Below are 576,716 nucleotides of genomic sequence, written 5' to 3' on the forward strand. Positions count from 1 at the left end.
AGCATTCAGGACATTTCCTTTCAGTACTTTTCTTTACTAAATGAGATGCCAGGTCTCTTGGTTTATCCAATTCTTGCTCTATGTTGATATCCAACTCCAACTGCGGCAGCCTGAATCACGTGGTCTTTGAGCACTGCCCATTTTCCTTATGTCCAGTCTGTGTTCTGCCTTCTTCTACCTCCGGCAGTGGCTCAAATCTCCAACCTGAACTAAGGAACAATTTCTCACGGTAACTTTTTTCTTTTCAGTTTCCTACTGTTGATTTTACATCTCATTTACTCCAGTGGAGGATAGGGTCTTTGATGTAGCACTCAGTGTCTACTGGTGTAAGAGTTTTAACTAGGTTACCCCTGTACATGACGACTAGGGTCTAGTTTTAAAGATAGGTGCACAGCAAGAGCCAGAGCATCAGCTGATGTAAATTGATATGGTGTAAATTGGTGTAACTTCATTTACTTAAATGGAGCCACACCAATTTCCACCACCAGAGGGTCTGGCAGTTAATTTGCTCTGTCAGTACCACCCTTGTGCATGCAAATCAACTACCTGTGCATTCAAAGTTAGGAGTGTAATTATTTGGGAAGGCAGCTCCAGGATTGGCATGCACAGATTTCTGACCATCTATTGAAAGTCAGGTGGCAGGTGCAGAACGTTGCACAAATCCCTTTACAAATCCCCATTCCTACGGGCTTAGGCAGCCACTGAGCAGGAGTTGAGGCTAAGGTTATGTCTCCGCTAGGAGCCAAAGGTGTGACCCCCAGCTCATGCAGACACTCATGCTAACTCTCATCGAGCCAGCACACTGAAAACCAATACTATAGCCACAGTAACAGGCAGCAGTGAGCGGCAGCCTGGGCCAGCCATGCTCTGTGCCCATGGGACCCAGGCGGGATTGCTGAGCTAGGAATCACAGCTAGCTCCAGGTGTAGGCAGTTTACATTTTTACTTTAGGCGCTTAAAGTGGCAGCGAGGCCCCAAAATCCCTTCATGGCTCTATCCCCTTTTGCGATCCTTTCATCACTCTCTGAACTGGAGCCTTCACTATAGTTCTATCACGGGAATGTCTTTGAAGCGCTGAGCGATTCCAGCCATGGGGGAATTTGCCGACACAACTAAGGTGATACCCAGACTTTCACAAAGCCAGGTTTCTTACTCACCTCCAGAAGACTTCCTCTGAAAAGGGTGCAGTAAATTGCCAGGAAAGGGATTTGCTAGCACTAGGATTTAATTCGAGGAAGTCAGATGCTGCTTTGGGTTTTCCTTGGAACAAGTTAGCAAGGAGGTATTTTCAGAATTCCAGCTTAACTCATTGCCAGCTTCCCTTTCTATACAGACAATGGATTTGTTCTCAGTGGACTCAATACCCTGGTATTTATTCAAAGTGTGCTTTCATGTTGAAGATAGTCTAAAAATTTTACTTATTGTCTGTCCCCTGTACGTGTTCAGAGTCATGTCTGCTGACTTAGTAACAAGATTTTATTTTATAGCTTTTCATTCCTGTTAGCCCTGCAGAGAGATGCAAATCCTATTCTATTTTGTGCAGCCTTAATAGAATTAGCTAAGGGAAGCCCCTTAAAGACTGGGGGACAGGGTAGCAGAGACATAACTGGAAGACAGTAGGATTGCACAAGTGTAGGTTAAGGCCTAATCTGGTCTGCCGAAGTTTTACTGCTGGTAATGGAAGGAAATCTGTGACTCAAGGTGAAATCCTGGCCCCCTTGAAGTCAATGACAAAACTCCCATCAACTTAATTCAAGCCAGGAATTCATCTCTAGAGCCGAAGATGAATTAGCAGGAGCAGAGTTGACAGTTAGAAACAGGCCCAGTTCTGCTTGTGAATCCTGCTGTAAACCCCCTTTCCTTCCCAGGTTAATTGGGAGCAGGCAACACTCACTGGCATTGCCTGGGAGCATCCAGGGATAAACCTGGACTAATCTATGTAGTGAGTCTAACCTACAAGTACTAATTATAAATGCTGTACAAACAATATACTCTTAGACTAGAGCTAACACACCTTTCCCTAACCATGTAGAAAAACATAAGATTGAGCATAATTACAATGTCACAACCACTTTTCCTCAGTAGGGGGCAGTTCAATCAATAAATGCAGCGTGCAGCAGTAAACAGAAGTGAACCAGCTTACTACATTTACACTGCCACCAGCGACCCCATCCCTGTGTTTTCAGACCCCTGCTCACAAGGGTGTGCTTGTAGATCTGGAAGCCGGGGCTGGCACGCCATTGAACTGGCAACCAGTGCAGCCACGGCAACAAGGGGCAGACCCATTCTAACTTGGGATCATTAGGAGCTACACTACCCTGCCGGAGATGGGAATTGTTATAACTGGAGCTCAGTAACCTGGATCCTGGTTAGCCCATTAGACCCCTTCCCTTCTCAGACTCAAGGAAACCCCCTTCAAGTCTCTTCACTAGCCCCTTTCCCTAACACACATGCTGGTGCTTACTCCCAGTGCCTTCACTGCAGGCTGGCCTCAGTCGCTTCTGGGATAGCAATGGTCTCCGCCCTGGCCCTGATGATGCCCAACAACAGGGCCAGCTTTAGGCCTATTCCACCAATTCTCCGGAATTGGGCCCCACGCCTAAGAGGGCCCCGCACCCAGCGAGAATCCCTTCCCTGGCTAGAGGCGCCTTTTTAATTTTTACTCATCCGGCAGCACTCCGGGTCTTCTGCGGCACTTCGGCGGTGGGCCCTTCAGTGCCACCGAACACCCGGAGTGACTGAAGGATCCACCGCCGAAGTGGCACCGAAGACTCGGAGCACCGCCCGGTGAGTACAAGTCCCACGTGTTTTTTTACATCATCCTTGCTCGGGCCCTGTCAAAACTGTTCGAATTGGGCCTCGCACTTCCTAAAGCAGGCCCTGCCCAGCAAAAGCCTCCTCGGCTCCCTGCTTGGCCAAACAGTGGTGTCTCAGCAGCAGCTCCTGGCTTGGACAGAGCTCCACCAAGGAACGTCCTGTTCCCTGACTAGGGGACTGGTGACAGTCGCAGCTCCCCACAAAATGAAGCCTACGCCATGCTGTGTCTGCACCCAAGACAAGGCTCCCCTCGCCCCCAGAAGAGAAGGTCTCGGTCTTCCCTGAGGCATCATGGGAGCTGGAGTCTCCACGGCTGGGTTGGAGCACGATGTATCTTCCTGCCTGAAACAGTCCCAGTTAGGTTCAAAGGCCCCTCAACTAGAGGCTGCCTACACTCCATTAACTTCAAGGAAGTTATTCAAGCTAGTGTCATGAGAGCAGGATCAAGTCCACCATTTAGGACTTGTAAACTGAGCACGAGTCATGGGGTCACGTAAACACAGGACCCACAGGGCCATTTCTCAGGGCAGAACAACACTTCAGGCAATGATGGAGGCCCACAGCATTTCTAAGGGATTAGTGACTGGTAAGGAGTCAATGATCCAAGGTCCCGAGCCAAGGGCTATTAACCCCAACTAGCAAAGGCCCTAAGAAATACTCTTGGTCTCAGTTATAGGGGCCCTGGAAACTAGAGCTATTAATTTTTCAAATGAATCTCCATGTCAGCTAACAACTCAGATCCTGCACCAGTGTAAATCAGCATAGCTCCAAATCTCTAGCAACTTCAAGGCAGCTCTGTGGATTTACACCAGTTGTGGATCTGGCCCAACATACACAGAACTTTTCTAGAGAATTAGTATCCTGAATATGAGCTGGAAGGATTAAATCTCAGCTTTCCACTGAGTTTTCTGAAGACGCTTTTTCCTCATGACTCTGAATTTCCCTAGAGCACTTGGCTCATAATGCAATCCCTTTCCCCTTGCTTCTGTTTAACCCAACTCCTTCCTTTTAGGTTTTCAGACTGATCCTCTTCCTCACTGAAAGGCTGGTTAGACCTCTGAGCCTGGATAGACTGACACAGGTCAGAAGGAAAGACAGAGCAGGAAACGAGAGCAGATAAGGGAGGATCGCACAGAGGAAAGAATGCTGCTCGTATAAGAACACAGTTAGCCAGCACCGGGTAGAATAAGCATTGCAGAATTACTAAGGAAGGGTGTATTACTGCAGCTGTTGAAGGACTATTTCCTTGCTGTTTGTTGAGTCAGAGCCAATTTGAGATATTGCCCTACCTACAAGAAACAAACCAGATGGGATACAGCGAGTCAGTAAGAAATGGGTGAAAATTCTAGCGCTGGTTATATACACACATTATGGAAGCAGCGGTAAAGACTTCACAGCTAAGGCTAAGTTGAATTATAGATCACAAAAACTATACACAAGATTATTACAGTTGCAAGTGAAGCGCTCAAAAGCTAGAAACGCCAGAACTAAGGTTACCTGTGCAAGTATAACCCAGGTACAAGACAGGATACAACAGATGGATACAGACGAGAGAATTGTGGCTAGGCAGACAGGGTGGGGGAAGGAATAGAACACACAAACAAAATGAACAATGTGATGGCCGCAACCATCAAGTAAGTGCCACGTTTAAATTTTATTTAGGGTGGATTTGCTGAGGGGATAATCTAGGAAAGGGAAGAAGGATCAGGGGACAGGGCAGATCAAGTGAAGCTGAGATGAAGAGCCTGATTAGGAATGAGAAGACAGAAACCCAGCACTGGAAACTGTTCATATTGTTAAAGTCTGGCAGTTATAAGCAATTGAAAACAGGGTCTTATATGGGAAGCGTCAGGCAACCTTAGCAGTGCTGCCAGACTGGGGTGAGAGTCCATGTGCCCTGACTGCTTTGAAATCAATTTAATTTAATGGGACTGTTTGCAGCATCAGGCTAGTGGTAGTGAAAAAGGCGGCAGTCGATGTATCTAGATTGTTCTAAAGCGTTTACTCCGTTGTTTTCACGTGGCTGTTCTTGCAACTGTAATTTACACCAGGTTGGATATGAGCACATGACTGAAAATTGGCTAAATGACCCTATAGAAACAATAAGGGTAAACAGCAGCGTATTGAGCTGCGGAAAGAGGTCCAGTTATGTGCCAAAGCAATTAGTGTTGGTATCTGATCAGAGAGAACATTCATGAGAACCCTGCTTGTAGATAAAGTATACTTATTAGTAACCTGAAAAAACATTAAAAGCATCCTAAAGAAATTTACATATTTATGGAAGTGTAAGGTAGTGGCTCCATAGTTAAAGTTGAGTTGAGTTTTGGATTTAAAAGCAGCGATTAAACCTCTTTTATATATGAAAAATACACAGTGCATCCTCCACAGATTTATAGTACTTAGTCTTGTAGTACAGATTTACTTTGAATTTTCATCTGTTAATTTCAAATCATAAATTCAGTAAAACTGGAGTCCTTTAAGAAAGTTTGCCATTGGGTCTCTTTTTTGCCCTTATTTAGATAATGAACTGCTTGCCATAAACCCTGAAGGCTTAAAACAGTTATGGAAAATGAGTGCATAGGAGACGGATAAGAAATTAGTGCAATTAAACATAGTTAATGATTGTTATATCTAAAATTTCAGTTGTAGTTAGGAATAGCTGAATCCATCCTTAAGCAGAGTCACTGGCTTCAGAGGCAATTCAATTAATCACCAGCACTCCTCTCCACTTAATTTGCATGCCGCAATGCTATTGGCTGACATGAAGGGGGCAGTATGTGTGTCAAGAATGCCCATTGGTGGAGTACTTAATCATCTGAACACAATCAGAAGGAGCACTGGATGGGCTCTATGCCCACTGGTCTGAGGCACCTTTTGTCTAGCCACAACCTTGCTCAAGGGTGCCTCTCAGAAGCAGTGGCGCTTCAATGGAAGTACATTGGTGTCAAACTGATGTAAGGCACTGGAGGCTCAGACCCAATGTTTTATTCCTCAGTGCAGAATTGATGGTGTTAAAATGGAGTGGTGGAAAAACAATACAACAATACCCAGTAACAATCTCTGCTCCAAGATGACTGCCATTTTGGCTAATACTCCGAGGACTGAAGTAGGCACCTCCAGAGCTGAAGACAAGGCTCACCCCAGCCTGAGCTAAAGAGACCACCTCTCAAAGTGAGAGCTGTAATGCACTCACATCCTCTGTGCACTGGGACCAGATGTCAACACAAAGCATATACTGAACAAGGGAGTTACTACCTCAACAAATAGGCGTTTGGGGCCTAATCCAAAGGCCATCGAAAGCAATGGGAGTTTTTCCATTGATGCCAGTAGGCTTTGGATCAGGCTTGTAAGTTAAGCAGAATCTGGTTTTAGGGCACACATAATTGAAGTGCGTCTCAAGAGAAATAATGAATCAACCCATGCTGCTCTAGAAGAGGACTTAAGGGCAAAGAATAACAGCACACCACACACATCAAGGGAAGGGGAAACAATGACGTATTCTTTGATGAGTTACAAAAACACGCTGTCATTATAACAGAGATGTATCAAACAGCTTGGAACGCAAACTGGATCTTTGGAGAGCAGAACTTCCTGCTGTTTCAGATAGTTCTTTGGCGCCTCTTTATCCATGGAGAAAAGCCATCCTTGTTTCTTGTTTTCACCATGGCTGGTGATATGGTGTGTGTGGGGAATGGAGGGATCATTCAGTCGTGTCAAGTAATCAGTCTTCACAACATGATGTGACACGAGGACCACTTTCAAAATAAAGCTCTCTTTCATTGCAGGCCTCCTTAGAGCTTTGTAATTTATCAACATTATGGAAAAGATGCATTACAAAGGATTCTGCTGACTGCTCTCCTAAGAGAATATATTACTCAAAATAAAACAAAAACAAACTCCAGCAGGCTAAAAACAGTGTGAAATCATATTAGAAGAGCATAGGGAGAGGAGAGAATTGACTAATGGGAGGCATTCAGAGGCAAACTATTAACAATGCATGGGCCATGTTCTCCGTCATAATTTCATGGAAAGAAGGCTGATAAAAATTTGACAAAAATTGTCTTTTAAAATGGGAAATGGCTTATAGATCAAACATGAACATTTTCACTTCAATTGTTTTGATTTGGCTGAAATATTTCAACAGTTGAAAATTGTTGGCTGTTTAGTTTTGGGGTTTTAATCCTAAGGGAGGGAGGGGGAGGAGAAGAGGAGTAGAAAAGGAATCCAAAACTGCATACCAAGCTTTTTTCTCCACCCAGTTATTGAAAGTGGAAAGTCCAGTTTGGTTAATAAAAAATTAATTCTGTTCAGAAGGGGTTTGTTTGGGAAAAAACTTGCTATTTTTCCAGCCAGTTCTAACTGGAAATAACCTATGAAGGTCTGGATTGCAGAGCTGAATTGGAAGATCATGTAGGTATACGACACACTTCGCCAGTGTTTTGTTACACATGCTGAAGTCCACAGCAGTTCAAAATTTGGGTCATAAGTAAGGAGAGGACCAAGATCTCCAACCCAAAGCACAGGTTTCTATTCCATGGGCTAAAAGACTAACTTTGTAAACTGAAAGCAGAAGGAAGTGGCTATTGCCTGTGTATCAAGCACTGGGTGGGGAGGGGCGCAGGTAATACTCCTCTATGTAACCATACTGGCAAAATGTAAGGCATTTATATGAAATTTTTTTTTATTCATTTAAATGAGGCAGCAAATGAGATAGGTACTGTGGAATGGAAGATACCTGCCTGTCCTGACACAAAAGAAATTTGCCTCATCTTTTACACACCTAAGGTGTGATTCTGTGAGGTGCCAAGCATCTGAGCTACAAAAGCCCCTCAGTGCCAACAGTAGGAAATGAGGATGTCCCCTTGTTGCTGAGAATCAGGATCTCTGATCACCTGCCACTGCCTTCTGGAAGAAGGGGCTTCCCTGGGGAAAGGAGAGGCCAGGATGTCTCTATGCCCCAGCAATCCCTAGATGCCAGAACAGCCCTTTGGGGTGGAGGGTGAAAGAAAGAAAAAAGAAAATCACAGCAACAGTTACATAGTCATTTTGTTTCCAGCTTCTCCAGCCCCAATACAATCTAGTTAAAGTCCATAAACCTGATTTGCCTGGGTGCGATCGTTCAGAATGCACTGCTTGCTCCATTCTGGTTACCAATAGAACAAAGATCTAATAAGGACAAAGCAAAAGAATACATATATATATGCAAGTCCTATAGTGTGGAATTTTCAAAGTTGCAGAAGGGGGCTGGATGCCCATGGGAATGAAGCATCTCCACTTAGGAGTTCAGCGAAGGAACAGTATATTTTAGTATGGCCTAGTGGACAGCATGCTGCAGTGGGATGCAGGAGAGCTGGTTTCTGCCCCTGGCCTGCTCAGTGACCTGTGCAAGTCACTTCACTGCTCTGTGCCTCAGTTTTCCCCATCTGTAAAATGGGGATAATGACACTGATCCCTTTGTAAAGTGCTTCGAGATGTGCTGATGCAAAGAGCTAGTACTAACAAGCACCATGTCATCTCTCCACAGCACCACAAGGTTGCAGTATTTTCTAACTTTAGGAGGTTAAATGACTTGGGCATAGGGTACTGCTGAATTGCAGCAGGGAAATCCAGAGAATGCTCTGCTTTAAAACTGATGGCATGATAAGGCCCAGTGTGTTCTGGCCACCTGCTTAAAATAGGTGTGGTGACTTCACAGGACTCACTAGCAGTTGGTAAGGGCTGCAGTGCAAACTAGTTCTGAGCAAGCCTCTCTCCAGAGCCACACTGTAGAATACCCTCATAATCTAAAGGCCCCTCTAAAATCTTCCTATGGTCGTCATGGGGTGCTCTACTCGCTGCAGGTGGTGCCTCCTTCTGGCTGTTCTGGGGATTGGCTCTCTTCCAGGTCCAACACCTCCCCATCTCTCCCCTCATTGTCCTCTAGGACTCCACAGCCCCCCCCTGAACCCCTCCAGCTTACTCTTTGTGACTCAGCCCTCTGGCCAGATCATTATGGACTAGCCCCTTCTGGGTTACAGAATCTCAATGGGCCAGCTGTTCCAGTGGCCCATAGGGGAACCCAGGCCTTCCCGTCCATTACTGCAGGTTCCAGGCCAGGGACTCTATACCACACTGCCAAAAAGTCTGCTCAGTTTTCAGCCTTGCTGCTGTCCCTCCCCAGGCTGCTTCCAATTCTTCTCCACCCATCACTCTCCCGGGTACACCCTTTGTCAGAGCCAGGCTCTTACTCTTTCCCAGGGGTCCCCGCCTTCCTCTCCCTCACACACAGAGCAACTGCAGACTTCCTCACTGCAGTCATCTGTGGCCAGCTTCCTGGCTTTATATTTACCAGCTGAGCCAGTGGTGGGGTTGGGCCTCTGTCTTCACTCAGGGGTTGCTTCTCCAGCCTAAACCCCTCTTGTGTGGCCTGTCTCACTAACTGGCCTTTCCTTAGTCCTTTCAGGGCTGGGGTGGGGTGAGCCCCTCATCACAGGCTCCCATTACTGGAATATCTGAGCACCTCAAGCTTTTCTGCATTAATCCCTACAGACCCTGTGAGGTAGGACAGTGTTATCATCCCCACTTTACTCATAGGGCAATTAGGCCCAGGGAGCCTTAGGGCCATATTTTTAAAGGTATTAAGGTGCCCAACTCCACTGGTTTTGATGGGAGAGAGACCTAAGTACAATGAGAAATGTGGCCTAAATGATTTGCCTGAGTTCAGAGGAACTCACTGGTAGAGCAAGGAAACCAACTTGCCCTGGCTAGCTCTCTAGCCCCTGGACCACCCTTCCTCCCAGTCTGCATCTGCAATAGATAGCCAGGAGAAGGGTAATGGGGACTGTGGTTTCTTCAGGTTCAGCTAAGAGAACTAGCTGGGTTCCATTCCTTCTTGTGTGTTGAACAGAATTGGTTCTAGTCACTTATGCCTGCCTGCAGTCACTGGGGCCAGCACTGACCCTGCAGGACTGCAATGGCTTTATAGGCTATCCCCCATGGCTTTCATAAGCTTCCCCTAGAGATTTCCCCACCCAGATTCTCTTTGCCTCTCACATCTATCCCCTAAAGACTCATTCATTACAATATGCATGAACCAAGATTGCTAGTTAAAGGGGTATTGATTCACCTTGGGAAAATGAGTCCCAGAGGCTGGAATTTACTCTCAGACCTCTCTCCTGCGAGACACAGGTCCCCTTTTTGCACACGAAAGTGGGTTCATTGGCAAGAGCCCTGGATTGTGTTGCTGCTGTCCAGGCTCCGCAATTCCCATGTCTCAATAAAAGGCTCCATTGTCCTTGGCTATCTGGGACCTTTCACGATCATGAAATTGGCTTAAAAACGTGAAGACTGCGAAGAAGCTGTGCCCATTTACAGCAGCTCAGGTTTTGGTGCCTCAAGTCTGGCTTGTCAAAGACTTGCACATCACTGTGTTCCTTTCCATGGGCCCAGTCCTGCTTTCCTTTCCTAGGAGAGCAGTCCTTGCATGGATAGCCCCAGGGACCTGTGTACCTTCTGCCATTCTTTCATGACAAACTGAGAACCTGGCCCTTCGTTTATGAGTGTCCCTTTGATGGGACTGATTTCATGACTCCCTTTAAGAAGTGTGCCAATTACTTTTAAGCTAGAAGAATCAATTTATTCTTGGCATCAATTACATTAGCTCAAGTCCTTCTCTCTTTTTAAATTTAATCTTCTGGTATAGACATTTTAAATGAGTTTTGTATTGGAAGGACTGCAAGATGAATTCAAAATGTCTGTCTGAATTAGCTTTATGGAATTAGATCATAAAAATAGTTAGCGTTTATTTTTTTAATCCTGAGCAAACCTGTCACTGATGGAAAGAAATAAGATCTATAGTTGGGTGCATTTTTTTATTTTTTGGCAAATAGTTGCTTCACTGAGAAAAGCATTTTTTTGGTTGAACAGAACGAGTCACAAATGCAAGTTGTACTTAGTGAATAGTTTCAGTCAAATTTATAAAAAAAAAAAGTGTCAAAACAGTTTGTCTTGACATTTTGGAAATGTTTCATCTTTCCATTTTAAACAATGGATCTTAAGGAATTTGGCAACATTTGTGAAAAGATATGTTACATTTTGTTTACCCTGTAAAGTAAGTGAAGAACTGAAAAAAATTGTTTTGGGTCAAAATATTTCTGTTCATCCCAAACAAAATTTCCCCTAGATTTTTCAGTTCAGCCACCAAACTGAAAAATAAGTTAGTTACTTACTGCTAATAAGATCTACTTCTAAGCAAAACATCCCCTGGAGCAAATGTTATATTCCCTCTCACTAGCCTAGGTGCTTTTACTGAGCATTAACACTGGAATCCTCTACTGTTCGTAAAGATGCAGGGCCCAGTTCTGGACATCACTCTGCTGCCTTTTGCACTGAAATCTGATGATGCTTCTCTAATTGGAGATTCTCCGATCCTGGTTTGGACAGAGGGAGAAGGCCAGAGAAAATTACATTGATCTAGGTAATTAATTATGAACCTTTACAAATAGGTTTGATTCCCTAGGTTGGTCCTATTTTTAAGGGAAGATGCTGTTAAATGGATGGTAACAAATCTAAGCAGCAAATCTACATTACGTCTGGATTTCATAAATGCTTGGGGACTGATCCCAATGTTCAGTACCTGCGACACCAAGTACATTTCCCAGCCCTGAAGAGACCTCTGTGTAAACTCAAAAGCTTTTCTCTCACTAACAGAAGTTGGGCCAATAAAAATATTCCCTCACCCACCTTGTGTCTTTTATATCCTGGGACTGGCATGGCTACAACACTGCATTTATTTAGACTAAGATCTGGAGCAGGGAATGTCTGTCTCTTACTATGCTTGTATAGTGCCTAACTCAATGGGGCTCAAACATTCAATGAAGCCTCTAAATACTTCTGTAATAAATCATAATAATGTGAATAAAAGATTTAGATAACTGTGTAAGAACTAACAGGTCTATGTTAAGAAGTGATGCTAAATTGTGTGGGAGGGAGTATTTAAAACACAATATGGTAAGATACAATATGGAAGAGTTGAGACTAATTCTGACATAATAGATGGGAAATTAAATGCAAATACAAAAGTAAATTTTCTTAAATTATGCTAAGAAGAGAGATAGTCTTAAGTGGAAAGGAGAGGAGCATGCATTTGGGAGTTGCATTTTTCTAGATCAAGTTCCCCAAATCTCAGCATGCAATGGCAGTGAACAAAGATGCAAGATTTATATGATGAGGTCAGCCCAAATGACTCCCATTGCCCGTAATGGGATTTAGATCAGGCCTTTGCAGAACATCACCCTCAGTTCACTGACAGGTTCAAAAGGCAACTTCCCATGAATTACGAACATGCTGCTCAAATGCTAGTTTACAACAGGATTCCTACTCATTCATATGGCTGCACTTTGCATTACACACCAGTCCATCCAGATGATCCGATTTATTTTTCACTGTACTAAAATCAAGCACATGTAATGGTTTGCCTCCAGCCACAGTGCTTTCTAAAAAAATGAAACCATGAAGTCTGCATGCTTCATGACTCTTTATCCTTCAGTCAAGATCCTCAGTTGGAGTAATAACGCCACTATGATTAACGGAGTGCTGCCTACACCAGCTGAGGATCTGGCCCAAGGCCTCAAAAAATGTCCCTGCAGGGCTTAATTCTGACTTTCAGGTGCATAACAGTGCAGCACATTGCAGCTGGAATGACACTGGGAATTCTAGTGCAACTAAAATACACCACAGCCTGTTTGTCTGGTTTGGTTTTCACCAGAGAAGTGCCAATAGGGAGAGACTCCCCAGAATGCTCCAAGTCCTTCGTCCTCCACTCCTGAAACAGTAAGAAACCAGGCTCAAGTGGTAAGTAAGGCTTGGCTTGGCATTGCTTTGCATCGCCAGAGCATACTAGTGACCTCCTCTGGGTAGAGCCAAACGTGCAGGCCATGCCCTATTCTCCTCCGTTCATTCCTTTGCCTGGCTCATAAGAGGGGCTCTCATTCCAGAACTGTTGAGATCTTGCATCGAGCAGCTGGGGCTTTTAAACACCAACTATCATGAGGCAAGTCTTGCTGCTTGGCAATACTTTCTGCCAGGGGAACTTGGAGAGTAACAAAAGCACTGTCTGCTAATCCCATCCTCTGTGCAAAGAGTTCAAGTCTTGGAAAGATGATCCCTTCTGCAGGAAAGTGAAACCACTCTATCTTTCAATAGTGCTATGTGGTTTGAAAGGCCTACCCAAAATGGATACTCACTCAGAGCAAATTGTGGAGATCTTCAAGATATGAAACTTCTCTCCTTTCTTATGTGTGATCAGCAGCAGTGACCTAGTTAACACTGTGGAAATGTAAAGTATCATTGGCATTGAGTTAACGGGACAGCTCACATCCAAGCTACTGTTTCAGGTTCTCTGCAAACTCAGGCAGATGTTGTGGCATTAGTTACACCTGAATCACATTTTTGGAGGACCAAAATTGCTAAGGATTAAGTTTTAAATGAAAGCCAAGACCCCGGAGAACAAGGAATGTTTGTGCATGGATACACATGGCTAGTTCTTTGTGCCCCCTAGAGGCATGGTGCTCCACACATCGAGAATGCTCTTCTATAAACATCCATAAATGAGACTCAGGGCTCAACTAGGCTTGGAAACAAGACAACTATTCTGAAATAATTATTCCAGAATAGTGCCCCATATGGACCCTTATTCCAGAATAAGTGTCTACTTGGGGGGTTATACTGAAATGACTATTCTGGAATAATTATTTTGGTAAATTTGCACGTGTGGATGAGCCTTTATATAACCTAGAGGTTGGTATAAATAAATTACTTCCCAATCAGTTAGAGAATAAAAGTTCTACTGTCTCAGTCATAAATTAACCTGACCTCTCCACCCCCACTCTCCACAATGGACAGCCATACAGATGGGAACATATTTAATGGGTCAGTGTTTTTGTTAAATAGGCCAGTGATTTTTCCTACAGCAAGGAAAGATAGTGAACATTCCCCCCCCCATCAATATGATCCTTAACATTTAGTGTCCCACCTATAAATAAATCCATAATATTGCTGCTATTAGCTGATTGCTACACAGTGCTCATGTTATTGGAGCTGCTAACAGGGAGTTTTGCAAGGGAGTTCTCCAGGTGAAGGAGGAGCACAGACAGCATCTGTGGGGTAAGTGACTGTCTGCAGTGTTTGGGGGTTACTTGCTGTGTGCTGAGCTTGTGTTTGTCAGTCTGTTTGGTTTGTTTGTTTGAAGGACCGTGTGCTGTAGCTGGCAGTTGGAGGTGGAGCTACTAGGAAGGTTTGAAAGCTAGAAGCCTCTGGTAATTGGCTGAGCCTTAACCAGTGGGCGGGGCATTCACTCAGGCCAGGGCTTTATAAAGCTGCGCACAAGCGACCAGGGAGCTTAGTGAACAGGAGCTGCTAACAGGGAGTTTTGCAAGGGAGTTTGGAAGGGGAGTAGGAAGGGAGGGGGTCCCTTGTCGGTCTCATCTGTGACCCATTGGTCCCTTGAACCCATAACCTGAGCCACATCGAAAACCTTTCTGCTCACAGCAAAGAGGAGCGGACAGAGAGCTGTAGACAGGAATTTGAGACTTTGACAGAGGGAGGCTTAAAATGGTGAGGAGGACCCGTAACACCTGTGCCAGCACGGCTTCTGTCTCCTCCACCTGTGCCTGTAGCCAGACAGAACACCAAAGCATGGATGCTTTTACCCAGATTCTGGTGTGGGCTTGCAAAGACTGTAATTTGCAATTTCCACTTACTGATATCCAGGCTGGGGGTGGCATCCAATGTGAAAGGTGCCTACTGGTGGAATCTCTCAGGCAGCAGGTGGGAGAGCTACAGGAGGAGGTGGCCTGGCTGAGGAACATCTATGTCCATGAGCAATTCCTGGACAGTATCCATGTGGAGACAGCTGATGGTGCTGTCCCAGTTGATGGGACTACTGACACTGCAGTGGAAGAGGAGATGCCTCAGGGTGTACCTGACACACCAGTGGAGGAGGAGGCTCAGGGTGGACACAGCCAGCTGGTTACTTCTAGCAGCGGGCAGTGCTCCACCACTGCTGCGAACCCTCCTGTTGTGGTAAAAGATACAGGAGAGAAGAAATCACCCCCAACAGTGAAGGGGGTGAAGCCTCGTACCCCTAAGGCTGGGAGGTCTGCTGCCACCACTGATAAGAAACGTAGGGTAGTGGTGGTTGGAGACTCTCTGCTGAGGGGGACGGAGACACCCATCTGTCGCCCTGACCGTTCATCCCGGGAGGTATGCTGCCTGCCAGGGGCCCGTATCCGAGACGTTACAGAGGCTTTGTCGAGGATTATCCGGCCTTCTGACTACTATCCCATGCTACTCATCCATGTGGGCACAAATGATACTGCGAGGTGTGATGCTGAGCAGATCAAGAGTGACTACAGGGCTCTGGGAGTACGGGTTAAGGAGTTTGGAGCGCAGGTGGTATTCTCTTCGATTCTTCCTGTTGAAGGTAGGGGTCCGGGCAGAGACAGATGCATTGTGGAGGTGAATGCCTGGCTGCGAAGATGGTGTCACCAGGAGGGCTTTGGCTTCCTCGACCACGGGATGCTACTTGAGGAAGGACTGCTAGGAACAGATGGCGTTCACCTTTCGAAGAGAGGAAAGGCCTTATTCGCGCACAGACTGGCTAACCTGGTAAGGAGGGCTTTAAACTAGGTTCGACGGGGACAGGTGAGCAAAGCCCACAGGAAAGTGGGGAACAAGACCTGGGAGATGGGTTGGAAGCAGGAGGGAGCACGGGCTATAATGGCAGAGAGGAAGGAGGGTCAGGGCAAAGCTGGGAGGCAAAATCAAACCAGTATCTTAGATGCCTTTATACAAATGCAAGAAGTATGGGTAATAAGCAGGAAGAACTGGAAGTGCTAATAAACAAATACAACTATGACATTATTGGCATTACTGAAACTTGGTGGGATAATACACACGACTGGAATGTTGGTGTGGATGGGTATAGTTTGCTCAGGAAGGATAGACAGGGGAAAAAGGGAGGAGGTGTTGCCTTATATATTAAAAATGTACACACTTGGACTGAGGTGGAGATGGACATAGGAGACGGAAGGGTGGAGAGTCTCTGGGTTAGGCTAAAAGGAGTAAAAAACACAGGTGATGTCGTGCTGGGAGTCTACTACAGGCCACCTAATCAGGGGGAAGAGGTGGATGAGGCTTTTTTCAAACAACTAACAAAATCATCCAAAGCCCAAGATTTGGTGGTGATGGGGGACTTCAACTATCCAGATATATGTTGGGACAATAACACCGCGGGGCACAGACTATCCAATAAGTTCCTGGACTGCATTGCAGACAACTTTTTATTTCAGAAAGTTGAAAAAGCTACTAGGGGGGAAGCTGTTCTAGACTTGATTTTAACAAATAGGGAGGAACTTGTTGAGAATTTGAAAGTAGAAGGAAGCTTGGGTGAAAGTGATCATGAAATCATAGAATTTGCAATTCTAAGTAAGGGTAGAAGGGAGTACAGCAGAATAGAGACAATGGATTTCAGGAAGGCGGATTTTGGTAAGCTCAGAGAGCTGATAGGCAAGGTCCCATGGGAATTAAGACTGAGGGGAAAAACAACTGAGGAAAGTTGGCAGTTTTTCAAAGGGACGCTATTAAGGGCCCAAAAGCAAGTTATTCCAATGGTTAGGAAAGATAGAAAATGTGGCAAAAGACCACCTTGGCTTACCCTTGAGATCTTGCGTGACCTACAAAATAAAAAGGCGTCATATAAAAAATGGAAACTAGGGCAGATCACGAAGGATGAATATAGGCAAATAACACAGGAATGCAGAGGCAAGATTAGAAAAGCAAAGGCACAAAATGAACTCAAACTAGCTATGGGAATAAAGGGAAACAAGAAGACTTTTTATCAATACATTCGAAGCAAGAGGAAGACTAAGGACAGGGTAGGCCCACTGCTCAATGAGGAGGGGGTAACAGTAACGGGAGACTTGGAAATGGCAGAGATGCTTAATGACTTCTTTGTTTCGGTCTTCACTGAGAAGTCTGAAGGAATGTCTAGTATAGTGAATGCTTACGGGAAGAGGGTAGATTTAGAAGAGAAAATAAGCAAAGAGCAAGTAAAAAATCACTTAGAAAAGTTAGATGCCTGCAAGTCACCAGGGCCTGATGAAATGCATCCTAGAATACTGAAGGAGTTAATAGAAGAGGTATCTGAGCCTCTAGCTATTATCTTTGGGAAATCATGGGAGACGGGGGAGATTCCAGAAGACTGGAAGGGGGCAAATATAGTGCCCATCTATGAAAAGGGAAATAAAAACAACCCAGGAAACTACAGACCAGTTAGTTTAACTTCTGTGCCAGGGAAGATAATGGAGCAGGTAATCAAAGAAATCATCTGCAAACACTTGGAAGGTGGTAAGGTGATAGGGAATAGCCAGCATGGATTTGTAAAGAACAAATCCTGTCAAACTAATCTGATAACATTCTTTGATAGGATAACGAGCCTTGTGGATAAGGGAGAAGCGGTGGATGTGATATATCTAGACTTCAGTAAGGCATTTGATACAGTCTCGCATGATATTCTTATAGATAAGCTAGGAAAGTACAATTTAGATGGGACTACTATAAGGTGGGTGCATAACTGGCTGGATAACCGTACTCAGAGAGTAGTTGTTAATGGCTCCCAATCCTGCTGGAAAGGTATAACAAGTGGGGTTCCGCAGGGTTCTGTTTTGGGACCGGTTCTGTTCAATATCTTCATCAACGATTTAGATGTTGGCATAGAAAGTACGCTTATTAAGTTTGCAGATGATACCAAACTGGGAGGGATTGCAACTGCTTTGGAGGACAGGGTCAAAATTCAAAATGATCTGGACAAGTTGGAGAAATGGTCTGAGGTAAACAGGATGAAGTTCAATAAAGATAAATGCAAAGTGCTCCACTTAGGAAGGAACAATCAGTTTCACACATACAGAATGGGAGGAGACTGTCTAGGAAGGAGTATGGCAGAAAGAGATCTAGGGGTCATAGTGGACCACAAGCTTAATATGAGTCAACAGTGTGATACTGTTGCAAAAAAAGCAAACGTGATTCTGGGATGCATTAACAGGTGTGTTGTAAACAAGACGCGAGAAGTCATTCTTCCGCTTTACTCTGCGCTGGTTAGGCCCCAACTGGAGTATTGTGTCCAGTTCTGGGCACCGCATTTCAAGAAAGATGTGGAGAAATTGGAGAGGGTCCAGAGAAGAGCAACAAGAATGATTAAAGGTCTTGAGAACATGACCTATGAAGGAAGGCTGAAGGAATTGGGTTTGTTTAGTTTGGAAAAGAGAAGACTGAGAGGGGACATGATAGCAGTTTTCAGGTATCTAAAAGGGTGTCATCAGGAGGAGGGAGAAAACTTGTTCACCTTAGCCTCCAATGATAGAACAAGAAGCAATGGGCTTAAACTGCAGCAAGGGAGATTTAGGTTGGACATTAGGAAAAAGTTCCTAACTGTCAGGGTAGTTAAACACTGGAATAGATTGCCTAGGGAAGTTGTGGAATCTCCATCTCTGGAGATATTTAAGAGTAGGTTAGATAAATGTCTATCAGGGATGGTCTAGATAGTATTTGGTCCTGCCATGAGGGCAGGGGACTGGACTCGATGACCTCTCGAGGTCCCTTCCAGTCCTAGAGTCTATGAGTCTATGAGTTATGTTAGGAGAAGATTATGAATCAGCAGAAGTTTGATTCATTTCAGAGGCATCATTTATAAATGGAAAAACATTAATAAAATAGAACATCCACCCACAGTGACCTTGCTGACTGACAGCATAAGATGAAAGTCAGTGGTGAGAGAGTTTTTGGTTTTATAGAACTATCAAGTTTGTAGGGCTAACTTGTGGAACTTCATATTTACCCTGGCAAGCATTGACTCCCATGGGAGTTAGGCACCTAAATACCTTTGAGGATCTAGGCCTCACTCATCTGTTGGCTTCAGCAAGACTGTTTGTACAAATGCTTACTCAAGGTAAGGGCTGTGCCAACTGGCCCTCAGTGAGAATGGGACCTTTCAAAATTGTAAAGAAAAAAATAAATCTAATGTTAGACCAGCAGCAAAGGAGAGAATGATACAGGTTTAGTCTTTCCAAATCAGTTCTAATGTTAGGGTCACGGGAATAAGAAGAATGAGGGGGAGATTTGATAACTGCATTCAACTACCTGAAAGGGGGTCCCAAAGAGGATGGATCTAGACTGTTCTCAGTGGTAGCCGATGACAGAACAAGGAGTAATGGTCTTAAGTTGCAGTGGGGGAGGTTAAGGTTGGATATTAGGAAAAAATTTCAGTAGGAGGTTGATGAAGCACTGGAATGGGTTACCTGAGGAGGTGGTGGAATCTCCTTCCTTAAAGGTTTAGGTCAGGCTTGACAAAGCCCCGGCTGGGATGATTTAGTTGGGGATTGGTCCTGCTTTGAGCAGGGGGTTGGACTAGATACCTCCTGAGGTCCCTTCCAACCCTGATATTCTATGGTATTTGAAGATTTCTGATGGAGATACACACATTGGAAAGAGGAAGAAAGCCAAATGGAAGCTCAGGTCACTCTTAGGCCTCGTCCAGACTAGGGGAGGAAAATCGATCTTAGATACGCAACTTCAGCTACGTGAATAACGTAGCTGAAGTCGAATATCTAAGATCGAATTACTCACCCGTCCAGACGGCGTGGGATCGATGTCCGCGGCTCTCCGTGTCGATTCCGGAACTCCGTTCAGGTTGATGGAGTTCCGGAATCGATGTAAGCGCGCTCGGGGATCGATATATCGCGTCTAGACTAGACGCGATATATCGATCCCCGAGCAATCGATTTTAACCCGCCGATACGGCGGGTTAGTCTGGACGTGGGCTTAGTGTGCTGCTGGTAGAAGAGAGCTAATTCAGAATCCTGGTCTTTGTATTGGTCCCAGCAGATTGGAAAGTTAGAATGGGATCTCTGCTGAAAGGGGATGACATTTTGGGCTTGGTAGAAAGCACTGATTGAACAATTCATCTACCTCTGGAAACAAAATAATGGACAAGCACAGACAGGGGAAGTGGCTTACTTTCTCCACCTGCCCTTTGTCAGTCTTGTCCACTTTGGCTATAAACTCTTCGGGGCAGGTAGTAATCTCTTACCATGTGGCTGTACAGTGCCTAGCACTTGATCTCCATTGTGGCCTCTACATGCTGAGATACTACTTCTAATAATCATCCTGCAGTCATTATTCTTATTAAATTATAGCCATTTATAGCAGCTCTGTGAGATCTAGTGACAAAGGGGCCAGGTTATCAACTGGTGACTGCACTGAAATAATTAAACAATTACACGTTGACATTTACGAAGTTATCATTGTATTGAATGATATTTGACAGCAGGAGACCCAGTTCAGTGATGCAAAATGCACTACATATATCAACTTCTCAGTTTGAAAATGCTGGACAAAGTTCTTTAAAGTTGCAAGTTCAATCCTAAGCCTTTTTTTTTTTTTTTTTAAATGCAATTTTAAGAGGTGGCTTCTTCTGTTCCCAGTTACTGGACATTTTCATGGGTAGACTGTCAAAATCTGGCTCAAGTCTAGAAGAAACTGGATTAGCAGAAATAAGTGACAGCAGGAAGTATCCAGTAACACTCAACCTTGTCTCAAAGATTACTAAGCTACAGTTCCATAAGACGCGAAGACATGACACAGGCTGTAAAGAAAGTGCAGATAAGAATGGGAGTAGCATCAAATGCGAGACTCACTAAGCAAAGACTGAGAGGGATTAGTATAGCACTTTTATTTAAAGAAAGGTCCCAGGGTTGTATCAGGAAGTTCTGAATCAGCCCTCTCGTCTGACTGTGCCTGTAAGGAAAGTATTGAACTATTTCAGGAGATGCCATGAGGGATATTAAGGGAAGCACAGCTTGATTGAGGAAATCCTAAACGGTTTCAGCAAAGGCAGGTCATTATCTTACTCAGCTGCTGAAGTTTTAAAAGCCTCATTTCTGAAAACAAAGGGACACATATCAAGACATACTGACATTTTCACAGAGTGCCATGACTGGACACCATTGTATAGGCTGCAAAGTCAGACAGGAGAGGAAATCTGGCACTTTAAAGTCAAAAGTGACCATCGAGGAAGGAAACAAGGAGTCATAGATGCACCTTTCCCAAGACTGATTCGCCCCCGCCGCAGCCCATGTGGATCATAGCTAGTCCCTAGAATTTTGGTTGTGCATGTAAAACATTGGACTAGGACTCAGGTTAAATCCCAACTCCTTGTGTTATCTTGGGCAAGTTGCTTAGTTTCTCTGTGCCTCTGTTTCTCTCCCCCTCCCCCATCTGTAAAATGGGAATCATAATAGTACTTTTCTCCCATCCATTGGCTGGGAAATTTTGATTGACTTCTGTTGAGGAGATCACTTTTGAGGTTACAGAGTTTTATAGCTTATTACAACCTATAACACAAACAACTGCTGCTTCTTCCAGCTGTCTTCCCCCCCTACGACTGGAGGGATGTTAATGGGCCACTTCACCTTGAAATGTGTGTTAACTACTTATGCTAAACTATCTGTCCCCCCTTGTATTTACCTGCAACATTGTATTTTTCCCAGCCCTGAAGACCTCTGTGTAAACTCTAAAGTTTGTCTCTCTCACTAAGAGAAGTTGGGCCAATAAAAGATATTCCCTCGCCCACCTTGTGTCTTTTATATCCTGGGACTGGCATGGCTACAACACCGCACGTATTTAGACTAAGATCTGGAGCAGGGAATGTCTGTCTCTTATTATGTTTGTATAGTGCCTAACTCAATGGGGCCTCAAACATCCAATAAAGCCTCTAAGTACTTCTGTAATAAGTCATAATAATGTGAGTAAAAGATTTAGATAACTGTGTAAGAACTAACAGGTCTGTGTTAAGAAGTGATGCTAAATTGTGTGGGTGGGAGTATTTAAAGCACAATATGGTAAGACACAATATGGAAGAGTTGAGACTAATTCTGACATAATAGATCAGAAATTAAATGCAGATAATACAAAAGTAAATTTGCTTAAGGCTGTCTCTTTTCAGTATAATTTAAGTGGAAAGGAGAGGAGAATGCATTTGGGAGCTGATCTAGAAAAATGGAAGTTCCCCAAATCTCAGTGTGCAGTGGCAGTGAGCAAAGATGCAAGATTTACATGAAGTCAGCCCAAATGATCTGGTGGTTCTTTCTGGCCTTGCTCTAACATGTCAGGAACATACATATAGTAGATCTCAAATCAACAAAGTCAGAAGGGAAAGGAAATCAGCAACATTTGCTGACTAAAACAACATTTTCAGAAGTAACTTACAAACCCAAGTCCCATTTTCCAAAGTGACTTAGGCAGATTTTTAAAAGACATTTAGGCACCTAATGGTGCTGATAGGCATTCCTGAAAATCCCACTAGGCACCTAACGCCTGATGAAGTCAATAAGAATTAGGCATACAGTTGCTTTTGAAAAGCCCACTAGGTACCTATCTGCATTTTTAGGTACTTAAGTGTATTCCAATATATGGTACTAAGTTGACTTTGTGAGATTTAAGAGCCTAAGCATCTAAGGGCAGGTCTACACTACGGCTGCCAGTTGATCTAAGCGACACAATTTGAGATGCATTAGTAGCATAACTCTAGTTGGCATAGCTTAGATATACTTACTGTGGGGTCCACACTATGCTATGTCGATGGGAAACGCTCTCCTGCCAACATTACTTCCACCTCTTGTTGAGGTGGGAGGAAAAAAATGAAAAAACCATCAATGGGAGAGTGCTCTCCCATTGATTGAGCATAGTTTCACTAGACCCATTAAATCAATGCTTCTGCATCAATTGCAGTAGTGCCAGTTTAGCTCCCTAGTGAAGACAAGCCCTAAGTCACTTTTGAAAATGTGATTTAGACTCAAGTCACTTAGAAACTTTTGAAAATTACTGCAGAGCTGGTCAAATTTCCAGAGTGTTTTTCCATAAGAAAAATATTTAATCAAAATCTAAACTTTCCAGGGAAACATGTCAATTTGGACAAAATTTCATTTTTTGAAAAAAACAAAACCAAAACACACATTGAAATGTTCTTATACTATATTAAGTTGTACAGAAAATAAGTTGTCACTTAAATTTAATCAAAACAAAATGAAATTTTAAAGAATATTTGGGAAATTTCATTCCAAATTGGAACAAAACCAAAGTATGAAACACATTTCGCAGGATATTCCATGATTTTTAAATGGAAATTTCAACCAGGGTAAAACTGTGGGGAGCTGCAAAGTCCAATTTGCTGTCCATGAACAATTTTAATGCAATGTTAGAAAAATCAGAAAATTGACTTTTCACCAGAAACATAGGAGATAAAATGGAATGTTTAGTTTCAAATGCATTTTTCATTTGGGCTTGTTTTTCAGAACTAGAACAAAAATAATTATTGGGGAAACAGACAAAAATACTATTGTGATCAGGTTGTTTTCATGTAACACTTTACTGTCTGCAAAACTGCATTTCTCAGTAAAAAAAATCTCAGCTCTGTTGCTGACCCACAGCAGTGCTTTCTGCTCCCTGTAATTTTCTGCAATATTGGACTTCAACACCACAAATACACGTTAGAAAACTAGGGTCTGGCTGGTCCTCAAAGGCTATTAGCCAGGATGGGCAGGAATGGTGTCCCTAGCCTCTGTTTGCCAGAAGCTGGGAATTGGGGATCGATCACTTGACGATTCTCTGTTCTGTTCATTCCCTCTGAAGTAGGTGGCATTGGCCACTGTCAGAAGACAGGATACCAGATTAGATGGACCTTTATCTGACCCAGTACGGCCATTCTTATGAAGGAAAGAGCTGTTTGATAGCAACAGCTTCTATTCACTGCCAAACTCAGATGGAATTGAACCAGTCACCTACAGATGAATGGCAATATATGGTACATCTCATTGCTAACTCCCTAAGCCATCCCAATCTAAATCATTAATTTTATGAAATTCTTATTAACTATTAAATTGGATACTGTTGGACATCAGTTTTACTGTATATAAATGCAGCAACGTACCCAAACAATCCAAGTTTATGTCTTTGCCAAAACTGTATTTAAAAGCAATTTAGGATAAATGGTGAGAGATGGTGGGTCTGTCAGTACAGAGTAATGGCAGAGACAGCCCTGATTTGGTTCTAAGAATCTAATGGTAAACCAATTGTTCTAGAGAACATTCACACCAGACACTGAATGAATTTTGGATATGGTGATTTAGAAAAATAAGTTTGACACAACTTGGGATTTCAATATTGTTCACATTATGAAACATTCAGTTTTTTTTTATAGAATCAGTTCCAGGATGAATCTTTGGGGAAATGCATTTATGCTGGATGCATTTATGCTAGTCTGCTAAGTGTTTCTCGTGTTGAGAAACCTAGAGAGCTAGGACCTGAAGATCATGTCATTCTGATCACCACCTTGCTTTACTCCCTCCCCCAAATCAGATTGGACATGTTTTTGTCTGTTGATACCTCATGAGCTGCTAGTTTAGGGATTAATGTTCAGAAGAATTGTAAAACCTCATATTGAAGTGATGGAAAGTTGGGCAGGATTTTCCATAAATTTTGCACTTGAATTTTTCATCAGGTGTTCATAGAATATTAGGGCTGGAAGGGACCTCAGGAGGTCATCTAGTCCAACCCCCTGCTCAAAGCAGGATCAATCCCCAACATTGGTTGGTCTTTGTTAGTTTTCATTTTTTTAAGTGTTCAGACTTCATCTCCCTCACAATCTCAAGGGCCAAATCCAGGTACAGATCAAAATGCTGGAGCTTTCTGTTCATTGGAATTTTTCATGGGGGCATCAGACTTTGGCAATGCTGCCATGTAAAGAGGAAGGGGACAGAATAGAACAATTACATATTTATAATGTATTGCAGATGTAATACTATTTAGAGTCAGAAGGTGGCACTGTTATAATTAGTCATAAAAGTTTGGCTTAACAAAACTACTAACCAACCAAGATGAGGGCCCTATTATGTCTGTACAGCACCTACCATATGATGTAGGTTGTCAGATCGTGGAAGAACTTACTCAAGTTCCATCATTTCTTGTCTGACATAATTAACTGGGCTGTGAGTAAATTAATTTGTGCCTCACATGACTCTTCCCTATGGACATTCAACAGAAAAGTGAGCATCTAAGGTGTCAAGAGCTGGCATGTCCTTTTCTGAACTGTGTCTAACCACACTGTTTTTCTGAAGGTACAACATCAGGCTTTGCAGACTGGATACAGTCTGCAGCATGGATTTTTCTTCCATACTGCCTATAAAAATTATAGAGATGCCACTGCAGATTCTTACGCATGCTTAGTGTTAATACCACACTGACTGCAGTCAATAGAGCTGGTTGGAAAATGTGTTTCCCATCCCATGAAAAATGCTGAGATTGAAACCTTGTCCTAAACCAAGACAAGCAGCTAACATTTTGAAATTTTTCATGAAATAAAATTCCAAAAAAATATTGATTTGGACCAATGGAATGTTTCATTGTGACACTTGAAAAGTTTGATTTTGACTATTTAAATAAGGTACATTTCAAAACAAATCAACTTTTCAGTCTAAAATGTTAAAGTGGCACAGGATGATATTTTCTAGACTTCCAGCTCCCCTCGGCAAAATGAAGTGTTGTTGAAATTACAATTTCACAAAAGCAGTCTGTCAGGATGGCATTTTACGATAGAAAACTGTTGGGACAAATGTTTTCTGACCAGCTCTTGCAAATAACCTTTTTATTGACTTCAGTGGGAGCTAGAGCCAGGCCCTATGGATGGAATTGGTCATAGCTAAACAAGTGTTCTATGAGTGTTACATGTCCCCCCCGTCCAATCTAGAGAAGATCAGCTCTACTACTGCTGTCAGCTACTGGTTTATTTTGATTTTGTGTTTTAAGCCAGTCACCAGCTTCAGCATTGCCCCATTCCAGGATGCAATCCAGACCAGGGAGGGGTTGTTTCACTGTCTGCCCCTCAACCTGGGGTGCCCCACAAAGCTTTGCTACTGTTGCTCCCAACTGAGGTCTCTCAAACAGAATGCAGGTCACCTCAAGTGTCTGTGTATGGCCCCACCACCTGTGACCCCCAACAGCAACACTCTGGCTTCCACCAGCCTTGGTTGCTACTCGCAGGGTGACTCCACGCTCCCAAATTTTCCCCCAAAATGTGTGTTCTGCACTGTCCAGCCTGGTAGTAAAAGGTCCTTTGCCCTGGTAAAGGGTCAATATTTAACAGTTTGCTACTTTAACTGGAGTTACCAAACAGGTCAGTTTGAACACAGCACTGGATTCGTTTAGATAAAAAGTAAAAATCCTATCTCTTTGTTAAATTCTAAATGACATCAGGTATTAGTCAGAAGTGGTTAGAACAGAAAGAAAATGCTTTCTAGTAGCTAAAACTTAGCAAGCTAGACTTGGTTCAAAGTAAAATTCTTATGTTACCAGCAACATGGTGACCAAATGTTTAGGTCAAGATCTCCCCCAAAGTCAAAGGACTGGTTCCTTTGTCGTCTTATGTAGAATATTATCCATCTCCTGCAGAGTTTGTCCCTCCCTTTAATTGTCCAGTCACCCTTTGAAATGCATTTTCCTGAGGGTTACCCCTAGATAAAGTTCATTACAGCTGTGAGGAAGGAAACATGGAGTCTTGTGGTGAGAGAGGTTCCATGTTGTTTGCTAAGATGCAGATCGATCTGTTACAGCCTCCACTTCCTTGCCAAGGAGTGACCACTTGACAAGTGACTGCCAATCAACCTTGACACCTGGCTAGAAGTGTCTGGTCCTTTGTCTTTGAGAAATAGGTTTATCCCCCTGCCCAGACTTGTCTGGTAAACATATTTTAGTCATAATTTCATAACTCACATTTTATATACACCTTATAGATTAACGATCAGTGAGTTAGTTTTTAAAATACCTCACAAGACATTTTACACAAAGATTACTACAGTAATGTGTAGGATATGTCTACAAGGTCCTTTTGTTCACATCTACCCATCAAAACTGAGTCTAAACTCACTGTTTGCCTTGGCAGGTTCTGGACAGTAGCATAGGGTGGTTTGTACTGACTGTCAGTGTTGAATGGGGTAGAATTTATGTATTTTGTCTGGTATTAACCTGCTTCCTATTTCTATTGTTCCCTATTCTGAGTTCCCCATACCTACTAAAGCCCTGGTTATTATTTTATTATTCAGGGAACTGAGATAGAGAACAAAAAATAGCTGACTGAAAACTCCTCTGAAATAGGTTGTGTTCAATATCTTCCCAAGGGACAAGCCCTCTTGAACTTAGTTCTCTGCACTAGGAGGGGTTTCTGTGGATGGAGGCACCAGTTGCCCTTATTGAGCCAAGGACCTGTAACCCTAAGGAGAAAAGGGCGAAGGTTGTAGCCACATCTCAGAGCTGCATTTTGTATGTAACCCTTTCCACATGATTTCAAACAATGACATGTTATTTTCCAAACGATCACACATCTGTGAGATGGGATACTCTGTTAACAGCACAAAGCTCACATATAGTATAGAACCACACAGGGTTCTTCCCTAAGACCTGAGCATCTCAGTCATCAGTTGATGAGCTTCACAATACCCTTGTGCAGCAAAGGAGGAGGACCTTCAAGTTAGAGATCAGAATTGAGGCACTGATTGAGTAATTTTCCCCTTGACCATGCACAGAAGAAAAATAATCTGATCTGAGAAATGAGCACAGGCTTCTTGAATCCCACTGTAGAGTCCTATACTTGACAACATCTTTCCTATTCTATGCCTAGCTCATTCTAAACACAGAGTCAGAGCTGGTGGAACCAGAGGCAGCTTCATGGATCTGGCTCAAAAGGGCTGATTCTCCACTGCCTTTCACCTTGCTTAGTCATTTACACCTAAGGAGAGTTGTACTGGAGATGAACTCAAATGCTAGTGCAATTCCCAAACCGTCTTCATAACTCCATTTTGAGGTTGATTCATTCCCATGACCCCAGGCAGCATGGTGGACTCCATTATGTAGATAAAAATGGCATCCTCTACACATGACCTCACATGCACCATACATGCAAGGTCATGCCACATGGAGGACACCATTTTTCTCTATGAAATATTATCCTCCACACAGCATGACTATGTACAGTGCACATGAAGTTATGTGGCAAGGAGGACACTATTATCTATAACATTAAATGGTGTCCCCAACACAGCATCAAATAACATGGCCCCACAAGCAGGGTTACAACCTACAGTTTTGGAACCATTCCACTACTCAGATCTTATGAAGAGAAGATTTGATTTGCAGGGAGCATTTTAACAGGTTCGGTGAGTGATGCATATTTACGGGCACTGGAAGGAAAGTTGAGGGCAGAAGAATGTGAAGCAGAAAAAGATCTTGAATGGATGATGTATCTTGGGTAGATCTAAAGGACTATTCATTCACAAAGATTAAGTGGAGGTCATACAGACTGGGCTACTATGGTTGCAAACTGCCAGCAGTGGAGATACCGCATAAGAGATGGGCAAACAGATTTTTTGGCCTGTTGCTAATTCTGAAAAAAATATATTGTTTTATGTTGAACTGAAAATTACTTTTTTGGCAAATCAAAAATGTGAACCATTTTTCTCCTTTTGGGTTGAACAAAAAGTTGACAAAATCCAAGTGTTTAATACACTTGTTAAAAAACCAACACATTCATGAAAATGTTAAATGAGCCTACAACTGAATTTTTTTTTGAACACGCCAAAGTGAAACATTTTAATTAAAAAACAAAGTTAAGGGTTTTTTCCTGAACAAAGAACACTTCAGCAAGAACTCACAGATTTGCAAAATGTTTGGGTGTTGTCAAATATGCATTTTTTCAACTGCAAAAATTTGTTTGCAAGCTTTTGCCCAGCTCTGCTCCAGAATAAAGTGAATCCCAGGGGGTAATAAGATAGCAGACTGATAGCATTTTACACCCATTTCACAGATGTAGTTGACTGTACAAGGTACAAAGCAGCTAGGAAATAGAGCAATACAGTTTGTTTCAATGAGGTTACAGGGGTAGAAGCAAGGGAAGAGTTTGCCCTGGATCACACATGATGTCTCCTCCTCCAATAGAGGACCTTCTTTCATGCAGGAAGCTACAGTGGTGGTTAGAACAAATTTTTCTCAGTGCAGAAAACAAACATGCTACTGTAACGGGGACAAGCATAGATGCAGATCAGGGAAACTATGCTAGATGAATCCAAACTTTCAGGATTCTCATGCCTGATTTTTACTCTTTTCTTGAGTGGAGTTTTCATAATCACTTTGCAACACAATCTGCCCTTTGCAGATCCGAAGTTAACTAAAAAAGCCCAAAGAAATAACAATATGTTGGCTTTTGTGCTAAATTCTGTAGCCAGCTGAAATTAATTCCAGACCAGCTACAATGGTAGTTTTATAGTCATTGAGTTTGTTTAAAGGGCTCACTTCCAGCTGCTAATTTGTAAAGGAACTGGCTCTCAGCTAAAACCCCAAATGAGCCGTTAGACAGTGAACCATGTTTTTCTAAGCTAGGAATTTAACATTTTCTCCCAACTGAAGAGGGGTGTTGACACAGTCATGACTTGTAAAGTAAACCATGTCTACATGAGCGAAAAGGTGTCTTAACATGTGTTAACACATTAAGTGTAGACAGCTGGTTGACATCAACCTTGGAGAAAACATAGGAGTGACTTCAACCAGCTAATAAGTGTTAAAACTAGTGATAAATTTTTTCCTTTCCCCCACTCCCAGGGAGAAATGCAGATTTTGCAACAAAAACTTGTGAATGTGTCAATTTTACTGATTTGTTTTGGTTAAAAAAACCCCAAACTTTAAAATAGCTACATTGTGCTTTTTGAAACAGTGTCTTTAGTTCATTTTCAAAATATCCTTTAACTTTACTTTAAAAACAAATTTTCAAATGGTCAAAATCAAAGCAAAACAATTAGTTCTGAAAAAGAGCTTGAAATGATCAAGTAGTCTGTGGTACACCTGTCACTGCCTATGACTAAAGCTAGCATTGTCATAAGTAACAAGTGTGACTGTTCCAGAATATGAAGTGATAACATTGTGTTTCTAGCATTTGCTCAAACCTGTCAAAATACCAGGCAAATTACCTAGTGCTTTTATGGAACTTTTTGCATTTAAAACGGGGTGAGAAAGTGTACTGTTACAATACAGTTTTAATCTCCGATCCAGCAAAGAGGGTAAACAGGGCTGTATATGGACACAGGTCAGCATAAGCAGAGTTGGTTGCTGGATCAGGACCTTGCTCTGTTCAGTGTCTTTCCTGCAGTCTGTATCCCAAAGAGCTTTGCAGGGCACTAATAAGCTGTGCCTTAGGGAGTGGGGAAAAAAGCAAACACACAAACAACCAAACTCAAGGTGCAACTGAATCTGATTGGCCCAAAACAGCTGGGCACAACTGGGACTTTCCTGCATCATCATGCAAGGAAGTGTTAGATGCCACTCTTATCCCCGTGAGCCTTCTCTGCATTGCCAGTGTGGATGCATGGAGAAAAGGCAGCATGGGGCAGCACAGATGCATGAAGAAGTGGGTGGAGAAGTGGGGGTGCAGGCAGAGCCAAGGCTCCATCCTGTGCTGGCTGTTGTAGAGCAGGAAGTATTCTGCTACAGGTACTGCTCAATAGCAGATTACTATACCCTCCCTCCACCCCGAAGCAAGAGGAGAACCAGGTGACCCTCAGATTCACAAATCCTCCCCAGGGGAGGTTCAGCTACATGCCATGCCTTGCCCAGGGTGAGATGCACATCTCAATCTTACCCTTAGTGTTTCAGTTTCAAACAGGTTTCATTTAGACTGCAATAAACTTCCTGGAGCAGTCCTGGAGCTCTGCATGTCTAATGTCCATATGCAAATGATCAAAGCTTTAAAGAAAGGTGAACACTCTCCCCCTCCCACCATGAGGACTTTAATCCCTGCTTGCCCTGAACTGTAAATATATCCACTGGATATTTCAAAAGCAAGAAGCCTCATGCAGTAAGAAAACTCTGAATTCAAAAGAGATGTTTAAACTCATCTAAATTATTAGAGCTGTGATAATTAGAGAGTTCAAATGAGTTGTGAAATGCTATACTCAAGTGTTTATCCAGTGGAATCCCATTCCAGCACTCTGATCTTTCCCCAGGAAAGGAAAACTTTACAATAAAATGGGAATTTAATCTCATTTGGGTCTCTGTGGCTCAGTGTGCCATAACCTTTCCTTTGCAGCAGCAAAGTGTCTGTTGTATGCGACCATTTCCGCAAGCACTGCCTTGTCAGAAGGGACTACAAAAAATGGTTTGTGTGATGGGGATAGTGGTCAGTTAACTATTACCAGGAGGTCCTGCTGTGAGATGTAAGCAAACAATCAGATCTGCTCTTGAAGGAAAGCTTAAATTATAAGGAGATGCTGCCTTTGCCAAGATCAAATTTCTCCCCTTTGTAACTGGATTTTAGTAGAGTTACAGAACATATACAGATACTACAGGGCACCCTAGGAAATCTAAAGACCAAGCTCTGTTATTTTAGGAAATAGATAAATACACCTGGAAAGTAGAGATGACAAGAGCTCAAAGACTAGGATTGTATGCAATTCATTTTTATTCCTGTGGTAGAAAAAACCCCAATCACACAATCAATCCTATAAAACTTTATAAAAAGTGAAAGATGATCAGGCTGCTGTGATCATGGAGACAACTTATGATGTAGTCGAACATCTTGCTCTGTTCAGTGAGACAGCAATGGTAAAATGGGTTGCCTCATATGTCACTAGGCACAGGAAGGGGATTCTAAGTATACCTCCTGGGAAGTGACATACAAAAGGAAAAATGGTCTGGTAGCTAGACTGATAGCCTGGGTTCAACTTCTGAAGACTTCTGTTATGAGCTTGGGCAAGTCAGTCTCTCTGGACCAGATCCTCAAAAGGTATTTAGCTGCTTAACTCCCACTGGATTTACATGGGTGTTGGAGGATAAATGCAAGAATCTGAGGTGCTCAGATGCTACACTGATATGGGCCCTATGTTGATCTGAGCCAGATAGAATGTGTCCCAGATCTATATGTTGGCCATAGTAACGAACTAGAGCAATATGGTAGCCCAAATTGCAATTAACCTTACTGTACTTGGAAAGTACAATAGTATAGACAAGATTGGGATTATTTGCTTCAACTTTCCTCTGGCATCTATAGACTCATCCATTATTTTAGATCCTGATTTAGGAAAGGATCCTTATTCCAGAAGGGTGCTTAAGCACATGCTACACTTTCAGCACATGCTTAAATCCCATTGAAGTCAGTCAAATTTAAACATGCTTAAAATGAAACAAATTCAGATGCTGTCCTGGATCTGGGCCAGGTAAGAGATTTAAATCTAGCTTTCTATTTGCCGCATTTTTACTCATCCTATTGCATTCAAATAGACACCGATTAAAAAGCCAGCCTATCCTGACACTTTCACTTAAAGTAGTACTAAGACTGCTTCACGATGTTTGCTTTGTGCCTTGTTGAGCTCTCCGAACAAAGCACAATCTGTTTCTCTGGACAAAGTAAAACATGGCGTGAAGATTTCAAAGGAAGGAGCGGCTGTTTGCAAAGAGATAAGAAAGCCACATGAATAGGAACAATGTTGTTTATGGGAGGAACAATGAAAATGAAATTCACAGTTCTGGCTACAGGAGGTTCATCATAGCCACTATCTGTAAAGGACAGGAGTAAAGAACATAAAAGTCAACTCATTATTGGCAAAGTCTATGATTTCCTGTATTATCCCTTTTGTAATCATCTGCCTGGATATCTAGTTCTTATTACACTAGCTTTGTTATGTCATGATCCTACAGACACTTACACATGAGTAAAGGTGCTGGTTAGCCTCGTGAGGCCTCAATTCTGCAACAATTTTTGCATAGGCTTAACTTTATTCCTGTGAGTAATTCCATTGAAGCAAATGACACTGCTCACCGGAGTAGGTTAAGCACATGCATAAATTTTTGTAGGGTCGGGCCCTGACATTACAGGATTGGGCCCTTAGTTGCCTCTTAAAAATACTGAAACAAACAAAAATGCTTACAAAGGGGGTATCATTGCTGTGCCTAATATCTTGGTGCAGGCCCTGATCTTACAACCGACAAAGGACCACTGTGTTCATGCAGTGTCAGACATCACTCAGGGCCCACTGCTGGAACCAACACTAGTGTGAATGGTAGTTACAACAGTCTCTAGACCTATGCAAAATTGTGTGAGCAGTTATACACTTTTGACATTGTTTCACATGATGCCATACCCTGAAGTTCTGAGTTTTTGCAAAAAAATTTCCAAAGACTGAATTATTTGCTGTGCAGCCTGCAGACATCTTGGGGTTGAGCTAGAGCATATCTCCTGGAACGGGGGTAGGCAACCTATGGCACGGGTGCTGAAGGCGGCATGTGGGCTGATTTTCAGTGGCACTCACACTGCCCGGGTCCTGGCCACCAGTCCAGGGGGCTCTGCATTTTAATTTAATTTTAAATGAAGCTTCTTAAACATTTTAAAAACCTTATTCACTTACATGCAACAATCGTTTAGTTATATATTATAGACTTATAGAGACCTTCTAAAAACTTTAAAATGTATTACTGGCACGCGAAACCTTAAATTAGTGTGAATAAATGAAGGCTCAGAACAGCACTTCTGAAAGGTTGCTGACACCTGTTCTAGAAAGTTTTAATTGCCATGTGTGCTACTGACTGATTGTAAAATTATTTTGCATCATATAATTTCTTACAAAGGTTGGGCCCAATCCTGCAAGCACTTAAGTGCTTTGCTGAATCAGGTTTAAGCTCAAAGCTAAGCATGTTCTCAAGTGTTTTCCTGAACTGGGGGCATCACCTAGTCTGATCAAGTGTATAGTGCTCACTACCAGGAGCAGTCCTGGAGAAGTCACTGGATCTGATTCTCCACCGCATAACAACCTTTACAGCTATACACCACCACTGACTTAAGTCCAACTACTTCAGCCCAACTAGAGAACAAAGCCCCCTCAACTTACTAGTAACACTGCGTTTGTGCTGATCACAGCTCACCTAGTGTAGCTGGATGTACAAGCTAGATCTTAATTGTCTGTCAAACTTGTTTTTAAATGGAAAATTGTATTTTCAGTTAGAGGAAAGCAGATGCTTTTTGTTTAAATCAGGTTTTTTCCCCCCTCAGAAAACCAAGAACAAAATTCAGCCTCCAAAAATATATTTTCCCAACAATTTTCAGTAGCTGAAAAAAACAATTGAAGTTTTGGGTAGGGTTGTGGTTTTTAAATGAACAGTCAATTTTCCCATGGGTGGGGGAGAGAACAGTTTCCAACCAGCTCTAGTATGGAACTTTTGGGGGTTTGAGAGAACCCTCTAAGGCGAGATGCTGCTCCCCCTCCGCCCATAGCTTTTTATGGACTACAGATACACAGAGTGGGAAAGCAGTTCATTAGCAGGGCTTCATCGGGTATTGCTGCCTGTCTCCTCTGCTTTAATTATGGAAGCAGGGAAGACTTAGATTGGAGAGAGGTTATTCCTCTGATAAAGGAGCTCTCCTCACACAAGGAGATCAGCTGGGGAGAGAGGACCTAGAGAAGGATTTCCTCAGACAGACCCCGTCAAGCAAATGTTCTGTATGGATGAACAAAAACTGTGACTTTTTTCACAATTTCTCTCTTTTTTCATTGAGATTGATGGATGCTGTCACAGGGTTCACTTACAGCTCATGGTGCCTCCTGCTGGCCATTTTGGGGATTAGCTCTACCAGCTCACACACCCTCCATTAGCATCTACTTCCATCTTCTCTCACTCCACTGCCGTGCTCCTCCTGGATCTGCTGCCTCCTCTTTGTGGTTTAGCCCTCTTGTTAGGCCACTAAGGTCCTCTTCAAGGGAACTCAGTCCTTCCCAGCCTGCTGGCTGGCATGTCCAATGTCTCAGTGGCTGGTAGGGGAACCCAGGCCCGCCCTGTACACTGGATTCCAGCCCCAGGAGCCTGTCACAAGCAGCCCTGGTCCCTGTATAGTCCTGTCCCTAGCTGCTGTTTCCTTTGGCTTCTTCCCTACATATCTGGCTTCCCCTCTCTAGGTTTGCCAGCTCTCTCTGTTCAGGGAGAGACTGCAGACCCTTTCCCAACAGCAGCCACTGCCACCTCTGTTGCCAGCTACCTGGCTTTATACAGGCCCCACCTATCCCTATACAGGTCTGCCTGTTTCTAATTAGCAGCCTCCAGCCTGAAGCTCCCCTGCTTGCAGCCTATTTAGCTGTTGGGGCTCACCTGGCCTAATTCAACTCTTCCTGTGCTGGGGTATGTTCCCCACACCAGCCCAGATACTGTCATCCACATTGTGAGTTTCAAAACATTTTTGACCAACTGTGTAAGTGAAAAATTGGGAGGGGGGGGAATCATGATTTTTGGGGGTAAAGTTCTCTCCCTCTTTTATCTATAAGATATTGAATTGTTGATGGTCCTTAATAGCTCTCCCTTTCTGGGCAGATACCTGAACACCAGCCCCCCCATGCTTTTCTGCAAGTGGACTAAAGCAATCTAACACAAGATAGCTGCCCAAAAACTGTCTCAGGTGTCATTCTCAAAGTTCGGTCCAGCCCAAACCTTGGACCTCCTGAAGGAGCATCACAGCTAGAAAAGTGCTGTCCTGCTAAGCTACCAGGCATGTCTAATACTAATGAATGACAGTAAGGGCAGAGTAGACACATCAGCAAAAAAAATATGTCATATGAAATGCACACAAATTAAGGGAAAATTTTCAGAAGCACTAAGTGACTTAGAACTCTATAGCCCATTTTATAAAGAGACTTAGGAGCAGTGACAAAGGATCACAGGAAACTCAATTCTAATTCACGTTTTGGAGCATGAGCTTTTGTGAGTGAATACCCACTTCGTCAGATGCATGAGACGATCATGAGATCCACATGCATCTGATGAAGTGGGTATTCACCCACGAAAGCTCATGCTCCAAAACGTCCGTTAGTCTATAAGGTGCCACAGGACTCTTTGCTGCTTTTACAGATCCAGACTAACACGGCTACCCCTCTGATACTCAATTCTAATTGATTTCAAAATCCCATGAGTATACATTTGAGCAGAAAGTGACAGCAAAAAGCATGCAGTAGAGCTCAATTCTGCTCACAAGCGTGGATGTGAATTCCCCTGAACTTTAACTACTCCTGTGTAGGCCAGAACTTGCTCCTTGGTGGGCACAGCTAAACTCTTCAAAAAGCTTTCACTGCTGCATGGATTGGAGTGAGACTGAAGAGGCTCAGAGTAACCAGACGGAGATCAGAAACACCTGGACAAGCTGAGGAGAGAGAGATAGAGGAGCCTAGAGAATGAATGTGGCAGGGAATGGATTGAGGGGTAGATAGGTCAGTCTGTGCTTGTTTGCCTGAATAGTTATGACAGCACCTAGATTTGCAAGAAGCCACGGAACAAGGCCAAACATTTGCTAACATACCCCCATGGACACCAAAAACCATGAAGTGTATCCCTAGAGAACCTACTTACTGTAAGACACATGGCCCTGCAGAGGCAAACCTCCTATTTTAGCTTTTCTGAGTTTGTTATTCTGCCTAGAGCAGGAAATGGGACACAACTTGCCTCCAGCTGAGCCCATCAGCCAAGTCTAGCACCCTTTGGGACATGGAGGCCTTCCTTTGCCTGGCACCACACCCAGAGAAGATCTTCCAAGTCTTCAGGAGGTACCAGATGGGTGCTGCTCTACTAGTCAGCTACAAGTTTGCCATCTCCTATCTCAGGCCCTGATCTTGCAAATCAGTCAGCATGTGGTTTAACTCTCCAAGTTCCATTGATTGCAATGGGAATGCACAGACTAAGCACATGTCTGTGTATGAAGAATTGGAGCCTTAGGCCCTGATCTTGTAAACTGTTCCATTTGGGCACACCCCTATGCTTGCCCAGGGCCTGAGTGACCTCAATGGAGCCCCATGTGGGAGAAGAGGTCTGCCGTCATGGGAACGCTTGCGAGATCAGCGCCTTACTGTAGACTTGGACTTTAAAGGCCAGAAGGGACCATCATGATCAAGTCTGACCTGCACATTGTAGGCCACAGAACCTCACCCAACCACTCCTGTAACAGGCTGTGTTATTGGAGTCCGAATCATGATTTAAAGACTTCAAGTTAGAGAATCCACCACTTATATTAACTTAAACCTGCAGTGACTTGTGCCCCATGCTGCAGAGGAAGGCAAACCCCCCAGGGTCTCTGCCTATCTGACCCCGGGGGAAATTTCTGCCCGACACCAAATCTGGTGATCAGTTAGACTGTGAGCATGTTGACAAGACTCGCCCACCAGACACCTGGGAACATATTTGCTGTAGTAACTCAGCGCCGTCCCCATCTAGTGTTGTATCATTGGCTATTGAGATATTGGCTGCTAGCAGTCATAGATCGGTTATATGCCTTTGTAAGCAGTCTCTTCATCCCATCCCCTCCATAAACTTATCAAGCTGAGTTTTGAAGCCAGTGCGGTATTTTTGCCCCCACTACTCCCTTTGGAAGGCTGTTCCAGAACATCACTCCTCTGATGGTTAGAGAACTGTAATAACCATAGAGCGCTAATAAATTCTCTTACATTTGGACAGAGAAAGCAAAATCTATCCATTTGTTATTACAAGATCAGCTTTCAGACAGAGGAGGAAAATACCATTTAATCTTAGAAAAAACCCACAGGGGTTGCCTTGTCTGAGCCCCTGCACCCTGACCAGGATGAGCTCATTTTATTGTTTCATGGAAGGTTCCCACTGCTGGAATTTCCTTTGAAGGGGGCAGAACAATATCAGGAAAATCAATTTTTCTGTTTCCCAAAATGATGGTGGCCCTCTAAGATTTAGAATAACATCCTCTGGGAGATGGACTGCATGTCACTCTGTTTGTTCGCATTAGAATGTCAAATGCCTCATTAAAAAAAAGTGACACTGGCTTCCTCTGAATGGTCAGAGCCAAGAATGCAACCAGCTTTGCTGCAGTGTGCCTGCAGCGAGTGTCACTGCAAAACTGACCCCCCCCAATGAAAAGTGATTTTACTCCATTTGAGTAGTACTTTAACTCTGAGTCATCCCATGTAAATCAATGGGACTACTTGTGGAGCAAGGCGGCACACAGCATGAAGGAGGGGATCAATCTGGCCCTTGGTATCTTTTTTCTCTTGCCTGAAATTTAAAAATAATTGTTTTACATTCACACATGATAAAAATGAAAGGGCTCCATCCTCAAATGGTGCACATTGACACCAGAGAAACACCTAATGCAAAGAAATAAGGCAGTTACCCACAGTGCAGAGAGGTGATTGTCTTTTGCAATTTGAAGTGGTTAAACTCTGAAAAGCATAAAAGAATCCTAGATGGGGCTGCTATATTGCCAACACCTGGAAAATGAGAGGAGCATAGTCACTGAGAGAGAAGCTCTGGGGATCACCCACGAGTACTGTGAGGACCAGTTTGAAAATCTCTATTTTAAGAAAAATAAATCAGCCACTCTGCATTTGGATCAGATAAGATTCTTAAGAAGGCGTAGCTCAGAATGTCATGAAGCTTCTGTGGTAGAGTCACATGATTGTAATAGATTCTTTGCATGGACCTATTACAGGGGCAGATGCATTTTGCATGGGGGTGTTTTCAAATGGACCCAAGGTATGTAGACCAGCTTACAAAAGCCTAAACTCAAGGGGAAAAATTGCCCCTGTTCACTAGCAATGGATTCACTGTTTCCATCTTGTGCCTCACCAGCCCAGATGGCTATGAGTCTAGCTCACACTCCTAATGCAGTGTGTGTTTCTTTATAGCTGGGGGTTTGCAGCACGGTATGCCCTTTCTAGAGGGGTTCATTGTAATGCAGCACTACAGAATAGGCCTCAGTATATATGTAACTGAGTTATTGCATTATTCATTTATACCACAGGAAGCTGAACTTAAATGTAATCAGCCCCAAACTACTGTATCTTCAATGTATGCAATTATCCAAGCTGAAATAGTAAAGAACTCTGAGAAAGCTTAACAAACAAACTTGACAAAGCAAATCTTTGATGTGAACTCTCAGCAAATAGTAGGCCACATATAGGGGGAAATTATGGGGCCCCATTGTTCTAGGTGCTATAATAAAAAAGGGGGTCTCTGCCCCAAAGAGATCACAGTATAAACATATGACAAGAGACAGCATGTGAACAGAGGGACTGAGGGGTGAAAACAAGATCCCAGTGAAATCATAGCTGGTACAGAAAACAGCAATCCTGGCTGGCCCCATCCCAAATCATTATGACATGGTTTTGTAGGTATCAGAGCAGGGGTGTGTTTTAGGGCAGATTTTATGAGTGATTATATGGAGGAGGAGGAGGAGGAGGAAATATACAGTAGCAGATTTAATCTGCTGTCAGGGGAAAAAAAGCTGGTTTTCACTGAGTGATATTTTTTTAGTCAGTTACCATATGCCCCCAAATCCTCTCCTATAGCTTATCACGAGTTATTATTGTTCTTTAAAACAATGTCTTGATGAGTTCATCCTTCCTAAAACGTTTGAGTGTTTTAGGACAGAGGGAATGGATCTGATCTGCACATCTATGGTACAAAAATGGAATCTTGAGGACAGCTCTGGAAGATCAGGAACATTTCAACCCCTCCCACTCCAGAGATTTTTTTAATACCAGCACTATGCAATGAGGGTCCTGCTATGAGCTTGGACTAGGTGGACTCCAGCCCCTGCTCACAGGATCAGGCTTTACACGGGATATTAAATATTTGATTCTTAAAAAATCCAACAATATAGAGGTGTTTAAAGGCACTAGTGATAGGTGCCCAGTCACTTCACATGAGTGCCTTCTATCAGGTGTGCACGTGCCTGCTCTCAACTTTTACAGTGCTCTGTTCAGATGGCAAGTATCAGCGGGTAACTGTGTTAATCTGTATCCATGGAAACAAAGTCCAGTGGCACCTTAAAGACTAGCAAATTTATTTGGGCATAAGCTTTCATGGGTAAAAAACCTCACTTCTTCAGATGCGTGGAGTGAAAGTTTACAGATGCAGGCATTATATGAGGTACTCCCTTCTCTTTGTGTCATTATATAATGCCTGCATCTGTAACTTTCATTCTATGCATCTGAAGTAGTGATTTTTTTTACCCCCAAAAGCTTATGCTCAAATAAATCTGTTAGTCTTTAAATGCCACCAGACTCCCTGTTTGGGGGGTGGGGGGGGTTCAATGACTCAGCTCTCCAGCTGAGTTACATACAGTTCATGTGTAAAACAAACCTCTTCCAAGAGGAAAGTCCAATAGGGCCTTTCCCAGTACCCTGGTTGGTGTCCACAGCCCGACCAGGGCTAGTTCTCAAATAGTCCCTGCTCAGGAATGGCGCAGTGCCCCCAGGACTTCCTCCCTGGAGACTCTTTGCTTGACCAACCCCAGCTGACTCTCTTTCAGTTCAATGCATCCCCCTTCCAGGGTATTAAAGTTCAACACATACTGCCCACCTTTGGAGTCTTCAGCTCATTCCCATGGCCCATATAAGATCTCTCCTCAGGTCACTCAGCCACATCACCTGCAGCTGGGGGAGGACACACACACACCCACACCCATCCACTACTCCAGGTCCCAACACAGGAACCCTACAAATAGCAGCCACCTGCTGTGTCCCTTTAGCTAATGTGTTGCTGCTACTGTTCGCTACACCACTTCCCCACAGCCCCAGCATGTTCAGCTTCAGCCTCATCTCAGGCTAAAGTCTTGCTTGAGTTCCAGCAGCCAGCCAGGAGAACCCTCCCTCCTCCCCTAGTTCCAGCCAGCAACTGAACCTGCTTAGGCCCTGCAGCTCCTTTTATATGAATCTGCTGGGATCTGATTGGCTGCTTCCCTGCAGCCTCTCTAAGCAGCTTGGAGGACTCACCTCTTCTGCTCTTTTTCTGAGGCAGGTGTGATAGGACCACAAGGCCTCCAGCAGGGGGCCTCAAAGCCTGATACATCCCATCATGGTACCTTTCATGCCCCTGATGTCCTCTGTCAGACTCAAATTTCATCATATATTCTTAGAGTCTTTGTTCTAACACATTTTTTAAAAAAAGAGTTTTTGTGCTTCTCAAATGACACTGCTCTATAGCCAAAATGCTTCTGAAACAAATGTAGTCAAACTTTACTAATTCTGGGTCACTGAGAACGAAAATGATGCTTAAAATTGTTGATTGGCTCTAGTTTTCAAGATATGCTGTTGGGTCAGTATATATACGACCCTTGACTTGGGAATGGTGGAGGAAAAGTGAGTTATAAAGGGAAGGGATCTCAATTTAAACCAGAAATGACTAAAATATATTTTTGACTGGATCTATGAATAAATCTATGACTGGGTTTGGACAGTACTTGCTTTTTAGGCAAAACAATGAATGATGCAATCTGAAGCTGGTATTGCGTCATACATGATATGAATTGCATCATGTTATTCCTAGAAGTCATGGATGATGCAATCATAACGAAGCTTACATCACTCTGCTGAACAAATTGCCCTATATCAGCTCTAGAAATCATACAGTGTCGTGCTCTCTTATTTGTCAGTGTTTGATTTTGCAAAGGGACACATTTCTGTTTAGCCAAAGTGAGCAGAGATGCCTCGTACTTGTGTGAAGGAGAAGCACAGCCAAGACTCCTCCCATCCCCCACTCACTCCTTGCCCATCTGGGTGCCTGGGCCAAAGGTTTGATTAGCCTATGGGTACAAGGGGTATTTTCTTTCCCTTTTTTGGAAGGGCTGCTATCTTGGCCAACACATTAGGGACTGAACCAGGGACTTCCAGAGTTAAAAGAATGAGCTGTTTCAGGCTGTCTCCGGAGGTGGGACTGTCACAGACTGATCTCTTTTGCAGATTGGGCACAGAGGGAGACCTAAATCAGACAAGTTGAGGGAGAAGGCAGGACACAAGAAAAATGTGCGTTTCAGAAAAGAGAGGTGGGAAGAAACAGCATGCATCTTCTTTCACTACCAGACACCATGTTGTCTTCCTTACTTTTGAGTAGCCTTTGCTTTGAAGGGTAACCTTAAGGAAAATGCCTGTCAAAGAGGGACTGCATTATACAAGTGAGGAGCCTGTATTAAGCTTTTGAGTTTACACAGAGGTCTCTTCAGGGCTGGGAAATGCCTGTATTAAGCTCTATAGATATATATTATATATTATATTTAACAGTTATATTACAGTGTTTTGACATCCAGCTTTGCAGTAGACAGCTTTCCACAGTGTTTTGACCTTATAGAAATAAAATGGTTTGACAATAGAGAAATGCAACATTTCAATAAGATTTTTTGGGTTTTTTTATGTTTTATGTTTCATGTTTCTGTTAGGTAATAAAGCAAGTCCTCACTCACCTCTCCAGCACCCGAGTTCGTGCGGAGTTGGTATGGGGCACACAATTCTGTCAGAGACCAGACACCAATGCGTTGATCAACGGGCTCACACTATCCTTAGCTCTAAAAAGCTTTAGATTAAGTGTGGCCCCTTTATTAGGGGTGAGCATCAATATTTATACACAGAAGTAAACAAAGTGATTAACAAAAGATAATGGTCATGCATAATTAATCAAGATTTTACAGGAAAAGCAAGTTAACAAGTAAATGCATAGAGATAAAGGCTAATGGCTACTAGGGAAAGGGGGTGTCATGAGTAGTTTGCAGGTCAGTGCTTTGTTCAAAAGGGTTCAGGAAGGATTATGCAGAGACAGTCAGTCTGGGTGTGTTTTGGCTCCCCAAAGTTCACCAAAAGTTTAGACCCAACATTCCTCCATTTGTAGCTTTGAGATAACTATTAATCAAAAAGCTACACCCTATTTTAAGATCTCAAGGGCCGCTTGGCAATTTTAGCCTGGGCCAATTTGAAGAGAGTAAGGCTTTTAGCTGAAGTGGGAAAAGAATAAACTGACTTACATGAGTTTATGAGGGAGGGGACACACTGAATACAGCAACACAGTATTATAAGGACTACTATGGCCCCAACAACACCCACCAAGAGTTTTTTTTTTTTAACCCACCCAAATCCGGGCAGCCAATTTCATAAGGCTCCCCCAATTATAAGGTGGCTGGCCAGAGGAGTAGTTTTTAGCCATTTCCCTTAGGTGTTTGGTACGTTGAAAAGTGTTAGAGTAGGTGTCATTTACAAAAACACAGCATTCTTCATAAGCAGAAAATAAACTAAAAAAGCATAAAAAAACATACAGTTGTCAGAATAAAGGGTCCTCTCATTTTTTTCGAGTCAATTTAAGTCTAATGTCTGAGAGAGGTAAGCTGGTCCACTGGTCGAAGGCAGTGTCCTCAGTGGTGACAAGAGCTGCTGGTCCGTCACTGTGGTCCACTACGGCTGGCTTGACGTGGGAGTGGTGGATCCAAGATTTGCATCCTTTCAGGAACACTGCAGTCTGGGTTGTTAAAAGAACCTGGTGGGGTCCAGTAAACCTTGGCTGGAGGGTGTCGTCACGAACGAACTTTTTGGCCCAGACGAAGTCCCCTGGTTGGAACGGGTGGATCTGTTCCTCCAGCGGCACGGTCTGGGAAAACTGCGAGGCTTTCCAAAGGGTACGGAGGCGAACCTGTAGGGAGAGAAACTGACACGCGGTTAAATGATCCCCTCCCAATAGTGAAACATCAGCACGTGGTAGCGCCCCGCCTTTGAAAGGGGGGGTGTTCATAGAGCAGTTCAAAGGGGGATAATCCCAATGCGCGGGTTGGGCGAGTACGAAGGTGAAACAGGACCAAGGGAAGTACCTGAGGCCACTTTAATCCTGTTTCCTGACAGTATTTAGCCAATGTAAACTTAAGTTTCCTATTCATACGCTCAACTTTCCCGCTAGACTGGGGGTGGTAGGGTGTATGAAAGGAGTGTGAAATGCCCAGTCCTTGTTCTAAACGGCCAAGGACATGACCAGTAAAGTGAGGTCCGCGATCTGAGTCGAGCACAAGAGGGATGCCAAAACGGGGTACAATGTCTCTAAGGAGAATCTTTGCCACTGTGGCAGCAGTACAATTAGCAGTATGAAAAGCTTCAACCCAGGAAGTCAGAGGGCAAACCAAAACAAGGAGGTGCTTTTCCCCAAAAGCCTTTGGCATATCTGCAAAGTCAATTTGAAGATGTTGAAATGGAGCAGCAGGCGGAGGTCTTCCACCCTTAATTTTGTTAAGAGGTGGAGCAGGTTCATTACGCTGACATGTGCTGCATGCTTTCACTATTGATAGGCAATAGGGTTGAATGCCTGGAGCATACCAAAAGCGAGCGATGGTGTCCACGAGGGCGTGCGTGCCGTAGTGACCCCCTTTATCATGGTGCCAGCGAACTGCCACGGGGTATGTGGAGCGAGGGAGGCAGGCTCGGCCATCTGGCATAAGCCAGGTCCCTTTGACCAGAGTGGCCCCGAGGCTCTCCCACGATTGTAGTTCAGCAGCGGGTACTGGTACGGGGTGCGGTGGAGTAAAGGAGGAGGCTGCAATAGCCAATGTGGGCATGGCTAAAGGTAAGGTGGCAGCCTTCTTAGCGGAGGCGTCAGCCAGGGCATTTCCACGGGTAACGGGGCTACTATCTTTAGTATGGGCCCGGCAGTGAACTACAGCCAGGACAGAGGGTTTTTGGAGGGCGTCCAAAAGCTTGTGGATGAGGGGGAGGTGCTGAATGGGTTTACCGGCAGCTGTCTGGAAACCTCGAAACTTCCAGAGGTGGATATGACAATGCACAACTCCAAAAGCATATTTGCTATCAGTAAAAATGGTAACGGTCTTACCAGCGGCCAACTGGCAAGCTCGGGCCAGGGCATAGAGTTCAGCGGCTTGGGCTCCCCAGTTGCCTGGCAGTGAGGCGGCCTCTTGAATGTCCCATTTAGAGGTGACAGCATAACCAGTGAAACGCTTGCCATCAACATAGAAGGAGCTTCCGTCCGAGAAGAGGATGCAATCGGGGTTGTCCAGTGGCACGTCAAACAGGTTGTCTCTTATCTGTAAGATGCTGTAAACTACTTCCACACAGTCGTGCTGATCCTGGAGGACTGGCAGGTCAGGAAGCAAGGTAGCTGGATTAAGGGGCCCACACCTTTCAAAAATTAGGTTAGTGTCTTCTAAGAGTTCGGCCTCTAGCTGTTGCTGACGATGGGCCGAAAAGACTTGGGTTGTGCCCCTACGCAGAAGGGCTGACAAGGCATGAGAGGTCCAAACCGTGGTAAAATGACCCAGGGTTAGGCTCTTTGCCTTTGTGATCAGCAGGGCAGCTGCTGCCAGAGTCCGGGTGCAGGATGGGGTTCCCTGAGCGACAGGGTCGATTTGCTGAGAGTAAAAAGCAAGCGGGAAATGGTGGGGCCCGCTCAGCTGGGTAAGGACACCACTAGCAATTCCGCCCCTCTCGTGGACAAAAAGGTGAAAGGGTTTGCTGTAATTGGGGGGGCGGAGAGACATGGAGAAGGCCACACTGTCCTTGAGTAACTGAAAGGCTTGAATAGTGTCCGGGGACCACTGCAAAGGGTCAGGAGCAAGGTTAGCAGTGAGTCGGTGGAGCGGTTTGCTTAACTCCCCGCAGGACGGCAACCAGGGGCGACAGAAGCCAATTAATCCTAAGAAACCTCGAAGTTGTTTCTTGGTGTTCGGTAGAGGGCAGTTTTGAATAGTCTTTATGCGGGCTGGGTCCATCTGTCTTCCCTCTGGGGTTAACAGGAAGCCCAGATATCGGACCTTTTGTGAGACCCACTGAATCTTTTTAGGGTCTACCTTGTGGCCTCTGGTGTGTAGGTATAATAAAAGTGCCTTACCATCGATGCGGAGGGCAGCTTCTTCGCGATTACCTAATAGGATGTCATCTACGTATAGGACCAATGTGGATCCCTGCGGACTGGTGAAACCTTCCAAGTCGTGGCGGAGGCACTGGCTGAAAATCGTGGGGCTCTCTCTGTAGCCTTGAGGAAGTCGTTGCCAGACATAACTTTGTCCCTCCCAGGTGAAACCAAAGAGATACTGAGAGTCTGGGTGCACAGGAATGCTGAAAAAAGCTGATTTTAAGTCAATAACAGTGAACCACTCAGCATCCCAGGGGATTTGGCTGATGATAGTAGCTGGGTCAGGAACTACTGCATGAAGAGGGACCACATACTGATTAACAACTCGTAGATCCTGTACAAAGCGCCAACGAACAGGGTCTCCGTCCTTTTTAGGAGGCTTTTTGACAGGCAGTATAGGGGTGTTACAGGGAGTGCGCTGAGGGTGGACTAGCTTTTGTGCAATGAATCCCTCGATAATGGGGCGGATGCCCTCCCGGGCTTCCAGCGACAGGGGGTATTGAGGGACTGACGGGGGGGTTAAGGAAGGCTTCACCTGAATCCTTACGGGCTCTGCCGAAAGGAGCAGGCCAACATCAGTGTCAGAAATTCCCCAGAGGGTTGAAGGCAAGTCAGTGAGGTCAGGGGAGAGAGAGGGGGGTGTTTCCCAATTACCCTGAGTAGGGGCCGAATCTCCTAACACTGTCATCAATAATCCTACCCCTTCAGGAGTGCAGGTTAAAGTAGCCTCAAGCTTACAGAGTAAATCCCGGCCCATCAAAGGGATCGGACAAGCTGGGGAAAAAAGAAAACGGTGAGGAAAACATTTATCAGCATAAATAACATTCAAAGGCAAAGTGAGTCCCAGAGACTGTGGGTTGCCCTCCACCCCAGTCGCAGTTTTAACCTCAGAGGATAGCCAGGGAGAGGGGGCATGATTTAAAAGAGAGAAAGTAGCCCCAGTATCAATGAGGAAAGAGACAGGCAGTCCCTGGACTGAAAGGGTTAAACGAGGCTCTTTGCTGGGAGGGGAGAAAGTGAGAAAGGAGCCGGCTAAAGACATTAAGGAAATAAGACCATCACATTGTTTGTCTTCGCCCCCGGGGTACCGTCATTGAGGAGGCTGAGTTTGCTGCAGCTGCTGCTGTTTCCCGTAGTTGATCCAGGCCTGGGGAATGGGCTGAGCTGGTGGTGCAGCTGTAAAGGCATCTCTCTAACTATACTTTTATTACTTGCAAGAGATTTGACAGGGACATCCTCTGGGCTATCCTCGGGGGGGGGGCATGCACCCTGCTGTATCTGTTTGGACATTAGCCTAGTAACTACTCCTCCCGAGGTTTGCCCCTCCATTTCCTCCTCATCCTTCTGCAGAAATTCCAATTTGGGATTCTGCAGATTCCCCTCTGCTACATGGAGAGAGTCCCCCTGCGGAGGAATAGGGGCAGGTGCAGAGGGGACCAGCTGACGAGTCAAAACACGCCGTGGTTTACACCCTTTATCGAAATAACCTGGAGGGGGTTCACTCTTGGGAGAGTACCTGACTGCCATAATTTTTAAAGATTTCCACAGCTCTGCTGCTGTGTTCCAACAAAGCCAGTAACATAACTGTCCCGGATGGTCTTTTTCGATCTGGCTCTTTACTCCTCTTAAGGCAGCCTGTTCGAAAGAGCCATACGAAGGCCACCTCATCTCCGGGTCGGCCAATACCGCGGTATACCCAGTCCAATTCCTTACACATAGTGTGTACAACTTCTTCCTAGACATTCCTGTCTGTACTGGGAGTTTCCCTTCGTTCCATAACTTATTTACAATCCCCAACGGACTCTCAAGAGGCACGCTAGTCCCTTGACCCATGGTGTCTGACAGGAGCCCTCCAACTGGCGTTTACCCTGCTGTCCAATACACGACCCCTCAATATTGAATTGGCTGGGAGAAATCTCCTGTGGCGCCTTGCCAATTCATATATGAGTGGTCTGACCACTGGACAGAGGTACCGCACCAGAAGGAATCCCGGACGAGCCCCCAAATTGTTAGGTAATAAAGCAAGTCCTCACTCACCTCTCCAGCACCCGAGTTCGTGCGGAGTTGGTATGGGGCACACAATTCTGTCAGAGACCAGACACCAATGCGTTGATCAACGGGCTCACACTATCCTTAGCTCTAAAAAGCTTTAGATTAAGTGTGGCCCCTTTATTAGGGGTGAGCATCAATATTTATACACAGAAGTAAACAAAGTGATTAACAAAAGATAATGGTCATGCATAATTAATCAAGATTTTACAGGAAAAGCAAGTTAACAAGTAAATGCATAGAGATAAAGGCTAATGGCTACTAGGGAAAGGGGGTGTCATGAGTAGTTTGCAGGTCAGTGCTTTGTTCAAAAGGGTTCAGGAAGGATTATGCAGAGACAGTCAGTCTGGGTGTGTTTTGGCTCCCCAAAGTTCACCAAAAGTTTAGACCCAACATTTCCAAATCTAAGTTTTTGGAATTTCCATTGCACGATTTTTTTTTGACTTTTCATCCCAATTCAGGATGAAAACAAAATTTCAGAATTGTTAGAATTTCTGTTTTCTGACCACAAGTTCTGCAAAATCCTTCATCAATGGTACCTCATTCTATTTAAGCTAAGGACATTATATATATATATATATATATATATATATATATATATATATATATAAAGTGGAAGTCATAAATACTGGAGAAGATGTGGAGGAATAAGGATCTTTGGGGTTACAGTGGGAATGTTCTGAAATAATTTGCATTTTTGAAGAAAACAACAAATAAAATGTTCAGAATAACAATTATTGTACCCAACTCGCTGGTTAATTTAGTCTCTGTAAAGCTACCCTTTGTGTTTGGTTACAAAGCAGGCATTTAAGATCCTTACCTACAATAAATCGCAATCCAGTAGGTAGCCTCACGTTGTGTAAAATATATTTAAAACACATATAATTAGCTACGCATCTTATCTTAGGAATTTAGGGTTTCTAGGCTCAGACTGGAATTTCTGTGTGATGTATTTGTGAAGCTGCTTTTACAAAGCAAGACCACCACCAACCACTATCTAGTTAAAACATCTAATAAGTATAATAGAGAGACAAGGTGGGGGAGGTAATATCTGTTATTGAACCAACTTCTGTTGATGAAAGACACAAGATTTTGAAAAAACAACGAGGAGTTTGGTGGCACCTTAAAGACTAGCAGATTTATTTGGGCATTAGTCTTTAAGGTGCCACCAGACTCCTCATTGTTTTTGTGGATACAGACTAACACAGCTACCCGATATAAGCTTTTGAGCTACACAGAGCTCATCTTCAGGTCTGGGAAGGTGATGAGTTGCCCCATTCATGAGAAGCAAATTTCTACACAAGCCCTTAGCGTGGCTTGCACTCACTTCCCTGTGTGTGGCCAGTGGGATTCTGTCTCAAGTTGAACGTAGGCAGGGGATGGTTCAGTGGACAGACTGGGACTAAGTTGACTTTTTTCTGTTTCTGTCTTTCCCACAGACTTCATTGACAATGGAACTACAACAGTTTACACCAGCTGAGGAGATGGCCCAGGATTCAGTCAAAGCTAAGGGAGGGGTTTTCAAGAGCATTTAGCATTGGCTTAGCCCTGAACTCACTGGGAAAACTCCCATTGACATCAATGGCAGCAAAACGGAGCACTGCTAAAAATCCCATCTTAAAATTCCAGTTTCAGGGATACTTAACAAGGTCCTGTGGTTTTAAACCCCAGATAGCTGGATAATAAAAATATTGTTAGGAGCTGGATGAAACTTTGTTACAGGTTGAGCTAAGAGTTCATTGAGATTGATAGGTGTGAATGCATCCTTCAATTTATATAACTATTAGGATAGCCCCCCACCTAGGACAAAAGGAGCTTTTGCCAGATACTGTTTTGGGTAGGGGTGTGTGTGTGAGAGAGGGAGAGGGAGAGAAGGCACAACACAGAGGACCAGAGAGAAACACAGCAGCCCAAAGAAGCAGCTGAAAGCATAATGTCTGACCCTGGAAGAAACCTGGGCAGAGGTTTTTTGGGTCAGAGGTGCAGGCTGAAAAGAGTGTTCCTGGTGCTGTGAGCAAAATAAGCTGTTTCCTGCTATTTGATTCCTTCTGGACTTTGGACATTCCTTGTAAATACACAAGATTGCATCAAAGAAATACCTAGCACAATTTTCCCTCCTAACTGGAACATTCCCAGGGCTCCAAACTTTGACTGGCTGCTTGGGTAACAATATGACATTTAAGGGCAAACTTTCCACTGGCCTCCAAAGTTGTGCATGCTCCCCAGATACGTACCCACTGATTGTGTCGACAGAAGCACATTTGCTCTGTCTGCAGAAATCGGGACAAATGCAACAGCTGCCATTTTGGCTGACACACCAGGGACTGAACCAGGAACATCAACGGCTAAACACATGAGTTACTACGGTTTGAGCTAAAACACCCATAATGAGGCTCTAACAGACTCGTGTCGCCTGTGGATTCAGGTACAGTGAGTTACAAAACCACAAAATGTGCCTTCATAAATCAAGGCTCCAGTCCTGCTATGAGCTCTGCATGGACAGGCCCCTGGGCTCACAAGGAATGTCACTGACATCAGTGGGGCTGTGTGTGGACTCAAGGCTCTGCCTTTATAAAGCTCATTGCAAGATCTGGGCCTTAGAAGCCACTTCAAGCAACTACAGCCTCCAAGTGTCTTTACACCAGTTGCTGTGTCAAATTCAAACTGGCTTAAGAAGGTTGAAAATAGTCTCAATGCACTTCCACATACCCCTCGCAGAACACACACTGATTTCATTAATTCACTTTACATATGGTTTTCCATCCAGGTATTATCAATGATGAATATGACAACATGCGCTCAATACAGCCAACTAAAACAGATGCAAGAAAAGTTAAGAAGGGAAAAGGTCATTAGGGACCCATGCTTTCTTGGTTTACTTTGACTGGCCTTCATCTTTCTGCTTTCCTCCTGAATAATTTTCATTTTGACTATTCATGATTACATTGCAGCTCTCCAATCATGCTTTTGCAACATAAGTCCCACACTTCAGGAACGCATACCTCAGTTCCAGTATAAAGGAAAATAAAGATAAATTCCCTCTGGATATATTGGACTTTTTAATGTACATTTGCAGTTCAGCCAACAAAATTTCAAAGCAATTACATTTCCAGCACTTCCAATATTAAAATTGTAATTTATAAATGAAAAACAGTTGGAGCAATATATATATAAATATATATATAAACCTGATATTCAAACTAAATTCAAGATCTGCTTCAAAATGCGGCCAAGTAAAAGTGCACAGAAATCATGGGTTGGGGAGCGAGGGATAAGAGACAGAAGTGCTTCAGTGTTTTAAATGGGATTGGTGGTACAAGGATAAAGCAAATAGGAGTAGCATTGCATGCTGGGAGATCTTTCCCTATAGCAGCATGCTTAGCACCACAGCTCTTAGCTATATTGATACTGAAAACAAGGGTAAATGTATTATTAAAGAACAGAGATGTAAGTGATAGTGAGTAAGAGTACTGGAAACAAATGGCTCCAGATAAAACTAAATCAGAACACGCTTTCTAGAGACTAAACTTAACAGGTGAACTTCCTGTCTGAAGAAGCCCATCTCACCCAAAGTCCCCACCAGCATTTTCAACCAAACCTGCCTGGGACCCATCTTTCATGAAGCAAATGCGCTGTCTGTTTACTTCCTATTGCAGTGAAGGATGCTATGGTGTCTTCTTTGTCCCCCAGATATACTCGAGCAAACTCTGAAATGCACTTCAAGACAGGATTTCCCCTCATTCCCGCTGCTTGCTTTTGCTGGTTACTTTTCTCTTTTAAGTTTTCACAACCTTTCATTAGTATTCACTTCAGATTGGTCAGAGGAGACCCACTGAACTATACAATCCTTATTTTACATGTAAGCGGCCGGCTTGATAAACATTTCTTGTCTAACAGAAAACTTGTTTTTCACTTTTGCTGGGGACCAGTCCCTAGACAGACCTTTAAGAACATATTTTTCGGTGTATATTCATAACTCCATATACAACAGCCGTACGTGCGTTTTGCAGTGGTGTTGATGATCAGGGTGACACCAGCTTTCATTTGAGACCTCCCATGACATTCTTTGGCAAATTAGAATGTACTGGCCAGACTCAGGAGACCCTTGTAACCCCTGTGCACAGCCCTCTGTGTCTCGTGTCTGTTAGTACTTAGTTTCTTAAGTCACAATGACCCAGGGACTGAAAGCCCAGATCTCCACAGCTACAGCTGAAGAGCCAGTCTCCGTAGCTGTGTCGGTAACCAACTCACATCCTCTGTCTTGTGGGCAATGGGGTGAAACATCACACAACACTTGCAGGGAGGTTGTAAGTTTCATAGGGAAGAGGAGCCTTACACGGTTCTCCATCCCACCATTCACAGACCACTCACAACCAGGTCCTTAGAGGCAAGGCTGAGGCTACTTAAAAGTTTCACCTGTGCTGTGTTGGTGGACATGGGTTCCGACTGCTAGCGCTGGGCGTGGCATTGGAGCTCATCTTTACTCTGTGTTTGTTCCAATGGGCTGTGCATACCAACAAGAGCTTCACAGCACCCTGTCCACTCTGTCTGGGAAGCTCAGCCCTTAAAGGCACAATCCCCAATACCACACTGGCCCTGTGTCACAAAGAAAAAAACCCAAGTGCTTCATGAATGGTCAATTGACTTTTTAAAATGCGTTTGCCTCTCTTTTTTGTGTGCCCCCTCTAGGTTTGCAGTGTGCTGGTAATCCAGGAAACCAGCTTGTTGATAGGGGTGTTCATGAACGCAGCGAATAGTCAGCAAATGTTGGAAGAAAGTGAAAATTTCCTCAAAATAATCCATGAACCTCTAACCAGTTTCTAGCTTTCTGGTGAGTTCTGGCCCCACAGAGAGTGAAAGCGGTCATTACCAGTGAAGAGCAAACCTGCAAAAACTCAGAGCTCAGCTTCAGTTCATATAACCAGCCAAATGTCTGCATGCTTTGAGTTCACCCCCAGAATCCTGCTCTAGCAACCTTCCTCCCAAGCCCACATAAATACTCGCCCCACAGCAAGCCTGGGTCTCCACTACCTTATGGGGTCTTCTTGTGGGGAGGACTCAGAGTTACCTCCCTAGGATCTCCTGGAGGACAAGAATCCTTCATTTCTCCTTCCATTGGGACAAGGGGCATAGGTGTTCTCTCAAATCTCACTTCTGCTCAAACAGCCTTTGGCATTGTCTACAGATCAGGGTTTTTTTGGTTCAAAGGCAGTGGAGATCAGTGGGTAATTTCCATATTCTGTTGTCGCTCTGTGGATGAAAGGTCAGGGTGACTGGCCCAGAGATGACTTTTTCCATCCATGTAGAGGGCGAGGTAGCTAGAACCCAGATGTCTCCTAGAAACTCTAGAAAGGGAGCAATTGTCTTCTCCAGAAAGTGCCAAGGATGGGATTGGTGATACAAGGAGAAAGCTGCTGGACACCTCCACCAGGAGGAGCGGAGTCCCAGGGAAGAGTGGGAAGAAGGAGCAGAGGAATGGGAGTTATACAAGTCATTAGATGGTGGGGGTGGGGAGTGCTTAGCAACACATTTTCAGGGACAGATCGTTGGTTGACGTTTTGTGAACAAAAAGATTTCCATCGAAAACTCACCTTTTTCTTCAAAAATAATGTTTTAAAAAAATGTGCCAATATTTTTCACTAAAACATCATTTTTCCGATTTTTTTCACACTTGTTTCAATCAAGAATGTTTATTGACATTTGTTGACTGGAAACCTGAGTTTTGGCAAAGAAAATATTCTGATGGTGTTTTCAAACATTTTGTGGAGGCAGGGGGAGGAAATCATCTCCACAAAAAATGAAAAATGGGTCTGTTTAGATTCCTTCAAAATCAACACAATTTCCAACATTTTTTTGGAAAACGAGTTTGTCATTTTTCCACTAACTCCCACCCAAAATCAGTATCATTCCATTGGCTTCTATTCAGGAATCTGTTCCTCAAAGCTTAGAGACAGTTCCATTCATTCCTAGTCTGGATGAATCCAAGTCTAAAGCAGGGGATGGTTTATTCTTTCTAAACACATTTGTTCATACTTAATCAATGGCATACTGGCCAAGGAAGAAATGAAAGAGAAGCCAAGCTCCAATCTCAGGATCTGCTAATGGCAAAGAATCCGTCAAATGAGTTTCCCACAGCTCCTGAATCTATGTCTATGTAAACCTCTGTATAAAATGAGATCACCAGTAAAATCCCTTCAAAGAGGCCATTATATCATTACACAAACAGTTCCAGTATTTATACAAATCCCCCAGTAAAATACTCACGGGGAGATTAGCCATTTACTATCGGGCAGTGATTTCACTGTATCAGAATACCAGTGCTATTATGAAGCACAGTGAGGGCTGATGAGGACAGCAGCTCAGCTTAAAGGGTAGTTTTGTAGCTGAAGTGAGGCAAGGCTGGAGGAAGCCTGGATTCCAGCCCCAGCTTTTTAACCTCTCTGTACCTTAGATCTCCATGTGCAAAATTTCCATTGTTCTCATCGGAACAGCAGCTGTCTTTTGCTAGGTGTTTGTGCAGTGCCCAGCACAATGGGGCTGGCCCTGATCTTGGATCATCTTAAGTTCTTGGGAACTGTGATATCGATCATAAAGAAGTCTCACTGCCTTCATTTAGGACTCTGGTAGTCAGAGCTAGGGTGACCAGATAGCAAGTGTGAAAAATTGGGACAGGGGGTGGGGAGTAATAGGATCCCATATAAAAAAAGCCCCAAATATCTGCACTGTCCCTATAAAATCAGGACATCTGGTCACCCTAGTCAGAGCTGTCCCTAGGGGATGGTGAACTGGGGCAGCTGCTCCGGGCCCTACACTTTGGGGGGCCCCATGGGCTGGTGCAATTGGCCAGTGCCCCATGGGTGGTGTGTGAACTACTGGCTGGGGGAGGCTACCCTCAGCCCAACCCCTCCACCCGAGGGAGAGCACACCAGGAGGAAGATTGCACGGTGGTGCTGTTGCAGCCTCATCAGCCCCAGGAAGGCAGGCGATGTGGCCTCAGCCCCCTGGAGCCCGATGGCACTGTCGAAGCGGGGCCCTTTTGGAGGGCAGAATGTGGGCGAGGCCACGCCTGGCTGTTTGGAGAGGCACTGCCTCTCCCAGCCTCCCATATCCACCCCCAGCGTGGACAGTCCCCCAGCCTGGACAGTCCGACTCCCGGAAGCAACGTCACTTCTGCTCCGGGCCCCGCACCCCTCTAGGGACGGCCCTGCTGGTGAAGCTCAACAGCATGTTAAAGGCAACACTGTATGAGAAGAACCATATAGAACGGCCACCATCTTGGTGGATACACTGAGGAATTGAAGCAGGGACCTCCTGAGCAAAAGTGCCCTAGCTGAGGATATAGCAGACTCATATCCTCCGCAGATGGGGCACAGTAATAGGCACTGACCGGTGGGTCACACATATTGGGGACCCTAAATTCTCTGAACCAGTGTTTTTCTCCAGGTTAGATGCCTACCTGTGCGGGATGTTGGGTCCCTCTTCTGTCCAGTTCAACGGTGAAGTTATGCTCCCGTTCCTTGCTGATCAATTCATGACACCTTTCTTCCAAATGGGCTAATCCCAAGCTCTGTCATAGTTCCCAGCACCACTCCAGCAGGATCCCTGCTGACACAGACAGCCCACGCTGGCTTCCACACCACTCCCTGTGCAGCTCCCAGTCTAGGGGACCTGCTGGGGACATTCCCAGTGTTTAGAGGTAGACACAGGAGTGCAGCTGCGCTCCAGCAATCCTCATCCGGAGGATGGTCCCTTGAGGCCACAGCAAGCTGTGTGTGGTTTAACACCGCTAAACTAGTTGTCGGGCAGCTGCAGGACTGGGGATCTGCACACGCTGCATCCAGCACACACCAGGCAAAGCCAATGACTGAGGCCAGTGTATCTGCTCTACAAGATACTTGAAGATGGACAGAAATGTTTGGGCTTGTGCACCTCCTTCAGCAGAAACAGCGGCAAAGCAGTAGGAATTTCCAGTGGCTTGACCACTGCAATTAGAGCCCGTGCAGTGGGAAGGGCGAGCTCACTGCATGCCCCTCAGGGTATGTCTGCACCGCAGCTGGAAGGGTTCCGTAATATCTAGCCAAGTACTGATAACCATAACATGAGACTGCTCCAATCTGTGGCAGGGTCCAGAGGGGCTGCAGAGAAGTGGCACACAACCCTGTTTGCCCCCGAACACACAGGGCAAGATTTTTAAAGGAATGTAGCCACCTAAAAGTGCAGATGGTTGCCTAGTGAGATATTCAAAAGTCACTAACCAGGTTGGTTTCAATGGGGTTTAGGTTTCTAACCAGCATAGGTGCTTTTGAAACTCCCATGAGGCACATATTGGCATCTTTAGGCACCTTTGAGAATCTGGCGCAAATTCCTGAGGTGCACTGAGCTTGTATTGGCATGGGTTGTCTTTGCAACCATGAAAGGTGGGCTTTTTACCAAACATCTGTTTTTATTTATTTGAGAGGTTGCGACTAAGACTGAGCCAGCCAACAGTTAAGCTGATGTGTAACTTTACTCATAGGAGCAGTACTTCTGAGTTAAATGAGACTACTCATGTGAGCAAAATTACACACATGCTTAAGAGTTGGAGCAGGGCCTAAGATTTCACTGATAAACAGGGCCGGCTTTAGTGGAGATTCATCCGATTCCCCCGAATCGGGCCCCACGCCCCTAAGAGGGCCCCGCAATGTCCCTAAGGGCCCTCCACTGACGTGTTGCCCAAGGCACCGGCAGCCAACAGAGCTACTGCTGAAAGTTCTGCCACTGTCTTCGGCAGCAGCTCTTTCAAATCGGGCCAAGCAGTGCCTAAAGCCAGCCCTGCTGATAAACACAGGGACTCAGACTTAGGAACACCAGAAAAATTGTTCTGCAGTTATAAAGCCAGAAGGGATGACTGTGATCATCTAGTCTGACCTCCTGTCTAACACAGGCCATAGGACTCCCCTGAATTGATTCCTGTTTGAACTAGACCGTGTCCTTTAGAAAAACATCCAATCTTGATTTAAAAATTGCCAGTGATAGAGAATCCACCCCAATCCTTGGTAAATTGTGCCAGTGATTAATTACCCTCACTGTTAAAAAAAAGTGTGCCTTACCTCTAGTCTGAATGTGCCTAGTTCTCTTGCTTTCAGCTCAGTTCCCCTCAGATGTTTAGCTTTGCTTTGTTTCAGGAATCAGAATAAAGAGTAACAGTGCATGTTTAATACCTCAAGGTGCACTGAAGACATGGGTTATTGTCTAAGTTGTAAGTGCACTTGAAATCACACACCACTGCATTTGAAACGCTGATTTGCATTTTTTCCCTCCAGTGCTCATTGTTTCTATTTTGAGCTGTGACTGACATTTTGGCATCAATTTTTCAGCCCCCTTTCCCTTCTTCCCCAGACGCTGCGGTTTAATAAATGGGAGAAATTTGAATCATAGCCACATGTTTGTCATTAGTAATGAGATCACAGCAAAAAACTGAGGACTACGGTCTGCACTTGTTTACACTTAAGAGAATTTGGGGCTTTATGAACTCCAGTATAGAGAGGAGCAAATATTTTTGGACAAATAGTTCACTCACCAATGTCATTTGGGGTCAACTGAAACTAGTCAGAAATTTGGGTCAAATTTGACAAAAAGATTTTTTCCCCCTTTATTAGCCAAACTTAAGTTAAATTTTAGTTCAGCTTTTTTAAACAAAATGTTTGGAAATGATCTTTAGTTCTGAGATTTAGCTAGATTTATTTTAACAAATGACCCCCCCCCAAAACTTACACGAAATGAAAAAAAAAGTTGGGGTCCTCATCTTGGTTGGGTTCTCCGGATGCTACTCTAACAAATAGAGATGTTTAAAACTATGTGCATTACACTTTGATCTGTGTGATCTCAAACTCAGCAGTCTGAAGGGGGCATCACCTGTGACGCCAGCTTCCAACAGATGTGAGCAAATCAAATATGTTTATACCTTTTCCAAAAGGTCACGTGTCAGCCCATGTGACTAGCGTACAATAATCATCAGGGTTTTACTCATGAATACAATGCAAAGAACTAACAGACTTCACACAATAAACATAAGTTGTTTGTGTGTGTGTGTGTGTGTGTGTGTGTGTGTGTGTGTGTGTGTGTGTGTGTGTGTGTGTGTGTGTATCCAGAGAGGTCTGCTGATCCTGTCAAAGGCAAAATCCTGACTCAGCCTGAAACTATAGCCCCACAAACAGTGCCTCCTTAATAAATTATTAGTTTGTATATCAATGTAATGCAACCATTGCAATCCACTTTCAAGAGAGGACCAGCTTCATCAACTTTATTTTCCAAACCAAAATTATTTGGATGATCACACACTTCTCTCCTCTGTAACACCTCCCCACCTTCAATAACAAGCTCATAACTTGGCATCTCCTATATATGCAACGCTCTGTGTTAGTCACTCAGCAGTATACCATTTCTACAGTATAACATGAACATAGCTACACTCCGGTCAGGTCAATAACATCATCCTAACAGGTAAAATGAAATAATGTTGCTCCTCTGCACATGTCCAGGGGCTCACAGGTCAGCTTCCCACTGGAGGACATGGATTCCCAAATCAGTGACGTGGAGTCTGGGTATATTCTTAGCATAACATGATTTACACTATATACAGTATTCCTGGTCAGAAACAACTCTTCCAGAAATCCTCTCTTCCAGAAATCTCAGCCTTATCCCAGTGCCTAGTATCTAGGAAGCTTCTGTCTCCAGGATTGACTCTAGTGATAGGGATCAAGGCAGAAAGCAAGTTCTCCTGCTGCTGGACACATTTGATCATAAACATCTGCAACAACAAAACTAACAATTCAGCATTTCTTCAGAGGCTAAAAGCTTGCTCACACACTAAGGAAAAGAACTTGTAAGACTATGTGTAACAGCACAACCCGGTGCCTTCCACTCTAACAACTACTAAATGTTAGCAATACAGTTGGGAACACATTTCTGTGAAAGCTCATGCCATTTTTTTGACTAGCTCCAGTCAGCATTTTCCCTGACCTTCTTATGAGAAAATTATACTCCTTCCCCCCTTCTTGTGGCACCTACTTGAACTGTCCCTTCCCTGTAGTTGAGACACTATATTGGTACTGCCCTGGTCTGCAGTCCCCAAAGATATAGGCCACATTGCTCAACAAGCCCTAGACAACTATTTATCAACTATCCCCTACAGCTGGCCTAACAGACTCTTCCCAATACCCCTCACAACAGGGGTATTGTCATTAGTACACTTGACAATTTCCTCCTTTAAAGATTCTGTTTCCAAAACATAGTTGCTATCTACCTGCTATGCTAGCTGCAATTCCCTTCCCTTCCCTTCAATATAAATCTCCTGCACTACTATGGAAACTGTAACCTGTGTTACTGTGTAACCCGGTCACATTTTGCTCCTTCTATAATAGTGTCAAAGGCTTGCCGTTAAGGGTATGTCTACACAGCAGGTGGAAGATACAACCCCATCTGAAATCCTAGGTACAGACTCTGGGCAACCAGGCAAAGTTGCTGCTGCCACCACACTGCTATTCTTAGGTGCTAGTTTGAGCAGAGCTAGTGCGTGTCCATCAACCCAAGCTGTGTAGACGTACCTAAGAGGTTTGAGAGACAGCTTGGTCTTGGATACACAAGTGAGCCTTACTGTACCTACTCAGCTGAGCCATTCACCGTTCAGAGAATCCCCCTGCCACAATACTGCAAGGTTAGTGTCTGTAACCCGGAGGGCAGAGTAGGGGAGCGAAATACCTAGGCCTCTTACTTGTATCTTCAGTCAGGTTTCATCACCATTGCTATTGCTCTGCAACATCTGCCCTTGTGACAATAGTTATTGGATACGCCTAACAACCAACTCACTTTGCACAGTGATGCCGGCTCGCGATTAACAGGTTGCACTTTGCATGTCTGGTTGTAAGGTTTGGTACTGCCCTAGCCCTCTCCCTGTATGGACACATCTAGCTGCTTTAACAAGGATTCCCTTGGCTGGGCACCACTCTACAAACACTCAGCTAGATGGCGCAGGTTAGTTGCAGGAGTCGATTTACAAACAAGAACTCTACACTTGCCTGCGGGGTACACCTCTCTTCTCCATGCTGAGCCTATTTTCCTCCGTATATAGTCTCCACCTCGCTTCATCCCTTACTTTGAGCCATCGTACAGGTCATGGCTGTTCTTCTTAACAGGAAGAAAGGTTATTTCCATGACCGTGCAAAGAGTTCTGCCTAAATCTGTTGCTGATGCACAGCCTATTGTTTTCTTATGCTACAATGAGCTCCTATATGCTCTAGCAAGGGCTTGTGAGCGGGTGCTGGTTTAACTCACCAGTGCTTTAGGATACACGCTAGAACAACTTGATCTGGAGCTATGTCACTTCAGCTAACTAGGACAGATCCTATTCCAGTGTAAACTGGCATTAATGTCAATTGGAGCTGTTCAAAATGTTTTCAATAATTTTTTTTAATGGCATTTCAAGGAAGTGGAAATTTCCATTACAAAAATTCTGTTTCCTTCGAAATTGTTCTGGGTTTTGTCAAAAACCCAGAGGGAAAGTTTTTTTCCGTTTGGGTGATTTTTGACTTGCCAAAAAACAAAACACAAACAAATGTTTTTGGTGAACTTTAAAGATTTTCAACAAAAGTTTTAAAAAGTGTTTGGTTTTACCTAAATTGCTCATGGGGCTAGGGGACACCATCTCACTTCCCAACCAGATCTAACGTCAATGGAGCAGTGCAGATTTGCCCACGCTGAACCTCTGGGTCATTTTTGCTTTCTACCCCTCTCCAATCTGAAAGTTCATTAAACTAAATTAAATGCAGACATTTGCTTTTATTAACAGAGGATACATGTGCTCTCCCAGGATATCCTAAACCGTGGAGAAGAAGGTTACAGCTCCATGAACCCCTAGGTGGAGACGGTTCTCAGCTAATGGGAGCTGTGTTGGTAGGGCTTAGGTTGGGGGCAGCACGCAGAGCTGCCTGCTGTGCCTCTGCCCAGGAGCAACTGAGATAGGTTGCTGCTCACAGGGAGGTGAGTGGCCCCAGGTGAGTGGCCCCAGGATCCGGCACCTCGCACCTTCTCCCACGTCCCAAGACCCTTCCCGCACCCAGACTTCCTCCCAGAGCCTGTGCTCCATACCCCATCCCACATCTTCTTAGTTAACCGACATGTTTAACTTATCAGCACCCCCCCACCGCCATTCTCCCAACATGCTGGATAAAACAGCTTTTACTGTATAACTCAGATCTTACCCAATAATTATGTTGCTGCCAATCCTTTAGTACCTAATATCTAAAGATGTATTTATAAGAGAAAAGAAAGAGGAGAGAGGTAAAATGGTGAAAGAAGTCAAATACATACAATCATTGCAAAGTTCTTGGAGCAGGTTTGTAGCAGTGCTGTCACAGACTGCTGGCTCGTAAAGTCTCTGGTAATTTTCAAAAGATTGGAAGGTCCTCAAACCACTGATTGAAATGCTTCCTTTAGCGTAAGTCCAGAAATCAAAGTGGGAAAGAGGCAAAATGGAGAAGCTTCCAGGGTCCTTTATACCTATATGGAGGGACTGCTCCCAGACTTAGTTTGTGGAAAATTACAGGCATAAGATGTAGTCCAGGGTCACATGAGCTAGTCACATGCCCTTGCATGCTTTGATGACTCACAGGAGCAGCCATTACCTGTATTCTGGCTAAAGCGTCCACAGGAAGGCACAAGCTCCTTCTGTTATTTTTTGTGAAGCTCCATTTTTCATTTCTCATTGCCATGTTGCACAACATACATAAAAGTAATTGATTTATACTTTATTCTAACAAAGCATTTTAGTCTTCTTAAAGACTTTTTTTTTAAACTATGTACAGAAAACTGAATAGGGCCTATGAAAGGTACATATTCAGAAAACCATAGCCCCCAATTTGTAAGAAGCATATACATGAAAAGGAACTGTAATTTTGTATCTTACTTTCATGTTACCTGTACCTATTGGGTTTCTGGGAACTGGGCGGGCAGAAGCCCGCCCACTGCTAAAGGATCCCCCCCCCAGCCTAAGGGGAGGATCTACAGGACCTCAGAACCCAACTGATTTCGGGGGACAACTAATAAAAGAACAGGGACAGGAGTGCAGTCAAAGGGTCATAAGAAGGGAGCCTGATGGGGACACCGAGCAGAGAACCCCGGACAGCACCCGCTGCTCCTCTACGGTGTCAAGGGAGCCAGTAGATGCCGCCCAGAGGAACTCCGCCCAGATACGTGAACGGACTGAGGACCGGAAACAAGCCCCACAGTCACAGGAGTCTCCATTGGCCAACTTCCTCTCCCTGGTTGTGTAGATAGCCATTTTAGCCAGGGCGAGGAGGAGGTTGACCAGGAGGTCCAGTGACTTTGTGGGGCCACGGATAGGGAGTGCATAGAGAAGGAGGTGAGGGGAAAAGTGCAGCCAGAAACTCTTTAATGGGGCACCAACTTGAATGGGCCATTCACAATGTGCTGGTTAGCCTGGATGTAAACTACCTTGTGGGTGTTATCCCAGGAGCAAACCCATTTGAGATACAGCTCTATATAGCCTATATTCATAACTTCAGATACAAAAATGATATATTCATATAAACAGGATAATCTTACTCAGCAAATCATAACTTTTCCATTGACACCTTACATGATATACTTTGTACATGATTTGTTGCAGTTGTTTAAGAGTGGCAATATTCATGACATTAATGGTCATGTTTCAATCATACAGCATCATAATCACTAATATGTTTGTGGTGCTATAGTTTATTTAAAAAAATGGATCTTGCTATTAGTCCACAGTATTCTCTCTTCTTTATTAAAGTACCTTGATGGGAAAATATGCCTTACAACGAGAGATTTAAGGAGTTCAATCTATTCATTTTATCGAAGAGAAGGTTATAGATTGATCAAACCACCTCTTAAGTACATACACAGGAGAAGATATCTGATTTTAGGGATCTTGCTAAGCTAGCAGACAAAGGCATAACAAGATATATTGGCTGGAGTTTGAAGTAGGGAAAATTCAAATTGGAAATAAGATGCAACTTTTTAATAGTGAAAGTAATTAACAGCTTAACAAAGGCAGTGATAAATTCAGCACCATTTGAAGATTTTAAATGGAGATTGATGTCTTTTTACAAAATGCCATCTACTTCAACCACACAAGTTGTTGGACTCAAACATGGTCACCAAGGTGAAAAGGCAATATCACTTCCTCCTCTGCAGAAATTATTGGCTGCAGTTCTCTGGCCTATGTTATGCAGGAGGTCAGGCTAGAGCAGTGTTTCTCAATGACCAGTCCCTGAAATCTCCCTGGTTCAGTTTAGGAAGGCAGCAAGCCCGTCCCTGGTATCAAAAAGGCTGAGAAACACTATGGTCGGTGATCACAGTGCCCTCTTCTGGCTTTAAAAAACACCTAACCTTTGATTTGGAGGATGAAGAGGGAAGTGCTGGTCTGCACTAATATTAGAGGCAAACAAGGAATGTGATGACACTTTGTGCATTTTCGTACAAAAATCTGAACTGCTGCCTAATGTGAGGCTTTGGGGACACTGAGCAATTTCCCAGTATTTTTTAGTAAGTATCAGCAGTGACAGTTATACAAACAAATAGCTCTCAGTGTTGATATGTATTGTCCATGGTATGACCCTACCGAGCTGTGCCCCTCCCCAACATCCCCCAGCAATCCACTGAATGGATTCCTTCCCCACAGAGAGCCCTATCGGTAAGGAGCAAACGTTCAAGCATCTGTGCAACTTTACTCAGCAGAGTAGCCTCATGGACTTGCCTGAGTAAATTTACTCACTGAGGAGTGGGGCTGCCAGGACATGGGAGTTTTCAGAGGAAAGGGGAAGCGGGGCTGTGGGGCTAAGGCAGAGAACAGGTTTGTGCATGGGGATCCAGGGGAAATCCAGGGGATCACAGGGCTGCAGGTGGGAGCATGACCTGTGAGTGTAAACTTTTGAAAGAACACCCAGAACTATTTGTTCCGAGTTCCAAACATTTCAGAATTCACAACCAAACTCCATTCCCAGGGTGTTCATCACACCAAGGTTCTACTCTACCTGCTTCTCCCACAGACTTCCTGGGAGACCTGAGTTTCTTGGTGTCCAAGCCTTAGTTCCCCATAATCCTTGTTGCCTCCCTACCTTTCTCTGTCTAGAATGTAAGCTCTCTGGGAGAGGGGCTATCTTTGTCCACGTGTATGAACTACCTAGCACTGGTCTGGAAGGCACTGATTTCAGATGCAACCTCTAGGTGCCACCATCATACAAATAATAAATGTAATTAAACCAATAGAAAGGAACATTTTTTAATGTTACAGTGAAAACGAGCCCTGTGGACTCAGTGAGTGTTTCACAATAATACATTCAAAATGATGAGTATTCAGTCAAATTCCCTTTGACTTCCATGGGGCCAGGATTTCACCCTACACGCATTAGATGACAGGGGCTTTGAATGCATTACTTTAACGCATACCAGTTGTGGTAAGGAAGTTGAAGCAATGAATCTTCAGCACTAGCATTGTATCTCACATGAAATTACTTCACACAGTTCATGAAGTCAAGAAGGGGTGGGTTCCAAAAAGATGCATCAAAGAGAAAAGCTTCCTGCCTGAAGATGGAACTCCAGACTGATCATACTGTAGGGAGGACAGGACGTATTTTCATTAGCCAGCTGTCAAAAGACGCAAAACCTCACCCATTGATTGCTTAGCAGATAAACACAGTTTCCCTAAATCCAAATTGAACAAACACAGTCTCTCACCCACGGATCAGACACATGCACAGCAGGAGTCATTACAAGATAAGCGTATTTTCTGCTCTCTATAAAAGGTAAATCCTGATTCCTGTTACAGGCGCTGAAAGGCCCTGGCAGCGGAACCAGTGTGATACAGCAATGTAAGGTTGGTAGGACTGGGGGGGCTAGGCAGGAGACTTACACATCCTTCATGGGGTGGGTCTCTGTGCAGCAGGGGATAGGGGAGTTTGGTTATGGAGCAGGGTAAACAAGAGAAGAGACTAATACCCTTTACCACACATACTCTTGCTTTCCTTCCCTCTGTAACTGGAGGCACTAGGAAGGAATAGCCTCTGTGGAATAGCTCTGCTGTTGTTCCATGTTTTCCGGGAAAGATTCCTCCTTCTCATGACCTCCTGTGGATCTCCTCAGGATTCAGCTGGGTTTTGGGAGGTGGATTTGCTCCTAAGAGAAGCTCTTCCAATAAAGCAGGAGGGATAATTTTCTTGATTTCATGGCTACATCTGGTGTTTTTGGCAGTGCTTCACCAAAGTCTAGCACATTACAGACTTCGGCACGCAATAGGCACCCACAAAGATAACTTTAGAAGAGGAGACACAGTGTTCTCATTTATTCATAGGCATTGCCATTGGGGCAGATCCTGATTCCCTTTGCTCAGGCTGAGTAGCACTGAAAGCATTTGTGGAGTCCGGTGGTATTAATGGGATTGGAATATGCCCCATATAGCACTTAGCATCGTCCCACCCATTAAGGGTATGAGAGAATTCTGTAGGTGAGCCTGGGATAAATTGCATCACTCCGTCCTGGGCAACACATCTTCTGGAGATCCCACCTTAAAATTCTCCTTTGCCGTGATGCCTACAGAACACTTGACAATGGTTAGACAACTGATATGCTAAGACTGCTATCAAGTTGACTAGTATTGTCTCACTGTTTCCTTGTGTCCCCTTTGTCTGTCTGTATTCACCTGTTGTCTTTCATCCTCTACTTAGATTGTAAGCTTTTGGGGGAAGAGACTGTCTTTTTGTTATGTGTTTGTTCAGTGGCTAGTACCATGGAGTCCTTGTCTGTGATTGGGGCTCTTAAGCACTAAGGCAAGACATATTATTAATTAATTAATTCCAAAGCTGTGGAGCCAATCTAAGACACAGGCACTAAAATTCACAACAAATGAGCAAGAGAGAGAATATACATGAGGATACAGGAAGTGTCATATAAAGGTTTCATAAGCATGGGTTGGGAATGGCCATATCACTCATGAGTCCAGCCGGTGGGCATTTTTCAAATTTTGAGTTTTCACCGGACATTTTCATTGGAAATTCAGTTTCCGACCCAAAACAAAGACATTTTTCAATCATATTTTTCCCAGTAATTTTCAACTCTAGAGCTGGGGGAGATGTTGTCATTTTTCAAAATTAAAACAAATTCCCATATATATTTTCTTACCACCTGAGAGTTAAAAACCACAAGTGAGTTACGCTAATCATCTCAATGAAGGCATGTAAAACCTTTACACCACACCATTGTATATTTTCTGTATGGCACCTATTTTACACACAAAGCCAGGATCTATGCAGTATCGTAGCAATGTTGGTCTCAAGACAGTTGGTCTCAAGACAGTGGTGTGCACCAAAACTTCTTAGCAATTACTGAGGTTTTAGCAGTTACCAGCAGCCCATTCCTACCATGACGTTTGGCTTGAAAAACTAAGAATTAATCCTGTGTGCTACAGTGCAACATTTAGCTGTTAGTATACTGAGTCACTAGAAACATCATCACCTACAAGTAGAGAGCATGAGTTTTGACCTGAAGAAGAGCTCTGTGTGGCTCGAAAGCAGGACCGGTGCCAGGGTTTCTAGCACCCTAGGCGCACGGCCATTTCGCCGCCCCCCGCGCTGATCCCGTGGCTCCGGTGGAGCTGCAGCAGGCATGCCTGCAGGAGGTCCACCGGAGTCACGGGAGCAGCCGACTGTCCGCAGGCATGACTGCGGCAGCTCCACCAGAGCCGTGGACCAACGGACCCTCCGCAGGCATGCCTGCGGCAGGTCAACCGGAGCTGCCTGCAGCCCCCCGGGCAAAATGCTGCCCCCTCAATAATCCTGGAGCCCTAGGCGATTGCCTAGGCTGCCTAAATGGTAGCGCCGGCCCTGCTCAAAAGCTTGTCATTCTCAGCAACAAAAATTGGTCCAATTAAAAAATATTATCTCACCCAGCTTGTCTCACAAATTCAGCAGTTTTTTTAAACTGCTTTCAAATTTTTGTTGGGACTACAATTTTCTACCCTTCCAATTCCCTTAGTTACACTAGAGTTGGTTGGGGATTTTCCATTGATATAGTTAGGTTTGATTTCTTAACTGGTTGCAGAAAATGCAGTTTCTGATTTTGCCAAAATATTTTGTTTTTTTCTGAAAACTTTCCCTTTGCATGTGAGAGATAATCTGACCAGGGAAACTGGCCCAGGGAGGAAAATGAAGGCATGAACAACTCAAACTACGTCTCCCATGAGGTACCACAGCAGATAAGGAGGATGGAAATCTCAGTTTTCATCCTTACCATGAGTCTGACTGAGCAAGGCTCAGATGGAGAAAAAAGTGAAAAACAATCAATTTTAAAGTCCTCTACAATGACCTCAAATTGCTTTTCTGGACATGCAAATGCCATGACCTTGAAGTTCTAGATCTCAGGACTTGTCGGGGTTAGAAACAAGCACTCAGTGGAAAGCTGTGAATAGCTCCTATCCCCTGGTACAAAGTTTCAATTCCAAGTCCAAATGGGCTATGAGACATTAGTCCTTAAACCCGTCAACAGTCCAGCACTACTAATGCTTGTCCTAGGCCTCAGACCAAGGAAATTTAGGTCTGGGGGAATTTCATACAGAGGGAGTGAAAAGAGAGATTTTTGTGGCAAGTTGATTTTTTTTTTTAAATAGTGCGTGAGTTGATAGTTGCATAACTTTTGTTATTTATTTGTGTTACAGTAACACCTAGAAGCCCTGACTAAGATCAGGCCTCACTGCACTAGGCACTGCATAAACACCGGTAAGGGACAGTCCCTGGCCTGAAGAGCTTTCAGTCTTAATGGACATGACAGAAAAATGGTGGGAGAAAAAAAGGATTTACCATTCCCATTTTACAGATGGAAAACTGAGGCTCAGGAAATCTGTTACAGAGCAAAGAATGGAATCTAGATCTCCTGAGTTCCAGTCTAGTGTTTTAACTAAGACATCAGCATTGCCTCATCTGTAAGTCACTAGTTTGTTTCAACTATGTCACGTCCGGCTGACAATATTCAGAGCAATGTGAGCGTAGGCATGGTATGTCTTTGCAAAATGTCATGCATTCAGACATGTATGAAAGCCCGTGACATATTATTAACACAGTACATGGAACTCTTGAGCTCACTTGCCAGCTGATGATGTTTCTAATGACTCAATATACTAATTAAACACTAGATTTCCAGGCACAGGGTTAATTTTTATTGTTTCAAGCCAAATTCCATGGTAATAATAAGTAAGTGCTAAAACCTCGGTAATTGCTAAGAAGTTGTGGAGCACACCACTTTCCTCCTTTACAGTAAAGGAGTATTTAATCATTTCCTCTTCAATTCTAGCCCTTGGAGCAATTCAATGTAATCTGCATTCCATTACACTGTTTGATTGCACACCTTCCGGTTTAGTGCTGTAACAGGAACCCTGTTTAACGTGGCAACCCCACCTCCAGAACAGAATGTATTACTTGGCCATAGCTTCTTTTAGGAATGTTCGTATCAGCTTGCCAGACTGAGGCTTCACTTTCACCACACTAAAATGTTCAGGATCCTCCAGCAAGACACAGAAAGCAACAGGGAAGTTTCTATGATGAAATGCATTGGGCGGTATTCAAGGCACCTGTACCTCCTCAGAGCGTCTGCGCGTATCAATCAGCATGAAGCTGAAACTGTGCCTCGTTACACCAGCTGAGGATCTGGCCCCAGGTATTTTGGTGCTTTCCATACAGCAGTCAGTTGTGAAGGGAGAGACAAAGTGCGGAAGAAAATCTCTGTTATTGGAGCATCTTCTGTAGGTGAAAGAGACACGCTTTGGAGCCACATGGCGCCCTTCTCTGAGTCACTAGAAAGCTTCTCTTTCCCCTGGAAGTCAGTCCAATAAAAGAGATCACCTCCCACAACTTGTCTCTCTAATATCCCGGGACCAACATGGCTACAGCAACACTGCAAACAAGTTGTGGAGGGAGGCATCTTCTAGGAGAGACGATGGGTGGTGGCTGGACGTGTGGTAGCAGACTGCTGAGGGAGAGGAGGTCATCGAAACATGTGCCACAGCCAACTGTAGTGAAACAGTATCGCTACCTTCAAAGGGTCAAAAATTATGAGTCAGACTCCAGAAAATCATGAGGCGGCATCGCTTGGGGATTTGGGGCTGTCCTTTGATTGTTGACCTCTCTCTGCTCACCTCAGTGTGTGCATGTGTGAGACAGTTACAGAGTCGCCATCTCTCCCAGTTTTATACCGTGACGTGAATTGGCCCCTGCTCTAGGTGCTCTCGCTGGTTGCCGGGTGGGGCAAAGCTTCCAGCTTCTCCCCAACCCCCCAAATTCTAATTCATTCTGCGCCCCCAGGCCCATATCTGCCTGTTCCCCAGCCCAGCAATTAATACTGCCCAGCCCCCAGCCCCACAACTGCCCTGTGCCCCCCAGTGCACCTCTGCAGCTCCAGGGGTTCTTCCACCCCCACCCCGCTCGGCGTTGCAGGGATGGAGAGGGGTGGGGGGGGGAGGAGCAGAGAACACACTGGTCCATTGCTCATGTGGGAGGGGGGAGAGGAGAGGAGGGCGCAGGGTCACCTCAAGCTGCTGGGGTTTTTTCTGCTCCCTTCTCTGCTTTCCCTTACCCAAAATCTCCTTTTGGGTCCCGAAGGGCTGGGGAGGAGAGAGCTCTCCCTGCCACCAAAGCAGCCCTGATTGGCTGTTCTTCCCCAGGAGGCAGGGAAGTGGAAGAGGCAACCAATCAGAGGGGCTTTCCCCCTGAGCAGAGATAGAAATTGGACGAGGGCTGGAGTTTTTCATGACATTGTGAAGCTGGCTCCAGCTGTGGTCTAAGTCCGAGCGTTGGCACCGCTGGAAATCGGAGGAGACTGCGGGCTGCATCAGAATTAACTGGCCACAGCCTCTGAAGGGAGATCTCACCGCCACTTGCAAACTGGATAGCTTCTAGTTCCCTCTCTGCTCTGCTTCCTGTTCCTGTTTAAACAGGACAGCCTTAAGGTGGAGCAGGGAGCCTTCTTGATTACCCCAGGTAGTTTTGGTTGCAAGCACCTGGCTGTCCCTTAAAGGGGTAGTACACTCCTTCGCAAGGTACCACCATTTCCTTCCTCAGGAACAAGAAACAGGCCTGGGATGAAATGCTTAGAATCTGATGTCCCATACCACTGGAGACACACCCTTTGTGTTATAACATTTATATAATGCGCTGGGAACATTTTAATTAACAAGGTGATGGGACAGCCAATCTGCTCCAGAACCTCTGCCAGCCTATTAGATTTCTTCCTTCCATTATGTCTTTATTTATAAAAAGAAGTGTGTCGTTTTCTTGGTGATGTTGCATGTCCCAAATAGACAGATCAATCAATCCCATTTCAGGTCACTTACTCCAGAAGCAGTGTGTCTGCTAGGATACCTTTCAGCACAAAGCTTTCAGGAGCTATGTAGAAGTGGTCACCACCTGGCCACTCACTTGTGGCCACAGGTGTCTCTGCAGTGCTCTCCCTCTCACACTCCATAGAATCTTTGTTGTGGCTTATCACCCCTTTCTGGGGCTGGTTTAATACTAAATACAATAGGAGCCTTGATCACAAAATAATTCAACATAAAGTCCAAAATCATACGCTCTACCTGAAATCACCAGTTCCCAGCCCTCTCTGGCCAGAGCTCCAGCCATGCATCCGTCTGACCCCCACCCTCCCAACCAGCCACACCCCTGAAGCTTCCTGCTGCCTTTTATGTTAAATCACCCGATTCCCCTCAGGTAAGTCTCTGTCTTCTAATCCAGGTTGCCTTAGCCCCAGGCTCTCCAGCCCACGAGCAAGCCACCATATTACAAGATATACATACATATTTCCCAAATAAAATATGCTGTGGAGACACCCATGTAGATGATGCTGTGAGTGGTGCTCACTTCAGAGCAGAAACCCGGAGCAATTATTTCCCTGATGTAAACTATCCAGTTCCTTTCTATTTCCTGGGGAGAGTTGGGACTCCCATCACCACAGTCCTCCAGCCCTGGAATGAAAACTCAAAACACACAGACATGATCAAAATATCTTCAAAAGACCCCTGATAGATACCACACAGCTGCTACAGAGTAGGGCTGGCTGGAAAACAAGCATTCTGTTTTGCAAAAACCCCTCAGCATTTCAACATTCTTTTCCATTCTACATCAGAACAATCCCAGGACCTTTCCAATTTTTGGGGAAAAAAATGAGAGCGAGAGACCCACCCTAGAATAGCCAATAGCCCAATGATTAGGAGACTCACCTGAGAGGTGGAAGATCCAAGTTCAAGTTTCTGGTCTGAATCAGGCAGTGCAAGGACTTGAACCTGGGTTTCCCCTTGCCCATCCCCCACATCTCTCCTCCCTCCAAAAATTCCACTTGAGAGCTGAGAAATCTTCCCAATGAAACTTTGGCTGAACTGATACCTTTATGCAAAAAGTTGCAGTTTCCATGAATCTACATTTTATGATGGAAATGTGAGCCATGGACAAATCCCCTGTCAACTCCACTACCAAGATAAGACTGGCTTGTTCTGATAGCGGCCCCCAGGTAGCAATGCCAAAGAAAGACATTCACAATGAATGAACAGAAAAAGCTAAATGAAAACAAATAGAAAAGGGGACCCGACAAAGAGCTCAGTGTGGCTCGAAAGCTGGTCTCTCTCACCAACAGAACTTGGTCCAACAAAAGATATTTGCTCACCCACCTTATCTCTCTAGAAAAGAACAGACCCATGGGTGGTCAAACCCCTTGTTACCACCACAGCTGACTACTCCATTTCTATGGGCTGATGGCTGCACCTTGATTTTCCATCACATCATGCCTGTTTGAGCCACTGGTTTGGTCGGTTGCTCTGGGTCAGGCTGGGATCATTGCTTTAGCTGCACCTCACTAGGCATAAACAGGGTCCACATCTGCTCCCCAGGTCCTTTTCTCTGTTGTGTGCATCTTTCTAGAGATCCAGCCCACTTTGCCCTTTCCCCATTGGGCTTGTTCAGATAATCCCTCCCTTGCTCCCAGAGGGACGGATTCCGATACCCTTACATACACCTCATGGGACTTTACACCACGAATAATCGAAGCCAATGGGACTGCTCATGGAGTGAGGGGATCAGCATGACTTCTGCTCTCGGTTTTTGCTTGGTCTGTTTCAGTGGGTTTCAACTTTTTTTTCCCATTGGCGGACCCCTTTGGAAATGATGAATGGAGGCGTGGGCCCCTTTGGAAATCTATATATAGTTGAATTCTGTTCAGTCAGTTTTCAGTCTAAGCCTTGCACGGACCCCTCAGACATAGTCTGCAGAACCCCAGATTGAGAACCACTGTTTTATTTGATTCGCTTCCTTCCTTTCCCCCGCTCTGCTTCTGTATCCAGCCTGGCAAGAGAAATTCCATGTTTGTGGGGGGAGGCAAACCCCAACCCTTTGCTCTTCTCTGCAGTGGGAAGTGATTTCAAACCAAACACCTGAGCGCCAGCCAATCAGGGACGGCCATCTCTAGTTGCCAAGGCAACCTTCCTTCCTTTAAAGCCTAGCCCATGTGGCGACACCTTGGATTGTGCTGTGTGCTGCTTGCCTGCATGACCGTCTCCCACAGGTACCTCCTTGATTCCTGTATGTATACAATTTGCGCTGTCCTTGGGGATGATAAATATAAATGTTGTTACTGATAGGGGACAATTTTGCCGTGAGACGCTTTCCCCCTCTCCAAGATGCCCATATTGCCCCTGCAATGCAACCAGCAGCTATTACGCAGAGTTACCGGCAACTGTTTGATCTGTGTATATGAACATCCCCCCCACACCATTCTAACAGGCTGCTCGGACGGACAGGGGAGATACTCAAAAAGGAAGCATTTCCCTTAGCCATTTTCAGAGCACTGGCAAGGGGAATATCAAACAGAAGGGGGAAGGGTGGGCATTGATTTTACATGTGAAACTCCTGATCAGAAAGCTGTACCTCCCTGTGGAAACAGTTTATTACAGGCCAGAAATGATTCAAGCAAATGAGAGTAACTCGGATGAAAAGGGAAGGAGAGTGGCCTTTACAGGGGCCAGAGCCCGCTAATTTTATTCACCTTGATTAGGACCTTATTGCTGACCTTATTCGGAGCCTATTGATGCCATTGCGGCTGTCTGTAGAGTCGGATTACTGCTCAGCAGCAGGAAAGCTTTTTCATTTATTTACCTTCCTTGCAGGGGCTAATGAAATAATCAAGGTCTGTGGAGCGCCCGAATAAAGCTGAAAAGTTCAAGTATTGTTCCTTTCTATTTAACGGCCAGCTGCCACTGCTGCAGAGGCGTCGCAGCAAAAGCACACCCCTGGCTCTGCGTCCATTGTCTGAATCGGTCAATGCCGAACCTTCCCAGAGCTGCATTTTGCAGTATGCTGTTGTCTAGCCGTGAAGCAAGTCAAAGGCACCCTTGCCTGGGAGAGGGCGGCCTGTGATTGGAGCTACTGGAGGTGTATGACAACGATTTGATCATTCAGGCAGCAGCAGCGGAGAGCACAATTCTGCAGCTGCTGCTGCTACAGGCACTGAAAACTCACATTTCCTCCTCTCTCTCTCTCTTTGAACCATCTGTATGCTGAGAAGCGTACTTGCCAGGCAGCATCCTCCAACCCCGGCGATATTCTTCATCTCCCGGCAGCACCATCCGCTGGCAGGCAGCAGCCACTCGTCCTCCACCAGAATCCAGCTCCTGGCAGCAGCCTCCATCCTTCAGCAGCCTCCATTCCTTAGCAGGCAAAACCAGCCATCCCCTGCCTCAGCAGTCACCCCCTCCCCAGCATCACCCATGCTCTAGCATCATCCATCCCCAACAGCATCCAGGCCCTGCAGCCCCTTGCTCTCCCCTCCCCGCCAATGGGACAGCTGCTAACATGAGCACCGATGCCAGCCACCTGCCTGCGGGATCCCAAGAGGCAAGCAGGGCTATGTGGACTCCATCCAGCTGGATGGCTTCCGACGTCCCTCCCAACACCAGCACTTCCATGGCACAGCTGGATCAGCGGCAAAGGGTGGAGGAATGGGGTAGCACTATCGGAGAGATTGCAGGCACGGTAGTGATCCAGTGTATCTATGCCCTGGTGTGCCTGCTAGGCCTGCTCGGCAACTCACTGGTGATCTTCGTCATCCTGCGCTACGCCAAGATGAAGACAGCCACCAACATTTACCTGCTCAACCTGGCCATTGCCGACGAGCTCCTCATGCTCAGCATCCCCTTCGTGGCGACCTCAGCAGCGCTGCACCACTGGCCCTTCGGCCGGGCCCTGTGCCGCACCGTGCTGGGCGTGGACGGGCTTAACATGTTCACCAGCGTCTTCTGCCTGACCGTGCTCAGCCTGGATCGCTACATTGCTGTGGTGCACCCACTGCGGGCAGCCACCTATCGCCGGCCCAGGGTGGCCAAGATGGTCAACGGAGGGGTCTGGCTGCTCTCGCTTCTGGTGGCCTCACCCATCCCCATCTTTGCCGGCACAGCCGCCACACACGACGGCCGAGCGATGGCCTGCAACCTGCTGTGGCCTAGTCCGGCCTGGTCAACTGCCTTTGTGGTCTACACAACCTTGCTGGGTTTCCTGCTGCCGGTGCTGGCCATGGGCCTCTGCTACCTGCTGATTGTGGGCAAGATGCGGGTGGTGGCTCAGCGGGTGGGCTGGCAGCAGCGGCGGCGCTCGGAGGGGAAGCTGACCCGGCTGGTGTTGATCGTGGTGGCCATGTTCGTCGTGTGCTGGATGCCCTTTTATGTGGTTCAGCTGGTGAACCTGCTGCTGCCTGGCCACCTGGATGCCACGGTGAACAATGCCTCTGTCATTCTCAGCTACTCCAACAGCTGTGCCAACCCCATCCTCTATGGCTTCCTCTCGGAGAACTTCAGGCATTCCTTCCATGCGGTGCTGCGGCGGTGCTGCGATGCCAGCTTCTGCTGCTGCTGCCACCCGGGCCTGGGTGCCGCTGAGGAGGAAGAGGAGGAGGAGCCGCTAGATTTCTGTGCCATCCCCAAGGGGGAGGAGACGAGCAAAGGCGGCATGTGCCCATCTTTGCATTGCCAGCGGGAGCCTGTGCACCCTGAGCCCTGCTGTACGCCTGGCACCCTCCTTGCAAAGACCACCACCTTCTAGACGGCATGTGTCCTCCTCCTCAGGGCCGCTGCCTTCTGAAAGGGTGCCTCCTCCTGGCCCAGCCCCTGCCTTGGCAGGACCAGCATCTTGTAATGAGCACCATCGCCCCGCCGCTGCATCTCACCCTTCAGAAACAGACCAACGGGGTAAAGAAGCCTGCGTAAGTCCTCAGCGTGAGGGCCAGTTGCTTCTGGGTTGGCTCCTGCCTTTGGCTGCAGCTGGGATGGGGCTTGTACAGGTGCTGGGTAAGCTGGCTGAGAGACCTGCACCTGCTTTTTTCTCTTTGGGTGGCTGGGCTTGTGTCTTGATTGATTCCTTCTGTAGCCTGAGCAGTCCCTTGCCACTGAGACCATGGGGGCCATGCTTGGAGTAAGGTGCCACTCAAGGTGGCAAAGGGCCTAGAATGAGGATTCTCTTAGCCACTCCCATCCCGGGCATTTGCTCACAGGGCAGGGTTCTCTATTGGGCTTCTCTGACATGGGTTGTTTCCTATGCGGGGGAGAGAGAGCTCAGTGGTTTGAGCTTTGGCCTGCTAAACCCAGCATTGTGAGGGGGCCATTTAGGGATCTAGAGCAAAAATCTGTCAGGGACAATATTTGGCCCTGCTGTGACCCTTCCAGGTCTATAAGATCAGTATATCTCCATATTTTAAGAAAATCTCTTTATATATAAAACTGATTGCCAACATTACTTTAAAAATATTTTTGATTTAGTTGGGGATTGGTTCTGCGTTGAGTGGAGGTTGGACTAGATGACCTTCTGAGGTCCCTTCCAACCCTGATATTCTATGATTCTGTGAGCCTGCTCAGCACAAAAGGCTAAGGATATGATACAGACTAATGGTCAGCATTGGGACCACATCCTGAGCCTGATGACTTCAGGAGGAGTTTTTCTGTTGATCTCACTGGGAATAGGCTCAGCCCTTCTAAGGCCAGGCTGGTAATTAAAATTCAAGAGAGAGAGAGAGAACCTATCTTCTTTAATCTTTTGTGACCAGTGTTCAGAAGGGGATGCGCCATCCTTAGCAATTAATGACTAGATTTTCAAAAGGGCACAACTCCTATTAAGAAGAAAGGAGGCTGCGGGGTCCTTTTGAAAATCCACCCATTAACCTAATAAAGTGTCTCTAAAGGGAAAATAGTACTCCCTAGTTTGCAGAAAGTTCAATGAGTGACAGTAACCTAACCCCAAAATACTGATTTAAGGCACAGCCTACCGCCGATGTTGTGAATGAGAATTTTGCCATTGACATGAACATAAATAGAATCCAGACTTTTTAAATGCTTGAGGTTCTTTTAGTTCCTTAGAAAGAGCAGTGGTGGGTAGGACTGAGCTGTAGTTGTGCCATGAATGATCCGATCTGTAATTGTGCCATGGAAAAATAAAAAGCCAAAATGTTGGCATGTAATGCTGTTATTATTATCCCTAAGTATTACATTATGGGGATGGTTTTGTTTTTTAAACAAACAGCCTTCACAGCATACAAGATCTTTAGGCATAAAAAGTGGAAAGCTACAGTCTAAAATGTATCCCAGTGAATCAGCAATAAATCCTAACCAGAAACCGACTCCAAAGGTTTGGGTAGTCAGGAGTTTTGTTCCACCCTCCGGGGAATTCCTGCATTTTAGGTGCTCAAATGCACTTGTTCTCGTGTGACTTTCCCTAAAATTCTTGCAGTACCTAAAACACTGCCTCCTGGAAGTCACTGATCATGTTGCCCATTCATACCGTTAGAGATTGCTCCAAGTGTTCCAGCGATCCCTGGAATCACGGTCATCCGTGTTTTCCATAATCGTTCCACTTTGTGGCATAGCTCTGCATAGTACTTCACTATCGTCTCGTCTTGTTTTCTCTTTATGTTTCTGTCTGCTGGCGCGGCCACATCCATCAACATGGTCCCATTGGTCTTCTTTTCTACAACGCACTCCTGTTAATTATTATTATTACCATAGCATCTAGTCAGAGACCAGGACTCTGTTACACTAGAAACCCAGAACAAAAAGACGGTCTCAGAGCTCACAATCTAAGTAGTCACATGGACACTGGAGACCACCTTAATCCTCATCACTGTCAGTTGACAAAGGAGTGCAAGAATCTGAGGTGGACAGATTTATCTAAGATGCTTCAAATCTGGGCCCACACCAGGCCTGTGCTTACCATTCTGCTCTGTGCGTAGTCCCATTCTCAGTCGATGAGACAGCTTGCAGCATGGATAAACATGCGCTTCTAGCTTTTCGAGATCAGGGTGTTGGGAGTCATAGTGCTCCTGGGAAGATTTATGTCAGGGTTTCCATCTGCTGGATACGCCCTGTAAAATGGCATTAAGTGACTCCTGGCCTCTGGCTAACCACTGCACTATCTTGGCAGCTCGTCATGGGGCTGGGGCTCCTGGTTCTTCACTTTCTGCAGTCCTTTCCACCAGTGTAATGTGCCCCTAGCGTTCTGATCCGGTAACATTTTGCACCCATTTTGCCTTCATGTAAAGGACAGCACAAGATGCAGGGCAGCGGAGACTCAGGCCCCACAAACGCTTGCACAACAACCGCTGGTGCTGGGCCCTGCACGATTTCCCAGAGCGGCTGATCACTCTTCAACTGCATCACTGCCAGTTGAGGTACAGGCAAAGGTTATGTTCCCAAAGGACAACCCTGTGCTGCCCTTTCGACTTTGACAACTGTTACACTGTTCTTAACTTTCAATTGCACACAGGGGAGGCAAAGGGATCTTGGCCTGGAAGAGGTTCTTTAATAACATTTCAATTATGCTCAAGCAATAAAAATACAAAGCTAATTTCTGGGTGTGTCCTGTGCTGGGATATTGCCATGCCTTGGGTGTGTACAACAGCACTCAGCCCCATGACTACAAATGTTCCCAACATCGAAACGCCCTTCTCTCTCTTGCTGCTCACAGGAGCCTTGGCACGGCATGTAACTCAGGATATTGTCAAATCTTGAGAGTGCTTTAGTTAAGTGTCTTTGATTCAGAGATTTAAGTCCAGAATGGTCACCTAATCTGACCCTCTGTAGCCACAGAACGTCACCCCGTGAGTCCTACATCAAACCCAGCGCTGCAGGATGAACTAGATTAGAGTATATCTTGTAGAAAGACGCCTCATATTGATTTAAAGACTCCAAGTGGGGGCGAATTTGCCACATCCCTTCGCAACCTGTCCCAATGGTTAATTATCCTCACTGATAAAAACATGAATCTTATTTCCAGTCTGACTGAGTTAGGATGACAACATTAAGAAAAATCCCACTGGATGGCTTCTTATAGGGGTGGCTACAGAGTAGCTTTTTGTTTATATTGTGACTTTTTTCACTTTTTGTTTTTGTTTATGTAATGACTTTTTCACCGGTGGCTATTTAATTGATTTTTTCCATTTTTTTTCTGCTGTAAAAATTATTCACAGTAGAAGAGTCAGAGGAAATAATAGAAAAGGCGTGTTTGGGGCACTTCTACTATTATTAATTTAAGGGGGGTCATTTTCTTAATTTTTCAGCTAGTTCAGATATATTGGACAGGATTTTCAGAAGCACTCAGTGTTGGCCTATGGCTTGGTCTGTACTAGAAAGTTGTGCCTCTTAACTATGCTGGTACGGGGCTAGTGTTATACTGGTGTGGTTAAAGTGGAACAACCACACACACACACTGGTAGGAGGTGGGGCTGGGGAATAAACTGTATTGGTGTAAAGCCTGTTTATTCCAGCATAACTGTATCCTCCTTAAAGCTTGTACCAGTATAAGTGTGTCAGGAAAAAATATCACACCCCTAACCATCACATTGATACCAGTCCAACTTTCAGATATACACCAGGCTTAACTGTGTTCCCATTTGGTAAAACTCCTCTTTATTCAATGGGAGCAGTGTGAGGCTACACTGCAGTTGCTATAATGGCACAGGTCTGGCACTGCCGCGATGCACTGCTGTAGTGCCATAGTGTAGGTGATTCCTACAGCACCAAAAGGGGTTTTTCCATCACTGTACGTAATCTATCTCTCTGAGCATTGGTAGCTAGGTTGAAGGAAGAATTCTTCCACTGGCCTATCCACATCTACACCGGAGTGAGGTCAGCCTGGCCATGTACTCAACGGTGGGAATTTTTCACACCTCTGAGCACCATAGCTATGTCAAAGTAACAGTGTAGATCAGGCCTTTGACCAGGGGTGGACAGACATTTTGGCCGCAGGGCCACATCTGGGTATGGAAGTTGTATGGCGGGCCATGAATGCACACAAAATTGGGGGTTGGGATGCAGGAGGGGGTGAGGGCTCTGTCTGGGGGTACGGGCTCTGGTGTGGGGCTGGGGATGAGAGGTTTGGGGTGTAGGAGGGTGTGTTCTGGGCCAGGACCAAGGGGTTTGGAGGGTGGGAAGGGGATCAGGGCTGGGGCATGGGCTTGGGGCATGGGCTCAGGGGTGCAGGCTCCAGGTGGTGCTTACCTCAAGCACCTTCCAGAAGCAGCGGCATACGCCCCTCCAGCGCCTGTGTGGAGGTGCGGCCAGGTGGCTCTGCGTGCTGCCCCATCCGTAGGCGCCACCCCTGCAGCTGCCATTGGCCATGGTTCCTGGCCAATGGGCGCTGCGGGGGTGGCGCTTGGGACTGGGGTAGTGTGTGGAGCCCTCTGGCTGCCCCTACCTGTAGGAGCTGGAGCAGGGACATACCACTGCTTCTGGGAGCTGTGCGGAGCCATGGCACACATGGAGCAGGGCAAGCCCCCGCTACCTGGCTGGAGCGCCAGAGCAGGACAAGCAACGGACCCTACTCCCTGGTGGGAGCTCAACGGCTGGATTAAAACGTCTGAAGCCAGATGTGGCCCCCTGGCCATAGTTTGCCCACCCCTGCCTTAGACCAACACTGACTGCATTTGAACATCCCACCCAGGACTCTGGACCAGCATATATCCTGGGGAAGAACATGACTGTTGGTGTTCAGAAGTTTCTCTGGCCTTCCCTTTCTGTTCAGGACGTTACCTAGTTACGAAGCCTGGATTCACTGGAGAAGGAGACAATGTTCAATGTACATCTAACATGGGGACAGAGGAGCCGTGCACATGGTACCTTCCATTTGCTTTTATTAAACAATTAAAAGTGGCCTGACCTAAATGAAGGACTTGGAAGTCTGGACCAGACTGGTAGCTTCACTTTGTAAAAGTCTGGATCAGTTTCCCCATGAATCACCAGGTTTCAATGAAGCTTCATTTCTCTAGCTTGGTTATTTTTGTCACTTAAAAATTCAAAATTCAAAAAAGTGTTGGGTATTTAATGCCTCCTGATTTTCCCTGTTATTCAACCTCCCGGATCATTTACCCCAAGACAAAGCGAATGCTAAAGGCTACCAAATCAGAGAGGTAGCATTATGCAACTGCTTTGCACCTACTTTGCACGCACCTTGCACTGGTGTAAACGATTGCACAAGCAGCAAAGTAACAAGGTGCAAGATCAAGACCTTACAGCTGGCAGTGTGAACAGGACACGAATTCCGCTCTAGAGGAATCTATTTCCTAGAGGGGGGGAGTTGGTTTTCAGTGTTGTTTATTTTAGAAGTATGTGGTTGGGGGGGGGTCATGGCAGCATGTTCTCCTCTCCATGACTGGTTAGCATATCTCCTCTCTATAACTGGTGAGCTCTGCTAACAGGTGTGTGGATGGCAAGGGGAAGGGGCACTCTCTCCACAGGCTTCCCTCCCCTCGTGAGGTAGGCCACACCCTAGCAAGCCCCAACAGGAAGCAGTCGCTGTGTTTAACTGACCCCTGTACCAAGACTCCTTACGCTATCCCCCCAGTTTGTACTACCAGGAATTTGTGTGGGAGCTCCCTAATGCACAGAAAGAATATGCCTGTTGCTACATGCTTCCAATGGAGGCGCCATACTGCCCGCTGAGTGCCTGGGAGCAGAGCTGACCGGTGCCTGGAGGGCAGGGGAACAAGGATGATGGGTCCACCTCCTCTCCATCCCCTTTCGGGCGTCAGAGGGTGCATAGAGGCAGCAGCCTCTGCCCCATTGTCACAGGCGTGTGGGGAAGGCACTTAAACGAGATGGAAAGTTCCTTGTGTGCTTCTCCTCCACGGCCCGCAGAAAGAGCCTGCAATTACATTTTGCTTCACCCTGAACAGTTAAAACAATATTTGGTGGCTCTCCCGCTGTCTGCGGCCAGGCGAGCTGGCTGACCCAGCAGCCCAGGGCAAAGCTCAAAAGGCAGAGGGAGAAAAGGACCAAAATCAGGGGGAATCGTTCACCCACAGCTGGATCTTCCGAGAGTTCATTCAAATGAAGGCTCAGCTGGGAGTTTAAACCCTGACCTGACTTTGCCGTCCAAGATCTCCCATACGTAAATCAGGGTGGGGTGCATCATCTGGAACCCATATTCAAGAGATGACATCAGTGGCAGGTAGGGTATTGGTAGGGCTGGAATTCATCATATCACACAAAGTTCCACTTCCTTTACTCATAAGAATTGTCCCATGGGTCTCCCGGACTCCAGCGAGCCTCCTGGTGTAGGATTGAGTCTCTCATATGCCACCCAAAGGGAAACATTTGGATGCACTGTCCGATGTAAACTTTTGGGGTTGTTTTAAAACAAACCCATATTATTTCTGGGCATACATTGAAGCAGCTCTAGGGGAAACATCTGTATTTCATTTACTTGTCGCTGCTTTGAATAACAATTGAAGTGGATATACATAATGTAAACCTCTTAGAATAATGAAAACTTGATTCCCAGTTGCTCCTTTCCTGCACAGGGGGGAGGGCGAGGCAGAGATGAAGAGAGGGGATTAAGATGTTTTAAGTATATTCTGGGGCTGTGCAGGGCTCTGCCTGCCCTTTGGTATATGTTAGAATAGCCTCAGGGTGGCTCTAACTTACACGCTGCTTCTTATGGCTCTCAATTAGCTCTGAGATGCCATGAACAGCCATAGTGCCGTCCAGTCCAGCCACGCCCCTGACCTATCTCCTGTGCTGGGACCTGGAAGCCAGGCCGGGGTAGAGCACTTCACCAGCTTCTCACTGGCCAGGTATTCTCAGAGGGCCATTTTCATCCCTTCCTTTGAGATTCCTTTATGTTAAAGTGATTTTAATGGCACTGAGAATGAGGCCCTGAGACTCTAAAAGCCTGTGAGTAATAAGGGGACATGGCCAGAAAGTCTCTGTGAAAGGGCCGTTATTAAAATGGCTAATGACAGGTACCGTAGTTGCTGCAGCAAGTGTTGGTAATAGACTCTTAGAAAACCAAAGGGGCAAATCCTGCTCTCAGTTACATCGTTACCCTCCAAGGAGTTGGACCCGTGCAGCTGGAGGCGGACAGGAGCATTTGGGCTCAAATCCTGGGAAAGTGAGCAGAGCCGAGAAAAAATAACTAAAATGTAACTCCTGCAGCCAACCAAAAGCCCCTCAACACATGGGGTGGGGGAACAGAAACAAGGGCACTTTCTGATGGGGTTCTGATTCATCAGCCTTGATTGACAGTAAGGTAGGATTCCCTTTAATTTCCTGCTTCTGGGACGTTTGCTGCTGTGTTGGTTTGGGTTAGCGACAGAAAGGGGGCGGGGGAACCACAATAAAAATTGCCGATAGTTTGCAAGTTCCTTGAGTTGCACCTGTGTGGACTGGCTCCACAACCTAGCTGCTGCTCTTGAACAAGGTGACCAGTTCCTAACCCTCTTTGAATGAGATCACTGGAATCCAGCCACGCTGGATGGAAGCTTTGCAAAACCAGCCACCCTTGACCAAAACCTCCTCACCACCCATGGATAGTAGGCCACCCCTTCATCTTTTATTGTCAGTCTTCTCTCTTGGGGGTGAAATCCTGGCGCAACGGACATGAATGGCCCTGGACTTCAATGGGGCCAGGGTTTCACCCATCACCTTTTACTTGCATTTTCTCACCCAAGAAAATGCTTCTAGTAACCTTTCCTCCCCTCCCCTTGATCCCTCCCCATTTCTTCAAAACATATATGCCCGTAAGACCCTCAGTTCCCTGTAGAAGTCAGTAAAACTGGGATACTTGGCAGGACATTTCTTCTGTGATTATTTGTATTCATGCAGCACTTTTCATTCTCAAAGCACTGTACAAGGATTAATCAATCCTCACAACTCTCTCAAGAGGAAGGTAATCTTTAGCCCCTTTATACACCTAGGGAAAGTGGAGCACAGAGAGTTTAAAGAGACATGGTGAAGTCACACAGCGAGTCCCGGTGGAACCAGCCGGGCCTCCCCATTCTCAGTCTTGTGTTTAATGCGCCAGTTCCAGAACAGACAGAGGAGATTCTCTTCTCCCCTGTGCAGCACTCAAAAGTAGCTGAGAACTTTTTGCTGAAATTTTCTATAAACGAACTCACCCCTGGGCTGGGAATGGGAGTAAATCCAGCCCAAAAGGAATTTATTTGTCAACTTTATGAGCAACTGGAAAAGGAGGATTATAGCAGGAGCTGCATTTCAACTTTCACAGGTGCCACTACAGCTGATTTTATCTGCAGTAACATACAAACTTCAGGCCCAATCCTTGTTCCTATTGAACTCCCATTCAAGTCAACAGGATTCGGATAAAGACACATGGCCAAACTGTCTCAGCCACAGGCAACTCCCACAGGGCCAAATCCTGTTCACACTCACAAAAATCCACTGACTTCAAAAGGAGTTTTGTACATGTGGATATAGATATTTCAGTGGAGTGACATGAAGGATAAATTTGGCCCTATGTAGCTATCACTTTATTTCTATTTCATTAACGTTGATCTTTAAACGTTAATCTTGTTCTCCATTATTTACCGTTCACTATCACTGATAAACGCACTTGTGAAAGAGTCACAAAAGAACGTTTGGCCTGATATTCAAAGGTGCTGGAAGTTGCAGCACTCATGGACTGCAATGGGATCTGTGGGAGTTGGGCACTTCTGATAACCAAGAATGATTTTGTTACTGGCCAGATTAAGGAAAGATCAGCATCTGCTGTTATTCAGGGAAGTCAGGTGGGAGAGGACAGAAAGAACATTTCATTACCACATTTTCTATAAACCAGGTTTGTCAAGCTTTATTTATATGCCTGTGAAATCACAAAGTGATTATGCATTGCATAGAGTACAGTTCCAATAAATAAATAACTATTTACAAATGTGCCGCATTTACAAAACTGTGGATTGAACCATTTACAGTAAGAAAGCTAGATTTCATGTAACACATTTCTTCTCTTTTTTTCAAAAGTTGAAATGTACTTTGATCATGCTGACATATCAGGAAAAAAAACAATACCATGTGACAGCAGTCTCACTTTGTATGTACCTACAGTTATTTTCACCCCAAAAGAGGAAGATTAGAAAAATCAAGTTTCTCAATCTCTTAATAGTAAACTTTCTTAAGTACAACCAGCTGGTAGCCTGCATGCTTCTTATCAATCAGTTCGTTTGCAAGCTGTCACCTCTATGTCTGGGTTTGCTATCCCAGAATTGTAAAATGTACAGCTAGAAAACTAAGCACTGCTGCACATCAATATTTCATAGGCACGGGACCCTATCCAGTAGAGCTCAAAGCTTCCATTGGCTTAATAGAAGCAGAAAAAGGCCCTTAGAATCCTCAGCATTTGGGTGTATTTTCTCCCACAATCTCATGAAGGTTGTACTTCCCATCTCCTCTGAACACTGATCTGACCCTAGGCTTTTATAGCCTCCTAACCCTTCATCTCAACACTTGATAAAAAGATGTGGAAAAGGAAAATGGGAAATATTTTTTTCAGATTTTGCCCACTATAATACTGGATGGCAGACAGAGGACCTGAGCCTGCTTCCACTGAATGGAAGTTTTACCACTGTGTGGGTAGGACTGGGCCCATAGCAACCATCTGGACAGGAGCCAGAGGGTTTAGCAGCACTGGGCAAAAATCATCATGCCATCATGTTAATAGGCAGCAGATTTAAAACAACAAAAGTAAGTATTTTTTCCACACAATGCATAGTCAACTTGTGGAACTCCTTGCCAGAGGATGTTGTGAAAGCCAAGACTATAATAGGATTTTAAAAAAGAAAAAGATAAATTCATGGAGGATGGACAGGGATGATGTCCCTAGCCAGGATGGACAGGGATGGTGTCCCTAGCTTCCGTTTGCCAGAAGCTGGGAATGGGTGATGGGATGGATCACTTGATGATTCCTTGCTCTGTTCATTCCCTCTGGGGCACCTGGTATTGGCCACTGTCAGTAGACAGGATACTGGGCTAGATGGACCTTTGGTCTGACCCAATATGGTGGTTCATACGTTCTTATCAATAAGAGAATATGAAGTGGTTTTGTTAATGGTGTTTTAACCTGACAGTGAGAGAAGGGGAACAAAACCTCTAGAGAAAATGTGACTGGAAGACACAACCATCACATGGGAAGGCTTTTCCACCATAGCAACAATGACATACCATTGACAGCTCCATGTACCCAAAACAAAAAAACCTGTAACAAACAAACAAACAGCAACCAAATAAGCAGAGTTCTGACCCTGAAAGGGGGAAGGGACAGAGATTCCATAAAGTCCATTAGGGGCTTTGCTTTTGCTATTGATTTTACATGAAAAGTGCTCAGATACTGTGGTAACGGGTGTCAGTACAAACCTCTAAGATAGATAAACGTGGGGAGCTGCAATTTCTTACAGATAACAAAGAGGACAGGACGATGGAAGGCAGGAGAACTGACGGAAAGATCTTTGGTATTTGTTACTAATTAGCAGTTTTTAAAAAATAAGCCAAACCTATGTCTGTCGCAGGAGCATTCCAACTCTCCCCAATTGCTCAGTAGCTCCAGTCTGATGTGGGAACGAACTCATGACACTGTCTCTGGATGAAAGTCACTTTCACCACACCACTTCAAAATCTATTATTGTTGACTAGTCCATTGCATATACTCTTCTTTTATAGTCAGATTTCAATAGTCCGTTCCAAACAAGGGCAGTTTTCTCAATGCACAAAAAATAAAGTTCTCTCTTGAAACCCTGTAAAGATTGCCAAGTCTGGAAAAGGGGGGAAAATCAAAAAGGCATCTACAAATGAAGACACACAAATGGGATTAGCTCACCATTATACACTTTGCCATTCAGTCTTCTCATCTCCTGCAAAGCATATTTTTCTGCAGCTAGTTTAATAAATTTCCTTGAAAATTTTTCAGGGAAATTTGAAAAATTCCACCCAATTCCATCTTTCTCCTTTCAATCCAATGAGATTCTTTACAGTTTCTGGGAAGCAGAGGGGCATCCCGGGGGGACTTGTTGCAGCACCACTTCCTTTTCTGTCCTGTTGCTACATTTATAATCCATGGCTCCATGACCTGGGAAGTGCTTCTTCATCAGGTGGTAGAGAATGGCCATCAGGACCAAAATTGTGGACAAGATGCCAATGCTGATTCCGATCAGCACTCCAGGGTGGAGGCTGTCTGACTTCGGTGGGACATGGGTGGGGGCTGCTGTTGTTGGGTAGGACTCCGTCTCACCTGAAAACTCATCTTCAGAAATACACTTGTGCTCTTTGTGGAGGCTGTACCCCTCCTGGCAATGACACGTGTAGCTGCCTGGCTTATTCGTGCACAGCTGATCACAATAGCTTTGCTCACACTCGTCAATATCAACACACATCTTTGTACTACCATTGTAGTGATCCAGAACAAAGCCATCGGGGCAGTAGCAGGTATCCTGTGTATGCGGATCACAGTCTGCTGGGCATTCAGTCTGGTTGCAAAATTGGACACATTTGTTGGGGTCCTGGAGGGATGGGGCATATCCGCTGAAGCAGCTGCACTTGTAACCCCCGGGCACATCAACACACCAGTGGTGACATTTCTCTTCGTAGCAATCGATCACGTCCTCACATTTGCCCTCCACCAGCTCATAGCCCGAGTGGCACTGGCAGCGGAAGCCCCCGTCGGTGTTGATGCACACTTGGTCACAAAGGTCCGGTTTGGTTTTACAGTCATCGATGTCTCTGCAGCTGATGCCATCCTCAGCCAGCTCATAGCCCTCGTGGCACATGCAAGTGAAGTTCACGGTGAGTGGGATGCAGTGGTGCTCGCAGGGGGCGTTGGCACACAGGGAAGAGCAGCTGCGTTGGTCCTGGTCCAGCTGCTTCCCCTGGGGGCAGGTGCAGCGCGGGGTCCCGCCATCCCACTGGCACGAAGCCTCGCACCCGCCATTCTCCAGCTGGCAGTGCCAGGCCCCGGGGCTGGCGGAGCTCCACCGCATGCCCCCGCTGCTGTGCTCCTGGCACACCAGCTCCACGCCCAGGGCCGGGACCGAGGCAGTGGTTTGGGGAGGGAGGACCAGGAGGTCACTGTCCTGCGCCCCGAAGGGGGTGGTGTAGGTCACCGCCACGCCTGCCCCGGGGGAGAGCTTGGGGCACGTGCCGGGGTAACTGTACTCACACAGGAAGCCGTCTGCTTCGGAGTCACACCGCTTCTCCTCCCAAGTGAGCTCCGGGGCCGCCACGGAGACACATTGGGACCCGCAGACGCGGCCGCCCGGCCTCCATCGGGTGTAGTCCGTGCGCTCGTCGCCCGTGACCCAGCGGAACCCCCGCAGCGGGCGGGCGGGGTCCGAGCACGCCTGGCCCGCGGGCAGCTGCAGCCCGATCCACAGGCTGGCGTCGCTCCGGTTCCGCACCAGCAGGGCGATGGCGGCCTCCGCCACCGTGGAGCGCACCGTCATGAGCTGCCCCCCGCCGGCCTGGCAGAGCCGGCCGGCGCCGGGGAACCGCTGGCGCCCCCAGAACACGCCGAAGCAGACGTGCTCGATGCACTGAGCGCCCGCGGGCTGCGGCGGGGCGGGAGCCGAGCGCCCGAGCTGGGCCGTGGCCACCAGCGCCAGGCAGAGCCGCAGCATGGTGCGGGGCGGCGGAGCTGAGCACGGGGCTGGCGGTGGGGGGCTGCCCGCGAGCAATCGGCGGCTCCCCTGCACGCCCGGCGCTGGGAAACCTCGGTCATGCCTCCGCTCGCTCTGTGCCCACGTTTTTATAGAGGCGCTGCAGCGCAGGAAGCGCCGGCCGGGGCTGGGATCGCCCCCCAGCCGCCGGAGCAAATCACGGTCACCCGAGGGGCGGAGGGAGGGTGGGGGACTCATTGTCTGCAGGGAGGGGGGGAAGCGGGTGGGAGGAGGGCCCTGGTGGAAAACAATCAGCCCCCCTCCGCCCTCTGAACTCGCCTGGCCCTGGAATAACAGCCTGGCCCTTCGTCGCACTAGGGAGTCGGCCGGATTAGGTGGGGGGGACACCCAGCGCGCCGCACCCCGAGCTGGGCTTTCGGAGGTCTGAGCCCAGCCCTGAAAAGTGCTTTCGCGCAGCAATGGGGGGGGGGGAGCTCATTCCGGAGCCTCAAGAGACCCGTTTGGATCCAGGGCGAACGGAGGAGGTTAGTCGTGGGAACGTTACGTGGATCGTTATGTACCAACTCTGCCTTTGGTCCAGGTACGAACTACTGCTAGTGGACGCTTCCCCTGCTACTTGCAAAGAGACAGGACAGTGTGAGCAGATTTCCCAGTACGGATCTTCCAGGCACTGGCACCTGTCCTTGCCACACGCCCGCCTGAACGCTTTAAAACCCGATCCCAGCTCCCCTTTCCCCACATGTGTGAGAAGTAAACTGTCCTCCTCCCAGGGGACGCGGGGCGTGACAGGAGGTTGGTGCTGAATATGGATTGCCTGTTTGGTAGGGAGGCCATGTGGCTTACCCTAATAGCCCCTTCTTAGTTCATCAGATTTGATACTATTGCGCGTTTTATTCGGGTAAAGATCCCGAGCATTAAATGGGAGCCTCCCAGCGCAGAGTGGAGGATTTATTAAGGGGGTGCAACGATTACTAAGGAAAACCAGAGGGGAAAAGTGGAAACGGGATTTGTAGACTGTATCGTGGGGGCTGTAGGCTCACATTGCTTCTAGCGCCAGCTGGGGGCGCTGCTGAGTTCCCCAGAGTCACTGCCGGGGGGCGCAGGACTCGATCCCGGGACAAGGTTTAGGACGCGAAGCGCACGCCGCAGAGCTGAGCTGTAAACTGGAGCCGCCTTGCTGCGCTATCAGACCCGCAGGCAGGTCCGTGCGTTAAGCCTCAGCCTCTGCAGAGCGGATCGCCTGGTCCACAGTCCCCGCCGGAAAGTGAGGGAAGGACCTGGGTTCTTTCTCGGGGGAGCTGAAGTCTTCTCCCTGGCTTTTGCAAACGGATTCCGCCCGCGTGTTCAGAGCTCTGCCCTGCCCCGGTGGCAAAGCGAACCACATCCCTGAGACTGACAAACAGCAGCAGCTGCAAGTGTGGCTAACAGGAACACAGGGAGGGATGGGGAACAGCTGATCTGGAGGGTGCTGAAGCACTGGAAGGGGAGTGGAAGCTCCATCCTTAGAGGGTTTTAAGGATCCGCTTGGCAAAGCCCTGGCTGGGATGATTTAGTGGGTGTTGGTCCTGCTTTGAGCAGGGGTTGGAGTAGACATCTCCGGAGGTCCCTTCCAAACGTGATAGTCTCTGATTGTCAGTTTCTCCTGAGGTGATTTTGTGTTGTCTAAAATTACCCCACGCCCCTCAGTGTCCTGTCCTAACTTAAATAGAAATAATTAATATGTTCTCCCAGCCCCCAGATCTGGACATTTCTTCCTCATAAAGGGCTCACCAGTGAGGTTTCTCCCAGCCCTAAAGACTTTGTGTGCAGTGTCCATGCAAAGTCTGTGACCTGCAATTATTAAGCCTTATACCAGTGATTCAAGAAGTGAAGGCCTGGAAGCTGGCAAGCTGCTGTTCCAGCTGCCTGAGCCTGCCCCATACACGGCAGGAGGAATTGGGAGCCCTGTGGTTCTGGTTCCCGTTCACCCTGTTCCCGCTGCGAGTGTGTGTGTGTGTGTGGGGGGGGGGGGGGGCACTTCTGCTTTCCCAGAGCTGATACATGATTCTGGACTGGGAGTGCTGATTAAACAGCATGACCAGGGATCGCCTTGGGCCTGTCAAGAGGAAGAGGTCCCGTCCTCGCTGCCTGGCTGGAGCCACATGCGTCAGCCTGCGCAGCCCCACCAAGCAGGAGTTCCGGGGCGGGGGTGCTCAGGAATCCCCCTCCTTGTGGGCAAGGCAGTCCGGAGTGGCTCAGATGTGCGCCAGAGGCACAGACTGGAAAGGGAAAGGTTCCCTTCCCTTCCCAAAGCACAAGAGCACCAGCCAGCAGCACGCAAGAGAGCTGGTCCCCTGCCAGGCCAGCGCAGTGCAGTCTGGAGCAGCAGGAAATTTCACTCTGGAGAAAGACTCAAAGCTCAGGAGCCAGCTGTATCTGTCAGAGTATATCTCCATCTGTGTGTCTCTGTGTGTCATTCATAGTACATGGGTTCCTCACATAAATTATAAAGTTCTGCCTTTATTATTATATGATAGTGTCTAGAGGTCCCAACCAAGATCAGGGCATTCAGGAGATCTGCATGCTATTCCCAGCTCTGCCACTGCTTTCCTGGGTGACCTTGGGCAAATCACTTTGCCTCTCAATGCCTCAGTTTCCCTCTATTAAAATAGGAACAATGATATCTACCTCTGTTGGAAGGTGCTTTGAGATCTATAGATGAAAAGTGCTACAAGAGAGCTAGATAGCCTCATTATTGTGCTAGGCACAGTACGTGCATAGAGCAAGAGACAGCCCCAAAGAGCTTACAGGCTAAACAGACAAGACAGACAAAGGATAGGAGAAAGGAAGTGCTATTACCCTCATTTTACAGAGAGGGAACCGAGGCACAGAGAGATTAAGTGACTTGCACAAAGACACACAGGGAGCCTGTGTCAAAGACAGGGATTTAGCTCAGATCACCAGAGTCCCAGTCCAGTGCCTTAAGCACAAGCTCCACACCATATTTCAGGGTGGTGTATGCACTTTCGCTATCCAAAAGCTTGAGAAACTGATTTAAACTCACTGAACAGAGCCAGCAATGAGGACTGTTTAATACAAATGATAACTTCAGTTAATGGGCAGTTGGGGTCTGAGGAACTAAACTCAGACTATGTGATCTAATGGTGCCTTCTAGCCTTAAAAATCTATTCACCTATTACATAGTTTGGGACTTAGGCCAGCTGAGTGTCTCAGTCTCAGGCTGCCTCTTTTTATTTGCTCCTCTGGTAGGAGATTTCAGTCCCTCCACAGCTGGGACACATGCAAAAACAGTCTGGATTCATTTAATCAAATATCTTCCCAGCTGTCATTTTGCTGCTTCCCAGCCCACTAATACAGGGCATACGCCATGTGTCTTGCCGCTGTCCTTACTGGTAGCGGTGGGCACGCAGCGAGCTCAGTTCCCAGAGTACTTACTAACTCCACAGCTTTTCCCGTAATTGACTGGCTGTGCAACAGTTCAGATATTAGCACTGTACTCCAGTGATCATACTAGTCATACGTCTGTGTAGCACTTCAGAGCTGCACATCTCAAAGTGCTCTGCAAAAGTGGGTGAGTTCTGCTACCCCCATTATTCTAGAGAGGGTAACTGAGGCACAGAGAAATGAAGTCTTGTCCAAGCTTATGCAGTCAGTTCTTGAAATGGGAATAGACCCCAGTCTGCAGACTTTTACCACACGGGATTGCGGCTGCCTCTGTTGCAGAAATACTGTCTTCTGTTAGCCAGCAATTCCTTTCAGCAGGGATAAAAGGTCACTCTGGTACGCCGTGGTTGAGGGGGATTTTACTGAACATGTAAGTAACAGAAGAACTCCAAGAAATTCCTTTTAGTTTTGGAGCAGTGCCATATATGCAGCAGTGGCTGGTGACCAATGTAAGTGGGGGGTGGGGGTCCATAGCCTTCTCCCCCATCTGATTCCCACCCTTCCTAGAGCTTGACCAGATTTTCACACGGAACACCAGGACACTGGAGGGAGGGTTATGGTGGAGGATGATAAACGGAGATACTTCACAGTGAAGGACATGGTGGAAGAATATTGGGTTCCCCTCTGTAGTTCCTTCAGTGCCTTCTTGTCTCACTGTCCCCCCACTCCAACCTTTTCCTGTTTGTTGCCCTCATGCCCACCCACGTCCCTACACCCATACTCATCATCCTCCCCCATTTCACCCCCTCACGCTGCCTTCCCCGTGCTCTTCTTCCCTGCTTGCTCAGAACTCCCCACCCAGTCCCCCTGAGCGCTCAGCCTCCTCTTGTTCAGAAAGTCCCTAGTCCCAGCTCAGGCTCAAGCCCTGCTGCCCCATCCCACCTGACCTCACCAGGCTCAGCCCCTCTCCCATGGGGAGGTAATATCCACAACCCCTCAGGCTAGGACGCCCCCTTCCCCAACACAGACACTCCCCACTGCTCAGAATCTCCCCTGGTTCAACTCTTCCCCCATCCCTCCCAGGGTCTAAACCCAACCTCCTCTTAGCATCCTCTGAATGCTCCAGGTACCCTCTCACCCATGCCTGTCTGCTCCAGCCTTGTGAACAGGCAGGGAATTCAATTCTAAGGCGCTGCCTCTTCACAGGAGCAGTGTCAGCATGCAGTGGATGACATGACAGTTAAGTGCATGCCAGCCTTCACAATATGCTGTGCTCCCTAGGTTTGCTCTTGAGGGGTCCCCAGTGGAAAAGCCAGAGAAAAAATTCTGGCTCCTTTAAAATCAATGGGAGTTTTGCTTTTGATTTCAGTGGGGCCAGGATCTCACGCCTGGATTTTAACAGCATTGCAGCCATTGGTAGGAAGCCTTGAATGTTTTATCAGTGGCAAGGCGACATTCCTGAAGGAGAAGCTTTGTGTAGCTTGAAAGCTCGTCTCGCTCACCAACAGAAGTTGGTCCAATGAAAGATATTACCTCACCCTGCCTTCTCTTTAACTCCGGTCTCCGCCAGTAGGTGGCATTTGATTGCCCATTCCAAGGATGCTGAGCTGAGGTTAAGTAAGTGCAGTGGTGGTTAAACACATTACAATAGAGTAGTGTCTTTATTCTGCTAACTCACCCAACGGAAGACCAGCTGCTTTCACTTTCTAATAGGGGCTGTTCCGTTTTTGTAGGCTAGAGCCATACGACAACAGCAGATCTCGACCTCGATCTATTAAACGTGTAACGAAGAGGCAAGGCGTGTGTCGGTGTGTCAGTCTCCTTAATAAAGAGTTAGGCCGGGGAAGGTTCTGTGCTCTTTGGAAGAGAAGAAAGAAGCCTAAATGATTCTGTGGGAATTTACTGAAATTTCCCATTGCAGCTAGGGACTTGGAAAACACTCCCTCTTGCTCGAAGCGTGAGATATTAATAATGATGAATGATCATCACAGGCTCCTTGCATTCTACAGTGGTTAACTGCAAAATAAAGCAGAGGCAGGGGAGTGGAGGTAAGATGGGTCAGCTGAGGAGACAGCCTGTGGGGATTTCCTCTGCGCTTTTTCCTGTTAGCTTCTGGTTACCCAACCCTGATAAACAGCGCTGACCCAGACTCAGCCTCTAGATTACTCAGAGAATTTCATAAACTGTCCACTTGCACGCTGTGCCAGCTGCATGTACATGTCCCCTGGGATGGTAAACAGAGCCCAGCATGCAGGTGCAATTGCTGAATGATTTGGGCTCCAAAAAGGATATTTTTCAGGACTATACACAGCTCCTCTCCCCCCGCCCTGCCACCCTCGGGTGACCACCTTTCAAAATGCAAAAACAGGCGGCATGGCATTTAAAAAAATTGTGTGAGGGGAGGGAGTTACTGTACCCATTTTATATTCTATATTTAATAATGGTAATTAAAAAATAAATATCAATTTACCAATGTGTTTTGTTCGTCACTGGATTGCGTTGCCAAAGCAGATTATTTTCAGCTGTTTGGAAACACATGAGACGTGTAACAAGTCACATGCTACTGGGATGATAATTGATGTCTTACATTGGCTACACCACGTGTCAATCATTCTGGGGCTGTGTAAGCATTGTGGATGATGCGGTAGTTGCTATGGTTTGACCCTTGCTAAGTGGTAAATTTGAACTTTGTTGAGAGGAATCTGGGACGAATGCTGTCCTGGTGTCATTCAGCCCAGGACCAGGATCTGAAATCTACATTTTGAGACTGTCCTGCCAGTTAGGGACGGGAGGTCACCCTACCCCCCACTGCACTCCCATACTGTGCACTCACATGGCAGTACAAATGACTGCCTAATTCTTTCTTTTGTAAAGATGCTCCATAAAGGCCTAATCCAAAGCCCATTGGAGGCCATGGAAAGGCTCTCGTGAACATCACTGGACTTTGGGTCAGGCCCGAAATTCCCCATTTTATGCTGCAGTAATGTGCAGCGGAGGCCAAGCCCGCGGCTGTGAAGGCAGAAGTAAATGAACGCTTTTAGAAGACATGCTTGCCCAGCGGAGCCTCACCAGAGCAGAGCATCTGCTGCCCCACAGGTGAGACGCTCTACACAAAACAGCGCTGCCTGCATCTGTGGCTTTCCTGTGTTGGTCATGGGGTGGAGGGGCCTCATGTGCAAAGGATTTGGCAGTGACTATTTAGTAAAAGATAAAAATGAAAGAGACAGGGAAAGTGACATCAAAGAGAACTCTGGCCTGATCCCAGTGTAGAAATCAGACGTGTTCTCATGGGGATCACTGCTGATCCATCTCAGAACTACAGAAATGCAACTCCAGCTCCAGGACCAAAATTTCCAAGTCTTGAAGCACAAAAATGTGCCCCAATAAATACAGGGGAGATTCTGTTCTCATCTGCAGATCTAAGTATCTGAGCCAAGATTTGGCTCTAGGCTTTTAACAAGGCAGATTTATACCTATTTTCTGCACCTCTTAATTTCTTCTAATTCTTAAACACCTTAGAAAACATAAATAAAACCGATAATACATGTAACTGGTTTGACCAACAGAGCACCTTAGGTCATGTATTCAGTGAAGAGAAGGCTCCATCGTATTCCCTTTATGGTGCAATTTGACTTGCTGGGGAAAGTATAACCTTTTACCAACTTTAATCCTTCCAGTGTTTTTTTTTTTTGTATCTAGGCTCAACTGTACTGTCGGAGTGCATCCAGCACAAAGGGAAAGTTAAAAACAAGCGTCTAAATCGTAGTCATTCAGAGGAGAGTGTATTTGATCCTTTTCTTCAATTTCGAAAGCAGTATTTTACTACAAAACAGAATCACAGCAGTTGGCTTCTGGAATTCCCTGCAGGGGAAAAAAAAATCAATATCCCTCTTTACTTGGTTCATTCCAATGATGTTAATCTCTTTCACTCACACGCTACGTCTGATCCCTTTCCAGTCCAGTCCAAGCCACACAGGTTACAGGAGATTGGCTCCTGCTGTGCAACAAGAGATAGGGGAAAATAATAATAAACCTCTCAAATTCTGCCCTCTGGGGAGTTGCACAGTTGGCCAAGCTGAATCAGAGGGGGAGAGCTCATGCAAGCAACTTTCTTGCCTCGCATGTTCCCCCAGTCTCTACCCTTGCCTCATTTACCACACTTACCGACTACCTTATGGCCACACAGAAGAGTTCTCCTACTAGGAACTGCCAGGGGCTATTTGACCCCCAGAGCAGGGATGGACCAGTGCCTCCCAAGTTTACCTATGGGCAGGAGCGGCGCCAGGGTTTTTGGCGCCCTAGGCAGGGGTCCTTCCGCACTCCTGGTCAGTGGCAATTCTGCGGTGAGGGGGGGCCTTCCGCGCTCCCGGTCTTCGGGGCACTTCAGCGGCGGCGGGTCCTGGAGCGAGTGAAGGACCCGCCGCAGAATTGCCGGCGAAGACCCGGAGCATGGCAGGACCCCCCGCCGCTGAATTGCCGCTGAGGGCCGCAAAATGCCACCCTCCCAAATTCTGGTGCCCTAGGCGACCGCCTCGGTCGCCTAAATGGAAGCGTCGCCCCTGCCTATGGGCTGTTCAAACAAGTTATCTAGGTGTTTACTATACAGCCTTACCTCTGCTGGAGAGGTTTGGGAGTCTTCCTCTTCCATCACCTCCCCCAACTCAATTGCCTTTTGGGGATAAGGGTTAATTCCAAACCCACTGAGTGCATTGCCATTTTGTAACGAATATCATTATAGTTGCAACATTTGGGCTAATTTCTGGCTAAACATGACAGTGAAGAGACAGCTGCCTCGTTTTCTTATTGTTACCTGCAGGGCCGGCTTTAGGCCAATTCCCCCAATTCCCCCAAATCGGGCCCTGCGCCTAAGAGGGCCCCGCACTCAGTGAGAATCCCTTCCCTGGCTAGAGGCGCCTTTTTGATTTTTACTCACCTGGCGGCACTTCGGGTCTCCAGCGGCACTTCGCCGCTGGGTCCTTCGCTTGCTCTGGGTCTTCGGTGGTACTTCGGCGGCGCGTCCTTCAGTGCCGCCAAAGACCTGGAGCGAGTGAAGGACCCACCGCCGAAGTGCCGCCGAAGACTCAGAGCACCGCCCGGTGAATACAAGCCCCACATGCTTTTTACAGGCGTTTTTTGTTGTTTTTGATTTGGGTTTTTTTTAGACATCCCTGTCGGGGCCCCGTCGAAACTGTTCGAATTGGACCCTGCACTTCCTAAAGCCAGCCCTGGTTACCTGTCTGAGGAGCAGTAGCAGAATTCTGGGGCCTTTCATAAGGACAGCCAGACTGTCTTATTATCTATCCCATTCCTAATGGTTCCTAACATTCTGTTTGCTTTTTTGACTGCTGCTGAACATCGAACAGATGTTTTCAGAGAACTATCCACAATGACTCCAGGATCTCTTTCTTGAGTGGTAACAGCTAATTTAGACCCCATCATTTTGTATGTATGTGGGATTATGTTTTCCAATGTACATTATGTTGCATTTATAAACACTGAATTTCATCTGCTATTGTGTTGCCCAGTCACCCAGTCTGGTGAGATCCTTTTTTAACTCTTCATAGCCTGCTTTAGACTTAACTATCTTGAGTAATTTTGTATTGTCTACAAATTTTGCCACCTCACTGTTTACTATTTTTCCAGTTCATTTATAATATGTTGAACAGTACTTGTCCCAGTAAAGATCCCTGGGAGACACCTATATTTACCTCTTTCCAAATTGAACATTTATTCCTACCTTTTGTTTCCTGTCTTTTACCAGTCCCTGATCAGCTTCCCCTTTGGAGGAGAAATCCATGACATGGAATCAATGTTTTCTTAATGTAACTTGTTTATTTACATGATACATTCCAGTCCTTAAACAGAGGTGGTCACAAACAGCATGCAGGCAATCCCCTCTTCCAGAAATCGCAGCCTGAACATAAGAACAGCCATACTGGGTCAGACCAAAGGTCCATCAGTCCCAACATCCTGTCCTCTGACAGTGGCCAATGGCAGGTGCCCCAAAGGGAATGAACAGACAGGTTATCATCAAGTGATCCATGCCCTGTCACTCAGTCCCAGCTTCTGGCAAACAGAGGTTAGGGACACCATTCCTGCCCATCCTGGCTAATAGCCATTGATGGACCTATCTTCCATGAATCTATGTAGCTCCCTTTTGAACCCCATTATAGTATTGGCCTTCACAACACCCTCTGGCAAGGAGTTCCAGAGGTTGACAAAGCGTTGCATCAAAAAATACTTTCTTGTGTTTGTTTAAACCTGCTACCTACCTTAGACTCACAGACTCATGGACTTAAGGTCATAAGGGACCATTATGATCATCTAGTCTGACCTCCTGCACAATGCAGGCCACAGAATCTCACCTACCCACTCCTGTAACAAACCCCTAAACTATTTCTGAGTTATTGAAGTCCTCAAATCATGGTTTAAAGACCTCAAGGTGCAGAGAATCCTCCAGCAAGTGATCCATGTCCCACGCTGCAGAGGAAGGCAAAAAACCTTCAGGGCCTCTGCCAGTCTTTCCTGGAGGAAAATTCCTTCCCAACCCCAAATATGGTGATGAGTTAAACCCTGAGCATATGGGCAAGACTCACCAGCCAGCACCCAGGAAAGAATTCTCTGTAGTAACTCAGATCCCACCCCATCTAACATCCCATCATAGATCATTGGGCATATTTACCTGTTAATAATTAAAGATCAATTAATTGCCAGAATTAGGCTATCCCATCATACCATCCCCTCCATAAACTTATCAAGCTTAGTCTTGAACTCAGATATGTCTTTTGCCCCCACTACTCCCCTTGGAAGGCTGTTCCAGAACGTCACTCCTTTAATGGTTAGAAACCTTCATCTAATTTCAAGTCTAAACTTCCTAGTGTCCAGTTTATACCCATTTGTTCTTGTGTCCACGTGGGTACTAATTTGGTGGCTCCTTGTTCTTGTTTTATGAGGAGTACATAACACTTCCTTATTTACTTTTGCTATACCACTCATGATTTTATAGACATCTATCATATCCTCCCTTAGTCGCCTCTTTTCCAAGCTGAAAAATCCCAGTCTTATTAATCTCTCCTCATACACCAACACCTTGTTCCCAGGAAGCCACTCCACCCCCAAAATTGACTTTAGTGAGATTAAGGCAAAGAGCAAATTCTCTTGTTGTTTGCTACTGCTCACCCAAAAGAATATCCATCATAACGCTAACAACAATACAGCATTTCTTCAAAACTGAACACTGCTCATACCCTAAAAGTGTTTTTTTGCAAGGTTATGTGTAGCAGTGCCACCTGGTGACTCCTGCAATAACATTAGGTAGTTATATATAAATAAGGGCAGATCCAGCAAAATATGCCTGGCCTTCTGGGCTCCGGAAGGCTGCAGCTTCCTGCTCTGTGGTACATTGACCTATTCAGAGAATAGATCAGCCTACTCCAGAAGGGCTCCAGCTCAGCCATGCAAATTGCAAAGCTGCAAAAGAGTTGAAAAATCTACAAATTATCTCTCCTCCCTCCCACGTCACAGTGGTGGAGCATACTTGGCAGTCTCTCTAGGAAATGAGACGTCTCAGACCACAATCCAGAAAAGCATTTAAGTATGTGTTTAAATTTAAGCATGCACGTAGATCAGATGACTACAGTGAGACTATTTACATGTTTAAAGTTATGCACGTGCTTAAATGCTTTGCTGGATCAGGACCTCAGATTGCACCACACAGTGTCCAGGGTTTCCCTGTGGCCTTACAGTGCCTGCAGTGTTGTTTTTGCTTTGGAACTTGAAATCCAAAGTTGCGTTTTAATTTAGAACAGAATGGTAATTAGAGCTGCAAAATATCTTCTCCACTTCCTGTTTTGCAGAAGCCACCCCATTGCCCTTTCACCCGCCATGGTCTTCCCAATGGGGAAAGGAGCATATCAGTCAGCTAAGTCAGCTTCCATTGACTGTCTCTGGCTGCCTGTAGAGGGATGGTTACCCGCTCCTGCCCTTTGGGGCGGAAAACAGCCCAGGAGAGGGCTGGGGCTGGGGCAAGAAGCCTAGGCTGATTAGGGAATGTAGGCTCAGCTGTGGCCAAGCCTCAATTAGGCCAAGCTGGCCCCTATAAGAGGCAGTGAGCCAGGAGCCCAGTCAGTCCCACTCTGCCTGTAGAGGGAGAAGGGCCTAACTGCAAGGTGCTAAGTAAGGAACCAAGGCTGGGGAAGGGCCAGAGGAGCTGGGGAGCTCCGGTCTAGGAAAGACCCAGGCCGCAGACCTGGTAAGGCCTATTAGGTACTGGGTTGCAGGGGGCAGCCCATGGATAGGCAGAGGCAGCAGGTCCAAAACCCCCTTTGCCTACAATGAGTGGCGTACACTGCAGTCCTTCCTAGTGAGAGGGGCTAGACGGGGACTGGCAGTAGCTGAGGTGAAGTGGGGATAGTGGGTGGGGGTTCCCCTGGGAGGGTTAGACCCAGAACTGTGGGAGTACTGCCAGGGGGCAGCACTCAGTTAAAGGGGCACTGGGAGGGACACGGGGGCCAGAGTGAGGTAAGGCCAATCATTGGCTTGCAGGGGGTGCTCCTGGCTGGAAAGAGCTAATTCCCGAGGATGACCAGCAGGAGGCGCTGCAGGGGTGAGTCCACACCCTTACACTGCCATTCTGCAAAACATGAGCACAATCATCATCTCCCAGCGTTTCCGCAGCAGCAGACAGTGAAGAAAGACTAATAACACTGTTGCTTCTCTACGGCATAGGGTGCGACGCACTGGGCAGTGTTGTGTTCCAGGAGTTGCAATTTAGCCGACAGTGATGAAATGTAGAGAACGATAGGCTCTGATTCACCACTGCATTACGACTCTGGGTGACCCCACTGCTTTCAATGTCTATGGACTCTCATACAACCGGAGTAATGCAGTGGGGAGGCAGATCCACAATGTTTTCTCAAGAACATGAATATGCAGGTAGTGTGCAGTACAGACCTATAAGCTAACCAGTGATTTCACTAACTATCTAGGGCACTCCGGGGACCTTTGCAAAGTCATCAATTCACCAAGAACTACACTGTGCCAAGCCTGATGCTTCAGGATGTAAATAGATTCCCTGAGAGGGCTAGGAAGGAACACTTTCCTACCAGAAATTCCCTGCGACTATTAGAATCCATTGACCCTCACTATTGGTTTCTACTGGAGGCTAGATGGAGTGGTAACCAGTAATGGATATCAAGGGCAGGATTAGCCAGAGCATATACAGGAGTTAGACACCCAACTCCTATTGACTAGGGCTGGTCCAAAAATTTCCAGTGAAACTTTTCCTCTGGAAAGTTAATTTTCATTTAACTGAGAACTCTGCCATGGGAAGTGACTGCTTTCCTTGAAAATTATGTTTCACTGAAAAAGAAAAAAATTGGCCCCAAAGTGAGAAGGTTTGGTTTTCAGTTTTTCATTTCATCTAAATTTTCTTCAGGGGAAACAATCTATTTCCCTACCAGCTCCGTTAGGGACTTTCACTGGGACTTGTGCACGTTAGTTTCTTAGGCACTTTTGAAAATTCCAGCCCTCATGCATACAAGAAAAATGTTTGCACAACTTCATTCAGGATTTGCCTGCGTTAGGAAAGAGGTTGAGACTAGGTCAGGGATAGCTATGTAACCCCATTGTAACAAGTATATTTTCCCTAGTGTAGATGCAGGTTAACACCATTTACCTCAGTTTAACTGGTTGAGGTCAATCCTGGGGAAAAGGTGGTGGTTAGGTCATGGTTAGCTAACCAAACCTAACCCTGACTTTTTTTCTTAATGTATACAAATCCCGTAAGGCATGATTCTCTGTTGCCCTGTATCTTATGTACAAAGCTACCATACTTTACATTTACTTTGCATAGGTGCAAATGATTACCCATGGTGTCAGAGTGGAGGAAAAAGCCGAGGCAAAAAAGACTTACAAGCCAGCTGCCAATCACTCCCTGGGTATAATTGGAGTTGAGTGAATAATTGATTTTTTGCTGTGGGGGCTCAACCAAAAAAGACTCCCAAACTTGTGGTTAATTTCAAAGAGAAACTGAGTTTGAGTGGGTGTCTCATGAAAACAGCCTTCCAAGGGGAGTAATGGGGGCAAAAGATATATCTGGCTTCAAGATTAAGCTTGATAAGTTTATGGAGGGGATGGTATGATGGGATAGCCTAATTTCGGCAATTAATTGATCTTTGATTATTAGCAGGTAAATATGCCCAATGGTCTGTGATGGGATGTTAGATGGGGTGGGATCTGAGTTACTACAGAGAATTCTTTCCTGGGTGCTGGCGGGTGAGTCTTGCCCACATGCTCAGGGTTTAATTGATCGCCATATTTGGGGCCGGGAAGGAATTTTCCTCCAGGGAAGATTGGCAGAGGCCCTGGAGGTTTTTCACCTTCCTCTGCAGCATGGGGCACGGGTCACTTGCTGGAGGATTCTCTGCACCTTGAGGTCTTTAAACCACGATTTGAGGACTTCAGTAATTCAGACATAGGTTACAGGTTTGTTACAGGAGTGGGTGGGTGAGATTCTGTGGCCTGCATTGTGCAGGAGGTCAGACTAGATGATCATAATGGTCCCTTCTGACCTTAAATCTATAAAAAAAAAGAGAGAAAACAAAAATAAACATTAATTTTGGATAAAAACCACAGAAAATAAAAAGAAACTAAACAAATTCAGGTTTTTGTTTTGGTTTCAGCCAGGGCCGGCGCTTCCATTAGGTGACCCTAGGCGGTCGCCTACGGTGCCAGGATTAGGGGGGTGGCATTTTGTGCGCTCCCCACGGGGTGCACGGGAGCTTCCGGTTCCGTTCCCATCACACCACCGAAGAAGAACCTTCTGCCGACGTGCCGCGGAAAACAGTGGCAGGAAACTGAGCAGCTCAATGACTGCCACTGTCGCCTGCGGCATTTCGGCGGAGGGTCCTTCTTCGGCGGCACGATGGGAGCGGAACCGGAAGCCTCCCTGTGCCCCATGGGAAGCACACAAAATGTCGCCCGCTGAATTCTGCCTTAGGCGCCAGAAACGCTGGTGCCGCTCCTAGTTTCAGCCAGTATTTTGATCTAAGATCAAGATTTCGTTGGAGGTTGTTGCAGTTGGGGGGAGGGTGGTTTTCCACTCCTTAAAAATATAGCTAAACTTCACAACAAAATGTTATTTACAAGCAAAAAAGTTGAAATATTTAATTTTGAAATGGTCTTGACATTAAAAAAAATCCTTTTCTTCCCACCAAAACTATTCACTGAATTTGACCCACACTGGTTCACACGCTGCAAGGGTGCAGGGGACTTACCAGGATTGTCTGGATGTCTCTCACTTAATCATTTCTCTGTCATTTTGGGGCCTCGGGCACTGGTGCACCTCCCTTCCTCCTATTCTCTGCCTATGGCAAGATAGCCTAGACTCTTGTGGGCTATAATACTTTGGTTTAATTTTGGTTATTGGATTTAGTGTGTGGGTGCTGGGTGGTATTGGAGGCCTGTGGTCATGGGCAGCACGTGAACCGCTGGCTGGGGGAGGCTAGCCCCAGCCCTGCCCCTTCTGCTCGCCCTGGAACCCAGAGTCCCACCACCATGGCCATCAGCACTGCCCCAGGCTGGCTAGAGCCTGTAGTCCCCCCCACCCCCACAGCCCCAGAAAGGTGGGCGGCATGGCCCTAACCCCAGAAGCCCAGTGGCACCGCAGAAGCAGAGCCGTGGGGGCGGAGTGTGGGTGTGACAGGTTGGATTACAGAAACCCCTTTGGGACTGTCACCTGATCTGCCTAGACTACCTCTGAGCCTGTTTTCCCTGCCAGCTTGGGACTTCAGTGCCTTATCTTGTTTGAGCCAGACACACTTGCCTACTTCAGACACAGATCCAAGTCTGAACCGTGTCTCCTACGAGTTGCAGACTTAACTGAAAACAGCTTAAGAAGTGCTCCTATCTCCAGCACTTAGATACCCAGCTCCCAATAGGGTCCAAACTCCAAATAAATCCATTTTACCCTATATAAAGCTTATATAGGGTAAACTCATAAATTGTTCGCCCTCTATAACATAGATAGAGATGCACAGCTGTTTGCCCCCCCCCCCCAAATTATAAATATATACTCTGGGTTAATTAACAAGTAAAAAGTGATTTTATTAAATACAGAAAGTAGGATTTAAGTGGTTCCAACAGACAGAACAAAGTGAATTACCAAGCAAACTAAAATAAAACTCTATGCCTAATACAGTAGGAAACTAAATACAGGTCAATCTCACCCTCAGAGATGTTCAAATAAGTTTTATTGACAGACTAGCCTCCTCCTAGTCTGGGTCCAGCAATCGCTCACACTCCTATAGTTACTGTCCTTTGTTCCAGTTTCTTTCAGGCATCTCCTTGGGGTGGAGCAGCTATCTTTTGTGCCAGCTGAAGACAAAATGAAGGAGTTTTCCCAGGGGCATATATAGTTTCTCTCTTGTGGGTGGAAACTCTTCTCTCCTCCTGTGTATAATCCACTTACAAAATGGAGTTTTGGAGTCACATGGGCAAGTCACATGTCCATGCATGACTCAGTTTTCTACAGGACCTCTCCAGGAAAGCTCAGATGTGGACTGGCGTCTATCAAGGTTCATTGTTGGAAAAGTACTTCCATTTACTTGAATACTCCTTCACACTACGTTGACCAAATCTGACTTAGGTGCATTCTACAGCAAACACTTTAAATACAAGCATATATCCAATGCTCATAACTTCAGATATAAACATGATACATGCATACGAATAGGATGAATACATGCAGAAGAACAAAATCTTTGCAGAGATATGTTACATGGCATATCTAGCATAAAACATATTCCAGTTACGTCATATTTACATTCATAAGCATATTTCTATAAAGCATTATGGGGTGCAAGGTCACAGTGGGTAGGGTAATTCCTGTTTGTGGAGGCTCAGCCTCCCCTACCAGCCACCTGTGATACACAGGAGGTCAGACTAGATCATCTGGTGAATCCTTCTGACCTTCAACTCTATGACATACACAAAAACATTTCCTCCAGATGTACGTACTTCTTTTACCTTTTTGAGGCTTGATTAAAAGCAGTCTCTCAATCATACTGCAGTGCAGTTTACAAAGTTATAGTAAGACACTGCCGGGTGTGTGTCAACTGTGATAACAAAAGAGGGACTTTTAATTTTTTTCATCTGAGTCATCTCAAATTGAGTCATCTCAAACTGACATAAATTTTGTTTCAAAGGAATGCTGATAGGGAATTTTTCAAATAATTTCCCCTGACCTCTGGTTGCTTGATGAGACTATGTCAAGGTGTTTTTGTTTGATTTTAAAATAAGATTCTTAACTTTTGAATGCAGATGGGTTATACACAGATAAGCATGACAGATTTTTTTGTCTTTTTTGAAAAGAAATCCCCAGTTACTTAAGCTTTACCTAGACAGCTGAAAAGGAAATCCCAACCCTTTTTTATACTGAAATGTGGGGTCAGTTTAGGAACCCTAACAATGCCCATCCAAGTCAAACTTTCACCTGTCTTGAAACGTTTTAGAACTACAATGAAAAAATATTAAGTCATTTCAGCATGACTGTCCACAAGAAGGAAATTGTACAAGAATTCATTGTGGTTTCTTGATATAGGTCTTAGGGCCAGATCCGTAGCTGGTGTAAATCAGCATGCCTCCTTTGACTTGGGTAGAGCTTTCCCAATTTACACTAGCTGGGATCTGGCACTTAGATGGATATCTAGGCTTGCGTATATCGCTGTTACCAGCTGGAATTACATCATGAATCTTGTGACATTAGATTTTCTTAAAGCCACAGCTCCTGGAATCATAATATTATCTGAAAAACTCATCTTTATTTAAACTAATAATAATAAAAAAAAATCTGGCCTTTGTGGTTGGATAGAAAAGCTGGAAAATGTGGACCTTATAGGTTCAAAAGCCAGAAGACAAACAACAATAACCTAAAGTTAGTTTGTTTTTAAATCTTATGATTTTTAAGCCAATCATGATTTTTGAATGCTTAGGTTTGGTAATACTACATACACATATTCATGCAGCTAAACAATGTTATACTACATACCAGAGACCCCACTATTTCCGGTGATCCATGTTTATAGGCCCCTGAGATTTTCTGAACAGTCATGTCATACATCTGTAATTCTTACAAATATTTCTGGAATGAAATGTTCAGGAAGGAGAAATGTGCTAGTCACAAAGGACCAGACTGCCCACTCTATGCACATTTTTTGTTTTATTTTATTTAAATACAATCTGTTTATAAAGAGAAGCTTTTCCACGGGCCTCAAGTTCAGAACACCACCACTTTGGTTAACCCCAGCTTTTGCAAACCATGAGTCTGATCACTAGACACCCTGCGGGAGGCTGAAGAAAATACTCTGCATAAAAATGAGTCCTTTGTGCCTCCTATCACAAATCTTTGTGGTGACATTAGGGCATCCTAGATACAGTTTCTTATAATGATTCTTTATCAAGTGCCAACAGGGTACTCATGGTGGCATAAAAGAAGAGACAGGTTCTGGCTTAGGGAGCTTACAAACCACTGCAGGTTCCTATCTCAGAAAAGGCTAGCACAGGCTCCTACCAGCCCCAGCAGGGAAGATGCTCTGTTGATGAGGCTGCTGCCCACAGATAAGGATTTTCTGGATTCAAGTCTCAGCTGGATTGTGCAAATGGCAAAATGGTGTTTGCACAGCTACCTCTGCACAGCCATCGGCAGAGGGATCACAGGGCCAATGGGCCAGATTCGGCCTGCAAGATGCTGCTGTCTGCTCCTGAATGTGTCAGGACGTTCTCCACAAATGCCGCAGCAGAAGGCTGCCATTTTGATCTAGGTCATGCAAGGTCATGTTGTGTGGAGGCTGCCATTTTGCAAAATTGGAGGAAAAAGTAAGTCTCAAAATGAGGTCATGCTGGCAAAAAGATTGGGAACTCCTGCTCTAGCGGGAGAATCTGAACTTATGAGCCTGTCATGTGGACAAGGGGACTCTGGGATTTGGGGAGAAAAATTCCATTTAGTACATTTATTTTAAGTAGAAAAGTAGCAATTGCACATCCAGAATGACTCAGTTTTAAAATAAAAGCATCACAGGAATTATTTTTAAACTAGTGCATTCAGGGTGAGATTTCCAAATGTGCCCAAGTGACTTAGAAGCACAAGTTTCACTGAAAGCCAGAAGAATGTAAGCTCCTAAATCACTTAGACAATTGAAAACTCCACCTTACTTGCATTTTGTATGCACCTGCTACAGATATATTAAGGTTGGGATTTTGAAAGGAGACCAAGGGAGCTGAGATGTGCCTGCCATAGATTTGGGTGCATAACTCACTTAGGTCCCTTTGAAAGTGCCCGTGTTGTGGCGCTGTTATGCTGCATCAAGCCATTCATCTGCAAATTGGGAAGAGTTTATACAATGACGTATAAATTCTATTTTGGAGTCTTCGCAATTCATTGGGTCAAATAGGCCACGATCTCAGTGCTTCCTATGTAGATGGGGTAAGATTGCTTCTCTGCTCTATTCTGATGAAATCTCTCTTCATTTTTGGCTTTCTTCCTGAGGAGCTTGTAGATGGACCAACACAAGGTTCAGCAGCTTGGCCATACTGAGGATGATGAAATCAGCCGCATGCAGAAGCACGTTTGAGAATCAAGGGTGCTGCCTTCTGAACCAAATGCTGAAATGAGGAGTTTAGGATTTTCAGGTCTGATCCAAAGCCCACTGAAGTCAGTGGAGCGGGGGGGGGGGGGGGCAACAACTCCCGTAGACAGGTGTTGTGTGTAGTTTGGTAGAAATTCATACATGAAAGCCCGAGCCCTGTGCCTGACCTGCAAGGTTTCTATTCCAGAAGAGAACATGCAACACTGGAGAATCCTGGCCCATGTTTCTGAGGACATTCTAAGTGTTTAAAATCAGTTTACCCAATGCCTCATATTCTAAATATTGGGCTCGATCCTGCACAGCTAACTTAATGGTAGAACTCCCATTGGGCCTGAGTCTCCAATGCCACACCCCTTGTGTAATTATTTACACCTATGCCACGTGGGTGCAACATGCTGCCAAATCATCATTCTCTGTTCACGTATGCCAGTTCCGGTGTTTTACCCCTGTTTTGAAAAGGATTATATAAGGGGCAACGGAATGGAGAAGCAGGCCCATTCCCTTTAGCGGTGCAGAATCAAGTGCTAAGCATCTTCTGGGAGATATACAGCGTATGCAGCTCCCACTCTCTCTTCCTAGGAGGAGGTCAGCATCTTGGAGGATAAGGCTCATTCACAAGAGGCCCTAGAAGTCTCAAGACTACTTCTAGTCCCAATGCCTATTGCTACAATGGGGTCTGTCTTCAGTTCTCTAGCAGTCCCTCTGTAACGTGGGACTTGAGTGCTGCCCGGATTCCTGTTGGGAATAGCTGCTATTGGAATACAGCCATCGTTACAAGAAAAAGAAGTTATTAAAAGCCATGATGTTCAGGACAAAGAATGACATTCTCCCCTGAACTCAGATGTCTTCTGACTTTGTTTTGCAAGACAGAGGAGGAGACACTGGGGCAGGGTGAGATCTCAGACAACTGAGGAAACAAAGCCAACATGGCAAAAACTGAGACAGATTCTTATTTGCATAGATACCAATGTAATTTATGCCTGTTTTATAGCTCTTTTATGCTGCTAGAGCATAAAGTGCTAGAGCAGCACAAAGTTGGCTTAGTACAAGGGACAATCTGGCCCAGAACATCTAGTGAAGATTCCATGCTGTGCCATGTGATCACAGGAAAGAGTGATGTGACGGGGTGCTCGACTCACTGCTGGCTGCCGCTGCCTCCTGGCAGTTCTGGGGATTAGTTCTGCCATGCCAATGCCCCTTCTGGCAGTCGCACTCCATCACTGTCTCCTCCTCTCTCAGCCTCCTCATCGTAAGTCAGCCCTCTGGCCAGGTCACTGCATGGTTTCCCCTTCTGAGAATCCTGAAGTCCTTCTACACAAACAGTCTCACTCTGGCAGTAGCGCTGCCCTGAGGGTGTCACTTTCGCAGTGGCTGCTAGGGGAACCCAGGCCCATCCTCTGCTCTGGGTTCCATCTCAGGGACCCTCTAGTCAGCAGCCAAGGTCTATTCCCTCCTGAATCTTGCTGCCTTTCCCTGAACCACTTCTGTACCTTCTGGCTGTCTCCACTCCTCTGAATTTGCCAGCCCAAACTTCCTCCTGCCAGGGATTGACTGTAGGCTACCTGCCAGTCCCACCCACATTCTCTTGGAGAAGGGAGCATAGGCAGCAAGTTATATGGGTCCGTGATGATCATGCTCCACCAATATTCAGGAACGTGGGCTCAGCTTCACCAATGTTTGGGCTTCAATTTTCAGAACATCCTGTCCATAGGATGGACTGGGTCAACTGCCCTGGGTCCCACACTTTGGGGGGGCCCACACTTCATGGGGACGCAGTATCCAGGGCAGCCTGGGAGGCTAGCGGGGGGCCTGGCACCAGCAGCAGTGAGCAACCAAGCCCCTACCCTGTCCCACCCCTTCCCCCAAGCCCCTGCCCCGCCTCTTTCTGTCTTCTACCTCCTCCTCTGAGCAATGCTGGGAGCTGGCCGTGTGGGGCAGGGTGGAGTGGACTGGGGCCAGGTTGCTTGCTGCTGCTGGCACCAGCCCCCCTGCTAACTCCCCAGGCTGCCCTGTACCCTATGTCCCCCTGAAGCATGAGGCCCAGGGTGATTGCCCTGGTCTCTCCTATGGATGGGACAGCTCTGCTTGGACCCATTTGGGGCACCACCAAATATTATAGAAACCTGGCACCTACGGGAGGGAGCTGACTGCAGACTACTTCCCTCTGTTGCCAGCTTCCTAGCTTTATAAACCCAGGCCAGCCCCTCCCACAGCTGGACTCCCTCAGCCAATTAGGCCTTGGTGCCTCCTGGCTTTCCTCCGCCTACAACAGCAGTTCTCAACCAGGGATCTGCAGCCCGCTGGGGGTGGCACGAGCACTTTTAACGGGGTCTGCCAAAATAAACTGGGCTTCAACCCCAGGTGGCGGGGCTCGGGCTTCAGCCCCGGGTGGCAGGGCTGAGGGAGGGAGAACCATCTCCACCCCCTGACTCACCTCAGCGGGCCACCTGGCCTGTGGGTCAGCACCAGCAACAAGTTCCACACGGAGTAAGTAAAACAAAAATTATATTCTGTTTATTTTTGTACGCGTGTTATCCTTTTCTTTTTTATATTATAAATGTGTGCGTTAGTGTTTAACTGTATCACTATCCTCAAATACAGCTTTTAATCATCTGGATATGTAGAAAAACAGTTGTGGTGGTGGAGGTGGGCCAGGGAGTTTTTTTTTTTTTGGGGGGGGGGGGGGGCGGTAAAGAAAAAGTTTGAGAAGCACCAGTTTATAGATTAACTGGCCTAATTTACTCCAAAAGGCCTTGTGTGGGGTGGACTCCCTATCACAAGTGGTCTCCATCACTGCAGTAGGCCCAGCTGCAAGAGTTATATAATCCATGTGCTGTTAACACGTTTTAACAATAAAGATTCATCATTCCAAGAATTTCCTATTGGGAAATTAAACTTGGATTCTCGGTTAGCCTGTTTTGGAAGTTAAAACACGCTAGACCTCTTTCAGCTAGGTCTTTGAAGTCAGTGTCCAACTGGCTGACTATAATTTAGTTATTATGGATCTGAGTCTCATTTACATAGGCGCCTTTTTACGTCTCTGGCAGTGTAAAGAGGCTTTAAAGGCGGGTGTAAATGTAATGGACTTGTTGGTTAGATTTGCGGTGAGCAAGGGCACCCTATTAAAATAACCTACAACTATGGCAGTTTTGCCTACACAAGGGGCTCCCAACATTTCTGACATGGGTGATGGAAATATTCTAAAAAATCCCTCTCGTGCATGACAAAAATATGGAGGTGAAGTAATGTTGAGAGTAAATTTTACTTCTCAGGACACAGGACATCAACAGTATTTGTGTGCATTCATTTTTACTAAAATGAGTAAGAGAAAATGCTGCCCATTTTCCCTACAAAGGGATGCGCGCCATGTGAGGATCACACTCATTAGCATGGATTGCTCATCCCTGAAAATAAGACGCTAAAGTATATTGTCATTCTCTGTGAAAACTCAGACTATAGAGGAGGCATTGCCATTATATCTTGGGCCAACTTTCAAGTGAGACCTGCAGTCGTGCCCACATTTAGTACAGGTCTTTCCTCTGAGCTGGATCTGTGCCTTGTCACCAGTTAGAGCAGAGGCCACAGACAAAATGGAAGTGCACCAAGCCACAAGTGGTTTACTGGAACGAGTTCTCAACTATGTAGCCAGGAAGAACAGACAAGTTTTCCCACGATACTCAGCCAAATAATTCACAGAGCAGCTCAGCCGACTACAGTGCGATGGGCCCCCAGAAATCTTAGAGCCCCAGAGTAGTAGAGCTGGGTAAATAGCTGATTTGAATTGACTGGCAATTCCGGGGGGAGGGGAAGTTCTAAATGCGCCCACGTCCTGGCTGGCGGTCGAGCATCCGCCGAAATGCCACCGAAATTTGGCAGCATTTCGGCAGCGACACCTCTCGATGACTCCGCTTGCCGCTGACAAGCGGCGTCATTGAGAGATGTCTCCGCCGAAATGCTACCAAAATTCGGCAGCATTTTGGCGGATGCTCGACTGCCACCACGGTCCTTCATCTGGTGCCCGCCAGATGAAAAGGTTGGGGACCGCTGCACTAGCGGGCACAGCATCAGTGTGGACACAGCAGCTTGAGTGTCATTTTACCATGCAGCTGCTTCCCCTCGAACTAACAGGAGAGAAATAACTCCAGTGATCTGCACTCCTGTTAATTCTGCAGTGAAAGACATACTCTGGGAGGTAGATTTTCACGGTCACCCAGTTTCCTCCCACTCTACTCAGCCCAGAGGTCTCATGTCACACTTGAAGTTTAGCATCACAGAAAAACAGTGAAGTTAATCAAGGGGCCCATGGCAAGGCAAATGAGCTGTCCCAGCTAGAAGCAAAGGTTAAATGCATAAGAACTGGGTGGAAACTGCAAATGAAAACATTTTTAATCCTCTTGATATGAAAGCAGATGTCTGTGAGCGAGGGTGGATCCCTATCCATGATGACAGAAGCTCTGACTCATACACTCCCAGGCAGATTACTTTTGTATTTTTATTTATAATTATGTTACATTTATATTAGTTCTTCTATTGAGGAGATCAGCTGACAGCTCTGCCATTTCATTGTGGTTTTGGGCACAGAAATGAAGGTCTGACATCTTGCTCAGCTAATAGGCAGTTCTGGAATTTCATTTGGGGGGAAAAGACCAAACAGACAAATCATTAGGTGTTCAATCCAGAACCTACTTACATCAATGGGAACACTCCCATTGGCTTCAATGGGGTTTGAATCAGGCCTTAGAGAAGTAACATCTGAAATCCAGTTCACCCATGTGCTTCCCAAAAGGCATTGCCAGATGTTCTGCACTTGAGTTAATTATCCAGTGACTGCATACAACTATAAACACTAATCACCAGTGCCATAGCACCAAGAAACACAGCAAAAGAAGAGAGAAAGTACAGCAGAAGAAAAACATCTTCTGCACTAGGAGAGGCCATGTAAGTGAACACAGCACCATTGAAAACAAGAGAGCTATACCAGTGAGGATCTGTGACCTGTACTGTGCATCTTTTGTTTCTCATACTGCCATCCTAATCCATTTTAGAAAAATAAATTAGCATTGTGGACAGGTGCTATCCCAGGGGACCTCCACATGACCTAGGGGTGGCTCTGCAGGCACCCTGCCTCAGTTTCCCTTTGAGTTCCCAGAAATAACTCACAGCAAGAGTCTTTAGAACAGTATTCCCCCTCTCCTGGGATCTAATTGATTCAGCATAGTTTAGCTCTTAAGCAAGCTCCCTTTCTATCAGGGTTTCTATAGCCTGCCTTCTGGGATTGAATGGTTCAAGGTCTAGTCTCCCAGCCCACAAACTCACCCCTTTAGATGAGATTCTCACAACTCTCTTCCTAGGCTCTTAGCAGCTCTTGCTGGCCTGGGCCTGAAGCCTAATTTTGAGAGCCCCATGGAGTCATCCCACCACTCCCTTAATCTTCCCAGCTGGGTGTAATAATCCCAACCATCCATCTGGACTGGCAGGAAGAGAGAGACTTGCCCCACCCAGGCTCCTGGGCCCTTAAAATAACAGAAATCTGAGATTCCCCATACCTTCCCCCTACCAGACATTAACTGTTCCTGGGAACTAACTTCCTCTATTCTAGTGATTGCTGCATTTACTTCCCAGGTCATGCAGCGGGGTGACTGGCCTCTTGTCTGCATCCCACTATTTTGGGGGATCTGGAGAAGGAAAGCTTCAAGTCCTGCACATTCAGGGAAGTCAGACTGTTATTCCTTCTCACAATCTCTCTGCTGACTCTAGCATCCTCTGAGACACACAGGAGAACAGCAGATTCCTAACCTGGGAAATTTTCTGGGTTCATCTTTTTAAAAAGTTCCTTCTTGTCTTCCTAGCAATCTGGATCCTTCCTTCAGTCACATTGTCACCAGTAGCACTGTAGCATAGTGGGGTTAGCTTGCCTTTATTATATTTACTGCTTTGCATTATATTCAGCTGTAATGCAAGAAACCTACAGGCCTGTATTCTGTAAGACATTAGGTTCTGCAAGTTAGCATAAGGCTTGAGACCTATAAACTTTAAACAGATAAACTTTGCATAGATAACCAGCCCAAGTATTTAGGGTGCTGAAAATAAGAGTTTAAGGAGAAGTTCTGACCACAAAAAAATAATTCAGCTACAGAAGTGTCCTGGCAATGGACTGATGTACATAACAGGTACATGAGATACATTTAAGGATAGGCTGCTTGCTTGCCTATATCTCTTTTCTTATAAGTTCTTTTATTTTCTTATGGGTTTGATTATTTTATTATAATAGGTTTGTAGGTATATATTAGAGTATGTTTTGTCTGTAACACAAGGGACCTGCAGGTCACATTCTGTATGGTGAAGTTAGCATACATATGTTTGGAATCTTTCACCCAGATAGATGGTGATGAGCTAAAGCATAAGGTCCATATATGGCTGCAACCTTTAACGAAGAAGATGTGTTAAGCAGGCTAGCATAGGGGCTTTCCTAAATTCATGCCCTTTTAAACTTATCAGATATACCACAACTTGGAACTTGGAAAGAACCGAAAAAACTGGGTAGGACAGAAATAACAAATGTGATCCTAATCACAAAAGGGCCATGGTACTGAAGGAACATATATGATAATAAGTTGAGATCATTGATATCCAACTTATAGGAAAAAGACACTCCAACATTAGCAAGGTGAGGAAATACAGATAAGGAAGGGGAAAAAATCCCCTGCTGAATATGCATTGAACACAATGGTTTCAGCGTAACATATTACAAAAGTGGCATCCCAGCCAGGGGCGGTAGGAGAGAGAGATGTAGTCCTTGGGAGGTTCCAGGATGATGGCCGCTGGTGATGATGGGGAAGGTGATGGTGATGAGGAAGATGATGGCTAACATTTCAGGTTGTTCTACAGGAGATGGTGAGAGTATATGGATCTGCAGATGGACATTCTGTAGTATCTCTATCTACCTTTACCGAGGTGGGGTGTTTGTGACTGTGTTAAATGTATGAATAAACTATATTTGTAAATATGAGAGTTCCTATAGTGTGAGTGTTGCAACTGTGCACATCAGGGTTCCCACCAATATAATAATTGGAATAATACTGGGCCTGATTTTGGGGCAAGTGCCTGGCAACCCTCAAAGTGATAACTGGGGTTATTCTTAAGTAATCATTATAATTAATACACAATCTAAAGTTCAGGCAACAGCACTGCAATGTACTTGGCTAGACATGAAGGTCACCTACTGACTTTGAAGGGACCTGAGAGAGTCAAATGCCAAGAAATGATCAAAAGATAAAAATAATGAAAATGGGCACAGTCTAGAGGGGGAGAGTATGTGACAGGGTATATACTCTACACTGGTCTAGAAATAGCTAATTGGAGCCAGAGAGCAGTTAGCTGATCCAATTGCACCAGAAAGCTAGGCCACGCCTAATTAAGGATCAATCCCAGCAGAAGTAGGGTAACTAATAGAGGAAAGATTCCAGGGCAGTAGAAGTCTTAGGGATTCTCTTCTGGGATAGGAGCCTCAGGTAAGGCCCAGAGTGAAGAAAGGTCTTGTGAGAGGCCTTGGTAAGAGACACCCCTGAGCCAGCCCAGGGCTGGGGCTTCAGAGACAGAGAATTGAACCAGTAGGGAGGAATCATCTACGAGGTGTCACTCTTTACAGAAGTGGGAAAGACCTCTGTGGAGACTGGGGAGGGAAGAAGAGCCTGTGGATGAGTGACCCCAGAAAAGGGCTTGGAAACAGGGCCTAGAAACAGGCTGAGGTAAGAAGTGGTCTAGGGAAGCAGAAAGGGAGCTGAGGCTGCAGACCTTTGTTGCTTGTTACAGGGCCTGTAGACTGTAACCCAGAGTACAGGGAGGGCCTAAGTTTGTGAACTTCCCCCTGATATACGAGGTGTAAGGACCATTGAGCCCAGAGATGGGCTGAAGACCCGGCGTTAAGGCCATTGGACCATAGTTTGTGGGACTCTGTTAACCCCGAAAGGGTGGGACTGACTGTGTCTTGGCTGGAGGGTCTAGTATTAAGAAGAGGCAGATCCTGGCAGGGCCACAGTGGCTGTTGGCAAGGGCTGGCAGCGGAGGACGGCCTACTAAGCTATACCCAGCCATGAGGGGGTGCATTGGCCGGTGAGTCACTCTTCTACAAGGGAAATGAAAAAGGGCATTTTGAAAGCATTGTTTTTGCAGTGAGACTCTTTAGGGAACATGGTAGATGTAAGGGAGCAGTGTTAATCCTTGCAGAATACATCATATTTTAATGTTATTTGATACCTTTTCCTCCAAATCTTTCCATACTTCCTGCCCCACAGAACAAAGAGGGTCTGCAGATCCTGGGGGAAACTTCAGAGGCCCAGAACTATCCTTGTGGAGATTTTGTATCTCAGCACTGATCCAAGGGCCTGACAGTGCCCTGGCAGTATGATGTCCTGGCTTACCCTGACAATGTCCCAGTTCATTTGCACCTGTGACAAGTAAGGGCCAAAATAACTAATATGGGCCTGATCCAAAGGCCACTGAAAACAGTGGAAGTCTTTCCATTGACTTCAGGCTCTTGGTTGAGAAATCCCACGGCACTAAATGGTAGGTCTGAATGTAGACTGACCGAAAGAATGGACAAACTATGATTTTTGTATCTCTTTCCCCTATCCATCCCGTTCAGATTATAAACTCTTAAGGGCAGAGAGTGCTAGTACACTGGGCTTGTATAATGCCTAGCACAATCTTGGTTGGGCCTAAAGCACTCCCATATAAATATGAATAGTAATAATAGTGGTAGCAAACTAGGCTTTTCTGACCATGTTATAGCAATGACTGTGCTACAAAATCAGCCGTTTATGTCCACCATATTGCACTTCTGTCTGACATAATCACACTTCTGTTTTCTTCCCCAGATCACCAGCCTAAATTAGGTAGTGGTAGTGCATTACCTATCTATTGCACTTCCATGTAGAGATATTGAGATTACGCGCATCACAATGGTACCTAATCTTAGTCAGCTCTTCCTATGGCAGATCCGGATACTAGCCAAAATTAATCTAGAAAAGTTTTCCCTGTTCTGGAAATGCCCATTTATCTAACGTCCAGCTGCTGTTAGAGAACATCCTTTTTTTAATATACCACTTAACGAAAACTTCTGTGATTGGTAGGAGGACACAGGAGCTGTAGAAATGAGAATCTTTAGAGGGGTCTGGTCAGTGAAGCTAGTTCAAATTTTTGCTTGTTCCAATTTTTCCTAGATGAATGTTTCATCGGCTGAGCAGCTCTACCTTGATAACCCTAAACGATGAATATTTTTGCTGCTTTAAAGAACTTACTGTTCTGCGCCTTGATTCTGCAGTGAGAGCCACATGAATAGACCCCTCCCCACACCGTACATCGCCTAGAACAAAAGGGCCCTGATTTTGCCTGAGGCCTCTAAACATTTAATTAATATACATATTAAATCATTATTAGATGAAAGGTACCTGACTGACAGCACCAGAAACCAAAGTCCTCTGTACGGAGCAGGTACAACATAGCAGTGACAATGCAGATAGTTTTCCAGCACTGCCCTGCTTAATCTTGACCAGCAAGGACAATTTATCAGTGAGCTAGTCAAAATTCCCTCAAAACCTAGGTTTCTGTCAATTTTTTGTAACTAAATGACATTTTTCACAGAGGGTATCTGCTTTCCTAAAAAAACAAAAAATTGTCAGTTTTAGTACAAAAAAGTTCTTGGTTTGGAGGCAGTTTTAAGCGAATTGTGAAACCTCACAAATAAAACAATTGATCATGTATTGCATCAATAAGTATTAACATCATGTTTATTTCAAAGCATCAATGACACATTTCATCTGGATTTTATTTGTACATGCTTCCATCAGAATAGCAACGTATCCACTGAGGTAATGCTATTTACAGTGTTAAAGTTAAAAAAGGAAAACACTTCTTAGGAACACTTGTAATATCATCACACACAAATGTAACACTGATGCACCTGTGATGCTGCTACCTGTGACGGACAGACATTTTTTTTGGCATGTATTATTTCGACATGTGGGCAGCCACATGGAATTACCAGTGATTAAAAGGATCTGAAAAAGTGGGGAGGTCTTATCTCCCCATATTTGCCTGCCCCCAGTAGTTCTGCACACCCAGCCTCACCTCTGTTCCTCCTGCATCTCCTGGAATTCTTCACCCTGGTCTGGAGGAAAGGGGAGGGAGATGCTGCGCTGAGAGCCTTGTGTATCCCTTCCCAGGCCTGGTGGTGTTGGGATGGGGAGGAGCTGTCCTATTGCTCACAAGAGGGGCGGGGGAAGGAAGGATCTGAGCTGCTCTGAGCTGCTGGAGTCTTTCCGCTCCCCTTGTGCATCCTGTGAGATTGGTACTGGGTTGCTAAGGGAAAGAGAAGACGACTCGTGTCTGCTTCCTCCAAATGCTCAGATTAGTTGCTCTTCACCAAAGGTGGGCAAGTGGGGAAAGACACCAATGAGGACATTCCTCAGGTGGTACTAAAAATTTGAGCATCTCAGCAAGCTGGCTGGCTTCTTAGCAATTGTATTTCCTGGGCCTGTAATGTGTTTAAACCTGCTGCACTTTAAGCACTGGTAATTCCCATTAGCACTGAGGAGGTCTGTGCATACAACCCCAGCACAACAGGAATATAATAACACGTGCAAAGCACTTGCTGTGTTTAAAGCATTTCACATGTGTTAGCAAATCAGTCCTCGCAATGCCCACATGAGGTTACCAGGTAAACACTATTATTCCCCATTTCCAGATGAGGAAACTGAAGTTACTTGCCCAACGCCACAGAGCAAATACACACAGAGCCCACATCAACATTTAGGATCTCCTGACTCTTCATTTAGATGTCATAATCTGTTTCTTTGCCATTCCTACTCACCTCAAGGGCTTGATGCATAGCCCAATGAAATCTATGGGAGTCTTCCCACTGACTTCAATTGGCTTTGCACTGAGCCCTGAATCAAGAAAACTGATTCATGGCAAAAAGCAGGTGAGGGCTGAATTCATCATTGATATAATTCCACTGAGATGAAACTGGCCTCAAGAGGCTTAACCTGGTGAGGTGAAGGGCAGTTAAAGCTAAACCTACACACATAGCAAATCAATGTTTTTTGGTGGCCTTAACTGATTAGAATTTTTTACTCATAATCCTGTGAGTCACACCAGAATACACACAATTTATATAGTACTAAAAACTCAGGATTATGGATTGAACTATTAACCTTTCTGAATATGTGAGATTTTACACTGGCTTTATGATTCCACACCTATACTTTCTAGTTTCCCATTTATTTTGGGTGAACAGAGTGAACATGGAAATACCTGGATACCTTCCCCCATAAAATGAATGGGGAAAGACTGAGGATTAGAAAAATTTTGAAAATGACACAAAGCAAAGCTAATAATCTCAGAATCTTAAAGTTTGTTGGTGTGACTGTTCATACAGGCCCTGACACAGCACAGCATTTAAGCACATGCATAACTTTAATTTTAGTCCTATTGATGGGATTACAAAGATGCTTAAAGTTACTCAGGTGCTTACATGCTTGACAAACTTGGTGTCAGAACAAAGAAATAGTATGAATTTTCTGCAGGTCTTCCCAACAAACCAGGGATGAGTACACTGCTTCTTTCAACTATTGTCCAGAGAAATGGAAGCATATACAAACTATTCAAAACATTTACAGCTGCTAGAAGCTACATTTTCCTGTTTTCTTGATTACTACAATGGCTAACTGGAGAAGAAAAACAGCAGGAAAGGGTTTTCCTCCACACACTAAAAAGAACAGGATGTAGCTGTGAGGCTCACAGCTAACTCTTTTGTGTTAAGTTCACATTTCTGTCCAATGTGGCCTCAAGTATACAATAAAAGCTGCAAGAATATAAAGGTGGTGGGTATTTCAGGAAAAATATGTACCCTTGTAACCAGATCCATACTCCTCTTTAGCACCTTTTGTACTCTGTATAGGCATGGTGCTGCTCCATTGAAGTAAATGGCAAAACTGGAAAACAGGCATGGTTTGGGTTTTGATATTAGTGTATTTTGAAAGAGGGGATTATTTTCTATCCTAAGTGACCACAGATGGGCAATTCCTCCTCAAATACCTTTTCCTAACTTCTTGATCTTGCATCCTCTTATGCTTTCTCAACTGGACACCATCAAATTAGGCCTGAATAAAGACTAGGAGTGGATGGGTCACTACAAAAACTAATTTCCCCCTGCTGATACTCGCACCTTCTTGTCAGCTGTTTGAAATGGGCCATCTTGATTATATTGGCCTCATTAGCACTACAAAAGTGATGTTTTTCCTCCCTTGGTATTCTTGTCAACTGTTGAGAATAGCTCACTTCCACCTTAATTGAATTGGCTCGTTAGCAGACCCCCCCCCCAACTTGGTAAGGCAATTCCCATCTTTTCACATGCTGTGTATTTATACCTGCCTACTGTATTTTCCACTCCATGCATCTGATGAAGTGGGCTTTAGCCTACAAAAGCTTATGCCCAAATAAATTTGTTAGCCTCTAAGGTGCCACAAGGACTCCTCATTTTGGCTGACACAGACTAACGCTGCTACCACTGAAACTTGTCACGTACACAAGTGTTTGTAAGATCAGGGCCATGACTATTCTGATTGTAAAGATGTTTATCTTTTTGAAAGTTCCAATAAACTTTTTGATGTGATTGCTTTTATTTTTCAGAAGCAACATATCACTCTGGACCTAGTCCTTGTCCTATTAAAATCAGTGGGAGTTTTGATACTGATTTCAGTGGGAACAGCATTGGGATCTTGATCTAAGTTGCAGACTGACTGTTCCTCTGACACTTAGACAATGCCAAACCCCAGGTTCTAAAGTGAAAAGTTAAGTCACATAATGAAAGCATCCTTTTATATAATATGGGAAACATTCTCTGCTGCACACATTAACCCTTAGTTTAGTGTTCCCTCTCTCCAGAGACCCCTGATGCTACCCTAGTCCCTGCAAGCAGGCTACCCTTTCTGCAGACTCCTGCCTTTACCTGTAGTCATTGGCTACTGCTTTTTTCTCTGCCTGCTCAAGCACCCAGCAGTAGTTGTCTGTGGTACTCCTGGCTTTCTTCTTTTCCGTCTTGGCTTTCCTCTTCCTATAGATGAGCAAGCCCAGGGCAAAAGCCAACAGTAGCAGGATAACCACCACGCTGCCCAGGATATAGTACAGGAGCAGTTTGGGGCCATCGGTGGCCTGGTCAGCGTCGGGCTTCATCATAGGTTCCCCAGCCCCTGCCGCGCGGCTGACAGCAGCCGGCTGGAGGGTGCTCGGCTCTGCTCCGCCTGGCTGGGCTCGGGTGGTTGGGTCAGAGCGCGGGGCTGGGCTCTCGCTAGCGGGGTGGGTGCCCGGCGGGTGCCCACCCCCAGCCGCCGGCTCCTCTTCGCCTGGGGGGCGCAGGGACGGGGCCGCGCTGCCGGGGGTGGTGGGGCTGGAGGCCGAGAGGCAGGAGACGCCGTTGGGTGCCAGCGCCCAGCCCGGCGGGCAGAGGCACTGGTAGCTGCCGGGCTGGTTGACGCAGCGCTCCTGGCAGGGCTCCCCCAGGCACTCGTCCACGTCCCGGCAGGAGGCCCCGTCGCGGCCCCGCTGGTAGCCCGGCCGGCAGGCGCAGAGGAAGGAGCCCGGCGTGTTGCTGCAGAGCTGGGCGCAGGGCGCGCCCTGGCCGCACTCATCCACGTCCCGGCAGCGGCGGCCGCCGGGCCCCGCGGGCTCGTAGCCCGGCGGGCAGGTGCAGGCGAAGCCCCCCGGCGTGTTGACGCAGCCCTCCTGGCAGGGCTCCCCCAGGCACTCGTCCACGTCCGCGCAGCTCACGCCGTCCCCGGCCAGCGCGTAGCCCGCGGGGCAGCGGCACTCGAAGCCCCCCGGCCGGCCCAGGCACTCGCCCTGGCAGGGCTGGGCGCTGCAGTAGTCCACGGGCGAGCAGGACAGCAGGTCCCCGCCCAGCTGGTAGCCCGGCCGGCAGGCGCAGCGGAACGAGCCGCCCGCCAGCTCCAGGCACTGGTGTTGGCAGCCCCCGTTGCTGTAGGCGCAGCCGTGGCGGGGCGAGGCGCACAGGGGGCCCGGGCTGCTCCACTCGAACCCGCCGCCCGCCTGCGCCTTGCACACCGGGAAGGGCCCCGGCGCCTGGCCCTGGCACGACACGGCGGCCTGGGAGCCGAAGGGCACTGCCGCCAGGGAGGCGCTGTCCAGGCCGAAGGGGGTGGTGTAGGTGACGCTGCCGGGCCCGGCCAGCGCCAGCTGGCGGCACATGCCCTGGAAGCTGAACTTGCAGAGGTAGCCCTGGGCCCTGGCGGAGGAGCCGCTGCAGGGCCCGTCGGCCCAGCCCAGCGCCGAGGAGCTGGGGGCGGTGGTGTTCCAGTGCAGGCTCACGCAGCGCCGGCTGGTGCACGTCTCTCGGGGCTCCCGGAGCCAGCTGGCGTAGTCGGTCTCTTCCCCTCCCGAGGCCCAGCTGAAACCCTTGAGGAGCTGGTGCTGCTGGTAGCACTTGCCCTTCTCCCGATGGAGCCCAATCCAAAGCCTCGCCTGCCCCTCTGGCCCGGCCTCCCTCCTGGGCAGCTTGGATAGCAGATCCTGGACGTACAAGGCCTCTTCCTGGCTCTTCATGGTCACCAGGTTGCCTCCATTGCTCTTGCACTTCTCCTGGGCATCCGCCCAGTTGTGCTTGCCCCAGTGGATGGTGTAGCAGGCAGTCTGGGCGCACAGGGCCTCTGCCTCCTCACTCGCCCAGGAGGGCACCCCCCAAAGTAAGACCGGGCCTAGGAAGAAAAGAGCAGTTCCCATGCTTGCTTCGGTCTGGTCTGTCAGAGAGCGGCAGGATCGGTGCTGTTGCTGTCCCGGGCACCAGATGCACAGATGGGACCTGCAGGGGACACACATCAGATGTTAGAACAAAAGAGCAGAAGCTGTTTGCCTTCCAGATCCCTTTGGCCCAAGGAGCTGCCCTGCATGCATCCTGTGCTGTTGTGACTCTTATTTATCACCGGAGACTAGAGTTTCCTGTATTTTAGTTACTGGTGGCTTCATCCTCCTGGTTTGTGGATAACAATCAAGATATTCAGCTGCTTTTCTTCGCCTTCCTTCAAGTGAAGTAGTTTAACACCAGTTTAAAAAAAGGTTTACCATTAAAGGGCTTTCTTTATTTTGGCCCGGTGCTCCCCTCCCCTTGTATGAGAAACTTGCTGGAATGCTGCTTTCTTGTTTTATTTTTAAAGGACTTAAATACTTACTCATCAGTGACTTTTTGTAACCCCCAATAGGGAGATCTAGTTTTCCAGTATCTATTGGAGAGAAGAAAAAAAGGCATGGAATCCCTGATTATGATCCTAAGCATAGTTAAGATTTCATCTTCTAGAGGAAATGGAATACTTGGTGCATATATGTCATCCACACAATTAATTTCAAGCACTTTTTTTCTCTTCATTCTTGCACTTTAAATAGATAGAAAAGTCCTTAAATAGGATTGGGTCGTGAGAATGTCTGAGCTCCATGCTCTAAGCCAAGTTGTTTAGGGACACCAAACCAACTCCAACTCAGTCTACAGTGGGGAGTTTTCTAAACTTAGTCAGTAATCTGTTGTCCAGAACCAGTCACCTCAAACAGAAGAAAAGCACTGAACTGCAGCTGCTTACACCTAAGACTTTTGAGCATCAGCGCAATGATATTCCTAGTTAATGGTTTTGGAGAATTTACAGAAGGTCAGTGATCAGTTGTGTCGTCAGTTCAGTTGCAGCTTGATCCAAATCCAGTGAAATCCATAGGAACCTTAAAGAAAGGGCAAAGTAGTTAGTGTGATAAGTTTTACTGGATGAACAAATGCATTAAAAATTCACAAGCCTTTAGGCCCCAAAAGTCCCCTTTTCTGGGGCTAGCAACTTTTACACAAAGCACAATTGATACTGAGTTGATTGACCTCTTTGTAATAAAGTAGAAATACTTCATTTGAGAATCAGAAAGTGTTTTACTGACGTTAGTTAAAACTCACATTTACTGAGGTGTAATTATTTACAGCTATTATTTTGCAGATGGGGATTTGGATAAAATGCAGAGAGCTTAAAGGTCAGATTTTTTTATACAGTAAGGTCCTAGATCCATGCACATTTTCTGCCTGTCCATTCATGTGCTTGCTTTTGAGTGCAACTTACTGCAATTGTGTGCATAAACTGAATAGATGAAGTGAAGGCATCTAAATATATATATGTGTGTCCAGCTGCCTGATGCGGATGTCCGGTTAGGCCTGAGCATGCAAACTTAGGTGCACTAATGAATATGCAAGTATGGCCATGGATCTGGGAATTCACTTTGGGATATATGTCCTGTTCTTTAGATGCGAGTTGCACTTCAGTGCAAACCCACTGTGCACAGGTTTGTGGAGCCCATACAGAGTACAGGACAATGCCAAGATTGTGGACCATGAAGGCAAATGGAATGGACTCAAGGAAGGGAGAGAGATAAAAGACAGGATGCTTCTTTTCTTCCCACTTCTTGCCTTTGAGACATTTAGCTGAAAACAGTTAACTTGGTCAAGGTAGGCAGAGTCATTTCAGTTGTCACAAGACAATGTGCTATACAGATGATTCATTTGTACAGTCAGCAGAGTAACTGTGGCAATGTTAAAGGATGAAAAACGGTAACCAAGGGAGAGAATAGAGAACAGATGCTAGAGAATGAGCCCAGGTGGGACATCTGGGCACAAGGGTCAACCCTTGCCAGAGATGCAGAAAGAACAGTTTGATAGGCAGGGCTGTCACTAGGGGAGTGTGGGGCCCAGGACAAATCAGCCTTCCTGCTAGTCTCCTCACCATCCGTTCAGTGCGCGTCCCCATCTGCCTGACCGCTGCTCTTCTCCTTGCCATCCATCCACCTGCTTGCCTCCTCACCTCCCTCCTGCCTGCCTACCTGATGCTCACCTCCCTGTTTGCCTCTTCAGCCCACTTGCCCACTCACCTCCCACCTCACCTCCTCATCTGAATATCGGGACAAATGGCATCCTGGTTGTATATCGGTTGGGATGCGGGACAAAGGGCCAAACATTGGGACAGTGCTGATTTTATCGAGGTGTGGGGCCCCCCAAAGCGTGGGGTCCGGGGTGGTCACCTCAATTCGCCCTACCCAAGGGACAGCTCTATTGAGAGGCAAAAATGGAATGAATGTCATCATGCCAGAGATGTCTTCACATCTACGGAGTTGGTCCAAGAGGACAGAACTGTGACTGCAGTGTAGAAGCCTGTGTGGTCAAGGAGACTGAGAAAGCAGAGGGAGCCATCATCAGTAGGGAAAAGTTTATTAACTCTCTGCAGAAGAATGATTTCTTTGCTATGGCCAGGCCAATACTCAAAGAGAAATTAGCCCAGCATATTATTGTGGGAAAGGTGGTTGGAGTGATGAAGGAGACAGGACTTTGGAGCTGTGCTCCGGCTCCAGAGCAAGCTCCGGGCAAAAACCTACAGCTCCATTGCTCTGGAGCTGCTCTGCGCTCCAACTCCGGGTCCGCTCCAAAGCCCTGGAAGGAGGGAGTTACTTTTGCAAAAACTCTGCAAAAGGGGAAATAGGGATGGGCCAATAGTTAGCTTCAGGGTCATGGGAGAGCTTTTTTAAAGAGAGGGAGCTAAATTCTGAGCTGGGGTGTAAAGAAGCAGGCCCAACTCTATTGATTTAAATCAGAAATCAATGGAATTGTACCTGCTCACACTGTGTTTGAATTTGGCTCAGGAACAGCGGTAGGTTGTGGAGCGGTGGGGGAAGAACCAGAGAAAAAGGAGTGTTGTATTGATCAGAAGGTGTTTGGGGTCTGTCATGGTACAATTCCCCACTTTGAACCTTAGCGTCCAAAAGATGGGGTACCAGCATGAATTCCTCTAAGCTCAATTACCAGCTTAGAACCTGTAGCGCTGCCACCAACCAGGAATTCCAGTGCCTGGTACACTCTGGTCCCCCCAAAACCTTGCCCAGGGACCCCCAAGACCCAGACCCTCTGGATCTTAACACAAGGAAAGTAAACCCTTTCCCTCACCGTTGCCTCTCCCAGGCGTCCCCTCCCTGGGTTACCCTGGAAGATCACTGTGTGATTCAAACTCCTTGAATCACAAAACAGAGAGGACAATTCACCTTCCTCCCTCCTTCTCTTTCCCCCTCCCAGACTCTTCCTGAGAGAAAGTAATCCTGGCACAGAGAGAAATCAGCCTCTCTCTTCCTCTTCCCTCCTTTTTCCCCACCAATTCCCTGGTGAATCCAGACGCAGTCCCCTGGGGTCTCACCAGAATAAAAAAACAATTAGGTTCTTAAACAAGAAAAGCTTTTAATTAAAGAGAGAAAAACAGTAAAAATGATCTTGTAAATTTATGATGGAATAGGTACAGGGTCTTTCAGCTATAGACACTGGGAATACTCTCCCAGCCTAAGTATACAAGTACAAATTAAAATCTTTTCAGCAAAAATACAAATTTGAACTCCTTCCAGCCCAATACACAATTAAACTCCTTTCAGCCAAATGCACATTTGCAAATAAAGAAAACAAACATAAGCCTAACTCGCTTTATCTACCTAGTACTCACTAGTCTGAACTTATAAGAGCCTGTATTGGAGAGATTGGAGAGAAACCTGGTTGCACGTCCTGTCCCTCTGAGCCCCCAGAGTGAACAACAACCAAAACTAACAGCACAGCACAAAAACTTCCCTCCCTCAAGATTTGAAAGTATCCTGTCCCCTGATTGGTCCTCGGGTCAGGCGACAGCCAGGCTCACTGTTCTTGTTAACCCTTTCCAGGCAAAAGAGATATGAAGCAGTTTTGTTCTGTTAACTCTTACTTATCTGTTTATGACAGGGTCCAACAAGAGAGAAGACGTTGCTGAAACCCAGGGACAGTGTTACAACATTAAACAGTGCAGTATGACCTGAGGTTTTCTTTCATATTATCGCTGGTGACTCCCATTGGGAAAACTACCATCAAATCTTTTAAACTTTTAATTAAAGACACAAGAAAAAGCAGTTACCACCTTTGAAATGTAAAGGAGTAAGTCAGGCTTTTATTTTCACAATATCCCATATGTCCTTTCCGTTGAGAAACCTCTCCATGATTGTCTTTAGATGGTGTTAAAGATGATATGAACTGTCTTTTGGGGGAGGAGAAGAGAGAAAATGTTAGTTCAGTCGGTCTGGATCTCTTGTTATTGGAGACCAGTCCTGTTTTCTTTAAGACAAAACAAGACAAACACGTACAAAAGGGGAGAAAAAAGAGATAAGTAAACATAGAAAATGCAACTTCTGTCTCTGGTGCTGATGCTCATGTGTGATCTTGCTGCTGAGGAAACACAAGCCCAGCACGGGGTCTGATCCACTCCAAGTCCTGGCAAACTTTTATCTGCATCATGCTTAAGGCATTGCTTTCACCCGTGTTTCTTGATTACAGGCTCAGAGCAGTGTTGCAAGAGGTGTAGATGTCTTGTTGGCTAAGCCAGAAACCGACCGAGGCAAACAGAGAGGGAGGGAGGAAAGAGGAGAAATACAATAGAAAGGAAAATGACAGATGTGTAGTGAGTGACTGCGGGAACTCAGCTCTCACGTTCCTGGTGTTCAGGAGTTAGCTGAAGGTGGAGATGTTATGCCTGGTCTGGTCAGGAGGTCTTTTAGGGTCAGGACGATGAAGGCCCAAGAGGGTCAGGTTGGTTGCTAGGGTCCCATGATGGTAAAGCTCGCTTCTTCCAGTCTACCCATCCTGCTGCTCCCATCTAGTATCCCCCAAATAAACTATGTTCAAGAAGGGTTGGCAACCTCATTCCATTAATATTAACTAATTAAAACACATTGCCACCCATTTTTAGAATCTTTCAGCTTGTCATGCCAACCAATGTCTACCAGGAGCACTGAAGATTTTTCCTCTTCGGTTAACCTAAACAATCCAGTTTGTCCCAGCTTTTGCTGACTTTTACAAATAATATTTACGTAACAGACTGAGTTGGATTTTTGTTTCCTTGGATACCTTAGAGTACAGGCCTCTGCACATCAGAGGTTATTGACAGTGGTGATGAGGGAGGGAGCAAGGGTTGGATGACAGGGCAAACTGACAGGTGAGAGAAATGGATCAGGAGCGGAGGAAGTTTAATATAAGCCCCTCATAGCCCTCTGAAGAACTACAAACTCTCCAGACCGCCTCTGTCACTATGTGGAAGTGAAGGATATGGGCTGAAAGCTCACCAAGTTCTGCTGGTGCCTCTTGGTGTAGACATGACAATGATAGATTTGGCTAACTCCCGTGGGCCAAGTTTTGGGGGGGAGGGATGGGGATTGGGAGGTTGCCCTGTCAAACTGCAAGCCTCCATCAGGCGTGGAATTTCTCTCCCCATGCACGTCCCTATTGGCCTGATTGGAGCTTCCCCCCAAATATAGAAGTCAAACTACTCTCCCCACTAACTTTACCTGTAATGTTGAGCCTGTAAACAACTGTGGCTCCTAACAAAGTAAAAGTATTTTGATCAGTCCCACAATGCATTATTAATTTATCTTTACTTCTGGGTCATTGTATATGGCAATGGTCAAACACATAACATATTCTTAAATTTGCAACTCAGAAAGATTTTTAAAAGGCACATTAAGACAGTCACACTTGGTGTTGAGCTCATGTTGGTATTTTTCCTTTTGATATATTAAGTACATTAATCCAGTAGTGTTTATTCCTGTTGGATAGAATTCTGTTTAATGATTGCTGTATCTGGCCCTGTTGATTCACTGCATACTTTAAAAGTTTAGCAAGTACCGTCGCTGGCATTTTCTAACTTTCAACATTTTTTAAAAATAAATATTGAAAATTGAACACTACCACTAGAGCTGTTTATGAACATCTGAAAGTAGATAAGTAACAGTAGACTGTATTTTTTTAAAAACTCCATCTATCAAGTTTATTTATCTTTACCCAAATTGTTCAGAGAATAATTTATAGCAACCTCTAAAGAGACAAGCATACTTCTATTGCCTATATCAAATAACCCATTTAATTTAATTTCTTCCTCTATAGACATGATCTCACTTGAAAATAAAAAGATCCAAATAATTATCCTGTCAATAAATAGCGATAAAAGTGCCCACAATAAATTACATGTTTTTGTTATTTTTAATAAGCGATTTAACACTTGTATATATGAACTGATGCTTCAGATCACAATCAACTGCAAATTGCCCTAGGAAAACTGGATCTCCTGCCAAGTGGGGCACAATATATATAAAAACATATCAGATTATCAGAAGGATTAATTATAAAACTGTTACCAAAGTCAGAAGAAGGAAATGTAGATGATCTGTTTAAAGTCAACAACAATTCCCAAAGAAAGAATCAGGGTTGGAACAATGGACAATAGCATGCAAAAGGCATAAAGTAGCACCTGCATAAATAATAGCAGAAAGATCATGCTGTAGAAGAACAGAAGGAACTCATGCCTTCTCTGGGGACGTTTGAAATTACACAATCTCCATATACAGTAAAGTGGCCAGACAGTGAGTGTAAATGGACATTGCTCTGTTCAATGGAGCTAAACTGATTTATGCCAGTTGAGTATCTGGCCTGCAGTGTTGAGATGCTCACTGCAAACTTCAGTTACCACGTTGTAAAAATGTAAGGTCTGCACAATGCTATTATTTGCAGTAGTTTATGTGTTGTGTATATAAGTCAAGGGAGATGAGAGACTAGGCAATTTTTGTCAATTGATGATGTCAGTGAAGAGGCAGTTGTCTCTACCATACAGTCCTCTGTATGTGATAGCGTCCATATGCAGTATGTGCATACTATTATATGTACTCCAATTATTTCTTTGCCCCGATTGCTTGCTTATCTGGTGCTGGCAGTGTCTGAGGCATGATACTGAACTAGATGGACTTCAGGTCTGATCCAGAATGGCAATTCCTATGGTCCTATCTCTTATTTCTGTGTTTATACTTCATATGACTTTTAAGAAGTTTCCTCCTATGTTTTGTATTTTGCATGCATTACTAGCCAATGCACTGATGGCCCAGTTCCAGGCTGTGCATGAATCTGTGCTGCTTTACAATAGTGCCATCAAACCAGTTCTTGCTGCTTCTCTCATGTCATTCTATTTCTTTATCATTATTACTGTTTAATAATTTTATTGCAGTAGCAGCAAGTGGCCCCAATAAAGATCAAGGCACCATTGCACTAGACATTGTATTTACACATATAATTAAAACAATACCTCTGCACCAAAGAGCTTACAATTTCTGTGAACTTATACCAGGCCCATCAGTGTGGTGTATGATTATCTGCAACTGAAGTCAATGGGAGTTTTGCTATTGACTTCAGCGAGATCAGAATCTGACCCAAAGCCAAATTGCATTTGTAGGGTTTTTAAAATTGTACATCCATGTGCTTGTTTGTAAATCAGACTACAATGAAGCCTTGCTAATTTGCACTAATGACTGGTACTAATCCGTGGCAGATTACTGAGTTTTGTGAAGTGTAAGTTAACAAACCTGAATTTAAAAAAAAAATAATCCAGGGTTCTGCCTCACCAGCTGAAATTTTTCATTTATTTTGACAAGTATAGTTTAGTTTTAATGATTTACAATCCACCTCATTGCATACTAATTTGTGGACTGTAATATACCTTTTTAAAAGTAGTAAAGTCTTAGTAAGATGCGATCTCACTACAATACGCTTCAACTGCACCTTCTGAGGGGTGGAGTTTAACCATCAGTTTCTGAAGACTATTACTGGATTTACAGATCAGCTAAATGAGAATCAGCAAGTTTCTATGACAAAATCAAACGAAAGTGTTCAGCAAAAGTGTTTTACCCCCAGATACGGCATTTCTTTATTTTGTTTGTATATGGAACAGTATGCCATTGTTACAGTGATAACAGATTAAACTTTGTTTGGATAATTGGCACATGGGTGAAAAATATCTTCAAAGTTCTCATACAACAGATGGGCTCCAAAGGCAGTACTCTCTAATAATTATCTGTCTATCCATTTAACCCTTTGTCTGTCTAGCTATACATTTATATCGCACTCATCCCTGTGGAATCTTAAGCATCTTGAAAGAAAAGAAACAAAGTGGTTCTTTTTGACAGAGTTAGGACTTGCACTTTGTCCTGTAGATGGTCACCTGTCTGTGGGCCACATGTTGAAAAATCCCTCTCCAACTCTCAAAAGCTGAATTCTTGTGAAGGTACATGTGCATTCAGGGAATGTTGTGTTACATTGCTCCCGAAGAGCTGAACAGTTGTAGAAGGTCCATCAGGAATCTCAATAGCTTGACATCAGCAGTAGCAGGTCTCAGCACTTCTCCAGCGTGTTCAGCAGCTTGCAGGATAGAGCTCTGTAAGAACAGAGGGAAGCTTGATGACATGAAGGAGCTATGGATTTAGCACAAACAAAAGGACATCTTTCTTTACACAGTACCTAGTCAAACTGTATTATTCATTACCCTAGGAAATCACTGAGATGTAGCATGGCTTCATTTTTTGTTAAATGAAGATCTAGATTACTTTAGGATAATCCATAACTCTTGTCACTCTGCAAGGTCAGGGAAAGAATGAGCATTCAAACCTCATGATTTAGGGGGTCAGAAAGGAACTACTTCCCACTTCTTGATGGGAAAAGGATGACCACCATAGCCATTGGCATTAAATGACACCACTGCTGATCATCTCACCAGACAGATCAGTAGCTGAATGGAACAAGCATAGGAGCTGAATTAGGCTACGTCCAGACTACCCGCCGTATCGGCGGGTTAAAATCGATTGCTCGGGGATCGATATATCGCGTCTTATCTAGACGCGATATATCGATCCCCGAGCACGCTTATATCGATTCCGGAACTCCATCAACCCCAACGGAGTTCCGGAATCGACAGGGAGAGCCGCGAACATCGATCCCGCGCGGTGAGGACTGGTGAGTAATCCGATCTTAGATATTCGACTTCAGCTACGTTATTCACGTAGCTGAAGTTGCGTATCTAAGATCGATTTCCCCTCGTAGTGTGGACCAGCCCGTAGCCTCACTCCAAAAAGCAGTCCCTGTAAACCACAACTGATGCACGGTGGGCATGTGTTGTATGGATGCCTGCGATAACCATGGCTTGTGTTATCCCCCTGCTTTGGATAAACTAAGGACTTCAGTCTCTGGGATGGTCCATCCAGCACCTTTAAACAGTACGGAACTCATTCAGGGCATGATCCTGCAAGGTGCTGAGCATCTCTGGAGGAACCAGGTATCCCTAACTCCAGTTAAATCAGTGGGACCCTGTCATAAACAGATAGTCAAGGGTTAATGTCTCTTTTACCTGTAAAGGGTTAAGAAGCTCAGTAAACTTGGCTGACACCTGACCAGAGGACCAATAGGGGGACAAGATACTTTCAAATCTTGGTGGAGGGAAGTCTTTGTTTGTGCTCTTTTGTTTTGGTTGTTGTTCGCTCCTGGGACTAAGAGGGACCAGACGTACATCCAGGCTCTCCAAATCTTTCTGAATCAGTCTTTCATGTTTCAAAATTGTAAGTAATAGCCAAGCAAGGCGGATTAGTCTTATGTTTGTTTTCTCAACTTGTGAATGTTTCTTTTTGCTGGAAGGATTTTTACCTCTGTTTGCTGTAACTTTGAATCTGAGGCTGTGAGGGGGTCCCTTTGGTCTATATGAATCTGAGTACCCTGTAAAGCATATTCCATCCTGATTTTACAGAGATAATTTTTACCTTTTCTTTCTTTAATTAAAAGCTTTCTTTTTAAGAATCTGATTGATTTTCCTTGTTTTAAGATCCAAGGGGATTGGGTCTGAACTCACCAGGGATTGGTGGGGAGAAAGGAGGAGGGATGGTTAATTCCTCCTTGTTTTAAGATGCAAGGAGTTTAAATCTGTGTTCACCAGGGAATTGGTGAAGCCTTTCACGGCAGCCCAGGGAGGGGAAAGTTGGAGGGGGGACAGGGAGTGTGCCAGACACTGAATTTCTGGCTGGTGGCAGCGTACCAGATCTAAGCTAGTAATTAAGCTTAGAAGTGTTCATGCAGGTCTCCACATTTGCACTCTGAAGTTCAAAATGGGGAAAGAAACCTTGACAGACCTGAACAGGAGTTTCTCAGGATCAGACCCTGCAAATAAGCTCTTCTTTCCATTTGTACTACTAATAAATACATTAGCATTTATGCGCTCCACTCCTTCAACAAAGCTAATATTTCTGGCACAAACATCTGGGTGAGGAGTCAGGAGTTGCAATTCTACTCCCTTGCTTAGCCCCACAAGCTGTGTGTCAGCTTTACTTTTTTAACAGCACAAACTGATGCTTGTCTGTAAAACCTCCCGTGAGACAAATATTAGAAGTCACAAACAACATCTTTAGCCAAGCGGCTGGAGGCCCTGGGAATGATTCAAAATGCCTGGAAGGAAGTAAAAAAGCAAACAGCACTGAAGACAAAAAAAGTACTACACTAGGATAACACAGATTTCTGACTGCATCAGGAAACTCAGTGCAGACTCATACACACCTGCCAGTGCTTGCTAATGGAAAGCAGATCCACACGCCTGGGGTAATAATGAATGAGGGATCCATTTGTAAGATTTTTCATTTTTTTTCTCCCTGCCCCCACATTCATCATCTCCTACAGGCTGATGAAATGAGAGGGTGATCTGCCACATTAGGTATCACACCCCAAGAATGGATTTTGGGTCAGCAAAATGCTGTTTTATAGAGCTTGTGCAATTCACATTAAGTAGAACAAAGCATAATTCTGTAAGTGTTGACTGGTGCCACATTTTATTTGCAAACACGTCTTCTGCTTTGTAGCAATTGTCATCCTACTGAGTTATTACGTTGCTTTTAAATTTTACATATTATTTACTTAGGGGTAGGTCCTACGCTCTTATTCATATTGAGAAGAACCATGCTCCACAAGCAGTCCCCCTGACTTCAAAAAAAATTAAAGTTCCTTATTCAATTTTTAAAGTAAACATAAGAACCAAGACATGGCTTGGGTTATCTGGCATTGTAGTAGTGGGAAAGGTATATTTTTATCTTGTTTTCTTTGGTAGGAAAATGAGGCATGTTCATGACATGGTAACCCAGATTATGTTCTCCACTGGGATGTTAGGTGTACTACTGCAAGCAAACACACAAGGCTCTATCAAAAAGGACAGGGGGGCTGAGGAAAGGCAGTGAACCAAGAAAGCCACAAGAAGGCCAACTTCCTACAAACCAAATTGGACCCTACTGCGAGTGACCTTGGAGAGAGTATAGATTAGCAGAAGTAGGCCAAAAGGCAATGGACAGGATTCAGAGAGCCAGATTTTTCCAAAGCATGACTCCTGCCAGCAAAGCAGCAGAGGGCCAAGTGAGGTTGAACTCTCTATCAGCAAGTGCCTTTTCCTAGCAACACCAGTAAATCATACAGCTACTGTGAGAGCTGATTGCCATGTCATGTAGAAAGCAATCCACCCACCTGTGCTGGTGGACCAGAGGTAGTCTAAGGTCCCTGGTCAACTGGGCCTAAACATCAGAGGATCCAATAGCTGAGGAATGATGTTCCTTCACCTGGCTCTGTAAACCAGTAGAGAGCCTGGTGATTATGATGCTCTTGCAAGGCAGAAATTAAAAAAATCTCTTCTGTATCAGTAGCTCCATGGAAAAAAAACCAGATGTGAAAAATCCTTCCCTTGACTGCTGATCTTTCCATAGCTTAGTGCAGCCACACAATGGAGAAGTAACAAATCATAGATGTTATCACCAAAGGATTGAATTGACATTGTTCTTTCGGTTCCAGGGGTTGGTTCCTCCCTTTCCTTTGTGCTTCATATAATCTCAAATTGAGGCTGAGCATTTTGACCTGAGAGAGCTATTCTAGATAAAGAGAAGTGGGAGAGTAGGTAGAATCTTACACCTGTTTAACCATGAGAAGAGTCAAAGAGAATTGAACTGGATGATTCCTTAACATGGGGGCCATTCCAAGGCTCAGTGATGTCAATGGGCATTTTTGCACTGACTACAATGATTCTGAATGAGGATGATGAGGTTTAAACAAAGGTACCAGCAGTGGAGACAAGGGTGTCTGACCACTGCCATGCTGCCCTATACATTTAGCCAGCATCTTTCCCTTCCTGCCCTCGATTACTAGATTCTGTGTTGCTTTCCACTGAAGTCAATGGTGCTTTGTTGATTTACACCCACTGAGAATGTGGCTGAAGAGTTAGGATAATAGAACTACTGCACCCCAGCACTGCAAATTCCCACCCTCTCAGATCTGAAAGAAATTAAAGGCACATCTGAGATGTCTACGGGTATGTCTGCACTACGAAATTAAATCGATTTTATAGAAGTCGATTTTTAGAAATCAATTTTATACAGTTGATTGTGTATGTCCCCACTAAGTGCATTAAGTCGGTGGAGTGCGTCCTCAGTATCGTGGATAGCATCGACTTACGGAGCGGTGCACAGTGGGTAGCTATCCCACAGTTCCCGCAATCTCCGCCATCCATTCGAATTTCTGAGTTAAGCTCCCAATGCCTGATGGGGCAAAAACATTGTCGCGGGTGGTTTGGGGTACGTCGTCAATTGCCCCTTCCTCCGTGAAAGCAACAGCTGTCAATCGTTTTGCACCTTTTTTCCTGGGTTACCCATGCGGACACTATATCACAGCAAGCATGGAGCCCACTCAGCTCACTGTCATGCACTTTAAAAGCTCGCTGGCATTTTTTGCTGACTGGGTCAAACCTCAGTGCAACCAACATTCCCATTGTTATTGCTGCTTGCTGTGTGCTCCATAATATCTGTGAGAGTAAGGGGGAGACATTTATGGTGAGGTGGGAGGTTGAGACAAATTGCCTGGTGTCCAATTTTGAACAGCCAGACACCAGGGCAATTAGAAGAGCACAGCAAGGTGCGCTGTGTATCAGAGAGGCTTTGAAAATCAGTTTCATGACTGGCCAGGCTACAGTGTGACAGTTGTGTGTGTTTCTCCTTGATGCAAACCTGCCCCCTTTGTTGATTTTAATTCCCTGTAAGCCAACCACTCTCCCCCCTTCAAAATAAAGTAACTATTGTTTTGAAACCAATCATTCTTTCTTTATTCATTTAAAAAAAATGAGATAATGGACAAGGTAGCCCAGGTGAAGTGGGGAAGGAGGGAAGGACACGGCCACATTGCTTATTGTAGCCACACTAAAAATCAAACTGTTTGAATGCTTGGGCCATCCTCTGGAGTGGAGTGGCTGGGTGCCCGGAGCTTCCCCACCACCGCGTTCTTGGGCATCTGGGTGAGGAGGCTATGGAATGTAGGGAGGAGGGTAGGTGGTTATACAGTGGATGCAGCGGGAGTCTGTGCTCTTGCTGGCTTTCCTCAGCATCACGTCTTGCCTCTGCTCTTCGTGCTCACTTGATTCTTTCCTGGCCTCTGCCACTGAATGCTTCCATGCATTAAACTGTGCCCTATCAGTGCGGTAGGACTGCATGAGCTCGGAAAACATGTCATCACGAGTGTGTTTTTTCACCTTCTAATCTGTGATAATCTCAGGGGCAGAGATGATAGGGGGAGCGTAGAAACATTCTACACTCTATGATTCTGGGGGGACTGCATGATCACCTGTGCTGCTGAGTGCTGCTGAGTTCGCCACGCTGACCAAACAGGAAATTAAATTCAAAAGTTCCCAGAGCTTTCTGTGTATCGGAGTTCACGGCTAGTGCATCAGAGCTCAAAGTGCTGTCCAGAGCGTTCACATTGGAGCACTTTGGGATAGCTCCAGGAGGCCAGTACCGTCTATTTGTGTCCGCACTAGCCCAAATTTGACCAAGCAAGGTCGATTTTAGCACTAATCCCCTTGTCGGGGGAGGAGTACAGAAGTCGATTTTAAGAGCCCTTTACGTCGATGGAATGGGGTTGGTTGTGTGAATGCATTCATTTTAAAATCAACCTAATGTGGCTAAATTCGACCTAACCCTGTAGTGTAGACCAGGTCTAAGAAATGGGACAGTTTGGGGGCAAAGTGAAGGAAGAGAAGGTTACTCACCTTGCAGTAACTGAGGTTCTTCGAGATGTGTGTCCCTGTGGGTGCTCCACTCCAGGTGAATATGAAGCAGTACCCACTATGGCTGGTGGGACTTCGGAGTTGCGGCAGTGACGACAGTAGACAGTACTGTGTGGCCTACTACGGTGTCTGCCGTGGTATCTTGCGTGATAGCATAACATCTGGCAAATGTGTGGTCAGATGTCCACATGGCCGCCTTGCAGATATCTGTAATAGGTACGTTATGGAGGAAGGCAATGGATGTTGACATCACTTGAGTAGCAATAATATTGATCTATTTGTGTTGCAGTAGCACCTTGGAGCTCCAGTCATGGCAGAGGATTCCATTGTGCTAGGTGCTGTACAAATGCAGAACAAAATGACGGTCCCTGTCCCAAAGAGCCTACAGCCATTTACTTGTATGCAACAGTCTGTCCACAGAGATTTTCTTGCAGGATTGGGGCACATGAAAGTCACAGCCTTTTTATATTTATAGTAGCTTTTTGGATTGAGTGGAGTATATCTACTGCCGTGAAGAAGAATCATTTGAATGATGACTGTTCCAAGCTTCCTTCTGGGTTGGGTTCAGTGGTTGTTTTATTTGTTTTAAGGATCATTCTCATTTTCCAGAACTCTTTTAAAGGATACACTTTATACATTTAAGTTCTGCCTTCTGGAAAACTGTACAACAATATCAATCTGGCATCCAGGTGATTTATGTACCATGTTAACTTTCAGAGAGACACTTTTATTTATTTTATTGTGGGAGTTGCTATGAAGGTCTTTAGAAGTTCAGCTTAAGAAAAATAAAAATTTCTCCTTATTAACTTGTTAGATGAGGAAGAGGATCTCTGGACTCTGAATATTTATCTGCCTGAAATCCCAGCTAGAAATACTGTGAAGCTATGGGTTAGATCCTCAGTTTGTGTAAACTAATGTTAGCTCAATTGAAGTCAATGTGTATGTACTAAGGATGTATCCCACCATTCTTATTTTGTGCAGTTGAAATGGGCATTGTAGAAGGAGGATTCTTCAGTTATTAAATATTATGATTCCATTATTCTGTAGTTGTGAAGTGCCGATGCTGTGCTTGGCAATGTATCAGACACAAATAAAGACAGAGCTTTGCCTTGAGGAGCTTAGTCTAAAACAAGAGTCAGCAACCTTTCCAAAATGGTGTGCTGAGTCTTCATTTATTCACTCTAATTTAAGGTTTCGCGTTCCCGTAATATATTTTAACATTTTTGGAAGGTTTCTTTCTATAAGTCTATAATATATAATTAAACTATTGTTGTATGTAAAGTAAATAAGGTTTTTAAAATGTTTAAGAAGATTAATTTAAAATTAAATTAAAATGCAAAGCCCGCCGGACTGGTGGCCAGGACCCAGGCAGTGTGAGTGCCACTGAAAATCAGCTCGTGTGCCACCTTTGGCATGCGTGCCATAGGTTGCCTATCCCTGGTCTAAAAGATGCCTTTATTTCCTTTTCCAATGCAGAGCTAGATTTTTCCCTTATGTCTTTTTTTGCCATTATTACCAGGATCCAAGTAGTACGATTGTGTGTTTCTGTGTGGTGTCCTTTCCTGTCTCCCTTGGTTAAATAGGTTGTAGTTTTCATGAGCAAACACAACAGTTGTTTGTTTAGAGAAGGCTCCCCGTATATGATCAATATTATTGATCTTTTTTTCCTTTTCTTTCTAATGAGCCGGGATTATTTTACTAGTATAATAAAACACTGCACTCTGCTATATCGAGGAACGGGGCTTGCATCAGCAAGTCTCTGTTGTACTGCAGAATCCGGTAGCACTCACTGCAAGGAATCATTGGCCTACTGCATGGAGGTACCTCACACTGAAATGGCCTCTGAGGAATTGCCTGACAAACACTGGCCCATTAATATCATAGCAGGCTTTAGATTAGGCCCTGAAATCAACAGAAAGGCTCCTATTGACTTCAGTGGGCATTGCATCTGGTCCGCTGTTTGACCCAATCACTCAGCAAGAAACCCATGTCACCACTTGTGACTCTTGATCCATACCCTTTCTGGCTGCTGTATTTGATCCTGGAACTCCTGCTAATGGAGATCACTGTTTCTTTCTTTGAAGAAGGAAATCTGCAGCTCCCTCTATAGCCGGCAATTGTCCAACCAGTGCTTAAGAAACCGCTGCTTGTTGAAAATGACATGGCATATGATTGCCCACTTTGTCAATGGAGACCATACTGTGTCTGAAAAGCCTGGAGCTCAGAACTGGCTAACTGAGACCCATGGCCAGTGATTGTTTCTGCCAGAGTGCCAAATGGAGAAAAGACGCTCTGCACTTTTGAAAACCAGGCCACTTAGTTAGATGCATAAAGCAGGATTTAGCAGCCTGTCTAGAGGTTCCTACTTCTGAAAATCTTGGCCTAGAGGGTCACTTTTCAGTAGAATTTTGGTACCCATCCTGCTACTGATCTCAGCAGGCTATTGCAATGTGTTGTCTCCCATCATTCCCAATATCGCCAACTCCATACGTGGGATTCCTTGCTTCTGACATTACAGAATGCTATTGACTAGGCACTGATTTGCTGACACTATGATGTTCCTCTTCATGTTGGGTCCATCTTCATGGCCCTTTTGTGCTCCTCTGCACATTATGCGGCTTCAGCAGCTACCCAGACATTCTTCCAGGGCAGAGCGAATCCCCAGGGGGTGGAGGTCACAAGCTGTCATTCTGTCATCATTCATTTGTGACCTACACTATGTGTCCCTTAGTTCTCTTAGGTGCTGTATTCTGTGCTGACTTGAACCCCATACAATGCTGTGATAGGCAATGGGATTGCAAAGGGTGCATCAGTTTGGAATTTGCCCCTGAAAGCTGCTAAGTTTAATGTGTATATCTTGATTTCAGTAAGGCTTTGCCGCAGTCCCACATGGCAGCGTCATAAACAAACTAGGGAAATGTGGTCTAGATGAAACTATGATAAGGTGGGTGCATAACTGGTTGAAAGACTGTACTCAAAGAGTAGTTATCAGTGGTTCATTGTCAAACTGGGATGTGCGGGGAGGGGGAAGGCGTATTGAGTGGGGTCCTGCAGAGGTCTGTTCTGGTTCCGATCCTAGTCATATTTTCATTAATGACTTGGATAATGGAGTAGAACGTATGCTTATAAAATTTGCAGATGACAGTGAGCTGGGAGAGGTTGCAAGCACTCTGGAGAACAGGATTGAATTCAAAACAATCTTAACAAACTGGAGAATTCGTCTGAAAACAAGAAGATGAAATTCAATAAAAGAAAAGTGCAGAGTACTACACTTAGGAAGGAAAAATCAAACACACAAACTGGAAATAGCTGGCTAGGGGATAGTACTGCTGAAAAGGATCTGGGGATTATAGTGGGTCACCGATGGAATATGAGCCAACACTGTGATACAGTTGCAAAAAAGGCAAATATTATTCTGAGGTGTATTAACAGGAGCGTCATATGTAAGGAACTGTCCCGCTCTACTCTGCACTGGTGAGGCCTCAGCTGGAGTACTGTGTCTGGTTCTGGGTGCCACACTTTAAGGAAGATGTGCACAAATCGAAGATAGCCCAGAGGAGAGCAACAAAAATGATAGAAGGGTTAGAAAACCTGGCCTATGAGGAAAGGTTAAAAAAAAACTGGACATGTTTACTGTTGAGAGAAAAGAAGACTGAAGGGGACCTGGTAACAGTCTCCAAATATGTTAAGAGCCGTTATAAAGAGGACTGTGATCAATTGTTCTCTGTTCCACTGATGGTAGGATAAGAAATAATCAGCTTAATCTGCAGCAAGGGAGATTTAGGTTCGATATCCAGAAAAGCTTTCTACCTATAAGAATCATTAAGTACTGGAATAAGTTTCGTACACCCCACCCTTGGAGGGTTTGTAAGAACAGGGTAGGCAAACACTCGTCAGGGATGATCCAGGTGTACTTGGTCCTGCCCCAGTGCAGGAGATGGACTTGATTACCTCTCAACGTCCCTTCCCACCCCTCCATTTCTATGATTCTATTTATCCTCCTTCCATTGGCAGTGTCAGTGAAAAGATCTGATTGTTTTGTCTCCCTGAGAATAAAAAACCATACACTACGAGGGAGGAGGGGGAATTAAGACACATATAGATAGGGCAAGAGATCAAGAAAAAAGCAGTGAGATCCAGTCCCTATAACCCTCCCCCTTTTGACCTTTCTTTTTATTGCAACCATTCATGTAATGGCTTTAATAACTTGGTTTTCAATGTAAAATGGGTGTATGACTTTCCTGGCTATTGGGTAAGTACACTGAGAAGTTCTTTTCCAGATGTCTGTTCTCCAGATAAATCTCTCTTCGTTTCAAACCCGACGCTTACTGCACTGTGTCTGCGATTTGAGACCCGGCCCTGCTGCCAACGGTAAAGCTGCCATGGAGTTCAGTTGAAGAAAGATGGGGCTGTTGTTTCCCATTGACGTCAGTGGGGTTTGGATCAGACCCTGGATGCACATTAGTCCTCTTGTCTGTTGGAAGGGTGACTGGAAATCCATAGATAAAGCCAGATCCCCAGCACACAGAGAACAGCTCAGCCATGGTGCACGAAGGAGGTTCTCCCCTGCACTGTATGACAGCAGCTTTAGAACTGATTAAATTTAAAATAATTCCAGGTTCTATTCAGCCCTTTGATCTAAATGAGGAAAATGTCACTTTGTGTCTAAATTTGTTTTTTCTTTAGTCTGCTCCAAATCCTGTTACTTTCCAACTCTGCTGCGCATAGTAGTTGGCATGGGGATGGTTTCATTTCAATTACTTTTCCTTGCATGTTTCCAGGGAGCGATTACTGTCTAATGGTCCTGTTTCTGTAGCTGAAACCACGGGCGTGTCGGCTGAGGGCAGGGCAGGCAGTTTGCAAAAAAGGCTAAATCCCCAAAGGAAGTATCCTGCGCTGTGGAGATGTGCCATGAAAACATCTGGTCCTCATCCTTGCTGGAGTCAAGTGCCAGTTAGTTGGTTGCAACTTAACATTGTTCCCATAATTATTAGCATCCCACTATCCACTGTCACGGAAGACAATTATATTTCGCTTGGCTACTCATGGTATGTTAGTCATAAGATTTTGAAATGATTGGATACTTGTGACTGTATTCAGTTACCCACTTATAGCAGCTATTTTAGTTATTTATTTATTTATTAATAGTACAGTTGCACCAAAAGGCCCCAACCTGGGTTTAGGCTCCATTGTTCTAGGTGCTGTACATACACCAGACCCGGTCTGGAAGGGTTTCCAGTCTAAATAGACAAGGAAGGATTATTGTCCCATTGATAGGTGGGGATTGAGGCCCAGAGAGATTAAGTTCATTCCCTCTGGAGCACCTGGCATTGATCACTGTCGGAAGACAGGATACTGGGCTAGATGGACCATTGGTCGGACCTCATATAGTCATTCTTATGTTAAGGGGTGTGTGATAGAGCTGGGAGTTAAATGCAGATCTCCTGAGTCCCCATCCAGTGCCTTAGCTGCAACACCATCCTTCAAAACTGAGGTGGAAAATACCTTCCCTCAATTGAGCTGCACAAGAAGAATTTGACCACCAAACTATGTACAATGCCTTTGCAATGGCTTTACTGCTAGAAAGCAGCAAACTAATCAGAGGCAAAGGAAAATAATCAAATGCATTAATGTGTTAGTTACGTACCACAAAACTAAAACCACACTGCCCCTCTGGCTACTCTGCAGCTATGACTAGCACTTTTGTCAGCCGGGGTGTGAAATAACACCCCCTGACCTACATAAGTTTCACTGACAAAAGTGCTGGTATGGACAGAGCTATGTGGGCAGGAAACAGTCTCCCGCCAACATAGCTACTGCTGCTCATTGGGGTTGGTGTAATTATGCCAGTGAGATTGCTCTCTCCCATCAGTATAGAGCTGCTGCGCGGGAGATGTTACAGCTGTGGCTGTATCGGTACAGCTGTGCGATCTGTAGTGTAGACATAGCCTGAGTCACCATGTGATTTTACTGCTGTCGCCTCAGTTCTTAATCCCCTCGCTGTTGTGCAGTTACGCCCTTTGCAGCAGGCGTGGGACTCTGACGCCTGCCTGGAGCTCTTTGCAGGACCAGGGCTTGACAGTGCAAGATCATTTGGGCAGGGCCCCTGTCTTCTTTTCTGCATGGAGCCAACAGGCTAATAATCTCTGTGCTGTGCAGCTGCTCTAGTGCTGGAAGAGGGATTAGCAAACTTCATGTTCTCTTCCTTCCCCTCAAAATTCAGGTGTGTGCTGTAGAAAACACTAAGGAGGGGAAACTGTTCCCACACCAGCCCAAAAAGCACAATCCCAAGCGGGTCTGGTCCGACGAGGCAGCGTGGCCTGACCCTCAAGCTAACTAGTGCAGACTGCGCTACCTGGGGGGGATCCACTGCTCATTTCAAAAGAACACAAGCGGGAACCCTGCTGAATGGTAGGACTGCCCACCCTGAACCGTCTTGCCTGCTGCTCTTTGGTACAATGGTTCTTGTGACTAACACCTGGCCAGCCCCATTCTGCTCCCATCCTTTGCCCGTTTGGTCTCTTTCAGTAAGGGCCTGCCTTCTTTTCCCTATATTTTCCTTAAGGCTCTGATGCAAAGCTCATGGATGCCAATGGAAAGACTCCGATAGTCTTTCCCTAAGGCCCCAATCTTGCAAACAGTTACATCTAGGTGTAACTTTATGCGTGTCCCCAGTCCGATGAGACAGTTAAAGCAAAGTGTCTGCAAGATAAGGGCCTAAGGGTGCATATCTGAAAGACTCCTCAGCAAAGCAACTGTGCCTCCTCTTTTAGGCCAGCTGGAATCTAAGCTTTCTCTTCTGTTTGGGAACCAGCGGAAATGTCCATTGTATTGGATATGAGTCAAGCTCAGATTTTGTCAGGGATATTTTTAGTAAAAATCACGAACATGTCATGGGCAATAAATAAAAATTCACAGAAGGCTGTCACCTGCCCATGATTTTTACTAAAAATATCCCTGACAAAATGGGGAGTGAGGAGGGTCCAGCACCCCCAGCGGCTGGGGACTCTGGGGTCCCCTCACCACCTGCCACAGCTGAGCCGCAGCGAAGTCCCCTCACCGCCCACTGTAGCTAGCCAGCTGCAGGGGGTCCCCCACCTGTGGAAGCTGGGAACTCCGGGGTCCCCCTGCTGCCCAGCAGCTAGGAGCAGAAAATGTCACCAGGGTCTCTAGAAGTCACGGCTTCCGTGACCTCCATGACATAGCTGTAGCCTTAGATATGAGGAAGCAGGGCCAGCTCCAGGCATCAGCCAAGCAAGCCTGTGCTTGGGGTGGCAGATTCTAAGGGGCGGCTTCCGTCCAATCCTAGGGCAGCACGGCCACCCTTTCTTTTTTTTTTTGTTCGTCCCTCTGGCCGCTCTGTAGGGGGTGATGGCGCAGAGGAGGGGAGCACCCTGCTGGGAGCTGGCTGCTTGCTTCATCTGTCCCAGCCCGTGCCAGGTCTGCAGCAAGCACGGCAGCCTGCGTCCTTCCCTCCCCGCCAACCGGAGCGGCACGGAGCTGTCCCGGCAGGTGGCGCGGCAGGAGGGGGCGAGTGGTGAGCGCCTTGGCTGAAGGAAGCCCTGGCCACCCCCCTTCTCTCTCTCCCCTGAACTCCCTCCCCCTGCTAGCCAGGGCACGCACTCCACTGCCCGGGGCATGTCTGCAGCCAGGGAGTCCTGCTAGCCGAAAGTTTGCAACCTGGTTCCGGCCGCCCTGCAGGTTTTTTGTTTTTTGTTTTGTTTTTTTTTTTGCTTGGGGCGGCAAAAAAGCCAGAGCCAGCCCTGTGAGGAAGGGATATCTCTGAGCTTATAGTAGTAATGATGAAGATAGATTTATGCATGTGAATGTGCACCGGGGCTGTATACTGCCACAGCAGTCTTCTTACATGGAATGTTTTATGCATTCCGACAGTCATAGTTCCACAATCATCAAGAACTGTTTAGAAAACATAGGATGTAATTCAGTATCCCCAGTCAGAAAAGGGAGGTTGGCCCATCAGACAAAAAAAATTGCGGCACCTAACTTAGGAGACTTTTGCTACTAAAGCTCCATTTCCTGTGCATAAGCAGATTGATATTCTTGATAACTGCTATTTGAATTCCCAGCACTGGAATGTGTACTATTACCTAGCAGGGTTTGGGGCTTTTTTTAGTATGCAGTGAAACTGCTGAACTCAACCTTTTCCATTTTGATGGTGAGGAAGGGGCTTTTACTTGTTTCCTAATGCATACAGTCCTTCATTTCAACGACAGCGGCTGTTTGGACACTCACTGGGCATCAGGGTGTTTATTGCTCAATAGTTAAGGAAAGAAACCAAGCAGCACTGCGGTGTTTTGATAGTACTCATAAAGCTGGATCTGTCATAAAGGGTTAGCACCCTGTGCCTCTTCTTATTGCTTACATAATGGCTATATACTCTGGCTCCGTGTGTTTGGAATTAAAAAAGAAAAAAACAAAACATTTTACTACCCAAACTGAGTGCCACAAAGAAAGGAAATTTGGCATGATGACAAGAGCATTATTGTAAGAGCAGAGTAACTGCAAACAGTCCCATCACAACATAAAACATAAGCAGCTTGGAATGCCATGAGCAAGGCATTGTGGCCGGCTACTGCTGGGTTGGAATCCTTTGCCAAAAACAGGGAGTAATATTAAGGGAAATTAACAAAACAGATAAATGAGCGGAGGCATGTTAACGACAAATCCCTGGAATCTAGTAAAATCATCCACCGTAATGTAATAGGTTGGGGATAATTTACTTTTATCGCTTTGTTTTCATATGGAAACAATCACAACATATCATATCCCCTTAGGGATCAAATCCCCCAACTATACAATGTTTAGGCATGTAATGTAGGCTGTATATACCACTGCCCTCTGCTGGAGGGAATCAGAACTGCTCAATAATGAGTCATTGGCCCTGTACTGGTCACAGGGTCTCATGTAGTGCTAACCTGTGCTGTTTTTACACCGGGGAAATCTGGGTGCTAGCCCTACTGCTTCCAAAACACACCAAAGAGCCAGGGTGTAAGAAGCATAAGCGGCACGTGTAAAATTCTAAGTGGCCACAGTTTTGTTCCATGTGTGGGCCAGCTCCTCAGTGAGTATAAATTACACTGATTTACACCACTGGATGATCTGGACCTGTAAATATGACTTAGACACAGGGTCAGGAAACTGCATTCTCACTAGGTCAGAATCACTGGTAGACATGGGGATGTCCTTACCACAAAGGGGCCATTTGCTCAAACAAGAGCACCACAGGCTCAGCTCAACCATCCTTAGGGTATGTCTCTGCTAGAGCTGGAAGGGGTAAATTGCTGCTTGGGGAGACATACCCAGGCTACATCTGACTGATGGAAGTATAGCCACTGTGTGCGCAACCCGGAGTGTGTACCAATGGTTTTGGACCGGATTGCACTTGGGGTGGCTAGCCACTTGTGCCAGCGCAGCTATACTGCTATTTTGAGCCCACCAGCTCAGTGAGAGCTAGTGGGGGGTATGTCTGCTCGCACTGGAATTTACACCATCCACCTCTAGTGTAGACGTATCCTAATTCACACTGAGTTGTAGCTTGCTCCAAAAAAGCCCTATTGGTTTCAATATGAACAAGATATAAAAATGAGATAACTTTGGAAGAAAACGTTCTACACTATGGGACAGATCCTCAGCTGTGAAAGTTAACTGGGCTCCATTATTTCAGCAGCCTGGCTCCACAACTGATTACAGCAGCTATGGATCAAGCCAGGGGTAGGCAACCTATGGCACGGGTGCCAAAGGCTACATCCGAGCTGATTTTCAGTGGCACTCACACTGCCCAGGTCCTGGCCACCAGTCCAGGGGGCTCTGCATTTTAATTTAATTTTAAATGAAGTTTCTTAAACATTTAAAAAAAATCTCATTTACTTTACATACAACAATAGTTTAGTTATATATTATAGACTTATAGAAAGAGACCTTTTAAAAATATTAAAATGTATTACTGGCAGGCAAAACCTTAAATTAGAGTGAATAAATGAAGACTCAGCAAACCACTTCTGAAAGGTTGCCGACCCCTGCATCAGGCCAACACGAGTAAAGAGGAAAGATGAAGCCTTTCCTTAGTTTCATAAGAATTTCATCTTTAGACATTCTTTTAAAACTGAAGACAACCTCGTTTCTCCAGCCAGGAAAAGGCAGAAGGGCAGGAGAGCAATCGCTTGGCCTGCTGTATGCCCAGCAGGAGGTTAATCTAGATGATCATGATGGTCCCTTCTGGCCTTAAAGTCTATGAGTCAATGATGCTTTTAACAGACCAGTCCTTCTTAATAAGGGCTACCAGCACGGCCAGTGAAGAGTCAATAGCAAGCAGGGAGATCCTGCCCTCAAAGGATTGTTTAAACACAGAGCAACATTTGTAAGCAAAAATAGGATATTTACAAATAAAGACGGAGCCACTGCTCTGCAGTAATATAACTCTTCCTATCCCATCCTGTCTCTAGCAAGCAGGGTCGGCTCTAGCCATTTCGCTGCCCCAAGCATGGCGGCACGCCGCAGGGGGTGCTCTGCCGCTCGCTGGTCCCGCGGCTCCGGTGGACTTCCCGCAGGCGTGCCTGCGGATGCTCCACCGGAGCTGCGGGACCAGCGGACCCTCTGCAGGGACGCCTGCGGGAGGTCCACCGGAGCCGTGGGACCAGCAGACCCTCTGCAGGCACGCCTGCGGGAGGTCCACCGGAGCCGCCTGCCACCCTCCCGGCAAACGGCAGAGCGCCCCTCGCGGCATGCCTCCCCAAGCACGCACTTGGCGTGCTGGAGCCTGGAGCCGGCCCTGCTAGCAAGGATCCGGACAGTGTTTACTGTATATACAATATAGGACAGGCAAGAGGAAAGAAAAAGTCTTTCTAAATACAGCATAACACAGCCATTGCAGGGAGACTGTCAAGCTGTCTGACAGTGACTTGAGCGTGAGGACCAACCTCAGGGCAGACTGTTAGGAACCAGGGCACAAACTCCAAATTGGTGCTGAGTTCTATACTTAGATTTCACCAGCCAATTATCAAGTGTAAACTCCTCAGGCACTATAACAGCCTTAACATGGAATTACAGACAGATCCCTTGCGTAATCTGTCTTGCCACCCATGTTAGACTCAAGGTTCTTTTGTCCTTCCATTACCAACCTCTGCTTCCACATGGCATCAGATGTCAAGTCTACTAAGAGACTACAAGACATATCCAAAATATACAGAGATGGGAGTTATGGGATTGCCTTCACCTGAGCTCACAGTAAAAGCATTTACATAAAAGGTTTCAGTGTTGGAGTAAATTTGGTTACACCCAGACAACTGCTTAGAGTCAAACAAAATACCAACATGATTACAAACTGGATAGATTCTATCCCCATCTTTGTTGTTGAGAGGAACTGTTTTTTCAGGATGATACAGTTCTTGTTCCTTTATTCCCGAGTTGGAAGGTAAGTCTGTCCACTTTTGCCTTAGCTTCTAATTCCTGCAATCCAATATATCCATTTTTTGTCCATGTTCAAAGCACAGGGGTTCTCTTTTAGCAGCTTCTCCTTCCATATCAGCTATTTTTTGCTTTTGTTCAAGTTCTAGATGCTGGTTTCTCACTGCGAGCATTTTCGCTGGGTCTGCTTCCTTATCACTGGCAATTGACACATTTTTCAGTTCCTGCTCTGGGTCCTTTTGCTTAAAATACAACCCACTCTGTAACCACAATTTTTCCAGGCTTTTTCTGTCAGGATCTTGATCATGAGTCACTCACGGTAACTGATTTTTAACCCTTAAACTCTCCAATGTCAAAACTAAATTTTGACAAGCGTGTGGTTCTGAGCCAAAACCCCAATTAACCTGCGGTAATGTGTATCCAAGCATGACTACACCACTGTGACTGAGGTCCTAGTGGGGAGCCTGCTGGGGTCACTCAATTAGGGTGAACTGCAAAGAATGGGGCAGACAATCCCCATAAAGCTGGTGGATATTCCAATACTTAGATTCACTAACCAGCATAAAACAGCTGCTTTATTACCTTACCGGTTACTCAGAAGTCCACACTACACAGTTCCCTTGAAGTGATCCAGCTTCAGGCCTCCATCCAGGTACCCACGTCAAATATGATGAAAATTTCTGTAAATCTTATTTCATCATTTAAAAGAAAAGGTTCTACCAATCCCAAAGGATCAGACACATCACCTCCCAGGTTAATGAATGTTTCAGATCTTACCCAAATACACGCTACAGCCAATTCTTATTAACTAAACTAAAATGTATTAAAAAACAAAAGAGAATATGCTTAAAAGATCAATATACATACAGATATGGTTCAATACATTGAGATGCAGATTCACAGCAGAGATGATGAGCTTCTTAGCTGCAAAGAGTTCTTTTAGAATTCAGTTCATAGGTCATAGTCCAATGTCCTAATCTCATATTCAGGGCATACCAGCGTAACTGAGACCTCAGTCTTGCGACTCAAACTTCCCCCAATGACAAAATCAGGGCCCAAGGATCTTTTATACAATGTCATGTCCTCTTTGACAAGTTGGGATTTCCTCTAGGAACAAAAGGTAATGAGGATGATTTTGAAGGTGGTCCATCACTGGTACTTAGCTATACAAATTAACATAAAGCCATTTGCTTGTTCCTCCACCATTCACAGTAAATTTCAAAGAGAGATGAATACCGATATATCCCGTGTTTATAATTCATTTTAATGATATCAGAATACAGCATAGACAGGGACTGTTGATTACATTGTCAACCCTACTCATACATGTGTAAATACACAAAAACACAATTATGTCCCCAAGGGTTATTTATTTTGCAGGATGTTTAACCCTTTGTAGCCATGTGCCAGAGCTTCATAAACCATTTATAAATGGAACCTTCCTATAAAGTCTGACTGAGTAATTATTGTTATTTATTATTTGCATTAAGTAGCACTTGAAGGCTGCAAAGAGAGATTGGAGTCCCATTTTGATCTGTGCTTCACAAACATGTAGTGGAAACCTACTCCTTTGTTAATTATTAATTATTAGTATTTATGCAGTAGAACCTAGGAGCCCCTGCCATTGATCAGGCCCTTTTTGTGCTAGGCACTGTACAAATACAGGAGAAAAAGGGCTTACAATCTAAGTAAATATCTACGTTCAGTGTCTTCCTTCTACCTTGCTGAGAGACGCACGTTTGTCATATTTGGGAAAGGGGGGGATAGATCGGATGAATTAGTCCCGTCAGGCTGAAATTCTATACTTCAGATCCTCCCTCAAATTATTTGTTTTTCAATCACATTAGCAAATGAAAAAAGTAAAAATAATGCCATAAAAATCCAGATCCTTAGCGGGTGTGGTGCGACTTACCTCAGTGGAGCAATGCTGATTTACACCAGGATCTGTGTTCTAAATACAAATTGCAGTGTTCAGTTTCAGTTTAGTGAACTGAGCTACTGACTCTCATAATCTCTCTCCCTGTCATCTTCTACTACCCTTCTAAACATCTCTGTTTGCTTTTCACTGCATAATCCATCTGAAGGACTTCCCAAGGAGTGAAACATTTGACAGCTATTATAAATTAACATTTCCCTTTCTTTCTTCCTTTCTTATGCTCTCAAAAGATACACCTAATAAAACACTGTCACACTTTGTCCAGGTCACCTGAGTTTATCACTGTTGTCCATATCAGGTGGCACAAATAGGAGCTCAGAATGACCTTGAGGTTAACAGCCTAATGAAAACAGTGATGTAACTGAGGGCTACTGAACCACTGTGTAGCTGAAACGGACAGCCAGTGGTCCCAGAGAACACCCAATTAGTTACAAATACCTGACCCACATATGAGTCCACTTTAAGCAGACACACATACACACTCTGCCATTTGTAACAATGCCACCAGTTATTTCAAGTGTTTTTCTTTAGAGCATGACTATGATTAAATACATAAGGTTTCCTGCAAATCACATTTTGTGCGTGTGTTGTGGTTCTACTATTCCAATATGTTTAGTTTGGTTTAACACCCTGGAATTCAAGGAAGCCAGGTTGACTTACACCAACCGATGATTTGGCCCCATCAGAGTTAATTACTATTCATTTGTAATTATTATAATATTTAAACATATGACTGAGCAGTTACTTTTTGGTTTGTTTATAATAGAGCGATAGGAGAGCATCAAAGAGGTTCTTTTCAATCTTGATTCAGATTAACATCCAAAGTTTGGCTGCTAATCTTAAATGTATTTGTACTATCCAAATGTTCAGGGGTTAAATTAAGGGGGGGCAGGAAAGGGAGGGGGAGGAGAGGAACCCAGCTCCCCCACTCAGCTAAGAAAGAGAGGAGCTCCCGCCTCTCTCCATGCCTGGGGCACGAAGTTTCCCCCACAGCCCTCCTCCTCCTGGACTAATTTGGTGAGACCTCCTGCTTGCGGTGGGTTCTTGTTATGGCATGGGGAGCTGGTCCTGGACAACGATGTTGTTTTCATTCAAACATTACTTGGCACAGATCTGCCCCTGCTGCATGAGAGCACTGCCCTCCACAATGGAGGCTGATTTTTGGTCTGTGCAGTTGTCCTTCATGCCTTACACAGTAATGGCAGCTGCTCCACACGACTTTCTGTTTCAACCGACTTTCCTCATGGCATGCTTTCATGGACTCAAGCATGAAAGCTTTGGATTGAGCTTCAGCCAGCTCAGGGAGGCTGCCAGAGAGTCAGCGCCAGCCCTGCAGCAGGATCCAAGGAAGGAAAGGGTTGGGGCAGCACGGTTGTGGGGCCTGATTGGTTTGTAGGGAGGGAGTCACTCTGTGTTGGTATCTCTCCAGTTGCTCCTCTCCCCAACCTTCATGAAGAGATCATAGTTCACTACAAATCTCTAGCGAGTGAGCTATGCTGGGGATAGATACACTTATCTCTGTGCCATACAACACAGTGCCCCAAACAACCCATCGTATTGCCAAAATTAAGGAGCAAATGGCAAATGACCTATTGGTCAGAGGCCTGCAATTTCTTTTATTGCCTTTCATTTGTTATGTCTCCGCAGAACATACGAGGCCAAGCCTTGACCTGGGGTAAACCAGCATAGCTCCACTGAAGTCAGTGGGGTTCTGCTGATTTACACCAGAGGAGGATCAGGCTCCTACACTGCAATGAGCCTGTCAAGGTGGCTGTCAGACTTGTCTTCTGTGTGCATGAGGGGCAGAACTGAAGGAGGTGCGTGCGTGCAGGAGGTGCGTGTGCTCTGGACTTACTCCAAATCAGACAGATCAGACCAGTGAGCTGCGGCTGTAAAACTGCTGACTGGCTGCCTTAGACGCGATCACGAGCCAAACGAGCCAGCAACTGTTGTGAGAGCCAGACACCAGCAAACTGTATGGGAAATATGTTGGGAGGCAAATGGGTTTCATACTGATTTAGTGAAAATCGGGGCATTTGGGACTAAGTCTCCAGTGGCACCAGAACGGCACTGGCACATCTTGGGTGAGCAGGTGGGTGAGTCACAGGCAGCTTTATCCCAGCTTTTCACTCCCCTGATCCTGGGGACTGCTGAGGGCCAACCTGTCCCTCAACATAGCCTAGAGTAGCCCCAGGGCTGCTCTTACTTGCATTGGGAGATAGTACATTTCAAGCAGTCACTTTGCAGGCCAGGATCATCAGACTGCACCATGCTCCAGCCCTGCCCATTCTTGCTTCCAGCCCATCCCACATCCTCCTACACCTAAGAGGTAGAAAATGCTGGTATAGAGTTAGTTAAAAGGTTTGCTGTTGCCTCAAGGTCATTTTAAGACACCATTGTGCCACTGGAATGGCACAAAGAGGACTTAGAAGCTATGTCTACACAGCAAAGAGACTCCCACTTCCGGCCCGTGCCAACCAACTCTGGCTCACAGGGCTCGGGCTGGGGGGCTGTTTCACTGCTATGTAGACATCCGGGCTCAGGCTGGAGCCTTGGCTCTAGGACTCTGCAAGGTGGGAGGGTCCCAGAGCTCAAGCTGCAGCTGAAGCCCCTGAATCTACACAGCAATGAAACAGCCCAGCAGCCTGAGCCCCATGAGTCCAAGTCAGCTGGCATGAACCAGCACAGGTTTTTCTTTGCAGTATAGACATACCCAATGGGGCCAAGATCTGGCCATGGAGTCTACCTTTTTATGCCCTGCATGTACGGGAAGATTTTGTGCTAGACAAAGATACAGATGACTGTATACATTTAGCATTGCTGATAGCAAAGTCATCTACTTCATGTGTCCTGGTCAAACTCCAACCTGAGTGATCATTTTGCCTATCTAGAAAAGTAGGACTGGAAGGGACCTCAGAAGATCATCTAGTCCAGGCCCCTGCACTGAGGCAGGATGAAGTGTTATTTAGATCATTCCTGACAGGTGTTTGTCTAACCTGTTCTTAAAAATCTCCTTTGATGGAGATTCCACAACCTGCCTGGGCAATTTGTTTCAGTGTTTAACTACCCTGACAGTAAGGAAGTTTTTCTTGATGCCTAAATCTCAGTATCACATTGTTGACTCATATTTAGTTTGTGACCTGCCCTATCCCCCAGATCTTTTCTGCAGTTCTCCTTCCTAGGATGTCATTTTCCATTTTGTATTTGCGCAATTGATTGTTTCATCATTGCTGCCTTCTGCCTGACTGCCTCCTGGCCGCATTTCAGAGATGGTTGAAGTATTTATCTATACAGCACATGAAGCTGTTTATAACACTTCCAGATGAATAATAATACTTCTTAGTGCCAATGCTGTGCTTTTCATCTTCAAAGTGTCGTATAAATATTAATTCAGACTTACAGTGTTCCTGTGGGGAGTAAGTCAGGCCTTATATAAATATAATATGACCTTAAGCCATGAATTATGACCGTAAAATGTAGCTATCATACAGGCCTCTTCTGAGAGCCTTTGCTCTTTCCAAAGCTTGTGCACATCTTTGACACCCAGTGAATCCTCACAGCTCATTTCTGGTTACTGACAATTCCAGGAATTGAAAAGTGAGTGGGGTTTCCAAGTAGTAGCTGAGGTCACTGGCTTCATGCAGCAAGCTCACATTGCAGATGTAAAACTACTTCATCCTACGTTTTCAGTTCTTTAACCTTGTCTTAATACAAATATTACCCAGATTCAGATATGGACTGATATAATCCCCAAAAGAATTTTTGATTTCTGGCAGCAGTGTTTGCAAAACGCTGGAGTCAGCAATGCACATATAATATCACATTTCCAATTACAACAAATTTAAAAAAAAGACAGCCACATAAACTACATACTATCAGAGGGGTAGCTGTGTTAGTCTGTATCTGTAAAAGCAACAAAGAATCCTGTGGCACCTTATAGACTAACAGAGGTTTTGGAGCATGAGCTTTTGTAGGTGAATATCTACTTCGTCAGATGCATATACTGCATCTGACAAAGTAGGTATTCACCTACGAAAGCTCATGCTCCAAAACTTCTGTTAGTCTATAAGGTGCCACAGGATTCTTTGCTGCTGAAACTACATACTGTACATGTATTCTAACTATAGTACTTACATGGCCCTCATTACTGTAGTATCTGAGCGTCTCATGATCTTTTTAACGTATTTATCCTCATGATGCCCTTAGGAGAGGGAGTGTGTGTTAAAGGTCCTGCTCTGTGCTGATCTATAGAGGATATGAGTTGTTACAGCCCCTAGTTATAGAGCAGTGGTTCTCAAGCTGTAACAGCTCAAGATTTTAGGATTGGACATCCCTGGTTGAGTCGCAGGGGTGCATCCAAAATGGAAGCCATTGCACTGGCCCTGTTTTTACCATCCCCCTGTTCTGTAGATAAAGGATGGCTTGCACTCTCCACGGCTCCTAGTCTGGCATTTGTCAGCAGCAGCAGGAGCTGGAGCGGGCAAGCCTTGTTCATGGTGGTGAGCACTTCCTCACACAAGCAGTCCCTTTGAAATGAACAGCACCAAGTGCTCACCAAGCAGAGTCAGGCTGGCATGATCTAGCTCTCAATTCACTTTTCAAAGAACATTTTCATCACTTTCTGCCTTGCATAACTGTGATGATGCAACTCCCTCTTTATTCTGGGCTTCCACCAGAAGAATTGCTCATTGCTGGCTAAGTACATTTCATTGTTACTTGCAATTCTCCTCCTGAAGAACAGGCTGATCTTGGGAACAAAGGAATACCAGCCCCCCAAATGCAGTGCTTTTGGTATCCTAATGGCTTAGTGGAGAAATATCTTTCTCTCCCGGTGAAAGGATATGCAAGCAAGAATCAATGTCTCTTTTGCATCACAATGCAACCTCAAAGGAATTTGTTCGTGTTGTTTTGGTGGCATGCAAGATGTGGTCCAAAGTAGAGCTGGGTGAAATTTTTTAGCCGAAACTTTCCCCCCACCCCCCCACTGAAAAAAAATGCAGATTTGGGTCAATTGAAACATTTTACATACTTGTGTCCAATTTGTTGAAATGTTTTGGTTGAAATTTAAAAAAGATCTAAAAAAAAAATCAAAATGTTGCAACATTTTCAAAATGAAACATTTAAAATTTGAAAGAACTTTTTGTTTTGCAATTTTTACTTCACTTATTTTAGAACATTTTTAACAAGGAAAACAAATGCCTTAGAAACAAAAAGGTTTGTTTTAGGTCAAATTGATAAAAATCCTTTTATTCTATGATTCACTGAAAAACTTTCACTTTGGATCGACCCAAAACTAAACAAATTTTTAAAAAAATCGGTATGGCCAGAGAACAGACAATTAATACTCTAGCCCCAAATATTTGTAAAATATAATCCAAATCATTTATGCACATTGCCTTTTATTTAACTGCAAAAGGACACATGGCTTTTCTTTGCTGAAAAAAACAACTTAATAAATAATGAGATTGCCCAAGAACTTGACTGTGGTAGTAGAAACTCACAACTTGGTCCCTGGATGCTTCAAGAAACTCTTGTCACTTCTTGCTGGATAAACCATTCACAATAAATTCTGATTACACTCTGGAAAAACATAAAAGACACATTGGAATAATTTCTCATCTGAAATGATTCTTGTTAGAAAGACCAGGTGGTAGCAAAAATTGAAATAAATATTCAGGATTTTGCATGCACCAAGTCAGGCATTTACAGTAGCTAGGCAATATTATATTGTTAGTTGATCAGATATGCGTTTCCTTCTGAATACACTGGCTTCAATTGATTACTGTGAAATAGGCACAAGGAAAAGTACTTGTTCTAGAATCAGAAAATGTGGGCATGTTACTGAAACATTGTACAAAACTTGTGTTAAATTAACCAAGCTTCATTGGCACCTCTGCCAGATGGTAAAGGGTCAAAGAATGATGAGCTGCAGATGAGCTGCAGATGAGCTGCGGCCAAGAATGGGGCCACTTGCCAGCATCTGGGGGTGGGGCTGGAGCTACTGCAGGGGCCGGAGAGCAGATTCGGAGCTGGAGCCACATCTGTGGCCAGGTGCTAGGAGCAGGGCCAGAGTGAATCTGGAGCAGAGCAGGGCTGGGTGGCACTCCCTCCCTGCCCCCTGTGGGGGCTGGCCCAGGACCCACCATGCCCCCCTAGTGGGGTGCACCCCACACTTTGGAGACCACTGCCTTAAATGGATTCTACCACTCCCAAATGAGGCCTGAACAGAGGCCTACAGTGCATCCGTTGGGACTGCCAATCTGTCCGCCTAGCTGGAATAGCAGCCTCATCCCCGTGTGTGTTGCTGAAGTCAATGTATCCCCATCAATATTGGCTTTCCATTCCTGGCATGGATTTAGTCCTCAGATAAAATCGTTCTCAGTGTCACTCTATTCATTCATTTCATGGGAGGAATTTAGGCCACAGTTTGCAAACACATTGCCTTGTACCATGAGTAGTCATTTACGCTAATGCAAAATGGGTATAAAACACTACTCTTCTGACTGGTAACGTTTAACCTCTTCATTGCACAGGTGTAAATGACTAACGCACAATGCAAGACAATAGAGGTTTTCAAGATCAGTCCCTTAAAAACTCAGGGCCTAATTCTGCATTCATTGCTCAGGTAAAACTCTGCAAACTCTTACTCCCATGAATCCGCCTCTTGTCTCCAGTGGGTCACTAGGTTGGTGAGTGAGGGCTTATGGGACTGGACCCTAAGTAAGCAGCACTTTTTGCAATCCAAATTTCATCTGGACAATTAAACTAACATTCTCATGCAGCCAAACATGCGAGAATATGCCTGCAGTTGTTTGTCTGATTTGCACACGCAGCTGCCATGGTCGCATGTACACACTGGGTAATTGTGTAAGCGAATGGCTACATAAACATAAGGGACCAGATCTTCAGCTGGTGGGAATCTGCGTAGAAACTCCTCACTAACACCGAACAAGGCAGAGGAAGTTTTGCCTGAATGATGACTGCAGGATCAGGCCCAGAATTTGATCTATATATTCAGAAAGAGAAGTGTCATAGAGTAACCAGAACTAGGATTATGAGAACTTGAGTGTCACAGACCAGAAATAGCCTGACATTAACTTCTGGGAAGAGATTTATGTTGGGAATTTCCAAAAGAGTCTAAGTTAGAGCCCAGCACTCTTCCTAGCCTGGGAGTCTAGGTTGCAAAAGAGCTGAGTTCATCAGGAATAAATCAGCAAGAATGTGTGTGTACATTCCTCAGCTTTATTCGGTCCTTGCAAGCTAGAAAGTAATATAAGCTGATTGGGTCAAATTTAGATCTGATATAAAATAACAATGTCATCAGTAGATCTTCAAGTGCTTTACAAAGAAATGCATGTCACTATCTCCAGATGGGGAAACTGAGGTACAGAAGTGAGTGTCCAAGGTTACCCAGCAGGTCACCTGAGAGCCAGGAGCAGAACCCAGCTTTCTGGAGTCTTGGCCATTGACCTTAGCCACTAGCCAACACTGCCTCCCAAGTAAGTGCACTGCTGTTGACTTCAATGAAGACGTACCTGCTGATTCTGCTAGCTCTGCATTAGGCCCATTATGTGAAAAGTTCTGAGAATTGTTTGTATTTGCATCTGTCCTAAGTGACCATCAACTTAAAAATCACATTTACGTCAGAAATTTTTGTACCTCCTATTATTACAAGTAACACCTTAGGGGACTATTACTGAAAGAGGTTTGAGGGGGAAAACACTCTATTATTTTTTAGTTTGTGCACTTTCTTTTATACATATGACAGCGCTCTGTTACCCCTGTAGCATTGTTCAGTTTCCCGGTGGCTTGTGTGTGTCTGTCCCATAGTTTTGGGAGAGAGAGAAATACTTTTTAAAATAGGAGAATGTGATTTGTAAAACTGCACACAGCAGCAGGACACTTTAGGGCCAGGTGTAGAACCAGATGTTATTTCAACTCTTTTTTTTTTAATTACCTAGATTTCAACCTGCAGTGCCCCTTTAAATGTAATTAAAATAATAGCACATACACCTGGCAGTTCCACCCTATCCCCACTGAAGTAAATACGTGCTAGATTTAGACATGCTATACCAGTGTAATTGGATGGTGATGGCATTTCATTTGCTAGTGTAAGTCAAAATCTGCCTGGCTGAAAAGTAATAGATGATAGATGAGTAACTGAAGGAGAAATCATTTCCCACCTGGGTATTCTGTGCATTTAAGATCAACACAAAGTAGCACTGTCACTTTAATATTCTGACACTCAAAAGACAGAAGGTTGGGGGATTGGATGCTTCTAAGGATAACAAGAATATCTGAAGTCAATATTGTTAATTATAACAATTGTGGAAGGGATTTTAAACCTCATGCTTCAGGATTTAAGCCAATCTTTTATTAGTGATCAGGGTGAGCCCTAAAGTGGCGGCAGATTACCCAATATCTGCTTACACGTTTCTCTGAAGCATCTGGCCCTGGCCTCTGTTAGAGACAGTGGACTACCGGGACTTTGAGTCTGATCCAGTCAGACAGTTCCAACGTTCGTATGACATACGTGGGCTTTAGTTTTGCAAAAGGACTGAATAATTTTCGGTTTAGGGACTGACTCTGATAGCCTTCCTCTTGCTGAGTAGCACCTTCCTCTGCAAGTAGCCTCATTGATTTCAATGGGGCTGTTTGCCAATTACACTCCTACTCAATGTCAGCATAAGTAGCAGAATATTGATTGGAACTCCTTTTGCTCTTCACAAACAAACAGCCATTCCCATAATCAAAATAAAATCCAGCCACTCTATGAAATTCTGGTCTGAGCCAAAGGATTCCCTCACACGCCCATGCATCACCCTTACGTGTAGACAGAATGCACCAGCAGCACTGCATTATCAAAACAAGTCATTTAGATCTGCTGGGAGTAGGACAAAATGACTCCTGTCCTTTTTGGTTGGTGGTGGTCTTACACTTTCAGTTAAGGCTGAAGGACGAGATTAACGGAGTACATCAGCTGACCCCAGGGGAGGCTCTGACTCCAAATGTTTTGTGATCAGATTTCATTATGCCATGATTTATCTTATTCATAGAGGTTGTGAATCTGATTGTGCAGCGATGTAAACCTCTAGTAGTCCTACTGAAGCCAGTGGAGGTACGCTGGGTTCAAGATGGAGTAATGAGATTAGAATCAGGCCCTCCCCCACAATGATAAATGTTTTTCTCTTGAGTTATTACTTTTATTATTAGTATTACCTTAGCCTGAGTCATGGACCAGGAGCCCACTGTGCAAGGTGCTGTACAAACACACCTACACAGCCCCCATGACTATAGTATCTGAGCCCCTCGCACTTTTGCAATGTATTTATCCTCACAACACCCCCTCGTGCTATTCTCGCTATTATACAGATGGGGCACTGAGGCACAATGAGGTCAGTGACTTGCCCAGGGTCACACTGGAAGTGTGTGAGGCAGCAGGGAATTGAACCTGAGCCTCTCAAGCCCCAGGCTAGTGTGCTAACCACGGGGGATTCCTTCCTCTCTCCGTTGGCCTCCTTGGGCATGCTCTGATGCACCCTTGTCATAGTATCTTTCCCCAATCTGAACCTTAGAGTCCAAAAGTTGGGGTACTAGCATGAATTCCTCTAAGCTTAATTACCTGCTTAGATCTGATAAGCTGCCACCAGTCAGGAATTCCAGTGCCTGATACACTCTGGTCCCCCCAAAACCTTCCCTGGGGACCCCAAGACCCAAATTCCTTGAGTCTTACAATACAGGGGAATAAACCATTTCCCTCCCCTTCTCCTTCCCTCCAGGTGTTCCCTCCCTGGGCTCCTGGAGAGATATACAGATTCAAGCTCCGTGAATCTAAACAAAGGGATTCCCCCTTCTCCTTTCTTCCTCCCAGATCTTTCCCGCCCTGGGTACACTTGGAGATCACTGTGATTCAAACTCCTTGAATCACAACACAGAGAAATCAGGTGGGTTCCCCCCCTCTCTCTCCCCCTCCCTTCTCCTTCCCTGTTAAGTACAGACTCAATTCCCTTGAACCTCAACAAGGGGAAAAATCAGACAGGTCTTAAAAGCAAAACTTTTAATAAAAGAAAAAAGAATAAAGAAAATTCTTGTAAATTCAAGATGGAATATTACAGGGTCTGTCAGCTTCTAGAAACTGGAGAAAAAGCCTCCTCCAGCAGAAATACAATTTAAAATACTTCCAGCCAAATACACATTAGCAAATAAAGAAAACCAATTAAAAAGACTAAATCGCCTTTCTACTTGCACTCACTATTTGAATAGAAAATTAGAGCCTGTAGTACGTCCGGTTACTCTCAGATCCCAGAGAGAACAAAGCCAAACCCAAAAAACACAAACAAAGGCTTCCCTCCACCGAGATTTGAAAGTATTTTGTCTCCTGATTGGTCCCCGGGTCAGGTGTTTGGTTCCCTGTTTGTTAACGCTTTACAGGTAAAAGAGACATTAACCCTTAACTATCTGTTTATGACAACCCTCTCAGGGCAGGGTTGCCAGCTTTTGCCTGGAGGTTTCCTCACATGCTGTGCTTTTTAATTAGGGTGACCAGATGTCTCGATTTTATAGGGACATCCACGATTTTTGGGTCTTTTTCTTATATATAGGCTCCTATTACCCCCCACTCCCTGTCCTGATTTTTCACACTTGCTGTCTGGTCACCCTATTTTAAATTCAAGATGAATCTTTCATTCCTGGGGACCCCAGGACAATTCTGGAGGGATGACAACCCTGTGACTCAGGGGCGCTGTTTGCTTTCTCAGCGCCGTAGCAAGATAGCGGCTTGGATGAGAGCAAGGTGATTGAAACTCAAACAGACAAAATGGAAGCCATGCTGGTGAGTCAGCAGAACTGTCTCCTGGAGATGGTGACCTGCTCCCATCGGTGCTAGCTTCTCACCTTACTCCAGGAGCAGCCTTATTGATATCAGTGAGACTACTCAAGGGAGTAGGCTACTACTCAGTGTGAGTAAGGGTTGCCAAATCAGGCCCCACCGAAGTCAACGAGCCAGACCATGGAGCCCTTACACACACTGGGTCCGCAGTTAGTCACACCACATAAGTAGTATTTGTGGCCACCACGCTGAGTAAGAGCCCGCTATCTGGCCCAGCAGGACTATTTATTGAGTAAGGGGCCATCTCCTGGGCTTCCCCTACCTGCTTTGCTCCGTTAAAGGGCATTCCACAGAACTGAGCAGAAAGTAGCACAGGTTCATACAGCCTCATGCCCATCTGGTCCCTGGCCTGCCTCCCCTTCCAGCTGCACAGAGCTGTAAATCCAGAGCACCCTGGGCAAGGGAAAGCCGGGGGACTTCACACTGCAGAGATAGAACACTCCTCTTCTGTGGGAACAGGTCCCTCTCCACACACAGACATGGAGCTAGTGGCCTAACAAAGGGATCGGGGGAAGATGGTGGCTTGGGAAACAGAGTTAGAACAAGATCACTCAGCGGAGCTTCTGTTTGCAGGACCATTTCCAACAAGCTAGAGTCATCTGCCTGTGCGGGCACTGAGACACCCTGCCCGTTATGCCAGCTAGGATATTGTCATTACCCAGATGCATCACACACCCCTTAACCCCTGTGTTAGATATGGGAGGGGAGTTTGAATCATATGCCATCACCATGTCCCAGCCTGCTGGACTTCTGGGAAGCTGTCAATTGACTTTCTGAGTACAATTTTGAAGAAATCAGTGACAAGCACAGCCGGCTTCTGCGTGTGTCTGGATATTAGTGAGCTTCCAGCCAGTACACTCAGGAAGAAGCTGATGCATAGTGCTTTAGGAGCAGCTATCGTAATGGACAACACATGTTTTTGTTGGACAGACAAGGACACCAGTTTCCAAAATTAGGTCAGAGTAGTCAGTAATCAGTCTCCTTCGAAGTAAAGCATACTGCTCAGCAGAGGGCTAATAACAAGACTTCTGGCAGGGAGTGACTGCTTCTGGACCATTGCTAACAACAATGAATCATAGGGGCAAATCCCGTTACCTGTACTTACAGCAAGCGGCACCTTAATCCGATGAGGAATCCCATTGGCTTCAATGGGACTACTTGAAGAATAAGATGCTACCCAATGTGGACAAGAGGGTCAGCCTCCAGCCAACAGAAATTAGAGTTGGCAAAGATCTTGAAGCTAGAGCGGACTGTCTTGTGTTCTTCTCTGAGCTGCCCCACAGGCCACACTTGACAGGGTACATGGCAGCAGAAACGTCTGCTAAGTGGAGCAAACCAACTGCATCGCATAAGAGCAATACTTTCCAAGCTATAGTTCCTCCTGCATAATGCTTACTTGCAGCACATTATTCAATCACTAGACGTGCTATATGGTGGTCCAACACAGCATGGCAAACAAGAAAGACCAAGCAGGAACTCACGCTGTATGGAAATTTGATTGTTTTTCTAGGGTCAATAGCTGCTTTTTGTTAATAAACGCCTCCTCTTTGCTGTGATTCCATATGTCATGGCAGCTTCCGGTTTGATCTTGGCTAAAACTCAAGGTTTCATTTCCAGAGAAACACGTGCCTGGGCATAGTGAATCTTTTGTGTATGCATTTTTCTACATGCACTCAGCACCATGGCAAATTCCAAACAGACGTGGCCTTCTTGCAAATCAAGCGCCACTCGGCTCCATCTCTGGCAAAGTGCTTAAGGTGGTCTGACTGTATATCCAACTCACTTCCATCGCTGAAAATCTTGCTGCTTTTAGCACCCATATGATCGCCAGCTGCATAGAAGCATTCTGCAGTACAAATGCTTCCGTATTTGTTACTCTTCCATTGTAATAATATGTGTATACCAAGAAAGCCACTGAACCCAAACCAGTGCTGAGAGGTGGTTGCTGGGTTCAGCGTCAACTAGCCTTGTTTCTGATCTTATCATGCCTCTTGATATGAAGAAGCTGACAGAACCAAAAAAGCATCAGAAACCTCAGTCAGGCATTCTTCAGCCTTGTCAGCAGCCACGTTTCATTTCCATATAACAGAGCTGGTATGACTATGAGCCGCAGCTTTGTAGCAAGTTTGATGTTCCAGTGTCCCCACAGAGGCCGCTAAAGGCTGTGAACCATGACAGCTGCTACTGCTGTACTAATGTCCACATCTCTCGAGTACCCTCCAGCACCGTGTATGATGCTGCCCACATATGTGACAGCTGCCACCTGCTCCATGTCCCTTTTGGACGGGTTAATACTGAGCTGATTGTAGTCTGGAGCTGGAGACTGTTTGCTGGTAATGTCCAGGAACTTAGTTTTATCCAGATTAATAACAGAGCAATGCCCACTCCTTCTGCATGCACCAGATGGTGTTTATTTGTGTGGGCACTCAAACTGGCTGGAAATGAGCTCACACCAGGGTGTGGCTAGGAGCCGGCATGCAGGTTTTAGATGCATGCACAGCACAAGGATTTTGGAAAGGGGCTTCAATGGGCATTCAGCTATTTTACCCTCTCCTTCCCACGAGACAGCCCCATTTCACGACCCCTTATCTGTTTCCTTGCATCTATACTCATTCTGCCAGCCATTTGTTATGTTTGAAAATCATGAAATATATTCCAGACGCAGATTCTCAGTTGGTGAAACTGAGCAGTGCTCTGTTGAAGTCGACGGCACTACAGCAACTTATACCAGCTACAGATCTGGCCCTATCGCTATCTCTAGCCTGGGGCCCATTCTTTGCTTTCCTGAGAAGACTTTTTATTTAATCATTATGATTTTTGTAAAGAGCATGTACCCATCTCTAGCTGAATTTGCCATAAATCACCCCCATGTAACAGCAGCAACAATAGCTGACAAAAATCAACTTGGAATAGGAGTCTCCAGCCTCCACAAGAAACTTATGCCACTCACTCAGGAAAGGCCTGAGTAAACAGACAACTCTTGTTGTTCACGCCAATGGTCCAAAAATCCAGACTTTGTAGGAATAACAGGGGAAGCTGGAGGCATCCCATTAGGAGTATCCTGAATTCTGGATGGTGCAAGGCAGGCATGCAGCAGTGTTAAAATCAATGGGAATTCTGGGTGCAGGGCCGTCCCTAGCTATTTTGGGGTATAAGACTTCATTACCCACTTGCCAGCACACACATATACAGGAAGACTGACAAGTAAAACAGAGCCATCTACAGTCAAGTGTCCTGGTTGATGGGAGCCATTAAGATTCCAGATCACCATTAATGGCCTTCAGGGTTATATTTCATATTTCTAGTTTCAGAAACAAGACTGATACATTTATACAGATAGGATGACCACACTCAGTATATTATAAGCTTTGTAATGATTCCTTACAAGAGATCTTTTGCATGAAGCATATTTCAGTTACATTATATTCACACTCATCAGCATACTTCCATCAAATCATATAAAGTTATTTATATTCCATTTGGTGGTGGAAGGAGGGTTGTTTGTTTTGTTTGTTGAGCCAATAGGAACCGCCTGGATCACATTTGCAAGCTTTCCTCCACACCATGAAACTTCCTTGAAAGCTGATATAGTTTCACAAAATAACCTGACTACAGGAGCTGGGGCTTTAAGAAAAACACCAAATATTATAGGACTCATGAGAAAATTGCCAGAGTTAGCAACATTGCATGGGGGCACCTTTTTGTTTGCAAAGATGCTAGTGGAAAGGGAAAGCGTTGTGAAACCTTGTCAGAATAGGGTGTTGGCAGAAACGGTCATTGTAGAGGTGTTCACACAGTCATCTGGAAAGCCCTGTGGGGGTATGCGAGTCATCCAGCTAGAGCAGAAACAGCACCATGTGCCACTTAGGTGAACAAACACAGCCCACATGTTGCTAATTATGTAGAAAAATCCTGGAGGCAATTGGTGCAGCAAACAGTTGGAACAATACATAGGGTGAAATGTGTGAATACTTTTGAGTTAGGAATAAAAGCCTAAAATATTAAGGGTGAAATCCTGGCCTGTTGGCATTGGTAGGAGTTTTGCCATTAACTTCAACAGGGCCAGGAATTCACCTTAAATCTGTTCACAGATAAATTGCAAATGGAATGAGCTAAACGACTGAACTGCAAAATGCTCCATGGGGCTTTGAAGCTTCCTCTGTCAGAGAGGATGGATGGGCTTTTGGTTAAGGCACTGGTCCGGGAGTCAGGAGATCTGGCTTCTCAGTTCCGCTGCAGGCACTCTGTCTGATCTTGAGCAAGGCACTTCAACTCTTTGTGCCTCAGGTCCCCCATCAGTGAAATTAGGCTAATAATATTTCATTTCTCCAATCCTTTGTCTGTCTTGTCTGTTTAGATTTGTTTATTTGGGTGCCAGGACTGTCTCTTGCTATGTGTGTGTACAATGCCTAGCACAATGCAGCTCCAGTCTCGGCTGGAGCATCTGTGCACTACCATAATACAAATAATAATGGTTTGGATAAATGCTGCAGAGCAGCCAACCAGTAAAGGGGGTGGATACAGAATTTCAGCTGAGTTCTTACTATCTACTGTAGATTTCAGACTCCGTGCTTTGCTGCAGTAGTTGGATTCCTTTACCATATTGGCATACACTGAGACCCATAGTGATTAACAACGCATCATAAACTAATTAGGGGGGATTTCCAGAAGAACCTAAGTTATTTAGAAGGAGTGCCACTGATTTTCAATGGCATGTGCGCCCCCAAATTACACAGGCATTTTTGAATATCCCACCTATCATGTGCATATTTTGCTGAATCTTTGTTAAAATATATTTACAACCATCTGATCAAGAATTAAAAGCCAACACCATCTTTGAAACGAACAGCTGACCTGAACGATGAAAGAATCAGAAGCATGTGGAGAAAAGTAAATGCCATTTCGTATAAATGTTTAATCCAGCTCATATGAACTTTTGTTACACAGCCATTTGTCCCAAACGTTTATTACAATAGTGATTGCTTTCCCCGATCTGTTTCTTATATATGAAAGCTCAGTGATATGGTTTAAAACTGACCATGCTATATTGAATGGGCTGAGTAGTGTATTAATAGTTTGATGACAGGATCTCAACACAGATTTCTTACCGACCAAGCAAATTTTAGCTGAGAGCATTTTAGAAAGGAAAGCAAGGGAATGAGATTAACTATGGTCCCATGGCATCTGTGTATTTGGGAACCCCCTACCCACTGATATGCTGATGCAACTAGCAATGCAACACAGTAAAGTTTAGGAGGAGAAACAAAAATAAAAACAATAATTCTCTACTTAATTTTGAAGAGAGAGAATTAGGAAAGCGGAATTCAGTCACTCACAATGGAATTTAGCCAGGACACCTGGTGAATACACCTTAGTGTGGGTGTATTACCTTATGAATGTATATAGCCCCATTACTAAGTAGTCTGAGCACCTCACAATCTGTACTGTATTTAGCCTCACAACACTCCTGTGAAGTAGGGCAGTGCCATTATCCCCATTTTACAGATGGGGAACTGAGACACAAAGAAGCTAAGGGTGTGTCTACACTACACTGTAAGCCCAGGGTTAGTAGAACTCAAGGGTGCATCTACACTGCAATAAAAAACCCATGGTACTGAGTATCAGAGCCCAGGTCTATTGACTCAGGCTTGCAGGACTTGGACTGCAGGGCTATAAGACATTTGGCCTGGGCTCAGAGACCTCACGAGGGGGAAGGGTCTCCGAGCTTGGGCTACAGCTCCAGTCCAAACATCTACACTGCAGTTTTATAGCTCTGCAGCCTGAGACCCATGAAGCCAGCTGACCTGGGCCAACCACAGTTCTTTTATTGCAGTGTAGACATACCCACAGCAACATGCCCAAGATCACACTAAGGAAATAAACCCTTACCCAGGGCATCCCAAGTCCCAGGCAAGCACCCTGCCCACTGGATCATCCTTTTGCTTTTGTGCTCGCCTGCTTTCAGTGCGGGTGAAATTCACCGCTGTGCCCAGGACCTGCACAAAGCTTTAAATCCTGAATGACAATGTTTATGCAGCTGACAGAAACTGTTCACTCAGGTGACTGTTGCTTGCAAAGATGCACCAGCACAAATGCAAATAAGGTTTGAAGTCTTGGCTTGATACATTTTTGCAGGCTTAGCAGCATCTAAGTGAGCCAAGCTAATGAACTCCAGTCAAGACATGCCTCTCCTTCATCTGTGGTGACTGCAAGGTAACTGTGCTAATTAGGCATGAAATCACAGTGAGTGATTAGATTATTTGGCAATGCTATTGCTGACTTTTCTCTAGCTAGTATGTGAAAAGATCCACCTGAAGTACTAGTTGGAAAAATAGATTAGGGGGAATTACAACAGTCCTGGCCTACCCATGACTGTTAGAATAAAAGGGAATGGGGTACTTTTATTTGCCTAAGTAAGAGATCTTTGAATGAAAACATGTGGAAAGATAACTATGCATTACCAAGGCCTTGAGCAATGGTTAGTTCTTTGGGCTGAACCTGGTTGCAATGGCAAAACAGGACAAGAAGAAGGCAGCTCCTTCTGGAATGTCTGAATGTAATGGGAATATCTGGTTGATTTTGCAATGCCCAGGGCACTTCCCAGCCGTTGATTAAGCGTATCTGAAGGGATTTGCTTTAATTTGTTCTGCTACCCAATAATGGTAGTTTTATTTTTCACTGCAAATGAACAGCGTATAATGCAGGGTTCTCAAGTGTGTTCCTGGCATGGACCACATATTAATAGATAAATTATCTCACTGAAGATCTCCCCTCTCATCCATGGTCCCAAGCACCACCTCCACACCTTGCTGAAGGAGCAAACATCGCCCTGTATTCAGCAAAGCACTTAAGCACATGCTTAACTTTAAGCACATTGGAGTCAATGGGACTACTCGTATATTTAAAATTAAGCATGGTCTTGCGTTCTTTGCTGAATTGGGATAATTCTTGGGGGGGGGTGTTTAGAGATAAATGGGGGATTTGCTTTGTGTGTGTGCTGTTTGGATACCTATTTTTATTTTATGGTGCTGTTGCTTTGACTCGTTGTGTTTTTAAGCATTTTTCAGAATTGCTTAGAGTGTTCAGCAGGGGAGGCTCCAGGCCCCAGCATGCCAAGCGTGTGCTTGGGGTGGCATGCCGCGGGGGGCGTTCTGCCGGTCACCAGGAGGGCGGCAGGCGGCTCTGGTGGACCTCTTATATAGGAGTTCAGGACCAGCGAACCAGGTTCGGGACCAGCGAACCCTCCTCAGGCACACCTGCGGAACGTCCATCGAAGCCGCCTGCTGCCCTCCTGGTACCAGCAGAGCACTCCCTGCGGCATGCCACCCTGCTTGGGGGCGGCGAAATGTCTAGTGCCGCCCCTGGTGTTCAGACAGGAGCCTCTTCCTATTTTATAAACCTAAAGAAGAACTATAAATAAATCAAATATCTCTGTTAGACCCCAAATTTCACCCTAGTGTGGGTGAGATCAGAATCTGGGCCCTGGTATTTCATAGGAACACAATAAGCTGTGATCTTAGAGACTATCAGATGGTTTGCCAAACAACACCTCACTGTTGATTTTCCTGCTGCAGGGTTGGATCCTGTATTTCTCTCCAAGGCCAACAAGAACAACACACCTTGAACTAATCAAAATCAGATACAAGGAGAAAGGCAGATCATCACAAATCATCTCTATTATAATTAATGAATATGTGTATCACCTGCCTGAGAAGCTCCCAAGCCCAAATTTCCCACATGCATTCCTGCCAAGTCATTGGATTGGGTCCAGCTAGTCTTTGTATTTACCACCTTAAATATTATATCTTCTCTGATTTATTCCAGGTAGTTATTCTGTTCCCATCTGTGATTCAGAAGGCCACCACTTTGTACTTCCTTCACTTTACACAGCAGAATTCTTTGAGTCCCTCTGGCATAATCTTTTTAACCCCATCCCAGAATCCTTTGCACCAAATCAGCCCACATGATCCCATTTTGTTGCATGCATAATCATAATCAGGTGCTAATTCTGCTTTATTCGTTGTGCAACTTACAACACAGCGAGATGTTTATATTCGATGGAGCGACAGTTGATCATTTTACATCTGAAAACTATAAGAGTCTAATGAACACTTCTGTTAGACAATGTCAAGAGTCTGCACAATCCCCTCTGGGATTTTTAAAGCTAGATGGAAAATGCAAGGGAGGGAAGATTTTGCTAAAATTTGGTTGAATTGTTAGAGGCAAATTCCTAAAGTTGTGTTTGTAAGGCAATTAGTATTATGATTTATCATGTTTGTATGGAACCCATTTTGTTATCTAAAATGGAGGACGTGGTCATGTGCTCAGGAGGGCAGTTGGAGTGTTTTCTCGCCCTTTCCAACGGTCAGCAGTGTAAACAAGTTCCAGTTTTAACTGGATTTTCCCAGGGGTTCTATGAGGTTCCCTAAGGGGTTTCGCGCTATAGAGTCTATATAAGAGCAGCAGTTACCTCAGTTGGGGGCTGCCCATCCGAGTGGCAGGCTCACGCAGGTTTGCTTGCACAGGTGATCGAAACTCCGGACAAGTGCCATCTCCAGCTATTACTTACCGTCTGCGGCAGTTAACATCCATCGTTGTCATTTGCCTGTGAATACCCATCATCTTGTGAGCCTGCCGCCGTGTCAGCCGGAGCCAGTGAGAAGGACGAGTCATTGAGGGATCTCCTCAGAATTCCTCTCCTGAGGCTCTGTACGAGCCGAAGGATCGAGGTCCTGAGTGACCATTAGAAGGGTGACAATGTGTGTTTACTTCCCTTTTGTACTCCATAGGGGTCTAGTTTGGGTCTTGGCTGTAGGCCACAGATGTTCCCAGTTACTGTACCTATAGAGAATAAGTTTCTGTTATCGTTTTATGCATTTTCCCCATTCCCATTTATGTAACTCAGTTTCTCCAGAATAAAAACAATTTGTTTGGTTTATATACATCTGATTCCACATTCCTCATTCCAGCCGAAGGAGGGGAAGGGAGGTTACATAAGGAGGACTAGCTTGGCTACCAACCAGGTGATAGATACTGGAGCTCGCAGTAAAGGATTGTGGACCTACATTTTTGTTGGGGGGTTCCCTGCAGCCTTTCCATACTTTATTCTTTGACCCAAGAAATTCCCCGCCTCCCCCATTTTTTGATTGAAATTTAAAATTTCTCATTGCAATCTTTACATTCGAAAATCCCAACTAACTCATTCCACTTCTAAAGCATTTATACCTCTGAATAATTAGTAAATATTCCTTGGTCTCAAATACAGGAGTAGAAGAGAAGGAGGCCGTGGTTGGGGTGCTAACCTAGTGCTTGGGAGGCTGAAGTTAATTCCAGTCCAGAATGAGGGGCTGCACCTTAGCCTGCTCACCCCCAGAGCCTTCAGGGAGCCAACAAGCAAAACTGGGCCACAGCAGAACCACCTGATTGGCTAAGGCAGTCAGGTAGCTTGGTCTTAAACCCAGCAGCTGCAGAGGATCAGTGGCTACTACTCAATGCATGTGCATTCTCTGCCTCCCTGTGCTTGACTCGCTGGAAGTCCTGCTCCTCCTTGCTTTGCACTGCTCTTGCCTAGACACTGCTCTGCTCCGCTCTGTTCCCAGCTTTGTTACAGTCCTGCCTCAGCCTTGCTTCTGCCTTCCTGACTCCAGGGCTGACTGTCAGCTATAATTCCTGGCTCCAACTCTGGCTTGGCCCTTGGTTCTGGCATTTGGACTCTGGCGATGGTTCTAACCCTTGGCCCTGGTTCCTGCTGCTGACTCTGTCTTGAACCTTGGCTCTGATATTTGGAGTCTGACTTCAGTTCTGACCTCCTGCTCCAACCACTAGTTATGACTCCTGCTCTGAGCACTAGGTCTGACCACCTACTTCCCAGTCTCCTTACAATTGCCTGCTCTGCCACAGACTTTGTGTGTGCCCTTTGGCAAGTCACTTAGTCTCTCTGACCCAAACCCACAAAGGGATATAGGCATTGCAACTCCAAGTGTCGCAACTCCTAACTCATAACTGCCTAGCCATCCAGTGGAATCCACAAACCCCGAATGAGCCACCTAGGTCCCCTATACAAGGAATGGGGAGAGAATGGCATTTCAGAATTGGATCCTCAAAAAGTCAACACAGCTAAGCAGGAAGATGCCTAAGCTAGCTCATAGCAACTGTGGGGGAGAGGGCAGTATTCTAAGCACTCAAGGTGTTCGGTGCCTAAGTCTGGGCTGGAGCAAGGAGCCTCTGCACATTTGGAATCTGCAGCTGGGAACCCTCTTCTGGTGTTAGGTGCCTCAGTCATTTCTGGAATGAACAACAATGTGCACCTAGCCCCATACAATCCTGTCCCACTGCCTGGGTTAGTTCTCTAACCACTGGACTGAAGGTTATCAGGGAGTCTTGATTCTGTGTAACTGAGTGTTGAAGTCTGAACTTTGCAAGCTTGTGCATTGTGCAATAGACTGGAGGCAATAATGGGCACTCACTGTAACACATCTATATATCGTACCACAGGTGTGCAAGGTGAGAACAGAGTCTGGCCCTGATTCTTGCCTACATCTGAGCTGTGGCTCTCTTATCCCTGGCTGCTGGGCCCAGAGGGGATTGGGGCATCAGCTTTTCCAACATTACAGAGCTTATGGGTTAGGCCTGGTACTGTCTGGATCTAGCATACTCTTTCCAACCCTAACAGTCCCAGGCAAGAGCTAGCATAGAAGACCATCTCCACCAGCTCTGTGCCAGAGGGAATTCTCCTGTGGGACGCCCTAGCCAGTTTAAAGTCTTGGCAGACCAGAGAATCCAGCTCATGGAATCTGCCCTGGGAAGTTTACAATCTGCTAGCCCAACCCTGGTCCTTTTGACAGCATTGGGAGCAAACTGGGCCACAATTAGATTCAACAGTGACATGACATTGGGCAAGAGGGACTTTTACTAGGTTTCCATGGTTGTGTGGATAAAGTGCCCAGTATGGTAGTTCCTCCTTAGAATCATAGGATTGAAAGGGACCTCCAGAGGTCATCTAGTCCAGTCCCCTGCACAGGACTAAGTATTATCTAGACCATTCCTGACAGGTGTTTGTCTAATCTGTTCTTAAAAATCCCCGATGATGGAGATTCCACCATCTCCCTAGGCAATTTATTCCAGTGCTTAACCACCATGACAGTTAAAGAAGTTTTTTTTCCTAATGTCCAACCTAAACCTCCCTTGCTGAAATTTAAGCCCGTTGCTTCTTGTCCTATCCTTGGAGGTTAAGAAGAACAATTCTTTTCCTTCCTTCTTGTAACCACCTTTAATGTACTTGAAAACTGTTGTGTCCTCTCTCAGTCATCTCTTTTCCAGACTAAACAAATCCATTTTTTTCATTCTTCCCTCATAGGTCATGTTTTCTAGATCTTTAATCAGTTTTGTTGCTCTTCTCTGGACTTTCTCCAATTTGTCCACATCCTTCCTGAAATGTGGCACCCAGAACTGGACACAATACTTCTGCTGAAGCCTAATCAGTGTGGAGTAGAGCGGAAAAATTACTTCTCGTGTCTGGTGTACAACACTCCTGCTAATACATCCCAGAATGATGTTGGCTTATTTTTGCAGCAGTGTTACACTGTTGACTCATATTTAGCTTGTGATCCACTATGACCCCCACTATGACTCCCTTTCTGCAGTGCTCCTTCCTAGGCAGTCATTTCCCATTTCGTACGTGTGCAACTGATTGTTCCTTCCTAAGTGGAGTACTTTGCATTTGTCCTTATTGAATTTCATCCTATTTACTTCAGACCATTTCTCCAGTTTGTCCAAATCATTTTGAATTTTAATCCTATCCTCCAAAGCACTTGCAACCTCTCCCAGTTTGATATCGTCCGCAAACTTTATAACTATATTTTGTATGCCATTATCTAAATCATTGATGATTCATTCCTTATTTGTTTAGTTCTGTTTAACTTGTGTTGGGTTGGCATGGGGTCATTGCTGAGGAAGTTGTCAGGGAAAAGGTGGGGCTCATGGTATCCTTTGAAGGAAAGGGGCAGGGTGTGTGTTGCATAGGACTGAGGTGGATTTTCCAGATGTCAGGGGAGGATGGGAGAAGGCATTGGTGTGTGAGGAGAAGGAATCAGGATAGGTGAGAAGGGAGGCAGGATTAACAAAGAGCCAGGCCTCAGAGGGTGAGACCAGAGAGATGTAGGTTGTACTAAGTCTTGAGATGAAACTGGGGGCTCCGAAAAGAGCTGTGGAGCCAGCACAGAGAGTCCAAGAGGTCGGAGCAGCACGAGAGGAGGGGGAGTTAGGCAGTGATATTTCTGATGAGCTAGAGAGGTGGAAGGCCGGGGGCGAGGGAGCTGGAGAGAAAGATTTGAACAGATTTGAGTCCAGAAAAGACACAGCCCCCTTTTCAGCTCTGAATAAGTAAAAGAGCCACACCCTGCCCTGGTTCAGGGAGGTGTGCTTAAATTTACACATCCAAGTAGCAACAATGAAGTCACGTGAGTGCGTAACTCCCTGGAGAGCCTTTGAAAATCCCAGACTCATGTAAGGCCCCAGGAACTAGAACCCAGGCCTTATTTTCTTATACCTGTCATGACCATTCATTGCTCTGACCTTGGCTTGGTTTGGATTTTGCCTTCTGACTTGGATCCTGAAACCTGACTTGGACTCTGACCCTTGGTACCAACCCTGGCCTGGAACATGACTAGGCACTGCTCTGTTATTCCCCTCAGGTTTGCAGACCCTTTGTCATGACTGCCTGTGTGGGGGATCCTGGCACCTCAGCTCAGTGGGGCAGGGAATGTGTCTTTTCATATGTCAGTGTGGTGTCTAGCACAATAGGGCATCATTCCTAATTAGGGCCCCTGGGTGTTACTACAAGAGATGGGGATGTCTGTTTTTATACAGGAGTTGGCCTTTGTTTAAAATCAAATGATGGAAAACTGAGCCTTTGGCCTGAGGTTTTTTCCAGCCAGTAGGTGGCACTGGGAGGCAAAAATCTGATTCCTGGTTAAAAGCTATTTTAAACATCTTTAACCCAATTGGGAATACACTGTCATACTCCCAGCTAAACTCTATTTGAAAGGGCTTCACCAAGTAATGTAGGCCAAAATATATACTTTAGCTTTTAAAAAGAGTTTTTTAACAAAACTTAATATACATTAAAATGCTTTTAGGCTATTTTTTAAAATTCTGTGCAACCAGCTGGTTGTCAATTTAAATATCCCCCCTGTTGCATGGGAACCCCCCATTCAACAGCTGATTGAAATGCACCTAGTAAACAAATAGCTTGAGTGGTGACATTTAATATTTGTTCACTTCTATTCATTTAAGAATCTATATAGTTAGGTAGCTAAGGGGGGAAATAATAGTTCTATCCCTTTAATAAGGGAGGGGGACAATTTTAAAAGGCACAAATGGAAATTGGGTACTATGGGAGGCCTTGCCTACATGAGAAAGGGTTTGCTAGTACAGGTATGCGTGTTGCTCCCACTAGTGGAAATGCAGCTTATATCAGCAAAAGTTTCCTCAGCAGGAATAAGCTACAGTAGAACCTCAGAGTTACGAACACCAGAGTTACAAACTGACCAGTCAACTGCACACCTCATTTGGAACCAGAAGTATGCAATCAGGCAGCAGCAGACACACACACAAAAACCAAATACAGTACAGTACCCTGTTAAATGTAAACTACTAAACAAAAAAAAAAAAAAGGGCAAGCTTAAAAAAAAGATTTGAGAAGGTAAAGAAACTGTTTCTGTGCTTGTTTTGTTTAAATTAAGGTGGTTAAAAGCTGCATTTTTCTTCTGCATAGAAAAGTTTCAAAGTTAATGTTAAGTTGGAAACTTTTGAAAGAACAACCATCATGTTTTGTTCAGAATTACGAACAACCTCCTTTCCCGAAGTGTTCATAACTCTGAGGTTCTACTGTATATTGGCAAAAGGACACTCTTTCTGGCATAGCTATTAGGTTAGGAATGTGACTTTTCTTCCCCTATGTCTAACTGACACAGCTATGACAGTAAAACTTTCTACTGCAGGTCAGAGCTAACTGTCATCTGTGCCTTTGCATATATCTCCCTAAAACCACAAATTCTGATCAGCTATTCAATGCAACAGCCATCAAGCCCCCTTCTTCTCCATGCAGTGTGTCATTGATAGGGAGACTTGATCCTGCCTTGTTGAAGTCAATGAGGGTTTTGCCATGGACATCAACAGGAGTGGGATCAGACCCAGAATGCAACACAAATGGGTCTTCAAGGTGCCCACAATTTGTCACTCTCCAGTCAAGTGAGTATCTATCATTCAGAAAAACTAATCAAAAGCATAGTGCATTGAAGGTTTTATTAAAGATAGAACCCAGGCTCTTTCATAACAGCATAGCTAGATAGCTTTTTTAATTCTTTCAGAAAAAAGTGTGCCTTTTCCAGTACTGCCTGATAAACTCAGAGCTTGTATGAAAAGTGATGTTGTATCCAAAATTGTGAAAAAGTTAGAAGACCCTTTTCTGTGCATTACTGCATTATATTGCAATAATTGATGTGGGTAATGACCTCCCCTCATATTGAATGCCTAGCCACATACTTACTATGGAATGCTCAGCAGTGGAGGGAAGGAAAGCAGGGACTTACGTGGATTGCTGTAGACCTGCATGGCACATGATGCTTGACACAACTGAGATCTCAAAGCAGTAGAGGAAGGGAAACCAGGGAAAGGAAAAATGTTCTTAAACTAGAGTTAAGATGGAAGGTATGTGCCACTAAAATAAGGCTTTAAATGCCTTTCAAGAACACTAGCTTTCAAACTCAAATAGTAGAAACCCATAAAATTTGTAGTAATAAGAATTATTTTTAGTATTATTGTTCCTAGTCACATAATGGTCTAAAAACGAAAAAGTAGTTCAGCAAAAAGTTTCAAGATATCAGCACAGGGGCTCCAAATGAACTCATTAAATGTTTTCAATTTGGGTTTTTTTCCATCCAATCCTTGTAAAAAGAAACCCTTTCAAATGGAAAAAATCAAAATAGCTATCAACATTTTTAACTATCTAATGTATTTGCTCACTTTTAAAACAAGCCTTTTGAATGAAAATAATAATAAAAAAATCATAGCAAAACTGAGAGTGGGGAGCCCTCATGATTGTGGAGAAAAGCTTGAAAATGTGACCTCAACAGATCAAAAACTAGGAGGCAAATAAAAAGAAACCAAAACTTATTTTTTTTAAAAAAGTCATGCTTTTTGGAATATGGCCCTTTATTTTTGAACATTGGATTTGGCACTACAGAGACAATCAGAAATAATACTCAGGGGGCGAAGATTTGCATATCTTGAAGCCATAACCCCAAAGAGTCATCAGGAAGCAAGAGGAAGATTGTTGTAACACCCTGTAACTCCCCTTCCTTGCGGATGTGTTACTTCTGAGGTCACTTAAAGTGACTTATGCAGTGGTAATAAAAGGAAGCATTGTGCAAGGTGATTTAACATCTGTGGCATTTCCAAACTCAATAGAATTTGGAAAGGCAAAATGGCAATAAACACTTTTGGAAAATCAACATTGGTGTCTGCAAATAGTAATTATAATTATAGTACTTATCCTTTATATAGCACTTTTCATTGGGACATCTCCAAGTGCTTCACAATCTTTAAAGTATTTATCCTCGTAACACCCCTGTGAGGTAAGACCGTGCTGCTGTTTCCATTGTACAGATAGCCTGTGTGTGTCGGTTCTCTAACTGACTTGCCCAGGGACATCCAGTAAGCTTGTGGCAAAGCAGGGAATGAAATCCTAGTGCCTGAGGTGCTTGACAGAATGGAATACAGTACCATGCCACTCCTCTTCTCATATAATTTTCTACAAGGATGATGGTGACAGCTTGCAAGCTACCAACTTCCTTAAGCCTTGAAAGAAAGAAAAGGTAGGAGGCCAGATATGAGTGGATGTCTGTGTTGGTGTTAGTCTATATATTGAATCAACAAAGAAATGCTGCATCATTCCTCTTAAAGATGACCTGCAAATGGCTTGTTTGGCTTTTTTCTGATGCATAAAGAAGGCTGAAAAGTTTTCCACACACAGAAAACGAGTCTATCCCTGCTTCCTTGTCATTGTTGCTTTTTAATCATAGAAGTATCAAGAATTAAAGCCTTGAAGCTAGGCTGGAATTGTTCTGGCACAGAGTGGGGGGGCAGCATGTGGGCACTTCTTTCAAGCTGCTGTCTTGTTCCCCAGAAGTTCAGCTTTTCCTCTTTTGCTTAGTTCTACCTGAGTCTGCAGAGAGCCTGGAACAATAGCTCTGAGAGGTGTAAACTGCCCCAGTCATCGCAGGGTATGACTACACTTGCAGCTGAACAGCGCTGGGAGTTAAAGCTGTCTTCATACAGCTGTGTAGGGAAAGCGCTGCAGTGTGGCCACACTGACAGCTACCAGCGCTGCAGTGTGGCCACATTTGCAGCATTTGCAGCGCTATTGGGAGTGGCTGAACAGGCATTCTGGGATACCTCCAAATACATCTGGAGGCCAATTACAGCGCTTTTGGTGGCCACGCTGGCGGAGCAGCGCTGCATCCCCAGCGCTGCAATTGTTATACCCCAGGCAGAGCAGGAGTACAGCCAGCGCTGCAGCCAGGGAGATGCAGCGCTGTATGTGCCTTGCAAGTGTGGACGGTGAGTAAGTTGCACCGCTGTAAACCCACCACCAGCGCTGCAACACTCCAGTGTAGCCAAACCCTCAGTGAGATGGTGGTTCAGATGCCTAGTGATAATGTGCTTGTCTATACTTGAAATACTACAGTGGTGCCACTGCATAGCTTCTGTTTAGACATTTGCAACAGCGATGGGAGGGGTTCTCCTGTCACCGTAGTTAATCCACCTCCCCAAGAGGTGGTAGGTAGGTGCTGTGGACGCTGGAGGTTAGGTACAGGGAGTCCCCAACATATGTCTCCCTCTTATCTATTGTTTTGCGTATTTGTCGCTCATCAATAGGGGAACGTGTTCTGACTCACCTCAGTCCTGATCCGCATATCCATCAATTGCAGTACTGTACTGTAAGTTGCAAATGACGGATATGCAGACCGACGTGAATCAGAACACGTTCCTCTGTTGATGAGCGATGGATATGTGACAGATATGCGTAGTGACAGGTGGGCTGTGGCCCATCCACTTAACATCCAGGCCCAGCCCACCACCCCCAGTGCTGGCTCTGCTCCCACCCCAGTGCTTACCCCAAACTGCCTGCCTGGAGCTCCAGCTGGGGAGTGGGGTCAGAGTGTGGGGGCTTCCAAGCCCCTGACCCATGCTTTTTGGTTGGAGCACCAGAGCAGGGCAAGCCCAACCCAGCTCCCTGGCAGGAGTGCCAGGTGGGTGGAGCAGGGCAAGCCCGTGTGCCCCGATCCCACTCCCCTTTCGAGTGGAGCAGGACAAGCCTCCACTCCCCGCTCCCTAGCAGGAGCCACAGGCAGGCAGAAGGAGCAAGCCCCGAATGCCGGGTGTAGAGCAGGTGAGGGTGCAGGGTGCATTTTTACAAGGGCCCCCATTTTTAAAGGAGCCCCTAGTCAAAGTATCTATCGCCCCCCGTCCCCTACAAGAATGCCTGGAGTGGGGCAGAGGCCACCAGATTGCTTCTACCCCTTCACCCCCATCATTGCCCACCCACCCCGGGGCCCACCCAGTGTCCCCTCCTCTCTATGCCGCTGCTGTACCAGCAGGTCCCTGGTATATATCGTTTAGGTATCCGTGGCCCTTTTCAAGAACACAACCTCAATGTATACTGGGGACCCGCTGTATTCTTAACTATATCACTCAGGGGAGTGGGTTTTTCCCATGCCGGAGTGATGTAGCTAGCTTGGGTGAGTGTAGACATGGCCAGTGTAAACAGCTTGGAACTATTTCATTCCTCCCGTACAAATGCAGAAGGAGTGCTACAAACTGACTGTGAATGAGGCTACACCTTGGTGCCACATCTTGAGTGGCATTGGGAGATGCCACCATTTCTCCGCCTTCCCCCAACCAAGTCGCTGAGACTAGGGGCATATAGTCAAGTCCTACCGAGGAGGAGTCAAGCTTGAAAAGTCCATTGTAGCTCAGCGAACACCCTCTGTCATGTTCTGAACAATCTATTCGGAGCCATGTCTCATTTATAGTGACACCTGGTTGGCATGTATTTTGTGCTCAAAACTTGGAAGAGCACTTCCCTTCCTCCCGCTCCCTGCCCCATTTGACCCTTGCCCGGTAGAGTGGTGCTGCTCCATTTTGGCATCCAGAGATGGGGTAAAAAAAATGACTCAGGAGTAGGGCAGGCAGAAAACAACAGGAATGTCACAAGAATGAAATACTTCTAGTTGTTGTGGTCACTGACCAGGTGAACCTGCATTAAGGAGCAATATTGAAAGGCAGACCAAACCCAAACACTTGCACGCACACACATGGATAAAGGTTGCCTCTGAGTGCTTGCTTTTTCTGAGGTAGAGTTAAGGCTGTTTGGGTGACCTTAAACGTAAATCTTTTTTGGAATGTTATCCTTAACTTATAGTTTCCTGTCCCATGTTCGGGGTTCTTGTTACAAAATTTGTGTTCCTGTTTCCTGTTACCTCAACACTAAATTTGCCTAGCATCTAAGGTTTACTCTCTGAGAACTCCAAGACCTATATTATAATGCATACAGCATAGGGGGATGAAGTAAGATTGCACAGGCAACCTAGCCACCTGGTGCTTGTCTTTGCAACATTCATAGCTGTATTTGTGTTGGGAGAGGCTAAGATTTTTCAGTGTAAATAACATACAGGCCAGCAATAAATTACCACAGTGTGAGAACAGGGAGGGGTGGGATTGTGACTCAGAGGAGTGTGTGCCTATCTGGGTGTCCCCCGGGGAGCAGGGGAGGTTGTGGACCAGTGGACCCGCCTTTGTTCAGCACTGTCCCTAAAGCCCCAGTTCAGTGCAATGATTGAATTCTCACCATTGTTATCTTCGGGGTTCCAGGAACTGACTAAGGGTGGGAATGATGAGTTGAAGATCGCCAACCTGGCTTTGGGGAATAAACTGAGGGAGGGGAAGGCAAGTAAACAAGAGCTGGAGACGTGAGCCATGGCAGGGAGATGGGAGTCACCCTCTCAGCCTGGCTCAGCGTGTGGCAGTAAATGGAAGGAAATGAAAGGTGGAAATCCTACAAGGAGAAGAACAGCTTGGTGTGACCTTTCCCACTGCACAAGAATATCAGCTTGCAGCTAGTGTGCTGCTGATCAGTGTTTTAATCAGGTACCTCTGGGAGCGTTTGCTTCTCTGTTTCCTCAGCAGCCCAGATGCTATAATAGTACAAAAGAATTAATGCATGGGGACCAGGAAAGAAATACTGATTTCTGCAAACACTTCCGAACGATACAGGGCGGAGCCTGATCCAAAGTCCACTGAAGTTAGTGTTGAGAGGGGCAACCGACACCATTCTTCAAGAGGGAGGGTGCGTGGGGAGCAGAAAAAGCCCAGCAGCTCCGGACTTCAACAGGCTTTGGATCAGCCCCTTGGATTGGGAGTTCTTCACAGCCAGGACCGAACTGTCCTGCATGTCTGGGCACAAGCTAGCATATTACAGGTGCTACTCAGACCAATGGATGTCATTTGACAACATCACCAGGCTTAACTTCAGATTCAGCCAGCAGTAGAATAAAAAGGAAACAAAATAAAATATTTTGAGGTAAATTAATATTCCATCCTCCACACTCTGCTGCCCCCAAAGGAACATGTAAGATTCATAGGATACGAACAGATTCTGATCCTTTTACTCTTTCTGATGAGCACCTTCCTCTAGGAGCTCAAGGAGTAAGAAACTATTCAAGGTGAGTGATGGGGTCAGATTGTGGCTTGTAGGAAAGGCCCTAACCTGAGAGGTGCTGAGCATTCTTAACTGCTACTGATTTCAGTTCAACTGAGGGCACAAAGCACCTTCCAGGCAGAATCCTGGGGAATTATTTCATAGCTAAAGAGTTAGAACTAAGATGACTTGCTTAGAAACACAGTATGAATTAATGGAAGAACAAAATTCAAACCACTTGCTGAGAAATCCAAAATTCCCTCTGTAGAGTTTCTTAACAAGCTTTATTTAATTTGGACGTGAACTGAGGTCTTTTTGCATTACCCTTAGGTACCTTTTGCAGAGTGAGTCATCAGCGTTACTTTAAAGAAGGGGTTCTCAGACTTTTGTACTGGTGACCCCTTTCACACAGCAAGCCTCTGAGTGCAACCCCCCCTTATACATTAAAAACACTTTTTCATATATTTAACACATTATAAATGCTGGAGGCAAAGTGAGGTTTGGGGTGGAGGCTGACAGCTCATGACCCCCCCATGTAATAACCTCATGGCCCCTTGAGGGGTCCCAACCCCCAATTTGAGAACCCCTGCTTTAAAGTAATGTGAGGATCATCCACAAAGCTACTTCTCTGAAAGTCTCTGTCGATGGTTCACTTCTGCCATGGTGACTACAGTACTGCCAAGCCCCAACATTCAAAAAATCCAGGGTTCAGACCCCCCCAAAATCATCAGCCTAGTTTAAAAATCATGACTTTTTTTTTAAAGTAATGAATTTGGGGTATCTTTATTTGCTGCCTGGTTTTTGAAGTTCTAGTGTCCATTCGGGTCACATTTTTAAGCTTTTCTCTACATGAGGAGAGGCTAGAACCTTACACCTGCCTGTAAACAAAAGCTGAGCGTCTCATATATTCACTTGACTCCAGGAGCTGGAGATTTAAGAAACTATCACAAGGCTGCAGTAGCAAAAGTAATATTGATTGCATTCTGACTTTCGAACCACAATGACTGCAGCCCAGGGAGTGGCTGTAAAAAGACTATTAAGCCTGGGAAGCATAAGTCCTGAACTAACAGGGGTGAAGAACAGTATTGTTCCGTTTATCCCCCAGAAAGGGGAAGACTCTTTAAGAGGTTTGTCTGGAGATCTAAACCCCAAGCCGTCTGTCCAGCAGTGATGGAAACAGAGGCAGCCACACTGTTTTGACATGCCAGGGTGCGCTATGATGCTATTACAGTCATAATGAGAGAAGCTGGTATCGCAGTGATTCTTTAGCAGTCACCATACAGGTTGCAGTTCATCAGGAGTTGATGAAATCTGGCCTCCAGAACAAAAACACCAAGTCACAATTATAACTATAAGCCAAGAAGTCAAGGAAATAATTAATTCAAAAGGCTGGACTGTTGCAAGAGCCTGCAGGGGCTCATCATGCACAGCGGTGCTCTGCTTTCACTTCCACATCGGGTGACTCGAGAATCACTGCAATGGGACTCCCTGGCTGAAAAATCCCTTTGGAATCCTAGCATAAACCACCTCAAGCTGTGAATATGTGAACATAAGAATGGCCCTACTGGGTCAGACCAAAGGTCCATCTAGCCCAGTATCCTGTCTTCCGACAGTGGCCAATGCCAAGTACCCCAGAGGGAATGAACAGAACAGGGAATCATCAAGTGATCCATCCCGTCACCCATTCCCAGCTTCTGGCAAACAGAGGCTAGGGACTCCATCCTTGCCCATCTTGGCTAATAGCCATTGATGGACCGATCCTCCATGAACTTATCTAGTTCTTTTTTGAATCCTGTTATAGTCTTGGCCTTCACATCCTCTGGCAAAGGGTTCCACAACTTGACTGTGCATTGTGTGAAGAAATACTTCCCTTTGTTTTAAACCTGCTGCCTATTAATTTCATTTGATGACCCCTAGTTCTTGTGCTCAGTTTACTCTGACATTTCAGTGCGCACGCACCTATGGAAGTGGGAGTAGTCCATCCAGAGAGCCCAAAAGGCATGCAAAAAGTAGTACAGTCTATCAGCAACACCTAAGTAGTGTCAGCCTTAACTCTGAATCTCAGGCTACCCTGACTGTCACACTCTTAATACTATTACTAACACTAAAAAAGCAATCTGGTTTGGAGAATGCTTATGTGAGTAAAGATTTCCGTCTGACCCTGCATCAAATCAAGACCATGCAAACTTATGTAGCTCTCTGTTCCACCTCTCCTGCTACTTACTGTCCTTGTGCCCCTGGTACACATGCACACAGGACCTCATGCAAAGTCCATCGAAGTTGATGGAAGGATTCTCAGTGCCTTCAATGAGCTTTGGACTGAGGCCATAGATGTAAAAGGATACACAAACACCTCAAACCTAGCTCAGTTAAAACAAGTCATGGCTAGGGTTGACAATTTTGGTTGGACATATTCCTGGAGGGTTCATCGCATGACAATTTTTAAAGATTAATCTTTAATTCCTGGAGAGTCCAGGACAATTCTGGAGGGTTGGTCAGCCCTAGTCACAGCTTCATGAATCAGCAACATTAGGAGTTTTTTGCTTGAAATCTTGATTAACTAGGAAAAAAATTTATTTGGATGGCTCTAACATTCAAAGAAGTAAACTTTGGCATATACTGTGTGTTCTCAGTGCATTGTAATGTAAGCACAAAATTGTTTTCTATTTAATTTCCAGTGGCCGTGTCTAAACATATCTGAAGAGTCACACAAATATTTACACATCGGCCCTACAATATACCAAGTTCTCAGTCGAAAAGGCTTCAATAGGAGAAAATGGATAGTTGAAAGAACAATCAGGTCTTCATGTTTCAGAAGATGATACTGTGCTAAATGTCACAGTTTTAGCGTAATGGCACTTGTATTCCCCCACTATGATCCCTTGATGGCACTTATTTAAAGGTTTCTGGCTGTCAGCCATCACTTCTCCTGGGTGGATACCCATGACTCACTCCCTTCGGACTGGGGTTTCAGAGGCTGCACAGTTCCCTGCCTTGTACTGTGATATGCCCAGCAAGCCAGATTGCCTAAAAAGGCTAGTGCCTGTTTTTTGCTTTTTCTCCTAAGGCTATGACTTGTGTTTTGCCCGCAGTTATGAGTTACCCCACAGCTCCTTCCAAGCAAGCACTTTTACTCTTAAAGTCAAAGCATTAGAGAGAGCATATTAAAAACAAAAGAACCTACATGCATGCTCAAAAGGTCACCTCCCAACTCCAGCCTAGTGCTTTGGTAGGTTTTAGTCCTATAAACAGGGCCGGCGCTTCCATTTAGGCAGCCTAGGGCGCCAGGATTATTGGGGGGCGGCATTTTGCTGGGCGGGGTGGCAGGCGGCTCCAATTGACATGCCGCAGTCGTGCCTGTGGACGATCCTCTGCTCCCGCGGCTCAGGTGGACCTCCCGCAGGCACGACTGCAGCAGGTCCACCGGAGCCACAGGACCAGCGCGCAGGGCGGCGAAATGGCCATGCGCCTAGGGCGCTAAAAACGCTAGCGCCGGTCCTGCCTATAAAATCCACAGTTGGGTTTTCCCCTGGGTTACAAGTTCCTCTCCATCTTAGCTATGGAACCAGACCCTAAACTGGACAGGTCAGCCAGTTCTTTATGCAGCTTGGGTCATTGATCTTGGCCTTCTGTTCCTTCTGCACTCAGCAGACACTGACCATCTCCTCAGGGTGTAGCTTCAAAAGGCTGGGCTTTTGTTTACCTGGAGGTGGGGAATTTGCATTAACTTCTCCCTAGCGACTCCCTGGAAATCCACTTAACACTTAATGTTCCCAAAGTCCATACTTGTCCAGCACATTTTCAGTGTAGTCTTTTGAGTGCCAAGGTCTCGCATCTTGCCCCTAGACAGGTGACATACCAGCCCGGTCTTCCAAGGATGTTGGAAGCACATTACATATACAAATTACAATGGGCAAATTAGTTTTCAACATTATTTCTGAATCCAGACCTTGAGGATATACTGCAGTTAATAGAAGTGCTATTTGTGTGAGTAAAGAGAAGTTCCCCAGTAGTTTCTTTTGAGCATTATCTAAGGTACCACTTGATAGAATGATAAGAAGATGAAGCTAGACAAATACAGACTAGAAATAAGGTGCTTTTTTTTTTTTACAGTGAGGGTAATTAACCACTGGAAACATTTACCACGGGTCATGGTAGATTCTCCATCTAGGCTGACTAGACATCAAGTATGAAACATTGGGACAGGGAGTGGCGGATAATAGGAGCCTATAGAAGAAAAAGCCCCAAATATCAGGACTGTCCCTATAAAATCAGGACATCTGGTCACCCTATCTCCACCACTGGCAATTTTTAAATCAAGATTGGTTGTTTTTCTAAACATATGCTCTAGTTTAAACATAAATCAATTCAGGGAACTTCTACAGCCTGTGTTAGACCGGAGATCAGACTAGATTATTACAAAGGTCACTTCTGCCCTTCTAATCTGCATACAATACATTGAATGTAAAGAAAATAAAAATGTTAACAAAAGAAGTTTGAAGCTGGACTAATTCCACACAGAGATAATGTTCATGAACAGTTAATTGGCAGAGGTGGTTGAAACGTGGAACATTTTAGTTACAAAAAGTCAAGGTTGTGAAAGCTTTTCAAATTTTGTGGAGGGAAAAGGTAATTCAAATGTTCGGAAAGCTTTTGATTAGCTCAATAAGATGTTTGGGTGGTGTGAATTTTGGGAAAGAATTTTCAAAAATTTTCATGAAAAACCTTTTTCAACATTTTGAATTGTCAAAATATTTTGACCAGCATTATTAACAAGCTTCTTTATTAATACATCACTAGTTTTAACATTCCTACATGCTATATATTTTATCCCAGGAGATATCAACTCTATGAGCAGTTTTTTATCACAGTAGCACCCTCTGCTGTATGTATCTAAAATAATAGGGTACTATTACAGCTTCCTATCCATTTGAGAGGATACACGATCCAGCAGTTAGGGCAGTAACCCAGGAGTAGGGAAACCTGGCTTCACGTCTCTGCACCTCCACAGACCTCCTGAGTAACTTAGGCAAGTCACTTAGAGCTTGCCTACACGGTGCTACAAGAGTGAACTAGGGCTGTGTGATTTCTGAAGTAGGTAACTGTCCTGTGTAGACCTGCTGGCCTGCTCTAAAAGGTGCTTAGTGCACATTAATGTAGTCCTGTTTGAAATGGGACGACATCAACATGAACTCAACTCGTCTGAGTGCTTAAGAAATCACACCCCTCAAGTTTTCATTGTGTAGACAAGCCCGAAGACTTTCTGTGCCCCAGTTTCAAATGGAAACAATAGCACTTCCCTATTTCACAGGGGTGTAGTGACTATAAGGGCATTAAAGATTGTGAGGGGCTCAAAGACTCTGATAATGGGGACCATATAAGTACCTTACATAGATTTATCAAAATGATTGCAGCTGCCACTTCAAACTAGCAAACAAAATAAAAATGGAACAAACTTCAACTGCTTTTGAGCTATTTTAATAGCTATTAATGGAATGATACCAGTTTACGCTTGCTAAGGATCTGGCTTCAGAATTTTTTTTTTAATGAATAACATTTTACAAGGAAAATTTCAATGTCACGTAACGCTCTCATTCTCGTGAAAAACGCAGTAGTGAAGATAGTAAAGGGGCTAGATCAGGCTTCCATGGCAATGCAAGCAAAACAGACTATTCTTAAAGGCATAAGATGAAATTCTGTCCTGGTTGATAGCCCATGCAGGCCCATTGAAGTCGGTGGGGTTCCGTGGAAATAAATGAGGGCAGGCTTCTGTCCCATGTGTTCATGTATATTAATCATGCTGTAAGAGCTCCTAACACAATGGGGGCCCTGACCTGGCTGGCCTCAAGGCACTACAGCAGTATAAATGTTTATTATTAATAATAAATTACTGGGCCAAACACCAACAAAAGTCTTTCACCAAGAGAATTTTCTCCCATGGCCTTTTAGTCCCACATTTTATTTAGGGTTTCTGCGGTATACAAGGAAAAGTAATTATTTTTTACACTGTTGTAACTCTTTCTCTTGACTCAATAAATGTAACATGAAGGAACCCAAATAACCATATTTACTAACTTTATACAACCCACAAGGGTAAGCTACACATACAGTGTTGCGTTGGCTGGGTTATGGCGACTTCCGAGGCATAAAGAAGACAAAGCCACTAGAGAGTTCAGGAACTATTTAAATCTGTGATTTTCAACCTTTTTTCATTTGCAGGCCCTTAAAAAATTTCAAATGGAGGTGCAGGCTCCTTCGGAACTCTTAGGCAGAGTCTGTGGACCTCCAGGTGTCTGCATACCAGCCACTGATTTAAAAGGATACTACTTGATTCCTACGCGCTACATACCTGTCCATTCTATTGAGCATCTGTGTCCCGTTGAGGTAGGTGCTGTACAAACACCGTATTGTCAATCCTAAGAGCTCAAAAATCATGAATCAGACCCTCAAAATATCATGAGATTGCCCCGCAAAGCATGAGAGCTCTGTAAAAGATGATATTGTGGTCTTTTGAACACGCTCTGCCCAACTTTGTGTGTGTATGAAACACACAGTTAGTGTTGCCAGTTCTGCAAGTTTTATACAATGAGGTGATGAATGGAGAGGAACTTACAGCTTCTCCCCTAATTCTGTGCCTTCCCCCCACCCCCCGGCCCACATCTGTCTATCCCTCTGCCCTGTAACTAATTATGCCTCCAACCTCCACATCAGCTTTGTCCCCTAGTCTCAGCTCTGCTCTTCATCACCCATCTCCCCGGCTTGGCTACAGCCTAGTTCTCCTCTCCCTCTTCCCAGGCCTGGTAATGGAGAGAGGAGAGCAAATTGACCCACCATTCACAGAACGGGGCCTTCTCTCCTCCCCACACACCCTCTCTCTTTGAGAATGGTGTCGGTTGTCCCTCTCAGCTCCCCAGGGCAGGGGGATGCTTTGCTGGTTTCCTTTGGGCTGAAATTCAGAGGGCTGGAGCACCTCACCTGATGGACATACTGGGCCTGGCCCCAGCCAGAATTACCCTGAAGAAAATCTCAAGACTTGGCAGCGTTGAAGCATATATGAAGACGCAGTCACTGTGCCAAAGATCTTACAATCTAACAAATAGACAAGAGCCAGTGGGGGCTACAAAACAGGCATCAATTGTGGGCCTCATTATTGTGAGCTGGGTGGAACCTTGTTATGGGCTGAGTTAAAACTTCTTTAAACTGATATGTGAATGAGTTCTGCACTGGAGTCTGTAAGAGAGACCGAAGGGGCCACACCTAAAACAGAACACAGAATGCCCAGAAACGAGTGCAAGGTGGGCAGAGGGTTTGATTGAGAATTGTGACCAGCTGGATTGAGGAGGAGGAGAGAACACAGAGGTTACATCTACAAAGTAACTAGACACCTGCAGCCGGCCTGTGCCAGCCGCCTCGAGCTCACGGGGCTGTTTCACTGCTGTGTAGATATATGAGCTTGGGCTGAGGCCCAGGCTGTAGGACCCTGATAGGTGGGAGGATCCCAGAGCTTGGGCTCCAGCCCAAAGTCAAAAATCTACACAGCAATGAAGCAGCCTCGCAGCCCGAGCCCAAGTCAGCTGGCATGGGCCTGTTGTGGGTTTTTCTGTGCTGTGTAGATCTACCCTCAGGAACTGAGAACAGACCAAGGGAGAGAGAAAGATGCTGATGGAGCAGCTGAAACTGTGTATTGACCCTGGAAGAAATGTGCAAAGAGGGTTTTTCGGTTGGGGTGCAGGCTGAAAAGACTTCCTTCCAGCACTGAACAAGGAATTTGATTAGAACGAGGAAAAGAGGATCATCCCTATTTCAACTCTGATTGTCTCTGCTTCACTAAAGCTTCAGCAAGAATCTTCTCCAACTTCCCTCCTGCCTGCCTTCCTGCTGTGGATTTAAAGAATAGGTGCACACAGCCTTCTAGCACAAGCACCCCAGAAGGGATGGGGAGGAGGCAGAGTTATGGCCGGGTCCCTGACTCTGCACCTAGCTGTCCAGGGAGACGAGGAGCGCATGTCACACCTGGCTGTGGATAACACAGAAGGTAACTCCCCCAAGAGCTGAAAGGCTCTGGTGGGCATTGTGGTGCCTCCCAGACGTCCTGCTGCAATGTGTGGCTCCAGCTGTGTCCCCTACGATATAAGGCAGAATGGGTACGTCTATGCGGCACACACGGCAGTGAACATCCCAGCCTCGGTCTCAGACTCAGGGATGCAGGGCTAACCCTGGCATTCTAAAAAGAGCTGTGCAGGCAGCACTTTGAAGCTGCGGCTCGGGCTGGAGGAAAGGCTCAGAAGCCCACCCCCCACTCTAGGCTTCAGAGCCTGAGGCACAACGTCAGAGCACTGTCTACAACACGGCTCTTTTAAGAGCGCTAGAGCGAGCACAAGACTGGGTGGTTCGTTGCCCCAGGTTGTGTAGACATGGCCAGTGTGACCTAAAATGGGTGACTTTGCTTCAGACTGTTGCAGGCTGGTCTGTATAAAAAGGCTGTGGGAATTGAGCGGGGACTACAAAGGACCGCATGAATCCCTGGCTTAACTTTGTGACAGGGTCCTCCACTGCTTCCCACATCAACCTGTCAAATTATCGGCTGGAGCCAGACCCCTTGTTAACCCATTTTAGTTCTAGACACTTCTGAAAACGGCCGTTGTGGTCATGGGAGGTGTAAGGACATGCAGCCAATTCCTCCCACCACCTTTCTTCTAGGAAAGGCTGATGTTTTACCCATTTCTACCATTGTTTGCTTCTGTCTGTCAGCCCGTCTGTGGTGCTTATATGGGCTGGTCTACACTACCAAGTTCGGCTGGCTTAACTACATTGCTCAGGGCTGTGAAAAACATCATACCCCATCTGACGTAATTAATCCAACCTAAGCCCTGGACTAGACACCACTAGGTCCAGATTTCTTCTGTCAACCTGGCTACTGTCTCTTGGAGAGGTGAATTTAATATAGCAATCCACTTACATCCCATTGGTAAGAATCTACATTGCAGTGGTGCTGCTGTAGTGTTTCTAGTGTAGTTTTGGGGGTACACTATAGCTCTACTCACTGCAATACTTGAGCACCTCACAATCTTTAATATCTTTATCCTCACAACACCCATATGAGGTCAAGAAATGCTATTATCACCATTTTATGGGTGAAGAACTGAGGCCCAGGTCTTCAAAGGTATTTAAATGCTTAACTCCCATTGATTTCTATGGGAATTAGAAATCTAAATACGTTTGAGGATATGGGGCTAAGTGATTTGACCAAGGCCACACAGGAAGTCTTTGGCAGAGCAGGAAATTGAGCCCAGGTGTCCCAAGTGACAGATTAGCACTCTCACTATGAGACTGTACTTCAGGAGTTGGCCTAAGAGGCTGGTTGTTCCCTACATATACCACAGCTCACAAATCTGTGTGTTGCTCTCCTTTTGGGGGGAACAGCTGTTTATCTCCATCCTCGCTGTGCCCTCAAACAACCACTTGCTCTCCCATTGCACCACATGCATAATAATCAGCGGCAAACACTCTTCATTGTTTTTAACGAGCTCTATCACTGGTCAAAAAACACTGAGATTTGAAAGTTTGTCAGAAATGTTCTTTGAAATGTGTAATCTTGAGTTAACAAAAAACAGGACAACAATAGTGTTCCTCCTGTTTCTTTATTAGGTCTATTGGAATGTGACCATTAGCTCACAGGGGTGTGTTGTAAGCCATAATACAGTCTGATCAGGTGTGATAAGACCCGTCAGAGCAGTCTCCACTATACCAAGCTCAGAGGCAGTGTGGCACAGGGTCAGGACATCTTAATTTGCATCCAATGTTTTATAGTTTCCTTTAGTTTAAAGCTGTAAACTGTGATCAGCCAGAATTGCTATTCACCAAAGAGACTGCAATTCACTATCAAAATTTATTGGCAAAACACCCCCAAAACTATTAATGTGATATAGGTTTATCTGAAAATGTATACATATGGACCCTGATGCCGAGCAATTCCTGTGACATATTAATCACCCTTTACTCCCATTGACTTGATGGGTCAGATCCCAGGGATTATATATTTGGGGGAAGAGCATACAGTCCTATAAGGAAGAGAGATGAGTTTAAAGCTTGATCTGTTGACAGAGAAATTCCATCTCTAAACACTCCAATACAGTCAGATTTATTTCAGCTGTTTCCCTGGTGTGCTGAGTGGTGAAAGTGGTAAGGCTGTCAGTGGTATCTGTGAACCTGTCATTCAGTGCAAGTGAAGAGAAAATTTTACTGCTAACATATGTCAGAAAACAGTCTGTTATAAGCCAGAAAATGCTGTGGTCATTGCTCAGCAGATCCCAGAACAATTATATTAGGGAAAGATCAATATCAGAGCCATCCTGAACTAAAGCTTCTAAATCTGTGGGATGTGAAACCAACCTTTATAAAGACTAATATTTGTTTAGACAGAGGACTGTACCCCAGCAAATGTCTGAACTCAAGCAATCCTGTTGAGCTCAATGCTAAATGTGGAGCCAGAGGTAAAATTTGGCAGTTGATTTCAGCGTGCCTTGTCCCTTTGTGATGCAATAAGCAGCTCCGGCTGGATTTTCAAAAGCACTCAGTGTTGGCCTGTCTCTGCTTCCATTGAAGTTAATGGCAAAACTTCCACTGCACAATCCTGGTATCTGCAAGTCTGGGCCCTGATTTAAACATCTATTTCTTAAGGGCTTGATCCTGCATAGATGTGAAAGTGATTAGCAAGGATCACAAGTTAAAGAGCTGTCATGTATGCTGAGTCTGGTGCTTACTTGCTCCCTAGCTAATCAATTTGGCCAGCAAGACCATGGCTCTGCAATTCATGGCAATGACGTTAGAGTAATAGGAACCCAAATGCAGGGATTCTCTCACCAATGTGTAAGTCTGGGCTTCAGGCACTCTGTGGGAGGTGGGGAGTGTTGTCCAGTGACTCAGAAGGGCGTCTGCCTGTCAGAGATACTCCTGAGTAGGTAGATATTATCCACCACTCCTTGTTCAGCCCTTGTCTAGACTACAGCGGAAAGCCGATCTAAGCTACGCAATTTGAGTTATGTTAATAGCATAACTCAGGTTGACGTAGCTTAGATCTACTTATCGCGGGGTCCGTCTTCTTGATCCAGTGGAGTACAGGAGTCGACGGAAGAGCAACTGGTAGTCAATTTAGCAAGTCTTCCAAGGGGGAAGGGATAGCTCTGTGGCTCGAGCACTGGCCTGCTAAACCCAGGGTTGTGAATTCAATCGTTCAGGGGGCCATTGTAGGGATCTGGGGCAAAAATCTGTCTGGAGAGTGGTTCTGCTTTAAGCACAGGGGTTGGACTAGATGACCTCCAGAGATCTCTTCCAACCCTGATATTCTATGATTCAACCACTGATGCATCAGTCACTGCCTGTTGATCCCCCAGTAAGTGTAGGTAAGCCCTTAGCTGTCTGCCTAAAGACACAGGTCCTCTTTGGTCACTTCCACTGGGAATCACAGGTTTCGTATTTTATCCAAAAAAATGTGGAGGCAAAAACAGAAACATTTTTTCCTTCTTTGCAAACCCAAAACAAGGATGTCTCTGTCAGGTTTTCCCCAGGTCAGAATGTTTTCCAAGAGCTTTCAACCAGAGGCCATGCTAGATGTGGAGTGGCAGCCTTCCTCCTGAGCTCCCTGGCTTTTATTTGAACTCTTAGGACACCGTTCTGTGTTTCCTAGGCTGGACATAGTCTGAGGTATATCGGGATTGCCCCTGAAGAAATGAGAGACCTGTCACAGTCCAGCTGGTAAGCATTGCTTAAGCTTTATTTCCTGTGTCATCAAAGCGCACTGAATCCAACATAAACAAGGGAGTTATCTTGAGCAAACATTATTCAATGTAGACTTTGTAAAACAATCATATATAAACAGAAAGTCAAGACGAAGCCAAAGGTAAGTGCGGCCCATGTTAGATGGCCCCTTCTTATGACAGCTTTGTTTTATAAGGTGCAGAGTTCAATTGAAAGTCATATTTAAGTGTCCTGTGGTGTTTTCATCCCCTAAGTGTGGATGCCAGGACAGCTGCAGAATTCAGCTGGAGGTGGAGAGAATAGTACCCCCAAAATATCAGCTCTCATTTACAAAGAGAAAATAAGGGCCTTATCCATGCAAAGACTCCCATTGGCTGCATGAGGCTTTGTTTGCACTCAGTCCTCGGTTTCTAGCTCTTTCTCATTATAAATCAGGCCCCCTCAAGGCTGTGAAAGCTACTGCTGATGATTCTTTTTTCCCCCTAGAGGCACTTGTGCTGTTATGGTTTCCCCTCAGGAGGGGCTGGTGGGGCTCTTGGGATCCACTGGGGACTTGGGCCCCAATCCCACCAAGTATTTAAGTACATGCATACCATTAAGAATGTGAATTGTCCTATTGACTTCATTGGGATGACTCGTGCTTCACACTACGCATGTGTTTAAGTGCTTTGCTGGACCAGGGACCGTGGTGCTGGGGGTCTGGCTGGTGAACAACCAGCCGTCCGGAATCTACTAAGCAGAAAATTAACTACTATTCCCTTCATCAACCCCTTCCCCTTGACCTCAGGCCCTCCAGTGTGAGGGAGCAGAGACGTGCCTCTCTCCAAGCCAATAGGGGAGGAGACAAACACACCTGAAAAGGGCCTGATCTCAGACGTGACCTTTCTTGCTTGGGGAAGGCATGGGTGGAGAGGAGGGCTGCAGAGCCACATGGCAATCAGGAGCTGGCTGGAGGGACCGCATGGCAGGCTGGGAACAGAGCAGGGAATCAGGCTGCCGGGAAGCTGAGCAGCCACATTGGGAGCAGGCTGTGAGTGGTGGCAGGCACTGCAGCAGGACACAGAGGTGTGCAGAACTTGTGGGAAGCAGCAGAGAATGAGCAGGGGCCCTGCTACCAGAGGGCTGAGCAGATAGGGACCTGAGGGAAACTCTTCAGACAGACAGCCAGTAGCTAACTTAGGCTCTTATGTGTTCTAGGGATGGGAGCTGGTGAAAGGCTGGGTACCAAGGGTCAGTCGGGGAAGTGGTCAGTGAGCTCTGGCCGGCTGTTGGACCCAAGAGAAGAGTCACTGTCCTTGTAATTGGACAATTAGAGACTGCAAGGGGCCTTTGAGCCTAATAGCCACTGCAGCTGGGGCAGCCTGTGAGCAGATGCCAGGTTGGAAATGCTGCCACAGCAGCCAAGGGACAATGCACCCAGCGGGACACACCAAGGACTGCTCCTCTCCAGGAGGCCTGCAGGTTACTGTGACATACCAGGGTACAGTCCAGACCAGTAGGTGCGGGGAGGGCTGTGTCACCCCACCCTGCAACCTTCGGCACCTTACAATGCCTTGCTGAAGTAGCTCCCATCTGGGCTCCTCACAAACACCCTTCCAGCATGCAAGCTGCACCCTGAGTATCTGTGTGTAACTGCAGCCTGCCAGATATACGTGGGTTACGCTATGGCTCTCACCAGCCTGGGTTATTCTATAGGGTGACCGCAAAACACTCCTAGTCCCAGATATTCCCCCAGAAAAGTATGTACTGTATTGCCCAGCCCCCTCCTGGACAGGACAAATATTTTAAATCACTTATTCCTTTAAGGGAATAATATACCAGCTTCTTATCTCAAATAGTTACTCAGACACTTCAGTTTAAACAAATTGGATTGTATAAAACAGTAAAACAAGTGTATTAACTACAAAGAGATTTTAAGTGAGGCATAAAAGTCAGAAATGGTTACAAGAAAAATAAAGATAAGATGTTCACTAATGCCAAACTTAACAAACTGGGTCAGACTCAAGCAAAGTTTCTCACCACAGCAGATTACTGACAAAATTCTCAGGTCAGGGCCCCTCCTCCTGAGTTCAATCCCTGTTTGCTTTGTTTCTTCAAGTGCAGTGAATGCGATGGGCAGGGACAGAGAGAGGGGTCCCTTGTGGTGTTTGTCCCTCCTTTTTATATTTTCACTCCCACTCTTGAAAAACATTTCCAGCTGAGAACTAAGAGCCAGAGTCTGTGTGGAAGGATGTTCCCTGCAGTTTTGCTTCACCTGTTTGAACATCCTTTGTCTTCCCTTCCTGCTTGATGATTCTGTTTCCTGCTTAAACGCAAATGAAGCAGAGCACACCTTCCTTTGTTTAGAACAGTCTTGTCTGACAACTTCTGGGGTTTGGAACATGTGTTAATAACGCCGTGCAGGGAAATCTTATAACTTCGCATACAAGATCGCCACACAGAGTTTACCAGGACAATGCTGACCAGAAAATTAGGAGTTTTCAAATGGCATACTTACAAGGCATACTTTGTACAAAGATTATTACAAATAGTGCTTAGGGTATGAATACAGGGGTGTATTCTGTCATAGTTACCCAATGGTCTCCAACAGAGGAGTGGACTGAAGAGGGCACCATAGGCATTAAGTGTGAGGGGCCCTAACTCCTATCTTGAACTGCCCATATTTTACCTGCATATGCTACTATACCTATTTGCAACCTTTCTCTTTCATGCCAGCCCTAGTATAACATCACTTTAGCCATATGAATGTTGACTGGGACCCGTGGGGGCAGAAGCCTATAGGATATGGCAACTGACAACATTTACCTCTGAGCCATGATATACCTGGTGCACTATTGAGCACCTTACAAAGTTTGGAGTATCATGGCCCTGAGCAGCCATGTTAATTACACAACCAACTCAGCAGGGAATTAGAAAATCAGAGTCACAAAATGTTCCTAGTCCTTTCATTAGCGAACCACATTTTTCATTTGAAATTTCTTTGGAAAATTGTAACACATTTCTTCAAGTTGCTTCTACTTAAAGGACATTTCAGAAACTCAAAATCAGGCAGTTTTTCAACACAACCAACCAAACAACCCATTTTGAATATTGTATCTCCCAGGCCCCATTGTGGCATTAAAGAGCAGCATGTGGGTGTTAGAAGGTTCTGTCTTTCACATTAGATGGAAAACTCAGACACTTCTGATCATGTAAGCCTCTTTGGAACTTTTTGCAAGATTAGGGATTTCAACTCTGGGATCTTGACAAACTTCCCAGTTGTTTGTCATGTTCTCTCCACCTAAATTTCTCCTGCAGTTTCAGCCAGTTATGATAGTCTTCGCTCTGGTCCTGAATTGCTTGCCTGCCGTGTTTCATCCCAGCTGCGTCTACCTATGCATAGTTGGCAAATCTGGTTTGTTAAGGGCTTCATTAAATAAATGTAAGTTCATCATCATTAGTGCTGTATCTTTCCTTTTTTCATTTCACTCTGCGTGAGGATATAGGCACCATTTCTTTAAATCTGTAGCAGGAAATTGGACAGGAGGGAGTTTGGGAAAGATTCTAGACCAAAGTTCTGAAGTGAAGCAGAGAGAGAGAATAAGTGTAGGAATCACATTGTTCCAACGAAGTTACTTGTTCAGTGTTAGAAGAGAGTAACTCTTTTTTTGACCCCTTGACACTGACATTCAGTTTGGACAGTTTAAATAGATTAGTCAGGGTCACAATGAGATTATTTAGTCTTTTAGCATGGCTAAGGAATGGTCAAGTAAGAAATTACATCCCTGTTTCCATTGACTCCTGTTTCACGAAAGAACTAAGAGCTGGATCTTCAGCTGCTGTAGATTGGCACCGAATTATTGTGGCTAGGGAAGGAATGCCAGCTGAAATAGGGAAATGTCAGGTTAAAGAATATTCAGGTAATTTAGATGTATTCAGGTCAGCAGGGCCTGATGAAATTCATCTTAGGATACTTAAGGAACTAGCTGAAGCAACCTCAGAACCGTTAGCAATTAGGGTGAGGTTCCAAATGACTGCAGAAGGGCAAACATAGCTCCTGTCTTTAAAAAGGGGAACAAAGAGGACCCAGAGAATTATAGACCAGTCAGCCTAACTTCAATACTTGGAAAGATACTGAAACAGATTATTAAACAATTAATTTATAAGCACCTGAAGGATGAAAGGATTATAAGGAACAGCCGGCATGTATTTGTCAAGAACAAATCATGCCAAACTGACCTTGTATCTTTCTTTGACAGGGTGTCGGTAAGGCTTTTGACATAGTCCTGCATGACATTCTCATAGGCAAACTAAGGAAATGTGGTCTAGATGAAATTACTATAAGGTAGGTGCACAACTGGTTAAAAGACCCTACTCAAAGAGTATGTACCAATGGTTTGCTGTGAAACGGGGTGAGGGTATCTAATGGGGTCCTGGAAGGGTCAGTCCTGGGTCTGCTACTATTCAGTATTTTGATAAATGGATTTGGATAATGGAGTGGAGCATACGCTTATAAACCTTGCACATGAGACCATGCTGGGAGGGGTTGCAAGCACTCTGGAGGACAGGATTAGAATTCAAACCGAACTTGATGAATTGATCCGAAACCAAGAAGATGAAATTCAATAAAGAAAAATGCAAAGTACTTCACTTAGAAAGGAAAAATCAAATTCACAAACATAAAATGGAAATAAGGGGATAGTACTGCTGAAAGGGGGTACAGTGAGTCACAAACTGAATGTGAGCCCACAATGTGATGCAGTTGCAAAAAAAGGAAAATATCATTCTGGGTTGTATTAACAGGAGTGTCGTATATAAGGCATGGGAGTTAATTGTCCTGCTCTACTCAGCACTGGTGTGGCCTCAGCTAGGGCACTGTGTCCAATTTTGTGTGCCGCACTTTAGGAGAAGATGTGGACAAACTGGCAAGTGTCCAGAGGACAGCAACAAAAATGCTAAAAGGCTTAGAAAATCTGACCTATGAGGAATGGTTAAAAAAAAAAATTGGGCATGTTTAGTCTTGAGAAAAGAAGACTGGGGGGAGCGGAAAAGTCTTCAAATATGTAAAGGGCTGTTATAAAGAGGACAGTGATCAGTTACTCCCCATGTCCACTGACGATAGGACAAGAAGCGATGGGCTTAATCTGCAGCAAGGGAGAGTTAGGTTAGATATTAGGAGAAACTTTCTAATTCTAAGAGGGTGGTTAAGTTCCAGACTAGGCTTCCAAGGAAGGTTGTGGAATCCCCACCACTGGAGGTTTTTAAAAACAGGTTCATCAAGGATGGTCTAGGTTACTTGGTCCTGCCACAGCACAGGGGCGGGACTTGATGGCTGCCTGAGGCCTCTTCCAGTCCTGCATTTCTATGACTCTATGATTCTATTGACTTCAGTGGAGCTGCACTGACTAATGCCACCTGAGGCTCTGGCATCTAAATTACTGGGTTTGCACAAATGTAAGACAAATATTTTTGTTCTGTACTAAGAAAATCTCCTGCCACAGACATAGTGGTGTGACCTTGAGAGGACAAAGCCTCAAAGATGATGGGGTGGAGGGCTGCTTGGATAGAGGGGTGAAGGAGAGTGGAGCTACGCCCTGGAGAGGTCTAACTGGGTAGATTTCTTATCTCTGTGCTTATTGTTTTGAGTTTCCTTCAATAGTTAAATAACTTTTTCCATAGTCACATGCTGACTGTATGCTTTTACGCTCATTATAACAGCACAAATCCCTACTCATGATTCACTAGGCAATGCTGTTCGCTCATGGATTTAAGTCAGTGTGAGCTTGATGCTCATTTCAACACCAGCACAAATATGCAGCAGGTTCTGCAATATGTAGTCTGGACCAGCATGTCCATGAGGGAACATTAGCTTCTGGGGAGGCACTTGTTCTGTTAAGTAATTAGATTGTAGGGAGAAGTGTTGCCAACTTTCTTATTTTTATTGCAAATCAATATTTGGTGGTGGGTTTTGTTTAATGGCCCAGTTCTTGGAGTCATGGGATTATGTGAGAATCTCAGTTTTCATTTAAAAAAAAATTCTAGTCTTCATGATTGTGGAGAAAGGCTTCCAAATGTGACCCTTAACCTCTTGAGATCTCTTGTGTTTCCTCTTCTTGATCTGCAGGGACATATATTGTGACTGTATCATTCTTAGCTTAGTAATAGAGGTGGATCAAAAAGCATTCCAGAGAGTAGCAAGCAAAAAGCAGATGGTGTCGGGGCACCATTATTTCCCAAGCAGCTGCTTTTTTCAAAGCAACATTTTGATTTTGACTTTTATTGCTGACAGAAGCAAAATCCATAGTGATTCTGACACAGGGTTGTTCCTGGGAATGCACACAAGGGTTCCTTTGAATACACCGAATAATACATTCAAGAATTCAGGCCAAAGTGCTGCCCCTTGTGCATTCTTGATTTAGACATAAATCCCACCATACTCAGTGTGCATTTAGGCATGTGTACACAAATCCAATTTGCTGTAGTCATTTGGGAGATTAGGTGACCAAGCTATCCCCGCACCCCAGAAGCATACATGGGTAACAATGCCCTGCATCAGATTATCTACAGGGAGTGAACCCAAGACCTCTGTATCTAGAGGCATATGCCATGCTGTTGTGTGAACCTATGGATCAGGGCTTTTAGGTGGACAAAGCTGGCAGACTCCTAAAATCTCTTTGCAAACTCTAGCCACTATAGAGGAACAAAGTCTCCCATTGGAGTTGCACAAGCTTACAAATTTGGGCTGGAGTTTCTGTCTACCTTAGGTACTTTTTGGCCCTCATTACCATAGCATTTGAGCACCAGCCAATCTTTATGTGATTGTATTCCCAAAGCCCCCAGGAGGCAGGAGAGTGCTATTATATCTCCATTTTACAGATGGAGAACTGAAGCACAGAGGTCACAGAGGAAGTTTTTGACAGATAAGGGAATTAAATTCAGGTCTCCGGACTCCTAAGCTAAAATTCTAATGACTGCACCATCTTTTTTCTTTAAAAAAGCTCCTCACGGTACCTTCATGTCCAGAGCATGACTGTCTGAGCTTCCCAGTAGCTGACACAGAAGATTCACTTTGAGAGCTTTTCCTATTTGGGAGCACAGGAGCAAATGGATGCCAGTTACAGTGAGGAGCCCTCTCTTCAACTATCTTCCATGGGGTTCTTTACACTGTTATGTGAGATCTGGGGGAAGTTCTGGCCACCCCTCAGTTTTCCAGCTGGTGGGAGTGATGTGGGAAGCCAAGGGAAGGCTCCAAAAACAGCAGACTCCTCAGAAAGGAGAGAGATTGCACAGTATGAGTGAAGAGATAAGGATCATCCAAACTTTTCTGTCAAAGGAATTTTTTAGTGTCTCCTATGCCATTTGGTGGGGGCTTAGTTCATGGCAACAGCAAATGTGCTGTGACCTCTCCTTTTCCATATAAACAATGCAGACTCAAGAAAGAGGTTTAATTGAAGGGGTGGGAGGGAGAGAAGACTACAGTGCAGTCAGATAGACTGTAAGAAAACCTTTTGCATGGGCAGATAGCCATTTATCTTTAAATAATGACTGTGTTTCATAGTGCCATTTTAATTTCAAAATTATTACAGAGGTACATGCCATACTGGAGAATGACATTGCTATGGGGCTGGATTGAAAGAATAGCGTATCAATGAGATGTAGATGAAATACAGAGGAAATCCTTTGAAACTGGTATGGTCTATTGTGTATCAATAGGGGGTCTTTAATTACATTCGCATTACAGAACAGATCATAGCTGGGACAGTCATAACAATAGATACTGACTGCCTTGGTTCAGAAATGAATTCATTGCAGACTCCTGTGTCTGGGCAGTGTCCCATTGACTTCAGTGGAACTCCACATGGGACACAGAATTCTGCCCATGCAGAGCTCATTGCAGGATCAGGGTGGAGATGTTACTATTATCTTCCATGTGCCCACATGTAATTGCCATAAAAGTTTATGAAGCAGCAATATAGGTCTTTTGTTCTTTGTTTGTACAGGGCCTAGCGCAATGGAGTCTGGGGCCCATGACTGGGACTTCTCAGTGCTACAATAATATGAATAAATAATAAGCTAACCCTGAATACTGGAGCTCAGAAAAATGAAAACCTAATTTGGAGATAAATGTAAAATAACAAAAGTTGTTTTCATTTCCCAGTGTCCAAAATGGGCCCACTTTTTTATTTATTTTGTTTTTTTTAAAAAAAACCTTTTGCAATTAAAAAAAAATATTTTTCAAAAGTTTGATTGAAAGCATCAGAATGGTATCAACACTTTTTCTTTTGAGAACCATTTCAATGACGTCTTGCTATTTAAAAAAAATAGAAGAAATGAAAGTGTCTGCAATTGCCAACAATTTTTCAGGGGCTGGGGGTGGAGTGTGGATAGAGCCGCGGATGGAAGAGGTGGGACAGGGAGCTAGCCTCTCCCAAGGGAAGCTTAAACCACCGCCCATTCATCTAGTAACTCCTGTATTGAGCCCAGTAATTGTTTGACTAAAGCAGATCTTCCAGAAAGAAACCTAGTCTTGTTTTTGAAGAGTTCAGGAGCTGGAGAAGCAAACTGCACCCTTTGGAAGGGGTTCTCTCTCTGGCATGCAGTCCTGGGAAGCTAAAACTTCTCTTGAGAGAATTCTTCCAGGTAGAGCCCAGGCCCTGCTCACTGCCTGCAGCGTGCCAGAGGACACAAGACTATCTCATCCCCCAAACACTTGCAGTATGGGGGTCAGCAGGGATAGCCTATCACCAAAAAAGAAAAGGAGGAAATGAATATGTCTGCAAAAAAGGAGAAAGTTTATTTCAGCACCTCAGAACCAGCCCATATTGGAAATATTTCTTGCTATTGTTCAGAAGCCATCATTATTATCAATTACTACAGTATTTAGAAGTTCCAGCCAAGATTGGGGCCCCATTCTGCTGCGTGCTGTACATTCACACAGTAAGAGACAGTCCCTGTTCCAAAGAGTTTACAATCCAAATAGACAAAACAGACAAAAGGAGGAAGAACAGGAGGATTACTATCCCCATTTTACAGATAGAGATCTGATTTCAATTCCTGCTCTGCCACAGACTTCCTGAGCGAGGCACATAAATCGCTCGGTGCCTCATTTTACAGATAGAGAAACTAAGGCACCGAGCGATTTATGTGCCTCGCTCAGGAAGTCTGTGGCAGAGCCAGGAATTGAAATCAGATCTTCTGAATCAGCCTTAGCCATAGATCTGTGATCTTATGCTTTCTGGAAAATGTTTCATTTCAAATAAATCCAGAAAAGAAAACCATACATTACTGCATATCACCTTGAGAAATGAAAGTTATTGGCTTTTCTTCTTTTTTTTTTAGAAGAGCTCTTGACTCTTGAGTGTGTGCTGTACTCCATATGGGACAGAAAAAAATATTTTGGTTTAGACAGTGTTTTCTTTGCCTAAGATGCATAGTTCTATTCTTCAAGCTGCTCTGCCGGAATTCACAGAAGTCAGATGAACTTCATTTTGTAAAGTCTATCTTCTGTTTACTCAAGGAAGCAGGGCTTCTCAACATTTCAATCACAGGAAGGCAGGAGCTATAAGTCACCAAAGGATCCTTCGGCAATGTTGTTTGTGGAAAGGTTAGACCCTCATGTCTGTTTTATTATTATGCTATTTGAAGTGCTTGCTATGGGACCCCAAGATGCTCTTTATATTTAAATAATATGAAGGACTAAATCTGTCCTGACTCTCCTTCGCCTGCCACCAGCTGCAAATTCAAGCTTAACATGCCAGACCTAGCAAAGATAAGAAAAATATGCAACTGCAACTTCTAGGAACAAACTCAAGGCCACGTTTCTACACTGAAAGGAACACGTAGTGAGAAATTGCTAAAAAACAATAAGAAAATATCAGGCAAGGCTTTGTTTGCTATTTTGAATTCAGCCCAGGTCAGAAATGATGCTAAACCTTTACTATGTGATAGCTGTTTGGTGACCTATGTGCAATGCGTTGGTGGCCTCTCTCCAATTCTCCGTGGCCTAGTGTCCATGTAAGAAAACCACCTCCTTAGTAAGCACCCTGGGTGGTAGTCTCAGCAGAGAAGACAAAGTTTGAATGAGCATGGAAAGTGAGCCATCCTCTCAGCTAGCAGAGGTGTGTTGGCAGAGGAAAGGAGCAGGAAGTTTGCACTACTGCTGCCCATACTGTGCCACAGAAGAGGTACCACTAAGAAAGGACTAAAGCCCAGCACCTTTAACAAGCACTGGAAAGTAAGCACCAAAGAGAATCAGTCAAGGTTTTGTTGCACTTGTTACATATTGCAGGCCAAATTCTGCCCTCAGTCTGCAGTTGAACCCCCAAGGGTGCGAAGGACAGTCGTCTTCTATCCTCACGCACAACTTTTTCACTCAATCTACGGAGCTATGAGTCTATGAGCTGTAGAAACCAGCCCCATGTCATTAATGCCTAGGGACATGACAATATCTGTGGTGAGTCCCCTGGCCCGTCTTCTCCATGTTTTCTCCAATCATTAGTCATTGATCTCGTCTCCAGTTCAGACAAAGCAAGAGCCAGTGTGAACCATCATCCAAAAGTCCAAGCGAATCTTTCATGTCCTGGAATGTTAATAGTTTTGCGTTTTCATGTTCCTCTGGATTCCATGGCTCTGAATGGGGCTCAACACCAAAAGATAGACTTTTCTTATAGCACGTCTTATAGACCCACCTTTATAGACCCAACATTTCAGAGAGGAGAGATGATGTTAGGGTTAGAGCTGATCAAAAAGGAAGAAAACTAAAAAAAAACAACCCAAAAACATGAAAATGTTTTCCCATTTTTTAAAAATTTGAAACTTTGAAATTTCAGATTTTGAAGCTGATAGGAAAATGGAATGGGATGGAAAAGGAATATTTTTTGAGTCAGGAGCAACTGAGAATAGCATTTTTGAAATAATGAAAAATCTCAATTTTTTTTTGTTTTGAATTTTGAAATTTCATGGCAAAATGGCAAAACTGCAAAAATGTCAATCACCCAGATGTTTGAATAAGCATCCAAACTTCTGTGAACTTAATGAAGGCCTGAATCTTTCAAGGGCCTCCACAATCTTTAATACAGTCTAAATTACCCAAACAGAAAATTATTTTAAAAGGTTTTGTGTAGGCCTGGCCTTATTTTGATTAATCACTTAGGGCCAGATTCAGATACCTTTATTCATGCTGAATAGCACCTTGCTTTGTGATTAGTCCCATTGAAGCCAGTGGCATAAGGGGTCTGCTGAATAGTAGACTCTGGCCCTTACTGGGCACTCATGCTATGCTCAGTGCTTTACAGATGAATAAAATGCTGTCCCTGGTCCAAGAGGCTCTAACGGAGTTCAGAGATAGGCAGAGGAAACAAATCTGACACAAATAGCAGACAGATGGTGTTTCGACAGGAGTTGGAGCTGGTGTCCGAATTTAGGACATGGTCCTGCTTAAAAGGCTTCACATAAGCATTGTCTTTTTAGGAAGACTTTGGAGGAGAAGAATGAAGCTGCTTGGCACATAGACAGAGGGATACTTCCAAGTACAAGGGGCAGCACATGTCAGCAAAGGGCCATGGGCTATTCCATTAATTGCCAGTAAGGTTGCTAGGATCCAATCCAAAGGCCACTGAAGTTAATGCACAGATTCCCACTGGTTTTGCATTGGGCCCACAATGAATTTAATATACTGTCATGAATAGATAACCTACTATGCAATCTGTTCCTGTCCATATCAAGTTCTTAATTAAATTAGTATTGTTAAAGCCTGTGTTATGTATTCTGGCAGGTACTGCACTGATAAGTCTACTCAGAGAATGCTAGAATCCACTGCCAAGGAGAAAAATGTGAGATGATCCATCTGTGTGCAAAGCATCCACTGCATGTGCAGATGGGTGGCCAGAGTCCAAAGACATCTCTTTCTCTCCCCCAGCCCCACCCCCAGTTTCTAACAAATTCAGCCCTGCTAGAGTCCGTCAACAATGGTTGCACAAGAAAATGTGCAGCTGTGTTAGGATGATATGAAGGACATGGCTTTTCCTGAACTATGGAGAGAGGGCCTGTTTGTACTGAACATGCTAAAGGCCAGGTTCAGTCCTGCAGGCGAGGATTGTCATGTAGATTCCTTAACATGATTAGTTGGACAGTCCCCTCTACAATCTTGTTGTAAAGCAATTTACTAGCTGAGTTCCTTTGATACAGTTATTGGAAGGCCCTGTGGGTCTAGAACCCAGGCTTGTAGAATGATTAGGTAACTGTCATTTCCCAGCTGCAATGAGTTTGGACTCCACTTCCCATGATCCCCTGTGGACAGACATCAGAAGTTCCGCCTCAAGTGCCTGACAGACAGCAGCTTCATGGCTTCTGATTGGCTCCCTGCCCTATATAAGCCCAAGGGGCACTAGGAGGTGTCCAGGTAACAGTGTGGACCTTCTTTAGATGCCATGAGTGGGTCTGCTCTGGAATTTCTGGCTTCGATCTCGACTTGATCTGGAGTGTGCCTCATGTCTTGGACCCTGAAACCTGACTTGGACTCTGAATCGACTCTGGCCTGGAACCTTGCTACAAACTCCTCGGCTACTCCTAGCCTCAGGTTTGCCCTGGCTCTGACCCTTGGCCCTGACTGCCCTTGTTGGGATCCTGGAAGTTGTGGAACCAGATTTTCAAAGGTGCTCAGGACCCAAATAGGTACCTAAATGAAGTGACCAGACTTTCAGAATTGCCCAGCATCCACTGGTTTCTTCACCTGGGTGCCTGAATAAGAGCTAAACTCAATGAAAATAACTGCCCCAATTGTGAGTGCTGAGTATCTTTGAAAATCTGATCCCACAGTTTAGACAAGCCCACAGGAAATCTCTGCTCCAGAAATGCCTTTAAATGGAATGGGTGTTGAAAGCTAAGCAGGCTATTGCTTCAGGTGGGTTTGTGGGGGAACACACTAGGCCATATTCTAGACCTGTGGTTCTCAAATGTATCTGATCACGCCCCCTTCTTTGTGTCTGTAGTAGTTTATGCTGCCACACAAATACATACACCGATATATGCGCTGGCGGTGCTTCACTTGAATCAGTTTCGCCTCTGTTTTTCATTTGAGTTGTGGTTCTTTTTTTTTCTTCTTTCTGTTGCATGAATGAGCCAACAACAATCCACTGTAAAAGAGCAAAAGCAAAATTGTGATTGTGGCCCATGCTTACAATTAAATGTGCACACCCTGTCATAGCAAACAAACTAATGTACGGCGGGCAATGAGTTTGTACAATGCCATGCAAGCTTAAACAGAAGTCTGTCAAAATGAACAGCGCCATCTGAGAACCTGATATGTCTGGAGGAATCCGCTTTGCTAGTTATTCATGTGCCCTAAAGTCTTTTATTTTTTCTAAAGCTTCTCATGCCCTCCCCAGTTTGCGAACCTCTGTTCTAAACTGTGGCTCAGACCTTCCACTGGTGTAAAATCAGCACAACTCCAATTGACCTCAGTTGACATATATCACTTTACATCAGCTGCGTGGGCAGCATGTGACTCCCGCATTTGGGGAGGCTGTGTGGGAGTGCCAGACGCCCCCTAGAAGTGGGGGCCATGCCCCCTGCTCTGCCCAGAGGCCTGCCTGCACCTGGTCTCCTCCCCCTCAGGCTCCACCCACACTCCATCCCAGCTTTGCCCTGAAGGCTCACTCCCACTCCACTCTCTCTCTCCAAGGCCCCCCGCCACTTGCCCCTCTTTGCTAGAGCCCTGCGTGGATACAGAATTCATATCTGCAAATATAAATTGGTATCTGCGGAGGTGCAGGGTTCCACTGCGAACTGCAAGCAGTGAAAACAGCAGCATGTCAGGCCACTGCTCCCAGGAGCCAGCGCCATGTGCCAGGAGCTCCTCTGGTGTAGCTATACCCGCCCCCAGCTCCGCCCGCAGGAGCAGGCACCAGACTCATCGGCAGCTGTTCCTGGTCTTGCTAGTGTGGGGCTTTCTAGATATAGTGTACTTGGACTTTCAGAAAGCCTTTGACAAGGTCTCTCTCCAAAGGTCATAAGCAGTCATAGGATAAGAGGGAAGGTTTTCTCATGGATTGGTAACTGGTTAAAAGACAGGAAATAAAGGGAATGTATATATGGTCAGTTTTCAGTGAAGTTTGTCTTTCAGTGAAGAGAGGTAAATAGCAGGGGCCCCCAAGGATCTGTAGTGGGACTAGGGCTGTTCAACATATTCACAAATGATCTGGAAACGGGGAAACAGTGAGGTGGCAAAATTTTCAGATGATACAAAATGACGCAAGATAGTGAAATCCAAAGCTGAGTTACAAAGGGATCTCGCAAAACTGGGTGAGTAGGCAACAAAATGGCAGCTAAAATTCAATGTTAAATGCAAAGTACCACACGTTGGAAAACATAATCTCAGCTATACAGACACAATGATGGAATGTAAATTAGCTGATCTTAATGTGGTCATTATGGATAGTTTCTGAAAACATCTGCTCAATGTGCAGGAGTTGTCAAAAAAACTGACTATATTAGGAACCATTAGGAACGGGACAGAAAATAATACAGAAAATATCTTAATGCTCCTATATAAATCCATGGTTTGCCCACACCTTTAATGCTGCATGCAGGTCTGGCTACCCCATCTCAAGAAAGATATATTAAAAGTGGGAAAAGTACAGAGAAAATCCCTTTTGTTATCTAAGGGTATGGAACAGCTTCCATCTCAGGAGAGATTAAAAAGACTGGGACTGAACAGCACTCTGTCACTTCTTAGGTGAGATGTACTCTAAACATTGGGCTATGCGGTGGTCTGATTGGGCTTTCTCAGTCTCTCCTGTTGAAGCTGATTTCACTCTGGATAAATAATTAAGAAGTCATTGGAGCAGGAGCACTGGAGCCTGGGTCTCCTACATCCTGGTGCATCGTGCATGCTGTTATCACGAGGATACAGTCATTCTCGAGCTTGTGTGCGTTCTTTCTCTGACCCAAATGACTCTTTAAAATAGGGAGCTAACATGAGTGACTCTATCTAGAAGGTTCACAGCTGAAACTCCCAAGCAGAGAGAGGACATTTCCTTGCAGCCTGGACTTAGGGGCAGAGCTTAGCGCATACCCCTGTCCTTTGCGTCTCCCATTGGCTAGCTTAGGCAGTTCCCGGCCTAGCATGCTGGCTTTTGTGAATTGCAGTCTAAGGCGCCTATCTCTTCCCATGCATTGGATAGGAACTTAGGCACCAAACTCCTGCTTTGTGAGTTGCTCTGATTTCTCGATACACACAACTGCTTTTGTGCATTGAGGCCCCAGGCCTTCATCCCTAACCTTAAAGAAAAGTTTTAAAAAATTAATCCAACTGCCAGGTCCATTGAAACATCTGCTGAGAGTTTCCACAGGAGCACTATTTTGGAAAAGGGTGGTGGTCATGCTGGCTCCCATTGTCAACCCACTGGCACCGCTCCCCACAGATGAAGTAAAATGTATTGTGACTGAGTCACCAGCTATTGTGTCGTTGCGTGGAGGGCTGAGGCAAGCGCTGCCTTGTGCAGTGGGATTTTGCAGGAAGCCAAGGAACTCTGTTACAATACATTATTTCCTGCAGGGAGGGACCCCGCAATGCAGGAAAACATCAGCATTTTTCAATGTTCATCACTTGTATTTTGGATGGCCCCACCAGTGCTGGCTGCTATATTTCATACCCTTCTCTGCTGTGCAATGGAAGGCCTGAATGGTAATGACTCAACACTTTGCCTCCAACTTTACCTGGACTTCTGTGGTCTACAGGCTGCTCTGTAAGAGCTCAACTGCAACAGTTAGCTGGCACTACTCGCGCTTCTACTGTATCTGTGATGTTTGGAGGGGGCAGGCACAAAATGGGCAGCAGGAACCTCTTTCCTGGATTCCTGCTGCTAACTCTATAGTGAGTAGTAGGCTGCTATCTAGAGAATGTCAGGACATCCGTGTGACGGTCTCTGACCTTCGTCGCATGGGCTCTATATAAAGAGGTGCTGAGACAATTGAAGTCCTGTGATCAGATGGAGCCTGGAGAAAACCTGATGACCAGGAGGAGGCCAACCTCAGACATCCATGCCCAGTACTTCTGGGAGGGGCAATGAAGACTTATGTGGCATGGGAAGGAAAGGACCCTGCCTACTTAGGGCTTGATGAGCTATTTCAGACAGAGTGTGTGTCTACACTGCAATTAAAAATCTGCATCTGGCTCGGGGTGCGGAGCCATTTAATTGTGATGTAGATGCTGGGACTGGAGCCCAAGCTCTGGGATCCTGTGGCAGTTAAACAGCCCTGCAGTCTGAGCCCTGTGAGCTCGAATCAGCCGCAGGTTTTCATTTGCAGTGTAGACGTGCCTAGGATGGTCTGGTGGGTAAGACATTGAATTGGGCTGTCAGGAGGTCTGTTTTCAGTTCCTTCCTCTGCCAATGACCATTGGCAAATGACTCCATCTTTATTTCTCACTTTCCCCTCTGCAAAATGGGGTGATACTCCTTCCTTTATGTAGATTGCAAACTCTTTGGGACAGACTGTCTCTTATTGTACATGTACAACTCCTAGCACAATGGGGCTCCTGATTTGGGTCAAGGCCTCTGGCCACAAACTCCCAAATTCAGAGGTCACTACAAGCTGTAACACATATTACGAGTATCAATTGAGAAAGGATGGACTTCTTGCTTGATTTAGGCTATTGTAGTAATAATAGACTTACAATTCCTGGTTGAGATGAGGGCCTCATTTGGGCCAGGTGCTGTACATGTCTGCCACTTGCATTCTAAATAGACAAAGGGGTAGAGGGATAATGAGGCTTCTTTTCCCCAGGTTATAGATTGAGGAGTAAGATATAGATTCATAGATTCATAGACTCTAGGACTGGTAGGGACCTCGAGAGGTCATCGAGTCCAGTCCCCTGCCCTCATGGCAGGAACAAATACTGTCTAGACCATCCCTGATAGACATTTATCTAACCTACTCTTAAATATCTCCAGAGATGGAGATTCCACAACTTCCCTAGGCAATTTATTCCAGTGTTTAACTACCCTGACAGTTAGGAACTTTTTCCTAATGTCCAACCTAAATCTCCCTTGCTGCAGTGTAAGCCCATTGCTTCTTGTTCTATCATTAGAGGCTAAGGTAAACAAGTTTTCTCCCTCCTCCTGATGACACCCTTTTAGATACCTGAAAACTGCTATCATGTCCCCTCTCAGTCTTCTCTTTTCCAAACTAAATAAACCCAATTCTTTCAGCCTTCCTTCATAGGTCATGTTCTCAAGACCTTTAATCATTCTTGTTGCTCTTCTCTGGACCCTCTCCAATTTCTCCACATCTTTCTTGAAATGCAGTGCCCAGAACTGGACACAATACTCCAGTTGAGGCCTAACCAGCACAGAGTAGAGCAGAGGAATGACTTCTCGTGTCTTGTTTACAACACACCTGTTAATGCATCCCAGAATCACATTTGCTTTTTTTGCAACAGTATCACACTGTTGACTCATATTTAGCTTGTGGTCCACTATGACCCCTACATCTCTTTCTGCCATACTCCTTCCTAGACAGTCTCTTCCCATTCTGTATGTGTGAAACTGATTGTTCCTTCCTAAGTGGAGCACTTTGCATTTGTCTTTATTGAACTTCATCCGGTTTACCTCAGACCATTTCTCCAATTTGTCCAGATCATTTTGAATTTTGAGCCTGTCCTCCAAAGCAGTTGCAATCCTTCCCAGTTTGGTATCGTCCGCAAACTTAATAAGCGTACTTTCTATGCCAACATCTAAGTTGTTGATGAAGATATTGAACAGAGCCGGTCCCAAAACAGACCCCTGCGGAACCCCACTTGTTATACCTTTCCAGCAGGATTGGGAGCCATTAATAACTACTCTCTGAGTACAGTTATCCAGCCAGTTATGCACCCACCTTATAGTAGCCCCATCTAAATTGTATTTGCCTAGTTTATCGATAAGGATATCATGCGAGACCGTATCAAATGCCTTACTAAAATCTAGGTATACCACATCCACCGCTTCTCCCTTATCCACAAGACTCGTCATCTTATCAAAGAAAGCTATCAGATTGGTTTGACACAATTTGTTCTTTACAAATCCATGCTGGCTATTCACTATCACCTTACCACCTTCCAAGTGTTTGCAGATGATTTCTTTAATTACTTGCTCCATTATCTTCCCTGGCACAGAAGTTAAACTAACTAGTCTGTAGTTTCCTGGGTTGTTTTTATTTCCCTTTTTATAGATGAGAGACTTTTTATGTAGAGAGACTGTGACTTGCCCATGGCCCTGCAATAAGTCTGGAGTCAAATCCAGATCTCCAGACTCACAGGCCAGTGGTTTAATCCATCCCCTTCCCCCTCCACACTGGAACCTACACTTTAGAACAGTTGTCGAGGGCATACTTTCTTCTTTTCCCATGTGAAGCAGTTAATACTTGTTATAAGTGAGTGAGCACAAGCAGTGTGCATAACCTCAAGGCTAAGCACTTTATAAATAAAAGGTCTGGATGTGGTGATTGTTCATAATATGGTCCCTAAAGATAAGAGTTTGAAAGGATACACAAAACACACTTGGCTCATTCTCAGGGCTAATAAATCACGCACATTCTTTGTCCTACATTTACATTTTTTGCCCCTTATCACCAAGAAGCAGTCACTCCATTTCTTGTCCTGGTTTCTCCACAAGCTCATGTGTTGGCTGATTACAGTGAGCCTTTGAACTCTCAAATACAGCAGACAAGATTTTTTTTTAAGTGACTAATTTTTGGTTGCTTACATTTTTAGTGGCCTAATTTGAGACACTTTAAAGGGGCTTGAGTATGAGAAAGAGCTGATCACCCACCCTCGGAAAATCAAGCCCCTTTATGATGTCTCAAATGGGACACTCGGAAATGGAGGTATCTAAGTCACTGGTTGCTTTGAGAAAATCTCCTGTTTGATTTTTGAAGAGGGGATCAACACTGCTGTGTTTAAGATCACAGAAAGAAAGGCACTTTCATGCAAAAGCCCTCTTCTGGTTTGCTCCTGATTCAAAAATATTTCTGTTGGGCTATAAAAGTCAACCAGAATCTTGGGTGAGTTTTGAACTTTTTAGGAATGCTTGAGCAAAACCCATTTAGGTTGTTTTGAGCTACGTGAGCAAGATTCTATTATGGCAATGCTAATGGTTCAGAGAACATGCACCTTTTAACACGAGTTACCCCAGGGACTGAAGTCTCATGCTTGTTCCCAGTATGATTTAAAAACACATCTGACTTTTTTTACTTTTTCTAGCGTGATTTGTTTGGTTGTTTGTTTGGGGTTTTTTGGAGGGGGGAGGTTGCCACTTAATTATTTTAATACTTTTTTTGCTTGGATCACTCAAACATGGATAGAGATGGCTTGTGCCATGTTTGAAGGAAATTTCCTATAGAAATAGGAGAGAGATGAATATTGCATGCTGTCCATGCTCAGTATGGGCCTGATCCAAAGCACTTTAAAGTCAATGGATTTAAGGATTCCCACTGACTCCCAGGGCCTCTAGATCAGGCCTTAAATTATTTTCTAGGCTGAGTGAAATATTTATAACAAAGATGTATTGGTTGAAACCTGCCCCTTTCCAAGCTCATCCTATATTTACCCCCCCGCCTCACAATGACTGTGACACCCAAATACCTGCTGACTTGGGGAACAAACGTCAGTAGTTGGGGGTGGGGGAATTTGATTTATTTGGGGTCAACATAGACTCGTGGGTGATGGATTTCATGGGTCCCAAAGGGCTGCCGTAAGCAGCATGTGCCATAGGAGTCAGAACCTTTGGAGATATGGACCCCTCTGCTCCTCTCTCCTTGGTGCGCTGGCTGGGGATAAAGTCCTCATTTTGCCCCCAGCCTATCCGCTGTTTACCTTGAGGATTCTAAGCCTTGTGGCCCCTCCCATCACACTGAGCATGCTCACAATGGGAAGATATAGCCCCTCTTCTGCCCCCAGATCCTGCTGAGTGGACAATTCCTCCCTGTGCTGCTCCTGGGGAAACATGTCACCTTATCTGGCAAAGCCACAAACAGCCCTCAGATACTGAAGGTGGAAAAGACTCATTTAGGCCACCTGGTTTATCTCCCTGCTAAAGCAGGATTTTTCCGATCGGTGTGGGGGTGGGGGGGCGGAGGCTTGTTCAAATCTAATTCCAGATGGTTCAGCCAGTGTAGGCATGCAGCAATTCTCCAAAAAGGACCATATTTTTGGAGTTTAATGTATCCACTTCACATCAGTTGAAAGCTTATTTTATGTGTGTTTAGATGAGGTATGACGTGGAGCTGGCAAGTGGTGCCATATGCCTGGGGGAGAAGTGAAATAATGGCACCCAAAATAAAAGTGTCACTTTTGTTTTGTTTTGTTTTGTTTTGTTTTGTTTTTTACACAGTTCCAGAAACCCTGTAACATGACTATAGTTTATATTGTTTGAGTTATAATCAACTTCAACATTTTAATGTGGTGGTTACTGGTCAAAGCTACCAAATGACTATGTATTAAATCATTTTTATTGGTTTCACGTGGACAAGTTTTTTTTTCAGAAATGATGAAGCTGTTTAGCATGTGGCAAAAATGGGAAATATCAACATTTTGCAATAAAGTGATATGAAATGTTTTCACATCACATTCTCAATTGCCAAAAGTATCGCACAAGTGATTATAATATTTTCAGTTGAAATTTGCTGACCAGATCAGTTTCACACAGAAAGGTGTGCACCTGTAGCAGTAGATCAGGTGCCCACAGTTAGTACTGCATAGTGGGTAGATATAAATGTACATGAATTCCTAATGTAATGCTTCTCCTTTAGTCTGGCGGAAGTTTTCAATTTGTAATTGCCTATGCATGTAGTACTAGCCTTTGAAATTTTCTAGAAACTAGCTTTTTAATTCAGCCAAGAGTTCTGTGACACCTTATAGACTAACAGACGTATTGGAGCATGAGCTTTTGTGGGTGAATACCCACTTCGTCGAATGCAGTGACACTTATGCAGAGGCCAGTGGTAGTGTTAGATATAACAATACATATAGCTTTTGCATATGCATAATGAGAGAAAGAAGTGGCCTCACAAGAAGTAGTGAAGACAAAGTCCACAAACAAGTCCTTGCTGCTGCACTGAAGAGGGATGAAAAGCAAGTTACAGCTCTTACCAACCATGCCATCAACAATATGGCAAACCCACTTGACCCTGAAACCCATCCAGAGGTGCTTCTCAACATATCTACTGGATTGTATGTATCATCAGCTGTACAAGAGTCTCTACTGAAAATACCAGATTTGGTGAAGAACAAATGGAGAGTCAGATTTGGCATCAAAACATAGGCTGACATAGCCAACCGGGCCAAATGTAAGTCCGGCAAGGGAGGGACTATCACAGAAGCTATCAGTCCAGAAACTGTTTTCTGCAGAACCCTATCCTTAGCAAGATTCAGAGATGTTTCAATGGCAATTGTTCTTGGTCACCAGTAGGACCTGGGCCTATGTCCTTCTTCCATGCTGATGGAACAATGAGAAGACCAGACAAACCTGAATTAGGGCATCTGCGAAGCTCAAGCTGAAAAAAATCCATGAGCTAAGAGCAGGCAACAAAGAAAACTCAGTGCACATCAGAGATGCCATGGCTGGAAACAAGTTCCACACATTCAATGAATTGGTGGCTGAGTACTTGATGCAGGCCCTGAAAGGATTTGACAACGCTAATTCTGTAATCAGAATGGATAAGACAACAGTAACTCTGTGACAATTGCAGAAAGACAGCACCAGACAGGATCTAAGGCTGGATACAAGAAATACCCTCACTTCCCATCCAGACTTGGGTGTGCCAGCCAGCCAACTGGGAGACAGATTCAGGGCTTTGCATCCTCCCCGCCTCCTCCATCTGCTGGGTAAGACTAATGGGTAGGCAGTGCCTGGTTATTCCTGCATGCAAGTAGTCCATGCAAGGGCATATGGAAGGGTGGGGATCTTATTTCTCATGCTCCTCCATGGTGCAGTCCAGGATACAATCTAGCCTTTCCTATTCACTGGTAGAAGTTTACAGCCCCTGGGGCGAAAGGCATAAATTGCCGTTTGGCTGGCTGGCTGATCTCTACTGACCAGTGAAAAGGGCTCAGGAAGGATCTGACCCAAAAGCCCACTGAAGTCAAGGAAAAGATTTCCACTGACTATTTAATGGGTTCCAGATCAGGCCTGAATTGCTTTTGGTTGGCCTCTGTGCTGACCTTCCACAAGAGAGAAAAAGAAAGTGAGGACTCGGGGATTTAGAACAAAGGGATCATATGTTTGAGTGCACTACTTGTTTGTTTCCCCCAGGACAGACTCCTCCTCTGTGCTGTGATAGACGGGTCTTGTAGGCATCCATTGTTTGATCCACTTACCACAGGACTAGCTGACTAAGGGATTCTTGAGCTGAGGTCAGTGGTATTTTCGCTCTGTTGAGACTATGTCTTCAGAACACTGGCACCAAGTGACTAATATAAACACTGTCTGAAGAGGAGCAAGTATGCTGTACTTGAGTAATGTTGTGGCTAGATTGTTTTAATTGTTTGTACTAAGTCACCTGTTTGTTGAACTTCTTCTTTTAAAGGATTCAGATGTTTATAAGGGCCAGAAATACTTGACTACCATTTTCTCAATGGATCTGTTTATAGTAATTCTCTATTTTTTAAATACACAGGGCAAATGCTCAGCAGGTTGACGTTATGGACCTATGAATATTTATACCAGCTGAGGTTCTGGCCCCATATGTCTGAGTATGATATCATTGTCCATCCATGTGTTTACTGCAGAGCCATTGAGCTGTGTTTAGCCAGAAACATTGCTTCTCAATTCCACTGGAAGCATCCACACAAAGTTCTGATCTTATCCAGCTCCCCGAAACTGCCCTCTTCCTGGAGGAAAAGTTACAGATTGAGGGTCACCTTCCAAGGAAGGATAACCCAGTGCTTGGGTATGTAGCCTCAGATTTGGGAGAGCCAGATTCAATTCCTTGCTCTGCCACAGATTTCTCACGTGACATTGGGAAAATCACTTTGGGCTTGTCTACATCCAGGAAAATTAATATGAATTAATTGAAGGGGTAAATTTGAAGTGGATTATTTAAACCACAGTGAATGGTGTTCACACAGTAATTTACACCAACTGGCCTTGAGAATTGGAATTGCACAGGGGACAAACTGACCACAGTGACTGGGGTGGAGCAAGAGGATTGTGGGAGCTCCCCTTTCCCCCCAATCAGAGAAGCCTCTCACAACAGGGATGGGCATGCTGTTGTCAGTGACTGGAAGCAAAGCCCCATCCTTGTGCACCACCCGTCTAACTACTTAGCTGTCTTTAGAGACATGCTGATTCCCTTCACCTCTTCCCTCCAGCAGTGTGGGTTTCTCTACCCCACAGCTATACTAGCGCTCATGAGAGAACCAGGGCGGGAATGTCTGAGTCACATGACCTCCTGAAGCTACTCCTGGATTGGTGTCGTTAACACATTACCCCCTGCTCAGGGCTGTTCCTAAAAGATGCGCTCTAGTCCTAAATTTGTTGATTAACTGGTGTGCATTACTCCCTCAGCCTGGCATTCTACTGCTGGATCTGAGTCTCCGATTGCTCTGAATCAGTGATGTCCTGCTCACATCCACGGGCAAAGGCACTGATAGCTTGTGCCTTGTTCCCAGCCCTGCTCCTCACTTACCTCATTCCAGGTAACCCAGTTCCGACCCGTGGCGCTGACTTCTGGCTACCAGCTCCTGCTCTAACTACTAGGCCTGACCATCTACATCCCAGTCAGAGTACACTGCTCTTCCCAGAAGTACAGGACATGGACGTCTCCGGAGCTTGGCCTCCTTGTGGTCCTCAAGCTTTTTCCATGTAACCACAGCCACCTAGGGTGACCAGATGTCCCGATTTTATAGGGACAGTCCCAATATTTGGGGCTTTTTCTTATATAGGCTCCTATGACCCCCGCCCACCCCCGTCCTGATTTTTCACACTTGCTGTCTGGTTGCCCTACAGCCACCTGACCTCCCTGTCCACAGGCCACTTCCCCTATTTGTCTCTCACTGGTGGAACAGGTCCTGGGGAGCAGAGCTTTGAGTATGTAGTTTATCTGGTTATCTGTTGTCTTTGGCTTCTGGAAGTCTCTCTCCTCCTGGTCTCTGATAGACTGAATTGGGGGAGTAGGGGGATGGAGGTGGTTTGCAAACCTGGTACATGTTTTGAGGGAGATTGATTGTTGAGTTATTTGATCTTGGGGTCAATATCACATCGGTTTCTTTAACGTAGTTTTAAAACACTGTCTTCAGTTTGGAGGGAGCTCTCTTACTGGAGGGCAGTAAATAAATAAGCTAGTTACAGTAAAGCTCTAGGGCCAGTTTCTTGTTTACACTACGGCTCCTTTACACTTGGGGCCTTGCATTCTCATCGTTATATCTCCATTATACTGCCACAGCCATGTAAAGTATCTTGGGCCTGGCCTAGATGTAGTCTGGGTATTAATTTAACTATTTAATCACAGGTGTGGCCATCTACCAAAAGTTAGATCAGTACAACCTGTAATGTGAATGCAGTTATAGTGGTATAAAGGGGTCATATTCTGACAGGGCATATTTCCCTTCACTTACAGGTTTAAGCTTGCCAGGTACAAGCACCTACATACAAGTGTAACTAAGTCCAAGCTAAGGGGATTGGGCTGATTTAGCTATCTTATATATAGGTAAAGTGGTACAAGTGTTGTGTGTAAACAAGTCATTAGTGTAAATGAGATTTTGGCCCCTAAAGTTTATAATGGAGTCTTAAGCCCTTTGAAAACTGAGATTTAAAGCAGAGATTCATAGATTCATAGATTCTAGGACTGGAAGGGACCTCGAGAGGTCATCGAGTCCAGTCCCCTGCCCTCATGGCAGGAACAAATACTATCTAGACCATCCTGGATAGACATTTATCTAACCTACTCTTAAATATCTCTGGAGATGGAGATTCCACAACTTCCCTAGGCAATTTATTTGTGTTTAGCCACCCTGACAGGAAGTTTTTCATAATGTCCAACCTAAACCTCCCTTGCTGCAGTTTAAGCCCATTGCTTCTTGTTCTATCCTTAAAGGCTAAGGTGAACAAGTTTTCTCCCTCCTCCTTATGACGCCCTTTTAGATACCTGAAAACTGCTATCATGTCTCCTCTCAGTCTTCTCTTTTCCAAACTAAACAAACCCAGTTCTTTCAGCCTTCCTTCATGCTGACAGATCCTCGAGACCTGAGTGGTGCTGGATGCTGATGCCTTACAAAGGACCTGGATATAAATCATATTTCGGGATGTTTCCAGTAACTCATGGTTTTTTAAAAACAAAAACAAAAAACCCACCCTCAATAAGTGCACGAGCTGCTTCTGAGAATCCAGACGGATTTGAATGACAATGGGCACAGCAGGGACAAGGCAGCGGCTCCACAAGATGATTTCAAAGACATCAGGGCAGCTGCCAACCCTGGTCGCTGGAAGAACTCCGCAGATAAACATCTGGATCCTGCAATTGTTATCCAAAGAGGAGAAACAGGAGGAGTAACATGGGGAAGAATAAAAGCCACTCCCATGACCGACTCTCCCAGAATAATGACACTAGAAAGGCTTTAAATTCATTTTAACAAACTGTCTGATGGAGAGAGGGGAAAAAATACTTACTAGTGCTAATATATTTGTTGCTAAAAGCTCGGTAACAATCTCCTGATCACTTAACAGTGCTGCCAACTCTTGTGATTTCATCATGTTGTAGTTGGTGGCTTTATTTTTTTCTTAAAGCTGTAGAAGCTGAAAGCCAAGAGACTGCAAGAGTATCTCCACTTGTTTTTTGTTTTTGTGTTTGTTTGTTTTTTAAAAGTAAGGTTCTCTGCTTGTCCTTCCAGAGATGCTTGAAAACATGAAGTGAGTACCCTAAAGGCACAAAACCCTGAAGGCAAATAAGAACCCCAGGTTTATTACTTAAAAAAAAAACCTTGTGATTTTTGGAGCCTGACTCAATATTTTTCGAACGTGTTGGGTTGGCCATGCTGTCACTAACAGCCTTCCATCATTTTAATGATTAAAGATCAGTCAAAAATGATGAGTGGGGGAGTGTAATGAGATCCTCTCTGAAGTTGGGAATGGGTGATGGGATGGATCACTTGATGATTCCCTGTTCTGTTCATTCCCTCTGGGGCACCTGGCATTGGCCACTGTCAGAAGACAGGATACTGAGCTAGATGGACCTTTGGTCTGATCCAGTAGGGCCCTTCTTATGTTCTTAAGTGCACAGGGTTGCAGAGGTCACTGGCATGCCAGCTGGGCCTATGACTTCCCACCTAAGCTACTCCGCTAGAGTGGCTTGCTTGGGTCCTTTATATTGAGGGTGGAATTCACCGCTGTTGAGAGAGCCAGAGCACTGCCTAAGAATTGTTGAAGTCTTGCTTATGATCTCAGAAATAAGGCTTAAGTGTGACGTCAGCCCTGTATAGGCCTTGTTCTGGCTTTCTGCCCAGGAATGAATTTCATTTATAGGTCCAGATTCTCATATGCTTACTCATGTCCAGGAGCACCTTGCTCCAAGAATGGTCCCATTGACTTCACAGGGACGGCTTGGGTAGCAGGGACGTGTTCAGTGAAGTCAGGTATCAGAATTTTGCCCTTTGTTAATTAAAGTTTAGCTCTCTGAGGGTATGACTATGCTGCACTAAAAAACCTGTGGCATGGTGCAGAGATGACGTGGGCCTCCAATAGTGGGGGGGCGGGCAGCAGAGTGAGGGAAGCCAGCTTCAGAAGTGTTACTGAGCATGCTCAGTACAAGCCAAGCAGCGTGACCACACCTGCCCCACTCATCACCTCAGGCGTGATGGCTCATGGCCCAGCTCAATTGATTTGGGCTTGCAGAGGTCAGGCTGTGAGGCTAAATATAGCAGTGTAGATACGTAGGACATCTGTGGCAGAGACAGTGAACACTGGTTTCCAAAGTCCACACGCTAACCCTGCTGGATCACACCTTCTTCTCTAGCTAATTTAACCAGAGATGTAACAGAAAGTGGATTTGGAAAGTACAGAATTGACTTTTTTTTTTTCCAATGTGCCACTAAAGACTCCTTCTTTTCTTAGGCATGGTTCTGTCATTTTGTGTGCAAAACAGTGCTCTAGGGTGAAATGAAACTGCTACGAATAGTACCTGCTAATGCGTTTTGCCTTTTTGGAGGGAGTAGCCGTGGCAACGTGTATGTTTTTTGGATTGCAGAATGACCATATCCTGCACCTTCATGACTGTGCAACTTGTGATAGCAAGTCTGCCCCTGGATACATCTTTAAAAGCCCAGGTGATTCACAGCCTTCTTGAAGACAAATCTTAGCGATAGCCCAACGCCGCTAGCTCCTCCCCACTGCCCACTTTCTTCGTCCTGGCCCCCTGCACTAGCCAAAGCCCTCTGAAGGCAATTGGAGCCTCTTGGGACTTCAGTTGCTGAGTGTTATTTCCCCCCATTTTATAGATTGAGGAATGGAGAGATTAAGTAATTTGCCAAAAATTTTCACAAAGCAGGTGTTAGAACCAGAAATAGACACCAAGAATTATTAAGTACCATAAATTCAATCAGAATCTAGGGGCAAATGGGTAGCACTCATTTTAGTGGACTTAAGTTTTGCATGGGTCTGTATAACCAACTGTTGTTCGTTGTATTACAGCACTCCATCTTGATAGGCAGAGAGAGGGACTTATGACACATTCTCACCAGCAGGTTACATACTAAGACCACCCCAGCCCCAACAAGCTTACGGATTAAATAGACAACTCAAACAAAGCATTATCCTGATTATATAGATGGAGACCTGAGCCACTGAGCAGTTAAGTGACTTACCCAAGGTCATATTGCAAATCTGTGGCAGAGCTGGGAATGAAATTGGGTCCCTGGAGTCCCAATCCAGTGCCTTCATTACAAGACAGAGAGCCCTTTTCTTTTCCATTTACAAAGAAGAAGGCTGCTGTGTTTGCCAGCTAGAGGACAGACACTAGACCAATCTTAAATAGTTAGCAGAGTCCCCTTCAGCAGGTAGCTGGGGATTTGGGGATGAACTAAACAGGCCTGTGAATGGACACACCTACAATGATTTTGGTGGTGTTACTCCTCATTACAGGCCTGATTCACAGCCCATTTAAGTCTTTGGGTCTCTCCACTGATTTCAGCAGTGGTTATTTTGCCCTGTGTTTGTCTTGCTCATTATTGCACCCCAGATCTGAGCCTTGGGGTCCTTGTGCTTATTAGGTAGCCAGATGAGCTGCACAAAACTTACTTTAGCTCAAAGATATTGTTGGAGTAATTTAGAGCGTCCAATGGGAGAGGTGCTGATAGCACTAAGAAGAAATGCTACTTGATGACAGAAATGCTGACCCCAGTATAATTGCCGAATACTAATCCATGAGCCAAATAGCAAGAAAACTCTTTTTTTATGATAATAAATTTAGTCAGATGAAACTATAACTCCTTTACGGTGTGAGCCATGTGTTTAAAAATAAGAAGATTGATTGTATATCAGTATTTATTTATTTATTCTCTGCAAATTCCTGTCTAGGCTCAGAGAAGCGGATTCCCATCCTATTAAAAATGCATGGCCCAGCTGTTTTACATACAAAAGGCCATAAATCATGTGGTTTAGCAATGTTATACTCTCCAAATATTTATCTCCCCATGGGGCAGTGAGCTATACCATTGGATAGCTGTCATTCCTAAATTGCATCCTGCCCTATGTGTAGTGTATAGAGAGAGAGATGAACCCTAACGTCTGGTGTTCGCGCATCTTCCTGTTCTGCGTGTCCGTTCTTATTCACGCTTCTGTTGCTTAACTCAGTGGCGGTCCTTGGCACAAGGGAAGACAAGCAAATTGGATGAAATCGCTCCGTTTCAATGCCACTTTGATGATGCAGCTGGACCCGAGCTGCCTTTTAACACGCTTTTGGGACGTTCAGCAAAGCAACTGCTCTTTTGCACATGTTCATATGGGCCCAGAGCCAGGAAACGCTTAAGCATGTGTGAAAGTTTAAGCACTCGAGCAGCCTCGTTGGCTGTGTCCCAGACGCAGATTGTGAAAGCAAAAGAGGGTTGGTTTACTTCTTCCCCATACTGTGCAGCCACCATCTAGACCTACAACATAAATTGCTCAGATATCCTCTATCCTCTGTACAGCCATGATGAAACAGACTCCTTTTAGATCAGTGCTGCCAGTGACGAGAACCATTAGCATTCAGAGCTCAGGGCCAGACTCTCAAGTGATCAGCACCCACAAGCAGGGCCAGATTTTTCAAGTAAGCTCATCAGCCAGCTTTGGTGGGGGCACCCTTTGGGAATCTGGCCATGAACATCCCAGTGGGGGCTGCTAGAGGTTGAGCACTTTTAAAAATCTAGCCCTTGTTTAGATGCTTGAATGGGAGCTGAGTTCTTCTGTAAACCTGATGAAAGATGCTCCTTTTTTGGTGTACCTATAACAATAGATCTGTGTTACATGGGGATGCATGTGTGGGCAAGTTCTAGCAAACTGGTATGTTGATGGTGAGGAAGCTCCCTGGACCTGGATCAGTTAAGATCCCAATCTAGGATACCACCAAACTGCCAAATTTCATTCCAGAATTAAGCATTTTTATTCTTTACTGGTATTGTGGTAGCTCCTACAGGTCCTGCTCAAGGATCAGTACTCCATGGTGGTAGGTGTTAAATACACGTAATGAAAAGACACTTCCTATCCCAAAGAATTTACAATCTAAACACCAAGCAGCTGCTAAAATCTGAAATCCTTATTCTTAGAAACAGTCCAGACTAGGTGCTATCTGCCCAAAGGTAACCTTCGGCCCTATCAGACAAGGTAGAAAGGTAGGTCACCACTTGTGTGTTTCATAGAAAGCAACTGTAGCACTTTGAGCTATTGTCTACTATCCAATCAGCAACAGCCCTAGGCAACAAAACATGACTGGGTTTACCTTCACTGGCTTTACAGTGCAGTGGTGCTCCTGGGAGATGCTAGATTGACAGCCACGGAGCCAGAAGCCCTCTGTTAATCCACAGAACAGGTTCAGCACAGGTGGCAGGACACCAGACTTCCCCAAACGGCTTTGCCCCAGTGTGCCTGAACCCTTTCCTAGTGGGAGCTCCTCCAGGGCTGGGGGCACAGGTCAGGTTCTACATTTCTCCTTACATTACCAGTGAGCACCAGCGGCGTGGGTAGCTTTTGTGAGCTGAACATCTCTTCACAAGTGATTGATGGGGACCATTGGCTCCTTTGCACAGGACACTGAAGAGCCATCCAACAGTAACTGCTTTTGATCACTGCTGATCTGGGCTAATGCCAAACCAAAGTACATCAACAACCCTCTGAGCCATTGAGGTTAGGGTGACCAGATGTCCTGATTTTATAAGGACAGTCCCAATATTTGGGCCTTTTTTTTAATATGGGCTCCTATTACCTCCCACCCTCTGTGCCGATTTTTCACATTTGCTGTCTGGTCACCCTAATTCAGGTCCACATGGGGTTAACTTGTTGCAGACTTCAGTACAAGAGGGTTTCCCTTGGCCTCACCAGTAATGTCCGTTCTGTAGTTACAATGAACTGCTAGTTAAGTAGGTGGCCAACAAAAGTTCTGCAAAAATTGCCATTTCAGAGCTATTCAAGTGCAATGGGAACTGAGAGTTTTGAATAAGAACACCTAACTCTCATATAGCAGCTTTCATCCATTGATCACAGAGCTCTTTGCAAAGGAGGCACAAGTGGTGGCATCCTCATTTCACAGATGGGAAAACTGCAGTAAGGCAAGGTGAATGACCTGCCCAAGGTGTCCCAGTGGGCTACCATAGGTCCAGTGTCCTAACCACTAAGCCACACTGTCTCCCTCATCACCTGCACTCCTGTAGCCCAGTATTTGTGCCCATGACCAAAGAAGGCTCCCACACTCTTCCTATGAGAGTTCTTTTACTAATTAGGGTGAGTTTCATTGTGAAAGGAGGGTGGCTTTGAGGTTTCTTGATAAATGGTTTGTTCCTCTAGCTGCAGTGCTGAAGCTGGTTTTGTTCTGAAGAGTTCAGTCAAAAGCAGCATTGGGGACCATATAATATATTCCTGGAAAAAGAAATTGCTGGCAATTTCCCCTCTTTGTTGATGTTCAGGTTTTATACTCTTCTCATGAGCAGAACAGATGCATTCACTGTGCAGGTTGTTTCGTTTTAATCACATTAAAACCTGGGTCAGTAAACTCCCTACTGTGGTGTATTATTTCTACTGTGGGAGTGCCTATGAATCCTCACCGAGGATCAGGGCCCGATGGTGCTGGATGCCATGTAGACAGGTAACAAAGCAGATGGACCTTGTCCCAGAAAGCTGATATAGAGGGTAACTTTTTGAAGCACTGTAAGATTTTAGTGATGCAACTCCTATATGTCAATGAGGACAAGTAGGTAAAACTCATGCACCAATTTGTACAGGGGCTGGCTCAATGGAACACTTTAAATGCATACACGGAGCCGGGTTGTGATAGCGTTGGTGATCACACATCAGGGCTAGACAATATTTTATTAACCTTTCCAACTGCTGAATCAGTCCAGAATCAGAACTATCCTGGAATCCTGACTCCCAGCCCCCTATCGCAATTATGTTTCACACCACATTTCCTCGAAAATATGCAGTCCCTACTGGAAGACGTCAAGGATGGCACTGAGTTTCATTTTACTCTGAGTAGTCCACTTGAAGTAAATAGAGTAAGGTACTTTCCAATGTGATTAAAGTTTAGCAAAATCTAGTACTGAAAGAAGAGGGCCTGTATGCATTGGTCTTGTTGCCAAGGTTTTGTAGCCTGTAGCTCTAAGTCATATACAACTATTCTTTGAGAAATCAATGTAGGCAGACTGGATTATATGGGAATATAAACCGTGACAATTACATGCCACTGTAGAAATTATTTTTTTGTTAATTTTGTTTTCCTTAGTATTGGAGTGAATGAATTACTCAGGCTTCCACATCACTGTTCATTCTTTCAAAGACACTGTTAAGACAATGAAACTCTTTTTTAATAGCCTGTGCACATGCACCTTTTATAACCAGGAATACGAATGCAAATTGAACAAGTGTGTACATAAAATGGTTTGTGATGCAATTAAGAGGCCATTTGTACCCACAGTTACATGATCTGTGCACATAATTGTGGTAGTTCTGGATGTGCAACTGTATTTGCAGAGTGGAAAATCAGGTTCAGCATGGCCAATACATATTCATCCTTTATGAAATCTCGTACAAAAACTTGACTATATCTGACAGAGTTGCCTGTGTTTTAGAGATTCATAGATTTCAAGGCCAGAAGGAACCATTATGATCTAGTCTGACTTCCTGAGTAACACAGGCCAGGGATTTCACTCATTGATTCCTGCAGCCAGCCCAGTAAAATGTTTGAACTAGAGCATACCTTCTAGAAAGACATTCAACCTTGATTTGAAGGTTTTAAGCAGTCCTTGGTCAGCTGCTCCAACGACTAAACAACAATGGTTCCAATAAACAGGAGAAGAAGAATGCTTATTTTGTTCATGCATGGTGGATCCAGCGCTAAGCAGACAGCCTTTCTCAGCCTCTGTTCCCAGGTCTTCCAGTTGCAGTGCTTTATTCAGAACACCGGCTCACACATCACGTGGGGATTTTCAGTGCTATGCAACAATCTGAAGCCGACCCCCGTCTCTCAGTACTGGCACAACACATGCTCTCATTTCACAGTGTGTGTCCAGCAGAAAGGGAGGAAGCGAAGTGGAAATAATTTTGTTATTCTGCACACATTACGTTTCTGGCCAAACAGAAAGGAACATGGACAATCCCTTGTGTTATTCCTGGAGAATTTAGATCAAAACATTGCAGTGAGTTTGAGACAATCAGTTTCCAGGAGAAAGACTAGAAGAAAGTATCCTCTAGATACATGGTCATGAGGAAACTGAGGCATCCTGGGGTCCAGTTCTCTGCTCCTGGTATTACATTACTGCAGACTGGTTTGGATGTAAAAAGCTCTGGTGATGTCTAGTTTAGATCTACATGGCCACAGATGCCAGGATTAGGCATGCACTGTCAGTGCTAAATAACATCTCCTAATTTCCAGCCTCATGTGCTGATTCCTGGGAGTGTGCTGTGTCCCACAGCGCCCTGGAGGTGAGAGCTGTCATTCAGAGAGCTCCAGTGACCCCTGAGCCTTTCCATTAATGAGAACTCAACTCTTGGGAGTTTTTCTTTTTTTTTTTTTTCTTTTTCTGCTTTGTATTGTTCAGCAAAAGCACGTTCTCCCCCACTGTCACTCGCTCACCTCCGTCAAACAGAAACACGGCATCTGTCGGAGACTTCCACCTGGATTCATCAGCATTCTAGGCTTTCCCCCTGTGGCCTCCCAAGAGGAATTACCAGACCAAGACACTTTTGGAGAAAGCAGATTCCCTCTTCAAAGGTCCCACAAATGTTCTGTCTCCACTACAGAGTTAGCGCAAGTTATCTACACTTAGGCTAACCTAAGGGGACTTTACTCAACGTGGGGGGGAGTGGCCACATGGTGAAATAACACTGGAGCCGCCCAGAGTGATGGGATGAGTAGCACAGAGTGGCTGCATCCCCACTGCATTACTGGCTCAAGGGGCGACAGCACTCGGGCTTCAACCCACACCCCATTTAAAGCACCCCTGAACTCAAGCTAGATATTGTTGTGTATGGACAAGAATCAAGTTATAGCTCAGGGGTAGGCAACCTATGGCACACGTGCCAAAGGCAGCACGCGAGCTGTTTTTCAGTGGCATTCACACTGCCCGGGTCCTGGCCACTGGTCCGGGGGGCTCTGCATTGTAATTTAATTTTAAATGCAGCTTCTCAAATATTTTTAAGACCTTATTTACTTTACATACAACAACAGTTGAGTTATATGCTATGGACTTATAGAAAGAGACCTTCTAAAAATGTTAAAATGTGTGACTGGCACGCAAAACCTTAAATTAGAGTGAATAAATGAAGACTCAGCACAGCACTTCTGAAAGGTTGCCGACCCCGGTTATAACTTGAGCTAACACTGCAGTGAAGACAAGCCCTAAACTCTGGATGGGGAGGGAAAAGGTAGTCTTCAAACTGCCCTATTCAGTTCCAAGGGATAGGTGCTTTCCCTGGCAGGATCAGTCATATGAAAACACTACGGGCAGATCCGTTTGGGTCAGTCTATATATAGCTGCACCTCCCCCAGCCTGGCCCTGAGAATGAACTGTGACTAGAAGTCCCCATTCCTCTCCTGCTCTCCCTTGATCTGGGGGAGGAATAAGGTCTTTCACCCCTTTGTATGAGTAGATTCCACCCCACCATGTACCTGAATAGCCAGAGCTTCTCCCGCTCCTCAACTCCTCCCTGCCCCGACTTCTCTTCCCTGGCAGGAGTCACAATCTGAGCAGGGGAGTGGGGACGGGGGTACTTCCCTGCAGTGTCTTGGGCTGCTAAAGCACTGCAACAATCTAGCCCTTAGTAATCAAGGTCCAGGCTCTTTATATAATTGTAATGGCCATGTGTTTTCTTTCTGGAGAGGAATATTAGAAACCTAGAGCTAGAGAATGAAAAGAAACCCCAGAGGGAGACAGGAGAAAGCTGGCTCTGTAATGATTTGGGACACTATTTATGGTTAAAAGCTCTAGTTGTTCACACAGGTTAAGTACATCACAGCCATTGTTGGGGTACAGTGCAAGGATCAGCTGTACCATTTGGGTCGCATAACTGCCTTAACTGTTCTTTGGAGTCCAAAGTCTTCGCTTAATACCTTAAATGCAAGTGAGGCCCAGGTCCTCCCCCAAGAATCTCTCCTTCCCTTTTTACTATAACTTTGGCATGGCTGGCATGTCTCCACTTATACAACACAAGGGAGGTGGAGGAAATGTATCTTCTCCCTGACAGAACTTAACTTTTGGAAATTTGTTTTTCATTGCTAAAAATTCTGCCAAACCAAACTGAAATAGTTCACAAAACTAATCCTGTGAATAGGGTTCTAGGAAAACTATGGTAGCACTTTATAAATTCATGTCAGGATAAATAGTAGCATTTTAAAAAATAAATTTAAGTTCGTAAAAGAATTTCATAGCAATCTGTAACACATGCAGTAATTTAAATCTGTCTGTCTTTTTATCTATAGTCCCCAGGATGATCGATTGCATTTGCCAAATGCTGAAAGGGTGTATGTTCTCTTTCCCCATATAAATCATTCTGGATGTTTATAAAATCAAATAGAATTAATATTTAAAGTTTCATTGCTTTATATTTCAAGTTGCAAATCATTTGTCTGACTCACAAAGGGCATATGTAGCATTAAGTAATCAGCATATGAACTTTTTAATGTTCAACAGATAAGCAATATACCATTAGGTAATAATTGGCGATATACCAATCTCCTAGAAGTGGAAGGGACCTTGAAAGGTCATTGAATCTAGCCCCCTGCCTTTACTAGCAGGACCAATGTTTGCCCCAGACCCCTAAGTGGCCCCCTCAAGGATTGAACTCACAACCCTGGGTTTAGCAGGCTAGGGCTCAAACCACTGAGCTATCCCTTCCTCCCTCCCATTGTTAGGAGTGATGTGAGAAAGTTACATTTTCTGTGTGCTTCCACTGCCCACCCCATAGTGGGTCCTAGATCCATGAACAATTTCCGTGGGATCTAGAGAGAGCAATCACTTACTAAGGATTTGTCCACATAGCGAAATTAACCAGCATAGCTATTCTGGAATAAGTATTCCGTTGTTGCTATTCCAGAATAACTTTCTCTAGATAAAATGTCCAGAGTAACTATCCCAGAATAAAATCACTTTAAGCCACCTCTTTCTTTTTGATGTGTTACTCAGTGCCGTTCATTGCCCTTGTTAGGAATCGTCATTCAGTTTAAGGGTGCTAGAATTGGGTGGGGAAGACAATGTGCCCCCTTCCCTGGTGTGGCTGGCTGCTCTGGCAGTCAGCCAGCTGCCCCCTCTTTTGGAGCTACAGCAGCCCCCGGTGGTAGAAAGGTGTAATTGCAATGCATCCCCAGCAGAATCTATTATTCCGTGTGGGGAGGAGGGTATGTGAAATCTGTGGGGGACATGAATTCTGTGCTTATGTTTATTTTGCTAAAAAGCAGGGGGAGGCATGGCCCCTGGCCCTCCAGTTCTGGCATCGGGGCCATGAGTGCATCAGCATGGTGATCCTGGGCAAGCTTTAGAAACAGGGCCAGATCCTTGGGTCTTAACTCAAAATGAGAAGGGAGCCCTGGGGAGAAGAAGTTAGAGGAGAGGAGTCAGAATGTCATAGGAGTGGGGGAGGAGTAAGAAAAGGGGACATTGCAAAGGGGCAGCGACACCCGCAAGATACTAGAGGGGGAGCAGGCCTGCCATGCCAATCCACTCCCCCAACGATGCTTGAGGGGAGAGCACAGCTGTCCCCTCATTCCCTGCTGAAAGATAACTAGCCACCACCAAAGCAACGATAGGGGGGATTCAATGTCTGTTGGAGGGAGGGTTGTGGGCATGGTGGAAGCCTCTCTACGACAGGAGAAGATTCAGAGACAAAGCCATGCCTCTGGATGCCAGGCCATCCCAGTGCTGAACTCCAGACCTTTTCAATTGCCACCTTTGCTGGTTCAGGGACATATCTTTGCTGTGTCGAGGCTGGTTTTACATAGGGTTAACATATGTCTGGGTTTCCCCACACATTGCCTATTTTTTGAGGGTCCATCCTCTGTCCAGGAGGATTTTTCAAATAACAGGCAATGTCCAGGATTTTTGCAGGGCAGATATTGCAGCTCAGAAAGAGCCCCAATTGGTCTGCTTCCCAGTTGATCCCTCCCCTGTATCCATAGCTGATTGGTCCATTCCCCTGAAGCCACAGCTGCCAGATCCCGCCCACCCGGCTCCCAGCCCTGGGCACCGTGGGTCCCGCAGGGAGGTGCTGACTGACCACAGTCGCTGCCTCCTGGCTTTGCACCAGCCACTGTGCCACAGTGATAGGGAGTGACACTGCTCCCCACCTCTATTGAGTACCCCCACTGCAGGTACCCACTCCTCCCACTGTTCCCCCAGATTCCCCCCCCCAGCAGTGTCCTCTTTGGGGGAACCTGAAATAAGGTAAACCCTAGTTTTATGGAGGGTCTTTCGAGGGCTTCCGTAACATTCCATCATTGTGACGTAACATCCTCCCACTCCAGTGCACTGGCACTGTACCCCACACACGCTGCTGGCTTCTTCTTGTTTTAATATTAAATAATTCTCTCCTTGCCCCCCACCCCCATCTAACTGAGAGGAGGAGGAGGAGGGGAAGAAGAAGTGAAGAGTTAAACGTTCTCCAAAACCATGCTCAGCCTCAATCTTCAGCCCCTGACTGGAACTTGGCAGATCTGCTTTGGAGCCATGAAAAAAGCAGCCATCTGCTCAAAAACACCATGGGGGTGGGATGGGACTCTCGACCCAAAGCTATTTTATGTTGTGGATTTCTCAACTTTTCGGCTAGGAAAAGTAAACCTAGAATCAGCGGGTGGTTTCCTCCCTCAAATCTACACACATCATTAGCAGCTGTCAATCCACACCCTGTACGTCCATCCAGCCTTACTCGAGATGTCATCTGTTCAAACGGTTTAATTTTAAAGGGCCAGATTCACAACTGGTATGAATCAATTTTGCTGCATTGGAGTCAAGCTATTTTAATGCAGTCTTAGCTTTCACTATTAAGACAAAAGTACAGTCGAATCATTTTGACTTAGGATCTGATCCAGCTCCCACTAAACTCAGAGGGCGAGCCAAGGGAGGAGGACAGGAAGAAAATTATACAATACTAGATGTTTGCTGCTTTCTGATATTCCACAATTGCAACACAGACAAGAGGCTTCTTGCAATGTTCAGTTGATAGCCCTTATCCAGCTTAAGCATGTGCATAATTTTAACCACGTGATTAGTCTCACTAATGTCTGTGGAACCACTTGCATGCTTAAATATATGCATGTGCTTAAGTGCCTTGCTGGATATAGCAATAAACTATACAAATAATACAATACAGCTTTACCTTTAAACAGGGCCTGATCCAAACCACTCAACTCAATGAGAGTCTTCCATTGACTTCAGTGGGCTTTAAAGCATGCCCATCTAAGGATCTTTACAAACCTAGGAGACAAGGTTGCACCTTTCCGGGGGAGGAGCATAGCAAACCCATCTCGAAAGGAACATGCAAGCTACATCATTGCTTTGGATGATGCAGACTTACCCTCCTGGCTGGGGCACGGGCCTGGTTTCTGCATTTATTATTCTGTCCCTCCCAGCGTCTTTGGAGGTGGCTTGCCCCTCCTTTGACCAGAAGGGATCAGTCCATGTTTATCACTGTGTGCAGGAATTGCAGCACAGAACTGGATTTGGAAGGGCTCTTTGGCCTTCCTCCACTACAAACCCATGTAGAGCCAGAGAAAGTCAAAAGTTAGGACATGGAGGATTTAAAGATTCCCATGCAACCTTAATTCTGCCCCCCTTGTGATGATGCATGATACAGTCTTTAATCTCATGGTAACATACCCGGTCTGTCCCTCTGTGAGCAAAGATGGAAATGATATATAATGACTTAGGAAGAGGCTCGGCCTGGGAGAAGAGAAACGTGCTATTTTCCAGAGCGATCGCACCACTCATCTAGCAAGAATGGCTTTTGTCAGTTCATCTGGCTTCGCACTCTTTTCTTTAAACATGATATTCTTGACTAGTTTAGGTAGGTGAGTGGCATTTTTACTCCTGGGGGAATTCTGTGCCAAAAAATTGAAAATTCTGCACAAAATATTTTAAAATTCTGCAAAATTCTGCATTTTTGGGGTCAAAATAATGCAATATAATCAAGCTGGTTTCAATTATTTTAGTAATTTATTCAAACTACAATACAATGGATGGAGAATGGGAGTGGGGAGCATTGGAGGAAATCGCCCAAGCCCCTCTTTCTAGCTAGTATCGACCTTTTACTTCTAGTTATTAGTCAACAAATATATGCAGCCATATGCTCAGTGTTACATCATAGGAAACTGAAGAGCAAATGAGGGCTGGGCACTCAAAGTCACAATTTATACTGGCTACTGACCATCTGCAGAAAGATCAGTAGCAAACAGTTCATGGAGCACATTTTGATAGGAAATTTTTTCAGTCCAAAAATGTATACCAGTTCTAATCACTAAAGCACCATAAGCATTTATAAGACCATACTGTCCTTTACAATAAGGCTCCTTTACACCACTTTGGCAATGTAAAGGAGCCTTAAAATTTTTACACCTGTTTTATGCTCCTGGGGGAATTCACTAAGAACAATGGGAACAATTCACTAAGCAGGCAAGCTGCTACATTCTGCTCTGTCTGAGGGAACAGAGCTTGCCCCACACCTAACTCTTGAGAAACATCCCAAAGCCCTGCCCCTTCACACCTAGCATGCTGCAATAGCAAGCGAGAGGGACCGAGTGTGTGTCTCTCTCTCACACTCATGACCACCCAGTCACACAAACACACCCCGGGTGATTTACATCTCTACCGGCTGCTCTGGGTGCCCCAACCAAACTGCCTGCACTGCCAGGGAGGGGTACATAACCACTCTTGTGGCTTCCCTTTGCTTCCCCTTCAGAAGTCATTTTTGTTCAGGAAAGCAAAGAAATCAGCGGGGGCCATGAATTCTGCACAAGCACAATGATGCAGAATTCCCCCAACAGTAAATCACTTTATGGTGAAATTCTTCCAGGCAGTAAATTTTCACTGGAAAAGCATGAAAGAATAGTTTTTTAATGGTCACATTTTGGAGAAGCCAGAAGGACGTAATTAACAACAACAAAAATCAATGTCAATGATCTAGGTAATTTTTGTGACATAGCTTTGCTTTTGGTGCATGTTCTGAACAAAAGCCAAAAGCTCCACATTTGGGTAGCTTTTTTTGCAGTGAAAAAGAAATGGATATCTACATGCTCATTGTATGCAGCAATGGCAATTAAACGTTATGGCTTACTCTTGCACAAATACATGTCTGCTGCATGGTCTGTGGGAAGGAGATAATGCAGTCGTCCCCAACACAGTGCTCGCGGGCACCATGGCGCCTGCTGGGGCATCTATCTGCGCCCGCGTACTGGCCGGCGGACAAGCATCCGCTGAAATGCTGGTGATAAGCAGTATCATCAAGAAGGGTTGCCACCGAAATGCCGCTGAAAAGCAGCATCACCAAGAGGCGTCGTCGCTGAAATGCCACTGATTTTTGGCGGTGACACCTCTTGATGTTGCCGTTTCTCGGCGGCATTTCAGCGGATGCTTGTCCGTTGGCCACGATCCTTGGTGGCTCGTTGTCCAGCACCTGCCACCCGGAAAAGGTTGGGGACCAATAAGCTAATGTGTATTGCATGGCTAGAGCTTCATGTGTCCATCGTTGCTGGAAATGTAAGTTTTACAAGAGCATTCCATGTTGGGTGACAGAACCCAGGCAGACACAGCAAATGATCTAATGCTTCATCTGCTGGAAGCACAATCACAAGATGTACGAGCAGGTTCCAGTTCAATCTCAGAATTCGTGACAGGGTGAAATTTTGGAAAAGCTGTTGTCAAGGTTACTGCTGAACTGTTTGGTACATAGGGGCAGGGACTTTTCCTGACATTTCAAAGGCAATGTCGTCATCAAATAACTAAGAATGGGGATATGACTAAGAGGGTGATCACGGACAAGATCTTGAGGGTTTAAACATCCAGGACAAAGAGATGGAACTAGGAATAGTCAGAGGAAACTGAGCAACCAAAAACCTAGACTGAATGTCTGGAAAAACGTGTGGTTTAAATCAGTCTATTAGTAGTAGCACGGTAATATTTCAATAGCTCAGTTGAGCTCTGGACCCTATTGTGCTAGGTGGTGTACAGACACCATAAAAGCCAGTGCCTGCCCTGAAGGGATTACAATCTAAATAGACAAAACAGGTGAAAGGGGAAATGAAGGCACCAAGAGAGAAGTGACTTATCCAAGACCATGCAGCAGAGCTGCAACTAGAACCCAGCTCTTCTGAGTCCTAGTCTAGTGCCTTATTTGTTGAACACTGTTGTCTCTACTGGCCCACACTGATTTACACCAGCCGGTGATCTGGCCCTACAAATGATTTTGAACACTGCCTGAGCCTCAGGGCTGCCCAGAGGGGGGGCAAGTGAGGCAATTTGCCCCAGGCCCTGGGCCCTGCAGATGTCCCCACGAGAATATAGTATTCTATAGTATTGCAACTTTTTTTTTATGGAAGGGGCCTGCGAAATTGCTTTTCCCCGGGCTCCCTGAATCCTCTGGGTGGCCCTGCTGAGTCTCCAGAGTGTTATCTGGGGATGGTAATCTTGTTTCATTCCCTTTCCCCGATTTCTGTATTGACTGCTTTTACACTGCTTCTCTCCTATCTCTTTTTTGTGATTGTGTCTTCCATTCTCTTGGTCTGTTCTTGTACCTCACATTCTCCCATCTGCTGGACTCTCTCTGTGCCTTTCCCTGCCTCCCCATGCCTGTGTTTTCCCTCCCCATTTCTCTCCTCACGTCCAGCCCTAGTCCCCCCTTGCCTTCATGAGCCTAGCCTGTGAATGGGACTACAGGCCATGCCGGGGAGAAAGAGGGCATAAGAACTAGCACCCTCCCACCCAAGCACGACCTACCCCTGGACAGAGCAGGGGGGAACAGGAAATGGCCAGTGCTGGCCTTCTCATTGGTGGAGGCCTGCAGCAAAGTACTGCACCCACGGAGCAGGGGAAACTGAAGGGCACTGTGCTTCAGAGGGAGGTCTCTGGGGCATAATGCCTTCTGAGGCTACTTTTGCAACACTGCTGCCCTTATTCAGGGCTGTGCACAGAGACACAATCTAGTGCTTAGAGCAGAAGCGTGGTCCAGTGGTTAAAGCAGAGGATGAGAAATCATCATTTTTTCCCCATGATCCTGAGCATGTTGCTTACACCCGTCTCTATGCCATATTTGCCCCAGTTGTAAAATACTAAACACCACACAGGGAGGTTGTGAGGCTTACTTGATAAGCGTTTTGAGATCCCTGGGCAAAATGTGCTATAAAAATATGAAGTATTGTTATTTGTCGTTTTCTTTTTTTATTCCCACTAGCCTGCACTCTGCATTTCACTGTGAATGACATAGCGGCTGCCATCCTAGTGGTATTTGCATTGAGAGGCAGATTTCGACACCAAACTGGCGTTCTTATCTGAGCCATTTTAAGAGGATTTCTGGTTTAAAAGCCTGGCTCTTGAAGTGAGCTGTTTTCTGCCCCTCCTTAGACAGGTGCCAAGACTTCAAAGATCACTCCATAGAAATAATGTTATTTTGCAGATTTAGGGGAAATGTATAAACTGGGAAACCAGCTAGAAAAATAATGACATGAGGGCATGCTCCAATATTGCTTCAGAGGGTCATAATCACAGCACTCGTCTAGGGAAGACACTTCAGTATCTTTACCACTGGTAAGAAAAATCAAAATCACCTTCACCATCTTTTGCCATGGATTTAAATTTCCAGGTCACCAGTTTGCAGCATGACTATTGATTAGTACAATTTCAAATACAATAATAACTCTTGGATTCTTGTTAACTAAAGGCAGAATGCTGGTCCAGTGGTTAGGGTACTAGCCAGAGACCTGGGTTCAAATCCTTGCTCTGCCACAGACTTTCCTGTGTGATCTTGGCCAAGTCTCTGAGGTCCAGATTTAGGCTCCGAAATCAGTTAGACATTGCTAAGCTGAAATGTGTCCTAGTGGCAGTGCTATGGATCTGTTCACAGACCAGGCATCAGTCTGTATGTCATAGGCGCCCATTCCTGAGTGTTAGCCAAAATGGAAGGGTTTAAAAATGCAGCCAACATCCTTCAGGGAAAGCACATGAACTTAAAAACTCCTGCAAACACTTCAAATTTGGGACAGCTTGAAAGCATTATAGAAAATCAGCATGACGTTGAATATGAGTCCCACTTGGAACAGCAGGATTTCCTTGCTCTGTCAGAATCCATATGGTATCTTGGTCCTCCCCACTGGATTGATTTGCAAGTTACTAATGTATTTAACATGGCATACACTCACATTCCGCGTGAGTCCACATTTGTCATTGAGATGAGCCATCCTGCATGAATCTATCATAAAGCTGTTTCTAAGTTGTTTAGTTGAGCTCCATAGCACATCAGCTTCTTCTTTCAAGACCTGAAGAAGAGCTCTGGGTGTAGCTTGAAAGCTTGTCTCTCTCACCAACAGTAGCTGGTCCAATAAAAGGTATCACTTCTCCTACCTTCTCTGTCTCTAATACCCTGGGGCCAACACAGCTACAGCAACACGGCAAACATCTGTCAAGAGTGGCACTGCAGAATGGCAAAAAAGATCTGGGATCAAGTCGGAAATGGGCCCAGTCCAGATTGTTCTGTTGCATAGCCCAAGGTTCAATGGTATTTGGCTCAAATGTTTAGCTTCTGGCCCCTCTCTCTCATTCGATGAAGAACATATCGACATATTTGACAATGGTGGCCTCAAGGGAATGAGGCCGACCATTTGCAAGATGACTTCCCAGAATCAGTGCTTGGCATGGTCTGAATTGCTGTATAGAATTAACCGTTAGTAGAGCTGTAGAGCTGATCTCTGGGGCATAACAATTCTGGTCTCCTATAAGGTCCCTGAAGTCACTGCACAAGTCAGCCCCCAAAATGGGCATCAGCTGTGTGTGCCTATGGCATCTCTTCACTGTCTAAAGTGTAGAGAGGCTAAATTAGCAGAGGACAAGATGGCCATTGGAGCAGCCTTGAAACAGCTATCAGCCCTGCATGCAGTGTCTCAGGATCTTCCTGTAGGTCTAAACATTCCAAATTCAGATGTTTAACCCGGACACTCCGCTGCGTCTTAATAAATCTTAGTATAATTTGGCTGCACTCGTAGGATGGAGCTGTGTTGCAATCAGACGACTCCTGAGACTCCTTATGAGCCTTATATTCCTGTACAGAGATGAGGTACCAAGAAGCTAAACAGGGAGAATGACAGCACCAGAAAGCTGACAAAAGAGTCTATTGAACAGATTGTCTCCCCTGCATTGGCGTGCAAAGAGGCAGCCACAAGTAGATGCCCAGGAGGTGCTGGCTGCAGGAGGAAACATGTACTTTCTGCTGATAAATTAGGTGCAAGTTATTATGGTTGTGATGACTGTTCATTAGAGTGGAAGCAGCAAGGTCCTGATTTGGCAATGCACTTACCTTGATCCCTGTGGTAGTTCCATTGAGAAGCTTCAGTTACATATCTTGCTGAACTGCAGCCCAAGAGAGGGGTTCCCTGCTGTGGACCTCTTAAGACGCACGAAGCAGGGAGTTCCAGAGGTGTGCACATTGAGCTTTTCCTGAAAATCTCCCACCCTTGTCGCACCTGTGGAGCTGAAACAGGGCTAGGAACCATTGGGAATGTTTGCACAGACCACGTGCCAGTATTTTTACCACTGAGCTGCCTAGCCCTGATCTGAGCAGGGTGGTATTAACTCCTCTGTGAGCCTTTGTTAGCACTGATGGAGATGCAGTGGTGCCACAGGAAGGGTGGGAGGTGTCCAGAAGCTCTGTGTAGAATCAGCCTTACTTGCACATTATGGAAGTTTCCTTTTTTATCTTTAGTCTTTCAATAAAAAACTAAGCTGCAGAAAAAATGTGTGATACTTGACAGTAATTGGGGAAGAGTAGGTAATGGTAATGCTACTCTTGCTTACATTCACGGGTAGCTTCTCAAGTGTCTGTAAAACCCCATAGGTCTACAAACTAGGCCTGTAAAGCTACTATGCAGCTTAAACCAATTTGTGCTCCACTTCCCATGACCCAACCACTGTGGACACAGGCCATGGGAAGCTCTGCCTCAAGGGCTTGACAGACAGCAGCCCCCTGGCTCCTGGTTGGCTCCTGGCCCTATATAAACCCAAGTGTTGCTCCAGGAAGTGTCCTGGCAACAGTGTGGATGTTCTGTAGCTGCCAGGACCATTCCTGCTTCTTGCTCTTGAATTCCTGGCTTGACTTCAGCTGATTTGGACTTTGCCTCCTGATGTGGACCCTGAAACTTGACTTGGACTCTGACCCTTGGTATCAACTCTGATCTGGACCTGACCATGAATTCCATGCCACTCCCAGCCTCAGGTTTGCCTCTGCTCTGACCCTTGCCCCTGACTGTCCTTGTTTGGATCCTGAGAGTAACCTTATTTAAACTAATTGGACTGCTTTCAGAGTAAGGAGCTTCTCAGCCAGAATCTGACCTCTTATGGTAATGCATATTCACAAGAAGACAGAGTTGAAATTCAGGGCTAGATCCTCAATTGGTGTGAATTGGTGTAGCGCCACTGAAGTCAACTTTGCCATGTCCTGACTTGCAAGTGATTAGCAGTGTTCTCCTAGGGTAGCTTTTGTTTGGGTGGTGGGTTAATATTTTGTCTGGAATAGAGAGTTATTCTATGTACACAGTTTAGTTCCATGTGCATATTGTACAGTTGAGAAATAGAATGACTGTGACATTTGCCTGGTACTGGTCTGATGAGTTGATAAATCATTCAGATTTATTTTAAACCACATCTTGAGTCCTCAGAGAATATTTCTTAAATGCAAATAATCTGCAGTGTTTTAACATATTATGAAATTTTACTAATATTCATTTTAATTTAGACCTGGCCTACTCTTAAAAATTACATTGCCCAAGGCTGTGAAAAATTTCAGTGTAGACGTGGCTAGGTCAGTGGAAGAGTTCTACCAGCTCTTGGACAAGTGGATTAACTACCTTGACGTAAAAACTCCTTCCATTGATGTAGGAAGTGTCTACACACTGTGGTGCCACAGCTGCAGTGGCTATAATTAGAAATTAAGGATATGTCTAAATCTACTTACACCGAGCTAAATCCTCTCTGTTACAATGCTTGATGTTACCTACCACTAGACACATTTTTGAACTGAGAAGCATTGTCTGGAGTAGAGCTGTGTGAATAACTGAGTTTTTGGGTTGGTTAAGTTGAAAAAAAAATCACTTTGGATCACCCCAAAGTGAAAATGTTTTGAAATTTTAGGAGAAATGTTTTGTTTCATGTCAGCTAAAATGTTTTGGGCTGACTGAAAACAAATGTTTCATTTAGATTTATGGGGCTTTAAAAGGGGCTTTAAATGGATATTTTTAAGTAAAATTGAGGGACATTCCAAAATTAAACACCTTTTTGAAATGAAAAGTCAAAATGTTTCATTTTGGAAATGCTGAAACTAACCATGTCAACACTTTTGAAATTATTTTCCAACCAAAATAATTTGCCGAAATTGACACAAACTCACAAATTGTTTTGATCAACTTGAATTTGCATTTTTTAGCAAAAGCAGGTTTTGTGTGAAAAATTTCACCCAGCTCTAGTTTGGAGGTTTCAGTTTTTAAAAAATGTACAACACATACCATATTGTAGCTTCTCACAGTTCCAACACTGTAGATACATGTAGGTGGTATGATTCTTCTAGGAAAATGACTATATTGGCCTGGCAGTATATTAGTCTACATTACATACTGTACAGTCTTGGGTTAATTACTGACCATATTTATCAGCGGTACGGATCTGGAAACACCACCCATAGCTAGCTTTGCACACAGTCCTGCCAAAATAAACAAGCAGGATTGTACATAGCTACCTTTAGATGATCAGGAAAAGGGAATTCCCATGATCGCATTTGGAAATGTAATTGTTATGTTTCTGCCAGAACTTCATCCCCCATGCTAGCTCACAGCCTGTTTGACATCTGAAAGGCTGAACATTAAGAATTTACCTCCTCTGAGGGGCTGCTGTAAAGCTCTGCTGTACACACTGAGGCCCTATACCCTGTGAAACCATTGCAAAGGGGAAACTTACACACAGCCATCCAGGGTCAGATCATGGGCCTGGCCAAAGTCAAGGGGAGTTTTGCTGTTGACTTCAATGGGACCAGGATTTCATCCCAGCATAACTTCCCTATTGTTATTGTGCCTTCCTGGACTCATGATGGGGCAGAAGAAGGAATTGGTCATGGATTAAAGTGCAATTCATCTGCTGCTTACCATGGTTAACCTGTGGAACTCATTGCCAGGGATGTTGTGATGGCCAAAAGTATAACTGCATTCAAAGAAGAACTAGATAAGTTCATCAATGGCTGTTAGTCAAGATGGTCAGGGATGCAACCCCATGCTCAAGATGACCCTAAATTTCTGCCAAAAACCAGGAAGGGAAGACAGGTTTCTCTCTCCAAAATTGTTCTGTTCAGTACGCTCCCCCTGAAGCTGTAGCAGAGGTCTCTGTCGGAGACAGGTTACTTGACTAGATGGACCATTGCTCTGACCCAGTATGGCCATTCTTATGTTCTATTCACACAAGTAAGTGTATCAGAATCTGACCCTAAGTTAGTTTAAACTAGTCAGAATTTTATAAAATGCAAATAAGCAGCCTATATTGATCAGTTTAGGCGCCATGTAAACATCACAGGGTCCAAACAAACCAGACTACAGAAGTTCTAGTCCCACATCCTGCTACATGGAAGCATTTATTGGTGAGATATGAGATGAAGAGAAAGTACGTGGTCTGAACAATCTATAGTATGGCCATTAGGAGTGGGTTTAAATAAATTATTTTATTTTCAATATAGTAAGAAAACCTGGACATTCACCAAAAACTCAAATTGGACTTTCTCCATTGTTTAAAATATGGTGGACAAACTTATTTTCATTTTCCTACATCTCTGCATTTGTTGACTCTGGCCAGGATTGGAAGAGAAACTGACGAAAGGCTGTTGCAGTGTGTGAGGGGGCTTGACTCACTGCTGTGGTACCTCCTGCAGGCTGTCCTGGGAATTAGCTCTGTTTGCCAGTGTGCTCCCATCTAGTGACATCTCACCACCATCACATCTGCTCCAGGAAGCGCGTTGTCACAACAAACACAGTATCCTCTTCAGGACACAGTCATCCGGCAGTGTCACCCTATTTTCTCCTCCTTTTGGGGGCAAACATAGTCTATGGTCCATCCACTTCCTTGGGGAGAACTAGGCCCATCCATTACTCCAGGTCCCGGACCAGGGATCCTGTAGATGGCAGCTACGTTCTGCATCCCCTCCAATCCCAGTCTACTTCCCTGGGCCTTTTCCCCGTAGCCCCAGCACCTTCTCCGCCCTTCACTCAGGGCCCCAACATGTCAGCAGTTGACCAGGAGCTCGCCCTCACTCCCCTGATCCTGCCCAGCATGGCTCTATCCAAGGTGCTAGCTGCCCTCTGCCTGCAAGGCACCCAGTCCTCCTCCTCCCTCCCCAAGCTTCAGGGAGTGACTGACCTGCTTTGCCCTGTGGCTCTTCTTATATGGGCCTGCCCAGCCCTGACTGGCTGCTCCTCATAGCCCTCTCCAATTGGCTGTCTCCTGCACAGCCTCCCTAGGTCCTCTTTAATTGGCTGCTTGTTGCACAGCCTCCCTAGGGTTCTATTAACCCTTTATGGGCTGGTAACGGTGATCTGAAATGTCCAGAAACAAAAGTACCAGAAATTATTATTAATATTATAGGAATTCCTACAGACCTAGCCAAGATGGGAGCTCCACTGTGCTAGGCGCTGTATAAAGATTTAATGACACATCCTCCTTGCCCCAAGGAGCTTATAGGTTAAATAGACCAGACAGACAAAGGGTGCAAGAAAGGAAGGATTATTATCCCCATGTCACAGACGGGGGAATGTGGCTTAGAAAGATTAAGTGAGTTAGCCATTTTAATGTTGTTATTTATAGTGCGTAGGAGTAGGGGTCCCATTGTGGTAGGCACTGCACAAATGTACAACAAAAGATGGTCCCTGCCCAAAATAGGCTATGACCTAGGTCAAGAGACAACAGGTGGTAACACCAGATGTGGGAGCACAAGGTAATTATGCAAAGTGGGGGCCATTAATGGTGGTTTAGAATCTTAATGGCTCCCATTGACTAGGATAATTGGTTGTAAATGGTTTATTTACCTTCAAGCCTTCCTTTATATGTGCCAGCCAGACGTGGAAGAATGAAGAATGAGGTCTTACAGTAACATGTGATCATGTCACCTGAACTGGAATCCATTTTAAACCTGGTGCTTCTCCATTTAGAAGGAGGGGTGGGGACCCAGAGAAACAAAAGATTCCTATCTTGTGCCAAAGATATAAAAGGGACTGGAGCAGAACAAAAGGAGGCTTCCAGTTATGAGAAAACCCCTAGTTTCCACCTAAGATGTCTGTTGGAACTTATAAGGACTGTACCGGGGGATAGGATTGGGCCCAGACTAGGAAGGAGTCTAGTCTGTGAAAGAAGCTTATTGTAACATATCTGAGGGTGATATTTACCCATAATCAGTTTCTTAATGTATTAGGCTTAGACTTGTGTGTTTTGTTTTGCTTGGCTTGGTAACTTGCTTTGTACTGTCTGTTATTACTTGGAACCACTTAAATCCTACTTTTTATACTTAATAAAATCACTTTTGTTTTTTATAAATCCAGAGAAAGTGATTAATATCTGGGGGAGCAAACAGCTGTGCATCTCTCTCTATCAATGTTATAGAGGGCAAACAATTTATGAATTTACCCTGTGTAAGCTTTATACAGAGTAAAATGGATTTATTTGGGGTTTGGATCCCACTGAGAGCTGGGTGTCTGGGTGCTGTAGCTAGGTGACCTGCTGAGCAGTTTTTGGTTAAAGTCTGCAGATTTGGGGGCGTGGACCAGACCTGGGTCTGTGTTTGCAGCAGGCTAGTGTGCCTGGCTCAACAAGGCAGGGTTCTGGGAAAATGAGCTCAGAGGTAATCTCAGCACATCAGGTGACAGTCTCTGTGTCCAAACCTGTCACAACGTTTTCCAGAGGAGAGAATTTCTCACCCTTAATTATCATGATTGATGGAAATTAGCAGCATGGCTGCCATGCGGCTTTATACATCTGTGCATCTTGTCCTAGTCCTTAATGTGCTCATGAGAATGAAAGAGAGCCAGAAAATGTTAGTCCTCTCTAAATAAGGGCATTTCCTAGCAGAGGCTTCTTAGCCTATTAATGGACATTGGTTATTCCCCAGCTCCAGATGGGTGTCTTGAACTCAAATCCTTTTAGTCTAAAAAAAAAGGTGAAGCTAGTCAGTTGAGCCATAGTCACGTGGATTCAGATAGCTATAAACTTTTCCATTGCCTCTCTCTACCAATGCAGCTTCTTCTTCAATGGCTGTTTAAACAGCATGGTTCACATTTGCAGCATCTCCTAACAATACAGAGAGAAGAAATGCTACATTATGTCTAGACACTGTGCTTCCTTCTGGAGCTGTGAGTGGCACTGCCTCCTTTTTAAGTGCTCCACCTCCCCCCCGCGCCCCCCCCGACTTCCAGCTGCAAAGGGCTTTATGTGGTTAGAGTGAATTTCACCAACAGGGACTAGAGCAGGGCTGATTCACCCCATGGTCCTTTCTGTACTTAACACATGAATGTTCCAGAGCAAAGGGGAATGTCACACTTGTGAGTCAGCTGTCTGAGGTTTTGTGCCTTCCCCAAATCATAGACACTATATTAACTCGACTAGGCATCTGCTGCTCTCAATTTTTTCTGACCCTTCAAAGTTCCCCCCCAACCTGCCTTTGCATGGCTATGAGTCTCAATATTGCAAGCCCCAGCTGTTCAAAAGTCAGGAGTCAGCCCCCCAAAAATCATGAGACTGGCTTAAAAATCATGAAATTTAAAAAAAAAAATAGGGTTCTCTGTGTTTTGCCGTCTGGTTTCTCAGCCTTTAAGAGAAGCTCAGGTCACATTTTCAAGGTTTTCTCCACCACTGCAAGGGCTAGAAACTTACAATTTTTTTTAAGTGAAAGCTGAGATTTCCACTCCAAGAGCTGGGACTTCCAGAAAAAAAACCAACCACCAAATATCAGAAGATCACATAATTGTGAGAGTTGACAACACTGCCATCTTAAGGACAGAATACCAGGCAAGCTACACAAAACTTTGACCACCAAGGAGCTGTTATAAGCAAATGAAGCACCCGATCTTAGGTACCTCAAGTAAGCAAACCTCCTATCTCAATGCAGCCTTCTCTGAAATCACACAGGAAGGCAGTAGCTAATTGATCCAGGATTGAAGCCAGATCTTCTGAGTCCCCATCCCCTGCTATAACCAGGACACCAGCTTCTCTCTTATATTGTTGAGGTTTCTTTATTATTTAATATATTTACATTAAAACAGGGTCTCGCTGATGTGCTCATCTGATCCTGCAACTTTTTCTTCACCCAGAGCTGCAATGAGATGTGAGGTTGAGCAGCAGCATTCGGAGTTCAGGAACAGGAGCTGAGCTTTTCCAATGGCTTGAGGGGCAGAATCAGGAAGCAAATGAATTTCTAAGGAACAGACTGTTTTTTTTAAACAATCAAACGTGAAGGAGGGGAAAAAATATGCACCAAATGATATATGAGCAGAACAATTCTGTATTTATGGTTACATTTTCAGACAAGGGAGGTGCACAGTTATGTGTGCAACTGCACTCCTAGGACATTCAGTGACTGCAGTTATGCATGCAAAATGGGCAAATGAATGCACAAATAGCCAGAATTGCATGTGCAGTTAGCCAGTTTGCACTTGCAAATACAGTACTTGAGCTCAGGAGCTGTACCATGTTATGACAGCAGAGAATGTGTGCATGTTACACACCTAATTGGTTTGAAAATCAGGATCCTGTTTTCCTAAATGTTCAGTGAAGCAACAGCAGTTCTTTAGAGCATGTTGTGACCTTACTCATGATCTAAGCTATAGGGTGGAAGCGAACTTCCATTTGAGGGTCACGTATCCAAATGAAAAAGAGGAAATTCGAGTAGAGCTAAATGAAATTCTATCTAGCAGATGTACTTATCTGGTCCCCATTACCATAGTATCTGAGCACTCGATCTTTAATGCACTTACACGTGCACAGCCCTGTGAGCAAAGTGATATTATTCCCATTTTGCAGATAGGAAACTGAGATACAGAGACACTAACTGATTTGCGCAAGGTCAGGGACTTGAAGGGGAAGCATGTATCAGTGTCCACATCGCACTCCCCATCAGTACCCAGCCTGGCCCAGGGAAGCTAATGATCCAACCAGCGGGCCAAATTTGGTGATGAATCCTGGTCACGTGCCACCTAAGGTACGTTGCACATGTGCTAAGAAAGAGGAACTTGAAGTGTGATATCAGACTGGCACTTTAACCACTTCCTCTCTCAGGTTTTGTCCGATGTAATGCCATCGTTTTTCCTCTGCATTGTCCTGGCCACCCTGAAATAACACTAGTGTCCCTGACTAAGCAAGGCCATCTGATGTCTAAACAAAAATCACTGTGGTCAGTGAAACAATGGAGGAAGTTCAAGAGTAGAGTCATCCAGCAACATTCCTATTTCCTTCATTATACACCCCACCTCGCCTGTCTGGGCAGGAGAATCATCTCTGCTCCCATTTCAATAAAGAAGTCCCCACAACTTATGATTCGCAGAGAACCTCTGCTGAATCAGCAGGAAGAGAGTGATAGGGGAAAGATTCTGGTTCACAGCAATGTGTATGTCTATGGTCATATCACCCTGAATAGCCCTAATTTTGGAAGCTAAGCAGGGTCAGGCGTGATTAGTACCTGGATGGAAAACTACCTGCTGGGAATACCACGTGTGACCACCTGCCCAGGCTCTCCATCTTCTCCAATGTGTTTTTTTGCTTAAACCATCTATAAGAATTTGAAAAGGGCAGAGCTTACACTTACATTGCACAGAGTTACATTGGTCCTCAAGATGCTCCATCATAGACCATTTACTTCCAGTTAGTTTTGACCTGCTATTATTTTCTCATGTGTAACACAGTAATACTTTCCACTTATGTAGCATCTTTCTTATGAGAACCCAATAATAATAATAAATAATAACAACAACAACAGTACCTACCTCTTCTGTAGTGTTTTTTATCTGGAGAGCTCAAAAGCACTTTACAAAGGAGGGAAATATCATTATCTCCATTGCACAAATGAGGGAACTGTGGCACAGGAAGTGAAGTGGCTTCCCCAAGGTTATCCAGCAGCAGAGCTAGGCAGACAAGCCATGTGTCAGTTCTGTGCTTAATCCACTAGACCATAAGCACTTTGCAAATATTAATTAAATCTCTCGTTGCTGTATGAATGCAGTACTATCCCACCCATTTCATGGATGGGTAGATGGAGGCCCAGTGAGATATAATTTGCCCAAGAACACAGCATGTGAGAGCCAGAACTGAGAACAGAAACAGGTTTTGACTCCACCTCCCTTGTTTAATTACAAAACCACGTGGCCTCCTGGCTATTCATTAACTGGAAAAAGTCAGCAGCCCCTCATCGTAGTAAATAAGAGTGGTCCATTTAGAGACACCAGGGTTTGAGAGGAAGCCCTGTGATGTATTTAAATTGAAGATTGCCAGTTAAAAGTCGTACCTTATCCTCAACAAGCAAAATGTGATTGGGGTTTTCATTAGTAGTTGTCTCATTTAAACAGATGGAGAAAGAGAGAAACTATGGCAGTGAAAGTGTAATCGGCTTGCTCATCTCTCAGCAGCTTACAAATCATACCACATCTGTCTTTGAGATAGTATAACTCACTGCTAAAGGACATTATGTGTTATTTCAACTGGTAACAGCCCATAATTGCTTTCGATATGTGGAAAATTTGTGACACAACAGCATTTTTGCAGTTCAGTCACACAGGAAGGTGACTAAACTTCCTTTCTGTTCCGGGCAGTCAGGATTTTGAAAGGAATATCCCAGTTTGCCAAGGAGTGGGTTCCCCCCACCCCTTCCAAAAAAGAAGCACTACATCAGGCTGAAAAGTTATGGTTCAAAGCAGATACAGGTATATTTCTGTCTGTAAAGGAGCAATATTTCCTCTCTATTGCCTGAAAGAGTAATTGTTGCAACATTGTATTTATAAAGAAGTTAGTCATGGATGTGAACATTGCTAAAATGTGCTGTTTTACTATATAGACTTACATGGCTGCTGTCATGGTCCTGGCTGAGTGAGCTCCCATTTGTGTATCTCACCAGGTAGCTGTGTTTGGACCCTCAAGCTGGATCCATGTGCTTCTAAGCTTGCTAGGTCTGTGCAGCTCCAGACACAGTCTCTGGTCTCACAGGTACACTTCCCAAACACGGAGTGTTTGTCTGGTACCAGTTCTAGGAAATAGGAGCCAGCGGCCCTGGGCCTCCAGGACATGTGCTGACTCCCCAGTTGCTCAAGCCCACCCTCCCCAGAGCTCCACCCTTGTGGGTACTCTGGTTTATAGTTTAACTCTTCAGGGACGTGTGATAGTTGAAACAAATACCCCACAGACTTTGTAGAGGACTTTCTAAACAAATCACACTTTACTCATAGACAAAGCACAAGAAAGGCACAAATCTAGGCAAAATAATGAACACTTGTATGCCATTCCCTCCCTTAGAGTACTCACCACTCTTGAGCGTTCTTTGGGTTTGGGACACTGGTCTCAGGGGTCTCGGGTCCTCCCTTCTGCACCCCATTCCTTCACTTCAGTCTTCTCTTCCTGGTTATGGACTCTCCTCTCCTGCAACAATCTTCCCTTCATTTGTTCAAGTCCAGCAGTACAAAGTTTCCCCCTCTTAGCTCAGCGAGCATGTCCCTTTTTAACAGCAGCTTCTAGCTTTTGTCTTTGTCCTTCTTTTCTGATGGCGATTTTCCATTGCTCCCACCCACTGCAGACAACCCGGGGACATCTTTTTTCCCCTAGGCTGCAGCCTTCGTATTGTTCAGGTTAGTGATTCTTCATTGTTCCTGTCGCACCTGCCTAGCCCACATCTGCAAGGGACATGGCACAAGCCCTGATAGCAAAGGGCTGACTCACAACGCACTGAGGCGTTCAAAGATACAGTTGTTGCATAAAATTAACCAGAATTCATAGGCTTTACATAAGCATGTTCCCCACACCATCACAGCTGCCATTATAATAGTATCAGAGCACCACACAGTCCGTAATATATTTGTCCAGCCAGCACCCCATGAAGTATTATCATCATCCCCATTTTTCAGGTGGAGAACTGAAACACAGACCATAAGTAGCTCACCTGAGGTCTCACAAGAGGGCTGTGGCAGAGCAGGGAATTAATCCTGGGCCTCCTAAATCCTAGGCTAGCACCCAACCATTGGAACACCCTTCCTCAAAAACTACCTCTAGCCCAGGGGTGGGCAAACTTTTTGGCCTGAGGGCCATATCAGGTTTCAGAAATTGTATGGAGGGCTGGTTAGGGAAGGTTGTGCCACCCCAGACAGGCAGGCATGGCCCAGCCCCCACCCCCTATCTGACCCCCCCTGCTTCTTGCCCCTGATGGCCCCCCAGGACTCCTGCCCCATCCAACCTCCCCATTCCTTGATGGCCCCCCTGGACCCTGCCCCATCCACCCCTCCTGCTCTCTGTCCCCTGACCGCCTCCAGATTCCCCACCCCTAAATGCCCCCTGTCACCCCATCCAACCACCCCTCTCCTTCCTGACTGCCCTCCAGGACCACTGCCCCATCCAACCATCCCTTTTCCCTGACCGCCCCTGGACCCCTGCCCCTAGCTTCCCCCCACCCCAACTGCCCCCCACCGCCCTATCCAACACCCTCTCTCCTTCCTGACTGCCCACCCGGGACCCCTGCAGCATCCAACCACTCCTTCTCCCTGTCCCCTGACCGCCCCAGAATCCCCATTCCTGACTGCCCCCAGCCACCCTATCCAACCCCTCCTCTCGTTCCTGACGGCCCCCTGCAGGACCCCTGCCCTATCCACCACCCCCTCCCGCTTCCTGACCACCCGCAGAACCCCTGCCCCTGACTGCCTCTCGCTGCCCCATCCAACCCCTCCTCTCGTTCCTGAGGGCCCTCCCCAGGGCTGAGTCAATAGTTCAATAACAGCCCAGGCCCTGGGTCAGGGCGGGGCAGCAATCAAACAGTCAGGGATTCAGGCCTTTCAGCAGGGGCTGAGTCAATAGTCAAATTGTCCCAGCCTCTCCAGGCCAGGAAAAGGAAAAGGGGGAGCCTGTCACCCAAGGAGTGGGTGGCAGGGGGGGACGCAGGCCCTCCCTCTCCACTGCGTCCCAGCCCAGGGCCCTAGCAGCGGCAAAGACTCACTGTTTAGTCAGTGGGGATCCTGGCCGCAACACACCGACATAGGTTCAGGCAGTGCTGCAGCCAGACTGGGGTCGGCTGCCCTAGGGCTACTTCCACACTCCCCCTCATAGGGTACCTGGGTCATGCTAGCGTCCTCGGTGGTCTCAAACACCATAGGTTCCTTGGGCTACGCAGCGAAGGGCAGGCTCGGCTGTTCCTCGGGGTACGCAGCGAAGGGCAGGCTCGGCTGTTCCTCGGGGTACGCAGCGAAGGGCAGGCTCGGCTGTTCCTCGGGGTACGCAGCGAAGGGCAGGCTCGGCTGTTCCTCGGGGTACGCAGCGAAGGGCAGGCTCGGCTGTTCCTCGGGGTACGCAGCGAAGGGCAGGCTCGGCTGTTCCTCGGGGTACGCAGCGAAGGGCAGGCTCGGCTGTTCCTTGGGGTATGCAGGGAAGGGCAGGCTCGGCTGTTCCTTGGGGTATGCAGGGAAGGGCAGGCTCGGCTGTTCCTTGGGGTATGCAGCGAAGGGCAGGCTCGGCTGTTCCTTGGGGTATGCAGGGAAGGGCAGGCTCGGCTGTTCCTTGGGGTTTGCAGCGAAGGGCAGACTGGGCTGTTCCTTGGGGTATGCAGGGAAGGGCAGACTGGGCTGTTCCTTGGGGTATGCAGGGAAGGGCAGGCTCGGCTGTTCCTCGGGGTACGCAGCGAAGGGCAGGCTCGGCTGTTCCTCGGGGTATGCAGGGAAGGGCAGGCTCGGCTGTTCCTCGGGGTACGCAGCGAAGGGCAGGCTCGGCTGTTCCTCGGGGTACGCAGCGAAGGGCAGGCTCGGCTGTTCCTCGGGGTACGCAGCGAAGGGCAGGCTCGGCTGTTCCTCGGGGTACGCAGCGAAGGGCAGGCTCGGCTGTTCCTCGGGGTACGCAGCGAAGGGCAGGCTCGGCTGTTCCTCGGGGTACGCAGCGAAGGGCAGGCTCGGCTGTTCCTCGGGGTACGCAGCGAAGGGCAGGCTCGGCTGTTCCTCGGGGTACGCAGCGAAGGGCAGGCTCGGCTGTTCCTTGGGGTATGCAGGGAAGGGCAGGCTCGGCTGTTCCTTGGGGTATGCAGGGAAGGGCAGGCTCGGCTGTTCCTTGGGGTATGCAGCGAAGGGCAGGCTCGGCTGTTCCTTGGGGTATGCAGGGAAGGGCAGGCTCGGCTGTTCCTTGGGGTTTGCAGCGAAGGGCAGACTGGGCTGTTCCTTGGGGTATGCAGGGAAGGGCAGACTGGGCTGTTCCTTGGGGTATGCAGGGAAGGGCAGACTGGGCTGTTCCTTGGGGTATGCAGGGAAGGGCAGACTGGGCTGTTCCTTGGGGTATGCAGGGAAGGGCAGGCTCGGCTGTTCCTTGGGGTATGCAGGGAAGGGCAGGCTCGGCTGTTCCTTGGGGTATGCAGGGAAGGGCAGGCTCGGCTGTTCCTTGGGGTATGCAGGGAAGGGGCAGGCTCGGCTGTTCCTTGGGGTATGCAGCGAAGGGCAGGCTCGGCTGTTCCTTGGGGTATGCAGCGAAGGGCAGGCTCGGCTGTTCCTCGGGGTAGCTGGGAAGGGGCAGGCTCGGCTGTTCCTTGGGGTAGCTGGGAAGGGGCAGGCTCAGCTCCTCCTCGGGGTAATTGGGAAGAGGCAGGCTGGGCTCCTCCTCGGGGTACCGAGCGAGGGATAGGCTCGGCTGGCCCGGTGCGACGTCCGGCCGGTCGGGGCCTGCTGCTGTGTCCCAAGAGGGAGCTCAGTTGCAGATGTCTGGTCTCTCCGGCGGCTGGTTCTCCACTGAGCTCTGCTGGTGAGCTTTTATACTTCCGGGTCGGCACCGTGACCTCTGAGGGGTGGGCGCAGGATCCAGTGGCTCCGCCCACCTTGGTATTAGGACCGGTTCGTCCCTCAGCAGGGCTGTGGGGTATCCCACCACCTCGCTACAGACCTGCTGCAAAATTGCTTCTGACGCTTCATTCATTCTTTGGCAGCAATTTGGCTGCAGGTCCTTCTCTCCAAGAGGGACTCAGGGACCTGCCTCTGAGTTGCTGCCGAAGAATGAATGAAGCGGCAGCAGCAATTCGGCAGCAGGTCCTTCCCTTCAACAGGGACTCAAGGACCCACCGCGGAAGAGCCTGGAGGTGGCCCTTGCCTCAGGTGCAAAAATTCCTTGTTACGTCTCTGCTCAGTGTGGTTGGGCAGAATTTTCCTACTCTTGCGTCCTCAACTTAAAAGTCTTTTGCTCTGAATAAATACAGGCTATCCTAAAATAACAACCTCTCAGCCATGAATGGAGGCTGATCTTTTGTCATATAGAGATGATGGTGGTATTGTTTTCTACCCCTCCGTTATCCTCATCACAGCAGCCTAAAGTTTCAGGCATACAGGGCCAGATCCTCTGCTGGTGTAAATCAGCATAGCTCCATTAATGTCAGTGGAGTTATACTACACCTCTACCCCGATATAATGCTGTCCTCGGGAGCCAAAAAATCTTACTGCGTTATAGGTGAAACCATGTTATATTGAATTTGCTTTGATCCGCCAGAGCGTGCACCCCTCACTCACCCCCCGGAGCATTGCTTTACCATGTTATATCCGAATTCGTGTTATACTGGGTCACGTTATATCAGGGTAGAGGTGTATTTTCTACCAGCTGAGGATATGGTCAACAATTTCTGGACAGGAAAAAAATCTACATTTCAACCAGCCATTATCTCACTTTTTATCACTGTTGTCCAAGGATTACTTTCCAGATGAAGAACTAACTTTTTTCCCCCATATACAAGTGTCTTCTATCAGGCATGTGTTCTGCAGAAAGCCATTGTAAAGCATCTTTCTTTTCTATCCACAGCCATTTTACTATATCATCCAACTTCTTTAGTGGTCCAAATTCTTGCATTTCTTACAGCTATGAAACAGTGAGATACTTGCCCGCCCTGAAGCTGTGTGACAATGAAAGAAGCAGCCTTTTAAAAGATGACTGGATTGTTTACAAAGCCAACCATCTTAACGGTTGATTGCTTAGATGACTATAACATTAAGGCCACGGTTAGTTGTTTTAAAAACAAACACCATCATCAGAATCATCTGTACTTTCCCCAGCACTAAATAAACTAACAGCAGGAAGCCAAAAGTCGCCCTGTGACAATGCACAGCTGGTTCTGTTCAAGAATGACATAACTGGTTAGTGGTAGAACCAGTGCTTAATTTGAAATGAAAGAGGTGCTGGCACTTTTTTTGCATTCATAACTGATGCAGCCAACCCAGAGGTCCCAGGGCTATGAACTGCCAAGCTCAGCCCTGGCAAGCCCTGACACAAATTAAGCACTGTGTATAACATAAAACGTGATTGCTGTATGGATTGGGTTAGATATACATGTTATAAATCCAAATATACTTTATGGGCTTGGCTTGCTCCTCATCATGCTGAAGTCAATTGTTTTGCCATCGTCTTCAGTGGGACTGGCTCCTTTATGTGCACAGGATCGATCTGCTTTAAAAACTGGCTTCTCTACAACTTGACGCCTAATCATACAGGGACCCTGAACATTTCGGGCCGGGTTCTCTGCTGCACTACGGGGTGAAATGCAAATTGAGAGGTGGGGTGGCACGAAGGAGCTGGTTGCAGCTCTTGAATTGGGGGCCCAAATATCAGCATATTTTAGAGTAGCATTGGGTAGGTAGGCTATGGTAGGTAGTAGAGGACCATTTGCCAGCTGAGAATTGCAAATTCTCAGTACAATTTTGCTACACTCTCTCTCCTTCCTGCCACTTCCCTTGAGCCATGGCTGCTTGAGGGGTGACGTAGAAGCCAGCTGCGATGGTTCCAGAGTCCAGACCAGTTGGAGACTACTCCACTGAGGGGGAATAGTCAGCTGGGGAATCCATCCAGTTGACAGCCCATTTGCACCAGCAGAGCAACAGAAAGGGGCCATGGTGCAGGGAGAGAAACTGATTCATTCATTTTCTTGTAGCATTTCACGTAGCTCTATGTATGCACACACTCAGAAGTGTAATTTCACTGCCATCCAGAACCCCTTTGGCCACCACTTTGGGTCCATGCAGAAGACGCAAGTTCAGCATCCCTAAGTCTGCTGCTGGCCAGCTCAATGCAATCTTGAAAGCAAGGTCTGCTGACTTGCATAATCACCTCCACCCTCCTCTGGTTTATATGCAATGATTTTTTAAGAAAAGAAACTGAATTAAATGTATTTATACTTTTTCTAATGGAAGTGAAACCACCCGACACATAAAATAAATAAAATAGATGGGAAAGCAATTGTAACATCCAAGGTTTTTTCTCTTGTATATTAAGAAAATAAGCAGTGCCATGTGATCATGAACTGAGTGCAGAACCCAGGGGAAATAAAAGAAATACCTTGTTGAAGCATATTTTAATTATTGGTTGATTGCAGATTGGATACAGCTTTTTGTTTTCATTTACTGAGCCAGATCCTCAGCTGCTGTGAACTCGTGTTGCTCCATTGGAGCTCAGAATTAGCCTAGATGAGCCCAATTCCTTGCTCATTTATACCTGTGTAAATCCAGAGTAATCCCCTTATAGTCAATCAATTTCCAGTGCTGTCAAATCATTATGAGATCAGAATCAGGGGCCAGATTTTCGAGCTGGCGTCCATCAGTGAGGCTCCATAGGTTTCAGTTGATCTATGCCAGTTTATACAAGGTGAGGATCTGGCCTCAGGTCTTTGAATTTTCAAGCACTTTCTTAAGATTCCCTATGAGCATATGTAGCATGTTAGTTAAAGAAGGCAGATACCAAAATGAGTAGACAAATTACCCATGGTTTTAGATAATAAATGAGGGTGTTAGTTAGATTCATTATATAGCTTAGTTTCTGGCAAGGTTTTTTCTTTTTAATTTTTAAAAGCAACATAGAGAAATGGAATAACACACAGCCACGAATGTGCATAAAACTACTTTGCCTTTCAAAAAAGGGAGTTCTTCCCACCAGGCCTGATATTATATAAGCAATCTCCCCCTGTGAAATCCATCATCTTTGTGGGAATAGTTCCATCCTGATGTTTTCTGTGTATCTAGCATGAATCACACACTCTCGCTCTGCCTTTACACTAATGTTTTGAAACAAGTTGTCCTAATGCGTCAACACACCCAGAAAGTCTGATCTGTATTTTGAGTTGAAGTTACAGCATGTTTCCCCAGCATCATTTTCCAGCATTTAGAATAGGCTGCAATGCTAACTAGCATCACTGGCTCATGTACAGCTGTCATATTCTGGTACCCAACAGGTAACATCAGGCTTCTGTGCATTTATTCTGAATGTGACCTCTTCATGTCATTCCAAGGAGAAGCTTCCCCTGGAGGAGACACATCCCTGGCTGTCATCATTCACAGGGTTACAGGAACACAGGCCTCTCATTCTTGCCCTGTTTACAGAACATTTCCTCAAAGGTCAGCAGCTCAGTGCAAGCGAAACAAAATAGTCTTCCAAGGAATTGTTTGATATTTATTAGAAAAACTCATTTGCCAGCCACAAACCACAACATGGAAACAACCCACCCCAAAACACTTGCATACATTTACACTTTCCTTCTAGAATATAGATTATCATTCAGATGAGTTCACTGACGAATGAAGGCCGTGGCCACAAATTATTTCATTTTGCATTAGTCATCTTGGGTTCTGTTCCATTTTCCGGGTTTATGCACAATAAATAGGCTTCTGGGTGGCTTTTTTTAAAATATAAATGAAAGAGCTCTGGTACCTTACAGTTATCAGAGCCAACTCCTCAACTGGTGTGCGTCAGCTTAGCTCCACTGAGTTGACTAACACCAACTGAAGAGGTGTCCCACCAGTGTTTTGCTTTTATCTCTCGAAAAGCCGTTGGATCCCAGTTCAGTGATCGCGATAGGCACAGAGCATTTTTCGGCTTGAATAGGTAGCTGGGCCTGGGAGGTGTTCGTCCTCTCTGTTGTGTGACCTCTTATGCGCTGTAAGTGGGTGTGTGCATCATACAGAAAAGTGGTAGCAGAGATGGAGCCAGATTGTGATCTAATGGGCAAAGCCTGCCCAAATTCAAGGATTCTGTGATCCGGGGCTTTTGGCTCTGCCCCTTATAGAAATAAAGGCAAACAGTAAAACTGAAGTGCAGATCGAGGTTCAGATTCCAGCTCTCCCATCACGAAAGCTGTGAGGTTTCGGTTCAGGCCCATCTTTGGCCAACAGAGTTCACTAGTTGGATGAGTCCAGGCAGGTAATACAATGTGCACAGCCAAAGGAATAGCAAGATGAAGAATGTATTATAAGGTACTCATTATTAGTAGCATAATTACCACATACATATTGTCCTGGAACTATCTGTTGAGCAATCGGAAAGGATTTCTGTATTAAGAAGGTAAATGTTTCTTAAAGGAATAACTGATTTCCACTTATCACCGTGATTGCTGCCATTCTTTGTTCATTCAGTGGCACATGTACACACACACACACGTGTGTGTGCACATGCACACACAGAAAAAAAGTTACTAGCTTAATTCATTTAATAAAAATTCAGCTGGCACTAGGGTGACCAGATGTCCTAATATTGGGGGCTTTGTCCTATATATACAACTATTCCTCTCCCCCTCCAACCCCCTACAAAAAAAAAAAGTGTGATTTTTCACACTTGCTATCTGGTCACTCTAGTTGTAAGGTTTTTAAGAGCCAACAACTGTTTTTGTTCTTCAGCTTTTTTGTTTTTAAAGTGGTGGCAAAAGTAATTTTGTAGGCATTTATGTACTTGGGGATCTTGTAGAGGGACCCTGAATGGGCCCAAACAATATAGAATGTGGGCAGGGCTGTCTGGTGAAGGGGGCAGCCAGGGCACCAAGGAGAGGTGCCAATTTGGGGCCAGAGTCCAACATCCTTACTCACCTTAAATAGTATCTTACTCAATCAGGGGTACAAAGTCAATGGCACCATTTGTAGATGGGGTATCAGACTTTGGCCAAGAGCCCATCTCCTGGGCTTTGGCAGCAGTGCACATGCCCAGTCACAATTCAAGGGCCAGATTGTGACTTTACACAATGCCTTGAACAAACGGTAGTGCACAAGCTGGCCTGTCCCAGGAGTAGCTCTGGGACATAATGTACTTCCAGGCCGCCCTGATGAGTCACAATTCCTCCCTGCTTCCTCCTTGCTTCAAGGGAATAGTCATTTGCTGCTACCCTATACCAGCTGCAAACGACAACACTTCCCGTGCCAGCTCAGCTATTCTGCCCAGCATGGAGGGAGATGGACCCAAAGTTCTACCCATTCCCCACCCACTTCCCTATCACCTGCTCGAGGATCCCAAGCTGTCAGTCCCCTCTTACTCCTGCACACCCAGGCCCAATGTCCCACACTGAGACACCTTAAAGTGGCCTGATTTTCAGAGTGCTGAGCATCTGCCCTTTGAAAATCAGGTACCTTTAAGATGTCTCATACTGCTGAGAGACCCAAAATCACAAGTCACTTTTAAAGATCTTGGCTGTAGCCCTCAGAACTCAGAGCATCCAGTGCATCAAACCAAACTCATACATAGAAGGCCAAATCCTCAGCATGAAGCAATATGGATTTACACCAGCTAAAATCCGACCTCTACCTTTATCACTGGGAAGTCTACGCATCTGTTGAATGTTTTGTATTTTCCTTTTTCAATCCATGATTTTGACATTTCTGAAGTTGTTGTTATGACATAAGCATATCCTTGTTGATGGATGATGGGCAGCTACACAAGGGCAAAGTTAATATAAAGCAAATTCTTGGCAAAACTAGTGCCATTTGCTGACTTGTAAGATAAGCTATTTTCCAGCCAAGCATACGAGCTGTAACAACAATGGGAAAAGTGGCAAAATAAAAGCAGGACTTTGTACAGCCAAACAATTAAAGTTCCTTTGGTAACATACTCTTTTAACCCTAGAGTTCACATAATTTTTTTCTGGGTTACAAAGGGGTGCACCATTTGCAAGTTACAGATGGAAAATCCTGGTCAAAATTGTTATTCTTTCATTGTTAGCAAGTGTTTCAGTAGTATAACTGTATCAGAGTTCAGGCTCTGGCAACAAATAGCTGCTATCAAATTTGTAAAAAGGTCCAAATTTGGCCCAAAACGCAGCTTGGTTTGGAATTTTTAAAGTATATAATATCTCTTGGTTGCAATTTTCAGACTCCCATTAATTTCAGTGGTTCAGTGCTCAAATCTCCTAGCTGGCTTGGAATAGCTCAACTGATATAAACAGAAACGTTCTCTTAATTATTGGTATTATTATTATTATTATTTTATATGAAAGTAGTTCTTTATTGGATCTAAACATTTATCCACTCCAATGAAGTGCTGAGCATTGTCAGTTCCTTCATTGAGAATGGTCAGCACCTTGCAGGAACTGTAACATTATTAGGAATAGTCATGTAGGGTTGTTATAAAATGTTTTGTTCTGTTTATCTAAATGTACAAGATCTTGGGGAAATGCATATTGTCAGCTGTGATATAATTCTTTTCCGTTGCTGATCATATCCTTAGTAAAGTCCATTCTGCCTGAACATATGTTTGATTCATTTACTGGTTACACATAACCTTGCTGCGCATATATTATATCCACACAAGCAAACCAAAATGCTGCAGTGTGCCAAACCATTACCGAATTGAGCCCGGACGCTGCAACAGTCTACTTTGCAGACAAAATGAAAAATTAAACTGACTAGAAAGAAACCATTCTATCATCACTATGCTGATGGCCTCCCTGTCTGAACTACATTTCCCATTAGGCACTGTGGCAGTGGTGGGCAGCCAATAGCTAGATCTGTCTCACCCCATGTTTGAGTCCTCTAATGTTCTTGTTTCTTTTCTTTTTCTCTTCAACTTGACTAATCAAGTTGATTCACTTAGTAAGAATTCATTATTTGCTATCCAAATGTGGAGTCTTTAAAATACGTTTTCTAAAAGAAAACAATAGAAACATCATTCCAAGAATACCCAGTTTGCTGATTTTTAGCTGAAAACTCATTTCCTTAATTTCTGGATTTAACGAATGGGCACACTAGAAACAAATCTTGACCGTTAAAAAATTATTAATCCTGTCTTTGATGATCTTGCACATTCCAAGTGCACAAGATCAAATGCATGCTTTGGACTAAACAGAGATTAGAATGATCTTGCACATTTCCCATAGCTATTACAAATATACATTCCTCTGTAGTGATTTGTGATCGTTGAACAGCACAGCTGGATTGGAGCGATTGCCAACAGAAATTGAATTTCCGCTCACTCCTGAGGAAAGTTAGCAGAGCTCAATCAAATTCACAGAGTAGAAGCAACTGGCCAAGAACCTAAATGTCACTGTATTTATGGTGGTGAAAGGAAAAATTAGTTTGAAACAGGAAAAATAAATAAAGCAAAGACCCATTTTTAAAAATTGCTGGAGAAAATAATCGCAGAGAGGAAGAATTGTCTTGCAGTTAAGGTACCTCAGAAGACCTTGATTTAGTTTTTGGCTCTCTCATGGACTCCCTGTTTGACTTGCGGTAAGATCCCTTAAAAGGGAATTGTACCACTGACTTCAGTGGGAGCAGAGTTAAGACAACACTAAGCACTTTTCAAAGTCCCACTGGGTTGGGGTGAGTTGCCCTTTAAGATTTTGGGAGGTCTGAGGTGTATAAGGACGTAGGGCCAGATCCACAAAGGGATATCAGTGCCTAAACCTCATATTTAGGTGCCAAAGTCCCAGTTTTAGGCACCACTGCGATCCACAAAACCCCTGCTTGTCTGCCACCAAACCCTGCAGGCACCTAAACCCACTCAGTGCCTATGTTTCTGCTTCTAACCATGTGCATTGCTGCCTCAGGCAGGTGCCCACATGCTTAGCTCAGCCCTAAGCCCCAGCACAATCCACACACTGGGGGAAGATAGATGTTCCTCCACCCAAGGGGCCCTATCTGGTAGGCATGATCTCGCACCCAGGCTGTGAGAGACCTGGTTCAATTCCCCCTTCTGCCTGACAAGGAGAAGGAGGGCTCCCTACCCCTCAGGTGAGTCCCAAAGCTACTGGCCAATGGGATATTCGGATGTGGGCCTCTCTTGTTGCAGTTACTTTAGTTACTCCATAGTCCAGTGGTGAGACCAGTCACCTAAGAGGTAGGGGAGCCCTGTTCACAACCCTTCTCATCAGGTAGAGGGGGGAACTGAACCAGGGAGGGTCTCCCACATCCCCAGTGAGTGCTGTAATCACAAGGCTAAAGATTATAAGGGAGGCTGTTACCACCTCTCGCTCTTTTCTGTGGGGTTAGGCAAGTTCCAGAGTCCTCTGACTCCAGGAGAGGAGTCCTCGGTTGGGATCACTGGTAGAGCTAGGTGTCTCACTCCTGAGGGGTGGGGCTTAGGACACACACCTCTCAGTGGCATCTCCCATGGGCTAGCTTAGGCAGCTCCTGGCTAGCATGCTGGCTTGTGGCGATCCCATTCAGAGGTGCCTTGTGCATTGCACAGGGAGCCTAGACAACTAACTCAGGCTTTATGGATCCCGTTGTTGTTCCAGCGATTTCTTTGGTGCCTAAAAGTTAAGCATGGGCACAGCAACACCTGGTACATCCCTTTGTGGGTCTGAGCCTGAGGAAATACCAGAAGAGAGGAAGCAATCTTGGGAATAAGTAGTCTTCTTTGGGAAGAAAACTCATTACAGTCTCTTTTAAGGGCCCTGGACCAGGAGCCTTGGAAAGTCTACCATTTCTCCCAGCCAATTGGGATGAGCTTTGGGAAGGGGACCAGCCTATCTGCCGCCTCCTCTGTCTTAGCAGGGAGACACCATCAGGAGAAGATCTGCCTGCTGAAACTCTAAGCTGGAGGCTCAATTGGGGAAGAGGGCCTAGCTGAAGGAGAAGCCGGCTAACGTACAACCCTAGCTCCAGGAGCAGGGCTGGGGGGACTCCTGTCCTAGAGATAGAGAGTGTTGACTGACTGTCTGAAGTATGACCCAACGGCACTCAGAGATGCTGGGAGGGCCTTGAGGAAGCTCCTCAGTAGCCAGATGGGAGGGAGGGAATAGCAGAGGACACCGAGGAGCAGATAAATGTCGGAGCAGCCCAGGGAAGTGATGAGGGATTGGAAGGAATGGTTCCTAGCTGCCTAACACAGGGTCTGTGGGCTGGAACCAGAGGAGAGCGTGGGCCTGGGTTCCCCTCCTCTTTCCAAGCAAGAGGGGAAGTACGAAACTCTGGACATAAAAAGGCAGAGACAGATAAGTCTCACAGGTGGCTGAAGGCCTAGCATAAAGGCTGTTAGATTCTGGGTTTTCTGATTGTACCCTTTCTGTTACCTCAGAAGGGGTCGGTCTCCTTTTGAATTCATGAAAAGCTGACAAAATTGGAGCAGTTATATGACAATTCAACATTGTCCTGTGAATCTCTTTAGAGATTTGCAAATGCACTGCCTTTCAGACACATTGTGAGACTCACTAACAAATGGAAAGTAATCAGAACACTTACATCTGAGTGTGATCAGATACAGAATTGTGAGCCTCAGCCAATGTCAATTAAACATAACTGAGGCATTATTGAAGACTCATGGAGCAATGGCTGGGAACATACCTCATAATCTGAGGCTTTGACTGCCTCTCTAAACTCCAGATGTGACCTGAGACCTTCTAACTCAGGGGTTCTCAAACTTGGGGTTGGGACCCCTCAGGGGGTCACGAGGTTATTACTGGGGGTCGCAAGCTGTCAGCCTCCACACCAAACCCCGCTTTGCCTCCAGCATTTATAATGGTGTTAAATATATTTAAAAGTGTTTTTAATTTATAAAGGGGGTTGCATGCAGAGGATTGCTATGTGAAAGGGGTCACTAGTACAAAAGTTTAAGAACCACTGTTCTAAATGAATTCATTACTCAGATCTACTTTAGTATAGAGAGGACTGCATTTCTGGTGCAAAGGCCAGCTCGGATGCCTGAACTTTACAGAGGATCCAGAAGCTGAGGGGGAGAAATATGCACTTACCATCAGGAAGTTTCTGCCTGGAGTAAATCTTCTGAAGTAGATTTTCATTTCAACGAGGCACTGGAGCTATACCAAATATTCCCACACTCCCATTTTGTATCTTTCTATCATCTAATAATTCTACTTCACGCATAAAGCTATTGTTATGTAAATAGCCTAAATGAGTTTCAGTGGCTACTCTTGTCTTTTCTGTTTGGTAGCTGTTAGATAATTATGCCCCAAGAAGCAGTGTGTATTCCTGGTGTTGTCAGAGTGGAATGCAAATCACCAAAGCCATCAAGTCACTGGACAAATTTTTAGCTTTAGATTCAATGTATAGTTGAAAACGTTAAAAAACAAATGTCTGGAAACCTGTTAACTGAAAATGTTTTGTTTGTGTGACTCATACGTACTTAAATGACATGCTTACTCTCAAAGCGTGTGCTGATGAAAATTACATGTTTCGTGAACAGCCACCATAACAATTGCTGTAGGCAATCCCTATTTTCTTCTCTGCAGGCTGACAGCTACTTTCTCTGAAGTGAGAGTCAGTGCCACGGTTTACAATGGGGGGATCGATCTAAGTTACGCAACCTCAGCTATGTGAATAATGTAGCTGAAGTCGATGCACTTAGATCGACTTACCGTGGTGTCTTCACCACGGTGAATCGACTGCCGCCGCTCCCCCGTCAACTCTGCTTGCGCATCTCAAGGCACTAGACTACAGGAGTCGATGGGAGAGGGCTCGGGGGTCGATATATCGCATCTAGACTAGACATGATAAATCGACCCCCGCTGGATCGATCTCTGCCCGCCGATCCAGCGAGCAGTGTAGACATATCCAGTGTTAGGACTGAATTCACTGGAAGCTCACAGTGAGAGCTAGCTTCTAACTGACAGCATGCATTTCTGATCTCCAAAGTCAGGTGTGAGACCACAGGTTTACCTCACTCTATAAACATCTGTCTCTAAAAATCAGAGCAGGCCTGATTTCCAGATTCTGGATTCCACTGGTAGCTGTGCAACTATGACCCACTGATCAGTGTGATTTAGAATTCCCTTGCTTTAAGCCTGGCACGTCAGCTCAAGCTATCAAGCAAGGCTCATCTTTTTAACTCCGGTGGTCTCCAGTCCCCAGTACCAGTCAAAATTGTGGCTGCGGCACAACTTCATGCACATTGGTGTTGGGTCTAAACTTTTGGTGAACTTTGGGGAGCCAAAACACACCCAGACTGACTGTCTCTGCATAATCCTTCCTGAACCCTTTTGAACAAAGCACTGACCTGCAAACTACTCATGACACCCCCTTTCCCTAGTAGCCATTAGCCTTTATCTCTATGCATTTACTTGTTAACTTGCTTTTCCTGTAAAATCTTGATTAATTATGCATGACCATTATCTTTTGTTAATCACTTTGTTTACTTCTGTGTATAAATATTGATGCTCACCCCTAATAAAGGGGCCACACTTAATCTAAAGCTTTTTAGAGCTAAGGATAGTGTGAGCCCGTTGATCAACGCATTGGTGTCTGGTCTCTGACAGAATTGTGTGCCCCATACCAACTCCGCACGAACTCGGGTGCTGGAGAGGTGAGTGAGGACTTGCTTTATTACCTAACATTGGCATATATGTCCTTTTGAAGCACCAGCACCCAATTGTTTTTAGGGTCCGTGTGCAAATTCTATTGAATTAAATTGGATTACTGGCCGCTCTCATCTGTGTGCAGGTATTAGTGTCCCAACAATATGTGTGAATGTGGTGGCCTGTATGAGGGCCTATTGAAAATCAGACCTGATGCTTACTGCTTGCAACACATGGCATAGCTGCATCAAAGAACTTGATTAGGATTCTCAGGGTGACTCCAGGTACAAGTAGCCTATGGTTAGGGCCTTGAGAAATTCTTTTTATTTTTGTTTTATTTTTCAGGGACTTGCACATGATGTTTCTTCTGATCCACCTCTTGAATACAATTGAAACAATTGTAGACAAATCTACAATTACTTTCTATCATTCGCGCTACTTCCTTTTTGCATTCACCAAGCTTGGAACAGATCATTTAACATTAGGAAAAACAAAGAGGAGTCCTTGTGGCACTTTAGAGACTAACACATTTATTTGGGCACAAGCTTTTGTGGGCTAGAACCCACTTCATCAGATGCATGAAGTGAAAAATACAGCAACAGGTATAAATACATAAAAGGATGGGGATTGCTTTTCCAGGTGCATCTGATGAAGTGGGTTCTAGCTCATGAAAGCTTATGCCCAAATAAATTTGTTTGTCTCTAAGGTGCCACAAGGACTCCTCATTGTTTTTGCTGATACAGACTAACATGGCTACCACTCTGAAAGCTGTTAACATTAGAAAACACCCAAAAGCCCTTTCTTATCTTAATCACCTGTTAATCACTCTGATTATAAACAAAATTCTGACTCCCAGCCTCACCGGAGAAAATACCAGGTATTAAAAGGCTCTTTAATCTTGTAGAGGAAGGCAGAACAACCCCCAAGGGCTGGAAGTTAAAGCCAGACACATTCAAATTAGAAATAAGGCACAGTGTTGTTGTTTTTTAACAGTGATGGTGATTACCCATTGGTAAGGTTCTCCATCCCTTGGACCTTCAGATCAAGATTGGACTCGACACATGAGTAACTGGATGAAACTTTATGGCCACTGTAGTACGGGAGGTCCATTCTGGCCCCCAAATCTATAACTATGTGGGCAGTGTAAGATTTGTAACATCCTTAGCTATTGATTCCTTGCATCTAAGGGTTTGGGTTTTGTACATTATGGGCTTGGTAGCTGCAGTGTTGCCACTTAGCAAACTGAACTGGGTCTGGAACAAAGCTTTTTGGAGTATAGAATAGATTGTACAGCCAGCCAGGGTCACTGTGGGCATCGCAGGGAGGAAGATTTGGGTGCATGAAAGGCGCTACCACAGCTTTCTGACAGTGATCCTGCTAAGGAAGGGCTGGTTGTGAGGAAGTGGTGAGGAAAGCTCAATACCTGCCCCTTGTTCTATTGAAATAATAATTTTGATATTTATATGTGGATTTTGAATTAGGGTCTGATCCAAAGCCCATTGAAGTCAATGGAAGGGCTCCCGCTGACTCTAAGGAGCTTTGGATCAGGCCTTTTGGACAAGCGCTTTTAGAATGAACTTGGATCAATTACAGACATTACCTGATAGGCTTCGGGCGGTAGAGGGCATGGAGCATTGTCTCTAACCCGTGTGAGTTACTGACACAGCTCAGCATTTTCCCATACCATTTTCCTTTTGAGATCATTCCTTTCTGACACTAAATATCCCCAAAGCTGTAGAGATAGCATTGCGCTTCACTTAATTCACTACAATCTTGACACCAGTTTGATAAGTGGGGTGGAACGTGGATGGAAAATGAAATGTAACAAATGCATTAGGGGTGATTTCCTTTTCAGCTTCTGCAAGCCGTTGTTTATTGTACATATTACACTGTTGTCGTGTTGTAAACTTCTGTTTCCCTCTGTATTTTAGAGTATCAAAATCTTTTAACCCTTACCAGGCCACGCATGAAAATCGTTAGCCAGCTTTGAAAATGGAGGCCTGAATGCTTTCTATCATATGCTGTGAAGTGCTTGAGGTTACAATATTATTTCTGATATGTGAAGTACATTTTCCCTTTCTGCGCAAATGTCTCTTTTTCCACTAGGGAAACACTAGCTGCCGAGAACAATGTCAGAAAGAGAACTGAAAGTTTTAACAAAAAAAGTAAACAGTTTTAGATATGCCAAGAACATAATGTTTGTTGAGACACCTGGGTCCTAAAGCAACGTTTGAATATATTTGAACAGGCATCATTTTCTGAATGGTTGCCAAAAAGGACAGCAAATTTTTTTTTTCAAAGAGCTTCACCTACTGCAATAATAAATGATATCGCAGAAGGCAGGCTGGATTGTTCATTTTGGACGTTGCTTTATTTTAAATTGAGTGATGCTACGGGGGAAAAAAAAGTCAGGCTGAGTCAGATCACAGCCGGATGTATCTTTGGCTAATCACTTTTAATTTTAATGGATTATTAGGAAGTCATGAATTCAGCTGATTCCAAAACGTCTAGAGCTGCATGGGCAGCTATCTGTATTAATACCTAGATCTTACACAATAGATTGCACAGCATTTTACAAAGGAGAACAGTACCATTATTCCCATTTTACAGTAGGGGAAATAGAGACACAGGGGGGTGAAGTGACTTGCCGAAGGTCACTCCACAGGGTGCTGGCAGAGCAAGGAATAGAAGCCAGGTCTTCTAATGCCCAGTCCAGTGCTCTATCCACTAGGAAACCCTGCCTCCAATAGCAGAAAGAAAACACTGTGTTCTATAACTCAGGAAAATTGCCAAACTGTGATAATTATTGAAATTCAGGTCATAGGGCACGTTGGCACATAGTGATACCCTCTTGGTGTGCATGTTAGATTGACACTAATGGAAGTTTTGTATAGATAGCAATCCCAGAATTCATTCCTTGCAAACTGCAAGGAGAAGCCATTCCAAGTCTGATTTCTACCATTCAGGCAGCTTGGGCCCCATTCTTACTGCAGCACCGAGGCCATAATTAAAGATGAGGGGAGGGGGCAGGGTGGCAAAAATCCAGTCACTTATTCAGGGATCTAAATAAGATTCTGGGAGTCTTACTTTAGGCTCCCCTTTGTGAAAGCCTCACCTGGCATTTTCAAAGGAACTTATGACAGTTTGGCACCGAAATCCCATTGAGTTTCATTAGGCATGTGGGTGCCTAACTCTCCTGGGTTCCTTTGAAAATCTCAGCCTCAGCTTTAAAGTCTACATTCCCTCAAGGGTTGGTGTCCCCACTTTATGTAGTAGAATGGAGCAAGCTAGTTGTCATTTATATGTTCAGTTAGGCCTGGATCCAGCAAAGCACTTGAGCATGGTCTTAACTTTAAGCATATGAGCAAACCCACAGAATGCCCTGGGGCACCTGGTGATTACATTTAAGCACATGCTTACGTGCTCTGCTGGATCAGGGCATTGCTGAGGGATGGAGAGGTCTTTATTTCTATTTTAAACCTTTTGCGGGGAGGGAAGGGTTATTTAAGGTTTGACAGCCGGATAGCACTGAAACAAGGTCTCCATTTATCATCATGGTTGGCACGTGTTCCTTGTAGGAAATGATGCCTTTCCTGCTTGTTTATACTTGCTAAAATAAATGTAATGCAATCAGGAGTGAAAAAGGTTTTTTTCCCCCCTTTCTTGTATATATAAAGCCAAATCAGCTGCAAAGAACAAATTAACGTTAGCATATCATCTCAGCCAAAAGAAATAAGACAAAAATCATAGCTATTCTTAACAAAAGTGGAAATCCAATTGCCTGCCAATTGTACAACTCTGGCCTATATTACTAGTAAGAATCACAGCTACGTACGGCAGGAAGGGATCTTGAGAGGTCTTCTAATCCCATCCCCCCCGTGCTAAGGCAAAACCAAGTCTACCTAGTCCATCCCTGACAAGTAGATGTCTAATCTGTTCTTAACCGCCAGTGATGGGGATTCTTTAGTTTTGGGTAAGAAATTGATTAAAACAACCAATCATTTGGAGACAGTGGTGCCAGATCTGCTCTACCTGAGCCCAGCTGTTGTCTAAAGGAAACAGATTTAAAAAGACAGGCTAAATCATTAAGGCACTTTGTGATTTAGGCTCAGACCCTGGAAACCATTACTCACTTGGGTACCCCTTTAATGGGGTAATGAGCACCACTGGCTTCACTGGGACTGCCCACATGAGGAAGGATTGCTCACACAAGTCTCTGGCTATGTCTACACTGCGACTAAAAACCACCCGTGGCTGACCCATGCCAACTGTCTCGGGCTTGCAGGTCTTGGGCTAATGGACTGCTTAACTGCAGTGTAGATGTGAAGACTCAGGCTGGTGCCCTGGCTCTAGGATCCTGCAAGGTAAGAGGGTGCCAGAGCCCAGGCTGCAGCTCAAGCCCGAATGTCTATACTGCAGTTCAACAGCCCCTTAGCCTGAGCCCTGTGAGCCTGAGTCAGCTGGCACGGGCCAGCTGTGGGTTTCCAGTTGCAGTGTAGACGTGCCCTCTAGCTCTAAATGCATTAGACTGAAGACTGTGCTTACAGGGACGGCTGAACTTTCTGTGGATACCCAGAAGGTGGCATTGTACTACATAATCCAAAACCCATTGAAATTCACAGAAAGTCTCCTGTTGAGTTTGTTGGGGTTTGGATGGATCCTGAATGAGAAGTCAGCACTTACAATGGGCCTGTACCGTCCCCTCATGCAGATCCTTCTGCCACGGTTCCATTGCAGGGTCTACGCTGGCTCTCCTGTGGAGACAGTTGCATATCTCCAAGGATATGTGTGGATCTTTGGGAGAGGACAAGACCAAACATATGGAGACCCTGGGCCTCCACACAAGATCTGGCTGCCAAAATCCCTTGTGCTGTGGCAGAGTGCTTTCATACGAACCCTGCTACCATTGGTTTCCCATGTCTGCAGCAGCTTCCAGAACCTCCAGTGGGAGTCACTGTGGAAAAGATAATACAGCCTGGGACTATACAATCGACTGGGGAATCTTCACAGGGCCAGATTTGTGGGGGACAGTGTGTTTTCCCCAGGCCCACTACACCTTCACTATTCCTTCCATTCATGGACCCTGGGCCCGGGGAGCACCTTCCACAGACAAGGAGGAGTAATAAACACACACAGGGACCACTCCATGCATAGATCTAAGAACCATGATCCAGGCCAAGGTTCAGCTTTAAATCCGATCTGAGTATACGACTCATTACGACAATTCCAGTAACTTGGCAAAGGTTAGGAGCTTTTTTCTTGAACAAAAGTAGGATGTCTATTTCCAGGGTGAGTAGATACTGCTGCTTTCTTTGCTGTTCGGTGGTAAAATATAATACACATTACCGGACAGCTGCATCTCCAATTGGATCAGTCCAACAAACTGAAAGGTCCCAGGTGAGGCAGCACAGGGTGAAATATATACTTTAATTACGATTTTAATTACCATTGATATTTCTGATCCTCCTATGGGGGTGCAAAGATACTCTGGACCCAGGGCCGTCCTTAGGCATAGGCAACATAGGCAGCTGCGTAGGGCACCTGAAAATTTGGGGCAGCACTGGGTCTTAGTGTTCACCCTCTTGTTTTCCTATCCCTGTTCTGACCCTTCCTGAAGGCTCCCACAGATTTCTGCTCTAGCCTGGTGGGTCTTCCTTGGGAGGGAATCTAGTAGTTAAAAGTGAAAAAACCTCCAGCCTGCCAGACCTATTAGCACAACATTGAAACTGTTAAAGAGACATTCAAGGGGTAATAAAGCCATTTAACAGGCATTTGCCAACCCCAAGATATATACTGACAGGTTTCAGAGTGGTAGTCCTGTTAGTCTGTATCAGCAAAAACAAGGACGAGTCCTTGTGTCACCTCAAAGACTAACAAATTATTTGGGCATAAGCTTTTGTGGACTAGAACCCATTTCATCCGATGTCCATGAAAGCTTATGCCCAAATAAATTTTTATACTGTCAGTTTCTGACTTTACTGACAAAAACACTTGTGCATTAATGTAATATTTACACAGAATATGTCAGTCTACAGGACCTTAGTTTAAAATTTGCTTTAAAAAATTTCATTAGTGAGCTGGTGAAGATTATAAAATCACATTTCTAAAAAATGCTTGCATAGAGTTTTAGATGCACAATCATCTTTAGCCTTAAATGCGTGGATCTTCAGACATACAGTTTTTTAAATAAATCCTTCAAAAGACCTCCCTTATCTAAAATACACATTTTAATTACTATAGTTAAAAAAAAAAGTGCTTCCAAGTCTTCCTGTCCTTTCTGTCAATCCCTTCACCACCTCTCCCTCCACTCCCCACTGAAGAGAGCCCTTAAAGGGACAACAGTCCTTCCCTTCCAGATAGCTGGACAAAGAGTTTCCCTTTCTTTACTTCTGACTATCCGACGAACTAGTTTTAAAAGAACCCTCCAGCAAAATCAGTACCTTAGTAAGACAAAATCCTTGTTACACCTAAAATCTTTGGAAACATATTTTTTTAAAGTTGGTGAAATTTCATAACCATGTCTCTTGTTATGGAGATCACACAAAGTAAATTACTGTTCTCTTTTTCTAAAAGCAATGAACATTGTTATGAACACACTAAACCTCTCTGATTAATTTAAAAGAATGTCTTTGTTTCAGTGAGTTAAATATGTAATAATCTGGAATGCTGGTTTAAGATTTGAGTACATTTAAAATATAAATTCAACTTAGAAATACTGAATAAGAAAATGTAAAACAGAGAAGAGCTGCATCATGTATTCCATTATATGTAATGTTGTATTCAGCAGGACAGCTGACTCACCCTTACTATGAAGTTTTTGCAAATAAATCTCTGACAAACTTCAGGGCATATCAAAAAACCTGTGACTGACATTTTTTATTCCCAAATTTTAGTGCTTTTAATTAGGTACTTTCTTCATGTCCATTCTGCATGAGGGAGAGGGCATGGAAGTCTCTGCGGGGAACTGTGACTCTCCGCCACCATGAGGCAGGCCGGGCATCTCATTATCCTTTGCTGTCAAGTCCCTCCTCCCCCTCCCCCACCAGGCTGTGAGCTTGGGCTGCCATCCGGCATAGGGGCACCAGTTTAATAATACTGCGTAGGGCCCCATAAATCCTAAGGACGGCCCTGTCTGGACCTGAATTCTTTAGCTGGAAACCGTAAGCCCTGATTCTTCCCCACTAGAGGCGTAGTGAGCGCCCTCCGTACCCTCCGACTGGAGGGGGCCCCGCAAGGAAGGGGGCCCCTAAAAGTGGCAAAAAAAATGTAAGGTATAACTAGGTAAGTGACATTTATTGATGCTATTGCACAATCCATGTCGGTTTTACTGACAAAACCGTGAAGTCATTATGATACATCATAATGCTATTGGCTGTATCAGTTGTCTGTCAGTCAGTTTCGAATTTTAGTTGGACCCATTCAAAGAATGTGTATTTGCGTTCATAATGGCGGTCGGCGGATAAATGTTATTAATTTAGTTTAGTTTTTTATGGTTTCCAACGCAGAAGCGTGCTTTGTGATGTCTAAGAGAATGTATAAGAACAGAGCTAGTAAACAAAAGGCAGCAAAAGATGCCGAGAAGGAATTTGAGAAAATTCCAAAGTTGTCAATGTATTTTGCGCTGCAATCCAACGTACAGGTACAGGCACATGAAACGGACAGTGCTAGCAGCGACGAATCATATTCAGAAGTATCCAGAAGTGCTTCAAGTGAGGTTGAAGGTGAAGCCAGTTGTTCTACCAAACAAACTGTGACAGATATTCCAGCTGCTGCCGGGAAAGAAGTATCTGAATCTGAACCACTGACTGATTATCCAGGAGATTGGCCGTCTATAATATCGGACAGGCAAGTGTGTGACATTGTTGCACATGGTCCACCGCAGCAGAATGAAAGTTACGAATTTCCATTTAACGAGGAAAGACGGAGGTTCACAAGTACTCATTTCTATTGAACCATGGCAAATGGCGAGAAAATAAGACGTTCATGGTTAACGTACTCAGTTCAGAAAGATGCCATTTTTTGTTTTTGTTGTAAATTATTTGGCACTGGCGACATACCGCTACGTCGTGGAACATCTGCTTGGAAAGCACTGTCAAAAAGACTTCAGCAGCATGAAACAGGCAAAGGTCATCAAGACTGTATGGTGAAATGGTTTGACCTTCGGTCAGGCATAGTAAACCGTACATCTATTGACCAACTCGAATTGCAGGCTTTTCTGAAAGAAAGAGATTTCTGGAGAAATGTTGTCAAATGCATGGTTGATGTCATTATTTTCTTGTCCAAAAGAAACTTGGCATTTCGAGGAAGTAATGAAAAGCTTGGCGATCCTTCGAATGGCAACTTTTGGGGACTGTTTGAATTGCTTGCAAAGTATGATACTGTCCTCAGTGAACTTTTACAGAGGATTAAGAAGGCAGAGACACATGTTCAGTACCTCAGTCCACAGATCCAAAACGAGCTGATTCAACTTGTTGCCAGTAACATTCAAGAGGCCAACATAGCGCAGCTTAAAAAAGCAAAATATTATTCAGTTATTTTGGACTGTACTCCCGACATGTCACATGAAGAACAGATGTCTGTGGTGTTACGCTTTGTTGAATGCAACGGTGAAGATGGTGTCAATATTAGTGAAGCGTTTGTTGGTTTTCTTAATGTTCATGATACAACTGGCGAGGGCTTATTGGAAGCGTTTCTTGAAAAGGCAAACAACATAGGAATAGACATTGCTGACATGAGAGGCCAAGCTTATGATAACGGTGCAAATATGAGAGGAAAGAATAAAGGAGTTCAAGCCCGCATGCTAGAAATAAATGACCGTGCCTTGTATGTACCAAGTGGAGCTCACACTTGGAATCTTGTGATCTCAGACGCAGCAAAGTCATCGAAATATGCCGTTGACTTTTTCGGTCTGATTCACAGAATATACGTTATCTTTTCTTCTTCACCTTCACGTTGGGATATACTTCAAGAACATATTCCAGTATCTGTTAAAGGGGTATCGGACACTCGTTGGGAGTCGAGAATTGATGCTGTGAAGCCATTGCGTTATCACCTTGAAGAATTGTGCAATGCTTTGTCATCTTTGCGAGAATATGCGCTTGAAAAGAAAGATGGTAATACAGCAACAGAAGCCGGCGTGCGTTTAGACCATGTTACTACGTGGCCTTTTGTTCTGACTGCATACACGTGGTACGATATACTATTTCACGTCAATAAAACCAGCAAATTAATTCAGTCACCAGATGTGTCAACTGACGTACTGCAGGCAGAAGTCGGTGCTACAATGAAGTTTTTGGAAGACTATCGAAATACAGGATATAACTCTGTGGTCACAAATGCACGTGAAATAGCAGAGCACATGGGTATTGAGCAGGTGTTTCCAGAAACCAGGGTGCGACGTAAGAAGAGAATGTTTGATTACGAATGTGCTGATGATTCGAGTCGTCTTTCTGCCGAAGAAAAATTCAAATCACAGTTCTTTCTTGTTCTCACTGATCAGGCCATATCTTCTGTTTCATCGCGATTTGACCAGCTCGTGGAGTGGTATAAGTTGTTTGGACTTCTGTACAACGCTAACAGCCTGAAGCAGTGTCACAGAGAAAATGAACTGGAGAATCACAGCAAAAATTTTGAAAGAAAAATGGGAGACATTGATGCCAACGAACTCATAATGGAATTGAATCGTTTTATTTATGTCGAGAAAGAGAGAGGACTTGTCACGGCAAACAATTTTTTAATGTACATATACAAGAACAGCCTTCAGGAGATATATCCGAATCTTTGCATTTGCATCAGAATTCTTCTGACCACACCAGTTACTGTCGCTGGTGCTGAAAGGAGCTTCAGCAGAATGAAACTGATCAAGAATATCCTGCGCTCAGCCATGACAGATGACAGGCTTTCTGCGCTTGCAGTTATCTCAATCGAAAACAAGATTGCCAGATCTCTGGACTATGACGCATTGATTAACCAATTTGCGGAGAACAACGCTCGAAAGAAGCGTTTTGCGTAAATACGGAATACATGTACACTGTAGACCTAAGTATACATAATATGAACCCTGTATATTGTATAAAATAAATACAGCATTCAAGTTTCTGCATTGTAAGGGGCCCTGGACATATGTTCGGAGGGGGCCATGTTCTTTGTTGCTTCGGCCCTGTTCCCCACAGCTCATTAAACCTAATTCCAGTGACAGATACCACTTCCTTAAATACATTATAATGCTGAGGACTGGGCTTGTGAGACTTTGGTCATTGCAGCGGCTCTGAATGAGTGCCTGTGCAATGTGGTAGAAGATCTCTTCTTTTAGTTATCTAGGTTGAAAGGAGCCATTTTGTTTCTCCCAACTGCTGTCTCTCTAGCACTTTGTATTGGTAAACGTGTTAACTGGAGCTGAAAACATGTTTTTTTTTCCTTCTAGTTTTTGGCACAAAAGCCAAAATATTTTGACTGAAATATTTCAATTCAGAAATGCCACCACAGTGTCTCATGGAAATTGCAGTTCATTTCTATTTCATGGGCAGTAACGTGAGATTACTCCAGGTTTCTAAACCTAAACTGATGCTGCAACTGCAGTTAGCATTCCAGCCCTGTGTAAACAGACTGACTTCACAGTGCTCCTCCAAACTCTCCCTTCCTGCAACCAGTGCTCCTCCCTCTAAGGGTTTGTCTCCACTTACAATGCTACAGTGGTTGTAGTGCTTCAGTGTAGACATTACCTATGCTGACAGAAGGGATTCTCCCATTGGTGTAGGGAATCCACCTCCTCAAAAGGTGGGTAGCTAGTCAATGGAAGAATTCTTCTGTTGACTTAGAGCTGTCTCCATGGGGACTGAGGTCAGCTTTACTATGCTGCACAGGACTGTGGATTTTTCATATCACTGAACGACGTCGTTAACTGGACCTAATTTTCAAGTGTAGTGTAGACCGGGCCTAAATTCCAGGCAGGCTGCTACAATCTCCCATGATGCACTGCCTCCCCTCACTGTTGATGAGGGGAGGTAGTGCTTCCTGGGAGCTGAAGTCCAACAGGCAAGCCTAGCCCATTGAAGAGAATGGGAGAATGAGGTGCCCAAACTACAATTTTCATGAGGCACCACAGTGGCCTTTCAGAATTGAAATATTTCAGTTTTGGGCTGGAAAATTTTCCAAACCACTAGGTCTGAATAACTGGAGGTTGGGGGAATATGGATCAGAATCCAAATCTGGATCCAGAATCTGCAGCTGGTCTCTCTATATATAAAGGGTGAACTCTAAATCCTGGATTCAAATATCCTTGAGCTGTAGGTAAATTGGGATCTGGATCCAAACTTTGTGTCTTCAGCTCATCTTTACCTTCAGCAGCACTTGCCCAGATTTAATGTATTCCGAGAAAATGCCCTCACATCACCAAAAGTCTTGTATGTGACATAAATAAATATACAAAAGCAGCTGCCTTTAGACGTAAGCACCTGGCAAAATATTTTCGAAACTTGGTCATTAATCAATGTCTGTGTGTTTTATGAGGGTCACATCCCAGCTGTTTAATTATTATTATGGAGAGTATTTCTGGAGCTACATCTTTATTCAACAATTCTTATTTAGAAACGTGCCTTTATTTTTCCCATGTATGGAGTCTGGCTTAATCAAATCCCTTGGTTGAATCATGTGGCCAAAGCCTCAGAGGACAACTCAGGATAGGCTGCACTCTGGTTAGATCTGATTGAATAACTACATCAGTTTGAACACACATGTGTGAAAATGTTTTCTATGGCTTGCAGCACACTCAGCTGTTGAACGCTTTAAGGCTTGATCCTGTAAGGCTCTGAGCACTCTGGCTTGATCCAGCAAAGCACTCAAGCATGTGCTTAATATTAAATAGGTAAGTAGTCCCTTTGGCTTCAATTTCCCTACTCCTGTGCTTAAAGTTAAGCATATGCTTCAACACTTTGCTGAATCAAGCCAGGGTGTCCAGCACCTGGCAGGACTGAGCCCTCAAGGCTGACAAATATTTGAATCATGATATGAAGAGATCAGGGAACTGTTATAGGCCAGGACCTGCTCCCACTGAAATCGATGGCAAAACCCCCATTTACTACAGTTATGCAGAATTCTGGCTCCACCACCCAGTGTGTATCTCTGAAGTCAATGGAATTTTACCAGCACAAGTGAGATAAATATCAAAGCTCGGACCCTGTTGATTGGTTGTGCTGTGTGATCCTCAGCCCACATCTTATGCAGCTCTTGAAATGATCTTTAAATTACCTTTCTAAAGGTATCATTGTTTTTAGAGTCTCTGGGCCAGATCTTCAGCTGGTGCAAATAAGCACAGCTCCACTGACTTCTGCCCATTTACACTAGCTGAGGATCTGGTAAGTGGAGGGTGGCTGATAGATATGACGACCTGTATTTGTTATTACACCCTAACTCTAAGACAAAACTACATCACAAAGCCCCAAATAAGGACCCATGAAAGGCTTTAAATGAATGTCAGATTCATTTCTTGAGCATAGAGAACATCTGCATTTCTAATGTGAATCACTCACAGTACTAAATAACATGAGATGCCGGGTTTATACGGCACAGGGGACAGAGGATGGGTAACTGTGAGTCCAACACAAGGCAAGGCAAAGGCCAGTTATGCTGAGTGTCAGACAGCTGAGATAATTCCTCACCTAATAAACATTCACATGAGCAAGCAGGTAAAGTCCCTGTATCAGAAAAGATCCCAACTGACTTGAGAGTTGTAGTAAATGCCCCAACAAAGATTGGTGCCCCATTGTAGTAGGTGCTGTACAAACACAAGGTGAAAGAAGTTCCCTGTTCCAAAGAGCGTTCAGTCTAAATAGACAAGAAAGACAAAAGGTGGGAGAAATTGACGGTTATTATCCCCATTTCACAGATAGGAAACCGAGGCACAAAGTGACTTGTCTCGGTCACACAGGAAGCCTGTGGCAGAGGGAACTCAGCTGGGACTTGAAGGCCAATACCTTGAGTTTGAATCCAGTGCTTTAAGCACAAGACCATTCTTCTTCTTTGGCCCTGAGGGCATGGTCCTGGAAATATACCAGCTATACGTGCAATCAAAATGCACAGGCATTTTAGGAACAGAGACGCTGAGGTGTGTATAGACTAGGGTAGGGAATTTCAAAGGGGTCTAGGAGAGTTAGGCACTGAAATACCTTGCCATTCCAATGGGATTTGGGTGTCTAACTCCCTTAGGGTCCTTTGACTCATATTAGGATCCTATTGTCGCCAACTCTCACCTCGATAGGACAGTTCTCTGTGCTGGGTTAAAGTCAGCACAAACAGCTGCATGTGGTACACTGGGATTTTGTTCAAGAGACCTGACATGTATGCTTCGAAATAAACAATCTGGCATGCAAACAGATAGCCAGGAACATTAAAGAAGGTTAAACATGAGAAAGGGAAGAAAAGTCAGAGGGAAAGATATAAGGGGAGAAAGAGATGATAGAAGAGGGACAAAGTGCTATTTCATAGTGCAATATGAAAAAAGGAAAGGCATCTCATTTCAATGTGAGAAAAGGGTTGGCATTGTAATACCCCACTTCTCAATTAGTTCCACTGTAATCAAGGAAAAATCAAAGAGTCTGCTCAACGTCCTTTATACCATTCATTGTTACCATTCATCGATACCTCCACCATGTCCCTCTTTATCTCCTCTCTAAACATAATGGGCTGGACTGAGAGACACTGCACAGTACCTCACTCCTGAGCACTTGCTATTTCATTTGAGCTAAGGCTCTTCCAGGACGTTCTTCCCTAAGAGGTATATGACCAGTAAAATACCTGACACGTTTGGTGTTTGTTAAACCTGCAGCAGTTCCTGACCTTAAACTAGATCCTAAAGCTATAGCAGTACTTTGCAAACAGTCAGTGCCTAGGAGTGGACAGCAAATTATTGTATGCATGCCTTACCTACCAAACACCTATACCTATAGGTAGGGTGACCAGATGTCCCAATTTTATTGGGACAGTCCCAATTTTGAGGTCTTTTTCTTATATAGGCTCCAATTACCCACCACCCCCTGTCCCGATTTTTCACATTTGCTGTCTGGTCACCCTACCTATAGGCCATAGGTGGAGATCATAGGTGGAGTTTGCAGAGGGCAAGAGGGGCATTGCCCCCCCAAACTGTAAGCCACAGGCAGGCATCCTGAGTGTGCAATGCAATGAGTTCTGCAGAGGAGATAGGAGATGTGCTGTTCCCAGCTTTATACCACTTAAAAAAACATTAACAGATTGAGCCAGATCTTCAGCTGGTATAAATCAGCAAAGGTCCAGAGAATTCAAGGGGGCATTGCCAATTTACACCAGCTGGTGATGTGGCTTATTATCAACTCAACATAATATTGTAACCCTAACTTTGACACTTAGACTGATGAAGTGTGTTAGCGTACGTTTGTTATCTTGACATTGGTATCTTCGTATCTTCTTTTAAGGAATGCTGTTAACATTTCTCTTTTATTAGTTAATATATTTACCAAATGGCAGCTGACTTGTTTTATTTTGTTTATTTTTTAGCCAAAATATATATAACTGCTTTTTTTCTGAGAATAATGTGTATGTTGCATGATGGGAAAAGGGTAGAGCATTGTTGATGTATGGTAAAATTATACATACTTGTATGTGTTATGTAGACTTACATTTCAGGCAGATCAATATATAGTTAAATAATATTATTGTGTTCATTTCACTGGGGTTTTGTGTTGAATATATATTTTAAGACTGCTGCTGAAAGAGTATTATTTTGGGGTCAGAGTTAAGGTTGCTCTATTGTCATTCCAGCCCTGGTTCTGGGAAGCACCCCTGTTCAGGAGAGCATTTAAGCACATGCTGAACTTTAAGCACATGCTTAAATCCCATCAATTCCAATTCCTTGAAAAATGCATGTTAAAGCCCTTTACTACTCAAAGGCACTACAAATGCATAGGGTCACATTCCTCCATGGTGTAATGTCAGTAGCTTCAGCGGAGTTAAACCAGGGATAAATTTAGTCCATAAGGGTACTATTACAACTAACTCTCTATTTCCTTTCTGGGATATTTCAACCCTTGGCTGCTTAACCATTTAATTAATCTACTGCCTTAGAATCCTCCCTTACTTGACTAGCCTCACACACTGCATCCCGCCTGAGAATTGGACAGTGGAGGATAAATTCTTACTGATCTCCTCCATTCTCCTCGCTACACTGTGAATTTGGCACTCTCTCTTTCCTGCCTGTCTAAGAATCTAGCAAGCCACGAGAGCACCTGTGTGTCAGCGAGCTGCCAACAAAGATAAAACTCCCAACTCACTGGGAAATATATGGTGTCTGAAAATTCTCTGTGAAACCAAAGAGAGAAATTCCCTGCCATACAGCACAGTCTAGAGCAAGTATCCTTTCATCTCTTATATATTTCTGTCTCACATGTGAGGAGTCTAGGATTATACTGTGCAGTAGAGAAACCTGCTTATAACCCCAAAATGATTATATATAAGACAGCACAACTACATTACACTGCTCTACTAGAGTAATGATCATTGGCTGTTTCCAAAGTCTACAGCTCCCACTTGTGGAGGATCAAGGAAGTGCTTACTGATTAAAGAGACCGGCACAAATATTTACAGTGATGATAAGTGCAAGGTTTGGAAAGATTTAGAAAAGAGAGTGTGTTTGTCCAAAACTTATCCAGACGTCACTGAGCTGGAATCTGAGCTGAAAGACTTTTGCGGGCAAACCTTATATATGAGATTTTTCAGAATATACTGATTATTGTCCAGCAGGGAGTACATCAGAATAGCATTTCAGTGCCCTATCGTCCTCTCAGAGATGAAGGCCTGGACTCTGGAAAGATTGAAGAATGTTCTTAACTTGACAGGATTACTCACAGAGCATAGGCTTCAGAGACTGAGCATGGTCTGATGGTTACGGTGCTAGTCTGAGATTTGGGATACCGGGATTCATTTCCCTGCTCTGCCACAGACTTCCTGTGTGACCTTGGGCAACTCACTTGGTCTCTGTGTACCTCCATTCCCCATTTGTAAAATGGAGAGAATACCTCTGCCCTACCCCACAGGGGTGTTAGCAGGCTCTCACATGCAAAAGTGATGTACCCTTAGAGAGATAAAACAGGACTGCTCACAGTGTGTAAAGTGAAGTGTGTGCTTAAGTCTTTGCCTGAATCAGAAACTGAAAGTAACAAACAAAACTCTTCCAACTTCAGAAATGGCCAGATTCAGTTTGAGATTCAGACCACCAGTTCTAATAGTATCCAAATCAGTTTTCAAACCCCTGCTAATTTCCTCCCTTATATAAACATTAGGGGTTTTTTCTGCCATCTTTTAAATGTTTACAGACTTAGTATTAAAACAGATAACAGAAATATATTTTGAGTATTGACTGTAAATAACATTTTACGTGAACTGGTTTATAAAAGTGATCAACATTATTTATACTACATTATTACTTTTTATAGGCGCTGCTTGGTCTCTGCATTGAAACAGTATTGAGTGTGTGGTAATTCTAAATGAAATTTGATAAGTACCTGCAGCTTCAGATAGCAGTTCTATAAACCTAAATACATACATTTAGGCCAGTGTCGCTCCACTGATGTCAGACTTCAGTGGAACCGTGTTGATTTACAGCAGCTGAGGATCCGTCCCATTTTTGGCTAACTGCTATTTAATTAATGAAGGGCCAGATTTGCATTTGGTGTAAATCTGTATTGTTCAACAGGAATCAGAACTAACAACTAACCTATTAATTGATATCAAGGGCGCTTTAGCTGAGAACCTGGCCTGCTGTCTTGAACCTGTACATTTCAAATCAGTTGAGTTTGGTTGAGGGGTGTTGGGGAGGTTGCATGACAATTGTCTTTGGGATATATAGCATTGCTCAGACTTTTCTGGGACTAGCCTGGAGGCCTCATAATTTGCATTCCTATTCGGGACACATGGGTTTAGTTTATAGCTCTTGCTTTAAGCTGGAGCTGACAGCACGCTGAGTCCCTAAAGGGAAATGAAGAACTTCATATTGCTCAACACAGATCATTCCAGCCAAGTGAGGAGCAGAGCCACTGAGCTACAAGCTCTTGTCTCGGCCTCCATCCTTGAGCAAGGCAGAGGTGATTGTTACTTAGGGTGACCAGAGGGCAAGTGTGAAAAATCAGGAGAGGGGGTGGGGGTAATAGGAGCCTATATAAGAAAAAGCCCTCAAAATCGGGACTGTACCTATAAAATCAGAACATCTGGTAACCCTAATGTTACCAGCCAGGCAGGGGATGGACGATGGGGATGGGGAGAGAATGAAGGTAAGTAACCATTTCTGTCCCAGTGAGCAAAGCTGTCATTTAAACATTCACATTGTAAGCTGTCATTTATTATGTAAAGTGAGTTTAAAAAGTGTATTGAGGCTATAACGTATTACATGGCTGTCAAATATACACATACACAAGTTTATCCAGACTTAAAGAAACAATCACCGGTAAATCCCTACTTTCCGTGCATAGTGAAAATCTCATTTTGCAGTCAACCTTTGTATAATGCAAGGGGCTAGTGATACTCATTCATCATTATTTATACCAGCAGGGTACATCACTTTTGCATGTGCGCCACTCTGCCATGTACATTGGCCAAACTGGACAGTCTCTACATAAAAGAATAAATGGAACAAATCAGACATCAGGAATGGTAACATACAAAAGCCAGTAGGAGAACACTTCAGTCTCCCTGGACATTCTATAACAGATTTAAAAGTAACCATCCTTCAACAAAAAAAACCCTTCAAAAATAGACTTCAAAGAGAAACTTCAGATCTACAATTCATTTTCAAATTTAACACCATTAATTTGGGCTTGAACAGGGACTGGGAGTGGCTGGCTCACTACAAAAGCAATTTTCCCTCTCTTGGTATTGACACCTCCTCCTCAATTGTTGGGAGTGGACCATATCCACCCTGACTGAATTGGCCTTGTTAACACTGGTTCTCCACTTGTAAGGTAACTCCCTTCTGTTCATGTGCCAGTATAGTTACGCCTGTATCTGTAATTTTCACTCCATGCATCTGAAGAAGTGAGGGTCTTTACCCATGAAAGCTTATGCCCAAATAAATCTGTTAGTCTTTAAGGTGCCAGCGGACTCCTCGTTGTTTTTTTAATGTACAGGCACTGTCAAAACCCCTGCAGATGCATCACCTGTGCACATCAGAGTTTCTCCTGCTGTGGAGCTCTTAGACACTTTTAGCCTCTGCACTGCTGGAGTGAAGGCTCTGCTGTGAGGGGTTGATGAAAAGCAAGATCTTCCTCCTGCTGCTTGCAGTTTTACTCCAGTTGGGTTACCTAGGGAGGTGGCGGAATCTTCACCCTTAGAGGTTTTTATGGCCCGGCTTGACAAAGCCCCGGCTGGGATGATTTAGTTGGGGTTGGTCCTGCTTTGAGCAGGGGGTTGGATGACCTCCTGAGGTCTCTTCCAACCCTAATTTTCTATTGTTCTAATTCAACAGCATTTTAAATACATGCTAGAAGTCAATATCTGCTATTGCTACATGCCTCTAGCCCAGAAAAACAAAACAGCCTCCGTTAGGAGCTGAAAGCATGTGGGTTTCAATCAGGTGAGTTAGCAGAATAAAAGATGCTTCTTTTTTGTAAGCAAGTGCTTTCTGTACTCACTTGCACTGTATGTGACTTCATCTAAGCTTTCCTAGCATTCACCGTCAGCTATAGGTTGCCAATTTTGGTTGGACATATTCCTGGAGGTTTCATCACATGACATAATCTTTAATTAAAGATTAATCTTTAATTCCTGGAGACTCCAGGGCAATCCTGGAGGGTTGTCAACCCTAGTCAGATACTCCTAATGGCACAGAGAGACAACGTGGGTGAAGTATTGCACAGACAGGGGTTACACATTTTCATTTTGTAAAGGCGCAGAGTCAGTGATGATAGGCACGAAAGAATAATCCTTCCTAAGGACACAAGTAAGTTATCCTTCAGCTGGCAGAAAGTGATGATGCTATGAGGCCATTGGGTTGGACCCTGAGATTCTTTGTAAAAATGTAAGGTCATGTATTCCTGCCGATCCCACTAACATCAATAAAGGGCCTATGCGAGCACTGGTCACCATGCTGCATTGCAGCAAGAGCCTGCATGGGAGAAGGTGCAGAAGGCGGTTGGCTGGGCACCTCCTTGCCCAGGAGTCGGGGGAGATGAGGGGCCCCGGCCCAGGGGCCGTGAGGGGGAGCAGGTTTCTGGGTGCTGATGCTGAATGGGGCTGTCTGTAAGTCACCTAACGCACTGGGGGGAGGAAGGTGGGGGTGGGGCTTAATTCTGTTTTGTTTCGGTGTCACCGAGGGCAGGCGGGCCGCGAACACCACCAAACTGTGGGGGCTAGTTTACCTCCAGCCCCAGGGCTGCAGCCCCACAGACGGGACTCCCGGCCCTGAGCCTTGTGTGGATGCTGTGGGGCAGCTGGGGAAAGGGGGGGTTAAGCCATCCTCATGCTGGGGGGGCTCCTGACCCAATGCAGGGAGGGCAGTGCTGGGGGGGGGGTCCCCATGGCAGGGAGGGCTGGAGGGGCCCAGGCTCGGGACTGGAGGGGCTCCTGGCAATTGCAGCCCTTTGCGGCCCACCCCTAGCCCAGATAGGGACCGCAGATCTGTGCCCTCATCCAAGATGGCCGACTCGTTAGGTCCTTCTGAGGGAAAGCGGTCTAGCTGCCCATACTCAAGATGGCCGACAAGTAGGAACCGGCAGCTCCCTGTGGGGATGGCTTTGCTGCCCAAACCCAAGATGGCCGTGGAGGGCGGGGTGACGCTTACAATGTGCACTTGGCGGCCATCTTGCATTTGGGCAGCAGGCCCGCGGCAGCGTCGGTTGAGCGGCCCCCGCGGCGCAGCTATGGTGGCCGTGGCTGGAGGCGGAGCCCTCGGCGCTCAGTCCTCCGGGCTGTACCATCGCGCGGGCAGAGGGGGAGAGACCTGCGCTGCTGAGTCCGGGGGTGCGGAGAGCAGCGCAGCGCAGGCAGGAGCCGAGCCCCATGAGACTGCGCGAGAGCAGCGCGCTCCGCCTGGCAGGGTAAGGCTGGGCTGCCCTATGGCTACCCCTGTAGCCTATAGCTACACCCTCCCCGCCCCTATAGCACTACGGCCCCTATAGCTACACCCTGTCCTCCCCTATAGCACTATGGCCCCTATAGTACTACAGCCCCTATAACTACACCCTCCCCACCCCTATAGCACTACGGCTCCTATAGCTACACCCTGCCAACCCCTATAGCACTACGGTCCCTATAGCTACACCCTGCTTGTCCCATAGCACTACAGCCCATATAACTACACCCTGCCCATCCCTACAGCCCCTATAGCTACACCCTCCCTGCCCCGATAGCACTACGGCCCCTGTAGCTACACCCTGTCCTCCCCTATAGCACTACAGCCCCTATAGCTACACCCTGTCCTCCCCATAGCACTACACCCTCCCCACCCCATAGCACTACAGCCCCTATAACTACTCCTGGCCCGCCTCTATAGCCCCTATAGCTACACCCTCCCCACCCCTATAGCACTACGGCTCCTATAGCTACACCCTGTCCTCCCCGTAGCACTATGGCCCCTATAGTACTACAGCCCCTATAACTACACCCTGCCACCCCTATAGCACTGTGGCCTCTATAGCACTGTGGCCCCTATAGCTACACACTGCCCTCCCTGATAACACTACGGCCCCTATAGCTACACCGTCCCTGCCCCATAGCACTACGGCCCCTATAGCTACATCCTGTCTGCCCCATAGCTACTCCCAGCCAACTCCTATAGCACTACAGCCCCTATAACTACACCCTCCCCACCCCTATAGCACTACAGTCCCTATAGCTACACTCTGCCTGCCCCATAGCACTACAGCCCCCATAGCACTATAGCCCCTGTAGCTGCACTCTGCTTGCCCCATAGCCCCTATAGCTACACTCTGCCTGCTCCATAGCAGTACAGCCCCCATAGCGCTACAGACCCTATAACTACACCTTGCCTGCCTCTATAGCACTACAGCCCCTGTAGCTATACCCTGTCCACCCTATAGCAGTACAACCGCTATAGCTACATCCTCTCCACTCCCGTAGCACTACAGCCCCTATAGCTACACCCTGCCCATCCCATAGCACTACAGCCCCTATAACTACACCCTCCCCACCCCTATAGCACTACAGCCTCTGTAGTTATGCTCTTCCCACCCCATAGCAGCACAGCCCCCTATAGCTATGCTCTGCCTGCCCCATAGCTCTGCAGCCCCTATAGTTATCCCCTGCTTGCCCCTATAGCTCTATAGCCTATCTAGTTAAATCCTGCCTATCCCATAGCTTTGCGGACCTTTATAGGTATACACTGCCCAACTCCTGAAGGCAGAAACTGCTGATTAGTAAAGACTGGGGGATGCCCCTATAACTGTACCCTGCCCAACCCCGTAGCTATATCCTGACCAGCCATGATAGACAGCCACTGTGCCATTGGATAATATGGCTGGAGTTGCTCCTATAGCTATATATTCTGCCTGGCCCCTATAGACAGACACTGGGCTGATGGATAATTTGGCTGGGGCTACCCTTGTAGCTATACCTGGCCTGCCCCTTACCTGTGCTAATGGGTAAGGTTGGGGGTTGCTCCTATAGCTGTATATCCTGCCTGCTCCTCCTGTAGACAGACCCTGGGCTGATGGGTAAGGCTAGGGGCTTGCTCAGGGACCCTATCCCCTACAGCTAATCCCTGTGCGGAAGGGTAAGACTTGGGTAACACTGGCTGCTACCGTCCTGCCTTCCACAACTGAATCCTGTGCTGAAGGGTTTGCACGGTAGTTGCCCCACTCCCATTAGCTCCCTGGTTCGTTCTAACTAAGCTCTGCTCTGATGACTGCCCCTGCCATTGCCGCTCAAATTGCTGCTGTACTGGATACATGTCATCGCTGGCACCTGCCCTCAGCTACACATCTTTGCTCAGTTAAAACTAATACAGCTGGCAACCTGAGGTTGAGCACTCTGTGGTGTTGAATAGTGTTAGGGTTGCTGTCCCAGTCCCTGCCATGCTTGTGACTCCTCACACTGCACTGGCTTGTGCCCCGATCCTGCAAGCACGTGATTCATGTGATGCGTGTGAATAGTCCCATTGACTTCAGTGGCAATGGTCACGTACTGAAAATTAAGCACATGCTTAATAATTTGCAGGATCGGGAACTAATTTTTAAAATTCCTGTCTGTGTTACACCAGCACCTTTAAACAATGGAGAGTAAGAGTATTTCAGTACAGTACCTTCTGTTTTAAAGCCTGACATTGACTGACTGCAGGGAAAACAGGGAAACAGACTGACTAAACTGCTGTAGTGTGCAAATTAAGCAGACTGAGAAAAGGGAGGCAAATAACGTTTTTCTCTAATCTCTTTTGATTAGTCATTTTAGGATGTGACTTGTAACTAGAATGGGCACAAAACTTTCAGATACAACTGTGATTTATTTGTTTTGCCAGAGGACAGTGTCCCTTTATAATGCTGCTGTCATCAGTTAGATGTGCAGGCCTGCCACGTTTCATACTTTTGGAGGGAGTCACCCCCATATGGGATACATTTTAAAGCATTTTATTTTAACTGCTTCTACTTTTGCTCTTAAAGTTGTCTTTTAACAAGACCCAGACAAATCAACCATTTTTCAGTAAAATACAGTGACCCTAAATGGTCCAAGTTTTACAGTCCAAAACTGTGATGGTCCAAAAATTATGGAAGAGAGGTGCATTTGTTGTGGTTTTTTTCTTTTTAAAGTTTGTGTGAAAGATTATGCATTTGTTTTTATTCTACTAATCAGAGCCCCAATTCTGCATGCACTTACACATGTGCCCAATTTTACACAGGTAAACTCAGTCAAACCGTTCAGGCAAATATACTTAATCAATTGCTTAAGTGTCTGTAGGATCAAGGCCTTCTAGCTGTACTTTAATGGTCCTTTTCAGCAGGGCCGGCTCCAGGTTTTCTGCCGCCCCAAGCAGCAAAAAACCCCAAAACCCCAAAACTGCAGCAGAACGATCGCGCAGCTCCACTCTTTGGTGGCGATTCAGCGGTGGGTCCTTCACTCTGAGAGGGACTGAGGGACCCACTGCCGAATTGCCGCAGAAGACCCAGACCTGCCGCCCCAATAGCACCCGGAAGGCCGCCCCTTGGTATTGGCTTTTCAGCATAGTACTAATGCAAATTCTCTTTATCCAAAAGTCCTAGTCATCCAAGTCCAGAATGTGTCCCCCCCATGTTAGTTAATCATCTGTTTATAACTTCTCCATTAGCCTCTTAGTGCTAAGATAATTTATGGCAATACATCTGTTGCACTGCTGAAGGGTGAGTTAATGTATACACTCACAATGTGGTTCTGTGGCTGCAACTGTGTTCAGTTCAGAGTGCAGCATGTGTAATTATTGTGGTTGTATCTACAGCAGCATCTCTGCTCAGCGCTCCCCTCCTATCTCGGAGCCCCGCAGCTGAAACATGGCCCCTCCCAGTGATCAGTGGCGCAGTCATCACTGAGAGACTGTGGTCAGGCAGCCTGAGCACTGGGACAGACACAAGGTAGGCAAGGTGTGCAAGGGAGAGGTTCGTGTATACAGCACCATTATTCATTGGCTCATAGTCTGGAATGGCAAGAGCAGCAGCCAATTGAGTAAAGCAGCATCCCTGAGTGACTCTTCAGCCTGCCACATCCAGCTGTTCTCTGACCTATGGGGTTGGTCTGCGTGGCAGCTGGGAGCAAACTTCCCAGGCCAGGTAGCTGCTAGCAGGGCTTGAGCTAGTGTGGATGTTTTGGCTCAGGCTGGAGGTCGGGCTCTCCAGCCTAGGGTTTGAGAGCCTGAGCAACAGTGTCCACACGGCTATTTTTAGTGTGTTAGCTTGCGCCTTTTGCTGTGTTGTTTACTGTACATTTCTAGAAATCTGTGTATGAACAATCCTGTGCTGGTAGAACTAAGATTAAGCTAACAAATGGGTCAATGTCTGCCTTCGGTGACATATTCCAATATACACACACATCTTTTTACTCTTCTGAAAAGTACTTTCCTTTAACAAAGGTATTTTGCTTCCCTCTTTTCAAAATAAACCTTCTTTAAAATTCACTGGTAGGGAGGAGCATATTTTTTCTGTTTCAAATCAGGTTGATGAATAAGGAGCTAGTCCTACAGACATGCACAGTTTATAGCTTTCCCAGCAGCTGTAATTCCATTGATTTTGGTGGGACTGTTCACATGAGTAAAGTTACTTGTACATAAGTGCTGGCAGGGTTGAGCCCTCAATTAAATCAAAATTAATGGCATGGAGTGTTCAGAAGTATTCCAGGTTGCTTATTATCATTGTCTTTTTCTAACAGAAATCCCAAATAAAATCCTAGCCCATCCTTAAAAATGTGTTCACTGGAAAAATATAGTTGGGCACAAGTTGCTAAGAAATCCTGGAATACATAGCAGCCAGGAAATAGGTACAGTGCCTTAACATTATTTTAGAAGTCACAAATCATGAATTATTTATGCCTTGCAGATTAAAATGTGTTTTAATTACTGCTGTTTTTATTGGATTAGCTTTGAGAATATTGCTACTGCAGCAAGTGAGCTTTTAAGCTTGTTATTCAAACCCATTCGTTGCGGTGTATATTGATGTTTATGCATCACGGGACAGTATGTTGAAGGCAAGTTTGCCCTCTTATTTGCACATTTTATATACAGTAGTAATGTACTTCATGTCATGTCAAACATGTAATTCACATAAGGAACAAAAGTAAAACTTGATGTAATTTAATGCCAATTGTTACTACTGGGCTGAGAAGGAAACACTCCAACATCAAGGTTAAAGTAACTGCACCACTTAGCTTTTGCATCCTGTAAAACGGAGCTAACAAACAAGAGAGAGACACTCAAGCTATTTGCTTTGGCCTAGTGCTCTTCTCTAGGTTCTGAAATGTATTTGTAAAGAAGTTATACGATTTAGGTAAACACACATTAAATAATAAGACTTTTAAATCTTCTACTAGACCAGGAGTGTCAAACTCATTTTTGTAGTGGGCCAAATACCTTTTTAGTTATGGTTGGGGCATTCATTTAGGATTCCATACTGTCCTCAATCTAGAGTGGATCTCCCAGTGCTGTCAGTGGAAGATCCCCACAAAGATCAAGGGTGGAATCAGGTCTTGATTTAGTAACTAAATTTTTAGTTTATTGTTCTTATTAAAGCCACGTTCATCAATCACTCAGTTTGAAAACGAACTTACTCTTAGGACACCCACTGTATCTGCCTTGCTTCTTTTCCTTCTCTATCTTTCTTTCTGTTTCTCAACTTTTCCCTCTTGTTTTTCCCTCCTGTCTTTTCTCTGCATATCCTTCCCATTGGCTTTCACTTCCACCCTTTTCCCCATATCATATAATAAAATTATCAGTGATTATGTACCATTAGTTATTTAATGTGTCACTGTTATGCTCTCAAGTTAACATCACTGTGAGATGAATTGGAGAAAAGGAGTTCACACCTCCAAGTCATTGTTTCAGGCTGTCTGCAGACTCAGGAAGACAGCAGTGCATCACTGATTTCTAATTGTTTTGCATTTGGAAGGCTAATTTTGTATCCAGGAGTGCTAGAAACTTACTCTAAAGCCACATAAGTACATCCGATAGGTTAGATCCAGCCCTCTGGCTGGGTGTTTAACATCACCATACTACATTATACTACTAAGACCCCCTGTAGTAACTAAAAGGTACCCAGGTAAAGAATTTGGAGTCTACCTACTCTGTATGGATAGGACTTGTAGCAAGGGAAGACCTGTACCTGTCACGAGACAGCAACCTAAAGCTATTGTTTTCCTAGCTCTGTAAGGGAACATATGCCAAACAAACTGGAGCAGTTTAGTTTACTCCATGAATTATATTGAGTCTCAGCATACCATAGTAGGCTAAAGGTTATGAGGAATAGTAATTACCCACTGTATAGACATTTTGGTTCATACACAAAGGTTTGCCAGTTCAGGAGTAGATTCTGAAACCTTGGAGATACTAAATGGATAATATAGTCATCAAAATCAGTTCCTAGCTACGAATCCCTTACTAATGTCCTAGGTGATGTAGTGACTGTTTTAGCATTTTCATCACTTAGTTTTGAAATGACTTGGCATGAGCCGTTTGGACCTATATCTAAATCTGCTTCAAAGATTGGAGAACCCCGTCATATCTCAGCTCTCAGACTGGGCACCAGTAGGTGGGCATCTGTAACTTCCTATGAATAAAACTTTTCAGGGTGAGGAGTACTAATCAGGTCTCATGGGGCTAGTGGAATTGACATAACCTATTAGATCAATAATTTATTCCAGAGTAATAATGATACCCAGTACTATAATTGATGCATTTGTGTGATATTAGTAAACATTTATGGTGTCTTCCAAAGGCCCAAGTCAGTATCATGACACTATTGTGCTGGGACCTGTACAAACACACACACAAAGACTGTCTTTGCCCCTCAGGGTTCATAGTTTAAGATGCAGTGTTAGTGTCTTGTGCATCTAGAGGCAGAAAAGCCACAGAGCCATCAAGCTTCTGTCTTATTGTAATATTTAGACGTGCCTAGAGATAGTTGGCAAAATGCAGAATTTTTTTGTGAAAAACGTTTGAAATTTTTCATCACAAAATTTCAGTCGCTGTAGGCTGAATGAAAACCAGCAAGAAGTTCTCAATATTTTTTTTGGTCAAAATACTGTCAACATTTCCAAAATTTTAAACCAGATCTGTGTGTCTGTTTCCTTCCATGTTCTATATATTTCTGTAAGTAATATCCATACAATTTAAGTTTTGCAAACAGTAGAACCTCACAAACTTGTACCATTAATCTGCAAGCCTGGGTATGCTCATTAAAAACCTGCTAGACTCTCTGCTCAACAAAGATTTAACCATCTGTTGCTATCATGCAGGTAGTGTGGCCTACTGGGTAGAACACTGGATTGGGACTCAGTTCCCAACCTGCCACTGGCCTGCTGGGTGACTTTTGGCAAATTACTTCTTGCTGTGCCTCAGTTTGTCCATCTGTAAAATGCGGGTAATGCAAATGAATCTCTCAGTCACTAGTGTGAGTAAGTGTGATGGCCTACTTTGCAGTTAAGATGAATGTGAAGATGATTGGTGCAGGTGGATGAGATGTGCTCTAATGGACTCTCTTGGTGTTTTTTCTAGCAGGATGGAGAAGAAGAAAATTCTAATGAAATCCAAAGTTGCTGCTTCAAACCTTCTGAGTGCGCTGCATTCGCTCTATCAGTTTGGTCACTTCTGTGATGTGACAGTTCATACTGAGCACCTAGGGATCCAGGAGGAGTTTCTGGTTCATAAGGCTGTCTTGGCTGCTTCCAGCAATTACTTCAGAGGGCTTTTTCTTCATGGTGAGATGTTGGATGCTAAGAATTGCACCGTGACGCTACAGGACATTTACTCAGAAGAATTCACCTCCTTTCTGGAATTTGTCTACACTGCAGAAGTAGAGATTGACGCAGAAAAGTTGCATCGGATGAAGGAGGTAGCTGAGAGACTCGAGTGCAAGGATTTGCTTGACATTTGTGAAGAAATGAAGGCAGAGGGTAGAAACGCTTTAGATTTGAGTGTCCATTTGAAAGGTCAGATATGTGAAAATGGTGGGTCCCAGTGGGCTCGTGTCCAGCAAGCAGAAGACAATGAAATGAATGATTCTTCCCAAATTGGGGTGACATCCATGAATAGAAAATTTTGGGACAGCCAGGAATGCAGAAAATTGCTACCAGACTACGAGATTGTTGATGGACAACCTGCAAATCCCAATAAAGGTGGGACAGATCTTCCGGAGTCGAAAGCTGGGATGGTAAAGTCAGACAAACGGAACAAAATAGAGACAGGGGAGATGATTAGCATGGATACAGTCAACCCAGAGGAAAATAAGACAAGCCATTGTGCCCTAAACCGGTCAGACTCGAAGGAAACCTGCATAGTGATTAAAAGTGTGCTACCTGGCCAGGAGGAGGATGAAAATAGTTTAATTTCTGAGCTCCCCAGTAAAACCGAACGTAGGAAATCACCTCGCAATGTATCAGAAGTCTTGCCACAAATGTACACGTGTGAGAAGTGTAACCAGTCATTCCATTTCATCAAACACTATCAGTCACACATGGAGCTGGAGCACGACATCAACATAGTCCTCAAACACAGCTGCAATATGTGCGACCAGCTCTTCTCGAATCGCCAGAACCTCAGGCAGCACCGCCTCACGGTTCACAATGACGAGCGACGCTTCCCCTGCGTGTTTTGTGAGAAGAGATTCAAGCGCCGGAAGGATATAAATGACCATATCCGGAGGGTGCATGAAAAGAAGAGGAATCCTCAGGCGTGTCCGTACTGCAACAAGGTTATCAGCTCCAAATGCGGCCTGACAGTTCACATTCGAACCCACACTGGAGAGAAACCTTATAAGTGTGAACGCTGCCCAGCCAGCTTTGCTCAGAGGTCTGCTTACAATACCCATGTAAGGTACAGCATTTTGTGTGAGTGTGTGTGTCTGAGCATTGAGAGAGGGGTATTTTCAAGATCCTGATCGCTTCAGAGCTAGGTTCTTTGGGCCCTTGGAAGGCTGCAGCAGTGCTGGGCTGGCGTTTTCAAAGCCATGCAGGATATTTAAATGTGTTGAAATTATTAGGGTGTGTGCAGCTAAATCTCCATTAGTGGCTTTGAATGTCTCAGCCTTTGGGTTTTAAACATGAGCCTGGGATAACTGTGATGTGTTAAAAATGAACAAGACCCAGCTAACAAGGTGATCACAAATCTATTTTTATTTGATCTTGTGCCCTGCCGGCTGTGTCTGGGTAGTGTGGGCATTCGCACAGGCCTTTTCCACACTGACTGACTAGAAACGAATCAGTAAAATTTCACAGGAGTCTCCAGATCTGCAAACAGGGACAGAATTTGATTTTTATGACTGCATAAATATAGAATTCCCATTGGCCCAGGACAAAATTCCTGATTTTCAGCTGTTACAGCCCTCCTGAGTCCTGAACTGATTCCAGGACCCTCTTCTGACTTTTTCAGCGATTCAGTCCTCCTATTATGACCCTCATACGTTTGTCCTCTTTTCTGGCTCCCTCTGGAGTCCTCTGCTTCCCCAGCCGTGGAAAAAGCCAAGTCAAATAAGTGATGTACATGTTTTGGAAAGCCCTGAGATATTGGCACTATTAAATAGGGAGAAGAAATGTTAGGTCATATGAGAGATATTTAAATATATAAGTTTTTACTTTTCTCTCCTTCTGAGTCCTGTACAGTTGCAATCATGGGCCCAGATCTGCTGTGTTGGAGTCAACTCAAAGCAGCCCTAAAACTGTAGTAGTTGCCAATAAGAGGATGGCTCCAGTATGGAGGAATCCTTTGTTGAGACCATGCCATTGTAATGGCTCCTCTTTCACTGTGCCCCCTGTGGATGTATAGGAGGTATATCCCTATACTCCCATTATCTGACTGCCATAACCCATATTGGAGCCACAGGCAGCTGGCATAGAGTAGCCTCCAGGTAGGAAACTGGTCTGATGATTAGCCTGTTGAATTGGAAATAGTTCACCTCCCCATGACTTCATAAATATCTGCTTCAATTACCTTTGGTAAATGAAATAACCAAACATTCATTTTCTGATATAGCTGTAAAACTTATCTGAAATTTTTTCAAAATAAATCACTTTAAAAATGCGTAGTGTGTACCTTGTAAAAATGAAACCTACATCTGTCTCTGAGTTGTGAAGAATACGTATTAAGGTTATAAAAACCAACAAGAATGCACTTTTATGTAGACAACCATGATTAAATCGAGTCTTCCTGACTAGTGATTTAAATCAAATCCACCCTTCTGTATTATTTTCCCTACAGGGAACTAGGGCACAGAGAAATTGCCCATGATGACACAGGAAGCCTGTAGCAGATCTAGGAATTGAACCCAGATCTTCTGAGTCCAATCCAGCACCTTCACCACAAGACCATGCTTCCACTCAAGCATGAGGATTATTGGCCCCTTTAACTTTCTCCTAGCTAATGCAACTACAGAGAATGGTTTTATCCCTATATATATATATATATATATATATATATATATAATTCTTTCTTTAATTTTATTAATGCATTTAATAAATCGATAACATTGATGCTTTAAAGAATCCCTCAGGAGATTACATATATAAAAAGATACTATCCATCTGTTTCTAAAGAAAATCTGCATTCAAAGACTTTTGTGTGACACTGATGTGTATAGTGAGAAAGAAAGAAGGTACTCAGGGAGAGAAGTGTGATTGACAAAAATGATTAAGTTCTGTATAGTATAGACAGTGAGCTCAAAGAGGAGGGTTGAGTGAGGCTAAATTTTAGGAAAATGCAGACTGAACAGATAGGAGTAGAAAAATAAATGAAGTAGTACAGTAGGAGGGAAATCCACAATAGCAGGATGAGCAGATAATTCCAGACTCTTAAAGCATTTGCAGTTACCCAGTATCAGTCTTTCGTGTGCCCAGCACACAAACTGTAATCTTTCAAAACAATGCAGTGTGGCTCTCTGTTTCATTTCCTTTGTTATCTTATTGTCACATGCAGAGGGAAAGCAGATCGATCCCATGCAGAAATCTCCCAGACAATTTGTTTTAAATTTGTGGTTATTAACAGTTCAAACATAGACTGTGCAGGATTACCTATTTCTTTGAGACGGATGTTGATACGCTTATCTCAGTGTTCATAAGGGTATCTTTATCTGGCCCTAAATTAATAAGAAAACTGTTGGTGCTGCAGTTTATACAAATAGAGGTGATGCAACCTGCTAGTATTTTTTATAAGAAAATGTTAGTGTTATGGTCTTGTTTGTTTGTATTATGGTAGTGCCTAAGGGTTCTAGTTAAATATTGGGATTATCTTGTGCTAAGTACTGTAGTAACTCTAGTAAAAAGACAGATTACCATAATCGACTATCTGCATAAACAGTCAGCAGATTTGCTTTGTCTAATTGCATGCACAAAGCAGGCATGTCGTTGCATAAATTTTGCCCATTCAATGACATTTCTAACTTGTTTAAAAACCAAACACTGCATATCTTTCCATAGTCACTATATTGTAACAGGGAACTCAAGATTACAGTGAAGGGTTGAATCCAGTTCTGCCTTCTTATCCACCTACCCATGCGCATGTCCCGTGTGAAAACACTGGGAATTTCTTCCATGCATCTTAGAGCTGAATAGTGCCTTTGCGTTATGGGGAAATCATATATGGCCTGCAATGAAATTCTTAACCTGTCAATTAAAGCAAAACATCAGTTTTGTTGTTTAAGAATCACACAGTGTTACAGGGTCAAATATGGCAAATATAATGTGCTTCTTTAAGGAAGTGCTAAGGGTAAGATGCAGTAGATATTTAAAAGTATGCCATTTTGTATTTATTGTTCTTAATTTAATTAAAAGTAAAGCAAGAGGATCTCAAGTTGTATTTGTAAGAGCCCATTTGTTAGACTGCATTTACAGTCTCTCATGATATTAATTAGGTAACACACAAGTTCACTGTAGAGGGGGTCCTTTCCTGAGGACCTACTGGTTTTAAACTTCTGCCAGGCCCTCAGTGTAATAGCCATTGCTAGCTGTGAAAGCAAGGATATCCAACAGTTTAAGTAATGCTTCTACAGAATAACTTGCATAAGACACTTCAGTTATCGTTGTTTATCTGGTCTCACCTTTCTGCAATATTTCATTGCTCTCTTGTTCTATATGTTCTACTAGTTTGTGAAAGGCAACATTAAAATGAATATGAGAAACCTGATTCCTTCAGTGTGAATGCATATAAAACCAGGTGTTTAACTCTACTATGGTTGTGTTCTGTTTTTAACAGAAAAATACATGACTCTGGGCAAGACAGGAAGCTTATGCCAGTCTACTGGATGGTCGTTCCACCTGCAGATAGACCAGATGCAACATACTGTGAAACAGATATTAGCAAAGACAGATGGGATGGGGCATCAGATCCTGGGTTGCGAAAAGCTGCCAGGAGCAAAGACGCCATGGACTACGAGGAAGAACCAGGGAGCTCATCTAATGCACAAGTGGATTGCAGCAAAGCAGGGGAAGAAAGGAAGGGGCAATATGATGAATCTGAAGCTAACAGAGAAGATGAAAATGAAGACAGGGATGAGGATGAAGAAGAAACAAATGTGAAGGGGGAAGAGGAGGGAGATTATGATGCAGTTTATTCTGAAGCAGATGGTGGTAAAGATAATGAGGATGTTAGTACAGATGACGACGATGATTCCTCTAATGATAAAGATGCTGAAGAAAATGAATCGGGTGAAGACTTTAAAATAAAGAAGGTAAATAAGGCCCGGGTAACTAAGAAGTCTGCCTATGTTATAACATGCGATAAATGTGATGAGCAGTTTGTATCTCGGAAAAAATATGTGGATCACTGCAAAGATGTCCATCAGTCCTTGCCTGGTAAAGTCTATCAGTGTGATATCTGTAGCAAGTCATTTGCTAGCTACAACAGCTGGAAAGAGCACAGAGCGTGTGTCCATACTGAAGAAAGGCAATTTGCCTGCACCCTCTGCAATGCTACGTTTAAAAGAAAGAGAGACGTGAGGACGCATTATATGCGGAAGCATGAAGGGAGAGTGAAGCGCCCACTGTGTTCGGTCTGTGGGAAGATTCTGAGCTCTCGAACTGCACTGGTGTTTCACATGCGGACACATACAGGGGAAAAACCCTACGAATGTAGCATTTGTCATTCAAAATTTGCACAGCCATCACAGCTTAAGATCCACACCAGGTCAGCCTACAGTTTTGCTTCTCCCGTTACTGAACCCTGCATGCACCATGCCTCAGCACTCCTTCCCTTGAACGACCTACTGTCTCCCAGTCATTTTTCTGCAGTATCCATGTAATAGAGGAATGCTGGGATTTATGTTGGCCTGTAATATCAATGATTAACGAAGTTTAGTTTCTTTTATTTATGTAAAGTTGTTTGTCTACTCCAGGGTCATTACCTTACCTTTGGGAAAGACTTAAAACATAGCAGTACCATTCATACATAGGCACGCAAATGGTGATTACTTCCAAATAAGATTGATTCAGATCCTCAGCTAATGTAAAAAATGGCAGGAGAGGAAGGATTACCCAGTGGTTAGGCTGGTCTCAGATTTAGGAGACCCAGGTTCAATCCCCTACTCTGTCGCAGACTTTGTGTGTGACCTTGGGCATGTCATTTAATCTCTCTGTGCCTCAGTTCCCTACCTGTAAAATGGGGACAATAGCACTGCCCTACCTCACAGCTGGTGCAAATCAGTTTGTGTGATTTACACAGGTTGAGAATGGTAGCCCAGGACACACTGTAGAAGCCTGGAGAGAGCTGCTGCTAGCCTAAGGAAAGAAAACACATCCACATTGTCATCATCACCACCAAAGCAGCAGCCGCCAGTCTTTTGTGAGTTCTGGCTCTTCTCTGCTGTTTGGAAATAGCAGACCCATCAATGAGGCCCAAGATAACTAAAACTACAGCAGAATTTTTGAAAAGCCAGTATTTAAATTGAGATCGATGGGACTAAGTCTTCCTTCAGTGGAGTGGTGCCAGTTTACACCAGTGGAGTATCTGTCCCAGTATGTTTGTCACACTTGTAAATAGTGAGGTCATCGATACCTGCTACACTTGAGGTTTTTTTCCCTTCCAAAGACAAATACAATCTTGATGATAAAGTAAAGTAATATATTTGTGTAAATGTCTAGGAACCACATGTTGTATGTAGTATAATTGTAGACATGTTGGCCTCAGGATATTAGAAAGTCAGGTGGATGAGGCAATATTTTACTGGACCAACTTCTGTGGGGGTGAGAGACAAGCTTTCAAGCCACACAGAGCTCTTTGTCAGGTCACCTGCTCTTGTCTGTCTGCACTCACTGTTGTTCTGTCTCCTTTGCCTCATTCACCTGCTAAGATAGGCAAGCAGCCCTTTTATTTGACATAACCCCAGGCTTTATCAGTTCCTGGCTGGATCACAGCAAGAGCATACATATATTCACACAAGGAGTTTATCAGTATCAGGAGCTTCTCAGAGGAGTAGGATGAACATATACCTATCTCATAGAACTGGAAGGGACCCTGAAGGGTCATCAAGTCCAGCCCCCTGCCTTCACTAGCAGGACCAAGTACTGATTTTTTGCCCTAAATCCTTAAATGGTCCCCTCAGGGATTGAGCTCACAACCCTGGGTTTAGCAGGCCAATGCTCAAACCACTGAGCTACCCCTTCCCCCCTAAATGGGAGGTAATGGGACTGGAAGTAACCTGAGTATTATTGTGATTTTTGGTGTAAGGGACTGTACTGTAATGGCAAGCTTATCTGGGTAGCAAGACAGAACGGAGTTCTCATGCGGACTGAGGTGGTTGTAATGCCTGAGGAGTTCACATTTGGTTGGTGAATCTAAGTATAGAACTTAAAGCCAACTTAGGGTTTGTGCCCTACTTCTTAATAGTCTGCCGTGAGGTTGGTATTCATGCTTGTGAGCCACTCCAGACAGCTTGACACATCTCATGCATGAATGTGTGAGGGGCGCTCATAGCTGGGGTGAGCCACAGAGTCCCCCCTGTAAGTGGGTGAGGGCACTCACAGCTGCGGAGGCAGTCACAGGGTCTTTCTCATCCATGTGTGAAGGATGCTCACAGCTGGGGTTGGGAAGGGGGAGTCACAGGGGTCATTGTTTGTTTTTCCCTGCTTCTTTTCTCCCTTTGAATTCTGGTCCCATCTCCTGTTTTTCTTGGGAAACTCTACGGGTGACTGGAGAGCTACTGTGTTTAACGTTGTGCCCACAAAGTGCTGTAGTATAAGTAGAACTGGGGAAGGAAGTATAGGTAGTCTTGCTGGCCTGTTCCATGCTACCAAATTTCACAGGGCCTGAGTGTGGCTGGGATCAGTTATGCTTTACAGAATATTGGGTTCATCACTCTGGTGTATCGTCTAGCAGCCAATATAGGACGATATAGTTGGACTGTCCTTTTGGCCACAGAGTTTTAGGCTGATGCTGCTGTTGAGGCACAAAGGAAGAAAAAGAAAGGAACAGCCAGAGGAAAATCTTGCATGTTCCTCTTTAAGGCATTGTAAGGGAATGATCCTGAGCCGGTGTGAGTCAGACGAGCTCCGTCAGATTAATAAAGCTACACTGACTTACTGATCTGAGGAGTATGAATGTCTTTGCCAAGGGTTCTTTAGGCTCTCCTCTCCCTCCTCCCCCATCTATTCATGCAAAATCCAAAGCATCAGATAGGGTCATTCATTGCAACAGTACACCTTGGGGTCTGCATGCACCTTTGCACCTTTGATGTAATATGCATGCAAATCTTTAATTTCCTTGCTGAGCTGAACACATTTATGCCAACTCCCACGTAGAAAATCTAGGCAAAGTCTCCAGGACCGTAACATCTACAGTACAGGAAATTAATTTCAAGAGGAAATGCTATTTTAACCCCCCCTGACTATAGTGCTTAATTTGTGCTGGGGCTTGCCAGGACTGAGCCCTGCTACATCTAAGCTTGGTGGTTCATAGCCCTGGCACCTCTGGGCTTGCTGCCTCTGTTATGAAAGGGGAAAAAATGACTTGTGCCCTGACACCTCTTTCATTACAAATTAGGCACTGCCTGTCTAGCTGTGTTTTCTCAATATCTCTGTGTTTCACTTCCTGTAGGTCTCATACAGGAGAAAAGCCATATGTTTGTGAGGACTGTGGAGCTTGCTTTGCTGACAAAGGCAAACTAAATGGTCACAAGAGGACACATACAGGTAGGAATTAAACACCGTGGGCCTTGCCCTGTACCGTTCTCACCCCTTTATTTGGTCAGATTGAATACAAGTTGTCTGCAGGACATCTCTGTAGAAAAGAAATCATCCAAATTCCTAAGCTTCTCGGTAGCAGGGAATAGGTGGGGGCAGAGAAGTGCACATTATATTTGTAATTCGCAGGAGGTACTCAGATGATGAGGGCCATTTGGGTACCTGGATAGGTAGACATCAGAAAGCCTGTCTGAGATGCAAGACCAAAGAAAGAGCTTGGGAGAGAGAGATGGATTTTGGGAGTCATCTGCATAGAAATGGCAGCAGAGGCCAAGTGAGTAAATAGTTAAGTCCAAAGCACACCGTGAAGAGTTGCAAAGGGATCTCACAAAACTGTGTGACTGGGCAACAAAATTGCATTTATCAACATTGAATTTCATCTGCCAAGTAATGCACACTAGAAAACATAATGCCAACTATACAGTAGAGCCTCAGAGTTACGAACACCAGAGTTACAAACTGACCAGTCAACCATACACCTCATTTGGAACCAGAAGTACACAGATAAACAAATACAATACAGTACTGTGATAAATGTAAACTAAAAAAAGGGAAAGTTAAAAAGAAGAGGATTTGGCAAGGTAAGGAAACTTGTTTCTGTGCTTGTTTCGTTTAAATTAAGATGGTTAAAAGCATTTTTCTTCTGCATAATAAAGTTTCAAAGCTTCATTAAGTCAATGTTCAGTTGTAAACTTTTGAAAGAACCATAACGTTTTGTTCAGAGTTATGAACAAATTCCATTCCCACGGTGTTCATAACTGTGGGGTTCTGCTGTACATACAAAATGATGGGATCTAAATTAGCTGTTACCTCTCAAGAAAGAGATCTTGGAGTTGTGGATAGTTCTCTGAAAATATTCGCTTAATGTGCAATGGCAGTCAAAAAAGCAAACAGAATGTTAGGAACTATTAGAAAAGCGATAGAGGATAAGACAGAAAATATCTATATAAATCCATGGTACGCCCACACCTTGAATACTGCATGCAGATCTGGTCGCCCAATCTCCAAAAAGATATATTAGAATTGGAAAAGGTACGGAGAAGGGCAGCAAACATGATTAGGGGTATGGAACAACTTCCATATGAGAAGAGACTGAAAAGAGCGGGATTTTTCAGTTTGGAAAAGAGACAACTAAGGGGGTTGTGGCAGAGGCCTATGAAATCTTGACTGGTGTGGAAAAAGTGAATAAGGAAATGTTACTTTCTCTTTTGCATAACACAAGACCTAGGGGACACCCAATGAAATTAATAGGCAGCAGGTTTAAAACAAACAAAGAGAAGAATTCCTTCACACAACACTCAGTCAACCTGTGGAACTCTTTGTCAGGGGATGTTATGAAAGCCAAAATCATAACAGGGTCAAAAAAGATTTAGATAAATTCATGGAGGATAGGTCCATCAAGGGCTTATGAGACAGAATGGGTAGGAATGGTGTCCCTCGCCTCTGTTTGCCAGAAGCTGGGAATGGGTGACAGGGGATGGATCACTTGATGATTCCCTGTTCTGTTCATTCCCTCTGAAGCACCTGGCATTGGCCACTGTCAGAAGACAGGATAATGGATTAGATGGACCATTGGTCTGACCCAGTAGGGCCATTCTTATTTTCTTAATGAGGTCATATAGGGGTACGGTGAAGAGGGAAAAAAGGAGTCAGAGCCCTGAGACATGCCAGCAAAGCATGGTGGACGGGAAGCCAGTTGAAAACCAAGAGAGCACAGACTCATGGAAATCAAAAGGTTAATGATAGTCCAGGAGAAGGGACTGATCAAAATGTGTCAAAGGGAGCAGGAGTTTAAGCATGGGCAAAAAACAACAAAACATTGGACTTGGCCGGGAAGAGGTTATGGAAGTAACTGGTAAGAGAATTCAGAATCTCTTTTGTTTTTTTACAGGAGAGCGTCTCTTTAAATGTGATGTGTGTGGAAAACATTTTGCCACCAATGAATACTTAAAATGCCATAAGCGATGCCACATGGGAGCTAAGCCCTATAAATGTGATGTTTGTGGGAAAACATTTGGATTGAGAGCCTCCCTAGCCCAACACAGTAATGTTCATGCAGGTAACAAAGCAAACAGATGCTGTTTTGCCAGTAGGTGAGTAGATACTGGTGGAAGTTTGGATCTGAAATTGTATGCAAAAGGGACGTTAGCCTTTAACTCAACAATCTTTTTGATGGGCTACATATGTATAGTGAGGGGGGAGTGATTTGGAACCAGAGTTCATACTTACTCATATTTTTTGTAACGGAAAAAAAATTCATACAGTATTTGAAAAATTAAAAATATACCCTGCATTGCCTCCTTGATACAATGTACGGTAGTTAGTTACATTGGGCCAAATGCAGTTTGACTCATTGTTTGGAAATTTATTTCTCGAAGACCTTTATCCTGCAAACACTTACGCACATTCTTAACTTTGATTATTTGCAGAGACTGATAAAGCAATCCAGAGCCCTGGACACCCCTTCTTCCCCCCCCCCCCCCCAATGCCCATCCTCCATGGCCATCACCCTAGCAGAGGGTGGACTGGTGGCAGGAGCCAGTAGCAGGGTAGCATTCCCCAGAAGAAGGGCCTGATCTGCTTTAGTAGGGAGGATTGGGCCCGGTAGCTACCTTCCTGGTTCTATTGGATGTTGCACCTCCCTTTAGAGACTCAGGCAGACCCTGCTGGATCAGTTTCACTTGAGTCACGTTTTCAAGCTTTTCTTCACAACCAGCGGGGCTAGAAATATTCATCACATGATTGTGGGAGCCAAGGCTGTTGTGCAAGTGCTTTAATCCAGCATTGCTCACATAAATAGTCTTGTTACTCACATAAGTAAAGTCAAGCATGTACTGATGCGCCTGCAAGATCAGGCCCGAAAGGACTGATCTTCAGCGATTGTGGGTTTTGTTCATTTGCAGAGACACGTCCATATTTTTGCGAACAGTGCGGAAAAACATTTACTCAGCAAGGAGCTCTCAGGCGTCACCAGCGTATTCACACCGGTGAAAAACCATACAAGTGCAGGGCTTGTGAGAGAACCTTCACAGACATGTCCACCTTACGGAGACACGTATCGGTACGTTGCCGCTCTTTTGCCTTTGTAGCAATTAAACTGTAGTACAGAGGTTTAATTAGGGGTGAAGGGACGGGAAGCTACATTTTTGCAGCTGATTTTTTTTTTTTAATTTATTAGGGATTAGAGTTGATGCTTCAGTTTTGATTCCTTAAGAAAAATAAAGTCTGTTAGGATGAGGGGGAGGATTAGGGTGCTGATTTACAATTACATCAGGCTTTTAATATTATTAGGGTTGCAAACAATTACAAAAAGTAATCGCAATTAATTGCAAGATTTGAAAAAAAGTTGAGATTTATTGCAGTTTTAATTGCATTGTTAAATAATAATTCAATACCAATTTAATGTGTTATAAATATTTTTGGATGTTCTACATTTTCAAATATATTGATTTCAATTACAACACACAATACAAAGTGTACAGTGCTCACTTTATATTCTTTTTATTACAAATATTTGCACTGTAAAAAAGATAAAAGAAATAGTATTTCTTGTAACTTACAAATAGAGATTTTTTTTTATTACATAGCTACACTCAAAAACAAAACAATGTAAAGCTTTAGCGCCTACAAGTCCATTCAGTCCTACTTCTTGTTCAGCCAGTTGCTAAGACGAACAAGTTTGTTTACATTTACGGGAGATAATGCTGCCTGTTTCTTATTTACAATGGCACCTGAAAGTGAGAACAGATGTTTGCATGGCACTCCTGCAGCTGGCATTGCAAGATATTTGCATGCCAGATATGCTAAACGTTCGTATGCCCCTTCATGCTTCGACCACCATTCCAGAGGAAATTATTTGCGTTAATTGCTTGAGTTAACTGCGATTAATTGACAGATCTATTATTTATAGAGTTGTAGCATGTAGTGCCACAGTCATGCACCAGAACTTGTTATGATAGGTACTGTACAAAGTCCCTGCCCCAAAGAGTGTGCAATATAAAGATGTATTTCTGGAGCTGTTAGATTGAGGAAGAGAAACGCTAATTCCCAGATAATGTACCAATTCCCAGGCCTGACAGCCAAACTGGTCTTAAAATTCAGTTATATCCAGTTATTTTTAAACAGCAAAATCTGATCATACAGGAAATGAAACATGAGGAAAGACAAGAACGTAGCTAATGTAAAGAGGATGCTGCTATAGCTGGGTTGTTTTTGTTTTTTTAAAATCATAATTAGAGGTCTGCTCGGGCCTAATTTTTAGGCCAAACCTGGACCTGAACCAGACCCAAGCCCACCCAACCCAAGCCTGAGACCCAAACTGACCCCAATCCTTCCTGCGAACCTGAGTCAGTGTCTCCGTCGCCTCCTGCCTGTGGGGCTGGCACAGTGGCAGCTGCGTATGCTGCATGGCTGCTTCCCTCCACCGTGCTGTGTGCGCTATGGAATGAGAGTCACTGCCACTCTGGTACGCTCATGCTGTGACTCTAGCACACGCAGCGCAGCGAAGTGGCACTGGCTGGCAGGAACAGGGGGCACAGCTGCCACAGGCCGGAGGAGGAGAGCCCACCCCAGCCATAGACCGTCTGATTGCTTTCCCACCTGATTCAGACCCAGCCCTTGTAATCAGGTTCCATTGGGATTAGGTCAGGTTGCAGGGCTCTGATCACAAATGCTGTGGAAAGTGGCTTAGCCCGCATACTGTAGTTACAAGATACAGTGTCTTACCATTTCTTGAAACTTCAGACGCATTCTCAGAGTTTTGATAGGACACACAGCTCCAGGTGAAAAATTGGACTGCGAGCAAGATTGCTAGAATGCCATTTGGGTCCTTGAAGTGACCTCTTTGGGGAGGAAATCAGGACTTTCCCAGTTTCCCTTGGTCAAGTCTAGTTCCAGGTCCACTGTGTCATGGCAGTGGACCTGGAACAGAGTTAGTAATGTAGAATCATTCTCACGTTTCAGAGCCCAGCTAATCCCTTCGCCCATCCTAGTGCAGCACTGGAATGTTAAAATCAACCCTATTCCATTTTGAACATAGTTAATGAAAGTAAAATCTTCAGTTGTTTTAAATTATTATTCAGAAACTTTTCTTTCCTCTATAATCTTTGGTTTTCCGCCCCCCCACAGATCCATGACCGGAATGCTCACTGGAGAAGTTTCTTAATAGATCTTACTACCAAAAAAGACCATAATTGGTCCAAAATAGAAACCTTATCAGATGTCTGTATGGGTGAGGACTCAGCACCTGAAATTTGGTCAGTTGACCAAGGTAAACTTTATAAACCAGAAAGTATTAGCATAAAAAAAGCAGAACAGAGGCCATCTAGTGTTAACATGCGAGACGCTGATCACTCCCTTTTATACTTGTAACTTTTATTGCTCTAACCAGAAAATTATAAAATCTCTTGATACACTACGAACGAAAACATTTCAGATCTTTTTTCAGTATAGCTGCTTCATTTTTAAGCTATGTGAGATACTCTTATCTTTATGCAATCAATATAAGATGTTACATTGAAGTCTTTTATCTTGTTATGGTAAACTATTTATGCCAATTAGGTGTTCGACCTGTGCACAGAGTTTTATTTTTTAAAAATATCTTGAATATATCACACAGTAAAATACCCATGTAATAAAAATATATGTTTGGTTTTGTGTGTATATCTATATATACATGCATAATAGTGTTCTTGTAAATTGTCTTTATAATAAAGATATTATGTTTAGAACAATCCACATAAAATGATAATCTATGCTGTATCTAATTTATTTGTACATATTTTATTGTAAAATATTTTTAACTTTCTTGATCAATACAAAAATGTTCAAATATTTGCTGTGTAATGTTATAAACCAACTAGAACGTAGCTGGTTAATGATAGAAGTCAGTGATATATGCTGTTTCCCAGCTTTCGATGGTTCGTTTTGTCTTAATACTGTGATATTTGCTTTTAACCCATATATATAATTTCTTTGTATACTGTAAAAATAAACTTCAAAATTATTTCTTAAAGAGTGATGGGACACCTCTTAGGCCCATATGTAAAATAAATAATGAGCTGTGAATTATGGGTTCAATTTTGTAATTCAAAGGTTTGACTGCACAACCCTAGATTAAAATAAATCGGCTTTTGCATGGGATGTAGTTTTATTGACCTCCTGAGAGTTTGAGCATTCAAATCCCCAATGGCTTTCATAAGAGTTATAGATTCTAAACACCTCTGAAGATTACAGTCCTTTTATTATTCAAAAAACTGCATATAATATTATTATTGAGATCTTAGATGTGCCGAAGTCAGGACATTCAGAACTTTGTTTCCGAGACCAATTGTAACACCGAGCACCGTTGCATATTTAGTATTTTGCATTACTGAGAATGGTGTTAAATGCATCTCTTATTACACGGTGTGTTCAGTGTGGGGGATTGAAGGTTGTGATGGAAACAATACTTCTGAATTGCCTGATTATGGGCCAGATTCATTGTTGATGTAATTCCAAAACCAATGGAATTGCACCACGGATTAAATTGGTCATATGTTCTAAAATCTCATATTGCATTAATACGATTTTTTAGAAAATGTGTGTGTAGGTGTGGGAGAGGGGCATGATTGAATTTTCTTGATTTTGGGATAGGAGCAAGTTGATTGGTCAAACTGCTCCTGTGCTGCAGAACAACCCTCTCCCTGCTTCTCTGCCTTCTGTCCCCCCTACTCACACATACGGTGTCTCCTGAGGAGAGATGTGCCCCCCTTTCTCTTGGTCTAAGATGAGCTGCAGAAATTGTAATGCTACAGCTCTCTCTGTGCCCTAGGATAGCTCCTGGATCTATCATGATCTTCCCCAAGAGCCCACTGAATTAATAGGATGGACTGATCTGACCCTCTCAATTCTTGCTGTTCAGTGGAGCCATCTACCTGGTAAGTGATGGGACTTGCTGCGGGAGGCATCAGCCTGCTCCTGTGATCTTTTTGTTTTGTGTCTGCAGCTCTGAGAGTTCTTGTCTTTCGCCCTCTCCCCATCCCTTTCACACACTGTTCTTAACATGAGCCAAGTACCCATTGTGTGAATGCAGGGAGCACCCACCTCTTTGGCAGATGGGAGTCTCTGCCCCATGCTCTTGCAGAGGGAGCTGCATTGTCTGAATGGCAGGATAGCAATAAATTCTGATCTCATTGTTCTCTGATGATTAAATGTTTTCTGCTCGCTTGGGAGTGAATAACTTAATTTGTGGGTGAGTTGGCAGCTGCGTTCTTAAAGTTGAGAGAAATGCTATGCAGAGTCCTGGTCATGACTGATGGTTTCCTGGACAAAATAGCTAATGTTTTGTGAAGTAGGGCTCCTAAATAAAAGTAGCCTGATAATCAGGTGTACTGAGTACCCATAATCTCCACTGGAAGCACTTTAAGCACTTATTAGCTCTGGAAAAAATGAGGCCAATTTTTATTTAGATCCCTAAATTATAGGTGATACAGGTAGCAATCCCTACAGTTAAGATGCTGTTTTTCAGTTATGTATAATGATTTGGGCTGAAATTTTCCTTGATGAGTGTTTGCCTCACACATGACTTTTTGGTGAACTTCAGCAAAAACAGTTCAGCCATTTCTCAGAACGAGACTAGGGAAAAATGTTACTTTCGCCCATGTTAAAAAAGATCTTATAACCATTGCCTTAAGAAGCTCAAGCATCTTTATGCTTTGGAGCAGGGACTTGACATTTGGCGGGAGGAATCGTGATGTCAGGGTTTAACTTTTGCCATGCAATTAAAAATCCGCCCAAATTTGGCCAAGTTGTGAGTTGCTGGGAATCTCAGTTTGCACACGTTCAACAGAGATTCATTAGAGTTCAGTAGCTACATTCTCCAAAATTTCAGTCTGCACTGAGCCTGCTCTAGCTTAGGGATGCAAGGGCTAAGCAGGACTTTTCCTCCCATTGTTCCTTGCAGCAGCCAGGGGCAGCTCTGGCATGGCATGCAGGAACTGAGAGCAGGGTGACTGTCTCTCCAGTGCTTTAAATGCTCCCTCTGCTTACACCCACTCTGTGAGGAGGAGGAGGAAGAAGCCTGGCTCAGATCAACAGAGGTGAGGAGCTGGGGCTGGGATATGGAGCCAGAAAGAGGGTGGACACTGGAACTGGGCTGAGGAGTTGAGTGGGAGCTGGGAGTTGTACAGTAACTCCTTGCTTAACATTGTAGTTCTGTTCCTGAAAAATGCTACTTTAAGCAAAATGATGTTAAGCGAATCCAATGTCCCCATAAGAATTAATGTAAATGGGGGGAGGGGTTAAGTTCCAAGGCCATTTTTTTTGCCAGACAAAAGACTATATATATATACACGCACGTACACAGTATCAGTTTTAAACAATTTAATTCTGTACACAGCAATGATGATTGTGAAGCTTGGTTGAGGTGGTGAAGTCAGAGGGTGAAAGAGGGTGAGATATTTCCCAGAGAATGCTTTATTGCTAAATGATGAACTAGCATTCGGCTGAGCCCTCAAGGGTTAACATGTTGTTAATGTAGCCTCACACGAATAGAGGGAGGGAGACAGCATGGGAGACAGAGACACACACCATGTGAGAGAGAGACGTGCATTGTCCCTTTAAGTATGCTGACCCCACTCTAAGTACATTGCCTTTTTCAGTAGATCAGCAAGTTGAGGCAGCAGCTGCTGCCAACCAGCTCCCTCAGTCCTGAACCATATTCTGCCCACCCCTGCTCTATGGAGATGGCCCAATGGGGTAAAAGAGGAGGGGTAGTCAATAGGGTTCCAAATGCTGGAACGTCTGGGTTTTTTTCAGTTTGCTTTTTTAAAAATATAGGAAATTATATATACACAGATCTGCGAAGTCAACCACTCAAAAGTCAGGAAATGCCAGAACCAAGGTTGCCTGTTCAACTGTAATGTGGCCCTTTTGTTTTCATTCATTATAATAGTCTTTACATGATCACACCCACAGGACCCCTGCCTCAGTGCACAGTGTGGTCAGTGTTCAGGGAACGAATCAAGGTTGTGTGGAGAATGAAGATGTCTGTTAGGACCCCTGCCTTATTTGTTGCAGTTGTTGGAAGATGCGTGGTGGACGAGGGAGGGGACTTCAGGAAGAGAAAGGATGGTCTTGTGATTTAGGCAGTTGTGTCACTCCTGAGTCTATCCCTGCATCTGCTAGAGTTCCTATGTGATGCTAAGCAAGGCATTTAAACCAAACTTCCCTGGGATGGTTCCTCATTTTCCTGGGATGGCTCAGCATGAGACTTGGGGGTCCGATTTTCAGAAGTGCTCAGGCCTCACAGTTGCAACAGAAGTCCACAGGAGTTGTGCTTGGAACAAAGTGCTAAACTCTGAAGAATCAGGCCATGGACATTTTGATCAAATTAGCGTATACTTTTGACACTAATCTCTCCGTGTCTCAGTTCCCCGTTTGGGAGGGAGGAGGATAATCCCACCTTTATCTCACTGAAGTTGGGGAATCTTATCTCGCTGTGGTTAATTTAGGTCTATGAAGCGCTCCTGTGAAGTTTGATGATGTCCTTCAAGCCACCACTCCCAAGTTCATAGGATGCCTGAGAATCTTGGCTTTCATTTAAGAACAGACAGAAAAGGCTCTAGCCCATGGGCCTGAGATGTGGCCTGAATGCACCAAATGGGTTCACGGCCCAGAGCCAACATGCTTGTTTTTCTAACAGTTCCAGAGTTTTAAGCCAATCTTGGGATTTTGGGGGCCTGGTTCCTGGTGTCTGAGCATGTGGGGCAGGCCCATGGGGGAGGGTGGGGTATGGGTAGGATTACCAGCTTTGAAATGCAAAAAGTCTGGCACCCTCTCTTCCCCCATAATGCAAGCCTGCCACAACCCCAACCCTAAGGCAACTCTGCAACCCCCTTCCCCTTCAACAGCCACTTATAGTATGTAGAGAGAGAACACATAGAGATAAGATTGATAACATCACGTCTCCTCATTCTCACATGAATCAAATCCTCTCTCACATACACGTGTGGTGAGCTTGGTATTGGTCGGCAGACAGCTGCTGTATTTTGAATAGTTTTGATCTGTTATTGCTTAAACTCTGGAAGTAGGAGCACTGCATCTTTAGCGGGACAGAGGAACTTTTAACATTAGATATTCCAGTTTATTGTGGTAGTAATGCAAACCTCTAGGCCCACATTTACAAAAAAGGCAGATTAAATTATTTTTCTAACAACTAGCACACTAAAAAAAATGGCCCCCCAGGCCAGTTAAACGCTGGCCAGATGGTAACCTAGGTATGGGTCACATAGGCTGAGAACCATGAGGATGCAGGCCTCATGGGGAGAGGGGTATGGGATGCACATCAGGGGGTGGGTGGTGTGTATAAGAATGGCTATACGGGCTCAGACCAATTGTCCATCTAGCCCAGTATCCTGTTTTCCAGTAGCGGCCAGTGACAGATGCTTCAGAGGAAATGAATGGAACAGGGCAATTAGCAAGTGATCCATCCTGTCATCCAGGCCCAGCTTCTTGCAATCAGAGACTTAGGGATACCCAGAGCATAGGGTTGCATCATTGACCACCTTGGCTAACAGCCAACATGGTCCATGAACATATCTAATTCTTGTTTGAACCCCGTTAAACTTTTAGCCTTCACAACATCCCCTGACAATGGCTTCTGCAAGTTGACTGTGTATTGTATGAAGAAATACTTTCTTTTTGTTTGTTTTAAACCTGCTGCCCATTGATTTCTGTGGGTGACCCATGTTTTTTGTGTTATGTGAAAGGGTAAGTAACACTTTCTCCACACTGTTCACGATTTTATAGACCTCTATCATATCCCCCCAGTTGACTCTTTTCCAAGCTGAACAATCCCAGTGTTTTTAATCTTTTCCTCATATTTAAGCTGTTCCATCCCCCTATTCATTTTTGTTGCCCTTCTCTGGACTTATATCAGAATTGGAAAATCTTTGTTGAGCTATGTGACCAGAACTGCACACAGTATTCAGTGTGTGGGTATACTGTGGATTTATATAGTGGCATTATGGTAATTACTGTCTTTATTACCTATCCATATCCTATGGGTTCCTAAGATTGTTTGCTTTTTTTGACTGTCACTGCACATTGAGTAGATGTTTTCAGAGAACTATCCACGATGACTCCAAGATCGCTTTCTTGAGTGGTAACAGCTAATTTAGACCCCATCATTTTGTATGTACAGTTGGGTTTATGTTTTCCAACGTGCATTACCTTGCATTTACCAACACTGAATTTTTACCAATATTGAATTTTGTTCCAATCTGGGAAAGTTCCTCAGATTTGTCACCAAAAAAGAATGGCTCAGGTATGGGAATCTTGGTCACATCCCCTGCAGTGAAGACTGATGCAAAGAATTTATTTAGTTTCTCTGCAACGGCCGTGTCTTCCTTCAGTGCTTCATTAGCACCTCGATTGCTCAGTGACCCTACTGATTTTTTTGGCAGGCTGTTTATTTCTGATGTACTATTTTTTTTAATTGCTGTTGTTTTTTGTGTCTATCACTAGTTGCTCTTCACATTTGTTTTTGTTCTGCCTAATTATACTTTTACATATAGGGTGACCATATGTCCCGATTTTATAGGGACAGTCCCAGTATTTGGGGATTTTTCCTATATAGGTGCATATTAACCCCCACGCTATCCTGATTTTTCACACTTTCTATCTGATCACCCTATTTTCGTATGAGTTGCCAGAGTTTATGCTCCTTTCTATTTTCCTAGGTAGTATTAGACTTCCAGGTTTTTAAAAAAGGTTTTTGGCTCTAGCCCCTTCTTTTACTCTGTTGTTTAGCCACAGTGGCTTTTTAAATCTCTGTTCTGTTGTTTGGGGGTGGGGGGGGGCTAGTACATATAGTTTGAGGCTCGATGGGGGTGGTTTTGAACAGTTTCCCTGCAGCTTGCAGGCATTTCACTCTTGTGACTGTGTCTTTTAATTTCCCTTGAATTAGCTTCCTCCTATTTGTGTAGTTCCCCTTGGTCCTGGGGTGTTTCTGCCCCCCCCCCCATGTTAAACTGAATTACGTGACAGGGCAAGGGGGCGAAGACCGTTTGGAGGCCTGGTGGGGGGTGCAGGGTGAGCACACACGGGGGGGGGGGGTCACAGGCCTCCTAGGGATGGGATGCGGCCCCACCCCTGAAGGGGGGAACGTTGCCAGGCAACCCCGCGACGCGTGGAGGAGCCGCCTGGGGGTGACGTCACGTCCGTCCCACCCGCTGTCCGTTTGCGTCATGTCTCTGCGCCGCCGTCGTCCTGTGGCTCGAGCCGGGAGGGCGGCGCCGCCTGGTCTCGTGACGCCGATGGCGGCGGCTGCGCTGCGGCTCCGCCCGTGGCAGTTGCCGGAACTGGCTGGGCGGGGGGAGCGCCCGTGAGCGGCCAGCGCTTCCGGCCGCCGCGCGGAGCCCGGGGCTGCCCGGTGAGTGAGTGAGCGGGGCCCGGCTGGGTGAGCCCTACAGACCCCCCCGGCGCGAGGAGCCCCGGGCGTGGGGATGAGGGGCCGCCCCACAGACCCCTCCCCCCGCTGCCCCTGGGCGCCCGCCGACCCCTCCCCCACCGCCCCCCGCCGCCCCCTGGGCTTCCATCGACCCCCTCCCCCCACCGACCCCTGGGCGCCCGCCGACCCCTCCCCCACCGACCCCTGGGCGCCCGCCGACCCCCTCCCCCCACAGACCCCTGGGCGCCCGCCGACCCCTCCCCCACCGACCCCCACAGACTCCTGGGCGCCCGCCGACCCCTCCCCCACCGACCCCCGCTGCCCCCTGGGCGCCCGCCAACCCCCCTCCCCCCACAGACCCCCGCCGCCCCCTGGGCGCCCATCGACCCCCTCCCCCACAGACCCCTGGGCGCCCACCGACCCCCGCTGCCACCTGGGCACCTGCCGATCCCCTCCCCCCACTTGGGCGCCCACCGACCCTCTTCCTCCCACAGACCACGCCGACCCCTGGGTGTCCACAGACCTCTGGGCGCCTGCTGATCCCCTCCCCCACCTGGGCGCCCTCTGATCCCCTCCCCCCCAGACCCCCACCACCTCCATCGTGCCCACAGACCCCCTCCCCCAACAGACTGCTGTCACTCTCTGGGAGTCCCCCGACCCCCTCACAGACCCCTGCTGCTCCCTGGGTGCCCCCCGGCCTCCTCCCCGCATCGACCCCCACCGCCCCATGGGTGCCCCCTGACCCCAGGGCACCCACAGATCCCTCCCCCCATATACCTCTCACACACACCCAGGTTCAAGGGGAGCACCACAGAGCCCCGCCTCCCCTTGCACTCCCACAGACCCCTGCTTCCCCCTAGGCGCCCACCACCCCGTCCCCCACAGACCCCTGCCACTCCCTGGGCGCCCACAGATTCCTTTCCTCACAGAGCCCTGCCACCCCCGGGTGCCCACCAGTCCCCTCCCCCAGAGACTACTCGCTATCCCCTGGGTGCCCACTGACTCCCTCTTGCCACAGATCCCCTCCCCCTCGGGTTCAGGGGGAGCACCACAGAGTCCCACCGCCCCCTTCCCCCCCACCCCTGCTGCCCCCTGGGCGCCCACTGACCTCTCCCCCCCCCAGACCCCTGCCACCCCCTGCGCACCCACCAATCCCTTCTGCCACAGATCCCTGGGCACCCACCGACCCTGTCCTCTCCTCTCCTCTCCAGACCTCTGCTGCTCCCAGGCACCCACCGATCCCTTCCCCCGCCACCCCCTGGGTGCCCACTGACCCCTGCTGCCCCCTGATTCCCCCCCCCACAAACCCCTCTGCCATCCCCCTGTGCCCCCACAGACCTCTTTCCCCCCACAGACCTCTGCCACCCCCTGGGTGCCCACAAACCCACTTCCCCATGAGTGTAGAGGAAGCCCCACAGACTGTGGTTGCCCCCCCGTGCACAGGGGGAGCGCCACAGACTGCCACTCCTCACAGACCCCTGCAGCCCCCTGAGCACAGGGGAAGCTTCCCAAGTGTTTTCCTCCCCAGGAATCTGGGGATGAGGTGCTTCCCTATGGACAACTCCCCCTGAGATTGTGAGGCCCTAGACATTTCCTCCCCAAGGAATGGGGCTGAGGATTAACCCTACAAACACTCCGAACACAATGTGAGGGTGGTGGCACTGGATCCCAGAGACAGGGGTCCCTTTACAGAAGTGCGAAGTACTCCACTTAGAAAGGAACAATCAGTTGCACACATACAGAATGGGAAATAACTGCCTAGGAAGGAGTACTGTGGAAAGGGATGGGGGGGCGAGGGTGATAGTGGATCACAAGCTAAATATGAGTCGTCAATGTAACACTGTTGCAAAACAGGCAAACATCATTCTGGGATGTATTCGCAGGAGTATTGTAGACAAGACATAAGAAGTAATTCTTCCTCTCTACTCTGCGCTGATTAGGCCTCAACTGGAGTATTGTGTCCAGTTCTGGGTGCTACATTTCAGGAAAGATGTGAACAAATCGGAGAAAGTCCAGAGAAGAGCAACAAAAATGATTAAAGGTCTAGAAAACATGACCTATGAGGGAAGAGTGAAAAAATTGGGTTTGTTTAGTCTAGAGAAGAGAAGACTGAGAGGGGACATAACAGTTTTTAAGTACATAAAAGGTGGTTACAAGAAGGAGAGAAAATAATTATTGTTCTTAACCTCTGAGGCTAGGACAAGAAGGAATGAGCTTAAATTGCAGCAAGGGCAATTTAGGTTGGACATTAGGAAAAACTTCCTGTCAGAGTGGTTAAACGCTGGAATAAATTGCCTAGGGAAGTTGGACAAACACCTGTCAGGGTTGGTCTAGATCAGTGGTGGGCAAACTTTTTAGCCTGAGGGCCACATGGGTCATGCAGGAGTCTGGACTGTTGGTCAAGCTTCCATGAGTGTCAGCCTGATAACTTCAGTGTTTTCCTGACCCCATTCTTCCAGCACTGTTAGCTGGGCTTCACATGCTCGCTTTATCTGTCGTCTAAACTTGGTGCCACTCTTCTGTTCCAGTGACCGTTCTACTGTGCCTCTCAGATTATAATAGTCACTTTAGCCATACTGGATTATGCCTGACAGAACTGGCTTTCTGTCTTTTTTTTTTTTGTCAGGCAGTTCTGCCTCTAGACCAGGGGTTCTCAAACTGGGGAACATGGAATGTATTATGGGTGGAGGGCATGAGAAGCTTTTTGCGGAGGGGGTTGGGAAGGGAGACTTGTTGCGCACATTTTACCCACAGCAATGCGTAACTAGCAAAACGGATTCCTCCAGATATTGCAGGTCCTCAGATGGTGCTGTGCTTTTTGACGGATTTCTGTTTAAGCTTGCATAGCATTATACAAAGTCGTTGCCATCTGTGCGTTCATCTGTTTGCTATGACGCAGTGTGCACATTTAATTGTACACGTGGACCACAATCACACTTTTGCTTTTTCTCTTATTACAATGGGTCGTTGGCTCAAAAATTAACCAACGCAGGTGAAAAACAGAAGCCAAAACTGATTGAAGTGAAGCACCGCCACTGCATAGGTTGGTATATGTACTTGTGTGACAGGGTCAGGGCGTAAATTACTACAGACACAAAGAAGGGGGGGCGTGATCAAATACGTTTGAAAACCACTGCTCTAGACGGTGGCACTTTAATATGGCATGTGACTTGGATAACAGATAGCTGGCTGTACATGAGTACATGGTCTACAGTCCTACAAGCTGTTCCATGTGGGCAGACTCCCTGTTCCCACACAGCAGTTTGCAGGCTTCAGTGACATAACATCTTTTTTAGGAGAAATATATATGGATGTTTCTATTGGCGGAGATATGTGCTTGAAGCAGAAAATGCTGCTAGCACTTTGAACAAGAGTTTGTCACCCACTGGAAGTGAAAGCCTTTCATTGTACTATGTACCTTATTGAATATGTTAAATTACTGTTTCCTTTTTGAACAAATTCCAGTAGAATGGAAGACCAGTGTTACAAGAATGAGTGCATTCTGCATCTTGATGGTAGTTCTTAGTTCTATTATTACAGCTTTATGGAGAGTGCGGCTTATATGTTTTATAATGTTAGTATAATACACTGGTTTAATGATTTGGATAGTCTCTCTCGGGGTTGACTCCTGGAAACTAATAGCTTGGGTATGCAGTTTAAGGCATTCTCTAGCTCAAATAGAAGAGGGTGGTGACTTTGATGCTGATGATTCTGGGTTTACTCTCTGCTGATGACCATTGGTGTCCATACACAGACAGTTTGTAATAATCGCTTTTTCAACTTTTGGTAGTTTGTTCAATGAGTAAAAAAGTGGCTAATTATAAAGTAATACAGGAAGTATTGTAACATGTAAAGTGTTTAAAGGGTTGTACCTCTACTGAAAAACATTAACTTCCAACCTATGCTAATATCGAATGCTTTATCAATTAATGGATCTTTGCTTAATTAACCCCAAAACGTATAGTCTGAGAGGGAAGAGAAAATGTGTCTGGGATAAAGAGAAATGGAAGTTGTATTTAGCCATCCAAGCTCCATCATTCATGCTTGGTAAAAAATGTCAATCTGCAGTAGGCCTTGCAAGAGGCAGGCCCATCATAAGAACATAAGAGCTGGCATAGTGGGTCAGACCATGGTCCATAACCCATGAACAGTTTTTCCAACTTGTGGAGATAAATAATTAGTCCCGCTGTTTTATAATCTCGTTGACTTTTGTGTTTTGAGAACTCATATTTTCACTTCATCCAACTTTTTTTTTAAAATACCTTTTTGTTTACCCCAAAAGCCTATTCTCAGGAATTATTCTGTTTGGGATTGTAAGTGTGCTTTTGTTATGCATTTCTTTTGACCCTTCTTTTGTTCACTTAGTCTTTATTACATTTTAGAATCCTATTAGACTGAACTCTAAACTTTTCTAGCATCTTAGTTCTGATTTCTCAAGGAGTGAATCTGCCAAAATGATGATTGAGACTTGAAATAGAAGTTAACTTTTGAAAAATCTAATTACTTTCTATGAATGGCTGCTAGCTTATTTCTAGATAGAAATGAGAGACAGCTAATCTAGGCCAGATTTTCTGAAAATCTGGCCACTTTATTAAGGTGCCAGAATGGGAGTTGGGCTTTTAAGTTTTTTGGTTTGTCCATGATAGGCAACTAACGTGTGATGTTGTTAACAGCTGTTTGCAGAAAGAAGAAAGATGGAAAGTAATGCAGTTTTGCTAGAATCAAAGTCCTCACCGATAAATCTTCTGAACGAAATGCATCAGTTGCGTCTTCTGGGCCACCTTTGTGATGTGACGGTTAGTGTGGAGTATCAAGGTGTTAGGGGAGAATTTGTTGCTCACAAAGCTGTATTGGCAGCAACAAGCAAGTTCTTCAAGGAGGTGTTTCTTAATGAGAAGAGCATGGATAGCTCAAGGACAAACGTGTTCTTGAACGAGGTCCAGGTAGCTGATTTTGCTTCATTTCTTGAGTTTGTCTATACTGCCAAGGTAGAAGTAGAGGAAGACCGAGTGCAACGTATGCTGGAAATAGCTGAAAAGCTTAAGTGCTTGGACCTGTCTGAAACCTGTTTTCAGCTGAAGAAGCAGATGCTTGAATCCGTATTGTTGGAGTTGCAAAATTTCTCTGAATCGCAAGATGCTGAGGAGGACAGTGGTACCCAATCAAATGCTTTACTTGAGTTGAAGACAACTGTTGTGGCAGAAGGTGACCATACAGACTGTCTTCCTGATTCTCCCAGTTCCCCCATGGAAAGACCCAGCAATGGAGTGTCCCCTGAGAGGCCAACTGCCAAATCAAAAGAGAAGGTTGACAAGAAGAAAGAAACCATGAAGCCTCCCTATGCCAAAATCAGAAGGGCCAGTGGGAGGCTGGCTGGGAGGAAAGTATTTGTAGAAATCCCCAAAAAGAAGTACACAAGGCGATTGAGAGAGCAACAGAAGAATGCCGAGGATGCTACTGAAGAGAACAAGTTCCCAAAAGACCAAATCATGTATGATGTGGAGAAGGAAGAGGGGCAAGTGGAGAACAGTGTGAAGCCTGAGAATGAAGAGTGCAATGGCAACTTTGAATTAGAAGACAACTTTAAAAAGTCAGAGGAGGATAAGAAGAAACGAGGCGGCAACTTCAAATGCAGCACCTGCAAGAAGGAATTCTTGTATGAGAGGAGCTTCCTCAAGCACATAAAGCACAGTCATGGCATTGCGGCTGAAATCATTTACCGGTGCGAAACCTGCAGTCAGACCTTTGCCAACCGGTGCAATTTAAAAAGCCACCAACGCCACGTCCACACCAGTGAGCGCCACTTCCCTTGTGAACTCTGTGGTAAGAAGTTCAAGAGGAAGAAGGACGTCAAGAGGCACATTCTTCAGGTTCATGAGGGTGGTGGGGAGCGTCATCAGTGCCAACAGTGTGGAAAGGGTTTGAGCTCCAAAACTGCTTTGAGGCTTCATGAAAGGACGCATACAGGCGACAAGCCTTATGGGTGCACAGAGTGTGAGGCTAAATTTTCTCAGCCTTCTGCACTTAAAACACACATGAGGTATGAACAGACTTAAGTGGCCTTGTTAGATTCTGGTGGGAAAGATAAAATCCACTGAAAGACATCCTGAACCCTCAAGTAGAGCAAGGATTTAAAAGGAGACTGACTGGAGGGTTCAGTATATCGCCTTTCAAAGTGTTTTCTTTCTAATTAGGGAAGCACTGTCATTTAATCTAAGCCCAAAGTATAGGGTTAGGCCCCGATCCAGCAATCACTTAAGCACAGAAGTTTACTCATGTGGGTGGTTCCATTGAAATCTGTTGGACTGCTCTCAAAAGTAAAACTACACACATGCTAGGTTGTTTGCAGGTTTGGGGCCTTATATTTTTTTGAACTGAATTAAGGCCCCGATCCAGCAATCACTTAAGCACAGAAGTTTACTCATGTGGGTGGTTCCATTGAAATCTGTTGGACTGCTCTCAAAAGTAAAACTACACACATGCTAGGTTGTTTGCAGGTTTGGGGCCTTATATTTTTTTGAACTGAATTAAGAAACACTAAAATTAATAGTAAAATGTTATGCAGTGGGAATGAAAATCTTGTAAAAAATGTAAATATCCCCAGTGGTGTGTGTAACCCAAATAAAACAAGCACCAAGATGCTGCAGAAATACCCAGGGAAGTGAAATTGACTAGAAACAGACCAATCTGGTGTCACTGTCAGCGAATTAAGTGCACAAAAGTAGACAGACAGCAAGGAATGATGGGTAATAAAGCTTAATATTTATATGGCACTTAGAAAATGAGAACATTGTGCCTTTTCACATGGGACCCATGAAGTCCATGTGAGTTGCGTGATTGTGAAGGTAATTTGGTTCACTTGGGGCTTGAGACTGCAAGGTAGTGAGTGACTGGCCGATGCTGCAAAGCACTTAAGCATGTGTTTAAAGTTAAGTACATGTGTAAGTGTTTTGTAGGATCGGGGCTAATGCCTTGCAGAATCAACCCCTCGCTAACCCTCAGAGCACACTCTGAGGTAGGGTAAGTGTGGGGAAACTGAGGTAGATAGTGCATTCCCCAAAATGTCACTTCCAGAGCTGGAATAGAACTCTGGAATGTTCTGACATCACTAGGCCACTCTCTCCTCTGAGGTATGAAGTTCATTAGATCTTAGTCTCTTAATCTAAAAGTACTCCTCTACCCCGATATAACGCTGTCCTCGAGAGCAAAAACTCTTACTGTGTTATAGGTAAAACCGCGTTATATCGAACTTGCTTCAATCTGCTGGAGCACACATCCCCCCCCGAGCGCTGGTTTACTGTGTTATATCCAAATCCGTGTTATATCGGGGTAGAGGTGTACTACATACAGACAGGATGCTTTCTGTCATTATAGTCTCATTGAAATCAACGAGATTTCACATGATAGTAAACACTATGCCCCACAGTAAGCATTTGCAGGAGTGGGTCCTAAAATGTTGTTACCAACACAGAGAGAGATTTTTTAGCATCACTCTCTAAAGTGTTTGACCGCTTGACACTGAAAAGCATTCACTAGTCAGGAAAATGAATGAGATTCCCCCTCTACCTGGTACCAGTATGAAGGGACAATAAGGATGCTATCTATGATGATTTTATTGTTTGTTAAGCATTGAGAAGGTGCTCAGCATTGTACATGTCATGCATATCAAGACAGTCTCTGTCCCGAGAGCTTATGCTCTAGAGGATAGACCTAGAAAGACAAGATGTTTGGGAGGCCCAGAGGAAGGTGCCGCTTCAGATAATTACCTAATTTTTTCATTTTAATCTTTACGTATAATCTCCCCTGCTAATATTTAACTGTGAGAACTGATCATCTGGTATTTTTGTTCCTGCAGAACTATTCAAAGGAGTCAAGTAAATCAAGTGTGAAGTTCATGTGTAGGTAGGAAGTTAAAGGTAGATGCAACTGAAGTGCAATTATAGACCCTGATCCTGCAAGCTGCTCTGCATGGACACTGGACTTCACCCATGCAGATCTCGTTGCAGGACTGAAGCTATAATAAGGAAAATGACTGTATAAAAATGCAGTGTAGTTGTAGCCATGTCGGTCCCAGGATATAGAGAGACAAGGTGGGTGAGGTAATGTTTTTTATTGGACCGACTTCTGTTGGTGAGAGAGACAAGCTTATATAAAAATGTCATTTTCCTGTTCTGCTCCCTGTGTCTCTTCAGTTTGAGCCATAGCCACTTTACTTTGTAGGCCTGACAACCCTGCAGAGCCAGCACAGGGAACGGCAAGCCAAACTGTGGTCTGGCTCGGTAATCATTTAAAAAGAATTGTTAGCCAAGTTCTCATTGCAGAAAATGATGATGATGATAGCAGAGCCATAAAGATTACTGCTTGATTTTCAGATTCCAGCTGGAATTTAAAAGAACAGTTTATATTTTTATTACAGTTAGGTAACCCTCTATATCTTCCCCTCTCCATTTTTGTATTTGAAGTGTAAAAATTCAGTAGAGATTTTTAGGCTTACCAAAAACTTCTTTGGCTCAAATATTTCTGGATCCTGATCCCAAATCCTGGAATGTGATAGTCAGGGACAGCACTCTGCTTGTGTGGATCAGCTCAGAATCTCGGATCGATTAGGAAATCTTAGAAAGATAATTAGCACTGAATTCCACAATGCCAGTTTTTTTAGTCACATATCAGAGGATAACCATACAGTAAAAGTGACTAGTAATGTACTGTAGAGAAGAGAGAACCTTTTAGCTTAATGGTATTTTTTTCATTTCAGAATCCACACTGGTGAAAAACCATTTGTCTGTGATGAATGTGGTGCAAGATTCACACAGAATCACATGCTTATATATCATAAAAGGTGTCACACAGGCAAGTTTCTTCTTTTGTCACCCTCCCCATGTAAAGGAACGTCAGGTGCAAAACGTATGTTATTTAGAACCTAACTGCTGTTGCAGTTTGTGACATTATGTGACATATGTTTGTGACATTTAAAGGAGGGGAGGGGCAGGGAGAGAGATCATGGTTTTGTGAATAGTTGTCTTTACTCGGGTTGCTAGGTTTAAGGAAATGTACAAAAAAAGGGTTAATTTTAATTAGCATTTCCTAAAGAAAAAGCCAACACAAGACTTCAATAAAACACCAGCTGTATAAATAATTGCAGCCATCTGGATACTGAGTAGATCAGGAGCTCCAGTATGGAGCACAAGTATATTTTTGTTGCATATTGTGCTTTTCTGTATTGGTGTCAGAGCATTTTTGAGAGAGACGGGAAAATATTGTCAAAGCTTCACCCATAACATTTTCAGAATTTACTGCTGTAAAAACAAGTTTTTAAATGTGCCCTTATCAGAAATATTGCAGAATTCCACACTTTTCCTTCATCACAGCTTTACTGCCATTTACTTTAATGAACTAATACTGGTCTCAAAATGGTTTAAAAAGGAACTCTGAAGCCCATGATAAACCCAGGTATTTGCTGTGAATGTCAGTAGAAGGGGCTTTTTTGTTTTTGTTTGCAAAGGAGTCATTCATAGACACCTTTGCACAGTCTGCATTTTGCTCCCTTACTTCCCTGCATGGTCTTTGCTTGTGGGCAGGCAGTGGATAGAAGTGGGCAAAAACCTAGTCAAGGGAATGGAAGTTTCCCATTGGCTTCAATGGACTTTGGATCATGAGTAGCTGGAGACTGCTTTGGAAATTCAGTCCCATTGATAGTAAGGCTTTATCCTAATTATTAAAGCTAAATATGAACTTGCATTCTGGGCAAACATGCAGCAATTAACCTAAGAAACATAATTTTAAAAGTGGCTTATTTTAACCTCTAATTACCTGCTTCATGCACTTGCAATTAAAATCACATATGCTGGATTGACATTGTACTGCTAGACTTGTGTCATGTGTGGGGAATTCCTTCTTTTCCTTTCGCATTTCTTACCCAGACATGTTAGAAATCTCTCTTTCCCCCCTGCTCATGGACGCTTCTCCCTTGAACAAATGTAAGCTGGCAGAAAATGTAAAACTAGTGACATGTTAACCCAGGAAAACTTGCCTTAAGCAACAACTGAACGTCGGGTACTAAACAGAGTAGCCTTCTTATAAGAGTGAGCAGGACTCTGTTCAGTATGAGCCTGAGCCAAGGACCACTAAGTTAGTGGAATGACTCCAGCTAACTGAAGAGTTCAGTGGCCCTACATTTGGGGATATTTTGGTATGCTCTGAGACGGGAGGTTGCCTTCTGAGAGTGGTGCCTCGCACAGCTTTCTCAAACAGGCATATTCCATACCTGATAATGCAGCTCTTACTCCTCTGAGCTAGGCTCAGTGAATCCTTTTTGACATTGACCCGTGTTTAGTTTGTATATAATAGCTCTGTGTTTGCATGTAATGCCTAATGACATTCTAAAACACTCCTTTGTTTTTCCTTCTCCAATTCACCCTTGCTGTAGGGGAAAGGCCTTTTATGTGTGAAACATGTGGGAAGAGCTTTGCCTCTAAGGAGTACTTGAAACACCATAATAGAATACATACCGGATCCAAGCCATTTAAATGTGAAGTTTGCTTCAGAACATTTGCACAGAGGAATTCGCTTTACCAGCATATTAAAGTTCACACGGGTAGGAAACATTTGTTTGGAAAGTAAAGTGTGTAGGATAGTAACGTGTATCTATAGGTCTAAGTCTTAGGACTGTTTAATGTTGAGGGACTCCTTTAACCAAGAACTTTTATTACTTTTAAACGTACTAACCCTTTGTAGAACTCTTAAAACTGTTTTCAACCAATGATGGGGTTTCCTCCATTCCTTTCCTCTTACCCCATCCTCCAAAAATGTGTTCTCTCTGCTGACTGAATAGCAGCAATTAACTGGCAAGCACTTCACAGAGCTGTGCTGATACCTCCTTACTGATGCTGATGCCACATGACACACAGAGAAGTTTATTAGTAAATAAAGAGCATCCATTTTAGCTCTATTCAAAACACTGCAAAGAGCAATGTTGTCTTTGCAGACTTGTCCTCCCACCCACCTTTACTGCTGGCTTCCTCTTCCTAGTTTGTGTTCATCTCTACCTGTACCTTGTTCTGTGTCAGTAGAAGCAAAATGGCCATTGGCACAATTGCATCTCTGCTCCCACGCAGCCTTGCTCTCCTACTGGTTCCACCTGAACCATACAACTCTGTCAGGTTGCTGCTGCCAGCGGCTCCAAGCAAACACTCTCTACTGCCTTTGCTGATTGTGTCCTTGACATTGTCTTTGACTCTACACTCTCCTTCACCCATCTCTTTTATAGCAATCGGGCTATCTCTATGGCTTCCTCCATAACTTCACCTGCATCTATATCAGCCTCAGTCCTACCCCTGCTGAAATCTTCATCCATGTCTTTTATCTCCTCTTTTGGCTGGTGGAGTGCGCCTTAGGTTTCAACACCGTGGCATGGGGCGAATGTTTCTGTCTAGCTTTGCTGATGTACAAAGTGCAGCCTACACTATAACCATCTAGTTGCTCTCCACTGCAAAGCCAGCTTAATATTGTCCATAGTTATAAAATTCTCCCTAGACTATCTTCAGCCAGCTCGAAGACACTCAGTGTACTTTCCTCTCCTCAGCTTGTCTAGCACTGGGCTCTTCTCTGTCCCTGCACACAATCCTACCACGATGCTGGAGCCTTCTCCCCTATATTGCCTGCCATCTGCAATACCAACCTGATATCTCTCTGCCTCATCACATTTGCATCTATTTTCAAATCATCTGAAACCCCTACTTACTTTCTCTGTGCTGTTATTTAACCCTGTGGCTGTATCACAAAATGCTTTACTGGGGTAAATAATAAATCGTGGGTGAAAGATGCTTTAGACTAAAGTGCAGTTTATATACTGAATGGTATTGTGATATGCTTTGGTAGATTTAAAGAGAGAAACCAGAGGGTGTGATAAATCCCAGTATTTCTGCCCTAGTAAAATATTGATATAGGTAAATATGAAAACTCATGTATTTCAGGCCAGAAGCTTACCGATGTAAGTTCTCAGTTGGCTTCGATAGAGCTAAACCAATTTACACTAGCAGAGGATCTGCCCTGAAACTATAGAAATGATCTGTTTACCTTGGATGCATCAGTATAATTTTATGCAAATCTGAAATTCCCACAAATATGTTTGCATGCTTTGCGAACATGCCGGTACTTGCCTAGTCAAATAACTGTGAAACGAGGGCATGTTATGAGATTACCAAAGGAGCAGCACTCCGGGTATAGCTCAGAGGTCACTCTAACCCTGTGTTCTGATTTCAGGTGAACGGCCCTATTGTTGTGATCAGTGTGGTAAGCAGTTCACACAGCTCAACGCATTGCAGCGCCATCATCGGATACACACGGGGGAGAAACCGTTCATGTGCAATGCGTGCGGGCGAACGTTCACGGATAAATCCACCTTGCGGCGGCACACTTCAGTAAGGACCGAGTCTTGCTACAGACTCCACTGCTCGTTCCAGTGGGTCTTATGTCGCATCTCAGACATGCCCATGTAAAATGGGCCTGTTGGCTTTAGAATACTTGAGTAAATGCATTGTCCCATTGAGGCCAACAGCTTTTCTGGGTTACAGTCAAATTAATCTCACTACTGGCAGCATAGCGTGCACACACAGCAGGAAGGACAGTTATTTTTCTCACTCTTTTGCTGACTCACTATATGACCCTGGGGCTGCCATTTCCCTGTGAAATGTGAGTGATAATACAGGGAGGCTGTGTGCGACTTCACTCATTGGGAGAGATACTTTGCTTTGCCAAGTTCACACTTGATGAAATGGAGCAAGGGAGCCCTTCAGAGACCTGATTGGAGCTCCCTGATTTTCTACCTGGCCCTGGGACAGGCTAGCGCAGCATTGTGGCTGCTCTTTTCTGCGTCAGCTTACAATAGCTCAGGCCTCTTCTCCCTGTCTCCAGACGGCTGCCACTTGGCCGACTGTGTGCCTGCTTCAGAATCCCCAGGTAGAAGGATATAGCAAGTCACCCTCCTTTTGACACTGCCTGAGCCGTATAAAAGCTGAGGAGCAGGGCACGGAATCTGCCCCATTATTTGTAAACAGATTTTTGGATCCTTGGCTGGAAGATTCTGTAGAAAGGCAAACAGCAAGTGCTGAAACTGTATTGTGTTTGTTTTTAGATACATGATAAGAATACACCCTGGAAGTCTTTCCTGGTTATTGTTGAAGGAGTGTCTAAGAACGATGAAGGTCACAAGACAGAGCTTCCTGATGAAGAGTATCATGTGTCACCTAAAATAACAGAGAAGTTGCTGTCTTTTTCTGAAAATGGCCACTATCAAAACTTGACTGCTGTCCCAGGGAGTGTGACTGCACTGCATGAAAACAGTTCTTCTATCGGGACAGACTGCAAATCGGATGGGACTGTGGGACCCCAAGAAGCCCTCCTAGCTACCACCTTAAGTGAACTTACGGTACTACATACACAGACAGATGCTATTCAGCCACAGCTCCATGCTCTGGTGAATATGGAATAATTTGGTATTGTTCACCAACCCAGCCTAGGCCATACCTCTAATAACTTCTGACTTTGCCAGTAACCTAGTGATGTAATTAGGAGAAAGCATAGCCCCTAAAGGAAGAGGGACTAGTCGTGGATGACATTCATGGCATTTATCTCCTCCTCACCCTTAAAACACCACCAATCTGTAATCTTCAATTTGCATAGTCTAGCGGTAGCTCCTTTTCCCGGCTGATAGTTGTTGTTCTACTTTATTCATTTCTTGATTTTTCTGTACCCTCTGTTATGAATGTGTGAAATACTACAGTCACTTCAGAGAGCAGTTAACCTCAAGCAGAGCATATGAAGACCTGCCATTGTTTTAATCTCTGGAAATCTGACTATGCAGTCTCCTCTTCGCTACCCTTCCTGCAAAGGTGTGGTAAGCCCTTCTTCCTTTTGTTCGGATGGCTTGAGTGCAGCTCCCTTAGAAAGGAAGGGATGTGGGTTTTTTGTGTTGTTTCTTTTCCAATTCGATTCCACATGAGTGAACAAAACAGAAATATTGTGTTGCTTGTGGGCCTAACAGTTAATGGAATTAAATACTTTCCTAGTAAAAGTTTGTAAGTAGAAAATAAAATTCTGTTAAATTTCATTTCAGGAAGTGTTTTAATCTTGGCTTTACCAAAGATTCAAGCAGAATCATTTTAGTATTTGGAAAAACCAATGGGAACAAGAGTGGGAAATGCATGGAGTTACATTCCAATAGTGCTTATTTTTCCATAGCAAAAATGTGGAACTTGTAACCTGTGGGTTGGAACCAGATTGTGCTGTTATGGAACTCACTCCAATAAGAAGTGTCAATTGTGAATTAGCAGGATCACTAATCTATTGTTTAGTGAGTTATTTTAATAACTAAAGGTAAATTACTGCTTCATTGTCACCAACTTTTACACTAAATTTGCACTCTTAAGCTCTGATCTTGCAACTGGCTCTGCTGGTGCAGATCTGTATTGACTAATGTGGTTCCATTTAAGCACAGGGGTCTCTCCTGATGGATTCATTTGTGGGATACATTAAGGCCATTCAAGTAGTTTCAGACTCCAAACTTTACTGTTGAAAAGTTTTTATAGAACTTGTAAAGAAAAACATCTTTGTGGTTATTTCAAGAAGCCTTTTCTAAGTCAGTGTTGGAAATGCAACCACTGCAGCTTTGGGCTAGTGCCAAAAATAAATGACATCAGTGCAGTTGTTTATATTTTTTAAGCTTTTGTTTTCCTGATTAGAATGGTATTTATTGCTTCTCAGCTCCTTGGAGCTAAGATCAAAGTATAGTGTCTGAGGTGAAAAATTTAACAGGAAGATATTGACAATGTGCCTTTTTTAAATGTCAAGGAAGGTAGTGCTTGCTCCAAAATCTATTAAGGCATTAGGAGTCTTCCCATTGACTTCAGTGGGCATTTGGAGCAGCCTTTATGGGTTGAATTCTGCAAGCTATGCTCCCATGACTGATCTGATGGTTAGTGGCACTTCTCATGGGTGTTGAGTGTTAACCTAGTAAGAGACTGCAGGATCAAATATTTCTTTGGAACCCCCCTTCCCCATACCTTCTAAAAAAATCTGGTCAAGTTCAGGGTGTTAGTTTTTGTCCTACTGCTTATTTTACAATGAGACTATCTTACAAGCAGTAAAGGGAACACAAGTGGGATGTCTCAGTACAACCAGTTTCTTTCCATTGCGAGGGGTTTCACTTTCCAAGTTAGTTTATTCTTAGTGAGGGAAAATGTATATCTTAATGTTCAGTTAACCTATCATTTACAGTGTTTTCTTTGTTTTGTGAGCAAATTACATGTGTTGGTGTGTTTAACTGAGCAGAGGCTGACTGGGTCAGTGAAGAAGGCCTGAGCCTGTTCCTACTGATTTTAAGTGGAGCAGAATTAGCCCTATAGTTAAGAGTATTTTAAGATGAAGCTTTCAACAATTAAACATCTTAATCCCACTTGCCTTTTTTCAAAAGATCACTACAATTTTCTGCTTTTGAAAGAATTGGTCAAGTAGTTTGCTACTAACAGAGTGATTAACTGTTCCATATCGGGCCAAATCTTCTGCTGTGTCAGTTTATAGCAACTGAGGATCTGCCCTTCTGATTTTTGCAGATAATAAATCTTTTGGTGACGGTTTCTTAATGTGGGTGTTGTTTAAGTAGCAGTTTGAGAAAAGCTTGCTGAAAGTTAAGCACATGCATCACTATCGCCCACTCCTAAAAGACTTACTGGTAGGCAAAGCAATAAAAATAACCAAACGATGGACCAGAGTTTTGGGGGTTTTTTGAACCTTAAAAGGAGCTTCTAATGTTACCTTTGACCCCTAGCTTAATTCAGGAAAAGGGTTTAAAAAAACAGCTTTCCAGGAGGTTATATTTGACATATTTATTCAAAAATTGTGTTCTGAGTGTTGAAGTTCAAATGATTCCTAATGACCAATGTACAGTATTTAAATCCTGAGTATTAGTACCTGTAGACAGGGGAAGTTTTTGTATTCCATGAGTGTATGGAAGTGAGTAACCTGTACGAACTATTAAATCCTATTAAAATATTGAACTAGTACTGCCCTTTTTGTAAGTGACTTGCTTGGAGTACCAGACAGGCCTCTTCCCTGAGAACTATGCATTGTATAGTGCAGAGATCTGATGATTTTAGGTGATTACAGTAGCAGGCCCCTGGGTACTTTTGCAGTAATTCTACAGAAGTTGCTACTGACCACCTGGTGCCTTAGGCCTAATCATTCCATTGTTTGTTACTCTGTTTTGCTTCCATAGTGCTGATAAACAGTTCTGCAATAATGTTAAACATGCATCAGAAAACTCTACAGGACTCATCACTTTTCACAAGTGAACAAAATCACACTGTAAACCTACTAGAACTTCAATTGTACAGGTGTTAGGTGCAAGGTGAAATTCAGTGCACAGCATTCTGAAGAGTTACACACTAAATATGCAGAATCTGGAACCACTTGCTGCAGAGCACTCTTTGAAGGAAAGGGGCTTTACTGTTAAAAATACAACTCCTATCAAACCAGGGAGTTTAAGTGCGTAGCAGTAGCCATTCACCAGAAAAGAATGCATCACAATTACTTAATTTTTATTTTATTACTGTACTGCTTCACACAAAACAATCTGTTCCTGCTAAGGCCATTTCATTATTAGTTTTCATAGTAGATTCTTGACCCGGGGGAAGGAAAAAGAACACCCTGACAGATTTGCTTTATGATTTACATAATCTGAAAACTGGTATATCACAGTTTACAACAAATAATTACAGATGACATGCTGCTATACAAAATCACCAAGGTTTGCATTTAGACAAAACTACTACATTATAGAGCGCATTAATAACAGATCACAGATTAGTACATAGAGTTCTGGTACATCATCAGCAATTTATGCATACTATCATAATTGTGCAAAAATACTGGTTTTTTAGGTTCTGGAAAAATAAATTAACCACACAAAGTAAAATGTAACCAGTGCCAAGTTATGCTTAAAAAAATTCCAAAATTTCTGTATTAACAAAATGTGCCTATCATGTGGTGATACCTGTGTAGGATTTTCACTAAACTTGGCTGAACTGTGTTTTATCTGATCTCAAATTATATGTACTATGGCAAGACTATATGTAATCAAGAACTATGTTCCTTTCTGAATAAGGAAAGTTATGCAACTTGAAAAAAGTAATGCTCCTCTACTAAACAAAGCTTGACACCTCATTTCTTCTTATACAAGTGCTTTTTCAAATATTTAGGACTACTGTAGCCTAAACATAAGCATGCATATATTTTCCTCTCTGGGTTGTCTGTGTAGAGAATCAGCTGAAGCTGAGTCAATACAGATATAGCACTCAGGTGTGACAAATTCACCCCTGAGCAACAGCTCTGGTGACCTAACCCTCCTGTAGATGCAGTTAGATCAACAAGAGAATGCTTTTATGTGCTAGTGCTCAGGGCCATGATTTTCTTACAGTGACAGAAAAACCCCTTCCATAGCTGTAGCCACACGATAGGATTATGTTAGCATATATCCGTTTAAAGAAGAGTCAGATTTGTTCAGGCATGGTTCCCTAGAGGGAGATCCAAGTCAGCCATTTCTAATGGGACCAGCCCCTGTAAGCAAGTGTTAATTGCACAAGTTGCAGCTTTTTAACATTTCCTAACACATTTGAGTCTCTTGCTCATCAGAGCCAGCCCCTCCCAGTCCCCTTTTGGCCACACATCTCCATCCGACAAACCTAAATGCTCGAGGAGGGAGAAAACTCTTTTGTACAATTTCAGTGATAACTCACTAGTGCTATTCATTCCAACTACAAGAAGAGTCACACTCCCTACATAGCACAAAGCCCTTCCTGGTTTAGTTTATAAATACACATCTTGAAAACAATCAAGTAGAAGAAAGTTTAAATTGATTGTTGATGAGAGTTGATAAAAAACATCTTTCCTGGAATGTGTTATATCATTTGGTCTCCTATCAGTGTGCTGGCTTGCTAGGGTTACTATATTTCAGTCAATAGTCATTCAATCCCAAAGCCAGCAGCACAAACAAAAAACAGATACTCGTAAAGACGACAAAAATGAAAGCCAGCTAGTACCCTGTCTGGAATGTGGGCAGGTCCATGCATATTTGTGGTAGGTCTTTCCTCCAAAAGAAATCAAAGACCAACCTAGGCCATAGATTAGTATCCCATAGTTAGTACCTGTACTGCTACTGAGTTTTCCTACGTTAAAGTATCCAATATTTAAAAGGTCAAATGACTAGTAGCATTTATGCAAAATAAAACTAGTACTCTTTCATTATGTAAGCAGCACTGGTGACATAAGAATGAAATAATTTCTACAGCTTATTGGAACTGCACTGAAATATTAAGCCATAACACTGAAACTGCATATGGTCATGAGTCTATCTTACTGTCATACATATATTGAATTATAGGTAGCTTGTCTACTTATCTCCATTGAAACTAGGATCTACACACACACAAACTGGGATTCACACACATTCTTCAAGATAATTAATTTCTACATAGTTTTAAAACAAGCCTGGCAAGCTGTTGTCCAGCAGTGCTGAAGGAGGGTATCTTAGCTAAGATAAAGCCTAATTCAATAACTACTGACACAGCTTTGCCAACAGCACAAAGGGAAAGAAGTAGTGTTCTGGAATATACAAAAAAACGGCAGCAAAGACAATAGCAGGAACTTAAGTAAATGAAAAGTTAGAAAAATATATTATTACCTGTTAAAGCCCTCTTGGAGAGATGGTATGCACCAAAAAACAACGTAAGTGGAAAAATATATCCAAGAAAAAAATAGAAGAAACTTACATTTCATATATAGCTCTTAAATAGAAAATACATGATAAGCTAGGTCCTATTTAATGAATGGTTTGGGAGAAGGTAATTGATAATATATTATATACAGACCCCTCACCTATGAAGATTAGTGTTTTTAAACCCAAGCCATTATGTATTTATTCTTGCACATCTGTATGTGTATAGTATATACACATCCACACTGTATCTAAAAATCACAGGCATTTCACTAGCATTAAAATAGCTCTGTCGATTTTAAAAACAAAAATCTACATGTCTCACTAAGGTCCGTTAAAAACACAGAACTTTTAGCAATACATTAGCATTAGATCAGAAAATATTGTGTGTACTGTATGTTATGGACAGATATTTACAAGCATGGATCCAAAATGTTGAAGACGATGAGCTAGTAGAGAAATGGCAGCCAAAAAAAAATTTTAAATGGAAGACTTTTGGCTCATCAGCTACTAAAAATAAAGATTTTTGCCCCAAGCATTTCTTTCACTGATCTCAAAAGTCTTGTGAATCCCTCTATTGCTCTCACATACGGAAGACCTGTCAGCAACACCTAGGAGTATCATTTCTTATCCATCCATGTCATCAAAAAGACACCAGGATACTAACAATACAGGTCATTTGGTTCATAAGCAACAAAATTAAGCCAGGTGTAGTGTCAAGTATCCCATAATGGTCCCTGGCCATTACACAAAAACAGATTACTTAGGAGTTAGGCAACATGCCACATATACCACAAATAATTCACTTTAGGTCTCCATCACCATCTGCTTGAAGTGATTTTTTGATGCGAAGCAACATAGTCGTAAGCCACTGATCCAAGCGAGATATGGAATCAAATTCCTTAACCTAATTGGAAGGAAGTTTAACACAGTTTAACAAAGGGCAAACGGGAATATGGCTATCACTACTCCTAGGAGTAAACTGTGTGCTACGTTTCATTTGCGATTCATTTGTTAAATTTCTGTTAGTTAAATAGTCCTTAAACCACTGATACATGTAGTAAGGGCTGAGCCAAAGCTCATTAAAGTCTGTGGGAATTTCAAATATCAAGCACAAAGAAGCCAGGATTATTGGAAAAAGACCAGAAGAGGAAGGAACTAGAGTGGAGAGTAAAGAGTCCTCAAAATGCAGTGATCACCAGTAGGGGAGCCCTGGTAATTTAGAAGACCCTCACCCAAGGTTGTTTTTTATATATATATATATTATACTTCAATGGGACTTAAGCGTGTGCTTCAGTGCTTTGCTGATGGGGGATGGTTTGCTGAATAGGGTCCTTTAGACATTTTCAGCTGCTGTGTATTGCTGCAGTAGCCCAAGGCAGCCCACGCCCACTCGTGAATATGGCCCAGAGATGTTGAAAAACTCTTGGGACCTGATCTGCTACTGCACTGATTTCAGCAGCGTTACACTATAAAACTGGAGTAACACAATAGTGAATCAGGCCCTTCGATTGTAAACTCTTTCCATCAGTTCTTCAGGACAGAGACTTTAGCCTGAATTTTCATTCACACGAAGGCCTCTTTGCATTGCTCTGTTTACCCCTCCAGAGCGGCGTGAAGTGGCTTCATTGTAGGTGGCAATCAGCCTGTGTGTTTCGTACAGCACAGAGGATGCTGCCAGTGCTCAAAGAACAACAGTGCCCAGGAACGCTTGTGCAAGTAACTGAGCATGCAAAATTCGCATGCAAAAATGAAGACATAGAGGGGGGCTCCTTTGAACTCTGGTCCTAGAATTGTCTGCCACAAATGGATCAGTGTACAGCTTGACTACTTACTGCCTCAGTGTACGCCTCACAGTTTTGGTCCTCATGGGCTTCCAGCAGTTTCTAACAGAATTACAGTCAAGGGTTATACATTAATATTGAAAATTTATCACTTCGATTTACAGCAGACTCGGCACCCGTTGTCTGGGTATTCTGTAACCCTGTGGTCTACAAATTACATGTAACGCTTTTCTCCATTAAGAAACCAAAAGAGATAATAAATATCCAGTGCTTGCACTTCACGGAGAACAACGACCTCCTGAACCTGTTTAATCCAGCAATATACAGACAGTGTCTGATACTATCCAACAGGCCCTTTGGATCTACTGTTATAATATTAGCTTACCCATAAATATCTACTTTCATTAAGATTATAATTTGTCTCATTTAATTGCCTCCCCAGTTACACAAGTTCTGTACAATTCATGTGGTGTTCTCTAATATATACAAATAATATGAAACAGATCAACATAGGATATGGTGAGGGAAAGATAGTACCAGTGCAATTTTTTTATTTCCAACCAATAACTCAACTTTCAGGGCATTTGTATTTAACATCAGTTCTACTTACTTTCACTAGCTTGCACTCTCTCGAATCTGTGAATGCTGGGAACATTTCTTCATACTTCTCCAGAGCAAGCTGAAACAGAGAAGCTAGCCTTTCCATTAAAACTACTAGAAAAAGCAACCACTGGGTTTCACCTAAAGACAAGGGTTATTCTCATAGTTATTGTCTTTGTTGCAGTGTATTAGGGTTAGGTTACATAAACAGTCTAACATAACAGAGTCCAGTAAAATCCCAAGAACACAAGGAAATTCAGATTTAAGGTCCAAACTGGTCTTTGCCTAACTGGGAATGTGTCTAAAGTATTGTAAGGGTGGAAGCAACATAATTAAGTGTCAAACCCTGTCATTGCGACAAGTGATGCTCCTGCCCCAGCTAGTCTCACAGCCTCTAAATGGGCTGTCCCCTTTCCACCTGAACTAACTTACATTTATTGGGGGGGGTGGGGGAGACGTAGCTGTTTGAGGGAGGATGCAGGAGAGGAAAGTTTGGATCTACCTTGAGAGAACTCCAAAAAAAGAAGTCGTTTCCCTTTCTTCCCTGCAGATTTTAGGCAAAACGAGACACAACAGAGACTGCGGAGTTAAAGGATGCCTTCTGCCATCCATGGGAGAAAGTACATGCTTTCTCTTAAGCAGAAACCAGACATGCTGTGGTCTGTTATTTTTTCAGCTTGAGCTGTGACTTTAAAAGGCTCTGTTGATTTCAATGTGTGTTGGATCAGGCCATGCAGGTGCAAGTCAGGTCATACATCCCTGGCCTGATCCAACACGCACTGGAATCAACAGAACTATCCTGACTGACTTCAGCAGGTGCTGCACCAGAATGTTAACTACCTGACTGGGCCAGCAAGTCGGGGCAGTATTTAGGTGCCTACAAAACAAAAAGAGCAACTCAATTACAGGCAGGATGGAAGTCAGCCCCTGATCAAAATGGGGACCAGAAACAGGCTCCCTTTTGGAGATGCTTAAATCGTGCCCTTTTTATGGGACTGCGCCCGCATGACGACTGTTTTATTTTGAACAGTACGGCATGAGACAGAGTTCATGGGCCTGATTTTAATACCCACTTCCTTTTCTTTTGCAAATAATTGCTGGCGCTATTTTGTGGTTATGAATGTAGACATCTGTGCCTCTGCTTGAACTGTGGTAGTCACATCTCTACATGCTTTTGTCTGCACCCAAAACTACGGGCGCCTCCTATTGTTGGCAAGCATAAGCATCTGGCTTTGAAAAACAGGGCCTGCCTCAGCAATGATTCCCATACAAAAATAAAAATTGTATATTTCACCCCCAGACTGTGGAAATAGGAGATAGTTCAATCACATTAATTAATGTTGCAAAATTTCATTTACGTGATGCTGCACATCCTAGGAGAATGTCACTAACCTTAGCATTCAACTCATCCACAATGAAGTGGCAGAGAGCAGCTTTAAAGAAATACTCTTTTGCACTGTACTTGAGCAAAGGATTATCCATGGTATTTGTTCCAACCTAGATATAAAAAGTTATAGTGACAGTCAGGTTATATGGTATCTTTTCTTTGTAAGACAAGAACAAAACCCCAAGGTGATCAAAATTACATGCAAGAGCTCACACACGTTTAACAGACTGGATTAAAAACATGCAACAAATACCAGATCCTAAGAAAAAGCAACAGCTCAACAGGTTTCATCTAATACAACAAAATTCCAAAGTGAAACAAATCAGTCACAAATATTTGTATATATATAATAATAAAGTGATTTAGGCATTAAAGTTCCCACTTATTGTGATTGTAAATACATGTGTGTGCGCACACCCCCATCTACCCTCTCTAAGGGTTCACACAGCACATATCCATGCAGCACTTCAATGCTGTACAATGCTGTAATACCACCCAGAACAGAAAGGTGGTTCTCTCGGGTTCCTCCAGGGCTCAATCCTGCATGTTGCTGAGCGCTCTCTCCCTGATCCAGCAAAGCACTTAAGCACATGCTTAGCTTTAAGCACAAACAGTCCCCACAGAAGAGGCGTGAGACTGCACGTGTGTGCGCACGTGCAGGATTTTAAAAGAGCGCTGATTCTGGGGAAAACCACACACTCGCCCTCTAACTAAGTGGTGTTTTGTACGCTGTGCTCCAGTCATCAGGGATGCACTCTGTCTAAGCTTTTCTGGCAGCCAATTGGAACCTAGCACCTCTTATAAAGCAGAATGCTGCTGGCAAAGGGAATCCACTCTAGCACCTCCACCAGGTTTGTCTGGCATTACAGACAGGTTCTGGAGCATGTTACATAGCACTATACAGACACATAGAGGCCAAACAACAGCTGCCCTGCACAGGGTCAGTAGAAGAGGAAGGAGAGTGAAAGGAATTGGTTTCCCACCACTGCACGCCCATGCAGGAGGCAGACATCATTTGGATGGCTGCAGTCCTAGAATGCAGGAGGTTCTTGTCAGCAATATTCCAGACCCCAAAAGGGCCATATATGGACTGGGAAGAGCATAGCTGTGGCTTCATGTCCCCTGCGCACTAGCTCTTGGCTGCTGAGTACTGGGGAGAGCAAAACTGCAGAGCAGATGCAGTAACTGTCACCCGTCAGCATCCCTGGAGGCATGATGTCGGCAAGCATAAGACTCCAGCTACCCCTACACTACAGTAGTTTGCTTCCCCACATCTTAATGTTTTTGGCCTGATTCAGCAAGGTGCAGGGAACCCTCAGCTCCTGTGGAAGTCAGGAGTGGAGGATGCTCAGTAATTCTAGCTCAGATGCCCACAGAGCTCTATTTATTGTGCACTGCTTCACAAGTACAGCCTCTCTCTCAGTGCCTCTATTTGCCATTTGATGCAGACTAGGGAACAGTGACTTGATTCTATGATATCCTGTACAAGTACTGGGTCCCTAAAGGGTTCGAAAGCAAAGAGCTGATTTAAAATACTCCCAGCCAAAAATCTTCATTACAACACAATAGCTAAGTTTGCAAATAGGTATCAATGAAAACAAAACAGGACATTCTTACAAAAGGTGAAAAATACATAAAAATAAAAATTTTGAAAGCCAGGAAGTTCACAGATTAGGTCCCACAAACAACCTTAGCTGATCTCATGCCATTGGTCATCCTCTAGCTACCTACCAACCCTCATGTCTGGAAATTCTGAACACAAAGAGTAATATGGTGGCAGCAAAAACTCTATTAAAATGATCCACTCAAGTGCATCGGCTGCCAGCCGGTCCGCTAGGGATTAGCTCTAGCCATGCAGTATAATTCCTAATTATTTCACAAATTCTCTTGATTATTAGTGCTATGCACTAGATATCATTAGGACACAAGCACTAACATTTGAGATTCCAGCCATAAGACTATTCTGTGGTGGGGGAGAGGTGGGAGGAAGAGAGGAGAGACTTGGAAACACAAGGCATAATTAGCTTTTGGAACAAAGTTTTCTAACTCTGCAATCACGTCTGATCACCCTCAAAAATCTTTCCCCAAAATTATACCAGACAGGGAACCCCCAACCCAAGAAGTTATAGGCGTTCAAAACTAAGCTTAGAAAGTATGTTAGAATTTAACCCTGGAACAACTCATAGAAGCAGTATCTGCCTTTTTAAGAAAAACAGCTATGCACTAGATCTCAAAGGAGTCTGGAACCAACTAAGTTTGAAGTGTTTAGGCCAAGCCAATTCCTAGATACAGCTTGACACACACACACAAATCACTCACTTTTTCAAAAAGTAAAATATATTTTTGATAAATTACATCTCTCAAAAATTTTAGAGACAAGGTAAAGTACAGTAATGTCTTTTATTAGACCAACTTCTGTTTGGTGAGAGAGACAAGTTTTCGAGCTAACACAAAGCTCTTCTTCACGTAAGAACATATGCAGTAACTATCACCAGGTAAGAAATGCTCTGTGTAAGCTCAAAAGCTTGCCTCTCTCACCTACAGAAGTTGGTCCAATAAAAGATATTGCCTCAACCACCTTGTCTTTCTAATATCCTGGTACCAACACGGCTACAGCAACACAGCATATATCTACCAGTAATGGCTCATCTGATTCACAGCACAGTTTGACAAAAAGAACTCTACACCTGACAAAGTCCACATGTGAAATTTCACATCCAGTTCAGTTGAATGGAATGGGCAAACTCTCTCTTACAACGGGAAACTAGTTGCAGCCTCAACTACTGAGAGAATGCTGATTCTTTCCACAATTAGCGCAGGAAATGATCTCTTTAATCCACATTCCTGAGACCAATGCAAGATTTAGGGCTTGTCTACATTATCCTGCAGTTTGGACTATGGGGTTAGAAATAACAGTGCATTAACGCATTAATGAAGTCCTGTTTGAAGAGGACTATGTTAAAATGAACTAGGAACACTTTAGTTCATGCCTGCAGTGTCCATGAGGGAGATTCACAGTGCAGCACTTTAGTGCTCATTGCTATTCACAACCCCCTAGTCCAAACTGCGGGGCAGTGTAGACAAGCCCATAGGGTTCCAGTTTTAGTGACCACAGGTCCTGACTCAGACATCAGGAGCAGCATACAATATGACAGTTCTGTGACTTCAACTACGTTGTCCATTTTATAAAAAAAGAGTATATATACTAACCTGCTCGTAGATTTCAATTGCCTTCTGATACTGCTCTAACTGAGCAGCATATGCAGCCACCTTCAGCAGACACCTGTTAGCTGAACTACAATCAAGGACTTCAGTTAAAATAAGTAATGGTACATGTGTCAATTTCCCTACTTCTCTAATAGATACATCCCCTAATTAATGTATGTGAAAACATACCCCAGCAGTTACCTGTTAGAAAAAGGAGTATATTAAAAATACCAAAATTATTAGCACACTAAGGCCATATGTTGACTCTGAAAGCTTTCTGCAAATCTACAGAAAGTTCTCTTCCCAGTGACCTGTGGTATGATATTCAGCCCCAAGGAGACTAGAAAGCATGTGCATTGAACGGTATATGGAAGTCAAGCATTAAAATCTAAACAAAGGCAGAAATCAGTTTTCACATGCAAGCACCTTAATAGGTCTCCAAAGCTCTCAGTTTGAATACTCATACTGACAGACAGGTAAGTGAATGCCAATTTCATGTACCTAAGTGACAATCTCAGCATCTTAATGCAGGATTTGGACATCTTATTAAAGAATTCACAAATTAGGAGAGGCATATAATACTTGCACATCTTATTATAGGAAAGAAAAAAAGGATAAATCCAGACTGTAAACTTTCCTTGTTTAAAATAACTATTCTATGAAGAAGACTTGCCTGTTGGATTCTTCTCCTTTGTAGTAATCTGCAGCTTGTTCATAATGTGCAATTGCCTAAAAGACAGACATAAACATTTTTCTCTCAACATGTTACTTTGGAGATGAGATTTTTGGGGAAGACCGTATTTACAAAGATTAGAATTTTTCAGAATTCCTCAGGTGGTTTTAGAGGAATACCATGACATCCTATTTTTATTGTCCCCCAGGATTATACCAATATTGAAACACTGCAACCACCCCGAATGAACTCTGATTAAGATCTCGATCTTGCAAAACTGGACTACTGACTATAGCTCTTACTACTGTATGTAATCCCACTGAAATCAAAGCTTTGCAGACACCCTAGAGAAGAAAAGAACGAAGAGGAGAAAGGCCAGCAGGAAAAGGAAAGGGAGATGCCCCAGGACTAATGGGGCTTCTCCGCAGCAAACACAGATGCTGCAGACTCTTGTGGACCTACAGGTTCAACAATCCTAGGCTCACCTCCCTTTGCAGTCCATGCAGAACTCCACTGCAGCATCCACCCTCAACATTCCACATGGCATCAAGGGCCACCGCCCTACCCCTCTACCACTCCATCCCAGGAGACATTACGGAAAACCACAGCTTCACATACACTGACCTGAGACCACCACAGTAGCTGTATGTGTAGCTAAAATGGTCATAAATGTTCTTTCCTCTTGAAAAGTGCTATTCTATTAATTCATGACGTTTTTAATGTCTTTGCTTTTAAATTGCACAGATTTTTCTTTTCACTGGTTTTGTTACTGAATAAAATTTTATTATTTGGAAAATAATTCATATTTATTAGTTCACAGCATATGTGGCAGAGCGCCTCTCAGTTCTGAAATCACCTACTTAATTGTTACTGCACAGTGTGACAACTCACAGGATCAGTGACCTACACGGTCTAATAATGATAAATGTACAGCAAGTGCTGCAAAATTAACAGGTGTACTGACAATATTATAGTTCGACATGTACCCCCAGCACCACACAATTCCTAATAGGCCACAAAACAGCAGGGCCACATATAGAGCACAGTACACCACAATGCGTTCCTGCAGCTCATTGTAAAAGTGCTACTTCAAAGCCTCTCTGAGTCATACAGCTACGATAAGCTCTTCTACCAATCCTTGTATCTGGCTGTTTGAACTCCGCAGATAGCCTCTCCACCTCTGCCCTCCATCCCAGTGGCAACCTTCCCCCCTTTGCTTCACAGATATTATGTAGGACACAGCAGGCAGCTATAACCATTCTGATATTTTTCTTACTGAGATCCAGTCTTGTGAGTAAACAATGCCGGTGTCCCTTCAGTCTGCCAAATGCACATTCAACTTCATTCTGCACTTCTGCACCTGCTGACTGGGTAGTTGAATCTTTCCTTGCTCCTGTCGAGGTGGCTGGGGTATGGCTTCATGAGTAAGGCTGAGATTTTGGTCAGGGATATTTTTAGTAAAAATCACAGACGGGTCATGGGCAATAAAGCCTGTGACCTATCCGTGATTTTTGCTAAAAATATCCCTGACACAATGGGGATAGAGGAGGGTCCAGCACCCGCAGCGACTGGGGGCTCTGGGGTTCCTGCTCGGCCCGCCATGGCTGGGCAGAGGCAGGGAGGCTCTAGCAGCCTGCAGGAGCTCCGGGGAACCCCACCATCCACGGGGGCTGGGAGCTCAGGGGCCCCTTGCTGCCCAGGGCTAGGAGCTGCTGAGGGCCCGCTGCCAGCAGCGGCTGAGAGCTGCGAGGTTACCTGCTGTCCCTGGGGCACAAAACGTCATGACGGTCTGTGGAAGTCATGGATTCTGTGACTTCCATGACCTCTGTGACATAATCGTAGCGTTATTCGTGAGCCACCTGAGCAAGGGGTAGGCTAGGTCCCCCAGGATCACTATTGGCATTTCAACGTTGCCAACGGTTAGCTGCCGGTCAGGAAAAAAAGTCCCTCCTTATAGCTTTCTATAAAGTCCTGTGTTCTTAAAGATGTGAGTGTCATGCACCTTCCCTGACCAGCTCACACTGATGTCAGTCAAGCATCCCCAGTGATCCACCAATGTTTGCATAACCACACAAAAGTAGCCTTTCTGTTGATGCGCTCTGTGGCAAGGTGGTCTGGTGCCAAAAGAGGGATATGAGGGCTGTTTATTGCTCCACCACAGTTCAGGAACCCCATTGTTGCAAATCCATGCACTATGCCCTGCACATCGCCAAGAGTCACAGTCCTGCGCAGCAGGAGGAGATTAATGGCCCTGAACTGAGGCTTGCATTACAGTCACTTGCATGACAGTGGCCCCTGCAGTGGGTTTTCCCAGTCCAAACTGATTTCCCACTGTTTCCATGGTGCGATCACTCATTTGCCCACTGTCAGTGCCGCTCTCGTTTTGGGGTCCCTGCACTGGAGGTCTGGAGCAAGCTTGGCTCACAGATCTGGGAATGTGGCCTTGCACATCCAAAAGTTCTGCAGCCACTGTTCGTCATTCCAAGCCTGCATTACAATGCGATCTCCGCCAGTAAGTTCTCGTGTCCAGAAGCAGCACGCCACCATCTCCAGCTGCTCCATGAATGCCAACAACCTTGCATTGGTGCTTGCTATATCTCATAGCAGTCTATCGTCCAAGGAATCGTCACATTCCTCATTGATTTGGTTATTCTTGCAGCTCTGGATTGTGTGTCCTGTGCTTACAATGCTTACAGCAACAGTGCAGAGCTGTGCAGGCTTCCATGTTTCAGTCAGACATGGTGGATAGCAAGGAGAGCCATGTAGGTTCGTGGGATTTTGAAAAAAGGAGCAAAAATTATGGGATATAAATGACATTACGGGATGGAGACAGTTGCACACTGGGAAGCTGACCTCTTGATCCCAGTCACCCCTGAACGACTCATTTAGGCCCCATCATGCATTGCCAAAACTTCCCAAAAGACAGTGGTGGGTTACACACTGGGACTTCTACCCATGGTGCACAACATTGTGCATCGACAAAAGCACTCCTGGTGAGTACATGCGTCACCGACACAAGTAGCCAAGTATGCACACGCACAAGCAATATTCTAACAAGAGCAGCTTAATGCCAACATAACTTGGGTCAACCAAAGTTGGCAGTGCACACATGGCCTTAGAGGAAAGACACATATCGAGCGGACTCACTAAAAATATCACTTCTCATAACAAACCGCACTTTCCTTGTAGGGTAAAGGGAAAGAGTCTCTCATCCAAGTCTGTTAGCTCTGACATGCTTAGCATGCAAGGCTGCAGGCACCACAGACATCCTATCACACTTCTGCAATGATTTGTCAAATCATATTAAATGTGTGTAGCTTGATTGTCTCCCCTCCCTCCCCGAAAAGAGCTGTACCATAAAAACAACTTCTGTGCAATTCACACTTTCCTGTCAGTCTTTCACAAACACTTTTAAACTGACCGACAGTGCATTATCCTCATCAGGTCTGAAATATTTCAAGAGCACTTGCGTAAATCTAGAATCATAGAATATCAGGGTTGGAACGGACCTCAAGAGGTCATCTAGTCCATGCCCCTGCTCAAAGCAGGACCAAGTCCCAACTAAATCCCCGAATCCCTAAATGATCCTCTCAAGGATTGAACTCACAACCCTGGGTTTAGCAGGCCAATGCTCAAACCACTGAGCTATCCCTTCCCTAAAAGTGACTTGCTCAGTACATCTGCTTCAGGCCTCCATATGAGAATCAAGCTTCCACTGATGATCATAAGAAAAGGAAGAGGTAACTTAAAAACATGGAAGAGAGAGGGAGAAAGAGGCACATCAAAGGCAAAGACCAAACAACTCATCACTGAGGCTTGATCCTGGTATCACTCACACCAAGTTTAACTATGCTAACTTCACACACGTTACTCCTGACATATACCCACATCAGCAAGATCAGAAACAAGCCTAGGGACTTAGAGTTCCTGGAAGAGCCAGATTCATGAAGTTCCCTAGGCCAGCAGAGTGAAGTTTCATAATCATATGCAATCCTGATAGCACATTCAAATGTACAGTTTCAATGAAAAGTTCTAATGGTTTAATCAGCTTACCTTTTCAATGTCTACCAGCTCAGTCTCATAAATCTCTGCAATGGTGATGTGATGCTTGGCAGCAATAGTAAATCGGCCCTAGGATGGACAATTTAAAAAAAAGGTATACGGGTTTTTTTCCCCTCTCTCCTTCAAGTACCTGTGGCATTTATTACTTTTAATAGAACAACGATTTAATACAACTTTTTTAAATAAAGAGGCATCAATCTAAGTTGCCACACATTGGGATACCAACCCCAACTCCTCAAGGCAATACAATTTCTTACCAGGTCTGTGTAAATATCGATGGCTGCATTTAAGCAGTTCATAGCCTCTGCAGTGGAAGCATTCAGGAAAAACAATGAAAAATAAAATCAGCTGAGACATCCAGACATTGTTCAACAGATCAGCTTTCACCAAGGCAAAGCAGTATTTCTGCTGTGTGTCTGTTCTGACCAGAAACCTAAATAGCCAGCTCCTCAAACAACCAGCTATCCAGGCTCTGAAACTGCAGACATACATTTTAATGCCCCAAGTGCTGCATATACAAAAACCTTTGAGATGTGTGAACTAAAAGTGCATTTGTATTGGCAAATCTAGTAAACATACAATACCAAATTCCATGGAGAAATGCATATCCTATGTACAAACTGATTTTTCCCAGAGCAAAATTTTGGCTTTGAAAAAGTTACAAATTCAAAAACTAGCATGTGCAAAAAACTGGATGCCCACTCTCTTAGTTTGCTTTTGAAAATGTTGTCCAGAAGAAGCAAGCTTTTAGTATTCTCAAATACCTAGTGAATACATGGGAACTCTGTCAATACTCATAAGAACATAAGCATGGCCATATTGGATCAGACCAACAGTCAAACTAGACCAGTATCCAGTATTCCGACAGTGGCTAGATGCTTCTGAGGGAATGAAAAGAACAGGGCAATTAGCAAGTAATCCATCCCGTTGTCCACTCCCAGTTTCCACAGTCAGAGCCACTGATGGACCTATCCTCCATGAATTTTTCTAATTGTTTTATGAACCCCATTATAGTTTTGGCCTTCACAACATCCCCTAGCAATGAGTTCCACAGGTTGACTGCACATTGTGTGAAGAAGTCCTTCCTTATGTTTGTTTTAAACCTGCTGCCCATTAATTATATTGGGTGACGACAGTATTTGTGTTATGTGAGGGAGTAAATAACACTTTCAGATTCACAATTGCCACACCCGTCATGATTTTATAGACCTCTGTCATATCCCCCCTTACTTGACTCCTTTTTTTAGGTGAACAGTCTCAGTCTTGATAATCTCGTCAGATGAAAGCTGTTCCATCCCCCTACTCATTTTTGTTGCCCTTCTCTAGACCTTTTCCAATTCTAATATATCATTTTAGAGATGGGGTGACCAGAACTGCACGCAGTATTCAAGGTGCGGGTGTTAACGAATACTTATTTGAAATCCAATTGTGTCCATGTGGTTTCCCCATATTCTTAAGGCTGTGAGAGACAAAGGACACAACATGAACACATCTTTGCCCATGAGCAGGTGTCTTTTCTATCTCTAAGAGAGTTTTGTGATCTTTCCCCTTTCATTCGCCCTCCCTTCACTGGAAAGTGCAGACGAAAAGCTGAACAAGTCTCCTTACTTGAATCTGTCAATGATGTTTCCATAGGAAGTCAGAGGGGTCACTGTTACTTAATATGAAGCATCTTTCATGCTGTCTACCACAATTCTAAATCCTACTGGCTGAGAAACAGACAAAGGTCCAAATTCTGCTCTCAGTTACACCAGGGTAAATCCAGAGTAATTCTGTTGAAGCTACTGGATTCACTCCAGATGTATACAGGTATAAACAGAACACAATCTGGTTCACAACTGACATCGACAGAGACAAAGAACTACTTCTTTAGACCGGTAAATCCCCAAACACACAAATGGGTAAAACCAGACCTATTAAGACCAATCTTATTTCAATAGGCTCATGAAAAAATTGAATCAGATTGCTTCAACCCAGTACAGACATGATAAATGTAGCATTAGTTGCAGAACATGAATGAGGAAACAGGCCTTAAGCAAACTATTTCTTGCCTCTCTAAGTATGGTCTTGGAGTGTGAGCATTTCATACAGTACTTTATAGAAAACTACACTGAAGATCTTAAACCAAATACCTGGCTTACAAAAGGAAGCCAGCCAGCCTGCCAGTTGCTACACAACTAACAGGATTTGTGTATTCCTGTACAGTATTTCATTTGCCTTACCTTGTGGATCTGCCTTTTTGTAAGCATTCCCAGCATCCACAAAACCGATGGCTGCATCATGTTTACTCTGTAGTTGCATATGGAGCTTGGCTGCCTGACAAAATGCATTTCCTGCAGCTAGGAAAGAAAGAAATCGAAAAAGATTAATATTTCCAGTACCATTTAATAAGCACGAATTTATGGACGTGCCGACAGTAAAAAGATGAGCATGTATTTGCTTCCCACTACCTGAAGAACTTTAATTGATATGGCAACTATGCAAGTGGAAGAAAAGGCATATGAATTCCAGTGACCAAATCATGCTCTCAGATACACATGCTTGTGATTTGTGGAGAGCTGCTATCCTTAAGTGTGCAAAATCATGGTGTTAAGAACACATATGGCCAAATTTCAATGGACCTACAAAATTATAATTTTTGACTATGCACCCTGATGTGCAAACAAAAAAAACTGTATTTGTAAGCAAAAATCAGGTCATCATCCATAAAACTACCCCAAATGTTTTCTTCCATGCACAGAAAGAGGAACATTCAGCGTTGGAGGTCCACTGAAAATTTAAGGTCACATTTTCAAAGAGACAGCTTTCCTTCTGCAGCTTCAATTTGCATATGCAAAATCTGTACCCTCACTTTTATGTCTGAAATTGGATGGTGTACTCAACTCTGAATACTCCTCCTCTAACGGATCTGTAAGTGCAATTAGGTAGTCAGAGGTGGGATCATATAGATGTACTTTGACTTGCTACTGCAATTAATTCTGTGGGTGTCAAACTGCAAATGGAAATGGCACCTGAGAAAAGGGAGGCTGAGACCTATCCCTTTTTGAAATTTTTAGTTCCTGCAACTTGATGGCAAATGAAGTAATAAAATCACTGCTTCTTACTCCTGATGGCATTCTGCATCAAAAAATTAAAAATTCTGTATAAAAAATATACAAATTCTTCACATGCTATTTTAAAAATTCTGCAAAATTCTGCAAATTTTATTTGTCAAATAAATGTGGAGGCTCCAGCATGGCATTGGGGAGTACAGGCCACTGGCTGCACAGATGTGGGAGATCACTGTGCAGTTCCCCCCTTGGGGCACAGACTCAGTGGTGAGGCTGCAACCAATTCTGACACAGCACAAGGACTGGGCCTGCCCAGAAACACCCCAGGGCCCTGTCCCTCCATGCTAGGTGCACGAAATGCAGGCAGACAAGCTCAGCAAGGCAGGATCCAAGTGTGGATGGATCCAGGTGTGGGTTGAGAGGGTTCTGTGTGGGGCAATCTGGGTGTTGGGGGCTCAGTGGGGGATCCGGGGGGGTTGGGGCCTGGATGCACAGGGGTAATGGTAATGGGACTTTGCAGGGGGGCCCAGGTGAAGGTGGTTGGGGCTTAGCAGGGCAGGTCTGGGTGTGTGTGTGGGGGGCGGGAAACAGAGCTCAGCAGGGGGTCTAGGTGTTGGGGGCTCAGTAGAGGGTCCAGATGTTGGGGGAGTGGGGCTCAGTGGGGAGGGGATCCAGGTGCAGCTGGTTGGGCCTCGCTGGAGTGGGGATGCAGGGGCGGGTGGCTTGTCAAGGTGGTCCAGATGCAGGGGAAGTGGAGGGGTTCTGAGTGCGAGGGGGTAAGGGTTGGGGGAGGAGGGGTCTGGATGCATGGGGGTTGGGCAGATGGGGGAGCAGCTCCCTGTACAGAGATCCCTCCCCCTGCAGCTGAGGAGCAATGGGTGCAAGAAGTGGGAGCGGGCTGGGGAGGGCTGGAGTTCACAGAGCTTCCTGCAGCTGGCAGGGAAATTTGGGGGTGGGTCTGACCTGGCCCCAGATGCCATGCAAGGGAAGAGGAAGTCCCGTCCTACCCAGCCCAGCTGGGATTAGCAGCTGAGCCTGGCACAGGGTAGAAGCCACCAGCCGGGTCTTCCCTAGTTCCGCCCCCTGCCCCACAGTGATTTATCTCTCTGCCAGCTGCCCAGGGCACCTGAAACATACTGCTGGGAAGGGTCGCATGACCACTCTTGTGGCTTCCCTTTGCTTCCCTGTAAGAAAGTCATATTTCTGTGAGGAAGCAAGGAAATCTGCAGGGGACATAAATTCTTCACATGTGCAGTGGCACAGAATTTCCCCAGGACTATGTTTCTGTTACTATTTCTACCCTATCCTAATACTGACCAATTCACACGTTCAGACTGTGCTACTCAGTAGTGTATGTGCATTTAGCAGGAGATTGTCAAAAACACAAGGCACAGCTATGCGCCCTGCTCCCACTGGCTTTCACTGGGATTTGGGCACCTCATATTTGTTTTGAAAGTCTCCCTCTTGCTGTGCTGATGGCACATCCAAGCATGATTTACAGAGACACAGATAAAAAGTTCGGGAAGAGGTAAACAATTTTTTCAGTTCCTCATCTCCCATTTGTTAAAGAAAAACTGGTAATATTTTGCCCCTTGTGAACAGAGTTTTCATTCCTTTTTTGCAAAAGCCTGAAGAGATACCAATGTCTCAAATCCCATGATTATTCCGTGCACAGGACGTTCACATTTATCTTGGGAAATTTATATTTGCATCAACATTTCCCACAGCCACCAAATATGGCACAGCATTTCCAACACAGAGCTAGCAATAACTATTCCACTTTTCCAGTGCTACTATTTCCCCCACAGCATAGCAGGGAACAGCTCTTCTCCTTGTGTGCCTCTGATTTATAGCTCATCCAGAATATTAGATAACTTTAAAGTTTCTGGCCTCAGGAAGAGTGTATTCTACAAGACTTAAAAGCAAATCAAAGAGCCCAGGGAAGCATCTCTTGAGCAACTTCTTTGTAGGCAACTAGCTTTAATTATTTTAAAATCCTAACGTGAACTTGGACACAAGCTAGTTAACTCGACAGTGTAAGTATTTCAGTCACCTCCCTTTCCTCGCTCCTGACATTTAATTAATTCCAAAGAGAACTATGGGGGCTTGGTGGTGTACAGAAATTAGATTGCCATAGTCACTATTCTCCTGGAAATACCCTACCAAATGGAACTGTACTTTGATAATTTGCAACAGGACGCTTGAGCGTTCACAGGTCACTAAGCTGTTATAAATGTTCTCAATCAATTATGCAAGCATTCAGCTGGGTATAAAGGTTTCCGTTCTTAAATTTTTGCTAATATTGCTGGTTCTAGGTAACTTATGACATTTCTCCCTCCCCACCCAAAATATGGAAGATAAAAAGCACGAGTGGAAGTGTAAAACACAAAGGTTGCCCCCTCGCTCTCCCTGAATACAGATTTTTTTCCCCTACCAAGGCTTTAATGTGTTTGCTTGCATGTAGAATCATAGAACCAGAGGGTTAGAAGAGACCACAAGGGTTATCTAGTGTAACCCCCAGTCAAGACGCAGCATCTAAATCATCCAAGACAGATAGCGATCCAGACTCCTTTTGAAAACCTCTGTGAAGGAGCTTTCACAACCTCCCGAGGCATCTGTCCCATTGTCCTACTGTTCTTATAGTTAAGAATGTATCTGTATAGATGGTGTATGGGCTTTATCTCCAAGATGAATCTCAAGCTTTAAGCCTTTCCTACAATTAACCTTATAAATTAAACAAGCTACTTACCATTCCAGTTTTTGGCGATCTTGAACAAGTTTGCAGCCCTGGTGTACATTTCACAGGCTTCTTCTACCTTTGAATTTCCTCTAGAGAAATAAAGAAAGTGCAAGTCACTCAATTACTATTTGCACTTGAAAGAAATATAGTTATTTGGGGGTTGGCTAAAACCCAAGAATAGAGTTTTGAATTTTGTGTTCTCGTTTGTTCTGGTGACTTGGTCCTTCCAAACTTTGCTGCATAAATGGGCAGCTCATCCCATTGGTTATACGCAGAGTCTGGTCAGATCCTTGTTTTGTTCATTTAATTGCCACTGCCCTAGTTGGAATCAACAACATACTGGAAGTTTTCACTCCAAAGAGAAAACAGCATGAGCAGAGCCACAACTGTTTTACCAATCTTGTTCATCAACAATATACAGTAAAACCTCACAGTTACAAACACCTTGGGAAAGGAGGTTGGTTGTAACTTTGAACAAAACGTACTGGTGGTTCTTTCAAAAGTTTACACTCGAACATTGGCTTAATACAACTTTGAAACTTTACTGTGCAGAAGAAAAAAATGCTTTTTTTTTTTTTTTAGTAGTTTACATTTAACACTGTACTGTATTTGCTTTTGAGGTGTCTGCTGCTGACTGATTACATACTTCTGGTTCCAAATGAGGTGTGTGGTTGACCGATCAATTTGTAACTCTGAGGTTCCACTGTACAAGGAATAAGGACAAGAATTAAAAGCCGCAGTGCTGGGACTGGTTGAAGAGCTGACCCTGAGCCCAGAGCGTATGGCCACGGCTGAAGGGGTTGCTGGGCCCAGTGGTAAAGGGCTGGCTGAAGGCTGGAACCAGCAGCTGGTTCCTGCTGGAGTCTCACACTGGAAGTGCTGCTGTGTTAGGAACACAGGGGAAGCTGCGCTGTTTGTAGCTGTACTGAACACTACTGCCAGAGGAGCTGAGGTAGCCAAGTGGATGCCTTTGTCCAGGGGGGAGAGAGAGAGAGACTATCCTTGGAACAGAAGCAGCAAAATTTCCTCTCTAAGCAGGACTGGGGAGAAATTGAACAGAGGAAGCATCTTCTGGCTTTAACCTTCCTTTAGGGCTGTCTGCCATCTTAAGGCCTTGGACAGGAAGGGAGCTGCTGCATGTGGTGAACCCTGGCATCCTTGTAAGGCCTGACGTTTCCAAGATAAAGGCCTTAAAACAAGGGACAAGGGAAAAGATAAAATAATTTTGGTGTAAACCCCCAAAATTTAAAGATTTGCCTATGCTCTGTAATTCAGGACAGCAGGGTGTCTTGAGAACACTGGCCAGATTCTCCAGGGCCTTACATGTTGGGTAGTCATTGACACCAGCGCAAGAGGCATGGTGTGTGCGGGTAGGGTGACCAGATGTCCGGATTTTATAGGGACAGTCCCGATTTTGGGGTCTTTTTCTTATATAGGCTCCTATTACCCCCGATCCCCGTCCTGATTTTTCACATTTGCTGTCTGGTCACCCTATGTGCGGGGCAGAGGAGGGACAGCATCAGATCAAACTTAAAGTATTTAATACCTACTTTGCCCAGGTGAAAGTGACTACCTAACTGGCAAGTCTGGGAAGATTCACAGGCTGAAACTGGCATGAGGCAAACTAACCAGGGTTTTCCTAAAAGAGGGGAAATAAATCTCATCTGGTCAGGGGCGCTGGAACAATTTCTATAATGCTTTTTATAGAACATTCAGTGGCTGAGAGCCACTGAACCAAACTATAAGCCCTGTATATAATGGAAACCACGTTAAGGCAGGGGGTGCTGCAGAACCCCCCACACTCCTAGTTCCAGCACCAAGGCATCTGGTCCTGCTTCATGGTTCTATATAGTAGATGAAAACCCATTTCTGAAAAGGCGAGTCAAGATGTGTTCTTCTTACACCCTTACCTGAAAAATTTGTGCAGCCTTGAGCAAGCCATTTAATCTAGTCTGCCCCTCCATTCCCTGATTTGTAAAAACTGAATAATGCTTTCCTACCTCACAGGGGAGTTGTGAGAATAAAATCCAGATACGATAACGAGAAAGACCACAAAAGTATGTAGAGAGACAGTCTGCACTGTAATGACCAGAGAACCACTTAAATGGAGTAATTTTGATGTCCATTCATTGAGAATCAACTTAAGACACTAATAAATAGAAAATGCAACAGCCTACCTTTGCAAGATGCCAGAATCTCAAAAAGTATTGCGGGCCTAAGGCATTTAATATTGGACATTCACACCCTTTCATAAAGAAGCGGCTACGGTTACTTGTCTGCATACAATGCAATTCATCTGCTCTCCCGCTGTAAAGTCCTAGGTGAATGACTGTCTGGGGAGCTGCAGGACTGTAATTTAGGGAATAGCTACACTGCAGCTGAGAGTGAGCCCCCAGACCAGGAGGATAGACTTGGAATAGTGGGGCTCGAGCTAGCACACTAAAAAAGTCATAGAATGGCTGTTGCAGCTCAGGTTTCAGAGTAGCAGCAGTGTTAGTCTGTATCTGCAAAAAGAACAGGAGTACTTGTGGCACCTTAGAGACTAATAAATTTATTTCAGCATGAGCTTTCGTGAGCTACAACAGCTCACTTCTTCGGATGCATAGAATGGAACACACATTAGTGTAATAACCCAACCATTCCCAGTCTCTGTTTAAGCCTGAGTTAATTGTATCTAATTTGCATATTAATTCGAGTTCAGCAGTCTTTCTTTGGACTCTGTCACTGAGTGGTTAGAGTGGTTGAAGTGTTCTCCCACTGGTTTTTGAATGTTATGATTCCTGACGTCAGATTTGTGTCCATTTATTCTTTTGCGTAGAGACTGTCCGGCTCTCTTACCACTCAGTGACAGACTTGAAGGTGGCAATTTTGCAACAAAAAAACTTCAAAAACAGACTGCAAAGAGAGACTGCTGAACTCAAATTCATATGCAAATTAGATACAATTAACTCAGGCTTAAACAGAGACTGGGAATGGTTGTGTCATTACACCAACTGAATCTATTTCCCTATGTTAAGTTCTCCTCACACCTTCTATGGGTCATGTTAATTATCCCTTCAAAAGTTTTTCTTCTCCTGCTGATGATAGCTCATCTCAATTGATTAGACTCTTCCTGTTGGTATGGCTACTTCCACCTTTTCATGTTCTCTGTCTGTATAAATATCTCCTGTCTGTGTGTTCCATTCTATGCATCCGAAGAAGTGAGCTGTTGTAGCTCACGAAAGCTCATGCTGAAATAAATTTGTTAGTCTCTAAGGTGCCACAAGTACTCCTGTTCTTGTTGCAGCTCAGGGTCCCAAGCCCAGCCGAACCCTTCAGCTTGAGAGCCCAAACTCCAGCTCTCAGCCACAACATCCACACTGCTACTTTTAAGCATGCTAACTCGAGCCCTGCAAATGCAAGTCTGTCTACCCAGGCTGGGCAGATACAACTTTAGTGGCCTTTCCGAGGCTGACCCTGCAGGCTGATGAGCACTGCAGGCGGCACAAAAAAACAGAAGTGTTAACCTCCAGCTTCACTATCAGCACCTGTGCAGAAAGGCTGCTTTCAGTATGCCTTGCATTGCACATAGCCCAGCTACTAGAAGAGAGGGAGCAGGTGTGATGGGATAGGGACTGGGGGTGTGGGAAGGAAAGTCAGAGGTAAAGCCAGGATTCGGCCTTTAAAGCATAATCCAATGACTGCAAATGTTCTTGTCAGCTCACCAGACTGCAGATGCCCCACCCCACTCCCCCCTGCCTACTTTCTCTTACTGGAGTGATTAACAAAGCGCTCTGATCAGCAGCACTACCTACAGCTCAGCACCAATCTCTCACAACCTTCTTCTATATCCTTATAAGCTGGAGTGGGCACTTTTTGGCCTGAGGGCTACATTGGGGTTGCAAAACTGCATGGGGGGCCGGGTAGGGAAGGCTGTGCCTCCCCAAACAGCCTGGCTCCCGCCCCCTCCCACTTCCCAGCCCCAGACTGCCTGCCTCAGAACCACTGAGCCATCCAACCACCCCCACTCCTTGTCCCCTAACCGTCCCCTCCCGGGACCCCACCCCATATCCAACTCCCCTGCTCCCAGTCCCCTGACTGCTCTGATCCCTATCCACACCCCCGCCCTTTGACAGGCCCCCCAGGACCCCACGCATATCCAACCTCCGCTGTTCCCCATCCCCTGACCCCCTATCCACACCCCCACCCCCTGACAGCCCCCCGGGACTCCCACATTTATCCAATGCCCCCACTCCCCATTCCCGGACACCCCCCCCAGAATCTCCACCCAATCCAACCCTCCCGCTCCCTGTCCCCTGACTGCCCCCGATGCCCCCCGCCCCTTATCTAACCCCCCAGCCCCGGCCCACTTAGCATGCCGCTCAGAACAGCGTGTCTTACAGCCGTGCCGCCTTGCCAAAGCCAGACACACTGCCGTTCTACTTGGCAGGAGAGCGCAACCCCGCTGCCCACAGCGCTGCCCACGCAGTGGCATGGCTGCAGGGGAGGGGGGACAACGGAGGCTAGCCTCCCCGGCCGAGAACTCAAGGGCCAGGCAGGATGGTCCCACGGGCCAGATGTGGCCCACCTCTGTTATAAGCACTAAAGTTACAAAGAGTTTCCCAAAGCCTCCAAGAACTGCTACAGCCTCATTTAGAATCATGTTTTAAAACTGACTGGTCATGGTCACTACATTTTATAGAGAATCTTGTCAGACGTTGTATGGATAATTCTAGTCTTTTTCTCAGTGTGTTAAGGACATTCGCCTGTTCTAACTTTGGGTGTGGGAGGGGAATAAGAGGGAAAGAAAAAAATCCCAAACAGAAGAGGAAGTTCTGCACCTGCACAGAAGACCAAGCACTGAAATATAAACTCTAAAAGTGAAACTCAGTCTAACTCCCACTCAAATTGGCAACTGTGAAATGCACAAGATACTCCCCAAGGAAAGAATCCAAGCAAGCCAGACAAAGGACTAATGGACGTTCCAAACTGTGAAATCAATGTTCCAGTAGCATTTATCATAATAAGTGTTTTATGCCGTGAAGCTTGCTAATTATTAATGCAGATCTGGTTCTGAAACCTACACGCAGCTATCTGACACTGAATGCTTAAAATGCCCATATAACCTGGCCTCCTGTGAACTCAAAAATTAAGAGTAAGCAAATAGAAAATAAAGACAAGTCTGAAGTACACTTCACTGGTGTAGCTATTGTAGCACAAGCTATAATTAAATCAAGTGTTAGATTTCCAGTATCATTACGCCAATTGTTTTCAATATTATCTTTTACTTTGCTAACACTAAAGACCAGACCCGTCAAACACCAATGTGAGCTTTGTGTAAAGACTGGAAGTAGATTATGGTTCCCTAAATTCTAAGGACAATTTAAGGGACATTGGTTTACTTTAGAGGACTGCGAGCCAAGACTTCAGGCCCCAAATTAAGCTTCAACGGGGCAACTCACACACTTAAAGCTAGGTATGGTCTTATGTACCTTGTGGAACTGTGACCTCTATCTGCAGCTATGCCATTGGCTCAGTGTCACCTCCTGGATGAAGTCACGCAAGTGACTTTTGTCTCAGTTTACCCATTTGTAAAATGCATATGACACTTGAGTAAGTTGGGTATGAAGGTGCTGGAAAGTTAAATTATATGGTGTTCAAAAAGCACTCTGAGACCCTTAGATGAAGAAAACATACACATGCTTACCCTTAAGAAAAATATCTTCAAGGTGGCCCCCTGGATCTCCATGCATTCCCTCACAAGATACTTCAGAAATTATGTGCAAGCCTCTCCGGGCACTGTTTCAGGAGGATAACTTTGCAAGCTACAGTGACTTAGTAAATCAGGAAGTAGTTATGTATAACCATTTCAATCTTAGTTATATGTTAGACTAAATCGTTTTCACTCCCTACCTATCTGCAGGATTTTACTATGCTGGAGAAAAGGAAAATTGTGTGTCTGAATTCTTCCCGCAAAGCTACAGGAAGGCTGAAGCCTCATTAGCAGATATGTGAACCTTACTATCTCAAAGAATAAAAGCTCTTTGTAAGTGCATACTATTATTAAACAGACATGTCCAACTAGTTAACAAACACTCAATTTCTGATAAGCCATATCTTTGGCATTCCCTTTTCTACTCCATGATTAGTTTGTGGTATTTTTATTACAATGGCAGCATCTAAATATGAATTGTCATCTCTGTGTAGACAACACTGATATGTTGAAAAGGTTTAACAGAAAGAAACACAAAGGATCATATTCTTTTCTCAAATGCACCAGTGCAAATCCAGAAAACCTACATATAGAGGTGGCTACCCATTCCCTCTCTAATAAGTCTTGTGAAGTCAAATGACGATTGTGCGAATACAACGTATGTGAATCTGGAATAAAGAAAATAATTTGGACCAAAATGTCTATTCCAGGGGAACATTTCCTATTTAATATGGGCCACGTTCTTCCTTAACGCAATGGGGTTGTAGGAAAAAAGTGATGGAAAAAAATTAGCCCTGCTTGGACAAATACCTGTACACATTGAGCAACACAAGCAGAAAGATGCAGCAAAATAACTACCAAAACTAAAAAATAATAATAATAATAATAATAATTAAACCATTTAAGTTTCTAAGTGACAACACTGTAATTACCTACTACATTATTTACGAAACTTAAGCACTTAAAAACAGGGAAATGAATACAGATATCATCATTCTTACACTGCCCACATAATACACACATGCATATTATTCTCATCAAGTATAAATAATGCATATTTCATCAATACTGACTCTGACTCATGGACTTTTTAAATCTTAATTTCTGTATCTCAATATTTTCTTTTAAGGGATAGTATCAAATGAAAATAATCATCAGTAAATCCATTTTTTTAACTGGCAGTGCAAGTTTCATGTAAAATATATAGAACTGTGCTTTTTAAAGAATAACTGTATAACAGAAAAAGAGTTTTACATAGATTTACTCTAACTTTATATATAAATGTGTACATAGACACCAGCTTACTCAGATCCCGGGGGGTGCTCGACCCCTACTCTGCCCCAGGCCCTGCCCCCACTCCACCCTCACCCTGCCTCTTCCCGCCCTCATTCTGCCCCAGGCCCTGCCCCCACCCCACTCCTTCCCCCAAGCCTCAACCCCGCCCCTTCCCAGGCCCACCCCACCACTTTCCGCCTCCTTCCCTTGCCTCTTCCTGCCTCCGTTCCTCACCCTCCCCCCAGTATGCTGTGGAACAGCTGATTGTGGCAGGCTGGAGGTTCTTGGAGGGAAGGGAAGAGCCGAGTGGCAGGGCTGTGGGCAGGCAGGATGTGCTGTGGGAAGGGGGCGGCACTGACTCGCAGGGCTGCCAGTGGATGCTGAGCACCCACTACTTGTTCCCCATGGGTGCTCCAGCCCTGGAGCATCCATGGAGTTGACACCTCTGTATGTGTAGCAAGCTGTGTCATCTTCACTAGTATAGGACTGTAACTATGGCTGCATCTACACTTGGAACTGGAGGTGTGGTTCCCAGCTCAAGCAGACACACTCACACTAGCACACAATAAATAGTACTGTAGCTGCAGTAGCACAGGCAGCAGAAAATGGTAGCCCAGATTAGCTGACGCGATTACACACCCACGCAGACTCCACGGGCATGTAATCGGGGGTAGCTAGGCCATGCCACCACTCTCCATTGCCCGTGTTAGTTACACTGTTGTTTTTGGCATGCGAGCTCAATGAGAAAATAGATGATGAAAGGCAACCATCTTGAATGAAAATGTCATGCCACTAGTTAATACTAATTCCTATCTATATGCTTTGTTCACTCTAGCTAGATTCTCGATTTGAATAATACAAATATAAATTAGTGCTTCTATGGCCCCATAAGCTACTGTGGACTATTTTCCTCTTTACAAGCCTTAAACACACTGGGCTTAAAACTGCCATTGACTTCAGTGGGGCCAGGATTTCATCATCAAGTCTTTTCCTTCTTAAACAATTACTGGCTGACTTAGAACAACGCTTCCTCAGCTCTTGTCCCCTAATGCCCCTACTCCACTTGCGCTACATTGATGACATCTTCATCATCTGGACCCATGGAAAAGAAGCCCTTGAGGAATTCCACCATGATTTCAACAATTTTCATCCCACTATCAACCTCAGCCTGGACCAGTCCACACAAGAGATCCACTTTCTGGACACTACAGTGCTCATAAGCGATGGTCACATAAACACCACCCTATACCAAAAACCTACTGACCGCTATACTTACCTACATGCCCCCAGCTTTCACCCAGACCACATCACACAATCCATTGTCTACAGCAAAGCTCTAAGATACAACTGCATTTGCTCCAATCCCTCAGACAGACAAACACCTACAAGATCTCTATCAAGCATTCTTAAAACTACAATAGTCACCTGCTGAAGTGAAGAAACAGATTGACAGAGCCAGAAGAATACCCAGAAGTCACCTACTCCAGAACAGACCCAACAAAGAAAGTGAGAGAACGCCACTAGCCATCACCTTCAGCCCCCAACTAAAACCTCTCCAGCGCATAATCAAGGATCTATAACCTATCCTGAAGGACGATCCCTCACTCTTGGAGATCTTGGGAGACAGGCCAGTCCTCGCTTACAGACAGCACCCCCAACCTGAAGCAAATACTCACCAGCAACCACACAACAAAACACACTAATCCAGGAACCTAGCCTTGCAACAATACCAGTTGCCAACTCTGTCCACATACCTATTCAAGGGACACCATCATAGGACTTAATTACATCAGCCACACCATCAGAGGCTCGTTCACCTGCACATCTACCAGTGTGATATATGCCATCGTGTGCCAGCAATGCTCCTCTGCCATGTACACTGGCCAAACTGGACAGACTATACGCAAAAGAATTAATGGACACAAATCAGACGTCAAGAATTATAACAGTCAAAAACCAGTCAGAGAACACTTCAACCTCCCTGGTCACTCGATTACAGACCTAAAAGTCGCAATACTCCAACAAAAAAAAACTTCAAAAACAGACTCCAAAGAGAGACTGCTGAATTGGAATTAATTTGCAAACTGGACACCATTAAATAAGGCTTGAACAACTATTGGGAGTGGATGGGTCATTACACAAACTAAAACTATTTCCCCATGCTAATATTTTCCCCTCTGTTACTCACACCTTCTTGTCAACTGTTGGAAATGGGCCATCCTGACTATCACTACAAAAGTTTTTTTTCCTCCTGCTGATAATAGCCTTAATTGATTAGTCTCGTTATAATTGGTATGGCAACAACAATTTTTTCATGTTCTCTGCATATACATCTTCCTACTTTATTTTCCACTCCATGCATCCGATGAAGTGGGGTTTAGCCCACGAAAGCTTATGCCCAAATAAATGTATTAGTCTCCAAGGTGCCACAAGTACTCCTCCTCCTTTTTTCTCATACAGACTAACACAGCTACCACTCTGAAACCTGTAGAAGGATTAAAAGTGAAAAATAAACTTGACGTAAAGCGGTTGTGGTTCACTAGAGACAAGTAGTGAAGCAAGACCCAAGGAAAAGGGTTGAAGGCCAAAATATTTACACAGCTCAGAGAAAGACAGTCATTAAGATTTTTCTTATGACTAGTAGTGCTCTTCAGAAAGGCCTTTGTTTAACTGTCACCAGTGACATACGGCCAAAGGAATGGGTTCAGACCCTGCAACTGAATCCACACACAGATCCTTAACCCCACAAGGATCCAATTACAGGACTGGGGCCCCAGTCAACTGGAAAAGAAGATTTCTCAACACAGTTCGTATCTTGAATAAATAAGACCCTCTTATATTATCTCTTGCTGAAATAAATTGACCCTTTCACAGAATAAGGCTTCATACAAAAAACGTTGCTATTTTGACAGTCTGTTCTTGGTACATAAAAATATTTTCCAGACCCTGGGACTGATCCAATCCTTATTGAACTCAACCCCCCCACCTCACTGCACCACGGCCCGCCAACTTCAGTGGGCTTTGGATCAGGCCCTACGGTTTAGTTTTGAGAAAAGACAATTGAAGGGGGAGCTGACACATATTCCAATATGTTAAGGGTTATTATAAAGAGGATGGTGATCAGTTGTTCACTCCACGTCCACTGAAGGTAGGACAAGAAGTAATGTGCTTAATCTAATGCAAGGGAGATTTAGATCAGATATGAGGAAAAACTTTCTAACTATGCGGGCTGTTATGTTTTGGAATAGGCTTCCAAGGAAGGCTGTGGAATCCCCATCATTGGAGATTTTTAAGACCAGGCTGAACAGACATCTGTCAGGGACAGTTCAGGACTAGGTTTACGTGATCCTACCTCAGCGCAAAGGGCTGTACTTGATGACTTCTCAATGCCCCTTCCAGCTCTACATTTCTAGGATTCCTTTACTTATACACGTAGTTCCAATTACCTTTAGCAGGCCTACTTGTGTGCACAAGGGAAGGCAAGATCAGGCCCTAAAATGGCAACTGCACTGGAGAAAGAATGTTGCTCCATAAAGACTTCCACTTTTCCTTTAACTTTTCTTTTTTAGAAACCCTCTCTTGCAGTTTATAAATAACTGAAATGTAATAACATTTGGGGAGGCAGGGAGCAGAGTGAGAGGAAAGGAGAAAGAAAGGACAGAAAAACAGAGATATTGCTGCAGACAGTATAAGGGACAGGTAAATGCCTTCTCTTCAAGGAGCACAAAAGTAAAAAAACAAACAAAAAAAACCTTACTTGCTGATGCACACAGTATACAGAGTCATTTAAAAAAAATTAAAATATAGACAAAGTTTTAAGCCAAGGTATCTCGTAAGATCAACAAGCACAGATTCAACAAGGCCAGAAGGGACCAATGTGATCATCTAGTCTGGCCTCCTGTATAACACAGAACATAGAACTTCCCCAGAATAATTCCTAGAGCAGATCTTTTAGAAAAAATATCCAGTCTCGATTTTAAAATTGTCCACGATAGAGAATTCACCATGACCCTTGCTCCGTTGTCCCAATGGTTAATTCCTCTCACTGTTAAAAATGTATGCCTTATTTCTATTCTGACTTTGTCTAGTTTCAACTTCCCACCATTGGATCACGTTGTACCTTTCTCTGCTAGACGTAAGAACCAATGTCAAATATCTGTTCCCCATATAGGTATTTATAGACTATGACCAAGTCATCCCTTCACCTTCTTAAAATAAAAAGATTGAGCTCCTTAAGTCTATCACTATGCGGCAGGTTTTCTAATCTTTTAATCATTCTCGTGGCTCTTCTCTGACTCCTCTCCAATTTATCACCTTCCTACTTGAATTGTGGTCACCAGAACTGGACACAGTATTCCAGCAGCAGTCACATCAGAGCCAAATGCAGAGACAAAATAACTTCTTAACTCCACTCAAGATTTGTCGTTCGTGCATCAAACGATCACATTAGCCCTTTTGGCCACAGCATTGCATTGGGAGCTCGTGATCAGCAGTTTATCCACTATGATTCCCAAAATCTTTTTCAGAATCACCACTTCCAAGAATTACTCTGAGCAGATTTCTGCACCAAAATTGTTTTTAAAATTATGCAAAAATCTGCTGTTTTATTTGTCAAAATAAATAATATAATCACAACTGTTTCAATTATTTTCGTAATTTATTTCAAAATATCTGTCAGCAAATATGTCTGTAACATTACAGACAACAAAAAATATTCAGGAACTGTTTTTTGACAAATAGATTCCTTACAAGGTAAATTAATATAGAACTCTGAGTAATAATTCATTTAAACTATGATACAGAACAGCATTTTCTGAACCCCTTCAGAAGTACAAAGGCTTGGTGGAGTCAGGAGTAATGGAGGTTCTAAGGGACAGGGAACTAACTGCTAGGAAGAAACCTGGGTATGAACCTGAAGGGTTGATAGGAGTGGGCGGAAAAAGTGTAGAACAGGTTTTTTGTGTGGGTGGGGAAGGATTGTTAGGGAACCTCTCCCATGCAGACCCATTTATTCAGGAATATCTACCCCGTCCCCATGTGTCCCTCCTTCCCCACTCATACAACCACTCCCCCCCATCCTCATGTGGCCGTACACCCCCACTCAGCCACCCCCATGTGGCCCTGCACCCTCTTCTCCTGTCCCCATGTGGCCCTGCACCCTGTCAGGCAGCCTCCTCCCCCCTCCCCATGTCTCTCTGTGCTCCCACTCAGCCATCCTCTTCCATCATGTAACCCTGCACCCTCTCCCATCATATCTCCCAGCACTCCCTCTCCCATCCCAATGTGGCCCTGCGCCTCCACTCCCATTCAACCCTTGCCCATCTGTCCTCCCCACTAGCCCTTATGAACCCCAGTATGTGACCCCCTAGCAGCTCCATGTGCCCCACACTGTCTGTCTTTCCATATCCTTTGTCTCCTGACCTGGCCCCACCCACGCTGTGAAGAAGGTAGCCTCAGCTGGGGCTCGCCCTGGAGCCTCTGCTCTGTTCTAGTGCCACAGTAGTCCCTGGTGGCCAAAAAGCATAACTGTAGCAACTTTCCCACAGAAGTTATTTTCTGCGGGGGAAAAAATTATGTGCAGCACATTAATTATGCATGCACATGGTGCAGAATTCCCCCAGGAATAAAAACTAGAATCTCCATCCTCTGTGTATGTCTCTGTTCATAGATCTATATACATTTACATGTAGTTGTATTCAAATACATATTGTTTGCTTGCGCTCAGTTTAGCAAGTAACCCAGATTGCTCTGTATCAGGGACCTGTCCCCTTGACTATTTACCACTCCCCCAATTTGTGTGTCACCTGCAAACTTTATCAATGATGATGCTATGCTTTCTTCTAGGTCATTGATAAAAAAGTTAAATAGCATAAGGCCAAGTACCGATCCCTGCAGGACCCTCCTAGAAACTGACCCATTCAATGATTCCCCACTTATAATTAAATTTTGAGATTTATCACTTAGCCAGCATTTAATCCCTTTAATGTGTGCTGTGTTAATTTTATATCATTCTAGTTTATTTTTTAATCAAAATGTCATTTGGTATCAAGTCAAACACCTTACAGAAGTCTAAGTACATTACATTAACACTATTACATTTATTAACCAAATCTTTAATCTCATCAAAAAACATATCAAATTAGCATGACAGGATCTATTTTTCATACATCAGTGTCTATTGGCATTAATTATATCACCTTTATTTAATTTTGTATTAGCTGAATCCCATATCAGCCACTCTATTATCTTCCCCAGCATCGGTGTCAGACTAATAGGCCTAATTACCTGTCATCCCACTCACCCTTTTTAAATATCAGCACAATATTAGCTTTCTCTCAGTCTTGTAGAACTTCCTTAGTGTTCCAAGACATATTGAAAAATCAAAATTAATAGTCCAGCAAGCTCTTTTAAAACTCTTGGATGCAAGTTATCTGGACCTGCTCATTTTAAAATGTCGGAGTTTAGTAGTTGCTGTTTAACACCCTCCAGAGATACTAGAGGAATGGAAAGACTGTTATCAACATCATATGATATGACTTCATTATTTATTTTACTCCCCAAATACAGAACAGAAATATTTATTGAACTTTTACCATTTCTGCTTTATTATTTATATTTCTACCATTTCCAACTAGTACCATTTCCAACCACTACCACTGTTAGGATTTGGTTTGTTCCTAACAGTTTAAAAAACCTCCTCCTTATTGTCCTTAACTCTGATGCCACAGATTCCTTCCTGAATCCCTTTGTTTCCTTTACCAATTTTCTACAATTCCTAGGTTCAGATTTATATTATCATCAACTTCCCCTTTCTTCCATTTGCTATATACTGCGGCCTTCACTTACCCTCTAAACCAGATCAGTTTTTTAACCAATACAACTTTCTTCCTCAGTTGTGGGTTTTGAGGCATCTAGTTAAGCGTTCTTGAACAATTACCATTCATATTTTTCAGATTAAATTCTTCCTCCCAGCTGATATGGTCATAACTATTGTAAGCTTTGTGAGACTGGCCCTTTTAAAGCACCAAATAGATATGTTACTGGTAAGGACTTTACTCTGTTAGTCTGTAGACTGATGAAAAATAGACACACACAGTATTTAAACTCCAAACCTTGAGTAAAATTCCTCACATGGTATTTGCTTTATTGAGAGGCCAAATAAACAAATACTTGGGCCGTGTCTACCTTGTCTACATACAAGGTTTCAGTGTTTTAGCTGATTTAGTAAAATGGTGCAAACCCCTGTTTGGACATTCCTATTTTGATTTAAGAGTTACTTATTTCAGTTCAGCTTCAACCCGTTCCTAATGGAATTAAGCTAAACCAAAATAAGCTCTTTTTGCACCACGTTAATAAAAATCCGCACAGAAATCACACCTCAGGTTTAACCAGTGAAACTCTGCATACAAACTAGTCCTTACAATGGCAAGACTCAAGCTGTTGGAATCAATGTACATGTTAATTTTAAAGTAGGTTACTGCATTTGACTAATACAGCCCATAAAATAATTTATTAAAGCAACGAGGCAAAAAAACTCACTAAAGGCCTTGCCTTGTACCATGATCTCAGACTAAACACATTAAGAGTTAAATCTTGCTCAGTGCAGAAGAAATTATATTTAATTTAGGGGATTAACATTCTATAAGGATATGCTAAAATGAAGCATTATTTTTGTTCCAACCTACTAGAGCAGGCCTTCAGCACTGCTCTCAGCAGAGAATATTTTTCCTCCATGAAAGAGAGAAATTAACTTTCAACTCCTTGTATCTTAAATAACAGACTCATTTCATAACATTAAAGAGACCTCCGTCACAGCAGTAGCAGCAATCTGGCTCCAATCCCCTTAGCCTTCTGTAGGAGGGATACCAGAATCATACATTTGAACTAATAGCCTAATGGGATTAGATTCTTGCTAGGTAATTAACTGATCTTGGATCAATATTGTTTACAAACCATGCCAACTTTTATTCTAGAAATATGACAATTTCAGCATCAGATTATGTCTCTCCAGAAAGGAGAGACATTAGAAAATTGACAGACACACATAAAATATCTTTAAAGTACTGGCTAAAAATCAGGAGTTATTATTATGAATGTAATGATGCATTAGCTGCTGCGTAGCAGATTAAATGGTGATATTAGAAGGGCAGAAGAGGAGAAATCATCATTCTCCATTGTAAAGCCCCAATAACGCAGAGCAGCCGCCTCCACTGCCACTAGAGGATTATCAAAAGCGAGTCTCTTCATTGTACAGAAGATGGATTACGGGCTAAAAATGCTACTTCCTTCAGAAGCAACTAATCACTATGGTGGTTTCTTACATAAATGATGTCTGTTAAGCAACAACTTGGACAGAAAGAGAAAGAGAGGTAAATGCAGGATGTTTCCCCACAACCCCATCTCACCCATCAAAAGCTTTAATCACTGCAGAGTGCTCAGTGATCCGATCCCATGCCCGGCTTTGAAACATACTGTCATCATTTAGAGAGCACTGGAACCTTTGCATCCGTACAAGGCAGAACAACATACAGGCGATGAGGGGAAATTATACAGATACAGCCAGGGAACAAGGAACTAAAGGCAACGTTTTGTTCTCCTCCCTTCCCTCCCAGCAGCAACACAGCAGAGAGAAGGAAGCTTTTTCCTGATGGCAGGCCTGGGAGGGAAGTTAGAGGGATTTTCCTGTCTACCATCTGCGTAAGAACACCATGGGCATCCTTATGTTATAGATCAATACCTCTAGGGTGGCAGGAATACAGCCAACTGTGAATTACCAGGGTGCACCCAGGAACAGGGCACAATTGGAGAGGCACCGCCAGGGTGGCAGGAATGCAGCCGACTGTGGATTACCAGGGTGCACCCAGGAACAGGGCACAATTGGAGAGGCACCGCCAGGGCGGCAGGAATACAGCCGACTGTGAATTACCAGAGTGTACCCAGGAACAGGGCACAATTGGAGAGGCACCGCCAGGGTGGCAGGAATACAGCCGACTGTGGATTACCAGGGCGCACAGAGGAACAAGGTACACTATATTAGAGAGGCAGCTCTAGGAGGGCACCAATACAGACGATTGTGAATGAGGCGTGTGGGTGTGCACGTAAATATTGTACCACACACACACACACACACACACACACACACACACACACGAGTCATACGCCTCTCTGATGTCTGTGCACGAGCCGCCCGAGCCCAGTGATCACACCTGTCACCACACGGCCCTGCCACGCACGTCCCACCGCCCCCTCAGCCACACACGGCGGGACAGAGAGAGACCCCCGCCCGCCGCCCCCGGCCTGCAGACCCCCGCCCCGCTCACCCGAAGAGGCCCCTGAGGAAGGAGTGCGAGGACTTGACCCGCTTCTCGGCCTCGGCCATGAGCTGCACGGCCTCGCGCTCCTTGCCGCTGCTGTCCATGGCGGCGGCTCTGAGGGGATGCGCGAGCCCGGCCTGCCGCCGCCGCCGCCCCGCCCCGCACGGCGGGGGAGGGGAGAGCCGAGCCGAGCCGAGCCGAGCGGTGTCGGGAGATGTGGGCGGGGGAGCGGCGGCTAAGAGCGATGGTGTGTGTGTGTGTGTGTGTGTGTGTAGAGAGACTGTCATTGAGCATATGACTGCGTGTGATGGTGTCAGTGTAGTGTGAGTGCACGTGTAACAACGTGCGTGTATGTGTGCATATGTGACGGTCTGTGTGTGATGGTGTTAGGGGGAGGGGTGTATAATCGTGTCAGCGTGTGATTGTCTCAGAGAGTGTGTGTGTGATTATGTCTGTGCGTGATACTGCCCGTCTCTGCGTGTGTAACTGTGTCTGTGTGATGATGTCAGTGTGTGTGCACACACAATGGTGGCAGTGTGATTGTGTCAATGTGTGTGATTATGTCTGTGTGATACTGTCAGCATGTGTGAGCGCAAAGGTGCCTGTGTGTGCTGGGGTCAGTCTGTGTGTGCATGCACAATGGTTTTAGTGTGGCATGTGAGAAATGGTGTCGGTGTGACACTGTCATGGTGCGTGTGATATTTAATATTATATTTATTATAATGTTTTGGCACTATCAGAATGAAATGTTTTTATTTTATCAAAGTGAAACAATTTAACAATATTGACACAAAGCTTTTCAGTGTTTCTGAATCAAAAAAATTTGGAATTTCCATTTTGTGGAAAATTTTGACATTTTAAACAAAAACAAACTTCAAAATGTCAGAATTTCCCACGGAACAGAAATTCCATTTTCCAACCAGATCTAGTTTTAGGCTTTCACCCTAGAATGTCCTACTGTCCCGCAATACATGCAATCAACACTTAGTAAAGTTATACAGTAAAGGTATTAAGACACATATCTATGGAAGAACATGGTTTTACAGGAAAAATAAATTGGGAGTAGCTGGCTGTACTGTATTTTTCCATAACCATTTTCAAATGTCTTCACATGCCTACTTTCTATAATTTATGATAATCCTAAATGCAATTGAATGCACATCTCTAATGAATGAAATCATTCTGAAAGACATAGTTCAGGTGGAAGTACACAGCAATACAAACATTGGCCCTAACCCTTAATTGTTGCATTAAGGATATGTCTGAACTGAAATTAGATACTAGTTGTTGGTCTGTTCCAGCTGACTTGAGCTCAAGGGATGCAGGCTAAGGGGCTGTTTAATTACAGTGTAAAGTTCCTGACTGCAGCCTTAGCTCTGGGACCTACCCACCTCTCAGGGTCTTAGAGTCGAGGGTCCAGCCTGAGCTCAAACATCCACATCGCAATTAAACAGCCCCTTAGCCCAAGCCCTGCAAGACCAAGTCACCTGGCATGGGTCAGTCACAGGTTTTTAATAGCAGTATAGACATACCTTGTGTAGATGATGAGTAAAACATCATGCACAAGCACAGGGGAATAGTATTCACAATATCTTCCATGAAACTGGAGGTTTATTATTTTGCTCAACATGCAATGTACAGTAGATTAATCGTAAAGCAAGTTTACAGAGACAGCATCCCACAAGCATAAAGCAGAGACTTTGAAATCTAAATAGGGAAGAGAACAAAAAGTGCAGAAAACTCTGTTGGAGAAGCTGGACAACAGATGGGCAACTTCAGAGACGGACGGAGCTTTTCAAGCTTACTGAGGCTTTCTGTGGAGTAAATCTTCCACTAAAATCCCTTGACAATGTAACCCTGAAGGAGTATTTAGAATGTGATCTGAAAGATGTTGGAATCATACCAAGTTGAAGACATCTACAGCAATTCTACTTGCCAACAGTAGCTGAAAATCATGTAAATTAAATTAAAGAAAAGCTGAAGACATGTGATAGATGGAATATTCGGCTATGTCCTATAGCTGAAAAATTAGTTAAAATAAAATACTTTTTAATATAGCCACATACAAATTCAGACATTTAAGTAAGGATAATAGATGTCATACCAACAGAATGAGGGTCTATACCCTGGAAAAAAGTGACTCTGCAAAGGATTTAGGGGTTATAGTGGACCACCAATGAAACACAAGGTCCCTGTCATGTATTTCTTGTACACAGTAGGTTACAGGGCTGCTACTAGCAGATCAGGCTTTTGTACAGATATGAACTGGCTACAGAGCTTCCTTCTCAGAGAAATACACACCAGAAAGTTCAAAATAAGATCCTTGAATGTTCTGCCAGGTGTGGTCAAGGTTAGCTTAAATAAGGTGTGTTTCATGCAGTGCCAACTAATGACTGAACTGCATAATATAGTTTAACAGTCCATTACATCTCCCCTTTTAAGTTCTACATTCCTACCATATGCAAAATGTACACTATCATGATATCTTTGAAGTTCAGTATGCATCAGTCTGTTAAGTGTCCCTGAATCATACTGGCTTTCTAATTACATGACCTGAACACATAACAACTTGGGCATCTGGCTGTCCATTAGTTACAATCACCGGCTGGGGTTGGTTTGGAATCTTTGAGTCTTCTTTTTGTTCTGCACCTGCCATCTGTAGAGTTTGCTCTGTAAATTGTTCCTTTTGAGGAACAAACTGTAGATGTTGATGGTTTCTGTTGAACTCTCCACTGTTGGTCTTGATCACACATGATTTGGGCAATTAATTTTTTTTCTTTGCAACAGCTGGACCTGTCCATCCTTTTTCTCCATCCAGCTTGACACAAACAAGGTCACTAGGTTCTGAACATGACAGTTTTCTGAGTGTTGTCTGTTGCAAATGTGTTTGTAAGCTTTTTTGCCTTTTGATTTGCTCTGGCTACACTCTTCATGTCTGGCCACTTTGGATTTTTTTCTAAAGTCAGAGCAGCAGTCCTGACTTGTCTTCCCATCAGGAGTTGTGCTGGACCACATCCAGTAGCTGCTATTGGTGTTGATCTGTAACTCAGCTGAGTAAGGAATGGATCTTCCTGCTGCAGGATTTTCTTGGCTGTCTGTACAACTCTCTCAGCTTCTCCATTCACTTGTTGGTAATATAGGCTGCTGGTAATACGATCAAATTCATAGTTCATTCAGAATGACTTAAATTCTGCTGCAGTAACTGCCTGGCACCAAAGCCGACTCCAGGGAAAACTGCATCTTGGAATTGCGGGAACGATGAGTATGGAGACAACTCCACACAGGAATGGCTGGGAGAAGCAAAGTTCAAAGCAATCGTTACTCAGGCCTGAGCCATTGCACAGCATCCAGTGACTGCTGCCTGGGCCCGTAACTACATATTTTAGTGACCAGGGTGAGCTCCTGGTCCTGGCTCTACTGTAGCTCTTCAGCCCAGAGATGACATGTGGGGTGATCACATAACCACCACCAGTTGCCCCCCCCCCGCCCGCTATCAAGATTTACGCATCACCTCTGGGCTGAGGAGTAGCAGCAGAGACAGAAGTGCCAGGACAACAGCGAGTGAGCGCCTCGGGGAACATCTCAGGGCAGTTGGGCTCTGCAGCCAGGGGGCGGTGCTGGCCGACACCAGCCTTCTTTGCAGGAGAGGCAAGAGCACATCGGGGCGCAGCCTGGAGCTGTGCCACCCGCCCTGCCTGGGGAGCGCCTGGCCATGTAGAGGCAGCCTGGCTTGGGAAGCAGGGCAGGCAGCCAGGGGCTCAAGCAGGCCAGGCAGCTCCCACCAGCTTCTGATCCGCCAGCTCCTGGCAGGAGGCGACGGTTTTCAAACTGTGAGGCGAGCCCCACAGTTTGAAAACCTCTGTGCTAAATGGAAGGCAGAAATCGCCCCCTTTTTCCATCCCCATGGCATTGCGCACTGGACAGTTGCTCTGCTCGCCCCACCATGGTTACAGTCGTGGGAAGATCATCATGTCTAGGTTATTTTAGTCCAATAATTTCTTTATAGGATATTATTATTTCTGTTTGTACAGTGTAAGGAGCCTCCACTCTTAAGCCTCTGACTCCACTGTTTCCAGTTCCCCCTCCCCATGCACTCAATCACTTATAAATGGCCTGAAAATTCCTGGGGATATTTTATTTTCATTTAAACTCAGATAGACTCATAGACTTTAAGGCCAAAAGGAACCATCATGATCATCTAGTCTTACCTCCTGCACCTTTCGGGCCACAATCCCTCATCCACCCACTCCTGTAATAGACCCCTAACCTCTGGCTGAGCAATGTGGGTTTAATTCACTGGTCTGCAACAGACTTTGTGTGTGACATTGGGCAAATCACGTATCCTCTCTATGCCTCAGCTCCCCATCTGTGGGACATGAACTGTAGCTCTTCCCTGCCTTGCAGAGCTGTTGTGAGAATAAATATATTAGTGATTGTGAAGCCCATTGAGCTCTGCTGATGCAAAGTGCTATATTAGAGATAGGTTTTATTAGCAAGCTGCAAATCTCCAAGTACTTCATGAGCCCATTTGTTCCTCAATAGACAACATTACCGCATTTCCAAAACTGCCACTCTTCAAACCGCTTACGCTGAAAAAGACATATCATTTACATTTCAGACACCACACCATTTAAATACAAAAGAATGATGCATATTGGACCAAATGTCTCTGTGTAAGTGAACTGACTTAAATCTATTTTACACCAAGATTGGTTTGGGCCTAATCTGTATTTTTGATCATCAGTGTTTAAAAATCATAATCCAACATGCTGGTATTACTGTAATATATAGTCCCATTAAGAAGTTATAATTGTGTTAAAATAGTTGGGGATAACTCCTCACAATCCCCTGGAAGGTAAGTAAGTGTCTTTACCCTCATTCTGCATCTGTAGCAAGGCAGAGGCGTTTAGAGCCCAATCCAGTGTTGCCAGGTCTTACAATTTTATCACAAGCCTTACAGTATTCAAAGATTCATATTAATAAAGTCTTTGAAGATGAAAACTCTCAATATGATTAATACATGCAATCTCTTCTCCTGGTCATGTCATGTCAAAGGACCATTGATTTCAAGGGGAACAGAGCCAAGCCCATTGTTATTACAGTGAATTTTCTGTCTCTGCTTTGTGCTGTTTATTGATTCCTAATTTTTGTTTTAACATGTTTTTTTTTTTAAAATGATGTGGAAATTCTGTAAGAATTAAAATTTCTCAAAAGCTAAAAAGAAGAGAGATTTGTAAAAACCACCATTACAGGATGCAAAGGGATTTATGCCCTTTGCTTTGATTAAATCTAGGGCATAAGGGAAGATTAGGAGAAATACTGCAGCAGAAGAATGAGAGAGAGAGAGAGAGAGATTATTTTTAGTGTAAAATTGACAGAGCTGGAATCATTTTTTGCTTGCTTGTTTTTAAAAACAGCCTTAAAAAACCCAGCATTTTCAGTGAACTTGCAGGTAGAACTCATTAGAATTCTAAATGAACAGAGAAAAATTCTTTACAAAGCAATCGACATTATGGGCCCAGAAGGGAATCCTGGCGAGAGCACACCCATCCATGCCAGAATAGCTAATAGCACAGTGGGCAGGTACTTGGGTTATGGGAGACCCAGGTGCAAGCTCCTACTCTACTTGATTGAGACCACAGACTTGAACCTGGGTGTTTTCAGATACTTAGAAAAAAGGAATTGCAAGTGTAAACCATGAGAGTCGTGAATTTACCTAAGGATAGGCCATACCAATAATGCCAGCTGTCATTGATGATTTCACAGGAAGTGCTACTTAAAATTCAGTGGCACTGTATGGCTCTCACAATAATTTACATCTATGTTTCTGTTATTTTAGTGACCACAAAACACAGATTTTATGAGGAAAAACTATTTGAGAGCAATCACTATCTCCCAGATGAGTATAAGTACGGCCATCAACAACCATAGCTGTGCTTCTTGACCTTGTGTCTTGAGGTCGCAATATGATACAACTATTAATACTGCTATGTCCCCAGCGACACTGACTTGTTGGTGTTCCATTATCCTTTCTGGATATACAGCCTTCCAGAGAAATACGCCCATACGTTTGTTCTTTCCAGGGATCTCCATTGCTTTCCACTTGCAATCAGTACTACTGAGATGGACTCAAGGAGGAGCTGACATAGCCAGTGAGTTTATTTTTTGATCTACTTATTTTATTCAAACTCAGTTTAAGTAAACGAGCTTGGCCTGGAATTCTGTGTAAGGAAAGTGATTAAACTACTGCCCTAATGCAGGCTGGCAATGACAGGCACTTTTTCAAAAGGAGCAGTCAGGCTTCAGGTTGGCGCAGGTAGCCCGGCTTTTTGTCTCTCTCTGTACAGCGTACCCCGAACTCCCCGCCACGCAGAGGAGAATTGATCTGGCAATTGAGCTACGCCTGTTGCCTGTTCAGTTCCCTTGGGAAATGTTGTTAGTGCTTTAAGGTGAAAAGGGAAGAGGGTGTCACAGGGAGAGGGGGCAGCAGCAGGGTGAGGGCCAAGCCAGCTGCACAGCAGGTGGCGGTGGTCTTGTGGCGGGCAGGGAAAGGGTCGGGCGGAGGGGCGAGGAGGCGAGCAGCAGGTGGGGGAGCGGGAGGCAGGTGGGGGAGGAGGGGAGCAGAGGGAGGGTTTGGAGGGGTAACGAGGTGAGTGGCGAGTAAGTGGTGGGTGGGGTGGAGTGTGGGTGGGGCTATGGGAGGAAGAGGCAGGACAAGGAGCTCGCCTCCCCCAGGGGAAGTTTCACCCACTGCCCATGGCCGTTCCCCAGCAGAACTCCCAGGAAGGGCGGTAGAGCATTTCCCCCTTTCTGTGACTGACAGCAGGAGGCACCAGATGGCAGTAATGTTCTGCATTAAAATGTGAGCTACAATCAACTCAGAAACACAATTATTGTGCATTTACCAATGGAAACGGCCTATATGGAAGCCAGAGACTGCACCGGGATCAGAGAGTCCTGGGAACCAAGGAGCTCTATGCAGCTTTGTGGGAGTCATTCGGGACACCAGATTGGCTGGCTGGACCTCAGTGCAGATGCTTTCAATGGCACAAGAGTGTGGATCTAGAGTTCCAAAACCGAGGCTCAGGCCTGGTCTACACTACGCGTTTAAACCGATTTTAGCAGCGTTAAATTGATTTAACGCTGTACCTGTCCACACTATGAGGCCCTTTATATCGATATAAAGAGCTCTTTAAATCGGTTTCTGTACTCCTCCCCGACAAGAGGAGTAGCGCTAAAATCAGTATTACCATATCGGATTAGGGTTAGTGTGGCTGCAAATCAAAGGTATTGGCCTCCGGGCAGTATTCCACAATGCACCACTGTGGCCGCTCTGGACAGCAATCTGAACTCAGATGCAGTGGCCAGGTAAACAGGAAAAGCCCTGAAAAATTTTGATTTTCATTTCCTGTTTGCCCAGCGTGGAGCTCTGATCAGCACGGGTGGCAATGCAGTCCCAAATCCAAAAAGAGCTCCAGCATGGACCATACGGGAGATACAGGATCTGATCGCTGTATGGGGAAACAAATCTGTTCTATCAGAGCTCCGTTACAGAAGACGAAATGCCAAAGTGTTTGAAAAAAAATCTACAGGCTACACAGTGCTGCGTGACAAGCGTAATGGGAAGCCAGAGACTCAAATGGACGCTCATGGAGGGAGGGAGGAGGTACTGAGGACTCCAGCTATCCCACAGTCCCCAGCAGTCTCCGAAAAGTATTTACATTCTTGGCTGAGCTCCCAATGCCTGTAGGTTCAAACAAATTGTCCGGCGTTGTTCAGGGAATAGCTCGTCAATGTACCCCTCCCCCCCACCACGTGAAAGAAAAGGGAAAAAAATCGTTACTTGACTTTTTTTAATGTCACCCTATGTCTACTGAATGCTGCTTGTAGACGCGATGCTGCTGCAGTAAAGAGCAGTATCCTCTCCTCTTCCCTCCCCGGTGGCAGACGGTACATGCTTGATAACTGCTGAATACCCCTGGCTGGCCTCAGGGGTGCCTGTGTAAAAATAGGAATGATTCCTGGTCATTCCCAGTAGATGGGACAGAACGGCTGGTAACCGTCTTCATCACAGCCACTGGGGGCTGAGCTCCATCAGCCCCCTCCCTTTCCTGTGTAAAGAAACGATTCTGTCCTGCCTGGACTATCATAGCAGCGGGATGCTGGGCTCCTCTCCCCCGCACCGCTTAATGTCCTGCCTGGACTGTCATAGCACGGGGAGGCTGCCTCCTCCTCATTTTATCTCACTAACAAGTCACTGTTTCTTATTCCTGCGTTCTTTATAACTTCATGACACAAATGGGGGGGACACTGCCACAGTAGCCCAGGAAGGTTGGGGGAGGAGGGAAGCAATGGGTGGGGTTGTTGCAGGGGCACCTCCCGTGAATGGCAAGTAGCTCATCATTTCTGCGGGATCTGACATGGAGCAGCTGTGCTCTCTGATACACTGCTTCTCTAGTACATTTGCCCCATATTCTAGGCAGGACTGACTCTATTTTTAGAAACCATAAAGGAGGGATTGACTCGGGGAGTCATTCCCAGTTTTGCTTTAGCGCCCCCGGCCGATCTCAGCCAGGAGCACTCATGATAGCAGCAGACAGCACAGAAGGACAGATAACTGTCATCTCATTGCCAAATTACACTGGCAGCAGACGATACAGAACAACTGGTAACCGTCTCTGCTATCATGCAAAAGCAAATGAATGCTGCTGTGTAGCGCTGGAGTATCGCCTCTGTCCGCGGCACCCAGTACACATACGGTGACTGTAAAAAAAAAAAATGAACGGGCTCCATAGTTGCCATGCTATGGCGTCTGCCAGGGCAATCCAGGGAAAAAGGGCGTGAAATGATTGTCTGCCGTTGCTTTCCCGGAGGAAGGAATGACTGACGACATTTACCCAGAACCACCCATGACAATGATTTTTGCCCCATCAGCCACTGGGCTCTCAACCCAGAATTCCAATGGGCGGGGGCGACTGCGGGAACTATGGGATAGCTACGGGATAGCTACCCACAGTGCAACGTTCCGGAAATCGACGCTAGCCTCGGACCATGGACGGACACTGCCAAATTAATGTGCTTAGTGTGGCCGCATGCACTCGACTTTATACAATCTGTTTTACAAAACCGGTTTATGTAAAATCGGAATTATCCCGTAGTGCAGACGTACCCTTAGTGAAACAAGCTGAAGTGATTGTAAGAAGCCCTGTCTGCCAGATTCCTTAGGGCCCTCAATCTTCTCTCTCTGCCTTGAATCTGTAAGGCTTGGAAGAGGTGCTGTAATTGTCAGCTTCAATGCAATGCGTAACAGACACCCATTCAGTGCTGCACCCTGCCCCCTTCCACCCCCCGGTGGTGGCTGGGTCACAGAGAGAGGTTGATGAGCTTGCTTCAGGCTTGGCTGACAGAAGGGGGATTTTTTAGCTCAAGCAGTAGAGGATTGTGCTTTTCAATCCCAAAGTCCAATGTTCAAACCTGCACCCATGACCACGCTTAGTGCAGGGCCATCTAGGCATCCTGATCTTGGTGTAACGGGAGCCAGGTCAATGATACACAGTGCCAGAGCGTAGCCTTCCTCCCAATAAGATGCTCTTCCACAGTCACAGAGCCACCCCAGTCACCTTCCCCTGGGCTCCGATCCAGTGAAGTAGTTAAGCTCATGTATAACTCTGAGCATGTGAGGAATCCCATTGGCTTTTACTCACATGCCTGAAGGGAAGCACCCATCTAAGGGCTTTGCTTGAGCAGGGCCCTCATGTGACATTCAGTTTAAAGAGGGATGGATGAAAGAGCTCCATCTAATTTCAAATCCACCCTACCAGCATGGGTGGGGAAGTTGGGGCAGTAGTATTATTAATGTTGTGTTCTACTTAGGAGAGACTGCAAAAAAACCATCAGAAAGAAGAATTCTAATCAACAACAGAGTAAAAGCCTTGGGTCCCATTCCCAGCTCCACCACAGCCTGCTGAGTGTCCTTGGGCAAGTCATGTGACTGCTCAGTGCTTTGGTTTCCCCTCCCCATTGGGTGCTGCCTCTATTTAGACTGTAAGCTCTTTGGGGCAGAGACCATCTCTAACTATATGATTGTACACTGCCCAGACCCACTGATCTCTGTTGGGTGCTGCTGCATTACAAACAATACACACACCGACCTTTCCAAGGAACTCTTGCCCCTAAAGGGAGGAAAGAAGGGGAAGACAGCAGCCATTCCCTCTCCAAAGCCAGGAATGGGGTTTCTCCCCCCAAAAAAGAGCCAAACCACCAGTATATCAGAGATTCAAAATGTCAGAGGAAGTCAATTTCTATAATATTTTAAAATAAATCATGTCTCCCTCATCTTTCCTTTCCTATCCTTCACTTTTCTTAGAAGGCAGAAACCCTCCATATATTTGAGACTTTCCCAAGTTTCCCCTTTGACTAACTTCTCTCTACTTTCCCTTCTTTTCACATGGCATTTCCCCTCTCCTGCCGACTCCTCCCTTTCTTCTGGATCATTCTCTTTTCTGATTAGTCTCTTCTGCGCCTGTTTTGAACGTGAAAATTTTCAGGCTGGAATTTTCCAACAGGCCTGTCACAGGAGGGGCTTCCTTGCCTTGAATTCCTCTTTGCAAGCAGTCCTCTACACACTCGTCCTGTAGCTTCAACACTGCATGCTTCCTTTACGACGTCCTACTCAAGAGTTAGGATGTCTTTCCCCAAGCGCCTGGCTATTCCCTAGGCACAGGGCAAGTGGAGGTGGGAGAAATCTGATCTCTTTGAGATCCTGGGCATCTTTGCTCTCTCTTCCAGCCCTCTCCTCTTGCTGCCTGTCTCCCTTTTAAAGGTCCCCAGCTGACTTGTTAACTGGTTAGTCAGCCAATCCTTAACCAGTTCTCTCCCCAGTATGGCCCCTAAGCAGAAGGTTAGAGTGCAGAGTGGTGAGTCATTCCAGTTCTGTCACAGGTCCTAAGGGAGTAAGGCACCCAACTCACATTGACTTCCAGTGGGATTTGGGCACTTATTCTTATAGGCCTTTTTAAAACCTCAGCCTCAGAATTTTCTCCCACTAGCATTCTCTCTCTGTCCTCTCAGTCCTTTAGTTCTCTCTCTCCTTCATCTGTTCCCCATTGTGATTCATGTAGGATGGGTCCTGAGTGCGAGTTCTACTTTGTGTCCCAGTTGGGAGTGTCTTAGAGGCTAAACAGCTGACAGATTGTATTTGCAGGAGTTGCCTACCCAGTGCAAGTGGGATGATAGCTTGGTGCACGACATGAGCTTAGGTTGCTGCATATTATGTGACTGTGCTAACAGGGAACAAAACCAGCTGGCTGATCTAATAAAGATGAAGGTTTCCTTGTGATCCTTCCAGGGGTGCTCTATTAACCAAGCACATCAAAGCTTTTCTTATGCAGAAAAAGACTTTCTAGGAATTGCCAGACTGAATTACAGCCAAAGTCCATCTAGTTCTGTATCCTGTCTCTGCAATATCCTGTGACCAGATGCTTCTATGGCAGGTGCAAGAAACTCTGCCATGCACAATGATGGGACAAACTGCCCCCAGGAAAGTTTCCTCCTGTGCCCTGAAGCATGAGGGTTTATCTCCCTTCTAAACTCTTCTGGGATTTAATCCTTACTTTTGTAACTCTGGTTATTCTTGTTTTCCATATAAATATCCATTCCTTTTATGAATGCTGCTAAGCTCCTGGCTTCAGTGGCATCTTACAGCAATGATTTCTAGAGTCTAGTCATGCAGCGTGTGAAAAAAGATTGCCTTGTATCCATTTCAAACGTGCCACCTTTCCATTGGATAGAATGCTCCCTGGCCTCCGTACTATGAGACAGAGTGAACAGACGTTCCCAAGCTACCTTCTCTGTACCGTCCATTATTCTCTCCACCTCTGTTGTGGCCCCTCCCTAACATAAACAGCCCCATTGTTTCCAATCTTTTATAAAATAGCATCACTCATTATTCTCATTGGCAGTCTCTGAACCCCCTAAGACGTGAAATGGGGTGAGGAGTACTGCATGTGCTATCTCATGTGATGGGTATTAGTGGTTTAGATCATCCCACTGTAATTCCATTAAGGAATGGGTCGGAAGCTAATAATCATCCTAATGTTTTGACTGCTGCTTCATTGAGCTTCACACCATGATACCCAGACCTTTCGCTGCGTTGGCAGAGTTAGTTTAGGGCCCAGTAAGATGTATGAACACATCAGATTATTTCCTTCTATCTGAATTCCTTTGCATTTTGTACCACCAACTCTCATCCATGCGCTCTCTCCTCTGATCTGAGCTTCTCTTTCTAGTTCAGATCCCCAGAGTGTTACTTGTTGCTTTTCTATCCTTTTGCACCTCTTCCCAAAGTGGCATAATATTTAGCTCCCCAGGTAAATTCAGATCCGAATAGCGGGCAGATTGCTGTACATTGTTAATTACCCTTTGTTACCACTTGATGGCAGCATCACATTGGTCACTTTCAAGAAAGCCACTATGCTGTAGAAGAGTCTCACAGGCCAGTTTAAGGGTGCCCCAGCTTCAGGAGCAGGCGTGAGATCAGTGGCAGGGTTTGGAGTGGTGGCCAGGCTCACATCCATCCTTCCCCACCCTGACACGTAGTGATGTCCTGCCGTGACTAGCCCTTGTTTAAATGCAAACAGAAGGAACGCCCGTACGTTTCACTGCTGCCTGGCGCATGTCCCAGATCTCAGTCCCTGATTACATTTCCTTCCTGAAGGCTAGAGATTAAAACCAAACCAAGTCACGAAGACGCCTTCATCTGCAGCCTTTGTTTTTCAGTGATCAAGGCAGCACCAGAAAAAGCAGAGCTGCGTCACTACCTACGTTCCTGAGTCCTCTTTCTCACTATTCATGTATTAGGCGTTCCTTGCTGGTAACAGTCACGTATTCCAACTTCATGGAATGATGCAAGAGAAGAATGGCTCAGTAGATTCTCCTGAAGGCCCTGATTTAGCCAAGTACTTACGCATATGCCTAAATTGAAGTACCTGAGTAACCTCAGCAATACCCGTGAGTTTACTCACTCGCTTAGAGCTAGGCACATGCGTCAGTGCCTTGCTGCCTGATGGCCCAGTTCTTCATAATCATAAAGTGCCATAAATTCTAAGTGGCCCCATTGACACAGAGGCCTATGAGATCAGGGCTTTAGGGCTTGTTGACACAGGAATGTTTATTGCCATAACTGTACCATGATGGTTATGATGGTTTAACTCCCTGTTTAGACATGCTTATACTGTTATACCTCCCCAGAATAATTATACCAGTATAGTTATGCTGGTAAACTTCCCCACCTAAAACAAACCCTTTGTGTAGAATTCCTCAGCACTGCATAGAAAAAAAAAATTCCCTAACAGTTATGTCCGATTTGTTTTGCTTTCACATTCAGCCTTAAGGCTGCAATTTTCAAAGCTGTTTGGCTGCCCAATGCCCCATCATATTAATATTAATACAAATGTCTGCTATAGCAAGTCTCTTCTATAGGGAACGGAGGGTTTTATTGACTGGAATTTCAACAGTGTTGTTTGTGGAGGGGAAGAGGACTCAATTCCCTTCTCTCATCAGCATGAGAACAAATGTTCCTGTGCAAAGTATAAACAGTTAGTTCCTATGACAAAGCTTCTTTTCAACTGTGTTACAGAACAGAATCCCTCCACAGAGAACACCTTGGTAAATGTGGTGACTGCTATGGCTCAAACTGAGTGGGAAACATCTGCTTTAAAATCTAAGGATAAAAATAGAGTTCACAGAGTTGCACAAAATCTACTCTTGCAGTCATAATCTGTAAAGGGACTTTGCATTTCTATAGCCCTTTATTATTGTTATCCTTCGTCTTACAGATTAGTAGTGTCTAAGGACTTGTGTTTAGATCAGTGCCCCACTGTGCTAGGGGCACGGTGGAACCACATAGGAGATATCTGGCCAGGAGAACTGACCATCTGAATACACAAGACAGCCAAAGAATGAGTGGGGGGGAGGGGAAGGAAACTGATATCTGCCACAGACAGAGACTTCCTGGGCAAGTCAGCCAATCTGCAATGGGACAGTCCAGCCAGAACACGCCAGAACTCCCTTTGGGTACTTTTGGAAAGAGTGCGCTGCACAGAGGATGCCATTGTGCGGAGCACACTGCTCTGCCTGCGCTGGCATGACCTTGCACAGCTAATCTTATTTTGCCTCAATTCTCCATCTGTAAAAGGGAGGTAATGGCACTTCCTGCCTCCCATTCTCTGTCTCCCTTGCGTATTTAGATTGTAATCTCTTCGGAGCGGGGCTTGCCTCTTACCATGTGTCTGCACAGCACTCTGGAGGAGTCACTCCTTGGCCAGTGCGCCTCCTCCTGGCCCATTGCTCCCTTTCCCAGCTGGGCATGCTGCAGCAGCATCTCCAACTCTGGCATCTCCCATCGACAGCCCGTCCGATCCTGCAGTGGTTGGTCCTTCTCACAGCTCAGCCCTGCAGCCAGGTCTCTCATAGTCCCCACTGATGGAGAGTCTAATGACCTTATATGGCAGGTCTGGGCTCTGTGGTCCTTGCCCCCTTGCACCAGGAGGGCTCTTACATCCTTTTCCTGGTGGCAGACAGGGGAGCCCAGGCCCTCCCTATCCTCTGGGTTCCAGCCCAGGCGCTCAGTGCCAAGCAGCTCAGGGCTGCTCCCTCAGCCTCACGGCTGCTTCCCAGGGCCACTTCCCACCTTCATCTGCCTCCAAGCCCCTTTCTCAGAGCCGCTGTTTCTCGTGCTTCCTCTGTCATAAACAGATAGCTAAGGGTTAATGTCTCTTTCACCTGGAAAAAAGTATCTGAAACACCTGACCAGAGGACCAATCAGGAAACAGGATTTTTTCAACTCTGGGTGGAGGGTTTTTTGTGTGTAAGTCCTTTGTTCTTGGTTCTTCTGCCTGTATGCTCTCTCGGCTATGAGAAGTGATTTCTGTTTCCTGCTTTCTAATCTTCTGTTTCCCAGTTGTAAGTACCAAAGATCAGATAGGGATTTATATGTTCTTTTGTATTTACATGTCTACAGTTGCTGGAGTGCTTTGAATTGTATTCTTTTTGAATAAGGCTGTTTATTCATATTTCTTTTAAGCAATTGACCCTGTATTTGTCACCTTAATACAGAGAGACCATTTGTATGTATTTTTCTTTCTTTTTTATATAAAGCTTTCTTTTAAGACCTGTTGGAGTTTTTCTTTAGTGGGGAACTCCAGGGAATTGAGTCTGCAGCTCACCAGGGAATTGGTGGGAGGAAGAAGTCAGGGGGAAATCTGTGTGTGTTAGATTTACTAGCCTGACTTTGCATTCGCTCTGGGTGAAGAGGGAAGTGCTTGTGTTTCCAGGACTGGAAATAGAGAGAGTGGACTCTCTCTGTTTAAATTCACGGAGTTTGCTTCTGTGTATCTCTCCAGGAACACCTGGAGGGGGGAAGGGAAAAGATTTATTTCCCTTTGTTGTGAGACTCAAGGGATTTGGGTCTTGGGGTCCCCAGGGAAGGTTTTTGTGGGGACCAGAGTGCCCCAAAACACTCTAATTTTTTGGGTGGTGGCAGCTTTACCAGGTCCAAGCTGGTAACTAAGCTTGGAGGTTTTCATGCTAACCCCCATATTTTGGACGCTAAGGTCCAAATCTGGGACTAGGTTATGACATCCTCCCTGCAGGGTCCAGCTCCTTGAGCCACTTCCTGCCAGCTTGCGGCAGATGCTACATCCCCTCCACTCCTCCTCTCTGCAACCCTTATCCCAGGCAGCTGTTGATGGTCTGCCTATCAGCCACAGCTGAGGGGGTATCTACTCTGTCTCTTAACCCCTTACTGGCTGTGGCAGGATGGGGCTTATACTCCCCATCACAAGCACCTAACAAAATGGAGCCCTGGTCTCAGATAAGGCCTCTAGGCACTAACATAAATGTAAACGATAACAGAAGATGATGCCTGTGCTAGTCTCTTGGCTTCTCGAATCCCAGCAGGCATAAGTTTCACTATTCTATTTGCATCCCGTCCTAGGTTTTTTTTGTTTTCAGTAAAAGTTGCCATTTCTTTTGCCCCCTGTTTGCAGCTGTGGGGAGGTGTGCGAAGCCATCATCAGCGTCTGCAAATGCAGCGTCTCCTGCCAGGTCCAAGTGCTGAAGCAGGCTTGCAAATAGACAATCATCCAAGTGATGAAGAATCAACTTCTCGCCATCACCACCCAGATAGAAGAGTTTCTAAATGTCTTAAAAAAAACCAAGCAGGAAGGAAACTGCTCGGCCCACAGGGACATAGAGCTCTCCACACCTTGTTCTAGACACAGGCGGATGGGGGTGCTCTGGGGCAGCAGTGAAGGATTGCGAGCTGACAGTCAGACAAAGCTCGCCCGGCATGATTTCTGATTACTGTGGTCAGTTGGTGTAGAACAGGAGGTGAGACATCAACCACAGCAGAATAGTGGCTAATAGCTTCTTCCAAGTCACTGTAATGGAAATTGGATCGAGCCCTATATGTTAATTTCTTCTCTGGGTTTTTTGCGATATCCTTTGTTATCATGAGGTTTCCAGTCCCATGTTGCTAAGACTTTTTGCCACTTTAGCCCTCTGGATAATCTGCTTTGAGTTGATCTCTGATATCTGGCTAGTCAGACACTTCACTAATGAAAGCACCTGGGCCCAGATTCTTTCAACCTTTTTTCATTTGTGGATCCCTAAAAAAATTCAAATGGAAGTGCAGACACCTTTGGAAATCTTACACGCAGTCTGCGGACCCCCAGAGATCTGGGGACCACAGGTTGAAAATCACTGACCTACATAGACAAGTAATTTAGCTATATATTCACTGCAGTGTCTGAAATACTCTGCTCCAAAATCCATCTGGCTGCTTCACTGCCTAGTCTCAGTAAAATTCAGACAAGTATCCTGCCTCTTTCCATGCTCTTTGCCTAATTGCTTCATTCTCCTGCATGCATTCGTATTATGCTAGAGACTTGTTTGGGGTTGGTCCTTTAGAATACGATTTTTCTGCTCCCATTGAAATTAAAGGGAGTCTTTCCATGGACTTCAATGGGCTGCAGATCAGACTCTAATAAAAAGAACAACACTTTTCACTACCTGTCTATAGACCTTGCTGCATTTTACAAACACACGTGAATTTCTGCTAACAATGGGAACCTCATTCTTGCTCCCTTGACACGGCCTGCCAATTTTCTTTGGGCGACATGGCCCAGCAACCACCACGCACCTGATTTACTGAGAAAGAAAGCACAGGGCTGTGTCCTCACTGTTACGAGATGGGCAGGCAGCCGCTCTTTACCAGTCCATGGACCAGGAAAGTAATGGAACAGACTGACACATTTTAGGCAAGCAGTACATAGTCTCAGCTCTCTCCATTTTCAGAGGCATTTTCACTGGCGAGCAGCTGCTTTTATTTAGCCGCACAGTTTCTTGCGGGAATGACTTGGCCAGAAGCCAAGTTTATCCTTTTTAGCAACTGAAAAAATGGGTCAGTATTCAGGCCACGTGTACACTACTGACAGTTCTGACATTGCTACGTGACTAGAGCACGTGCACGTTTGGCTGCTTTTGCTGGTGCTGCACATTCTCCCAGGAGAGGTTTTGTGCACCATGGATAGGCATCCCAATGTCTTCTGCACTGGTGCAATGCCTTGTGGGATATTTTTGCCATGGATAATGGGATACCACCACTTTGCTCAGGTAATCATGGGATCTTGGGATCAAGGTCCCACAATTCCCTTTCCTCCGTCCCATAATTTTCCCTTAAAAAAATTCCCAGAGTTCATCATGCTGTTTATTGTTCTCTCTGCCATCCCGCCATCAGAACCATGGACCCAGCACAGATCAGCATCCTTGTGTCTGTTTTAGAGATAGAGCACACAATTCTTCTATGTTTGCAGAACTTCGGTCACTATCACTCCCACAGTGGGTGGCAATGTGGCGATAAAAACGAGACAGCCCATTTGGAGAAGAATGAGTGAATGTTGCAGACAGCACATAAAAATCGCAGGATGCTGCAGACATTCATTGAGTAGCTACACGTGGTGGAAAACCCCTTCTGGACCTGAGAGATGAGCACTGACTAGGAGGATTGCAGCGTGAAGCTGATCTGGGGTGATCAGCAGCAGCTGCAGGACTTTCAGATGTGCAAGGCCACGTTCCCAGATCTGTGTGCGGAGCTTGCCCCAGCCCTCCAGCACAGATAAACCAGAATGAGAGTTTCTTTGACAGGTGGTGATCACACTCTGAGAACTTACAATCCCAGACTACTATCGGGCTGCTGGCAAACAGTTCAGGGTTGGAAAGTCCACAGAGGGGGCCATTAAGTTACTGACTACAGGTTCTGCGGGTGCTGGTGGATGACTGGGAATATTTTACTCATACGACCGTTGGCTGGTCAGGGAAGGTGCATGATGTGCACATCTTTAGGAATACTGGACTATTCCAACAGATGCAACCAGGGACATTCTTCCTGGACTGGCACATTCACACAGGTGGGGTTGAAATATCAACAGTGATTCTGGGGAGCCCAGCCTACCTTTTGCTTCCCTGGCTCAAGAAACTGGATGTGTAGATTTTCTTTGATGCAATGGTTAATTTCAGAAAAAGGGGGAGAAGGATTGAGGGAGGGGGGAAGATGACAACACAACATTGTGATACAACAACTAAAAACACCCTACAAATAGTGACCCTCTGTGAATCATAAGTGATACTTGCACTGGCCTCAGTACCACAAAGATGCTGACCCATGGCAGAAGTAACTCCTACTGAGATCTATTAATAGGATACCAGGCAGTCTTGATCCTACATTAACACGTAGTCACTGTCATCTCTCCCAGGATTCACAGTTGCCTGGAGATTCATTTCTTCTCTCTGTGAGGAGACAACTATTTTAATAATGCATCACACACAGCATGGGTTCTTTATGCTTTGCTCTTGGGCTAACTTCTCTCGGCGGTCATTGGTACCGCACACTCATCAGCTCTCTGAAAAGCGACGAAGTACGTATCAAAACAAAGCTGGGAAAGTAATTCGCTAATTTCAACCCAGATATTGCAGTCCTAATAAATTTTATGCTTAATTAAGACAGGTTGGAATTTTATTCCAGACCTTTTCCTTTGCAGTCACAATATTTTCCCCTCTGAACAGTCTGTGGGGATATTCACTTTGAGAAATAAGTAACATTTGTACCAGAAGTGTGTATATGTGTGTGTGCATAAACACACACAGAAAATATCAGATTCTCAGGGAAAACATACAGAAGCGCAATGGGCCATAGATCTTCACCTTAAAGCCAGTTTACACCAGCTGGAGCTCTAGCTCATAACAGAATTGCTATAGAGTAAGAGAGTCAGAAGCCTGATTCAAGTCAATGGGAGAATTCACTGGGTTTTGAATCAGGCCCCAGACCCTCAGCTCGTGTAAACTGGGGTAGCTCTATTGAAGTCAGCTGGAGCTACACTAATTTATACCAGCTGAGGACATGGCCCAAATTATTCAATGCATTGAGATAACTAAACCAACTCTAGTGTGTAATGTCTAACAACCACAACAAGACACTAGGTTGCCAAGAAAGTGTCTAAATGCTACAACAGCTTCTCTGTCATACCCATGAAATACATACAAGGAAATAGAAATACGCCCTGCTGATAAATAGGAATTTGTTCTCTTGCAACAGAGTTAATGGATCAGATCCTCAGCTGATGTAAACTGGAACAACTCCACTGATTTATGCCAGCCCAACACATGACCCAATATTTGTAATTTGAGCTCCATGGCTAAAAGACCGTATAAAAAGGGAAAATTATTTATTAATGATTATTATGATAATAGTCATCATCTTCTCAGAGCAGCCTCAGCACTGAAGGTTTATTTAAGCCGAGGGCACTGAAGTGCCATGTTTGCCCATTGTAATGAAGGAGGAAATAGTACTTTCCAATTTCTGCCCAGGTGGGAAGCTCTTTTATTCATGCAATTCATGTCATGTGGACTATGCTTGCTCACATCCTCTTACTGTTCTCCTCAGCCCACAACTAACTCCAGGCTACTTCAGCTCAGTGTATATGAATGGATACAGGACCCTATCTGTACTGTGTGGTCCTGATTCCCCACATCCTTACACCAGCTGGTGGAATGTTGGCGTCACAAGTGCATACCTGTGTTGGATCAGGGCCGTAGGCTTTGGGGAAGGAGTGTCATTTACACTAGGGGATGAATCTCTTTAACACAACTCAGTGCTAGCTATGCCACAGAATTCACTAGCCATGTTCCCAGGGGAGGCTGCTCACTTTAACCCCTGAACAGATGTAAGGAGCCAGATCTTCAGCTCCTCCTAAGGTCTCTCTGCACTGCTGGAAGGGCGAAAGGGGAGCGTAACCCTGCCTGGGGCTGGCCAGGATTATACTACACCTGCCTCACTCTGACTGAGGGGGCATGCTGGGGAAGGAGATGATGTGGGACAGAGGGCACAGCCCTTTGGATGATCCTTGGTTGCAATACAGTCTCTATGGGATTTCTCCAGCCAGCATGACTCAGGGCTTGTCTAGACGAAGAGTTAATATATGGCAAGCGGGAGTGTAAATCTACCTCGCACTAACGTACCATGCTCAGGTCCCTTTGAGTCGCTGCATTCTGTGAATGCCCAATCAAGAATGCTTAATAGTGCACCGCTCAAGGATAGCAGTTCTCAAAGTTACATATTCGAGTATCCAAGATGGAGGTACTTCTGCAGTCATCCAGTCAAGGACCAGAAGGAATACCATGTGACTCAGCTAACCAATCCCAACTAAGCAACACAACTCAAAATCCAAATTCTGAGTATCAAATACTCGCAATGAATTTCTTGCAATCAGCCCTTAGAGTAAAATATTTGACAAATAAATGGGTGCCAGTAGAACAAACATCCTCGAGGAAAGGCAGAAAAACAGGCTAGGTACTGTCACAACACTTCGTCATTGCACATTATTGGCTCAGCTCTAATTATTTGATACATCTTCCATGGGGCTCTAGAGGTGCCATTTGCACGGGGATGGATGTGATGATCTAACGGGCCCCTTCCATCCCTGACTTTTATGATTTATAAGCAAACCCCCAGCTGACCAAAGAGGCATAGGAACAACCCACGCCAGAGATTATCATTTATCAGTGCCATCCCTGGAGCTGGCTGGGTGAGTAGCTAGATTGTGGCCCCAGGCTGCTGTAGCATTACCACTTCTGGTAGCAGTGCTGGCCCAGAGCCCAGAGATGGGCTCCCACTCGACCACCAGGTCAGTCTTTTATCATCCCACTTAAAACTCAGCTAACGGGAGCAGGAGAGGAAAATCCTGATGAACAGGGATTGAGGCTTTACCTTTTTATGTGCTCCCCATTCTGAAGAGAGGGCAAGATCCTCACCTAGTGTAAACGAGGGTAGCTCCATTGAACTCAGGAGAACGACGCTGATTTACGCCTGCGGAGGATGCACTGAAAAAAACAAAACAACACAAAACATTGCAGAATATGCAACAAGGAAGAGATCCACTGCGCAGTGATAAGAATGCAAAAGAGTCTTCTATTCCCTCCGGTGGGTTGGTTTTGACACATTCCAACAGCTGAGCTGGTTAAAAAAATCACATGCAGGCAGGATGGCGGAAACTCCCAGAGCTGCTAACATGGGTCCTCCAAACAGATTCCTTTACACTTGCATTGCTAACAACCGCCAACACAATTCACAGCAGATAGCCTTTCCTATTCATGGTTTGCTCAAGACCAGAGGCACTTTGGGGGACCAGTGATTTGTATTAACAGGCTGTTAATTGTCTTAGCTAGAATTGCAAAGAAAATACAATGCTTTTGTGCAGAGCAAGAAATAAAATCTCAGCCAGCTCCCTCAAAGAATATCAGAACAAAGCAACACTATAATAATACCTGGTTGGAAATATATATGCATATTCTGAGAGCTAATTTTAGCTAAATCTACCGGGGGTGCTTCAATTTGTCATAACTATGCCAGGCTTCCTCACTGTACGCCACTAGCTAATGACTTTTAATGAAAACTCAGTGGAGGGAAAAAAATATAATAAATAAAGTGAATTGAGCAATGCTAGGATAAATGCCTATGGCTTTAGATAGATAGATAAATAGATAGACAGATATTACTGGCAGAGCGATTGTGCTCAAGAAGTACAAAAGACAAAATGCATTATTAGATTGTAACTATTGCTATTAATATTACAGCAGCACCTACTACCTCAACCAAAACGAGGGCCCCACTGTGCTAGGTGCTGTACAAAAGTCCCTGTCCCAGAGAGTTTACAGTGTAAATCAACATGACAGACAAACGGTGGGAGACAGGAGTATTATTATCCCCATTTTACAGATGATGAAACAAGGCCCAGAGAAATTAGGATGAAGGTTTCCCAAAGTGCGTCAGGATACGGGCCTGAGAGGTACTTAGGTGCTGAACTCCCATTCATTTCAAAGACTTAGTACAAGACCCACTGATTTTCAGCTCTCAATGACTTATGCTCGTAAGTCACTCAGGTGCTTTTGAAAACCCCATGGGAGCAACAGGGAGCTGCAGGGTGCTCAGCAGTTTTGAAAAATCAGGCCATTTAGGTGTTTAAATATAGAGTTGGAAGGATCCCATTGAAAAAAAGTCTTGACACTTGGTCACATAGGGATAGGGTGACCTGATTTTATAGGGACAGTCCCAATTTTTGGGTATTTTTCTTATATAGGCTCCTATTACCCTCCACCCCCGTCCTGATTTTTCACATTTGCCATCTGGTCACTCTACACATGGAGTCGGTTGCTAAATGGGAATAAAACCCAGATCTCTGTAGTCCCCTTTCAGTGTCTTAACCACACTTCACTGTCGTTAGTGCGATTTATTATTTGTGTCACAGCAGTGATCACTGTTATTCAATTGTTGAAACATACATCCCAGACCAAACCTCCCAGCTCAAGAATGTCGCTTGCCTGGACTTTGATACCAAGTGGGGATGTGTAGTACTAGGAAGCAGACAGCTGTGTTGTCATCAGCGGAAATATTGAGGCTACTTCAGAATAAATGTCATTTGTAAACCGATCACAAAACATTAACAGAAACTGCATACAGACATCCTGTGTTTTGTCTGTGTACAATGAACATGAGAACAAACATACTGCATCCACAATGCACGTGCAAGGCTTAGGCACAGTGGCTGTTCTTGGAGTAGTTTCAGTAGGATAAGCAGTGGGTTTAAATGCAAAGAAAGAATGGAGAGAAATGAGACTACACAAGGTTTGTGGACAAGCTGGGTGCTGTTTGTTATCTCAAAGCTCTGGGTGACATTCCAAGTCTCCTATCACAAATACACGTGTACCCATCTGCCAGGTGCAGTCAGCAGCAACAAAGGCTGGGTTCAATATCTAGGGGTCACTCTTAACAATACGAAACAGAACCGCCTCAAACCGCCCCCCCCAGTAATCTGGGAAAACTGAACACTACCTCTGGGCACCTTGTAGAGGCAATTCTTCCCTGCTCTATTAAAAGGGAAAGAGAACCAGGCATCAGTTTGGGAAAACACCATTACCACATTCAAAAGCATCCGACCATAAGCAAATCTGACTCCACAGTTCACTGGGCAGTGTCTTTTGCCTCAGTTTCCATCTTGCAGTGGGAAATTGCAATGAATGAATGTCCTCTTAATACACCACTCCCCCCTTTATTCCCCACTCACAGTTGCCTGTACTTGGTTAGCAATGACCCAGAGTTCAGAGGTGTGTTCTATAGGGTTCATCTCCCACCCCAGAAAAGGGAGATGGGAGGTGTTGAGCAATGTCTCTGTGGTCGCTGCATGCCTCTGCAATGGGCTGTTTGCTGCTGCCTCTGCTGCTGCTGGCTGCATGCTGCCGCTGTCAGATACTCACTGCCATTTCTGCTCCCCCCCCAGTCTGAGGTTCCACCACTTAACCCCGCTCTTCAGTGATGTTAGCTCTTAGTCCTTTCACTGGGTGGCAGGGGATCTCACTGCCAGTATAGCCTCTGCATTGTCTTTCCTTGCACCGCTGTCCCTGCACCAGGTCTAAAGCATAGCCCCTACACCTGCTTATCAGCAATTCCGCTCTAGTAATTACCAGACAGAAACACTAACCAGGGCCACTCCGGGAGGAGGGTGAAGTAGGGCAATTTGCCACGGGCCCCACAGGGCCCCATGAGTCTTGGCCTGGCGGCGGTCCGGTCTTTGGTGGCATTTCAGCGGCAGGGGCCCCTTCAGTGCTGCCAAAGACATGGAGCGACTGAAGGGTCCCCTGTTGCCAAAATGCCACCAAAGACCTGGACCGTCACTGGGTGAGTACAAGCGCCGCAGCTCCACCGCTTTGCCCCAGGCCCCCTGAATCCTCTGGGTGGCCCTGACTCTAACTCTTGATTGGCTCTAATCAGCTCTGTCTTTAGCCACTAGAGAGGAGAAGGTCAAATGATGTCCAGGACTCCTTAGGCAAAGACTACACCGCTAAGTAAGAACACCTGTCTTCTCCCTCCCCACTAGGCTTTGGCATCCCTACTCCCTGCTTAGTGAGGTTCTGTTTAGGGTGACCTCCCCAATCAGGGCAGCTAAATACAGTTCTGCTGCCCTTTCCTCACACAATCAGGATAACAACATTCCATCACCCTCACACTAAAGTGATTCATAACCCAACACAAGCCAAAAGTGATCATTTCGACAGAGCAGTTCCATCACGGTGCACACCTAGGCAGAGGAGGCGTGTCTATGCAAACACGGTCTGTTCCTGAAGTCGTTTGTCCCCATTCATCACTAAATGTCAGAGGACAGCTCATGCAGACTCTGCTCACACATGTCAATATGGTACCAGGTAAATAATCATTCTATTCCTGGGCCAAATCTATCCCTGTATAACTCCACTGATTTCAGTAGGGTGGTGCCAGGATGAATTCTGGCCTATGTGTTAATGCCTGCGTGAGTCAGCTGGCTAATGCCACAATCTGATCATCTCACTCTCCAGGGGAGGCTTTTTGTTTTCTTTTCTGCATCGCTGGAGCAACAGAATGAGGGATGGTTTGCTTTGGACAGAAGCCACCTGAGAAGGCAGCTGCCCGGCCTCAGATTTAGGTTGTGCTTTCCTGAGTTCTAATGCACCTCCCCTCCCCATCCCCTGACACATACCATTACACATACCCCTGCCCTGCCCTGCTCTGCTCTGTCTTACCAGCAGGAGCTATTCGGTCCTCAGGGAATGATGGTCTGTGCATAGCCCTTTCCTCTGCAACGACTGATGGAGTGCCAACCCCAAGCATTAAAATATGAGAGTCAGGCCTCCAAAAATCTTGAGGTAAAGGGGAAGGGTAGAGTCCAGTGGTTGAAGCACTAGCCTTAGACTTGGGAAATGTGAGTTCATGTCCCTGTCTTACCATAGATTTCCTGTGTGACCTTTGGCAAGTCACTGAGGGGTAGCACCCGCGGCTGGCCTGTGCCAGCTGACTGGGCTCAGACTAAGGGATTGTTTAATACTACAGTGTAGCCTGAGCTCTGGGACCCTCCCTAGAGCCTGGGCTCCAGCCTGAGCGCCGACACCGCAGTAAAACAGACCCTTAGCCTGAGCTCTACAAGCCCAAGTCAGCTGGCACGGGCCAGATGCGAGTATCTAATTGCAGTGTAGACATGCCATTAGTCTTGCTGTGCCTCAGTTCCCCATCTGTACAATGGGGATAATGGCACAGCCCTGTCTCTCAGCGGTGTTGTGAGGAGAAAGGCCTAAAAAATTATGAGATGTTATGGTAATAGGGGTATATAAATACCTAAGATGGACAGATAAAATACAAAACGAATTGAAATATATCATGCACACTCTGATCGTTTGCAAGTTGAAGCTAAGGTAAAGCAATAGAGGATGAGTGGATAGTACAGGAATAGGAGTGAAAGGGCAGAAAGCCGGGTGAGAGGAATGGGACTGAAATTGCTTGTAATAAACTACACCAGTTGAGGATCTGGTTCATTTGACTGAGTGGAGAGAAACATAGAAATGAAATCACATTGAGTGGGCATTAACTCCTAGACAGCTGCTAGACCAAAAGTCTCTAGTTAAGAAACATTTAAATGTATCATTGTTAACTAACATCTGTACTGCTTTTCCTTAGATGCTTCATGCCCTTATGAACACTCTGGGCTGATTCTCAGCTGATTTCCAGCAGCTCAGCATCACCATTGTCAATGAAGCTAGGTTGATTTGTACTAGCTGGTCCTGAATTTCACATCATCTTCTTTAAGGAAACTTTAGTTCCTATGCCAGTAAACCAGTTACCATCTATGATACAACCACAAACCTGTGTACATTGTTCTCACAAGCATGGCTGTGTCGCCTCGGGAATGGAGACATTCAAAGACCCCGCAGAACTGCCAGCCTTTGATCCATGGGCGGTTTAGCATTCTTGAGTGTTAATTTCAATGAGCTAAGAGTTCACCTTATTAAAACCAGGCTGATTGCTCAGGGTATCTGTATTTCCTTGGGGTGAAATGAGGACACGCATGCACTGTAAAGATGTTTCAACCCCCCGAACTCATGAGAGGGGCTGGCCCAGTACAGGTTGCTAAGACAGGGATGGACTTTAGCACAGCTAAGAGGGCAGGTGATAGCTGGGGTGGATGCAGATGCTGTCTCTGAGGTTAGGGTTGGATCTGAATCTGCAGGAGCTGCCTCACTCAGCCCTACTTATCCATCTAAGCCAATTTAAATCTTCCATCGTCTTTGTTCTCACACTGGCTTCACTTTGTATCTGACTGAAATCCAGTGTAGGTACGTACAGGGCCTCCGTTACTGTAATATCTGAGCAACTGTCATTTTTTAAATGTCTTTATCCTCACAACACCTCTGAGAGGGAGGGGAGTGCTATCATCCCCATGATGCTGATGGAGAACTGACTCGCAGAGTGACTAAAGGCTAGATTTTTAAAAGGTATTTATGTACTTGGTAGGACTTTCAAAAGCACCCACACCTCTAACACCTATTGAAATCACCTACATCCTTCTGAAAATTCCACAAGGTGCCTAAATACTGATGAGGTTCAGGGCTAAGTGACTTGACCAAGGTACATAGGCAGGGCCGGTGCTACCATTTAGACAGACTAGGCGGTTGCCTAGGGCACCAAGATTCGGGGGCGCAACAAAGCGGTGCCCCCCAATTTTTTTTTTAAGCATTTCAGCTGCCGCTGAGGGAGAGGGAGTCTGAGCTGCCGCCAGCAGCCCAGGGGTTCTACTGCACAGTCGCTGCTTCACTTCTCCCGCCTCCCAGGGCCAATCAGCTGTTTGGTGCCGCAAGCCTAGGAGGAGAATTAGAGCAGGACAGCGTGCTCGGAGAGGACGCAGAGCAGAGGTGAGCTGGGGTGGGGAAGTACTGCAGGGATCCCCGGGCCAGGGGGTGGGGAGCTGCCAAGGGGGCGGGTGGGCACACCTCAGGGCTGAGGGGGCGCAAGGTGGAAGTTTTGCCTAGGGCGGGAAACTTCCTTGCACCGGCCCTGTACACAGGAACTCTGTGGCAGAGCAAGAAACTAAACCCTGGGATCCACCTGGACACACTCAAAAGAGGCTCCAGCTTCCCCTCAGACAACTCCTACTGTTCAGTTATGTGTATTCACAGCAAAATCCTACAACACAGTTAATTTTGGGTCCAGTGTAAAATCAATGGAATTTAATACCAAATTCACTAATGGGAGATTGCAATAATTACATGAATCATTTTCAGATTTAATTAAATACATATGTTCAATGGAAGGTTTTTATCTGCAGCTGCCACATTGTTTCCAGTAGTGGGGTAGGTTTAAAGGATTTTGCCCAGAATAGAGGTCAAGTTTGTCAGAGAACACGCGGTACTTCGGATACCAGGCCAAATCCAAACATGCTGAAGTTTTGGAAGATTTGGATCTGGATTGCGAAACCCTCCAGTCTGAGCATGTTCCAATCCAGATTTGTTATTCGACCCATTACAGAAATATAAAGTACGGTTCTAAGGTTTCGATTTGGGCCCAATGCTAGTATAAAGAGGATCATTCTAACTATAGAACATTGGCCAGACGTGTGATGGTACATATGGCACAATCGTCTTACCTTTGGTAAGTGAGCTTTGGAAAAATGTTTAATTAATCTTACTGCTCTACATAGGGAGGACTGGGCCCATCTCAACCAGCCCAGTGCTTGGCAAATTCTCAGAAGCTAGGAGAGAAATTCCATCAGGCTTAGCCACCACAGTGCAGAGACTTTCTAAATCAATTCCTTTGATGTCTCTTGGCTTTTGCAAAGGAAACTCCACGCTTGATTAAAGCAAATAAACAAAGCTGCAGGTGGCAGGACCATACTCACTCAGAACCCACAGACTTAAAGGAATAATTAAGGCTTAAAAACAGCCTCTCTCACCCACTGGCCTTTCCTGCTTTTCGTTCGCCGCTGCCAAATGCTGCAGAGTGCTCATCTCTGCAGTGATGCTTGTCTTGTCTTGTGTTCCCAGTAGGGTGGCCAACTTTCTAACTGTACAAAAGTGAACACCCTAACCCCGCCCCTTTGCCAAGGCCCTGCCCCCTGCTCACTACATTCCCCTTCCCTCAGTGGCTTGCCCCCCCACACTGTCAGTGGGCTGGGAAAGGGGGTCAGGGTGTGGGAGGGAGTGAGTGCTCTGGCAGGGGGTGCAGGCTCTGAGGTGGGGCTGGGGATGAGGGGTTTGGAGTACAGGAAGGGGGTCTAGGTTGTGAGAGGGGTTAAGGGCTGGGCCAGGGACTTGGAGCACAAAGCTTACCTCATGGGGTTCCCAGTTAGCAGTGCAGCGGGGTTAAGACAGACTCCCTGCCTGTCCCTGCACTGCGCTGTGCCCCAGAAGCAGCCAGCAGGTCCGGCTCCTAGGCGGGGGGCCAGGGGGTCTCAGTGCGCTGCTCTCGCCCACAGGCACCGCCACCCCAGCTCCCCCTGGCTGCTATTCCTGGCCAACGGGAGTGCAGAGCTGGTGCTTGGGGCAGCCATAAGCCCTATGGCCCCCCCTCCACCCCTGCCTAGGAGCTGGACCTGCTGCTGGTCACTTCTGAGGCACAGTGCGGTGCCAGGACAGCTGGGAATAGCGCCTGCCTTAGCCCCGCAGCACGGCCGACTGGACTTTTCACGGCCCAGTCAGCGGTGCTGACCAGAGCTGCCAGGATCCCCTGCCAACGGGCGTTCTGGTCAAAAACCGGACACCTGACAACCCTAGCTGAAAGGGGCCGAGCGCGGAGGAGGCTGGCTTTGAAGAGGGAAAGCAGCAATGTCTCTAAAGCGCTGAAGACCAACATTTTCTAGAAGCTTCCTCTCACATCGGAGGCACCCCATGGTAAAGACAATTGAAGAGGTGGGTTCTCAGCACCTCTGAAACGCAGGACTGAGCAGTTTCAGGTTCAGCATCCAAACCTGGGGCCTCCCACATTAAGTGCCCTTCTGGAAGTAATCTTAGGCCACTCGCTCTCCTCTGTCAAATCCTACCTCAAGATTCATTTTTCCTCTGACACCAGTGAGAAGCCAGCCCTGAGCCAAGCAATAATGGTTAGGCAGGGCAGCGGCCAGGGTTTGGGGTTGGGCCTTCGGATAATATGGAACCACTGAGCTCCGTATTTCGCTAATTCACGTCACAGCTAGCTGGGCCACCTGGAGAACAGAGCAGCTACTGAGGCCTGAGGGGAGGCGCTGCTTCATCAGCCTTCCTCGGCCCACAAGGCGGAGAAGGGAGCTCTCAGCTGGGACGCTACACAACATGCCAGGAGCCGAGGCCGAAGGAGAGGAGTCAGGCTGCCTGGAGAGTGTTGCGAAAGTAACCTCGTCCTTGCAACTACTCACCGACCCATTGGGCACCAGGGAGCCTTCTGATGCCCGAGCCGTAGCTTTGTGTGCGTGTGGGGAAGGGCACAGCACCGGGATGGGAACGAGGGGCATTCGTGGCAATAAATTAACACTAGCAGAGACTGTAAGGGACACTCCACAGCGGGACCCTGCCCACATCGTTCCTTCGTTAGCAGGAGTTATCGCCCCCCTTGTCCCTTACAGTGGAGAAACTCCTGTCTGAGGGGCCTCCATGACCTGCCCCATGACCAGGACCCCCGAGGATACTCACTGCAGCCCACCCACGTGAAGGATACTCTGGCACGAGTTCTATGAGGAGCTGAAGGAAACACAGCGTTGAAGAGACTCACCTTCGTCCAGGGACTTCAGGGGCTGGGTCAGATCTTGTGAACAGGCAGTAGCCGGCCAGTTAGCCTCTGGCTGGGTGGAGCAGCCACAGGCACTCAGGTGGGTGGGAGGGGGAAGAGGGTAAATTGGGGCCCAGATGGAGCCACCCCTCCCCCATTAACCCCAGCTCCAGAACTGTGCAGGGGAGGACCCCTCCCCCCACTCCTCCAGGGACACTAGTACCCAGGTGGTGCCTCCCCTCTTCCAACCTGTGCGGCCTTAGGGGAGAACAGCAGAGACTCCAACCACAGGGACAGGAGCTGCCCAAGCAGGAGGCTCTGGACAGTCCAATTCAAACTGTCTGTACTGTTCCTGCCCAGCACTGACTGGCCACTCGCTCCAAATCCCTCTGCCCTGCCCCCCGTTTCTTTACTTCAGCTTCCCTCCACACCTGCCCCACTGTGTTCCTTTCAGCCCCCTCCCATTTAGCGGAGCCCCTCCTAACTAAACTCAACCCTCCCCTCACAAAAAAACCCAGCTCATATGACATTTGGCCACACTGTTCACTTGGCTTGTGTGTTCTATCCTTTCATTCACCCATATAGTCCAGCTGGTTTACCTAGACACTATTGTTTCCTTGGATTCCCATCTGTGCCCAGCCGCTGTCTCTTGTTTTAAATGTGTATTTTAAACATTTGGGGCAAGGACTGTCATTTTGTCCTGTGTTTGTACAACGCCTAGCACAAAGGTGCCTAATGGATTTCCTAATGGAGCTGCAGCAGAGGAGTACCCTGGCACAGCTGCTGATGCCCCCTATTAGATCACAGCAGTGACTGGTGGAATAATGTAGTCATGCAGACCTGCGATGACCAGCCATGGGTCCAGAAATGGAGCACTGGAACTGATCCAAGAGGTGAATATAGCTGAACCACTTGATAAAAGCAACCACAATATAATTCAATATATCACTGGGGGATGGGGGAGGGGGAAAATACCAAAGAATCCCACCCCCTTAGCATTTAGCTTCAGAAAGAGGAACTACACAAAAACGAGGAAGCTAGTGAAATGGAAATTAAAAGGTACAGTCACAAAAAAGTTAAATGCCTGGAAGCTGCATGGGAACTTTCTAAAGAGGCTCATATTAAATGTATACCCCAAATTAAAAAGCATAATAAGAGGAACAGAAAAGTGCCACCTTGGCTAAACAAAGTAAAAGATGTGATTAGAGGCAGAAAAGGTAGTCTTTAAAACTCAGAAGTTAAATCCGACTGAGAAAAACAGAAAGGCGCATAAACTGACAAGTCAAATGTAAAAAGTGTAAGTAGGAAGGGCAAAAAAAATGTGAAGAGCAACTAGCCAAAGATTCAAAAACTAACAACAAAAAATGCTTGCGTACATCAGAAGCAGGAAGGCTTTCAATCAGTGGGGCCACCGAACGATGGAGGTTCTAAAGGACAGCTCAAGGAAGACAAGGCCTTTGCAGAAAAGCTGTACTAGTTCTTTGCACCAGTCTTCACTGCAGAGGATGTGAGGGAGATTCCCACAACTGAGCCATTCTTTGCAGGTGACAAATCTGAGGAACTACCCCAGACAGAGGACCAAATTGATTAATAGTAGTAAGTCATCAGGACCAGATGGGATTCCATGGTCAGGTTTTTTTGTCTGAACATAGATGCAGGTGGAGAAGCCAAGAACAGTGTTGACAATGGCAATATGACATGGCAGCATTTACACACTGTCCTAACTAAGTGCTGCTGTGTATTGTTAAGCCATTCCAATCCTAGTTGGCACAGCAACGCAAGATCCTACATTCAAATGTATGGCACCATGCAGGCAGAGGTACCTCTCTAGTGTCCCTCACTGCTGTCTACACACCACCAGCAGCAGCTTAATATGCTGCTCTTATGGGATGTACAGCTCAACCTACACAAGCAATGGAAGGTGCAACCCTCTAGTGTAGTTAGTACATCAGTTTGTAAATTATGTTGTATTGAAAACTGTGTTAACATTACAAGCTATCACTTTAAATTCTCTGAGTCTTCAAATCATGCAATCCGAGTCTTCACTCAGACTGTAAGAGAGCCAGTTTAGTGGATTAACAAGCACTTGGGCATCTTTCAAGATAAATAATTGAATTAAGAACATTTTAAAATTTCATCACAATCTGCAGTCTTAGATTTATGAATCTGGATCTGCGTAACTTCTGTACCAAGTAACACCGCTATGATTTACTACTAAACAGTTGGCTTCAAACCAGTTTAAATAGTTAAAGAAAAATTAACAGCTGTTTTTAAATTCAAATGTATTTATTTTTTTAAATAAAAGACCAATTTCCAAGTACTGTGCTGTTTGTGGAGGACAAAAGAAATTTAACGATGAGATATGTAAAGCAAGCTGAAAGAAACCCTTTGCCTCAAACTATTCAGTAGTGCAGGCCCAAATACATATTTGCAATTGTTCATGTAATCAATTCTATACAGCAATGACAGTATTTAAAGATTATAATACAAGCTATCAATTTCACTGTCAATTTACAAGGGAAAAATAAATATTTCGGTTTTTTTAATTAGATATGAACACTTCAGTAAAAAGTTATAGCTGTTGTGTTGCCATGACACTATCTTACAAGGTACAAATTGAAGAACATGCATACATACCTAACAGGATTTTCTAAGATATAATTTTGGAATAAATTACAGAGGACAGACATCAGTCAACAGAGGATAAAGATTATCTGAGAAATCAATTTTGAAAGCAAAAATCACAACTGTTGCAGAATACAAAAGTCAGTGGTCTGTAACATGTAGTAAGATGAACTGCAGATGGTAAAAACCTTATTTGAATATACTTACATACAGGCTCATGGTTTTAGGCAACAAAGATTAAGTGTTTTAGTTCATCCCTGCTACCCTCCACTCAACTAGCACCTCAAGGATGAAAGGACCATTGCAAATACTATAATTTCATGCTTAATATCTGAAGCATGCATTTTGTAGAATTTGTGCATTATATACTTTTGCTCTTTTAAGATTATTGTGCAACAATAAAGTTTTTTAACCAATGAAAAATCTTGTGTGTCTCTAAAGTTATTTGCAACGTTTTGAGATTTGGCAGGGTTGTGCAGGATTAATTAAAAGCTGTACTTGTGGTTCGCCCTTAACTGCCATATATAGACTTTATCCCATTCAGTTGGCTGGTAAAGAAAAAAATGGCAGCAACCTAAAGGTTCTAACAGAGTGAGAAAAATCAGCTCACGTGCACTGCAGTTTACTTAAAAATATATCTATACTGTATATACACACATTTTAAGATGGCACAAAGGTTTTGTACAATTGGATGCATCAGTGCAAATACATGCATATGAGGTACTAATTTATTCAGGCCAGATCTAATTGTGCATACATTACAATCACTCCCCTAATCTGATGTCAGGTTAGTACTGGAATCAAATCTATGACAAAATTATACATCAGTAGTTTCAATATCGTATCACAGTAACCTCTAGAATTTCACCTTTGAAACTACCACACCTCAGATTGCTCATTTTATAAGTCATGTTTGCACACTGTTACAGTACTTTGTTTCGATTAAGATTTTGAACTTGTTGATTGTGATATTTAAAAACTGTATATGTAAACCAGAACAATAATTATAACTGGCCTAACATTTTAACAGAATTTTAAATTCTAGCAAGTACTGTCATGGAATAGGAACATAGTTATTGCTCAAAAAAATGAAGGCATAGATGGCACTGCTCCAATGGTGAAAATTGAATACAGAAAGCAGAATCCTGCCTACGCACACTTAAGCATCTGATAAGTTATCTATGCCATTCATTTCCATAAGGCTATTACGACATTTACACAGAGACATGGTGCTAAAGTGGCTAACAGTGGGACATGTACAGAATTTCAGCTCTGGTAATTCTCTCTTTAGACGTTCCAACTGTTCTACCTGGAATATATTTGGTTGTTCAGGCATCCAGTCATATATCCTGAATAAATGAGAATAAAAAGTCTGTAAGAAATGATGTTCTACAGAAATAATGCTACATAAACTGTTAAATTTCCATTTTCTCTGCTTAGAGTGAAATTAGGTAGCTAACACTTGAAACTTGTCTCTCTAAACCATATCCTGCAATAGAAAGCGGTAGTCCTTTATCAGCATGGTTAACGGTTTGACTGGATAATATGCTAAAAAGCAAGCAACTATGACCACTAACATCCACTTATTCTTCTGAAGATATGACTTTACAGGAGATGTTGTATTAATTCAGATGGAATATATGAGCTAAAGATATTAACATAACCCAGTCACTATCCAACATTAAACAGCGTTGGACAAGGTCTGGAGTTTCGTATGCAGAGATTTCAGCCGGCTTTGTACCATCGCAAACACCACTGAAAATCCTTTTAAACCTTCTTTTATTAAAGATTAGGAAGAGGAAAACACTCTTATAGCATTTGAAATGTAAAGTGGTAAGAATATTAAAATGAAAACCTATTTTCCTGTTCTTTTCTCTTTAGCCGGACAGAGTTTTCAAAAGGAACCTCCAGCCCCTTGTTTGACAGTCCCTTTGAGCAGCAGTTCTCAACCTGGAGTCTGCGGCCCCATAGGGGGTTTACAAGCCAGTTTCAGGGGGCCCATGAAGCAGATCCAGTATTAAACTGGCTGGAGTCCTGGAAGGCTGATATTATATATCCAAATAGTCCAAATTCAAGTTTGCTGTTGCAAATTATAAAAAAAAGTTTTTTTAAGGAGCATTGTTCGTGTTTAAATAATCCCCAAAGAAATTGCCACTGCATTCTATATTGGTCCAATTTTTAAGACAACTCACTGGCAGCAGTGTGGTAGAAGAGAGGTGTGTCTGTTCTTCTCCACTATCTCTTGAATGGTTCCTAACAGGAAGAAACTAATGCCCTTGCATCCTTTCCAATCTCCCAAAACTCAGCAGTTCATTCCATTCTTTGCTCAGTAGCTCCCAACTTTCATCTTTGCTTGTCAACTCACTTATTTAACCCCCAATAATTAGCTTTTTAAGAAGAGTTCGTTTAGACATTAGTTAAGTATAAAATGTTGTACTTTAAAAGTCCAATTAAAGCTTTGTATTAAAAACTAGTTTAAGTGCCACCAATATCAAACACAAACTAACACAAAGGCATAACCGAGTGGTTCTGTGATCAGTGTGACATTCTGTTGTAACTAGATACTGACGCTCATGCAGTATAAAACTTAAGGGCCCAGTATCAGCCTTAGAAGGTGAAATTTCTTGATTCACATATCGTTACAGAAGTATTTATATAAGAGTGTGTTTTAATACTGGGTGAATACACAGTGTTTCAAAATTCTAGCGCCAATGAATAAACAGCAACAGTTTGGCTTTCCATTCCACTAAACATTTCCATCTGCTTTACTAAACATTATTAATTCATCTACACTAGTTTTGTCAATTGGAATATTTTTGTTTTAAAATAAATGTTCAGGTCCAAAATACTCAAATCATTTCAGCCTGGGCTTTTCAGGAGTACCATTTATAATGCATAATAAAGCAGAAAGCTTGTAACCAAGGAAGCATGTAGTAACACAGTAAAGTAAATTTATTTCAGAGCTCAACAATCATTTAAAGAGTGATTCTTTAATATTTGTATTTCAGTTGCATCCATGGACCCCAATCAGAATTTAAGACCCATCATGCTAGACTATGTCCATGTCCTCAAAAAAATTACAGTACCAGGCAAGTAACATATGAAGGGACAGTATGAAAGGGAAAATCTCAAATATGTAAGTTTACACACAAACTATATATAGTACACCTCTACAGTGATATAACGCGACCCGATATAACACGAATTCAGATACAATACGGTAAAGCAGTGCTCGGGGGGGGGGGGGGGCTGGGCTGCGCACTTCGGCAAAACAAAGCAAGTTCAATATAATGCGGTAAGATTTTTTGGCTCCCAAGGACAGTGTTATATCGGGGTAGAGGTGTATTATTAAATGGCTTAAAAATGAAGAAGCCAGTATGACAGGCAGAAAGTCTTTTTAGGAAATATCTATATCTAATGTTTCTGTCATCATGCTATTTAGGTGTCAAACAGTAATTATACAGTAAACATCTTGTCAGTAGAATTATTACATGCAGACACTATATCTGTATGCTTACAATATCTGTCTTTTATTAAACATAGCTAGTTGAATATAAATTAATGTCCAACATTTATTAAACATTAGTTCATCTAATAAAACCCTATTTAACTTTAATTTTACAGGAAGGCACTGCTAATTTACATGAACATTTAGGCAATTAAGGCCCCAAATTTAGAATTTGTGTAACAGTTTTACAGAACGTATGTTGTTTTTTAAAAAGAAGTTATTCCAATGAGTTTGGATTGAACATTCCCTTGTAGTATTTGCAACACAAATTCTAGAGCTTTGCATCAGTGCATAAGAATTAACTACACCGGGCTGCCAACAGTGCCTCATCTATGCTAAAGCTTCCGTTTTTGTGAGTACACATGACAACAATAGTGACAGAAATTAAGAAAATATTGTTAGGTAGGTGAGGTCCAAGCTGTAAGTTATGTAAAACAATTATGTACCAAAACTAACACTGGAAATGTTTTTCCTTGATGGTTTTAATTGCAATTAAACTTTGTTAGATTGGATGTAAATATTCCATTGTGTTGGTTGCAACCTAAACATTGCAGTTTTGTGCTAGAATGTAAGAGCCAGAAAATGAAACTTCAGTTTCGACAGCTTTACCAAAGTGAAAAAATGGTGAAATTTTTTTTTTAAATGTAGGTTTAATATATACTTTCACACAGAATTTGTTAAACTATTTTAATCATTAGCAAATTCTTTAACATTTTAGCTATTAATCACTTAATTTTCTGTGCCTCTGGTTTCCCAGCCAGACCCCAGTTCTTTCCAGAGTACATAAGCTCTTCTGTCTTCATCACCCCTGTTTACTGTAGTATCTCAGCACCTGGAAAACATTAATGTATTTTCAACACCCCTGTAAAATAGGCAAGTGCTAGCCTCTTTTCACAGCTGGGAAACAAGAGGCACAGAAAGTTAAGGAACTTGCCCAATCTCACAAGTTTAAAAGGAAAGGAAAGAAGGATGGTTTTGTGGTTGGGTAGTAGACCGGGACTCAAGAAATCTGGATTCACTTTCTGGCCCTCCCTCAGTCGGCAGATCCATTCCTATGGGAATCCTCTCTGTTACACCACCACCTATCATAGTTGTTCCTCCATGTACTGCAACTACCTTTTAGCATGTTCAAGAAAAATGCTATATAATAATTTTATTTCCACAGCTAAGAGGCATTCACTTTCAACTGCACTTTAGGAACTGCTGCTGATTGAGGTATTAAGTCCTTTCCATCAATGAGACACTTTTATGCCAACAATTTCACCAGTACCTCCCCTCCACCCCCAAGTTAGGCCTAGCCCTTTTCATAATCTCAGGACACAAAATAATCAGTCTTCTAGAATCAAAAGACACAAGGTGGGTGAGGTAATATCTTTCACTGGACCAACTTCTGTTGGTGAGAGAGAAGTTCTAGAGCTTACCCAGAGTGCTTCTTTACTAACTGGTCCACCAAATCATATTATAGGTGTGCAGGGGTGGTGTGCGCGCTTCAGGAAGCTATATGCAAGCCTCTCCTCTTACATCTCATTATTTCCTTACTTTAAAGGAGAGGTAGCATTCTAGTGCAGAGTTGGAGAAGAGATGCTGTGACACTTTGGGGTTCAACCCAGACCAGTAAAGAGGTTGTGTCACTGTGTTCTCTCTTTTAGAAATCAAACGCAAGGCCACACAATAAACTGGCCATCTATGTACTCGTATCCTCCTCCTACGGAAGGAAGAGTCACCTATGTTTCACACATGCAACTAAGACAGTATGAGAGTTTAGGACAAACTGTCTCTTGAACTTGGGTTTACAGACACATACAGAGCAGGATATTCTAACACCCACACAAATCAGGCCAAAATCCAAGTGAAGTCAATGCAGGATCAGAAAGAACACACATTTCATATGCTCACTTTAGGTACTGTAATTCTAAAGAAATATCTGAAAAAAAAATACCTGTCATATATTAGCCCATTAATGCCATATTCTCTCAACTTCTTCCTGTTCTCTGGGTCATTCGTATCATCACCCCAACAGAAAATAACTAAACCTTTAGATTTGGCCTCTTGAATATATGACGGGTTCCTAAGCAGGTCTTCAGTGTGCACATTAATTCCCTGAAAAGTTATAAAAAACACTTAAGAAAACGCAAATCTAATCTAGACTAAACACTTTTAAAAGTCAGCATTCCTAGCTTTTGATCACTGAAGTGTTTCACAATTTTTAGACAACTAAAAGAAAAAAAATTAAATGATTTAAAAAGGAATTCAATGACTACTGAACAGTAGTTAAAGAAGCAAGTCTTTAAAAATGCAAAAGGACAGAAGTGCATTCTTAGAACTTTAAAGCAATGAAAATACATTACTTTAACATGTTTACTAAATGTTTATGTATTCTTTTAACAGTTTGCTTGTCACCTTATTCTGCTTCTGTATTTTAAAAGTCAGTTTATCAGCAATTATGGAATGTAGCAATAAGTTAGTTTCATTTCACAGAGTAACAAGAGCATGACAATTTACCAGCAAGTTTTCAAACTGGGCAAAGCTCATAGCAATAGGAGTTGTACGAGACCTGAGATCCATAAGTTCTGGATAAATATCAGATTTTCCTTGTGTCAGAAACAACACAGGATACTTATTTTGCTTTTGCCGAATCCTGTAAAAGAATATAAATACACAATTGCAAAGGGAAACGTCAGTAGTGTTTCTCTCACACAGATGAGAATATAAAAGCAGAGTCACCGTTAAACTGTACTGACATGTAATATGCAAAGTATTAATCAAGGATTAGGCAGTTTTGTGGGCAGACACCAGTCTGTCTAGTCAGTTGGATATGACTAAAAAGTTAACATAATGCACTAACCTTTACTATATTCCAGAAAAGACAAGGCAAATATGAGAAAACGGAGAAAAATTCTTTTTCACATGACTGATTTTTTTTCTCCCCTTTCTTCCCATGCAAAAGGGACATAACTGCCCTGGATTTTAATTCCAGAAAGATGATTTGGCATAGTGATGTCTCCCTTTCCTGCATAGTAATATGCACATCTGCATGTCTGAACACATTCACTACAAATGACAAGTTCAGTCTCATGGTTAGAAGGGAATACTTTTACTTACTGGGCATTCATTTAATCCTTTGCAGATGCAACAGATAAACACTGCAGTTTTGCCTCAGTGTGTACAACATACCACTGTCCCTTTCACCATTTTAGAGATTTACATATTTCAACTTTTAAAGTAAGCTAAAGTATGTTCCCCCTCCCCAAAGTTTTCCATATATAAAATTCTAGAAGAGAGTAGCCTTCTATCATTTTTCCCTCTGTAAAACACACAACAGCAAACGTAAAACATTTCCAAGCCACCTTGACCACTTCAGAGTTGGTTCACCAGCACAGCTATGAAATAGTAATAGGCTCAAGTAGTATTCTGGGCTTGGCGATTCATCAACTTTGACTCCACCATCACTTACTCTTCACCTTTCATTGCCCCCTCCTAACTAACCCCTTTGCACCCTTATTCCACTCTTTTTTCCCAGGCTGTCCCTTATGTTTGGAAGTCCTCTTACTGTCAAGTACCCGTCTTCTTTCAAATCTCTGCTTTAAAGATTTTTCTACAGCAGGGGTAGGCAACGTATGGCATGTGTTCCAAAGGCGGCACACGAGCAGATTTTCAGAGGCACTCACACTGCCCAGGTCCTGGCCACTGGCCTGGGGAGCTCTGCATTTTAATTTAATTTTAAATGAAGCTTCTTAAACATTTTGAAACCTTATTTACTTTACATACAACAATAGTTTAGATATATATTATAGACTTATAGAAAGAGACCTTCTAAAAATGTTAAAATGTATTACTGGCATGCGAAACCTTAGAGTGAATAAATGAAGACTCGGCACAGCACTTCTGAAAGGCCGCCGACCCCTGTTCTACACAGTCTTTCAGTAAGAAATTCTGCAATATTTCCATACAAAGACTGGTGTAGTATGTCGATTACGCTATGTCCTGGACCTTAAGTTCCCTATTCAGGGTCTATCACTTCTTTATTCAGCACCCAAAAACAAACATAAGATGTGCCACAACAGAAAGCCAATATCCAGTAACTGTATTTATATAATTTAAGAATTTTCATGTTTGTTTTTTTAATCAGGAGATTTGTTGAAAATAGTCAATAGAGAATTCTATCATTATAGATGTATATTTAATTTGCGTGCACTAAATAACTGTCAAATAAAGATGATACGTCCTGTTCTAACATGGTCATCTATTGTGACAAGAATTGGTTGCTACCAGTAAGTGTACTGTCTCGGCATTTGTTTGCACAGCAGCATATGGACACTGACATTACCCAAAACTGTCCTATAATCGAAGAGACATTAGCGCTGTTATCTGGTCCTGACTTTCCTTATGTAGTACTGTGAAGCAGAGTATTTCAAAACAGATATTTTCTTGTTCTGAGACACTAAATATTTTATCCTCCAGCCAAGAGGAGGGAACAGTTTGACACATGCTGGAATGGCCAGGAAACTAAAGCCAGAAGGAAAGTGAAACCCCAGTATAAAGTCTGCTCTTTTCCCCGTTTTAAGAAAATAAAATGTTTACTCAGACAACTGAGCCACTTTAACAAATAGTAAATTCTCTATTTTTTCCAATGCCTTTTCTCTTAATATGCTGCTGGCTTTGTTTACAGATTATATTTCTGGGCAGGAGTCAGATGGATGAAAGGTCTAAATCCATGTTTAGCAACTAAACCTAAGCATGTTGGCATTCAAACTCAAGTCACAAAAATAACTTCTAAATGAGTTTTCCATTGTGCACTAACACCGAAAGTGAAATCTATTGAGTCAAAAATGGTTTAAAGTTGAGTTGTAACTTACATTGTGCAAATGTCCGCATCAAATGAAGAAAATATAATTCTCCTTCTTCCAGCATTTTCTAGAACAGTTTTTAGAATTATATCTAAGAAGAGGTTCATATCAAAATAGGTTGACAGGTTGCCATCCCATTTCCCATCCTATAAAAACAAGAACAAGTAGTTGAACTAACTCAATGACTACTGTAATTATTTCCAACGACAGGAGTCTATTACTGAAGTTGAGTGAAAAAAGAATCCAGCTCGTCAATATGAATAAAAAAATAGCACTCTTCTCCAGTCTACCAAGTGCTGTTTGCAACACTATGGAGCTGGCTTTCAACAAAATTGTTCAGAAATATGCAGCTTTTAAATCAGTGTTTAAAGTTTTATAACTTTAAATGGACTTTTCAAGATTCATTAAAACAACTTACTTTATTCCTAGGAACATCAACTATTCATGAAGTCTACTAAAATTAAAAGATCATTTGCATAACAAAATCATTTAAAAATGGGTTATATTAAAAAACAAAAATATATTAAAAAGCCAAATGTAATATAAATGAATAAAGGAAAGGGCAACGAACATTAGATGCTTTGTACAACCACCTGCAAGTGTATAAATGTTGTAGCAATATTTAATTATATAAATAACTCAGGAATCTTTTCATCTTTAGAAGAGGATTGCCTCTAAAAAAATGGTCAGTTGTGCATTATAATCACAATACAAATACTTGCGCATGTGCTTAAAGGGAAGTACATGTCTGTTTATTTGCAGGTTCAGTGTCTTATTTTCTAGTTCTAAAACTAGTAGGATACACCGTCAGTGAAACAAAACTGCCTTTAACTGTTCAAAAGAAAAAAAAAAGTCTGGGTAAGCCTAATTACTATTTTACCACTATTTTTATTTAATCAAAGTTGTTTAGGTCTGTGTCACATGCAAACTGACATATCAAGATATGCATGGTAGTCTGCAATATAACACAAGTTATCACAACAAGGAACATTATAAATTGCTTACTCTTTGTTGGCAGATCCATTTTATTTCTATGTTAAACCCGACATCTTCAGGAAGGGATTCCAGAACCTGGATACAATAGTATTATAAAAAGGGGACCAAATCACATGCTGTTCATTAAGTACTATTGGCAAGGATAAATACAGAACAAAAAATGCTGAAACATCACCCAGCAATGGCCAAGAAGTACAGCACACATATGATTCTTTAACACTTAAAGGCACATTATCCTTTTTCTACTCTGGTCCAAAGTGGGTCAATGGAATAATGAGAAAAACCTTCAAGAATTAGCTACAGCATTATCTGCAACTAATTTCTTATGTACTAACACTTTGGGATGTACGTTATTTACAATTTACAAATACTTAGTGCATACATTTTCTGTTTGGCTACTTATTACATATGTTTACATATTAAAAACAATTGCCCTGATACATGAAAAAAGTCACAATTTCCCTGGTTAACAGCCATAAATTGTCTAGGCCAGTTCATTATCCATTTGTTCATGTTTACCTCTCAGACAAAAGAAAGAGTTAATTACTTTCATTTGGATTTGGGAGAAAAGTACCCAGCAATTGCTGTAAGGGGCAAATAGAAGCACAGTTCAAGGAAAAAAAGTTTCAAGCATTATCACAGACTAACTCTGGTAAACAGTTTCTGAAGAAAAAGCCAACTCAGAAACACAACTTTGGCAAAGATTAGTTATTAATGGAATATACTGGAACTGTACTCACTCAGTGATATATGCGCCCGTGCTAAGTGGCAGAAGCTAAGTGGTGAACAAATGCAATTCTAAGGCTGAAGTTTTGAAAAGTGGCCACCAATTGCAGGTGCCTCAAATTTGGTGCCCAATTTGTCACTCCCCAGAGGTCTGATTTTCAGAGATGTTAAGCACCTGCAGGTCCCAAAAACTTCTAGAGTTGTGGATGAATAGCATTTCTGAAAAGCAGGCTCTAGGTGCCAAGCTGGGTACCTAAAAACTGAGCCATCCATAATTAGTGGCCACTTTTTAAAGTTCTGGCCCATAGCCTCCTTTTAGCGCCACTCCACCCATTTTCTTTGGCTTTAACGCATTGTTGCTGGTAAAAAGCATCTTATCAACTCCTGGGAAGAAGTATTTCATTACCCACCAGTGAGCTCCTATTGCAGAAAAATCAGGATGATTCAGGAACTGGAAAGAAATGGAATTTTTTTTTCCAGATCTTTTTTGGCTCTTCCTCAAAATTGAAGCAGTACATCAAAAGGTGTCCCATTTATAATTCATGTTGGAAACTGAAGAGGTTTTGAATGTGGCTGATACATTTACAGTGGTTATACAAGCTACACTAGTGATTTACTAGACAATTACAGCATTTCAGTGCCCTGACTTTATGTGCATGTAGACAGTCAAAAAAATGTTCCATTTTGAACCCTTTCCTCGTCCTGTGACAAAAATCTTTGGAAGTTTGTGTTCTAGACTCCACTTCTCCATTAAGCATGCAAGAACCCAAACTTATTTATAAATATTTGCAAATTTCAATTTGTCTAGTATTATATTGCTCAACATTGTCTAGTTCTATACTGACTGCTGCTTACCGTCTGGAGAGACGGAAATGGTTGGTTCTCCGAAGCAGGGCTTTCCTCCCCTTTAAAAGATGCTGAAATTAAATAAAAAAATATATTTAAATAAGGCGAATAGCAGTATTGCCAACCCCCAAATTAGGAGACTGTCTTCAAAATCATGAGATTTTTAAAGAGATTAACTTTTTTTGAAGTTTGTCCTCTGCTTATTTAACTCCTCCCACCCCACCTCCAACATGTGTGAAACTTAGTGTTGCCAGCTCAAACATAAGTGAACAAGGTGATTTTGGCCCATGCTGCGTGAGCTTTTCCTCAAGTACTCAACTGACATGGGTCCCCCATTGCGCTATGGTCTGTCCAAACATATAGTAAGAAATTATGCCCCGAAGAGCTTACAATATAGTGCAAAGTTTGTGACAGGGCAGCTGAAAGTTGAACTCCGAGGCTACCAGACTTCCTTTAAATGGGAATGCCTTTTAATCCTTGCTGAGCTGGATTTCATACTGGTGAACTATGGTTGAAAGGCTCTACAGCTCATTAGCAAAGCCCTGAGACATACAGCGCATGTCTACACTGCAATAAAAATACCCACAGCTGGCCTGTGCCAGCTGACTCAGGCTGTGGGGCTATAAGGAGAGAAGTTTACACACCCCAGGCTCCAATCCAAGCCTGGACATCTACACTGCAATTTTGTAGCCCCACAGCCCTAGCCCCACAAGCCCGAGTTGGCTGACATGAGCCAGCCATAGGTGTTTTACTGTAGTGTAGACATACCCATAGTTCACTATAAGTGCTAATGGTATACTTTGAGAATTAAGCTTGTTTTCTAGAAGTTCTGACCTTTTGGAAAATTAGAGACAACATCTTCCACTCAGGAACCACAGACAGTCTTCCACATATTACTCTCAGCCTCAAATACCTCTCTCCATTGGCAGTCTTAATCTCACATTTTGTTCTTAAAGTGACCACTCCCATTAAACCAAAGTATAAGCACAAAAAAATGCAACAATAACTGTTAATACCACATGTAAAGTCACTTCAAAATGCAATGTTTTGCAATATAAACCACTCCAACTCTTACTTCAGGGTCGCAAGACTTTTATTCATATTATGCCTGCGCGCACACACACTTATTTCACTCCCACATGGGTCACTGTCAGAGTTTAAACCTTCTGTTCCACAGCACCCATCTCTTCTACTTCTGCTAGGGTAACTCGAGAAAGGAAAAGCATGCTGTTATCCTCAGTAGGAACCTGTCCATACAGGGAGACATCATACACACAATGCCAGTGGACTACACTTGCATTTGAGAAACAGCCTAACACTGGGCATCAGAGTTTTTGGTTTTTCCTTCTGGTTACAGGACCAGATTGTGGTCTAATGGTTACAGACAGTATAGCTAAATAGAACAATATCCCTGCTTGTTGTCTTTGGGGAATGAGACAGACCTCTGGATGTAAAAGCACAGGCCTTTACCAGATTTTTTTAACATGGAAACCACAATAAAAAAGTCATAAGCTGCTGTGTGTGGTGACAGAGCCACGCTGTGTTAGCATGGGTTACAGAAGCATCTAATTTGCCATGTTCCTTTGGCAAACTGTCAAAATGGGTAAGATGTGGCTCTCTAATATTAGACATCTAGATTCGATTCCCAGCTCTAAAATGACCTTATACACATTCTCCATTATCCTGTGAAATGGATGAATGATACTTAACCCCTTCTCCAAGACAAAAGTATGAGACCTTGGCTCATAATTGTGAAGGACATGGACATATTAAAGAGCTGAAACTAAAATTCATGGTCTCTTGGGCTTGCAGTTCAGTGCACCTTCCTCAAGACTACAGTGTAGTATGTGGGGAGCTCACTCTGATTTTGCTTTCCCCAAATTATATAATGGAGGGAACTTCTGACATCATCGCAAGACTGCCTATAGAGGTGGCCAAAATCACGTTATTTCCAATAAATCTGAGTTGGCAACACTGCGAATTGCAAACACCTAATGCTGGAAGACATGTATCCAACAAGAACTAGACACAAAAGAATAATATTTATCAAAATTAAGCTAGTCAATGCATTCTATACATGAAAGTGGCAGTCAAAAGTTCAGTTGCACAATACTTTAATTGGCATCTCCGGCTAAGTGGTATTACTAAAACTTAAAAAACAAATTACAGTACATTTACTAGTTCATGATGAAATCTTAATATATTTTGCTACTTGTACTTCAATTTAATATAGTACAGTGTGATGCACAAAACCTGGGACAATTTGCTTCTGTATTTGTATGCCAGTCCTCAAAATTCAGTAATTTTGAATGTATTTCCGGGGATATGCTCATTGGAAAAGAAGTTAAGATTCAACTACAGTTTGCATAATGGATTCTGAAAAGGTACATCTTTTTTATGGAAATATTAAAAAAGTACATTGCCAAGTCTGAGTGGGATAACGGTCTAATACAGGAGTTGGCAATCTTTCAGAAGTGGTGTGCTGAGTCTTATTCACTCTAATTTAAATCTTTGCGTGCCAGTAATATATTTTAATGTTTTTAGAAGGTCCTTTTCTATAAGTCTATAATATATAACTAACCTATTGTTGTATGTAAAGTAAATAAGGTTTTTAAAATGTTTAAGAAGCTTTATTTAAAATTACATTAAAATGCAAAGCCCCTGGACTGGTGGCCACGCCCTGGGCAGTGTGAGTGCCACTGAAAATCAGCTCGTGTGCCGCCTTTCGCACACTTGCCATAGGTTGCCTATTCCTGGTCTAATATATGAAATTCATATACAAACTAAAAGATTCAATGAGTGATCTTAAGGAAGGTTTAAAAGACCAAAAGTCAATTAAAAAAACATTTCACATTTTCCTGATGAAGCTTATTATGAAAGGCATCAAGGAAAATGGCTGAGAACACAGAATTCTTACATCTGATAAGAAACTCCAGCTTTGAGAGACTCCTCTAGTTATTCTTATTTCCCCAGGGCCTTGTTTCAATAATGTACTCATACTTTGAGCAAGTCCAGTAAATTGATGATAGTGTTCACTTCATTACATCAACTGCGCAATGGCAACACAAGTGGTAAAGAAATTCAGCTTAGGTTACAAATTTAAATAGTGCACTAAAAGTTTTTGTAATGCAGCAAAATGACGTATTTCATTGTTATCAGAACTAACTAAATCCTGGTGATATTTAATTCTGTAGTGAACAGTACTATGAAATTCTGCAGCAACAGAGACTGTGTTACATATTTTATAACAGCCCAAGTTTACTGGCATTTTAGGGCACACTGCAAGGTCCGTCTTTGTCCCTGGAATATCAGGAGCTGAGAAACCAGTACGGTCAAGAAGTTGTTGGAAGTAGACACTGGTGGTGATTTTGTTAGCAGAGTAATTACAATTTTTCTTAAATATGTTGGAGAATGATATTACATGCTACCAGTGATGCCTTTATACATAACTTCCCTGTGAAAATACTATGTGATGAATAGCGCTCTCAGATATTTGAAAATCTCAACTTTCAATTTCTAGGAATAAACAAAATTGATTGGAAAGTAAACATTTCAATGACAATATAAATTCTTACAAGTGTTTTTATCTGCTGCCTTATATTAGTACATACCATTGTGATCTTTTAATTTCAAGGCAGTCACATGAGCCAGCTAAAGATCACAAAAAGAATATATTAAATTAACAAGTATCCTTTTATCTGTAGAGACTGTATTATTTTGGTAAAAGAACAATCAGAGTTTTCCTTCTGAATTCCCTTACATTTGTTTTTAAAAGTTTAAAAAGGTCTGCCAAACATGCCGTTCTGGTAGGAAGACAGAAAAAAATTCTAATACACATCTATTTTCTTTCCAACTTGCCTATTTTATGATTTTAGAGAGAAAGTAAAAATAAATAAATAAATATTTTTAATATATATATTTTATATTACATATATAAAATAAATTATCCAACCAAAAAAAAGTACAAGTGGACAGGGAGATAAGGATAGAATTTAAAGTTAAGATATGTAAAGCACAATTTTCATAATGTGCCTTCTCCTTATGTACTCGGTTTGCAAATGACCATAACGTGCATCCATGAAAACTCATCTAATCTGTCTGTATACTTTCTGTATTCTGGGCCCCACTACAAGCAGAAGGCTGACCACAGTTTATGGGATGGGGCCATGGATCTGACTTAAAATACGGTGGGGCTTCGGCTGAGACTCTGCATCCGCTCAATTTTCTCTTTGAGGCTGAAGGAGAAAATTAGGTAATTTAAGAAAATAAGAGTATCTAAAATTCTTGTTTCAGCCACATCTTTCTTTGACTCTGAAATAAGCAGTTTCATCCCCGTTTTCAACTCTCATGCTTCCCAGACTCATCTCCTGTTCTCTATTTTTCCAGAAAGTCAATGCCCCCATGGTATCCATAGTGACAGACCAATATCTTACTCTCCAGTTTTGCCTGACCAAGTTGGATTATGCATCATTCTTAATCTTTGCCCTCAACTGCAAGGGTCTGTCTAGATTAAGCCAGGATTATCTGATCTACCCTCGATGTCTTTTCCTAATGCAGACAACCCCCCCAAAATAACAAATATAGTTTTTATATCCCTTCCTTGGCAAATATTCTGAACTATCAGCTTCAAATGACTTCTAACACCATCTTCAGGCTATTCTATTTTTTTTTAACTCATATTGTTGTAATACTCAATGTTAATGGGTCATCATCTGGGTCTGTTTCGTATTCTGTTCCACCTTTCCACCCAGTGTATGAGAGTTATAAGGACAGAACAAGTTGAAAACAAAGTAGCACTCGATCAGAAAATAAGCTATTTTCTTGAAAAGCTATTGATCACAACAGTAAAAATACCTTTAAAAATCCTGTTAACGTGGGGAAAAAAAAACCTAGTGCCAGATTTTTAGAGTTACTGAGTACCCTCAACTTCCATTAACTTCTAGGAAAGATGTGAATACTTAGCACTTCTGAAAATTAGGCCCTTGACCTCATCTTCAGTATATTCAGAGTATCATGGTAGTGATACTACAGATATGGCCATTGAATTTTAAACCCCCTACTCCCAATCTCTTATATCTTTCTCCAAGAATATCCCTTTTTATTAAGCTTTTGGGAAAGTAAAGGACATCCACTTTGTCATCTACAACTAAGAGGTAATTTTTTGTGCTCAGTAATTCATATGGCTTAATATTTAAACTCCCATCTTGATATATAACTAGTCTTCCATAAGGAATGCTCTCTGCTAAAATTGAAAGAAAAAAAACAGTCAAATGCTTTTAAATTACTTACTGTGTAGTACATTCAGAGTAGCAGCAAGAGCTCTCTCAGACCGTAACTATTTCAAAATGAAGGTCTGATATCCAGTTTTAATACAAACATCTACTGTGCAGCAACATACCAAACTAGCCTACCATGACATTACCTTTAATAATTGCAGTTGGTCATATGAAAGTTCTTTTACTGGTATCTCAAACAATTCCAATGGCTCAGCATCGCATTTCTTGGAAAAAATATGTATTTGACATTAAATGTTGAAAATGCACTAGAAAAGTATGATAAGCAATACACTTATTTCAAGACAGACATCACAAAAGCATTTAGAAAAGCACACTAACAAATACGTTGTTTGCCACTGATAACGTTAAAATGGCACTTTATCAATTTATGGATGAGAAGACCAGTTTTCAAAAGTGGTGTTTTGATGTGCAAAACAGTAACTGTCTCAGTGCACTTAGTTAAGGCAAAATTAAGATTTGCAAGCACAATTTAGGACTTAATTTTCAAGTGGTGAACTATGCACCAGGCTGTTGCTGTACGTTATTAAAAATTCTTGTAACTGCCTACATTTGTTCATTTAAAAAAACATTAATTTATTGACATTACTCTGCATTTAACTTGAAGTTCACAAGATGGAAAGTGTACAATAAAAATTCTAAAACCCCGAACACCTCATTTGACAACGCTTCCAAATTTTTGTTTTGAACATCTCAAACACTGATAAAGAGAACACGTCCTGGTTTTCATATGATGTTCTAGTGTCCCAAGAACTTCTTTCAAGACATCTGTCCTCATTTTTCATTTCAAATGTTCTTCCCATTCCAACTAAAAAGTTTTTGTTCAAACATTGCTATACTGATTTAAGATGTTTTGTACACCCATTTCAATCAATCACATACTGAGTGCACATTTCATGCCAAGCACAATTCAAAGCCAAAGCTTGTCATGTGTCAGGTGACAATATTGCAAACTGAGTATAAGGAGTTGATAATCCTGTCTACTCAGTGAAAAAACACTTGCTCAAGCTTTTCAGGGGAAAAGGTGTGCAGAACTGTCAAGTTCTCCACCTTCACTTCTTTCTTCTCTACGGATGTCAAAATGTAGAGAAGAGGAAAGAAAGCAGAAGACGGAGGGTTCAGCCTACCTGACTTGTTCTGCTGAGCCATGTGGACAAATCCAATGAGAGAATGTGGTGCACTCAAGCATTTTGTGACAAACTCTGCCACAAAAGTGTCCCATTTTTATTATGAAATCTATAGTCACCTTTTTCATACACAATATTCAACAAACTGTATGCTATGAAACTTGGAGGTTTAAGAGAAATTCTACAAGTCTGCTGTAAGATTGTGCCCGCCTTAGTGAATTTCTATCATAATCAGTATGCACTATAACAGTGTTGATCATCCAATAAGTCACATACAGGGGCCTCGAGGATTATACCCTTACTGTGAGAAAACAGTAGAACTGTTTTGGCAGGTGACTGAAGAAACAGCTTGCTTCTAGGACCTTTCTTCCTGCTACTATCACTTCTGCCCTGGCTCCATCCTTTCTGGCCTACCACTCAACCCCAGAGATGTTCTTCAGCCCCAATTTTCCTCCCCACAAAATTTTAAGTACTAAGATAGGGTAAGCAGTGCTTCAAGGGGCTGAGAAGACAAAAAAGACCAAAAAAAAATCCAACTTGTGACAATCTATTATGGCCACGAAGACTTGCAAGATATGGTAGATTACAGGAATTTCCTGCTATTTTGTGGGTCATGGACTAAGAGGTTGAGAACCACTGTACTACAGCATGGAAGGAAGTATTTCAGATCACATATCTGAAGGGCCCCTAATGTCAAGATAAAGAATTACTATTAAATTAGCTCATCTTTTATGGTATATTTTCATACAAACCCATCATTTCCAATACATTAAGACTGTACTGTTTGTTTCCATTCCATACTTTTTCTGAGTTACCGAACTATTTTTACAAGACACCTTGACATTTCAATCAAATAATTTGAGTTCCAGTAATTGTCACACTAACAACAGAAATATGGCCAGCACATTCATATATACCTTTTTCATAGCCATACAACAAGTAAGATCGTGATATACAACAGGCACATGATCTTTAGAAAGATGTACATCAAATTCCACAAATGCTGCTCCCTGCAGAGAAGAAAGAAAAAACTGCATATAAGAACTTGAGAGTTCAGAAGAGAGTTTTCAAATTTATAAATTTTATATATAGTATGTCAAATGAAATAGAATAACTACAGTAGCTGCAAAAAGTTAGAGTTCAGTACAGCACTGTAGGGAACTATTGGTTATATGTTGACCAAATTCTTCAGTTCAACGACTGATAAACAATGTACAGGAAAAAATATTTAAATAACCAGTATGCAAGTCTGATAGCTATTATTTATTCAGTCTCTTAAGGGTTCAAGTGTGTGTCAGAGTATTATGCACTCTTCACTGAAGAAAAGCCATGAGAGGAGATACACTTCATATACTGAAATTTACATGCCTTTCCCTGCTCTGACATATAAGCTAAGGTCTGCTCAAAGGAGTGATTTGAGATACTGAAAATGCTGATGAGCATTCAAGTATCAGTTAAAAACTAAAGCAACAGCATCAAATAAATAAATGTAACTTATTTGGATAGAGCTAAATTGTTATTTTTTGTTATAACTATATAAAAGCACTTAGAAAGTTTGTTCCTTTTAAAGAAGAAAGCTTAAGAACAACATGTGCTGCTTTTATTAGAAAAGTCAATTGAAGACCAGCTTTATTTTTCGTTGATTAAAGAGGAATTATTCAGAAGTAAATCAAGTCCTCTGAAGGTAGCACTCAAAATTCCCATACCTGGATCATACATTCTCCCTCCATTAGCTTTAGAAGCTAAATAGGAAGTCCAGGACATTTCCACTCTCTCTCTCAGAAGGCTTATTTATATAGTACCTCACAGAATTATTTTTTTCATTTTCCCTACATCCAATGCTTCAGAGGATGGAAAGACAGGATCCTGATCTACAGACCACTGCTGTTTTCCTCTCCATTGGTAATTCCTGTGTTCCCATCATGGTCACCTGTTTCTTACTCTAGCCACCAAGAGAACATCAGTACAGGTGGATCAGTAGAGAATAAAATAGCATAGAGCCAATTTCCATTTCTTGAAAACTTAGTTTCATAGAAAGACCACATCTCCACTGGACTAAACAGGAACTTTGTTTTAAGGGAATGACTAGTATCAGTGTTGATTAACAAAAATCCCTAACTCTAAGGGCAGAAGTTACTCACCTTGTACAGTAACAATCGTTCTTTGAGATGTATGTCCCTGTAGGTGTTCCACTATAGGCATATCTGCATCCCTGCACTGCTGATCAGAGAACTTTGGTAGTGGGGTCTGTTTAGCCTGTGCATGCACAGTCTCCTCCCCCTCGTATGCTCTGCCACAAGGCTAACCAGCATTGTGCAGACGACCTTCCTCAGTTCCTTCTCTACTGCTGAGTTTATTATGAGAACTCTGAAGTAGAGGGGAGAAGGGTGGGCATGGAGTACCCACAGGGACACACATCTCAAAGAATGATCACTACTGCACAAGGGAAGTACCATCTTCTAGTAATGTCCTCATAGACGCTCAACTGTAGATGACTCCTGAGCAGTATCCCCCACTGGAGGCTGGGACTTCGGAGTCGAATATATTTACGGATGATAGTACCCTGGCGTCAAATCTGGCATCTGCAGCAAAGTCCCCTAGGATCGCACAGAGTTCTGCAAAGGTATGTGCAGGTGTGCAGGTATCCAGGTACTTGTTCTGCAGATGGTGACTAGCTGGGCTTCAGTGACGGAACACACCCTGCAGAGACAATCGTCCAGGTGTGAGTAAATCATAATATCCTGGGAGTGTAGGTGGGTTGCCATTACTGAGAGAACCTTGGAGAATACTCTGGGGACTGATGAGAGGCCAAACGGAGTACTCCGTACTGATAATGGTCTTGGCCTAGTGTGAATCTGAGGTATCGTCTGTGACTTGGTATGATCAAAATGTGGAAGCAAGTATCTTGAAGGTTGAGGGACGAGAACCAGTCTCCCTTTTCCAACACTGGAATAATCAAGTATTGGGTGTAGCCGTGTTAGTCTGTATCCATAAAAACAACAACGAGTCTGGTGGCACCTTAAAGACTAACAGATGTATTTAGGCATAAGCTTTCATAAACAACCTCATCGTCAAGGGGACCATATTGAACTTCTGAGCCTTCACAAATTTGTTCAGTGCTCCGAGGTGTAGTATGGCTCTTCAATCTCACTTTTTTATTGAGTATCAGGAAATAGCAAGAATAAAAACCTTTGCCTTTAAGATGTATGGGCACTTGCTATAGACTCCTACACTGAGGAGACAGCTTATCTCTTATCGTAGCAGGCTTTCATGAGAAGCGTCCCTGAAAAGGGACCGAGGAGGACATTAAGGGTTGGGAGGGAGGTGAAATGGATGAAGTACCCATTTCAAATAATCCTCAGCACCCGTTTGTCGGAGGCTATCTGTTCCCAGGTGCTGCGGAATGGGGTGAGCCATCCGCAGGGATGAGCAAGGTTTTCCAGCGTCAGATGGTACTGAGGAGAGTGGTCTGATAGCACCTCAACCAATCTGTCAAAAATGTCATTTTGAGGTAGGTGGATGTGAAGAAGCAAGCTGAGAGCCTGAAGGTTTCTGTACAGGGAACCTGGACTTCTTTCTTTGGGGTTCATATGATCGTTGAGATAAGTACTGTGATGAACGGAGTCTGAATGAAGGTTGAGGAGTATATTTTCTCTTCTAACCAGACATGTAGATTCTGAGCGTTTGAAGAGTAACTCTGCAATCTTTAAAGTGTGGATGGGAACGTCTGTCTTCTCAATGAACAGTTTTGAAACTTCAAATGGAAGGTCATCCAGAGTCATTTGCACCTCCTTGCGGAAACCAGGTAAGTGCAGCCAAGAGGCTCGTTTCATCACAACTGCAGTAGAGATGAAGTTTGCCACCATGTCAGCTGCTTCAAGCGCAAATTGAAGTGATCTCTTTGTCACCAATTGGCCTTTATTAACAATGTTTTTAAAAGTTCTTTGTGAGAATTTGGGAGCTGCTCAATAAGGGAATTTAGTTTTGAATAGTTTAAATAATCATATTCTGCCATTAAGGTTGATAGTTTGAATACGGAACTGCAGGTTGGCTGATGAATGTTTTTTTTCCCTCCAAAAGATCTAGACGCTTCCAGTCCCAGTTGTAGAGGGTAGCTTTGAGATGGTGCTGGCAGCCTCTTGAGTTCACCATGTCCACAAATTAAAAGGTAGGTCAGAGAAAAGAAGCTGTCTCTCTTTTGCTGGCACATAGTACTTTTTGTTGGCCCGCCTGCATGTTGGTGGGACTGATGCAGGGGTCTACCATATGAGTTTGACAGGGTCCAAGACAGCTTCGTTAATCAGGAAGGTTACTCTGGACAATGCAGAAGAATGTAAAATGTCCACTAGTTTATGGTATGGCTCAGTCACCTCTTGTAGTGGTATCTAGAGTGCCTCTGCCACCTGCTGGGCCAGCTCCTGAAAAAGCTTAAAGTCATCAGTCAACGACAGTGGAGGGTGCATCACTGTATTGTCTGGTGATGATGAGAAATTAGTCTGGAGGGTAGATATCTCCTCTACTTCAGCCTCCTGTTCCTCTCTTAATGGTTCAGGGGCTTGGATGCCCTTCATGTGGCAGCCGAAGGAGGGTGTCTCCGTGACTCTTGATAGGCCATGCTAGAGCTATGGGAGGCATAATGTCTGTGTGCCTGACAATGGTCCCAGTAGGGCCATTAAGAAGATGGGAAGGGGCCCCATGGTAGATACCATGGCTGCCCATATCAGGGAGGCTGCAGATCAAAAGGGCAGTACAGTTGAGGTCCATACTGGAAATGGGTACTGTAGGATGGGTAAGAAGAGCAGCAAGAGACCACATCCTCTTGCTCACTATCCAACTCAGTACTTGAAAATGAGGGCGCATGACATGATGTTGCCTCCAAGTCTGGTGCTCTGGGTGGACTTGTACCGGGGCCCCAGTACCAAGTAGAGGTGAATCCAGTAGAGCAGGTTATGAGATGCCTTATGCTTGTCCAGACCTTTCAGTGTCTGACACATACCAGAAGTCCCGTTGTGCCTAAGACATCATTACTGGTGGCGGTTGACAGTGCCAAGATGTCTGCACCAAAGGAGCCTGTGATGTGGACCTGATAGTGTAGTCCATCAGTGTCTAGTGTGCCAAAGACCGTACTGATGTAGGCTGAAGAAACCTTCCCCATGGTAGATTCTCTGGAATTCTCACGTCTTGTTCATACTAATGATTCCTTGCCTGTGCCCATATGGTCCTTATGCAGCCCAACATGCTCTGTCAAGTTGGTACTGTGTGAGCTTTAGGTACCAGACTTAGATGTCTTCGGTGCTGTCAATACTAATAATATTGACCGAGCCAGAGATTGTTCTCAGCTCAGTTGGGGCTCACAGTGGGGCCTCACTGCCCTTTTCTTAAAGGCCTCATGCGAGTGGCTCATGGTTGCCTTCTTGGGCTCACTACCCTTAGATGTAGAGGGCTGTGGTGAGGCTTCCCACCTTCTGGGGTCTTGGCACAGCTTTGAGAGTGGTTGAAGGGACACCTCCATTAGGAGAAGCTTGAGTCTCAGTTCTCTATCCTTTCCGAATCTGGGCTTCAGTTGTTGGCATAAAACCATACTTCTGGGGAATATGGTCCTTTACCAGACAGCAGATGCACTGAGAATGTCAGTTAGTCATCTGGATAGATTCCTTGCAACTGAGACTCTTCTTGAAGCCCACTGAACTGGGCATACCCTGTCCAGGGGAGTTCCCTAGACAGGGGGCTGAAGAAAGACTAAGTCTAAATAAAGCATCGAGTTTTTTGTTGTTGGTTTGTTTTTTTGGGGGGGAGGGAAGAGGTTGGTTGGTAAATAAAAGATAAAGGAGAAAAGAAAGGGAAGCTCCAAAAGGTAGCTAAAAATTAACAATTCTAAAGAACTTAAGATCCACTAACGGACAGCGAAAGCTCCCTTGCTAGTCCAGGTGGCTGAGAAGAGTTTGCCCACGCAACTCTGGTTAGCCTCATAGCAGCGCGGGGCGGGGGGAAGGAATGGCGTGGGGGAGGCAGGGCATGCAGAGGCCAAACAGACACAGCTATCAGACTTCTCCAGTCGGCAGTGCAGGGACACAGACAAACCTACAGCGGAGCACCCAGAGGGACACTACTCAAAGAAGAAATAATAAATCAGACTTTCCTTAAAAGTCCTTAACATGAATATGTAGTACGTTTGGACTGCAACATCCCTGAAGTAGGCAATGAAACTTGCTCTGCTGCATACTACAAGCACTGACATGGCATTCAGACAGCAAGTTAACTATGCCACAGCAGAAAGTAATGCACAGAAATCACCTTTCAACTACAGGACTTCTGAGAGAACACAGTGACAAGGAAGTGATAAACTAACAGAAAGGTTAAGGTCAGTCTGCTCCTAGCAGACTTTCAAGGATCCGTAATGCCAAGAAACTATCTCACAGCAGCATCTCCTCAAGAGCCTCACCTCATTCTCAGTCTGAAAAAGGGAGTGCGACCAGACATCTCATAACCTGCTTACCACCTTCCTTTCAGTCCCCGAGTCCATTAACACTTCCTTCATCTTAGGCTGCGTCTACACTGCCACTTTCAGCGCTAAAAGATGTTAGGGGTGGTTTTGTTTTTTTAAATCACCAGGAACGCTCTCCGCCAGTGATAAAGTATGTCTACACCACCCACGTCACAGCGCAGCCATGGTAGTACTGCTCCAGCTGTGCTGTAACATGCGTAGCGTAGACATACCTATCCTCTGATCAAGATCTTTGGACAGGAAAGTCTGAATGCAACCTCAGACTAAATGGCAGAATATCTGCACCGTGAATTCTAAATGAATATCCCCGAAATTAACCATCTAACCTTTAAAAAGTCAGAGGTACTAGTTCTCGTTGAAGACAAGTAAAAATTAGATTTCAATATAAAACACATTTTGAAAAAATGAAAGATTTAATTTTTCAAACTCATCTCTAAAATGTCTTTTCCAATTAACCTCCAAGGCCATAATCCTTAAAAGATTTATGCAAATCAACTTCATATACCTGACCTGTCCCCACCAGATGAAATCCTGGCCCTACTGAAGTCCGTACGAATTTATCCACGGATTTCAGAGCCAGAATCTTGCCTATTGCCTTCAGTGAGCTACTCACATGTTTACAAGTTACGCCTTACGTGTGACTCTGTAGGATTTGAGATTAGCTCTCTAAAGTTCTCCATCTGTTAGAAGCAACATCTGCAAATTTTAAGGTGGAAAAGTGAGTTTGAGAATGAAAGTCTAAAGTGAGCTTATAAAAGAAAGTAACAACCATGCCTATGGAGTTGCTATTAAAGTTCCATACTTTGTGTATTTGACTATTTTTTTCTTTTCACTTAAGATTTTCCTGACTGAATTGCTGAATCACTAGATCCTTAACACAAAATATCAGATGTATTTTTACAAATAGCTTGTTTCTATATACACCCACACATACATGGCTAGCAGCATTCCGCAGAGAAGCAACAGTGTTCTCTTGAACTTTAGCAAGTCTGAAATAGAAACAGAGGGAAAAATTGTTAGAAGTAAGACAATGTGCGCGCGCGCACACACACACACACACCCATCAGCAATTTTAGTTTTAAAGGAAAACTCACATTTAGAATAAAATCACTTAAAAACTGCTATGAGTTTTTCATAAAAATTGACCTGGCAAACTTATTTACACAAGTGGATACCTACAAAAATGAAGTATGTGGGACTAGACAAAATATCACAATTCAGGTACAAATTTACTTACTTGGTAGTTGTTGTAGAGTTTCCTGCACCCCTATGTCCAACATCTAGTGTTGTTCTTGGTCTCCAGTATTTAGCATATGAAGCTTGCATATCACAAATGTATCCTGATATCGGCTTTATAATTATGTAGTCCACTATAAAGAAAACACATTGTTTTGAATGTCATAAAAACGTGATGGTTTTAAGTAAAGCAGTCTGGCTATATCTCTGGAGCTGATTCAGAGCCACTGCACTTGAGAATTTACTGCAAGTCTACAGAATTTCCTGATGCACAATAACTATGCACACATGCTAGGAAATTATCTTTAAATACCACCACAGCCATCTTAAAGTGAAAAAAAAAATTAAGTAAGTTAATTTCTAAGGCCTGGTCGACACTACGATTTTTGGTCGAATTTAGCAGCATTACCTCGATTTAAGCCTGGACACATCCACAAGATGACGCCCTTTTTTCCAACTTAAAGGGCTCTTTACATCGATTTCTTTACTCCACCTCCGATGAGGGGATTAGCACTGAAATCGGCCTTGCCAGGTCAAATTTGGGGTAGTGTGGATGCAATTTGATGGTATTGGCCTCCGGGAGCTATCCCAGAGTGCTCCATTGTGACCGCTCTGGACAGCACTCTCAACTCAGATGCACTGGCCAGGTAGACAGGAAAAGGCCCACGAACTTTGAATTTTGTTTCCTGTTTGGCCAGCGTGGCGAGCTGATCAGCACAGGTGACCATGCAGAGCTCATCAGCACAGGTGACCATGGAGTAGCAGAATTGCAAAAGAGCTCCAGCATGGACCAAACGGGAGGTGCAGGATCTGATTGCTGTATGGGGAGACGAATCCGTGCTAGTTGAACTCTGTTCCAGTAAACGAAATGCCAAAACATTTGAAAAAGTCTCCAAGGGCATGAAGGACAGAGGCTATGACAGGGACTCGTGTGAAAACTAAGGAGCTCAGGCAAGCCTACCAAAAAACCAGAGAGGCAAGCGGCCGCTCCGGGTCATAGACCCAGATATGTCGCTTCTATGATGAGCTGCATGCCATTCTAGGGGGGCAGCCACCAGTACCCCAACCCTGTGCTTTGACTCCATCAATGGAGTAGAATGCAACACGGAAGCGGGTTTGGGGGATGAGGAAGAGGAAGAGGAGGTGGTTGAAGATAGCTCACAGCAAAGAAGTGGAGAAACTGGTTTTCTCAACAGCCAGGATCGGTTTCTCACTCTGGATCTGGAGTCAGTAACCCCAGAACCCACCCAAGGCAGGCTCCCGGACTCTGAAGGTGGAGAAGGGACCTCTGGTGAGTGTACCTTTATAAATATTAGACATGGTTTAAAAGCAAGCACGTTTAATGATTAATTTGCCCTGGCATTTGTGGCTAGTACAGCTACTGGCAAAGTCTGTTAACGTGTCTGTGGATGGAGCAGAAATCCTCCACGGACATCTCCATAAAGCTCTCCTGGATGCACTCCCAAAGCCTTTGCAAAATGTTTCTGGGGAGGGCAGCCTTATTCTGTCCTACCATGGTAGGACACTTTACCATGCCAGGCGAGCAGCACGTAGCCTGGAATCATTGCATAACACAGCATATAGTCCCGATGTTTGCTGGCATTCAAACATCCGTTCCTTGTCTCTCAGTGTTATCCTCAGGACAGTGATATCATCCATGGTCACCTAGTTGAAATAGGGTGATTTTATTAAGGGGACATTCAGAGGTGCCCGTTCCTCCTAGGCTGTTTGCCTGTGGCTGAACAGAAATGTTCCTTTCTGTTAGCCACACAGTGGGGGGAGGGGTGAAGCGATCATCCCAGAGAATTGTGTGTGTGTGTGGGGGGGGGGGGAAGGTGTTAAGTTGGGTTTGTGCTGCACGCTAACCTGCAAACTGCGGCCCCACCTTTTAAACTGCCAACCCATTTTAAATGGCCAACCCAACGGCCGCTTGGTATGGGAAATGCAGGCGCTGTTGTTTGAAACCATTCCCATATGTTATGAAGGTTAAAGAAGCCAAAAGACTGTGGCTTACCATGGTTGCCTCCAAGCCGAATTCTGTTGCCTGGCCCTGTCTGAGTGATCTCTCACACCAAACCAGCAGGCCCTCCCTCAGTAAGAGGCAAAATGCGACCTTGTAACTAAAGCATGTGTTATGTAATGTTAACAGCAAGGTTTACCATGAGAGAGTGTACCCACTGTTCTATAAAATGTGTCTTTTTAACTACCACTCTCCCTTTTTTTTCCCCCTCCACCAGCTGCATATGTTTCTCCTTCCCAGAGGCTAGCGAAGATTAGAAGGCGAAAAAAAAAAAAGCACTTAGGATGTCAGACTAGATGATCAGATTGGTCCCTTCTGACCTATCAGTCTATGAGTCTATGAGTCTATGAAATGTTCTCTGAACTCATGCTGTCCTCCCACACTGACAGAGCACAGCAGGATGTGTGGAGGCAGACAATGTCAGAATGCAGGAAAGCACAATATGAACGTGAGGAGAGGTGGCGGGCTTAAGAGAGTAAGTGGCGGGCTGAAGATGAGAGGTGGCGTAAGCTTGCTGATAGAAGGCAGGAGTCAGTGCTCAGGCTGCTGGAGGATCAAACTCATATGCTCCAGAGTATGGCTGAGCTGCAGGAAAGGCAACAAGAGCAGAGACCGCCACTACAGGCCCTGTGTAACCAACAGCCCTTCTCCCCAAGTTTCATAGCCTCCTCATCCAGATGCTCAAGAATGCGGTGGGGCGGCCTCTGGCCACCCAGCCACTCCACCCCAGAGGATTGCCCAAGCAACAGAAGGCTGGCATTCAATAAGTTTTAAAGTGCAGTGTGGCCTTGCCCTTCCCTCCTACCACACTCTACCCGGTGCCTCCCTCCTCCCCCACCTCACCTGGGCTACCTTGGCAGTTATTCCTCTATTTGCGTTACGAATTAATAAAGAATATGTAGCAACAATGACTTCATTGCTTCTGCAAGCAGTGACTGAAGAGGGGAGGGGAGAGCGGCTAGCTTACAGGGAAGTAAAGTGAGCCAAGGGGTAGGGGGGTGTCCACCAAGGAGAAAACGAGAACTTTCACAACATAGCCTGGCCAGTCATGAAACTGGTTTTCAAAGCTTCCCTGATGCACACCACATGCTCCTGTACTCTAACCGCGCTGGCGTCTGGCTGCGCCTAATCAGCGGCCAGGCGATTTGCCTCAACCTCCCACCCCGCCATATACGTCTCCCCCTTACTCTCACAGATATTGTGGAGCACACAGCAAGCAGTAATAACAATGGGAATATTGGTTTCGCTGAGGTCTATCTGAGTCAGTGAACTGCGCCAGCACGCTTTCAAACGTCCAAATGCACATTCTACCACCATTCTGTACTTGCTCAACCTATAGCTGAACAGCTCCTGACTACTGTTCAGGCTGCTTGCATGGCTTTGTGAGCCATGGCATTAAGGGGTAGGCACTATAGGCATTTCAACACCTCCAACGGTTCTTTTCTGGTGTGGGAAGAAAGTCCCTTGCTGCAGCTTTTGAAACAGACCAGAGTTCCTGAAGATGCAAGCGTCATGTACCTTTCCTAGCCATCCCACATTGATGTTGATGAAATGTCCATTGTGATCCACTAGTGCCTACAGCACCACTGAAAAGTACCCCTTTCAGTTTATGTACTCGCTGGCTTGGTGCTCCAGTGCCAAGATAGGGATATGGGTTCCACCTATCGCCTCACCACAGTTAGGGACTCCCCATTGCAGCAAAGCCATCCACTATGTCCTGCACATTTCCCAGAGTCATTACCCTTGATATCAGCAGCTCTTTGATTGTGTTGGCTACTTGGATCACAGCAGCCCCCACAGTAGATTTGCCCACTCCAAATTGATGCCCAACTGACCGATAGCTGTCTGTCATTACAAGCTTCCACAGGACTATCGCCACTCGCTTCTCAACTGCGAGGGCTGCTCTCATCTTGGTATTCTAGCGCTTCAGGGCAGGGGAAAGCAAGTCACAAAGTTCCATGAAAGTGCCCTTATGCATGTGAAAGTTTCACAGCCACTGGGAATCATCCCAGACGTGCAACACTATGCAGTCTCACCAGTCTGTGCTTGTTTCCTGGGCCCAGAATCGGCATTCCATGGCATGAACCTGCCCCATTAACACCATAATGTGCACACTGCCAAGGCCCATACTTTGTATGACGTCTCTGTCCATGTCTATGTCTTCATCACTCTGATAACCGTGCTGCTGTCATCTCCTCGCCTGGTTTTGCTTTTGCAGGTTCTGGTTATGCATATATTCCAGAATAATGCACGTGGTGTTTACAGTGCTCATAATTGCTGTAGTGATCTGAGCGGGCTTTATGATCTCAGTGCTGTAGCATCTGCGCTGAAAAAAGGCGCAAGATGATTGTCTCCCATTGCTCTGATGGTTGGAGGGGCAACTGATGACATGGCTTGCAGGGAATTAAAATCAACAAAAGGGGGTGGCTTTGCATTAAGAAAAAACACAAACAACTGTCACACAGAATGGCCTCAAGGACTGAACTCAAAACCCTGGGTTTAGCAGGCCGTTGATCTCACGGAGGGGGGAAGGGAGGGGAGAAGCAAATGAATATAAAACAAAGCAGGTCTATTTCCTGTTTTGATCCACTCCATCTATCTTTTACATCCTAGGCTGGCAGCAAACGGTTCAGTATGACTACTAGCCATCTTCATCTCCTGGGTGCTCGGCAGAAGATGGAAATGACCTGGCTGAGTCACTCCCATGTCTGCCCAGGACTTAGAGCATTTTGTGTGGGGACACACACTATCGATTGTATAAAAACGATTTCTAAAAAAACAACTTCTATGAATTCAACCTAACACATTAGGCTATGCATTCTGAAATCATTGGATTAAATGGCCAAACACAGCACTTTAAACAAAACCGTCAGTCTAATTTTAAGGTAGTTTATGTTGAAGTTCTTGTTTTTTATCAATCATACCTCTTACTTTTCCAATGGTTTTTCTTGAACTTCTGCTCATAATAGGAAGTGTGAGAATTCCAGCACTCTTTCCCAGTTCTGCAATCATGGAGGATAAGAGGCATGCAGTACCCACATGGCCTGGAAGTTCATCTCCTTGTAATACTCTTTCGCTTAGATCTTCCTAAAAATGACAAGTATTAGGTTTTCTTTTTAAAAAACAGAAGACGACATTAAATTACGGCTATATGTATGAATGACAATATAAACTCTCCATAGTCATGGAAATTCTGCTTGACGAGCAAATGTAGACTAGCACTGATATAAAACGAAAGATACCCCTCCAGTTTGCTTCATTATGAGATCCCTCTTTTTAAATTCAAATGTACTTGTGTTACACACAAACCTGACCTCACTGTTATTGTAAATTATCAGAAATATGAAATCTGAATTTGATAGAACTGTAGGAAAAAAAAGTTGAGACTCTTGCAGAATTTCAGCCACTCTTTTGGTTTGCACAGTTTATTCTGGCTTTATGACATACAAAGCCCAGTATCTTATTCAGGACTTATAGTTAAACTAGGTTATTAAATATATGATTACACTATATACAGTATTTTTCTGGGAGAAGGAAAAGGTCAGAGGGTATGCAGGCAGAAAGGACAGTTACCTGTTCCGTAATTGGCATTTGAGATGTGTTGCTCATCTCTATTTCACAATAAGCGTGCGTGCTCGCCACGTGCACTGGTGCCGGAAGTTTTTCCCTCAGCAGTACTCGTAGGGGGAGCGCTGCTGTGACCCCTGGAGTGGCGCCACTATGGCGCGCTATAAGGGGATCCATGCGCTCCCCCCACCCTCAGTTTCTTCTTGCCGGACCAACTCTGACAGTAGGGAAGGAGGGTGGGATGTGGAATAGACATGAGCAACACATCTCAAAGAACGTCAGTTACGGAACAGATAACCGTCCTTTCTTCTTCGAGTGCTTGCTCATGTGTATTTCACAGTAACTGATTACAAGCTATGGGCGAGGGAGGTGGGTAGAAGTTTATGGATCCCCTGGTAGGAGCACAGCCCTACCAAAAACAGTGTCATCCCTGGCATGGGAGACTATCGCATAGTGCAACGTGAAAGTGTGTACTGAGGACCAGGTAGCGGCCCTACAGATGTCCTGGATAGGGACGTGGGCCACAAAGTCAGCCGATGAGGCCTGAACCCTTGTCGACTGAGCCCTTACGATAGGTGGTGCGGGAACCCCTGCTAGGTCGTAGCATGTTCGGATGCACAATGTGATCCGCCGAGACAGTCTCTGGATGGAGATCGGTTGGCCCTTCATGCGCTCTGCCAAGGCAACAAAGAGTTGCAAACACCTATGGAACGGCTTAGTCCACTCCAGATAAAAGGCAAGTGCCCTGTGCACATTGAAAGTATGGAGGCAGCGTTCCTCGTTAGAAGCGTGTGGCTTAGGGCAGAAGACAGGTAGGAAGACGTCCTGGTTCATGTGAAAGGTGGAGACCACCTTGGAGAGGAATGTGTATGTGGCGAGCACGCACACCTACTGTGGAATAGACATGAGCAAGCACTCAAAGAAGAAAAGACGGTTACTCACCTTTGTAACTGTTGTTCTTCGAGATGTGTTGCTCACATCCATTCCAGTTAGGTGTGCGCGCCGCGCGTGCACGTTCGTCGGAAACTTTTTACCCTAGCAACTCCAGTGGGCCGGCAGGTCGCCCCCTGGAGTGGCGCCGCCATGGCGCCCAATATATATCCCTGCCGGCCCACCCGCTCCTCAGTTCCTTCTTGCCGGCTACTCCGACAGTGGGGAAGGAGGGCGGGTGTGGAATGGATGTGAGCAACACATCTCGAAGAACAACAGTTACAAAGGTGAGTAACCGTCTTTTCTTCTTCGAGTGATTGCTCACATCCATTCCAGTTAGGTGAATCCCAAGCCATACCTAGGCGGTGGGGTCGGAGTGAGAAGTAGCGGCATGGAGCACTGCAGATCCGAAGGCCGCATCCTCTCTAGACTGCTGGACCAGGGCGTAGTGGGAAGCAAAGGTGTGGACCGATGACCAGGTCGCTGCCCGACAGATTTCCTGGATGGGCACACGGGCGAGGAAAGCCAGCGACGACGCCTGCGCCCTGGTAGAATGCGCAGTCACACGGCCCGTAGGGACATGGGCCAAGTCATAGCAGGTCCTGATGCAGGACGTTACCCAAGAGGATAACCTCTGGGAGGAGATAGGAAGCCCTTTCATGCGGTCCGCTACCGCCACGAAAAGCTGGGGGGATTTGCGGAAGGGCTTAGTCCTCTCCATGTAGAACGCGAGAGTCCTACGGACATCAAGCGAGTGGAGCTGCTGCTCCCTGCCTGAGGAGTGAGGTTTCGGGAAAAAAACCGGGAGGAAAATCTCTTGGTTGACGTGGAAGGCTGAGACTACCTTGGGGAGAAAGGCCAGGTGTGGTCTCAGCTGCACCTTATCTTTGTGGAAGACCGTATATGGGGGGTCTACCACAAGAGCCCGGAGTTCCGACACCCGTCTAGCTGAGGTGATAGCTACTAGAAAGGCAGTCTTCCAAGAGAGGTAAAGCAGGGAGCAAGTGGCTAACGGTTCAAAGGGGGGTCCCATGAGTCGGGACAACACCAGGTTAAGATCCCAGGTTGGAGCAGGGGGACGGACGTTAGGGTATAAACGTTCTAGCCCCTTAAGGAATCTAGACACCGTTGGGTGAGAAAAAACAGAGCGACCATCCGCACCCGGGTGAAAGGTGGAGATAGCTGCTAGGTGAACTCGCAACGACGATATGGCCAGACCTTGCAGTTTGAGGGACCAAACGTAGTCTAAGATGTCGGCTACCGAAACTTCCATAGGGCGGAGATTTCTTTCCGCGCACCAACAGGAGAAACGCTTCCACTTGGCCGAATATGTCGCTCTCGTGGAAGGCTTCCTGCTGCCCAAAAGCACCTCCCTCACCGGCGTGGAGCAGCGCAGCTCGGAACCAGTCAGCCACGCAGGAGCCACGCCGCCAGGTGCAGCGACTGCAGGTCCGGGTGACAGAGGGTCCCGTGCTCCTGGGTAATCAGGTCCGGGTGAAGGGGCAGGGGAACTGGGTCGGCTATGGTCAGGTCCAGCAGCATGGGGTACCAGTGCTGTCTGGGCCATGCCGGGGCTACCATGATCACGAGAGCCCTGTCCCTGCGCACCTTCAGAAGGACCCTGTGGACCAGAGGGAACGGGGGAAACGCATAGTATAGGTGGGTCGACCACTGAATAAGGAAGGCATCCGCTATCGACCCGGGCTCCCTGCCCTGAAAGGAGCAGAACGCTTGGCACTTCCTGTTCCCCCTGGACGCGAAGAGGTCCACCCGGGGATAACCCCACCTCCAGAAGATGGAGAGGGCGACGTCCGGGCGAAGGGACCACTCGTGCGACAGGAAGGATCTGCTCAATCGATCCGCCAGCGTGTTTCGTACTCCGGGGAGGAAGGAAGCCGTGAGGTGAATGGAGTGGGCTATACAAAAGTCCCAGAGTCGCATCGCCTCGTGGCACAGGGGGGAGGATCTGGTGCCGCCTTGCTTGTTGATATAATACATGGTCGTCGTGTTGTCGGTGAACACCGCGACACAGCGACCCTGAAGCTGATGACAGAACGTTTGACAAGCAAGGCGGACCGCTCTCAACTCCCGCATGTTGATGTGTAACCCGACCTCCTCCTGGGACCACAGGCCCTGCGTTCTCAGGGTCCCTAGGTGGGCCCCCCAGCCTAGATCTGAGGCATCCGTTGTCAGGGACACCGAAGGCTGAGGTGGGTGGAAAGGGAGACCCGCACATAGCACGGACTGGTCTAGCCACCAGCCGAGAGAATCTAACACCCTCTGGGGGATTGTGACTAGCATGTCTAGCGGCTGTCTTGTCGGCCTGTAATGATCGATGAGCCACAACTGGAGGGGCCTCATGCAGAGCCGAGCGTAACCGGTCACAAAGGTGCAAGCCGCCATGTGGCCTAACAGGGTTAGACATGTCCGCACTGATGTCAAGGGGGCTGTCCGCAGTCGTTGAACAATCGCCGACAAGGCCTGGAACCTCTGCAATGGCAGTAAGGCCCTGGCCACAGTAGCGTCCAGGACGGCCCCGATGAATTCCACCCTCTGTGTGGGAATCAGGGTGGACTTGTCCGTGTTTATCAGGAGGCCCAAAGTGGCGAACATGCCGGTGATCACGCGGACATGGCTGCAGACTTGTTGTTCCGACGTGCCCCGAATCAACCAATCGTCCAGATAAGGAAACACGTGGATACGATTGCGCCGAAGATGCGCCACAACAACTGCCATGCATTTTGTAAACACCCTCGGGGCCGTGGACAGGCCAAATGGGAGGACTGCAAATTGGTAATGAAGGGGGCCCACCACGAAGCGAAGGAAACGTCTGTGGTGTGGCCAAATGGCAATGTGAAAATACGCGTCCTGCATGTCGAGGGCGGCGTACCAGTCTCCCGGATCCAGGGATGGGATAATGGTCCCCAGGGATACCATGCGGAACTTCAACTTCACCAGGTATTTGTTGAGCTCTCGCAGGTCGAGGATAGGCCTGAGGCCTCCCTTGGCCTTGGGGATCAGAAAGTAGCGGGAATAAAACCCCTTGCCTTTCTCGTTTTCCGGAACCGCCTCTATAGCTCCTTTGCTGAGGAGCGTCTGTACCTCCTGTCGAAGGAATTGCTCGTGAGAGGGGTCCCTGAAGAGGGACGAGGAAGGGGGGCGGGAAGGAGGAAATGATACAAACTGCAGGCGGTATCCCGTCTGCACCGTGCGTAAGACCCAGCGGTCCGATGTTATTTGGGACCACGCCGGGAGGAAAAACGAAAGGCAGTTGGAAAACGGGGGGGAAGGATCCATGGGGGAAACTGTTACTGCGCCCTCGGGCGCACCTTCAAAATGAAGGCTTAGGTCCAGGCGGGGGCTTAGAGGGGCCTTGGTTCTGCCCCCCTTGGTTCCCCGAATGCCTGCGCCTTCCGTTCCTGCCGCGGCGCCTGTTAAGGTCCTGCCGCTGGCGGAACTGGGAATACGGCCTGCGCTGTTGTTGTTGCTGTGGCCGGAAGGGTCTGCGTTGTGTTCCCGGTGTGTGCATCCCTAGGGACCGCATAATGACCCGATTATCTTTCAGACTCTTGAGTCTGGGGTCTGTCTTTTCAGAGAACAGGCCCTGGCCTTCGAAAGGGAGGTCCTGTATGGTATGCTGGAGCTCCGGCGGAAGGCCAGAAACCTGCAGCCAGGAGATGCGACGCATCGTTACTCCCGATGCGAGGGTACGGGCAGCCGAGTCTGCAGCGTCCAAAGAGGCTTGCAAGGACGTGCGAGCAACCTTCTTGCCTTCGTCCAAGATGGCTGTAAATTCTTGGCGAGCGTCTTGTGGCAGCAGCTCCTTGAATTTGTCTGCTGCCACCCAGGAATTGAAGGCGTATCTGCTCAGCAGGGCTTGCTGGTTGGAAACCCTGAGCTGCAGCGCCCCAGCCGAGTATACCTAACGGCCGAGGAGGTCCATTCGCCTGGCCTCTCTGGATTTGGGGGCTGGAGCCTCCTGCCCATGACGCTCTTTGCCGTTCACCGATTGAACCACCAGGGAACACGGTGTCGGGTGCACATGGAGGTACTCATAGCCTTTAGAAGGGGCCATGTACTTCCTCTCGACACCCTTCGCAGTAGGGGGGATGGAGGCCGGAGACTGCCAGATGGTGTTGGCGTTTGCCTGGATGGTTCTTATGAAGGGCAGGGCGACCCTGGTGGGAGCATCTGCTGAGAGGATGGTGACAATCGGATCCTCTATTTCGGAGACCTCCTCGGCTTGCAGACTCAGATTTTGAGCTACTCGCCTGAGGAGGTCTTGGTGCGCCCTGAGATCCAGCGGGGGGGCGCTGTTGGAGGAGGTACCAGCCACCGCTTCATCAGGGGAGGAGGATGAGGAGACCCCCGGCAAGAGAGTGTCTAATGGAGGGTCTCCCTCGGCCCTCGCCTCTGCCTCAGGAGCCAGAGCAGAATCTTGTTGCTTGGACCCTTCCTCCCCATCCGGGGAGGGAGGGGGGCGAGACAATGAGGCTTCCGGCGCCCTGCGCTCCGCCGTCGCAGGCCTAGCGGGGAGCTGTTGGGGCCCCTGGGCTTGATGGTATGCCCAGGGTGTCCAGAACCCCCATTGCTGCGGGCCTTGGTCTTGTTGAGGCGGATCGCCAAATAGCGCCGCTTGCCGGTCGGTGCCCAGCACATACCCGCTGTCCGTTTGGGAAGAGACCGACGGCTGTCTAGAAGGCCACGGCGGGGCTGACCCTGGTTGGTAAGGGTCCGCGCGGGTCGGCACGGGCGAACGTCTCGGTGCCGGGGACCGGTGCCGGGAGTAACGGTGCCGGGACCGGGACCTGTCACGGTGCCGGGATCTGGACCGGTACCGGCCGTCGCTTCGGTGCCGGGATCGAGACCGGGACCTGCCACCGACGCGGTGCCGGGAGGTTGACCGGGACCTGGACCTGCCACCAGCTCGGTGCCGGGAGGTCGACCGGTGCGGCGAGTAACGTCGGGACTGGCTCCTGGAGTCGCGGCGCCGGTATCGGCGGCTGGAGTCCGACCGCAACCGTCTTGAGGCCGACCGGTGCCGCGAGTGCGACCGGTACCGCCTAGGGGAGCGGTGCCGGGACTGCGAGCGGCGGCGGGATCTGGAGCGACCGTGGCGTCGGGACCTCGATCGTGAGCGTGAGTCCCGAGACGGTGCCGACATCATGGGCTTGCCTCTGGACACGACCCGCACCGGAGGTACCGGGGGTGGCAGCTGAGTGGGCTCAGTCAGGGCTATGAGGTCCCGAGCCGAGACGAAGGTCTCCGGCGTGGACGGGACCAATATCTCAACCCCAGATCTCATGGGGGAGCTTGGTGGCACCGGACTCGACGGACCCACCGGGCCCGGAGTCAACGGTGCCGGTGGTGCCGCGGCCGATGTTGAGGCCGGGCGCTCCAGTCGGGTCTGCCTGGCCGGAGGAGTAGTCTTCGACGGCCTCGGTTCTGTCCCCGGTGCCGGAGAAGGTCGGTGCCGGGGAGTCTTTTCGGTGCCGGTGCGCTCCGGTGCCGGCGCCGAGATCACGGCCTGCGAAGCCGCCGGGTCAAGTGCCGCCTCCATAAGGAGAGTTCGGAGTCTTTGATCCCTCTCCTTCTTTGTTCTTGGCTTAAAAGCCTTGCAGATGCGGCACTTGTCCGATCTGTGCGCTTCCCCCAGGCACTTCAGGCACGCGTCGTGGGGGTCGCTGGTGGGCATAGGCTTCTTGCAGGCCGCACACTGCTTGAAGCCCGGCGAACCAGGCATGAGCCCGGTGCCGGGTGCCGGGAAGGGCTAAGCCCCCGGCGAAGAACTATTTACAACTTATTTAACTTAACTACTATCTAACTACACTTAACAATCTAATTAACACTATAACAGTACGAGAGGTAATTGAGAGATAACAAGGAGAGCTAGGGACGTGGAGGACAGCTATGCCGCGCTCCACAGTTCCAACGACCGACACGGCGGTAAGAAAGAACTGAGGAGCGGGTGGGCCGGCAGGGATATATATTGGGCGCCATGGCGGCGCCACTCCAGGGGGCGACCTGCCGGCCCACTGGAGTTGCTAGGGTAAAAAGTTTCCGACGAACGTGCACGCGCGGTGCGCACACCTAACTGGAATGGATGTGAGCAATCACTCGAAGAAGAACTTTACTTTAAAGTCATCCAAAGAATTCTAAAATCAATTTCAATAAAGATATTTCATTTTGTACACATACTGAAGTCATCATTCTTTAATCTTCAAGAACATTTACGGTCAGATGTTTTATAGAAGATATTGGTCATTTCAAACTCACGTTTCCACTTAAAGGCAGAAACCTTTGCTGTTTCTCAAGTGATGGCATAAGCCTCTTAAAATGTATATTTGCAAATATTTTGTATCTAACTGCAAACGTTCATATAATAACTGCTAGATATTGTTATATGAATAGTATGTACAAGTATAGCACAATCATTTGATGCTAAACTAATTACTAATTCAGGAAGCCATTTAAATACGCTCATCCACTTTTGGAAGACAAGAATTCTCTCTCCAAACTCTGTTACGAGTCAATGACTTTTTAATTATTGAAGCTGAAGACTTCATAAGCGCTATTTAATTTTAAAAAGCTGTTTGAGGACTAAAACATAAGAAACAGGAGTGTTTGGACATTTTAAAAATAAATTTATATATTCCCTGTCAAAAATCTAAAAACTGAAAGACTGTAAAAAAAGTGGACTAAATTAAAAAGAAACTTTTGAAAGTTAGTTTTTAAACTCACCTGAATCTTTCCTGCCACAAAAATACAGAAAATTAAAGAAATGTTGTATATGTATTAAACTATATATTCTTAAGGATGAAGGGGCTCCCAGAACTACCATGAAGACATGAAACCAATTAAAGGGTGACAGCAATCAACCTGAAATCTAAACAAGCTTGTGTTTTCTCTTATAATTTTACAGAAATAGAAAGGGGAAGAGTACAAGATTCTGGAATGAGCAACCCTCACACACATCCTGTTACTCTGCTTAGGCAGCAAGCACTTTGCAACTCATCCTGTCCATCTCTACAAACAAGCTGCCACAGACACATAAGAAAAACTGAGCAGACTCAAAAAGAAACCAACCCAAGGAAAATCTTCCCAAAACTTGAACACGGACTGGTGAGAGAAAGTTAACTAAGACACTGCCAAACTATTAGATTAAAAAAACAAAATCTCTTGTAATGATTTTGTTGGAATAGTGAAATGCTGTTGTAACTTAAAATATTAGCAGTTTTACTCCAGCTAACCACAAAGTGGTTAGTCCATGTATTCCTGGACAGGAGATAGATGGTAAACAGAAATAAATAGCGGGAGTTACATGGATTTAAGGCTCTTAATAATGGTTAACCGGCCTGTCTCAAGACAGGCTCCTTAAATGGTTTCCTCTAAGTAACTGATTAAAATATCTTCTTTGATTTCATAGATATAGTTACAGTTGCTTCTTTACCAGCTATAAATGGACTGGCTATTTATTAATAACCAACAGGTACACCTGCCCTGAAACAAATTATTTTGACCATCTATAAACATTTAGTTAATGACAAATATACTGAAGAGTCACAATATATTGTTGATACAGAAGAGATTGTAATGGAAGTAACCAGTTTATCACTTGCTCTCGTCACTTGCATTTTGTTTAATGTTTTCTTTTTGGTAATAAAATAGCTCTGGTTAACAGCAGTGATTATTTTGCTTGGTCTTAAATCACAGGGACTCCTAAGATATGTAAAGAACTCCTTGACTAAATAGTGGGACCCATACCTGAGTTGGCAGTAAGTGAAACAATTAGGAAGAACTGGCCTACTATTTCTTTCTTTTCTGGACTAGTGTCTATCAACCTTTCAAACTACTGTACCCCTTCCAGGAGTCCGAGTTGTCTTGAGTACCCCCAAGTTTCAGCTCACTTTAAAACTATTTGCTTACACAGACAAAAAATGTCACAGCACACAGTTACTGAAAAATTGCTTGCTTTCTTATTTTTACCCTATAACTATAAAATAAATCAATTGGACTATAAATATTGTACGTGCATTTCACTGTATAATATATAGAGCACTATAAACAAGTCACTGTATGAAATTTTAGTTTGTACTGACTTTTTCTGTAGCCCATTGTAAAACTAGGCAAATATACAGATGAGTTGATGTACCCCCTGGAACACCTCTGTGTACTCTCAGAGGTACAAATACTCCTGGTTGAGAACCACTTATCTGGACTAAATATTTTTAGTCAATTTTAAAATAAAATTGCTAGCTGTTCAGCAATTTAATATTCCCCTTCCTGCACCAAGGACTCATCACTTCCTAATATACATGCCAGACAAGTACTCACTTCAAAAAAGTCAAAGACTAATTCCAAGTTATCTGGTTCCATTGTCTGTATGCTGTATTCTGTCCATCGATCAGGCTGCAAACCATAACCACATTCTGGTTGAGAGTGCCGAGATTTGTATTCAGTATCACTTATTAAGGAGATCTCCAGAGTGTTTGACATTTTCTGAGTAACAGTTTTATCTTGGTTGTCATCGTCGTGATCTTCCTCCAAGCCTTCTAGAGTCAGTTTCACCCTATGCACCAAGAAGAAAAACAAATCAGATGCTAGAAAATCAGTGAAGCATCTTCAATGACAGCAGCAACTCAAAAGCCTACAAAATACTAGGTCAGGAGATGTAGTAGGATTCTGCCCCACAAAAACTTTATATGCCACTGTATTACCTATATTTCCCAAAACATCATGATGACCCAGATTTCAAGGCAACATTAGTGGGATAATACTTCCCTACTCCTCCCATGCTGGAGCCATTACTCTCTAGTTATACTTTCCAAAACACCTCTATAGATTTAGATTTTAACCTCATAGCTTATGCTCTTGCACATCACAAAAGCTCAAGACACTGGGTAAGATTTTCTAAAATGCCTATGTGACTTAGGAGAATTGGAGTTGTCTACATGAGTTAGCGTGCAGCAAGCCACAGTGTGACTCTATAGTTTGGTAGTTTGCCACACTAACATGCCAAGTGGACATGCTACTCTGCACTAAAAGCTTTGCAGTCCCAAAGAAGAGGATGTCAAAGCGCACTATAGAACTTTTAGCGTAGCAGGGTCCACATGGCGAGCTAGCACATAGCAAATAGCATGCTGCAGACTCACACTCTGGCTTGCTGCACGCTAATTCACCATGTAGACAATCCCTAAGGATATGTCTATGCCACAAACTAGAGGTCTGGTCTGCAGCTCATGCACACCAACCCACACCCTCTTTCATCTGAGCTAGCATGCTAAAAAACAGCATAGCGACAGCAGCCTGGCCATTGGCGGCACAGGCTAGCTGCTGAGTACAAAATGGCACCCTGGAATCCTCACAATCAGCACTGTACAAAACATACCATAATCATGTCACGAAGTATACCTTGTGAGGTATCATTTGAGAAGTCATGATCTGTTGAATATTACTACCCTGTTGGATTGTGTGACTCTGAAGATATGAAGTATTGCTATGTGTGTGTTACTGAAATATGTCATGAAGTTGGGAGATGCCCACAGCCAGCCTTTCGGTGGCAACCTAGTAAAACAGATTTACATCAGGACCAGCCAGACATTTGTTGATTGCCACTGAGAAGAATCCACTCTCCCAGAGACTCCTCAGAGAGAGGACACATACACAGTTGGGTCTGCCTATCCCCCCATCACAGCAAGGATCTTTCTAGCAACTGGAAGCAGAGGAGAGGGACAGTGACATACTTGGCCTCTCTCCTCCATCTCAATACCTCAAAGATTGTCCGGAAGACATAGATTTTGAACTGGGGAGATTGGTCCCAGGCTGGGAAGGAAATCCACCCTATGTATTGGAACTGTAAGCTGCCTGTAACATCTATTAGGGTGAGAAAAGCTGTTTGATTCAAACCTTAGTATGCAGAATTTTGACTGGGAGTTTATTTTTATTTCTTATGTAGCCAACTTTAAGTGATTGTAAGTATGAGGCATAGAGCTCAATCGATCTTTCTGTAGTTAATAAACCTGTTTTATCTAAAACAGCATGTTTTAGGTTGAAATGTTTAGAGAATCTCAGCTCAAGCTAACAAGGACTGTTACATCTCCTTTCCAGCAAGGGTAGTTGACAACTAATTAATGAGCTTGCACTGTCCAAGAGAGTCTTGAGCAGTGTAAGACTGTATTGCTGGTGCCTCTCTCTGTATAATTCATGAATGACTGGGAGAGCCTTCATGCAATTTAGCTGTGCATGTGGGTCTTCACATGCTGATGGCTGGGCGATCACAGCACCTGGAAAGGTTCACTGCTTTTCACTGGCTAGCACTGCATCATAAGAGACAATCAAGACTGGAGAGTTAAGGGGGCACAACAGTCCCACAGTTTCAGGTTGTAACCCATCACACAACCATGGGGTTCAGGCAGGTTTGTATTTGGGATGGCTAGACTGCACCCACCACTGCCCAAGCTACTGCAACTATGCCACTATTTTTAGCATGCTAGTTCAGATGAGAGCTAGCACGAGTACACGTATGCAAGCTTGGAATCACACCCCTCACTTGCAGTGTACATGCAGCCTGAGTTGCATACTTTCAGAGAAAGTTAGGCTCTAGTGACTACATTCCATTTTTCAAAAACGATTAATTTTGACTTATAAGTGCACAAGTTACTTTTGAAAAAAATAATTACTGGATGTTTTGAAAAATTTTCCTGCTGTCTAAAAGTTAGTAATCTTTACTGAAAGAAGAACAAGAGTACTTGCGGCACCTTAGAGACTAACAAATTTATTTGAGCATAAACTTTCGTGGGCTACAGCCCACGCATCCGAAGAAATGGGCTGTAGCCCACGAAAGCTTATGCTCAGATAAATTTGTTACTCTCTAAGGTGCCACAAGTACCTGTTCTTTTCTCAGATACAGACTAATACGGCAGCTACTCTGAAACCAATCATTACTCACTAATTATACGGGTGCCAGAGTGAACAGATGGCCTCCTTCAGGAGATCACTACCAACAACCTAAAGGGTCACCCGAAGGTAACTGAAGACTAGGGTAATGGTCACCATCAGCCCCTCAGCCTTGAGCATATGACAACTGATGTATGAATATGCACGCACAAGTTCCTTAATATTCCTAAAGTCAAGTAATGTAAGTAGGTATACGCTGTGCCATTGACAAGCCACAAAGATAAATGCAAAGAAAGAGTAAACTTCAGATTATTTTTAAATAGAACACAAAATTTAATTGAATGCAGTGCTTATGAAGGTTCCCACATTGAAAATAGCAAGTGGTCCTGCATGGAATGTGGAGAATTCTCCCTGGCTTCCAGTGTGCCGAATTCTGGCAAACAAAGTTGCATCCAGCAAACATTATCATTCCATGAAACAGGTTTTCTGCCGCTTTGCTTCCTATAAAAGGAAGTGTATATAACCAGGTTCCAATCCCTTTCTCAGTCCTTTACAAAGAAAGTAAAGTAAATAAAAAGCTATTTCTCTCAATGGTTACCAAAAAAAAAAAAAAAGTCCACGTAACACTAAAAGCAGCAAACAAATCCCACTGAGAGAATGCTACCAGTATAGCGCCTCTACATCAAATCTGTAACTTCAATACCACAGAATGAAAAATCTCAGTCCAGAGACTGAAACTAACCCTCCACTACAGGACCCCGGACAGTGGAAATGGCTGCCACAAATCACCTTAATTGTGCTGTTCTGACTATCCAACGCATTTCAGACCATTCATCCTTTCATGTACCAGAACTCTACAGGTCCTTGGTGCATTATACACCTCTTCTGATATTTAGATCACTTAACACATGCAATTTTTGCTTCTAAAAAGAAAGATTTTGTGTGTGGAACTCTATGAAAGGTGTCTCAATGCACCCATTTCACTAAAAACAGCATTTAGCCATCCAGATCTAATTGAAGATTACCACCAGACCTATCAGGCCTCCCGAGAAAATTAGTCTAGGTATGAGTCATGAGACCAAGCTTTTGCAAAATGATCGAACTGTTACATGCAGATTTACCTCCTTTGTCTGACCTGGCACTGCTCAGAATTCCCAGTTTTGGCAGGGATATCGAGCTGAGATATCTTTATTAGAGTTCTTATGAATTCCAATTTTCTGGGGCATGGAGGGGAGGGAGAATAATGTCTATTCAATCTGCCATGCACATCAGGACTTTGATGACATGAATGGTCCTAGGCAGCAGAAGAACCGATGTACCACAAGGAAAGAGGTTCAAAGCCTCTCCCTGCCTTCCTGAATTGCTAACAAGCAGCCAGCAAGGAGATCCTTGAAGTAACCAGCAAGTGGGCAGTGTACTGATTCTCAGGAAAACTAGGATCTGGTTTCAAGAATTACCTTCTCTCTCTTGCATGCCCTGCCAACAGTGTGCCCCAGGAAACACTGTAAGGTGCTACAGTATTGGGACAGAGCAAGGACATATTAGGTGCAATTGTTCTCAGTAAGGCAATTACCTCTCCAGTCTCATGACAAGGTTGAGCGGGTGGGGGTTTGGGAAGGTGTCCCTAGCATCTTAGCCAGGCGTTCATTATGACAAGGCTCTCAAATTACGGTCCATGATCTGCAGATCACTTGCTGGTGGTATGTGAAAAACTAGCTGATCACATGATGTGGGCTCAGTATCTGACTTCCAGCAGCTAAATCACACTGAGTTAAAAATACGCACAATTTAATTTTTTTTCCATGTAAACAAGTATAACACAATCCTCTAAACAATTGAAAGCTGGAAGGTAGCTGGTCAGTGTGATTGAGAAATGGGAGGAAAAGTGACACCAAATACGCTATTTTAAAAGCTGGAGAACCGCTGCATTATCAAAAGCTGTATAAAAATATCTGACAGCTAATTGTGCTTAACACGATCAGACTTTAGCACTGCATATATATAAAACTTGAGAGATGAACCACATCTAATCACTTAGCCCTAGAAAAAGGAAGTATAAACTAAGGGAAATTAAGACAAAGGGATTTGTATGTGTACCTACTGTGAGAAGCAGTCTGTTTACTTTCTGGTATATGATGCTATAATACTTGCCACAGTAAAAGCTGTTTTATCCAGCATGTTGGTGGAAGGGGGGGCGCTGGTAAGTGAAAAATACTGGTTAACTAAGAGGAAAGGAGTTTGGGTGCAGAGCTTGGGTGCGGGACAGGGTGCAGGCAGGGGCTCGAGACAGCAGGTTGGGGCACCTCCATCTGGAAGTAGACAGGATAGGTTGCCATTTGTCGGGAGCTACCTGAGATGAGTGTCCCCCAGAACCAGCACTCACCCCCACACCCCATGCCAACAGGATTATAGACTGGAATTTCAACAAAGATCAGAAATGCTGGTTTACAGAGCTTTCCAGTTGGTGAAGTGCTGGATAAAACAGCTTTTACTGTATACAGATTTTTTTTTGGAGTTTGAGGAAAGGGACTTATTAAAATAACTTCTTATAAAAATATAAAGACTGAAAATGGGCTAATACTGAAGTAGTTCTTTCATCTAAACGTACTGCTTCATTTTTTCATACAGAGAACTCTTTCTATATTGAATATTTAATGAAGAATCTCAAGAAATATAGCTCTGAACAAAATCAGAGGACTACAGTAAAAATCAACTGAAGTAAAGATTGTAACAGCTATTAATTTTTTCCACATTCATCTAAATCAGAATGGAGTATTAAAAATACCAAATTAATTATTTGTATCACTTGACAGCACACGTATGGATACATAAATATCGCATGTATGACAGTATTTCTCCCTCCCACCCCAAGTAGTTGTAAAATAGGTGAGATGCTAACATACATTGTGGCCTCTTAACATTTTTCTTTTGAACAATCAAGTTAGCAATGGGAGAAGCCTACGGAAAGCAGCACCACTGATTTAATGTTATCAACAGATGTGAACTTGTGATGGAGCTTAACATTACAAAAATTGCAACTTATGATGATCTTACCTAAACCTAGATTTTTTAAATTTGTTCTTGGATATTGAGACAGGCGGTTTTTCAGAATAATGTAGACGTAGTCTTATTTCAGTCTGACAGGACAGCCACCCAGAATCCAGAGTCTGAACACCATCTGGCAAAGTAAACATGATGAAAAGTAGTAACAGTTATATGCAGTCGAAGAGATTTTCAAAAAAGAAACATACATCAATATAATTAAAAACAGAGTATCGGTATAACTTTGAAACAATGTGATTTCACATAACTAGTTTCTTTGACAGAGTCCACCATACCTTGTAACCAATGTTCCCTCTAATTTTTTCCACCCATGTGCAGAATAAATACGTGAGTGTAAGTGTGGTTAGAGGTAGAGAAGAATCCTCAGCTTCTCAGAATGAGGAAAGAAGTGCAACAAGTGGGGCTGCCAGGATGAGGTGCAAGGTACCAGCTATCAGATGAGGTTCTGAAATTGGCTCTGCAGGTCTGAAGCTGCTGAGAAGCAACAGATTAGTGTAGCAGTGAAGAGAAGTGACAACTTTGGGGACAGGAGTAAGAGAGGTAGCTTGGAGGGACAGCATAAAGCAAAGACAGGAGAAGAAAGAAGTTAAGAATTTAGTGGAAGGGACAGAACTGATGTGTAATGAGTGACAGAGTAGTGTCAAACTTGGATAATTTTGTAAGTGTTAGAGGGCTGAGCAATGAGTGAATGGTGGAATGGCTGTGAGGTGTGTGAAAAAACAGTTGTAAAGTAAGGAAGAATTGGTATGAAGCCTGCAAGTGTGGGAACATATATATGAGAGCAATTGGGGAAGTAGCGTATAGATGGCTGTTGGTCTGATTATTTAGGCAGACTGTCCATGTTTGTTCTAAGGCTGGGCTAAGAATTTTGCCTAAACTGGAAAGTTTTGAAATTTTACCAAAACTGGCTTAATGGGTATGTTCAATTTAACATTACAAATTTTGACAGTTAACAGAGCAGGAAAGAGCAGTGCAGGATCCATCCTTTAACACAGAGATGACGAGCACACAGTAAACATGGGCCATTGAGAAATGCCACAAACCCACGATGCGCCATGATCCACTCTGCCAACCTACAAGTGCAAGCGGCAGAAGGTGGTGAGGAGGACTGTGGGAAAACTACCCATAGTGCACTGTTCACACTGTTGATGCTACAGCCCCAAGTGTGGATGAGCTCTGGTGATGGAGAGAGTGTATTATAATGCTTTTTGATAGTCAATATAACTTTTGTCAACATAACACTGGAGTGTAGACAAGATCTAAAAGATATTACCAAACCTAACAGCTGACACACAACAGCAGAAAGGGGGAGGATTTGGGGAGGATGAAGATCATGGCCAAAACACGATGACACGGCATCCTGCGATCAGTGGAATATCTCCCTGGCACATGGCTAGTGCTCTTTGCCCTGAAAAAGGCATCATCAGTCGGAAGCAGGCCCTCAGGAACTGACAAATGTTTTGTTTAACATGTATAATTTCATTATATTTTTCATCACTAACACTTGACTTCTTAAAATTCATACATGCTGGTAAGGATTTTAAAGTAATTAATACATCTTACTTACTATGGATTCCAAACTGTCCATCATCAATAGTGATGTCATTTTCTATAATTGAAGGGAGGGGAAACAGAAGGAAACTAGTTAGCATTTTTACCCTACACAGAGTCAAATGTCAAAATTGAACTACTGTATTTAAGATTTAGAAGGAAAAAAAGTAGACAAACAATAAGCATATTTATTGCAAAGTTATATTAAATGCATTCTAAAAGTTTGGTTTTCTTGTAGATCACACTATATTGCTAGTATTCTGCATTGCTAGTGTTCAAGATCCACGTAGTATTATATATGTTGACGGTGTTCAAGAAATGTTTCTTAAAAGCATACAAGCTTTTTGCTATGAAAAGCTTCTAAATCACATTAGTCATAATTAAAATATTCTTCTGTGCATATGACAGACTCGTTTCCCCGGAACAAGACATTCAAAGTGTTTCTTCACTTTTATCCTACTCAAAAAGGTTATAAAAGCAGGAAACTCAGGAAGTATGCAAACTCACCAGCATAACCATAACCATTCAGATCTATAAAAAAACCTAAAATGATCAATCTTTGTTTCTCAAAATTTTGAAAACCAAATTTGACTTCATCATATTTTGCCAATAATGCCATTAGCCTTTTATAAAAAGCACCACAATTCTGCCCTCAATCTTTAACAGTCATTACACAACATTTTGTGGTGTAATGACAAGTTTTCTATCAGCATTAACAGGCTGACATTTTTGTGACAAAAGAGATGTTTTATTTTTTCTATGAACTTGCGAAGAGTGATTTCTGACCGCAAAAGTTTCCACACAGCTCTAGATCTCCAATATCCAAGTTTCACTAGATCAAGAAAGTACTTTTTCTTTAAAAAGACTGTTTGTTTATAAACAGCTGCTATATTAAATAAATAGATCGCTAGGAAGTTCATTTATTAGTACTTTAGCTTTTCTAGAAAATTATACATTTTAAATAATCACCCCAGAACTCACAGGACCAATGTATTTTTTTCAATGACTACAGGGTTAAAAAGAATAAAGTTGAATATTACTTAAAAATTCAAAACTGTTCAGAGTAAGGTAAACAACTGTATTAGAGACAAAATTCAGAGGGTGGTATATAGACTAGAATATTAATTGCTGACCAATATACAGAAAAAACAATTTGCTGCAGGAACAGAAATCCTTAACTGCTCTAATTCACAAACTAACTAGTAAGCAACAGTAATCCCTTATGATACACATGATTAGTCCTAAGAAATATTTAAATAGAAGATTCTAACTAAAGGGTACATGCTCTCCAGGAGCCAGAAGGTATTTAATCTATGTAGAATGAACTAATACAGATTTAGGAAACACTGGCCTTCTGACATATTTGACAAAAATATATGTAGAAAAGTGCCATCCTATGGCTGATAAAGAGATCTGAACTACATTCAATGAATGATTTCAATCACTTTTAAAAAAGAAAGTTTGGATTTCAGAAAACTCTTAGGAACTTAATCAAGTTTGTATTGTATGTCTCTACAACAAAAGGGGATTTCTGATATTTACAGTTAAAAAAAAACTTCACCACCTTGAATTATGTTACTATTGTTGTTAGTAATATCTACTTAAGATGCCCACTTACTGGGATTAAAAATCCTCTTAAAGTTTACCACTGAAACTTCATATGAACAAGGACAAGGGTAAGTTCACATCCTCCCCTTCTCCATACTTCTTTTAAAAATATAAGTATGGATCCTCAGTCTCAACGGGTGACAAACATTAAAAAGTTATGTTAACTCCAATTTAAACAGAAATAGGCAAAAGACAAAATTTAGGAAACAACTTCAAATCCATTGCTTTTTTTAAAGCAGTTGCTCAGAGTTTAAGATTTGACAATTTTAAGGTTTTGAGAATGAGGTCCATGATGTATAAAGAAATTTTTACCTGTAACAGTACTAAATTTAAATATTTTAAAGATATAAATTGTTGTCAATCCCACTAAACCAATGTGCAGCATATTAGTAATCTTATGCATATGCCTCAAACAGATGCAATTGATGCCCATACCTAAAGGGGTTATTGATCGTGGTTGTAGATGAGTCTCCCACTTGTGAACTATGACTTGGCAGGGACCATCGATAGTCTGTAATTTAAAAGTTAAATGTCTGCAATAATCTCTTATGTTATATCTGATATTCTACCCACAATGCCACTTTGGGTGCTTGTGATCTTAATTTATATACTAAAGAACAAGAAAAGATGCTAAAGAATAAGAAAAGATAAGGCTTGCTTCTTACCACTGAGACTGCTGATGCTGCGATTTGATGAGTCAGGTCACACTATGACAAACTGACAAATTCAGACTGGGAGCAGAGACGTTGGATGGAATTATTAAATTCTCAGCGTTTATAGCTACTTTATTGGAAAGTTATGCTTTCCAACAAGAAAACAATTCTCACTGAACTGAGGTTTTTGTTTTAATTTGTGATACTGCAATAATTATTGAGATAATTAATGCTAATTATATTACTTAAATTTATTCCTTCAGGTAGGGTTCTAATGAACCTAAAACACAAGGGTTTTTTGGGGGAGGAGGGACAGTTGAAAGTTTGAAAAAAATCTCTCTTTTATTTGGTGAGGAACTTAGACTGACACAAAAGTGTTTTGACTGTGGCAGAGATTTTGCTCTTCCACATTACCTCATTAAAATTCAAATAGAAGATCTGAATTTGGTTCACTGCCACAAAAAGGAATATAAAAATTTACACTGCTTAAAAGGCATAGCAAAAGCATGAAGAAAGTGTTCACAATGCTCAAAGTGAGGCAGAGAGGTACATTATTTTAGGTGAACCATATATCCATGTTAAATATTTTACATATTGACTATTCCTGGGCAAAGGAGAATGTATTCATAGAAGAATCCACAGAACAGGGATGAAGATGTCAGGGCAGCAGACTAAGAAATCCCACTACAAAAATATGCTTTTAGCTTTATTCACAACAAACTATCAGTGAAGTCCTTTGTGGTTAGTTTTGGTTGGACCAGGATTAAATTTGTGGGTCTCTCCCCATATTTTGCCAATTGTAGGGGGCAATATTTGGTTTTAGTGACTCTGGTAGAAAGCCGATTAGATAGTGAGATCAGAGACTGTTTCTCTGTTGCGAGGATCAACGGAACTTTAAAAAAGCTTTCTAAGTTAGAACTTATAGTGAATCATTTGGCTGGCTGCAGAAGCAGGAACAGAGACTTTTTTGGCCCCAAGTCTCTGGATAATCTGTACTGATCGGACCTCTTAATGACTAAAGTTATTTTTCTGCCTTTTTTTTCTTAAATTATTTCCTTCCCCTATCAATACATGGTTACCATTTTCTACAGAAATGTTGTCAGCTATCTGTGGGGTTCACCATCTTGGTATTTTTGGCTAAGAAGCCACTCTAGACTTCATCAAGCCTACGCTGTCCCTTCTCTTACAAAGCATCACAAGCTCCAACACCAGTTTTACTTCAGCAGAGTTAAAAAAGACAAAAACATTAAAATTTGTTTCAGATTAACAGAAACAACTTAATTTTCTGATAAAAATGGATAAATCAGTCAATCAAAATATCTGAACACTGAATGTTTATGGCTCAGCATCATTTTCTTTAGCACCAGCTGGCACTTCCTGATATTATGTCAAGGATATGAAATCTTTTATGGTTTTTGCATTAGGTGACCTCAAAAGCCAAAGATTTCAAAGCATTCAGTAAATTTAGGTCTGATATCTATATCACTGCTAAAAACAAATGCAAAGTTCCCATTTAGCTCAAAGCTGTATATACCCCACCCAAAGCCACTTCATGCAAAATACATATCCAAAGTTATTTAGCACTTGATGCTTTAAAAGATAGAATACATCTAGTTATAAAATAAGATTAATATTACATTATTAATCTCTCTTTTGGTAATGTTATGCTAATTAACAGTACACACACACACACACACACACACACACACAAAAGATAACTGCAAGGATAAAAGAGAGGGAAAGCGAAAACAGTACTGTCTAAAATATGAGTAAGTTGAAAAGAATGTGAAGTCAAGTTTCTTCCCTGCTTTCTTATAACAGACCCACATACTTTTGGCTAACAGACACACTCTGGATTCCCAAAGTGAAAACTGTCTGCCAGCAGGGAGGCAGGTGCCCACAGCTGCTCCTATCAAGTAGGCTAGTGACCTCTTCAAAAGCTAAAAACAAACAATGATAGCAGGGCATGAACAAAGGAAGTCAGTCTCTGACCCGAAGAACTCACCAATGGAATCTGTGCAAGTGTCATGCCAGGGCCTAAAGGGGCACTGAACATGCACACCATAAGTCCAAGATTCTCAAAATGGAACCTATGTACCACATAAAAGCTGGGTAAGAGCACAAGGCAGCTGAATGCCTTAGAAAACTAAAGCATATTTAACGTTGCATTTTGACAATGGATGTCCATCTACCTAAGTTTTTATAGTACACTGATAGACAATATTTGAGCACATCAACCAGCACTGGCACAGAATCTGAAAGCTCAAAGGGTAGCTGACTTCACAAGGCACAAAGACTCGAGAACACACATATAAGTTACCTAACATAGAAAACACTAGGCTAACTAGTTTTCAGTTACTGTTTGAAAATGTTTCAGGCAATGATTTAACATACAACTTGCTGCTGTAGCACAGTAAAATGGGAGAACTCCCTCGTTGCTAGCAGTTAGGCAGAAACTAGAAGTTGCTAGCCTGCTACTGACTGACAGCCAAAGGATTTTGCTAGGGAACTCTAACAGTAAACAGAGTATGAACACAAGATTCATCTTTGGAGTGTTTATTACTAGGAAATTAAGAAAATGCAAAGCTCTGTTAAAATCCCCATGAATATATCAAATGGTATTCTGCCAATATTTAAAAGTGGCTGAAGAATGATGCCAACTTTTCAAAGCTTTGCTACATCCACTGGTGGCTTAGTCACTCCATATTTCCTTGAAGGAAATTCCCTAGATGTGCAAACCTATTTACTGGAAGGGAAAAAATTAAATAAAGGCCAAGAGTTTATGTATTTTATTTATTCTGTATTGACCATAATGAGCTTTTTAAAACATACTTAATAGTAAAGTATATTTAATTTATCTTATATATAATATACATGCATGACTTATGTTCTAAACAGGATTGCTGTTTTTTTTTCCCAACAGGTATCTAGAAGCAACCTGCTCAAATAAAGAACTTCATAAAAATAGAAAGAACTTTGAGGCAAAGTAGTTGTAATAAGTGAGTATATCTTCAAAGACATATATATAACGTTTGAAACAAAAGCTCAGCTTGTACAAAATAGCAGAAATATCTAGACACCTTGCTTCAGTAACTGTATGTAACCATTTGTTCAGAAAAATGCACAAGATGAATAAAAGCTATTACAAAAGTTATCCAGAATTCATTAAAAGTTTTTTCCTTCTGCATGGATGTGCTGCATTTCATTAATGCACCCAATACATGCATTAATTGTACATGAATAATTTACGTTCATTAATTTTCATTTATACACCTCTACCTCAATATAACACTGTCCCTGAGAGCCAAAAATAAATAAATAAAATAAATAAATAAATAAATAAAAATCTTACCACAGTATAGGTGAAACTGCGTTATATTAAACTTGCTTTGATCCGCTGGAGTGCGCAGCCCCCCCCCCCGCCCTGCTTTACCATGTTATATCCAAATTTGTGTTATATCGGGTCACGTTATATCAGGGTAGAGGTATATTTATAAATGGGGGGGAGGGGAGAGAAATGGCAGCAAAACAACCCAAGACAGTTACTAACTGGTATTAAATATTCATATTGATTGTACACAAATACTTCCATATAAACTGCCCTTTTAATTTGACACTATATTTCAAAAGTGAAATAAGACTGGTCAGAGATACTACCCAAAATGGCAATTTACAAGATTGAGGGAAAGGATTTTTTGGCTTATTTCTTCCTGAATTTGAATACTGATTAGAAGCATCTTTTGCTGTGCTAAAACGCTCAGCTTCTCATTTGTATTAGTATTTTGTTTCTAGATAGGAAACTGACCACTTCCACCTATATCAATGACCTTTAGCTTAGCCAATATTCACATATATATCAATATGATATTCTGATTCAAGCATATGAGGCACCCCCAGTTCATGAAGAAATGTGAAACAGAACTACTAACTACATATTTAAACCAGGTTTGTCTTTAGCATTTTTCATTCTAATGCATGTTTATAAATTTGGAAACCAAAACATTATGGGACTATAGTACAAAAGGACTTGTTCCAAAACATATTTAGAGATACTTAACCTGCTAATTTGTTTATTAGCTGAAGGATTAGCATATAAGTATTCAAGTGATTATTCATAGATAGATTAAAAGTTCAAGATATATGAAATACTTTTCAGACCCTTACTAAATTTTATGTTAGTGCAACTGTACAGATGCAAAGTTTCAGATTTAGAAGTTAACCAAGAGTACTATATAAAAACAGCATGAAATATATAACACAATCTAGTGACTGAAAAGGTGTTTTGAATCTAAAATTATATTAAAAACATAGCTCTTAGTTATTACATTATTGTTTCATCTCCTTAGGTTCTCTGTATGCCTGGTTCATTTGTGTTGCATCTTTTATTTTGTTCTTAAACTTGTTCACTCCACCCATGCAACTGATCTTCCCTATATTCATAAACAACTTAAGAACTAAAAATGGGAAAAGCCACTAGAAAAGCATTTCTAGACACAAAAGCCAAATTTTATTAAAAAATGAAGTCAGGTGTTTGTAACAAGGTGCAATTTAAAGTTTGCGGGTGGATAGTTATCTCACTATGGCTATTTATATGGGTTTTTATATACAGTAGCTATTTACTCTGCTATTCCATAAAATTCATACTTACCTTGGCAGCCTCTGCATCACACGGTACACAGAGCGTGCACGATACAGAGCACCTACTTAAAGAAACACACTCACCAATATATACTGTGAACTTTTGCAAATATTACAAGGGAAAAATGTGTTTTACTAGCAAAAAAATTCTTGCCAATTTTCTTTAAATTTAAGAGTGCTTTTTCCCCCAGTTTTTTACTGCTTACATTTTAAATATTGGGGTATGTGAACAATTAGAAGGATATTATCCGATTTGTTAGGCCTAAAAACTGACCTACCTTGACAGGAGTACCAATTTATAAATTTCTCATCTTGAAAAAACCCATCATTGCACACTCCTCTTATGCCCCCAGAATATTTCACAAATATCTATTTTAAGTCTCAGTTTAAGATTGGTTAACAATAAATAAATAAATAAATAAATAAAAATAATAATAAGAGATATACCAATCTCCTAGAACTGGAAGGGACCTTGAAAGGTCATTGAGTCCAGCCCCCTGCCTTCACTAGCAGGACCAATTACTGATTTTTGCCCCAGATCCCTAAGCGGCCCCCTCAAGGATTGAACTCACAACCCCTGGATTTAGCAAGCCAATGCTCAAACCACTGAGCTATCCCTTTCACATGCTGGAACTGATAAACTAACACTATCTTTTAAAGTGTGTGTCAAATAAGCTAATGTTACAGAGAATTTTAATAATGTATTTTTCAACTCACGAAAGAATTTTTCCCAATCTCCAAAAAATGAAAACCAAGAATAGTCAATTTTTAGACCGATTAGCCATGAAATAATTTAAAATATTTGAGCTATACATAGAGTATGCATGATTCTGCAGCCCTTCTTCCATGCATTTACTTACTACTGAAGTCATATATAATTGACAATGAATTGTGCCCAGGTGAAGAACTACAACATATTTGTAGACAATAGATGCAAAAAAGACAGTTGGGTGGGTTCAGTGGACCCCTTTTCTTCAGTATGGTGATTCTAGGAAAATGCAGCTGAACAGTAGCTGTCTGTTTTCCCCTACATGACTACATGATCAGATCATCTCCTTGGAGCTCTCCTATCCTTAATCCCAAGAAGTGCTTGGTATCCACAGATGAGTATGCTGCCTTCTAAGGGCTTGGCTACACTCACCACTTCAAAGTGCTCCCGCTGCAGCGCTTTGAAGTGTGAGTGTGGTCGCAGTGCCAGGAGAGAGCTATCCCAGCGCTGCAGGTACTCCACCTCCCCGTGGGGATTAGCTTGCAGCACTGGGAGCTGCGCTCCCAGCACTGCGGCACTGTTTACACTGGTGCTTTATAGCACTGTATCTTGCAGCACTCAGGGAGGTGTTTTTTTCACACCCTTGAGCGAGAAAGTTGCAGCGCTGTAAAGCGCCAGTGTAGCCAAGGCCTAACTCCTACTCACATGCATTTTCAATATGAATCCATGTAAAAACTGCAGGTGTATAACTCATGCAAATGCCTACATAGGAACTATGGAAAATATTGGAATGCTCTCACTCTTTTTTGGCTTTTTTAAATGATAGTGGTTAAGATGTGGCAACTCCACAAGAAGAGAGGCAGTTAACATTTGATGTTTTATCAAAAAATATAAATTTTAAAGACAGCCCAGTAAGGCAGAATTTTAGCATGTTTACTTAAATTACCAATAATTTTCTTCTGCTATTACACATTCACATTACTATGATGCAATACTCTTACCCTGATTAATAAACTTGTTGGCTTTTAATGATTACTTCTAGTGGGAACAGATAAAAATGACCTGCAGTCATGATGGATTTTGTATGTATTTAAGCTCTGCATGATCCTCACTCATTTTCTTTTGGTGGAACAAAAACCAGCAATTGTGGGGCAGGGCAGTAGCATGACTAAAGTAACAAACTCCATTTAGTAACAGTAAGTTGTCGCAGACTAAGTGTGTGTCTATTTTATTATTTTGCTGGAGTCATAAGACCTACTCCTTATGAAGTTAAAGTATTACAGTAAAAACTAAAAAAAAAAAAGCTTAAAAAGTTATCCATACCTTCGGTTCTAAGAAGCACCCTTTAAAATATCGATACTGAACAGCAACTCCTCTAGTAAGTTCAATAGTAGTTTTCCATAACATACTGCAGAAAAATAGTTTTAAGAAGTATTTGGTTACATGAAGGTTTTCAAAAAATTTTATTGTTAGCCCAAAACTAAAAGTTTTATAGAAACAGGTAAGTATACAAACATGGCTTTGGGAAAATACAATTTTACTATCAAAGCACATTTCTTGATACCTTTTAAGCAAGCACCAGGGCTGTTTATTAAAAAAAAAAAGAAAAAAAAGTCAGTCAAAAACAGATTCAAGAACGCTAGCCTAGTGTATTTGTGAAACTTAAATAGCAACACTGAATTTATGTAACAGCCCTCTAAAATGGTTTGAGAGGCTGAAGGCATTTTACATTTATAATGAAGTTGCAGTACGATTTTATTGCTACAATCATCTATTACCAATGCTGCAGTCATGATTCAGCCATTTAGAAAGAGACGACATCTAGAATGTTGTGGTAATACAAATATGCAGCATTGTCAGCTTTTCCATTAAATATAAAAAGCTTTGAAACTTGATTGTGATCTCAGACATAAGTGCATGTTCTCATATGTCTTGTAAAGTAAAAAAAAAGAAAAAAAAAAAAGAAAGAAAACACAAAAATTTCTCTGCTAGTTGACTTAATTAAGTATGCATCAAGTAAAATAAAATACATAGCCTTTCATCTGTAGATCTGAGGTGCTTTACAAAATAAGAAAAAATTTTTCACTTAAAAGATAGGGGGAAAATGAGAAACAGTTAAATGAATATGGTCACACAGTCACTGGCAGAGTTAGAAACACATTCCATGCATGCTATTCCCCAAACCAGAGAAAAATAAGCAACAGTGTAATTTTAAGAAAATGGTTGACTCTTTCTGCAGTGTTTATTCCCATACTAAGCCATTTAAAAAGTATGCAACACAAGTGTTAGCGTTTGATATTCCCCCACTCATTGTTACACAAAAATGGTACTCTTTTATTACAGGTTTACAGTCACAGCAACAGACGTTTTTAGTGCAGCTCATCCATAACAGCACTCTAAAGAAGATTTTGCAAGTGTACTGCTGGGCAGTGCTATCACCCCACTCCAGTATGTGATATCACTCATAACTGGAAAAGCACGTGTACGTTACAAATTGTATTACATTAGCAAACATCTTTTCTAAAAATGTTTTCCAAATGATCAAGCAATGGAGAGACCTGATTAGATAAACATGTTTTATGAATTGTGTATAGTTTTTAGAATTCTGAATTCAGTATCAAAATGCAAATATTAGATCAGTGTTTTTATTACTAAAAGCTTACCCATCTGCATCATCAGCTTGAAGTACCACTGCAGTTTGAGGATTCCAGTTTCCTAAAGCGCTGCAACTCCCACATATTGCAAAAACCTCTCCTAGGAAGATAATCTTAATTATTTGGACTTGTCTTCAATTAGAAAGGACATTCTAGACAGTGGTTGAAGGGATTTAAAAACTTGTGATATATGAAAGACACCAATCAATCCCTCTTCATTATTTTTGATTCACAAAGGACATTTTACTACAGAACTGTGTCTGTGCTTCAAATTTCATCTCCATCTTGAAGGCTTCACCTCCAGTTTACAGATGGGCAGGTCCATCAACAGTCACTGCTAAATAACAGGGACAACCACACAAATGCTTCTGCAGACAATGGTAGAGGCAGATTCTGAAGCACAGATGCTTAATGCCAAGTCAATTTCCTCGAAATTCATTTCAAATACGTAATAGTAGCTCAAGCAGAATTTTACACTCAGTAGTCAACAACTAATTTGTTGTTTATTTTAAAAGTCTCTTAACTGGTGTCAACAAACAGGAAAGCACTGATAAGAGAGCAGGCTGCTAATTTATTTTGGCATTTTCAACCTTAATCTTGTTCTTTTAGGGTTTTTTTACGTTTATATGAATAGAAAAGCAACACACAAAATTAATCATTGTGCATGCGTACATTACATATGCATTAAAAGGATATGCAACAGAGTCAAGTTAAGAGGTTAATGCTTCTGTTGAGACGTTAACATTCAGAATCTCAAGAATTTTCTCCTGGATTACTTGAACTGCACAACTTTAACGTTCTTCCTTTTCTTGATGTTAAAACAGTACTTTTGGAGGTTTGAGGTTTTTTGTAGTTTACACAGTAAGCATTGCCACCTGCCCCTCATGCAAAGTGTTCCACTTCAGAGCAGTAGTCTACACGTGCAAGAACACAGAAATATTAATGCAGTGGATGGGGTTTCATTTGGCTCTGCTGCAAGTTTTAGCAGAAGTTTACCGAGCTTTTCCCTCTACTCACCACCTCCCTCCCCAAAACGCCTAAACGTATTACTCATTTGGAACACTCTTAAAATACAGCAGATTCCATTTAAAAGCAATGATATTAGTAACTTCCAGTTAATAGCAACATATTGCTGGAAACCAATCCCATTTCATTAACATCAACATTAATTGGATTTGGGTATCAGCAATAGCATACTGCTTATTAGCAACATTTGGGGGGTGAAGAAATGCACCATCTGAAAGCAGGTTTGCAAGGCTGCAGCCAGGGAAGGAAGTGCTGTAGTGCTTAATTTGCACCAGGGCTTACCAGCGCTAAGCCCCGGCATTTCTGGGCTTGCCACATCAGTTACGAAAGTTAAAAAATTGCTTGAGCTCTAGCATTACAAATTAAGCAGTGAAGTGCTGGGATATGCCTCTCTCTGGCTGCAACCCCACAAGTCCGCCTGTGGTCAGTGCTCAGTCCATCCCAAAAGTTTTCTTTCTTTCTGTGATGGCAAACCTGTCTGTACACAGGCCCTGCATAAGCAGTAAGGGGCTGTGGGAAGAGCCATAGCAGGGAGTGGGGCTGCAGCCTGGCTGCATGGTACCTCTCCCTAAACCCTTCCCAGCATTTCCTTCCCTGCTGCAATCTTCTGGAAGGGTTGAACCCCGATCACCGGAGAGCACAAGGAGATGTACAGTGCAGCTCCATGGGTCTCCTGTGCTCTTGCTGCCCATGGAAGCAGGGTTGCAACACCCCTCCCCACTGCTGTCCTCTATACAGGCAGGCTTGTAGTGCTGCAACCAGGGACGGCATGTCCCAGCGCTTCTTCCCGGGCTACTGCCTTGCAAACCGGCCTTCCACTTTTTAGCAACTTCTGGATAAGAGCAACTTTTTTCTGGCAACTAAGGGGTTGCTAGTAAGCTTTTACCAAGTTTTTAAAGCATTTAAGAAGTAATTATATTCTGCCTCTCTAAATTCCCCTGCAGTTTTATTTACCAATATTCTTCATTTCTTGTCCTAAATGTGTGAAGGTTTGGCAATTGCTTACCACACAGAAAGCTGCAACACACAGGTGGCTATATTTAAATGATAGAGGAAGCGATCCCTTATGTACCTTCAGAAAGGTGTTGTGAGGCTTAATTAGTGTTTGTAAAATGCTGTAAAGTCCCTACATGAAAGGTACTAGAGAAACGCATGTATATTATAAACTTGAATTCCTTAATGTTAAGAGAATTTTCAAGTTCACTGCAACATTCCTTAGCTGAATACTGCATAAAATAGTACTGTAGTGGGACTAAAATACATATATTTTCTCTCAATGGACTAGGCAAGGATTCTCATTTCATACATCACTTACTATTTATAGCTGTGATTTGATAAAATTCACATACACTATGGCTAGATAAGGAGGAAAAAAATATATAACTGCACAGAGAACTGCTGAAGCCTCTTGGAACGTTTGTTTACATGTCCACAAGGCTGCTTCTTGCCTCTGCTGATACCCAAAGCCTTTCTCCACTAGCAGCAGCAGGACGAAACTAAGGGCTGGTCTTTATAAGACCTGCTACATTGACAGCAGAGCACTCCCCAGTCGACTCAGGTACTCCAGTTCTTCAAGAAGAGAGAGAGAGAAGTTGACTGGAGAGGTTTCCCCTCAACACAGCGCAGTAAAGACATCACAGTAAGTCAACGTAAGCTATGTCATTATTCACGTAGCTAGAGTAGCATAACTTAGGTCGACTTACCCCCGCAGTGAAGACAAGCACTCATGTCATGTCAGTATTGTTGGGCAGCAGAATCCCCTTATCTCATCCACATTCTGTAAGCATATGCCACAGAAAAGCTCCCCTCAAACCACTAACAAAAGGAATTAATTTTCTCTAGCTTTGTATACTGTTGCTATTGCAATTAGGAAAAAAAAAATCTTACTCAAGTCTGTTCTGCTGGGGACAGCAATGTCACAACTAGCTGCTTTAGAAATAAACTTGTAACTACAGGAAGAAAATAAGCAGCACAGCAGAAGCTTTTTTGGAGAATTGTAGCTTTTTTGTGTTAGTTATTTTTAATTTTTGCATGTTTTCAGAATTCTACAAAAACTTTAACATACAAGTAGAATCATTTTTAAACAAAATACTCTCCCTGAGGCATCAAACAGTTCTTACAGATTGTGACAACTGGAATCATGGAGAGTCATTATTTTAAAAATACAAAAATCAAAGACTCTGCTCCTTAGCCAGGGCTATATATTCATATTGGGTTTCAGGTTCCAAGCCCTGGACATTTTGCCTGTACAGCTGTTTAAAAAATTGCACGTTTTTTTATACTGGTAAAAAGTATATTTTTGCCCTTCTGGCCTCATACTCAAATATGGCTGAAACATTTTGCTCAAATGCAACTGAAACTTATGCAACCAAATATTTGTCAATATTCATAATTACATGTTCAGCTGTTTCTGTTGAGCAACAGCAACTGTGAAATAAATAAATGCTACTTCAATCTTATTGCAAATTTAGGTTTTTGTAATAAACCGCAGTTGGTTATTGGTAAACATCTGCACTTGAACTATCAACAAATGCTTGAACGATCAACAAATTATCAAGATGGTGGCATTGGTTTCTGTCTCAATGCATATTTCTGTTTTAATATAGTCTGTTACTTCTCCTCATTACATATTATAAGCTCAGTGTAATTTTAAACAAAAAGATACAATTAATGCTTATAGTTTTGAACGAAAGTGTGACAGACAGTGTATCCCCTAAGGAGTTTTAACAGATGACTAGTGAAAAAGGCATCTATTATATATTCATTATTTTGCCAATATCATTGTAGTAATAAACCATGTATGGTTAACTGTTTCCCTGTTTACTTCCAGTTTCTACTTCTTGTTGTACTAATTACCATCAAACAACAGAACATTTTTATATCAAAGAACAGAATGATATATTGAAGATTTTATTAAGCTGCCACATAAGCTGCAGTAATACTGGCCTGCTACATTTCTTGCCTCTTCCTACCATGCAAATAGTACCGTTCAAAATGGCCCCTTTGAAATCATATGCTACAGAAAATAACGTCTCCCAGGCTCCTACCTGCCTCTTCTACAAGCACTTTTCCAAGATTGTTTATAACAAAAAATAATTCAGATTTTTGGCAATGGGATCTAGATTCATCATTTTAAGTTGAAACTGGAAACTCTATGATAACCCATAATAAGCAAGAATTGCAACATCGGTACTGCAAAACAAGGGCATACCCAAGTGGCATCTTTGTAGCAACACAAATGCAGATTCTTCTACCTAATGACTAACTGCTTAAAGAAGTCACAAGAAGGCGTTTGACTGCTCTAGGCTTGTCTACGCTTACCGGGGGAAAGACACGCAGCGATCGATGCATCAGAGGTTGGTTTAGTGGGTCTTCACTAGACCCACTAAACTGACCACAGATCGCTCTCCCATCGACTCTTGTACTCCGATTGAGAAGAGTAGGAGGAGTCAAAGGGAAAGCAGCTCCCGTCATCGCGTAGTGTGGATCCCACAGTAAGTAGGTCTAAGCTACGTCCATTTGAGTTACGCTATTCACTTAACTCAAATTGCGTAGCTTAGATCGCATTTCCCCTGTAGTGTAGACAAGGCCTCTGATTTGCAGCATAGAAGGAATGTAAAGGGACCCGTGGAACATCCTGAACACCTACTGAGTCCTCAATTTCAAGGGGAGAGGAGGGGGAGAGAGCTAAGCTCCCACAAGTCCAAGAAAGGGAATTTTCCTTCTGATTTTAGTAGAGGGGAGCGAATAGTGCTTAGTCATACCTTCACTAAGTTTGGCATAGCAGAGTATGCTCAGTAAGAAGGGGAGTGGGGGGCTTCTGGTGATTTATTATTGAATGGTTGTTGATGCCTTCTAGTGATTTATTAGAGTTGCTAACTGTGAATTTAAGCATTATAACACTGTATAAATAACAGTTGTGTATATACAGTTAGGTATTGCTATGCTATTAAACAGAAGAGCATGTATGGCTAGGCTGACCAGGATGATTGAGAAGATGAATACCTTAGATACGTTTGTGGCAAATCAGGATGGATAAAAATCAGTGATTTTTTTTTATTTAAATCAGATTTTTTTGATAAAATGCTTTTTGAGGAAAAGACCTATTATAGCTCAAAGATAGCTCATCATAGAATAGGGATTATAAATTCTATAGTATGAGACAATATATTCATATAACGTTTAAGAAAAGTTTTGTAAATGAGTTCCAATAGTTCATGGGTTAGTGACCCAATCTTATGCGGTTCAAGGGGCTTTATAGATTATTTAGGTTAATCTTTCTATCTACCCAATGGGACTCAGTGCTCAGTCTAGAAGATATCATCAGAGATGCTTAGTTTTGCAGTTCTCAAATTATGGATTTGTCTCCCCAGAGGTAACATGCTTGTTAACAACACAAATGTTTTAAAATAAATAAATAAATAAATAAATAAATATAAAGAAGTGAGAAACAACAGACCTCAACTCTAATATCCCTTTGCAAATGTGTGTACACAGAGTCAATCCCTTACCTCTCTCTAAAAGTGCAAAGTTTCAAAAAATTCAACAAATAGAAGATTGTTGGAGGCGGAATAGATCTGGACAAGGAGAAGAAATCTGGAGATGAATGTGAGAAGCGAGGGACATATGCTTGTTTTGTTAAAATATTATATGTTTGCTGTTGAAGAAAAAAAATCAAGAATATTTAACGTCGTTGTTTTAAATAAAAAACAAAACAATTTAAATGTCTGTCTGGTGATGTTCTCCTCCTAATACAGCATGGCAAGAACATCCTCCAAATATTAATGATTAACCTGTTGAATTGGAGATATTTATGAAGTCACTGAGAGGTGAACTATCTACTTCAATTACCTTATTGATTTTCTGATATAGCTGTAAAACTAATCCGAAAAGTTTTCTAAATAAAATCACTGTTTAAAAATGTATAGTGTGTACCTTCTAAAAATGAAACCTACATCTATCTCTGAGTTGTGAAGAATATATATTAAGGTTACACCAACCACCAAGAATGCACTTTTTTGTAGAAAACCATGATTAAATTGAGTCTTCCTGACTAGTGATTTTAGTCATGATTTAAATCAAATCCACCCTGTGGCAATCATATAATGACTCATGGAGGAAGCACTCTGGTTGTTTTAGATGCAGTCAACCACTGATGGAGGGGGGGTCCTGTCTCTGAATTAGAGAAGAAGGTGAAAGATAGGAAACTCAAAGGAATAGCTACCCAGTGTCTGCTTTTGGCTTGTAATGATTTAGGAAAAAAGTTGAAGGCAAAGATTCGAAAACTTCCCACTGGCTAGACACTGACAGAGCTAACATCCCAAACCCAGCTAGACAGAGATATTGGTTACATTTCCCTTCTGAAGTTTCAGAATACTGGATAAGATGGCACACTGTTCTGATCAAATATATTAACTTATGTTCAAAACTCATTCTCTTGTTATATTTGGTTCAACAGGAACTCTCTGCAAACCTATGCACAAACTGAGGATTTTTCCATATGCCTGCATATCTGAGGTCAGGATTCATGCTAAATATTTCCACTTGATAAAGTAAGGTTATCACAAATACAATTATTTAATTTTAAAAGTATTCAAATTATTTCAGGGAGTATATCAAAATCTCTAGTATGCTAATATTTTTCAAACAAGTTATTAATAAATAAGATAAAATTTATTCCCCAACTCTCTGTTAAAGAATAATTATTTTGTAAAGCTCCTCTTTACTGACCCACCCTCCTGAACCTTGTCATCCCAGGTATCAAAATTATATGATTCTTTGCCCTCTAACTAAAATAAAAAAATAATTTTTTAAATTGTATGGCTTGAAGATTTTCTTCTAGTTTTACAACACACACACACACACACACACACACAAAAGTGTATGACAAGTGTGATTTGCGTACCTTGTACTGATGTTCCTCTTACTTCAAAGGTAACTTGAGATGGGGTCATACTTGCAGATAACGACTAAGGAGGTCTGATGTCTCCTATTAGGAGGGGGAAAAAATAAATGTATTTCAGTAACAATATACTGCCTCTGTAGCTGTCTCACTAAAAACTAGAGTATGAACTTCAATCATCTATAGAGGGGTGACCAAGTATTGGTCTTAATGTTCTGAGCAAATGGCAGTACTTGTGAGCTCTGGACCACCCCACAGCAACCCAAAGCAAAGGACTGCCCAGATCAAGAAACCACTGTCCAGTCAGCAAGGAAGTCAGTGTGACACAGGGCCTATCTACAAGATTAACAAGTGTTAAATAGAAATAGTGAGATTGATATGTGGAACGACGAATAGCATTAATTCAATATTTTTAGGGGAGGATTTCTTTAAAGCAGTGCTTCTCAAGCTATCTGATGTGGGGAACTGGCAATTTCCTCTCCCCCCCCCGCCCCCCCGCCAATGTGCCAGGGACCGGTGCCATATTATTATCCTATTTGACACTCTTATGAGGAAACTCGCTGCGGACTGGCAGCCGATGGCTCGCGGACCAGCACCGGTCTGCGGACCACCACTTTGAGAAGCACTGCTCTAAAGCACTCAGCATTTGCCTAATTCTGCTCTCCATGAAATCAATGGGAGCTTTATCATCAGACAGACAGTGAAATTATACCCTTCAATGGCCAATGACTTTTCTTTGAGTAAGGAGCTACCTCTTTAAGCTATTCTTTACTTTTACTTAGGGTTGTCAGTTTTGGTTGGATGTATTCCTGGAGATTTCATCACATGACATCTTTAATAAAAGATTAATCTTTAATTCCTGGAGACTCCAGGCCAATCCTCGAAGGCTGACAACCCTACTCTTACTTTCAAAGCTACTCATGAAAAATAATGCAGACAAGCAGAAAACCAATTATGAACACACATAACTAAAGCAAATATTTACAACAACAAAAATCAAGTTTCCTTGGAAAGAGCATTTGCCTCAAAATAACATGGCAGCAATGAAAACATGATGATAGTTAACCTAACTATAGCAGTCCTATTTTAACCAGGAAAAAAAAAACAAATCACATTTACTCAGAACTGCTATGACTATTAAAATATTATCTATGCCTTATTGCCCTGCCATAAATATGCAAGGTATTTTAGAGTTGAATAAAAGACAAAGTTCTTAGTGACAACACCGGCAGTCCTAGATTAACTATGGATTTGAAATGTATAAGTTAAAATAAATTTCCTTTTCCATTACTTATAAAATAATTATTTCAGAGTCAATGAAGGCCATAATGTTTCTATCTGTAAATAGCATGCACTGTATGTAAACGCACTCCCAGCAGAATGCCAAATAATCCAAATGATTTTGAAAGGGTTATATACAGCAAGAAATTTTAGTACTTGTAGCAGGGCGGACCACTGCTCTGGCCCTGAAAGGGTTAAAACAGCCCTGGATAAGGGCTGGGGCTGGAGAAAGCAGCCTTTTAGGCTGGCCTGATTGGGGGAAGTGGCGGCAGCTGGGGCCATGCCCCAAACTGAGCAACAGGCCCTTATATAAGGCAGAGAAGCCAAGAGCACAAACAGCCTCTGTCTGCCTGTAGAGGGAGAAGGGCCTGGCTGCAGGGAGCTAGTACTGGGGGTTGCAAGGTGCAGCCCAGGGACAGGCCAAGGCAGCAGGTCCAAACGCTCCTTGTCAGTGAAGAGTTGGCTGATACTGCAGTCTGCCCCAGTGTGTGGGGCTAGACAATGACTGGCAGTAGCCATACACTGAGGCAAGGTGGGAATAGAGGGTGGGGGTTCCCTAGGGAAGGGAGACCCTAAGCACAAGGGGTCACTGCCAGGGGGCAGCACCCTATGTAAAAGGGCACTGGGTCCAGGGAGGGACACGGGGCCAGTAGCTCGAAAGGCGGATCACTGGCCTGCAGAGGGCGCTCTGGACACTGGACTGAGCTAATTCCTGAGGACGACCAGTAGGAGGCGCTGCAGGGGTGAGTCCGCCCAGTTGCAGTACTGTACTCCCACCTTGTCAATTTCTGAACACTTCACACCGGGTTTCAAAAAATCCAGTTTTAAACAGTACTTCTGTTTATATAATACAGTGCTGACAGCAGCATGCCTGAGTTGAGAGCCTTAGTATTACTGAGCAAAAAATATTCAAGTTACAACACTAGAGGGCAAGCTTCAGTCCTCCAGTGATTGCAAACCGTATACAGAGCTGAGCAGGAGCCCAGAAGGCAGAGTGAGAAGATCTAGAGACCAAATAGGGGAGAATGCAGAAAGGTAGCTCTTCAGAGCCCAGAGCAGAAAGTCAGAGCGCTGAAGAAAACAAGTTCTAATGTTTGAGTTTCTTCCTTCTGTGTCCTCTACACTTCTTCCCTTTGGGTCTGTCCCTCATCTGCCCCACACATTATTTTACCTCTTTCACTCCTGTTCCTTTCTTATTCACCTTACCCCCTTTCTCTTCCATCCGTGAACCTGGAAGGGAGGAGATTTCACTTAAGTGGAAACAGGAAGGAGCTTTCCCCCAGCCCACCAAAGAGAAGCTGAGGCACAGAGGGAAAGGGAGTTGTCCAAGGCTATCACGCAAGTAACTGGCACAGCTGAAAACTGAACCCAGAACTTCTGGTGTCCCAGATCAATGTCTTATCATTGGCTAACACTGCCTCCAACGATGATGCAGCATGTCTCACAAAGCTAAGGTGGATATGAAAGAGACTACACTATGCTACACTAACACTGACTCCCACTTAGTTTCTGAACTGAATTCAATGTCCTGATCTTAAATCTGTAAGGCTGCTTTAAGTGCTTTATAAAGTTCTATTCACTCATTTACTGACAGATAATATTGAGTTTGGGCTTTTTAGCTGACAGGCAAAAAGAATTAGTTTTAAATTATAATGTTCAAGGATGGATGAATGGATTTTGAACCTGGGCTGAAAGAACTTTCATTTGCAGTTTTGCAAAGCTTTCTTCAATGGAAAGGAAACGATCTACCTCGAGACTACCTCAACTTCCACAGGGATAACCCACCTGAAAAAACCCTAGTTTACACTCACACACAGAGGGAACAGAACACTTTCAGGGACATTACTGCAGCTGTAGAACTCCTTGCCAAATATATCAGGCTTATAATTAGTCTTACCAGGTTTAGGTACAAAAACTGAACAATTTTCAAGAAAGTTCCTGAAGGAAAGCTATGCCTGCAAGTACGGAATACAATACAAATTCACACACACATACACCTCTCTGTGGCATCAAGTTACAATATTTCAGTTTAGACTTCCCTCTAACTTTACAATAAATGCATGAAAATCCATGCTGTATATTTTGCATCTGTAAAGCACTGTGTACATTTGTGATACTGGATGAACAACCTGATATATCTTGAAAAGAATACACAATGAAACTGTCCAGAAGGCTTTAATTTTATTCCTTTAAACTCTTGCAAGGCAAGGGGAAGAGTTTCCTGGCTAAGAATTCTAACTCTCTGGCTAGTCAGTGTCATGCAAATTTTATAAGCCCGGGACCCTATCGATATGCAAGACTCCCTAGCCAATTAAGAGTGGTCAAGGAAAATTCTCTATTTCCCCATACCTGCAATAATCCTCAGGGTTCTGAAGAGGTTGATGAATCTCCAGAGCTGAAGAGAGAAAGGAGCATCTCCCTTCTCCCTCTGAGGAGATGTGATCAAGTCTGGATGTACCACAATTAATTATAACAATTGTTTCCCATAAAGACTGTACGTAGCATAATTTAGGGCTGTTAGCATAAACAGGGTACTGGTCTAATTTTTGGCTACAGGCAAGATGTACCAAAATAAGTCAACATTTTGTTAATTTCAAGCTTCGGTGGTATTAATCACTTCATGACTAGACCTCCAGTACAGCTCTTTGATGCTACAGTGCTCTTTTGAATTTTCCAACTTTCACAGGAATTTACAAAAAAACCCTCAAGCACTACAAATCTTGAAGAGTCTCTTGCTTACATTAACTTATTACTTTCAGAATTAGAAAGGAAACAATTTTGAGACTGGAGATTGACTGAGCTACTTTCCATTCACTATCCATAATGGATGAAGAACTGTTAGACCCTGAAAGAAGTGTTGATTTTGTGAACTACAGTGTATCTGGAAGGAGAGCAGAGTAGCTGAGTACTGCATCATCTGCATAAAGACAACTAACATTTTTACATCTTAATGAAAAGAATCCAGTACGAACCTTTTGCAATTTGGAAAGTAAAGAAAGAAGGCAAAATTCCAGCTGGTGCCAGAATAGAATTCAAAGCAGAAAGAACTAAAAGGTAGGACAACAAGTTAAGTAAATTGTCTAATCTAGCTGTACATACGACAAAACCCAAGGATTTTGATATGCTAAAGTCTCTAGGTCAGATCTTCAGATAGCATTAAGGTGGAGTAGTTTCAATGAACTTACTGGAAATAATGGCTATTTACATCGTATGAGGATTTGGTCCTCTAGGTGAACCTTACCCACTGAGGTTAATCAGTATTTGGCAAGCTGTGTTTTAAGAGAATTTTAAAAGAGTAAGACTGTTCAGCTCAGAAGAGAGACAACTAAAGGGGATATGACAGATCTATAAAAGCCATGAACGTAGTGGAGAAAAAGCATTATTTATCATGTCACATAACACAAGGACCAGGGGTCACCTGAAGAAATAAATAAAGGAAGTACTTCTTCACACAACAGACAATCAACCTGTGGAACTCATTGCTAGGCAATGTTGTGAAGGCCAAAACATAAATGGATTCAAAAAAGAGTTAGATAAGTTAATGGAGGATAGGTCCATCAGTGGATATTAGCCAAGATGGTCATGAATACAATCCCATGCTCCAGGTGTCTCCAAAACTCTGACAGACAGATGCTGGGACTGGACAAAAGAGGATGGATCTCTTGATAACTGACCTGTCCTCATTCTCTCTGAAGCATATGGCATTGGCCACTGTCATAAGACAGGATACTGGGATAGATGAACCATTGGTCTAACTCAGTATGGTCATTCTTATGCTACCTTTTTTTTTTTTAAATGAGAAAGCCAAAAGGAGCAGGATTTACCTGGAACTAAGATTTGCTTATGTTATATCAATTTCCCGATCTAAAATAACATTTTCCAGCTGACAAAAGACCATCAGAAACTTCTGATTGGCACATACTCCACCAACCTGAAACTCACCTAGATAATGTTATCTTGAAGGAAGAAATTACAATATAGAATTCAGATCTTTCACTGGAAAAAAAAAAACTCTTACGTGCTATTTTATGGAGGGTCAGATTTGTAAAGTTATTTAGCTGCCTAAAGATGCAAACAGGCATCTAGTGGGATTTTCGGGACACCTATCTACATCTTTAATTTTAGATATTTAGAGGTATTTAGGTGCATAATGAGTTTAAGGGACAAAGTCACTATACTATGCTTAATTAGCCATATGAAAATAATGGTAAACACATAGCATGTTTGTGTGAACTTCACACTAATCACCAAACAGATCAAAGTGTACAATGCTGGTACTGCAGAAAATAAGTATTTTCCTTAATTATATCAAAATGGGACTATATTTTCCAAATCCAAAATTAATAGGCATATACATGAGGGTTGCATTACAGTGTTCTTAAAATTGCATGTGTCCATCTTAAGCAGTCCTTCTCCCTATTATAATATCCACAGAATATACAGATGCTATCAACACCTGCCCCTATTGACAGGAAAGTATAGACAAGACACTTGCTGGCCTCCCTATCTGCCCTACCCTAAAAATCATATTTTACATATAATTAATATATATGGAACAAAATGTTCAGTACTGCAGGGAACAAAAAAGGAGACAAGCGCTAACTAACATTCTAAGAGGTGATTTTTACACATCTTACAAAAATAAGCCCTCAGATACCAAATATCAACATAAGTTGCTTCCAGCATCACGCATAGTGTTTAAATGATTTCCAGCAAAAACTCATTAGGCTAATGGTACAAAGAATAGAATTCTCTTCTGCTCATACACAAGATACCAGAAAGTAACAAATCAGATGCATGCAGTACAGTGACTACAGGCAAATGAATCAGCAATAATCATAACATTTGACATCAGAACCAGTGCCAAGGTTGGACAGCATATCAAATCATAACGGCTATCATTCTTTACAAAAAGAGTTCTGAAACCCTCTGTTTCCATCTGAACAGTCACAGACAGACAAAAAGGATCTTACTTTGTCATCTTTCCTACACAGGTAAGCACCTATACAGGTTCTGCAGCTCTCCTTAACACTGCACTGCAGCATTAACATTTAGATATGAGCTAAGCTAGGTGCAACATTTGAACACACAACTTCTGATCCAAAAGCAGAAATTCTACTGACAAAGCAAAATCCTGTTGTACATTTTAATCCATCATTTAGGAAGAAGCGAAACAAATACTATTTCAAGAAATATCAGAATACTAACATTTAAGAAAATTGCTTATCTTAAATATGTCCCCAAAGGTGAGTACTTACAACAACAGCCCAACATCCTGCTCCAGCCCCCTCCTGCACCCCAAACTCAATATCAGTTATATTTTACTTGCTACCACAATAAAACAAATTTGCAGCTGACATTAGCTTACATTGTCATCTCTTAAAAACAGACAAAACAAGAAATCACTGAACTCTGTCTATATGCAAACTGTTCTTCCAGCCCAGTTATTTAACAGCAATTCTGAAGAATGAGTTCCTGAGAAAAGAAAGTGGAAATGATCTGTGCATGTTTGCAATGGCACAAAGTTGTGTAGGTATTCCTTGTTTGTTTAGTGTTTTAATAAAGATCTAGTTCAGTGCTGAAACTTGACAAAAAGGTGTCTCAGTCTAGGAGCAAGTCCGCTGCTCAACCTCCTCCCTCTAGGGTTGCCAGGCATCTGAATTTCGACCAGAACGCCCAGTCGGAAAGGGACCCTGGCAGCTCTGGTCAGCAGTGCAGCAGGGGCCCAGGGCTAAGACCCTGCCCTAGCTCTGTGTGGCTCCTGGAAGCAGCCGCCACATCCCTGCAGCCCCTAGATGCATGGGAGGCTCCATGTGCTGCTGTTGCCCTGAGTGCTGGCTCCGCAGCTCTCATTGGCCAGGAACTGCGACCAATAGGAGTCACAGGGGTGGCACCTGCAGGTGCAAGGGCAGCACGCAGAGCCTCCTTGGCTGCCCACGTGTCTAGGGGCTGCAGGGACCTGGCAGCCGCTTCCCATGAGCCACAGTAAGCACTGCCAGGACCCCACACCTGCTCCCACACCCCAACCGCCTACCCCAGCCCAGAGTCCCACCCCCCACCCCCAAACTCCCTCCAGGAGCCCACACCACTCCCAACATACCAACACCCTGCCCCAGCCCCCTCCTGCACCCCAAACCCCTCATCCCTGGATCCACCCCAGAGTCCACACCCCTAGCCATATCCTGCACAGCCTCCTGCACTCCTAACCCCTTGGCCCCAGCCTGGAGCCCACTCCTACACCACAAACTCCTCATCCCCAGCCCAACCCCAGAGGCTGCACCCCCAGTCGGACATCTCACCCCCCCACATACACACCCTAACCCCTTGCCCCAGTCCAGAGCCCTCTCCCACACCCTGAACCCCTCATTTCTGGCCATATCCAGAGAATGCACCCCAACCCTGTGCTACAGCCTAATAAAAGTGAGTGGGGGAGAGTGAGCAACAGAAGAGGGGGATACAGCAAGTAGGGGTGGGTCCTTGGAGAACGGGTGGGGCAGAGGTGTTCTGTTTTGTGCAGTTAGAAAGTTGGCAACCCTACCTCCCACATACCAACTTGTGATAAAATGAAATGGACACTTGATCACAAATTTTCAATGCTCCCCACAGTCCTAGGACTAAAAAACAGCTTTTTTTTTTTTAAAAAAAGTGCTTTTAAGTTATTTACCTATGATGTGGAGTACTGAATTCTGGTTTTTTGGAAGAGAGAAAGCCAGCTGACTATTTTGTAAAGTGGCCACTATTCAAGCCAGGTAATTTTCCCAGGAAGATTTTAAACCAAACATTAATTAAGGTAACCAGGTTTCTTCTTTTCCAGCTCAGCAGCAGCCCAAAGGATGGCGACCCCATATTTCATGACAGCGCTCCCGAGGAGACACAGGAAGCACTGGGAGATAGCGCTGTCAGTGACTCATCGTACTCCTAACCAGAGAGCTATCCCGACGCTGGCTGGCTGTAGCTACCCAAGATCCGTCTCCTCAGTCTGAGAACGGGTTATATAAGGTGAAGTGAAAGGAGATTTAAACAGCCTTCGGGGGCGGGGTCGTCACCGGCTCTGCGCCCAATCAGGGCCGTAAACAAAACCTCCCTGCATGAAACAGCTGCTCGGACAGCACCTGCCCCGACTGGCATCACCCTTCACCGCCTCCTCCGCAGCGCCGGGCGACTAAGACACCGCAGCCTGCTCCAGCCCCCGCTCACACCCCGACTGCTCCCGCCTCCCCCTTCTCCCCTCCACCCCCCCGGGAGCCCCGCTCTTCCCCTCCTGCCCCCGCCTCTCCCTTCCACCCCCCCGGGAGCCCCGCTCTTCCCCTCCTGCCCCCGCCTCCCCCTTCTCCCTTCCACCCCCCCCGGGAGCCCCGCTCTTCCCCTCCTGCCCCCGCCTCCCCCTTCTCCCTTCCACCCCCCCGGGAGCCCCGCTCTTCCCCTCCTGCCCCGACTGCTCCCGCCTCCCCCTTCTCCCTTCCACCCCCCCGGGAGCCCCGCTCTTCCCCTCCTGCCCCCGCCTCCCCCTCTCCCCTCCACCCCCCCGGGAGCCCCGCTCTTCCCCTCCTGCCCCGGCCCCGACACCCACACCCCGACTGCTCCCGCCTCACACACTCCTCTCCCTGCCCCCGACTGCTCCCGTCCCCCCAGAGCTCTGAATTTCCCGCCTGTCCCCCCCCCGGGAGCCCTACACGCCCCTCTTGCCCCCACACCCGGACCCCCCCTTCCTCACTACCCCAGCTCCCACCTGTCAGAGACCTGCCCCCGCCCCCAGGCGCCTCCCCTCCACCCCAGCGGCCGCGGGTGTGACCTGGAGGCTGAGCGCCACTGGCTGCTCCGGCTGCCTTTGTCTGAGGAAGCGGCGGCCCCGGCTGCAGGACGCGCCGCGCGAGCTCCCCACCGAGCTCCGCTGTCCCCAACAGCCCGGCCAAACCGGTTCCAACCGCCCGGCCGAACCGGCCGTGAGGCGGAGACAGGCAGCGGCCACGTGACAGCACAGCCAATGGGAGCGGAGAAGATTCCTAGAAAGCGCAGCTCTAGGGGGCGGGGCGTCGGAGCCGGCCGGGAGACAGGCGCTGAGACGAGCAGAAGAAGGAAGGGCTGCGGGGCGGGACTGCGCTAAGGCTGTCAGCCAATCAGTAGAGCAGCAACGGCCAGCCAATCAGAGCGGAGAGTGCCCAGCCGGCCCGGGGCGGGGACAGATGTGATGACTCCGACTGGGGTGCCAGCGCCGGGAGGAAGCGGCGCGGCGGGGCGCGGCGGGGGTTGGCTAGGGCCGCCCCTCCGGAGCCTTGCAGCCCCTCCACCCCTCCCGAGCCCTGCAGTCCCCCTCCTGCCCCTCCACCCCCCCCGAGCCCTGCAGTCCCCTCTGGTCCCCTACACCGGGACCCCACCTGCCCCCTCCACCCCCCCCCCCGGAGCCCTGCAGTCCCCTCTGGTCCCTACACCCGGACCCCACCTGCCCCCTCCGCCCCCCCTGGAGCCCTGCAGTCCCCTCTGGTCCCCTACCCCCGGACCCCACCTGCCCCCTCCACCCCCCCCCCGGAGCCCTGCAGTCCCCTCTGGTCCCTACACCCGGACCCCACCTGCCCCCTCCACCCCCCCCCGGAGCCCTGCAGTCCCCTCCTGCCCCCACACCCAGACCCCACCTGCCCCCTCCGCCCCCCCCGGAGCCCTGCAGTCCCCTCTGGTCCCCTACCCCCGGACCCCACCTGCCCCCTCCACCCCCCCCGGAGCCCTGCAGTCCCCTCTGGTCCCCTACACCGGGACCCCACCTGCCCCCTCCACCCCCCCCCCGGAGCCCTGCAGTCCCCTCTGGTCCCCTACCCCCGGACCGCACCTGCCCCCTCCATCCCCCCTGGAGCCCTGCAGTCCCCTCTGGTCCCCTACCCCCGGACCGCACCTGCCCCCTCCATCCCCCCTGGAGCCCTGCAGTCCCCTCTGGTCCCCTACCCCCGGACCGCACCTGCCCCTCCATCCCCCCTGGAGCCCTGCAGTCCCCTCTGGTCCCCTACCCCCGGACCCCACCTGCCCCCTCCACCCCCCCCCTGAGCCCTGCACTCCCCACCTGCCCCCTCCACCCCCCCCGGAGCCCTGCAGTCCCCTCTGGTCCCCTCCACCCCCCCCCCGAGCCCTGCAGTCCCCTCTGGTCCCCTACCCCCGGACCCCACCTGCCCCCTCCATCCCCCCCGGAGCCCTGCAGTCCCCTCTGGTCCCCTCCACCCCCCCCCGAGCCCTGCAGTCCCCTCTGGTCCCCTACCCCCGGACCCCACCTGCCCCCTCCACCCCCCCCCGGAGCCCTGCACTCCCCACCTGCCCCCTCCACCCCCCCCCGGAGCCCTGCAGTCCCCTCTGGTCCCCTCCACCCCCCCCCGAGCCCTGCAGTCCCCTCTGGTCCCCTACCCCCGGACCCCACCTGCCCCCTCCATCCCCCCCGGAGCCCTGCACTCCCCACCTGCCCCCTCCACCCTTCCTGGAGCCCTGCAGTCCCCTCTGGTCCCCTACCCCCGGACCCCACCTGCCCCCTCCACCCCCCCCGGAGCCCTGCAGTCCCCTCTGGTCCCCTCCACCCCCCCCCCGAGCCCTGCAGTCCCCTCTGGTCCCCTACCCCCGGACCCCACCTGCCCCCTCCATCCCCCCCGGAGCCCTGCAGTCCCCTCTGGTCCCCTCCACCCCCCCCCGAGCCCTGCAGTCCCCTCTGGTCCCCTACCCCCGGACCCCACCTGCCCCCTCCACCCCCCCCCGGAGCCCTGCACTCCTCACCTGCCCCCTCCACCCCCCCCGGAGCCCTGCAGTCCCCTCTGGTCCCCTCCACCCCCCCCCGAGCCCTGCAGTCCCCTCTGGTCCCCTACCCCCGGACCCCACCTGCCCCCTCCATCCCCCCCGGAGCCCTGCACTCCCCACCTGCCCTTCCACCCCCCCCCGGAGCCCTGCAGTCCCCTCTGGTCCCCTACCCCCGGACCCCACCTGCCCCCTCCATCCCCCCCGGAGCCCTGCACTCCCCACCTGCCCTTCCACCCCCCCCCCCGGAGCCCTGCAGTCCCCTCTGGTCCCCTACCCCCGGACCCCACCTGCCCCCTACATCCCCCCCGGAGCCCTGCACTCCTCACCTGCCCTTCCACCCCCCCCCGGAGCCCTGCAGTCCCCTCTGGTCCCCTACCCCCGGACCCCACCTGCCCCCTCCATCCCCCCCGGAGCCCTGCACTCCTCACTTGCCCCCTCCACCCCCCCCGGAGCCCTGCAGTCCCCTCTGGTCCCCTCCACCCCCCCGAGCCCTGCAGTCCCCTCTGGTCCCCTACCCCCGGACCCCACCTGCCCCCTCCATCCCCCCCGGAGCCCTGCACTCCCCACCTGCCCCCTCCACCCCTCCTGGAGCCCTGCAGTCCCCTCTGGTCCCCTACCCCCGGACCCCACCTGCCCCCTCCATCCCCCCCGGAGCCCTGCACTCCCCACCTGCCCCCTCCACCCCTCCTGGAGCCCTGCAGTCCCCTCTGGTCCCCTACCCCCGGACCCCACCTGCCCCCTCCATCCCCCCCGGAGCCCTGCACTCCCCACCTGCCCTTCCACCCCCCCCCCGGAGCCCTGCAGTCCCCTCTGGTCCCCTACCCCCGGACCCCACCTGCCCCCTCCACCCCCCCCGGAGCCCTGCAGTCCCCTCTGGTCCCCTACCCCCAGACCCCACCTGCCCCCTCCATCCCCCCCGGAGCCCTGCACTCCCCACCTGCCCTTCCACCCCCCCCCGGAGCCCTGCAGTCCCCTCTGGTCCCCTACCCCCGGACCCCACCTGCCCCCTCCATTCCCCCCCAGAGCCCTGCACTCCTCACCTGCCCCCTCCACCCCCCCCCGGAGCCCTGCAGTCCCCTCTGGTCCCCTCCACCCCCCCCCGAGCCCTGCAGTCCCCTCTGGTCCCCTACCCCCGGACCCCACCTGCCCCCTCCACCCCCCCCGGAGCCCTGCACTCCCCTCCTGCCCCCACACCCGGACCCCACCTGCCCCCTCCACCCTTCCCGGAGCCCTGCACTCCCCTCCTGCCCCCACACCCGGACCCCACCTGCCCCCTCCACCCCACCCCCCGGAGCCCTGCACTCCCCTCTGGTCCCCTACACCCGGACCCCACCTTCCCCCTCCACCCCACCCCCCGGAGCCCTGCAGTCCCCTCTGGTCCCCTACACCCGGACCCCACCTGCCCCCTCCACCCCCCCCAAGCCCTGCACTCCCCTCCTGCCCCCACACCCTGACCCCGCCAGCCCCCTCCCTGCCCCCTTGGGAGCTTGTGCCCCCCACACCCGAATCCCACCTGCCCTCTCCCCAGAGCCCTGCACTCCCCTCCTGCCCCATCCGCCTCCCCCCCACCCCGCCCCAAGCCCTGCATTTCCCACCTGACCCCCAAGAGCTTTGCACTCCCCTCTGGTCTCCCACACCTGGACCCCATCTGCCCACCTCTCCCTGGAACCCTGCATTCCCCTCCTGCCCCCCACTGGGAGCCCTGCACTCCCCTTTTGCCCCCACACCAGGACCCCACCTGCCCCCACCCGAGCCCTGCACTCCCCTCTGGCCCCCCACACCCTGACCCTGTCAGCCCCCTCCGTGCCCCCCAGGAGCTCCTGCACCCCACACCCGGATCCCACCTGCCCCCTCCCTGGAGTCCTGCACTCCCCTTCTGCCCCCCACACCTGGATCCCACCTGCCCCTTCCAACACCACCCTGGAAGCCTGCACTCCCCTCTTGCCCCCACATCCAGACCCCAACTGCCCCCTCTGCTCGCCCCCCCTCCAAGCCCTACACTCGCCTCTTGCTCCCACACCTGGACCTTGCCTGCCTCCGGGAGCTAGGGAGTTGAGGGTGCAGAGCTTTGGGCAGGCTGCTGCAGGGGTCAGGTGGGAGCTGAGGGTGCAATCAGGGCCAGCAGGGAGTGGAGCAGAGGGAGGGCAGGATGCAGCCAGGGCCAGGAGGAAGCTGAGGATGCAGCTAAGGCCAGCAGGCAACTCAACAGGATGGAGATGCAGCTAGGGCCAGCAGGGAGCTCAGCAGGCAGGGGGTTCAGCCAGGGCCAAGAGGGAGAGATCAGAACTGGGCCTGGGTGTCATGGCCTGGAAGGAGCTGAGCCCTTTAGGGGAGCAATCAGGCTGTTTTCCTGTTTTAAAAAAAAAAAAAAGCCCTAAAAACACTAGTGTTCTGGAAAAATTCTCTCTTGGTGGGGCTGCTTTGGACTTCTGTTCCTGTGCTGAGTGTGGGAATGGGCTGAGGCCAAAGGAAACATGTCTGAGTCTCCTTTGCACAGAACAGGGAGATGTAGCCATTACAATATTACTGTCATTTTATTTGACTACATAAATACCCACATGAGTTATCCTAAAGGATTGTTCAGGCAAATGGAAGATGACTTTTCATACCATAACCTGTTGTTAAAAAACATTTTTGCTCATTCTGATCCGTATTATAAAAATCCCACAGATTTCCAGGAGGGTAGCACCATGCATTTACAGATTTTGTTAAAAGGCACCTTGAGTTTAGATGGCATGCTGTAGTAGGGCCTACTGTTTTGTAAACACCCACATATTCTATGAGTGGAAAACCATTTGCTTTAAAAACCTTTCAGATGTCAAATTTTGGACATTTATGTGCTGTGTTATAAAGCCCTACGCTTTTAAAGTACTTTTTTTAAAATAAGTGTATTCATATAAGTAGAGTGAATTCTTTATTCACTCATTAGCTGTTCTAGCTGTCAGTAAAGTACTTATCTCCATGGTATAGTAACAGTTTTATTTCAGAGCAGTAATAACCATTATTATAGATCCTCCGCCACACACAGACAGTCAAATAATAATTAGAATGTTTGTCTCCTTAAAATGAATTAGTTTTTAATTTTGTTGAAATCAAACTGCAGCTTTGACAATAGTCCGTCTTGGGGGACATTTGATAATGTTAAGGTAAGTAATATTAATGGGATTATAACTAAATCAAAAGACTTCCTTGCAACTAAACACTCCTAAAACTTTGCTGAAAACCCGAGATCCTGCTTAAAAGCCTGGCTATAATTACACCACAGGGATAAGGACTGCTCTAAAGGTCACTGATAAAGTGGAAAGACTCACATTAGCTTCAGTGGGTTTTGGATCAGCCCACTATTGTTTGCATAGGAACACAACCCACTTATATTCTTAGGGCCAGATTATTAGGCACCTAACTACCTTTAAAAATGTGGCCTTTGGAGTCAAAACTCTGTGGCGTATCAGGGACGTAGCCACAAGTGAGTCTGCGTGCACAGTTGCCAACTTTCATGGGGTAAATAAGCACCCCGACTTTAACAATAAGCCAAAAATCAAGTTAATCTTATTTCAAAAGAAGGCCAAAGCAAGACAATCCCTAAGAATCCCAACACTCTGTGACTAGATCCCCCAGGCCTGCAGTCTGGGACTATAGTGGGCCTGCTGTGCACCTCTGACTCTCTCTCCTCCTTACCCCAGCTTGCTACTCACCCCTGCTTGCTGGGGGCAGTTCAAAAAAAAGAAGTCAAACAAGCTATAAGCCAAAAACTAGTCAACAAGAAACTCACAAGCCAATTAAGACAAAAACAAGCCCAATTTCTATGGGTTTTATGTGGGTTTGGCATGTCTGCCTGGGTGGGCTGTGGCCCACCCACTTAGAATCCAGGCCCTCGCCCCCTCCTCTGCTCCGGCCCCAGCGCTAGCCCCACCCAGACATGGGGGACACCGCACGCTGGGTGCACACACACATGGCCCAACTGGAGGGGGCGGGACAGCAGCACAGTGCTGGAGGAGTATGTCATGCAAGCACGCTGTAACTGGTGGAGGGCAGGTGAGAGGCATGGCAGAGACGATCCTCAAAAAAGAGAGAGGCCTGCCGCCTCAAGGAGCTGAGCCCAGCGTAGGATGGGGATGAGTGCCGGCCAGGAGCCATGCACGTTGGAGAGTGATGTCTTCTTCCAGAGCTGGGTGCATGCAGAATGTCCATCACTTCTCTGATCCTTCCTACCACCGTCATTGCCTGCCCACCCAAAGCCAGGGCCCACCCAAATGTCCCATGCTGGCTACGCCACTGGCTTGAATTAACAGAGCAAGTGATCTGAGGCACAGAATATAGGAATGCAGCATGAGGGGCTAATTTTGTGTAGAGTTCAGCCCCTGAGTAGTCTTGGCCATTCAAGCATGTGCCAGCTAGTAACAGCCCCTAAGGGGCTCTTACACTAGCTGAGGATCACCAGAGCACATTACTCATATGTCCATTCTCAGCTATGCCCCCAACATGCTACCTGGGCAGGAAAGTGTGAAGGGAATAGGGGGAAAGCAGGCTATGCTGGCTCTATGCCACCAGCATTGGATTATTGGATATGCTGGGTTTCTGGCCCCTTTGTGCCACAGAGCAGTCAGTGCACAGAGTTCTGAATAGGACCAAGGATCTGGCCCAATGAAGTCACCAGTGTAACAAAAGTTCAAGTGAATCAGAGCAAAACACTTAATTTTCAAACGCAGGTCCTGATAGATGCATTGTAAGCATCCTGTCTCCTGAGGTGAACTTTCCTACTGTGGCACTGAGATGAAAGTATGTTGTTTCCTGTTTTTTAAAATCTTTATAAGAGAGGGGAGTGTTCCATTAAAACACACACGGAAAAGCTGAGAAAGTATGAAACTAAAATTCCAAAACCTCCATCAAAAATAGAAAATGGAAAAGATTACAATTGAAAGACTGGGAGACTTCTGACTCCGTCCCATTGGTATTACTGCTAACCTTCCAACTATTTCCTGTTTGTCAAAGTTTACTCCAGTGTGGTTTGTAGCATACTGTACTCCAAACTGAGACTTCAATTTATAAATACATAAAGTGTCAATAAGATTTGTTAACTTTGCACAAAGCAGATTTTTCTTAGACCTTTTGACCGACATTTACAAAAACATTTGCTTTCTTTATAATTAAAGAAACTGTTTTATAAAATTTTCTTCCAAGTCTTGAAATGGAAAACTCATACCCTCACTGCAGTCCTAACTGCTAGACAAAGCAATTGCACTGTTGTGTTACTCCTTTTTTATGTTTAGCCACAGTGTTGAAACAGAACTCTAAATAAAGTATGCAATTGAAGCAAGGGGCACGATGCTCTGCTGTTGTATGCTGGTGCAATTCTGTGACTCCACTGATGCTGAACCAGTTTACATCAGTAGAGGATTTGGCCCTAGGAAATGTCAACAGCAAAAAATTCCATTAAGGCTAAGGCTATACTGAGAAATTAAATGCAAAGAAGTCAGGAAAATCAATACCAATGTAAACTCTGCCTCTGCTCCCTAAACTGGAATTAGGTTTGGAGTCAGGATTAGATTTGGATTTTCTGTACATATATGGACAGAAAATATTCTCCAGTCCAACCTCCTCCACCTTCTGGGTGGATTGTGGGAGTAGAGAGAACAGTGAGCTAAAGAATGACCCCCAACCTGAAAATCCAGCAATTCATTAAATTACTTCCTACAACATCTCATTCCTCTCTAGGAACTGGAGGACCTAGAACTCTGCATTTAATTTAACTCCACTGTCTGGAGACCCACTCATACTTCTGCCATCCCTCCATGTACAAGCAAGAGACCCCAGTGTACACCAGCTCTCTATATATGGGATGGAAACTCCCATGTACCACCTCCATCAACATGTGGGCCATGGACTGCAAGTGTCCTTACCTATCCCCACCCATCCACCCTGCTGCTATGGGCTGGAGGCTCCTGCCCTTGAAAAGCCTCCTCTCATAGGCTGGGAGGAGGAATGATGTTCACGTTGTATAGCTCTGCGGCCTCACTCTCTTCCTGCAGTGCTGGTGGGCTTTTAAGGCTCCAGGGCTTCAATGACATCCTCTATTGTCATCTCTAAGCTTAGCAAATACACATAAAGTGCATATTAGAACCTTAACTGAGAATTTCCCAACATTAGCTATATTTAAATTCACAACCATAATTTGGCATTAAAACCATTTTTATTATACGCTCACCTGAATCACGGCCAAAGTTCATTATCTAGCTGTTTTTAAACAGTATCTCATCTCAGGGCCTCATCCTTCACCTTTAACCACATGTGCAATCCTTGATTTCAATAGGACTATGCACATAACTAAGGCTTACTCACATGAATAAGGCTATTTGTATGAGCACAGAAGAGCTCCAATCCTATGTGAGGCTATTTTTTTAATCCTGTCCACCCAGCAGTTCCCATTCCCACTTGCTCCCTCACTGTTTCTTGCATTTTTGTCCCACAAAAAGATCCTTCAAATTCCACAAGAACGACAGATTCCTCCATGCCGGTAAAACACAAACAAAAAAAACTACTACAGTTGGTTAATTATATAAATACATGGAATTCAGACAATATTTGCGATTAAAGAATAAAATAAATCTTAAACCCTGTAAAACATACTTTAACTCCTGTTATAATAGATATCAAATCTCTTTTTATCCCTCACTTAAATTTAAGGATTAAAACTTAGAAAAGAAAAGAAAAGAAAAGAAAAGAAAAGAAAAGAAAAGAAAAGATAATCTTGTTTTACACTGCTGAAACTCTATCTATGACCAGCTGACAAGAGATTTAGTGTTCTCCTGTAAATTTCTGCAGTCTGTTGGGTTGGGTTTTTTGCCCACCCAATCCCACCAACAAAGTACATTGTACACACTCCTGCTATTACGGCAGTGGATCCTGCGGGACCCATGGGATCCCAGTCCCTCTGCAGGCTCTACTCCACTCCTTGTAATAAGTTACTCATTAAGGGCTTGATTCAGCATCTTTTTAAGTAGTGGAAAGACCTACTGGGTTCAAGGGGCATTAGATGAGGTACTGGTACATGTGCATATGTAACAGGTAAGGGGACAGAGATAATATTATCTAGGATTACTTTCCCTTTCCTGCATTTTGACCTACTCTTCTGCTGACGCACAAGTCAGAGATCAGTCCTTTCAGGACTGAGATTTACTGTTATACAATTACGCTTTTGAAAGAAAGAGTCAGACACAATTTCTTAAAAAACACCACCACCACCCCAACATTTAATAATTATAAATAATCTATATGCAATATTTGACTTGGTTGTCAACATTTCCCATAAACAACTATTTTAGGTGATAACCCTTTGGTGTTTTGCTCACAAACTTCCATACTTGCTGCTATTACAAGATATTGAGGAAATGTCTACCTTGACCCACACATGTATCTTCACTTCCCTCCAAGTTTCTCATGAGGTGAGCCCTTCTTACAATGTGTGTAATTCAAAGTATATATGTTCCTTGAGCCTCTTACAGCTAGAGTAATTCCAGGGTCTTCTTCCAACTCCCCTGCACCTCTTCAGCAACAGCAGTCTTAATTCTTATAACCAGTAGTAACTTACAGTCTCTTGTAGCTCCCAGTGAGATAGGGAGCAGGTTATCTGGATCCATATGGATTGGCACAATCTTTGAGACACCAACCTTGCCATCAACACCTTTTAATTCTGTGGGCTTCAGCTGCTGAGTTCCCACAGGTGGTCTCCAACTTCCCCTTATAGCCTCACTGAGCTTCAGGTGGCTCAGCCTTCAGATGGGGACTGTGAGTAGGTTCTGTCAGGCAGTTTGTCTACAATTAAAAGCTGCCTGTATAGCTTCAACTCAGCTACTGAGCATGTGTAGCGACTGCTACACCCCAGACTGGAAGTTTCTTGCTCTTTTAATGGAGTTACCCTGCCCAGCTCTGGCACAGTTCCCACCCGTTGTGCAATGAACCATGGATCCTTCCCACTGTTTCTTCCCTTATTTATACCAGTAAATGTTGCAGTGAAAGCACATGGGTTACACATCAATTGGGCCATGGTTCTGGATAGCTGATGAATTTTCTGGATATGAGCGGCTAATATGAAGAGTTTGCTGTCCATTCTGGCCTTCTGCATTTGATAACCACAGCAGGGGATCACAGCAATCCAGCGATATGACCTAGGCTACACATTGAGGAGATTGTTTTGTGAAGAACAAATGTCCCAGTGAAGCAGGGGCTGACCGTATCCTTTTTTATCCAATAATGCATCACAAACCAGCTATGTGCGGAGGTTTTTGGAAATATTTGGGTCATACACTCCACACGCCAGCAGCATCTGTATTTGGAGCTGTTGAAAGAAGGGCTCAGATAAGTCTCTGTGTTTTGTTTACATGTGCTCTGCAGTCAGTCTTCTGTTTTGAGGAACAATATTTAATTTGAACATTCCTTTTGACTGAATTTCTTACCTCTTATGCAAAAATATTTGTCTTTAACTCTGTCCTGTTGGATTCCCCAATTTTCCCAACACAAGTGCGAGGTGTGTCCTTGCAAGCTATACAATGCTGCATGTCAGATCTAGGGACGACTTCTAAGCAGAGTACCTCCAGCTCCCGGGATGGCAAAGGCTGAGAATGTTGTGGAGGCAGCATGCTCAGCTACTGGGCAGGAGGCAGAATCTCAGTCCAGCAAAACACACGTAGCCCCACTGAAGCCAATGGGACTATTTGTGTACTTACATGCTTAAGTGCTTTGCTGGATCATGGCCTTAATTCTTAAACAGCTCCTCCCAGCTTTGCCCGGAGCAGTGCTGATAAATCCCAGAGGGACTCGCACTCGCCCACCCAATGGGCTTTATTTGTTTATGTACACGCATTTTTTTATTTACGACCATCTGCTCTTCATGATATCTCAGGTTGGATGGACACAAGGTATTTGAGAGGGGAACAGAAATGACCAGTGGAGCATGTTTTGAGCCCTTTATCTACTCGGTCTTGTGTTCTTATCCAAAGACAGTCCAGCAGGCTTTCTTCTTCTAAAGGGACACTGACATCTACCTGCCAAGGGCATGGGCACTGTAAACTGGCAACCTTCCCGACTAGCCTGGGGAATTATCAACTATGCCCAGATCAGTCTTTAGCCTTTGCCTCTGGGCTCCATTTATTGTTCAAACAACCAGCAAACTTGCAAAAGGAAACAAACTTCCACTTGAGGCTTTCTAGCCAGCCAGGACACCAGGGCTTCCCACCGGGAGCCTTCCTTCTCCAGGAACTTCTACAGGAGCAGCCTCTCCCTTTCCTCGGCTCTTTATAGGGAACACCTGTTCCTGTCTCAATTGCATCTAATTAGTGAACAGGGCTGGCTGACCCCAGGCCTCTGGCTCCTGGAGAGACAGGCCATCCTGTTACAGACCATTGTTAATAACCAAGACACTCAGGCAGTATAACACCTTGTAATTAGAGCTGGGAAAAGTATTTACAGCAAATGATTCATGGGATGAATTAATTCCTCTTTTCTGTCAGCACAACATCTGCAATTTAGAATCATTTATTTGTTATGCAAAAGTCTTGGACAACTAGCTGGAGCACATATTTTAGCCTATAGATTGATTGTCACACACTAATGGTGACTCAAGATTTAAGCGTTCACTAGTCATGTGTAAAGACCAGGCACATAAACGTCAAGATTATTTCTATTCCTCTGATACTTATTTTTGTAAAACTGTCAAATGCCAGGGATTAAAATCCCCTCACTTCATTAATTTCAACCAAAGCAACAGTATCCAGTAAACTGCTTAATTGCAGCAAGATACCATGGCAACATGAGCTTGATCAGCAAGGAGTTGAATGATCAGCTGTAACTCCAAAGCCATGAAACAGAGATCCTTTCCTTTTTTTAATGGAGATCAGTACTCCAGAGTCCTACCTGCATTGTATTACTGAATGGCACATACTAAGGCTGTCGATTAATCGCAGTTAAGTCATGCGATTAACTCAAAAAAAATTAACTGTGATTTTAAAAAGTAATCGTGATTAATCGCACTGTGAAACAATAGAATACCAATTGAACTTTATTAAATATTTTTGGATGTTTTTCTACATTTTCAAATGTATTGATTTCAGTTACAATACAGCAGGAGAACAAGAATGCTAGCATGGAGGCAGCTCACCTGACCCCTTTTCTATGTGGGGCTGGGGAGAATCACACAAAGAGAGCTCCCTCCATGCACATCTCCAAAAGGCTTAAGTTGAACTGGAAGTGATCCCTCTATTCCACCAGCTGCATGTCATCACTCTCCTGTGCCTTGGGACCTCTGTGTTTTCATGCTACTTTCATTCTCTTCTTCCTGTTGTAAGGCCCCATATCGCCACCCTTTCACCTGCCAGCACTTAGTACCTCTCACCAGCCCATGTGTGCTTGTCACTGTCCCACATCCTTTGGCTCACTTGTCCCTGTTTCCACCAACTGAGCTGTTACACTGGGTTCTATATCACCAGACAATCTCCCATGTTGTGGCATAGGTGCTGGCTGCAAGGGGTTAGAGTTGCTTTGCTCCAGTGGCACAGCACACTGCAGTCCAGGATCTGGGCCATAGTCACTTGTACTAGAGATTCTCATGGGCTTTTGAACTTTACGGGCTTGCCTCATGTGTAGCAGTTATTAACAAAGCGGGTGGAGTGGGAAGTAGTTAGCCAGAAATTGTCAGGATGAGCCACTCCTTCATGGATTTCCTGAAACTAACCAAGATGTTGAAACTTTCTCACAGAGGAAATCAGAGATTTTTCTAGATGGCCAATAAGAGTTGGATAGTAGTAGAGATGGGTTTAAACTAAGAAACTTCATCCAAATCCACTGGAACTTCCTTAGAATCCAGATCCTAACCCTTCTCAGGTTTTGGAAAACAAACCCCAACACAAAAGGTTTTGTCAACTTAACATATCACCTCATTGCCCATCTATAGATAGCAGGTAAAAATCCTGGGTTCAGAAAAGAGACCCTATTTTGGGAAGACAGTATCAGCTTGTCTGGGGTTAACAAGACCATGAATTAAAGGATTCTGTCACCCATTGACTCCAGTAGGAACAATTGTCATCCTCTAAATATGTTGCCAAACTTTCCGCATATTTATATTGCTTTGATTACTAATTATTGATAAGTGTCCAAAGTGTGCTGGCCACTTTACAGAGAAACAAAATAATTGCAAATAATAAGCATGTTCTACTTTACTCACCTGAGTAGTCTCATTGACTAATTAAGGGTTTACGGGCTCAGTGCCTAAAAAAAAAAAAATCAGCATCTGCTGTAAGGGAGGGTTCAAGTAAGAAGGGATGGGTGTGGAAAGGAAGAGTGACAGTTACTCAACAAAAATACTCGGTAGCTTTGTTGCCTGTGTGTACATTTTAAGGTTTCTGCTATGGTGTTGTTAAGATCTAAAATGTCATTTTTATTTTTTTGAAATCTTTGGCCTGAGAGTTTCAATGCTGCCTTGGAGATTTGGATGCCCAGTCTAAAACCCTAGAAACAGCACTGAAAAGCTCAGTCTTGGTTTTTACATTTTCTCATTGTGACAAAACGTACCCGAGTCCACACCCTACATGCTATTGTAATGATCTTTGCACAGTATGCCTTGCGAGCTATCATTTGAAAACTCATAATTTGCTAGTCATTATTGTTCTGGTAAAATATGTGTGGTAACCTTTTATGTGAAGTTATGAGTCCACTGTATGGTGTTATCAACACGTGCTTCAAACTGAGGTTGGCAGGCAGGTCTGTCTCAAACAAAGGAATGTGTGCTCTGATTGGTTTGCATGTAAGCAGCAAACAGAGTCATCAAGCAGGAAGGGAAGCAAAGGAGGCTCAAACAGGTAAGGAAAAAGCAGCAGGGAACATCCTTCCCCATCGACTTTTTGTGTCCTGGTACCCAGCCGGAAATTTTTGTGAAAGGGGGGAATGAAACTATAAAAAGAGGGACAAAAACCCACAAAGCACACCCCCCACACCCTGCTCATTGCATTGATGGCACATGAAGCAACAAACAAAGCATTAGTTGGATTTTGGGAGAATGGGTCCTGACCTAGAGGGTTTGGTCAGTAAGATTGCTGAAAGCATGTTATGAGAAACCTTGCTTGAATCTGATATAGTGTGTTAAGTTAGGCACCAGAAGTGTTTTAACTTTATTTTCTTATAACCATTTCTGACTTTTATGTCTCATTACCTGTACTCACTTAAAATCTCTTCCTTTCTAGTTAATACACTTGTTTTATTGTTTTATCTACTCCAGTGTGTTTAAATTGAAGTGTTTGGGAAACTCCACTTGGGTGGCAAATTGTATGCCTATTATTTCTATTAAAGAAATAACGGACTTTATATAAACTTGTACTGTGCAGGAGAGGGCTGGGCAGTACAGGACATATATTTCTAAGACTGGGGATGCATTGGGTAACCCTGCGGTATAACCAAGGCTGGTAAGAGCCAAGGTGTGACCGGCTGGCTGCAGTGCATACACAGACATAGCTGGGAGGGACTTGCAGGCTGGAGGCTGTTTGTGAACAGTCCAGGCTGGAGGCTACAGCAGCAAAGTAGTGTAATGGACACCCCAAGTCAGAGGGTAGGGGTGACACAGCTACTCATCAGGCTGGATTGTTCCTGTTATCCAATTACCCAATCTGTTGCAATAAAAAGCTATTTTTATACACTGACTTGGCTGTCCCGACTGTCTGTCTCCTAGAACGTCTCAGAAGAGATCACATGGTAGCCTGACAAAGTGAAGAGTGCATGACAGCCTCATTTGCTGACCTTAAGAAAGAAATGGGGACTGTCAGTCCCACTTCAGCGTAGTTCAAGCTGGGATTTATAAAGATGAACAGGGCACCGTGATTATGGGAAAAGGTTCTGTCTGAGCACTAGTAGTATTTTTTGCCTTGCATTTACCAGGGAAGATCAAAACTTTATTCCTCTGACCAAGAATATCAGCCACAGTCTCCTAGGGCCATATTGTGCGCAAGAGACACTCACTTCACAAAAACAAAGAAGAGTAATGCTGAGTCACTGACAGCAACATGGGCGTATGTCACTACCAACTCAGAAGAGTAATGTTTTACTCACACTTTACACAGGTGTAAGTGACTACACAAAGGGAAAGGCAGCAGATCATCATTCCCACAGACAGTGTGATGGATGTTGTATCAGACAGTAGATGTCCTTTTCAGCAAACTCAGAAAAGTTTTATTTTCAGAGCTTGGCAGATACTAGGGAGGAATAAACCTCGATCGAGTACTGGATGGAGTAGGAGCCCTATTACAGTCTAAACTTTGAGCTAACCTCACACCTTGAACCTTGTGGGGCTGGATCAGTCTGCAAGATGTCTTCAGTGAGAAGCGTTGGAAGAGCTTAGCTGGCAAAATCTGCCAACTTGACTGGAAGCCAGATGGGGAGAACTGCAGGGTGCTTTTTAAGGGGCCAGTTAAAGAGAATATGCAGTGGGGAACTGGAGTGATCAGTTTCCACACTTGGGATTTTTTCCCTCCTGTTTAGGCAACCTATTTCCCTGGAGGAACCTCAAAGATGATGGTTAATGAGTTTCTGGCTTCCTGCATGTTTTCTTGAAGGCAAATCAAATTTAGCAAGATCCAAAACTCAGCTGAAAATTGAGAAGCAGCAACCTGCATGGCTGATTCACACTAACCCGGATAATTGTTAGCAGTTCTTCACTGAGAGGAAGCAGGCTAATATTGCCACAACGTTCACCAGCTGTCTTAGCAGCTATTTCAATTAAATAACCAACAGGACACAGGAGGTAATGAGAAGAATTCATAGAAAAACATTAATTAAAGCTCTGTCCTACCTTAAAGGTGCTGTTTAAACTGAGACGGGGACAGCTAACACCAGCCAATCATAGATCCAGCAGTACCCAGAACCATCTGTAATATAATGAGGATAGCCCTGAGTGCAAAGACCTCCCATGTGACCTGCTGTACTTAAATTAGCTGCCCAGCTGAAATGAATAAACACTCAAAATAAGAAAGGAGATTGAAGCAATTTCAAAGGTGAATAAAAGACTTTCCTCAAGCACAGCAGGAATAGTAGGTTAGAGTTAAATTTAAGGCAAAAGACCATCCCAGTTGAACTGAGACCTAAATCCTGCAAAGATTTATGCATGTGCTGAGCTTTAACTTTACAGTGAATCACATTGAGCCTACTTCTCATTCTGGGTGCTCAGGCAATGTAAAGGGCCCCTCAAGTGGTTGTGGAATCTCCATCTCTGGAGATATTTAAGAGTAGATTAGATAAATGTCTATCAGGGATGGTCTAGACAGTATTTGGTCCTGCCATGAGGGCAGGGGACTGGACTCGATGACCTCTCGAGGTCCCTTCCAGTCCTAGAATCTATGAATCTATGAAATTGCATGCACGCACTCTTTAAGGCTGCAGTACACTGCCAGAGTGGTGTAGTTGGCCTCAGTGTTCAGCGGCCCTAGTGGGGAGCTTAAATCAAGCACATGCACGAACCTTTATGGAATCAGTGCTTGAAGTCTAACCTATTATCCATCTATTTAGTGCTGTGGGCTCACAATATTTTGTGCTCTATGGGAAGCCTGCAGATGTTACAGAACCAGTCTGAAAATACTGAATTGCACATCTGCACTAGTGAGACCACTGCTATATACTCTTTGCTTTATTTTTTCACATTTATTTTAATTATACACGGTTCAGGTCATGAGTCCTTTGTTCTGTTTTATTCAAACTTTATCCTTTCTAAATATGACCAGGTACATCAGGATTTGGGCCACTATAGCTTTATGATCAGGTGCCAAATGTTTGCAATTTTCTGTCATGGACTGGCTGTAAATCTAAGTTACAATATTGCTGAGGAATCAATGAAATCCTTTACTTTTAAATATGACTTTGCCAATTTTGTAGAACCTGATTCTGGACTCCTAGCTCATACTAACTTGTACTCATGTGAGAAGCCCTCATTAAGGTCAATCGGACGACGCTATTAAGTGCTTCTAAGCAGGAGTAAGGGGAGCAGAATTGGACCCTCAATGATTTATGCCTAAATTTTCAAATGCTTCAGCTTTTGGGTGACCATCATTAACAGTGAGCAGGGTTAGATGGCATGGGAGTAAAGAGCCCTTTCTGCTTGGCAACTTTGCCCACTGCAGCCGCCAGCAGACCTGGACTGTTGGCAAATGATGTGTCTTTACTTCCCAGACAAGGCCTTGTAGTGCAGAGTCACTTCATTATATGAAGTGCTAAACTCCTTGGGATGAAGCAATTATCACTTCCTAAACAGGCCCTTAAAGAGACCTTACCCCTGTTCTCGGAAGACCTGCCAACGCTATGATTTCACTCCAGAGACTATGGGTTTTCAGGTTGTACTTACGAAGAAATCCCTGTCTGAGAAACAACCTTCCCTATTCTCCCGCCTCCTGGGAAATTAATCAGGAGCACCACAGATAAGGAGGAACAGCCTAGTCTCTGCATACGTGGGACAAAAAGCATTCCCCTCCTGCAAGCACAGAGCTGGAGTGCTCCTGAAGCACTCAGCCCTGAGAGTGCACAGCTGGCTGGGGAGATCAGCTAGCCTCCAGCTGCTCTCTAGGAGATAGAAGCACTCAATATTATACACTCCTGGCATGCCCAGAAAGCTATGGAACAAATCTATGAATATTGCTGACCTACTTAGAGACAGTCAGTGTGGCTAGAGACAAAGAGATGAACGTTACATTGCTTCTCTCCACTCTTTAATAGTCTGTCTATCTGATTCAAACCGACCGGGCTCCCTCTTGGCTCCATCAAAGAAATAGGATTTTTTTTTATTTTATAAAGTTAATATTGTCAGAGTAGAATTAGAATTGACACCTCTGCTCCAACAGAGAAGGAGAGGAATTGATTGGACAGCTGTTGAAATAGTGTTGGCAGCGAATCAGGCCCTTAGCCACCTGATCCAATGCAGATGATCTCTTGGCTTCATCTACATATGTCCATCTGTTATACTGGCATTCTGATTGTTTACATATTAGTTACAACCTACTGCTGTTCAAAGGTGCCAAGTGACCCTACATTCAGATAGGCAGCCGGGACACTACCCCGATTAGCCTCTCTTTTGCAGAATGCTCCATCCTCTGTGCCAGCACTGAAGCTCTGGTACTGCATGTTTCTTTAAATGTGATTCCACCTGTTGACACTTGCCAAGAGACAGTGCTTGGAGAGTACACATGCTGATGAACTTTGACAGGTGGACTTGTTGTGGATTCCATAGAAACTCAGAAACTTTTGCCAGCTGGAATCATGTCTGACAGCAGGTCCATGGCCCACAACCACCGTAGATACCACCTGTTTGTCCCTTGCAATGTTCATGTATCTAGGAAATCCTGCACCATTCACCATCACTGGTGCAGCTCCAAGAGCAGAAGGACTTGTCATCTAGATGTGTGCTGAATAGGTTAAGGAGGTACAACATGGTAAAATCTCCAGCTAATGCCAAGGCCCTCTTTGCACTAGCTGCCACTGCTCCCATCATCAATCTGCCCTGGGACTGGTGGTGAAATGGTGGAGGATTTCCCCAAAATGTCTAGGCAAGGCCACAGATCCACAAAAGAGTGACTCCAGCAAAGCCTGAGATGTACACTGTGCATGTCCCAAGAATTAGACAATTTGTTGAAGGGACAACAGTGCTGATTCATGACAGCTCTCTAATGTAGACAGGAAAAAGACAAGAGATCTTGTCATGATATCTTTGCCTCTGGAGCACCCCTGGGTAGTATGGGGCACTGTGGGGAAAAGGCAGAGAAAAAAATGGCTCATTTCTCTACTTGCTGACATGGCTACATAACCAAACTTAAAGATGCTTGTTACCAGACTGGCTAAGGAATTTGACCTTTTCTACTATGCTAGAGTAGAGAAGGAATGCCAAAGCCTGAAGCCTCATTACCTATTAAAAGAAATCAGCCTCTCATTATTGCGTACCCCTGTCTGCATCTTATATAAATCTGCCCCCTGTGTTTGTCCCACTGTCCTGTATGGTGTCTTGAATCTGTGCATTTGCGTCTGGTTAAGCCAAATTATGGCTGACTGTTAACGTCTTCATTTCTTCTGCGATGCCTGGAGTAGCTGGAAGAAGGTGCAGCAAAACCAGGAATGATACTAAATTTGGGCATAGACAGGTTGCATTATCTGCTACGTATCCTGGCCTGTTATCCTGTATTTATTTTTACTAAACATGTAATGAAATGTTTTTGAAAATGTTAGCCACAACACAATAAAGTACACCAACCACAGATGATCCCCTTACACTGAATGCCAGCACCAGTGAATAATCATTTAATGTGAAGTGTTATACAATGGGTCAGCAGGAAACTTCTGCTGAAGTGAGAGAGAGCATCTTCAACTTAAAAGGCTCTAATTCAACTCAGACACAGGAGTACATGTAAGCAATTTATTATGTTAGCTTGTTTTAGCCCGTTTGCTTAGAAGTGTGTTAGGCATCAGAAACTATCTGATTAAGGAACTGGAGATCTTTATAAAATAGGCATGTGTTATGGGGAGGTAATTGGTTGCTAGCCCTTGATTCTACGAAAATGAAGCACATTAGTGATTTTAAAAGAAGCTACAGCACAAAAAATTATTTTCAAGAAAAAAAAATCAAATAGTTGTAGAATCTTATAGCCACACAAGGGATTGGTATAGATAGCTGCTCGTAGCACTGATGTAGAAATCCACTGCACTTCTTTTAATACAATTAGCATTAAAAGGCATGAATGCTAGTGATTAGTAGTCACAGTTGTCCTGAATGAGGTAATGTATCTTTTCGCAGAACTATTTGAATGCAGGGATAGGGAGCTGTCTTTGCTTAGCTGATTGATCTGAGAAAGTTTTTATTCCAGAGAATTTAATTTTTTTGGGAGGGAGGAATTATGCATTCATCTGAATTCATTTAGGACCTGAGCTAAGGCCCACTGAACTTAATGGGAAGATTTGTTGATGGCAGTGAGTGTTGGAGCACAGTCTTGTAGAAGAAGGATGATCTTGTGGTTACAGCACTGCACTAGGACTCAGAAGACCAGGTTTCAATTTCCACCCTTGCAACAGACTTCTTGTGTGACCATGGGCAAGTTACTTAATCTCTCTGTGTCTCAGCTCCTGATCTGTAAAATAGGGATAATACAACTCTAGTACTGCACCTAATTTCTTGGGGCATGGTCTGTCTTTTATTACACGTGTGTGTCAAATACATAATTTGTCAGGGCCTCTGATGCTAAGTGTTTAAGGCACTGGACTTGAAATCCAATGGAGTTTCCCCATGCAGCTTTAAATCCTGCTCACAGCAGCTAAGGCTTTCATAAGAGTCAAACAGGAATTTGATCTATATATAGATTAATTATAACTCTGGATATGTTTGATGACAACATAAATCTTATGCTTCAGAGTTTACACTAATCTCTATTAGAAATCAGGATGAAACCTCATGTTAGGGACAGACTATTACACATCTGGTACAGCAGGGTTCTTACTCTGTGCTCTGATGCATCTGGTGCTGGCCACTGTCAGAGACCCGGTACTGGGCTAGATGAACCTTGGGTATGATCTAGTTTGGCAATTATTCTGTTCCTAGCTGAGGTTCTGACCCATAGATTTTCTGGATGCCTTTTACTTAAAAAATAATCACTAAAAAGTTAAGGATCTATTCTCCCACTGTTCCCCATTACTACTGTACAATCTCACTGTATGTACAGGTCCCAAGAGAGTGCAAGGGTCCCCATGGCGACTTAACGCATGGTGTGCTGGGGGAAAGTCTCCAGTGTACTAACTTGTTTTGCACTAAAAGTTCTGTAGCGTGCTTTGACACACTGCTCTTGGACAGTTAGTGTTTGGCAGGTGCAGGTGCTGTAGATTGAAGGCCGCTAAGGCCAAGGGTACATCTAGATGGTTGTACCAAACCCCATGGCACTGAGTCTCTGATCCCGGGTAAATTGACTCAGGCTTGTTGGGCTTGGGCTGCAGGGCTAACAATTGCAGTGGCGATATTTGGGCTAGAGCCTGGGCTCTGAGACCTTCCCACCTCACAGGGGCTGACAGCCCAGACTCCAGCCTGAACCCAAAGTCTAATATGCAATTTTATAGCTCTGCAGCATGAGGCTCAAGAGCCTCAATCAGCTGACCTGGGCCAGTCAAAGGTCATTTGTTGCAGGGCAGACATACCCTAAGTCTCTGTGTAGACAAGCCCTAATATTAAACAGATATGTCAAAGATGCTACATATAGAACTACTCATTTTTTTAAAGTTTCATGTCAAATTCACTGGTATTTCAGTGCTTAGCAGTTACCCAATTTAGCGTGTGGGTCTCATTTGACACTCTTTTGCTATGGAAACCTTGTATTGGCGTAAGAGGAACACGAGGCTTCATATTTATAAACAAAAAGCTTGAATTTCTTTACAAGTAAATTATAGTAAAACAGTTTTGAAACTGAACATACAGTATTTTCATGGTCACAAATATTCTTCAAATACATTTTATTTGTATTTCCACTCATATTGAATTTTCACTTCCCCAAATAGTTGAATGACATTTGCTATCATGTGCCACAGTGGGCAACATGCATAAGAACCAAGGCAACTTTTTAAAGTAATCATGAATATCTGGTAAAGGAATCCAAACGTGTTTTGCAAACTCTGTCCTGTTACTTTAAGAATTTGTTGGGGCGATGGGTGGTGGTGGAAGCATTCATTACTCATATAAATCTGCTTTGAAATTACTCTATACCAGATTGAATCTACTGTAAAACATTGCTGTACAATTCATCCTAGGTTTTATTTTCAGTGTCCTTAAAATTATGGAGTTTTCATAGGGAAAGTTCTTGCTGCTGCTCAGTTAACTCTTGGTCAGATCTTAGTAAACTACAAGAGACATGCAGAATCTAGCTCAGTAAAGGTCAGATTACACTACCCAAAAGCCAATTTAGTCCCACTTTACTCCTGGAGAAGTCCCATTAATTACAATGGGATTACTTCAATAATAAAGGGTCTAGTAGTGTGCGAAGGGGCTGTAGAATGCAGCCGTAGGCATGGCTGTTTTATACATCTTCTAGATCCAATGACAGATTCTGCCAAATGTTAATTGTATCACAATGTTCTCATTTCTTATGAGAGAGATAAATGAGGAAACATCTGCGTAGTTTCCGTGGCTACAGCAGCAGCATCAAAGCAGAGTCACTGTAACATAGATTGTTACCTATATTGGTTCAACTATGCGCTCAGGGTGTGAAAAATCCACTAGATTTGTCTCTCTGCTTCCTCTTGGGTCTACACTACATTGACGGAAAGTTTTTTTCCCATCATGTAGTTAATCCACCTTTCCAAGAGGTGATAGCTAGGTTGACAGAAAAATTCTTCCGTCAATCTACAGTGGGAGTTAGGTTGACCTAACTATGTTGCACAGGTGCACAATGTTTCACTGTTCTGAGTGATGCAGCTAGGTTGACAAAGTTTTAGGTGTAGACCAGGCTGGAGCTACAGACAAATATGAGGCTTAGGACACGACACTCATATCATAATTAGCACAGATGGTCACTGGAAGCATGTTCAGCTAGGATGCCAACAAGCCAGCTTACATTCAGGGGTGGCTCCAGGCACCAGCACGCCAAGCGCATGCCTGGGGCAGCAAGCCATGGAGAGCGGTCTCCTGGTTGCCGCGAGGGCGGCAGGCAGGCTGCCTTCGGCGGCATGCCTGCGGAGGGTCTGCTGGTCCTGTGGCTTCAGCAGACCTCCTGCAGGCTGCCACCAAATCTGCAGGACCAGGGAACTGCTGTGCTTGGGGTGGCAAAATACCTAGAGCTGCCCCTGCTTACATTGTATGGGGCACAACCCGTGGCACTGAAAAAGACCATAGTTCATTCTGTGGCACATTCAAGTTAGGAACAAAAGCCAGATCGTCAATTGGTGTAAACTGGCACATCTCCATTAACTTCAGCTGAGCTATGCTGATTTACAGGATCTGCTTTGTAGCTACACAAGTAGTTTGTCTATCTGAAGAAAGTGTCTAGACTTTAAGACAATCGGAGAAAGGAGCCTGAACCAGCCAATGTAAAAAGAAACAACACTTATTTATATTACCATCAATCCTAGAAGCTCTTGCAGTGCCAGGATTCCATTGTGCCATGTGCATTACAAACACAGAACAAAAAGATATTGAAAGTATGAACCAAGACACACTCATTTGGAAATCCTCGCCAGCCCTTTCCGCTAGAAGTATAAAGACTAAAGCGTGAATGAATAAGTTGAAGCCTTAGTAGCCATCTGAAATGTATGTATTTGAATGCATAGAATACTGGTTGGTCCTTTGCTCTTTAGAGCATTTCAAAAGTGCCTCAGCATCAGAGAAATTCTGATTCCTAACATTACGATGAGGTTAGCTATAGTGGAAGACAAACTTTGGTTTGGAATTTTTCCAGACATGACATAACACTGCGATGATCAATTGTGGTCAGTTACTGTCCTGTGACAGCATGCACTGCTTACCCTAATTCTAAGGAACATTATTTACTTGGGTTATAAACAGCCTTTTCTCTTTCTCACAACTGTAGTCTGTTACAGTTGGGTAATCCTGTAATTTCAGTGGCAAAGGTCATTTTTCAGAAGCTGCTTTGGATCTTGTAATTTCTGATGCTTAGGGGATGTTTCAAAAGTAATTTTGCCCACACAACACTCAAGTCATCCTTTTAGAACTGGTTGGAAAGGAATAGTGAGTTTTTCACTACAATTTTCATTGAAATTTCAAGTTTTGTTTTAATTCCAACTACACTCTAAATTGATATATAGATATATATAAATAAAACAACCAGCAAAAACTTCCCAAGTTTCTGTGTTGAAAGCAGCAAACAAAGGAGTGAAGAACTGAGTTGTAAGGTAGTCACTAATGTACAGTGCCATCCCTTTGGTCTGAACTGTTAGCCAATAATTGGGGTCTTGCAGGCGTGTTTCCCTTAGGAGCAGAAAACAATATGAGTCAACAATATTCTTGAGGTGATCTTACAAAAATATGGACACAAAGTCCTGCTTCCCTGAACAGAGAAGAAACAGAAGGCAGTTTCCTTGCTCACAAATCCCCAAATCTGCTGCTCCAACAAGCTCTGTGCCCAAGAAGATTTGTCTCTTTGCTTCCTCTTGGGCTGGTCTACACTACAGACCTATATTGGTACAACTACGCAGCTCAGGGTGTGAAAAATCCATTAGATGCTACAGTGGCGCAGCTTCACCAGTAAGCATATCTGTAAGCATAGACAAACCCTGAGAGGGTGGTCATTTGTATCCCAATGTCAGCACATTCAGTTTCACTTCTCCTTGTGGCTCCAGGGTGAAGGATGCCTGTCTGTTGTGCAGCTGCTGCTGGCCTGAGTAAGAGAACCAGGTTACAATCAAAGAGGGAAAGGGATGAGAGCTTATTGAGTAGAAGACTAGAGTGAAGCAGAGCTGTTGCACATCCTTTTAAATCAAGCTGTACTGTGTCCTGAGTAGGTAAGTGAGACTCTGGTCCCAGTCTGAGCTGCGCATGGCACGGCTCTGGCAAGTGGGGAGACAAGAGAGACTTCATGTCATCTTTGCAACACCAGATGCTGGGACTGGCTGGGAACCGGTCTCCTCCCTGGCAAATTAGAGCAGCCCAGAGGCAGCTGGGAAGAGCCAGAGTAGAAAGGCACTCTGGCCATACCATCTTTCCACTGGCAAGACCTCCAGTGCTGGGGACTAGGGAGACTGGATCAAAACCACTGTGCCAGTGTATGGTATCCAGGGATTCCCCTGCATAAAGGTTTGAAGAGGTTCAGCTCTGGAGCTGTAACACAGCCAGAATAGAGGGACCAGGATTCGGCCAGGTGTGCTACAGCTTGGAAGCCTGGCAGCTAGGAGCCCGTTCTGCTCACGACAGAGAGCACTGAACAATGTTCTGATCATAATCTATAACCCAGAGTACAAAGAAAGCTCCCTGCAGGGATCACTGCACTGTTACTTGGGCAAGTGACCTTCAAGGCCTCAGATGTCAGTATTAAAAAAAAAAAAAGACTATTTGTTTTATTCAAAGAAATATGCCAGGACATCAAGACCGGCAATTGCAGAGACTAGTCGTGGGAGCACAGGAAAATGAGGCACAGACATCACATTGAGGGAACAGAGAGGGAATGGCCTACTACCCAGAAGTCCCTCATTTTATTAAGTTTCATGTACATTTCCTTCTCTCTAGGAGCTGGAGGACCAAGACCTCTATGGTTTTCAGCTTAACTCCACAGATTGCAGATCAGTCTTTAGAATGAAAGGCAAGGCTAAGGTCACTAACAGCTTGTGCTGAAGTAGAGACCAGAAGTATCCATGAAAAATTCCCTAAAGAGGCTGGGAGAAGACATCAGAAGATATCCATGTCCAGAGTGGTCTGTCTAACTCCCAGAGAAATGCAGAACTTGCAAGTTGTGGCACACCCTGCCCCTTGCCCAAAGGGAAAATAAGAATAAGCTACGACAGCACCCCCTGCCAACTGGTTGACAGAATGACAATGGCCAAAAAGAAGAATAGGCAGCCTGACGTCTGACTCAGAAGGATGGAAGTGGGAAGTATGTGGGGATAGGATGGGGCTCAGAAGTGGACCCTTACACAAGCCAGCATGCAGACAGGCTGGATTTGTTGATACAGTACATGGTCCGTGTATTCTGGGCTGAATCCTGCCATCTGCCATGCACATGGCTCCCCTCAGCTTTAATTATTGTTGCGTATATCTAGTGGCAGAACTTATTTTTTTGTTTCAGCACCAACCCTTCTCCCCCACACTCCCACCAGCCTGATGATTTTGTCCCCGCTAATGGTCTTTGGGTGTTCTTGACACAGCCAATATCTGGCAGCAATGCCACCTTTCAAACGCCACTGCTCTTTTCCCATCTGCTTCCTCCTTCACACCCACACATAGCAACAGGACTGCGTCATATCAAGGCTCCTATTTCAGCCCGATGATGATGTCAGCTGAACCGCTAAGGCAATCTTCTGTTTGGCCTCACGGGGTGAGGATATGACAACTTGTGAACCTTGCCTTTTATTATTTGCTGAGATAAGATAATTAGAAATACCAAATGAGATAAGCAGCAGGCCTACTGAACAGATGTTTCTGAAAGCTAAGCAAAGAGCTTTAGAGCCATCAGACGAAAATATCCTGGATACTTAAAAAAGATGAGGTACTGAACTCCTAACTCTGCCACTGACTTCCTGGCCGAGGGGCCCGAGTCATGGACCTGGACACTGTTGTGCTAGGTGCTGTACAAACACAGAACAAAGACAGTCTCTGATCCAAAGACAAGAGACAGAGGGATACAGACTGAGCAAATGGGGAGTACAAGGAAACAACACCAGTCTGTATGACAGGCAGTGGCTTCAGCACACCAATGGCCTAATTCATTGTCAAATTGTATAGGCAACACATCAAAGGAGAATTTTGAGGATGATGGAGGTAACTGCTGTAGATGTTTCTGGAGAGCACCTGCCAAGCAGGAAGGGCAGTCAGGGGGTAAAGCACAAAAATTGCTTTTCTGAAATGTTAAAGAGTGGCAATGAGGGTTGGCATCATGGGCCTATTGGAGGCAGGAGTCAACATCACTAGCGAAGGAGAGATGAAAGATTGGGAGGGGATAGGTGATGAAGGGCCTTGAAAGTGGACAGAAGGTGGCAGGTCTGTAGTCGTGAGGTAGAACTGTGAGTCAGCATAGAGATGGTAGCTGAATTTGTGTTTGCAGATGAGGTTACGCAGAGATAAGGTATAGAGGAAGAAGAGAAGGGGCCCAAGGACAGAGCCCCGTGGAACCCCGACAGAAAGATGGAGGGGAGAGGGATGAGGAGGATCCTCTGAAGAGCAAGCTGAAGGAGCAATGAGAAAGGTAGGGGGAGAAGTAGGAGAGAACAGAGTCAAGGAAACCAAGAGAGGACAAGAAAAATGTAGCTGACTATGTCAAAGGCTGCTGACAGGTCAAAGAGGAGGAGGGTGGAGTACTGCATCTGAACTTTGGTTAGGAAGAAATCATTAGAGACTTTGTTGAGAGCTGTTTCAATGAAGTGCAAGCCAGACTGGAGAGGCTCTAGGATGGAACTAGAGGAGAGGAATTCCAGTGACTGTAAATAGCATGTCCCACAAAAGGGAGATGGGGCAGTAGCTGGAGGAGTGACTCAAAGGTGGCTGGGATTGGGGACATGGAATTCAGTTAAGTGGGAAAAGCAGAGCTGTCTGTCTTTTCTATTTAGATAGTGAGCTCTCCAGGGCAGGGACTCTCTAATATTGCTCCCTAGTGTTCAAAAAACATAAGCCAGGCCCCTCAAAATCATGAGATTTCAGAAACAAGTGCAGGGTTATTTTTATTTGCCTTCTGGTGCCAGAACCTTTAGTGCTCACATTTTCAAGCTTTTCCTCACAACCATGAGGACTTGAAACACAATTCCAGAACCAAGGGGCGCTGAGAAAACAATATGAAAAGCCTTCGATAAAATCATGAGACCTGGCAACACTATCTCACATACAGCACCTCATACAAGGGGATCCTGATCTCAGCTAGGGCCTCTAGCCACTATGGTAATATAAACATACTGGTTCTACCTCCATTCCTGCTACTGCTACCCTGTTGGCTCTGCGATACCTGACACTGCAGAAATAAAATCCAGCCTTTAATAAACTGGCATCACCAAAAGGCCCAATGGAAATTAAATAATGTTTTGGTTTGTTCAAATGAAAAAAGACACTTTCATATGAAAATACCCGCCAAGCTTAAACATCCAGTCATTTAAAGCAGAAAGAACAGAAGTAATAAATATTTTACAGCTGGGGAAAATAAATCCAGCTCAATGTGGCTTTCAGTGGCTATGAGTTTTCCCAGCAGCTGGCTGTCCCATTTTTTGCAATGTATAATTATGCTTACTAACAGGAAGTACTCTTAGACACTCAACAAAGGTACAATTAGGGGCAGCATTTGAAGTGGTAGCTAACCTAATAAAGACCTCCTCAAACAGAGCTGAGTATTATTAAACATTGACCTCAGAATATTAGCCAAGAGTCTAAGTCATCAGTAATCACTCCAAGTAAACTCCAATCAAGTTTTATTTTAGAGAGAACCAGACTAAACTGTGCTAGCCACCTATTTAATGCTCTGGTGGAAAACAGAGAGTACGACAACCAGGAATATTTTAGTTCTACAAAGAGCATAAATGCTTTAGAAAGAAAACTTTTTCAAATAGTGACACTTGGTAGACACTTTGTAAAATGGATCACATTTTATACATGATCCTGGAGAATTGGGTTTTCAGCTAAACAAATTTCTCAAAAAGGGTCAACTTATAGACAAAATTTTTGATTTTTCAATCCCAAACCCCAATGCCAGAGAACTGAAATTTTTGTACTTGAATAGCCTACCATGGTGCCTCAGGGGAGTTGTAATTCCACATCCTCATATACCCATTCTCCTCTATGGGAAGGTAATCCCTAGCTCAAACTGGAGTCAGGACCCCTCAGGGGGTCACAAGGTTATTACATGGGGGGGGTCAACAAGCTGTCAGACTCCACCCCAAATCCCACTTTGCCTCCAGCATTTATAATGGTGTTAAATATATAAAAATGTATTTTTAATTTGTAAGGAGGGGTCACACACAGAGACTTGCTTGTGAAAGGGGTCACCAGTACAAAAGTTTGAGAACTACTGCCTTAGCTGGACTACATCACCCATGAGCATGGCCAGGGGCTGAAATGATGCAACCACCTCCCCTCACCAGGAAGACAGACTCTGGTTCATCATGGATGATGTAGTCCAACTGGAGAGCATAGCTCATGCAGGAGAAGGGGAACAGGAAGCACTGAAACTGCAGGGCCCCTATCAGTTTTCCAGTCAGCTCTCTCCAACCCTTCATGCTGCTTTGGATTCTAGTGACTAATGTTATTCTCCTACCCTTTCAACTAGGACAGGGTACCCAGATGCAGAATAGCTACAGCTGCTTGTCTCCAAAATTTAAAGGAGCTAAATGGAGCTAGCATGATGGGAACGGTTCCAAGAAGAGGGTGAACTTATAGGGCAGAGATTCAGAAGTTGCACAAGAATGGCCATACTGGGACAGACCAAAGGTCCATCCAGAGTGACCAGATAGCAGATGTGAAAAATCGGGACAGGGGTTGGGGGATAATAGGTGCCTATATAAGCAAAAGCCCCAAATATCAGGACTGTCCCTATAAAATTGGAACATCTGGTCACCCTAGGTCCATCCAGCCCAGTATCCTATCTTCCGACAGTGACCAATGCCAGGTGCCCCAGAGGGAATGAACAGAACAGGCAATCATCAAGTGATCCATCCCCTGTCGCCCATTCCCAGCTACTGGCAAACAGAGGCTAGGGACAGCATCCCTGCCCATCCTGGCTAATAGCCGTTGGTGGACCTATCCTCCAGGAACATATCTAGTTGTTTTCTGAAGAACCAGAAGTTACCAGGCAATCAAAAATAAATCTCCAGCTCTAACATAGCACATTTTCTGAGGGCTGGTGGTTTGGGCAGAGGACATGCTCAGGTTTTGAAAACTGGAAGTGGGCATGTTTGAAACAACGGTTTGTTTTTCCTTGATATGGTCTTACCGTAAGGAAATGATGATGAGGGAAGGCAATTGCTGATGATAATATCTGCCTTTTCTGTGCTGATTTTTACAATTGCAAGTGCATCTTAGAGGGTCTTTGAATAGAAGTTATTGGGCTTGTGGCATTTACCAGCCTTACTGGATTACTAGTTTAGGGGTTGCTGCTCCTCTAGTTGAACTCAGTGGAGCTAAATTGATTTACACCAGTGGCGGTTCTGGCTCCATAATTTCAACATTTCGAAGAACAGTAATATTAATGATGACAGTGCTTCTCAAAGCCAGTCTGCCGCTTGTTCAGGGAAAGCCCCTGATGGTCTGCAGGTTCAGCTGATCGCAGTTCCCACTGGCCGCGGTTTGCTGCTCCAGGCCAACGGGGGCTGTGGGAAGGGCAGCCGGCACATCCCTGGGCCCGCGCAACTTCCTCCAGCCCCCATTGGCCTGCAGTGGCGAACCGCAGCCAGGGGGTGCCACGATCGGCTGAACCTGCGACGCAGCAGGTAAACAAACTGGCCTGGCCTGCCAGGGGCTTTCCCTGAACAAGCGGCGGACTGGCTTTGAGTAGCACTGAATTATGACACAATCCAGCAATAGCCAGAAAACAAAGTTATTTCACAATCCCCATACTTGCGTCACAGGATCATGCTTTCTCCATAGTGGCCTTCATCAAGCGTGAGTCTTAATTTTTCATTTCCTGTCTTAAGTGTGTGTTGCCCTCTAGCCCAGTCTGAATATAACTTGTGGGTCCATTTTATCGGTGTGTTGTTTTTAGTGCATTATTAAGACATAGAGGCACAATAAGAACCTACAGATTGCAGCACTTGACCTAATTGTTCTATGTAACTTTTTTCCTCTTGTGCTGATGGTTGTCAGTGCAGTTTGCGAGAAGCAAAGGTAACAGGATCACAGTTCACGCTGACAAGGCAGGGTATAAGAAAAGTGCTACTGCACTGAGGGCGCAAGGGTGTGTTTCACTTTCAGCAGAAAACGAAGAGAAATATGAGAACCTCATTTGGTCTTTCACATCATCCGGCTACAATGACTGGTAGTAAGTGGGGCCTGAGAAGACCTTGTTTAACAAGCAATAGCACCTTAAGCCTGTGTGACGTATATGACTGCACAGGTTCCTTATACTTCCAGGGACTTCCCTCCCCTTGTTTCTCAGTAAACCCAATTCCATATTCAGCGGTGGCATGGAGTCCCCAGGCAATGCTCTGGAACTGCTCCCCACAAAGCCAGGCAGGACTTTGCGGAGCCTCCTCTCCCTTGGAGCAGACTTGTTCAGGGCAAGAAGCTCACATGGCTTCACCTCCTGGGTCTCTCCTTGGAGCATTCAGCATCCTCTGCCCCTCCATGCACTTTCCACAGTGAATCCACCCAGCGGGGTCCAGAGAAAGCCAAAGGGTCCTGCACCCCCACTTTGCAGTCAGACGTGACTCTCAGCCAGCCAGTAAAACAGAGGTTTATTCGATGACAGGAACAGGGTCTAAAACAGAGCTTGTAGGTACAGTGAACCAGACCCCTCGGCTGGGTCCATTCTGGGGGTCAGTGAGCCAGACCCCCACATCTGCACTTCACTCCTCGTCCCCAGGCAGCTCCAGACTAACAACCCCCTCCAGCCCCTCCTCCTCTGCTCAGCCCCTTTCCCTGGCCAGGAGGTTACCTGACCTCTTTGTCTCCAACACCTTCAGTTGGCATCTTTGCAGAGAAGGGGCCCAGGCCACCAGTTGCTAGGAGACAGAGCGTCAGGCATTTAGGTACACTGGCCCTTTGCTCTGCCAGATACTTAAGAACTGCCTAGGGGACACTGAGGCACCAACACAGTATTCAGAGAAAACATTAAGAACATTCCCAGTTCGTCACAACCGGTCCCTCTGATTTCTGTGCTAAGAGGCTTGTGGCAGAGATTCAGAGCCAGATCCATTTGTAATCATAACAACCAATTGGCTAAGAATTGCATACAGCCTGTTACAGCCCCGCCTCCATACATGAGTCCTCTCCACATATCTTTTAGCTTTTACAGTCTTTGAGGAAGGACTATGGCTTTTTATATTTGTCTAGCACTTCACACAATGGGGCCTGGACCTTGCTGGTTTCTAAGTGCTACTACAAGGTAAGTGTTAAATAATGGTTAATAATAATCCACAGCTGGTGCAAGTTACCACGGCTCCTGATTTACACTAGCTGAGGATCCAGTCCTGATTCCCTGACTAAGCCTCAAACCCACTTCTCCTAAGAATGTCTCAGATCTGGCTCTGCCTCCTGCTCCAGGAACAGCTGTGGACTGAGTTCTAACTTCTGAGCAAGCAGAGTTTGTACATTAATGTGCACAGGAGAAAACCCCTAAGCGAATGTAAAATGGATCTTTGTATTTCCATGTCATGCCTTGTTCTGAATGTCTTTTAATTAGCATAATTGATAACAGTACTTTCAATCCGACAAAAAAATAAAACAGAAATGAGTTTGATATTTGATCATGTACTTTAAGGCCACCTTCCTATCTTCTTTCCTTTCACAGTTTGGGGCATTAGTCAGAGCCCTGCTGCTTCTGGATATTAAGGTAACAGAGTAGTGTAGAGTGGGTTTTTTTTTCCCCGCACTGGAGAGAAGGTAGCAACCTTTTTTCTCTGATTGTCACCACAGGAGTGGATTGGTGCACAGTGTGGGCCTGATCCTGCAAACACTTACACACGTGAGCAGCTTTACGTATGTGAGCACTTGTGCATTAATGTGAGTACTCGTGTGGGGCTGCCATTTCAGAGTACTTCAGCTACTGCAGAGTGCAGCTCTCTACTTGTTTAGTCAAGCTTCTCTCATGTGACACATTACATGCCTGTGCCGTGATCTGCTCCGGCTTCCATTTTATCTCCTGGTGCAACTCAAGGCTTGTGTTAGACTTATAAAGCCTTTATAAGCCGTGGCTCATGTGGCCAACCTTTAGAGATTGCCTCTCTCCTCAGGGGACTCTGCCGAGTTGCCTCCTATCCAGTGTAACTGGGTGAGGGCTGCTGGCTGGGCAATTTCAGTGAGGGGTCCTTTGACTGTGGAGTTCATATGCCCTCTTGGTGTTGCACAACCCTGGGTATTTGTGCTCCTAGGCTTTTGACAAGGGAATGGGTCAAGGTGGGCAGAGGCAACTGAGGAGGTGGAAGTGATTAGTTCTAGGGGGTTGGACGGGTGTGCAAGAGATTTTAAAAAATGATATTGACATTGGATTATGCTGTCAATTCTGTGTACTATCCAGTCCTATCTATATTCTTATAATGCCCTCACCACTGAAGTATCTGGCCTCTAAGTTTTGTTTGTGTGTTCATATTGCACATAGGGTGTGGTTTATCAATGAAATAATGTACATATTCAACTGAGGTAGGCTCTATTCATTGTTTAAAAGTGTGCAGATGTGCACAGAGGCAGCAAATGGAGCATTTGTGTAGCACAGGTGGGATCTCTCCACCCATGTGCTGCTAAGGGGTATGGCGTGGTCTCTTGCCAGCCCTGAATAAGCTTGAAGACTGGGTAATAGAATCTTTAATTAACATGAATCCTGTGGCCAAGAATTTCTGTGGAGAGATAGTAGCCATTATTCTAGTGCACGAGAGGCTACATTACAGTGCTGGGGCATATACCCATGGGGTGTGGGACTGAATTCCAACCCTCTGAGCCCATGGAGATATCCATGCAAAGCTCGATCATTTTAGCTTTGTGCCTGGCTAAGGTAGGAGGGAGGGGGGAATTTCACTCTAAATATATAACACCTGCCTACCTACAACAGTTCTGCACAAAGCACCCATGTACTTACTGATGCATAAAAAAATCTACACCAACTGCTAGCAGACCTAGGGCTGAATGAAAACATTGCACCAAATACCGTTGTATATACATGTGTATCACAATGCTACACCAAGTACCTGTGACTTTTCTAGAGTATAACAACATTGCACTAAAGATCAGTGTTCCCACACATCTATAATAATCCACATGTCAAATCTGCATACTTGTCTTTGTATTTAACATGTGTCATCATCTGCAAACTTAACTGTAAATATGCACAGGAGAAACTATATTTGGTTTTTAAAACATCAGCTGAGAGGAAAGAAGCAGAAACAGAAAAGAAGGGTGTTTTGAAGAGAAAGGAGAGATACAAGAAATATGGGGTTAGGAAGAAGTATGTGATGCAAGAAACTGGGGTGAGGGGGAAGAAGGTTAGGTCTACATATTGACCTGCATGGGTGTGCCCCTTTGCCCACTTTCACCTCACTGACACCAGAAAATAATCAAAACAGTAGGTGCTTGGGTCCCCCCTCAATATTCTGATGAACCTGATGCATTTTCCTGCATTCAGAAGACTTTAAACATCTCAGAACAAAGATTTGAGACACACAAAACATAAATCTATTTCCCTAGAATGCTGGGGATTTATTTCTGGGGCAACAGTGGGGTCTATGGAGGCCCGGGGTCCCCCCGTGAAGTTGTCCATGTGGGTTTCGGCTCTGAGAAGAGTTTAAAAATTTGTTTTTCTAGAATTTTTACAGCAAACGAAACTAGAGAATTAGACTTCCAGAATGCCTGAGAAATAATTTGTTTTAGTCTTTGTATCTGGAGGTTTTTTGAAATGCACTAATATTCTACATGCAGGAAATTGCTCCAGGTTTTGCACAATATTCTGGAGCTAATAGGATCAGTGCATTCACTGCTTTAATTATAAACCATGTCTCCCTGCTAGTCAGAACTAAATGTTCACACAAGGTTTGTGTGTTTGTCTCCTGGGTGTGAGATGCTGGCAATATAGCATTTGCAGGTCCCATGCTTTTGATTTTAGGATTTGTATTTTCTTTAAACTGGGATTTTTTTTTAAAGTTTCTTTTCATTTAACTTCCCCTCCCCACTCCTGTTCTCATCGATGGAGAGTTGTTATTTAACTGCGCCTCTTTTGATTCGTTTCAGAACCGTTTGCTTTTACCCACAACAAAAATGGTTTCCAACAATCCGCTGGTATCACATTTATCATTAGCAAACATGAACCTCCAACTACTTCCTGGTCGGCTTTCATGCCCTCAAGAAAGATGGCTCAGGCACTTCCCGTTTAGGAGCTGCAGCTCCCAGTTTTTTCTGCTTCAGCTGTGTGAGTATCGCAACGACAAGCTAATCAGGGTCTGCTCCCTTCCCCCTTGCAGGCTGTCTCTATGGGGTGGTGTCTGAGGATTACATGCTGCTTTAATGGGGTCAGGTGGGGTGCTGCATGGGGGTGCCAGTGGATTTGGGGTGATGTGAAGGTTTGGGAAACAAGGTGGGGGAGGTAATATATTTTATTGGACTGGCTTCTGTTGGTGAAAGAGACAAGCTTTTGTGCTTATAGAGACAGAGCTCTTCTTCAGGTCTGGGAAGGGGACTCCCTCCCGGCCTCACAGCTAAACGCAAGGTGGGACAGATTGCATATTGTAAGGGGTCATGCAGAATACAGTGGCCCGTTAACACCTCTCCACTCAGCTTAGTCCTGTCGGGGGGGGGGGGGGGGGGCAAGGAGTTGGGGAATCTGAGGGTGCTAGTGAGTGGCCAGCGGCTGCAGCAGGGTGTTAGCTAGAGGCTGGGGCATGTCATTGTGTGGTTGGGGACGGGAGGCTGGTGGGGGTGGGTGTCCGTGTGTGTTTGGGGACGGGTCTGGTAGAGCAGCACTGGGGCAAGCCGGAGAAATGGGTGGCTGAAGGGGGAAGGGTTCCCCTGCCCGTGGGGAGCTGTTAGCAAGCCCTTTTCAGGGAGCATGTGGGAGCAGCTGGCAGTTAGTGGGGTCTGGGTGCTGTTCACCTGCCCTCTGACAACACATCAGCCCTGCTGCCCCCAGACTGTCACAGCTTCTTCTTGCAGCCAGGAGGCGGACAGACCTCTCCTAAGGGCCCCCAACCAGCATGCAGTCACACCAAGTAGTGCTGGGGGCCCCAATCCTGCAAGCCCGTCTGCATGCATAGACTAGTGTGGGCACAGGGTCCACGCTACCTGCTTTCAGGATTGGGGCCGTGGCGACTTGTCCCATGAAAAACCATGCTCTTGAATGTCCCTAGAGCCTCTGCTTGCCAGAAGCTGGGAATGGGCAACAGGGGATGGATGACTTGATGATTCCCTGTTCTGTTCATTCTCTCTGGGGCACCTGGCATTGGCCACTCTTGGAAGACAGGATACTGGGCTGGATGGACCTTTGGTCTGATCCACTGTGGCTGTTCTTATCCCTCCTCCACCCTGGCTGTGCCAGAAAGCCAGGCTTTGTAAATAACAGTGTGGGGCTGGCCACACAGGGCTTTGTACCATCAGTGGGGGCTGCGCATCCCTGCTTGGAACAAATGGCTTGATATGAAGGCCTTTTTGCGCACTTTTGGTGTCCCTTGTTACCTTTCCCTGGGAGCTCGTCTCTGTTTTGCTTTTATTATAAGCAGGGGAGCCCTTAAACTGAAAATTAACGTTAAAAAACAAAGCTAGGGAAAGCATCTGTCAAAATACAGCCTCTGGCTTACACGCAGTGCTGGAGGACTGATAAATAATGGAGCTGGGCCAACCTTTTTCCCTCACAAAAAACGGACCCGGGTTTCATAAATTTTAGAAAAATGTTTGTTTTACTGGCTCTAACAAATACTAATAGCAGAGACTGATCCCATCATAATATTTACAAGGCGTTCCCTTCCAGCTCACTTACCGCTGGGCTAGCTGTAAATTATGTTAATGATTAAAGGGGTGGGTGGGTCTTTAATTTGGCTTGCTTGTTTCAGTGGTACAAGGACCTCCGACTAATTCCTGGTCAGCTTTCATGGTGCTCTGAATCAGTGTGTGTGAGTGCAGACAGGACAGGGGTAAGCACTGCTGGGACAGTCAGACCTCTGAGGATGGGAGGATCTAGAGTAGAGGTGATTTGATACTCTGCCACTTGTGCAGGCCACACTCAGCAAAAGTTATTAAAATAGAAATAGCCAAAGATAAGCCATGTCGGTAATGACCTACATTTATTTTACACTTCTCCAGAGCCTCTTAAATGCTTCCACGTGGTTCAACACCTGTACACAAGGTTTTGCTGGATTGCTGCACCAGAGTCTGGATTGTGGACCAACTCCCCCACGTGGACCCTGCTGCTGCATGCTAAATGTTCTTTAGCCTGTGTTGTCGTTGCCCTGTTTTTATCAGGACTTCATCAGTGCACACTAGCAAGGTCTACGCAGGGTTGTTAGAGCACAGCACGCTGGTGTGCTCTACAAATCACACCCTGGTAGTGTAGACTCTGGGGTTGCGAAGACAAACCTGAATATTCATGGGAAGTCCAGAGTCTGGATGAAACTGTTCTGCAGGCTAGATCCAGCCCATGGGTGTTACATTTGACCCCCCTGATTCTGTTAACAGCATTGCATCTCCGCTGAGAGGAGGGGAATTATACGAGGTTAAGTAGAATAACTAAATCAGGGAAACAGACTCTGGAAGGCCAATGAGTTTTATATCAGTCGACACCAGCTGCTTGTGGACCTTGCAGTGTGTAAAAACATTACACCAAATACATTTGAATAGATGTGTATGTTACAGTGCTGTACCACATGCCTGTGAATTTTGCTCTTTAGGGCAGGGACTGCCTTTGTGTTCTGTGTTTACATTGCCTAGCACAGCAGGGTCCTGGTCCCCAGCTAAGACTCATAGGCCCTACAATAATATAAATAATAATATACTGAGATATGACAACCACTGCATCTGATATCAGTGTTCCTACACATCTATGATAATCCACACTTAAAAGAAGGGAATTCAGATTTTTAACATTTGTCATTATCTGCATACATATCTTAATATCCATCACAATACAGTTTTTTAAAATCAGCTGAGAGTAGAAAGGCAGAAACATATAAGGAGAGTGTCTTGAAGAGAAAGAGAGGCAGAAATATGATAGGCTTAGGCCCCAGTCTTGCATTCATGTGCCCACTCTCAGCTCTGCTGAAGTTATAACAGTTTTAGTATTAACCTCTGTATTCACATGCTCATAATGTTCTGAAATATTCCTGTTTGGTATTGGAGTTTTCCATGCTTAGCTTTTGTCTGAAGGTGGACTTCTTTCTTTCTGTCTTCCTTAGTTTGAGCAAAATCCTAGCAGTGACTTCAGAGTTTTGAGGAGGTAAAAATAATTTTTATTTTTTTACTATGGGAAAAATGTACAATTCTCCTATTTCCTTCTATTTTGTGGGAATAACAGAGAAACAGCTGAACTGTAAAACATCCAACTTGGGGCCTTTGCATCCTGCAGCATGCTCAGCACTTCCCAGCTCTGCCCTCACTTCAGGTCACGTTGTGGAAGTGCAAAGCCCCATAGAAACTGCTCTCAAAGTCTTGACCAATCTCTTCTTGGCTAAATCTCAGGTCTGTCCCAGACTACCTCCTCCCTTGCGCTTTCCTCTGCCTTTGACAAAGTTGATCGTTCCGGCATCCTCGAATCCCACCTGTCCCTCGTTTCATGGAGCTTCTGGGTCTCTTCCTGCCTCTCTGGCCACCCTTTCCATGGCTCTTTTGGCAACTCTTTCTCCTCTCAGCTCCCATGTGCTGTCAGAATCCCTTCAGGGCTGTGCTTATGGCCCTGGCAGTGGTGTTCTTGGGTGACCTCCTCCACTTGCATGGGTTTAACGACCACTTCAATGCTAATGACACTCACATATAAAACTTCTCTGCTCTGAATTTAGCACTGAGGGTTCACCTTGTATCTCTCACGGTTTCATTTTGGATCGCTCACCCTCATCTCATAACCAAGCTCCTACTCTCTTCCAAGCTCTTTCTTCTATCTCTGTATCATGGCTTCTAACTCCACCAGACCTATAACCTGGGGGCCACCTTCAACTTGTCCTTCTCCTGTCCCACCAAGGTTGTCTCCAAATCCTGGAGCTTTTCTGTCCATAACATTTCAAACAACTCTTCACCAGGGGTGAAATCACTGGTCTCTAATCATCCTACTTCATTGCTCCAGTCTCCCCCTCGTCAGATCTTTTTGATACCAACTTCAGCCCCCTCCAGTCCATCTTGAATGCCCCAGCGCTGGTTCTGCATCACACAGACCCTGCGTGCTCCTTTCACTGAGTTTCTTTTCACTTTTCCACCCATCTATACCTGCTTTATCACCTAGCACAAACATCTTTGTGCCTTCTGCCATGGTGCCCTTTTTGTCTGGATTGCCCTTCCCAAGTCATTTCCCTCTCATTCAAATCCCTCCTCAAAGTCCAGACAGGTCCATGACATACTTCCTCATCTTATTATTGTCGCCCTTGTCTTTCCTTTCCTCTCCTCGTGTTTGCCATACATTAAGTTTAGATTTGTGCAATCATTGCGGCTGGTGTGATGGCCCAAAGTTTTGTAAGTGACTTGTGATTGTAGGTGTCCAACCTGAGATACCTTAAAGGAGCTTGATTGTGAGAGAGGGGATCTTCAGCAAACAGGTCCCTTTAAGTGGTCTCTAGCTGGACACCTAAAACCATCAGTTCCCTTTGAAAATCTTGGCCTATGCTTTGTGAGATGGCTAGTCAAGTTTTTGGTTTGTTTACTATTCATTATTTTTCAGTCATACACTGAGAACTTGTTCTAACCAGGTTGTGTTTAGATTCAAAAAGTCTGATCTCCAACTTGGTCTGTCTTCCAAGTAAAATTAGGAATAATGATATTTGGGGTTACACCTTGGATCATAGGATCTGGGAGTGCGTTACTAAGGTGGGCATGCATCATCATCACTTTTTTACAGAAGGGGAAACCAAGTTTCAGCGGCACAATTTTCAGTGCAGTGTTTGCATGTTTCAGGCACGGGTGGGCATGGGCTAAGCACAGAGGCTGTTTGATTTTTAGTTTTCTGCTTCAAAGTTTTTGAATAAATGAGAGCTCACATGGCATCAACATACTAATACAAGTATGGAGGGTGTTAACTTCTCACTGAGGCCGGCATCACTGTAAAAAGATTGAAGGAAATTATTTCATAAAATGTGCTGTTTTTATTTCCCAGGGAAGATCCACTCCTGTGTCAGTCCTGACAAACAGTGGGGAATGTGTTGACTTCAAGTGACACACACTTTTTGAAGGTCAGACCATTTTGGCAGAATGATCAGCTGATGCAAGGAATCTAATGACCTATTTTTCCTTCCAGAAGGCTGCAGCTGACAGACTTCCTACAAGGGAAAGCTGCATGACAGATGACCACAAACACTGGCAACCTGTTTACTCCTGGACACTGCCCAAAGAGTTACTCAATCATCAGTGATCCATTCACAGGTACAATGCAAGTGAAATGATGTGTCCCGCTCTTGCACATTTGAGAACTCACAGCTTCAGTCACACCATTACTTTCCCTCTGAGATCAGCCTCTCCACTGAAGGCCTGGGAGCAAGTTAACTGGAGACTGGCTGTACAGCTTCTAGAAACCCATTATGATGTTATAAGGATGTGGCCAATCACCACCTAGTTTGTGTGTTTTTTCCCCTTTGCCCTCCCTTCCCTCTTTTTGCTGTGTCTTTATGCCTGTACAGCAACTAGACTGTTGAAAACTCTACTTGTAACTATGACTAGGGTGGAGGATAGCTGAAGTGGGGTGCACGGCATGTGGTGCAGAGATGGAATTTTGGCCAGGGATTCCCAAGTATAGTTCCAGTGTTTTGACATGTAGCGTAAGAGTATTAATGTCCATGCCGAGAAGACACCCTCCTGTCCGCCAGCGAGCTGCAGCAGCTTCAGTTTATCTATGTAAGGAGAATGAAGGGATGAGCTGACCCAGCTATTGCTAGAGGCCTCAATCTGGAAAAAGGACTCCAAGCATGTCCTTAATTTTAACTGCATGAGCAGTCTAACTCGGGTCATGTGCTCAGTGTTTAGCACGTGCCCCAGTATTTTCCTGGACTCCATGTGTTTCCAGGGAGTCCAGGTATGTCAGCCTTGATGCTTAGACTTCGAAGTTATCCCCTCTGCCCAAGAACACCAAAATCTACTTCTTTCATGCTGCCTTCCTCTTCTGAGACCCACTCTCCCTTAGTTTAATCAATGACTAAATGCTGAAACCAAAATTCTGTTGTGTGATGATGAAGAGCATGACCAGACAAGCTCTTCGGAGTTGCTTTCTTTTGGATTTTCATGCTACAAAATAGCATTTGGACACAAATCAGATGTCAAGAATTAAAATACCAGTTGGAGAACACTTCAGCCTTCCTGGTCACTCAATTACAGACGTAAAAGTCTCAATACTCCAACAAAAAACTTTAAAAACAGACTCCAACGAGAAACTGCTGAATTGGAACTAATTTGCAAACTGAACACCATTAAATTAGGCTTGAATAAAGACTGGGAGTGGATGGGTCATTACACAAAGTAAAACTATTTCCCCATGCTAATGTTTTCCCTTACTGTTACCACACCTTCTTGTCAACTGTTGGAAATGGGCCATCCTGATTATCACTAGAAAAGCTTTTTTTTCCTCCTGATAATAGCCCACCTTAATTGGTTAGTCTCGTTATAGTTGGCATGGCAACACCCATTTTCTCATGTTCTCTGTGTGTTTGTATATATATATATCTTCCTGCTGTATTTTCCACTGCATGCATCAGATGAAATGGGTTTTAGCCCACGAAAGCTTATGCCCAAATAAACTTCTGAGTCTCTAAGATTCCACAAGTACTCCTCGTTTTTTTTGCTGATATAGACTAACACGGCTGCTACTCTGAAATTTGGATCTCAGTAATAGTTGTGTCTTCACTGCAGTGGGGTCATGGAGGGAGATGAAACCGCATCGAGCCACCCCTCAGAGGACAGCAGCATACTGGACCTTCCCTCTGCTTATGATATAACAAGCTTCCTGCCAGAACACAGCACTGGGACCAGTGACGAGCCTTGTAGTTCTGTGGATACTTTTGCTTCATCAGCATGCTTAGGTAAAGACTAAACTAACAATGAATGTAAATATTCCCGCTCTCTCTCTCACACACTTTAGACAGACATGTCGGGTCAATATTTATTGCTTCAGGCAGAGTGTTGTTTGAATAGGCAGCAAGCAGCTTGCTGAAGTTCGAAGCAAGTGCATCTGTCTTAGTGGAAAGTGTGGCTTATTGGAAGGGCAATATGGTTCTGTGCTTCCTAGTAAATACAACGTGCACTGTGGATTGCTGATACATGTGAGAGCAGTCGAAAGGGTTGCTGCTTTCTGGTGTCACTGCTCATGAAGGAGGGAGTTACCTGAAGCCAACTAACAGAAACAATCCTAAAACACTGGTAGGCATCAGGAAAAACGTTGCTTTGTACAATTACAACCAGCAAGAAAACATCTACTCTGCAAATCCTTCTACCTTCCTTTCCCCCATCTGCAACATGTCCTCAATATACCAGTGCAGGACAAGTGTTCTGTTTATAAAAGGTTATAGAAATAGGCAACTGAAAGGCTGGTTGTGCTGCATTTCTTGTGGATTAGTAATAAGCTTGCTGTAGGATCAGATTATGCACAGCAACTAGGAGATAATGGTTAACTTTCTTGCCTTGTTTTGTTTCTTAGAGGGGGGGATTTCTGCAAAAATGATCAAAAAACTAAGCTTTGGGCCAGTTCCCACTTTCTAAGCTGCACTGTTATATTTATCCACAAGGGAGATGAACTGAGGTTGTATCAACAACTTTAATTCTGGTATTTTCTAATTTTTGAAAATGTGACTTTACAACCTGAAAGTTCATTTAATGTAACTGTTGTGGACGTGATATGTATACAGGTATTGTTCTGCTTGTACTTTCTAAAAGCGACTCTGGCCAGTTTCCACTACCTTCGTGTGTTTGTAGGGATGAATTATTCTACAGTGGTCGGAGTGCCTTTGAGAGGGTGCATTAAAATTCAATATTAATATAGTTATTGTAGGTGTCACTAGGTGGCTCTGTTACACACAGTCTTCTAAGTTCTTAACAAGGGCTCAAATGTCCAGTTATGAGAAGAAAGGTTTTGTGGTGGTTTTGGTTATACAAGATTATGAGATTGGAGTTATGTGAGCAGCAGGAGAATTTGCTCTCTGCCTGGGGCTCTGATTACCTTCAGCTCTTGAAGCCTGGTTGAAATTTTTCTGTCAAAGCTGTTTTTCAATGGGAAATTGGGTTTTGGCCTGAATTAAGTTTTCTACAAAAAGTGTCAGCTTTCCACAGAAAATTTAGACTTTTCATTAAAAAAACCCCAAATATCCAAAAGCCAAAAAAGTTTTGATTTTGGCTGAACATTTTTATTTTGAAATACTGCTGTTGTGCCTTAATGGGAGTTGGTTGTACTTTTTGGGTATGTAATGTCTCATTCACCTCTAAATGTCTCATGATGCACTGTGGTATCTCAGCAAGAAGGGAGAATGTGGTGCATCATGGGAGATGTAGTCCAGCCAGGGAGCACAAGCCCATAAAGAAGAATGGTGTTATGAGGTACCTGAATTACAACTACCATGAAGCAGCATGGCAACATTTCTGAATCAAAATTTTCAGTTTTCTCTTTATTATTTGGCTGAGAATTTTTGGTTTCCAGTATTCTTGCTGAAAATTTGGAATTTTCCACAGGGGAAAAAAACAACAAACCCATTTTTTGACCTGCGTAGACAATCCCCAGATTCGCCTCACTGATTTCTCCACCACTGCGAATCCAACTTGCCAGACCCTGTCAATTGCTATGTTACGGCGGAGGGGGAGCACTGATGTTAGAACAAGATGCTGGTGTCAGAAGAATGGGCAGTTATATGTTACATCATGTGATCCAGCCTGACGTTATTGATTCATGTGATCCAAGATCGCCCCCCCCCCCCCACCCCACACACACCCATCCCCTCTGACTTAAAAGTTTGAGGGGAAGTTTGTGATGGAGGAATCACTTTACTTATGAACTAAGTGTTGCTACTATGTTGTTTGCTACTTTTAAATATTTCCAGTTAAAATAATTTTGTTTGATTTAAGACCCACTAGTACAGTATTTCTTTTTGCGCCGCTTTTGCTGCTGCTGTCATCATCAGTGACTGCATAGACAGTCCATTGGACATGGGGCAAAGCTGGATATGGTTGTATTCAGCCTTCACTCCTTTCTGGAATTTTGAATCCAAACTGCATTGAACCCACCACTTTCATCACCTATTCAGTCCTGATTCACCGAGGGTTAAGAAGGTTTGTGGCAGTTGCATTAAAAAACCTGGCTTAAAATAAAACTAGGTGAGGTTGGGAAGTCATTTGCAAAGAGGTTTGCGAATATTTTTTTAAAAGAAAAAATATTTCTTCTGTTTGCAGGCAAAGCTAGCAAACCCCCTGTGAAATTTCTGTTCACTCTGGAGATTTAAATAGTTAAAAAGAGGTGTTGAACTCCTCTTCCTCATGTTCGCTGACATATGATACACCTCTACCTCAATATAACGCTGTACTCGGGAGCCAAAAAATTTTACCATGTGTACAAGGGTTAGCTGGGGCTCGACCCTCTCCAGGGCGGCGGGGAAGCTCACCGGCTCCCTACACACAGTTGATGTTGGGGAATTAGTCTGGCTGCGGGGTCTCCCTCGGTAGCTCTTGCTGTAACAGGACCAAATACTGTAAGCCCAGGCCCTGGGTCAGGGCAGGGCAAAACTGGGTCAAGTGCTCAGGCCCTCGGGCCGGAGCTGAGCACTGGCACTATAAACAGTAGCAATAAGCCCAGGCCCTAGGTCAGGGCAGGGCAACGAATGCTGAGTCAGGAGTCAGGCCCTCAGACAGGGCTGAGCAGTAAGTACAGATGGTTGGGAGCCCAGGCCCTAGGTCAGGCCCTCAGACAGGGCTGAGCAGTAAGTACAGATGGTTGGGAGCCCAGGCCCTGGGTCGCTCAGGCCCTCAGGAAGGGCTGAGCAGTAGCGATAGGCTCCAGCCTCCTCAGGCCTGGGAGAGGGGGAGACGGTCACTCACGAGTTGGGTGGCAGGGGGGACGCAGGCCCTCCCACTCCACTGCGTCCCAGCCCAGGGCCCTAGCAGCCACAGAGACTCGCTGGTGTCAGTGGGGATCCTGGCTGCAACCCACCGACGTCAGCTCTGGGTGTGCTGCAGCCACGCTAGGGTCGGCTGCCCCCGGGCTACTTCCAGACTCCCCCTCGGGTAGTACCTGGGTCAGGGTGTTGTCCTCTGGGGGGGTCCAGCACCATAGGTTCCTCTGGGTAGTGGGCGAGCGGCAGGCCTGGCAGCTCCTCCGGGTAGCGAGCGCAGGGCAGGTCCAGCAGCTCCTCCGGGTAGCGAGCGCAGGGCAGGTCCAGCAGCTCCTCCGGGTAGCGAGCGCAGGGCAGGTCCAGCAGCTCCTCCGGGTAGCGAGCGCAGGGCAGGTCCAGCAGCTCCTCCGGGTAGCGAGCGCAGGGCAGGTCCAGCAGCTCCTCCGGGTAGCGAGCGCAGGGCAGGTCCAGCAGCTCCTCCGGGTAGCGAGCGCAGGGCAGGTCCAGCAGCTCCTCCGGGTAGCGAGCGCAGGGCAGGTCCGGCAGCTCCTCCGGGTAGCGAGCGCAGGGCAGGTCCGGCAGCTCCTCCGGGTAGCGAGCGCAGGGCAGGTCCGGCAGCTCCTCCGGGTAGCGAGCGCAGGGCAGGTCCGGCAGCTCCTCCGGGTAGCGAGCGCAGGGCAGGTCCGGCAGCTCCTCCGGGTAGCGAGCGCAGGGCAGGTCCGGCAGCTCCTCCGGGTAGCGAGCGCAGGGCAGGTCCGGCCAGCCGCCTTGGCCTGTGGGGTTTTCCCAGTTGCGGGCTAGGCTGGAGACGTCTGGTCTCTCTGGTGGCTGGGGCCTTACTGAGCTCTGAGGGCCGGTCTTTATACTTCCAGGTCGCCGCCTGACCCTCTAAGGGGCGGGCTCAGAGCTCCCTAGCTCCGCCCACTCCGGCCTCCGGACAGGCTCTTCCCCCTCCCGGGCAGCGGGGAGCCACACCGGCTCACTACACCGTGTTATAGGTGAAACCGTGTTATATCGAACTTGCTTTGATCCACCGGAGTGCACACCCCCATTTCCCCCCCCGCCCCCCCGGAGCACTGCTTTACCCCATTGTATCCAAATTCCTGTTATATCAGGTCGTGTTATATTGTGGTAGAGGTGTACTTGCTTAAGGACTGAGCAAACTACCGTGGATGGTAACGTTTAGACATCAGCACCCCTACTGGTTGTTCACTATATTGCACAGACAGAGGATAAGCACCCAATGAACCTAGCCTACTGTCGTATTACTAGTTTATGAGGCCTGGGCAGTTTCCTTCAGTTTCCAGTCTGACAATTCCAGGATTGTGTCTCAAGTAAAATAGCATTCATCTGTGATAGGGATTCTAGCCATTGCTGTGTTTTGTCTGTTGAGAGTAGGAGCACTGGAGAGGCTACGTGACCTAGTGATTATAGTAGATTTGTCCAGTTGATATTCCTGTTCTAATTTGAGCCTTGATTAATTTCAGATCTTGGTAATTGTAAAGTGTCCACTTGTGCGTCATAGTGTCGTGATGTATTTCCTTGTTGCTAGTGAAAATATGCCAAATGAATCTCTCTGCTTTAGCAAAGGAATTCCTCTGACAATATGATAGGCGGGGGTTTGTTTGTTTTAGACAATGTGTCACAGGTTTTCTGTGAGCCTTTATAGGTGTATCCACAAGTGCTGGGATTTGTGGGCAATCCCTGGGTGTGTGTATTGTAAGCTATTTGCTCAGGTCCTGTTCTTCTCCAGCAAGGATTGGTGCTATTTGAGTTAATTGTGTTGGTGATTAATGTTGGGGTATGGGAGGAACGTGTGATTACTCTGCAGTTCCTAAACTGGTTTGAGGAGCAAGGCGTTTACAGCTATTCAGCCTGCTATGACACATGAAAAAACAAAGACAAACTGCTCAAGCATGAAACTTCATGTTGTGTTTTATGGCAGTAGAGGCCAGATCCTGCATCTTTGTTCATGTACAACACCCTCTGACTTCAGTGGGCACTTCGGGTTTTGCAAAGAATGAAAGATCAGGCCCCAGATTCTTCTTCTTTTGTTCACATTACAATTGCACTTAGAAGCCCTGACTAGAGCCAAACTGTGATGGACCCTGACTATGCATAATAAGACAGCCCTGATCCGAAGAACTTGCAATCCAAACAAATACTTACTTGAGGGTAGTTTTCTATACAATTGCGTCTATATAAAACAATGCTGCTCCAAATATCTGAGTGCGTGCTGTATGGAACAGTGTCAACATTTTACATGCACATTCGCCTATGCACATCTATAAAATCATTAACGTCTTTTATTTTAAAAGGAGACATCTGCTTTCTAATCTAGGTGGTTTAAGCTTACATAAGTCCTTTGTGAGTCAGCCCTGCAAAAAAACAACCCGCGGCAGCAAGTCTCAGAGCCCGAGTCAACTGACTTGAGCTGTATACCTTTGCAGTATAACAGGGCTAAAAATAGCAGTGCAGATGTTCCCACTTAGCGTGGAGCCCACGCTCTGAGACCAACCCCCTCGCTGGGTTTCATAGCCGGGGGTCCAGCCCAAGCAGGAACGTCTACACTGCTATTTTTAGCCCTGAATCGGGGTTTGCTTGGTTGGCTTTTTTGCAGTGTAGTTGTACTCTCAGTCATCTTGGCTGCAGAAAACATAACTGCACTGAAAACCAAACCCTACATCTAAGGGGAACTTTCTTAGAGAATTAAATCATATCAAAGAATCTTCGAGTTACAATCCAAGCTCTTGTTTCCTCCTCTCATGAACTAGTGAAAAGTGTTCCAGTGACTTATGATTAATTTATTTGTATTGCAAAGGCACCTAGGGGCCCCAGTCATGGACCATGACCCCACTGTGTTAGGTGCTGTACAAACACAGAACAAAAAAATAGTCCCTGCCCCAGTGAGCTTACAATCTAAGTATGAGACAAGAAACAACAGATGGACACAGCCAGAGAAATGGGGGAGCGGAAGGAAACAGTTGGTCAGCATAATAAGCAGTGGTAGGACGCCAGCTTGTATGATTGAAGTTAAGAGCAGCGATTTGCTCTAACCTGTACTATAAAGCGTTTTGACTTGGAGACTGGCTCCTATGGTTTAGGCAGTGGGAATGACAGGTAATTGTTCGAACTCTGTTTGTTTTAAATGCCATTTGTAGTTGCACAAGGACAGTGGTCTTGCTTGCTAAATGTTAATTTTTCGGCACACAGCAGTACAGCCAGCAGGAGTCACTGTCTCTCAGAACATTGTTTCCATCTACATCTCCACTAAGAAAATTAAGTAATATTTTTCTGGCATTCCTCCTGTCCTGGATTGATATTGACCAGAAGGCATGTCATCGAGCCTTCAGGCATCCCGAATAAATATTTATATATTCTTAGTGTAACCTATGAACAATTAAAGGCATGTATAACATAGGGAGGATACATCATTTTGTTGGAAGGGAAATGTAGTTGGGTAACTCCATTAGCAAAACAGTGCTTCCAGTTGCATGGAAACACTAATAAACACTACATGTATGTGCGAATGAGCGTTCTCCTGCTGTAACAACGATACAGCATATCCAGCAGTAAGCTGAATTTTGTAATGAAGTAAAAGGGACACACACTCAAAATTTCCTTGTTTATACAGCAACGGACCTTAGGATATTAAAGCTGATGAAAATGGTACTTTGCATCTTTTGGCTTTTTTAAAAATATTTCTGCTCTTGTTTAGAAAATAAAACAAAATGACTGTGGGCTGGTCTACATTACGGGGGGAAATCGATCTAAGATACGCAACTTCCACGTAGCTGAAGTCGAAGTATCTTAGATCGAATTACCTACCGTCTTCACGGCGTGGGATCGATGTCCGTGGCTCCCCATGTCGACTCCACTACCGCCGTTTGGGTTGGTGGAGTTCCGGGATCGATAGGAGCTCGTTCGGGGATCAATATATCGCGTCTAGATGAGACGCGATATATCGATCCCCGAGAAATTGATTGCTACCCGCTGATACGGCGGGTAGTGAAGACGTAGCCTGTTTTTATAACATTCCTAATCTGCATTACTCGCATCCTAGCACAACATTGCAGGGTTTGGAATACTGGCTCTGTTGGGGACTGTTTTAAATCCAGGCAAATTGTTTTATCATTTCAAGTTTTTAAAAAGGTCTTAAAATATTTAAACTCGTATTTCGATTTTGCTGAGGTTTTTGCTGAGGTTTTTTCAACGAAACCTATATTCTGTTCCTTTATTTGCTGCTGTTGTCTGCGTTATGGTAGCATCCAACATGCACTGGGTGCTGTCCAGACACAGAGGAAGACGTGGATCTTGCCCTTAAGAGCCCTGCAGCCTTAAACAATAAAGGGGTGAGGAAGGGGATACAGCATCCAAGCCAAGGATCATGGGGAAAGTTGGCTCCTCTCTAAGGCTAAGATTTTGTCATGGCTATTTTTAGTAAAAGTCAGGGACAGGTCACGGGCAGTAAAGAAAAATTCACGGAAGCCCATGACCTGTCCCTGACTTTTATTAAAAATATCTATGATAATAGGAAGGGAGCAGGCAGCTGCAGGGTGGCTGGGAGCCCTGGGGCCCCCACCACCCATGAGGGCTCAGAGCTCCAGAGTCCCTCTGCCTCCAGCAATGGAGTGGAGCTGCAGGGTCCCCCTGCCTTCTTCTTAGTGGCATGGAGCTATGGGAGTCCCCCTGCCACCACTGCAGTGGGGAGCTGCAGGGCTCCCCTTGCCGCCTGCGGTGGCCAGCAGCTGCAGGGGTCCCCCTGTTCCCCCATGTCAGTGGCTGGGGAGCTGCGGGGTACCCTCCCTACCTGCAGTGGCTGGGAACTGCGGGGTACCCTGCTGCCCATGCCGGCTGAGAGCTTGGGGGTCTGCTGCCTCAGGCAATGGGGGTACCTTGCAGCTCCCTGCTGCTGGACATGGCAGGACTCTCCAGCTCCCAGCCACCAGGGCTGAAGTCACAGAGGTCTTTGGAAGTCATGGATTCCGTGACTTCTGCGACCTTGGTGACAAAACTGTAGCCTTACTCATCTCTAATTCATTCTGTGAAGGGTTTATGAAAATTGTTACAAGTGATGACTTTGGAGGGTTGGGGTGGGTAGGTGGGGAAAAAGGGGAAAGGAAAGGAGACATTGTAGGGAAGAGATGATGTCAGTGGAGCAAGGGAGAGGAGGGAATTAGGAAGGGGAGGAAGAAGGGGGATGTTGGTGATGTGATGGGAGCAGAGGTCAGAGTCCAAAAGAGTCTTAAGGGCTGGATCATCATCTGGTTTAAATTTGGCTTCAAAGGAGCAGTGTAGTTGGACACCTGCTAAGGCTCTGGCCCCAGGCACAGATGCACCCTGTGATGTAAGGAGGCTGAGAATCTGAGAACTGTGCCTGGGAACAAGACCCTTCACAGGCTACCCCAGAAGCTTCCCTCCCTGCCCACCAGGGAATGTCTACACAGCCTGCGGCAGTCAGTCTCCAAGACCAGGTCCACAGAGTTGGGCTCATGTTACCACGCTGAAAATAGCTGTGTAGACAGCACTCTTCAGTTCCCTGCCTCTCCCTGCTCTGTCTTGCACTGGTTACAATATTTTTTTTAATTAGTATCTGAAATGAAACATGTCCGTATCGATGCAGATTTATTCTGACTAGTCCCTAACTGTTCTGTTTACTGCTCTTTTTCCCTTTTAAGAGCCTCTTCCATCTTTTCCAGTAGAGCTATGTCATGTATGTGATGAGAAGAAATGGTTTTACATGCCGTAGTTTTTTCTTGTACTTGTGTTATGCATGCGTGCTGTTGTGGAATGTTGGACATTAAAGAAACGGTGTACTTTTAATATCGTCAAGCCATTTGGGGCAGTGCTAGCACTTGAGAGGCCACTCAGAAGTTCATGGCAATATAAAATTCAATGTATTCATTCTTTATCCTAGACATTAAAGAAAAACCCAGCTTGGTTACCTAACTACCAGGAGAAATGGAACTTCTAGAACACATTTTAACTCACTGCATTCATTAAGGAGGAAGTGTAATGTCAAAGACCACAGGCTTTATATAAAAGCGCATTAGATGAGTCCGTACATACCCTGTAAGTCTAAAACAGGTTTTCTCCAGTCATGTTATCCACACAGAGCCAAACTTTAGCTAAAATAGGAGGCCCACTTACATGCACGATTGCCACAGTTCCATGCAGAGCTAAGATGTGCAAATGGGAATTTAGAAGCCTAAATGCCCATGCATATGCACAATCATTGTTCCTGTGTGCAAAGGTAGATGCACACTTGTGCGTGCAAAAATTAATAAAAAATAATAATCAAAATATCTGCCTGCCACACACGTTCAGATGTTTGGCTTGATCGGGAAGGATTTATATACATACACTGTGTACTCTCTTTTTTTTTTCATAAGAGAACTCCGAAGAGTCCCACTGAAATAACCCAGTATGGGATGTTAGCGTTTAGAATGCTAAGGAATAGGAGTTTGATATCTGCTGCCCTCTAGTGATCAATATTACTGACTTCTCATATATTAGAAATGTATCAAACGGAGGTACAATTAAACTTCAGGTAGTGGTGGTAGTGGAGGAAAATTAGCATCTCTACATTTCTGCCACAAGGCCCAGGTCCTCAGCTGTTGCAAATCTGTGGAGCTCAATTGATTTCAGTGGAGCCGCATCAGTTTACTCCAACTGAAGATCCTGATCTGGAAATGTTGCCAAAGGAGACTTGGTTGTTCACTGCCTAGCTTATAGTGTGTAGTTTTCTACATAATGTTCCTGTCAAATGCCGGTGAAGTATTTTTGTGGTTTTTGGAATAGAGTTTTAGTCTGTGTCTACATTACAGCTGTGTCAGCAGATCCAGTGAGAACAACAAGGCTTTAGAACTGTGGTTTTCAACCTGTAGCCCATGGACCCCTGGAGTCCACAGACTGTCCCTATGATTTCCAAAGGAGACCCCATCTCCATGCAAAACTTTTTAGGGTTGAAAACCACTGCTATAGAGATTGATTATGTTGTTTGAGCGTAGACATGACTGTACCTACCCCTGAACTGGGCCAAGCCTTTGAATACGAAGAATGTCTGGTGATTAGCGCTGTTGTAAGGCCTTTCATTACTGGGATTTGCTGATCTTTTATTTTTATTTTTCGTCTGAAAAATTCTGGGTTTTGGAAAAGCCAGGATTTGGGTTTCACTGTTCCCCCTCCCTCCCCCTCCAGATTTTGTCTTTTTTGGTAATGGGGAATTTTTTACTGGCGAAGCAAATGGAGCTGTGCTGCAGAGAGTCAACAAGGGGCTGTCTGGCTGATGAGCAGCTTCCTTTTCCCCTCCTGAGCATAGCCCCATCCCCTTTCTCTGCACCATGGGGGGTGAGACAGGAAAGGAGCCTTTTCCTGGCAGCCAAAACTGCCCAACTGCAGCAGCAGCAGGGCTGCAGGGAGAAGATGACTTCCTCCGCCGCAATATTGCAGGTTACACCCCCCACCCCAACCCCTGGGCCCACCCACTGCATCCTAGGAGTACCAGGCACTCCTTCCCCTTCGCCCCACCTGCTACCCTTCATTTTCTGTTCATTTTTTTTCTACCCATTTTAAAAATTGGGGACTGCAATTGTAGGTCCTTGTGTTGTTGTAAGTGAGTTCTCTGACACAGTTGTAGTGGAGCTGGGAGCATGGACTCTAATCTGGCAATTGCTATGTTCCATAGCAGAACAGACTGGATCAGACCCAAGGTCCATCTAGTCCAGGGGTCGGCAACCTTTCAGAAGTGCTGTGCCGAGTCTTCATTTATTCACTCTAATTTAAGGTTTCACGTGCCAGTAATACATTTTAACGTTTTTAGAAGGCCTCTTTCTATAAGTCTATAATATATAACTAAACTATTGTTGTATGTAAAGTAAATAAGGCTTTTAAAATGTTTAAGAAGCTTCATTTAAAATTAAATTAAAATGCAGAGGCCCCCCAGACCAGTGGCCAGGACATGGGCAGTGTGAGTGCCACTGAAAATCAGCTCACGTGCCGCCTTCGGCACCTGTGCCATAGGTTGCCTGCCGCTGATCTAGTCCATAGTCCGTCTCTGACAGCGACTAGCATCTAATTCTCCAGATAAAAGTATAAATACCCTCTCCAGATGTGGGATAATCTGCCCCCCACGTTAGGTCTCAGCCTGACCTCTGCTAGTCAGAGACTGGCTTAAATTCTGAAGCATGAGAGTCAAAATTCCTTGAGAATTTTTAGAATAATTAGATCTCTGGCTATTCCTTACGTCAGTGTTCGAGGTGGTTGTGTTAGTCGTTTTCCAGGAAAAAGCCGGGGTTTTTGTTTGTTTGTTTGTTTTAAGATGAGTGTGCTGATTTTCAGGTTTCAGGCTTGATGTGAAATTGTGCTTCCAATTAATCATTATTATTTTTATTCCAAGTGCACTCACTCCATCCTCAATCAAATCATCCCTCAAGTACAATTTAAAAAAAATCTCCCTCTTCAAAGCTAGTTGGAGTGATTCTGAAATATTTCAAATCTTAATGCGGCACATACACACCTTGGTACAATGGGCCAGATCCTCAGCTGGAGTAAATTAGCATTGCTATGATGAGATTAATAAAGCCACACGGGCTTCACAGCTATGGAAGCTCTGGCCAGTTGTGTTTTGTAGTGTCTATTAGCGAAGTGGTGCAATTGCATGAAATATTAAATGAAGTAGCAAAGCTAAATTATGGCTTATATAAAATTAATACGAGTAAATTAAGCTGTGCGACACAGAAAACCTGAGATCACCAGCTAGATGAGGGGCTGCGTGTCCCTGTAGCCATCTGTAATTAATTTTTCAAGAATGTTGTCATAAACAGATAGTTACGGGTTAATGTCTCTTTTACCTGTAAAGGGTTACAAGCAGTGACCCTGGACCACCTGACCAGAGGACCAATCAGAAGACAAGATACTTTCAAATCTTGGTGGAGGGAAGTCTTTGTTTTGTGTTGTTTGTCTGTTGTTCTCTTTGGGTTCTGAGAGTGACCAGACGTACCTACAGGCTCTCTAATTTTCTGTTCAAATAGTGAATACAAGTAGAAAGGCGGTCTAGTCTTTTTGATTGTTTTTTCCATTTCTCGTTGGTGTTTCTCCATCTCTCGTTGGTGGGCCGCATCTTTGGCTTCTTGTTCTCTTTTGTGGGCTGCCTGTTTGGTTTTTTTTTCTCTTTCTCTTAGCTCCACCTCTTTTTCTCTTATTTTTATTTCTTTTTGTTTTCTTTTCATGTCTCGCTTGTGGTCTGCGTCTTTGATTTGTGCCTCTGCATCCAGTCTTGCCCGTTCCTGTTTCAGTGCGTCCTTGGTAGTCATGGTTCCTGCTTTCTTGTGCTTGTTGCCTCCTGCTGCTCAGTACCTGAAATGCTGCAGCTCAGGGTTGCTTGGCAACAGACTTTTTAACACTTCCTAACTAGTTTTTTCCGATAGAGATAAAAAAAAAGAAACTCTTTGATTTGCAAATATGTTTTGCTTATCTCTGCTGTTCACAGCTTAAGCCTGCTTTGTTTAACAAAAGATCCTCATTAAACTTAATGTCTGCCTTCAGAGTACTCAGAAGGAAGAGAGAAAAAAAAACCCTGCAGACTTGCTTTTAAAAACCCCCTTCTCTCTGCTTATAAGCAGCTAGCAGAGAAAAAAGAAAAATAATAATCCTACTGGCTTTTGGATTCCATCTATCCCACCGCTGATACCATGTCATGGTATAAATCCCCACTCTGAACCTTAGCGTCCAAAAGATGGGGTACCAGCATGAATCCCCCTAAGCTTAATTACCAGCTTAGATCTTGTAGTGCTGCCACCAACCAGGACTTGCAGTGCCTGGAACACTCTGGTCCCCCCAAAACCTTCCCAGAGGACCCCAAGACCCAGACCCCCTGGATCTTACACAAGGAAAGTAAACCCTTTCCCCCACTGTTGCTTCTCCGAGGCTTTCCCTCCCTGGGTTACCCTGGAAGATCATTGTGATTCAAACTCCTTGAATCACCTTGCCCCCTCCCCTTTCCCCCTCCCTAAGAGGTAATACAGATTCAAGCTCCGTGAATCTAAAACAGAGGGATTCCACTTTCCCCCCTCCCTTCTCTCTCCCTGTCTCCCACCAATTCCCTGGTGAATACAGACTCAATTCCCTTGAGCCTCAACAAGGGGAAAAAATCAATCAGGTCTTAAAAAGAAAAACTTTTAATAAAAGAAAGAAAAAAGTAAAAGTTGTCTCTGTAATTTAAATGGTAAATGTTACAGGGTCTTTCAGCTTATAGACACTAGAGAGAAGCCTTCCCCGCAGCACAAACACAAATTAAAATCCTTCCAGCAAAATACACATTTGCAAATAAAGAAAACAATCAAAAAGACTAAACCGCCTTTCTACTTGTACTCACTATTTGAACAGAAAATTAGAGAGCCTGTAGGTACGTCTGGTTACTCTCAGATCCCAGAGAGAACAACAGACAAACAAACAGCACAAAACAAAGACTTCCCTCCACCGAGATTTGAAAGTATCTTGTCTTCTGATTGGTCCTCTGGTCAGGTGGTCCAGGTTCACTGCTTGTAACCCTTTACAGGTAAAAGAGACGTTAACCCTTAACTATCTGTTTATGACAAATGTGTTCTACAGAACATTCAACTGAAAATAAACCCAGAGAAAGAGAAGCAGATATCTTATTCTAGATGCATTCTAAGGAAGAAAAGTCGCCATGGATTGTTTTTAAAAATGAGAATGAGATTTAGAAAGAGCATGTTCCGAAGATTTTTCCTTCACTATACTTACTCTTGACATGGTTCAGGTTCATGGAGCCCAATCCAGTAAGACTGCTGAGCACCCACAGTTCCCATTTAATTTCACTGGGGTTTGGGGGGGCTCAGCTCCTCCCAGGACTGGGCACTTACTGCATTCAAACTGCCTGTGTTCCTACTCCAGGAAAATGAATCAGTTTCCAAGTACTAAACACAGACTTTTTATTCTAATGGCACAAGAGGACTGTGGCTAGATATATCTGCATAATTAATTTTTTGCATACTCCGAACTCCCACTGAAGCCAGTAAGAGTTTTGGATGCAACAGGAATATGGGCTCAGCCCCTTGGCCTCCTGCAGAGCGCTTCATTTGGCCTTTCATGGCTCTGATTTTCAAATACATATTTTGGGGCCAATGGTCTGCTCCGGTCGGGCCAGATTGTCCCCTGCATTCTGCTCCTGTGCATGGGAGTAAATAGGTGTAAGAATCCCCTTTGTTCCTTGGCATGGATTCCCTACATTGTGGGCGTCAACTCTTCTTTCCACACAGGGGTGAGAAGTGTGTGGAGCCTTTGCTCTGCCATCCTGTTGCAGCAGCCAGTGCAGTTGTGCTGCCCTGCTAAGGGAGGTAATCCAGGCCAGCCGCATAGCTGGCTCCGACTATTCCCCTCCCATCCCGCAGGAAGGGGGAGCCAGGAACCAGACAGTTACTCTGAGTCACAATAGTCGTTATTCCCAATGATATCATAGCCAATACACTGAAAGCTCTTGATTTGCATTCATAATTTCCTTTGGATGTGAAGAGAGGCATGGCAGAGAATTCATACTCTAGAAGAGCATGTTTTGTCTGTGTTTATAGTTAGATTGTAGCATTGGGGTTATAAAAATCCAGTCATTGCAGTCCCCGATGCAAAGTGTGCAATGTTGGAATTTCCATGGAACAGAACTTGTGGCTCCCGACCAGCTCCAATCTTAGCCTGGCTGCTGAATAATTGAAAGGTGAAAACCTCCTGTGCTGCTCCTCTGAGCCCAGGGGCAAGGCTCACAGCCTGGTATGAAGATGAACTTGCAGTATCCCCCCACCCCTGTAACTTAGCTTTGTACCTTTCCATCCTCCATGCATGCCCCGGCTCTGATTTTGAAAGGTGCTGTGTTTTTTACTGAGCTACAGCAGGGATTAATTACGTTTACAGGCCTGCAGTTGTGCTGTGCTGCTGGAATTGTGCTGTACATCCAACAGGAGGAGGATGTCTGCCAGCTGCTTTCACAGAGAGACCTTCTGTCTCTTCCTCCTGTTTCTCCACCCCACAAAAAAGCATTACAAGATGGTGTCCCAGCGAGGACAGGTCCTTCAGTGGTTTCCTGGGCCTGATTCTTCACTCAGTGACACTGATGTTATGCTGGTGCAGTTCCACTGATTTCAGTTGAACTGCGACAGAACAGGTGACCCAGAATGGAGAATCGGGCCACTTACATCTTTGATGGTGTGTCTGTCACAAGCATCCCCTTCCTGAGGATACTTTTTTGGGGCTGCTAAATGGATGGTCAGTGATTTAAAAGAAGGTTGACTGACCTTTAGCAGCACATCATGCTAATGTAAAGTGATCTCCCTGTGTAGACCACAAGCTTGACTTCCCTTCTCCTGAGGGGAGAGGGGGCTGGATGAGGAGAGCCCAGTAGAAAGGAGACTTTTGAGGTTGATCATGGGCTGTGGTCTAGCTGATAAGGTGTCTTTTTCCTCTCCCGGTGCTTTGTGCAGTTAGTCCCTGCCACAGAGAGCTTCCAGTCTCTCTTTGGCTGAACAGCACCTAGCAGAATGCGATCTCTGGGTGCTACTGGAATACAGGTATCAGCACCTTGCACTTTTCTCTGATGAACTCTTTGGCCAATTTCTTAAAGCACTTTGTTGGCTCTTTATCAAGCCCTCCTTGGCCAGAGGAAAGCTGATAGGATGTTGGGTTGGGAATAGGAGTAGTAAATACTCTAACATAACTCTCATGGTCTAGGCTAGTACAATGTAATGTTCACACTAGTTTTTAAGGATGTGACAAAGCCCTGGTTCAGATTCTGGTTGTATTTAGAATCAATGAATTGCGAGTCATGCACTGTCAGTTCAAAACTCTGCAACACATGGGCAGCTGAAAACATGAGGACAGTGTGAAATAAATGGAATTTATCACCAGAATAAATGACATGGGGCAGAGGTTCTGTACTGGATGTACTATTCATTTCAATAATGAATTCAGTAAAACACGAACTTTAAAATTTAAATGAAGGTGACACAATTTCCAGCGTGTCCTAGAATCCAGGGGCCTTATTGAATCATTTAGGTCTCACATATCATAAGAGCATTTCTTGGGTCTCCATTGCTAAAGGATTTTTAGCAAAAGTTTTTGGTTTCACTGTATCCTATCTACACCAGGTTGCATGGTGATTTTTCCCTACCGGCGCCAAAGAATTTTCCTTGGGCAGACTGGTAAGTCTAGTCTTTTTTTTCTAGATAATGGTTTTTGGACTAATTTTGCTTAGCAATCTACACACACTTCTGTTTCTGGGAGCTTCACTGATAAACATTCCACACTCATAATTTGCAACTAATGAGCCAAATCTCCAGTTAGCGTGAGTCAGCATAGCTCCATTGATTAACAGGCTGTTGTACACTTAATTGATTTCAATGGAGTAATGCTGGTTTACACCAGCTGTAATTCATGCCCCATGGAATATGAAAGCGCTTGAGCTTCTTTCTGATTTCGATGCCAAAATTGGAAACACTGAACAGAATCTATGATTTGGGTCAAAGTAGCTCATGAACATCCCAATGAGCTCAACGTTTGATTTTCCCTGTTGGGCCATGATTGAAGACAGTGGAAGTACTTCCATTGACTTTGCTGAGCTTTGGATTAGGCATTTCTAAGGTCTTTAGAAACCCATAAGCTTGGAGATCTCTTACTACTGGGAACACTGTTGGTTGCTAGTGATGTAACAGGGGAAACAGTCCTTCAGTTTGCCAACCACTGCAGATAGGGTTCCAAGTCTTTGCTGTTTTCTTTTTCTATAACTCTGCCTTTGGGGGTCATTTTTGCTGCTATCTTTTCCCTTTCCCTGCAGAATTCCTTTCCTTTGCAGTTTTCATTGTCTTGTCTCCAGCTCTATCCTCTTGTTCACACTTCATCGATTTTCCAAACACATCAACCTTCCTGTTATGGCTTCTGGGTAGTGTGGAATTTCCACTAGCGGGCTTTCAAAAACAGCATGTATCTATTTACATAGTTTGCCAAAAAAATATACACTAGAAATCCTAGATGTAATTTGTCTCCGGCATTGTACTATTTTGTATTTGTGCTGGATCCCTGAGCCGATTCCCAAGTTATCAACTATTATTTATTTTATGTTTAAGGAAACACCAGAGTTTCATTGTCTTTGCTTTTAAAGATCTCCTGCACTGAATAAGGCATTTTCAACAAAACATGGGTTGTGTCTTATCTGAGTTTGCGACTGGTATTCAGTTCAGTTCTAGCCTTTCGTATATGCTGTTTGTCATATTTTCAAAAGTGGATCTGTTGCAGGTAGCTCTGGGTTATGAATATTTAGCTAGAGGCTATGAATTCTGAAATGGCAGAGTTAATATGTGAACAAAATCCTTTAATGCTGGGAAAAGGTCAACGACCATAAAAGGGAGGCGGAGAAAGAAGAAAATCTATGAGATCACGATTAGTAGAGAGCGAAAGGATTAGTGACTGTCCCATAGTGGGAATTAATTGTCTCCATAAAGTGTCAAGATATAAAACTGAAGTTAGAGTTCATTGAAAAAAGAAAGTAAACCCTGTGCAAATGCTCCTAGAAGCTTTTAGGATACAGTGTGGCCAAATCTCGTGATTTTGTTGTGACACTCACAATGTTTGTGTGTGTGGGGGGGGGGTTTCTTAAAGCCCAGCTCCAGGAGTTATGTGATTGTGAGAATTGTAGCTTTAATTTATTTTATATATACACCTCTACCCTGATATAAAGCTGTCCTTGGGTGCCAAAAAATCTTACCACGTTATAGGTGAAACTGCATTATATCAAACTTGCTTTGATCCGCTGGAGTGCGAAGCCTTACCCTGCCCCGGAGCGCTGCTTTACCATGTTATATCTGAATTCATGTTATATTAGGTTGTGTTATATTAGGGTAGAGGTATATATACTTCGAGCCCTCAGGTTGCAAAGAAAAGCTGAAAAATGTGACTGTTAAATGATCAAAAACCAGAAGGCAAATACAAAGACCTCCAATTTATTATATTTAAAAACCCAAATCTCCTGATTTTTAGTGGATCTGACTCATGATTTTTTTGAATGCTTGAGGTTAACAACACAGAGGACACCTGCATGTAATGCCAGGAGCTGGGGTACAGTAGATATGTATATATACTACCAAATTTTCTACCCTGTAATAGGTATACAGCACTGTGTCTGCCATTGGGTATGTTCTGGATCTTTTAATCTTACTTTGCATCATGGTATGGGTGCAACAGACCCTTCAGGCCATTTCTTCTTTTATATTTATTTGACCTGTCACTCCAGCACCTCTCATTATAAGCTGTCTGTGTTTGTGCCACACAGTACAATTTCAGCACTCTAATGTAATTTAGACTGCCGTGATTCCATTATGGTGATTGCTTTTAATGTGGCTGTGAGGCGATTTTGTACAAGTATATGCCAACGTTAGTTTATCTCTCCAGACCGGTGAGTGAGCACTGGCTGTCTGTGTAAGGAGGAATAAATACTGTAAATAAATGATGGAGAACATGACTTTGTTCAGTTCTTTATGGGCCGCTCTCCCACCTCCAGAGCACTAGTGGAGATGGAAAGTAATAGGGAAGGAACATTAAAGCAGTTAAAAATGTTTGTTTACAGAAGATTGATGCATGAGTTTTCAGTATACGTAAAGTCCTCATATCAGTACGCCTATGTCTGCTTGACCCGCCATTGTTAGATATTATAGAAGGCAAAGGAGAACGTAAGAAGGCCTCAAGAATTTAGTATGCATCTCCCAAGAGTTTGGTCTTATATCAGTGCAGTGCATGTATGATCATCCTTTTGTTCTGTGTTTGTCGAGTCTCTCGCACAACAGAGTACTGGTCCATGACAAGGACTCCTAGATGCTATCGCAACACAAATAATTAATGACAGTAAAATGCTGGGGGATTGCATTACTGTAGCTTTTCAGGTGCAACACCACCTCCTCATACTCAGTACAGAAATGGCCAAAGACGCAATCCCTGCCCTGGATCGGCCTTAGAAACTGTTCCCTGGGTTACACCATTTTGTAAATAGAATTCTTATTTCGTGTTTAGAGTAGGAAGTTTCTACTGTAGTTCTGCTTTTTAGGCTCTATTTTAAATCTTTTGTTCCTTTTTCCTTTGCACTGCATTTCCACACTGCCCTTGTCCTTTTTTGTGTATGATGAACATCCTGTGATTCTAATAATCTGAAGTAAAAGGTTGCAAATTTCCTCTTCTGATCAGTCGTGGCTGGCCTTTGAAGTATGGTAGATCCCAGAAGGGAACTTACCTCTGACAAAAGTAGTAGAGAATCAACTGAACTCAACGAGACTCTCTGCAGATGGAAGGGCCCGCCCACAGTGATCCCCTGTGCAGCATCGGGACCCTTGTCTGCAAGTTGTTTTTGTTTTTAAATCATTTTAATTGGATTATAAATTCCTGAGGGCAAGGCCTATATCCCTAGTTGGTTGATACGTGAATAAATAATAACTTAAGGCTATCATTTGGCTTAGTGAATGTAGTTGATTCTGTTTCTTCGAGAGCATGACTCTAATTAAAGTTTTATCCAAAGGCAGTCCAGGTTGTTATTGGTGTTTTGAACCATCTGGAGACTCTTCCAGGGTATGTGACTTTCTAGATATGAGTCACAACAACTAGGCCTGGAAGCCCGAGTGCATGGATCCCCATAGGCTGGTGTATCTGGTAAGATAAGGTGCCATATTGTGGCTAGTTGCAGGTGGAAACAAGTGTATTTTTGCTGCCAGAACTACTTGCATGCCTGATAATAATGAGGAGGCCTAAAGGACCCCAAGGCTGAAGACCTAGTGAAATATCCTGGGAAAGATGCTCCCAAATTGTGGTGGATTTTATAAAAGAGGCAAATCCTTTGAAGTGTTTTGTCTCCCTAGCAACATCACCTCAGTCTCGCCTGGGTAGAGCTTTAGCCAGCAGCTCGTCATCCAAGTGCAGATGAATGGGAACCAAGAAAGCCATTTACTTCATGTGATTACGCTCTAAAGGACAGGATGTTCTTGCAGGGAGACTTCTCTAAGAAATCCAATTGGTAACATGGTTCCTTATCCTTCAACAATATTGTTGCTTGAGGTAAAGAGTTCAAGCATCAATATAAAGGAGCTAGATGAGATGGAAACCTAGAATTTGGGGAAGGGAAACAGGAAATTAAAATCACTAGTACAATGTCCTACTGTAGAAGTTAAAAACCCTCAATAATAAAATGAATCAAAACTAATTAGATGATATTTACAAAACCAGGTAACTTAAGGAACAATTGCCAATGTTATTTAGGTGCTGTCTACTTCTTTCATTTTTTTTCCGGTTATTAGTAAAAACAATGATTATAGGAAATATTTTCTATGTACACTGAGCATGGATAGAAGTTCCATCTTGATCAAGACCTTAGGTAGGATATACATTGCTTTAGCTGAAATATATCCTCTCCTCTACAGCTACGTTACATTTTAGATGCTGATTTCCTATGTAACTTTTAACGTAATTGCTTTCCAACACTGATGTGTGACTGTTAGTAAATATTTTTCATGCATCTTCCATCCAGGCATCTAAAACGTGCTTTACAAACATAGTGCCATAGTGTTTGTTCTCTGTGCACGTAGCTCCCAGCTAGGGGACAGGGCTGGTGGAATTTCCATTGTACCCTTCTGCCAGCAAGGTGTTCAGAGGTATCAGAAAATTTGGTCCCCATGCTCAGGTGTAGCCCAGGTTTGCTCTGTCCCCCTCTCACGGCAGGACCACAAGGAGGTTTCTGAATCTGCTACAGCGTTTGGGCTCATAGATCTGGGTCTTTTAGCTCAGGCTGTACAGGCTCCTGCTTTTAGGTCCAGAGAGTCCAGGATTCAATCCCGTGGCTGATGACCCACCCAAAGGCACTGTGGTATTTGGAGATCCCCAAGGCTTGCAGAGGTACAGGGATGGACAGAGGTTCTGTTCTATGCTGCTTGGGGCTACAGTTCTGGCTGCTGGAGCTGGAAGTCTACTTCCAGGGGCTGGGGGCATTCTGCAGAAGGGAAACAGAGTAAGTTCACGCTGATGGGGTCAGCATCGTGGTTCCTCCGCCCCCCCCCCCCCGCCCAGATTTCCTATGGGACCAGAAGGGGGATTATGCTTTAAGGAGCATCCCACCAAGCCTGTAAGATTAGAAAAACAGGAGGTAAATGATGCCACGGAAGTGGCTTTCCCCCTCGTCCATTTCCCTTCCCCACCAAGCAGAGATCTGGCAGAGGGAGCAACTTGGCCCACTTGCGTAGTGCCAGTGCTGTAGGTGTGCCTAGAGTTTTACATGGGGTAATGCAGCCGTACAACGGGGACAGTGACCCGGGGAGGGCAGCTCCTGCTGGGCAGGAAAGTTTCTTTCCTTGTGTGGATCTAGTGTTTGTAGGCCTCATCCCAGCATCTCCTCCCACCCCTCCTTTTGGCAGGAAAGTCAACAAGAGTGACCTCCCTATATTCTTGCCATACTGCCCCCTTCTGATGTCCCAGTATAAACTGGGCTGGATTTTCATGTTAACGCTGCTACAGCCCAGAAGGTTTAAATGAGATGTTAGTAATAGCACTGACTGTTTGAAACTAAAAACAGTTCATTACACGGAGCTTTTGAATGAATGCCTGAAGATGTAATAAGACCCAGGAAGGAAATAAGGCTGAGTGAGAATACGAGTTACAGCTAAGATTGCAAGGGTTTTTCCCCCTTGGAATTGCAGCATTTCCATCTCTGGCAGATCCAAGGTCGACTGCTGCCTTTGGCAGTTTGGAAGGGACAGTCCTTCCTTAAGTTCAGCTGAGACAGAGGAGCCTGCTTTGATCTTGCATCTCAAGTATTCTCTCTCACCCAGTGAAGAAGGCCCTTTGGAAAATGTAGTCAAAGCAGTTAGTTTTCGTTCTCGTTCTGAGAGAGCCTGGCTTATTTCCTCCTATTCTCGTCTAGGCTCTGTCTTTGTAGCTAAAGCTTGGTCTTTGTTCAAAGAGCCTTCAGGAACTTTTCTCTTACTCTAAAAGTTCTCTGAGATTTTCAAAGCCATCTAGGGGATTTAGAAGCATTTTCCATTAATTCCAGTGGCAGATGTGTCTAAATCCCTCTATCACTTTAAAATGTCAGCCCTCCAAATCTGCCAAATTCTTCTTTGCACAAGTGACCTCACTCAGTACAAATTACAGTAAATCCTATATCAACAGGGGCTATGGAAGAAGGTAACTTTGTTCTAAAGAAAATACGATGGACCAAATTCTGCTCTCAGCCATATCAATCACTGGAGTTACTCTGGATTTACACGAGCGTAAATGAGAGCAGAATTTGACCCATTAAGTGATTCAAATGCTTACAAAGTTGCTTTAGACACATGTCTGTACCATTGGAGGTACAGCGAGCTAGAAAATGTCCCCTACACCCCCTCACCCCCCTTGAAAATTTTTGTCTAAATTTTCCATTAATGTGTTTTGTGCAAAATTTAAAAAACTGGTGGAGGGAGGCTGTCAGAGTGGACTCACCACTGGTGCACCCCTTGTGGCTGGGGGTAGCATACCAGGTTCTCCTTTTCCAGCAACCCCTGCTGACAGCTGCTCTATCCTTGCTGTGGTCTGCTGCTTCTCATGACTCCTCCTTCCAGCCAGGTCATATTTAGTTCCACCCTGTCTGGGGAAGACAAAGGGTCTAATAAACTAAAGTCACATCAACGTAACTCCTCACCCCTGGTTTACTCTTCTCCAGACTCTTCACCCTTCCCAGGCTCAGCAGAGTTGTCCTCCCACTTTGATGCAGAATAACACCTCCCTGGAGCCCAAGCTGTAAAGTCAATAGTCCTTCTCCCCATCAGGGTGTTTCCTCACCACCTCTTCCAGTGGAACAGATAGGGGAACACAGGCCCTCCCGTTCCTGTGGGTTCTAGCAGAGGGAACCTGTAATGAGCGTACAAGGGCTGTCTGTCCAGTCTCCCACCCCACTGCCACCTCCCTGGGCTTTTTCCTTCCTCAGCCTTCTCCTGGGCTTACTGCGCATCTGCATCCCTCGAGGCATTTTCTCCACTCTCTTGCACCAGAGAGTGCCTGTGTAACACTGACAGACCCCAGTGATCAGTGGGTGGGATTGAACCTGGGACCTCGATAGCTTACTGCATTTTATCTCTCTCTCTAAGTGGTCTCTGTGCCACTAGATGGGACAGAAGGTGTGTGGGTTACACCTGCAGAGTTCTTCCCCTCTCTTCCTGTAGCTGCCTTCTTATCTGGGCTTCCTCCCTTTATGCTAACCCCTCAGCTCCTCCCCCAGCTGGGACTTATCTTCACTTGGGCCTGGCCCACCCCAACCAGCTCCCCTTTCAGTGCCAGTGTGGGGTTTACACCCTATCACAGAGTCAATGTATCATAGGCCTCCCTGGCCTAGGTGTATCATGGGAGATGTAGGCTGGCTGGGGAACCTGGCCAATAGAGAATGGGGACATGAAGCAACTAAACTAGACCTCAACTGCGGTGCTGCGGGAGCATATATCCACATTGGAATAGCTGTGTTTTTAGCCATTTGGGTTTTTGACCCCTCTGTCAATAAAAACAACTTTCCACAGAACAAGTTTCCTCAAACCTCATTTTCCACTGAAAAACAGTTTTGATGGGAAATTTTTGACCAGTCATTCGGGTTGGTCTAAGGTGGACTTCTGTTACAGAATGCTTCATAAACGAACCACTTTTTCAGCATGTTCCACAAATCTGACCGTACCCTCAAATCACTCTGGTGAGGCAGGTAAATAGTATCACCATTTTACAAATGGGGCAATTTAGGCTGTCACATGAACTACACTCTGCTCTGTCTCCTTGTATTTTCTTTTTCCTGGTAGACCATAGGGATTTTATTGAATGCAGGAATTGCCAGATCAGACCCAAGGCCCATCTAGTCCAGTATCCTAGTTTTTCTTTTGCTTTTTTTGTTCTAAAAAGAAAAAAATAAACGCATGCGCTAAATCCCCGTGTTATTCAAGTAACCGAAGGAAACACCGTAGGAGTGTGAATGTTCACATTACATTGACATTCGTTCCTGGCATGCTGTTGGTGGATTCTCTCATTAGTGTGTTAGATGGCATTGTCTGGGGCTGCCAAGGTGTCATATGTTTTATACTTTTTGTATAATAAAGCTGCTCCCTGTAGCTTTGCATTATGTTCTTCTCTCAGTCTTGTGACAATGCATATTCTACGGAAATGACCCAGAATGGGTTATATCAGTGCTGAGAAGCCAGCAAATTATAAAACATAAAATTGCCAAGATAACCTTGCTGGATAAAATGGATGTTACCTTTTCCTGCAGCTTTTAAATTTGCATTAATATTTGAGTGTTTAAATTGTGTCAGCTGGACCATTGAAAAGTAGCTTGTAAAGTTCTGTTAGAAATAGAACTAATTTTTAAGCCACAATATTGTGAAGGTGAAGAATGGCTGCTGTGGCAGCCCAGTGAAAAAGGGCAGTGGGTCTCAACCATGTGCATGCTTGAAGACCCCTCCTTTCCATACTGGGAACCCTCTGTTCTAGCTGGCCAGGACCCCTCTCCCATTTAGTGGCATGGGAAGGGGGAGCCCTGACACCTGTTTGTGATCCCTACAGGTTGAGAACTCCTGAATAAGGAGTAACCTGACATAGGGTGATATTCAGTGCCAACTGGAGTCAATGGGGCTTGGCTCAGAGCCATGAAGCACTGATTGCACATTTTGGGTCCGATCCTGTAGTGATTAGTGTTCTGAATAGTTCTTACTGGCACAAATGCTATTGAATTAGCAGGACTACTCACAGAGCAAGGGGTACTGGATCAGATCTCTATCAGATTCCTAATCCCAAATATGTAATTGCAGCCAGACATCTCAATGTACGTTGAACTGTGCTGTACACAGGGCCAGCTCTAACTTTTTTGCCGCCTCAAGCAAAAAAAAAAAAGAAAAGAAGAGGCGCCGCTCCACTGAAACAACCCCCCCAAGCCCCGCCGTAACCCCCCCGAACCCTGTTCTGCCAAAACAACCCCCCCAGCGCTGCGCCGCCCTGCTGTAACAATCCTTCCCAAGCGCCACCCTGCCGCACTGTAACAACCCTCCCCAGCGCCGCCCTGCCCCGCCGAAACACCGCCGCGCTGCCCTGCCAAAACACCCCCCCGAGCGGCGCCCCGCCTTGCTGTAACAATCCCCTCCAGCACCGCCCTGCCGCACTGTAACAACCCCTCCAGCGCCGCACTGCCCCGCTGTAACAACCCCCCCGGAGCACCGCGCCACCTCGCTCTAACAACCCCTCTGAGCGCCGTGCCGCCGAAACAACTCCCCTCAAGCACTGCCCTGCCCCGCTGAAACAAACAATCCCCAAGCGCCGCCTGGCTGAAACAAACAAACAAACAAACAAAACCTCAGGCGCCGCCCCGTCGAACCAAAAAAACCCCAAGCACCGCCCCGCCACCCGAAGATTGGCTGCCCCTTACAAGGTGCTGCCCCAAGCACGTGCTTGGTTGGCTGGTGCCTGGAGCTGGCCATGGCTGTACAACTCTGCTATGGGGAGTTGTCAAATGAAAGGACCTTTTTAATTTGAACCTAAGTGTTCTGTGTGTTTAATTGGTTTTCCCCTGTGGAAAAATTGCTTAAGTGCAAGATTAGTTGCAGAATATTATAGTACACAGATGGCTGCATTGAGTAATCAAACAGTTTAATGGGACCAAATTGTGAGGCCTGGCTAATCTCCATCCAAGAATATTAAAGGAACTGGCACATGAAATTTCAAGCCCAATAGGAGGGATTTTTAATGAATCTGTAAACTTGGGGTTTGTACCCCGTGGCTGATAATTGCAAATATAGTACCTGTACTTAAGAAAAGGGGTGAGGATAGGGATCTGGGAACCGTAGGCCCATAGTTTGATCTCAGTTGTATGCAAAGTCTTAGAACAAACTTTGAAAGAGAGCATAGTTAAGGATACAGAGGTAAATGGTAATTAATTGGGATAAAATAAAACATGGTTTTACAAAAGGTAGATCGTGCCAGCCTAACCTGATCTTTTTCTCTGAAAAGAAAACCAATTTCCTACACAAAGGAAATGCAGTAGATATAATCTACCTGGATTTCAGTTTACATGAGAAATTATTAGTTACATTGGAGAAGATAGGTATTAATATGAGAATTGAAAGATGGGTAAATAACTGGTTAAAGGGAAGACTACAATGGTTCGTACTGAAAAGTGAACTGGTAGGCTAGAAGGATGTTACTAGTGGAGTTTCTCAAGGATCAGTCTTGGGACCAGTTTTATTTAACATTTTCATTAATGACCGTGGCACAAAAAATGTGAATGTGCTATTAAAATTTGCGGATGACACAAAGTTGGGGAGATATTGCCAATATGGAGGAAGCCCAGAATATCATAGAAGAAGATTTGGATGACCCTGAAATTAGTAGTGCAAGGGATTAACAAGAAGTATGTTTGCTGTAAACTGGGGATGTATCAGTTGGAACTGACAGATGAGGAGAAAGACCTGGTGTACTAGTCAATCACAGATGACTATGAGCCTCCATTATGATGTGGCCATGAAAAGGGTAATGCAATCCTAGAATGTAACAGATGAAGTATTTCCAGTGGCGAAATAGAAGTGTTAGTACTGTTATACAAGGCACTGGTGGGACTTCATCTGGAATACTGCGGGCAGTTCTGGTCTCCCGTGTTTAAGAAAGACAAATGCAAACTGGATCAGGTTCAGAGAAGAGCTGCCAGGATGATCAGGGGAATGGAAAACCTATTTTACGAGAGGCAATTTAAAGCTTGTTTAGCCTAACAGAATGAAGGCTGAGGGGAGATACGATTGCTTTCCACAAATGCATCAGAGGGGTAAACACCAGGAAGGGAGAGAAGTTACGTAGGTTAAGGGCTAATGGAGACAAAAGAACAAATGGATATAAACTGGTCATCAATAAATTTAGGCTTGAAATTTAGACGAAGGTTTCCAACCATCAGAAGAGTGAAGTTCTGGAGCAGCCTTCCAAGGGGAGTAATGGGAGCAGGGGGTAAAAAAACCTAACGTGTTTCAAGACTCAGCTTAATAAGTTTACAGGGGGGATAGTGTGATGAGGTTGATGAGATTGCTTACAATGGCTGTTAGCAAAAATCTCCAGTGGCCAGGGATGAGACACTACATGGGGAGGGCTCTGAGTTATTACAGAGCATTCTTTCCCAGATGTCTGTCTGGTGGGGCTCATCCACATGCTCAGGGTCTAATTGATTGATTCTCATATTTGGAGTTGGAAAGGAATTTTCCCCCAGGTCAGATTGGCAGAGACCCTGGGGAGTTTTCACCTTCCTTTGCAGCGTGGGACACAGGCCACTGGTGTATTCTTTGCAACTCAGTAACTCAGTCAGAGGTTAGGGGTCTATTACAGGAGTGGGTGGATAAGGGTTCTGTGGCCTGCGATGTGCAGGAGATCAGACTAGATCAGTGTTTTTCAAACTTTTTTTCTGGTGACCCAATTGAAGAAAATTGTTGATGCCCGTGACCCAGCGGAGCTGGGGTTGAGGGGGTTGGGGTATGGGAGGGGCTCAGGGTTGGGGCAGGGGGTTGGGGTGCAGGGGTGTTCAGAGCTGTGGTGTGGGGCCGGGAATGAGGGGTTCAGGGTATGGGAGGGGGCTCTGGGCTTTGGCAGGGGGTTGAGATGCGCGAGGGGGTCAGATCTCTGAGCTGGGGGTGCGGGCTCTGGGCTGGGGCCTGGGATGAGGGGCTTGGGATATAGGAGGGGGGTCTGGGTTTGCGGGGGGCTAGGGCAGGGGGTTGAGGCACAGGCTTACCTAGGGCGCCTTCATCCTGCATCACGCGCTGTGTGAAATCTATCCAGCAGATCCACACCAAAAAGTTTTGTCCTCTAGAATAATCCAAGGAACAGATTATTTTATGTCGATCAACACCATCTCATTGGAGCGTGTGTATGTACATGTCTCTCCCTCCCACTCTATTTTGTGTTCTCTTATGTAATTCAGTATAGTTACTGCTGATGTGGCAGATAGTGTCGTTCTGATTACTTATTCATGTAAATAAGATGTTCTGTATTACAGATCTGTGGGCATGTTTTATGTAACTCGCATATGCCAGGGCATACAGTCCTGAGATATCTTCATGTCTTGTGTATATCTGAATGTCGTTAGGACCAAGAACTGCATGAACCTGGTATTTCAAAATAATCTCAAATCCTAAGCTGTGAGGTTCAGTTTGTGTTGTCTTTTAAATATTTCATTCGCTTTTCTGAGCCTGTGTATATGGTGCTTGGAAGGAGTCTGCAGTTTACGAGCTAGGGAGTGTTGCTCAATAATTATAGCAGTGGACTGGGAGATGGGTCTTGTGTGTTCTGTTCTTGGCTCTTACCCAAGTCACTTAAGGGTTGATTTTCAAAGGCACAAATCTGTGTAAGGTTCGCTCCGTTCTGGGTCTCGGGTGCTGAAACATGCCATTTAGCCTCCTTAAAGGAAGTGTTTCACTGCAACCCAGACCATTCCTCTTTCTATAATTCCAGCCCTTTCTCTGTGAGTTACTTCAGGTGAGGTGTCTGTGTGCTATGAGACAACTATAACATATTGCAGCAGCAGGACTGCATTAGGAAGCAGCCATCGTATTTTCAGCAAAGGAGAAAGTAGCAAAGAGAAGCCTCTGTTCAGATGCTCCCCTGGCCTCAGATCGTCTTCTGACCCATTGCTTCACTGCACGGTTTCTCTGGGATTTGCTTTGTGGTGGCACTGGAAAATGAATCCCCTATCAGGGGTGGGGTGAACCAGACATTGGTAGAGGGAACCTGACATAGGTGGAGTGAGAAGCGGTGATTCTCATTAAGCTTCTTTGCAGAGCTCCTCAGAACTGAACTTCTAATAGGCAGAACTTCTTAGATTCTGCTTAATAGATGGGGAGGGCTCCTTCAGACCCACCTGAGTAACAGCACTGGGTCTGACACCACTGCAAGAGTAACTCATTGGCTGCAGCCACGTTGCACTGTTACATCAGTGGTGGAAATGAGGTGGTAGGGGGAAGCCACTCATTCCTGTGCAGGAGAAGAGTTTATGCCTGATCAAGCATTGTATGGGAGTGCATATGTAATTTGAGTGGGGAAGTAATGGGGGGAGCTGGTCACAGCTCCCCCATCTTACTGCTCCTAGGAGGCCTCTGCCGTCCTGAGTGCCCTAGCATGTGGAATCAGGATACCTCTCACTGAGTTAATGGATATTAATAATACCTAGCTTTTACATAGCACTTTTCATCAGTAGATCTCAGTGTGCTTTACAAAGAGGTCAGTATTGTTATTCCCATTTACAGATGGAAAAACGGAGACAGAGTGGTCACCTGGCAGGCCGGAACTAGAACCCAGGTCTCCTGATTCCCAGTATAGTGCCCTACCTTTAGACCATACTGCCTCCCTGTTCTTGCAGGCTACTGTATGTTGTCTGAGTGGCTTCAGGTAGATGTGGAGGCTATCCAGCAGCACAGAGGGGAGCTGACTCAAACCAAAAGCTCTGATCTCGAGGGTGACTCTGGATACAAAGTTTTCAGTTAGAGCTTTTCTCTTAATTCTTGTAATTGTCCCAAACAAGTCTTTGCCCGGGGCATCTGTCCGACCTGCTAGCATGCTGTGAGGGAAGGCTGGCCTGTAGTATTGCATCCCAAGCGTAAGACTAGTGCCCTAGCAACTTTCACTTCTGGTTCTTTTTGTTGTTAAAGTTGCTAAAATGTTTTTCCTGTGGGAGCCCTCTCTGGGCTGGCATGATATCAAATTTGCTTGTATTGTCCACACGAGCCACTGCAATTATTTCATGCCTTTTCTCCCTCGGTTAGCTGCTCGACTGACAGTCTCTGTTGTTTAAACATGTCCACTAGAAGCTATGTTCACCTGGGCACCATCTTTCTCACTCCCTTTGGCTGCCCTGTAATCTGACAATGGCAGCGAGTCCTGGTGTGAGTGAACCCTGGCCAGTCCCTCTTTAGTGCAGCATTGTTTGGCAATGGAGATCATGGCGTCTGCAATGCCTCAGACTAGCACAAATCTTCTCTCCTTACCATTTCCCCCATTTTGAATTGTATTTGTTCCATAACGACTGATCTCTGTGGCCAACCCCTTCCTCTCTCCAACCCCACAAGTAACATTAACATTACAGAGAAGTGAAAGAGAATTCAAAGGGGTCAGCAGAGAAACAAATGCAATACGAATCATAAAAATACAACTGCAGGGAAGGTATGTGGTAGTGAAAGAATCTGGCAAGCGGCACAGCATGTAACCACATGTGCCCTGTGTCATGCAGAGGGGGGAAAAAAAAATAAATCACAGGCTTGCTTTCTCCTAACATTGAACAAAGGACTATATGAATAAGGAAAGCAATATTATTTTCTCTCTCTAGAACCACTGCCTTGAATCTTCCCGGCCCCTTTTGCTGACTTCCTGCTATCAGTTTAAAGAAACTACTCATATCCTCATGTCTTCACTCCCCTCTTTCCCTGCCTGAACAATCGTTAACAAGAAATTGTAGCTGCAGATGGGCAATCGGCTTCACTGCTCAGACAGATCTAGTTTGAGAGTTCTTTACCCTTTGAGTCACTTGAATTACAAAATCCCCAAAGTATGGGCCCCTGCTAAACAGGTTTAGGATTTTTCTCAACAGGATAATCTTCCTTGTTTGGCTGTGGTGCAAGTACCATCGCTGCTAAGGGAACACTGCAACTGGGCTGCATTCTGAGACAGCTGGCGATACTGCCTGCTTCCTCTGTATAGAGGAGCCTTGATCAGTCTCAACCACATAATGTTTTGTGTTTGAATATAGCTCTAAATGTCTCTTCATTTTACTTTGAGATTGGCCAGAGCCACAAAGTTCAGGTCCAGATTGAGCATTCCCAAAGATTGGGAGTTAAGCTGAAATAAATATCCTATTTTAAAGGTAAAAGCCTGACATGAATTGGGATCTGGAGCTGCATCTGAATCCCACCAACATTTCAGGGGATGCTGTGATCCAGGACATTGGTTCCAGCTTCCCTCTCTTTATTTTAGTAGAGTTTAGTGATGTGTGAACGCAGACTGACTGTTTATTAAGATGGGGAAGTGAAGGTAGACAAGTAGACTTTTTCAGCAGCTAACAATCTTTTAGGACCAAACAAAACTACTAGTCAGGGAAAATAACCCACTTCCTCTCCTGACAAACCCCACCCATGTACCTATTCGCTACAACAACGTTGACTTGAACTCTAAATACATTCTATGGGTGGCATACCTGAGATCACTTATTCACTGATGCTTTAGAAACTCCCGCACCCCAGTCTGGGTCTGTGCTGGTTATGTGCTGTGTATGTATTCGGTGAACCTTGTAACCGATACTTGTAACTTCTCATAAGTCAAGCCTTACCCCAGATGTACAGTACCTTCCTTCTTAACTTGTGTAAATTTGATTTTAAACATTAGCATTAGTATATCTAAAATAATCTGGTCCTAAAAGATCATGATTTGCAGAAAATGTGTGTGTAAATAAAATATCTGGCTTTAAAAGACTGAGGTATTTCACACACACAGCTGAAAAATCAGAATAAAAAATATGCACCAGCACATAAGACCTAAAGCAACTGTAGTATTAGTCATGTCCACCTGTCAATAATTTTGTCAGAATGCCAATCTGTTTGGTAGAATGGATCCAGTTTCTTTCACACTTGCCACTTACATCTATGGTTTGGTTCACGCAAAGTGCGAACCTTCTAACTGCATCTTGGCTAGATGGGAACTTTGGAAGAACTTGAGTTGTCTGGTATTTTCGTGAAACATATAAAACAACAAGCAAGAAAAGCTTTTTCTTATGATGGAAGATCCTCTCATGAGGAGCGTCTTGAACATATATCTCAGTAGCCCAGGTGTGAAAGCTTTACTTGTGTTGGTAATCATTGTGGAACTAGTCTCGTTTGAAAGGAAGGATGGCCTTCTGGTTAAAGCAGTAGAATTGGCTGTGGGAAATTTGCTCTCAGTGCCTGGCTCTGCTATGTGCAAATCCCTTAATCTCTGTGCCTTGGTTCTCCATGTGGAAATGGGTAACACTTCCTTTGTTTGTCCCAATCTCAGTAGCAGCCTCTAGATGCAACCATAACATGAGTAACAACACTTACCACTGAGCCCTAAATTACCCATTAAGGAAAGAACTCCGGGGGGGCTCTTAGCATGACAGTGCATTAAGGCGGTGGAATCTGCCACTGCATGGATGCTCCTCTTTAACGCTTGAAGTAGCTTCTATGGAGCAGTTAGGCACCCAGTCCGTGGTCTTGCAGGGCTGGGGCGGGGGTAAGCTGCTCACAGGGGGCAGCCCAGCTCTTGGGGGAGGGATAGCTCAGTGGTTTGAGCATTGGCCTGCTAAACCCAGGGTTGTGAGTTCAATCCTTGAGGGGGCCACTTTGGGATCTGAGGCAAAATCAGTACTTGGTCCTGCTAGTACTAGAAGGCAGGGGGAGGGACTCAATGACCTTTCAGTTCTATGAGATAGGCTAGGGCTGTGGATGTGGCATGAGGCACACCGGTCAGAAAGGGTTAATACCTTTTTCATTGTAAAACATGTTCTAGATTTTGTGTAGCTGAGCCTCTTGGTTACCTTAAAAAAAAAAAAAATCAGAGATGGATGGAAATCTGCCAGGCTGAGTAGTGCTTCTGTGTTGACACTGAGCCTTTGCTCTACGGTTACCCACTAACGATAATTGGCAGCTGGTTATTTACTGCTGTAATAAGCACTGGCAAGCAAATGACAGTGTTTTCTGCTCTGCGCTGTTCTCTTCAGCACGTTGAGGGATTTCTTGCTGGGTTCCATTATTTATGTTCGCTGAGTGGGGTTGTCATTTTGCTTTGCACAGTAGACTTTGGCTTTTGTTCCCATGCGGGCAATACATTAACCGATCGTCTCTTTTAAAATTAACATCCATGAGACGGTGCTTCTTACTGTGCCGATAATCTCTGGGGTACACCTGAAGACAAGCCCCTGACAGTCTCGGTCCCAGAAATCTCTGCGGGGATGTTTCTGTGCTATTAGTTTGTGTATTATTTTACCACCTAGAGACCCTTGCTGAAATCAGGGCCCCATTGGGCTACACTGTCCATACACGTCGTCCCTGTCCAGAAGAATTTACAATCTAAGTAGACAAGACAGGGAAAAGGTGGAAATGCGGGATGGAGAATAAAGCAGAAAATATTACAATCCCTTTATTTCAAATGAAGCCAGTGATTTATAGAATCTGTGCAGTTCTAGTACCCAATCTCAAAGAGTATTGCAGAACTCGAGGGGGCTCCAAGAAGGGCAGTAAACATGATTGGTGGCAGGGAAATACCCTCATATGAAGAGAGGTTGAAATGGGTGGGACTGTTTACCTTTAGAAAAGAGATCAAGGAAAAGGGCCATGATAAAAGTGTAAAACATGGTGAATGGTCTAAAGACGGTATATCAGGAGCTACTGTTCTTCCTGTCTCATAACATAAGAACATGAGGACAACTATCCAAATTAAAAGGTGGCAAATTGAAAACCAATAATGGGAAATACTTTTTCAAAGAATGTATAATTAGACTATGGAACTCCCTTCCACGAGAAGTTATTGAGGTTTACAATTTAGCGAAATTAAAAAAGGGTTTGGACAGATGGCTAAAAGAATATCCAGGGTGCTAATAGTTAATGGTAACAAAAAGTTTGAAGTATTAAGCTTCATGGTTTAAGCCAGTCTGTGACTATTAGAGATCAAGATGAGACCTATTGTGTGGGGTAGATTACCTGACATCTACCTACTGTGGGATTCTTGTGCTTTCTCTGAAGTATCTGGTTCTGGCCACTGTTAGAGACAAAACACTGGACTAGATCATGGACTTCAGATCTGATCAAGTCTGACAATTCCTATGTTTTCTGGGCCAAAAGGAAGCAGTATTATTCCCATTTTACAAATGAGAAACTAAAGAACAGAGAAATTATTTGATTTGTGACAGACCTAAGTATTGAACCCAGATCTTCTGAGTCCTAATCCAGTGCCTACCTGTATTTGAAACAATTTTATAGCAATTTATAGAAAACTGCTGATGAAATTTTTCATTTAGCCTTTAGAGCATATAACTGGTTTATTTTTTCTAGTTTGTTAAGGTGTGAAACAAGTGGGATTTGTTCACTGCTGCCGTGCAATTTAGCAGTAATTTCTTGACGCCTCAAACTCCTTTCTTTTAAAGTGCTAAATTGGAACAAAACATGATTATCAAATCTGTACTCCCTGTTGAAATCAATATTACAATGCTTCTCCGCAAAGGGTTTGGGGTAGCCTGGCGAAGAGATACCAATTTCATCCTCGCTGTCATGGAAAATGCTCCTAGCTGGGGTAACCCAGACTAGCAAACAGGGGGTGGAGGGGAACTATAATTTGGAAGAACTAGCTGAGCAAGGACATCATATGGATTTTCCAATTAGTCAGGGATGAGAGCTTTGTCTCCTTCTAACACTAAAGTAGTGCTGTGACAGCGGAGTGGCAATACTTACAACGAAAACACTTGCTAATGTATCTGTTTGGTCCAGATGCCCTAGGACTGCCAGAGGCCCTAGAGCTACTGGGAACCTTGAAAATGCTTCATAAACTCCCCAGGTCCCGGTCAGCTATGTATCCATTATTACCTCCCTGAGAGGCAGAAGAATTCTTCTGTTGACATAACTCTGTCTACACTGCAGGTTATGCTGGCTTAACAATGTCAGGTGATTTTTGACACCTTTGGGCGACATAGCTGGGTTTACTTAACTTTTTAGTGTAGCCCTGGCCTGAGAGAGCTCAAATAACGTTAGTCTTCCATTACCCCCGAACTCTTCACCTTTCCACTCCCTTCCTCCCCTTTTTTGCTTAATTGTGAATGTCATCCTGTCTCTCTCCACTGCCTTTTTTTGTTATTACTCCCACCCTAACAAGTGATGTCTATGTAATGTTCTGATTTTATATATATAATAGCCAATGCAATTATGCACCATATCACGTGAAATGTGCAGTATTCAGTGACATAGACAAACTCTATGTTGTTTACCTTTTTGTATGTTATGTCTCTCGATGAATATTAATACAAAACTAAACACACAAAAATAAATGACTGCTTTGCTTCCTCTGTGGCTGCCAAATGGGGTTATCGGTAGTTAAATTTTTCTCCTGATGCAGTGTTAATTAAAGATAATAAAGATAGCATGAGACGTGAAGCATAAACAGTGCGAGCGAATCCATTTCGTACTGCACCAAGGCTTTGGAGGAGGAGATTTGGTATTGCTGCTTGTTTAATAATATGAGTGAGTCATGCATAGAGTCAGTGGCAGCATTCCAGAAACAAAGTTCAATTCAATGGGGAATGTTGCTGCCTGTGAGCTCGTGCTAATGGATTTCATTCCTATGTTACAACAGAGTGGAAGGAAATATCGGGGAAAATTTAAATTGGCCACAATCTGCTCTTCAGCTCCAGCAGTTTCAACTATAAAGCTGGGATATTTGAGCACAGGGAAGATCATGGGCTGGTGTTAAAGTGCATCTCTCCATTGCTGTTGATGGAGAGATACCAGCTAAGGATCTGGCCCTGAGTTCTCAGTAAAAGATTTGGTCCTGCATAGGGAAAGCTAAATACTTCCCCCCACTGCAACAAACAAATTTAAAATGGCATGTTTTCTGTCACTCATGCATCATCCATTTGTAACTGATTATAGCCGCAAAAGCATATGGATAGTTTTGACCACTCCAGGCTGGTAACTTGCCTAAAAGCATTGAGGGCATCATGCTGCTTCAATGGCTTTTTTAAAAGTAAAAGTCTGCTTTTGGGGGGTCCACAGAAAACACTCTCTCATGCTGATTTGCCCACTGCTGGCCTTTTAACAGATGCCTGGTTATGATTCAGAAAATATGTAGCTAGTTTCCCCCAAAAATCTTTATGGGGTCTGGTTTAAAACTTGAAGTTGATGTAACAGACGGAGCCTCTTGTGTTTGCAAGCTCTCTTGAGACCATGGTAATTTTCTTTCTGAGATCAGCTGATCTGAGTCTTTGTACCAAATTCATTTCTTTTAAACCATGAACAAATTGTTAATATTTCCCGTAGGAATCCCCTATGCAATCAAAACAGAACTTGCCCTCCAGCAGCAATACCAACTTGGTACACAATAATTAAACTTCTACGGCCAAGTTCTTGCCGCTACACCTGTGAAGTCAGTGGGCTTGCAACTTGGAAGTCAATGAAATAGAACTGAGTTGCACTAGTGGAGCTGGGAGAAATTGGCCCCTTGGAAATAGATTAATTCAGCATGCATCAAGAGGCCACTCCAACTCCCCTTGAAGTCAGTAGGAATCTTTGCATTGACTTCAGTAAATGCTGTGTCAGACAGAACAGGGATGGGTAGGGTTACCAGACATAACCTCTTTTTCAATCCTCCAGCTGGGAGGAATTTTCAAATAAGAGGAAATGTCCAGGAAAACCGTCTCTGTGCCCTGATTGGTCCCTTCCCTGCATCCACAGCTGCCAAATCCTGCCAAGCCTGGCCTGCCAGATAAGCAGAACTGGCAAGTGCCTCCTGGCTGGGCCGTCCGTCCGCCCACCCCTCTGCAGGGCCTCAAAGCCCAGCCAGGAGGAGTGACAGGGCCAGGCCCTGGCTCCCTGCCCTGGGGAGAGGGAGAGACCCACAGGGAGGCGCTGGCGGAGTGTCCCAGGCCTGTACCAGCCACGCTGCCACCGTGACAGGGAGCATGTCTCTGCCCCCACCTCAAGTATGAGGCCACAGGTACCCATTCCAAACAGGTACAATCCCAAATACCCTGTCTCAATACACACTCACCCCTCCACCTCCCCCAAACACCCTGTCCCAGTACACGTACACCCCTCCAGCATCCCTCAAATGCCCCCTCATACACCCCTCCCAGTACACACACACTCACCTCTCCCATACCACTCAAATACCACCTCCAGCTTTTCCCCCCACCAGAAGTGTCCTCTATTTGAAAACTGATGAGAAAACTGGCGCTTCTCGGTTTAGCTTTGGTGGAACCAGCGTATATCCCTTTGCTTCGCTCTCTTCGTGGTATTAATAGTGCCACAGGGCTTGTCACCAGCAGCTGAAGCAACAGCAGATGTGGCCATTGGACTTGGCAGAATCTGGTCACTTTCAGGTAGAGAGAAACATGAGCTACAATGCTTGGATCTGGATCTTCATTTCCCCAAAGTTTGGTTAGTTCCGAGATTTTGATTAAACCCATTTTAGTGACAGGGGTCAGCAGCAAGGATCAGAACCAGCTCTAAACTCCCTCAAGAGTAGAAGGGTTGTCCAACAAAAGGAAGGATGGCCCAGTGGCTAGACTTTCAGCAAATCACTTAGTTTCTCTATGCCTCAGTTTCTTATCTGTAAAATGGGGATAACGGCACTGTCCTATCTCACAAGGTTGTTGTGAGGACAAATACATTAAAGACTGTCTGGTGCTTAGATACTACAGTCATGGAGGGCCAAATAAGTACCATAGGCTAGAAAGTTCAGGGTAGCTGAGATCTGGAGATTTAGTTGGGGTTTACTTTAAGGACAGTTTCGTCCCAGCATTCAATGTTGAATGTGCCTGCCAGGCCATACATACATGCACATTCTGATGCTCCAAGTACACCTTCCCATAATACTGGCATGTTTTGGCATGCCCATGATCCAGTCCTAAAGTTGTGACAGTAGGATTAGCAACAAAAAAAGAAAGGAGGCAGCTGACTAAGGATATTTCTCACCTCTCTATTTACACAGTGAACGCTGGGTTGCAGTTGTGGACCTCTAGGCTTGCATTCCATGCTAGCTGTCATATTAGCATTAGTGAATTAGGGGAGGGCCACCAAGAGTTTGAACGAGCCTCTACGAAGGATGAAGTCATTGCATGTAGTGTGCATCCTTAAGGAAAAGCTCTGCAGAATGTAATAGAAAGTGAAAACTGTTCTGTAGGACCCTGCAAAATTTAATAGTTACATCCCTGCTGTTCTACAGATTGGCCTAAATAACCTATAGAAGGATATCATTCTCTCTCTCTCGTAGTCTTTTGGAGTGATATCTATAGAACACTGTTGGTTTCATCCGTAAGTTCTTTTTATAGGACTTTTTCGTAGAAGTACTTTGCTGGCTTTGGGCAATGGCTGCAGGAAGGTCAGTGCTCTGTTTAATGTTCAGTGTGAATATTCCCAAAAGCTCCATGCAGGATTTGAAAAATGTCAGTGCCACAAATGTGCCTCAGCGCTCTTGGTTACAGACAAAAAATTAAACAAGAGAAGCGAGCAGTACAATAAACCATCCTTAGTACAACGGCATTATCCTTGTAACAAAAGCACTCAGGGGAAATATAAGAAATACAGTAGGTGACTTTTAATCTGCAGAGCACGTTCAGTCGAAGTAGCCGGTGGAAGCAACCTTTGATCACTTAGTCTCAGATTTTGCCATCCTTACTCAGGGTAAGCAGTGCCTTGCTTGTGAATAATCCCATTAAAATCAATGGGTTTACTCACAACATAAGGGATTACTCAGTGTCGCTGCAAAAAGGTTTGACTTGGACTCCATATTTTATGTAGTATTGTTGGAAGGTAAAAAATCCTTTTCCTACCTCTACTTTGGACATAACGTAGATCTTGCAGGCCCAACTCACAGCACATGATCTGCCTGTATCTGGCCCTGCGAACATCTCCAGGGTTTAATGGACATCATATTCAGAGAGTTTTATACTAATGGCTGGATAGCAGCTATATTGACCTTATCAGTGAGTTATCGGGCTCAATACAGGAGTAAACAGATGGAACTCTGCGGCTTGTGATCAAGGGGAGTTCATAGTAGATGATCTGATGGTCCCTTGTGGCTTTAAGGGTGTGATTCTATGAATAACTATTATTGTAGCATTCACCATTGGGTTGAGAATGATCATCAGCATGTTCAGATGGGGGCAGAAAACATTTAGTGCTTTACTTCTTCAAATCACTACCCCAATAATGAATTCTCCCACTTCCTTTTGAGGTTGCTGCTATTCTCCGCAGTAAGCCTGGCATTTTTCTTCAAACGGATACCAGCCCAGCCCCTCATTATATGGGAGCACCACTGGCTATTCAGCTGTTTTAGCCACTCTCATCAGACCGGCATCCAAGCACCTCTAGCCAACCTAGTGGTTGAAATACAGCCAGGCGTGGGCAGTCGACGCTGTCCCAGCCAGCAGAAATGCACCAGCAGCAGTGTGCACCAGAACAAAAAAAACAAAAAAACAACTTGTGTAAGCATGGTGAGGTCATGGACTGGGGCTCAGGAGAGCTGGGTTCTGCTCCTGTTCCGACACCAACCTGCTGGGTGATCTTCGCCAACTCACTTCCTCTCTATTTCCCTTTCTCCTCTTCCATTTAGATCAGGGTGGCCAAACATATTGACTCTCCGAGCCACAGACAACAATCTTCAGAAGTTTGAGAGCCAGGACTCGGAGCTTCTGCCGTGTGAGAGGCACCTGCCAGGACTTGGGGCTTTAGCCTCACTGCTGCTGAAGTCCCAAGCCCCGGCAGGTGCACCCTGTGGGGCTGAAGCCTGAGACCGCTCTCCTTGCTAGGTGGAAGCCCCTACCCCTGCACTCTGCTGCAAGGCAGAAGTCCTGAGCTTCCCTCGCTCCATCTGGTAGGTTCAGAATGTGGGGGTGGGGTCATGGGAGGCTCAACGAGCCGCCCTTTAAGTGTAAAAAAGCTGCATGCAGTTCGCGAGCCATGGTTTGTCCGCCCCCAATTTAGATTGTGAGTTCTTTGGAGCTGGGACATCTCTGACTATGTATGCCCAACCCTAGCACAATGGGTCCCCAATCTCAGTTAGGACATCTAGGCACTACAGTAAATGACGGTAAGAAATCGCTCTCTCTCGTATCTTTGGAAACTTGGTGTGTGTGGCTGTGACCTTCTCCTATTAAGCATTTTATAAAGGGTGTGGAGTCACAATCTTATAGCAATATTCTGCCCATATCTGAAACTCTGTAGGTAATTTCCTATAGAAAATGACTGAAACACCACAAAAACTGTGAAAGATTATTTTATGCAAATACATGCTGGCTCCCCTCCATGTAAACACCTCTTTGATATGATTCCATTCATATTGCTCAGTAATCTGTTCATCTCAATTTTCCTAATCTTTAATATTTTCACAAAACTTTTTAAAAAGGAAATTAAACTCTCTTTTCAGATAGGGAGCTTTGATTAGGCTTAGCAGCATACACTATACAGCAGGCAGTACTGATATCTGGGTAATTAGGTTGAGTGGCCTGAGCAGTTCTCAAGACCTAAACCCTAGAGGAGGAAAAAAATTAATGTGCCAGTTGTCTTCATAAAACGAAGGCAGATTAAATCGGGAGCACAGTCACAGCATTGCTTTTACGGGTACATCTGCTGCAAACTAATTACCTCTTTTGCCCATTAGGTTAATCAGTGTTTTTGGTTTGTGTCTGCAGTAAAAACAATTAAAAGCTCAACACTCCTATTTTTATTTTTTTGATAAATTTACAGGTGCTCTGCTTTTGAGAGTAATTTAATTTTAGTTTGATGTGTATTATAGTCCAAAGTGTTCTTGTTAGACATGCTCTCTCTAATATAATTTACCTGTATCTAGAATGTAATTTTCTTTTCAATCACCTTCTTTCAGTTCCTTGGGCTGTTTTTGTTGAAGGGTACAATAGCTTTTTCTCTTTTTTAAAGAAACAAACAACTTTGTGTAAGTGATTTTAAAGCAAACAAAGAATTGCCATTGGCCCTGATTCAGCAAACCATTAACACACATGCTAAAAACTAAGCTTGCATTTAAGTCCTGTCGACTTCAGTGTTTTGTTGACTAGGGAAGGACTTAAACACATTCTCAAGTGCTTTGCTGTCTATTATAAAAATAATTGGGAAGGTAAATGCACTAGATTGGAGCAAATTCTGTCATGAAGCTGCAAAGCTGTTATGAAATATGCCCACATGTATATGTTGTGGTCAACTGGGGCAGATGTAAATTGGGATTTTGCTGTGTCGAATAGGGTAAAAGACAAGCATCCTCATGCATGTAGGGATTGGGCACTTCATAGTGACCAGTATCAGAAGGGTAGCCGTGTTAGTCTGGATCTGTAAAAGCAGCAAAGAATCCTGTGGCACCTTATAGACTAACAGACGTTTTGGCGCATGAGTTTTCGTGGGTGAATACCCACTTCGTTGGATGCATGTAGTGGAAATTTCCAGGGGCGGGTGTATATATATATATATATATATATATATATATATGCAAGCAAGAAGCAAGCTAGAGATAACAAGGTTAGTTCAGTCACGGAGGATGAGGCCCTCTTCTAGCAGTTGAGGTGTGAAAACCAAGGGAGGGGAAACTGATTTTGTAGTTGGCAAGCCATTCACAGTCTTTGTTTAATCCTGAGCTGATGGTGTCAAATTTGCAGATGAACTGAAGCTCAGCAGTTTTTCTTTGAAGTCTGGTCCTGAAGTTTTTTTGCTGCAGGATGGCCACCTTAAGATCTGCTGTTGTGTGGCCAGGGAGGTTTCATAGTGACTGACAAGGTAGAGGTGGGATTTTCAAAGGCGCCTAAGGGAACTAGGGATCCAAATATCAGTGAAATGCCTGGAGAGGTAAACACCTATCTCCTGGTAGGCCCTTTGAAAATCCTGGTCTGTGCTCCTAAATCACCTGAGCACTCTTGAAAATCCTATTGTGGGTTTCCTTCAGTGTGTCATGTAGATGAATGCAGTTATATAATTCACACATTAACATCTGATGTTACAGGTTAGCGAGGCTGCTCCCAGTGTGCTCCGGGTGCCTAACTCCCTGAAGCCCCTTTGAAAATATGAACCTAATATACATAAATTGGGCAGTTCAGTCACAGGACCAGACAAAGCCTGAGATTCTGCCGTTGGAAACCCAGGTGCAGACCACTGGCGGTGAGCAGAGGTTGTGGGCCAGCTCAGACCAAGTGAGTGAGTGGTGCTTGCCTGGAACAGCAGAGGGGTGGGGAATGCGTTGATATTAGTGCAGCCTCTGCAGAAAAGTCCCCCACAAAGTCATGGTGAAGGAAACACCAGGAAGGGGGAAATGTGTATATCCTAGCCCATGTGTGCGTGTGCTGTGTTAGGAGCGGGTCAGTACACCGCCTGCTAACACGGTGTCACAATAGGATTGAAAACCCTCTTCACAAAGCAGGGGAGGATGTGAAATGGGGTCTGGAGCAACAGGAAACAGTGGCAGCAGCCCAACTTTTAGTTTAACAAGCCTTCTTGTCATTTAGTGCATAGGCCCTCTAGTTACAGCCACATCTAATTTCGTGTGTGCTGCAGATAGGAGTGGCCATAGAAAACCATAAACACATCAGGCCAGATCCTCAACTGGTGAAAATCCTCCTAGCTCTATAGATTTATACAAGCTGAGAATCTGGCTCATCACCTCTACCTATAAATACACATTGTGTAGCTGGGCACTTGGCTCCGCAGGCACCCCTCCCACTGAAAGTCACGTACACCCATCTTAAGGACAGACTTGGCGTTGCTTACCTAGGAATGGTGAGTGTCATGTTTTGAAGCTATTTTGTTAATTAAATCAAGTTCCTAGTCTTATGTAACCATAAGACCCCAGGTTTCAGTGAATAATGAAGCTGTGTTCAGAAGCTCCATATCTCGGAAACAGACATTCCACATTATAATAGCTTTTTGCTTTTCGTCTTGTCTATTTAATTGGCTCCCAGAGTGCTAAAAGTAACTGAATTTCATCTTGATGGTTTGATTTAAATGAGCTTTTCATTCCCATTTCAACTTACAGCAATTCTGAAAAAAAAAATCTCCTCACAGGTCATTAATTACTTCCACCAACACATCTTCTTAGGTAAGCAGAGCAGTATCCACATATGCTTCCCCATCTTCCCATTCAAAAAAATTTGTCCATAAAAGCATGCGTTCAACTAGCAAGATACTGGAGTAGATCTGGTGGGTTGCAAGTGCAGAGAGGAAAAGAACTGTAAGCTATATCACTCTGTTAAGAGGAACTTTTTGCCCCTTTAAAAAAACAAACAAACAACCTACTAGCTGGCTCCTTCAGCTTTTCAAAGGGTCCCTACTGGCCCAGCTAATACAGCATGCCTCCTGCAGAAAGCCTTGGCTCTTTGGTTGGCCAGGCCAGAGACATCAGCTCAGCCTGTTGCTGGTAGAGAACAGAATTCCTCCAGCTCAGTGCAAGGTTGCAGAAACTTCCTTTTGATGCATTTGCATTTACATTCTGGCCACTAATCTGTCCTAAATAGGGGTCTACTCTCGTAAGCACCGCACTTGTTTGACTACACGTTTCCCTCTGTAAATGGGTGCTAGTTGTTTATATAGCTTTGTTATATTTTCTCTCTTTTTTGTCTATACTGTGACTTTCATTCCTTAGGCTGTGTCTACACTATGGACCTTAGAGCAGTGCAGCTGTACCACTACAGCTGTGCCAGTGTAAGGTCTCCTGTATAGCCACTGTTTGCTGGCAGGAAAGAACTCTCCTGCCAGTATAATTAAACCACCCCCAACAAGTGGTGTTAGCTATGTCACCAGCAGAGCCTCTCCTGCTAACATGTTTCAGAGTAGCAGCCGTGTTAGTCTGTATCCACAAAAAGAACAGGAGTACTTGTAGGAGTACATTAGAGACTAACAAATTTATTTGAGCATAAGCTTTCGTGGGCTTATGCTCAAATAAATTTGTTAGTCTCTAAGGTGCCACAAGTACTCCTGTTCTTCCTGCTGACATAACGTTGTCCACACCAGTGCTTTTGCCAGTGAAACTTACGTTCGTTGGGAAAGGGGTGTTTTGTTGTTTGGGGTGTGAAGAAAGTTTTACCAACAAAAGTGGTAGTGTAAACAAAGTCTTAATTCTCTTCTTATATTTCTCAGGTAAGCGGGAGTGGGTGGGTGGATTTCAGAAGAACTACGTTCCTATTTAGTTACCAAGTGAGAACAACGGGAGTTGCTAGATGCTAAGCAAGAGCTACCCACTTTATTTAGACCCACTTCTGAAAATCTGCCCTGTAATCGACAGACTTATAGGCTTTCCTCACAATTTACCCCATGGCTATCTACTGAAATAGTGAATGTCAGAGGTAATTGAAGTTAATTGTCCAATTCGCTTACAGGTTAATAGATTCACAGACAGGGTTAAATCCTTAGCTGGAGTAAGTTGGTATAGCACAGTGGTTTTCAACCTGTGGTCCACAGACCCTTAGAGGTCTACACATGTCTAAGGAGTCCACGAAAGATGACTATGAAAACAGTTTCAGATCCCAGAAGAGGCATTCTGTTTTTCTGATCAATCAAATGTATGAGAGTACCATGTACTGGTCTAAATTGGGACGTGTTGTCGTTACCATAGACACCCATAGTTTAGCACTCTCTCACTCTGCATCAAATGCGGACTGAGCATGTGCAACATTTATATTTGAATTCTATTCAGTCAATTTTCAGTCTAAGACTTCCACAGACCACCGAAAGCGGTCTGCACTTACATTTGAAAAATTTTAGGGGTTCGCAAATGAAAAAGAAAAAGTTTTAAAACCACAATTGTAACACCTCTGTCCAAAACGTTCACTAAACAATTTCTGAATAAATCAGATTTATTAAAAAAATAATATTAATTCAAAAGTTGAAATCCCGGCTCCACTGAAGTCACTGACAGAAATCCCATTTACTTAAGTGGGATCAGAATTTCACCCAAAGTCATCTTCATGGATAGTCAAACAGAGAATTCTTCCTGTAAGTTGTTTGCTATGATTAGTGCATCTGACTCCACTCATGGCTGATTCTGTTTAAAAATGCAGGGCTAAGGACATCGGTAACAAGATGCAATCTGTAACACCTAGCATACCAGATTGGTAGGGACCAAAAGCTGTTACTGTTTGCGCTTGGTGAAATAAGTTGGATCTCAGTTCAATTCATGCTGCATAAGTGTCTACAGAAGACAAACCTCCCTAGCAACTTTCATATGTATTGGCACCTAGCTGAGGGACCAAGGACTGAATAGGCAAGGAGACTAAACTCATCTCTTACCCAAGAAGCGGTCTGTTCAGGTCAAGGGTGAGGCCTTGCTGCTGCCCATGTCAGAATCATACTAAGGATGCCCCATGTTTTCCCCTCTTGCTGAGACACTGTAGAGTCCCATGGCCAAAGTGCATCATTGGAGATGTAGTGCAGCTCAGGAGATGGGTCCCTATGGGGCAGAGAGTTGAAGGCCCCAAACTACAACTCCTGTGAGACACTGTGGCTGCACAGACGCTCCTCAATTTATGCAAGTGTTCCATACCGGAATGCCTTGTGTAAATCGAATTTTGCGTAAGTCAGGAATGTATACCTGACAATTATGCCTCTCTCCCTCCCCCGCCCCCAAAAAAAAAGCGTACAAAACTTTTTCCGTAAGTGCAGATTTCCGTAAATCAGGTTTGCATAGCCCGGGGAGCCTCTGTATTTCCAAATAAAACAGTTGGTTTTGGGAGTATTTGTTTTTTCAATGAAGAGACAGAATTTTCTGCAGAAAGCAGACAGTTTATGTGAAAGATTTCATTTAATTTAAGTGGACATCCAGTTTTACATTTAAGAAGTATCTGTGGAAAATGTCAGTCCTAAACATGAGTAAAAATAAGAAACAAATTGTAGCTGTTCCTAAGCCTCCAAGGTATGAGTATCATCTGTAAATTTGTCCATCACTCTGCTACAATAATTTTTCTAGTCATTACTTACCTTAATGTAATACTGTGCCAGAGCTTATTGGAATCAAATGCTTGTTAAAAATTCATTGAAATAAGCAAACCAAAAATGACAAGGAGTTTAAAAAGTGACAAACGTCCCCTAGATAGTAAACTTTTATATCTGTCTGGCTTTTCATTGTCCTATATGGAAGATGGATTTTTTTCTCTCGGTTTTTCAGAAGTTTCCTTGACAACTGTTTAATAATATTTGAGCCTTCACTTTCCTTAGTAACGAGGTGTTCCCTTCATTGGCTGGAACAAAGGCAGATAGCTATCTCTGTTATATACAGAGGGCCTCCAGTTCTTGTATATGGTTGGTATCTCATTTCTTGATCAACTGCTGTGATGAGAGGAAGGAATGACACAATTTTTCTCTTGGCGCACAGATAAAAAGCAAGCCAAAAAAGTGATTCCTACCCTCCCATGACTTTGGGGAGTTTAAAAAAAGATTAAAAGATGACAAGTTACTCATTTGAAAGTTTAATCTTTCTAAGGCTGCTGCTATCAGTGTATCTGAACCCCTCATAGTCTCATGTTTTTATCCTCTCAACACCCCTGTAAGGCACTGAAGTGTAGCTATCCCCATTTTACAGGTAGGGACCTGAGGCAGGCAGACAGACTAAGTGACTTGCTCAAGGTCATGCAGGAAGTCTGTGGTGGAGCAGGGAATTTAATCTAGGTTTCCTGAGTCTCAGCCCCAACCACTGGGTCATCCTTCCTCTTAATACTCGCACAAAAGAGTGCCTCTCGCTGATTTTGTTCTGCTCCTGGGACATCATCTAGCACCCCTGTGTGCAGATATAAAAGCTATCATAAAGCTGGATCACTAACTTGCTTACATGCCCACATGGGAATATAAGGAAGAATGAATCCCCAGACTCACACACACACCCTTGTAGGGCCTCACTGAACCTTGGGTTTGCTACTATGTCTTGTCTCCAAAACACGCCGGGCGGGTGGGGAGGAAGGGAGCAGAGCCATATGTCCATCCCTAATGCACTAGCCAGTTATTAAGAGCAGGGAAAATATTTCATACCAGCTCTGGTTGAAGTTGAGATGTACTATGCGAGGGAACCCTAAACTGTAGCAGCAACCCAAAAAACTGTCTGGATGTTCTCCTCGATCAGCCTACATTCTTAGGGAAGTGTTGTCAGGGAAGTGTTGTCAGGCAGGTGGAGATTGCTTCTCTGCCTACAGGTGTAGTTTGTGGACACTGACTGATTGAGTGTCCACGTCTGAACATGCAAGTTAGATAGTGTTAGACGTGTAACTTCTATGCATCTACAGTTCGGAAGGGTAGACTCACCTCTGGCACGCCCCCCTGTGGCTGGTCATGGTGTAGCAAGCGCTCCTTCTCTAGTGCCCCCTGCCAATAGCCTATGAACAGCTGCCTCTTCTCAGCCCTCCGGCCAGCTCATTTTGAAGTCTCTCCCCTTCCAGAGAGAGACTGGATCCTCAGCTCTGATCTACCGCCAAGGTAGCTGCCTGTGGGTTGGCCTTCTCAGGCCCACTCCAAGAGGCTCCTTCATCCCTGCTGCTTTGTCTCATGAGGGCCAGTCGCAAATCATAAGCTTCCTGCTGAAGCTCCCCTGCTCTGTACTCAAGAGAGGCACTGCAGTGTTCCTCTACTTCAGGCTCCTTCTAATCTGGGCTTCCTTTCCTTGTAGTCATCACCCAGTTCCTTCCCCAGCTGGGCTTCACCTTTAATTAAGCCTGATGTGCTCTCCAGGTACAGCCAGGGGCATAGTTAGTCCCTTTCATTGCCTGTGCGGGGTACACACCCCATCGCCCACTGGCACAGAAATGTAGAGGTCAGCATTGAGATGAATGAGCTCTTTATACATCAAAAGCAAGCAAAACAGGTCACAAATCCATTTGTCTCCTTTACAGGTCACTGCAGAACGACTTCCTCAAGGTCACAGAGCTAGCTGGTATTAAGAATCCCTTGCTGAATTTTATGCATTATTTTGGTACTTCAGAGTGAACTTTCCCTCTTTGGCTTCTCATGTTTCATTGGAAAAAATCTCTAGGTGCTCAGTTCTTGTCTTGTGGCAGTTCTGACTTCTGAACAATATGACATGCCTTGTTCTTCTGGACCAAATGTCACAGAAATCTCATTTGTGCAGCGATCTGCAGCTTTTGTCATCTGAGATTGATACAGAAGTACACGGAACAAGAATACAAACCTGAATAACTGATCGCTAGCACGTGGTGTGGCTGCTTATCACATTCAGTAGGATGCCTCCAGGAAAAACTGTCGGCTTCTTTTGGAATATTGGAAAGTGGGCAAATTTTGGTGCATGTCTGGGAATCTGAGCTGCCTAGTAAAATGCATTGATGGCTGCTTTATTTTTTAATTATCTTTGAGTACATAGGAAGTGCCAAACAGGATCAAAGGACCATCTCATCCAGTGTTCTGTCTCTGACAGTGGACAGCCTCAGATGCTGCAAAGGAAGGTGTAAGAACCCTCATCAGGTAGATATGGGATAATCTGACCCTCACATTGGGATTCATAATGATCGACTAGTTAGAGATTGGCTTAAACCCGGAAGCATGAGGTTTCATATCCCTTTCACAACTGTTATTAACTATGATCACGCTGGATATTCTTGCTGTCCTTATAAATGTCCAATCCCCTTTATGAATCTTGCTAAGCTCCTGGATTCAATGACTTCATGTGGCAGTGAGTACCACAGTCTAATTCCATGTTTTGTGAAAAAATATTGTTTTTAAATCAGCTTTGAGTTTGCCAACTTTTAATTTCATTGACTGTCTCTTTGCTTTTGTATGACAGGAGTGCAAACTGACTTGGCGAAAGGGGAAAAAAAGGAGGGGTGTCCTTTTCTCTGCTGCATGTCTTTTTTTAACTTGAGTATCAAGAAAGTCTTTCGACTATTTTTTTTGGGGGGGGGTTGTTAGACGACACCATAGTTGACTTGGAGATATCCCTGCAAACTTTCTCACTTCTTAGCTGAAGGGGTGGGCAGGCTGAATATTTATTTTTTCTCCCAACTGCCTAAGTTAAATAGGTATTAACAAAATTCAGAGTTTTTAAAAGAGTCAGAATAAAAATTCCTTTTCCTTTCAGTTAATTGGGGTTCAGGGTCAAGATTTCTTTTATGTCAGAACCCTGCTAGTTCATCAACTGCCTGTGGAATCTGCTGGGAAAATGAGACTAGGCAAGACCTGAATTTCTAATTGTAAAAACAAGCAGAAAAAATGCTTCAAAAACCTTAAATCTCTTCAGCCTTTTCTGTGCAACATAGCTAAGCAAAAGGGCTTGTTTATGCATCATAAAAGACACACACAAATTTTACTTTACAGGCCACCTTTACATTTATGCAGTAAAAGCCAGGAACCCAGCTCTTATGTTAAACTGTCTGGAGCTCAGCTTTTATTTTTATTATAAAATACAGGTAGCTTGAAGTCTAAGAGGGTCTAGCTATAAACTTCACTGTCTGTTCAAAAAAATGTATGGATGTGTTGAAAATTTCTATCTGAGAAAGCAAAATTTAAAGCTATTTACCAAAAACAATTAAAAAAAATTCCAAACATTAATATATATATATATATATATATATATATATATATATATATATATATATATATATATATATTTTTAAAGAAAGTCTGCAAGAGAAAAAAATCAAACTTGGTCAGTACTGAGATGTGAAATATCCAGAGGTGGTTCTTATTTGTATCACAGTAGCAGCAAAAGGCCTCAACCTAGACTGAAGTGTTGTAAAGAGCTACTTCCTACTTTGCTGAAAAGTTCATGCACATTTGGGAAGGCGTCCCAAACTGCATCAGTCCATTCCCCCATCGCATCCACCAAACAGGCCACCTTCCATCCTGGAGTTCAGCACATTCCTTAGTTGGCACTGCCCAACAACCTCTGACTCCACCCCATGGCTTTCCTGGATGGTGAAAGACAGCCACAAGTAACTGTTGCCACTCATGATCAAGATAACAAATGCCGTATCAGGGAAGGAATCTTCACTTTCTCCTTCGAACAGTGTGACTGACAGTGAAGAAACACACCTTGGATACATTGGTTCTAGCCTGGATATGCAGGTTTTAGACAATTACTGCCCAAGTCAAGCCTCCTATTCCAGAGCAAGCCCTGAGTGAAGCTAGCTAAATGCCAGCTACAAGTTCAGCTAATTGAAGCCAATATCCTAGACCTGGCACAGTCTGAACTCACACCAGTCCACAGAACTGAAACTGCCTTAGTGGTACTGATGGATGATCTCTTCCTCTCAGCGCAGTAGAGGACAGACATGCATTCTCACTCTACTGGACCTTTCCGCAGCATTTGACGCTACTGATACTGCTGTCTCACCAGAGAGAAGTGGCTGGGATTAAGGGTAATGCACTAACATGGTTTGGATACATCCTCCCAGGAAGGGATCAGTACACCTCCACCACTGGGCCCCTCATTTGTGAAGTCCCACCAGGGTCAATTATCTCTCTGGCCCTATTCAATAGCTACACACAGCCCAGTAGGTGAACTGGTCAGACAGTATGGACTCAACTGCCAGCAATATGCAGATGATACACAACTCTGTCTAGTATCAGAGGGGTAGATGACACACTCCTCTGTCTATCCTTCACCACATGCTACTACCAATATGACCCAGATTCTGCTTTCTTGTACACCCCAGGCAATCCCACTGGCGCTAAGACGGGATAGAATTTTGTCCCTGGTTTCCAAGGTTGGCAGCTTACCTTTCTAGCTACATTCCCACCTGCAATTTCAATTGGTTTTGATGGTGGTTCTTCAGTGGCTGAAATTATTCCTGCATATATCTGGGCAAATTCTGGTCCCATGGAAGTCAGTGAGAGTTTTGCTGTTGACTTCGATGCAAAACAACATTCAACCAATAGTTCAGGAAGTGCTCTGTAATCCTTGCGGATGAAAGGCCCTTCATAAACGTGTTTCCATCTGTATGGGATGGATGTATTAAATGGAATTTTAGTAATTGAAAAAAAAATTGAATAAACTGTCACCTAAAATCAATAAGACAATCTAATGGTAAACTTAAGGGTAGCATTGTGAAATTCTTCCTGGATTATGGCTGTTCATGAATGAAAGTGCATCAGGATATATAGTTGTGGCTAATAAGAATTTGGATTTATAGAAAACTTTGCCAAGCACATATTTTTGTGACACTACCCCTGGTTGTCACTGAGAACATTTCCCTGACCTCTTAATATCAGCATCAGTTTTCACTTAGACTCCAGATAATTAGCTGAAGCAGTCTTATCAGGAGTAAATTATTGCGACAGTTATTACTTTCATCAGCATTTTGTAGATGGAAGCTCACAGTTATTGATGATACTATATATCTAAATATGAAAGAAATAGATATAGTTTTAATAGAGCTTTTGAAATTACCTCATCTGCTGGCTAAGATGATACCAGGCCACAATAACTTTAATCTACAGTGAATGCTTGAAGCAGGCAATTTGCATTTTATTATTTTTGTTTCAGACAAAGCCTATGTTTCATAACAGAATCCCTATCTGATACTTGGTAGCTTTTAATAATTACTGGTTTAAGAATGTGATTAAAAGAATCCTTCATAATTTTATTTTTATTGGCTGCAAATGCACAAACTGTATAGTGCACCATTTTAAATGTTTTAAAATACAAACAACCGCCTTCAAGCTGTGAATATAATGTACAACATCAATACAACTAAAAATAAACCAGGAACATCGCTGGGAAAACTCACTTGTAAGTTTCCTCTGTATTTAAAGCAGTTATTTTAATTGGTTCTTATACCATGCCTGTCACTGTAGTAGGTGATTGGGTACATGCTAATTCCAGGGTATTTAATTTTGGAAATAATTGGAAAAAGACGGTCATTTAGACCTCAGTTACCACCACTCCAGCATGTCTCCATCATCACATACCATGATGGTTATGTGCATTAGAGACAGATTCTTGAGACCAAATGGGTATAAATGTGCTGGAGTTCAGAAAACCAGGAGGGATCTTTATTTGCAACAGTTTGCATTCTAGCAGCCTTCTTTTGCTGTTAACATCATCTAACACATAAGAACAGCCATACCGGGTCAGACCAACGGTTCCTCTAGCCCAGTACCCTGTCTTCTGATAGTGGCCAGTGACAGATGCTTCACATAACATCCCTGTGGCCCACGCCGTTTCCCGCAGCTCCCATTGGCCGGGAACAGCAAATTACAGCCACTGGGAGCTGCGGGTGGCCATGCAAATGTAAACAAACTGTCTGGCGACTGGCCAGCAGATTACTCTGACCATTGCCCACCACTGACATAGTGGCATTATGATATTTTCTGTCATATCTATCCCTTTCCTAATGGTTCCTAACATTCTGTTAGCTTTTTTGACTGCCGCTGAACATTGAGCAGATGTTTCAAAGAAGTATTCCTCATGACTCCAAGATCTTTCTTGAGTGAAAACAGCTAATTTAGACCCCATGTGCATTACTTCACATTTAGCAACATTGTATTTCATCTGCCATTTTGTTGCCTAGTCACACACTTCTAAGAGATGCTTTTGTAACTCCTCACAGTCAGCTTTGAATTTAGCTATATTGAGTAATTTTGTATCCTGCCAATTTTGCCACCTCACTGTTAATCCCCTTTTCCAGATCATTTATGGATATTTTGAACATCACAGGTCCCAATACAGATCCTTGGGGGACCCTGCTATTTGCCTCTCTCTACTGTGGGCACTGACCATTTTTTTCCTATTCTTTGTTTCCTATCTTTTAATCAGTTTTTGATTTATGAGAAGACCTTTCCAATTGTTAGTTACCCAAGTTAAAAATTTGTGTCTTACTGATAGGCTGAATTTGTCTAGCTTCAATTTCCATTGCCATTGTTAACTTCCAGCCATTGGATCGTGTTATACCTTTGTCTCTTAAGTTGAAGATCTTTTATCATCAGATTTCTGTTCCCCATGTAGGAACTTACAAGACATCTTTCAGCTGTCTCTTTAAGTTAGACTCCAGGAGCTCAATCTGCTTATCGCTGTAAGGCAAGTTGTCTAATCCTTTAATCATTCTTGTGGCTCTCCTCTGAACCCTCTCCAGCCTAGCAACATCCTTCTTGAAATATTCCAGAGGTGGTTTCACCAGTGCCAAATATAGAGGTACTAATCTTCCTACTCTATATCTTTCCCTGTATACATCCAAGGATTGCATTAGTCCTCTTGGCCCCATCATCTCACTGGGAGCTCATAGAAGATCAGAGTTGGAAGAGACCTCAGAAGTTCATCTAATCCAACCCTCTGCTCAAAGTAGGACCAACACTTACTAAATTATCCCAGCCAGGGCTTTGTCAAGCGTGGCCTTAAAACCCTCTAAGGATGGAGATTCCACCACCTCCCTAGGTAATCCATTCCAGTGCTTCACCACCCTCCTATTGCAGTAGTGTTTCCTAACATCCAACCTGTTCATCTATCTATCATGTTCACCCCCCTCTATCCTCAAAGTCTTTTTCAGAGTCACAACTTCTCAGGATACAGCTCCCCTACGTTCTCTGTTCCTAGATATAAGACTTTATATTTGGCCATATTAAAATTCATTCATGTTTGAATGTGCCCAGTTTACTATATGATCTTGATCACCCTATCAGTGACCTGTCTTCTTAATTATTTATCATTCCCCCAATTTGCATGTCCTCAGTAAATTTTAAGTAATGATTGCGTTTTCTTCCCAGTTTTTGATAAGTGTTAAATCGCATAGGGCCAAGAATCAGGACCCCAGCTGACGGGGGCCGGCGGACGGAACCCCAGACCAGCAGCAGCTCAGCCTGCTTCCAGTCTAGGGTTCTGTCTGCTGCCCCCTCTGCCGGTGTGGGGTCCTGGCTGCCAGCCCCTGCTGCCGGCCAGAGGTTCCATCCGCCGGCCCCTGTAAATGTAAAATGTATTACTGGCACACAAAACCTTAAATTACAGTAAATAAATGAAGACTTGGCACACCGCTTCTCAAAGGTTGCCAACTCCTGTTCTGGGATGTATTAGCAGGAGTGTTGTAAGCAAGACACAAGAAGTAATTCTTCTGCTCTTCTCTGCTCTGATTAGGATTCAACTGGAGTAGTGTGTGCAGTTCTGGGCACCACATTTCAGGAAGGATGTGAACAAATCAGAGACAGTCCCGAGAAGAGCAACAAAAATGATTAAAGGTCTAGAAAACATGACCTATGAGAGAAGATTGGAAAAACTCGGGTTTGTTTAGTCTGGAAAATAGAAGACAAAGGAGACAACAGTTTTCAAGTATGTAAAAGGTTGTTATAAGGAGGAGGAAGAAAAATTGTTTTTCTTAACCTCTGAGGATAGGACAAGAAGCAATGGGCTTAAATTGCAGCAAGGAAGGTTTAGGTTGGACATTAGGAAAAACTTACTAATCGTCAGGGTGGTTAAGCACTGGAATAAAATTGCCTAGGGAGGTTGTGGAATCTCCATCATTGGAGATTTTTAAGAGCAGGTTAGACATACACCTGTGAAGGATGGTCTAGATAATTAGTTTTGCCATGAGTGCAGGAGACTGAACTAGATGACCTCTCGAGGTCCTTTCCAGTTCTATGATTATCATTTTTCTGCAGCATCTAACTTCTGATTTATATTCCTTGCTATCAGCTGCCCCTTCCTTCCATCTGTTCAATATGATTTTTTTTTAAATAGCTCTTTTCACTTCCCCTGTAAGCTAGGTTTGTTCTTTGGCCAGTGTGGCCTTCTCTCAGTTATGGCTTTTTGGACATCTAGTAAGATGTTCTTAGGTGGTTCCCACTTCTCTGTCTCTGTCCCTTTAAAAGCACTGAGGGTGCAATCTATGGTACATCCTGGTGATCCGTAAAGCTGCCACTCAACTGCCGCCTAACTCTGTAGGCACCTAAAATCACTTGGTGCTTAAGTTTTTGCCTCGAGGCATGCTCACTGCTGCCTCAGTCTAGGCCCTGCCTGATCAGGAACACTGTTGTCTCACGATAGGCATCTGGATGTCCATCTACTGAGTAAGCCCCAGTCGGTTTCACAAGCCAGGAAGGACAGGTGTTCAGTCACCTAAATTGCATGCCGTTCAGGTCCCTTCTCCACCTCAAGCAGCAGAGGAACTTAAACCCGGGGTCTCCTACATACTGGGTGAGTATCCTAACCACTAGGCTAAAGGTTTATAAAGGTCCTCCCCACTCCTTCTGCCCCCCCTCAGGCGTTTTATTTTGACCACACATATAACTTAGGTGGCTGAGTTCCTATCTCCCCCTGGTTCATGGATTGCAGAGTTGTGTGTCCCCCATCATCCCAGACTTCAGTGCCTAACTCAGAGGGGGTGAGGGTTAGCACATGCTGCTCTGGTTGGCATCTCCCAGTGGCTAGTGCGCTGACTCTGCGTATCAGAGTCTAAGGTGCCTCTCTCCCCATTCATTGTATAGGGAGCCTAGGCACCTAACTCAGGCTTTGTGGATTGCAGTGTTGTTCCCATTATTTTCTAAGTACCTAAGAGTTAGGGGTTGCAATGCTATGTGTCACAGGACCTAAGTCTCTTTATGGATCCCACCACAAGAATATACATTACTGGTCTAAGATCTATTGTTTTGCACATACCAAATGTAATCAAGTCATAATTACTTGTACCTAAGCTACCAGTAGTTGACAGTCCTGAGCACTCGTGAAATTAAAATTACATTAAAAACCATTTTTAATTTATAAGGGGGGAGGGGTCACACTCAGAGGCTTGCTGCGTAAAAGGGGTTGCCCATACAAAAAGTTTAGAATCACTGCCTTTGCTTTTTTTAAAGGGATGCTCAAATCACACACACTTTCAGCTGTTTAAAAATCAATGGAGGTCCCTCTGGAGTAAAGTACCAGCCAAAGTGAGTAAAAATGTGGCCCTGCGAGCCCAGTTATGCAGCTCTTACACACGTTGCTGAGCACTTCATCAATGAGACGACTCACACAGCAAGGTGCTGCTTAATATAAGAGGGGTATCTTCAGCTAGTCCTGTCATGCTAAATTCTGGCACTGAGTTTGCTGTATTTTCTCATAGCAGTGCCAAAATAATACCACCACCACATTGCCACATTTTCCCCACTGGAAATGAGCAAGTCAAAACAACCTATTGGAATGAATTTAAAAGCAGCTTTGTCTTAAGCGTTTGACATGCATAACTATAAATTGTACAGTTGTCTTGGGAATTCCAGTAGGTTATGGGATCTGTTCTTACCTCTTGTGTTAGTAGGAATAGAGCAAGATCCTCAGCTGCTGAAATTTGGTACAACTCCATTGTCAATTTGAAGCTATGCCAAATTGCCTGGCCCTGGGGTGGGTTGGTGTGTGTGAGAAAGAGAAATGGGAGGGGGAGGTACATATTTCTGTATGTGGGTAGAAGAGCTAATGGGGGTCGGATCATTCTTTATGAGGAAACCAAGAATCCTTTTTGGGACCCGTAACTTCTCCTTGTTTGTTCCTTTTGATCGCTACTGTGAACGGGTTCTCAGAAATTCGTGCAGGGAAGATTTTTAGTTTAGTGAAGCCATGACTAACAAAAATACCCACAGTTTGAGGTGGGCTCAGTGAGGAAAGAGAAACCTGGAAATGGGGAGTAGTTTAAGACTGGGGAGGCAAGAGCCGGAGAGAACCACCTTCCAGAGTGCTCTGGTCCATGGGGCTCCTGCTGTCACTGTCCACCACAACTGTTAGGAGCTGGGCAGCGATAGATGGTCTTCTCTCTCCTCGGATGGAGTTTGGAAAGACTGCTGCATTGTACTGCAGTGGTCTGATGGCCCCTACACATACATCGCCCTCCCGCTGTTTGCCGTCCCTCTGGCTTTTGAATTTGGCGCAGCGTCATGGCAGTGTCTCAGATCATAGGGAATACAGCTGCATACTGAACTCAGACCCAGGAGGCAACAGTGGCCAGCTAAAGCCTGCCCTCTCCCGACCTAAATGCTCGCCTCCTAGCTCCACTGTTCTCCAGCAGTAGTTTCCCGTCCTTTCCCTGTACTGCTTCATTCCACCATATTGCATGTCTCAGTTACTCCTCTCACCCTTGACAAAAGGCAGAGCAGGGCTCGGGCCCCAGTGCCATGAAACAGCTAAGTAGGCTGGGAGGGTTAAAGGGCAATAAAGCTTGGCACCCTCATCCATTAGTGTAGCGCTCACGTCAGTCAGGGAGCATATAGTTACACAGAACCTGACTTAATAGTTGAGCAGCTATGTCACGTGTTAGGCAAGAGGTCAGACTAGATGATCTTAATAGTCCATTCTGGTCTAAATCTCTATGAAGACTAGACAAGCTTGTTATAGTGCAAAACAGGCAGGCTTCTATTTGAAACAGCCCCATGTTAAGTACCATCATCGGGACCAAGCGACAGCATTGCTGTATGACTAAATGGTCTTTTATGCCAGCACACTAACTATGAAGACGTTTATGATCCAAAAGCCACATATGAGTGTGCCCTTGTGCCATCTAGTTACCTTATATCATCGTACTGAAGATGAGGCAGTTTCTGTGGTTCCAGCTTCATTACATTAAAAAAATCTTTAACTAGCAAACTCGGTTTCTCCAGCAGTTTTCTTTCCTTGTTCCTAATTTAAGGCCCCCCTTTTAAAACGATAGAGTTTTGTGGCACATGGTTTGCAAATAAGTGCCTTAAAACCTCTAAAATTCATATCTGTGCTTTGGATGCCCGGTCTGCCTCCAGTATAGTTAGTATCTTTAACCAGAGAGAGCAGTTACCACTTTCTATATGCTGTATAGGAACAATGGGGCAGTGACCTCTAGAGTGATACAGAGAAACTAGCCTACCCCCTATCTTAACTATGGGTCCAGATAACATCTTCAGCACACCTTCCCTATTCAGATGCTTTGACAGCTGGAACATTGTTGCACTCGCCTGCCTTGCTGATCAACACTTATGGCCAATGGGTCAGCAGCAGGAAAACTGTAAATCTCCCTGTGCTAATAAAGATGGACTGTTTGCAGTTTTCTGTAGTTCCAGCTTTGAAATTAATGGCTAATGGAATGCAGCAAAACACTAAGGGCAGATAACAAGAAGATAGATTTGCTGCATTCAGAGATAAATTTCCATTTCCTTTTTGATGCAGAAAGGCAGTCTTTTCTGAAAACATTTTGTCCAGACTTACTGGGCAGAGGACTAATTATTTGGAAAATTGCTGGACGATGGTCAGAAAAAGAGCCTACTGTGACTATGTTGCAGTCCTCGTTTTATATTGAGAAAAGTGCAAAGATTGCTTGTGAAATACAACAATTTGCATTACTGATAAACCTTGCCTCAGTGGACAGCCTACCCTCAATAGTCTAGCACTTTAGTCTTTCTGAGCACATCTTAATCCCATAATGATTATTTACACATTATGCGCATTGCATTTTGCAAACCCTCCATCAGTGACAGTCCCTGCTCTGAAGAGCCGACTACTGAAGGGCAGGCAGACAGTTAGACAGAGGCTGAGGTAAGGGGTATAACCAAGGAGGAGATTTTCATGGGCACCTAACTCCCACTGCCTTTGAAAATCATCCTTTGCAGGTACATTCCACTCTGCTTTTACATATTTATGAAGAAACAGGACTCAGCATATTCCTAGGGTCGGTCGGTCTGTCTGTCTCTATATAGATAATGTAAACAGTTCATAGACAAAGTGCTGGTAGAGGGCACTTAAGAATATATAGCATAATTCCTGGGTTTTGTAGGACCAATAAAACTAGTTGTGCATTGCAAATGACATCCTCTGCACCAGTTTTTAACTATAGCAGGCACTTGGCAATAGTAATATCTACCAGCAGTCCTAGGGGAAAAGTCACTGAGCTGTCCACAGTCCCACTTCAGACCAGAGCCAGGGCACTTGGATCCAGTCAATCCTACCCCAGATAGAGGTGAGGATGAGGCCACCTTGATTCAGCACCTCAGACAGTGCAGTTCCTAGCTGGATTTTAAAGTTATCCTTCCTGGGCCGTACTGCCATAGCACGTGTAATGGGGGTTCACTTTGCTAGCCCTGAGCTTGTGCTGATGGATCTAGCCTGCCCCTTCTCCCTTCCCCTCAAAAAGAAAACCTACATAGATGGTGCTGAGTGATGCTATACTCAAATTTAGCCCTGGAATTCACATGCAATGTTGCAATTCCCTGTGTTTATATAGTTTGGAAACACAAGATTTGCTCTATTATCTAGGACCACTGCTCCATCATGTCCTGAATCCTTCCTCCATTAGTCACTAATAGCGGACACTATACAAGCATCTAAAACCTCCTTTTGGGCTTGATCATAGATATCAGTGAAAAGATCCCTACTGACTTCAAAGGACTTTAGAACAGGCCCATAATGCAGCAGGCCATTTCTGCACTGCTGTTCCTAGGCAGATTTCTCTAATTGCCACCAGGCTCAGAGTTTCTATTCTGAAGCATGAGATTATATCATAGAATGTGTAACGTGCTTCTTATGATAACAACATTATTCAGTTCTTTACAAAAACCTTGCTATAGTATTTAATTTTGGGTACTTTCAGAACAATGGGACCATCTTTCAGGCCAGGGGTCAGCAACCTTTCAGAAGCAGTGTGCCAAGTCTTCGTTTATTCACTTTAATTTAAGGTTTCACATGCCAATAAGGTATTTTAAACCTTTTTAGAAGGTCTCTTCCTGTAAGTCTTTAATATATAACTAAACTATTGTTGTATGTAAAGTAAATAAGGTTTCAGAATGTTTAAGAAGCTGCATTTAAAATTAAATTAAAATGCAGACCGCCCCCGGAATGGTGGCCAGGACCTGGGCAGTTTGAGTGCCACTGAAAATCAGCTTGTGTGCCACCTTTGGCACCCGTGCCATAGATTGTCTACCCCTGTTCCAGGCCATTGAAAGCCCTGCATCAGTAGGACTGGCACATTTCTGTTACATAGGGAAGGAGACAGAACATAGAAGACCCTTGCAGGGAAACTATGTGCCAGGCGTGCTGTGTTCTCTGGGAGTTCCATCTGCACTAGCATTAAGGAGAGTAATGGGAGAGGTGAGAGCTGCAGAAGAGGCATAGTAGCATCATCAGCTACATAGATCCACCAGCCAAAACTCTACATCGACAGAACGTGGACACCACAGCAATAGACTCTACAGCCTCCCTGATATTTTAGCAGCAACCGCAAGAGGCACAGGTGACCCTAACCGAGAAGGGTCTCTCCAGCAATTCAGCTGTCTCCTGCTGCTGTTCCCTGGTGATGAATATCTAATTTTACACCCCAACTATATTTACTCAGAGCCATTAGCCCGGCTATATAAACTCTCAAATGGTGGCACAAGCTTATTTGGGGAAGTGAAAATAATAAAGTGCTGTTGTATCTCTGAAAGGAGTCCCAAGTCCAAAGCAATTTTTCACATGCAGAGACTCAGTTGTAAGATATGAAGACTTAAAATTATCAGTTGAGTTTATAAACATACAGAATATCCCATTATCAGCCCCCACATTTTGTACAAATAAGTTACAAAGGCCCATCTCCAGTTACTGTGGAGGCGGATCAAGTAATATACTTTCTTACTGATGATTATCTGTCACAAGGGTGAAAGCACAATGAATAATGGAATGGGTTTTCACATGCAGTCTGCAGTATAAATAGAAGTGTGAAGATACTTAAAGACAGTTTGGGCAAGATCCTCAGGCAGTGCAAGTCTGTGCAGCTCAGCTGAAGACAAATGGAGATACAGGGATTACCCCAGCAGAGAACCAAGCCTCCTATATCTGCTGAAACCTGACTGACCTGTCCATTGGTTTTGGTGGGCTTTGGGTCAGATCCCTTGAAGCAGTGGTGGGCAACCTGCGCCCCGTCAGGGTAATCCACTGGCAGGCCGCCAGACAGTTTGTTTACGTTTACACAGTTGCTTGTAGTTCCCAGTGGCCAGCATGTCCCTGCAGCCTGCGCCGCTTCCCGCAGCTCCCATTGGCCGGGAACACCGAACCGCGGCCACTGGGAGCTGCGGGTGGCCTTGCAGATGTAAACAAACTGTCTGGTGGCCTGCCAGCGATTACCCTGATGGGCCGCCTTTGGCCAACGGGCTGCAGGTTGCTCACCACTGCCTTGAAGCCTTGTAACATCCATATGGTCATTGAGCTTCTCTGTGGAAGACCTGAGAAACTCTAGGTGGTTGAAACCTTGCCCCCAAGAGCAGCCCCGGGAGGCTTAGGCACCACAGAGCCACTGTGATACAGCCGTGTTGTCAGGGGCTCTGTAGCCCTGCACTCTCATCTCTCTGGAGCCTCACTGAGAGGGTGACTTATTGGGGAAGGCAGAGGATGGGTTTATGCTGGCTCAGTTCCACGGGCCTCATACCCTCCCTCCCTCCCCCCCCGGGAGGAGGTGGCACAGGAGCCCTAGCAATTGATACAGCTCATGAGCCATTGCAGAGTGTTCACATGTGTCTTTCACCTGAGAGGCTCCTTTGCTCACCTCCTAAGCGAGGCACCTGTCGGAAGCCAGTTTACTAGAGCTTCCCAGGAGGGAAGGGGGCAACATTTGCCCAGCTGGATTTAAACCCACAGAGGGGGTTGTGTGGCATAATGGCAGATTGAATTTAGTTTTGGAGATGTGCGAGGCCCAGGCATATTGTTAAAGACCGTCTAAGCTGCGACTCTGTCAGGAGAGTACTTGAGAGTCATTGTGGGAGCTCAGGCAGACACTTGTCCAGTGTTGATTCTAAAAAGCAATAGCACTCAGCATGGTTCAGTGCATTAAGGGATGGGAATTATTTGTGCTGTAATTTGAGGTGGGACTCGCTAGAGAAAGTTAAGAAGATAACATGGAAGGTATTGATACAGTCAGCAACCATGTATCCTCATTTGGAAAAATCTCTTGTTAGCTTCGCTGAGGTTTGGGTCTGGCCCTTGGAGTTCCGTCTCCGAGTGTGATCACCTCCTTGCAGTGAAATGGTCCAGAGAAGGGGGAAGATGCTAAAGGTTATTTTGATGGGACTTATGTATGAGTAGAGGTTTCTGTTGTGCAAAAAGACGCTATAGGCTGGAGCAGAGACTTGAATGAGGTAATCACAATTATGTAGATGTCACTTCCGTACTTAACTGGTAATGTCACATATGTGTGGTAGGTACAGTCATGCTAGTGACCATCAGCTCAGTGCTAACATCATGGTTGATGATTTTGTACATTCATGGTCAGCAGCAACTCCAGTGCTGAGCTGGGGTCTCATAAGGTCAGCTCCAAAGCCTATTGAAATCAATGGAAAGATTCCCACTTAAGCCAATTAAGTGATTCCCACTGACTGTAGGGAGCTTTGGATCAGGCCAACATTGAGTACTATTGTGAGGATAGAGGCCTCCTACTAAAAGTATAGTTACTCCCTGTAACTCTATATGAGTCTTTTCTGCCTCAGTCAAAAAAAATCCCTTAAATATTTACTGGTCACTTCTCCACCGGCTTGTAAGTAAGAAGAGGAGGCAGCAAATATGATCATGCTTGTTTAGAAATAGGAGAGAGGAATAACAGCAGAAGTCTTTTCTGATCATGCGAACCTAATGGGACTTTGCTCTTACTAACAGGATCATGCAGGGTTTCTATATTTGCAGGTAGTGACAACTGTTGCTTTTTCACAAAGTGTAACTGCAAGCTACATGTAATAGGTAGCGAGGGGATGGCAGCATGAGGAGTTGCAGGCTGCCACAGGAGTCCGAGTTCAGTGACATCTGACTGAGTTACTGGAGATGCCTGATTCAATGCAGACCTAACGCACACCGAGGCTGATGGATTATTAAGGGAAAATGGACCTGCTGTCTTTGATTAGCTTTGATTTGCTACTGTGATGGCATATATTGATGTAAAAAGGAAGCCGCATAAGTTTATCTTTGTACTGTATTAGAAATGCCTTTGTGCAGGACAGGGCTAAGTTATTTCATCTCAGAATTGTGGGTGAAGTCAGTATTAAAGGAAAGATCAAAAGGTGAAAAGTAAAGGGAGGAAGCACTCTTGAAGCAATATACAGTATAGATACTCCCTCACCTTAATTTTAATGCATCTCTGAACACAAACTGGGGATACAACGCTTTGTGTCCCCATATTAAGAAAGCTCTTTCTGGTTAGAGCTGATGTTCCCTTTGAACAAGATTGCTAATTTAAGTGAAGGGCTGTGCGCCACTTCACATGCTAATGAATTATAAAAGGCCCAGATATTTGCTGACTTTCTGCACACTGCTCATGTGATCTGAAGCCACTGGCACCGCCTCTGAGTGGAGAGCAGAAAGGAGCCCTTAGGCTAATTTCTACACAGGGATAAAAGACTGGTGACCGGCCCACGCTAGTGGGGCTTGAGCTTGTAGGGCTAAAAAATTGCTGTGTCGACATTCAGACTCACGGGGTCCTAGAACTCAGGCTCCAGCCTGAGCCCAAACATCTACACAGCAATTCTTTGGTCCCAGCACCCAAGCCCTGTGAGCCCAAGTCAGCTGACCTAGGCCAGCCCTTAGAAATTCCTTCCTTTCGGTGCCTTAGGTGTTCTGCCATTTAGCTTAAAGGAAGGGATGGAGGGGAGAATGCAGTTAGAGGTGTCAGTAGAGGAGCCTGTTGTCTCCATGTGTCTGTGAAGGCTATTTAGGCTGTGAGATGTATTTGCCCTGTTGTAAACTCTCCTGTTTTCGCACACAAATTGCAGAGTGCCTGTAACACTGTCAACACTGCATTACTAATAAATAGGTGCCTGGTTGCAGATCGCTCCTATTGATTTCAGTGGGAGGAGGAGTGGATCCGTGTAACCGAATGACATCAGGAATGTTGATCAGTAAGGAAGTGGGACAAGAGCTAGACTAGACTTAATCAAGAGCTTAAGCAAATTAAAAGTCACACATGAAGGCAGTGTGGGAGAATTTAGTTTGAGCGAACAGGAAAAATGGGGCTCGGGATGGAGGAGCATGGTAACCCTACACACCGCCTAATCCCATAGTAAGAGACTCGGATAAGGTGCTGGTAGAAGGCTGGGGAAGAGGACTCTTTACACAAAGTGGGAACGGTAAGATGAGGAACACGGTTTTAAAGCTAACAACAGAAAGGGGTAGTAAAAACAAAGAGCTGTGGAGAAGATTAGGCCATGAAGATGCCTAGGCATAGGCACCGACTCCATGGGTGCTCCGGGGCTGGAGCACCTGGGGTGGGGAGAGAAGGGGAAACAGTGGGTCCCACCAGTGAGCTCCCCCCATCCCTCCACCAGTGCTGCCCACCCAAGGAGGGTTAGCTGTTCAGCAGCAGGCAGGAGGCACTGGGGGGAGGGGAGGGTAGAATGGGGCAGAAAAAGGTGGAGCAAGGGCAGGGTACTTGGGGGAGGGGGCGGACTGGAGGTGGGAAGAGGCAGAGTGGGGGTCAAGCACCCCCTGGGAAATCAGAAAGTCCGCACCTCTGTGCCTAGGGCAGCAATCCTGAGTTCCCCTCACTTTCCAGTGAGGCAGTCCTGGCTATGGCCATTGGCAGCAGAAAGTCCACAAGTTACCTGCAACCCTCACCTTTCTAGGAGTATTAGGGGGCAAGATCCAGCCAGCACAGACCATAAAGTGGGCTGGGCCAGCTGGAGATGGGGGGAGGCCAGGACTCCTGTGAGTTCTAATTCAGCAAATCTCCTGAGGAACCTGTTCAGTCAGCCTGTTGTGGAGGCCTGGTCAGTGTTTAACTCTTTTCTGCCCCCAGGGATGTATGCACCTATTCCATTTTAGGATCTATAGGGCCATGCCTTAGGGAGCCTTTGCTCTGAGATCACTAGCTGACAACAGTGAATCAGAGAGGCTTTGAATCTGAGGCCACAAGGACAATTCTGTTAGTCAGCTGCAGCCTGTGGCTAGTTTCTCTGTTTCCTGAAGGTCTAACATATTCAAATGTTTCTCTGCTTGCAGGTGCTAGTAGCCCAGATCCTGAAGAAGCTCAGCATACAGCTAGCATGAGCGTTTGGCATGCACACTGTGAGGAAGCAAATCCTAGACATCATCCACCTGCAGAGCCATTTCAACCTGCTGAACCTGGTGGGATTCCATTCTCTTGGACATACGAGCAAGAGAGTACAGAAGACATCAGCATTAGAAAGTCTCTAGACAGCTTCTATGAAACATGTTGTCAGCAGCAGCCCAGCAGAGGGGATCCCACATACAATGCAGCTTCAGAATGGCTCTCTCTTAAAATTCAGGACTTGGCAAACAAGGAAGGAGGAAAATATTCCTTGTGCAGTCTCTACATGGCCCAGATGGTTTTGAACAGAGATGGATGTAAGGTCTTTCCAAACCACTCCAGCAAAGCTTGTTTCCCAGGACCAGCTAATGGAGAAGTTGCACTGGAAGAAGGAAAGCGAACACCGGGACTGTCAGACGATGTCCTCCAATTTCTCTTAAAACAGAATGTGATGAAATCATAGGGCCTGATGTTTGGAGCTAAGGGAGGGGTGAGCAAGCTGTTTGTTTGGTTTTGCTGTGTCTTTTAGCAGAGGGCACCATGTGGCATTTAGCGCCTGCTCTGAGTAGAGACAGCTCTGCCTCAGGAAAGGTCAATCCTTCCTTGAGCCTCCCACTTAAACTGCAAAACCACCCATTACATCTTCTCTCCTGCCCTTGGACTCCAGCATGAATTTCACATATGTATTGAACTTCCTTCCCAGCATCTCAGCAGTGACTCTGGTGCTTAGTGGACTTGTTCTCCAGTTCCAACTGTTGCTGTTATCCTAAAGCTCACCCTGTGACCATGCCCTTGTCCGAACCTGCCTTAAGGTCTCTCCATACTCTGACCCTAGGGGGTACTTATACAGAGCTAGATCCTGCTACCTTCATATTCAGTGAATCTTACTACTCAAGTATCTCCCATTTATTTCCATAGGGCTATTCACGGAATGTGATGCTATTCAATGAGAGTTTGTCAGCGTGGCCTATCATGACAAGGCTCTCTACCACCACCGCCACCATCTGGATACCAAGCCCTTATCTCTGCATCATCTAAGATTGCCAGCAACCAAGGCTGCCTAACTTACCTGCACCCCCAGCACAGCTGAACAGTGTCCTCACACTGAGACCTATCCCTTTTATACTTTTGCCAATACCCATAAGTCCCATTTACTGTAACAAACAGGATATGGAGTGCACAAGCCTAGGCAGATATCTTTACAAGGGGTGTAGGCTTGGAATGATTAGATGTGTATTGGCAGATGTCAGTTTCACCATGCACACACAACCCTGATGAAAAAATATTTCCATCAATAACTGACATTTATAGATAAGCAGCAATTTTGTTTGCCTGAGAACTTAGTTTGCTCTGATATTTTGACATGTGATGCTGACAATTTGTGTTTTAGTGATTATAAACGTTACGTTTTTTAATCTCAGTGTCTGTCAGTTACTGTCTGATCCCCAGTCCATAATTTCCTGCACTGTACAAATTTAAATTGATAAACACTGAAAAAATGTTTAAAAACAGATATTGCCCAAAGTCATTAAAATTAAGAGTTTTACAAAACCTGTCATAGATCTGAGCAAAAACATTTGGAAACAACATACTGTGTGTGCCTAGTCTGATATTATGCAGAAACAAAAGAATATTTGTATAAAACCATTATGAAACTTCCTTCCCTGAACAGACTGACAACCGTGTCCTCTGTGTGTCCACGAGAGAAAAAACCTGGTTGTGATCTCATACCAGTTTAATGCCATTGGCATCGATGGATTTACTCCTGAGAATCTGTCTGTGTCTTAGAGATGCTAATTGAAAATTAATTGCCTTCATACCAGTTATCATTTCCCCAAGAGCATTTCAAGAAGTTGTCTGTAAATGCACCGGCTTAAACTATGTGTTTAAAATGTGAGAGACCTGGATATACCACTTGGAAATAGTGAGAGCTAGAAATGCTGCCTCTGGATGGCTTGTAGCATTAGCAACCTCATGCTGATGCTCACAGCTCTAGGGAGCTACCACCAGACAGGAAATCCCTCTCCCACCGCCATCTGTATGGACTATAGAGAGACACCAGGAAATGGGTCTCCAGGGATGTGTTCTTCATAGTGAAGGCTTCTGTGCAAAGCATATGCTTGCTGCTTTGCTGTTAAACTGCTGTGGGAAGCGTACTGCCAAGCTCCAGGGTTTCAGCCATTTTAAACAAAACAAAAGCTGGTACAATTCACTATAGCTCCATCGGACCTGCACTGATTTCTCAGAGCTTGATCTATCCATTAACATCAAAGAGGCTGTGCCCCTTTACACCATTTTAGGATTTGAGTGAGTTAATATGAATATCTTGCATAAAGCCCCGTTCATTGATGTTATTCTTTGTCAATCCTATAGAGAATGCCTAGAGATTACTTTCCTGGTATGTTGACAGATAGGAGGGAATTGTACTTCAGAATATTTTTTCTGTATACTTCTGTTTAGGTGTGTTTTTTGTTACTGTATTAACAGCTGATAAGCAGTTGACAG

General features: G+C 44.6%; 8 protein-coding genes across 27 annotated transcripts; 4 read left to right on the forward strand and 4 right to left on the reverse strand.

The window, feature by feature from the left end:
• The first annotated feature begins 72,236 nt into the window (after window positions 1–72,236).
• SSTR4 (somatostatin receptor 4) lies at window positions 72,237–76,515 on the forward strand. Of its 2 annotated transcripts, none has more exons than XM_050952190.1 (2): window positions 72,237–72,290; window positions 72,875–76,515. In XM_050952190.1, exon 2 carries the CDS (start codon window positions 73,560–73,562, stop codon window positions 74,799–74,801), a length of 1,242 nt encoding a protein of 413 aa, XP_050808147.1. In that variant the 5' UTR covers window positions 72,237–72,290; window positions 72,875–73,559; the 3' UTR covers window positions 74,802–76,515. The 2 variants fall into 2 exon arrangements, with proteins under 2 accessions (XP_050808147.1, XP_050808148.1); XM_050952191.1 differs by having other exon boundaries at window positions 72,248–72,273.
• A 7,289-nt stretch (window positions 76,516–83,804) lies between these two features.
• THBD (thrombomodulin) lies at window positions 83,805–87,657 on the reverse strand. Its single transcript, XM_050952139.1, has one exon. It carries the CDS (start codon window positions 87,640–87,642, stop codon window positions 85,999–86,001), a length of 1,644 nt encoding a protein of 547 aa, XP_050808096.1. The 5' UTR covers window positions 87,643–87,657; the 3' UTR covers window positions 83,805–85,998.
• A 28,774-nt stretch (window positions 87,658–116,431) lies between these two features.
• CD93 (CD93 molecule) lies at window positions 116,432–121,760 on the reverse strand. Its single transcript, XM_050952133.1, has one exon. It carries the CDS (start codon window positions 121,560–121,562, stop codon window positions 119,676–119,678), a length of 1,887 nt encoding a protein of 628 aa, XP_050808090.1. The 5' UTR covers window positions 121,563–121,760; the 3' UTR covers window positions 116,432–119,675.
• A 776-nt stretch (window positions 121,761–122,536) lies between these two features.
• Window positions 122,537–362,033, reverse strand: NAPB (NSF attachment protein beta). 2 transcript variants are annotated; one of them, XM_050952226.1, is made up of 11 exons: window positions 361,903–362,033; window positions 345,625–345,704; window positions 342,048–342,164; window positions 340,083–340,129; window positions 339,817–339,894; window positions 335,764–335,819; window positions 335,094–335,178; window positions 331,889–331,993; window positions 330,507–330,575; window positions 329,948–329,998; window positions 328,129–329,019 (listed from the first exon to the last, which is right to left on the reverse strand). In XM_050952226.1, the coding sequence occupies exons 1-11, from the start codon at window positions 361,998–362,000 to the stop codon at window positions 328,915–328,917; spliced, it is 891 nt and encodes a 296-aa protein (XP_050808183.1). In that variant the 5' UTR covers window positions 362,001–362,033; the 3' UTR covers window positions 328,129–328,914. The 2 variants fall into 2 exon arrangements, with proteins under 2 accessions (XP_050808184.1, XP_050808183.1); XM_050952227.1 differs by lacking the exons at window positions 328,129–329,019; window positions 329,948–329,998; window positions 330,507–330,575 and adding an exon at window positions 122,537–124,112.
• Window positions 280,898–303,821, forward strand: LOC127050275 (GDNF-inducible zinc finger protein 1-like). Of its 5 annotated transcripts, none has more exons than XM_050952037.1 (8): window positions 280,898–281,105; window positions 288,254–289,567; window positions 292,937–293,866; window positions 296,771–296,865; window positions 298,808–298,975; window positions 299,820–299,977; window positions 302,044–302,185; window positions 303,728–303,821. In XM_050952037.1, exons 1-8 carry the CDS (start codon window positions 281,068–281,070, stop codon window positions 303,730–303,732), a joined length of 2,850 nt encoding a protein of 949 aa, XP_050807994.1. In that variant the 5' UTR covers window positions 280,898–281,067; the 3' UTR covers window positions 303,733–303,821. The 5 variants fall into 5 exon arrangements, with proteins under 5 accessions (XP_050807994.1, XP_050807993.1, XP_050807991.1 ...); XM_050952036.1 differs by lacking the exon at window positions 303,728–303,821 and adding an exon at window positions 284,492–284,624 and having other exon boundaries at window positions 302,044–303,052; XM_050952034.1 differs by lacking the exon at window positions 303,728–303,821 and having other exon boundaries at window positions 302,044–303,052.
• GZF1 (GDNF inducible zinc finger protein 1) lies at window positions 303,737–336,535 on the forward strand. 4 transcript variants are annotated; one of them, XM_050952091.1, is made up of 7 exons: window positions 303,737–303,833; window positions 314,020–315,386; window positions 318,102–318,196; window positions 319,773–319,940; window positions 321,608–321,765; window positions 322,479–322,820; window positions 335,972–336,535. In XM_050952091.1, exons 2-7 carry the CDS (start codon window positions 314,041–314,043, stop codon window positions 336,020–336,022), a joined length of 2,160 nt encoding a protein of 719 aa, XP_050808048.1. In that variant the 5' UTR covers window positions 303,737–303,833; window positions 314,020–314,040; the 3' UTR covers window positions 336,023–336,535. The 4 variants fall into 4 exon arrangements, 3 of the variants coding, with proteins under 3 accessions (XP_050808048.1, XP_050808047.1, XP_050808049.1); XM_050952090.1 differs by lacking the exon at window positions 303,737–303,833 and adding an exon at window positions 309,200–309,328; XR_007774188.1 differs by lacking the exon at window positions 303,737–303,833 and adding an exon at window positions 309,202–309,328 and having other exon boundaries at window positions 322,479–323,235; window positions 335,972–336,534.
• A 32,521-nt stretch (window positions 362,034–394,554) lies between the features above and the next one.
• Window positions 394,555–468,172, reverse strand: GPCPD1 (glycerophosphocholine phosphodiesterase 1). Of its 8 annotated transcripts, XM_050952118.1 has the most exons (21): window positions 467,982–468,169; window positions 461,424–461,482; window positions 458,975–459,058; window positions 452,053–452,143; window positions 450,713–450,797; window positions 443,825–443,900; window positions 441,798–441,839; window positions 440,222–440,345; window positions 434,606–434,840; window positions 424,699–424,861; window positions 419,756–419,888; window positions 419,453–419,507; window positions 412,931–413,023; window positions 411,015–411,092; window positions 409,204–409,243; window positions 405,602–405,663; window positions 404,030–404,095; window positions 403,034–403,170; window positions 400,680–400,815; window positions 400,117–400,277; window positions 394,555–396,018 (listed from the first exon to the last, which is right to left on the reverse strand). In XM_050952118.1, exons 3-21 carry the CDS (start codon window positions 459,021–459,023, stop codon window positions 395,829–395,831), a joined length of 2,016 nt encoding a protein of 671 aa, XP_050808075.1. In that variant the 5' UTR covers window positions 459,024–459,058; window positions 461,424–461,482; window positions 467,982–468,169; the 3' UTR covers window positions 394,555–395,828. The 8 variants fall into 8 exon arrangements, with proteins under 8 accessions (XP_050808075.1, XP_050808074.1, XP_050808073.1 ...); XM_050952117.1 differs by lacking the exon at window positions 461,424–461,482 and having other exon boundaries at window positions 468,045–468,169; XM_050952116.1 differs by lacking the exon at window positions 461,424–461,482.
• A 34,479-nt stretch (window positions 468,173–502,651) lies between these two features.
• Window positions 502,652–575,626, forward strand: SHLD1 (shieldin complex subunit 1). Of its 4 annotated transcripts, none has more exons than XM_050952237.1 (4): window positions 502,652–502,752; window positions 507,766–507,890; window positions 509,367–509,536; window positions 574,163–575,626. In XM_050952237.1, the coding sequence occupies exons 3-4, from the start codon at window positions 509,374–509,376 to the stop codon at window positions 574,672–574,674; spliced, it is 675 nt and encodes a 224-aa protein (XP_050808194.1). In that variant the 5' UTR covers window positions 502,652–502,752; window positions 507,766–507,890; window positions 509,367–509,373; the 3' UTR covers window positions 574,675–575,626. The 4 variants fall into 4 exon arrangements, with proteins under 4 accessions (XP_050808194.1, XP_050808195.1, XP_050808196.1 ...); XM_050952238.1 differs by having other exon boundaries at window positions 502,653–502,752; window positions 507,769–507,890; XM_050952239.1 differs by lacking the exons at window positions 502,652–502,752; window positions 507,766–507,890 and adding an exon at window positions 557,181–557,260 and having other exon boundaries at window positions 509,444–509,536.
• Window positions 575,627–576,716: the final 1,090 nt, after the last annotated feature.

The sequence above is a fragment of the Gopherus flavomarginatus genome, chromosome 4 (assembly GCF_025201925.1).
Source record: "Gopherus flavomarginatus isolate rGopFla2 chromosome 4, rGopFla2.mat.asm, whole genome shotgun sequence".
Taxonomy (NCBI): domain Eukaryota; kingdom Metazoa; phylum Chordata; order Testudines; family Testudinidae; genus Gopherus; species Gopherus flavomarginatus.

Excerpts from the sequence above, each read along its gene's own strand:
- NAPB (XM_050952226.1), bottom strand. The coding sequence starts at position 362,000 with ATGGACAGCAGCGGCAAGGAGCGCGAGGCCGTGCAGCTCATGGCCGAG. Across the intron at positions 331,994-335,093 it reads CAATTGAAATCTACGAGCAG|GTTGGAACAAATACCATGGA; the intron begins GTTAGTATATAT and ends TTTTATATCTAG. Across the intron at positions 329,020-329,947 it reads GTGAGGCGTACACTGAGGCA|GTTAAGGAATTTGATTCCAT; the intron begins GTAAGTAGTCAA and ends CCTTCCAATTAG.
- GPCPD1 (XM_050952117.1), bottom strand. The coding sequence starts at position 459,023 with ATGACCCCATCTCAAGTTACCTTTGAAGTAAGAGGAACATCAGTACAA. Across the intron at positions 413,024-419,452 it reads TGCGGAATGCTGCTAGCCAT|GGAGCAGCATTTGTGGAATT; the intron begins GTATGTGTGGGT and ends TCTTCTCTGCAG. Across the intron at positions 403,171-404,029 it reads AATGGATCTGCCAACAAAGA|GATGGGAAATGGGATGGCAA; the intron begins GTAAGCAATTTA and ends TTGTTTTTATAG.
- SSTR4 (XM_050952190.1), top strand. The coding sequence starts at position 73,560 with ATGAGCACCGATGCCAGCCACCTGCCTGCGGGATCCCAAGAGGCAAGC.
- THBD (XM_050952139.1), bottom strand. The coding sequence starts at position 87,642 with ATGCTGCGGCTCTGCCTGGCGCTGGTGGCCACGGCCCAGCTCGGGCGC.
- LOC127050275 (XM_050952034.1), top strand. The coding sequence starts at position 281,068 with ATGAGACTGCGCGAGAGCAGCGCGCTCCGCCTGGCAGG. Across the intron at positions 296,866-298,807 it reads TCACAAGAGGACACATACAG|GAGAGCGTCTCTTTAAATGT; the intron begins GTAGGAATTAAA and ends GTTTTTTTACAG. Across the intron at positions 299,978-302,043 it reads CCTTACGGAGACACGTATCG|ATCCATGACCGGAATGCTCA; the intron begins GTACGTTGCCGC and ends GCCCCCCCACAG.
- SHLD1 (XM_050952237.1), top strand. The coding sequence starts at position 509,374 with ATGGAGGGAGATGAAACCGCATCGAGCCACCCCTCAGAGGACAGCAGC. Across the intron at positions 509,537-574,162 it reads TGCTTCATCAGCATGCTTAG|GTGCTAGTAGCCCAGATCCT; the intron begins GTAAAGACTAAA and ends CTCTGCTTGCAG.
- CD93 (XM_050952133.1), bottom strand. The coding sequence starts at position 121,562 with ATGTGTGTCCCCTGCAGGTCCCATCTGTGCATCTGGTGCCCGGGACAG.
- GZF1 (XM_050952091.1), top strand. The coding sequence starts at position 314,041 with ATGGAAAGTAATGCAGTTTTGCTAGAATCAAAGTCCTCACCGATAAAT. Across the intron at positions 315,387-318,101 it reads GCACTTAAAACACACATGAG|AATCCACACTGGTGAAAAAC; the intron begins GTATGAACAGAC and ends TTTTCATTTCAG. Across the intron at positions 321,766-322,478 it reads CCTTGCGGCGGCACACTTCA|ATACATGATAAGAATACACC; the intron begins GTAAGGACCGAG and ends GTTTGTTTTTAG.